The 576,716-nt window shown below is 45.8% G+C and overlaps 2 protein-coding genes across 4 annotated transcripts; one reads left to right on the top strand and one right to left on the bottom strand.

Moving 5' to 3' along the window:
* The first annotated feature begins 70,305 nt into the window (after nt 1-70,305).
* Nucleotides 70,306-197,992, top strand: LOC138267979 (F-box/LRR-repeat protein 2-like). 2 transcript variants are annotated; one of them, XM_069217284.1, is made up of 7 exons: nt 70,306-71,274; nt 122,975-123,076; nt 125,393-126,376; nt 126,704-126,919; nt 127,703-127,912; nt 187,833-188,050; nt 197,445-197,992. In XM_069217284.1, the coding sequence occupies exons 1-7, from the start codon at nt 71,248-71,250 to the stop codon at nt 197,611-197,613; spliced, it is 1,926 nt and encodes a 641-aa protein (XP_069073385.1). In that variant the 5' UTR covers nt 70,306-71,247; the 3' UTR covers nt 197,614-197,992. The 2 variants fall into 2 exon arrangements, with proteins under 2 accessions (XP_069073385.1, XP_069073386.1); XM_069217285.1 differs by lacking the exon at nt 70,306-71,274 and adding an exon at nt 119,581-119,677.
* Nucleotides 197,993-233,537: 35,545 nt separating this feature from the next.
* ELMO3 (engulfment and cell motility 3) lies at nt 233,538-518,042 on the bottom strand. Of its 2 annotated transcripts, XM_069217282.1 has the most exons (22): nt 517,653-518,042; nt 471,927-472,040; nt 464,436-464,476; nt 463,639-463,711; nt 459,174-459,224; nt 448,453-448,622; nt 430,603-430,702; nt 428,272-428,423; nt 426,141-426,219; nt 423,534-423,584; nt 376,660-376,782; nt 350,618-350,749; nt 349,232-349,336; nt 332,476-332,584; nt 331,766-331,902; nt 305,467-305,630; nt 302,091-302,203; nt 264,610-264,714; nt 264,288-264,370; nt 263,605-263,685; nt 242,677-242,913; nt 233,538-233,599 (listed from the first exon to the last, which is right to left on the bottom strand). In XM_069217282.1, exons 2-21 carry the CDS (start codon nt 472,002-472,004, stop codon nt 242,701-242,703), a joined length of 2,160 nt encoding a protein of 719 aa, XP_069073383.1. In that variant the 5' UTR covers nt 472,005-472,040; nt 517,653-518,042; the 3' UTR covers nt 233,538-233,599; nt 242,677-242,700. The 2 variants fall into 2 exon arrangements, with proteins under 2 accessions (XP_069073383.1, XP_069073382.1); XM_069217281.1 differs by lacking the exon at nt 233,538-233,599 and having other exon boundaries at nt 233,636-242,913; nt 517,653-518,041.
* Nucleotides 518,043-576,716: the final 58,674 nt, after the last annotated feature.

Raw genomic sequence — 576,716 nt, 5'->3', positions numbered from 1 at the left:
ACCAGTACATCTCACATGTGAATGCCATGTTCCGTGGCTCAGTGCATGACGCCTACATCCTGCAGAATAGCAGCATCCCTTATGTGATGGGTCAACTCCAGAGGCACCGTGTGTGGCTATTAGGTGACTCTGGTTACCCCAACCTATCATGGCTACTGACCCCAGTGAGGAATCCCAGGACAAGGGCAGAGGAACGCTACAATGAGGCCCATGGGCGAAGTAGGAGGGTGATCGAGCGGACCTTCGGCCTCCTGAAAGCCAGGTTCAGGTGTCTGCATATGACAGGTGGATCCCTATTCTACTCACCAAAGAAGGTGTGCCAGATCATCGTGGCCTGCTGTATGTTTCACAACTTGGCTTTGCGACGACAGGTGCCTTTTCTGCAGGAGGATGGTCCAGATGGCGGTGTTGTTGCAGCAGTGGAGCCTGTGGATAGTGATGAGGAGGAAGCAGAGGAATAAGACATGCAGAACAGGGACTCAGTGATCCAGCAATATTCCCAGTGAAACACAGGTGAGAATACATTCCTGCTTACTACAGGTACTTTTACACTTCTACCTCTATCCTGTATGTCGTTTTCACCCATTGTATGGTCACTGAGTTGTCACTTTCCCTTACGGTTTCACAGGTGTGGGTCCCAACGTGTCTCATCTGCTTAGATTCCTCATGATCTAGAGCTGTGTGACATAGGTATGTTGACATTACTATTTCAAGATCATTTTGTCACTGTAATTGCAAATACACTATTTCGAAAACACAGACAGACTCCAGATCTTTTGGTGCTTTAGGTGTGTTTATTTAAATACAAAATATTGGAGGGGTAAGTTAAATGGTGAGGGGTGATGGCGGAGGAGTGTCCATGGCAGAGTCCAGTCTATTAGTCTCACAGGTGCATTGCCCATATGGGCATAGGAAGTGGAGCTGGGGCAGTTTCAATATGGACAGGGTGACAAAGTGGGACAGTGGGATGGTAATCAGGGTGGTCTCATTTCTTGGCGGGGGTCTTGGCATCGTGCCTTGTCTTGTTCCTGGATCTCAGGGACCGTTTGCGGGGTGGTTCTCCGTCTGCAGGGGGTGGGGTGCTGGTGTGGTGGTCCTGTGGCAGTGCCTCCTGTCCACTAGCGCCGGCGGAGGTGGTGGGCAGTTCATCGTCCATGCTAGTGTCCGGGGCCCCTTGTAGTGCCACAGTGTCCCTCCTGGTGTTGAGTACTTCCTTCAACACCCCTACGATGGTGCCCAGGGTGGAGCTGATGGTTCTGAGTTCCTCCCTGAAGCCCAAATACTGTTCCTCCTGCATCCGCTGAGTCTCCTGAAACTTGGCCAGTACCGCTGCCATCGTCTCCTGGGAGTGGTGGTAGGCTCCCATGATGGAGGAGAGGGCCTCGTGGAGAGTGGGTTCCCTTGGCCTGTCCGCCCCCTGTCGCACAGCAGCCCTCCCAGTTCCCCTGTGTTCCTGGGCCTCCGTCCCCTGGACCGTGTGCCCACTGCCACTGCCCCCAGCTCCCTGCTGTTGTTGGGGTGGTGGGTTATCCTGGGCTCCCTGTATTGGTGGACACACAGCTGATTGACGTGTCCTGGGGACGGAGGTATGGGCCCGCTGGGTGGGTGCTGTGCTGGTGTTTCCTTAGGGGGGAAGGTCTGTGGTGGCCTGTGCCTGTGTGAGGGGAACAGACTGTCTCGAGGCCCCTGATGGTCCGGGCTGGTCATCTAGATCCAGGTGGACAGAGGTGCTGTCATCACTGTGGGCCTCTTCTGTGGGTGGAGTGGACATGTCTGGACCCTCCTGTCTGGTGACGTTGGGTAGTGGTCCTGCAGGGGTGTAAAGACATGATTATTGCATCTGTGTGTGTCATGGTGTCAATGGGTGAGTGACCGTGTACCCCAGTGCTGGCATTCCTGTGTGTGAGCTTGTGTGATGATGGTTTAGGGGGGTGTATGGGTATGTGCAGTGGGCATGCTTTTGTTTAGTTACTTGAGATAATTGGTGAATTTCAGTGGTTTTGTTTGTTTAAAACACTATTTTTCAACTGATATTTTCAGCTAAGTATAATGTCCCTTTAACTTTTGTTTGTTTCCAGTGAGTTTCTAAGCTTTTTTTATGCAAAGTAGGATGTTATTACCATATGTAATACCAATCCTATGCTATTCAAGGCCTCTGGCCATTCATCACGTGGGTTTGGCTGAGGGGTTCTGGCCACAGGCCAGACTCTGCGCCCAACCTCCTGCTGGTGCCCAAGCCTTCCGATGCACACAAGCCAAGTGCAGCAGAGGGTTGGGCACAAGGCCTGGCGCCCCTGTGCCCAAAGCTCTGCGGTCATGAATGGTTGAATATGAAGTATATCATTTTAAGTAACGCAGAGCTACTAACTTTGTTAAAAGCAAAAGGTCAGAATATCAAAATATAAAAAGTGAGCCTATTGGCTATACCAAAAATTATTGTGAAATGTATATTTCATTTATTTACACAGTGCAATGTTTAATAAAAGTGATTATCATAAAAATGTAAATGTTTTATTAAAACAAAAAGCATTAACATGCCTTTGAGTTTTTTTTAAACATTTTTCAAGCTACAAAGCACAGCCATAGAACCAACCATGAGGAGGCTCAGAACTCCAGCTAAAAAGCCTAGCGGTCCAGCTTGGAGTGCTTTAAAAAAAAAAGTCTAGAAGGTTGTAGATTAAATGACCCAGGAGACTTACTGTTTTTATTTACTGTTAATGGAGTGCTGCAACTTAACACAGCATAAAAGAAGTGCTTGGTGGTGCTCCTGCCCTCTAGGAACAACACCAGGCTCTAGCTAAAGCTCTTGCCAGCCAATATGAGGTGCTCCTTGCAAGGAGCAGCTAATAATAATAAATGAGTGGATCCTGCACCTCATTTATTATTTTTTTTACTTTATTTTTTGGATGTCCTGGGGCCCACCTAGAACACCCAGATCTTTCTTTTTTGTTGGGGGTCGTAGAGGATCCCCAGGGCCCCGTCAGCTCCCAGTAAGTGGCCACATGGGCCACACAGGAGCCAGCAACAAGGTGCTCTTAAAAAACATTAAAGTAATCTGGGGTGTCCCAATGCCACTGACCAACACTATTTTTGCTGGGTGCTGAGTGTGAGCCCCAGGATCCCAGAGCCCTGCCGACTCCCTACAGGAGGAGCCAGCATCATTTAAAAAAATGTTTCAGAGGAGTACCCATGTTGGGGGCTGCTGGGAGAGGTACATAGCCCCCGCAGTCTTGACGACTCACCAGCCTGCACCCATCCAGGGTGAAGTGGGAGCATTTTCTTTTGCTCCTGCCAGGTGGGATCAATTTTGTGTTTTGCCGCAGAGACAACCTTATGTGCTGCCACCCGGCGGACCCCCCCCGATTCAAAGCACATAACAGTTCCTTGCCCGCACTCTTGCAAACAGGGACACCACAGTGTCCTGGTGGTTGAGGACCCTGGGACACTACAAAAGTCGGACCCAGAATATGAGGTCCCTGGGGCCTTAAAATGGCTCAGTGATGTGGGGGACACTACTCCCCTCTCTCCTTTACTTAATTATTGGCCCGAGGGGATGGGCCCTCAGTCCTGTTGATGACTCATGGAGGGGGAGAAGCACATACCCTCCCCCTTAGTTACTGGTCCAGGGGATGGGCTCCCTAGGGCAATAAGGAGGCTCACGAGGGGCAGTGGGACATGCGCCCACCTCGCCTATAAAAGGATTTATACTTCCACTCTGGGACCTGGTCCACCCAAGAGTGTTTCTTTTGTTAAAGCACAGATTTATGGATCCACTGGGGCCCCGGTGGGGGTCTTGCTAGGGGGCAGGGTATTTCCTACCTTGCCCCTTATATTTGTTTTGATTTGTGTTTTTTTAATGTTATGTGCTCCGGGTCGAAGCACATAACAGTTTTCTTGCCCGCACTCTTGCAGGCAGGGACACCATGGTGTCCTGGTGATTGAGAACCCCGGGCACCGTGCAAGAGTCAGCCCCAGGATAGGGGTTTCCTGGGGCCATAAATGGCTCGGGAGGTGATGGCCGCATGCCACTCTTACTTTTACTTAATTATTGACTCTGGGGAATGGATCCTCAGGCCTGTTGATGACTCATGGAGGAGGAGAAGCACGTTCCTTCCCTCCAAATTATTGGCCGAGGGGATGGGGTCCATGGGTGATTAAAGAGGCGCCACCCTCCCATATAAAAGAAACTGCACTTCCACCCCAGGACCTGGCCCATCCAAGGGTGTTTCTTTTGTTAAAGTGCAGATATATGGAACCACTGGGGCCCCAGTGGGTGTCCCGCTGGGACCCACACCACCTGTCCTCGGAGGTAGGGTATTCCCTACCTTGCCCCTTATATCTTTTTTGATGTTTTTTTCATGACTGGGGACTCAGTCACCTAGTTATAAGATGGCTGCCACATCCTTGCTGATGTGGTGGCAGCCAATCAGATCTAATCTTGAAATCTGCAGGCTCTGCGCATCTTCGAGATGTGAAAGTTTTTGAGCCTTAATTGAGGAAAGTTGGCTGCCATCAGATTAATAAAGATGTGGCAGTAGCCATTTAAGGACTCAGGGACTCAGGCCCTCATTAAGAGTTTGGTAGTCAGTGGACTGTCGCGGTGGAGATGGCAGTCGCACCGCCGCGGGCCTGGCGGTGCAGACCGCCATATTATGAGTACTGGGAAGGCACCTGCAGAACATAGTCAAGTTTCTGTCCGGACCGCCATTGTGGACAGACCGCTGTTGCCGGCGGAAGGCCTCTTCAGGCTGGCAGTCATACAGTTTCCGCCCACCGTATTATGAGGTTGCACAACGCCAGGACTTCCTGGGCGGTCTTATCACCGTGAAAACCATGGCGGAAACAAACAACATAAAAGGAAGTACCCACCTTCTGGAACACAGACACGTCCGTGGGCGCCTTGGCACGCAAATTGCAAGCCTTTCCAATACTCCTGCTGGCCATTGACATCCAGGACCAGCGACGCAGACATAGACACCAGCCGTAAGTACCCCAGCCTAGCACACATTGGAGGTAAGGACATTACTACACACAGACACGCACAAACGCACATTCACCACATATACATGTGCAAGGAAAGCCAGGACAAGCTATGTAGGATCGACACCAACGGCGCCATTGCAGATAAATATAATTAGATATATAAAAATCGTAATGAAAACAACTATTCACATAATGCCACAAGGGCCAGTGGATGAGTGTCCAAATGTCCCCGGCACACTGGGCATTTGAGGAGTGCCCAACTTCACTCCTAACTGCAATGTGCAGACCTCCACAGGGCAGGGGCATCAATAGGGCATGAAGGCACCTCAGGGATTGAGGGTGTGTGATCAGGGTTTGTATGGGGGTCCCTCTTCTAGTTTCCAGGCTTCCCCTTCTTACTTACCTGCTTTCTGGGGGACGCCTTAGCCTTGCCCCTCTTTCCTGCCTTCTTTGGTGGGACGGCGGTGGAGGCCATGACAGCAGGGGACCCAGATGGAGTGGTACCAGGCCTGGAGGTGTGAGGGGCAGGGCTGCTTGTCGTAGCAGCACTGCAGACTGCTGTCTGGGGGGCATGGCTTAGTCCAGAGGAGGACAGGGAGGTGGAAGGCAGGGGTCTGGGAAGAGCTGTAGGGCGTTTGGGGGAACAAGGGCTGGAGCAGGGGACGGGAACAGGGAAAACTCATGTAGGAATCTTTTTTCGGGGCAGTGGGTAGGTCATGGGTAAGGCGTTTGGGAGTAGAGGGAGAGGGGATGGTTGACAGGTGTGGATGTGGTTTGGGTGCTGGGTGTGTGTTAGGTGGATGAGTGAGGTGTACTGGGAGGAGTGGAGGAGACACAAGGAGATGGCAGGGGGATGTGTGAGTGAATGTTGGGGTGGTGTGTGCAGGTAGGGTGGATGTGCTGCATGTGGTAGTGTTGACTGTTGTGCGTGCGGATGTAGTGTATTGTGAGCATGTATCGGGGTCTGCTGTTGTGGTGACGGTGGCAGTGACGGCACATGTGGCTGAACCTGAGACTGATGATGTGATGTCTGCAGGTGTGAGTGGCGATGTGACTGTGAGGGGGAGGAAGTGGGGGAGTCAGTGTAGGGAGCGGATATTGTGTGTGGAATCTGAATGATCTGTGTGTGCATGGCGGTGGTGGCGTTTGTGGTGCATGTGATTGTCATTGCGCTCTGGGTCTGTTGGAGGAGATGCATGCTGGTATGAAAGTGTGCTTTGGATGGGAAATGGGAGAGGGATGTGGAAGTGGGAACAGGTAGTTGGAGGGGGGACGGAAGAAGAAGGAACACTGGCTGCCGGCAATGAGGAGGCCAGAGCCTGAAACGAGCTCTGAAGGGCAAACAGGGCACCATGAATGCCTTCCAGGAACACATTTGGCTGTTGCATCCGGGATGCCAGTCCCAGGATGGCATTCACGATGGTTGTCTGCTCAACAGAGATGGACCTCGGGAGGTCAATAACATCCTCATTGAGGGCAGCAGGGCTGGTAGGGGCAGAGGTGCGTGGGGAAGAGGAGATGCCCATCCTCCTGGATGAGCGGGCACCCGCAACTGGGTGGGGTGCAACAGAGAGGGCGGTACTGGTAAGGCGGGTGGCCGACAAGGATGGTGCAGGCATAGGGCCTGAAGGTTCTGCCACCACCAGGAGTCACCATCGGAGGAAGAATCTGATAATGGTGTAGTTGTTCCTGTCTCCCCTGTGGTGCTTCACTCACCCTCCATCCCACTGATCCCCTCGGCTCCACTGGTATCAGCCTCCTGGGTCCCACTGTATGCAGCTTCCCCACTCGCCGGTAACCCTTCTCCTTTGCCTGATGATGCTGATGCACACAAAGACAGAGGAGGAGAGGAAGGGAGGGTGGGACAGTCAGAGACATGGTGGGAGAGAGAGAGACAGGGAGCAATTGGTCAATGCCAGCACAACAGTCACACACAAGTCACTACAACATACTCTAAAGCCATGTCATTACATGCCATGCCTACACTCACACATGCCACTCCAATAACAGACCATGGGGGTCATTTCGACCTCGGCGGTCTTTTCACAAGACCGCTGAGGGACCGCCGTGCTGAAGACCGCCAGTGGTGGCGGTTTTCCGCTCGGCGTATTAAGACTGCTGGCAGCTCTCCGTCCTTTTCCGGCCAAAGAGCCGCCAGCAGCCATACTGGCGGGCGGCGGGGAAGTGGAGGTTGCTCCACCTCCACCACACCGTCAACAGAACAACGCCCACCGAATCACGTTCTGCAGCCCCCATGGATCCCGTCCCCTCCCAGAAGATCAACGGACAAGGTAAGTTGATCGTCCGTTAGGGGAGGGGGGTGGGGGGTGTTGTGTGATGTGTGGGTGCATGGGGGTGTGCGTGTGAGTATGTCGAGGGGGGTGTGAGTGCGTGTATGCATGCGGGGGTGTAGTGTGAATGGAAATGTGTGTGTGTCTGTATGTATGTCTGTATGGATGTGTGTGTGTATGTCTGAATGAGGGTGTGCGTGTATGACTGTGTGTGTGTCTGTTGGCATGTTTGTTCATGTGTGTGCGGGAATGTGTGTTGGTGGTGTCTGCATGCGTGTCGGGTGTGTGTCTGTGTTGTGATGTCGGGGTAGGGGTGGGGAGGGGGGTCCTGCCACCTTTGGGGGGTGCACAGGGGTGGGGGGTGTTGGGGATGGACTCGGGGGAGGGGGTGGGGGGTGGCGGAGACCCCTATCAGTGCCAGGGAAGGAATTTCCTGGCACTGATAGTGCTTACCGCCATGGATTTCATAGCGGTTCCAAACCCCATGAAATCCATGGCGGTAAGCCGGGTCATGATACCGTCGGCGGTCTTGTGACGGCCGCCGGGCTGGAGACCCAAGTCTCCAGCCCAGCGGTCGTCTCCGCCTTGGCGGTCTGATCGGAGAAGTGGCGAATGACCATGGCGGTAACCGCCATGGTCATAATTCCAAATGTTTTACCGCCAGCCTGTTGGCGGTAAAACCGCCACTTCTCTGTCAACCGCCAGGGTCGTAATGACCCCCCATGCGTGCCACCACAGTCATGCACATGTGTTCCACTCATGCTGACACACATTCAATCCTGTACAGGATGAAAGCCATACCCTCAACACATGGCTGAACCAGCCCATTGGGTCATGACTCTTTATGATTTCAAGACCCAAAGTAAATACTCTATAGACGTCTGGAAGCATACTTGCACAGCCACGTAACCCATGCACATATAGCTGTGTGATGTGAAACCTCAGACTTCGCAGACTACACATACACCACATGCCAGCAGACAGCAGATAGGGATATGGCCCCAGTCATACTGTTTGGATAGTTGGGACTACAATGTGTATGAACTCCAGTTGCAGGGACCCTGTCCACATAAAATACCCTGCTCATCCACTACACAGTTGCCATGTCATCAATCCTACTCAGCAGTTAAGTTAACTTCAACTCACATCCTTCACGGCATTTTAACACATGTATGTATTACATCCGGCCTCAACGTGTCCCAAGCTTAGTCCGACAGTAGCTACGTAGAACACATTGCACAGCCTTCACACACTGCACAGGCTGCACCTATCACTCACTACATAACCTATGTACGAATGTGAACTCACCCCCTTGTGGCTGCGGTGCTGTCCTCAAGCACTCATCCACCTTAGGGTATGCCACTGCCAAAATGCAGGACATAAGTGGTATCAGGGTCCAACGGGCACCTCTCCCTCATTGGGAGGACGTCCCCAGCTGGCCTCACCGGTCTTCCTGGCCCAGCGTATCAGGTCCTCCCACCGCTTCCGGCAGTGGTTACTCTGTCAGGCATGGACCCCCATGGTCCGCACTTGCTTGGCGATGGCACGCCAAATCCCCTTCTTCTGATGGGCGCTCACCTGCATGGATGACACAGAGAAAAGGAGACAGTCATGTAGCACGGCATCTTAGGGACTGCATTGAACACAACACATCTCATGAACATATACACATTTCAACATTCCAGTTGTCCTCACAGCTCTCAGCCAGGTCCTTCCACAAGTCACTCATCCTCGTCCCAAGGCCCCGTCCATGTTCGTACCACTCACAGACAGTACAATCACAGTGGACGCACCTGCTGTCCAGGTGCCCCCTACAAGAGGGCATACAGGGGTAGGACACCCTCCACAAGCTTCTCTAGTTCTTCCTGCGAGAAGGCTCGAGCCCTATACCCTGCAGCATGTGGCATCTTGGCTACCAGAGTCAGCACACAGCAGCACACACAGTGAAGGTCTTCTCAGCACGAGTGCCAGAAGTCAAGTAAACATGAGCACATGAAATGGCGGTCACTGCCGTCGTGGACATCACTGTCACCACCGGCGGTGATCACCAATGGCTCTTGTCTCCAATAGGCAACCATTTTAACCAATGAAGAGTTGCATGGCAGTTGTGACCGCCTACCACCATGACGCCTTACGCCGGTGGCTGCCATTTTACTTCTACAATATGTATAGAGGGGGTTTATGTGGTGCGTCATGGATGTTTTACAGTGACTGTGCACAACTCGACTGCGTCCGCACAGTCCTTAATGCACATAATGATTGCTACTCCAAGAGGAGTGAACAGGTGTTCAGGAACCGGAAAAACTTCTACTCAACCAATGTGCAGGGGTCCCAGGTTCAATGCATGAGGCCTACATTCTGCGGAACAGCAGCATCACACACCTGGTGCCACCACTGCAAAGGGATCGTGCCTGGCTCATCGGTATGTATTGTGTCATATGTGTGCCTCTGTATACTGTACACTCTATACCACCTGCCCGATTTACCTACATTTTTCAATATGCCTATTACCTCTGTGCACTCAGGTTACTCTGGTTATCCCAACCAGCCATGGCTACTGACACCTCTCAGGCATCCGACTACAGCAGCTGAAAACTGTTTCAATGAGGCCCATAGAAGGACTCAACAGGTCATCGAATGTACCTTCGGTGTGTTGAAAGCCAGATTCCGGTGCCTGCACCTTTCTGGAGGGGCCCTACTGTACAGACCAGCGAAAGCTTGCCAGATCATTGTGGCCTGCTGCATGTTACACAATTTGGCTCTCAGACGCCACATCCCATTACTGGATGCTGAGGAGGGTGCAGCTGTGCCAGTGGCTGATAAAGGGGGCATGGAGAGTGATGAGAAGGAGGATGACGAGGATGCAGCTGATTCCAGAGCAGAGCTGATACAACAATACTTCCACTGACATAGTGGTATGCATAAAAGCCATGTTATGCAACCAGTAGCAATGTCTGCCATGAGCACGGCTGTCACCAGGGTTGTGTGTTCAATGTGGGTTTTGGGTAAAGATGCGGTGCTGTTATCTGTATTTCAGAACTTGAATATGATTGCTGCCCATTCTGGCATTGTCACGTACATTGGCAGGATAACGGTCTGCCTGTTACACATGTCATGGCTGTCTATTTTGTAATCATGGTAGATAAAGATGTAGGCAGTAACTGTGCTCAAAGGTGTTTATTTTTTATAAGACAAGTGCAAGAGCTGATGAGTGGGGTCATGGCGCATGGGTTCATCAGAGTACTTAGCCTACCTGTGGGGAGTCAAAGTATGATGGCCATGTGAAAAGCGAGTTATGACAGTGGACAGTCAACAGGGTGTCGCTGTGACACACAAGGGGGTATGTTGTGAAGTGGCTCACTTCCTGGCGGTGGTCTTGGTCTTGGCATCAGTGGAGGCTGGATGTCTGGTTGGAGGACCTCGCTTGCGTGGGGGCTCCTCAGCTACAGGGGAAGGAGTACTGGTGCTCTGCGTGCCCTTTGGCAGGGCCTCCATTCCACTGGCTGAGGCTGACGTGGAGGGCTCAGATGTGATCTGGCTAATGGTCGGGGCCTGCTGGTGGGAGGTTGACTGATGCAGGATGGTGGTAAGCTCTGTCAGCATCCCTGCTATAGAGGCCATTGTGGGTCTGCCACTGCTGCATGGCCTCCTTATGGTTCTCCCTCTGAGGTCTCTGGGTCTCCTGCAAGGTAGCGAGGATCTGGGCCATGGGGTTCTGGGTTTGGTGGTTTGCACCCAGAACTTGGGTGAGGGGCTCCTGGCCAGTCTGATGTTGTTGCTGCCCCCTCCCTTGGACCACTGATCCCCTCCCACTGCCCCTGGCCCCCTGTGCCTATGCTCCTGACACAGTGTGCCCACTCCCAGTAGCACCAGGGCCTTAATTGTCTGGGGCGGGTGCCCTTGACTCAGGCCTCTGAACTGTGGGGCACACCTCTAATTGAATGGTCCCTGAGGCAGAGGTTTGGGGTGAAGGGGCTAGCTAAGAAGTTGTAGCCACACAGGAGAGTGAGTCCGGGGGTGTCAAGGTTGGGGCTGCTGGGGGTGGACTGGCCAGTCACCCTAGATGGCCAAGGCAATTCATCATCCTCCAGACATCCAATGGGGCCTCCATCATGGGGAGGGATGTCTGACCCTGCCATCCTCTGCTGGGTGGCAGTAGCAGGGTAAGCTGTGGATGGAAAGGGTGAGAGTTAGTACGTGGATATGTCGTTATAGTGTCATGGTGTGCTGCTTGCAGTGGGTGGATTTGTTACCCATGGATGGCTATGACATTTTCAGCAATACAGACACTGCATGGTGAATGGGCTTTGTGCCATGCTTTCCATATCATATGTAGTCGTGGATTTTCTGTTTGACATTACTGTAATTGCCATAGGTAGTGAGGCGGTGTTGGCTAGCAGTCGGGGTGGGCTGTGGGTTGAATGTCCATGTAGGTGCTCCACTGTGAGGTGTGAATGTGACTCGGATCCGGCATGCATAGTGATACATTGTGTAAGTGGTAGCTGAGGAGATTGTGAAGGTTTAGCGTGCATTGTGCAGCAGGGTGGGTGTGTGGATGGTGGGAGAGGGGTGGTGTAGCATGCAAAGTAGGAAGGTAGGTTGATAGTGTGGGGTGAAGTCTTGTGGTTTGTGATAGTATGGAGAGTGGTGGGTGCTTGGGAGGCATACAGGACTGCAGTGGTTCGTGCTCGGGGGCGTTGCTTCCTTACCAGAGTCAATCCCTCCGATGATTCCACTCAGGCCCTCACGATGCCTGATGTCCAAGACCTTCTCCTCCCAGGATGTCATGTCAAGGAGAGGAGGTGGGGGTCCACCGTCAGTCTTGTTGAAGGCTATGTTGTGCCTGGATGCCATGGAACCGACCTTCCCTTTGACGTCATTCCACCTCTTTCTAATGGCCTTGTCACAGTGTCCTTTCATTAGGATCTGCACGTTGCTGAACAAAAGGCCCACCTTCCGGCGTCATCAACTCAGAAAGCTATTATAGCACAGAGTTATGATGAAGACAGTCGGGGGAAGGGAATTAGGGTAGGGAACAGCAGGGAGAGAGGTCTGGAAAGTAAAAGGTTAGAACAAATGTGCATTTACTCATACATAGGAATATAACTCATCAATAGGCTCTTGACTAAATGTGTCTCCGAGATATCAGATGGAGACCACTTTTGAAATGAGAGCAAAGCCCCTTCTTTAAATCATGAAACAAGAATAAACTACGACTTTAGAAACAAGAGATGGCAAGAGCTTTGGACTATGATCATACTCAGAATATCACTCTTGTAACATCTATGCATTCATAACATAAACCTTTGATCATGACATAGAACAACTCAAAGAAGTAAATATGCTTTTCACATATTATGCTTTCCAAAAAACAATGAAAACTATGATTTGCTTATCTCCAAAAATACTTTCACATTCACAACTATAAAGGCCAAAAAGTTTTTACTCATCGAACTTGAAGCGCTTTAATTATAATACCAGGTAGCGCTTTTTACTTGTCTTGCCTGAAGCGCTATGCTCGTTATGCTAAGGGGGCGCTTTACTCATGTGGCCTGAATCACTTTGATTGTTGTGCCAAGAGCCTTTTACTCCTGTGGATTGAAGCACTTTGATTGCCGTGCCAAGAGCGCTTAACACCTGTGGACTGAAGCGCTTGCATTGCCATGCCAAAAGCGCTTTACATCTGTGGACTGAAGCGCTTGAATTGCCATGCCAAGAGCGCTTTACACCTGTGGACTGAAGTGCTTGAATTGCTGTGCCAAGAGCGCTTTACATCTGTGGACTTAAGCGCTTGAATTGCCGTGCCAAGAGCGCTTTACACCTGTGGACTGAAGTGCTTGAATTGTCGTGCCAAGAGCGCTTTACACCTGTGGACTGAAGCGCTTGAATTGCCGTGCCAAGAGCGCTTTACACCTGTGTTCTGAAACGCCTTTGATCCTCGTGCCAAGGCCGCTGTACTCTGGAAACTGAAAACACTTTGCTCGTTGTGCTAAGGAGCGCTTTACTTCTGAAAGTAACAACTTCCTCCAAAATTGGATTCATCAAGGCCTTACTGCTACGAGTACGACCTACTAGTTTTTTAATTCACCATGGAAACAAGGATACTTCGATTGGATGTCCCTCTGCCATGCAGGAACTCTGCTCTTCTTCAGAGAAACCCCCACGAGGTCTGACTGCATCAAAGTCTTCAAAATAGTGAGCAACGTGCTTGGGTGTGGCTGGGCTTTATAGGTCTGCCACACTCCAAGATGGCTGCTGCCTCTAAAAACATAGGAATTGTAGTCCCTTCTTGGAAGAGCACTGATAAGTGCATCTTGTCCACCAATGTCCTGAACCTGCAGCTCTATGAGCTTTGCCACAGGGCAGACGACGCTGATGGCCAGCTTTGGAACAAGAGGGGATGACAAGTGGTGCGCATAAAGTGCTGCAGAGCCACGCAGCGGAGTTTCGGGCGGGACCTGGAACGCGCATGGCCTTATTCCTGACATTCCACCCTTGTGCGTGGGTAGCTGCCGACTGTGTTCACCTTGTCGACGATCCTCTGCCATAGCTCGTTTTCCTGGCCATAGATGTTTGCTGGACTTGTGCTCCAATCAGTTGTGGCTCTACTCTGACGTTCTCGTCCACCATGACCTGCAACTCATTGTCCGTTAAGTGTAGGTGCTTGTGACGTGACATGTTGTGGGGGTGCGTGCACCGTGTAAAATAAATTCTCAATGTGCAGTGGTTCGTGGGTCATCTATCTGTGGGTCGTGGTAGTGTTCGCAAGGGTTTGAGGGGGGTGTCTTATGGTGCAGTGAACAGGTGTGTGTAGTGTGTGTATGTGTTTCAGGTGTGGGGTATTCGACCTGTCCAATCTGGTGTTGCCTGCTATTGGTGGTGATTTTCTATACCGCCACGGTACGCACTGCCAATCGTTTCCCGCCATCCATGTCCCGCTGTGCTGAAATGTAACTCATAATATGGTGACTGGAATGGTGTTGGCACGGGCCTGGCTCTTTCGCCATCAGTAGCACTGGTGGTGTTGGATTTCTGGCTGTTTTTCATCAGCTTGGTGATGGTGACTCGTAATATGGCTGCCACTGTCCCGCCAACACTGGCAGGATGGTGGTGGCATTTCCCATGGCGGTCTTGCCTGAAGACCGCCAAACTCGTAATGAGGGTCTCAATTCTCTGTCTTGAAAAAATAGGTTAAAAAAATATGGGGGTGGGCGTGGCCAAGATGGCTGCCGGAGCGGATGCTTAACTGAGGAGCTCTGCTCACAGCTCACCAACGAACTAAGATCCTGTGCCCTGCCGTATCCCAAATTGTGTCAGAGGGGAGCAGGGACCTCGCCTAACACCAGTGGATACCTTGGGGGAGCTTTGTCCCGGAGGATGCGGCACACACGGAGGAGCTTGAAACGCGGAGACGGCGCCTCCGCCATTACCTGGAGCCGTGGCCCTTGCCTGAATGTACTGTATGTCGGACAGAGGTAGGAGCGAGTGGACGCCCGGACCTCTGGGCCCCCTGCTGATGATCCTCGGCTCGCTGTGGAGGCCGCGGCTCGGGGCGCCTCCCACACTGGCGGGTGTGCTCCGCTCCGGCCGAGCCCGACCGGGCGACCCAGATAAGCGCCTGACTGTCGCGGGTGGCCACGCGTGGCGACCAAGGCCCGCCTGCTGCCCCCGCCTGATGGATCGGTGAATCCATGTAGCGGGTGCGGAGGAATCCCGGACCCAATGCCCATTGAAAATTCGTAGACGCGAGGGCGGAGGGGACGTCACGGCCCTGTTGTGGAGCCACGGGCCTGGCCTGACTGTGCCACGCGGGTTCGCTGCGGATCCCCTAGGCCTCCCGGACCTCTCACTGGAATTTCCATTGCTCGAAGCTGAGGGATCGCCGGGGAACTTGAACCACAGGTGTTCCCCCCTGGAGAGGTGTACTACGCGGTGATCCAACTGGGTCCTGCTTGCCGAGCCGAGCGATTGCTGGAACGGGGTAAGGGGCGCCTGGGAACCAGACAGGGCCTGTGCCTGCTAGAACGGAGTAACTCTGGGAGAGCTATGTGGACACCATTACCGGATCGAGACGCGACCCCCCCCAATTCGAGTGAACTTGAAGACGCACTGGGAAGAAATCGGGGGGTCTAGGGGGTGATATTCCCCACCACGGCATGGAGTCCATCAGTTACAATGGTAGACCAATTGTATAAGTGCACCATCTCACCACCAAGTTCGGAAGCGATTTAAGCCTAACAGGAATCAACAATAAAGGAAACAAGGAGGGGAAAGGGTGGACACCCCCAGCAAATACCCGGCTATCAACCCCAACAGTACGAACAGGGCGGAACACCAAGAAGAACATGGTCAAACCAAAACACCCCAAAATGAACGAAACGCTACGTGCGCATTCCCTCCAGTTTGATAACATCATGCAAGCAATAATGGACGCTAAATCATCACTGTAAGGGAAAATTGACGCCGCAGTACTGGAAGTCTCATTGGTTCGCGCTGACCATCGCAAGCTAACAGAAAGGGTACACGATACCGAAACAACACTAAAAATGGTCCAGCCTGAAGTATTAGATATGAAAACTAAAATGCAACAAATGGAACTGGACATAGCTCAACTGCAACGCAGGGCTGAAGACGCTGAAGGACGCTCCAGACGTAACAATATCAGATTCCTCGGCATCCCAGAGCGAATTGAATCCCCCAAGGCAGAGGCGTTCTTAGAGACCTGGCTGAAAAACACACTTAAAGAACAGGACCCTATTACAACTCCTGTGATAGAAAGGGCACACAGAATCCCGAGCAGACCACCTCTCCCTGGAGTGCCACCCCGACCGCTAATAGCACGTTTCCTAAATTACAGGGATAGAGACTTGGTCCTCCAATACTTTAGAACATCTAACCAGATCACGCTGGAAAACAGCAAGGTAAAGGCCTACCCAGACTATACGATGGAGGTACAGCGTAGGAGAGTCGCTTATTACGAGAAAAGGGCATCACTTACTTCCTCATGTTTCCAGCACGCCTGCGCATAGTCATGGATGAAAAAACCCTAATGTTTCCCACACTTGAAGATGCAAGGACATGGATGCATGCTAAAGGATTGGTCGACCCTGCCAAGGAAGATACACTAACCGAAGAATGGACTACCGCTAGCTCCAGAAAGAAGAAAAAATCTAAAACCTCCTCCCGCCCCACAAAGGCACAAATGGCGATGGATCAAGCACAAATCTTAAAAGACACTAACTCATTTGCACGTGCATTGCTGGATGCCAGGAGCGAAACGGACACCAATGATACCGCCCCACATGGGGGAGACTCAAGCCCATCCCCCTCCCCGTTGCTGGTGGGACCAGACCTCACACCGCAAACAGCAGACGAACTTTAGATGATGATGACTGGCGCCTGTGGCACCACCCCTGGTCGCTGTAGCTGCCGGGATGTGGCCATCCCTCTACCTCTGGGTTTTCTTTCCGAGATCTACAATAGATAGTCGCCATTAACATCGGAAGTAGTAACTGGATCTTTGAAAACTGAACCAACACACATGGGATTGCAGAGGCAATGAAACATCCTGAAGGTGGGCCACCCAAGGGCCCGCCCTCGTTTAATCCACGTCCCCCTACACTTGAACGGTATCCGAATGGAACTGACTTCCCTGGATGCCACTTTAGGCACCGGTTGTGCCACTTTGTTTAACAGACGGACACTGTCCGGAATATCCTTTTGGTTGTTATATTTTCCTTTTTCCTCCCTACTTCTAACCCACTATGGGCTTTCTCTTTCTCCCTTGATGCGCGGGCTGCTGGTGGGTGGGTGTGGGGGTGTCCGGGGTGGGCTGGTGGGGCTATGGCGGGGGGGCGGGGACTTGGTCTGGCAGAGTGGGAACTGCTCAGATAGCTCCTTAAGGTTCTACACAACACAACGAATAAGGAACCCATATATAATATAATAACTTGGAATGTGAAGGGCATGGCCGGATCTAATAAACGCCATCAAATACATGCACACTTAAAGCACCACCATATACACATAGCAATACTCCAGGAAACACACATTACTCCTGCAGACGTTGCTCGGTTGGAAAAGTGCTGGGCGGGTTCAATACATAGCGCTGGTGACTCGTCCTTTGCCAGAGGGGTGCTGGTCTGGATAGCCTCGGGTGTCCCTTACACAGTACAACACAGCATAAAAGACAAGGATGGTAGGTTTATACAACTAAAGGGTCTGTTGGATGGGGAGGAGCTCGTGATAAACGGACTATATGTCCCGAACATTAAACAAGGTGAATTTCTACAAAAAAAGGTATTGCAATTAACCAATGACCTAACTACACCCTGTATATGGGGCGGGGACATGAATTGTGTCCCGCATGTAGATAAGGATAGATCACACCCCCCTGCAAGTGGCCACCCCAACAGCGAAAAACTCTCAGATGTTAGGCACATGGATGGAAGAGCGACGCCTGACCGACATATGGAGGCACTACTATTCCCCAGTACATCTGCTACATACCTGAATTGACCTCATCCTCACCTCATAGAACCTAACACATAAAATAATGAGCGCAGAGTATTCTGCCAAAGTAATCTCAGATCACTGTCCACTTATAGCACAAATAAGATGGGGCAGGCCCCGCTCCTGTATTCCAACCTGGCGACTGCAATTCAATTATTACAAGACCCCCCCATTCAGGAAAGATATAGCCACGCACATCTCAGCACATTTCACGTCGAACGCTGGGACAACTAGCTCCAGGGCTATTGAATGGGATGCACATAAGACAGTTATAAGGGGGGTATGTATATCAACGACAGTAGGAGTACGTCAAACATTAACACGCGAACTCCGAGTGTTAGAACAAGAAATCCACTCCTCTGAACGCGAATTCGCAAAAGGCACGATATCACAAGCAAAGCTCACTAGTATACGCTCTAAATGGACCGAGACAGACAGCCGACTCAGACATTTTGACTACCGACACTACTCGGCCCGCACACACGCAGAAGGCGACAGATCCGGTAAATTATTAGCATGGCTTACAAATAATGAACGCCGGAACCCCCCCATAGGCGCCATTAGGCAGGAAACAGGGCTGATAGTTAAACACAGGCGGAGATAAATAATGCTTTTAAAGAGTACTACAGCTCGTTATACCAGGCACAGCCTCCACCTACTAACGCCCAACTAAATTACTTCTTCAGCGGCATCCCCCTGAACCGCCTAACTGCCTCACAGGTGACAGAGCTAGACAGACCGATAGACATAACTGAAATCCAACGAGCACTGCTGCAAATAACACATGGCAAAGCACCCGGCAGTGATGGTATACCTATCGAATACTACAGCACGTTTCCATCCCAGATATTAGCCCCTTACCTAGCAATGCTAAAGGAAGCTCTAGAACGGGGCCAGCTCCCTGATATATGCTGCAAGGCGCTGATAGCAGTACTGCCGAAGGGAGGCCGTGACCCATTGGTTGTTCATTCGTATAGGCCATTATCTTTGCTAAATACAGACTGCGAACTACTCGGCAAAATACTAGCCAACCGCCTGCTCCCATGTGTTTCGGAGCTGGTCCATCAAGACCAATCGGGCTTCATCCTTGGTCGCAGCACGTTTAGTAACATCAGGAATTTACTACGCCTGATGGGAAACTCTTCTGAAGACGATTGGCATCAAGTAGCAGTCTTGTTAGATATAGAAAAAGCGTTCAACACGCTGGGATGGCCGTTCCTAACAGAAACACTTAATCGTATGGGCTTTGGGCAAACCTATATTGGCTGGGTGAGAGTATTATACACCGGTTCGACGGCTAGGGTTAAGAAGGGGGACACGATCTCCGAGACATTCAACATTGGAAGAGGCACCAGACAGGGATGCCCGCTATCCCCGCTCTTATTTGCACTAGCCATCGAACCACTGGCCGCCCGTCTCCGCACAATGGCCCCTACCTGGGGCGTCCTAGATGGCCAGACACACCATATAGTCTCCTTATATGCAGACGATTCCCTGATTTTTCTTCGAGCTCACGCTGTGGCCCTCCTGGGCCTATTGGATCTCTTACAAAAATTTGGCTTGGTGGCCGGGTTAACGGTGAACTGGGCAAAATCGTGCATATTCCCTATGCACCCGGTTCCCAAAGTACTCAGAACGCTATCAAGCACGGGTGATCTGAAATGGTGCTACACCACATTTAAATATCTGGGTGTAAATATATAACATGATAGCTGTGATTTAAGAGATGGTAACCTCGGCCAAGTGATCAGATCAACTAGGGGCTCCCTGCCCTTCTGGTGCTCACTCCCACTGTCCCCGATTGGCAGAGTAGCCATAGCAAAGATGATAGTACTGCTGCGCCTCCTCTATTTCTTCATGGCACTGCCGCTGATATTGCCTGGCTCCTTTTTCAAACAATTAAACAGTTTATTAACGGAGCTAATATGGGGCAATGGCAGCAGACGTGTCGCGTTAACTAAAGTGCTCCAACCGCTTAAATTGGGGGGCTGGGGGCCCCCAAATTCGAAGCCTACTATGCAGCTGCCCAGATACAATGGATAGCTACTTGGATTAGAAACCCCACCGGCGCGGAAGCACAGAGGGTGTTACTGGATCTCGGCGGTACCGAGGTTCTACAATACCTCATGAACCGGGTCGGCCCCAAACATACATGTAATATGCTGCTGACTACTGCGCCTTGGGCTTGGGGCCGATACGCACTGCTACGCGATAAAAACCCACAATACTCCCCGAGGATCCCACTGTTGGCTCAACCGACATTGGCGAAAATAGCGACCAAAGTGGGCCTGAACACCTGGGGTAGCAAAGGCATACACACATTTGGGGACATTCACCAAGACGGGCAACTCCAAACATATGAGGCATTAGCTGACAAACATGCGCTGGGTCAAGGGGGATTCATAGCCTACGAAGCAGTCCGACAGGCAATGCGAGCATGGTGGAAGAACGGAAACTTGGAACCTGATGTCTCCCCTTTGCTCCACGAGCTGCTGGGGAGCATCAACACCCCAACAAGCATATCGAATATATACAACATCCTCACTGCCCAGACCGAACACAAACAGGAACGGGCAAAAAATAGATGGGATTGCGTGTTACCTGAACCCCTAACACTAAACGCATGGGAACAGGCTATGAAAATGACTTACGAAGTTTCACGTAACCCCCGCTTCCGGTATACGCAGTTTAATTACGTGCATCAGACTTACTTATCACTGCATCGCATAACGCGTATGTTTCCCCGATCGCCGCAGACATGCCCCAGATGCGGCACAGAAGAGGCTACTTTCTACCACATGACATGGGAATGTCTCCCAATTCGGAACACATGGATAGACATAATAACGTTACTTGCTGATTGGACAGATGCTACACTATCCCCCAGCCTTGAATTATGCCTACTGGGCATAGCACCTCGTCGTAAAAAATGCAAACGAACATATCAGTGTATCGCCCTGGCGTTAGTGTTGTACAGACGCCTCATAGCCATGCAGAGGAAAGCCCCGGGCGCTCCCAGCGTCGCCCAGTGGCGGGAGGAAGTGATACGTTGGGCTAAAGCAGAAGCACAGACTTTACAGAACTTATTGGATAAAGGTATCCTAGTTAAAGGCCTAGACACATGGAATTTATTTGTGATGGCTGCAGAAAACAAAGATGATGAACGCCCTCCCTAAATTAACAAGAAAGAGATCTCTGACGGCACCTCAGTAGTAAAACTAAAACACTATTATAGATGCTCACCATTACACTTGGGATAAGCTGTAAACCAACATAAATATTGCAAAATGCCTTGTGGGAATGCCCAGATGCAACGCCGGGGGGCTGGAATGCGCAGGCACGAACTAAGATCCTGTGCCCTACAGTATCCCAAATTGTGTCAGAGGGGAGCAGGGACCTCGCCTAACACCAGTGGATACCTTGGGGGAGCTTTGTCCCGGAGGATGCGGCACACGCGGAGGAGCTGGAAACGCGGAGACGGCGCCTCCGCCATTACCTGGAGCCGTGGCCCTTGCCTGAATGTACTGTATGTCGGACGGAGGTAGGAGCGAGTGGACGCCCGGACCTCTGGGCCCCCTGCTGACGCTCCTCGGCTCGCTGTGGAGGCCGCGGCTCGGGGGCGCCTCCCACACTGGCGGGTGTGCTCCGCTCCGGCCGAGCCCGACCGGGCGACCCAGATAAGCGCCTGACTGTCGCGGGTGGCCACGCGCGGCGACCAAGGCCCGCCTGCTGCCCCTGCCTGATGGATCGGTGAATCCATGTAGCGGGTGCGGAGGAATCCCGGACCCAATGCCCATTGAAAATTCGTAGACGCGAGGGCGGAGGGGACGTCGCGGCCCTGTTGTGGAGCCACGGGCCTGGCCTGACTGTGCCACGCGGGTTCGCTGCGGATCCCCTAGGCCTCCCGGACCTCTCACTGGAATTTCCATTGCTCGAAGCTGAGGGATCGCCGGGGAACTTGAACCACAGGTGTTCCCCCCTGGAGAGGTGTACTACGCGGTGATCCAACTGGGTCCTGCTTGCCGAGCCGAGTGATTGCTGGAACGGGGTAAGGGGCGCCTGGGAACCAGACAGGGCCTGTGCCTGCTAGAACGGAGTAACTCTGGGAGAGCTATGTGGACACCATTACCGGATCGAGACGCGACCCCCCCCCATTCGAGTGAACTTGAAGACGCACTGGGAAGAAATCGGGGGGTCTAGGGAGTGATATTCCCCACCACGGCATGGAGTCCATCAGTTACAATGGTAGACCAATTGTATAAGTGCACCATCTCACCACCAAGTTCGGAAGCGATTTAAGCCTAACAGGAATCAACAATAAAGGAAACAAGGAGGGGAAAGGGTGGACACCCCCAGCAAATACCCGGCTATCAACCCCAACAGTACGAACAGGGCGGAACACCAAGAAGAACATGGTCAAACCAAAACACCCCAAAATGAACGAAACGCTACGTGCGCATTCCCTCCAGTTTGATAACATCATGCAAGCAATAATGGACGCTAAATCATCACTGTAAGGGAAAATTGACGCCGCAGTACTGGAAGTCTCATTGGTTCGCGCTGACCATCGCAAGCTAACAGAAAGGGTACACGATACCGAAACAACACTAAAAATGGTCCAGCCTGAAGTATTAGATATGAAAACTAAAATGCAACAAATGGAACTGGACATAGCTCAACTGCAACGCAGGGCTGAAGACGCTGAAGGACGCTCCAGACGTAACAATATCAGATTCCTCGGCATCCGAGAGCGAATTGAATCCCCCAAGGCAGAGGCGTTCTTAGAGACCTGGCTGAAAAACACACTTAAAGAACAGGACCCTATTACAACTCCTGTGATAGAAAGGGCACACAGAATCCCGAGCAGACCACCTCTCCCTGGAGTGCCACCCCGACCGCTAATAGCACGTTTCCTAAATTACAGGGATAGAGACTTGGTCCTCCAATACTTTAGAACATCTAACCAGATCACGCTGGAAAACAGCAAGGTAAAGGCCTACCCAGACTATACGATGGAGGTACAGCGTAGGAGAGTCGCTTATTACGAGAAAAGGGCATCACTTACTTCCTCATGTTTCCAGCACGCCTGCGCATAGTCATGGATGAAAAAACCCTAATGTTTCCCACACTTGAAGATGCATGGACATGGATGCATGCTAAAGGATTGGTCGACCCTGCCAAGGAAGATACACTAACCGAAGAATGGACTACCGCTAGCTCCAGAAAGAAGAAAAAATCTAAAACCTCCTCCCGCCCCACAAAGGCACAAATGGCGATGGATCAAGCACAAATCTTAAAAGACACTAACTCATTTGCACGTGCATTGCTGGATGCCAGGAGCGAAACGGACACCAATGATACCGCCCCACATGGGGGAGACTCAAGCCCATCCCCCTCCCCGTTGCTGGTGGGACCAGACCTCACACCGCAAACAGCAGACGAACTTTAGATGATGATGACTGGCGCCTGTGGCACCACCCCTAGTCGCCGTAGCTGCCGGGATGTGGCCATCCCTCTACCTCTGGGTTTTCTTTCCGAGATCTACAATAGATAGTCGCCATTAACATCGGAAGTAGTAACTGGATCTTTGAAAACTGAACCAACACACATGGGATTGCAGAGGCAATGAAACATCCTGAAGGTGGGCCACCCAAGGGCCCGCCCTCGTTTAATCCACGTCCCCCTACACTTGAACCGTATCCGAATGGAACTGACTTCCCTGGATGCCACTTTAGGCACCGGTTGTGCCACTTTGTTTAACAGACGGACACTGTCCCGAATATCCTTTTGGTTGTTATATTTTCCTTTTTCCTCCCTACTTCTAACCCACTATGGGCTTTCTCTTTCTCCCTTGATGCGCGGGCTGCTGGTGGGTGGGTGTGGGGGTGTCCGGGGTGGGCCGGGTGGGGCTATGGCGGGGGGGGCGGGGACTTGGTCTGGCAGAGTGGGAACTGCTCAGATAGCTCCTTAAGGTTCTACACAACACAACGAATAAGGAACCCATATATAATATAATAACTTGGAATGTGAAGGGCATGGCCGGATCTAATAAACGCCATCAAATACATGCACACTTAAAGCGCCACCATATACACATAGCAATACTCCAGGAAACACACATTACTCCTGCAGACGTTGCTCGGTTGGAAAAGTGCTGGGCGGGTTCAATACATAGCGCTGGTGACTCGTCCTTTGCCAGAGGGGTGCTGGTCTGGATAGCCTCGGGTGTCCCTTACACAGTACAACACAGCATAAAAGACAAGGATGGTAGGTTTATACAACTAAAGGGTCTGTTGGATGGGGAGGAGCTCGTGATAAACGGACTATATGTCCCGAACATTAAACAAGGTGAATTTCTACAAAAAAAGGTATTGCAATTAACCAATGACCTAACTACACCCTGTATATGGGGCGGGGACATGAATTGTGTCCCGCATGTAGATAAGGATAGATCACACCCCCCTGCAAGTGGCCACCCCAACAGCGAAAAACTCTCAGATGTTAGGCACATGGATGGAAGAGCGACGCCTGACCGACATATGGAGGCACTACTATTCCCCAGTACATCTGCTACATACCCGAATTGACCTCATCCTCACCTCATAGAACCTAACACATAAAATAATGAGCGCAGAGTATTCTGCCAAAGTAATCTCAGATCACTGTCCACTTATAGCACAAATAAGATGGGGCAGGCCCCGCTCCTGTATTCCAACCTGGCGACTGCAATTCAATTATTACAAGACCCCCCCATTCAGGAAAGATATAGCCACGCACATCTCAGCACATTTCACGTCGAACGCTGGGACAACTAGCTCCAGGGCTACTGAATGGGATGCACATAAGACAGTTATAAGGGGGGTATGTATATCAACGACAGTAGGAGTACGTCAAACATTAACACGCGAACTCCGAGTGTTAGAACAAGAAATCCACTCCTCTGAACGCGAATTCGCAAAAGGCACGATATCACAAGCAAAGCTCACTAGTATACGCTCTAAATGGACCGAGACAGACAGCTTACTCAGACATTTTGACTACCGACACTACTCGGCCCGCACACACGCAGAAGGCGACAGATCCGGTAAATTATTAGCATGGCTTACAAATAATGAACGCCGGAACCCCCCCATAGGCGCCATTAGGCAGGAAACAGGGCTGATAGTTAAACACAGGTGGAGATAAATAATGCTTTTAAAGAGTACTACAGCTCGTTATACCAGGCACAGCCTCCACCTACTAACGCCCAACTAAATTACTTCTTCAGCGGCATCCCCCTGAACCGCCTAACTGCCTCACAGGTGACAGAGCTAGACAGACCGATAGACATAACTGAAATCCAACGAGCACTGCTGCAAATAACACATGGCAAAGCACCCGGCAGTGATGGTATACCTATCGAATACTACAGCACGTTTCCATCCCAGATATTAGCCCCTTACCTAGCAATGCTAAAGGAAGCTCTAGAACGGGGCCAGCTCCCTGATATATGCTGCAAGGCGCTGATAGCAGTACTGCCGAAGGCAGGCCATGACCCATTGGTTGTTCATTCGTATAGGCCATTATCTTTGCTAAATACAGACTGCAAACTACTCGGCAAAATACTAGCCAACCGCCTGCTCCCATGTGTTTCGGAGCTGGTCCATCAAGACCAATCGGGCTTCATCCTTGGTCGCAGCACGTTTAGTAATATCAGGAATTTACTACGCCTGATGGGAAACTCTTCCGAAGACGATTGGCATCAAGTAGCAGTCTTGTTAGATATAGAAAAAGCGTTCAACACGCTGGGATGGCCGTTCCTAACAGAATCACTTAATCGTATGGGCTTTGGGCAAACCTATATTGGCTGGGTGAGAGTATTATACACCGGTTCGACGGCTAGGGTTAAGAAGGGGGACACGATCTCCGAGACATTCAACATTGGAAGAGGCACCAGACAGGGATGCCCGCTATCCCCGCTCTTATTTGCACTAGCCATCGAACCACTGGCCGCCCGTCTCCGCACAATGGCCCCTACCTGGGGCGTCCTAGATGGCCAGACACACCATATAGTCTCCTTATATGCAGACGATTCCCTGATTTTTCTTCGAGCTCACGCTGTGGCCCTCCTGGGCCTATTGGATCTCTTACAAAAATTTGGCTTGGTGGCCAGGTTAACGGTGAACTGGGCAAAATCGTGCATATTCCCTATGCACCCGGTTCCCAAAGTACTCAGAACGCTATCAAGCACGGGTGATCTGAAATGGTGCTACACCACATTTAAATATCTGGGTGTAAATATATAACATGATAGCTGTGATTTAAGAGATGGTAACCTCGGCCAAGTGATCAGATCAACTAGGGGCTCCCTGCCCTTCTGGTGCTCACTCCCACTGTCCCCGATTGGCAGAGTAGCCATAGCAAAGATGATAGTACTGCTGCGCCTCCTCTATTTCTTCATGGCACTGCCGCTGATATTGCCTGGCTCCTTTTTCAAACAATTGAACAGTTTATTAACGGAGCTAATATGGGGCAATGGCAGCAGACGTGTCGCGTTAACTAAAGTGCTCCAACCGCTTAAATTGGGGGGCCCCCAAATTCGAAGCCTACTATGCAGCTGCCCAGATACAATGGATAGCTACTTGGATTAGAAACCCCACCGGCGCGGAAGCACAGAGGGTGTTACTGGATCTCGGCGGTACCGAGGTTCTACAATACCTCATGAACCGGGTCGGCCCCAAACATACATGTAATATGCTGCTGACTACTGCGCCTTGGGCTTGGGGCCGATACGCACTGCTACGCGATAAAAACCCACAATACTCCCCGAGGATCCCACTGTTGGCTCAACCGACATTGGCGAAAATAGCGACCAAAGTGGGCCTGAACACCTGGGGTAGCAAAGGCATACACACATTTGGGGACATTCACCAAGACGGGCAACTCCAAACATATGAGGCATTAGCTGACAAACATGCGCTGGGTCAAGGGGGATTCATAGCCTACGAAGCAGTCCGACAGGCAATGCGAGCATGGTGGAAGAACGGAAACTTGGAACCTGATGTCTCCCCTTTGCTCCACGAGCTACTGGGGAGCATCAACACCCCAACAAGCATATCAAATATATACAACATCCTCACTGCCCAGACCGAACACAAACAGGAACGGGCAAAAAATAGATGGGATTGCGTGTTACCTGAACCCCTAACACTAAACGCATGGGAACAGGCTATGAAAATGACTTACGAAGTTTCACGTAACCCCCGCTTCCGGTATACGCAGTTTAATTACGTGCATCAGACTTACTTATCACCGCATCGCATAACGCGTATGTTTCCCCGATCGCCGCAGACATGCCCCAGATGCGGCACAGAAGAGGCTACTTTCTACCACATGACATGGGAATGTCTCCCAATTCGGAACACATGGATAGACATTATAACGTTACTTGCTGATTGGACAGATGCTACACTATCCCCCAGCCCTGAATTATGCCTACTGGGCATAGCACCTAGTCTTAAAAAATGCAAACGAACATATCAGTGTATCGCCCTGGCGTTAGTGTTGTACAGACGCCTCATAGCCATGCAGAGGAAAGCCCTGGGCGCTCCCAGCGTCGCCCAGTGGCGGGAGGAAGTGATACGTTGGGCTAAAGCAGAAGCGCAGACTTTACAGAACTTATTGGATAAAGGTATTCTAGTTAAAGGCCTAGACACATGGAATTTATTTGTGATGGCTGCAGAAAACAAAGATGATGAACGCCCTCTCTAAATTAACAAGAAAGAGATCTCTGCCGGCACCTCAGTAGTAAAACTAAAACACTATTATAGATGCTCACCATTACACTTGGGATAGGCTGTAAACCAACATAAATATTGCAATATGCCTTGTGGGAATGCCCAGATGCAACGCCGGGGGGCTGGAATGCGCAGGCACGTGATGGACCCTTTGGGTACGGGGGGCCGATGATCTTCCCCCTCTGATCCGCTGTCCCTGCACCGTTGCCCTCATCTCATACGTGGGCTGGACCCCCGCTTTTTCCAGGTAATCCTGTTGAGCGTGGGAGCGGCGGCGACACTCGGTTAGGAATGCGGGCTTGCCGCAAGGCTGGTGGTGGTGGCCGTGCTCCCCCTTGGTGCCTGGCTCTCCCTGCCCCCTCTCCGCCCCCCCCCGCCTGCGCTCGCCAGAACCGCTCTATCTCTCATCTTTACTTCTTCTCCCTATATCTCTTTGTTTCTTCAATAATTTTGCACACGATGAACCAACTGCGTACCGTAAAGGTATATTCTGTAGTACCCCAACTGGGAGACAGAGTGCTTGCATAGGACTTGTAGAATGTGCAAACAAACAATTACTATGTATAATGTACGCTGAAACGTAATATAACTACCTGTACTTTACTTGAATGTTGCCAATTGGCTGATAAAGCAATAAAAACATATTTAAAAAAAAAAAAACCATGGGGGCAGGATACCCTGCTCCCCTAGGCCTGGTGAGACAAAAACCTTTTTTTTCCACTCTGGTCTGCAGATCATAAAAAAAGACAAACAGCAGGTTCATACCCTAGCAAACACAAAAATCCCAGAGTGGGCAGGGCCCAAGGGGACAGCTCGGTTATGTATTGTTTGTGGAGGGGCATGCAGCACCCTCCCCAAGCCTCTATAAGGCCCTGAGACCTCATCCTCTGAGGTTGTTTTTTATGCTTAGTGGAAGGCTCAAGCGACACCCCTCCTGGAGGCTCTATGAGGCCCTGGGAACCCAACTCCCAGGGCTGTGTTTTTTGTAATTAGGAGAGGGTGTGTCAACCCCACCTTCCCAAGATTATATTAGCCTCAGGGAACCCAACCCCTGGGGCCTGATTCAAGCAGTGTCCCAGGAGAGTGTGAGCATATCCTGCCTGCACTCCTCTGAGCAGGAATCACAACTTTGCTCCAGACCAGGTGGGAGCAGAGAAAAATGTTGCTGTGGCCCAGGCAAGAGCATCTTAATGCAGCCGTCTCCGGCCAGCACCACAGTAGGTGCTTGCAGGGTATCCAGCTGTAGCTGTGGGGCCTTGGGGCTCCACCCCATGTGGCCCCTAATGTGGTGCCAACATGTAGGTGCCACGAGTAGGTACTGTGACACACACAGTGAAGTAATCACTGGCTGCAACAGGCATGCATGATGGGTGCCAGCTGGGGAGCTGTCATGGGCTGCTGAGGCCTTTGGGCACCCCCCACCCCCCAGAGCCCCTAACATTTTGAATACTTATGGGTGTCCCAGGTGGGCACCTGGCACCCACTTTGGAGAAAAAAAAAGGCTAGCTCCTGCCACGATAGTGGCTAGGGAGCAAGCTAGGGCCCTGAGCTCTGCTCATAAGCCCCAATATTGAAAAACAGTGTGGGAACTCTGGGTGGGCACCAGAGCACCCAAAATAACATAAAAAAATGTAAAAGACAAAAAAGAATAATAAATGAGTGGCAGGAGCTGATCATTTATTTCTCACTGCTCCAGACAAGGAGCTCCCCATAATGCCCTACGAGGACTTTTGTTTCTATTTTCTCTTCTTGGTGGTGGCCCTAGAAGGGCCAAGGACACCACGAACCATTTGTTTTTATTGATGTGGGGGGCTTCAGGGAGTGCAACAGCTCCAGCACATTAAATTCATGACCGCAGGAGAGCTTATCATATTTTGGTAAGCATTCAGAGCTGGAGTTGTAAACTCTTTAGCAGGCGTGCAGGACCCCCTTGAGATGATTTTGATGGCTACACTTTGTGGCCTCAAAAATGTTACAAGAAATACTCAAAAACATGTTGATTTTGTTTTTTTAATAAGGCTTTATTTAACAAATGTAGCACAATCTCACTTTTATTTAACATTGCAATGTGTGAATCTACATAATATACTTTTGATTATAGGTATTGGTGACTGACAAAGATAATAGGTCTTCTTTATATATGTTAATATGCTGATGCCTTTGTAATGCCAATAGGCCCACTTTTTTATATTTTGGTATTCTGACCCTGTGACACACCCAGTAGGTCTGTCTTACTTAACATGACACCCTTGTAACATCACATAGTCAGCTGTGCTTACCCATAGGGGTTGGGCCCTGCACCCCACCTCACACTGCAGTTGAGTGCAGCAAAGATGTTCGGTTCTAACGGGGGCATAGGTGCCAGAAGGAGGGGTTGAGCGCCCAGCCTGCCACAGATTAAAGTTAGTTAGGTGAAAATGTCAGTTTAAACATACCATTTTAAACAAATAAATCCTCTGAAATTCACCGTTTTTAGTTACCTCAGTAATTATAACTCTTGCTCCAACCTGACTATAACTTGCATCCTCACCATACACTGCTAACTACCTCCTGTATTACAGCACTCGTGACATGTTCTATGACATCACTGAAAACATGACTGACATCTGAAATGGTTGATGACAACACTGTGAATGGTGTGGGGGTAGTTATACTTACTTGACGGCTCGAGTTATAATCACTTGAGCTAACTAACACTAATACATTTAATTTCTTTTGTTTAAACAGTATGTTTTAACTGACATTTTCACCCAACTATAATGCCTATAATGTACCTTTACCTTTGTGTTTCAGTGAATAAAGGTACTTATATATATATGTGGTTGTGTATGTATGGATATATATATATATATATATTCATATAGTGACTGAAACCAAATAAAGGTTAAAGTAACATTATAGTTAGATAGTTAGATGTTATCAAAAAATATATTTTGTTTAAAAAACAAAACCTTAGAAACTAACTGAACTAAAAAACATAGAAATCCACAAGTTATAGTTCGCAGCGCTAACTATAACTTGCAACCCCGCCATGCACTGCTCATGACCCTGTGGACCCCAACTCTGCCTTTCCACCAGCCTTTTCATGGTAGGGACCCCTGTCATGGAAAGGCTGCGGAAAGGAAAGTCATGCTCAGCATGGCGGTGCCGAACGCGCCACCACTGTGGCTAACCACAACTCTGACCACTGCCAACCTGTCGGGATCCCTGACCTCGGCAGAGGCGGCGGTATCCTGATGGTCTGACCACCAGGATCGTAATCTGACAGTCCGACCCCCAGGATTGCAGTGGTCAGACCACCAAACTCGTAATGAGGGCCTAAGTATTGTAAGCAGTCCTGAGCTATTAGACAGGATCATCTCAGTATGACAATTTCTACATAACATAGAAGACTATGTGCACCAGGTACTAACCTATGTATCTGTGCTTGTTTACTTCAGAAGATGGGCTATCTGTAAAGTCTTCAGCATAGTATGAAGGCTGCAAGTAGTATGATCTTTAACACATTCAGACCTCTGTAATTTTAGGAGAATGGGCACTACGTGGGCAAGTTTTGCATAGATTGTACACTGTGCTTAGTAGATACTTTTTAATACTCTGTGGTGTATTTCTCATGAAGGTTTCACTGTTTGCAAACAGTGTGGTACAGAGTAGAGAGCTTCCTTTATCTATGGTGGTTATATGTATGATAGAAGTAAAGACACTTCATATTCTTCTGAACTATTATGCACTTTCTTTCATTGCAATATGAACAAAAGAAGCTTGGATGATGTCATCAGTGATGATATCAATTATGTCATTTGAGATATGTCATAGAAAATGTCATGAGTGATGTCATATGTGAGGTCATAAGCAATGCACAGCGTCAGCAATAGTTATAGTTAGCACTACTAATTATAACTGGTAGATTTTTATGTTTTTTAACCTCAAAACGTTAATGCTTTCCCTGACAAATTCACCTAACTACAAACCTTTAACCTTTCTTTCAGTTAATTCCCAGTTTTTATTTTAAACAAAAACAGATTTTTTTTAACACCTAACTATAATATTACAGGTGTGCGTAGTAGGCTGTCTGGAGGGACTGGCCTTTCCACTGATACCTGCAGGGTGTGGGAAGAGACTGACTTCTTTAGTGACAGCTCTCTCTTGAATGATGGGTGTTGGACTTTTTTGCTTATGCAGGGTCATCCCCAATCTTTTTGCCTCCTGCCTCCTATTTTTTCTGATCTGTTGCTGTTGGTTTTTGAACTCTGAGCACTTTACCACTGCTAACCAGTGCTAAAGTGCATATGCTCTCTGTGTAAATTGTATTGTTGATTGGTTTATCCATGATTGGCATATTTGATTTATTAGTAAGTCCCTAGTAAAGTGCACTAGAGGTGCCAGGGCCTGTAAATCAAATGTTACTAGTGGGCCTGCAGCACTGATTGTGCCACCTACATAAGTAACCCTGTAATCATGTCTCAGACCTGCCACTGCAGTGTCTGTGTGTGTATTTTTACACTATAAATTCGACTTGGCAAGTGTACCCACTTGCCAGGCCTAAACCTTCCCTTTTCTTACATGTAAGGCACCCCTAAAGTAGGCCCTAGGTAGCCCCAAGGGCAGGGTGCAGTGTATGGATAAGGAAGGACATATAGTTATGTGGTTTATATGTCCTGACAGTGAAATACTGCCAACTTCGTTTTTCACTGTTGCAAGGCCTGTCTCTCTCATAGGATAACATGGGGGCTACCTTTAAATATGATTAAAGTGTAGATTCCCCTAGAGAGTAAATGGACATGTGGAGTTTGGGGTCCCTGAACTCACAATTTAAAAATACATCTTTTAGTAGAGTTGATTTTAAGATTTTGCGTTTGAAAATGCCACTTTTAGAAAGTGAGCATTTTCTTGTTTAAACCATTCTGCGACTCTGCCTTGTTTGTGGATTCCATGTCTGGGTCAGTTTGACAGTTGGGTTGTTTTTCACCTCGCACTAGACAGTGACACAAAGGGGGCTGGGGTGTAACCTGCATTTCCTGATGAGCCATCTCTGCTAGGAGGGAGGGGTGGAGTGGTCACTCTCACCTGAAAGGACTGTGCCTGCCTCTGACAATGCCGACTCCAACCCTCTGGTGTGTGTCTGAGGCCTTTTCCTGGGCAAGGCAGGATTTCACAAGTAGGTGTGAGTCCCCTTTGAAGAAAGGTGACTTCAAAGATTAAAATGGGTATAAGAAGGGCACCCAAATCTACAGACTTTAGAAAACACTTCTGGAACCAAGAGGAACCTCTGCCTGGAGAAGAGCTGATAGCTGAGGAAGAAGTGCTACCCTGCCTGTGACTGTGCTTTGTGGAGCTCTCCTGAAGTGCTGCTTCTGCCAGAGTAAGAGGGCAAAGACTGGACTTTGTGTGCCTTCCATCTTGTGAATAAATCTCCAAGGGCTTGATTTAGAGCTTGCCTCCTGTTGTTTGAAGTCTCAGGGACAGCAAAGACTTCTCTCTGCCAGCACCTGGAGTCTCTGGTGAGACTCCTGCTCTGACAAGTGGTGCCCTATCCAGTCCCTGGGCCCTTGAAAGGAAAGCTGGTGGAAATCCAAGGAAATCGACTTCGGATGACTCCGGACCGACGCCGCTGCTGAATCCGGTAACGCCGCCTGCACCCGACGCCGTGACCTTTGCTGGAACGCGACGCTCTTCGCAGGCCCGACACCGCAGCAGCCCCGCTGAAGTCCGCGACTCCGTGGAAGTCGCCGCACCACGTCGTGACCGACGCCGCTCGAAGTACACGGATTCAACGTTTCGCACAGATGCCGCGATCCCCGACTTTGTGCATCAGCTTGTTTTCACTCTTCACCAAAGGTACTCTACTTGGGGTATACACGACTCCGTGTCCGGCGCCGCTGGTGACGGCTTGTTGGGAACGACTCCGTCACGATGCCGTGTTAACATCTCATCGAATCATTTTCGTTTCTAAGCGCTATTTTTTAGTTTAATCTTTAAAAATTCATACCTTGACTTGTGTATGTTGGATTTTTGTCGTTTTGGTCTTGTTTTGTTTACATAAATATTTCCTATTTTTCTAAACCGGTGTTGTGTCATTTTGTAGTGTTTTCATTGAGTTACTGTGTGTGTTGGTACAAATACTTTACAACTAAGCACTCTGAAGTTAAGCCTACTGCTCTGCCTGCCAAGCTACCAAGGGAGTAAGCAGGGGTTAGCTGAGAGTGATTCTCTTTTACCCTGACTAAAGTGAGGGTCCTTGCTTGGACAGGGGGTAACCTGACTGTCAACCAAAGACCCCATTTCTAACATTGGTGATCAGCGGTTGGGATTTGGAATTGTATTTGTACTTGACATACAGTGATAAAGTGTACACTACTGTTTGAGTTCAGACCACTACGTGACCACATACTACTTTTTTGGTGATCTTTGATTTTTCCTCTTTGGGACTCTTTTTATTCTACTTCCATGATTTTGCTGATCCCTTGACAGATTCTTTTTACTTCATTGGGAACTTATTTTCTGCCTTTGGAACTTTGCACTTGTGACCATCATGTCTCAATCTGGAGATGCAACAGCTGGAGCTGTGTTTGAAATAGAGAAACTGAAGGAGTACTCAGTTGCTCAATTGAAACAGTTCCTTAAAGATCTTGACTGTCCCACTGATAGCTCCACCACGGAGGGGAACTGCAAAAGGCACAGAGGGCCTGGAAGACAGTCAAGGAGGCTGGAGGGCACACAGAGGAGGAGAATGTGGGTGGGGAAATGCAGAGGATGCACAGTGGTGTAGTGGAGGTACCTGTTATGCCTGGGGAGAGGGTCCCCAGGAGGGGAAGCAGGGTGTCATCCAAGGGTCTGACTCCTGAAGAGTTACAGGACAGAGAGGCAGAGAAGGCTCACCGGTTGAGGTTCAAGGAGTTGAGGGTGCAAAAGGAGAAGGAGTTGGAAGAAAGGAGGAGGGATTTAGAGATCAAAAAGAGGATTTGGGCCTATGAGCTCAAAATGAAGGAGCTGGAAGTCATGAGGGCTGAGTCCAGCTGGAATGGTGGCAGCAACAATTTTATATCCAGTGCTGCTGAAGAAGTGCACATGCCCAGAGATGTGGTGCCCTACTTGAAGGAGGGAGTTAACACACACCAGGAGGTTCAGGGGAATGAGATAGCTCCAGTGGCGCACAGGGTCCCTGAGCTGGATTGGGGAACTGGCACGGGGAGTCATATTCCTACTGGTGGGAGGGACACTCTACTGACTCTAGGTAAGAGTGACAGGGAGAGTGGTTCCCCCCAGGTAGAAGTCCTGGTTATGGAGTGTGAAGACATCCCAGAAGAGTGTGGATTGAGTGTCAGGGACAATCAGGTACTGTCTCACCAGTCTCAGGAGGGTGATGTGGGGTGCTTTTTCAAAGCAGAGTCACTGGATGGTTGGGTGAAGGGTACTTTGGGTAATTCATGTGAGGGGCTGAGTGATGTAATTGCTGGAGAGCATATGTCTAGTCCTTATTTTCCAGAGCTATGCCAACACCAGGTGGAGTGTGAGTTCTCTGACCCCAGGGAGCTTACAATGGAGGCAGACTTCTGGGTGAGTACCAGAGAGTCTGAAGAGGCATTTGGGGATGGTCCTGAAAGGAGTGGTCTATGTAGTTCCCAACCAGGTGAGGTAGGGAAGGATTGTAGTGTCCCAGGTAGGTCCCAGTGTAGTGGGATGGGTGAGGGACCCCATGTCCAGTCTCAGAGGAGAGGGAATCGGGATGGGTTGAGGCCCAAGGTGCCCGAGATCCGGTCCCAGGTCCTGGAGGGTTCCATGAGGGAACACCAGGAGGGGAGCCTAGCCTGTACCATAGGGCCATCTGTTGAGGGAGACCCCACCGTGTCAGGAGAACTTGGGGGGGCGGCTGTAGCCAGCGTCCCACCAGTTCAGGTGTCTGGCAGTACCACTCCTAGTGAGGGGGTGCAGAAGTCCAGACAGAGGGTTGAGAGGGGGTTGCGGACCCCAGTGGAGAACCTGGAGGGTCAGGGGTCAGCTCTGAGAGCAGAGCCCCCCAGGAATGACCTTGTTGAAACCATTTCTGGGTTGGGGGGAATCCAGACTCTGTCAGATGGGCAGAGGTCAGGAGACCTGCGCCAGCCAGACTCTTGTGTGGCCCTTGGAGATGGGGTGTCCCTTAAGGGGGGTAAGTGTACCCCCCTGGAAGTCCTGGTGTGCCAGGCAATGGTTCAACTGCAGGGTGGTGACTCTGGGTTGAATGATCAGGTTCAGAGGGTAAACTCTGACCTGGTGGGGGGTAGGTATGCCTCCCAGAAAGTCCTGAGTTGCCAGGCGGTGGTCCAGTCTGTGGGTACAGACCCTGGATTGGAAGGCCAGGTTCAGGGTGCCCCCCGACCTGGAAGAAGGGGCTACTGCTAACAGTGCCCCTACCATGTTGTCTTCTGGGGGGGCCACTCCTAGTTGGGGGGTGCAGGACCCCAGAAGAGAGGGCCGGGGGAGGGAAGCATCACCCCTGGCCCTGGTCCAACCTGAAGGTACAGACCCCAGGTTGGAGGACCAGTTGCAGGTTAACATCCCTGCACTGATGGGAGAATTTTGCAGGACTGCTTCTGCAAGCATCCTGACAATTTTGTATTCTGGGGGTGCCGCTCCTAGAGGGAGGGTACAGAGCCCCAGAGTGGAGGACCAGGGTCAGGTTGTCATCCCTGACCTGGTGGAAGGGAGAGTGGTCAAAGGGTGTCAGGCACCTGGGGCTACCGCCCCCCACGCTCCACAGTCACAGTGGTTGGAGAGGCCTGAGGTCAGGCTCTCATCCCTGGCAGTCGTCAGGGGTCACTGTGGCTTGCTGTCCTGATGGACAGAGTTGCCCCTGGGGAGGGACGAGAGTCACACCCCAGGGGTGGAGTGGGCAACACCACTGTGTTGGCCCTGGTGGTGTTATCTGCCCATTGGGATACATCTGTGAGCAAAATAAAGTTAGGTGCTGCACAGATGGTATCTGCAGATGTGGATAAGGGTTCCCCATGAGTTAGCTTAGTGGGACCTGAGAGTATGGACAGAGGGATCCAACTAGAGTCAGGAAGGCGTAGAACTGGAACATGCCCCTGCTGTTGTGGGCCTGGGTCCTTGTTCTATCGCCCCAATCAGGGAAGTATATCAAGGTATTGATTGTTCTCCCCTGGCTTTAGGCTGGTAGGGGGTCGTGTTGGACTTTTTTACTTATGCAGGGTCATCCCCAATCTTTTTGCCTCCTGCCTCCTATTTTTTCTGATCTGTTGCTGTTGGTTTTTTAACTCTGAGCACTTTACCACTGCTAACAAGTGCTAAAGTGCATATGCTCTCTGTATAAATTGTATTGTTGATTGGTTTATCCATGATTGGCATATTTGATTTATTAGTAAGTCCCTAATAAAGTGCACTAGAGGTGCCAGGGCCTGTAAATCAAATGTTACTGGTGGGCCTGCAGCACTGATTGTGCCACCCACATAAGTAACCCTGTAATCATGTCTCAGACCTGCCACTGCAGTGTCTGTGTGTGTATTTTTACACTATAAATTCGACTTGGCAAGTGTACCCACTTGCCAGGCCTAAACCTTCCCTTTTCTTACATGTAAGGCACCCCTAAGGTAGGCCCTAGGTAGCCCCAAGGGCAGGGTGCAGTGTATGGATAAGGTAGGACATATAGTTATGTGGTTTATATGTCCTGACAGTGAAACACTGCCAACTTCGTTTTTCACTGTTGCAAGGCCTGTCTCTCTTATAGGATAACATGGGGGCTACCTTTAAATATGATTAAAGTGTAGATTCCCCTAGAGAGTAGATGGACATGTGGAGTTTGGGGTTCCTGAATTCACAATTTAAAAATACATCTTTTAGTAAAGTTGATTTTAAGATTGTGCATTTGAAAATGCCACTTTTAGAAAGTGAGTGTTTTCTTGCTTAAACCATTCTGTGACTCTGCCTTGTTTGTGGATTCCCTGTCTGGGTCAGTTTGACAGTTGGGTTGTTTTTCACCGCACACTAGACAGTGTCACAAAGGGGACTGGGGTGAAACCTGAATTTCCTGATTAGCCATCTCTGCTAGGAGGAAGGGGTGGAGTGGTCACTCTCATCTGAAAGGACTGTGCCTGCCTCTGACAATGCCGGCTCCAACCCCCTGGTGTGTGTCTGAGGTCTTGCGTGGGCAAGGCAGGATTTCACAAGTAGGTGTGAGTCCCCTTTGAAGAAAGATGACTTCAAAGACTAAAATGGGTAGAAGAAGGGCACCCAAATCTACAGACTTTAGAAAACACTTCTGGAACCAAGAGGAACCTCTGCCTGGAGAAGAGCTGATAGCTGAGGAAGAAGTGCTGCCCTGCCTGTGACTGTGCTTTGTGGAGCTTTCCTGCAGTGCTGCTTCTGCCAGAGTAAGAGGGCAAAGTCTGGACTTTGTGTGCCTTCCATCTTGTGAAGAAATCTCCAAGGGCTTGATTTAGAGCTTGCCTCCTGTGGTTTGAAGTCTCAGGGACAGCAAAGACTTCTCTCTGCCAGCACCTGGAGTCTCTGGAGAGACTCCTGCTCTGACAAGTGGTGCCCTACCCAGTCCCTGGGCCCTTGAAAGGAAAGCTGGTAGAAATCCAAGGAAATCGACTTCAGACGACTCCGGACCGACGCCGCTGCTGAATCCGGTAACGCCGCTTGCACCCGACGCCGTGACATTCGCTGGAACGCGACGCTCTTCGCAGGCCCGACGGCGCAGCAGCCCCGCTGAAGTCCGCGACTCCGTGGAAGTCGCCGCACCACGTCGTGATCGGCGCTGCTCGAAGTGCACGGATTCAACGTTTCGCACAGACTCAGCGATACCCGACTTTGCGCATCAGCTTGTTTTCACTCTTCACCAAAGGTACTGTACTTGGGGGTCTACACGACTCCGTGTCCGGCGCCGCTGGTGTCGGCTTGTTGGGAACGACTCCGTCACGACGCCGTGTTAACATCTCATCGAAGCATTTTTGTTTCTAAGCGCTATTTTTTAGTTTAATCTTTAAAAATTCATACCTTGACTTGTGTATGTCGGATTTTTGTCGTTTTGGTCTTATTTTGTTTAGATAAATGTTTCCTATTTTTCTAAACCGGTGTTGTGTCATTTTGTAGTGTTTTCATTGAGTTACTGTGTGTGTTGGTACAAATACTTTACACCTAGCACTCTGAAGTTAAGCCTACTGCTCTGCCAAGTTACCAAGGGGGTAAGCAGGGGTTAGCTGAGGGTGAGTCTCTTTTACCCTGACTAGAGTGAGAGTCCTTGCTTGACCAGGGGGTAACCTGACTGTCAACCAAAGACCCCATTTCTAACAATGGGTATGTGTAGTAGTCTATGGAGAAGCACTGGCCTCTCCACAGAGACCTGTGTTTTGGATGGCCGGTGTGCATAGTAGTGTGTGTGTGTGGACTGGCATCTACACTGAGACCCCCCTCCTAGGTGAACAGTGAGCATAGTAGTGTGGAGAGAAGGACTGGACTCTCCTTTCAGTCCTCGCTCTTGCAAAACAAGTGTGCGTAGTAGAGTATATTGGGGGACTGGCTTATCTGATGAGACCTCTCTCTAGCATGACGGGTGTCCATAGCAGGGTGTGCAGAGGGACTTACCACTTGGCTAACACCCCTCTATTGGATGACGGGTCTGCACAGTAGGGTGTATGGGAGGGACATTTATTGCATAACCGCTGTATATAGTAGAGTGTGGTGAGAGTCTTAACTCTCCATTTAGAATCCTCCCCAAGCAGATAGGTGTAAATAATAGACTCTGAGAAACACCATCACCACTAACACTTCTTCTACAGTGTGCATGCCAGAGTGCATTCATAGATTACCTACTCCATTTTATTTTTTGCGATCTCTCAAGAATCTTGTGAGATCGTAACGTTTTGACAAAAATAAATAAACATTCTATTCTTTGCAGTACTTATGTTTTACACACCTTCGCTAAATGATAAGTCTCACAATATCCATTTCCAGGGGCACGTCGCCCCACTGGATTGTGGGAAAGGAAAAATAAAATAATAATAACGTTACATTATTATCATTCTATTTTTCCTGGGAGAACGGGCAGGGCTGGGCTGGGCTGGAGGGAGGGGGCCGGAGGAGTTTTATGTGCACTATAAAGTGCCCATGTCCGGCTGGCCATGTTGGGCGGGCCAAACAGACATGTGCACTTTACATGTTCTCTACCCGGCAGCATTGCACAGTGGAGAAATTGCCCAGTCTCCCACTACCTGTCTGAGCGTTGTATCAGCCCACTTAAACCAATCAAGATGCTGCTGTCATGCTGGTGACAGCAGCGTTGTGATTGGTTGGGAGCCTGTGTGCACCAAGGAAGCGGACGGAGGAGAGACAAATGCTTCTTCCCCCACAGGTAAGTGTTTTTTTATTTTTTATTCCCAACCCCCATCCTCCCCATGCCCCGCCACCCCCATTGACTGGCAGCCACCACTGTCCATTTCTCATAATAGAATGTGTTGACAGTTCACCTACTCCTTTTTACTATTCATGATCCTGCAATAGCCCCGTGAGATCATTAACTTAAAAAATATATATATATACATTTAGTTTCATCATAGTAGTTATGCTTTAGAAAACTCCTCTCTAAATCTAGGGGGACAGGTACCTTTCTCCTGCCTCTTTATATAGTTTATTTACTTCATTTCCAAAACGCCTATCATTTTTTAAACAGCAACAACAACCATTTCATCTCTAAACCTCCAACAGTCAGCCAATCAGAGAGCTCACTCTTCTGAGACTCGCAGAAGCCTTTCGCTCCTGCAAGAGTGAGAAGACTCACGGAAAAACAGGGCTCTCGACCAATCATATGGCTCCATTGTTTGATTTTCACTCTCGCGGGACTCCTTCTGGGTTCTTGTGAACCCAACTGTCCAGATATACAATTATATTTTACTCTAAATTTCTCAAAAACTACTGAACGGATTTACACGCAATCGCAAATATAAAAATCTGGGGACCAAAATCTAGCTCCCTGCCAAATTTGGTGTAATTACATTTAAGAGTTTTGCTGTAGCCTGTCTTAAAGAAGTCTATGAAAAATGCATGGATGTTTTGTGTTTTGGGACACCCCATGTTTCCTGGCCCCTGCTTGACAGATCACCCCGAATCTTTCCATGCACATGCTAAGCAAAAAAGAGCACTGTTTTGGAAGGTTTTGAGGAGATTCCTCAAACGAAGCCAAACTTATTAGCAACATGAAAAAAGTCATTTTTATTGAAAGTCTGATATAACCATAACTACCTAATGGTGATCTCCAAGAAGTAATACATATATGCCATCTGATATCCTGCCAGAGTCGGACCACATCCACCAAGCGAGGCCAATGCGAGAGAGTGGGCGCAGGACCCACTAAATATGCCAAACAGTTCCATAACAATTTTCGAGCCAAAGGAGCCTGCATTTCAAGAAGTCAATGCCGAAAAAGCTTTATTGAACGGCCACTCAATAAAGCTTTTTTAGCATTAACTTCTTGTGGTGTTGGCTCTTTGTGTTAGAAAATTGTTGCAGACTGTTTGTCATATATATATATATATATATATATATATATGTACTTATTTATTTACAAGATTTATTTATAGATAGATAGATAGATAGATAGATAGATAGATAGATAGATAGATAGATAGATAGATATATATTAAATAAATTACAAGGGTATCAGGAAATTGCCCAACGCTAAAAGTCCCAGATCTCTGGTCCCTCAACCAGAAATGTGTCCCTATGAATAATCAATTCAATGTGAACTGAGAACACCACAAATGAACAAAAGGAACCTTTCCAAACTTATTTATTTTCTGCCCAGACAGGAATGGTTATCCTTATATAAAGCAAAGCAAAAAACAACATATAACAGCCTCAGCCAAAACGTGTTTCGCATCTCCGACACTTCTTCAGGGCTGTTAGGTTAAAAAGAAAATAACATGAATATCCATAGATTCTCCAAAAACAATATATACAAGTACGTACACAAACGGTACACAAAATCATTTTTTAGTTACTTCACGTTATGGAATTGAACACAGATGATGAAAAAAGTCGGGATCTAATACATGAAACAAAAATGAAGACCGTTCACTTAAAATGATAGAAGACAAAAAATAAAACTTCAAAGGTACTTTTGAATAAACACAATGGGCAAAAGCAAGATCATACTCCATCTGTGATAATTCATTAATCACATTTACACGATTAATGTACAACAAACTTACAATATCCCTACAGAACCTGTACCCTTAACTTGACTCCGTTACACCGACACAGAGATAAAATATAAATGCATAAAAGATACATTAAAAATATGAAGAAAAAGGAGAAATGAGAGCTATAGAATGGAATCAAGGACTGGCAAAACTTCCCTTAAAAACTCGTACCTTCAAGAACTGTAATGGTATCCGTACATCGAAAGGAGTCACAATGGACACGACTAGGTGGTTGCATATGTACCTAACTGAAAAAAATATGTTTAAATATTCTATTTAGTTGCAGATATTCTGCCACGACTTATACAGGAATACTATTTAACTTCATTAAATACCCACCAATCAATTTCTACCATGATCTTGACTGATGACTAATGAGAGAATGGGGTTGTTTGAGCGACACCTAAGATTTTCCAATCAGCAGCTGTAATAAAATCAAAAGAAATCTGTACAAAGCAAATGATAGCCCCAATAATAATAAAAAGTAGAGATAAAAGTAAAAGAGGCCGCAATCAAGAATGAAAGTGCCCAAATATTCCCTAATGCCACAAACTGCGTATCGTAACAAGGTTTTTATGGAGGACCAAATCCCACGTTAATGCCATACCCACAATCTTATAGCAACCTGATACATTTGCTCACAACAGTATGTAGTGAATCCTAGTTCGTTTTAATGGGATAACAGGAGTTAGCTTAGCCTCTGGCTTGCAGACTTGTGCCCCCGTCACCTAGTGACTTTTAACCTACTTAGCTTGCTCTGTCTTAGCTCATTTAATTCTTCTAAGATGGCTGCCTTGTTTATAGTTAGGTCACTTGTTATGCTTTACATTATCAGTGTCACATCGCTAAGGCGTCAAGATCAAGCAACAAAGACAAACAAACAGTAGGTGTTCACACTTAGGGATTTTCCCTCTCTATACTTTTGAGGGATTGTTTATATTAATTGCCGTTCCAAGCATGTCTGTTATCTATTGTTTGGGAACACACCTACATCAGGGGTCTTTGAAGATCTGTAAAAATACATCGCACTTTAGACAGATAAACAGAGGGATTCCGATCAGAGGGCATCGCCACCATCGCTGATATCGATGCTGCATGTCGTCTTGACGCTGACCCAGTCTTCGTGTCCCTGGGGAGTCTGAGATAGAGACCTCATTCCAAGGTAACGAGGGTTGGGGGCTCCTCTAATGGACATGGCATTGGCAGATTAGTTTTAGGAAACCCAGCTCTCCTTTAGGCAGGAGGTTAGGCCTCTCACATTAGGGTATTAGGGCATATTACATCTCGTATGTCTTTCTTATGCATTACAAGATGGTGGGGGTCTTTGTAATAATGATTCTCATCTTCACAATTCTGTTCCTTGCATTATTCATTATCCTAATCATTGCAGCCCATGCAACTTACCGCAAATTGCAGTTATGTTAAATCAAAACTATTGAAACTTTACTGCATCTTTGTCATTGCCTGTGTTTGTGTGAGACATGATATATCTGTGAGAAAGGGGTAATTTCCGTTTAACCATGACACTCCCTGAGATATCTTATTCTAGAGTCAATGCGTAAAGGCTGCCACAAATCACCTTTTACTACTGTGTTTCTGGTGAGGTGCTGCTAGTGAGCCGGTAAGGTTGGGACAACAGTTGCAACTTGTTGTAGGATAGGCATAGTCGCCTACAAACAAAAGTACTGTCATCCTTTAACCAGCAGTCTTGCCTAAAGCAAGAGTCAAAACTATGACAAGTATGCAACAAAACTAAATGCCCCACATATATGCATATTGCCTAATCGCCACACCCAAGCTGCCCTATCGGGCTGATGGTGTACAAGAGATAAGAAAACAACCCACCATGCAAAAACCATGTTCCATAGTAGTATCCTAATTGAGCCCTTCGCTTGTGACATTGTTACAATGTGTCAACAAAGTAAAAAGTAAAAAACGCTATAGCGTGAGCAGTAAGCAAGAGTCAATCTACAAAAAGGGAAACTTTCAGACAGAGCCTCACTACAAACATCACAGGTACCAAAGTAGCTCACCTGGTAATTTATAACGATGTAGCGTACGGCCGGTAGTGCGCAATCTATCAACCCATCGTTCCTGACAATAAAACCTTTTGTACTGGCTACCACGCTGTTGAAAAAACTGACAATTGTTGGTAATTAACACTGACCAATCCTAATCACACGTTCAGACTTTTGAAACCACCTAATTAAAATAGGTGCAATCCACATAGCATACTGCTGCCCTGCAGAAAACTACCAATCATCTACAATATAGTATAATGCCAATCTAACTAAGGCCCTCATTACAAACCTGGCGGTTGGTGTTAAAGCGGCGGTAATACCGCCAACAGGCTGGCTGTAAAAAAAATGGGATTTGGACCATGGTGGTTACCGCCATCCAAATCTGCCACTTTAACACTGACCGCCAGGGTGGTAATGGCCACTGGGCTGGAGACTCTGGTCTCCAGCCCGGCGGCTGCCACAATCCCACCTTCAGGATTACGACCCAGCCTACCGACATGGATTTCGTGCCAAATATACTGCCACGAAAACCATGGCGGTAGGCACTATCAGTGCACATATACACACCCACACGTGCACCCATATACACACATGCACACATGCATACCCACCACCACCCATGCATGCACACATATATACCCACATACCACAACACACACCACCATACCTTGTCACACATGCATTCACAACACACAACACTCACAATCACTCATTCACGCATGCATTCAACGCGACTCACACCTGCATGCACGCATTCCAAAACATACACACAACACCCCCCCAACATACACACAACACCCCCCACCCCATATCCGGTCGGAGAACCCGACTTACCTGCTTGCAGGGGGTCCTCCGGCTGGAGACGGTCCGCGGTGCTGCTGTCAGCAGCCGCGTCCGCCAGCAAAACACCGCCAGGCTTTTTCATTGGTCATGATACGGTTGGCGGTGTTTTGCTGTCGCCATCTGCTGCCATGACCGTCGGCGGTGTTCCGCCAGCATTCTGGCAGAATACCACAGGCGGTGGTCATGATACCGGTAGATGGCTGGTAGCCACGGCGGCGGTATGTTGGCGGCCGTCGCCATAGACGGTCAATACCGCCAATGTTAAAATGAGGGCCTAAATATTCAAAAACTAAGGCCCTCATTACAACCCTGGCGGCCGGTGATAAAGCGGCGGTAATACCTCCAATAGGCTGGCGGTAAAAAAAATTGAAGTATGACCACGGCGGAAACTGCCCACAAGGCAGCCACTTTAACACACCGACCACCATGGCGGTGGCAACAAGCACCATGGCGGTAACCGCCAACAGCCAGGCGGAATGTACCGCCCACACCTTTACAACAGGCCTATCCGCCATCTTTTCCAGGGCGGTACCAAGGACATCAAAAGTACGGCCGAAACAGTACACAGAAGGCAAAGGCTGGAGACTCAGGGAACAACCACGACGCCATGCTGCCCGAGTTGCACATCTTTCCCATAATTGTATACCTCTTCATGCATTACGAACAGCAACGCCGGCGAAGACAACTGCGGTGACTGCTGCCGCCTAGCACACAAGGGAGGGGGGAGGAAAAAGAGAGTGACACACACACGCAACACGCAACACCCCCACCCCCAACACCATACACACAAACAGATGCAATAACATCACATATCTACCCCGTACCCTTCAGAAATAATGCAAGGACAAAAGGAATTGAATAAAGTGAGTGTAATAAGATAAAATAGTAGAAATTTGTGCTTCAAAATCAAAACAGTATATACATATATACAAATGGAGGGACACTGCCCAGTCCTCAATGTCCGTGGGCCACAGGGCCACTACACATAGGCCAAGGTCCCACTTGACTCCTGCAACAACACGGAGAGAACACTGCAGGGGCATCAGCTCTAAAATACACAGGCACCTCAGGGGGACAGGGAACGGGGGGCACCTCAGCCGGAAGATGGTACAACACCACTGGTCCTGGAGGGGACAACATGCCCTGTGCTATGTCCCGGGGAGTGCAAGGCCACAGTCTCTCAAGTGGGTGGTTTTCCCACTGGTTCTTGAGGGGGCCTTGTGCCTAGTGTGCTTCATCCTGGCAAGGAGGGAGTGGATGGATGGCTTCTTCCACTGATTCTGGAGGGGGCCTTGTGTCCAGTGAGCTTCATACTGGCAGGGATGCGGTGAGTGGATGGCTTCTTCCACTGGTTCTGGAGAGGGCCTTGTGCCCAGTGTGCTTCATCCTGGCAAGGAGGGAGTGAGTGGATGGCTTCTTCCACTGGTTCTGGAGGGGTCCTTGTGCCCAGTGTGCTTCTTCCTGGCAAGGAGGGGTTGAGTGGATGGCTTCTTCCACTGATTCTGGAGGGGGGCTTTTGCCCAGAGTGCTTCATCCTGGTAAGGATGCAGTGAGTGGATGGCTTCTTCCACTGGTTCTGGAGGGGGCCTTGTGCCCAGTGTGCTTCATCCTGGCATGGAGGGGGTGAGTGGATATCTTCTTCTACTGGTTCTGGAGGGGGCCTTGTGCCCAGTGTGCTTCGTCCTGGCAAGGATGCAGTGAATGGATATCTTCTTCCACTGGTTCTGGAGGGGGCCTTGTGCCCAGAGTGCTTCATCCTGGCAAGGAGGGGGTGAGTGGATGGCTTCTTCCACTGGTTCAGGAGGGGGCCTTGCGCCCAGTGTGCTTCATCCTGACAAGGAGGGGGTGAGTGGATGGCTTCTTCTACTGGTTCAGGATGGGGCCTTGTGCCCTGTGATGCAGCATTTGGGGAGTGCAAGGTCACAGTCTCTCACCTGTGTGTCTCACCTACAGGATTTGCAGGGTCCTGGACGCACTACAGCCCATGGAGGCAGGACTACACACTGCCCGCTGGCGGTGACAGCTGCTCAGTAGTGGCAGTGCTGGTAATGGGGATGCCAGTGGTGGCAGAGGCTCCAGCCCTTCCCCTGCAGCCTAGAGCAGCAGCCCACTGGGGCTGCTGCGACTGGTAGTGGTGCTGGTGGTGGTGCTGGTGTAGCGGATGCCAGTGGTGGGAGGATGCTCCAGCCCTTCCCCTACAGCCTGGGACGGCTGCCCACTGGGGCTGCTGCTGGCAGTGGTGCTGGTAGGTGGAGGCTCCAGCCCTTCCCCTGCAGCCTCAGACGGCTGAACCGCCATAGTTGGTGGTGGGGGCTCAGAATCAGTCGCAGCACCAGGCCTCCTGTCCTTCCTGCCTGTAGGTCCAAGCCCCTTGCCCTTCCCTTTCGCAGCTGGTGGTGCCTCCTTGCCCTTCCCCTTGGCAGCTGGTTGTGCCTCCTTGCCCTTCCCTTTGGCGGCTGGTGCAGGCACACTGTCAGTACTGATGGCTGGTTCCCTGGAGTCTCTCCCACCTGCAGTAGCTGCCGCACATTACTGTGGCCGTGGACTGGGTGGCTGAGGTGCTCGCCTGGGTTCTGACCACCCTAGCCCAACGTGAAGGTCAACGTGGAGAGGAAAAGCTTTTTAGGGACACTGGGGCGGGAAGAGATTGAAGGTTTGGGAATGGAAGAGGGATATGGTTGTAGGAGGTGTCCGTCTGCTGTGTTTGGGTGCAGGTGAATGGGCTGAATGCTGCTGTGAAGTGGATGGCTGTTGGGTGTCCGAGTGCTTGCGTTTGTGTACTTTGGGAGGAGGGGCACAGACACAGTGGGAGAGGACACAGGGGATTTGTGCATGGATGTGGGGGTGGTGACTGTCAGTGAGGGGTGTGTAGTGATAGGCGTGATGGTGATGGGGGTAGTGGATGAGGATGTAGTGCATGCAGGTGTGAGTGGAGACGCTACTGGGAGGGTGGTGGGGGACAAGGAGGAGGAGGACACAGTGGAGGCAGTGGATGTTGTTATGTCTGCATCTGGATGGTGTTTGTGTGAGTGCCTGTGGGATGATGTGTGGTGGTTGTGTTTGCCTGAGCCACTCCTGTGTGTTATCTTGGGTGCATGCTGGTCTGAATGTGTGCTTCGGATAGGTTGGGGTTGAAGGAAATGGGACTGGGTAGAGGAAGTTGGAGGGGGGAGGCTAGAGACAGGGATAATGGCTGCCATCAGGGAGGAGGCCAGAGCCTGGATTGATCTCTATTGGGCCGCCATGTCAGAGTGAATGCCCTCCAGGAATGCATTTGTTTGTTTCAAATAGCCTGCCACCCCTGGATGTCATTCACTATGGTTGACTGCCCATCAGAGATGGATCGCAGGAGGTCAATAGCCTCCTCACTCAGGGCAGCAGGGCTAACTGAGGCAGGGCCTGAGGTGCCTGGGGCGAAGGAGATGCCCACCCTCCTGGGTGAGCGGGCATGGGAAACTTGCTGAGGGGCTGCTGGGAGGGCGGTGCTGGTACGGGGGTGGCCGCTGTACCTGTAGTTGGGGTGGGCACAGAGTTGTCCACCACCAACAGGGAGCTTCCATCGGAGGAGGTATCACTGTCAGACCTGTCCCCACCTGTCTGCCGTGGTGCTACCCTCGCCCTCCATCCCACTGGTGCCTTCACCGTCAGTGGATTTGGCCTCCTGGGCCCTGTGGGATGCAGCTTCCTCTGTCGCCGGTGCCTCTGCTCCACCACCAGATGATGCTAATGCACATAAGGATAGGGTGACAAAACAAAAAGAGGGGGGAAGAGACAAAGGACACACTTGTTCAATGGCAGCAACAAAACCACAGTTGGCGTACACCACACACACACACACACACACACACAGGGAAGAGCCCTACGCACTAGGCGATGCACTAACAGTCACGATGCTAGTCACCAGCCCATGGACAGGAATACTTAACACCAATAGCAGCATACCTGAGACCCACAGATCCCTGCCCAGTAGTGGAAGCTACTAGCTTGGTTGGAGGTATTTTACATCAGAACCCTTCCCAACATGGGACCTACCCTGCAATGTCCGGCCTGGCCTATGGGCACCCAGAGGCCCCCATACGCCACCCGGTGACCACCCCACCACACGCAAGTAACATATTGGGAAACTGTACTCACCCCATTGTGGATGCTGTGATGCCCTCAAGCGCCCATCTAGCTCCAGATAGGCCACTGCCAGTATGCAGGCCATCAGGGGGGTCAGGGTTCAACTGGCACCCCTTCCTCGTTGGGAGGCCATCCCCAGCTGGGACTCCGCCGTCTTCCTTGCCCAGCATCTCAGGTCCTCCCACCGTTTGCGACAGTGGGTGCTCCGCCTGCCATAGACCCACAGGGTCCGCACATCCTTGGGGATGGCACGCCATATACCCTTTTTCTGATGGGCGCTGACCTGCAGAAAATGAAACATAGAAAAAGGTATCAGTCATATCGTCCGGCCTGTTACACTCATGGCCCACCATAGCCCTCCCATCCCCTTACGCACAGACATTGCCCACCATACCTGCATCACGCTGCCCAGAACCCTTCCACCAACCCCCCCCTACACAAGTCCCTCACACACAGCACTCCATGCATTCATGCCCAATGCATCGTGCTCACAGTGTACTCACCAGTTGGTCTGGAGGCCCATACAGCATTCGGTACTGGGGTAGGACCCCACCCACCAGTCTCTCCAACTCCGCAGCGGTGAAGGCAGGAACCCTTTCCCCAGTGACACGAGCCATGGTCAGTTCCAGACACAGGTCACAGCAGCACTTGCAGTGTAGTTCCACTTCTGTTGAAGGTCAGGTAGCAAGTGAGTGAACAAATAGAAAATGGCGGTCATGTCCGCAGCGGTGCGTACGGTCACCACCGGCGTACATCACCATTGGCCACTGTAACCCATAGAGCCAAATGACAACCAATGAGGAGTTGCACGGCGGTACTCGACCACCTACCGCAATGGCGCACAATGTCAGCCGCATTACCTCATTTCCACATGTCCATCCACACAGGACAGGCAGACGCCATTTCAGGAAGGGGCAGGCCATGGCACCTAACTGCGTCACAGTACACATAGGCACCATTTGGGCCTATCCAACGACATACTGTTACAGTCACAACATGTAGAGCAGTGTAGTGTTTGGAAATGTGGAATACTGACCAGCTGCTCACCGTTTTGCCCCCTAGATTACAACTGCTGCAGATGAATAGGAGATGGAGACATCCCCCGTGTATAGACTCCTGGTGGACTTGGCAACAATGGAGGACAGACACATTATCCTCACCAATAGACTGGACAGGGCCACAATCACAGAGCTGTGTGCCCAATTGGAGCCTCACCTGATCTCAGCTATCCGTCACCCTACTGGGATTCCCCCTCTTGTGCAAGTCCTATCTGTGCTCCATTTCTTGGCAAGTGGCTCCTTCCAAGTGACAGTGGGCTTGCAGCAGGAATGTCTCAGCCAATGTTCTTAATAGTGCTGACCAAAGTGTTGTCTGCCAGGATTAAACACATGCGCAGCTTCATTGTTTACCCCCAGGTGGAGGATTTGGCCACAGTGAAAGCTGACTTCTATGCAATGGGACATATCCCCAACATTATTGGGGCTATTGATGGTACACATATTGCATTTGCCCCCTCCCCCCACCCTCCCTGGAGGAATGGACAGGTGTTCAGAAATCAAAAGAGCTTTCACTCGATTAATGTGCAGATAGTGTGCCTGGCGGACCAGTACATCTCCCATGTCAATGCAAAGTATCCTGGGTCTATGTATGATGCCTATATCCTGAGGAATAGCAGCATCCCATATGTGATGGCTCAACTCCAGAGGCACCGGGTGTGGCTAATAGGTGAGCCCATGGTTCCCACCCAGTATATGTTGGTGTATGGGTATGGTGTTGGCCATAAGGGTTAGTGTTTGGCTAGCAGGTCTCCCTCGGTATTTGCAGGTGACTCTAGTTACCCCAACCTCTCATGGCTGCTGATCCCTGTGAGGAATTCCAGCACAAGGGCAGAAGAATGTTACTGTGAGGCACATGGGCGAATAAGAAGGTAAACCAGATCATCGTGGCATGATGCATGTTGCATAACCTTGCCTTGAGACGCCATGTGCCTTTTCTGCAGGAGGATGAGGCTGGAGATGGGGGTGTGGCAGTAGTGGACCCTGTGGACAGTGAAGATGAGGAGGCAAAGGATGAGGACAACAGAACAGCTATTATATGACAGTACTTCCAGTGACACACAGGTAAGACAATGTAACTTCACGCTGCATTGACAGTTTTGTATTTGACACTGTACATGGCAGGCAGATTCTCCCAATTCTATGGCCACTTACTGTACCCTTTGGCATCTCTATTTTCAGATATCTGTGCCCCACTCTGGCACCTGCTGTGTTGACTGCAGCCTACTACAGGTCATTCCTATGTATTCATTGCTGTACAGTTGTATTGCAGTGTTTACAGCTTGTTAAACAACAGACTCCATACTTGTATTTTTTAAATGATGATTATTTAAGTGCTAAGAAGTAGAGGGGGTAGTGGAATGGGCTGGGTTGATGGTGGAGGAAAGTCCAGGATAGAGTCCAGTCTATTTGTATCATAGGTGCATTATCCAAGGGGGTATAGGAAGTGGAGCAATGGCAGTTCAAGGTGAACAGGGTGACAGAGTGGGACACAAGCGTGACAATCAGGAGAGTCTTATTTCCTGGCGGGGGTCTTGGCAATGTTATCTGGCTTCTGAATGGATCGCAGGGACCATTTACGGGGTGGTTCGCCTTCTGTAGGGGGAGGGTTGCTAGTGGCCTGTTGGTCCTGTGGCGGGGCCTCCTGTCCACTAGCGGCAGCGAAGGTGGAGGGCTGTTCATCGGTGTGGCTAGTGTCAGGGGCCCATTGGTGTGCCACTGCCTCCCTCATGGTGTTGGTCATGTCTACCAGCACCCCTGCAATGGTGACCAGGGTGGTGTGGATGTTCTTCAGGTCCTCCCTGATCCCCAGGTACTGTCCCCCCTGCAGCCACTAGGTCTCCTGCAACTTGTCCAGTATCTGGCCCATCGTCTCCTGGGAATGGTGGTATGCTCCCAGGATGTTGGTGAGTGCCTCCTGGAGAGTTGGTTCCCTGGGCCTGTCCTCCCCCTGTCTCCCAGCAGTCCTCCCAGCTTCCCTATTGTCCTGTGCCTCTGTCCCCTGAACCGTGTGCCCACTGCCACTGACCCAAGGTCTGTGATCGTCCTGTGTTTGTGGGGTTGTCTGGGGTCCCTGTAGTTGTGAACACACTGCTGATTGACGTGTCCTGGGAACAGAGGTGTGGGCCCACTGGGTGGGTACAGTGGTGGTGTTTCCTGAGGGGGGAGGCTCTGTGGTGGTATGGGACTGTGCCTGGGTATCCGACTGTCCGGAGATCCCTGATGGGCCAGGTTGGTCAGCCAGATCCAGGCGTCCAGAGCTGCTGTCATCACTGTGGGCCTTTTTTGTGGGCGGACTGGATGTTGCTGGCACCTCCTCTCCAGTGACGTTGTGTGGGGGACCTGCGGGATGTAAATGCAGTGTTATTGTTTCTGCATTTGATATCTTGTGCGTGGGTGTGTTGCCTTGTATGGTTGTGATTGCCCTGTCACCTTTGCCTTGTGTGAGTAGTGATTTTGTGGGCTAGGTGATTCTCTCTAATGTGCATGCTTTAGTGATGGGTGTCCATGCAGGGCTGTGAGTGATGTCCGTGCATTGGTGTTGCATGCAGGGCTTGGTATTGGGATGGATGGGTTGTGATGATGGGGTGTATGTGAGGTGGTAGGGTGATTGGGGTGAGGGTAAGGGGGGTGTGATGGCATGCAGGTAGGGGGGTGATAGTAATAGAGATTTGACTTACCAGAGTCCAGTCCTCCTGTTACTCCTGCCAGGCCCTCAGGATGCAATATTGCCAAGACTTGCTCCTCCCATGTTGTTAGTTGTGGGGGAGTAGGTGGGGGTCCACCACCAGTCCTCTGTACAGCTATCTGGTGTCTTGCAACCACAGAACACACCTTCCCTCGTATGTCGTTCCACCTCTTCCTGATGACATCCCTTGTTCTTGGGTGCTGTCCCATGGCGTTGACCCTGTCCACGATTCTCCGCAATAGCTCCATCTTTCTAACAATGGATGTCTGCTGCACCTGTGATCCGAATAGCTGTGGCTTTACCCGGATGATTTCCTCCACCAGGACCCTTAGCTCCTCCTCTGAGAACCTGGGGTGTCTCTGTGGTGCCATGGGTGTAGTGTGTGTGAGGGTGTGTATGTTTATGTGTTGGGGTGTGTGTTGTAAGGTGCATGAATGGTGTATGGGTGATGGTGTTCTGTGGCTCTGGTTCTGTGGGTGCTCTTGGTGTCTTTCTCTCTCTGTTGTCAATTTATTTGAGTCGTAAAGGGTTGTGGGTAGTGTCTGTCTGTGTTTTATAGTGTTGTGGGTGTGTGGTTGTGGTGTGTGTATGTGTGTCAGGTATGTGTAGTTTGAATTGTCCAATGTGGTGTTGTTTTGTTAGTGTGTGTGTATGTTGAGCGCAGCAGTATGTACCGCCAATGGTTTACTGTGGTTGAATCTCCGCCGCAGTGATTTGTGGGTCATAATGCTGTGGGCGTAGTTCTGCTGGCGTAACGCTGTGGGTTTTGCTACCGCCAGTTTATCAACGAACTTTGGGCTGGGACTTGTGTGTGTGGCTGTATAGTGACGGATTGCTATGTGTGTGTCATAATATTGTAAACCGCAGCGGCGGCAGTATGTTGGCGGCAGTCGGCATGGCGGTAAGCGGGACATACCACCAATGTCATAATGAGGGCCTAAGTGTCAAACACACCAAAATTACTTCTCTCTAACCTTTCACTGATAGTTGTGAAACTAAGGAATACAAAAAATAAAATAAAAGTAAAAATAACTAGTATCAAATAAGAGGGATCTAATCCTCCTTCATGAACACTGTGAACCCAAGCACTTTTTAGCGCGCTGACGTGTGTTGTGAAAAACACCAGCTCAAATCCCACTACAAGTCCTATTGAAAACATCTTCACGACACATGTTAACCTGTTTTTGGGCCAAATATTTTGTATCACCAATACATATGTGAAATAGTTGTAAAGGTCATCCTAAAAATCCCAGTCATGCAACAAGGCGCCAGAGGTCAATTCAAAGTCAACTGATGACTAATAACAAAGCCACCGAACTGAACCTAAAAAAAAACATAGATTGAAAATAAAATTAAAATTTATACTTAGCTAACATGCGGAATCAAACCCTCGCACGTCAACACTCCAAACCTTCACTCTAGTTGTCACTCCACCTGATTTACAAAGGAAACTAACTTCAATTCAGATACAGTTCCTATTGGCATGCATCGTCTCCCCATATTTAAACCTATGTGGAACATAAACAACCCAATGTCTCCGTATAATGATTAAGGACAAGTTACTCTGGTAGTCTTCTCAGGCATGTTCTGAAAAAATTAAGTATCTGCTATTTATTATTGGTGGTTGCGCTGGAACCCCAAAGGGGGAAAAAGAAAAAGAAAGAGAACCCGTCAATACTTTATAGGAAGTGTCCAAACGGTCCATCCATAGCGTAAAACTGAAAATCTATTGTCTGAATAAAGACCAAGCAATTGCATTTCAGAAGTCAAGGAAGGGACAAGTCCCATAAAGAGTCGATGCAAATTAACGGTATATAGTTAACATTGGTATACAAGTAATCTGATGGAATTCAATGCAAACCAGGCCAGTTACATATCAAAATTCAGAAAAGCGACAAATCACATGAAATGTCGTAGCAAATCGCTACATGTGATACACAAGTGATAATATAAAGTTCTAAAACAAAATATTAGCTGCATACTCAGCAGGATCCCAGTCAGTTCTTAACTTATTTACCAAAGTTATACAAGCCTGTCCTAATGTTACCATAACAGAGTATAGAGTTCCATACCCAGATTTAAGCCCAAATTCACTGTGTTCAGTTAATGTATCCAACTTGTCTCTCTGATTCTGACTTTCTTATCCAGATCACCACCACATCTGTCTCCAATAATATGTTCAATACCCATAAATGTAATTGTGTTCAAGTCCGTAGTAGAATGTTCTCTGTGGAAGTGAGTAGCTAAAGGGTATTTGTGATCTTTGTTTTTGATTGCCCTAGTGTGTTCTTTCCATCTTTCCTTAAGCTTACGAGTGGGCTGATCCAACATACTGTATATAACACACACAGACAAAAATATAAATACAATTCATTATGTTACAGTTAATGAATGAGTTAATTGAAAAGGTTTTATCTCCCATGCTGTCAGAAAAACCTTAAACGTATCACAAATTTACAACAAACACATTTCATACCACGGAAACAACCAGTAGCTTTATCTGTTAACCAGCTAAGGGCTCTGCTGTTTTTGCCATCCCAGAGATACCAGTGTGTGTCCCTGGGCTCAGTATATTTCTTAGCATAGGTGCTTTTTATGTTAAGGTTGGTTTGGCAGAAAAACATTTTCAAATATCAGTATTCCATAATAAGATTTTCCAATATTTAGATAATTTTTTGTACAGTATCTTATTCCCACTCATATAATTAGTGATAAATCTGGCGTCATCAGTAAGCCTCTTCTTAGTGTGCATCTTATCTGTTGGGCCTAGCCATTTTTGCAAGGTCATCCACAAACATTTTGCCTCCTTACTCCTACTTTTTCTGACCGTGGTTTTGTTGGCTTCAGAACTCTGGGCACGTTACCACTGTTCACCAGTGCTAAAGTGCAAGTGCTTTCTGTCTAAATTGTATTGGTAATTGGTTTATCCCTGATTGGCATACTTGATTTACTAGTAAGTCCCTAGTACAGTGCATAGAGTGTGCCCAAGAACTGTAAATCATATGCTACCAGTGTGCCTGCAGCACTGATTATGCCACTCATAAGTAGCCCTGTAAACATGTCTCAGACCTGCCACTGCAGTATCTGTGTGTGCAGTTTTAACTGCCAGTTCAACTTGGTAAGTGCACCAACCTGCAGGCCCAAACCTTCCCTTTTATTACATGTAACTCACCCCTAGGGTCGGCCCAAGGCAACTCCATGGGCAGGGTGCAGTGTATTTAAAAAGTAGGACATGTACTAGTGTGTTTTACATGTTCTGATAATGAAACACTGCTAAGTTCGTTTTCACTAGTGCAAGGCCTACCTCTCCTATATGGTATCATGGGGATTGCCTTGAAATACTTTTTAAGTGTAATTTCCCATTGGAAGCAGATAGGGGATATGGAGTTAGGGGTCTCTGAACTCACAATGTAAAAATGCATCTTTGGGTGAAGTTGTTTTTCAAAATTGTAAGTTCGAAAATGCCACTTTTAGAAAGTGGGCATTTTCTTGCTTAACCGTTCTGTGTCTCTGCCTGGGTGTGGAATACACGCTGGGTCAGGATGACAGTTGGGCTGTTTGTGAATTCACTCTAGACAGTCACACAAACGGAGCCAAGGTTTGCTCTGCATTTCCTGATGGGTTTTCCTGGGCTAGAGTGTTGGGAGGAGCTGAAACTTGCACCTAAATTGGGCTGTGCCTGTTCTTACACAAAGCAGTCTCCAGCCCCTTGGGGTGTGTCTGGGGCGAGGGTAGGAAAGGCATGGTCTTGTGCACTACAAAAACTTTCCTTTGAAGTTTGCCTGCTTCAAAGGCAGAAATGAGTATAAGTATTGGACATCTGAGACCAGAACACTTCTGGAATAAGGACATTCTGCCAGGAAGAAGTGCTAGATGCCATGGAGGGACTGAGACTCTGCCTGTTGCTTTGCTGTGCTGGCCTGCTGCTTCCTGCTTCTGTCCTGAGAGTGAATGGACTGGACTTTGCTGCTTTCTACATCCTACTTTTCAAGGTTCTCCAAGGGCTTCAACTGAACTTACTTCCTGTTAGAAATCTCAGGGACATTAAAGAGTTAATCTGCCAGCACCTGGGCTCTTGGTGAGAGCCATGACTTGCCAAGTGGTGCCAAATCCAGTTTGTGGGCTCTTGGGAGTGTGTTTTGGTGTATCCAAGAAGAAACCAAGTGCATTGACTCCAGAGCGACTTCGGAAACGTCACAGCTGTCTGACTCCACGCCGCTGCCTGCACAAGGAGCCATGGTCCCCGCTGAGTGCTGTGACCATGATCAAGTCTGCAGGCCCAATGCCACGGCAGCTCCCCTGAAGTCGTGCCATAGCGTGAGTCCGAGTGCCGTGTCCCCAATGTCCAGGACACTTGACTCTGCCACCGCACCTGTGGCCACATGGTGTGATTGTGACACCGCAAAGTTGACACCTCGCCTCTTGACCTGCTGGACTCTTCGGCCCCGCCGGATCGTTAGCAACTGACGGCTCACCACAAACGCAGCATCACCTCCCCTGCAACCCTAAGGAACCAACGCCTCACCTCCCCTGCTTGGCAGTAAGGAACTGGCGCTTCACCTCCCTGGTAGCAGTAAGCAACCAACACCGCACCGTCCAGCAACACCTCACCTCCCTGACTCCGTACAACATCTTGTTTCATCGTTTACCAAAGGTACTATTCCTGGGGTTCGTGTGACTCCCTGACTGGCCCGCACTTCATTGCAAGTAGTGCCGGAATGTTGGGAACAACTCCATTAAGGATGTTGTGATAGCCCCAGTTGAAGCTATGGGGTACCTAAGCGCTTTATTGAGATTTAATCTTTAAAAACATCATATCTTTGTTGTGTTTATTGGATTTCTGTTGTTTTTGTCTTGTTTTATTCAGATAAACATTGGCTATTTTTCTAAACTGATGTGGAGTCCTTTTGTAGTGTTTTCCCTGTGTGTGTGTGTGTGTATATGTACAAATGATTTACACATTGCTTCTGAGATAAGCCTGAGTGTTAGTGCCAAGCTAACAAGGGGGTGAGCAGGAGTTATCTTAGCTGTGTGACTCCCTTACCCTGACTAGAGTGAGGGACCCTACTTGGAGAGGGTGCAAACCACTGCCAACTAGAAACCCCATTTCTAACATTGGTGATTAGAGGTGAGGATAGAACTTGTGCTTGTATCTGACCTACAGTGATTGGTGTACACTACTGCATAGTGCAGACCATTACACAACTACATACCAATTTTGATTTATTTCTGTTTTTGTTTTGACAACCCTTAGAGTTATCCATGAATCATGTCAGTTTGGTAAACCGGCAAGTAAAGTTGCAAAGGTTGTGTTTGAGACTGAGATGTTGAAGTTCTACACAGTGTCTCAACTGAAACAGTTCTGCAAGGAGCTTAACTGCCCTGTGAAAAGTTCCTCTAGGAAAGAGGAGCTGCAAAAGGTGCTGAGGGCCTGGTGGCAGCAGGAGAAGCTGGGGAGACTGAGAATGAGGATCTGGAGGTACAGAACCAACAAGGGGACTTGGGAACTCAGCATCTGCTTGTGGGCAAAGTTCCTCCGGGACTGGCAGCAGTGGTCCCTCTCCAGGTCTGTCTCCAGAGGAGATGGAAAATAGGCAGAGAGCCAGGAAGCTTGAGTTGGAGCTGGTAAAGCTTAGGCTAAAGCAGGAGAGAGTAAAAGCTTTGGAGGAAATGAGACTGGCCCTTGAGGAAGAGGAAGCTCTTTGAGCTTAGAAGCTCAGTCTGATGAAGCTGGAAGCCAGGAAAGCTGGGGTTAAATCAGATGGTGACAGAGAAAGTACTATATACAGTACTGAAGAAAGGGTCCACATACCCAGAGACATGGCTTCGACGGGGGTGGGGGTGACATACACCAGTGGGCTCAGGCACTTGAGGTAGCTCCAGAGGTGTGCAGGGTCCCTGAGGTGGTTTGGGGAACTGGCATGGGGAGTCATATTCCTGGTGGTGGGAGAGACACTCTACTGGCTCTAGAAGGGAGTGACAGGGAGAGGTGCACCCCCATGGAGGAAGCCCTGGTTAGGGAGAATTAGCAATTTGATTGCTGGAGAGCATATGTTCAGTCACAGTTTTCCAGAGCAACGGCAACACGTGGTGGAGTGTGAGTTCTCAGACCCCAGGGAACTTGCACTGGAGGGAGACCTCTGGGCGAGTGCCAGAGTGTCTGGGATGGCACTGGGGAGTAATCCCAAGGAGGATTGCTCAGGTTTTCCCCTTCAGATTGAGGGGGAGGATTGCAGTGACCCAGGCAGGTGCCCGTATAGTAGGGGGTAGAAGGGTCCCACATCCTTTCCAGGAGTAGGAGAAGAGGTGGGAGTGGGCAGAGGGCCAGGGTGTCCTATCTTCAACCCTAGTGCTTGGATTGCTCTCAGGGGGGGCACAGACAGGGGGAACTGGTCTGTACTAGGAGACCATCCACTGATGGGAGTCCCATAGTGCAAGGAGAACTTGGGGAGCAGCTGTCACAATTGTCCTACCAGTTCTGGTGTCTGGCAGCACCACCCTGGAAGGAGAGTGCAGAAGTCCAGATGAAGGGGTGAGAGGGAGAGACAGTTCCCAGTGAGAGGTCCAGAGGGTCAGGAGTTTCCCGCTCTGAGGTCAGAGCACCCCAGGAACGATCATGGTGATGCCACTTTTGGCCTGGAAGGGCTTAATGCTCTGTCAGATGGACAGAGGTGAGGAGACCTACGCCAAGCATACTCACACAGCACATGAGAAATGTGTTTCCCTTGGTATGGGGTGCATGTACTCCCCTGAAAGCCATGGCTTGCCAGGCACTTGCTCAGCTTAAGGGTACAGACCCTGTGTTGGGGACCAGTTGCAGGTTATCACTCCTGAACTGGTGGGAGAATTGTGCAGGATGGCCGCCCTGACATTTCTGGAGTCTGGGGTTATCACTCCCAAAAGGGAGGTACAGAGCCCTGGGAAGGAGGGCAGTGGTAGGAAGGACTCATACCTGACTCCTGTCCAGCCTAAGGGTACAGACCTTGGGCGGGAGTAGCAGGCTCTGGATTTCACCCCTGAACTGGTGGGAGGGAAAGTGGACAAAGGGTGCCAGTCACCTGAGGCTACTGCCCCCCCTCTGAGAAACCACAGAGGTTAGAGATCTGTGGAAGGTCAGAGGCCTGGCTCTTCACTGACAGCTGTCAGTGGCCATTGTGGGTTGCTGTCCTTGTGGAAAGAGTTGCCCTTTGGTTGGGGACAGGAGTCACACCCCATAGGTGGAATGGGCCTCAGCCCTATGATGGCCTTGGTGGTACTGTCTGCCTACTGGGATACATCTGTGAACCAAGTAAGGTTAGGTGCTGCATAGATGGGGTTTGCAGGTGAGCATAAGGATTCCCCATAGGTTAGTTTAGCGGGCCCTGAGATTATGGACAAAGGAATCTAACCGGGTTCAGAAAGGCAGAGAAATGGAACGCACCCCTGCTGTTGTGGATTAGGGTCCATATTCTATTGCCCAAAGTAAGGAAGCTAATCAAGGTATTGATTGGTCTCCCTCTGCTTTTGGTTGGTGGGTGGTTGTGTTGGACCTGGCCCTTTTTGCAGGGTCATCCCCAAACTTTTTGCCTCCTTCCGCCTATTTTGTATGACCTGTTTTTGTTGGCTTCAGGGCTCTGGGCACTTTACCACTGCTAACCAGTGCTAAAGTGCAAGTGCGCTCCGTCTAAATTGTATTGGTGATTAGTTTATCCATGAATGGCATATGTGATTTACCAGTAAGTCCCTATTACAGTGCACAGTGTGTGCCCAGGGCCTATAAATCAAATGCTACCAGTGGGCCTGCAGCATTGATGGTGCCACTCACATGGGTAGCCCTGTAAACATGTCTCAGACCTGCCACTGCAGTGTCTGTGTGTGCAGTTTTAACTGCCAGTTCGGCCTGGCAAGCGCACCCACTTGCCAGGCCCAAACCTTCCCATTTATTACATGTAACTCACCCCTAAGGTAGGCCCAAAGCAGCCCCATGGACAGAGTGCAGTGTAATAAAAAAGTAGAACATGCACTGGTGTGTTTTACATGTCATGATAGTGAAATACTGCTAAATTCGATTTTCACTATTGCAAGGCCTATCTCTCCCATAGGGTAACATGGAGATGACTTGTAATATCGTAGTGTAATTTCTCATTTGGTAGGAGCTAGAGAAGGGGAGTTTGGGGTCTCTGAACTCACAATTTAAAAATACATAATTTGGTGAAGTTGGTTTTTAAACTGTAAGTTTGAAAATGCCACTTTTAGAAAGTGGGCATTTTCTTGCTTAACAATTCTGTGTGTCTGCCTGGCTATGGAATATAAATCTGGGTCAGGATAACAGTTAGGTTGTATGTAAATTCACTCTAGACAGTCACACAAAGGGAGATGAGGTGCGCCCTACATATCCTGATGGGTCTTCCTGGGCTAGAGTGGTGGGAGGAGCTGACACATGCACCTGAATAGGGCTGTGCCTGTCCTTACACAAAGCAGTCTCTACACCCGGGGGTGTGTCTGTAGCCAGGGCAAGAAAGGCAGGGTCAGGTGCACTACAAAGAGTTTCCTTTGAAGTTTGCCTACTTCAAAGGCAAAAATTAGTATAAGTATTGGGCCTTCGAGACCACAAATTCAGAACACTTCTAGACTGAGGACATTCTGCCAGGTAAAAGAGCTAGATGCCATAGGAGAGACTGCGACTCTGCCTGTTGCTTTGGTGTGCTGACCTGCTGCTTCTGTCCTGGGAGTGAAAGGACTGGGCTTTGCTTTCTACATCCTGCTTTCCAAGGTTCTCCAAGGGCTTGAACTGAGGTTGCCTCCTGTTAGAAGGTTCAGGGATATCAAAGACTTCATCCCGCCAGCACTTGGCAGATCCAATTCCTGGACCCTTGGGAGTGAGTTTGGTGTAACCAAGAAGAAACCAAGTGCATCGACCTGCACCAGGAGCTGTGGTCCCCACTGAGTGCAACAACTGCGACTGATGCCGCAGGCCCAACACCGATGCAGCGCCTCCGAAGTCCTGCCACAGCATGAGTCCTGAGTGCTCTGTCCCTGACATCCAGGACTCTGCCTCCATACCTGTGGCCCAGTGTTGTCTTCATGACACTGCAAAGCCAACACCTCCCATCCTGACCTGCTGGATTAATTGACCCCACCAGATAGTAAGGAACTGATGCCTCGCCAACGATGCCGCATTACCTCCCCTGCAACTGTAACGAACAGACACCTCAACTCCCCTGCCTGGCAGTAAGGAACTGACGCCTCACATCCCCGGTAGCAGTAAGGAACCAACACGGCACGGGCTCCAGCGATGCCTCACCTCCCCGACTCTAACGTCTTTGTTTAATCATTTAGCAAAGCTAACGTACCTGGTCGGTGCGAATCCATGACTGGCCCACACTCGATTGCGAGTAGTGACGGACTGTTAAGAATGAATCTGTCAATTACGTTGTGATAGCCCCAGTTGGAGCTATTGTGTTTCTAAGCGCATTATTGAGATTTAACCTAAAAAAATGTATCTTTGCTTGTGTACGTTGCTTTTTTGTCATTTTGGTCTTGTTTTATTCAGATAAATATTGGCTATTTTCCTAAACTTGTGTGGAGTCCTTTTGTAGTGTTTTCACTGTGTTACTGTGTGTCTGTGCAAATGCTTTACACATTGCCTCTGAGATAAGCCTGACTGTTCGTGCCAAGCTACCAAGGGGGTTAGAAGGGATTATCTTAGCTGTGTGACCCCCGTACCCTGACTACAGTGAGGATCCCTAGTTAGACAGAGTATAAACCCCTGCCAACTCAGAACCCCATTTCTAACATTATCTATCAAAGTTCATCCCTGCTTATTTTCTTAGCTTGTTCACATGTTGTATGTACAGTTCCTGAGTTGCAACCCCAGTGTAAAAATCTGTTGACTGTTTAGAAGTTCACTTTCCCTTTAACCACTTTTTTTCCCAACTCTGGAAGAAGTTTTACTTCTGACCCTTGTCAGAAGTAAATGTCCAACCTTTCTCAGTATGAGAATGATTAGAGAAGAGCTAGTGAAAACCCTTAAAACATGCAAGTTAATAGGTTTGCACAGAATGAAAAAGGCATTCCAACCTTGAAACTATTGCTTACCGCAACCTCCCGCCCCAGTATGTAGATCTGCGGAAAGGTGGCAAAATAAAGAAATTGCTAGTTTCAAGCCCTACTATAGTATGAGCCTTGGCATAATTAGAGAGGCTATTGTCAGAGCTCTAATATGAAATTGCTGTCATACTTGTTGCCACACTACATGGCACCAAAGGGTCCAGTAGATTTATGAAGTGAAGCAACCTGCCCCATGGACAAGTAGATATTTTATTAAATTCCACACCCCTGCTTACATCTGCAAGATCCATATATCTGTCCAAATCCTGTGCTATATCCTCAGTGTTACACCCTTCCTGATTATCTAAACTCATAAGAACAGACATGCCTCACATATGCTGCACTGAATATATACTAACATCCTTGCTAATTTTCACAGGTTTGTGTTCAGTTAGCTTATTGCCCCAAAAGTTTTTTTTATTTCAATTTGCGTGTAAATTTAACTAAGTCTGTTTTCCATTCCAAATCATTATGTCAGTGGGTAGGGGCAAATCCCAAGCCCTTGATCAAAACGTTAAGCTCATCCCAGGACAAGGTCCTGTGGGATAAGTAAATGATTTGACAGTTTGTTTGAATCTCTCTCTCATCCTCTGAGATCTGGTTCTCACCCAATCTCTGTTTGGGCAATCTACATTCTGTCCTTGATCCCCCTCCTTGAGTTCCTATGCCTTTCATTCTCATTTCTGTATTTCTACCTCTCTCACTGAGAGTTGCATCTATAACATGCGTATTCATTTCATTTCCCTTACAAAAGAAAACGGTTTCCTGCCCATATTGGAACTAGAGGTAGATGGATTATCAGTTTCTGCATCGCTTCCACTAATCCCCAGACTGGAGACCCCACTCAAACTTGAAATATCGCTAGCTGCCACTATTTTTCTTGAACACTGGTCTTTTTTGACAGTGCAGTCAAATTTCCTAGCATAAATAAAAATTCTGACAAATTTATAATCACCTGGTGTAGGTTTGGTCCTATCCCAGTATACATATTTAGCAAAAAATATGTTTATTTGTGTATGAGCACCTTTGTTACACCCATTACAAACTACAGGAGGCCATTATAAGGGCATTGTTGCCATATTTATGTTGTTTAAATTTATAATCACGTTCATCTCGCAAAATTTTCATCTTCTTCCTCTCCTGTAACTCTTCCTGAAATATGTCCATTACTTCCTCTAAAAAGGCATAATTCTTCTGTGTGTTCTCAGGACAGTTAAGCTGATCTAGTTCCGTGTGAATGGCATCTTTCTGTGCCAGTGAGTTTTGTCTGAGTTTTTGCAAACGCACTAAACATCTCCATTAGTTCCCTAATTTAATTTTGCTTCCCAATTTGGCCTCATCTAGGTCGTCAATTGTTGGGAAGATATTTACTCTAAGACCTCTAGGTATACAATTCTCTTCCAAATATTTCTTGAAAGATATCACATTCCCACCATTTGGTTTACTCTTTCTTTTGTAACCTTTCCAACTTTATGAACAACTCCCTTAAACTTTAGCTTTGCATATTCTTGTTAGAATCTGAGCTACCAGAAGAAGAAATAGAAAAAATATTATTGGCCAGTGCCTATTTCTTGTCAAAATGTTTTGGCATATTTCAAACCAAACAATCAACTGAGCAACGTGTTGAAAGTATTCCAGTAATGTAAGTTAATCAAATATTTGAGCAGCCATGCTAAAAGTCCCAGATCTCTGATCCCTCAACCAGAAATGTGTCCATATGGATAATCAATTCAATACAATCTGAGAACACCACAATTGAATGAGAGGTACCTTTCCAAACTTCTTTAATTTCTTCCCAGACAGGAATGGTTATCATTATATATAGCAAAGCAAGTAACAACATATAAGAACCTCAGCCAACACGTGTCTCGCATCTCAAAAGCTTCTTCAGGGCTGTTACGTTAAAAAGAAAATAACATGAACATCCTTGGTTTCTCCAAAAACAACATACAAAAGTATGTAAATACATAGAAGACATACACAAAATCCCTTAGTATGTAGTGTATGCTATGGAACTGAACACAGATGCTAAAAAAAAGTCCTTAAGTCTATGGATATAATACATGAAACACAAATAAAGATAGTTCACTTAAAACAATAGAAGACAAAAAATAAAACTGTCAAAGGTACTTTTAAATAAACACAGTGGACAAAAGCAAGATTATATTCCATCTGCAATAATTAATTAATCACATTTACATAAATAATGTACAACACAGTTACAATATTCCTACGGAACCTGTACCCTGAATTGACTCTGTTATACCAATACAAAGAATATGCTGAACATTATTCATGACCACACCGACCTGGGTCCCAAAGTTGGTAATGCTGCCATTGATGGTCGCCCCACTTAGCAGCCCCTGCTCCTCATGCTGCACTAGAGTCTCACCATCATGTGTCACTGTTTGTTCTTGCCATGTCTGAAATTGCTGATGTACTAGCTCAAAGCCCCTCTTTGTGCTCACTGCTGCTATTCTGGTCCAGGACTTCCAGCCATGTCCCATCATCCTGCGCAACCAGGTGCCTAGTGCCACTGTGCTCCACATCCTTAGGGGCTTCACTCACTTTCTTTTGTGCCGCGGAGGTGTTTCTCCCAGCGCCCTGCCCCTGATCTCCTATGGACTCCTAGGACATTCGCCCTTTGCCCGGGGGTCTTGAGCGACGTAGCAGACCTCCTCTTGGTGACTCTGTTGGATGCTGTCTCCACCCTTCCCGCAGAGCTCCTCACAGCAGGCTTGTCCTTCTCACCTTCCTCTGCAGGGCCAGGAACTCCCTTGCCTTTGCCAAGTGCTCCTCTAGATCTGCATCCAGCTCAGGCCCAGCGTTGTTTGTGGTCAGTGTTTGCTTTCCTGGAGGTGGTGTGGACTCCATGCCCTCCCCGTAGCAGAGAAGGGTGCTTCCTTTCCCTGCCTCTGCCCCTGTACAATTATTATTGTTCCCTGAGTCCCAATGGCCTAGGGAAATAATGTTGCTGACCACTGGCCTGACCTCTCAAACTGATGTGTGAGGTCCTTTACCGCTAAGCACTGGTTGCCAAGGTCTGAATCTGTCCCACCTTAAATTCGCTTTGGAATCCGCTTCTGGTTATTTTTTTACGCTTCCCATATGATGCAATTGCACCTTTTCTGCTAAGGCCTGCGCCTCTGATTTATGTGTAAATCGACAAACATGGAGCATTTGAATGTTGGATTTGAGGTGTTTGATCCTCCCTACGCTTGTCTGCTTAAATGACCGAGCAACCAGAAGGCATCGCTAGCGGAGATCCTTCCAGCCGCACCCGCCCCGCAGATCCTCCGATGCACAAAAGACCCTGCGGGTGGGGGCACACACACAGGGCCCAACAACAAAGATGCAACGCTAGTGGCCGCCGGTGAGCTCACCTGCCCTTGCATAGTCGCGCTGACTCTGTGTGCTTCCTGCTGGACTTCCTGTGCATGCGCCAACAAGGCTGCGCAGCCGATCTCTTGCACAAAGCTTGGGTTGGGGCAGACCTCCTCTCTCTCCTGCGTCAGCCCGGTGACGGTCGCTGGCGTGCCGAGTCCGAAGCCCTCTGCTCTGCTCCACTGGTCCGGCAATGAAGGATCCAACGGCAACATGGCTCCCAAAGCTCCCGGTGCTTGCTGTAAGGTGCCTCCAGTTTTCTTCTCTGGCTGTCGGATTCCTTCTGCCAGTGGTGTGTTTTGGATACTGAGGCTGTGTCCTTATCACTCCATATACATTTTGGACTTGTTAAGTCGCTGTTTTATTTGCTTATTAATCGGTGACGCTGTCACAGTTGAATTTGGTTCACATGGTCAGGGATGTGATGGGCAGCGGATAGCGGTCAAAAGGGTTTGCTGAAATGTCAACAAGATTCTTGATCAGCGGGTGTTCTTTTTGATCCATTCCTTTGTAGAATTTCACGCTGAGTTTGTGAAGATGGTTGTCCAACATCTCAATGCCCAAATCTCTGTTCAGGTTTGCTGTTCTTGCGAAGCAAGGAGAACCTGTAGCTATCTGTAAGCCCTTGATCAGTAGGGTCTGCAGGGGCCTCTGATACTCCGGCTTGCAACTGCTCCACACTGGTGAAGCATATGTCATTGTAGGTCGAATAATTTTGACTTTGCTGTGCATCAGCATTGATTTGGTTCTCAGAAGCAGGTACAATGCAGCCAGTTTGGTTGTTGCTTTCTGGCATGTCTTCTCAATGTGGTTTCTCCAGCTATGTTTGGAGTCAAGTGTCACCCCTATGTCTGAGCTGCTGCTTTCCCACTTTATCTCCTCTCCATTAAGGTGGATCTGTGGATGCTGTTTGATCTGCTTTCTGGTGAACAATGTTGCTTTTGCTTTGCTTGTGTTGAGGTTAATCTGCCAGTTTCTGTTTCATCTAGAGATTTTGCTGAGCGAAGCTTCAAGGTTCTTTGCTGCTTCCTTTTGTCTGAAAGGTTGGGAGATGACTGCAACATCATCAGCCTAGAGAGTGAGGTCTGTTTTTTTTAAATCCTTGGAAATATCACTTGTAAATATATTAAAGAGAAACGGTCTAAGAATTGACCCCTGAGGCACTCCAGCAAGAATAGGGTGTACAGTTGAGTATTCCTTACGGATTGCCACGTGGAAGGTGCATACTTCCAGGTAGCTAGTCAGCAGATTTGCCAGGTAGCTGGGAAACTTCAGCTTAATAAGCTTGTAGAATAGTCCTCTGTGCCATACTCGAGCGAAATCTTTGGCTACGTCCATGAAGACAATTCCAGTTGATTTGTTGATGCTGAATCCATGTCTAAAAATGGCCACAACTCTGAGAAGCTGATAATTTGTAGAGTGTTCTTTCCGTAAACCAAACTGTTCTTTGGCAAGAAGGTTTTTGCTTGATGAAAAGTCACTGAAACATGCAAGAATTACCTTTTCGAAGAGCTTTGATAGGCCAGATAGCAGACTTATAGGGTGGTAGTTTGCAGGATCTCTAAGTGGCTTCACAGTCTCAGGGGATACGATGACTCTTGCTTCGTTCCAGGCTTTAGGGAAATGGTGGTGCTGGAGATATGTATTGAAGATTTCAGCAAGGCATACCACTGCTGCATTTAGGAACATCTTGATTGCATGCTTGGGTATTCCGTCTTTTCCTTGGGCCTTGCCATTTTTCAGCTTCTTTATCAGACTTCGTATTTCGTCACTTGAGCATTCCTCTATGGTTGCAGCTTCTGTTTCTGATGGATGCTCCAGGTAATGTTTGGTGATTTCTTGCTCTACTTCAATGTCACTTTGCTGGCCTGGTTGGGCTTGAAGGATGTCTCCTGAGTGTCACCAAGGACCTCTGCCTTGTCTCTGTTGCTGCATGCCAGTTGAGTCTTTCCTTGTATTGATGGGTTTGGTTCCTTTCTTCCAGTCAAGTGCTGTGTCAATCTCCAGAGAGAATTGTCTGAATCCTTCAAATGAGGTGTTGCTGCTTATCATTTTTCACCTCTGTGCTGGCTTATTTGTGTCTTCAGCCGTCTTCTCAACATGTTGTACTTCTTCAGCAGGTCAGGGGTGCAATACTTCTGGCACTGTCTTCGCGCTCTATTCTTCTCGGCTATTGACTGCTTGATGCCGCTTGGGAGGTCGTAGATGGAGCAGCGTTGAGGTTTCTGTTGAGGAATGCTGCATTTCATGGCAGTGTGGACCGCATCTGTGAAGCAGTCAAAAGCTTGGTCAAAGTCTTTGATACAGAGTATTAGATCAAGAGTCAAGGTTTTATCCAGGCTTCTCTTGTAGAGGTACCAGTCTGCCTTTTTTTAATTGTAGCTTGCCCCCTGCTGTTGGCATTCGATTTCGTCTCCAAAGGTGATCGAAACTGGATTGTGGTTGGACATCAGTGCTGTTAAAGTCTCTAGTTCCATAGACTGGGATGGGTTCTTCATGATGACAAAGTCCAGGATGTCCAGTTTCTGCTGTGTGGCACCCGAATAATGCATTGGATGAGTTGGGCTAGCAACTATAAAGTCCTTCTTTCTTGAGTGGGCAAGAAGAGTATGGCCTTTGCTGTTTGAGGTCCGAGAGTTCCAGCATTTGTGCTTGGCATAAAGTTCTCCTCCAATTAATGTTGGGATGCTGGAGTCCAGTAGAGCATCTATTCCGCTTGGGCATTGCTGGCTTGGTGGTAAGTAGGTGGCAATCAGTTGGAGGGGGCATGCAGATGTCTGAATCTGTATACCTGTTGCTTCAATGCTCCCCACTAGTGGTAGTGCAATTTCATGATACTTCACTTTTGTGCTGACGATCACAGCTGTACCTCCGCCTTGGCTTCAGTTGAGCGGTCTGTTCGGTATACTGTATAATTTGCTGGGTTGGGCTTCTGGTTTATCTGGAGATGGGTCTCAGAGATAAGCGATACACTCACGTTCTTAGATTCCATCAGATGCAGGAGTTCATCAGTTTTGTTTTGAATGCTGTTGGACTTCCACATTGAGAAGGCAGAGTTTTTCTTAGTCTTGGCTTCCATGATGGTTGATTTCTTCACCATGGAAAAGTCTGGGGATGAGGTTCATCACCGTTGTCACCAGAGAGTGGATATTCATATCTGCTACTACTTTTGCAATCTTCACAATGAGTTTCTGCCAGTTGATATCAGTGCTTAATTCTCAGGACGAAACTGGGGTGGTTGTTGCTGGTGGATTGCTTTGCTTGGGCCATGTAACATCTCCATAGGTCCTTCCATCCACATGTGTTTTGCCATGTCTGTTTCTTGGGGTGTGGGTTGGGATCTTGTGTGATGTTCCTGGTTTCTGGGTGTATGTTTTCCGCTGGTTCTCATCTGGTGACGCTGACGATGCGGTCCTCCCAGAAACAATTGGACGACTGTGCAAGAATATATATGCGAGCAGTGCGTGCAGGCAGCTGTGGACTCCGGTCCAGCGCTTGCGGACCTTAGGACGGAGGCAGGTCAGCTGTGCGTGCCTCTAGTCTCTGTTCTCCTGTTCGGCTCTGACCAATCCAATTGAGAGACCAGAATCGAATTAGAATGACTGTGAGGTGCCTGCTGCTTTCCCCCATTTTAGCCTATTTAGGTGTGCCCAGATTTCGTTCAAAGGTCGCCCACAAATCTGGTGCTCTATTTTCGCGGCCTTCAAATCCACCCCCCAACCGCCTGGGCTTCTGTCTGTTGTGCACAGGCCAAATCTGGTCCGCCCTGTGGACAGGCCCGCTCCAGGATAGCTGGGAGACTTCTGATTTTGTAAGCCAAAATGGCTTCTTTTTAGATTTCCCGGCATAAAAGTGTCTGCTTCTGTATAAGCCAATGGAGAAAATACATTCTCCCCAGTTCTTCTTTCAAAAGCTCCCATTAACGTACAAGTTTGAAATATTTGGCATGTATAACAGGATATTAAGGAGAACTTAAAGCGGCTTTTGAAGCTATATTTCAATGTGTCTAATATTTATGTTTTCAATGTTCATAGTAGTTGGCCCATCGGAATTAGTTGTGAAAAAAGAATCACAAGTGGGTGCTGTTTCGTCTTTTTTTGTGTTCATGTAAATTAACAGTATGGTATGCTTATGGTCCATAGAGTAGTTGGAAAGAAAAAGAGACGCGTCACACTTAAAAATCTAAATGCCACCCATGTATACACGGAAAATATGGAAATGTCACACATAAGAAAAATGAAAACTTGGCAGCAACGACTGTTAATAGACGATTCCTACCGTCCTGGAGTCGGGCGGGGCAAGAATAGCGCGACCGAACTGCAATACCCAGAAGGAAGTGCGGTGTTGCTGCGGTGAATGCGGAAGTAAGAGGCCGGTATTGGAAATTGACCTGTTTGCGTAAAGAGCTTTGTGATTATAATCATAAAAGGAACTCAGTTAGGAGCGCCAGAGATAGAGAGAGCATTGCGAGGCAGTGACCTAAAAGGAGAGAGCGAGGCGACTTCAACAGCGAGAGGAAGGTCTGAGAGAAGAGAGGGCAAAGGGGAGAGATAGATTGAAGGGACAGCAGAAGGGGCGTGGAGGGCTGGGCTGAGAGGGCGAAGAGAGAGTAAACTACAAGAGAGGGACAGGGGTTAAAGAAGAATTGCCGAAAAGCGTGATAATAGAAAAGTGATTGACAGTATAATACGAACACTCTGAGGACAATAACGGTAGAAACCTAACGGTGGAACGCTAGTACGTCAGCGAGGAAGAGGCAGGAACTGTCAAGGAGTCATGGAGATGCAGTGACTCGAGTTCCTTGGACTTATTAGTGACAGGAAGGGAAGCTGTGAGAGTAGCAGCAAGAGTGACACTCGAGGAGTGGCAGTGCAAGTACGTCACGGAGTGTGTGTCGACAGTTTGAGAAAGGTGCGAATAATAAGAGTACCTATGAACATTCATGGAGCTAATAGTGAAAGTGACCTTCTATCAGTGACTAGAGAGCGAGGACATTTTTGGCAGCTGTCGAGGGAGCGAAAAGGGGTGAGGGGTGCGAGTAATTGAAAGGAGTAGATCTGGAGGAGAGGGAGATCGGTATTGGAAGATCGGTATTGGAAGAGACACCAACAACAAGAGTCTAAGCGGAAGACAGAAGAATGACAACTAACCCTTAAACTTGGACAAGGAAATCGCGAGGTAATGAGGAACAGACTGGGACAGGCAATGATGGTGCTCTCGTGACTGCTGCCTCCAGGCAGGGCACCAGGAAAGACTTGACACACGAGCCACAGTGTGGTAAAATATGGAACCACCCGAACTACCGCTGGAGGTATGCTTGGTCTATGACCAGAGGGGAGACTGTGGGTAGTAAATGTAAAGTTTTTAAAATTTAATTTACAGCCTGCTCATTTCTGTCATTTTGTCGATTTCTAAGCGCTACCTGACTTAGGAAGCTAGAGTTCAGGGGAGTTAAGTTTTTTGCAGTGGATCACATTATTTGGTCAAGTCTGCAAAAAGGGACAATTTAAACACTAGATCACAGTTCACCTTATAACGAGGACAGGTCCCTCACTTTCTGTCATTAAAGGCACTGTTTGCAGTCTTGGCTTTTCACGTGACAGCCTGGTGTATTCTGAGTTTTGCAGCCCTGATTCACTTCTTTCAACTGATTTGATAAACATACCTGGTCGAAATGATTTGTTGGTTGAACTCCCAGGACTAGAGGGTGTCCGTGATGAGATGGGCTGAGGTGGGCAATCTAGCGATTGAAAATATGGGGTCAGTCCCTTCTTATCTGAGACAGTCTAATGAATGATACATGAGGTGTTAGTAAGGATCATGGGATCTGCTTACATTTTTAGGGGGACTGGCTTTAGTGTTGGTGCCACTGACAGAAAAGTCTTTGGTGGTGGTTCCCATTGACGACCCTCTCCCTGGATTACCTCACCACCATCTACCAACAGTGCCCCTCGTCTCTCCATAGCCTCTTTCACGTGTATTTTATTAGTTTTGTAGTGTGGCTGTCCGAGCACTTTACGCCACACACACATTATACAGAAACAATGAATCATACATGTGTAAATCAATGTACCGGAAATGTTATACAAGACAAAGAGAACTACAAGCTGTAGAACTTTATCACAAAAACAACATAAACCCCTGGGAACTAATTGTGACCACAGTCACCCCACCCCTCATATCCACACATACAGCATTACCATTCAATTATTCCGAAGAAAGGGGCTTGTGAGATTGAAGACGACTAAGAAGGAATGGTGGCAACTAAACGGCTATCAGATAGAAATAGAAGAGACGACATATGGAAGTCCTTTGAAAAGAAATTAATTTAAGTGAAAACCGTATGGATTGATTCTATGATAGTTAAGATTGTTGGACTAAGTGTTACTGATGAAGATGGAGCTTTAATGTAATGTGGAGTTATGAAGGTGTCCCCTCTTGATCAGTCTTGAGGAAGATCAATGTGGAGCCGGTGTTTGGCTAAAGGCCAAGAGGGGGTCAGAACGTTGACGGTGATACTCTAGCATGGATTAGCTTTATTTTTTTTAAAGGACTCAATTGGGGATATAATCCTGTTTGAGAAATCAAATTATGATGCAATGTGGCTAAAGGAATAACCAACAGACTGTTTTATATTATATATTTTTAATGTATTTTCTCAAATTGTGTAATGGGAAATCTATGATTTTCTAACTCTTTCTGAATCACGAGCACTTGATCTGATTTGCACTTGGTTCAGTCCTTTTTCTTTTCTTTTTGCTATACGATGGGAGACTGTATAAATTGTATTTATATGAAGTAAAATATATATTGTATTTGGAATAAATAATGTTCTTTGGAATAATTGATTGGTAATGCTGTATGTGTGGATATGAGGGGTGGGATGACTATGGTCACAATTAGTTCCCAGGGGTTTATGTTTTTTTTTTGATATAGTTCCACCCAGACCCCTTTGGGTTTTTCTGGGTTACCCTCTGTGGTTGGTAAAATACAAGCTGTAGAGGTCACGTCATCCATATTGGTAGGTACTATATTTTAAGAGTTCTTAGGTTTCAGAAACACCAATTCAGGATTTAAATTGTAATGCCGTGATTAGTGTTGGTTTTACTAAGAAGAATTTGTTTTTATCCAAATGAGGTCTTTGTAGCACCATTAGGATAATGAAAGACAGGGGAAGAACATAAGGTTCTAAATCTGTGCCATGCAGCTCCTTGATGACAGTACATAGCTCGCTGTGCTATGTTACGATTGTAAATTGTGAACTGCAAGTATCAAAAGATCTCTATGACAAAAGCAGTAACCCACTGAATTCTGTGATCAACAGCACTTGTGCCTTGCAGCAGGCATATTAACCATCAGCACTACTTGATACTGAGTCAAAACTTCCATGAAACAAAAATCTGATCTCTCTCTAGCAGATACATTATTCACCAGAGTTCCTTGACATTTGTATTAATGCCTGAAAATCACTAACTGCAGCAGTTTTTAAACTCCTAACATATTTCAAAACACAGCGTCCTCTGAGCTTGGTGCCAGTGCGGTGACACCATTTGCAATGACTAGGGGTGCAAAACTGTAATCGAGGCTTCGCCAACGAGTAGCCTGTGAGCTACTGGTAGCTCTCCTGTGTGCAGCCTAGTCTACTCAATGAAGAGTCTTTGCTCAATTGATTAAATATAGTTATATCAAGATTGAAGAGTGCATTCACAACAAAATGTGTTTTCAAAACTCATAAAATGAAGATCGGAGAATTAAAAAATATATTTAAAGCTGATATTTGAGTGATAAATCAGGTGACGTTGGGGAGACCTAATACTAATATTAATAACTTCGTTTCAATGTAAAGACAATCCACATTGACAAATCCATTTCTATATATTACTGTTGGCAATACTTGCCTGCTTTACTTAGGTAATTACTGCTGATAATCTTGCATATGGATCCCACTCACCTAATCCTGTCTGATGTGGTCATTATTATATTCTAACAATATTAGTACTTCAAGATGATTTTCATTGAACATAAGTGTAGCTCTCATTACATATAAGGTTGGAGATGCCTGTTGTAACCTAAGAGTAACAATTGTTTATTTAGTGCCCTCCACACACAGAATTGTATCTAGGCACTTGAAAAATCAGTGCAATTACTAGCTAAATCAATTGTATTCATTTTAGCAATCATGACAGTATGAAAGGTTGAACTTGCCTTGCCCAGCTATGACCTGGAGATAGGCTAATTTCTTCCCTGCAATCAGTGCACAAACTATTTTGCCATCACGGAGTGGTCAACAGCACGGAGTAGTCATAAAACAAATTCACCATTTAGAGCTACTAAACGCATTGCTGATGTCACTGTAGTATAAGTATGCAGTGTTATTTTACGTTGTTATCCAAAAAAGCACATATTGTAAACTTACTAATGATATTGCATACTCTAGGCCAGGGATCACCAACCCTTTCTGTAATAAGAACTACTTATGGACAGTCAAAATCATCCTGAGCTACTAATATTATAAACAAATGAATGAACTGACATTTTTAGCTCAGTAGGTAGTTTATTCCACACCTGAGCCGCTTTGACTTTAAGAGGCTTCCCACCCACCCTGACATTCCTAAATTTTGGCATATTGATCAAATTTGCTGTTGCTGTACGTAGGACCCTACTTGGTTTGTAGTAGCAAAACTTTTGTACAGGACCAGAGCCATTTCCTGCTGTGTGAGCTATACACCGAGCCTTGAATGTAATACATTCCTTCACTGGCAGCCAGTGTAAGGCTCTCTAGGCTGCTGAAGAGGAGTCCTTTCTTCTTTTATTCACTGTCAGATTTACTGCACATTTGTGTACCCTATATAATGTGTTAATTAGGTACTCCTGAGCTCCTAGAAGCAGGACATTGCAGTATTCCAATCTGCTTAATATTGTACCGTGTACATGTTTGTACAGGTCAGTGTTGTAATGATGGCAACATCACACATCATTACGTTAGCAGCCACCATCTGCTAGATTTCTAGCAGTGGTTTACCTCAGTTCATCATTCATGGTTGCATGCAGTAATGTGTACAAGACTTTGTTAATGTGGAATGCCTTTTGGTGAGTAATAGATAACAGCCATAGCTGCAATGTCCCCGGCACAAAGATAATAAGAGGGAGAATAAGTCTCCTCAGCGCCTCATGATTTTTCACAGAAATATCAGCTTTAAATACATTTAGGAAACTCTCATTTTTCTCCAACAGCCGCTAACGAGTGTCTGAAAAGACACACGTTCTCTTCTTGAATTTCGGTTTACATACATTAATTCAGCCAAGCAATACCTTCTAATTTAGTATACTGGGCTGCATGCACAGGAGAACTACTTACAGGTGGTTAGAGAGTCCATAAACTATTAGTTGGTGAAGCCTGTTCTAAGCACATCTCTGATGATAACTTCAGGTGCGAGTTGTGAGATTTTTTTTAGGTGAAAATGTTTTATATGCACAGAAGCTACACGGTGAAGGACGTGTGCAACTACAATTGAGTGGGTCTGAGATAGGACACTTCCCCAGGCCAAAGACTAGGCCCTGCAACAAACAACGTAAGAGGTTCAACTCATCTAAGCAGCGTGAAGGGCACCTTCAACACCACCAAAAAACATAAGTCTGAACCTATCTTTCAAATAAGGAAAATGTTACTTACCCAGTAAGCATGTGTTTATGGCATGTAGTGCTGTAGATTCACATGCTCTGCATACTACTGCCATCTAGTGTTGTGCTGGGAGTGGTGCAAGTTGTTTTTTATTCAAATAAGTTTTCAGAGTCACAGGATCGAGTGACTCATCCTCTTGGTGATATTGCACATGGGCATGAACTCCTTCGTTAGATTATTTTCCCACAGGCAGGTGAGAAAGGAGTGTAAAGAAGGATGGACAGATGTCTGTGCAAAAATGTAAATACATATGTACAAATATATACAAATATAATGTAACTGCAATGGCCACAGGTGTCCAGGGGGGAGGTAGGGTGCATGTGAATCTACAGCACTTCCTGCCACGTACAGATGCTTACCCGGTAAGCAACATTGTCCATTTGATGGCATGTGTGGCTGTAGATACACATGCTCTTCATAGGCTGTAAAGCAGTCCCTCTGTGAAAGCGGTGGCTAGCCTGTAGGAGTTGCCGTTGTTTGGAAAAGTGTTCATAGCACAGTCTGACCTACATTGGCTTGATGGTGTGCTAGTACATCTACACAGCAGTGTTTTGTGAATGTATGTGGTGTAGACCATGTAGCTGCCTTGTAAATTTCAGCTTTTGGGATATTTCTAAGAAAGCCCTACTAGCACCTTTTTCCCAGTAGAATGTGCTCTAGGAGTAACAGGTAAGGGTCTCTTAGCTTTAGCATAACAATTTTGTACACATTTAATTATCCATCTCAATATATCAGATTTGAATATTTGGATTGCCTTTATGAGGTAGTGAAAAAGCTCCAAAGAGCTGTTTAGTTTTCTTAAACTCTTTGGTTCTGTCAATGTAAAACACAAGTGCTCTTTTAACATCTATAGTGTGGAGAGCCCTTTCCGCCACAGAGTCAGGTTGCAGAAAGAAAACGGGTAGTTCAATACACTGTTTTTTGTGAAACTGAGAAACCACTGTAGGTAGGAAGTTAGGGTTAGTGTGAAGGATTCCTTCTTCCCTATGAATCTGGAAGGAGGGTTCTTCCAAAGTTAGTACTTCAAGCTCACTGACACACCTGAGTGATGTGATGACAACTAAGAAAGCTACCTTCCAATAAAGGTATTGGAGAGGACATGAAAAGAGTGGTTGAAAAGGAGGACCCATGAGTCTGTTAAGGACAATGTTTAAGTTCCACGATGGTGCAGGGGGGAACCCTAGGTGGAAGGATGTGTTTAAGGCCTTCCATGAAAGCCTTGGTGGCTGGGATTTTAAACAAGGAAATATGTTGTCTGTTTTGTAGATGTGCAGCGATAGCTGCAAGATGTAGATGAATGGAAGTGTAGGCTAGATTTGCTTTTTGTAAATAAATAAACAATCTCTTCAACAGTATGTTTCATAGGGTCAATATGTTTGTTTTGACTGTAGCAAACAAAACATTTTCATTTTGCAGCATAACAAGCTCTAGTTGTGGGTCTGTTTGCTTTCCTGAGAATATTCATATATTCAGCAGGCAAACCCAAGTACCCAAACTCTAGGACTTCAGGAGCCATATCGCAAGATTGAGCGACTTGGGGTCTGGATGTCTGATTTGTCCTTGATTTTAAGTGAAACGGTCTGACCTGTTGGGGAGCTTCTTGTGGGGAACTACTGAAAGATCCGGAAGTGTGGTGAACTTTGGTTGCCTCGCCCAAGTGGGAGCTACAAGGATCATGGTGAGACGTTTGCCTGATTCTCCTAACCAGAAATGGAATAAGAGGGAGAGGTGAAAAAGCGTCAGCAAATATCCCTGACCCATCCATACATAGAGCGCTGCCCTTGGATAGAGGATACAAGTACCTGATGACAAAGCTTGAGCATTTTGCCTTTTCTGCTCTGGTGAAAAGATCTATTTGAAGAGTGTAGGAGGCTGGCCTGGATTGTAGTGGGTACCTTGGGCACATCTTACACCAGGTTCAGTTATCCCTCGTTAGTGAATGTAGTAGTGTTCTAGCAGCTTAGGCTGATAGAGGTAGCTATAGCAGAGCAGCTTAAACTGAACTAGGAGACAAGCAAAGCTCATGCAATACCACTTATAGTTACACAGTACTTATACTCAAGTAAAGACAATACTTAGTGTTACCAAAAATAAAGGTATTTATTTGGATGACACAGTACCAAAAGTATCTTAGAGATAATACTCCTTCTGGAGGTAAGTATTATATACAATATATACACTAGACACAAAATTAGACAAGTAAATATTCATAGAACAATGCAAACAGTAGAAAATCCTATAGAACGCAATGGGAGAAAATAGGTCTAGGGGCAACACAAACCATATACTAAAAAAGTGGAATGTGAATCACAAATTCCCCCCTAGACAAGTGTAGTGTGCGCAGAATTGCTGGGAGAGTAAGACTACAGTAAAGGTAAGTAAATTACCCCACTCTAGAGCCCAGAAAAGCAGGCGTAAAGTACTGCAAGTTTCCTTAGGGCACACTACACCTCGTTTTGGGGATTTTGCACCAGCCAACCAAGTCTGCAAAGAACAACTGCTGGATTATTGGACCTGAAGACCTTCAAAGGAAGGGGACCAAGTCCAGAAGTCGAAAGAAGTTCCAGGAAGGACAGGAGCCCCTGCCAACCCAGAAGAGGGTGCAAAAGAAGAGTCCCCGGTTAGTTGAAGACTGCAGAAATGCACTCTAGGAAGATGCCAGCAGGTTTCTGCATGATGCAAAAGATGTCCCACGGCCTGAAGATCGTTTCAGACGAGATTTCATGTTGGAAGGTGCCAACAAGCCTTGGCTACGGCAAAAGTGCATTTTTCATCAAAATGGTGCTGGATGGACCCAGGAGGGACCTGGGGGCCTCAGCTCTGTATGAGGAGGAAGAGGGGGCTCTCAGCACTTTAGCGAGCCCTCAGGATGCCAGCTAGAACCCCCAGAAGTCGCAGGATCCGGGTTCAAAGGATCGCAGTTGAGGCAGCACAACAAAAGAAGGTCCCACGCCGCCAGAGAACAACTCAGCGAGTTGAGCGTCGCAGGATGGAGTGCTGGGGACCTGGGCCAGGCTGTGCACTAAGGAATTTTGCAAAGAGTGCACAGAGGCCTCAGGAGGCAAAGAAGACTCAATACACAGGGGTACCGTCATTCTCAGGGAAGGCAAGGTCTTACCTCCTCCAGATTGCATCAGCAGGACCTCAGGACATGTCGATGATGTCCACCCTCTGTGACCTTAGGAGCACGCTTGTCGCCGTGAGAGGAGTCCCAGGGTACCGGTCGTCGCCTTGGAAGGTGCCTGCTTGGAGCACGGGAGTGATTCTGTCACTCCACGGGAGATTTCTTCGGTTCTTCTGGTGCAGGATGAAGACAAGGAGTCCTCATAGCATGCACACCATGGAAACTGTTGCAGTTGCTGATTTGGAGCTGAGGTTGCTGAAGAAAAGTGTCTCTTGCAGTTACAGCATTTCTTTGAGCAGGCTACGGTTGATCCGAGGTCAGAGGATGCTGCAGTAGTTGCAGAGGATTCCTGAAGGAAACTTGCAAGCAGAATCTGAAGAGAACCCACAGGAGAGACCCTAAATAGCCCTGACAGGGTGATTGGCTACCTTTTCAGGTATGGAACTCCAGAGTGCCCCTACACCTTGCAAAGCAAGATGGCTGACATCTGGGACACACTGGAGGAGCTCGGGGCACCACCCCTGGGGTGGTGATGGACAGGGGAGTGGTCACTCCCCTTTCCTTTGTCCAGTTTCCAGCCAGCACAGGGGAGAAGGGGTCCCTGAACTGGTGTATACTGGTTTATGCAAGGAGGGCACCATCTGTGCCCTTCAAAGCATTTCCAGAGGCTGGGGAAGGCTACCCCTCCCCAGCCTGTAACACCTATTTCCAAAGGGAGAGGGTGTAACGCCCTGCTCTCAGAGGAAATGCTTTGTTCTGCCTTCCTGGGACTGGGCTGTCCAGACCCCAGGAGGGCAGAACCCTGTCTGTGAGGTGGCAGCAGCTGTAGCTGCAGTGCAAGCCTTGGAGAGCTAGTTTGGCAGTACTGGGGGTCTATGGTGGAACTCCCAGGATGCATGGAATTGGCTGCCAATACCATATTTGGAATGGGGGGACAATTCCATGATCTTAGGCACGTTACATGGCCATAGTCGGAGTTACCATTGTGAAGCTACATATAGGTATTGTATATGTAGTGCACTCACAAAGGTCAGGGAGATGGCCCTGAACTATGTGGGGGCACCTTTGCTAGTGCAAGGTGTTCTGCTTTCCTTCTTATCTCGTATCAGAGCTTATAGAACATATCAAGAATGCACTTCTGAGTTCAAAGAAGACCTTTATTGTTGTTAATTCTTCCCCACCCACAAGTTCGTGAGAGACGAATTAATAGATTTCAAGCACACGTCGCAGCAATGAAAACAAAATATATCACAGTACTTCTCAGTTGCAATGTACACAGCAGGTTATATATATATATATATATATATATATATATATATATATATATATATATATATATATATATATAAGATATTGAATGCAAAGCAAAACAAATACTTCACCGTGTGAGAAACTATTTACAGCTTCATCTTTCTGGGGTCTGCAAGTTGATGACTCCGGTCAACTGCGAGAAAGAGATTATCTACCCACACGGGAGACTGGCAACTGGCACCAAGTTCCAGTCCGAAGTCAGGCAGATTCGAATCTAATTCTCTGAAGCCCGAGCCATCCTTACAAAAGCGTGCCCCCTCCTCTCAGACTCGGGAAAACTACGCAAGCCTTTGGAGACTGGCCAGATCTCCTAGACTTCTCCTCTTCCCAAGCCTGAGCAGAAAGGAAAACCCCAAATGTACTCTCTCTTATCATGTCTAGTCTGCTGTGCGAAGAAAACAGCTTGGTTCATCTTGTGGAAAAACACAGCTTGGAAAAATACAGCTTGGATTCTCAACTGCAATGTCTAACTCCACGTTAAAGGCAATAGGCAGCTAACCTAAATATCAAATGCAATGTCTAATGTCATGTCAAAGCCAATAGGCAGCTAAGCTGAATACAAAATGTAATGTCTAATATCATGTCAAAGCCAATAGGCAGCTGAACTGAATACAAAATGCAATGTCTAATATCATGTCAAAGCCAATAGGCAGCTGAGCTGAATACAGCATGTCAAAGCCAATAGGCAGAGTACAGAATGTAATGGCTAATGCAATGTCAAAGCCAATAGGCGGCTAAATTGAATACAGAAAGTAATGGCTAATGCCATGTCAAAGCCAATAGGCGGCTAAACTGAACAAAACATACAATGTGCTACTGGTGAACATTGAGCAACTAATATGCGCAGTGGTGAAACACAAAGTCATTGGTCAAACAAAATTAATATCATCACACAAGGGTGCCCTCACACTTAGTAACTTTGCACCTAACCTTCAGCAAGTGAAGGTTAGACATATAGGTGACTTATAAGTTACTTAAATGCAGTGAAAATGGCTGTGAAATAGTGTGTGCACTATTTCACGCAGGCTGCAATGGCAGTTCTGTATAAGGGTTTGTCTGAGCTCCTTATGGGTGGCAATAGAAATGCTGCAGCCCATATAGAGCTCCTGGAACACCAATGCCCTGGGTACCTAGGTACCATATACTAGGGACTTTTGAGGGGGTCCAATATGCCAATTGAAATTGGTAAATGGAGTCACTGGCCTACAGTGACAAATTTAAAAGGAGAGAGAGCATAAGCACTGACATTCTGATTAGCAGAGCCTCAGTGACACAGTTAGGCACTACACAGGCATACACATTTGGCCACAAACTATGAGCACTGGGGTCCAGGCTAGCAGGATCCCAGTGAGACAGGCAAAACACACTGACATATAGGTTTTTATCTATGAGCACTGGGGTCCTGGTTAGCAGGATCTCAGTGACACAGTAAAAACACACTGACACACACTCACAAACAGGCCAAAAATGGGGGTAACCATGCTAGAAAGAGGCTACTTACTCACAAAGAATTCCAAATTTGGTGAAGTATGGTTGAAGGACTTGTGGGTGAAGATCCCACTCGTGGACTTGTTGCCGCATCCTGCTGAGCAGGTCTGCAAAGTTGTCTGAGCCTGGAAGATACTCTGCCACGGGGTGAATGTGGTGGTGGAGAGCTCACCTCCATATTGTCTGAGAGAGTTGTGACAATTGGGATGACTGAGTGTCCCGCCTCCCCCCCCCCCCCATTTCTGCAAACAGTACATGGCTGTCATATTGTCCATGCGGACTAAGACAACCTTGTGAGATAGGCGATGAAGAAAAGATTTCAGGGCCAGAAACGCTTCCTGAAGCTCGAGGTAGTTGGTCTGTATGGATTGTGACTTGGATCTCAGAAGCTCTGTACTGTGAGGTCTTGAAAGTGAGTGCCCCAGCCTGTTAGTGATATGTCTGTGTTCAGTATGACCTGAAGTACATGGTCCAGAAAAGGCCACCCCTTCAACAGGTTGGTTGTGTTATACTATTGCAGAGAACAGTGAGTGCGGGGGTCTAACAACACTAGATGTTCTAGGTGACGCTGTGACCACTGGCGAGACAGACAGTGCTGTAGGGGGCGCATGTGAAGTCTGGCATGGTGCACAATGGCAATTTAAGATGCCATCATCCGCAACAGTTGCATAATGGTCCTGACTGTGGAAGTGTGATTCTCTTGAATTTGAGGGATTAGAGTCTGAAAACAAGCCAGGTTGGGGTATGCTAACCCTAGATCAGCTTTCTGGATGGCCCCTAGATAAAGCTGAACTTGAAGGGGTTGAAGATGAGACTTGGAGAAGTTCAGAGTGAATCCCAGTTTGTGAAGGTGGTCCACTGTCAACTGAGTGTGTAGTTGGCACTGTTGTAAGGTGCTGGCTCTGACGAGCCAGTTGTCGAGGTAGGGGAACATGTGAATGTTTTTCCTTCTGAGGTGTGTGGCAACTACTGCTGACACTTTGTGGAGACTCTGAGAGTGGTAGTGACCCCGAAAGGAAGGACCTTGAACTGGTAATGTTTGCCTGCAATAATGAATCTTAGGTGCTTTTGATGTGTAAGGTGAATGGGAATATGAAAGTAGGTGTCATTTAGATCTAGAGCTATCATAAAGTCACCTTGCTGTAAAAGTGGAAAAACATCCTGGAGCGTAACCATGTGAAAATGTTCAGACAGGATGTATTTGTTTGAGGTTGAGATAGGCCTGAGAGAACAGTTCTTTTTGGGAATCTAGAAGTACAGGGAGTATACTCCTGTCTCTTGATGTTGCAGTGGAACCAGCATTTATAGCCCCTTTGAGAAGAAGGGATTGGACTTCTTGTTTGAGAAGGACTAGGTGTTCCCGATATAGCCTGTGATTGCGAGGAGAAATATTGGGAGTAGTGGTGGTGAGTTCCAGACAATAACCATGTTGGATAAAGGAGAGTATCCATTGGTCCATAGTAATATGGTCTCAGTGTGAAGAAATGTGTTGTAGTCTCTCCCCCTCTACAGGTGTTGGATGAGCGGGGGAAGATGAAGGTAGTCACTGCTTTGCAGTGGAGGAGAAGCTGCATGTGGTGGCACTCTTTCCTCATTCCTTATGAGCAGTACCTCTATGGGAGCCTCTGTAGAAGTCCCTAGAATAGGCTGCTGGGATGCCTTAGATGTGGAGGGTTTTAAAGAGCCTCTAAACCCTGGGCAACAAAAAGTCCCTCTTTGTGCAGGGGACTGATGGCACCCATAGCTTTTGCTGTACCCATCTCCTTTTTTTTTTTTTTTTTTTTTTTTTTTTTTAGCTTCTCAAGGGCAGTGTCAAATTAAGCCCAAAAAAACGGTCCTTGTTGTAGGGCGTATAAAGGACCACTTGCTGGCCCTCTGGTTTAAATCCAAAGTAGCGCTGGTGTTGATGCTGCATGCAGCTGTGTCAGCAGCGTCCAGGGTGCAGCGAAAGGTATTATTAGATATTGTCTGCCTCTCAACAACTATTTGCTGTATTCCTTCTAGGTGCTCATCTGGTAAGAACTGGAGAAGGTTCTCCATTTCGTCCCAGCGAGCCTTGTCATATTTAGCCAACAATGCCTGTGAACTTGCGATTCGCCAATGACTGTGGCCTGTGCAGCAACCCATTTGCACGCAGCATAAATGTTCTTACTTTCTTTCTCGGGGGAGGAAAGTCCCCAGTCGCCTGGCTGTTATCTCATTTTTGAGCTGTGGTAGCTGCAATTGAATTGGGTGGACCTGAGACCTAACGTATGTAGGGTCAGAGTGAGCAGATTTGTTTTTTTTTCAGCTTCAAGCGTTATAATCCTAGACCGGCTCCTTAAAGAGTTTGTCTGTGTGATGAAGCATGCCAGGGAGCATTGAGAGGATCTGAATATCCCTGTGTGTGGAGGTAAGGATATCAAAGAGGAAGTCCTGCTCGATAGAGTATGCAGTTCCAGATTGTGAAAGGAAGCTGCTGGTGCCACTACTTGTTGATACGAAGTAGTGTCCCTCGTGGTGAGGGGCGTTCGGGATAGAGGTCAGGATCATTAGAAGGGATAGGGTTGGGATCATAAGTATCCTAAACGTCTGGGTCGTGTTGTGGCCCACCTAAATCCCCCCCCCCCTCAGTAGACAACCCTGAGGAGTATAATATATCCCTGTGTAGGTGAAGCTGGAGAATGATGAGGGGCGGGAGATTGAGGGTATGAAGGAGGTGGAGGAGGAGGTTGAGAAAGAGGTGGCAGGGAAGGCCTCCAAATTGGACTAGTGGCCTTCTCCTTGGTTCTCTTCTTTTGAGGTTGAGGAACGTCCAAGGCTTTCTGGAAGAAAGCTTAATTTTGAAATGCACAGGTAGTGATGACATAGCAATAATGTGGCTTCGTGAATTTGTAAGTGGAGCTGACGAGCATCCATAGTGTCCAGGATGGGCTCTATAGGAGAAGGGGTATCAGAAGACTGGCCTGAGTGTCTGTGTTCTGACGGTAATGGCTCCGTTTTATCGCCACCAAAACTTTTAGTCAATGCGATTTGGTGGCATCAAAGTGGAGGATATAGGAGCTTGGCTGTGACCCGTAGTTCGAATCGAGGTGGAGACGATTTCTCGGTCTGATGAAAAGGAGTTCGAAGCAGAGGATGGTGATGTGGCAGATGGTTTCGGTGCCAAGCCGGAAGGACGGACAGCTGAAGAAGCCTTTCAGTTCCGACCCTGGCCTGGTGGCAGTGGCGGACCGGTGACCTCGAAAAGGGGCTTTTTAACAGTCTTGTTGTGGGCAGGAGGGGCCACGTTCCTCACATGTTGCTCCAAAGTGATCTTGTGGCTTTCAATGCCCGATTAGATGACAGAGTCTGAAGAGTCCTGAATGGAGAGAGCGTCCTCCTCCTATGCGGGCTTCTTTTGAGCGTGCTATTCCCTACATACGTCTGGGGTGTCGACCGGAGTCTTGCGCGCCATTTCCAATCAACATGCTCTTCGGTCCTGAAGGGTTTTCTTCAATCGGAAAGATCTGCAGGTGTCGCAGTTGGCCTCTTGATGATCGGTGTCTGGAAACTTTGCATGGTTCCAAGGGCAGAAGCGGAATGGAGTCTGTTCCATCAGGTTGGCATGCCCGCTGGTGCTGCATGGAAGATAGGCCTGAGTCGGGCATAGACATCCTGAAGGGCATGAGGTCAGTGCCCGAACTGACGATTCGAGGTGAGTGCTAAGGTGGAAGAAGCACAAGTAAGAACAATACCTTCAAAATAGGATAACTTAAAAAAATAATTCAAAACGGAGCGAGTTGAACACAGAGCAGAGAAGCACATTACCAAATCTGACGGCAGAGATAAAACAATCTAACAAAGGAATCTATGCCCATGCCCAATATCACCGAGAGGAGGAGGCACTCTATCCTGTGACTCAGAACACTTCTTCGAAGAAAACCAATGTGCACAACTCTGGACCCAACACTAGATGGCAGAAATATGTAGAGCATGTTTTATCTAGAGCCACACATGCCATCAAACACATGGTTACAATACATTATGATATCAAAACAGAACAAATTCCGTGATCCTGGACTGTTACGCTTAGCTGAGCCAGCTATATTCTGCAGTTCCTGCCTTGAAAACAATGGATGGCACCCCATCTACAGTGCCCGTGATCTTAAAATATCTAACCAATAAATAATAGGACGCAACCTCATTAAATAACATCATCTATCCAAATACACATTATTCTATCAATTGTGATGTAATTAATGTTAGTGATATGTAAAGTCACTTGTGATTCCTTAATTTGCATCATGGGTGAAGTCATGGGCATTGCAGTTTGGGTGAGTGTTATGGTTTGCACGGCAGGGACTTTGTTATTGAATGTTTGGCAAAAGTTGTAAAGCTCATATTTCACAGAAAAGAGGTCATACTGTGAACTATTTCCCTAATTAAATGCTGAAATCTTTTGCAGGCAATTTAGCTTAAATAAAAAAACATAAACACACATTGCATCTTTCTTTCAGTGCTGGTAAAACAAATATGCTTTCATGCTGGCAATGTTGCTCTTAGACCACTAATAGACAAACCTGACTATCTCATCCTTGATGCAAACATCTGCCAATGAATCCTCCCCACTTTGTGAAATAAAATATTGTAAACACAGAAACCCTGCCAGCAAAAAGTTGAACTGTCCCAGTGCTTAGTTTGAGTCGGTAGTTTCCGGTGCTTGGCACTTAATTCTTAACACCGACACTAATGACAGTTAACCACATGGTGGCGCTATATGTCTAATTTTGAGATGACCACAACAACGTTGCTTAATAGTTCAGTATATTATAAAAGAATAATATATGCCACCCACACCATTCTCATAGCTTTGGGTGGGTTGAATAACAGTGGCAGAGGCAAGTGATGGTGCAGGCTGCAGTGGCCTCCTGAGAAGGGTTTTAGCACTTATTTTCTTTTACAAATTAAGCCCTGAACTGTCCCACATGCCCTTTATTTTCTCTTTTTATAGATGTCTTGTTGAACCCGCTTGTAGAGTTAATGGACAATAAAAGAAAACACGTGAGGATGCATGTTTTTAATTTCCTTGCAGTGAGCTTCGCATTTAAAATCTGGTTTATGATAGTACACTTTTTTACATAAAAAAGATTTTAAATGTTAGCACGTTGTCTCCAGCAAAAACACACATTTCTGAAAACATTGATAGACATATATTTCAGGCAAATCATAAAGACCAGATGACGCTCAAATGCTCTGTATATTTCAAAAGAGTATGAAAATCAAGCATGTGTTATAAAAAAAATATATAACAAGTTACATGCAATATAGTCTTACATTGCCACCTTTGGGTTCAGATGACCTTTGTAAACCACTCGGCCTTGTGGTTTGTAGTAAATGTCACCTGAACCCTGTGATCCCAGTGTAGGTCAGTATTACAAAGTACTTTGTATATGTGTGTATGTATATATATGTATATGTGTGTGTGTGTGTGTATGTGTGTGTGTATATATATATATATATATACATATATATATATATATGTATATATAAAATTTGGCGTGGTAGAGTGAAAGTGATTAACTATGAAGGTTAAACGTAATCACACCTTGAGTTCACTCCTGGAAAGCACCGCATTCTACATGTGTTAATATAAGAGATCCCCCTCTTGCAACACACCACCCTCAGTAGATAATCAGAGGCAAGGTGTTTGCTGCCTGCAAATGTAGGACAACACCTTGCCACAAACGCCCACATGCATATCTGATAGTCAGACAATTATCCTCTGCAAAAAAAAGGCTGCAAAACTAATGGATAGTATCCACTTCGCCTCTCACTCACGTCCTTAGCATGCGTAGAGTACTCCAAAGGACAACAAGCACAGTTTGTCGGTGCAGAGGAGGAGGGTTAGCTAGAGTGAACAGCTTATTTCATGATTCAATGACCTCATTTTGCTTTTGAAAGTGATGACATATTTATAACAGAAATAAGGTTACCTGTGTGAAGGAAACCAGTGTATGTGGTTTTAGGAATAGTTTTTACTGTACAGTTAAAAGCTCAATATGCAGGGGTGGCGTAGCCTTACAGGGAGTGCAGAATTATTAGGCAAGTTGTATTTTTGAGGATTAATTTTATTATTGAACAACAACCATGTTCTCAATGAACCCAAAAAACTCATTAATATCAAAGCTGAATATTTTTGGAAGTAGTTTTTAGTTTGTTTTTAGTTTTAGCTATGTTAGGGGGATATCTGTGTGTGCAGGTGACTATTACTGTGCATAATTATTAGGCAACTTAACAAAAAACAAATATATACCTATTTCAATTATTAATTATTACCAGTGAAACCAATATAACATCTCAACATTCACAAATATACATTTCTGACATTCAAAAACAAATCAAAAACAAATCAGTGACCAATATAGCCACCTTTCTTTGCAAGGACACTCAAAAGCCTGCCATCCATGGATTCTGTCAGTGTTTTGATCTGTTCACCATCAACATTGCGTGCAGCAGCAACCACAGCCTCCCAGACACTGTTCAGAGAGGTGTACTGTTTTCCCTCCTTGTAAATCTCACATTTGATGATGGACCACAGGTTCTCAATGGGGTTCAGATCAGGTGAACAAGGAGGCCATGTCATTAGATTTCCTTCTTTTATACCCTTTCTTGCCAGCCACGCTGTGGAGTACTTGGACGCGTGTGATGGAGCATTGTCCTGCATGAAAATCATGTTTTTCTTGAAGGATGCAGACTTCTTCCTGTACCACTGCTTGAAGAAGGTGTCTTCCAGGAACTGGCAGTAGGACTGGGAGTTGAGCTTGACTCCATCCTCAACCCGAAAAGGCCCCACAAGCTCATCTTTGATGATACCAGCCCAAACCAGTACTCCACCTCCACCTTGCTGGCGTCTGAGTCGGACTGGAGCTCTCTGCCCTTTACCATTCCAGCCACGGGCCCATCCATCTGGCCCATCAAGACTCACTCTCATTTCATCAGTCCATAAAACCTTAGAAAAATCAGTCTTGAGATATTTCTTGGCCCAGTCTTGACGTTTCAGCTTGTGTGTCTTGTTCAGTGGTGGTCGTCTTTCAGCCTTTCTTACCTTGGCCATGTCTCTGAGTATTGCACACCTTGTGCTTTTGGGCACTCCAGTGATGTTGCAGCTCTGAAATATGGCCAAACTGGTGGCAAGTGGCATCGTGGCAGCTGCACGCTTGACTTTTCTCAGTTTATGGGCAGTTATTTTGCGCCTTGGTTTTTCCACACGCTTCTTGCGACCCTGTTGACTATTTTGAATGAAACGCTTGATTGTTCGATGATCACGCTTCAGAAGCTTTGCAATTTTAAGAGTGCTGCATCCCTCTGCATGATATCTCACTATTTTTTACTTTTCTGAGCCTGTCAAGTCCTTCTTTTGACCCATTTTGCCAAAGGAAAGGAAGTTGCCTAATAATTATGCACACCTGATATAGGGTGTTGATGTCATTAGACCACACCCCTTCTCATTACAGAGATGCACATCACCTAATATGCTTAATTGGTAGTAGGCTTTCGAGCCTATACAGCTTGGAGTAAGACAACATGCATAAAGAGGATGATGTGGTCAAAATACTCATTTGCCTAATAATTCTGCACTCCCTGTAAGTTGTCTGTGGGACAAGGCGCTGAAAAGACAGTTGACCATGGAATGAAAGGATGCATGGTCTAAAATACTATTAATTACATGGAAGAATTACTATCCAGTCAACAAATTGTGCTTACATTCCACCCAATGATGACTATCCATGCCAGATATACCCAGTCTGAATCTAAGCATTCTTGACCCCATTAGCACATACACTCTTATTTATTTAGTTGTTTTGTAAAACACTGGCTTGTTACAGAGTTGCCTTGTACTACTGCAATCACAGAAAGACTCATACCTCTTCCAGAATGAGTTGAAAGACATGTTAAGATGTGCCCGGAAAATCTTGGAAGTTAAGTCGGGTCTGTTATTTTTGCCATTAATAATTATGTACTTTACAAGGCACTGTACTGAATTTTATGCAGTTAGGGGATGGAGGGGTAGGATAGTCCTACTGTTTTATATGTAAGAAGGAGAGGCCTCCATGAACATTTGTTTTAAAAAAAATTCTTGAACAGTGCCTGGCTTGGGAGGGTCCTAACTTAAGATCCCATTCCAGCCAGATCCCAAGATGTATTTCAATGACCTGCATCAATGTCACTCCATGCTTCTTGTGATTTACTCCGGGTTGACTAGTCAGGTTTATCTTTCTGGATCTCAAGGTGTGGTTGAGAATGTAGTAGGGCATAGGGCCTGGAGGTATTTTGACTCTCTGCCCTTCCATGCTTAGAAAATCGTGCAGAAAACGTTATATTTATCTTCTGTTTCACCAAGAGCCAGTGTAATTCTTTAATAGCTGGTAAGATGCGACTGGAGAATCTAGCTCCTTGATTCTGCAGTCTGTTTAGTTTTGCAGCATCATTGTTTGGGGCACCCACATATACATTATTGCAGTAGTCACATTTCGGTAGCACCAATGCCCTGTTTAATTCAACTTGATGGGTTAAGAGGAGTATTCAGTAGAATCTTCTATTTTTGACCACTTCAGTCTTTTGCCGTTTGAGTGATTTTGGTCAGGCCATTTCTTAACTGTTTCAAGCAATGAAAGAATGGTTACTAGTTCTGAAGGCCAGGTAAGCGGAAAATTCTCTAAGAAGAGTGCAATCCTGAGAATTGTTTTAGAGCTGGTGAGGCAGAGGTGGCTCTCAGTCATTCACAGGTGTGTTTAAGGCAGTAAGCACTACTTTTTGTCTTAATCTCCTTAGTTGTCCAGTCGAATACTAAGCTGGTATCATCAACATACTTTTGAAGTTGAATGTTGTATTGCAAGATTATTGCAGCCAGTGTTTGCATATAAATGTAGAACCGAAGAGGTGATAAGGGTGCTCCTAAGTGGTCCCTCATGTGATATGTTTCACTGATGACCTTAATGAGCCCATTTTTATCTGCTGGTTGTAATTGGGTCAGAAAGATTTATTCTATTGGACTGTGGTTCATTTAACACTGTCCAAGTTTTAAAGTGGTTCGACAGTGTCTTGTGGTCATCAGTGTCATAGGCTCCCGACAAGTAGAGTAGATCTTTTTCAGCTTGGCTCCCATCATGAAGATAATCAGGTTTTCTCTTTTGTTGATGAATGGGATTTAAGCTTCTTTGCTGGATTGAAATCTGTAGTTTATAATGCTGTTTTCTTCCATTAAGACCTGAATTGGTGATTTAGTTCCCTGTCTAGAATTTTAATGATGAATTAGTGGTTCAATCGTGGCCTGTTATTTGCTGAGTCCTGCCGGTTGATTATAGGTATCTTTAGTGGTGTGGTACTTACAACATATTTTAATGTATACAGTACTATTCCTTGATGCATGAATATTTTTTTGTTATCTCATGAACAGGGACTCCTTTGGAACGTCCGGTTTTGTTACTTCTATGAATATTTTGAAGAGTTTTCTTTGTTTGGTTACGCACCAGGCAGGTTCTTATGGTGTAATATGCTTCCTTAGCCCTTTAAGTTGCACTTTGATTGTCCTCTAATGAGCTTTAGAGTTCCAGATCTATTGCTTCAGTGTTTCTTTTTCTCCACTGGCATTCCAAACTTCAACTTAGTTTTTACATTTCAGTTGCCCTTTATTGTACATCTTGTCATTAGCCGGCCTCTGTGATTTGGGTTTCTCGTTTTTATCCATTGTCTTGGTAATTTTGTTCTAAAACCAGCAGTTCTTAACCTTTTGACTGCTGTCTAGTGATAATACACAACAGAACACTGAAGCACCTCTACTTGTTACTGTTGTTGCAAGTGCAGTACACAGCAGTGAGGTCTCACCTTACACAACCTCACTCCCGAAACTGTGATTGGTTCACTTTATACTTTGGGGGCACCCTACGTTATCACTCAATGTGACAGGGTGATCGCTGGGTCTCTATGGGGGAATTGGCAAGGAGAGGAAAGAACCTTGGAACCTTTGACAATAAGTCGTATTGCTCTATACTAACACTGCCACAGATCAGAATGAATATGTATCTTGCCGCAAGACATTACCCCTCACTTCTGCAAAAATGCTCACTAAAAAGCATACTAGTGTACTCTGAAGTTAGGTACTTCAGATTAACGGACAGATCTTTCTCAGGATTATACAAAGTGGGGATTCATGTATTTGCTTAAACACCATCTAGTTCCACAAGGACGTTCTAGCATCGATACCATGATATAGCAAAGTCCTTGAAAGTGTACAATGATGTGGAATCAGTGATGATCACTCCCAAGCGAATCTCGGATTCTGGAGAGGTTCTGCAGGTAAATAGTTAGAACTAGGGCAGGGTGGAGGGTGGGTCCTTCTTCAGTCCAGTAAATGGCACTTCTGATGGATACACCTACCTGTGGATTCCTCACCTAAAGAATTCTCCCCTCGCGCCAGCCTCAACGGAAATTTCTTTTAGCTCTGCACGTCGACGATGACGTCACAATCGCCCAACTCCACGCGACGCCACATGACGTCATCCAGGCAATAAGAAGCCCTCGTCGACGTGCAGACGTCAGTTCCCTTTTTTCCGTGCCCGAGTAACGGTTAATTCTTCGAGGCTCACAGGGAGCTACTGTTTCCAACGACAGTTACAGAAAATCCGGCTTTAAACCTTGTAGCCAGGGCGGTGGTCGAATGTCGGTTACCGACCCCCACGAAAATTGCCTCTGGTGCCTTAGTTCCGACCATGAGGTCGAGTCATGCGGCTCTTGTCAGCACATGAATCCTAAGGCACTTAAAGAGAGGGAGGCGAAATTGTTCTTGGCTCGGTCCAAGAACAAGAAGGAGAGGCGTCATCGGAGGGAGTCTTCTTCGAGATCTCGTCACCATCATAGTGACTCTCGGCGCCGTCACGGATCTCGGCGCCAATCGAGCAAGGGACGGTCTAGGTCAACATCGGCTTCTCCGTCAGCTCGGCGCCGTCCGACGTGGGAGATTAGCCCGACCGTCACCCCTCCGCCTCCTACGACCCCGACGTCACCCGGGTCGGTCTTTGAGGTCGAGCCTCCCCAGAAGCCAGAAGGTTCTCCTGGCCAAGAGTTACCTGGACCTTCCTCGGCATATATGCCGGCGCCGGTGCAGCAGCAATACCCGGCTTTCCCGACTCCAGGAACGGATCCTGCAGCGTTTTTAAATGCAATGTTTAACCTTTTTGCTTCCATGACGCCCGGTGGAAGTCATGCAGGTCCGTCTGGCCCTCTGGCCTATGATTTGGGCGTTCCGGCGTCTTATAGATCGACGCCTTTCACCCCATTTTTATCTGCTGCACCTGAAGTGGTGCCAATGCCTATGACGTCGCCCAGGCTGACTACACCTGCTACGGCGCCGTTGAATTCGCCTCAGATCCGATCGACGACTAAGAATCCTGTGGAGCCGGAGCTTCCGGCTTCGGACGGATCCAAAGTTCGGCACCGACGAAGATCTTCAGTGTTGGTCGACGCCTTATCGACGCCAGGTTTGGAGTCAAGGCTTAAATCAAGACGTCTGGCTCTTCGACTTTTGGAGGAAGAAGAGTATGCAAGACAACACCTGGAGGAAGGTGAAGTTTTGGAGCCCTCTGGTGACTTCCAGGGACTGGATACAGCCAGTGGCTTGGACACTACCCCTGAATGGGATCTAGCTTCCCCTGGAGAGGTCACAGAGGAAGCTGCTTCATTCCACGCAGTCATTCGGAAGGCTGCAGACTTTTTAGACCTTCCCCTGCCTACTGCGGAAGTCAAAAGAAATTTATTGACAGAGGTTTTGCACCCGACTTCTGCTGAGCCTCTTTTGCTGTTCAATGAGGCACTGCTGGACCCCATTAAGGACATCTGGTTGAAACCTGTGTCCACCGCTGCGGTCAACAGAGCGGTGGCTCGTCGATATAGGGCGGCGCCTGGTGATCCGGTGTTTCTCTCCAGACAGCCAACTCCGGAGAGTCTAGTGGTGCAAGCCTCTTGTTCGTCCAGATCCTCTCCTGGCTCGTTTCCTGGGACACCTGCGGACAGGGAGTCAAAAAAGATGGACCATACTGCAAAAAAGGCCTTTTCATCTTGCGGTATGGCCTTAAAATCTTCCAATGCTACTTGCATACTGGGGCGTTACATCCATGCCCTTATGGAAGAGGCGAAGGGCCACCCTAATTTGTCCCAGGAGATGTTGCAGCTGTTGGCGGATGCTCAGGCGGCTGTGACTCAGGTGATCCAGTCGGGATTGGATACTTCGGACTCGGTGGCTAGGGCTATGGGCACGACCATAGTTTCTAGACGGCAGTCTTGGCTACGGTCATCTGGCTTCTCGTCGGACGTGCAGGCCACACTTCTTGATCTTCCTTTTGATGGAGAGAGGCTCTTCGGCACAAAGGCTGACTCTGCCCTGGAACGTTTTAAGGAAAGCAGAGCAACTGAAAGACCATTGGGTCTTCGGAGGTTTAAAGGATTTGGACGTGGATCTTCCTTTCGTGGAAGACTGCAAGGACCACAGCAATCTGCTTCTACCCTGCCATACAGATCCTTCAGGGGCAGGGGCAGAGTCCGTACGAGAGGAGCCACCTTGCAGCACTCTGCCTCTTCCTCTTCCTCGGGAGGGGTGCAGCAAGGAAAGCAGCCGTAGTCCTCCTCCACTCCCTGTCCACTTGTCTCCGGTAGGGGGGAGACTTGCCCATTTTCTTCCAATGTGGGAGGTTATAACATCCGACTCCTGGGTCATCGACATTGTGAAGAAGGGGTACGCTCTTCCCTTTCGGGAATTCCCTCCTACCTTCCCTCCCCGCCCATCCTTCTGTTCAGAAGACCATCTTCTCCTATTACAGCAGGAGGTATTATCCCTATTGGCAAAAGGTGCAATAGAGTTGGTTCCCGAGCAAGAGAGGGGTCAGGGTTGTTATTCAAGATACTTCCTGATTCCCAAAAAGGATGGTCGGTTGAGACCGATTTTGGACTTGAGGATTTTGAATTGGTTCCTCAAGCAGGAAAAATTCAAAATGCTGACCCTCTCACAGGTTCTTTTGGCGTTGAACGAAGGGGACTGGATGGTGTCGGTCGGTTTGCAGGACGCGTATTTTCATATTCCGATCCTCAAATCGCACAGGAAGTATCTCCGGTTTGTGGTGGGATCGCAGCATTATCAGTTTGCGGTCCTCCCTTTTGGTCTTACTTCAGCACCTCGAGTCTTCACAAAGGTGATGGCGGTGGTAGCAGCAGAGCTCAGAAGAAGGGGGATAGCGGTGTTTCCCTATCTGGACGATTGGTTGATCAAAGCCAAAACTCCAGAGCTCGTGCGGTGCCATCTCCAGTCGACAACTCAATTGTTGTACGACCTGGGGTTTTCAGTCAATGTACCCAAATCTCACCTAGAGCCCTCTCAACGTCTCCTGTTCATAGGGCCAGTATTGGACACAACATTGAATCGGCCTTTCCTCCACCCCAGTGGGTCCAGGACATTCAGGCGTTGATTCCAAATGTTTCAAAATGGAGCGGTAGTTCCAGTCCTCAAGGTCCTTCGTCTGCTCGGTCTGTTCGCTTCTTGCATACTGTTGGTTACTCATGCACGCTGGCACATGAGGGCTCTTCAGTGGTGCGTCCGCAGGCAGTGGTTTCAGCACAAAGGGGATCTCGAGGACTCGATAAAGATCTCCAGAGACACTGCAGTGGATCTTCAGTGGTGGTCAGCGGTCGACCATCTGTCTCAAGGAAGGCCGTTCTCGCTGCCACCTCCAGTGGCCACAGTGGTAACGGATGCTTCCTAGGGTGGGGAGCTCATCTGGGGGACCTGGAGATCAAGGGCCTTTGGTCTCCAGGGGAACAGAGGTTACACATCAATCTGATAGAGTTGCGGGCAGTACGTCTGGCACTCAAGGCCCTCCTCCCTTCCATTCGCGGTCAGTCAATCCAAGTTCTAACGGACAACACGACCGCGATGTGGTATATAAACAAACAGGGAGGAGTGGGATCGTATCTTCTCTACAGAGAAGCTCTTCGACTCTGGTCCTGGCTTCAGGTTCACAAGGTCTGCTTGATTGCACATCATTTGGCCGGAGTCCTGAATGTGCGTGCAGACCTTCTCAGTCGACGCAGCTCGGTCGACCACGAGTGGCGTCTTCATCGAGATCTAGTTCTGGATATCTTCCGGATGTGGGGATATCCACAAATAGATCTGTTGCAACTCAAGAGAATGTGCAGTGCCCGCTATTCTGCAGCCTCCAGTATCAGGTGCAAGGAGCTTTGGGGGACGCGTTTCAGATGTCCTAGAAGGGTCAGTTGCTTTACGCGTTTCCTCCCATACCCTTGGTTCCTAGAGTTCTCAGGAAGATCCACCAAGACTGAGCTCAAGTAATCCTAATAGCTCCGGATTGGCCGAGAAGGTTGTGGTATTCGGACCTACTCCAACTCTCTCAGTGCCCTCCGCTCCGTCTCCCTTGCAGGGTAGACCTCCTCTCGCAGTCGCAGGGGCAGATTCTACACCCGCACCTCCAGAGCCTGCATCTTCATGTCTGGAGATTGAACGGGGCAATCTGAGTTCCTTTTCTCTCCCTCCAGATGTGGTGGAAGTTATTTTATTGGCCAGACGACACTCCACCAAGTCAATCTATGCTAATCGTTGGGCTAAATTTACAAGCTGGTGTGGAGAGAACAGTTTAGATCCTTTAAAAGCTGGTTTATCTGACATTTTGTCATTTGCACTCCATCTGGCACAGAAAGGTTATACGATTGCCACTGTTAAAGGTTATTTGTCTGCACTTCCTGCTTTTCTGTGCCTTTCTGATCAACCTTCCTTCTTAAAATCACCAATCGTTTTAAAGTTTCTAAAGGGACTCACTAATAAATTTCCACCCACACCATTCGTTATGCCTCAGGGTGACCTTAACTTAGTCTTAACTTTTCTTATGGGGGCTCCGTTTGAGCCCATGCACTCTTGCTCTTTTCGGTTCCTAGTATTCAAAACTGTTTTCCTGGTGGCCATAACATCTGCCAGAAGGGTTAGCGAGCTTCAGGCTCTTACTGTGGAAACCCCATACCTTTCTTTCTTTAAGGACAAAGTTGTGTTGAGGACCAAGGCAGCTTTCCTACCGAAGGTTGTTACACCCTTTCCCCTGGGGCAGTCGATTATTCTCTCTTCTTTTACCTTCCACCTCACCCATCCAAGGAGGAAGAGAGGCTCCACCGGCTGGATCCACGAAGAGCACTGAGCTTCTACATCGCCAGGACGAGGGAGTTCAGACAGGATGAACAGCTCTTCGTTGGATACGTGGGGAAGAGGAAAGGTAGAGCGGTCCACAAGAGAACGTTATCCAGGTGGGTCATTCTATGTATTAAGATCAGCTATTCTTTGGCGAAGAGAGATCCACCTGTGGGGCTTCGTGCCCATTCTACCAGGGCCAAAGCAGCTTCATCGGCTTTGGCTAGAGGTGTTCCTGTGGCTGACATCTGCAGGGCAGCGACCTGGGCATCCCTCCATACTTTTGCCAAGCATTACTGTTTGGATTCTGAGGTTAGGAGGGATGGCCATTTTGCTCGCTCAGTGCTGCAAGAATTCTTGGTTCGACCATTCGGGCACCCACCGCCGGAGGTTATACTGCTTGGGGACTCTATTCTTTAGGTGAAGAATCCACAGGTAGGTGTATCCATCAGAAGAATAAGTTACTTACCTTCGGTAACGCTTTTTCTGGTGGATACAGTAACTACCTGTGGATTCCTCACGGCCCCGTTGCCTGGCTGGTCAAGCCAAGATCTCTTTGGGTGTGCATCCTTGCTCTTGTATATATTTATATAGCTGTTTCATGTATATAGTTGTGATGACTGTATATACTTTTCCTTTGCAAATTAAGATAGTTGAAGAGGACATTTTGGACTTGGTTTATATACATATATATATATATATATATATATATATATATATATATATATATATATATATATATATATATATATATTTCTCACTCGAATTGAGCATTCATTACTGTTATTTATAATGTGTTTTATAATAAACGTTCTTTTTTCATTCATTCTGGATGGATATGTACTCTTTAGGTTTAACCTGTTCGCCTCTATGGCACGTAAAAAATGGTGATAACTGACGTCTGTACGTCGACGAGGGCTTCTTATTGCCTGGATGACGTCATGTGGCGTCGCGTGGAGTCGGGCGATTGTGACGTCATCGTCGACGTGCAGAGCTAGAAGAAATTTCCGTCGAGACTGGCGCAAGGGGAGAATTCTTTAGGTGAGGAATCCACAGGTAGTTACTGTATCCACCAGAAAAAGCATTACCGAAGGTAACTTATTCTTCTTGCACAGCACAATTAGAGTTCCATTTAGAGTGCTTGGGAAGACATTTTGTATTTTAGACAATGACAGTACTCTAAATTCTGCAGATGAATTGACAAGCGTGAATGGAGGGAGGAGATTGTGATAAAGGAGAGGGCTTGGCACTCATCCACAATGAACCCCTCAGGCGCTCAGAAGTAACAAGTTTAAGTTGCAGAGCACTTAAACATAACAGGTTTAAGCTGCAGACCACTGAAACATTTGTTATGTGTTCCAATTACTGCTGATTCATCACTCTTGTATAATGCAAACCTACATATAAAACATTGTGAACATGACATAGACGACTCAAGCCTTATAAATCATTATAATGGGCGAATACAACTCTTGGCCAGCTGTACTAAATGTTATGTTATGTGTATTTGTAAAGTACATTATCGCGTATCCTGGTACTAAATAACAATCATGCTACCAAAATGGTTGAAGATCTTGAATCACTAAGCTTCTGCCAAACAATTTTACAGCCAACCCACACAGGACTACATACCCTCAACCTGGTCAACATTGCAGAAGTAAATATCATGCCTGTACGGTGGATGGACTACTTGGTAATTACATTTGACTCAAAATCCAGCTGTTACCACTGAAACCCAAATCCCCCTCAGACGGCCGTTCCAACCAAACTCATAGTCAGGAGTTTGGTATCTCTAGCAAGGTTCCAGCAAACCGTTTAAGGGATTTAGAGGTAAGGAGAACCTCCATCCCAGACGGCCTACTCCATACTATTTAGTACAGTGGTTCTTAACCTGTGGTCCAGGGGCCACTGGGGGTCAAGGAATCCTAGCCAGGAGGGCCACAGCTGCTTGCAAAAATTAAATATTAACAGATTAATAAAATGTATATAAATAAAAAAAGCAAAACGTTTAAATTGAATATTGTAAAGCGTTCAGTAAAGGTGAAGGAATCTAAAATTGGAGTCTAAACATTACATTTTTATCCATAGATTGATTTGGGGGAGTAGTGCAAGTGCATGAAGCAGAATATAGTTTGGACGATGAGTGGCTTCAGCTGAATTTAGAAAAGCTCCAACCTTCCTATTAAAATTTAGATTTTTTAAAATTTATTTATGAATTATATAAAATGTTTAATCATTTATGTACTTGTTTGCTTGATGAATGATTGTTTCTGTATTCTTGTGTATTGTTTTGCTTTTCAAATCTTTGTAAATGCTCAGACCAGGGTTCCTGTCTTCTAGTAAAGATTCAGTAGGGGGTACCCGGATTCCCATAATGATTCAGTTTAGGTCCCCAGGTTCCAGTAATGATTAAGTGGGGGTCTACAGAAGTCAAAAGTTCACCCTTTACCGGGGTGAAAAATATTTGTGATTTGCTTGCCTTCCCACTTCAATGGCTGAAACCACATCTGCTCCTGAAGAAGAGATGTTTAGCCTCCTTTGGGCTTATGTCCTTGCAGTGGAAGAGCAGAGACATTTGCAGAATCTTATTTTTTATGGTCATGCTACGTTTTCCCTGCAAAGAGAACGATTGGTGGCAATCTGTTTCGTGCTCTGTTTTTCTTACTGAACAAGAGAGTATAATGGTGGCATCTCCCTCCAGTGAGTTTATCAAGTTGCACAACTTGGATGGTAACTCCATATGAAATCCCTTCCTTGCAGTTAAAATAAGATTGTTTGTATAACAAATGGTGTATGTTGCTGTCTGGCTGATCTGTGAATTAGAATGTAACGTGTACTTATAAAGTGCAGATTTACCCCATACGCATGAAAAGTAGATGTCTTTTTGTTACTCTGGTCTGTGGGACTTATTATATCTGCCTCGAAAGGGTGAAAGACTCCTAAGATTCGAACCTCCAACCATGTGGTCAGAAACAGATTCCTGAAGTGGATGCATTAGTCCGTTGAGCCGCCTGAACCAGACTGCCCTATGTTGTGACAAGAATAAGGCATTCAGATTTTATTTGAAAGAGTGCTGCGCTGGCTCCGCTTGGCTATTCGAGAACAGCACCTATAACTCTGCCTAAGAGGTCAGATCGAATTCTCCTCAGCAAGAGAGTTCATTTAGGTAAAGAGCTCTGAAGGAAGCCTGTTGGGTAACCTAATATGCTATGTGAAGATGTAGTGGGAGCTGGTAGGTTGTGAGAGAACAATATCTAGGCTGAATGTGGTTAGTTGTTAACACAAGGGCTCAGCTAAAAAAATAACAATGCAAAACAGATGGAATCCACGTATGTCAACATTCCTGTAGAAGTACTTCAGTTTTCTACTCCAAGGATTATCCCAAACCATAGCAAACACTGGTCATACCTATTTCTTCTGGTTCCTGATGGCTTCCTGGTCCACCATGGCTTGGGTCTTCAGGAATTTATTTTTGTTTTTGTTTTTGGTTGAAAGAGAAGGACCTATTCTCGATTGGTTACAGAGCAGACAATCAGTTTGCCAAAAACACCTTGTTGCTTCAGGCATTCGAATGTTCTGCCTTTTGATCAGTCATCATTTCTCCTTGTATTAAGCCCAATATAAATATTTGGGTCACTGATACCAAAAGAAGTACTTTGAGTCCGAGGAAAACAGGAGTTTTACATGAAGGGCATGGGGATTGCCATGAACTGGCAATCTTGCAGCAGTCAATGACACAAAAAGGGACTCAGCCCACCAACTCCCCGTCGTTGCATGCAGGTTTTGGAAATTTTGGATCTATCTAGCAATCCCCATCTCACTCCATGTAGATGAAAATATAGTTTTTACCTGCCCGACGTGAGAGTCTGATGGGCTCAAATCCGACAGGCAGCATCTCCTTGCAGAGAGGCAAAACAGAGTCAAGGTTAGTCACCCTGTTGAGGTTGAAGGTTCTACCAAATGAACTACCAGTTACTGGTGCAGACTATTTAAGTGTCACCAAAGGGGTGATAGTGTATTGCACTTGGTATGCTCTGACTTTTAACCCACCTAGGCTGTTATAGGCCTGGCTCACTCACCAGAAAAGAAGAGCAGGAGAGAGGTTGCTGAGCTGCTGCTGTGTAACGGAGAACATCTGTTCCTCGAAAAATAAGAAAGTGGAAGGGTTTAGTGGCTACTTTTGTCACACAAGGAGGAGGACTACGGACCCTTATAGAGTTTTTCATCTAGTACCAAAGACCCCTGAGTTGTGGTACAGTCTCATTTTGTCTCAAGTGTCCCTCGGTGCAATAGGGAACCTCCACATAAACAAGCATTTGCAATAGGTCTCATATTTGCGAGAGTTTGAAATATTGGCATTGTAAAAGATAATTGGACTTTTTTTTGCCACATAAATTGGTCAACCCTGCCTCATAAGTTTGGCCTTTCCTGCCACATAATTCCAGTGGCACTGCATATGAGTTAAGCACTTCCATTTACCTTCTTCATGTTTCTGCAGCAAAAAATGAAAATGTTGCCGTTTATCATCCTAATTTAAATCTGCCATTGTAATTACAATAGAATACTACTGAGGTGACCACCTTAACAAACACATAATGCATGCAGTCCAAAACCCACTACAGAATATCTTCATGTTGTGGAGTGTGTGTTTGATCTTGCAGAACTCAAGTTTCCCAGACCTATTCCTGTGCATGGTGGGACTTATAGTGCAGTGTTATAATGAAAAGAAGACTAAAAGACCCAGAATTCAATGCAAAATGGGATTTGTAGTCCTGTTGTAAAAGATGCTACAAGACCTAGAAGGCAAAAGTAAAACACGGGCTGGAAAACCTACTCACACGTAATACAGGTAAAGTTGGGAGCTTTTATTTTGTTGTTACATAAGCTTTTTATTCTGGTACTTGTATCCTTGCTCCTGTCTTGGAAAAAGGAAAGCACGAGTACCAGTATTGTGAGCAAAACAACAGAAATGGGAATTGAGAGCAAAACAGGAATGGCCGTGAAATTAACATTTTGAGTTGTGTTTCACCGACATATCGCCTGCTCTGTTTAACGGTGCCAGACATCTCTGGTACCCAACACATACAACTGTACATCCACTTTCCTGCCAACAACCCTGCAATTCCCAGAGATTTTTGAAAGGTGAAGATGTGAAGCTATGCTGTTAGTAGTGTTTGGACCCAGCGAGGATCTGTGTCAAGCAAGTCTCTGAGGAAAAACAACAGCATGCCCTTCTCCCTCGGTACACTTGGAAGTCAAGTAAATTAACATCAACAGGTCCTGGGAATTTACGTGTTATAAAACTCAGTCCAGGCAGCTCAATAGCTTCATGCTTAGGGAGCAGAACAGTTTGTCTAATCGAAAGCATGCAGCAGGCATCCTTTGGGTCAATGCCCAGGAATCCCAACTAGGCGTGCCCATGCTCCCAATCTGGAAACGGGTGCCACAGCCCACAGGAATGCATGGGCTCACATCAGAAGTTATGAAGCAGCTTCAATCGAGCATATTTGCTGCAATCAGAGATACCCATAAAACATACACAACATAAGAAGGCAAACTTGCAGTCTCTGCTTACCTTGCTTCCTGACAGGCATGTTTGCAGATTCCCGCAGGTCCACTGCAACTCTTTCCATAGTCCCACACACAAAGCTAGCTCCATAAATGTGCAAACAGTTGCCTAGAGTCTTTTTTCTGCCATGGGCGACAAAAAACATAAAAAGCGAGGCCTTCCCAATGGGTGTGTTAGCTGTGTCTAAGCTAAACAAGTTTGCGCTCTATAATGCTTCAAAGCGGCATGGCCGCCACAGAGCGCAAAGGAGAGACAAAACAAACAATGTGACAAAACTGGGAGTCATGCAAAGCGCTCCAGTACAGCTGATCGAGTGCGCGCTGTATGAAACTTCAAAGCGCCATGAGCATGAACGAGAGAGACAAAAGAAAAAAGTAGTTTTCCCAAAGTAAAGCATATCAGCCATCATGCAATAATCCATTTAACGGGGTCAGTCTGCAAGGCGGAAACAAAACCGCACCAAGGCGGTACAAACGTAAAGCATTTACCAATTACTTCAAGGGATTTTTGAAAGGCAAGCCCACAAATGAGTGAAAGTGATGGGCATGGTTAAAAGCCCACAGAATGCTTACAACAGGTCGAAAAGTGCTCGACCTAATGGCTATGCAGTTTTTTGCTTGCCACTAAGGATGCATGAAGGAATGTCTGAATGAGAAGTGTATTTTTGGCAGTGGTTCAGAGAATCCCTCACGGATGAATGCTTCACGGGGATTGGTGTCCCTTTTGCCATCTTCATATACATGCCCTTCATAATTGTCTCAAGGTGGGGAGACAGTATAGTGATGTCAAATAACTGGTACAGTAAAGTACAAGCATCTACACACACACACAAGGCATTAGACTCCTCTCTGAGGCTTGCTGTATTACTACATAAACTGTCCTTTTATTACTATTTAGTTGTTGATTAAATTAAGGCAGACGAGCAGCAAGTGTTCATTTAAATGTTCTGTGCATGCAGGTATAATTATTGCCCTTTTTGTAGTTATGTATTCCTTATATCTCATTGTTTTTCTATAGATTATATATTTGTCTTTAATGATAATGCAGTCATTTAGGGATTACTGCTTTCAGCAAGTAAATATTCTCTGGGCTCTTAAAGTGGAAAGTGGTCTCAAATGCTCAAACTACCGATGGCAAAGCAAATGAAACAAGTCCAATTTTTTTAATCTCCTGACAGCACCTCTACATACTGACTTCATCAGTGCAAACATAAGATAGCAACTAGTCGAGGTAATTCACAACTGTAAACCCCATATCAGCATACTGACATCCCAGTCAGTTTTCTCAGGGTCCGCCACATGTGTCCAACATTCTACTATTTATTGGTGTGGTTCTATAGAAGTTCCTCTTTGTAGATTTGTAGTTAGATCTTCAGTGAAGGTCTAGATGTATGTGGTAAATACACTGCAAAATGATTACGTTTTGTAGGTTTACTTTTTAAATAGATAAGATGATTCTACCCATAATCAATCCAACATTACATACACAACCAGAGACTTGTGAGATAGTGCATCCCTGTTCAAACTTTCGAGACTTCTTCTCTTTTTTTTTTTTAAAGGTTTTTTTTTTAATAAACAGAGTTCTTGGTGTCTTTGTGTTTCTTTGGTGGTTGGAAGCTCAGTGCATTCTACCTTTTTGCTTGAACCTGTTGATTCATTGTGGGATGTCTGGTGTGTCCTGATTGATTCATGCCTACAATGACCAATTATTACATGGGTTTTTGTAGGATTTTTGTAATGTTATAATTGTTCAGCACACCGAAAACCAACTTGATAACAAGAATGTAGTTCTGGTGTTCATCAGTTATTTGATAAATATATCGGGTAGCATGTGCAAATTGGGAGGGGTTTTGTTTTCACTTTTGGTGTATTTGAAGGGGGTGTTCCTGGGCTTTTGAATGGTTGCCACTGATTTATATGACCTGTGTTATTCAGGACTATTTATCAGTGTTGCTGCACTCCTTTGATGCTTGAGAGAACTATATATCACTAGTTAGGCTTTTTTTATTTGTCGGCATTTGATCTTTGTTTTATTTTTAGATAGATTATATATGTCCAATATTTCTTTGAAGGTCTTTAGGCATTTGACAGTTCCTAGATTGCTAGAAGGATCACATAATAACACGAATTGTTTAGTAAGGCTATGGTATGTCTCTGCTTGTGAGTACAATAGGTCACTAAAGTTTCATTGTCAATTTCTTGAAGGCTTGGAATCACTAACATTTCTGAAAATCTCTGCCTATCTGACAATGTACTTACAACATTGGCAGAGGTGCTAACAGTGCACCCTGCACTTCAGATCCCAAATCCCTCTACTGACCTCAGGTGGAGATAGGGGGCTTTGGGATTCTAAAGTGCTCAACACACTCAGCTGTGTGGAATGTAACATCTGCAGAGATGCTGTCAGTGCATTCAGGTCGTCAGGGCTCTCAAGTGGAGGAGGAAGGGCAAGTGGGATTCTAAACTGCTCAAGAAACCCTGCTGTGCGGGATGTGCCTGGGACGCTACTGCGCTTTGCCTGGCTCATAAGTGGGCCCATCTGCAACCATCAGAGACCAGAAGAGGCTGGTGAGGGCGATTCCTTTTGAGTGTTCCATCAGAATAATGGTATCATAACCTTCCTCAACCACTCACTAATTTCTCGACTTTGTAACATCTCAGAACAAAATATTCAGTATACAGGACTCCACACATTGATTCAGCTGAGAGTTAGTGGCAGTATGATCTGAATTGGGATACCCAGGCACATTTGCCCTCTGTGATGTCAACCCCTTTGGGCCAACCTAAGGGTAATACTGAGAACATAATTAATTAATTTAGCTCACAACCAATGCCAAACTACTTTATTTTATAGGTATGTTTGCTTGTATTTTTCCTCCTCTGTTGAAAGCATACAATTGCCATCTCTTGCAAGTCCAATTCAGGTCCCATGAGTTCCCCCTTAAACTCCATGTTAAAGCAGACCGTGGGTGTAATATGCAAGGAGCTTGTACTGACAGAAAGATGTTAGTCTTTGGAATCGCCATGCGCCACACCACTTATCATGAACCCGCCTATTGATCTGGCAAACTGCTCTGTGGAGAGGGACAGTACTTCTCCAAACTTAGAAATGTAGGGGATAGACACTGCCTTGTATTCTTCACTTCTTAATCACATGGGTCCATAGCAAAAAGGAAAAAAGGTCAACTCATACTCCAGAGACTTCTTTGAGGAAGGAAAATTCTCCATCAACAATTTTTTTCACGTATTTGTGGCAAGGAGGCAATGTTTTTTGGGACATCCTTCAGATTAAATTAAAAGAAAACATTTGAGACCTGTTTGAGATAGCACATTGAGCACTGAAATAACATAGAAGGTGTTATTACTAAATTGGATGGACTTGTTCAAGCCCTAGCCCCTTCTTCCATGATAGATACTAGCATTTCTCCCCTATCACACACCTGCGAAAGCAATACGGACCCAGGAGGAAAACAACACAAGATATGTCTCTTGCGGTGAACAACCCACCTGGACCATGTCTCAAGGCAGCCCCTGCTGTTTATCCCTGCCTCCACCTTCATTTACGCCCAGAGTCCTGTCCATATGTGTCTGTTCTGGCCAATGTACCATACTGCCAAGCAAAGCAATACAGTCTACCGCCCAACCAAAGAATAAAGTTTGCTACTGGCTTAACCCACATTCTGATTTTATATGGTAAGTTTTTATCTGTGAGGAAGGTGGCTTGGGTGTGTCCTGTGCAGGAAAGTTATAAGGGGGATTGTGTAATGGATAATCTTAAAGCCGCACTTGGCCAGAAACCTCCTGTCACAGGTGACCTTCAGGGTTTCCTAGGTTGACTGCATAAGGATCTTAGTGGGATACTTTTACCACCATGGACACTCTAGCATTTGACCTAGGTTCCTGAAACTCGAAACTTCCACTTCACACAACCTACTGAAGTTCTACTGGCTTCAAATTGATTCCGACCCTTATCTGATTTGACCCAGACATCGATCAATAAGTAGCAAGGGAATAATCAGTCGTATGGATGCCCCCCTTCTATGACGGCCGATTGTATTTTAACTAGTCCTGGCGAAGCCAGTCACCCCACACAGTGCCTGTGTATGATATGATGGAACATACTGGGTTTAGCTCCCAAACTAAGCAATGATGACTGGATGAATCACATTAAAACCTTCAACATCCTCATGCTGCAAGAAACCAGGGCAAAAGATGATGTTACTTTTGAATGTTACTCAAGCCATTTTTTACCTGTCTCATTCTAGAAGAGCTAAGGGCAGCTTTGGTACATTGTTCAGGGTCTCTTTACAGTTTAGGGTAATCTATATCCCAGTGAGCCACTGCAGGATACAAATCTGTTGTACGGTTCCTACTAAGATATTATGACTGCTTATTAGAATGTGGGGGATTGAATCCGTCCACACCATCAAGAGCTGTTGGGCCAATTCCTGGCTAGCTCACAGTGCCTCTCCCAAACCCCTAACCTGACTGGGTGTAAGGTGATTATGGCAACCTGAACATGAAACTCTGACTCCCAAGGAACTTGTGGAAACAGATCTCACCCTTTTGTTATATTACTCATGCATTCCCAGGTGAAACACACCAGATACAGGATAAGTTTTCAATATATATATAGAAACACTCATTATCTTGCATAGAGAGAATGAGCTGTGATAATTAGGCAGATGAAACGCAGAAACATAACCAGCATTATGAATATGGTAAAGAGGATACATAAATCAATCATCTTAAATGATTTCTGGATTTTCCTACATGACTCTAAAACTATACTGAGAGCATAGTAGGTGTACCCTCTGCCGTTGCCCTATCCAAGGGATTTGCGTTAGCTTCATTCCTGGAAAGTGCATCAGGAGTCAGCCTGTAGTGTGGATGGCAATCCCCTCAGGAGGCTGGATGATTCGCGCCAGGAGATCTGCATTTCGAACACGTTTGTCCCAGGATGGTTGCATCTGGAGTTCCCGCCTGCCCCTTCCCGGGCAGTGCACCATTTATATAATAAAAGCGACACTTTTAGCACAGCTCTGATGCAATGCTATGACTAGATGTTAGAAGCTATCTCCTGAACAGGCAACACAGGCACTAGGATATCCTGTACTGTGTTTCTAGCCTTGAACAGAACATACTGATTATATGTTGAGAAAAGGCTAGCTAAAGCAAGCAGCTCATACAATATATTGCTAGAATAATATCATGCAAGTGACATGTGTAAATGTCACTGCTAAAAGCCATGCTAAAAAGCAATGCAGCTAAAACATGTAAAATATGAAATATAAAACAAAGCTAAAATAAAGAACCAACGTGGATTCAAGGGGGCCTCACTACAAGTCTTCTGGTTAATTTGTTCAAGATATTTCACCTTTTCTAGTTGTAGCGTGTGACTTCAATGCAAAACTTGGCTACACTGGCACAAACAGGTTCAAAGGAGGTAATCTTCTACAGTTATTTGACTGTATTTAGTTTGTGTAATATCATTGAACTAGTTACGGCAGTCAATAGCGAAATTCCTACTTTTATAGAGAAGAACTGTGTGACAGTAATTAATTATGTTTTTGTTTCCCGTTCATTTCATACATATGTCCATTCTGTGGGTAGCAGTGAAAATGGATACAGTGATCATTGTCCTGTTGTACTGGATTTAGCCATGCAGGGGTCACCAAGAGAAAAATTAGGAAGTGAGTCACTGAGTTAGTAGTTAAGGACAGAGGTCTAAGGTTTTGATATAAAACTGTAAATTATACAACACTGCTGGCTAATGTGGCAAAGGAACTTTGTGTCTTAGTTAATGTGTTTATCTTATGATCTTATCCAAGAGATGGATATAGACATTAGAAAATCATCAGAACGTTAAAACCTGAATGCCCGTGATGGTTCCCTTCAGCTTCTATGCAAGCCTACAGGAGACTGATGGGGAACTTAAAAAGGGAACCTAGAATCAGAGGACAGCACCAGATGCAGAACTGACTAAAAACTCATAATAAAAAAGCAAATAGAAACCAGGGAGAAACCTGGGACAATCTGATAACTTCCTGTAAAACACTAAACAATTTTGGAGAATACTTAACTCTTGCAAGCCTAGTAGGGCTGTCTGCAAGCATAGGCATGTACATGACAGCTTTTTAGTGGGTCTCACATTTTAAAAATATTTATCATTTTGCAAGTTCAAATGACCCACCCATAGATTTTTCTCCTACTTATCTGTTAGCCATAAGGCTTTACCATCAGGAAGCCACTACTGCGATCGTCTAAGAAAACACCAGATCCGATGGATTCCCGATGAACCTCTATGAAGTCATTGTTGACTCCTGGGCTCCAGTTATCTCCAATACATTTAATGCAACCTGTAGCAGCAAGTTACCATTTTTCTGGCACTCAGCCCTGGTTTGTTAAAAAGGAAACTGACAAGATCTGCACGGAGACAGGCTCACATCTTCTTGCTGAACTTAATAGTCAAAGTTATTGGCCACACAGTCCCGCCTTTTGGATGTCCAGTATGGGTTGAGAAAAAGGGCTTGGGACCTTGCAACAATGCTAAATCTTCACCTGGTTGTGAGTATATACTTTGTAGCGAAGGAGGCTCCTCTGTACTTAGCCTTTACGATTTAAGTAGTGCCTTTGACAGAGTACATTTATCAAAGCTTTGGAGCCCACTCACAAACATGGATCTGGATTAGACTGGCCAACTTTATACACGCACTACAGGTTTCAGTCTCGCTCTGAGAGGGTAATGATTTTTATTTCTGACTTGACAGGGTATTCCGGTAGTGGTGTGTCCTTGCACCAATTTAGTTTCTATCATTTGGCAATCATCTTAATTCCTTTTTGATTACCCATGGTCATGATATGCCAAAAGTGAAGTCAAATCTATACCTGCTCTTCTGTATGCAGACAGTGCTGTCCTAATATCTCAAACCCATAGGCGTCAATTGACCAAAATTCCAGGGGTAGGGCAAGTGACATCACATACCCTTTGACCTTATTTCCATCACAGAAGGTGATGTCACATGACCCTTGACCCATTTTTTTTTTCTTTTTTTCTGGGAAGTCATGTCACATGACCTTAACCATCATAACTTCAAAATAATTTAAACTGCTGACTGTTAGAAATGTGGTCTCTAGTTGGCAGTCGGTTTGCACCCTGTCCAAGTAGGAATCCTCACTCTAGTCAGGATAAGGGAGATACCCGCTCAGATAACCCCTGCTCACCCCCGTGGTAGCTTGGCACGAGCAGTTAGGCTTATCTCAGAAGCAGTGTGTAAAGCATTTACACATAACACACAGTAACAGAGTGAAAACTCTACAAAAGGACACCACACCAGTTTTAGAAAAATAGCCAATATTTATCTTTTTAAAACCAGACCAAATACGATAAAAATCCAACATACAGTAATAAAAATATGAATTCTGCAAGATATACTCAAAAATACAGTTCATTGAAGTCAATAGCTCCACCTGGGGTTATCATGGCGTCGTGATCAACAAAACCAACAGTTCAGGCTGCCCGCAGTGTTGTGGGCCAGGTACAGTGTCGGGAAGTAAACAGTACCTTGGATTTTTAGGGTGTTGTGATCCTCGCGGTGAGCTCTGGAGAGCGGCGTCACTGACGCCGTGGTGTCAGTTCCAGAGTCGTTGCAGGAGTCGTCGGGCCCTTGAAGTCACACGCGTTGCCGATCGAACTCAGGGCTGATGAAGTCAGGTGCACTGGCGTGGATGGTGTGAGAAAGTAGTCTCTTTCTAGCATGGTTACCCCCATTTTTGGCCTGTTTGTGAGTGTTTGTCAGTGTGTTTTTACTGTCTAACTGGGATCCTGCTAGTCAGGATCCCAGTGTTCATAGTTAAAAACTTATTTGTCAGTGTGTTTTGCCTGTCTCACTGAGATCCTGCTAGCCAGGTCCCCAGTGCCCATAGTTTGTGGCCTACGTTTGTTGTCAGTATGCTAAACTGCGTCACTGAAGTTCTGCTAACCAGAACACCAGTGCTTATGCTCTCCCTACTTACCAAATTTGTCACTACACTTTAATTACTCCATATTCCAATTCTGATTGGCACACTGGACCCCCCCTTATAATTCCCTAGTACATGGTATCTAGGTACCCAGGGCATTGAGGTTCCAGGAGACCCTTATGGGCTGCAGCATTTCTTTTGCCACCCATAAGGAGCTCATACAAACCTTTCATCAGAACTGCCAATGCTGCGTGAGTGAAGTAGTGCACAAACTATTTCACAGCCATTTTCACTGCACTAAGGTAACTTATAAGTCATCTATATGTCTAACCTTCATTTACTGAAGGCTAGGTGCAAAGTTACTCTGTGTGGGCACCCTTGCACTAGCAAAGGTGCCCCCACGTTGTCCATGGCCAATTCCCCAGACTTCTTCAGTGGGGGGGATACCATTATAAGCGTGCACCACATATATGTCAATACATATATGTAGATTCACAATGGTAACTCCAAATATGGCCATGTGAGGTGTCTCAGATCATGGAATTGTCCCCCCAATCCAAATGTGGTATTGGGGGTCAATCCCATGCCCCCGGGGGTTCCACCATGGACCCCCAGTACTGCCAAACAAGCTCTCTGAGGTTTCCACTGCAGCCCCAGCTGCTGCCGCCTCACAAACAGGTTTCTGCCCTCCTGGGGACTGAGCAGCTCAAGCAGCCCTTGACGGCAGAACAATGTATTTCCTTTGGGAGGAGGGTGTTACACTCTCTCTTTTTGGAAATATGTGTTATAGGCTTGGGAGGTGTAGCCTCCCAGAGCCTCTGGAAATGCTTTGAAGGGCAAAAAGGTGCCCCCCTTGCATCATCCAGTCTACACCAGTTCTGGGACTCCCAGTCCTTACTCTGACGCGAAACTGGACAAAGAAAAGGGGAGTGACCACTCCCCTGTCCATCACCACCCCAGAGGTGGTGTCCAGAGCTCCTCCAGAGTGTCCCTGGCGTTAGCCATCCCGGATTCCAAGGTGTGGAGACCCTCTGGAGACCTCTGAGTGGCCAGTGCCAGCAGGTGACGTCAGAGACCCCTCCTGACAGGTGCATACCTGGGTAGGTAGCCAATCCCCCTCTCAGGGCTAATGAGGGTCTCTCCTCTGGGTGTTTCCTCAGATTCGGTTTGCAAGATTCCCCCAGGACTCCTCTGCAACATCTGCTTTAGCTTCTGACTGACGGATCAACCCCAGGCTGCTCCAGGAACCGCTGTAACTGCAACAAAGTATCCAGGATGACTCCTGGGATCTGCAACTTCAGCTCCAGCCGTCATTTGCAGCAGTTTCCATGGGGTGCATGCTCTGAGGACTGCCTGTCTTCACCCTGCACCAGAATAACCAAAGGAATCTCGCGTGGAGTGACGGAGTCACCTCCCAGCTTCTACAGGCACCCTTCTGGGACGACAGCCGGTACTCTGGGACTCCTCACCTGATGATGAGCGTGCTCCCTGGAACACAGGTGGTGGACCGAAGTGACCCAGACTGTTCAAAGGTCCAGCTGTCCAATTTTGGTGGAGGTAAGAGCTTGCCTCCCCGTGCTGCGACAGTACCCCTGTGCACCGCATCTTCTCCAGCTCCTTGGACTTCTGTGCACTTCTTCCAAGAATTCTTTGTGCACAGCGTAGCCCAGGTCCCCAGCACTCCATCCTGCGACGCACAACTCCCTGAGTTGTTCTCCAGCGGCATGGGACCTTCCAGTGTAGTGCTGCAACGACTACACTTTGCATCTTCTTTGTCCCCGTGTTCTGGGACTCCCATGGGTACTGCCTGGTTTTCTGAGGGCTCTCTGAAGTGCTGAGAGCCCCTTCTGTCTCCTCAGTCCAAGTTGAGACCCCCAGGTCCCTCCTGGGTCGAAGCAGCTCCTTTATGACTCATACAGTGTACTTGTTTGACTCAAGGCTTGTTGGCAGAATCCAGCAACGCAAACAGCCTGCATCCAACAACTCGACCTGGGACATCTTCTGCACCAGCAGGACCCCGCAGCCATCTTCTTGGTGCTCTTCTGTACTTTTCTTCTGACCGGAGAATCCACTTTTGCACCTTCTTCTAGGTTGGCAGGGGCTCCTGTCCTTCCTGGACTCTTCTTCAACTTTTGGACTTGGTCTCCTTTCTCCACAGGTCTTCAGGTCCAGGAATCCATCCTTTGTTGCTTGCAGTCTTGCTTGGTTCTTGCAAAATCCTTTATCACGACTTGAAGTGTGTCCTGAGGAAACTTGCTGTACTTTACTCCTGCTTTCCTGTGCTCTGGGTTGGGGTACTTTACTTACTTTGGCGTTTTCCTACACTCCCAGTGCCCCTCTACCTACTACACTTGCCTAGGGGGGACTTCGACAGTCGCATTTGACTATTTTAGTATGTGGTTTGTGTTGCCCCAGGCCCATTGCAATCTATTGTATTTTCTGCTGTTCGCACTATTGTGTATAATACTTACCTCCAGAAGGAGTATTTCTTCTAAGATATTTTTGACTGTGTATCACTTAAATAAAGGACCTTTATTTTTCTTAACATTGAGTATTGTCTTTTATTGTGTATAAGTACTGTGTAACAATAGTGGTATTGCAGAAGCTTTGCATGTCTCCTAGTTCAGCCTAAGCTTGTCTGCTACAGCTACCTCTAGACAGCCTAAGCTGCTAGAACACTACCTACAAGGCTGCGTTGTGAAACGGGGCGGTACAACATGCGGTGTCCACAGGTCCGTACAGGCAGCGGCGGCGTCATTGCGGGAGTGATGTCGTCAGTAGGCCCAAGCAGTGTCCCCAGGATACTGTGCAGGCAGTGATGCCTGATAATGACACTGGAGTTGATGGTGCTGTCGTCAGTGGACCTGGGCTGCGGTGCGGGACGGGATGGTGCTTCATGCTACTCAGCAGGAGCGACGGCGTCGAGGAGGCCCAGGCTGCGGTGTGAGCAGGCAATGCCAGAGTGCGGGCCCACAGGTCGTGGTGCAAGCAGCAACTCGGTGAAGTCATCTGATGATGACGTCGGTGAGACCAGGGACGCAGTGTGAAGCGGGGCAGTGCATCTCCATGCGGCGTCGGCAGGTCACAGTGCAGGCCGGCGGCGTCGTTGGTGGCGTCACAGTGGTTTCTCCTCTTGAACAGCACAAAACACACAGTTCCCAGTGCTGCAGGTCGAGGAAACTGAAGTCTTTGGTGTCCCTGAGACTTCCAACAGGAGGCAAGCTCTACTCCAAGCCCTTGGAGAACTTTCTCAAGCAGGACACACCGCAAAGTTCACCCTTTGCACTCTTTTCAGGCAGAAGCAGCAACTGCAAGCCAGTCCAGCAAAGTAACAGCAAAGAGACAGTACTCCTCCTTCAGCTCTTCAGCTCTTCCCCTGGGCAGAGGTTCCTCTTGATTCCAGAAAGGTTCTAAAAGTCTGGGGTTTTGGGTCTTCTTCCTATACTCTGTTCTGAAAAGTCTCAAGTGTTTGCAAGATCCTTTCTTGTCCAGGCCAGGCCCCAGACACACACCAGGGGTCAGAGACTGCATTGTGTGAGGGCATGCACAGTCCTTTCAGGTGTGAACGACCACTCCTCCCTCCCCTCTAGCTCAGATTGCTCATCAGGATATGCAGGCTACACCCCTGCCCCCTTTTGTGTCACTGTTTAGAGAGGTGCAAAACAGCCCAACTGCCAAACTGACCCAGACAGACAATCCACAAACAGGCAGAGTCACAGAATGGTTTAAAGCAAGAAAATGCCTACTTTCTGAAAGTGCCATTTTCAAACAGACAATTTAAAAAACAACTTCACTAAAAGATGTATTTTTAAATTGTGAGTTCAGAGCCCCTAAACTCCACATTTTTATCTGCTCTCAAAGGGAATCTGCGCTTTAAGGATATTTAAAGGCAGCCCCCATGTTAACCTATGAGAGGGATAGGCCTTGCACAGTGAAAACCAAATTTGGCAGTATTTCACTGTTACAACATGTAAAACACACTAGTATATGTCCTACCTTAAACATACACTGCATCCAGCCCCTGGGACTACCGAGGGCCTACCTTAGGGGTGCCTGACATGTACTAAAACGGAAGGTTTAGGCCTGTCAAGTGGGTACACTTGCCAAGTCGAATCAGCAGTTTAAAACTGTACACACAGACACTGCAGTGGCAGGTATGAGCCATGGTTACAGGGCTACTGATGTGGGTGGCACAACCAGTGCTGCAGGCCCACTAGTAGCATTTGATTTACAGGCCCTGGGCACCTCCAGTGCTCTTTACTAGGGACTTACCAGTAAATCAAATATGCCAATCATGGATAAACCAATCAACAGTACCATTTACCTAGGGAGCACTTGCGCTTTAGCACTGATTAGCATTGGTAAAGTGCTCAGAGACCATAAACAGCAAAAACAGAGCCCAAAACGAGGAGGTTAGAAGGCAAAAAGACAGGGGAGACACGCCAATAATCTGCTAGGTCTAACACTGACGTTCCACAATAACTGCATGCATAATATCACAGCACAAACATCTATTTTAGAACCCACCTATATTGTGGTGCTGGCTTTACTTATGAAAGTTCTGGGACATAATACTTGCCCTGTATAGTAGTGAGCGAGCAAAGAGGAAAAGCCAGGCCTCTACTAGGCGGGTTTCTCCCCACTAATATTTTGAGAAAAATGTAATCTTATAGTGGATTTTAAATCACAATTTTCACATTTTCACAAAAATGTACTAAAAAGACATAGGCTCTGAAATTGCACTAATTGCATTTCATGGGGTGCCAAGCCGACAAAACTAGGAGTTGGCCCTATTTTTTTCAAAATGTTCTATGGATGCCACCATATGCCAAAACTGAATTCCATAGTGCCATGGCTAGCATTTTCTTATGGGTGCATCACATGCCATGGGTGCCCCCATTATGCCAGCACCTTAATTTTTCAATTTATACCATTCATATGTCATAGGTACCCCAGTATGTCAGGGCCAGTATTTTGCAAAAACAACAAAGTGATGAGTGGAATGCTTGAATTAATCTCAACTACTGGCATCCCTCGGGCTGCATTCCAGTCCATCATTTTTTTGCCAACCATGCCACCCCAGTATGGGCCCAGACATATGCAAATCAGTCTTGACGCTGCTCCCCTTGGGAACAGTTCAGTCCAAACTGCCAGGCCAGGTCCCCCCTAGATCAGAAACAAGCATCCTGGGCCCGATTTCAGGGTATCACCCCTGATCAGCCATGCTATCTTGAATCCAGTGGCACAGTGAGCCCGGGACCCACGTCTGGGCAGACCCGGCGCACGGGGACGGCAAATGCAAAAACAACAAGGTGATGGGTGGAATGCTTGAATTAATCTCAGCCGCTGGTATCACTTCGGTCCGCATCCCAATCCCTCATATTGTTTGCCCACCATGCCACCCCAGTATGGGCCCAGACATATGCAAATCAGTCTTGACGCTGCTCCCCTTGGGAACAGTCCAGCCCGAGCTGCAGGCCAGGTCCTTTCTTGCCAGCATTTTGTCATGGTTGCTGCCCCCTCCCCAATATGCCAGGATAGTCCTTCTTTGTGCCAAGAAATACCTCTTGTGTGCTCGTACCAGCATTTTATCTTAGATGCCTCATATGCCAAAAATTACCTCTAGTGTGCCATTAACAATATTTTACCATGGGTCCTCATGATACCAAACGATTGCCTTCATTGTGCCAGTGCCCATATGTTGGCACAGGTGTTTGTCATACTAAGAATTGATTCAAGCATGCCAGTAGGAATATTTTACCATGGGTGTCTCTATTAGAAAGTAATTACCCTCAGGATGTAATGATCAATTACATATTTGCCAGCCTAACACCACATTCTTGCTTACACTCACTTACATTGACTCACACATGCCGTTTCTCACATAGATACACTATTGCCAACAAGCATCCACACAACATCCGTTTATAGGCATTTTTCACTTAAATTAGCAGCCACCAAAGGTCCATTTCAGATAATCGTGCTCCATTTTTATTACACTAAGAGTGATTAATAGAGTATTATTCACTTTTTGTATAGGGAGAAATGGACAGAAAATAAGTAGCCCGGAGGCACCTTGTGTTATTGGCACTGATTTTACATTCTCTAAGGCCAGGGTTCGCAAAGGCAGTTCCAGAGGCGGATAATTTAGAACTGCCTAAGCTGTGATTTTTGGATATAACATTTAGTGGATTCGCTATATCATACTGGTAGCTTTAGATTTAGGCAGGCCAGGACTTTATGAGCCCACACACTTGATCACTCGTAGTAATTATACATTGGTAACAAATAACTACAGACTACACAGGAATTCCATCAGGGAGACTGCGGAGCTCCAAAAACTATTGTTACTCCGATAAGCAGCCTTGTGAACTTCCACGGGCCTGAATAGTATCTAACCATGGTTACACACCTTTGGGAAAAATCTCTGTTTAGTATCTCTGAGCTGGGAAGCATATGGAGTCTTCTTGGTTTTCTGTTGGGTCAAGGCAAATTGGCTTCAGTCCTTTTTGCCTCTAAAATGAATCCTCACCAATGCTACTGCTGCACATTGTTTTTTGTAAATGTTATCAAACCCTTGCTTGACACTTTCTAATTCCTGTTTTACCCAAATTTCAAATGTATTTTTATTGCATAGTTAAGTAAAACCTTTGCAAAAGCTAAAGCGCAATAAATTCAAAAGCATAACACTGAACAGAAATATAGTCAACTGCCATTGCAGAATTTGAAAAGACCAAATTTTGTTAAAAAACAGAAATAATTTCATGTATTGAATTGAATGATAATCAAAGTGCCAAGAAGGCAACGCTGCTTAAAAACCCTATGCAAGTCTTCTTGTGTGTCATAGTGTAATAGCACTGGAAAATCTGCCAATCAGTCTAGACCTCCCCATGGACCAGTTCATCGGCAACTACTTGAATGGAAACGGGATTGAAGGCATAAATTCATACTTAAAATGCCCATGGTGTTAAAACTATGTGCAAATTTGCTTGAAGTGCCAAGAGTCATAGTGTTTGGCACTGAGCCAGAAGCCCAGTTAGAGTGAATCTCCCCATTCTGCTGACTGACCAGTTCATTGGCAACTACTCGGGTAAAGATGGAAGTCTTTTTGCTGCAAGGTCTAGAAATGTAATCACCTGGAAAATAAACCTGATGTTGGCCCCATTTTAGCACTCTATTATGGCTTGTCTACAACCGTGCACACCCAGGGAGTTGAAATGAGAACGCAGAAAGAGTTTGTGCTCAGAAAGGAGTGCCGGGCAAACACACATAAAGCACAGTATAGATTCTTGAACTTGATGGCATGCTCTGCTTGTAAAGTCATTGCTGGCAGCCAGCCCCCTTGGCCGATGATCCATAGTTGAAAGTGCACCTAGACACTGGGACAGGAACTGAATCTTGTTCGATTTAGTGTAGCAACTGTCCAAATACGGTTGCCTAACAAAAACTGCTTGTGTTTATCATAAACCAAGTGTGGTGCCTTTTTGCAAGTGTATTTTTATCTTACTAGAAAAATAACTGGTGCGAGCTGTTGTTAATTTGTTTTTTGAACTCTGCGAAAGAGAGGCAGGTCACATAGTTGTTCTGCTTGAAAAGCTTTCAAGTTGCTGAGGAGAGACTCTATTGGTTTTAGTCTGGATTCATTATTTCTTAAGGAGATAATATGGCAGTCCATTAGGGCCCAGAGCACCTCGGATCTGCACTTTTTTATAATTATTTGTGAGTTGTATAAGGTATAGTTTTGCAATTTGAATGCTCTGTTGCAAGTTAAACTTGGAAAAAGTTGAAAATGTTTCAACTGCTTGGGCTCTCTAACATGCCCTTCACAGGGCTCCTTTCATACTTAACCACTGATGCTGTTGTTTGTGGCATTAAAGGCTCCCCTTTCCAGTGTGTTGACAATCTTCCAGAAAGCCTTGGAGTTCTTTGCCTTGCTACCATGAATCAGCTTTCCCCAATGCTAGTTGTACGCATCGCATTCTGCGGTCCAAATTTGTTTCTTGTATTTATTTCTGAAGGACCTAAGCTTTTCAATGAGCAGCCAGTTCGCTGAGTTGGCTCTCAAGGTTCTTTGGAGGTAATGTTTTTCTCTCTGTTTAAGGCACCAGGCCCTGGCTGATATAGTTCTGCACCCTTTGTGGCATGCAGTGTTCGGATAAAGATTTACAAGATTTTCAGTAAAATATTCCAAGGCGGCTTCTGAGTTGGTTGAGGCATTGAAAGTAGGTTGGAGTAGACATTCACATTGCTGTTTTATCACTAGCATCAGTTGGCCTTTCTCTACTTAATTTTTTTCAAGTTTTCAATGGTGGCGGATGCTAGCAGGGAACTTGCCTCTTGGTGAAGCTGCATACCTCAGGTCCGTAGTGCAACAAGAGGGCAGTAGATGGGATAAGGCTCTGTTTTGTAGGAAGTTATTAGTATTGAACGCCCTAAGGTGGTCAGAGTGAAGTTTATGGTCGTTTGCAGTGATGCGAATGCTTGCCTGGGGTGGTCAGACGCAAAGTAGCCATTTAGAATCCTTAGAACAATGTAGACACACACACAGTCGATATCCTGTCCCACAGTTTGTTGGAATTGGCAGTGTTTCAGGAACACCCACCATGTCAGGTCTTACAAATCAAATTGATCTATACCTGCAGAGATGGCTAAGAGGTTTGCAGTGAAATCCCTGGAAAGATTGAATTTGGCGTGTTTGTGACTGGCCTTCAAGTTGGCCAGAGGTGGCTACAACAGGTTTGCAATGTTGTGTTTCTCACTGGTAGTCTGGTTAGTATAGATACTCAATAGAATCAAGAGGTGATGAATTTTAATAGACCACTTGGCACGTTTTACACCCAGTAGCCAAGAAAAATGTAAATTTAACATGGTTGCAGAGGCGTTAATGTCAGTTGCGATGTAGATCAATAGTCCACCCTTTGGACGTTCCCTTAACTTTTCTTGCAAAGTTTTGGAAATCATGAAATTCTGTTAGAGGTACAGGCTCTAAGGTCCATGTTTCTTGAACAAGTATGACATTAAGATCCTTCCAATAGTTTACAGTTTGTGCATCATGGATCTTGCTCTTGAGGCCACTCACATTTCAAGCACAAATATGTAGGAAATCATAAGTGGGATCTGTGCTTGATATACATGTGTCTTGGACCTTGGGTTACGTTCTTAACTGACCGACAAGTGCGGGCAGGAGCAAACTCAAATCATGTATGTCGCTCTGGGTACAAGGCTGTTCAGGGATTACAACAGTGTCTCCAATGTGGCCCTTTTTCCTCTGTTATAGGTTTTCCACCTGCATTCCTCAGGATGGAGGACACCAGAGCACTAATCCGTTTTGGCATGGGGATGCAAGTTGACAGCTTGCAGTCTCTACACAAAAATGTTGGGTAAGCCTCCTCGCTTTGGCTAGTAAGAAACATGCCCCAGGAAGAAAAAAGATATTTTTTCATCAAGGTGGCAGCTAATGCCTGATTTGAGCTCCAGTTTACATCAGTTTGTTCGATTCCCCCAAGGGCCCTTTGGTGGAAGAGACCTTATGTAGTCAATGTGGGCCGACTTGATGAATTAGAGCTTGTTGGTGTTGATATTTCCCTGATTCAGGACATTGTGGGGTCCTCTGGAGCCAGAGTTAGGGATAAACAGTCTGAGATTTTGATGTGGGAGCAGGCGAGGGACTCTTTACCATTTTGCCTGTATTAGTAAAATGAGAGCCATCCCTGCTCGTCCTCAACATTTTACATGCAGGTGTTCCAAAGTAGGGCTTTGCAGCTGTCATTGGTGCTGAGGGTGGGACGATCTAATTCTTGTTGTCAGCCCAAATAATTTGAAGGAGGTCTGATTGCACTTCAAAAATTGGAAATTGTAGAAATCTGTCGGAGTTTCCGAATTTACTGTTATCACAAAAGAGAGTCTGTCCATAATTCTATTTGGTGTTTTGCTGTGCCTGTTTGGCCCTACTTTTGCCCTTACGCACTCTAGAGAGCTAACCATGGAGGACTGGCTCGTGTTTTGTACGTGCTCAGGGCTGGTGTTCCGGCCCAGTATTTTCTACAGGCCTTGCTCTATGGCTGGTAGATATATAATGTTCTTGGGCCTTAAAGTGGGACCATTTATCATAGGGGAACTGTGGGGTTTTGATAGTGATACGTTTTTAGCAGCTGACTTTTTTTTTAAGGCTAAGGTATCCTTTTTGATAATTGGATAGAATTTCGCGGATTATGGGGGCACACCTTCTTGTGATGAGGATTCATCTTCACGTAAAGTTTGTTGCTGCCCTCGCGGAGTCGTTTGAGCCATCATTTTGTAAGATGGAAGATCTTGTTTTTGCTGTCTGACGAATTTCTGTACCTTCTTTCGCCTTGAGTACTATTGTCAGAGGAAGAGTCCTTTGGGCTTGTAGGCAGTGGTTGATGTCTGATCAGCACAACCTCGGACGAGCTGTGGTTGTTGCCAGAAGGGGTTAAGGGGGTCTTAAGCAAGGGATTTTCAACTAAATCTTGTTAACTGAAGCCAACAACTGCCTGCACCTTCCCATCTTATTGATGGATATGGGCGAGCCCTAGTGGACTGTTCCTGAGTGCTCAAGTGACTCGCTATTATTTGAAGCATCTTCTACATTGGTTTCATAAGGTGGAGGTGTTTTCGAGTATATTTTTATTTAATTTATTAAGATTTGTAACCCTGTCAGAAGAGACTTCAGTTTATCAATCAGGGGGGCACATGTTCAGGAAGGAGAGTCAGGTTTGACTAGAAGCCGAACTCTATTGATTTGGAATGTTAAGTCCTCAAATTTAGCGTACATGCTGGTCAGGTAGACCGCCAGCATGTTATAAGACCCACTTGTGGTGCCAATTTTTTGGAATAGAAATTTAAGGCATCCACGGTTGCTTGAAACATTTCTGGGAGCGAGGCCCAATAGTGAATTTTCCAAGCCTTTTTGAGAGGTGGGGTTTTTGACTCCACTTGTAAGGGCACAGGATTAGAAGTGGACTGGAGATTTTATAAATGCCTGGCAGTGAGCCAGGTGTTGGAAAAGTGAGGGCTACACCCCAAGGGATGAATGCTCTGCCATGAAAATCTAGGTAGAAGTTAGTCGAAGATTGGTTGTTGGTTCTTGCTCATGCCGAATCTGATGAAGAGGGATAACTGACAATTTCCTAAACTTTGGCCTTAAATTGTAGGTTGCTCTGCACGAGACATCATGCTTTGGGCCTTGCTTGTGTTGCTGGAGATTGGACTCCATGTTGTCCGAGATTCAGTTTGCTTTGTCTTACCTGGTGATGATGATTTTCCAGATTAGTGTATTCAGTGTCCCTTGGAGGCAGGGTTGTAACAGGTGCTGACTGGTGCTTGACCTATGAGGTTGTTTCAGCAAAGCAGTTTGAAGTGTCTGTGAGCCATTTACTTAATAAGAATGTTCGGGGTAAGCCTTGTGAGGCCGAGGGACAGACCCTTAGCCAGCCTGATTGTGGAGGCTTACACCTTTTCTGCTTTCCTCACCAAATCTTCTAACTTTGATAGCAAAAGGTACCAGTCCACTTGCCTAAACCAACCCTACACCTAGTTCTTAGAATCATGGAAGACAACTGTAGTTTTACAGCTTGGTTCACTTTTTGTTTCATGCGGCCCACAATGGAAGGCCCTCTGTGTTTGTGTTTGAGCTTGCAGCTAGGTGGGTACAAGTAGGTGCTAGCAGTGGTGGAGGCAGGCCATGGGGTCTGCAGTAAAGAGTTGAGCCCTTTTTGCCAGACTGGGGGGTGGGTACCGTCAGCGCATCAAGGAGAAGCCGCACGAGCTGCCCACTTCCATGTGCCCATGGAGCCACACTGCCTACATCTATTGTGTTCTCCACACTTGAGGTTTGAGCACCTTGAGTTGTTACACCGCACTGAGCTCCAGCCAACCGGACTCCGTTACCCACAAATCCAGAGGCCTCCTTCCTCTCTCCTTACCACTGGACGCCTTCATACCCTTAGCGAAATAGGATGTCCTTGGAGTGAGGAACACCTCACCTGAGTGCTCTGTAAATGGAGTGCTCCAAGAGAGTGTTGTGGGCGAGGAGACCTCAAATGACTTCAAGGGGAGCTGTTAAGGGGCTGGTAATCGTCAGTAGGGGATGGCGAAGAACTTGAACCAGCCTTGGACCTGCCCCGGGTGGTGCACTGCAGAGCAAGGCAAAGTGGTGCGCTGCTCAAACAAAGACAATACTGTCCGACCCTCCTGGACCAGTTCACCCATACACATCCACCTGCCTGTGCACCTCTCACCGACCCCTGTTCCCTTCTGGGCTTAATCATTGGCTCTGCTGGGTCCTTGTCTCCTGCTTGTCTTGACTGCTTCTCGTGGGTGAGTGCCCTGCATCTGGTCGACACTTGGCGCTCTCCTGCTCTCATCTAATTCTTGCTCCAAATTCTGTTTTAAGGATCTAAAATTTTAACGGATGCAGAGCAGCACATTGTTTCTTTCAGATGTTAAATAAAGTAGAAGTCTGCAATTCTGTGTGATGTTTCTTAAAATGTAAAGTTGAGCAAGGCAATGCTTTTCCAACATGCTCTGTTTAATATATTCACTTACTTTTATTGTATCATGCAGTGTTTGGATTTTTATTGTTCTCGTATGATTATTCTTCTAATTGAAAAAAGACTGTCTTGACTTAACTGTGTTGTTCTGTGTTTTTTTTTTAGATTATTAGCTACATCTTAAGCTTCCTGTCTGTTACGGACCAGAAGGCAGCAGCACTTGTAAATCGGATGTGGTACTTTGCAGCTCAGGACTCCCAGCTTCAGGTAAAGTAGGACATCTAGTATTGCTCTTGTTTGACTCGAAATGTAAGAAACAAAAACACTCATGGAACTTGGCCATAGCACCTTATGCCCCATGGCTGTGTCATGAACTGTTCCAGCACCTAAGAGTTGCCCATACGTTTTTAGCTCTTCAGAACAAACCAGAAGAGTCTTCATTTCTTCACTTAACTTACTCCCAAGGATTGATCCTCCCCCTTGCTCACCCTACCCCTGAATGTATTACCCTAACTCTCTCCCCACCACCTCACATGGTAAAACACTCTCTCCCATTATGCACCATGCTTTGCAAGCATCCCGGAACACAGTCTGAAATATTCTGCTCGCTAACACTGTTCTGCTATATAATTCTTGAAAGCATGACTGGGATTTGAATCGCTATAAAAATTAATAAAAATACAGAAAGACGCTTTTATTTTGCACAATGGTGAACAAGACATGTGAAACAACTGCTGAGGAAATAAATGATAAAGGTCTGCTGAAGTTTGGTTATGAAGCTGTGATGACGTTTGTGTTTCATGGAAGGTGAGCTAGATAACTTGTGTTGAGCATATGAAATGGGCAGTTATCAAAACTGATGGTGGATGAGTAGTTTTAACAACAATGTTTGTGGGTAAAGGTGGTAGTGGAGAAAATATTGACAATGTGATGGAGAAATGTGTGTGGGCAGCACTGGTCTAAACTATTTGGTGTGGATTGATCAATCAATCAGTCAAATAATTTCTTAAGCGCACTACCCACCTGTTAGGGTCTCAAGGCGCTGTGGGGGGGGGGGGGGGGTTGCCCGTTACTGCTAAAAAAGCCAGGTTTTGAGGTGCTTTCTGAAAGGTTAGGAGGTCCTGGGGCTTGCTTAGGTTGGTGGGGAGGGAGTTCCAGGTCTTGGCGGCGAGGTGGGAGAAGGCTCTGCCGCTGGAGGTGGTGCATTGGATGCAGGGGATTGTAGCGAGGTCGGCGGAGCGGAGCTGTCAAGTTGGTATGTGGAAGTTTACTTGTTCATTGAGGTAGGCCGGTCCAGTGTCGTGGAGGGCTTTGTGAGCGTGGACGAGGACTTTGAAGAAGATCCTTTTGTTGATGGGCAGCCAGTGTACGGATCTGAGGTGGGTGGATATGTGTTCATGGCGAGGGAGGTTGAGGATGAGACGTGCGGCTGCGTTTTGAATTCGCTGGTGTTTTCTTTGAAGCTTGGCTGTGGTCCCTGTGTAGAGGGTGTTGCTGTAGTCCAGTCTGCTGCTGATGAGGGCGTGGGTGACCATTCTTCTTGTTTCTGAAGGAATCCCTTTGAAAGTCTTGCGTAGGTGTTGAAGCAGGAAGATGATATGGCGTTGATTTGCTGAGTCATGGAGAGAGATCAGTCTAGAACGATGCCAAGGTTGCATGCGTGGGCGGTGGGTGTTGGGGGTGGTCCGAGGGTGGTGGGCCACCAGGAGTCATTCCATGCCATCTTGTGTTGGGGCCGAAGATGATGATTTCTGTTTTGTTTGAGGTTAGTTTGAGGTGGCTTGCTGTCATCCATTTGGCGATGTTGAGGAGTCCGGTGTGCAGGTTTATCTTGGTGGTGGCTGTGTTTCTGGTGAGGGAGATCATGAGCTGGGTGTCGTCTGCATATGAGATGATTGTGATTCTGTGGTGGCGGAGGATGTTGGCGAGAGGGGCCATGTAGATGTTGAAGAGGGTGGGGCTGAGGGAGGATTGATGATGTTGGGACAGACTAATTGTTTGGAATTGGTATTTCATTTTTCACCTCTGAAGGAGAATTTTTGGAGTGAGTGGTGATGGTTGCTTTTGGGAATGGAGTGAGCAATAATGAATAGAAATATTGAGAGGCATTATCAAAATCAACGTGGAGGGTTGTGGGGGAGGTGTGGATTGGTGGTGTGGCAGCAGGTATACTTTTTAAGCGTAGTAAGGGAAGGAGGAGAGAATGTGCGAGAGCTGGTGGAGAGAGGGTGGTCTTTTATCACATGTAAAGGGGAAAAGATCCCAAGAGAGAGGGGGAGGAAAGCTTTACTGTGTACGCGTCTTCCTCCTAATACCTAGTCTCTCCCTCGATGACACTGATGGGGCAATATACCACATAACATTGTAGACAGGGAGGTATCAGTAACAGAGTCTTTGTCATTTAAGTGTTCCAACTATCATCAGAGAAAACTCAAGCTTTGCTTTTCTGGTTTGTGATGATACTTGGAATCTACCCATCTGAAATTCCATTTAAAGCTTTGCATGTGTTGCTTCAAATTAAAATCTGAGTTTTATCATTGCTTTTCTGAATTATTCCAATATGGCTGTCTGTTCTGTCCACAGAGAAAGCTTGTTTACTGTCTTCCAGCCACCTCATCTGCTCTCAACACCATTGAAGGCTTGTCACGAAGGTGTTCCCCATGCATCAGTTTGAATAGCCTTGATGGATCCACAATTTCACGAGACCTTATTAGACATGTGGCATTCTACCTTGGGCCCTATCTTGAGAGTGTAAACCTGCATGGAAGCAGCCTAACAGACTCCTCTTTCACAACGCTCCTTCTGAGCTGCCCCAACCTGCGCTCCTTGGATCTCAGTGGATGCAACAGCTTGTTCATGTCAGGAACCCTACTGTCAAAACCTGAGATTATTCTTAGGGTTCAGGAGGTCCTAGCCAACCTGCAGGAATTAAATCTCGCTGGCATACGCTACTTGTCTGATCTGATGTTTAACCGTTTCACTAGCTGCACTCCCCATCTGGAGAAGCTCTCATTGGCCCGCTGCCACATCGCATTTGAGTTTGATCCATACCGAGGTTCTAACGAGTATAACTCTTCAGCCATCCTTTCATTTCGGAATGTGCTAAGGTTCTTAAAAGGGCAAGTGAACTGCATGAGATCACTAGATTTAAGTGGTACTGGAATCACCAAGGAAGCAATCCGCTCCTTCGTGCAGGTGGAAGGGCTACACCTGGCAGAGCTCATCCTGCAGAATTGTCGAGACCTCTCTTCTGAGGCTGCTATCCTTTTAAGCAAACACCAGCCCGACCTGACCACCCTTGATCTGAGTGGTTGCACTGAGATGTCAGACAGTGCTGTGCTATCTGTGTCCTCTCGCCTTCAAAACATCCAAAATCTGAGCCTGGGGAAAGTTCAGTGGTTGACAGACAAGGGCCTTGCAGGTATTGCTGATCTGGAGAAGCTGCGGTCCCTGGATTTGTCAGAGTGTTCTCTGGTGAACGGGACCGAACTGGTGAAGGGTTTCTCAGCTCCACACCTCCAACCCAAGCTGGCATCCCTCAACATGGCCTGCTGCTCGATGCTCAAGGTATGTTCTCATCAGGTATAGTTTTATAGGGAGACACATCTGCAGTAACAAGTGCTATAAATGAAACACTTTGCTATTGCTATTATTATTTTTATTATTATGTTCTTTTCATGGCTTTGGACAGTCATTCTTGAAAGAGCATCCCTTTTCATAGTAGTAAACTTCCCTGTCACTGTTTAAGGTGTATTTCTCTTACTGAGACCGACACTCACAGCATGATTGCAATAAAATACAAAATTTTAGGCCAGGAAGAAACTTTGCTAAATAAGGTGGAATGCTATAGAGTTAGTATACATAAAGTATTTTCTGTGTATCTTCTCCTAACAGGATATGTATGTGGTCTCCCTGGTGCGCTCACTTAGTGGGTGTTTGCGAGTGTTGGACCTCTCCTCCTGCATGTCGCTCACTGATGTGAGCCTGCGTGCTATCTGCACGTATCTTCTCCACCTGACTGTACTGCGTCTTGCCTGGTGTAAGGAACTGACAGATTGGGGCTTGCTCGGCCTAGAGGAACCCAGACAGGATGTTAAATTACAAGAAGAGGTAAGGTGGAATCTATAGCAACAAAAGAACATGTCTCAATACAGGGCTTCCAGAGGATTGAAATAGGGTATTGATCTATTATACCTATTGCATGTTTTGCTTTTTTCGTTCCTTTAGCTAGAGGAGAGCACCATGTATCACACTAGGAACAGTTAAAGAGTAGTTTGTGACTAAATGGTGTAAGCATGAAATATAGCATCATAGGAATGTGAGATATCAATGTGCCTAAAGTCTGAGAATTCCTAGCACTTTTTGATTAGAGGTATTTGAATAATGTCTCGGATATTAAAGTTCACAAAAGCTTGAACCTGTTATGGTTGGAGACACATTAAGTTTGTATTGCAAGATTAGTGAGATTATTGTTCTTACTAGACAAGGATGTTTGTGTTGTAAGAATGAAAATGTGCAACCTAGCCTAATGTAGTAGATAGCAATAACATTTTATAGGAGGGATCTTTTAATATATTTTAAGGCTGCATTGTACATGTCTCCCTGGCCCTCTCCAAAATGCTCAGTGCTGACTCATAAAGAAGAGAGAGTTACTCATTGTCTCACAGTAGTTCATTCCTAGAATTATTTTCCTAAAAGCAGTTTTAAGAAATGGCTGACAGTTAATCCTAATTTGCAATACTTGTACGAGACTCTCCATTTACCTTTTGGAATGAGAGCTAATTAAAAAATATCGTTTTTTTTTTTGCTTGGCACTCCGAACCTCTGTGATGAGCAGGGAGAGTGTTTTTAGTTTTGGGTGTGGATTTGTAATTTCTTCCCTTTTTTGTACAGAAGGACATGGGACCAAAGTTCAGCCGGACGTTTGGAAACATGGGTTTTTTTGTACCTCCTCCTTATGTGGATGACAGGCCTCGGCTGCTGACAGAATCTGATCTTAAGACATCTCAGGAGAAACCAGGGCCTTCACTTAGGTCTTTGAAGAATCTACAAGAATTGGATCTCACTGCATGCAGCAAAGTCACAGACAGCAGCATCGTTGAGGTAAGAAGCAGGCTCTGGGTAGGGAGTGGTGCACACAGTGTTGTAGGCCAGGTTCTGTTGAAGCAAAACAAAAACACAATTTACAGAGTTATCAGTTCTCCCAGGTCTATTCAAGAGTTGCTCATCCAGTCCACTTATTTGCTTTGAACCGTGGGTAGCATCCTGTGGCACATATCCCAATATCACCCATAAAAGTAATAGCTTTTAAAACCACTGAGGCACAGTGTAAAGACAGCTTGCAGGACATAGCCCTACTGAAGAGAGTTATGGCTTCAGTTCCCAAATGCAATTCTTCGTTAAATTTCTCTCAACTATTTCAAATTACTGCAGTCAGGATCACAAACTTAAACTTTCATGAAAATATTTGCTGCACTTGACATGCAAATCTTGACCACCCATAATTTCCTTTTGCGCACAACCACTGGCTATCTGGTCAGTTTTCATGGGAAGGTTAATAACTTTTGATGGGAATTTTAAGAACAATCCTTTTTTGATCTAATAACAGCATCCTACACGAGGTTCACACACTTGCACATATACTTGTAAAGCAGATTGTTTTTTAAAGTATTGTTTACAAAGCTGGATGTGAGTATAATTGGCACAGTATTTTACGCTTTAATATGATGTAACAAAAAGTTTATGTGAGTCTCTTTTGAATACTGTGACATGCTTCTTTGGGTAATAGAACTGTTTAGGACATTCGTCTCACAATGCAGCCAGGGTTCATACGCATACTAGTCCGTCACTTCCTGTCTCTCATTGTTGGCGGCTTCTCTCCTCTTATGTGTCATTCATTCCTTTTTCCCATCTGTTTTTTATGATCAGTTGAAAGCCAGCGTTGTAGGATACTCAAACGTTGCGCTATAGAAATGGGAAAACAGCACCGTCCTTTGCAGGGCCACATACAATGAACAGTGGCTACCATGCCAAAGTCCACCTTGATTACCATGGAGCAGAAGAAATACTGGCCTGCCAATTCACAGGAAAGAAGCATTCTCTAACACTCTCCAGCCCATGGTGGAGAAATATAGAAAATGCACAGTAATTAGATCACCAGCTTCGTGATCTGATGACCAGCTGAACAGGCCATATTAGCCTGTTCACAGCATTCCCCATACACGTATTGTGTTTAATGGCACACTCACAATTTTTGCTTGTAGTTTTGTTGTTTGCGATCGATTCTACTTATGGAGATTACATGGTACATGTGCATTAGACTACCACATATTTGCTCAAATCTTCAAAATGTCTGGCAGAAAATTCAAAGACTCAAGTAAAGGCAACGAATGACGGAAAGGATGTGCCATTAGAAGCTTGAACACTCTTGTTTAGCAGTGCAGTAGTTATTTATGGCAATGTTGGATGTGGGAAAACCCATGGAAAAGTGACAAGTTTTTCAACTCCAGTACTCCAACTTTATAACTTTTGAACTGTTTGACTAATTTGTAACGCAATAGCATCTGGGGCGCAAATTCCCGAGTCTTGGAAAGCGGCTATTGTTATTCCAATCTTTAAAAAGGGCGACAGATCACTTCCTTGCAACTATAGACCTATTAGCCTAATTGACTGTGTCCAAAAAGCCTTCTGCCACTGCCTCCTAGGAAAGATCGAAGAATGGATGACGGACCGCGATATCCTTAGCCCCCTCCAAGCCGGTTTCCGGAAGAAAATTTCCACCACTGATCAAGCCCTCAGATTCCTATTATTATATTGGAAAACAGTGTTCATTGGTAAAGGCAGTCTTTATGTAGCTTTTGTGGACCTCAAATCTGCTTTTGACCTAGTACCTCGCAACAAACTATGGGACACTCTCTTTCGGATGGGAATCCCGGAGCACATTCTTGCCATTTTGATACGTCTCCACGAGGACAACTACGCACAAGTCAGGTGGGGCAACAAGGGCCAATTAACTGATAGAATCCACGTTTCCCGGGGTGTGCGGCAAGGGTGCGTACTTGCCCCAACCCTCTTTTCCCTATATATCAATGAAATCGTCCCCTCCCTCCTCAGACTGCAGGCTGACGTACCTTCACTTGGCACACAAAAAATCCCAGTCTTACTTTTTGCCGATGACACTCTTCTGATATCCAAGACCCCTAGTGGTCTAAGGAAACTCCTTGCGTGCTTCGAGCATTTCTGCTCATCACAGGGACTCGAAATCAACGCCTCGAAAACAAAACTAATGACCCTCAATCCCCACAGATCTTTTAAAGGGAAGTTTACTTTAGAGGGCTCCACACTTGAGAAGGTGGGCATTTTCAGCTACCTGGGCATAACATTCACTGACAACATGTCCTGGAAGCCACACATAGGAAAACAAGCCCTAAAACTAAAACAAACAACAGGGGTACTACTAAAAAATGTTCACCTCTCACACACAAAACCAATTCGCCCAGCATTACAGTTATAAGAAGCCCAGGCCGTTTCCTCAGCGCTTTACGGGGCTGAACTGTGGGGCTATACCAAAACCCAAGACTTAACCACCGCTGAAAACAACTTCCTAAGAAACCTTGTGTCCCTTCCGCTAAGCACCCCACTGTTCCCTCTTTTCAAGGATCTCGGTATCAAACGCATTGGACACAAAGCCCGCCTGCGACCTCTGCTGTACTGGCGGCGTCTCTGGACCACTCCAGAGCTCGACATCTTCACTGAAGCTCTACAGGTCATCCTAAAAGCCGACCATATTCACAGAATCCCCTGGCTACGATGCATCAAGGGTTCACTGTACTCACTTGGGCTCGATGATCTCTGGAACTCACCAACCACGTCAGTCTTCCCTCGAAAAGCGAACTAAAGAAACTATACTGGCAAATGGCAAATTACGAAGACACAAGAGCTGCACTCCACACTACACTATCTTGTGACTTTGCCAACCTAAAAGAGTCATGCAAGTACGAAGCTTTTTGGGACCTAATCACGGCCCCAAGGGAAAGGAAACTGTACTTCCAGCTCCGCATTGGAACACTCCCATTAAGACTTCTCACCAGTAGCTGGTCACACAATGAATCAACCGTATGCCCAGCTTGCAAAGCCCCCGTCGAGAATCTCCCTCACGTCCTTTTTGCCTGCCCCGCGTACACCGCCCCCCGTAGGAAATGGCTGGCCCCGGCATGCAGACTACTGGGAGTCCGCAGCTCTGTGCTAGCCCTGCGAATCCTCAGATCAGACACTAGGCCAACTCTAGTGATCGCCGTCGCCAAATTCCTCGGAGCCAGTTGGCTTGTTAGAGGGAAAACCCTTCTGGATAAAGACTCCAAATAAGACTGTCCCATCGTCCTGTGCAGCACCTTTTATTCCATTTTTATTCCACTTTTTTCCATTTTCTCTTATCTTTTACTCCCTTTTATCATTATATTTACCTGTAATTATCATTATGTGTATTTATTTGTATTTATTACTGCTTGCGCTTTTTTGGCTCTTGTAGCCGCAATAAAGCTCCTTTGAATTGAATTGACTAATTTGTATTTTCATATTCATGCTGAATGCCTGTATTGTGAACTCCATTACCACACAGATTTGTACAGTATGTATTGAGGTGTCAACCATAACTACAGAATTGTAACTGTGTGGGATATGTGTATGCATGCTCTCCACTTCAACCTAACACACTGCTAATTGAGGACTATGACAGTCTGTTTGTTATGGTCCCAATGATATTGAGAACAATAACGGGCTAATTTCTCAGGTTTTTATGCTTCATTTGAACTTAACCATAAGGTCTCAACATCTGTATTTTTGTGGGAATTTCATAGTTTTGAAATCATGTTGTTTTTGTATATTTCTCTGAGACATACAGATAGGTGATTAATAATAATCATGGTCACTTTAATTTTAAAAATAAACTGTGGATCTCAAGCCAACTCTGAAGGAGCGATATGCGGGGCTGACATGAGATCTGTCTTTCCTGTGCTATAGTTATCACCATGTGGCGGGTGAGGACAGTCGATAGAGAAAATTGTAATTTTGGTCTGTGGCACATCAGATATCATTTTTCTCCAGGCAGTGGGGGGCCTTTTGCACTTCAGTGGCATAACAACAGCCTCCACAGCCCTGCGATGTGGTGAGGGGAGAGGGGAGCTCCAGGGACCCCCTCTGCACAGTACCACTGGCCTGAGAACTACTGAGAGGGTCCTAGGGAGGTAGGGAGGAGGGGAGTTGCGCGTCAAGTACTTAGCAGGGGGGCGCCCCTGAAGTTTCTTACACCACTGTGTCTGATGTATGCCCTCACTTCCCCTTACCTCAGATATATCAGTGGGGTAGCTCCGTGGAGCCACACAATTTTTTTTATGCACCATGGGGATCTTTAGATCTTTTGCAAGATCCATGGATCTAATGTAGCCAAAAGAGCAAAAATTTTAAGATGTTTTCGGCAAATCAGAATAAAACACATCTGTGTATCTTTCTATGAGATTTAGGATACCACATTAAAAAAACTAACAAGGATGCCACAAAATTTGCAGATTGGAACTGCAAATGTATCTGCAAGTCTTTACAGTGCAGAGTTACATATAATAAGCCTTTAAAGAGGCGCAGCTGAGCTTATGTTACCCATAGGAGGAAGGTTGCTTAATCAAATTTATGGTTGCTTCCTCTGATCACAACAACGTCTGTTGGGAAAAATAGGAAATGTATCCCCATAAAAACTTCAGTTAAAGGAAGACTGTAGTTAAATCACAAAACCTAAAAACTACTGTTGATGTCAATGGTGATGTCATTTTTGATGGCATCAGACCCTTTTTGTGTAACATAGGTAAGGGCACGAGGAGTACATTGAGAGGGAGTTATAGTTGTGCACTTCCCCCTGATTGGCACATTTCAGTATTTTTTAGGTTTTGAATTAAAACAGTAACAACACCATAGAATGCTTTCACCCATGCACAGCCATGATGTCCCTAAATCATGGTCTGCTTGGCCTGCACCGCTGAAAAATCTTTAGTTAATGTTGAGTTTGTTGAAGTCTGAGAATATGACAGGCCACAATCATCTGTTTTAAAGAGGTAAGCCTGTGATACAAAACCTAATTTCCCTAAAATACAGCAAACCGTTCAACTTGTCTGCCCTCAGGACCTTTTACCTAAGGGCTTTCTGAGCTGAATCTTTGGGTATGCCCAGCACATTCTTTGTGCACAACAAGTTTCTGTGCTTAGAACATGTACTGTAGAAGCCCACTGAACAAACGGCCTGATTACAACTTTGGCGAAGGGGGTTAATCCGTCCCAAATGTGACAGATATCCTGCCTGCCGTATTACGAGTCCATTATATCCTATGGAACTCGTAATATGGTGGGCTGGATATCCATCACATATGGGACGGATTAACCCCCTCCGCCAAAGTTGTAATCAGGCCCAAAGTCTTTTGTCATCCAAAGTATGCTTTGTGTAGAGGTCATGGCCTTTGACTAGTCCAAGTCACCTTCCCCTATAGCCTGCCACAGATTTTCTCTGTTTTTCTCAGCATTGTGGGTTTTACGTTACGATTGTGTAGCTCCTTTAACAAACCCCTCAAGTGTTTCTGTGCTGTAGACTACATTTTGACATCTCATGCTTTCACTCTCTCTCTGGATCAGTAGTACCTCTATGGTCTTTATATATAGTCAATGAAAAGAAATTCAGTAAAAAAAAAAACAAAGGTTTAAGATAAGTTATAATTAGGAAAACGTAATTTATTATTTCTATACAAAAAAACTTAAACTACACAAACAATAGAAATGTTAAAATGATATTTATAAACTGGTAGTAGTAACTTAAAGTTATAATTCACGGCCCCTCCAAAACTAACTATAACTTGTGCACCTCCGTACAGAGTGTTGACAACTCGCTAGCCAGACTAAATTAACTATAACTCGTCCTTCTACCATGAGCATTATTCTCATAGATGATGTAATTTGAGATGCCACAAGTCTTATGAATTGCATCATTTAACATGCTACAAATTATGTAATATGAAAGGATATAAGCAGTGCATGGGGAATCGTGAGTTCGATAATTTAGTCTGACCAGCGACTTGACAACACGCAGTACGGAGGTGCGCAAATTATAGTAAGTTTTAGAGGAGGCGTAAACTATAAGTTGTAACTGTAAAGTTATAACAATAACTTTAAAATGGCTTATGTTTGTTTAGTTTAAGTTGTTTTGTATAAAAATAATACAAGATGTTTTCCTATTTTAACTTATCTCCAACCTTTGTTTTTTTCCATTGAATATAATAATTTTTTTTTTTTTTACATAATTCAAATCGTTGAGTTGAGTGTCGTCAAGGACAGTGGAGGAGAGTGCTGTGAGCTTACTGTTGTAGAGTGGAGTGCTTTACAGTGGAGTAAAGTGGATTGGCATAGAGTGAAGTGGGGTAGCATGTTGTGGCGTCGGATGTGGTAGAGTGTTGTAGATTAAAGTGGAGTGGTGTAGAGTGTAATGGCATGTTAAAGAGTAAAATGAAATGCTATGTTTTAGAGTTTCTTACATTGGAGAGGCATAGTGTGGAGTGGTGTGTCATACAAAGGAGTAGCTTGTCTTACAGTGGAGTAGAAAGGAGTAGTGAAGTAAAGTGGAGTAATGTGTCATAAAGAGATTGTAGTAAAGTAGTGTGGAATGGCATAGAGGGAGTTGCCTACAGTGTAGTAGAGTGGCATAGAGTTGGATAGAGTGTTGTAGAGTGGAGTGGCATAGAGTGGAATAGAATGAGAGTAGGGGCGTTTAGTGTTATAGAGTCAGAGTGGAGTACAGTAGAGTGGAGTAAAGTGTCAGAGTGGAGTGCTGTCATAGAGTGGCGTCATTGACTGTCAGTGGCGTGGAGTGGCATGTCGTAGAATGGAGTGCCGTGTCATAGAGTCATGTGGAGTGGCGTATTGTACAGTAGAGTGTAGTGGCGTGTCGTACAAAAGAGTGGAATGGTATGTCGTACAGCAGAGTGGAGTGGCATGTTGTACAGTAGAGTGGAGTAGCATGTTGTGTAGTAAAGTGGAGTGGTGTGGCATGTGTTAGAGTGGAGAGGCTTGGAGTGGCATGTCGTACAGTGTTGTAGAGTGGCACAGAGAGGAGAGGAGTATTGTGTAGTGGTGTGGAGTAGAGTAGAGTAGAATCCAGTGGTATGTTATAAAGTGGCATGTTGTAGAGTGGCCTAGAGCTGAGGCGCATATAGTGGAGAACAGTGTCACAGAATAGAGTTGAATGGAGTGGGTTACAGTGGAGTGGGGAGTCGATGGAGTGGCATTTCATAGATTGGCATCTCATGCACTGTCACAGAGTGGAGTAGAGAGTCTTACAATAGAGTGAAGTAAAGTAAAGTAGCGTAGCAGGAGTTGCATAGAGTGGAATAGAGTGTAGTAAAGTGCCATTGAACAGTGGTTCCCAAACTTTTGACTCCTAAGGACACCCACCGAAACACTACTGGAAACTTGGACCTCCAAGGCATTTGTACGATTTCATCTTCAAACATTAAAACAATAATTCTCAAAAATACAAGCAAGGGCACACCAAACCAAACAAATACTCGAATTTCTAAAGATATAATTATTTTATATTGAACAAATATGCAAAAATCAAACAATTGTAATGGGAGGGTTGGCATTGCATCTAGGCCAGTGTAGGGCACCGGAGCACTTTACAGGGGACCACAAGGTGTACAATTCACATGTCATCCACACTGGTAGGCATTTTCAAAGAGTGCTTGGTCTCAAGAAGCACAAACCCAGGGTTCAGAACATAACACAGTGGTTAGTGTTGAGTTTAATAATGAGAATGTAGTTCTACCGCAAGCAAACTTTTTTAGCAGCATATGGAAAATGAAAGACAGGAGGAAAAAGCATAACTTTCTGATCAGTGCCATGCAGTTTGCATGCCGCTCTTTGATGGCAGTTCATAGCTCACTGTGCTAGATTACGATGGTAAGTTATGAACTGCACAGTAACAAAATGATATCTGGGACAAAAGAAGTAACCCACTATGCTATGCACATAAAATAGTGTTGTTTGCAAGTATATTAACCATCTGAGCTACCTCAGATAAGTCAAAACTGCCACTAAACAAAACTCCCATTTCTCTCCAGCAGGTACATTAATCACCATTGTTATCTGGATGCTTTTATTTTTGCTGGAAAGACGCTGGCCGTACAAGGAACTTTGCAGGGCTTTTAAAATCCCTGCACAAAGGAAATAATAAATATAAAAACAAACATGTTTCTGTCAACGGCCCGAGCTGGAGAAGTGCCTTCTTCCCGGACAAGGCCCGCGGAACCCCAGGGAACGTATCTCGGACTCCTGAGGGGCTGCGGTCCACAAACTTGGAACCACTGCCATAGAGTGTTTTAGAGTGGCGTAGAGCGGTGTGGAGTAGAATGTCATTCAGTGGAGAAGCTTAGAGTGGAGTGTAGTAGAGTGTAGTAAAGTGGCATAGAGTGGCTTGTTGTAGAGTCTCAGAAAGTGGCGTAGAGTGGAGTGACATAGATTGAAATAGAATGCAGTGGTTTATCGCAGAGTAGAATGGAGTGGCATGTCCTAGAGTTTCTTACAGTGGAGGAGCGTGGAGTGGGGTCTCATAAATTGTAATGGCATGTCACACAGTGGAGTGGCGTATTGTGCAGTGGTTTAGAGTGGAATGGTATGTTGTAGAGTGGAGCGATGAGTCATGGAGTGGCATGTTGTAGAGTGCAGTGGTGTATCGTAGAGTGGAGTAGTGTGTCGTACAGTGTCTTTTGTCATATGTATGTTTTTTTAAATCTGTATTACTGCTAAATTCCCCGAAAATCAGTTCAGCCATTTTGTTTCTACATCTGAGTAAAGAGTCTAGGATAATGCATTGGTGGAAAAACGTGTTTGCTGCTCCCCTTTTTTCTTTGCACCACCTTAATTAATCACCACAACACTTTGTATCATCAGCCAATGTTTAAAACAGATTAGGTCTGCAAATCTTTGTGTCGATTTGTCAAACTGTGGCATTGCTATTACCAATCAAATAAAATAAGAGGAATTCCTATCTCTTGGAATCCTAACTACCACTACTCTGTAATGTATCTATATTCACTGAAAAAAACAAAGGTTACAGGGACGTTATAGTAGGTTGACGTTTTACCCATACAAAATTGTGGAAATTCAGCAGTTCTAGTTATATTTACAGTTACACTTATGTTAAGAAAGTATAACTCATGACCTAAAGTTACTTAACGGCATGAGTTGTAGTTTCTTCAGATATGTATGACTAAAAGTATCACTATAACTGCTGAATTTCTATGGTTTTGTATGAGTAAAACATCAACCTAACTATAACTTACACAGAACTTTTGTTTTTTTCAGTATTTTTTTATGTTTTGTAAAACAAAATATTATATAATTACTATACGTTAATACAACTAGTGCCGCACACAACCTTTCGCTGTCCGCCGGGTCTTGGCGGCAGGGCCTGCCCTCCTGCATGCACCCAACGCCATGCACAGCCTTCCACAAGTGAGTGTATTTTTTTTCTTCATTAGATTTTGGATCCCCAAATCCTTTGTGAAGTTACACTGGGGATGCTGAGCTCCGCAGAGGATCTATAGATTGGCCCAAAAAATTAAAAAAATTATTGACCTCATTTTGGCCCGTGAGTGGTACTTCGGGGACCCCTCCATGTGCCCTACAGGGTAAGAATACCTGCATCCTGACCCCTTATGTCAGTTTTTCTTTGCTCCCCCTCACCAGATCATAAAAAGGGCTCTTTCGTGACCAGGACCTAGCTTTATGCCAAAAGTTAGTGTAATTCTGTTCAGTGGTTCTGGCTGTAGTTGTGTTCAAAGTCTCTAAGGAAAATAGCATGGGTAAAACGTGTTTTGGGACCCCTCTTTTTCTCATCCCCAAGTTCACGGATCATCCCGAAACTTTCCAGACAGCAGCTGATGTTACCTGAACAAAACTTTAGAAAATATTGTGAAGATACCTCAAACTACACCTAAGTAATTAGCAAAACAACAAACACTTTGTCTATGGGAATTAGGTCCTAACTATACCTACTGGCGACCACCAGTAGGTGATATCTATGAATGTATATAAAAAAACAAAGGTTAAAGTAGCGTTATGGTCAGGTGAATATATCAGTGACATCAGCATTTTGAACTCAAAAAACACTGAAATTCCCCAGTTATAGTTAGCAGAGCTAACTGTAACTTGCACCCAGTCATGCACTGCTTATGGCCTCACATATTACATCCCCCATGACATGTTCTATGACATAATTTATTACATCACTGATGACATCTCAAATTACGCCCTCCCCGAACAGGCAGCCAGTCCCAGGGCCATGCACAGCAGAGATTTGGCAACGTGACAGACACACTCTGCCAACAGGCCCTGTGTCCAACTCCACGCAGGCAGCCAACCCCTATGCTGCGCATGACCTTTGGTCATGTGTGGCATGGGGCTAGCCGCAGGACCTGTCTTGCAGCCAGGCCCTGCTTCCAACTCTCGGCAGGCTGCCAACCTCACACAACCCTTAGCTTGCACAGCATAGAGTTGGCCTTTGGGCCCCAGAGACCTCATGCCCTGGGGCATGCACCCCACCTCCTCAAGCTTTAATAGGCCCCAGGGACAACATCCCGGGGCCAAGTACAATAAAAAGAGGGGGGGATATCGTGGCTCACATCCCTAGCTTTCTTGGGCCCTGGGACACCATCATCTTGGCCAAACCAGTATAAAAGGGGAGCAGGCCATGAAGCTTCCGTCGCAAAGCCTTCAATTTATAACGATTTATGCCATTCCCTTAGGGCGGGAGCAATCTGTTGTTCTGTTTACCTGCCCACATCAGTGTGGGCAGGGAAAGGGATCTCAAGTCTACTCCCAGCTGGTAAGAGACGTTTTAAAGCTCCCGCCCATTGGTATCAGACTTTGGTGGTCATTACAACCCTGGCGGTCGGTGTTAAAGCGGCGGTAAGACCGCCAACAGGCCGCGGTAAAAAATTTGCAATTACGACCGTGGCAGAAACCGCCAACAAAGACAGCCACTTTAACACTCCGACCGCCACGGCGGTACAAACAAACAGCTTGGTGGTCACCGCCAACAGACAGGCGGAGGACAAAGTAACGCACACAGTATCACAACCTACCAATCCGCCACCTTTTCCGGGGCGGATTCACTGCGGATAAAAACATGGCGGAAACAGGATTTCGAAGGGAAAACGCTCACCTCTACACACCCCACGAGGAACCAGGACACCATGGAGCCGGAACTCCAAATTCTCCCTGCGATAGTCTTCCTGCTCCTCTACCAGGAGCACGAACGCCGGCGGCGAAGACCACGGTGAGTACTGCACCTACGACACAGGGGAGGGGGGAGGGAAAAAACAGGGACACACACATGCAACACCGCCACCCCCACCCTCACCCACGACAACACACGCACTAATACATATTATTTATACATGATAGTTACATCCCCCAACCCCCCCAGAAGAATGCAAAGACAAAAGAAAATGAGTGTAACCATTGTAATATATTAAAATCAAGTAGGTAAAAATATATATATACACCATAACCAAAATATACACCAAGCATAGTAGTCCAGGTAGTGCTCCAATTAAGTCAGTGGAACACTGGGCCCACACTGTATGGGCAAGGCCCACACAAGATCCCCGACCATGATGGAGAGAACATTGCAGGGGCATCAGAGAGCAAGAAAACAGACACCTCAGGGGGAGCGAAGGGGGGGTACCTCAGCCGGTTGAGTGCACAACGCCAAATCCACGAGGGGGCCACATACCCACTGTTCAATCCTGGGGAGTGCAAAGCCACAGTCTCTCAAGTCTCTACAGTGGGTGGGTTGCCCACTGTTCCATCCTGGGGAGTGCAAAGCCACAGTCTCTCAAGTCCATACTGTGGGTGGGTTGCCCACTGTTCCATCCTAGGGAGTGCAAAGCCACAGTCTCTCAAGTCTCTACAGTGGGTGGGTTCCCTACTGTTCCATCCTGGGGAGTGCAAAGCCACAGTCTCTCAAGTCTAACAAGTGGGTGGGTTGCCCACTGTTCAATCCTGGGGAGTGCAAAGCCACAGTCTCTCAAGTCTATACAGTGGGTGGGTTGCCCACTGTTCCATCCTGGGGAGTACAAAGCCACAGTCTCTCAAGTCTCTACAGTGGGTGGCTTGTCCACTATTCACTCCTGGGGAGAGCAAAGCCACAATAGTCTCTCAAGTCTCTACAGTGGATGGGTTGCCCACTGTTCCATCCTGGGGAGTGCAAAGCCACAGTCTCTCAAGTTTCTACAGTGGGTGGGTTGCCCACTGTTCCATCCTAGGAAGTGCAAAGCCACAGTCTCTCAAGTGGATAACAGTCTCCACTGGTTCTGGAGGGGGCATTGTGCCCATAGTGCTTCATCCTGCTAAGGACAGAGGTAGTGGATGACAGTCTCCACTGGTTCTGGAGGAGGCGTTGTGCCCAGAGTGCTTCATCCTGCTAAGGACAGAGGTAGTGGATGTATCTCTCCACTGGTTCTGGAGGGGGCATTGTGCCCAGAGTGCTTCATCCTGCTAAGGACAGAGGTAGTGGATGTATCTCTCCACTGGTTCTGGAGGGGGCATTGTGCCCAGAGTACTTCATCCTGCTAAGGACAGAGGTAGTGGATGTATCTCTCCACTGGTTCTGGAGGGGGCATTGTGCCCAGAGTACTTCATCCTGCTTAGGACAGAGGTAGTGGATGTATCTCTCCATTGGCGGTCCTCTCTGGCCCAGCGGGGCTTGTGCTGGCGGTCCTCTCTGGCCCAGCGGGGCTTGTGCTGGCGGTCCTCTCTGGTCTTCTCCGCTGCTTTTCCCAGACTTTTCTGGTTTCTTGTGGCCCTTCTTCACCTTGGAAGGTGTCGCAACTGACTCCACACTCCCACCGGGACCCCTGGGAGCAGTTTTGGTGGCTGGAGTCTTCCCCCTCTCCCGCCGGGCACTGGCCAACTTTTGATGCTTGACAGGTGGGGGACTGTCCGTGCTGTGGCTCCGTGCCACACTGGCTGCCCTGGTGGCCGGTGCACTCCAGATTCCAGTGACTACAGGCACTACTGGTCCCGGAGATGTTGTGGCTGAGGTGCTAGTTCGGGACCCAGGAGACGGACTTGATTGGGGAGGTGTGGGAAAGAGGTCAAGGTTGGACAGGAAAAGTTTTTTGGAGACACTGGGACGGGTAGCTGGAGGGGGTTTGGGAGTGAAGGAAGAGGTTGTGGTTGTAGGAGGTGTTCGTTTGTTGACTTTGGGTGAAGGTGCATGCGCTGAAGGCTGTCGTGAGGTGGATGGCTGTTGGGTGGGTGTGTGCCTGCGTTTGTGTATCTTGGGAGGTGGCGTAACAGACACACTGGGAGAGGACACAGGGTATGTGTGAATGGTAGTGGGGGTGGTGACTGCACGTGAGTGGGGTGTGGTGGTGTGTGTGCTGGTGATGGCAGTAATGGTTGTAGATGTAGTGCATGCAGGTGTGAGTGTAGACGAGACTGGGAGGGAGGAGGGAGACGAGGAGAAGGGGGACACAGTGGAGGCAGTGGATGTTGGTGTGTCTGCATGTGTCTGATGCTTGCGTGAGTGCCTGTGCGATGTGTGGTGCTTATGTTTGCCTGAGCTTCCCTTGTGTGTTGACATGTGTGCATGCTGGTCTGTAGGTGTGCTTGTGATAGGCAGGGGTACAGGGGATTGGGTCTGGGTGGAGGAAGTTGGAGGGGGGAGGCTAGATACAGGGACAATGGCTGCCATCAGTGCTGAGGCCAGAGTCTGAAAAGCTCGCTGAAGGGCCGTCTGACCAGAATGAATGCCCTCCAGGGATGCATTGTTTTGTTGCAACTGCCTTTTGACACCCTGGATGGCATTCAAAATGGTAAACTGCCCAACAGTAAGGGACCTGAGGAGGTCAATGGCCTCCTCAATGAGGGTAGCAGGGGTGACTGGGGCAGGGCCTGAGGTGCCTGGGGAGAAGGTGATGCCCACCCTCCCGGTTGAGCGGGCACGGGGCAAAGGCTGAGGGGCTTCTGGGAAGGCAGTGCTGGTAGGGGCGGCTGTACCTGTAGATGGGGAGGCACAGATGTTGGCGCCACCACAAGGGAGCTCCCATCAAAGGACGAGTCCATGTCGCTGGTCTCAGCAACTGTCCCCGCCATGGAGCTCCCCTCACCCTCCGTCCCACTGGTGAACTCCGAGTCCGTAGTGTGGCCCTCCATGGCCATGTGGGATGCAGCCCCCTCGTTCTCCGGTGCCACTGCTCCTCCGCCTGATGATGCTAATGCACACAAGAACAGGGAGACCACAAAAAAGGGGACGACGACAGAAGAAAGACATGTTGAGTGCATGCATTACCGCTACCGTTGGCGGACACGACAGACACAGAAGCCCCCTGCACTACGCTGCGCTCTTGGGCTCCACTGTTCAATTCCTGGGAAATGGCCTACTAGGCTATGGACGACATCTGCACACATGGATGACACAGGGGCATGACTAGGTGTACTTGGCACTTTACAGAGGTAGAGTGGGGTGCCACATGGCCTGCCTTACGGAGGGACCTTGCCTACGGAACTCGCCCTGGCCAAGGGAAACCCACAGCCCACCTCCCCCACCCAGACTCCTCCATTGCGCGCAAAATCAGCAGGATGAGAGTGTACTCACCCCCTTGTGGCTGCAGTGATGCCCTCAAGCGCCCATCCAACTCCGGGTACGCCAACGCCAGGATCCTGAACATCAGGGGGGTCATGGTGCGACGGGCACCCCTCCCACTTTGGGAGGCCATCCCCAGCTGAGCCTCCGCCGTCTTCTTGCTTCAGCGGCGAATGTCCTCCCATCTTTTCCAGAAGTGGGTGCTCTGTCTGTGGTAGACCCCCAGGGTACGGACGTCCTTGGCGATAGCACGCCAAATATATTTTTTCTGGTGGGCGCTGACCTACAGGAATTGTACAGGGGGAAGAGAAACGTATTACCGACTGCACCATCACAATCATTGCCCCCATCCCTACCCTTGCCATGTGGCACATGTACTCGCTGTCATTTCATACACGCCGCAATCTCCCCCCCTTCTTACATCCACCCCACTCTACACAGGCATAGCCCATACAGCATGCTCCCAGTGTACTTACCTGTTTGTTTGGAGGACCATAGAGTACTGTGTACTGGGGGAGGACCCCATCCACGAGTTTCTCCAACTCCTCCGATGTGAAGGCAGGGGCACTTTCCCCAGACGCACAAGCCATTGTCTCTTCCAGACCGAGGTCATAGCAGCACTTGCAGTGTAGGTCCTCTCCTGTCAAAGATCAGGTATCGAGTGATTGAACAGATAGAAAATGGCGGTCATGTCCGCGGCGGTGCATACCGTCACCACCAGCGTACATAGTCATTGGCTCCTGGGACCCATAGGGTCTAATGTTAACCAATGCAGCATTGCGCCGCGGTCTTCGACCGCCTACCGCGACAGCGCAGTTACCTCACATCCCTTTGTCCCAATTTACAGGTCAGGCAGCCGCCATTTCAGGGGCCCACAAGGCTTCATTTTTAACTGCGTCACACATACCTAGGCCTAGACTCAACACACATACAGGCCACTTTTTGGATTATGATTCGTGTTCTGTGTAAGCTGTGGGTACGTACCTCTGAGTTGTTTGACTCTGTGCTCGCTGTTGTCCTTCATAGGCACCGTCCGCTGGGACATGTGAGGACATGGTGGCATCCTCTGGTGTACCGACCGTTGGTGGACCTGTCGACAATGGAGGAAAGACGTGTGATGATCACCTACAGGCTTGACCGTGCCACAATCTAGGAACTGTGTACCCAGCTGGAGCCAGACCTGATGTCAGCTATCTGACATCCCACAGGAATCCCCCCTCAAGTGCAGGTGCTGTCAGTGCTCCATTTCCTTGCAAGTGGGCCATTTCAAACAACAGTGGCCATAGCATTAGGGATGTCCCAGCCTATGTTTTCCAACGTATTGTCTAGAGTGTTGTCTGCCCTGCTGAAACACATGCAGAGCTACGTTGTTTTCCCTCAGGTGAAGGATTTGTCTACAGTGAAAGGTGATTTCTATGCCCTGGGACATATCCCCAACATCATAGGTGCCATTGATGGGACCCATGTGGCTTTGGTACCCCCCACAGGAGTCAACAGGTGTACAGAAACCGGAAGAGTTACCATTCCATGAATGGACAGATGGTATGTTTGGTAGACCAGTACATCTCCCATGTTAATGCCAAGTTCCCTGGCTCAGTGCATGATGCCTACATCCTGCGGAATAGCAGCATCCCTTATGTGATGGGTCAACTCCAGAGGCACTGTGTGTGGCTATTAGGTGAGCACCTGGAAGCAAGACAGTGGGAATGGTTGTCTGGGTATGGGGATATCCCTACAAATTAGTGTGTGTCTAACAGTTCTCTCTCGTCATTTGCAGGTGACTCTGGTTACCCCAACCTGTCATGGCTACTGACCCCAGTAAGGAATCCCAGGACAAGGGCAGAGGAACGCTACAATGAGGCACATGGGCGTACACAGAAGATAATTGAGTGGACCTTCGGCCTCCTGAAGGCCAGGTTCAGGTGTCTCCATATGACAGGTGGATCCCTATTCTACTCACCAAAGAAGGTGTGCCAGATCATCGTGACCTGCTGTATGTTTCACAACGACTCTTTGCGACAACAGGTGCCTTTTCTGCAGGAGGATGGTCCAGATGGCGGTGTTGTTGCAGCTGTGGAGCCTGTGGACAGTGAAGACGAGGAAGCAGAAGAAGAAGACATGGACAACAGTGATACAGCAATATTTCCAGTGAGACACAGGTAAGAATACAAACCTGCCTACTACATGTACTTTAACACTACTACCTCTCTACTGTCTGTCGTTTTCACCCAGTGTATGGTCACTGAGTTGTCACTTTCCCTTACGATTTCACAGATGTGTGTCCCACAGTGTGACTTCTGCTTTGATTCATCGTGGACTACAGCTGTGTGACATAGGTATGTTTACATTACAAATGACAGAGCTTTTTGACACTGTAATTGCTAAAACACTATTCAGAAATCACAGACTGACTCCAGATTGTTTTGTGCTTTAAGGGTGTTTATTTTAGTGCTCAATATTGAAGGGGGTAGCAAAATGGTGAGGGTTGATGGCAGGGGAATGTCCATGGCAGAGTCCAGTCTATTAGTCTCACAGGTGCATTGCCCACATGGGCATAGGAAGTGGAGCTGGTGCAGTTTAAGGATGGACAGGGTGACAAAGTGGGACAGAAGGATGACATTCAGGGTGGTCTCATTTCTTTGTGGGGGTCTTGGCATCGTTCTCTGTCTTTGTCCTGGATCTCAGGGACCGTATGCGAGGTGGTTCTCCCTCTGCAGGGGGTGGGGTGCTGGTGTGGTGGTCCTGTGGCGGTGCCTCCTGTCCTCTAGCGCCGGCGGAGGTGGTGGGCAGTTCATCGTCCAGGCTAGTGTCAGGGGCCCCTTGTAGTGCCACAGTGTCCCTCCTGGTGTTGAGTACTTCCTTCAGCACCCCTACGATGGTGCCCAGGGTGGAATTGATGGCTCTGAGTTCTTCCCTGAAGCCCAAATACTATTCCTCCTGCAGGCGCTGGGTCTCCTGAAACTTGGCCAGTACCGTTGCCATCGTCTCCTGGGAGTGGTGGTAGGCTCCCATGATGTTGGAAAGGGCCTCGTGGAGAGTGCGTTCCCTTGGCCTGTCCTCCCCCTGTCGCACAGCAGCCCTCCTAGTTCCCCTGTGTTCCTGGGCCTCCCTCCCCTGGACCGTGTGCCCACTGCCACTGCCCCCAGGTCCCTGTTGTTGTTGGGGTGGTGGGTTAGACTGGGTTCCCTGTAGTGGTGGACACACTGTTGATTGATGTGTCCTGGGGATGGAGGTATGAGCCCGCTGGGTGGGTGATGTGCTTGTGTTTCCAGAGGGGGGTAGCTCTGTAGTGGCCTGTGACTGTGTGATGGGAAGCGACTGTCCCGAGGTCCCCGATGGGCCGCGCTGGTCATCTAGATCCAGTTGGACATAGGTGATGTTATCACTGTGGGCCTCTTCTGTTGGTGGTGTGGATATGTGTGGACCCTCCTGTTCGGTGACGTTGGGTAGGGGGTCCTGCAGGGGTATAAAAGGATGTTTATTACATCTGTGTGTGCCATGGTGTGCAATGGGTGGGTGACCGTGTACCCCAGTGTTTGCATTCCTGTGTGGGACCTTGTGTGATGATGGTTTAGGGGGGTGTATGGGTATGTATAGTGGACATGCTTTAGTGATGGGTGTCCATGCTTTGTTGTTGCATGCAGGGCTTGGTGTTGGGATGGGTGGTTTGTGATGTTGGGACATTTGTGAGGAGTTGGAGTGATGGGGGTGAGGTTTGGGGTATGTGATGGCATGCAGGTAGGGTGGGGATGTAATAGTTAAGATTTGACTTACCAGAGTCCATTCCTCCACCTACTCCTGCAAGGCCCTCAGGATGCAGAATTGCCAAGACTTGCTCCTCCCATGTTTTTAGTTGTGGGGGAGGAGGTGGGGGTCCGCCGCCAGTCCGCTGAACAGCAAGGTGGTGTCTTGAGACCACGGAACGCACCTTCCCCTGTAGGTCATTCCACCTCTTCCTGATGTCATCCCGATTTCTTGGGCGCTGTCCCACTGCGTTGACTCTGGCCACTATTCTTCACCATAGCTCCGTCTTCCTTGCAATGGAGGTGTACTGCACTTGTGATCCGAATAGCTGTGGCTCTACCCGGACGATTTCCTCCACCATGACCCTGAGCTCCTCCTCCGAGAACCTGGGGTGTCTTTGCCGTGCCATGGGATGGTGTGGGTGATGTGTGGGGTGATAAGTGTGCTGACATGTAGTGGTTTGTTGTGTGAGGTGCGTGGAAGTTATGTCAGTGAAGGTGTTGTGTGCCTGTGGATGCTAGTATTGTTGATGGTGGTGTCTCTCTCTGGCCTTCTCTCGGTAATTGTGGTCGTAGGGGTTTGTGGGTGATGTGGGTGTGTGTTTTATATTGTATTGGGTGTGTGGGAGTGGTGTGTGTATGTGTATCAGGTGTGTGTATTTAGAATTGTCCAATGTGGTGGTGTTTTGGAGATGTGTGTGTATTTTGAGCGTGGCAGTGTGTACCGGCAATGGAATACCGCGGTTGAAAGATTGCTGCGTGGATTCGTGGGTCGTGATAGTGTGGGCGTATTTCTGTTGGCATGACGGTGGAGGTTTTGTTATCGCCAGTTTATCACTGACCTTTGGTGTGGCGGACTTGTGTGGTGTCTGAATATTGGTGGATTCCGTGCTGTGGGTCATAATAACTGTGGTGGAATTCCGCGGCCGAGGCGGTGTGTTGGCGGTGTTCTGCACGGCAGTAAGCAGCTTTTACCGCCAATGTTGTAATGACCCCCTTTGTATTTTCTCCTGTTTGGGGGGTGATGTGAAAATGCTCCCGTCAAATGGGAGCAAACACGTCTCCCTGCCCGTGCCAATGCAGGCAAGAAAACCACTGTATCCCAGGGTGTGCTTCCTAACATACAGTAAGTGAGCGGGCTCTGGGCAATGGGGTCCTTGGGCCATTAAAGGATCAGGTAGAGAGAGCCCCCTCCTGTTTCATTAACAGCCCAGGGTATGGGGTCCCTAGGTGCTTTTTGAGGCTCTGGAAGGTGGGCGCACAGCCCCCTCCTCTTATTAAGTGCAGTGGACTTTGGGTGGGGTGTAGTACCTGGACCAATTACGGCTCATGGAGGGGTGGCACGCACCCCCGCCCCAAAATAATTAAATAATTGATTGGACCCTGGGGGATGGGGTCTCCAGGGCTGAAACTGTCTCGAAGGCGTTGGGCCCTGTGGAATGGGGTCTGTGGAGGCAAATACAGCGCAGGAGGAGGGCTGCGTGCCCCCATCCCCTAAATAACTAAATTGTGGCTCGACAGATGGGGTCATCAGGTCTGAAGATGGCTCAGGAAGGCGGCTGCATGCCCCGTCCCCTCAATTAAAAAATGCCGCTCCAGGCCACCATTTTGTTTTTTCCTGTGATCTCGCTGGAGTCCTGTGGAAACTCCTCAAAATTTTGTAACTTTTCTTTTTCTCTTTTCAATTTCCACCTCTGGGAGGTCCCCCCACAGAGTCTCTGTGTGTGTGGAAGGGGGGGGGCACGATATCCCTACACTGCTTCCTGATATCATTCTTTTAAAATTCAGGACAGGGGATTAAGTCCCTGAGTTCTGTAAAGGCTGCCGCCCACATTTTTCTCATGTTGCTGGCAGTCAGTCAGAACACTCACACCCCCGGAAGTCTGACTCCCGAAGGATCAAATTTGTCCAAGGGAAAATAAGCTCACTGGGCCAGTCAGAAGGCTCAATTCTTTTTAAAACTGGGTCACAGCAGTCCAAATATACAATTTTTTAACTTTAAAATCACAAAAAACTACTGAATGGCTTTACACCACGTCACAAAAGGCACAATCTGAGGGCTAAGATCTAGCTTCCTGCCAAATTTGGTGTAATTCCGTTCAGCAATTTTTGCGCTAGCGTTTCCTAAAGAAGTGTATGGAAAACGAATGGTGATTTCATGTTTTGGAACCCCCCTTTTTTCTTGGCGCTTGATGGATCACCCTGAAACGGTCCATGCATAAACTAGTGGTTGAGCGCCGAACAGCAGAGTGAGAGGACTCTGGTGACACAGGAGTCTCCCGGGAAGGTAAGGTGCTCCTGTTTTATAGTCTAGCACAGGATACAGTATCCTGGTACGTGAAGAGGACAAGGGTGATTTAAAACTGGAGAAACTGAATAAAATATATGCGCGCCCCCTCGTATTGTAGTTTTGGAGTTTAAACAAGTACAAGGACGAGAAAATGGAGGCATTAGTAAATGTCTGAGGATTTGACAATGCAGCGAAATAAGATACTGGCAGAATTCTGGGCATTGAATATGTTATTGAGTGTGCACGAATAATTAGACTGAAAGAAGCGATTTGAAGAGAAATGGTATTTGAAATAAAAGTGCTCTCAGTGACCCGAGTTTAATGACAGGAGAAATAATACTGAAAATAAGCGTGTGCCCATTTGAACTGGATGTTGTGAAGCTTAGGCAAGTATGGGAGTAAACAAGGAGTCAACATTAAATATTTGAAGAAGCAATATTGCATCTAACGGATGCATTGGAAGAAATATGAGCATTTTATTATGGTTGCACAGGAAATAGAACTGGAATCAGTGATTAGAGGAGTATTTGAATTTTAAATAAATGCGTGCTCAGCAGTACCAACTCAATAACAGACACTATAAAGAGGAATTTTAACAACATAAAGCATTGAGGTGAAATTGAACTTTAAAAAGTGAGTTTTCAGTGTTACATGTTTAATAAGAGACATTATAAAGAGGTAAAATTATCAAAGGGAAATATCTATAGAATTGTAAGCGTTGGATATAATAGTTTTCGTATTACATACAAGAGGGCGAATTGAGAAAAGGTCAACTGAACTATAATTAACAGGTGTTTTTAACTGCAGGTGTATGTCTCGATTTCAAACAAGTACAAACACAAATCTGAAGCAAGGGCTGCAAAAAGAGCTCAGAAAGCAGAAACCTTGTTCAGCAGTAAAATTACTAATAGAACAACAGAAGTGACTAAATTGGGAGACAGTGAATTGAATCTAAAACAATTGCACAATCAGCTGGAGAGGCATCTAAAGAAAGAAATAACAAAAAGTTGGGAGATAATTACCCTTGAAAAGTACATTGAAGTAGGGAGAGTTCCAAGATGCTTGAGAATTTTTGCTATGCCAAATCACCAAGATACTAAACCAAAAATGTTGGAAGAATGGGGCCAAAACAGTATGTAATGTTAAAAAAATATGATGTTAATAATTATCAAACATGCAAAGTTAGATATAGAGAATATCCACAAAATGATTGCTGAAATAGAACTGAAGATCAGTGCTGAGAAGCAGGAAGAAAAAAGTCACAAATTGAGAATGATGATGGAAAGGAATCTGGATAAACATGAATCAAAGGTAGAAGGAAGAAAACAAAGGAAGTTTATAAGAGACGAACTGGAATTCTTAAATCTGCAAACAGATTTGATGATTTAGAGAAACAGTATTATGCAGGCCAAAAAAAGCAGGTAGAATCTCCAAATGGTGCCATGAGTGAATCTGATGCAGAGATAAGTGAAAGAGAAGGCACATCACAAGAAACCATTAGAACAACTCTTTAGAGGAGATGCATTTAGAGTGCATAGACCAGAGCATGCCAAAGGGAAAAGGAGGAGGTCAAAGCAGAAGTCAAACAATAAACAAATCCCAAGATGGTGGAAAACTAGAAAAGGTAGGATAAAGAAGGTATTAACTAAGGAGCCGGATATAGTCAATAGAACAACAGAAAGTAGCCATGGAGGGTAACCTAATAGTAAACCTCTCAGACTATCAATTGAATCAAGAACAAGTAAACCTATTAAATAAGAGTCTGAGTTTTTGTCCAGAAGCACACATTGACTTGGTATAGGTGAAACTTGATATCTACAAGTTTATGCGGAAGGTAAAATTGTCCAAACACTTTGCGAAAATAGAGCCATGACAGGAAGTACAACGGAACAAAGCCATAAGGTGGATCTCATAATTGCTATAAAAAATTAAAAAAAGAAATCAAAACAGTATATGACTTTATTTATGACCTAGATGAAGAAGACCTCACAGAAACACAGGTTTCTCACACTATAAAAATGGTCAGGACCGCAGGGAGTTCAGGCATCCAGCAACCACAACATTGTAATCCCAGAGTGGAACCAGCGATGCCGAAGGAAGCAGGTGGTAGAAGCTAGAGCTGCTAAAGTTTCCAGGCAGAGTTCAGGGCCTGGGCCAGCAGCAAACCACAGAGAGCAGCAGCAGCAACTCTAGCAGGCGGAGCTTCATAGCTTGTAAAACAAATGCCCTGCAAAGCTTTATGGAGCGGGTTTGCTGAGCTCCACATCTTGGAAAAGAAATGCCCTGTAAAGCATTAGGCAGCGAGCTTCCTGAGTGCAGTGAATATTGTAGTATCCCACTTTGAGGGTTTCTTTGTTTTTAACGTAAAGCATTTACCACTTAAAAGAGATTTTTGAAAGCCATGGAATGCGAAGGTGAGATCCAAAAGCAAAATTAAAATGACTCCATGTTGGTAACAGTGTGAACAATATGACGAGCCCTCCAATACTGCCGATTGAGTTAGCGTTGTGAGTGCCATGGAGTGGGAAGGGGAGAGACAAAAGAAAAAAGTAGTTTGCCCACGCTGAAGCATATCCGCAATCGTGCAATAATTAATGTAACAGGGTCAGTCTGCACAGCGTAACAAAACAGCTTGAAGGCAGGACCAATGTAAAGCATTTACAAATTACATCAAAGTATTTTTAAAAGGCAGGCCCAGGAATGAATGAAACTGATAGGCGTGAGGTGAGCATGGTTAAAACCCACAGGAAACTTACAACATGTCAAAAAGCGGTTGTGCGCTTGACCTACAAATGGCATGTTGGAAACAACTCTGTATCGTAAACCTACAGCAACAAATAGTATCCTACATGGAACCAGTTTCCCTCCAAAACACCCTATCAGAAACATACCCTATGGGGAATTCTTTAGGATAAGAAGAATTGTTTAGATGATGAGGATATGAATGCACAATTTAAAATAACAAAACCAAGGTTCCTAAAGAGAGGATATAAACAGAAAGACATTAACCAAGTTATAAAGAGAGCACAATCTGCAAACAGAAATCAAATGTTGACAGAAAAAGCCAGGAATAAATCAGAAAGCGATATAATAAGAGTTATCCTGACATACAGCACATAAAATCATTTAATTTACAAGATCCTGGAAAAATACTGAAATATGAGTAGTAAAGATCCAGATATTGGAACAAAGATAGGAAGTATTCCAAGAGTAGCACACAAGAAATTTCCCTTGCTGAAGGACAAACTGGTAAGAAGTCATTTCCCCTTGCCTGCACAAACCTCATGGCTGAACAAAACAAGAGGAGGATTCTTCAAGTGTAATAAACGCAAGGAGGGCCAAATAGGCAGGAACATGCCAAAGTTTATTGACTATACAAGACAAGAGATTATGATCAATGAAAGACTTACGTGCCAAACACAATGGCCATCATTTGGACTTTGGCAGTCAATTTGCCTGACCGCCAAAGCCAAACTCGCCACTAGACCGCCAGTGCTGGGGTGGGTGCATGTGTTTGGGGGGGGGGGGGGAGTGTTGAATATGTGAATGTATGTGCACGTCTATGGGTGTGTGTGGATGAATGCGATTGAGTGGGGAGTCTGTGGATGAATGCGAGTGAGTGGGGGTATCGGAGTGCATGTTTGCAAGTGAGTGGGGGTTTCTGAGTGCATGTATGCTGAATGGGTGTGTATGTGAATGCTTGCATGCATGAGGGGGTGGGGAGTGTTTGTGAGTGTGTGGGCGGGTGGGGGGATGTGTGCATGTGTGTGCTGGTGACAGGAATGTAGATTCCTGTTGCTGGGTGCGTGACTGCCACGGTTTTCGTGGCAGGGTGACCGCCACAGAAAGCCTGGCGGTTTGCAGACTCGTAATCCGGCCGGCAGGTTGAGGCCTGCCGCCGGGTTGGAGATGCTCACCGCCAGCCGCTGCGGGCTGACCACACCGGCCGGCCAGGCATGGTTGTGGAGGCTTGGCGTCTGGCAAGCCCCACAACTCTTAATGTGGTGGTCCTTACCGCCAGCTCCACGGTGGAAGGACCGCCACGGCGAGGCTGGCGGTCTCATGACTGCCAGCCTCATAATGAGGGCTAATATGTGATCTATATGATTGAATGTATGTGCGGAAAGAGATATGTGGCAAGTACGTTATGCAATCTGAAAAAAATGCATATTAGAACACATATGACCTGTACAAAGCAGAGATATGAGCTATGTAGTGGCGAAATATTATAGTCCGCACCCAACCAGTGACTGGAGAAATATGAGATATTTTGGTATAGCTTTTATTGAAACAGATTAAAGAGGGGACAGAGGGCTAAAATTACGGAGACTAGAATCACGTTTCATTATCAAGCTCCGTACAAAGATTGTGCACGGATTAAACAACGATGAATAGCTACATGTACATTTATAATCCCATGCATATCAACATCAAAGCCTAAAAAAACTAGTTTAGAAAACATTGTTAAAGGAAAAATTGGCATATTGGGGGATATCACGATAAATTGAAAAAAAATGTAAAGCATACTTGACGTTGATAACAAAATGCTTGATAACTCAGAAATGCCTTACTGTAAATATACGTGAAAATGCAAGTGTCATCCAACGGTATTTAGCTATGATTGGAGGGTTTGTGTTTTTTGTAAAGAATAAGCACTTAAACCACTCATATGTGATACAAATTCAAAATGGTACTTAGCCTTAAAAAGGCATTGGATCTTGCAGACAGATTCTTTGACATTCCATATGGAATAGATAGATTCTAAAGGATTGGGTGCATGCAAGAGGAATTTGGGCACATCCAATGGAAAATTACATTTAAACAAGTGACCAAATAGCCACTGAGTGCTGAAATTGTGATGAAATAATGAAAGTAATTCTGGTATAATTGAAATGGTGAAACATCTGAAAAATGTGCATTATTGTATGAATCTGTGTAATTATTGCTTTTATGAATACTTTTGTAGTTTAAATTTTATTTTCTTTCACTGGACTACATATCGCATAATTCCTCATAATGGGCCGAAGTATAAATATGAAAATAGACGTAGGGCTCACATACCGTGATCAGGACTTGAAGTCAAAGTGCGTTGGTGTGGAGTGGCGACCAAATTTTCTAATGAAATATCGAGAAATCTATCACCCTGGAGTGTGGCGGTCTTTTTAGAGTGAGTTTAAAGACAGAGTCAGGTCAAGTTCCGACACCAGCACTGGTGGACCGTGCTGCCCAAATCTGACTGCATTGATTTTTATATATATATATATATATATATATATATATATATATATGTCCTTCTGGTGGTCACCAGTAGATGGTTATAGTTAGGACCATGTTTCCATAGAAAAAGCATTTTTTGACTTGCCTATATCTAGGGCATCGCTTGACAAATCTTCACGAAATGCTCCCAAAAAAAGTGTTGCGTTGATTCTTGTTGCTCATGGAAAGCTTCAGGGTGATCCGTCAAGCGGCAGTCGAGAAAAAGGGGGCTCAAAAAACGGTTGTGTTTCCCATGTTAATTTTTTGTTCAGACACAACTGTAGGACGACCCACTAGACGGCATTAACCTATTTTGGCAGTAAGCTAGCTGTCAGTACTCCGATTACGCTTTAGTTGGAGTAAATCCGTTCAGTAATTTTTGAAACATTTAGGGAAATTCAAATTTGTAAATCTCTGGCCAAGATGAACTTGTGCAGGGAAATGCACAGCTCTAATTGGCCCAGGAAGTGTTGGCAGCCATCTTGGGACTCTGCTTGAGCTGAGTCCCAGAAAAACAGTAAAAATAAAATAGGAGGGGCCAGGGTAGAAACACTGATTGAGCCACAGATGGCCCTGGGGACTGCCACCCCCCAGGGCCGGCTCCTGCTTTGAACCTAAGTTAACTATAACTCGAGCCTTCGCCATGCACAGCTAATTACTCCACACATTATATCATTGATGACATATTCTATACCATCTTTCTTATTCTCACTGCAACATTTGCAATAAAATTATTGATGAGACAACTGTGCATGGCGAGGGCGCTAGTTATAGTTACCTTATGGTGCGAGTTTTCGTTTCTTGAAAGAACTCTAACTATAACTGCTGAATTTCTATGGTTTTGTACAAGTACATTCTGAACCTAACTATAACGACCCTGCAACCTTTGATTTTTTTCAGTGGATATTTATTTATATATATAAATAAATCTTTGCGTCCAAAACAATGACTTTTTTTTTTTTGCTTCGAAGTTTAGTGCTGTTTGACAAAACTTCACAAAACTTTCCAGGAAAAAAATGTCATCCCGTTCAGCTCCTCCCTGTAAAGCTCTGATATGTCAAGAGGGGGGCAAAAATAAGGGTGGTCCCAAAACATTGTTTGTCTTTGTTAATTGCTGTAGGAAATTTTAGGTTAGCAGAAAAACATATTGACACCAAATTGGCAGAAAGTTAGAACTTTACTTGGAAAGCCTGCTTCACATAGGGGGTCATTCTGACCCCGGCGGGCGGCAGGAGCCGCCCGCCTGGAGGGAACCGCCGAAAAACCGCACCGCGGTCAAAAGACCACGGCGGCCATTCTGGCTTTCCCCCTGGGCCGGCGGGCGACCGCCAGAAGGCCGCCCGCCGGCCAGCGGGAAACCCCCTTCAACAATGAAGTTGGCTCCGAATGGAGCCGGCGGAGTTGTAGGAGTGCGACGGGTGCAGTGGCACCCGTCGCGATTTTCAGTGTCTGCAAAGCAGACACTGAAAATCTTTATGGGGCCCTGTTAGGGGGCCCCTGCACTGCCCATGCCAGTGGCATGGGCAGTGCAGGGGCCTCCAGGGGCCCCACGACACCCGTTCCCGCCATCCTGTTCCTGGCGGTAAAAACCGCCAGGAACAGGATGGCGGGAAGGGGGTCGGAATCCCCATGGCGGCGCTGCAAGCAGCGCCGCCATGGAGGATTCCCTGGGCCAGGGGTAAACCGGCGGGAAACCGCCGGTTGCCCTTTTCTGACCGCGGCTTTACCGCCGCGGTCAGAATGGCCCACGAAGCACCGCCAGCCTGTTGGCGGTGCTTCCGCGGTCCCCGGCCCTGGCGGTCATGGACCGCCAGGGTCGGAATGACCCCCATAATTTGGTGTAAACCCATTCAGCCATTTTCAAGAAATGTGTGTTTAAACAAGTGCTCAGGTGGGTTTGAAAAGTTAAAAAAGTTTAAAAAAAAAAAAACCAAATCTATATCTGGATTGTTGGTCCCGTGGGACTCTAGTGGTACGAAAGTACAAAAAATAGAACTATCTGATTGGCAGAGGAAGCTTTTTCTCCATTTGGCCATTTCGGTGGTCACATTAGACCAAGCAATTTAATTGGCTGCTCAGAACTTCAACAGAAATTTTGCGGCCACCATTAAAAGACATAGAGACCTAGGGCCTCATTTCGACTTTGGTGGTTCCACCATGGGGGTGGCATCCCCCTCCTGCCCTATTACAGTGTTCCCGCTGGTGTGACCAGAGGAAACATTGCAAAAGAGCATTTCCGCCAGTCAGACCGGCAGGAACAGTGGTACAGTATAGCACTCGGTTTCCTTAAAGGAGCAAAGCAGACAGTGCACATTCCGATGGTCCTGGGCCGGGTGGCCCCTGCACTGCACATGCCATGGGCGTAGGCAGTGCAGGGATCCCCCCAGTGGCCCTCAGCACGCCCTTACCGCCAGCCTTTCCATGTCGGTGAAACCACGATTGAAAGGCTGGCGTGGGTGGGGAGGAGCGGGGGGATGGGGTTGTATTTGGCCAGGCGGCACTGAGTTCAGTGCTGCCTGGCTGAGTGCAACTCTGACCGCCACCATGCTGTTGGTAACCATTTTCCTGGTGGGATTGGAGGTACCCTGGTAAGTCCACCCACCAGGGTTGTCATTGGGCAGTCGGACCTCCCGGAGTTCAGCAGTTCGACCGTCAACACAAGTGTGGCGGTCTTTGGACTGCCACACTGGTAATGAGGCCTTTAGTCCCTGTATCCTGAAGTTTAGAAAATAAACCTGGGAGCACAGTAGGAACACCCAACACTCATGGGGGGAGAACCAGGGGGACTGCCACGGGGTCCAAAAATGAAAAATATATTTTTGTGCTACAGGTACTGTGGTGCTCTTGTTGGACACGGCGCAGCCCTCCTGTGAGGTGCTGTAGAACTGTGCAAGCTTCACTATGGTGGATCATACGGGTCTTTGAGATGTGATGGGGGTTGAACACAGGGCCTGGCTGCAGGACAGGCCCCTGGACCAACCTCTTGTTTTGCACGAATGATTCCATGTGTGGCGGGGTTTGCCTCCCCATGGGGGTGTGGAGGAGGCTGGTGCTGGGCCTCCAGCAACCTCCCTACTGTGACACAGTGACTCTGCTTAGCAGTTGAGCTGGGTGAGTATGATCATAAATACCTGGCAATCCACTGAAAACAACAGAGGTTAAAATGAAAGTCTAATTAGGTGTGTTAATAAGATCTTACCTTATGGAGAAAAAAAAACAGAAATTTACTGTAAACAAATACAAATGTTAAAGTGATCTTATAGTTTGTGAACGTGATAAGATTTCACTTTATTTTAAGAAAAAACATAAAAATGTACATTGCCCTCCCCTAATACTCAGATAATGCACAACCCTGCCTTCACACCCACGCTTACTCATTCATTTCCCAGCTGGGAGGATGGGGACTGTCGGACATTGCAAGACCTCTTTGTGGGCACGGCCATCAAATCCTTCAAACAATGTAAGACTGACTTTCAGATCCATGAAACGGGAAGGCTGCAGAACTGCAACTGCATCACAGAGCATTAACATCTCCTATTATCTTGAAGCCATCAGATCATACACCCCCTTAGAAAAACTAGCGGGAGCATTTGATGGATCTAAGGGTCTCATTTACAGTACATACCGTACCCTTCAGCACTCCACCCAAACAACCTCCCCCCTGTCACCCTTATTAACATTCCTGGCAAGGTGCCTCAACTGAGGTCATATCACTGAAGTAATGGGAAACCTTATGGCATGGCATTCCCAAAACGTACTGCTGCCTTTCCCATAGGGAAACAGCTTATAAACTTATGCTCCAATGATATTACACACCGGCTCATCTAGCAACCATATATCCCACAACTTCCTCCCTCTGCTGGCACTGTCATCTCACAAAGGGATATTTTTGCCATATCTGGTGGTTCTGAAGCCTCATTGCCACATGTTGGGAATTGATCTTGGATCATATTAAAGTTACTGTATGCTATCCCCTCCCTGCCTCCTTTTGTATAGTTATTTTGGGTATTTAGCCTCTTATCTTGAAAGCAATGACTCAGGCAGATTGCAACTAATCAACGACATGCTCAACGGAGCACGACAGATCATAGCTTTGTTGTGAAAAAAGTCAACCGCTCCCCCCCTGGCTCAGTGGTTCACTTGTCTATGGCATGTGCTGGACATGGAACAAAATATCCCACACACTATCTGGGATAGGCGCCAAGTTTCAGTCCGTCTGGAGCCCACTGCTTCAATACATGACCCGAATGAAATTCACATGCTTTAACCGACCGAGGCTCTACGCACAGCAACTCTTTGACTGACTTCTTCACTGTAATGGTTCACATGGCTAAGCTTTTCTTCCGCCTCTTACTCAATTGCAACATCTTACGTGCACCAACAATTTAACAGTACTCTGTGCATTGTGATATGAATATCTCTGACCTGAAATGTTGTATTTACTGTCTATTTGTTCTCTCCTTCTTTGACAGCAACATAATGCAATATAGGAGACTCCTCTTTTAGCGACTACCATTAATGTTTATACTGCCTGTGGCTACGAATTGTTCTTAGCTTCTAAATGCTCGTGCCCTTTTTCTGTTGTCTTGTGTTCTGTATTTTTATGATGGCTACTGGCCGCTCTGTTGCATTTTGTTGCAACATTTTACAATCCCTTAACCCCTTCCATGTCGAAGACAGCAGGAAGCTGTCTTCCGACATGGTGATCGTGTGCTGAGGACTGCTCCTGGCCATCCTCGCACATGACTCAGGAAATCAATCTAGGGCGGGCACCAAGGGTATTCCCAGCTTCAAAAAACAGCCTCCGGAGGTAGGGAATAGTTTCCACACCTCCCAAGGCTGTTTTGGGTTTTCATTGAAATGACAAGCAGCGCGCATGGCGAGCTGACGTCATTTCAATGAAAACAAAATTGAAATAAGCCGAGGGGCTCATTTCACTTTCCCTGCCTCAGTGCTCAGGGGGCTGTTTCAGCCACTCCCTACTTGTCCCTTCCCCCCCACACCTTTCCCCCGAGCACCGAGAGTCGGGTGGGAAAGGTATCGATGGAAAGGAGAGAATCGCCCCCTTTCCAGCTGTACTCCTACCTAGTGTATCCCTGCTTGGGGATCGCCTCAGGAGGGCGATCCTCAAGCAGGGATCCACCACTAGACACCAGGAAGGGGGAGCGGCCCCTTGGGCAAGGGCTTTTCTTCCCCCGTTATTTTTAGGCACTATTTCAGTCTTTCTGCGCCTGGGGGGTATGTAAGGGCAAAAGCCCCTGATCTGCCCCCCACCCGGATGGGACAGAATGCCCACTATGTGTCACAGACATTTTATTCTAATGTATAGGGGTGAGGGCTGCCCAAAATGGGTAAAGCAATGCCCTCCACCCAATGCAAGTATGTAAACAGTCTTTCTGTTCCCCCTCCACCCCAGGGGAAAGATGGGGCAAAAGCCCCCCATCTGCTCCCCGAGGGGCAGAAAGCCCACTAGGAACCAGGGATTAGTTTGTTTTTTTTCTTTTCAAAATTTGCAGTGGGGGGCTGTCCAAAATGGGCTTGCCAATGCCACTCACCCATCGCAAATATGGGATGGTCTTTTTGCCCCCCTCCCCGGTGGGCAGGTGGGGTAATTACCCCCGATCTGCCCCCAGTGGGGGCTGCTCACCACCCTGGGCATGGTTATGCCCCCCCCCACCCCTACTGAAGGGGGTAACAATCTTTATATACCCCCCCCAATGTGGGCTAAAGCATCTCATCCCAATGGCAAGCAAGAGGACATTTGACTCTTTTAGGTTTTGATTTTTCATATGTTCCAACAGAGCTTTGCTAACTCCCAGATATCTTCCCACTTGCAATGGTGAGTGGCTACACTTTTTTGGACTTAGGTCCGCTGCCAACTGGAAAAACCTACCAGACCCAAACACATCTGAAAAGTAAACTTCTGGGGGAGTCCAGGATGGTGTGCTTCATATGTACAGCACACCATTTTTTTAACCCACAATGCTGTGCAAATCTTCAACTTTGCTTGACAAAGTTCCACAAATTTTCCCTAACTTTCTGTGATGGAAACGTCCGGAATCCGTAGGAACCCACAAAATTCTTACCACCCAGTATTGCCCCATCTGTACTGATAGAAAATTCTGCCCCACTTGTGTGGGTGCCCAAAACAGTCAGCCGAAAAATGTATGTTAAAAAACTGCCCTTTTGGACCCGCTTTAGTTCCCTCTCAACTTCTACATGTTTTTGGCCCTTCCCTGTTGCAGGCACTTGGCCCACCTTCACAAGTGAGATATCCTTTATATCGGGAGACTGAGGGGAACGCTGGGTGGTAGGAAATTTGCCGGTGCTGTGATCCCACACAGAAAAGTGACGAAAATGTGATTTTGTTTTTTTAACCTACATTTGAAGTTTGCAGGGGATTTTGGGTAGGAACACGCTTGGGAATCCACGCAAGCCACACCTCCCTGGACTCCCTCACATGTCTAATTTTTAAAAATGCCTGGGGTTGGTAGGCGTCCCTAGATGACTCCCGAGCCTGGGACCGAACACACCGGTGCCCCTCCCCAGGCAAAATCAGGTCCTTTTGTGACAAATATTTTTCATGTCTCCACAATACGTTTTGGGCCCTTCCCTGTCGCAGGCACTAGGCCTATCCACACAAGTGATGTACCATTTATATCAGGAGACTTGGGGGGGATGCTGGGTGGAAGAAAGGTTTTGGGTTCCCACAGATTCCATAACTTTCTAGCACGGAAACATGGGGAAAATGTGTTTTTAGACAACTTTTGAGATTTGCAAAGGGTTCTGGGTGGCAGAACCTGGTGAGAGCCCCACAAGTCACCCCATCCTGGATTCCCCTAGATGTCTAGTTTTCTAAATGAAGACGTTTGCTAGGTTTCCTTAGGTATGGGCTGAGCTAGACATAAAATCCACAGTTAGGCACTTTGCAAAAAATGTGTCCATTTTCAATAGAAAAATGTGATGTGTCCACGTTGCTTTTTGCGGCCTTTCCTGTTGTGGGCATTAAGCCTACCCATACAAGTGAGGTAACATTTTTATCAGGGGACTTGGGGGAATGCTCAGTGGAAGGAAGTGTGTGGCTCCCCTCAGATTACAGAACTTTGCATCACTGAAATGTGAGGAAAATGTTTTTTCTTTTTTTTTCTTTAAGAAAAATGTTTAGGTTTGCAGAGCTTTCTGAGTGCTAGAACCTGGTGAGGGTCCCACAAGTCACCCCATCCTGGGTTCCATCTAAGTGTCTAAAAAATATATAGGTTTGCTAGGTTTCCCTAAGTGCCGGCTGACCTAGAGCCCAAAATCCACAGCTAGGCACTTTGCAAAAAACACATCCGTTTTCAGTGGAAAAATGTGATGTGTCCACGTTGTATTTTGGAGCATTTCCTGTCACCAGCACTAGGCTTACCCACACAAGTAAAGTAAAAATTTTATCGGGAGACTTGGGGGAACGCCGAATAGCAGAACAAGTGTTAGTAATAATTGTCTCTCTCTGCATTTGCGCCTTCCAAATGGAAGACAGTGTGTAAGAAAGAAGTCATTTTGAGAAATGCCCTGTAATTCATATGCTAATGTGGGTATCCCCAAATTCAGAGATGGATAAAAAATAACCAGTGCTTCTAAACTCAATATCTTGTGCCAGTTTCGGAAATACATAGGTTTTCTTGCTACCCATTTTTCATTCTTTATATTTTACCAAATGAATTGCTGTATACCCAGTACATGAGGAAAATCATTATTGCAAGGTGCTGTTAATTTATTGGATCTGGGTAACTTGGGTTCTTGTTGATCCACCAAGCCTTACATATCCCCGCAACCAGAAGGGTCCAAAAGACGTAACGGTATATTGGTTTTGTAAATCTGCTGTAGCTAGAAAAAGGTACAGATGAAAATGTAGACAGAAATGGTTGGTTTTTTTAAAACTCAATTTCAATTTTTTTTTTTATTTCAACTATTACTTTCTATAGGAAAATCTTGAAGAATCTGCACAAAAGATCCCTTGATGTATAGATGATTCTCTCTACTTTACAGACATCATTAGCTTCCTGGGATCCACCATTGGTTTCACACCCATTTCTGTCACTAACTGGAAGGAGGGTGAAAGCACAAAAAATAGGAAAAATTTAGTATGTCCTAGTAAAATGCCAAAACTGTGTTGGAAATTTTGTTTTTCTGATTCTAGGCTTTCTGTTCCTGAAAGCTGTTTTTTTCCAACAAACACACATTTTACCTGTATTTTGGCTATTTTCTCGGTCTCCACCAGGGGAATTCACGAACCCTGAGTACCTTTAGAATTCCCAGGATGTTGGGAGAAAAAGGATGCAAATTTGGTGTGGATAGCTTATGTGGACCAAAAGTTATGGGGGTCTAAGCCGAACTACCCCAAATAGCCCCAAAAAAAGTCTTAGCAGCAGAGAGGAGAAAGGCTTGGCAGCAAAGGGGTTAAATAAAAGAACATGCGTTTAAAAAAAAAAAACAAATAGAAATCCACTTAGAGAACTAAGGATTAAAGTGGTGCCACATTTTTGTGTTAGAATAAGGTAGAAACTAATGTTTATTAAACACTGAAATTCACGAGTTATAAAAGCTAACTATAACTTGTGCCCCCAACATGCATTGCTTATGACCTCACATATCACCTCACTCGTGACATTTTGAATGGCATTATTGATGAAATCTCAAATACACAATTGATGACATCACTGATTATTATACAGTCACTGTGACACCTTTCTATAGGGTTTATGGACTCAAAGTAATTTAAGAAGCTATACCCCTGGTCAAATTTGTGTTCACCTTATTGGAATTACCTTTTCGAAGACTTCACATGATCTGCAATTTCAATTTTGTTTTGCAACTGTAAAGACACCGTCTGTCAGGGCCTGTGGAAAACGCTATGCAGTTTAGTAAAGTACGCTTCACACATTCCTGACATGGGCATAGTAGCATACAACATTAGCAGTGGTTTATTTTACAATGGTGCTGTAAACAAGACTAAGTGGGACATCACTACCTTCTAAGTTATTCAGTAATCTGCAGTGCCTCAAAATCTTTAGTGAAGTTCTAGAAAATAAACGTCTAGCTTATAGAATTTGTCTGACCACTGCATTACGACTATTTAACATAGGCATATGCCTAGATATACACTGGTAGTTATAGTATTGTCAACAGCAGCTTTGGCCTTTCTTGCACATTGTTTAGAGCAAACTTTGGGTTTACGCCACAACTTACTGTTAAAAAAATAAATTCAAAGAAATTGTTTTATAGTTTGCAAGGGACATTTTATCTCCGAAACAACAGAATTTAAGCCCTGTAAGGAATGTTGCAAACAAATGTCTGTGACAGATCACACTATATTTCCCTGTTGTCCCTGGGGTTAGACCACAAGTTTAAGGCCTACAGTGACTTTGCATTGATGAACTGGAAGACAGTCCATGACCTTGAGGAGAAACCAAGGGCTGAAAGACTCCGCAAAGAGACTGGTCTAAGTATAAAGTTGTGATTCAGTCGTTAGCCATCCATAAGTTGCCAGAGTTGTTCTAGGGGTTGGTCTTTCTGTTGATCCAAATCTTTGGATACATCAAAGGAAAAAAGAAAAAACAGGAAATCTAAGCAGAATCGTTCACTTCGCACCACTCGCACTCTCCTTAGCAGTCTTGGGGCAGAATCTCAATTTTGTTCCAGATGTCATTCGACTTCGGAGCTGATCCTGCAATTGTTCCAGCTCAACCCAGGTTTCCGGAGCTGCCTGCCACTCCTGAGCAGATTGAAGAGTTCAGCAAAGCCATGTTTCGGCTCTTCGGATCCTTGCCTATTCCCTCTGACGTGTGTGCGGGCCCCTCGGAGCCGAGGTGTTCTCCACCTGGATTACCGCTGGCATCAGCTGGACCTTTCAAGCAAATGCTGGGGCTGCCTCTGGCGCCATGGTCCATGGCAGATCCTGGAGCATCCACACAGATGCTTTGGAAGACCAGGCCCCAGTTGTGTTCTCCAACTTTAGGTTGGCACCAGTTTGACCTCGATCGAAGGCATACCTGGTCGCCATTGAGGATCCACTCCCTCTGCTTGATATGCCTCCACAGTGACAATTGCAAATTCAACAAGGTTATGGATGGAATGTTTGAATTAATCTCAGCTACTGGCAATCGCTCGGGTCGCATACCAATCTTTCATTTTCCGTCCCCAGTACCATCTCGGTTTGGACCCAGCCATCTGCAAATCATCTTTGACCCTGCTCCTCATGGGAACAGTCCAGCCCAAGCAGCCAGACCAGGTCCTCCCTGAACCGGACACAAGGAACTCAGGACTCTCCATTTAAGAATCCCATTATCAACACCTTGTTGGGGGCATGGGCCAAACCTTGCTCTCAGCCTCCAGTCAGCCATCAAATTGCACAACATCACCGCCCTGCCCCGGGTGACATGGCATTTGTATCTCCTCACCCCTAACCTGAAAGCTTGGTGGTGAAGGTGTCTGCAAGCAACACCATTCCCAACACCTTTCTGACTACTCCCCCTGATAAAGAGTCAAAGCAGGTGTAGACATTCAGGAAGAGAGTCTTGTAATCCACTAGTTTGACTCTCAGGTCTGTGAACGCCAGCTGCTTGCTGGGGTGCTGTTCTCGTAGCCTTTGGGAATTGGTGGCTCAAGTCCTTGCAGGTGTCCCTGATAATCTCCGACCGGTCCTTATCCAGGCCATACAGGATGGTGATGATGCAGCCAAATTCACAATTGATGGTGGCTTGCACACCACTGATTCCATCAGGTGGGTCCTTGGAACCAGTGTCGCCATTCGTTGCCAACTTGCCTATGGTTACCTGTTTTTCAGGCGATTTCCAGTCATCCCACATGGACATGCCATTCGACGGGACTCACCTGTTTTGGAACAAGGTAAAACTCTGCTCTTGATTGTTTCAAGGAGAGCAGGGCTAGGACACACTCCCTGTGCCTATCCACCCGCCTCCTCGGCTTCACAAGCCCTGCCATTCCTTTTGTGACTTCAGCAGAGGTACTCCATAATATTAGCCAATCAAGCCCCAACATGGGACCCAGCAGTTTCGTGGTTGCAGCCGTGGTCCCTCCGGTCAAGGTCAACGGCTCACCCATCCCACTGCCTCGCACTGTGGCCCCACCTTCCAAACCCTTTCAGTGTGCCCTTAGTGAAGCACAGCCCACCAGTGGAAAAATTCAAAATGTTCTTCCCTGGCCCAGGTCTTGTTTGCCCTCGGACCTGGAGACTGGATGGTGGTGTTGGACATGCAGGACTCCTATTTCCATATTCTTGTCCTGCAGACCCACCAGCACTACCTGCAGTTCGTGGTCAGACAGGGTCATTTCACTTTGCTGTGCTTTCCTTTGGTCTCACCAGTGCCTTTAAGATGTGTACACCAAAGTGATGGCTGTGGTGGCTGCACATCTTCAGAAGTCAAGGGTGCCAGTCTTTCCCTACCTAGATGAATGGCTGTTGAAGGTGGGCTTGTCCCAGGCAGTCACTAACCACCTCCAGACTACAGCAAACCTTCTGTCATCTTTGGAGTTCAATATCTACGTGCTGCAGTCACACCTGACTCCTCCTAAGATGTTCCTCTTTATCAGAGCCATTCTAGGTAAAGTTTGCTTTCGTGCCTTTCCCCTGGGAAAGAGAGTCCAGGACATTCAGGCTCTGACCTCGATCTTTCAGCTTGGGTCCTGGACTTCATTGAGGTCGACTTTAGGGCTGCTGGGACAGATGGCCTGCTGCATCCAGCTGGCAGGGAATGCCAGGTGGCATATACGGGCTGTGGTGTGCAATCTGAAGTCCCAGAGGGCCCAACATCAAGGGGACCTCTCTGACTAGGTTCAGATTTCAGGAGAGACTGCATAAGATCTGCTATGTTGGTTACTGGAATGTGATGGGGTCGCCGTCAGACCCCTCTCTCTTCCCCACCAAACCTAACAATGGTGACCAATGCACCGGTTCTGGTCATGGTGTCAATCAGGGAGAGATGGAAATCAGAGGACTTTGGCCTCTGGCGGAGTCTCTGCTCCATATCAGCCTTCTGGAACTGAGAGCAATCCACTTGACATTGAAACAGCTCGTTCAGATGCTCATGGACAACACAACCATCATGTGGTCCTGCTACAAATGGGACAGGTGGGGTCACAGAGCCTGTGCCAGGGGGGCCTTGCAGCTCTGGAAATGACTGGTCCACCAAGGGATCTTACTGGTGGTGAACCACCAGACAGGAAAATTGACTGCCCGGGCAGATGAGCTCAGTCGTCAGCGCCTATAGACTCACAAATGGCAGTTACACTCAGAGGTGGCAGAAGGTCTTGGCCATAAATGAGAAGAACCTTGGCTTGATTTGTTTGCCCCAGCGAAAATGCACAATGTCAGCACCTCTACATGTTAGAAGCATATCTTGCTCAGAGACATGTTCTGCCTTGAGTGAAACAGGACTCCTGCAAACCTTTACGCTGCTACCACACCTGCTCTGAGTTCTCAAGATCAGAACTGCCCAGGCTCAAGTTATCCTAGTGGACGCAGACTAGGGGCGGAAAGTAGGGTATTCAGAACTCCTGGGCTTGAGCATGAGTCCCCTGATCAAGCTGCTCCACTGGGAGCATGTGCTATTGCAGCAGCAGGGCAGGTTTCTGTGCCCAGTCCTTCACAAGCTCCACCTTCATGCTTAGAGATTGAGATGACAGCTGAACATCTTCGACCTTCCTCCCGAGGTGATTGATGCCATCTTGTCAGCCAGGCATCCCTCAGCGAAAACTGTATACACCTGTTGTTCGCACAGATTTATGGCTTGGTGCAGTAGTAAGCAGCTGAACCCCTCTAGGCAATGTTATTTTGAGTTTTTCTGATTTTTTGGGGTCTCTAGCCTGGTAGGTTTTTGCTCAGGGCACAGTTAAAGGGTACCTTTTGGCCTTTTTGAGGTTGCCAGATCAGCACTCTTTGTATCCAGTTAAGAGGCATTTTTTTGAATGGGTTATAATATTTGTTTTTCTTCCCTCTCTCTTTGTCATGCCACAGTGGGACCCTAACTTGGTCCTCACATTTGAGCCACTTCATAGCTGTTCCTTGTGGGTCCTCACCCCCAAGACAGTGTTCCTCGTCTCCATAACTTTGGCACCACGTGTGAGTGAGCTTCATGCTCTTTGTGTCAATCCGCTGTACACTATCTTCTTCCCAGATAAACCTGTTTTTTGCGGACACTGACAAATTTTTTCCTAAAGTTTAGATGCCGTTCCATGTTAGTCAAAGCATCATCTTGCTGGCGTTCGATGCTCGGTCTCACCCCAATAAGGAGGAGGAGAGACCCCAAAAAGGGCATTGAGCTTCTGCATGGGCTGCACCAAAGGACACCGAGTGGACAATCCGCTTTTTATGGGGTTCTCTGGAGCGAAAACAGGCAAGGCTATGCAGAAGAGAACCATCTCCTACTGGATTGTGGTCTGCATTAGGATCTGCTATGCTTTGGCCATTCTACCTGGGCCAAAGCTGCCATCACTGCTTGGGCATACAGAGTCTCTGGACATCTACCAGGTTGCTACATGGGCATCTCTCTATGCGTTCAAATGAAGCATTATATCAGGAAGTTAGGTTCCCCATTAGGAGAATCTTGGCTGCTCTGCCCTGCAGAACTTTCTAGTTTGAGTTCATCCACAGACCCACCTCCAAATAGGTTCTCCTTTGGTATCTATTCAAAAGGTGAGGACTCTGCGGCTAGGAGTCTCTATCAGAAGAGCAAATTACTTACCTTTTGTAATGTTCTTTCTGTTAGAGACTCTGTCTAGTTGCAGATTCCTCACTGACCCTCTTATCCTTCCAGTTCTGTTGTTGGCATCTACCCATTAATAAGATTCCATGTCTAGGACTCCACACACAGGTCTTTCCAGTTTGCTTTTGGAGCTCTGTTTTTGGGGGCATGGACAGTCTTGAAAGCAGTTGATGTTCACGTTCAAGAATATCGGTTATATTGGCTCCACCTGTCATTTCTGGAGTGGACAGTGTAAGTCTGGAGCCGCAAAGCGCCACTTACTAGTGAGAAGATATACTGCTGAAACGTTTTCAGATCCAGTCTGACACCTGAGGAATATTCAAAGGTAATTAAAACTTGTTCTTTTCAATTCATATCAGGTGTGCTCAGCCTTTACCTGTTTAACTTTTGAGTATTTCTTCTTCCCCAAACATTAGTGCTTTGTAAATGGTGCACCATATAACTAGTTGTGGCGGTCAGGGTGTGGGGATAAATATTAAAATAATATAATTTGTTTTTTAAAAAGTACTTTCCTGCATGCCGCCGCTCTGCTCCCCGGTCTCCTCTGCTGCAGGCATGCACAGGCTCTCAGCCTGCCCAGCGGCCAATCCTGATGCTGCTTAGAGCAGCGTTAGGATTGGCTGGGAGCACCCAGCTAGGGCGCTCACAGGCAGACGGGGAGCCGGGCTGGAGAAATCTCACTGCGCATGTGTGTTTGGCCGGCCAAACAAACATGAGCAATGAGAGGGAGTGCTATGCCCTCCCCCTCACTGCTCGTCACCCCAATGGCCACACCCCTTTTCAAGAAAACATTAATAAACAGAGTTTAGAATTGTTTTCTTGTAAAGGTTTTGCAGCTGCCACTGCTGGCGGGTTGGGGGGGGAGGGGAGATGGAGGAGGGCAACGCTCTTCAGCCCTAACAGAGGAGCCGCCCCAGCATTTATCTTTCAAAATTCACAGTTACACTTGCCTCCAAGAGTAACACAATTTCCATACTGTTGACCTACACATCTACACTCAGCACCTCTAAGCTGTCTATGACTGTGGCGATATTTTACTGTTAGGCTATGAGACACCTATGGACTGTGTCAGGCTTCTAAGATAAAGGGCTTCCTCTGCCAACTCCTCCTACTGTCACAGATCCCTCTTTTTCCCATCCAGCTGTAGTCATTGTGACAGGCCCAGACCTTGCTAGAGAAGACAGAAAACAATAAACATCAGATAAGTTGTGCATTGTGACCTTTATTGTGATTTAATCAGGATTTCTGTTTTTTTGTAGCCACAAAAACTTGTTTGTCTGTCCCACAATTCAGATTATTCATTTGGTAAAATTGTGTAATCCCCCAATGTTGGTGTGTTTAATCCTTCATTTCACCATGTTCATCTGGTTTATGTTATTTCATAATTAGAATGTAGCTTACTTTCTGCTGTTGTTACCCAAACCATCACTGTGACACTAGTTTTGGAGGAAACTAATATGATCCCCTAATTATATTGGTGGTTGTTGGCTTTTTTCTCTCTGAATTAGTTTTAGCTATGTGGTCCAGTCACCAATTTTAATGCATTATTTCAACAAGGTGGCAAATTGCCATTCCCAATTTGTGCTGGGAGAATCAAATATCATGCAAAATTAATTAAAGTGTTGAAAATTGGAGAATGTCAGTATTTGTTTAAAAACTAAACCTAATCTTGATCACTTTTCTCAATGTTTTTAGGATTAAATGTTATTGTTCGTTTTCTAGGTTCTACATGTGCTTGCCTACATCCCCAGCCTTGAGAGAAAATAGCATCTTTCCAATAGTGTCACCTGACAGCTCCCTTCCATCGTCACTGTGTGGACATACGTTATGTCTGGTCTTCTGTGGTGCAAGAGAGTATGTTCAGTACCATGAGGTATCAAGCACATATACATACCATAAACTCTGAAGCCATATGTTAATCAATCAATCAATCAATCAGTCGCATTTATAAAGCGCGCTACTCACCCGTAAGGGTCTCAAGGCGCTGTGGTGGGGGGGGTCAATGCTCGAAGAGCCAGGTCTTGAGCTGCTGTCTGAAGTGAAGGTGATCTTGTATGGCGCGAAGGTGGCTGGGAAGGGAGTTCCAGGTCTTCGCTGCTAGGTAAGAGAAGGACCTGCCTCCGGCAGTGGCTTTGCGATTGCGTGGTACGGCTGCCAGGGCTTGTCCGGTCGAGCGTAGGGTGCGAGGAGGAGTGTAGAAGGAGATGCGGTGGTTGATGAGTTCTGGTCCGCGGTTGTGCAGGGCTTTGTGTGCGTGGGTGAGGAGTCTGAAGGTTATCCTCTTGTTGACTGGGAGCCAGTGGAGTTTCCTCAGGTGTCCGGAGATGTGGTTGTGGCGGGGTATGTTCAGGATAAGTCGTGCAGCAGCGTTCTGGATTCGTTGAAGTTTCCTCTGCAGCTTGATGGTGATGCCGGCGTACAGAGCGTTCCCATAGTCCAAGCGACTGGTGACGAGGGCGTGGGTGACGGTCTTCCTGGTGTCGGTGGGGATCCAGCGGAAGATCTTGCGGAGCATGCGGAGGGTGTTGAAGCATGCTGAGGTCACCGAGTTGACCTGTCTGGTCATGGAGAGGGAAGAGTACAGGATGAAACCGAGGTTGCGTGCGTGGTCGGTGGGTTGGGGAGTGCTGCCTAGGGCGGGAGACCACCAGGAGTCGTCCCAGGCGGTAGGTGTAGGGCCGAGGATGAGTACCTCCGTTTTCTCTGTATTCAGTTTAAGCCGGCTGTCTGTCATCCAGTTCGCTACTTCCTTCATGCCTTCGTGTAGTCTGGTTCTTGCTGAGGTGGGGTCGTTGGTGAGGGATAGGATGAGCTGGGTGTCGTCTGCGTAGGATATGAGGTTGAGTCAGTGTTTGCGTGCGATGTTCGCCAGGGGGGTCATGTAGATGTTGAAGAGGGTGGGGCTGAGGGAGGATCCCTGGGGGACGCCGCAGATGATCTCCGTAGCCGTGGATCTGAAGGGGGGGAGGCGGACTCTCTGAGTTCTTCCGGAGAGGAAGGAGGTGATCCATTCCAGGGCCTTGCCTCTGATGCCGGCGTTGCTTAGGCGACGTATCAGGGTGCGGTGGCAGACCGTGTCGAATGCTGCAGAGAGGTCCAGGAGTATGAGGGCCACGGTTTCTCCTTTGTCGGTCAGGGATCTGATGTCGTCCGTGGCTGCGATGAGGGCGGTCTCGGTGCTGTGGTTAGCTTTGAAGCCGAACTGTGAGGGGTCGAGTGAGTCGTTGGTTTCCAGGGCGGTGGTGAGTTGAGCGTTGACGATTTTCTCGATCACTTTGGCGGGGAACGGTAGGAGCGAGATGGGCCGGATGTTTTTGAGTTCGGTGGGGTCTGCTGTTGGTTTCTTTAGGAGGGCGTTCAGTTCAGCGTGCTTCCAGTTCTCCGGGAAGGTGGCGGTGGAAAAAGATGTGTTGATGACGTCTCGGAGGTGGGGTGCGATGATGTTGTCGGCTTTGTTGAAGATGTGGTGCGGACAGGGGTCGGATGGTGATCCTGAGTGGATGGAGTTCATGACGCGGGTGGTTTCCTCAGTGGAGGTTGGGTTCCAGGTGTGGATGGTGGTGTTGTCGGTGGCGGGTTCCGGTGGAGGGTTCGAGTTGGTTGTGGTGAAGCTGTTGTAGATGTCGGTGATCTTGTGGTGGAAGAAAGCTGCGAGGGAGTCGCAGAGGTCCTGTGAGGGAGGGATGGAGTTGTTTTCGGCGTCGGGGTTGGAGAGCTCTTTGACGATGCCAAATAGTTCCTTGCTGTTGTGGGCGTTGCTGTCTAGTCTGTTCTGGAAGGCTGATTTTCGTGCTGCGCGGAGGAGTTGGTGGTGTTTGCGGGTGGCGTTTTTGAGAGCAGACATGTTTTCGTCGGTCTGGTTGAGGCGCCAAGTCTTCTCGAGGGTGCGGCATTCTTTTTTGGAGTCCTTGAGGTCGGGGGTAAACCAGGAATTTTTCTTGTGGCTGTTTCTGTTTGCTTGGGTCTTCAGGGGGGCCAGGAGGTTGGCGCAGTCTGAGATCCAGCTCGTGAGGTTGTTGGCGGCTTCGTTGGGGTCTGTAGTGCTGGTGGGTGGGTTCTGAGAGAGGGTCGATGTGAGTTGTTCCGAGGAGATTCGGTTCCACTGTCTTCTTGGTGGTTGTTGGGCGTGGTGGTGTACGTTGGTTTTCTTGAAGCAGTGCCCATAATTAATTAAAGTCATTGCCTCTCTGCTCCAGTGCTAAGGAGACCTTTTCCATCCTAGCATGCCTACAAGTCTATGTTGCCTTTCCTTGAGATCTTGTGGTGTGTTTTAACCCCGATATGGCAGTCATGACCCATCTAGCCACACATAGTGCCATTGCAAACTTCTTACCCCTTCTAGAAAACAAAGGAAATGTTTGTCTGTTGGGTAAATTAGAACATTGCAAGTTGGTAATCTGAGGCAGGAGGAACCGAACACAGAGTCTATAGCGTCCAGGTTGCCTGTCCAGTTTGTGTTTAGTTTTGAACATTGCCAGTGCAGATCGAGTAGCGTGCACGTGGGTGTCACCTCAGATCCAACAAATATCTGTTGTACTTTGATTGCAGGCATGCAGCTTTGCAGGTGTGTGATACCAGGACGTCACTGTTCTTATTGTTGCCTCCTAGTGTCACACACCTCAAAGCTGTATGCATTCTATAGTGCATTTTCTCTAATCACTTGTTCAATAGTTCCCTCCCTACCTCTGCCTCCTAACGCTTCCGCTCCAGGGTTCCCACTCATTGAGGTAAATGTATAAGGTGTGTGTTTTTGGCGGAGACAAGTTGCTTGTCATTCTCTTTCAGTATGAATCACTTTTCTAATGAGGTCAGTGCTCGACCAAGGGCCTAATGTTGGCATGCATTACCCATTGTCTGACTTGTTAATAGTGGTATTGTTCTGTGTCCTGGAGCCCTAACTCCTTTATCAGCATTCAAAGGATCTTATGTCAGCTTCATCAAATAGGCCTTTCGCTCTTTGACCGGAGTACTCCTATCTCTTAAGACAGTGAATGCTTCCATCTCTTGACCTAGCAGGAAATCGGGATCAACTGTTATCGGTGTGACAGGAGAGAGAAGCATAGCCAGCTTATGTCCTAGCCCCCACCACATCCTCAACTGTGGGAGCAGGTTGATAGGCAACAAGCTCAAGAAAGTTCTGAACACCTCTGTCACCTTTCCTGAGGACTGGAAGCCCCTTCTGAAGACCCGTGAGGCCCATTCTGAAGAATCCATTCAGCTGAGCCAAAGAATTACCAGACTATCTCTACTCCTCTTTCCTAAAAAGGTCTTCGTAAAGGCTATCAACCAGAAATTAACGAGCATCTGGAACACTACATCCTCCTGGACCCCTCTCAGTCAGGATTCCTAGTAAATCACAGCACTGAAATAGCCCAGATCACAGCTACCTGTGACATCAGAGCACTCCTTGACCATGGGAAAACATCTGCTCTTATCCTCGTGAAACTATCAGCTGCTTTCGACACCATCTCCCACCACATCCTGATCAACAGACTCTATCAAATTGGAATTCAGAGGAATGCCCTCAAATGAATCGCCTCATACCTCACAGGAAGAACCCAGAGATTCCCGGCTCCCACCGTCCACCTCTGAAACCAAGATGATCATCTGTGGCGTCACCCCAGGATCGTCTTTCAGCCCCATCCTGTTCAACATATACATTCCCCCCTGCCAACACAATCAGATCACACAGACAGAACATCTTCTCCTACACCACCCAGCTCATCCTCTCATTGTCAGAAGACCTCTGAAATACCAGAGGCAACTTCCACAGATATATAGTAAACGTCACCAACTGCAACTGGATGAAAAACAGCTATCTCAAACTCAACACAGACAAGACGTAAGTCCTCATTTTTGGGAGCAACACCTCCCTGTGGAATGAAACATAATGGCCCACTGAACTCGGCCCCTCCACAGCCCCCTACAGACCATGCCGACAACCTTGCTGTCATCCTGGACAGCAGGCTATCTATAAAGATACAAGTAAAAGTATTCTCCTCCACCTGCTTCCACACCCTGTGCATGCTTCGCAATATCTTCTGATGGCTCCCAATTCACACCAGAATATCCTTCACACAGGCTGTCCTACAGGAACACATTCTACATAGGAATCACAACACACCTCAAGAGTCTACAAACAATACAAAACTCTGCAGCCAGACTCATCTTGGACCTTTCCAGACAAACCTACATCAAACCCCACCTCAAGAAGCTACACTAGCTCCTGATTCGGAAGAGATGCCAATTCAAAATGCACAACAAAGGACCAGGGTACATCAAGAAATGCATGACATTCCACCAACCAGCCAGACACCTATGATGCTCCTTACTCTTCGTCGCAAACACACACCCCGGGACCCGTCAAAGCAAGTGCAGAAGAAGCTCCGTCTCTTACCTGGCAGCCAGAGCCTGGAACGACCTAACCCTAAACCTCAGGACCAGACCACCTCATCACTCCAGCAATTCAGGAAATGACTCAAGACCTGGCTGTTCGAATGAACAGTCCACCACTAAGCAACTGGTAACTAACTGCAGTGCCTTGAGAGCCTCACGGATGATTTGCAGTGCTTTATAAATCCTTGATTGACAAGCAGGGTCTTCTGTTCCTGCCGGATAGAGTTGTTTAAGGCTCAGGATTTAGTCAGAGGATCCCCGCACACTCTTTCCCAGTTCCCCTTCTCAAATTCTTCTAATTCCCTTTATCAGAGCTGGAATGGATTACACAGATTTGTGGACTGACACCAGGATATCATCTGCTTGCATCAAAAGAGTATGTGTCCTCCCCATTTTAATTTCCTGTATACTGTTATTAACTGTCACTAACCACCAGTAGCTCTATTATCTGTGTGAAAAAAGTGGCAAGAGGAATCCCTGCCTTGTCCCTCTGTATCTTCAACTGTGGAAACAGCGCCATGGTGAACCTGACTTGAGCCATCACATCATTAGAGCTGCAATGGATTCACTCCTTAAATTTGAGCCCTACAGCAAATTCTTTGAGCATTTTCTTATTCTTCAAAGTAGTTTATTGAGTATTCCAAAGGAGAGAAAGACAAATGAGGCAAAAGAAAGGGTATCATAATACATCAGGCTTACACACGTTAGTAAATGCAGGTAAAGTTACTCGTTCTTGAACAAAGATGCCTTAACCCGGTAAAGGAAAGTATTGAAAAACATAGCAAGGCTCAATCAGATCTGACATGTGCAATAAAAACAAATGGAGAATACAGCAACAAGTATAGCAGTCCTATAGATGAAAGTGTTCCTTGAGTCTTTTCAAAAGGAATTGGCAATGTTTGAAGGCACTTTCCATGTCTAGGACGACATCAGAGCTGCCTTCTGCTTCTTCTTGATAGTAACGATTAAGTGAATCACCATTTTGGTCTTGTACGCACTGCCTCACCTGGTTCCAAAGATAGTCTGGGTCCACCAATCTCAGCAGCACTTTTCCCCAGCCGGGTAGTCAGTATACCTGTGGAGATCTTGGCATCTATGTTTAGCAACAATATTGATCAATTGATCAAACTAAACCTCAACAGAAAGCACTTAGAAATATAAACGTAGCAGGTGCCGCAGTTGAAGCTCAGCTTTCTGGAATAGGACAAGCCACCCTAACTCTTGGGCTTGGCAAAGATAAAGCAAGGCTGTGCGCTCAGAGATCCCATAGCAGAAAAAGATCTAGAATCCTACCTGGAGGTGAACTGATGATGTACTGGAGCGTAATCTGTATCTGACTGTGACGCGCGGGTTCTATCTTCCTCTGCTGGAGACACAGAGTAGAAGGTTCTCCCTTTATAAAGCACCTGTAAGCTCCGCCCGCTGAACCACGCCCCGTCCACCCTCGAAGTAGGTAAATGAATTCCCGCCTTTTACCAGGATGATGGACAGCTTTCCAAAACGACCCCAATGCGTTTTACCGCCGATTCCGGTGGTGCGTTGTTGATGCTCAGAAACACGAGGACATCTCCACAAAGACGCACTAGTAACAAACATATTGCCAAAGGAACACAAGGTTGCTGGAGACGTTTACCCCGTGGCCCATCACGTACCCTTAGTGTACAATATAAACGGGGCGTATAAAAACATGCTAGGTTACGCTTACTGACATACTCGTAGAAAATACTCCGGTTGGGTAAGCCACGATGCTCATTTTACAGAAACTAAACCTCAAAGGAAGCACTTACAAATATAATCGTAGCAGGTGCCGCAGTTGAAGCTCAGCTTCTGGAACGGACAAGCCACCCTAACTCTTGGGCTTGGCAAAGATAAAGCAAGGCTGTGCGCTCAGAGATCCCATAGCAGAAAAGATCTAGAATCCATCCTGGAGGTGAACTGATGATGTACTGGAGCGTAATCTGTATCTGACTGTGACGCGCGGGTTCTATCTTCCTCTGCTGGAGACACAGAGTAGAAGGTTCTCCCTTTATAAAGCACCTGTAAGCTCCGCCCGCTGAGCCACGCCCCGTCCACCCTCGAAGTAGGTAAAGGAATTCCTGCCTTTTACCACGATGATGGACAGCTTTCCAAAACGACCCCACTGCGTTTACCGCCGATTTCTGGTGGTGCGTTGTTGATGCTCAGAAGCACGAGGACATCTCCACAAAGACGCACTAGTAACAATCACATTGCCAAAGGCACACAAGGTTGCTGGAGACGTTTACCCCGTGGCCCATCAAGTACCCTTAGTGTACAATATAAACGGGGCGTATAAAAACATGCTAGGTTACGCTTACTTACATACTCGTAGAAAATACTCCGGTTGGGTAGGCCACGATGCTCATTTTACAGAAACTAAACCTCAAAGGAAACACTTACAAATATAAGCGTAGCAGGTGCCGCAGTTGAAGCTCAGCTTCTGGAAAGGACAAGCCACCCTAACTCTTGGGCTTGGCAAAGATAAAGCAAGGCTGTGCGCTCAGAGATCCCATAGCAGAAAAGATCTAGAATCCATCCTGGAGGTGAACTGATGATGTACTGGAGCGTAATCTGTATCTGACTGTGACGCGCGGGTTTTATCTTCCTCTGCTGGAGACACAGAGTAGAAGGTTCTCCCTTTATAAAGCACCTGTAAGCTCCGCCTGCTGAGCCACGCCCCGTCCACCCTCGAAGTAGGTAAAGGAATTCCCGCCTTTTACCACGATGATGGACAGCTTTCCAAAACGACCCCACTGCGTTTACCGCCGATTTCCGGTGGTGCGTTGTTGATGCTCAGAAGCACAAGGACATCTCCACAAAGACGCACTAGTAACAATAACATAGCCAAAGGCACACAAGGTTGCTGAAGACGTTTACCCCGTGGCCCATCACGTACCCTTAGTGTACAATATAAACGGGGCGTATAAAACATGCTAGGTAACGCTTACTGACATACTCGTAGAAAATACTCCGGTTGGGTAGGCCACGATGCTCATTTTACAGAAACTAAACTTCAAAGGAAGCACTTAGAAATATAAACGTAGCAGATGCCGCAGTTGAAGCTCAGCTTCTGGAAAGGACAAGCCACCCTAACTCTTGGGCTTGGCAAAGATAAAGCAAGGCTGTGCGCTCAGAGATCCCATAGCAGAAAAAGATCTAGAATCCTTCCTGGAGGTGAACTAATGATGTACTGGAGCGTAATCTGTATCTGACTGTGACGCGCGGTTTCTATCTTCCTCTCCTGGTGACACAGAGTAGAAGGTTCTCCCTTTATAAAGCACCTGTAAGCTCCGCCCGCTGAGCCACGCCCCGTCCACCCTCGAAGTAGGTAAAGGAATTCCCGCCTTTTACCAGGATGATGGACAGCTTTCCAAAACGACCCCAATGCATTTACCGCCGACTCCGGTGGTGCGTTGTTGGTGCTCAGAAGCACGAGGACATCTCCACAAAGACGCACTAGTAACAATAACATTGCCAAAGGCACACAAGGTTGCTGGAGACGTTTACCCCGTGGCCCATCACGTACCCCTAGTGTACAATATAAACAGGGCCTATAAAACATGATAGGTAACGATTACTGACATACTCGTAGAAAATACTCCGGTTGGGTAGACCACGATGCTCATTTTACAGAAACTAAACCTCAACAGGAAGCACTTAGAAATATAAACGTAGCAGGTGCCGCAGTTGAAGCTCAGCCTCTGGAAAGGACAAGCCACCCTAACCCTTGGGCTTGGCAAAGATAAAGCAAGGCTGTACGCTCAGAGATCCCATAGCAGAAAAGATCTAGAATCCTTCCTGGAGGTGAACTGATGATGTACTGGAGCGTAATCTGTATCTGACTGTGACGCTCGGGTTCTATCTTCCTCTGCTGGAGACACAGAGTAGAAGGTTTTCCCTTTATAAAGCACCTGTAAGCTCCGCCCGCTGAGCCACGCCCCGTCCACCCTCGAAGTAGGTAAAGGAATTCCCGCCTTTTACCAGGATGATGGACAGCTTTCCAAAACGACCCCAATGCGTTTACCGCCGATTCCGGTGGTGCGTTGTTGATGCTCAGAAGCACAAGGACATCTCCACAAAGACGCCCTAGTAACAATCACATTGCCAAAGGCACACAAGGTTGCTGGAGACGCTTACCCCGTGGTCCATCACGTACCCTTAGTGTACAATCTAAACGGGGCATATAGAACATGCTAGGTAACGCTTACTGACATACTCGTAGAAAATACTCCGGTTGGGTAGGCCACGATGCTCATTTTACAGAAATTAAACCAATAACAATAAAATACACACACTCTCTTTTAAACCTGTCTGACTAAGTATTTTTTACCCATGATTCTAATTATGTATTGTATGTGCATATGTGTGTGTATTCATGTGTGTGTGTGTATAAATATATATATATATATATGTGTATGTATGTGTATATGTTGTTTCTGTGCCTGGCATGTTTGTGGATCATTGCATGGGTTGTTATACTAGATATCTATGAATTTCTGCTCTCTTTTTATCACACTTATCTACTCATCACTCTTATGTCATGTCTCTATCAAACTATCCTCCATTCTCACTCGGACTCATCCCAAATCCCTTCGACCACTTTCATCTCCTAAATATCTCTGCCTAAGCTCTTCCCTCCACCTCCACATCTAACTCACCAAACCTCACTCTAACTCTGTGACCTCCCACACAACCCTACTAAATTCTCCTGCATTCATCTCACCCTGCTACTATGCTCTCCCTAACCCTTCCACATCCTCTTTCTCCTCTGCTCCCCTTTTATTCATCTCAAGCCTTTGGATTGAGTAAATGAAGGATAAACTCCCAACTAACACTTCTGGATTTCTTTCCTCCTCCACCCCTCCATTACTCCAGTCAATCTAACTAACAAACTCTCATATCCGCAACTCAAATTAACTCATAATAATACTAAAACTGTACTCCTTATTTAAATTATACTAATCCATCACTAATTCTTGTTGGGTACCGGAGTAGCGTGCTACTCATCGAAAAGCGCTTCGACGCCTCGTCAGGGGTAGTAAGCGCTATATAAATACGATTACAATTACAATTACAATATCATGCTATATGATCCGCATGATTTATGGTCCTTGTCTGTGTTAATGATGCCTGTTATCAAAGCTTCTAGCATGGAAGGGGACGTAGTTCTAGTCACACTGAAAAAACTGTATAGGTGTGTCAGTAGTGGGGCGAGACTTTGTATGTTTTATGGAATAGGAGTGTGAACCTGTCTGGGTGAGGCAATGTGCTTGTTTCAAGTCTGGTGATGCCGGTTACAACTTCCTCTGTTTTTATAGGTCATTCTAGGTCGTTAGCCTGTTTGCTGGTGAGGTGGGTGGGCTGGATCTCTTGGAGATGTGTCTGCTCGAGTAAGAGACCCTTCTTGTTTCATAGACTCACATAGTATCCCAGAAATGCCTGAGTTATTATTCAGTCCTCTGTCCCCTAGAGCTCGTATAGGTCCCTGACTTCCTTTAACCTCTCTCTGGCCACTCGCTTGCAGTTTGAAAGCCAAATAATTTCCAGCTCGTACCCCATTCTTGACATCTCTGCTAGGTTCTAAGCAATGCGTATTCCACCTTTTCGGTGTCTAGCAGTTTACCGTTGTTAGAAATGGGGTCTCTAGTTGGCAGTCGGTTTGTACCCTGTCCAAGTAGGGACCCTCACTCTAGTCAGGATAAGGGAGATACCTGCTGAGATAACCCCTGCTCACCCCCTTGGTAGCTTGGCACGAGCAGACAGGCTTATCTCAGAAGCAATTTGAAAAGCATTTGCACATAGCACACAGTAATAAATGAAAACACTACAAAAGGACACCGAACCAGATTTAGAAAAATAGCCAATATTTATCTATATAAAACAAGACCAAATACGATACAAATCCAACATTCAGAAAGAAAAATATGAATTCTGCAAGATTTACTCAAAACTACAGTTTCTTGAAGTCGATAGCTCCATCTAAGGCTATCACAGTGTCGTGAGCAACAAAACCAACAGTTCAGGCTGGCCGGGACGTTGCAGGCCAGCTACGGTGTCGGGAAGACCCGCAAACAGTACCTTGGATTTGCAGGGTGTCGTGATCCTCGCAGTGAGCTCCGGAGAGCGGCGTCACTGGCGTTGCGGTGTCGGTTCCGGAGTCGATGCAGGAGTCGTCGGGCCCTTGAGGTCACACACGTTGCAGATCGAACTCCAGGCTGATGAAGTCAGGTGCGCCGGCGTGGATGGCGGCGGGACTGCGGTGCGAAGCGGGACGATGCGACGTGTGGTGTCCACAGGTCACAATGCAGGCAGCGGTGGCGGTGAGACCAGGGCTGTGGTGTGAAGCAGGGCGGTGCGATGTGCGGTGTCCACAGCTCATGGTGCAGGCAGCATCGTCGTCATTGCTGAAGCGCTGTCATCGGTAGGCCAAGCCAGCGGTGCGGGACGGTGCTTTGTGACCCTCACGAGCGGTGTCCACAGGCCACGGTGCAGGCAGGATGCCTGGTGACGACACAGGAGTCGATGGTGCTGGCGTCGGTGGACTGGGGCTGCGGTGCGGGACGGGACGGTGCTTCATGTACCTCACGAGCGGTGTCCACAGGCCACAGTGCAGGCAGCGGCGGCGGTGTCAGCAGGAGCGGCGTTGTCTGGGATGCCCAGGCTGCGGTGTGAGAAGGCAATACCAGAGTGTGGGGCCCACAGGTCGCGGTGCGAGCAGTGGCTTGGTGAAGTCATCCGATGATGGCGTCGGTGAGACCAGGGTTGAGGTGCGAAGCGGGGCAATGCGACTCCGTGTGGAGTCGGCAGGTCACGGTGCAGGCCTCCGGCATCGTTGGCGGCGGCGCTGTGGTTTCTCCTCTTGAACAGCACAAAACACACAGTTCCCAGTGCTGCAGGTCGAGGTAACTGAAGTCTTTGGTGTCCCTGAGACTTCCAACCGGAGGCAAACTCTACTTCAAGCCCTTGGAGAATTTTCTCAAGCAGGACACACAGCAAAGTTCACCCTTTGCACTCTTTTCAGGCAGGAGCAGCAACTGCAGGCCAGTCCAGCAAAGCAACACAGCAAAGGGACAGTACTCCTCCTTCAGCACTTCAGCTCTTTTCCTGGGCAGAGGTTCCTCTTGATTCCTAAAAGATTCTAAAAGTCTGGGGTTTTGGGTCTTCTTCTTATGCCCAGTTCTGCCCTTGAAGTTGACGAACTTCAAAGCAAAGTCTCAAGTGTTTGCAAGATCCTTCCTTGTCCAGGCCAGGCCCCAGAAACTTACCAGGGGGTCGGAGACTGCATTGTGTGAGGAAAGGCACAGTCCTTTCAGGGGTGAGTGACCACTCCTACCCTCCACCACAGATGGCTAATCAAGATATGCAGGCTACACCCCAGCCCCCTTTGTGTCACTGTCTGGAGGAGAGGTGTGAACAGCCCATCTGCCATCCTCACCTAGATGGGGAATCCACAAACAGGCAGAGTCACAGAATGGATTAAGCAAGAAAATGCCTACTTTCTAAAAGTGGCATTTTTAAACTAACAATCTAAAAACCAACTTCACTAAAATATGTATTTTTAAATTGTGAGCTCAGAGACCCTAAACTCCATATTTTCATCTGCTCTCAAAGAGAAGCTTTAAGGATATTTAAAGGCAGCCCCCATGTTAACCTATGAGAGAGATAGGCCTTGCACAGTGAAAACCGAATTTGGTAGTATTTCACTGTTAGGACATATAAAACACACTAGTATATGTCCTACCTTAAACATACACTGCACCCTGCCCATAGGGCTACCTAGGGCCTAACTTAGGGGTGCCTTAAATATAGTAAAAAGGAAGGTTGAGGCCTGGCAAGTGGGTACACTTGCCAAGTCGAATTGGCAGTTTAAAACTGCACACACAGACACTGCAATAGCAGGTCCGAGTCATGTTTACAGAGCTACTAATGTGGGTGGCACAACCAGTGCTGCAGGCCCACTTATAGCATTTGATTTACAGGCCCTGGGCACCTCTAGTGCACTATACTAGTAAATCAAATATGCCAATCATGGATAAACCAATCAACAGTACAATTTCTATAGGGAGGACTTGCACTTTAGCACTGATTAGGAGTGGTATAGTGCGCAGAGTCAATAAACCAGCAAAAACAGACCTAAAAAAATAGGAGGAAGAAGGCAAAAAGTTTGGGGATAACCCTGCAAAAAGGGCCATTTCCAACAACCCTGCATTCTTTCAACTGAGTTCTCGTAGATTTCTACGGAGTACGCTGTTTTGCAGATTGCATCCAGTACTTTCATCTGTAACTCTATTCCAGCACGCTATTCTCTCCTGTCCCTTTTGAGCTTGGGTGAGATTGAAATGATCACCCCGACCTCAGACTTTAGTGTATCTCAAAGCTTATTGTCAGACACTTTCCCGTTATCATTTATTTTCTAGCTGTCTACTTATCTAGGTATCTACTCCTGAGTCTTCCCCACTAATGCCTTTGACTCTTAGCATCCTGTCTATCAGTTTCCAAATCCTATCAGACTGGAACCCTGTTGCTACATCTATTCTGATTGTGACTGGCACATTGTCTAACAGAGCAGTGTGTCCCACTTTAGACAGCGTTCCTCTGGGGAGTTCTGAGGCCGATACCAGGAAATGGTCCTGTCTGGCAGGAGTATGGTGTGCGACTGAGTCGTGTGCAATCAGGTGTATCAAGATGTTGTGGTCGCCAAATAACCTTGGACCCTGTTGTCTTTCCCTATAATTTTTAGGCAGTGAGCCATGCTGCCCATGTTTACAAGTGAACCTTTCTTTTATCTTGACCATTACTAGATTTCGGTCGCCCCCTATATATACACACCACATGATCTGCACTCAGCAGGATGTAAATAATAGCCCCTGGAGGAATTACTCTTGGCGTCTATTTGAGACGTAGAGTTTGACAACAGTGTCAGAGTTGGTTGTCCAGGATCAGTAGCCTGCCCATGTAGTCCATTTCCACTTTGTTGACTTATCCCGATATGAGTATGACTACTCCACTATTTTAACTGGACCCAATGAGAAGCATTGTCCCGGGAAACATCTAGAACTGAGTCGGGGCCAGTCATTTTTAAGTAAACGCATTTCTTGTATCAGGCAGGTGCCTCCACCTAGGTTCCACAGCATATGTAGGATTGCTCATCTTAATGCGGGGCTGTTCAGTCCCTGGGCACTGTAAGTTGCTAGCGGATGTTTTGTGGGCATGTGACGTGCTTATTTTGTCTGTCTCCCAAAAATGGCCACAGAACCCATAATTGCCAGTGCTGCTCTCTTGTGACCCTGCAGTGCCTGCAGTCTGCCTCACTTCTACTGATGTGCACCCCTGCGTGACCCAACTGAACCCTTAAACTGTAAAACTAAAAACACAAAACTCCAAATTCAAAGAGTAAGTATTCCTGAAGGCTTTGCGGAGTGTTTTACTTCTCCTCAAAGTCTATCTACTCAGGGGTAACTCCAACCTTGCACATTGCTCTAGCCAGGTCTTCCCCCTCCCACAACGAATTCTACTGACTCAGTGCTGCGGCTGGTATATAATAATTGATGTTAATGTTCCCTGCCATCCCTCTCCACAAATTGTTTCTCCCTTTGGGATTAACGGTACAGTCAATGTTAATAAAAATCTATTAAAGCTTAAATCTTGCTTAAGTTCATTGCTGCTGGGAATGGCAAGAGGTGAACAAGAAGAGTGACATCATAGTCAGAGGCACAGGTTCATCCCAGGAACCTAGTGAATGGAATGCTGCCTCACGACAGGTGATGAAGCAGGAGATCTAAATCACTATAAGTTTTAAGACATTTGGCCAGATTTCTTATTATTCGATGCAACGCAGCAAGACAACTTTCTGTGTTGTCAAATGGAGAGAGCAGGAATGAGCCACATTTACTAACAAATGCCACTTGCTTGCTCTTTCCCTGCGCTAGCACACTATGTGCTGGCTAGCACCAACTCGAGCACCCCTGCGTCATAGTGCAAGGGTGTCCGCTTTGCAGGCAGGATTGTGTTTGTGCAGGAAGGGACCCCTTTCTGCACAAAAACAATCCTTAGAGGCATTTTACTCTTTTTTAGTGTGCTGTAGAATGCAGCACACTTAGAAAGAGGAAAAAACAAAGACAAATATAGAAATTTCTCCTCGTGGTGCTTCTATCGGAAAGAAGTAGCATTGTGGTGCATTCCTAGGTTTACCCGTCTTGGTAAATCTGGGAATGCATAAAAATCCATGGGTGTACTTGTGGGAACATCCACTTTCTATCTATGTAATGTCTTCTGGGTGCAGAGTAACAGAAGGCAGCACCTTGCACAGCCTTGCGTTACTCCAGACTGACGAAGCAGCGCAGGGCCATTCAAGGTGGCGTGGTGTGGCTTAGTAGGTCTCACTTAAGGATTGTGTTGCCCTTGTGTCACCCTGCGTGACACGGGCAAAGCAATTCTATGATCAATCTGGGCCATTATTTTTACCTCATGAAAGATTTTTCAGGCGTAGAGGAACAAAACTACCTTGAGGATGGTCGTCTTCGGCACTGACCAACATTCCAAAAGCCGTTTTAAGTCTTCTGACCAAGTAGTGTCTATATGGAATAAAATTCCTGCATGAAACATAGCATGGTGCTCATGCTCCATAAGGAACCTGAGGTGTTCTTCACGTAGCACAACAAGCATTTGGAGCTGATTCTTAACTGATCTGCGTTTGCAGATTCTGCTTTAGGAGGTGGCAGCACAGGACCTCTCACCCAACTTACGTTTTTGTGTTGTCCACATACATGCCTGGTCGCTGTGAGCTTTCTCAAGAAACCCAATCCCATACTGACGTGTGCAGGGCCAGGAGTAGGAGCATCAAATGCATGGAACTGCCTTGCAGCAGAGCTGGTCGGGCAAATCAGCTACACAGTTTTCAAATACCTGGAATTGGCACAAGAGCGTATGTAGTAACTAATTAGACTATGCAGTGCCGTTTCAAGAAAGTAAAATATAAAGGTGATCAGTGGAATGCTTTCATAAAGTCTCACCCACTGGCAAAGTCTCAGTGGTGCTTTCCAGTCCTTTGTTTTTCACTGACTGTGCCGCTTCAGATAGAGATCCGCCATACACAGACGAGCCTTGGTCCTGCACCAGTAGGATCAGTCCAGCCCATCCCAGAACTGCCAGACCTTGTTCTTTCCGAATAGGATCAAAAGCAACTCTTGACTGGTGTATTAGGATAGGAAATGATTAACCTAGATTTTCCTGGCATTCCTGATCTGCCATATGTGGTTAAATGTCTGTACCTGTGGCATCTGGCCGGACATATCGCTAGATCTACCCTCAGCAGAAGGAGAGCTTTTTGGCAGTTGTTTGTGGTTAGCAGCACGCTGCCTGTGTGGTTTCGGCCTCACTTAGCTGCGTGATCATTCCCCACCCCATCTCAAGGGCATCATCTCTTGCTCGTACTAGAAAATCTGTATGATGTACTGTAAATAGAAAACCGGACTGAAGCCAGTTCCAAACCACGTGAGGGCGTGACACTATTGAAATAAAGAGTGTTTTGTTGTCCGTCTCTTGCTGGCACTGCAGTTTAGAAGTAAGCTATGTAACTATGACTTTGCGAAAGAGAATTTGAACCGAAGTTTCTCACGTGCCCTGGTGATTGATCCACGTCTTTCCTTCAGTAGAACATGTATATGTAACCTGTTCCTGTCATAGGCTCCTATAACAGGCTTTATGAGGAAGTCAGTGTGCCATAAGGGCAGAAGTGGTTCACATCCTTCCTGATAGGAAGATAAGACTGAGTGGATCACGGACCAGTCATTGAACAACCTGTTGATCAGTGCGTGTATATCAGCTACTGCATGCGTGTACTGCTCAGCAACTGTATGTAGACACTATCTGGAGATCATGAAACATAAGTACCCTTTACAGGGCTTAAATGTACTCAACATTGGGAGGAAAATCAAAAGATGCTCTCATACAACCCAGAGACCGTTACCTTTGTATGTGAATGTGTGGATTAATATATCGGGTCTTCATACTGGCCCAAGACTGCATGGTCATTTCTTATTGAGTTCTTAGTAGAATCTGCAGTCGCTCCGGATCCTTCTCACTTTACAGCCCAGAGAGCTCAGAATCCAGAAGTGGCCCACTCCTGCATATCTGGATAGTAAACTATATAGGAGTTTTCCTAAGTAGTTTACCGTTGGGCTGCAGCCTTTACCGAATGCGGCAGAGTATCACAGGATCAAGGGGACATAATGACCTTCATCCAGAAAACCCATGCTTTGTCACCCAGTTGTCCTCAGAATTAAATTTGAGACCAACATAGTCCAGCAGCGGCGCATACAGACAGTAAAATAACTACTATCAGATCTTGCAGCACATGCTTTCTCACAGGCCGAAAGTTCCAGAGAAAAAATGCGACATCTGCCATGTTCTTTGTGATCAACCTCAGACTTTGGGACACAATACCGTGGATTTAAAACTGAGCCAAAATCTCTTGGATTCCAAAACAGCTGTTACAAAATCTTGCCTATGAACTCTTTTATATCCCTCTACTCCTTATGTAACTGCATTTCCGCTGGTTCTCCATTCTCAGCCTCATTGACCATTCTTTCGAAATATGGGGGCACTACGAAGATGGTGTTTTACAAAAGCGTAGATAAATATTGTGGAGCATGTGAATTATTGCAGGTTTCTTCTTGTTCCTAGCTTAACTATTTGCACATATCCATCTTGTGATCACTGTGAGCCCCAAACAGACCCCCCCCCCCCCCTCCCAAATCATGTGGCCTTCCTGTTGTCATTGTAACCCGTACCCACATCCCTACTGCGATCAGTGGGATTTCTTAGAATGGTAACTCCTCACACAGGACCTTACTACGAGTGTGTGTAGTGGTACCTCTAGAGGAGATACCTTTCCCCACGTTTACAAGTTGACTGAGGCTAGGCTTGTGACCATTAGCTCCATTTCTTTTTCCGCTTACAAATTCCACTGGTGAAGACACTTTGTTCTTGGACACAGAAAGAGATACGGAATTTTGGAATGGTATATGGGAAAGGAAACAGTAATTTTGAGACACACATATGCTCCATTCCAGGCCTGAAAACTCGTTATTGCACAATATGCCGGTGGGAATACTGAATGGGAACTAATTTTAGGCCCTCTATTTCCGTGCCTTGCACCATGCAAATCGTAATCAAGACCACAGTGATTTGATGTGGTGTGTGTGACTGTCTAACAAGGTGTTCTCCTGTGGACAGGCTGATCCTTCCCTACACAGAAGATAATTGTACCGTCTCCAATAGGGCCTGGTGCACAATCATGTCAAATTTTGCAGCACAATTATTGCATTCACTAGAGCAAAATCTAACCATTGTGGATTTGCTGTATCAGAAATTCTGGAATTTTGTGCTCTTAAATGGTGTTTTCTCACACCGAAGCTCTACAGGTATGGTAGAATTTAGTTTCAAACATATTTGCTTAAAGAGATGATATTTTGGTGTTCCTGGGTGGGCCCATTGTCAAATGCTGGTGAGCACCCACAAAATCTGCGGGTATTCGCCAAGCCTCTTAAAATGCCCACAGTGCTTCAGATTACACAATGGACTCCATAGCCAGTGCAGGACAGTAAGTAACTCGAGATGCTACTATTGCTCATTAGATTTTTAAACAGGCTCAGAATGGGAAATATATGGTATTAAAGGTAAAACCCAGCTATACCTGTGACCATGGCCAAGAGTTGGCTATAGGTAAATCAGGGTAGGATCTTGTGAAAACCTTTAATGAAAAGGTTATTAAAACAGGTAAAATGGTAAAACCTAGATTCGATGCCATTTGAAACTCGGAGAGTCTTGTCAGTGTACTCTTCCTGTCACAGTGACTGTTTCTTACGTCTCTGCAGGTGATCCAGTTCACAGACCTCAGGCGGTTGTCTCTGAGCCTGGTGGTGGAGATAACTGACCGCAGCCTGGTGTCCTTTGCTGCTGCTTGCTGCTCTCTAGAGCAGCTGTCGCTGAGCCACTGCCTCCGGCTCAGCGACGAAGGGTTTCAGGCAGCTTCCCGCTACCTCAGGAGACTTCATCATCTCAACCTATCCGGCTGCAACCAGCTGACTGACCTGTGAGTACTGATCTGCGCAGGCTGCTCCCGGGTTGTAACCTTGGCTGGAGGCTGTTTGCGTCATCTCTGCCGCCGAGCATGTCTTCTGTGCGGTGCACGTTTGAATTTGGGAGTGTGTTTTAGAGCTCAAACAGCCACTTATTCTTTCTCCTCTGCTAGAACCATTATTTGTTTAAAAATGTATAAACTCAACGTCATGTTGACACTTTTTTTTTTTTTTTAACAGTTTCAGAGTTTTATTCGATGCCACTTTAGGTGAGGAGTTTCTGCTGAGGGTTAGTCTCTTTCCGGTATATGGGCAGGGTGAAGCATGATATATCCCGTTAAAATGCAAGCGTTTTACCTTTTTTGGCAGTGACAGGCTGTGAGTATTCCAGTGGGCGAATGCTTAGACACAGGTTAGTTCTCTGTCTGCTCATGGTGTTTACATTTCTGGGGACAGTCTGTGTGTTATATCTTTTTATGTCCAGAATAACTTTTCTTTTCTGGGGTCCAGAACCTACATTTTGGGACTGTGGTTTGATGTTGGCACCTGCAAAGTTGTAGGAACCCATGCAGAGTATATTTCAAACAGTGGGCTATTTCCTCTTTTGGGGCACATACTGTATTGTACTTTGGGGATCTATTTGTCTCTGTGCAAGCTCTTTCACATTTATTATCCGGAAGTGGGACATATAAAAGCTTTTGAAGAGGGTTTAATGTGGAGTAAATCTTCAAAATTGCAAGGCCTGACTCTTGCTTCTCATTTGGCAATGCAACGTATGATTGCTTCTCTGTTTTAGGGTGCTAGTTTGCGGTCTGTGCTGCAAGGGTTGGCTCCGTACCTTCGATCTATGGTCCAGTCTTTATGCCTGCATTTGTTTTCAGGTTCTTTGTCGATGGGCACGTTCTGTTTGCCAATTGAAGTGTTGTGTCTTATGTGTGTGTAATGCAGTGGTTTGTGGTCAAAGAACTGTTTTGTGTGCAAATCAAGCCAGCTGAAATAATTCAAGCTACATTTCCAGCAGCTATGGTAACTAGGCGTTTCTAGGCAGCCCATCTTCCTGGCCAGATTTGACTCCATACAACCTATTCAGGCAACTAACATTCCCTCTTCAGCTTCCAAGGCCCAGATAAGGTTGGAAATCGGCCTGTTAAAACAACAGTGGGTCTCATTAATAAGCTACTGGTATAGAAATAGAATCAGCTGAGGAATTGTATAAGCCATCTTTTAAGAAGAGCTAAACAGTGCTTGTGACAGATGCTGCAGACAGTCACTGGCCTTAACTAACGCTCTAAAGGAGCATGGAATGTAGTAATCTCGGATCGTTGGTCTATCCTTTAACCATTTAATAACAAAGGCAAGATATAGCTCATTTATGCAGGATCATTGCACCCTTAGTCGTGATAAAGTGTTTTGCCCGGAAGGGGGCGTTCTTATTCTGATCCGGATATCCTGTCACATTATGTGAATGAAATCAGATAAGTCAATTAAAATTAAAATTGAGTTTCTGCAAACTGTATTTGGATTGTTTTGTTTTATATAGCACTTACTTTCCCCGTGTGAGGCGCTGAAGCGCTTGCATACCTGGCTAGTATGCAACAACATGTAGGGTGTGTGGTTGTAAGTGGGCTGTCTTTGTTTTGATCCTATGTGGTTAATGTGTCCATATCATACATGATGACCTCCAAGGTGTGGTTATGATGTAATGAGACGCAAAGCTTACTAGTGTAATGGATGAAGTGTGAGACATAGGTGGTCAGTGTATGGTTTACAGTCGGCTGGCTGCTTTTAACTGCTCTCCAAGTCGCTTTATAGTATTTCTTGTGATCATAGTCCACTTAGCTGGTTACTGCACTAGGAAGCCCATTCATAAATATTTGTTTAAAGTTTTTGTTCCTGAAGAGGCATAGGTTGAGGGAAGACATGGTAGGGATATCTGCTGGGATAGAGTTTGGTAATGTCATCTTATATCCGATTGTCATTGTGAGAAGTCAAGAAGCTGTCACAGTATGTAGCTTATCGGGCCCTGCAGAGGTGGACTAAATTAAAATCCTCCGTTGGCCAGCAGCATGTGGCACATCTTTTCAGTTGTTTCATGCCTGTTCAGCTGGTGATGTGGGGTTTATTGCTTTAGACTAGTACATTACTGGGCAATGGACAGGACCTGTAGCAGTTTTATCTTATGCGAGTGTGAGAGTGCCAGGCAGTGTAAGGAAATTATTATTCAGTCTGTATAAACTACAATTGACTGCACAACAGCTGAGCGGTATGTTATTAGGATTAGTGTGGCCAAGGAGAGTTATATATTGTATGGTATTGTAATTGCATTTATGTAGTGCTTACTGCCCCAGATGAGGTGTTTAAACACTTTATGCCAGTAAGTATCTGGCTCTGTAATCCATGGTTAGTGGTTTTTCATGGGTTATTAAAATTAATCTTGCAGTTTAAAAAATACCGTTCAATGCAAGTACTCCAGTTGCTAAGTGGTAGATTCAATTAATTGGAGTTTGGTGTGATTTGAAGGGAGCTGTAAGTACATTTATACGGTTGATTGATGGTCTTAGTAGGTGTGTTACAGGAGGAATATTGTTAGGCTGCAGAGGTATGGTTTTTAAATGAGAGGTTGTGATCTTTGAGACTAGTTGTGGCCATTTCTCATAAATACAGCATTAGAGGTTACGGCAAACATGAATGTGACCTACTGTAGTCTATGCTGACAGAGAGGAGGAATGCAGATCCTCAAATGTACGGGGAGGTTCATTTGAGAGAGAAAGGAGAAGCAACAGTTGAAAGATATAGATCAAGGCCAATTTTCTTGGGAATTCTTGAGGCTTTTTTGACATTGAAGGCAATCTTTGGGGTGCAGATCTGCAGGAAAAGACATTTTTGTGTGAGATAGTGCTAGATAAGGTACTTTTGAGGAGCACTAGACTCAGGCGCACAGTCTATCCACTGAAAGGCTAGAGCTTAGACCGCCGCATTGGCAAGAACTGCTGATAAGCTCAAGGACTGAAAGCATAGAGTAATGCTGGACACATATATAGGGTACTATCAAGAGGCCTAATCTGTGCTCAAAAGCAGTAGAATCCTTATGATCATAGCAATGTGTGAGATTTTACTGGGTAAATAATGAAAACATCAAAAAGGAGATTCTGCAGTGCTGATTCAGATGTCTTCTAATGTTCACTAAGTTTGGCTCACTGTATTATTTACAAAAGTGAGGTGGGTGCCCCTGGATGTGGATTGGCATAAAATATGCTGGGGAAAGCTTCCCCAGACAGTGGAAGTGTATTGGCTGCATTCCTGAAGCTGGAGACCAGTACTTCAAAGTCAGTAGTTTATAGGAAGGGCTATGTTTAGCAATTTTATCAACCTTGTTGGCATGCGGATGCTGATTGTTTTTTTCCTCAGCTCTGCTATTTATGTAAATATTGGGGAGGAAGGGTGAAACTGTTGTGTCTGTTGTCAAGGTAAGAAGTTTCTAAGCCATGCAAGGAGGCTATTGAAACTGTACTAATTGTAAAGATGACCAGCTATTAGCAGCTTTTGTGAAATTTATAAAAGTTGCAAAACATAGATATGAGTCAGTTTTGGAGCAGCAATCTGAGTGTTTAATTAGATTTTTTTTCTAGAAAACTAAGTGGTATTTTATTTGGCAGCATTAGGAGCAGTAGCTTTGTAGTAATTTGACTAGTTTGGCGTAATTACATTTTTGTAGCAGAACACTACGGAATACTTTGTTCATTATATCTTGAGTTGACAGTTTACAGTATTCTGGCTTTTCTTGGCCAGTTGTTGATATGAAAAGTGCCCATTAGATCAGCTAATATTTACCAACAGCGTAAAAGATCAATTTAGGTATAAACTTTGCTGCTCACTCACAGTTGTGACTAACTTCTGTTTTAGCTTCTGTTCCTAAGGCCTGCTGTGTGCCTACACTTTGGAATTAATTGATGCAGTGAAAGCTTTTTTTGCAGTGTTTTCTTCTAATTGCCGATCAGGGTTGTTTAACAATTCAAATACTAAATATACAATGAAGAAGTGTCGTTGTTAATTTGTACTTTATTTAAAAACTCTTTGTTAGGTGTACTCTGTGTCTATCTTTGATGGATTTTTATCAACTAATGAACAAGTTACTTACCTTCAGTAACGCCGTATCTGGTAGAGAAAATATGTATTTGCAGATTCCTTACCTCTGAATTTCCCCCAGGTGTCAGACTGATCCAGAGAATTTTGTGAGAAGTATCCCTATGTGGCATCAGGTGACGTTGATCGGCTCCGCATCAGTCGTCTGCGCCGGAAATGACATTGCGGTTCCTATATAGGCACCACCCCTGCGCGCTGTCAGTTTCTTTTCACAGCTTTCCAGGCCAGAAGTGCAGAGTCATAAAGAAACTGACTAATAATGCCTCCAAACTAAGGCCCTCAAAGGGGAGTCCTTGCCCCTAGAAATCAGTTTGCAGAGTGTGGAATATCGGTGGGTAAGTGAGTAATCTGCAACTAGATATTGTCTTTATGAGATAAAGCATTACCAAAGGTAAGTAACTTGTTCATCTGATAGAGACTTCTAGTTGCAATTTTCTTATCTTTGAATAGATACCAAACTAATACCATCCCTGGAGGTGGGTCTGCGAACCAAGATCAAAGTACTCGTCCCTGCGGACCTGACTGTCCAGGGATTAGTGCTTGGTAAACGTGTTCAGGGATGCCCGCGTTGCTACCTGACAGTTATCAGGAGCTGGAACTCTGCATGCTAACACAGTGGTTGCAGCTGTAGCACAAGTAAAACGAGCATTCAAACCCTCATGGGGTTGCTTTTTGGACAGTGCATAGCAGATCTTAATACAGAGTATGACCCATCTGGAGTTGGACCTTTCTGCACTGCCCAACCTTTCTTCGTACCCACATAACCTACAAAGAGTTGATCATCCACCTGGAACTTTTTTGTAAAGATCAAAGTAGAACGTCACGCTCTTTTTGGGTCCAGGCGGTGGAGTCTCTCCTCTTCCTTAGAAGGATATGGGGGGGGGGGGGGAGTAAAAAGTAGGCAAGGTGATGGATTGGCATACATTAAATGTGTAACCACTTTTGGCAAAAAAGCCCTAGTGCAAAGCACAACTTTGTCAGGATAGATGGATAGGTAGGGTGGCTTAGATGACAATGCCTGTAGCTCTCTCACCCTGTGGACATATGTAATGGCCATAAGGAAGGATGTTTTCAAAGTGAGAAGCCCGAGAGGATAATTGTGGAAAGGAGCACACATCAGAAATGTCAAAACCAAATTCAAATCCCAATGAATGGGGATAGAGGAAATAAATGTATAAGGCCTTTGAGGAACCTATGAACAATAGGGGACTTAAAGGAGGCTGATCAGGCAACCTGAAAAAAGCAGAAATAGCAGGCAAATAGCCTTCAAGTTCCCGCAGCAGAGGCTTGCTGGACCAGGAGAAGGATAAACAACAGGACCTCAGAGAGAGGGGGTCAACATACTTGCCTGTGCACTAGGCCACAAATTTCATCCAATGACAGGCGTATACCTTTTTGTTGAAGGGACGCCTGGCTGTCAAGATTATATTACAGACTTCGGGAAGAAGGTCAAAAGCTGTCAGCTGTCGCTGCTTAATCTCCACACAAGAAGATGGAGAGTAGACAGGTTTGGGTGGGTGCAGAACCCTCCCCTGCTGCTGCACAGAAGATTTTCCCGAAGGGGACGTCTGATCTGAGGATCGTTGGACATGCTCAGCAGCTTGGGATACCAGACTGTCTGTGCCCGTTACGGAGCCACAAGGATTACTTGGGCCTGATTGTTCTTGATCTTCTTGAGAACTCTGGGCAGAAGTGGTATGGGCGGAAAGGTGTACATGAGGCCTGAGTTCCACTCGAGACAAAAAACGCCTCAGAGCGATTGCTGCATTGGAAACTCTAACATGCAAAACTGCTGACATTACGTGTTTTCTGTGGAGGCGAACGGATCTAACCAAGACTCATCCCACTGCTGAAAGAGACCCTGTGCTACCTCTGGATGGAGAGCCATTTGTGATACGCTAGGCATTTTCGGGTGTCCTGGCGTTCAGAGAGCCTGCCAGATGTAAAACTACCAGGAATATGCCCTGCTTTTCCAGTCACATCCAGAGTCACAGAGCCTCTTGACAAAGGGTCCACGACCCCACCTGCCCTGCTTGTTTTAGTACCACATGGTGTGGTGTGGTCCATGAACACCTGCCCCATCTTTCCCTTGATAGAGGGAAGAAATGCCTTAAATGCCAGCTGGATCACACAGAGATCCTACAGGTTGATGTTGAGTTCAGATTCCACCGGAGACCACATGCCTCTGATTTCCACCTCTTCCTGATGGCTGCCCCATCCCAGGAGTAATGCATCTGGCACTACTGTTAGATCTGGTTGGGGAACAGTGAGGGATCTGCCTCTGACCCAGTTGCAGTTCATTAACCACCAGGGCAGTTCCCTCCGAGATCTTGACCTTGTTGCAGAGATTCCCCTGATGCTGCGCCCATTGGTACTTCAGATCCCACTGCAGAGCCTGCATATGCCATTTGGCATATGTCACCAGCAGGAGGCCATGAGGCCCAGCAGCCTCAGGCTCATTCCCACCGAAATTCAGGATAGAGTCTGACACATCGGTATCATAGCCTGAACTTTCCACTTGGGAGGATAAGCCTAAAACTTGGGAGGATAAGCCTAAAACTGCACTGTGTCCAGAACAGCTCTCATCAAATGGAGCATTTGAGAGGGTGTCAGGTGTGAGTTTGGCACACTTATAGTGAACCCCAGTGAATGCAGAAAGTCCGCCAAGTGGGAGATGACAGTCTGGGGGGAGCCTGCATTCAACAGGCAGTCGTCCAGATAGGGGGAAGATTGACACCCCTGATCTGGGCAGATGAACTGCGACCACCGCCGGCAACTTGGTGAACACCCGAAGGGCACTGATAAGGCCAAAGGGGGGGGGGGGGCACAGTAAACTGAAAGTGCTCATGGCCTACTGTGAACTGTAAGTAACATATGTGAGCAGCCAGGACGTGGATGTGAAAATAAGTGTCCTGCAAGTCCAACACTAACATCCAGTCTTCTGGGTCCATGGCAGATCGAACCTGAGCTACAGTGAGCATCTTGAACTTCTCCTTTTTGAGGAGGAGAATGAGGAACGGCAGGTCTAGCATAGAGTGGAGACCCTTGTCCTTTTTGGGTACCAGAAAGTAGTGTGAATAGCAAACACAACCTATTTCTGGCATGGCAACCCTCTCTATGGCTCCTTTGGCCTAGGGAGCCATAACTTCCTCGTGGAGAAGGGCTAACTGTCTTATGTGATGGATTGCCAACGGAGCAGGTGATGGCATATCCTGCCTGGCCCTAGGTGGAGAAGAGTCAGACTAGGAAGGCTTAGAGGCTGCTGATGGGGGCATCATACTGGCCAGATCTCTGGCCACCCGATCCGCAAGGATGGTGGATCCTGCGCCCTCTACCTCGCAGAGGATGGGAAGCATGCACGGCATAGTGGCCGGCCAGGAATGGATGTGGTTGGAGACTCCTTCTTTAGCCACAAAAGGGGTGAAAGGTAGACTGAGGGGGATGAGGGGCCACCACGAGACGCAAGGACCTTGACGTAGCTCGAGAATACTTAAAGCACTCGAGCGCCGAGTGCGTCTAGTCTCCGAAGAGGCAGGTGCCATCAAAGGGCATGTCCATCAAGGTAGCTTGGACATCACCTGAAAAGACAGACGCCCTCAGCCAGGCATGGTGCCTCAAGGCCATTGTCGAGGAAACCGCTCTGCCCAACGAGTTGGTCGTGTCCAGCCCACAACGGATTGTGAACTTCGCTGCATCCCTCCCATCTGCAGCAGCCTGAGAGAGTGCATCCCAGGCCTCCTCCAGGACCTGTGGCAGCACTTGCGCAACCATATCCCATAGGGTGTGGGAATAACGGCCCAAAAAGCATGAGGTGTTCATGGACCACAATGCAAGGCTGGTGGAAGAAACCATCTTCTTCCTATGTGTGTCCAACGTTTTGGATTCTGTATCCGGGGTTACAGAAAGAAACATGCCGTGGGAGGTAGAGTCTTGGATAACCAAGCTGTCAGGGATAGGGTGTTGCATCAGAAAACTTGGTCCCCTAGACTGGGGAGATGGGAGCGAGCAGTTGTCCTGTTCACAGGAGCCCCTCTGCTGGGTTTGGATTAGGTACCTAGAAGGACATCTGTAACGGCCTCATTAAATGGGAGCATGGGTTCTGAGGTGGAAGGTTCTAGTTGTAGAATCTCTGTCAGAAGATTAGTCCTCATGGCCACCGAAGGCAACTCAAGGTACAGGACCTCAGCTGCCCTCCTCACCACCATAAAATAGGAAGCTCCCTCCTTCGTAGCAACGGTAAGAGGAGAAAGCATGCCAGTATCTGGAGATGTATCCAGTTTGCTGGCTTCACTCAAGTCTGTACGTCAGTCCATAGGTTGTTCCTAGAGCTGGTATTCCAAAGGGTTCAGGGACCCCTCCCATTCCCCACCGTAACCTATCCCATCTGGCTACATGTCAGAGTCTGGGATTACAATGGGAATGGCGCCACCTATGGGCGCGGACTGCGCCAGGAGCATTGGCTTCGAGACTGGCATTGGGGAAGGTCGGAGTGGTATGACTGACGTCTATCTGGATCCGTGACTGAATACTTGGGTGCCTTTCAAAGCTGAGCCGTAATGGAACGCGAAAGGGCCTCTTCTGACTCCTTGGGGTCCATAGGTGCTCCAGAGGTGTCAGACTGCCAAAAATGAGGCGCATGGCCTCTTAAAACTCTCTAAGTTGGGCATGGGTCACTCCGGCTCCCAGAAATTCGGGGAGCGGGAAATCAACCCAGGTGCAGGCTCTGTAGAGCGAGGGTTAAAAGGCAAATACTCTCTCATCTCATCAGCCGACAGAGGAGAAGAATGCTTCAACTACTTAGGTTTCTTCTTCTGCCTTGACTTACCCTATGATCAGAACCGCAGGGCTTGCATCCAGTCTTCTTTAGTGACATCCTTGACACGCCAGGAGTTGAAAACTCGAAAAAAAATCTTTGACAAAATGTTGGAAATAGTAAAAAAATGACTGAGAAGTAGTTCTTTTCAGAGCAGCGATGCTGGCACAGAAAAAAAAGAACTGATGTCACCACACTGGGGTGGCGCCTATATAGTAACTGCAAAGTCACATCCGGCGCAGACAATACCAACAACGGACGCGGAGCCAATTGCCACCAGACAACGCACAGGGATACTGTTCACAGAATTCTCCAGATCCTGTCTGACGCCTAGTGAAAATTCAAAGGTAAGGAATCTGCAACTAGAAGTCTCTATCAGATAAATACAGTTTTTAATCTTATTGATACTGTGGCGTGCAGCAGGTTGTGATTTAGTGCAATCTATGTTTCAGGACTCTGAAGGCTCTTGGAAAGGAGTGTAAGGAGCTGCGTTCGTTGGACGTATCCATGTGTAATGGGTTCACCATGCTTGGCGTCGCCTTCCTTCAGTCACAGCTGCCTCTCCTCACCAAACTGCAGACCCGTTTTGTGGGGGGTGCAGATCTCTCCCTCACCCTTTGAAAAGGCCGCTTTGCACGGAAGCCGTGGTCTCCAGTTCCAAACACTTTTCATAAGACCTCCAGAAGCCAGGCAGCACAACTTGGCACCCCAACTGAAAGACCTGTTGACCCCACAGAAGGGTCTATTACCGCTCTGTCGAAGCCAGGGAACCAACCAGGATGGAGAAAGAAAGCTGCCATGTTACCTTTGTCTCTACAGGCACAGAAGAGACTGCACCTGTTTCCTACACAAACCAAAGATACTATGCTCCGTGCCTGCGAGAGGCACTTAATGTCTGTGGAAACGTACGGTTGATTACTTTACATTTCGGTATCTTAAAACTGACCATAATTTTAACATGATAAATTAAATCTTTCTGTTAATGATTACAGATTACAAATATTTCTCTGGAACTTTTTAGCAACTTTCGTCGACCTATTTTTTTGGGATGGTAGGTGGTAAAGAGTTGGGTGGCGTAATTGACCCAGGTTTTCAGGCAGAGGGTTACCCGAGTTTTGACTTCTATACACACCAACTGGCTCATTTTCAGTATCTAGAACTTCCCAGGACAAATTCCATTTGTCAAGTGTTCTTTTTTACTGTGTCTTTGTGCCCTGTTTCAACAATGGTTGTAACACATGGCCGGGAGCATGCACAAATATTTTCCCCATTTTACACTCTTAAATACCTTTTCCACGTTTTGCACAATCTCTTAGCACCAGTGGTGGATGTGTAGTTTAAAATGTAAGTGATAAAAGGAGGGTTTTCATAATGTGCGTTTGAACCAACAAAAGTGCACTGATTTGTTGTAAATTACAGTTGCCCCTCAAATGTGTCCAGCCAGACTTTCGCTCAGAGGGGCTACTTGAATTGTGTGGCTTTCAGAGTCACTTCATGGAGGATCCAACGGTATGTTGGGTTAAATAAGAGGACTCTCACCTGCATCACGTTGTAGGACACATGAGTAATCCTGACAACCTTATATGCGTCCGTGGCATGATGCGTGTGGTGTACTAACCGTGGGGTTGTGGCATGATGTGGAACTAATTCATCCATGCCATACAAGGAATGTCTTCATTGTTCTCAGTGATAGGCATTCAGATACAGAGGCTGTGCCTATTTCCTGGCGTGTATCATTTCAGGGGGGAATTCCTCCCTTTTATATCTGCGGCTATAACGTTGCATGAGGAGAAGTCTGCTGCTTTACATCGCCGCTGAGCAGAATTCTGAATTAAGAAAATGTGTATTTTGACATCTGAATGGGAGAAATACCACAAGTATGGTTAGAGGGCTCTTTTCATTAACAGATGAACACAATTCTTCTGTGGGCAGCATCCTTCTACTTCCAAGGTTCAGTGGTTCTAACAGGACTAATCTGGACGTGGAACACATACTTAGTTCTAGAAGATGCACATTTTACCTAAACCGACCCTCACACACAGACTATCAACCTGATACAGAGTTTGGTAGATGTGGAACATCCACCAAAAAAGAGCAGATCTCACACTATCTACTCAGCGTGCATATACACTCGTACACTTTCATACAGGATGGACCTGGACATTTGGTGCTTTTTAGTGCATGCCACATCAGCCAAACTCTAAAGAACGCCGTACACGAAACTAGCAGCCTCTTGTCAGTCCACCCATTAAGGAGCTCTGCGGCTGTTCCTTCATACTTACCAGCTAAAAGGGTGAATTACAGAATATGTATATAAAAACATATAGACACTATACCATGTACTCATTTATTAATGTCTTGATCCTAACTGACTTCTATGGCATAATGCTTACAGTGCCTTATGATTCTGTCGGACATTCAGCATATCATAGGAAGCAGAATGTCCACATCGCACCAGAGCCTCCCGCCTTGTCTATGCCCCTCCAAGTGATTCACATTAGAGACATCCTTGACACCAACATGCATACCTCGAAGCCATACAGGTAGCGGAGCCACTGTCACCTCTGAAGCACAGCCATACAGAGTTCAATTCATACCTTGTCCTACAGCAACAATATGCATTAAGAACAACCCTACCAGCACCATACACACAATACTGGTCCACCATAAATATGTGGCCGCTTCAGCAGCACATTCATACCCTCTTGCTAGCCCACATAATTACCACCCAGAAGGTGGTCATCTAAATATATCACAGGGCATTACATCAAAATAACATAATCTGCAAAGGGTCATCCCGCCAAACTGAACCAGTGTACCAAGCAGAGCAATGGACACCTGGGAACCCCACCATGAAGGAACAAATGGCGAAGACATACTCGTCCTTGAACATAACACTCAATACAGTTGCCTAACCGGACAAGCTGGCCTCTATCCAATATAAAACATCACTGCACAGTAAGTTAGCTTAGTGAAACATTGACATCTGGTATGTAATATGGCTCGACTCTAAACAATACAAAACACAACCCAATAAAGTGTTGACAGAAAACTCAGACTCCTGTCAACAAAAAGTCTACAATTGGAAACAGTGATGAGATTTTGACTAAGGCACCATACACTTGTATCCTAGATAGGTTATGCCACCTGCATATCATAACATTTGTTCATTCAACAATAAAAGTAAGCACAATCTCCACTTTTGCCCGTAAACCGGTGAATGGAGTGATGTGTGTCTAGCCGGTCAGCCCTAAAAGAGAACCAGTAGTATGATGTGATGTTAAGTATCGGCTCTAGAGGTGTGTCAACTGCACAATGTATTGGTAATTGTAGAAATCCCAAAAGTAAGTCAGCACCACAATTGTGACTAATGGAGCAGTCTTAAAAGTGGGACAATGACATAATATGTGGTTAATCAGATTGGTCCTAATGGTCAGCCTCCAGCATGATTTGTGACAGCCTAGTGCAGTTCTTGAATTTGAGCCAAAGAGTATTTCTGGTCTCAACTAGACCTGCATCCATAAAAAAACGCAGTCTACTCGTGTGCAAAAAGCACATCATTCAGAGACAAGGTGGAATGAGATGCACTTATGTGACCTCTGGTGTATCTGTGGGCTTATTTACATTTTGGGTGTCTAATGTATTCATACACAAATCGCCAGTATTTAAAAATATGCGGATGGAGAAATGGGTTGAACTGCAAACATAATTTATATATTAAAAATAGGGAATGTTAAAATCGAGGAGTGGCGACAAACATGCAGTGCCATAAGGGCAGCCAATGGCACAGTATGTCGTTAATCAGGCCAGCCCTTAAAAGAAACAGAAATGTGTGGCTAATTCGGTAACCTCCAGTGGCATCTATTGTGGCAAATTTCAGACTTGAAGATGAACCAGTGGCGCATGATGTGTGGCTTATTGTGGGCAAACCTGAAGGTTGAATTGATGACACCATTTTGACTAATTTGTGTGGTCCTACAGGGTAGCCATTGGCACGATGTGTGGTTACTTGAGCACTAAAGTGTGATTAATGGATGATTTAAGGTTTATCATATGGCCCTTGATGACTGGCGTATAGGGCACTCAGGCTGTGCCTGATGGGCTGGTCTGACAGGTCAGTTTGTGGATGTTTGTGGGCCTGTTTTATTGTCTTCTGGGCCAGTTTTTCTGGTTGAGCGCAAAGCGCACTGTCCCTGGTGTAATCTCTCTGTGGGCTTTTAATCACGCCCATGTCACGCCCATCAGTTTGGTTGGTTCGTAAGCTTGCCTTTTAAAATTCGCTTGAGTTTATTAGTGAAAGGCATGCATACGCCATGCATTTTCTGGTGTTTAGCCCGCCTCAAGTGTACGGGGCAACTACTGAAAACATAAGAGGCTCCATGTTTTTGGAAAGGCTCCTGGACTACTTTTTCTCTTTAATTAATGGCAGTGTGATCTCGCTGGGCAGTAGTCAAGGGCTTTGCATGACATCGACCGTGTTGCGTGGATATTTGCACTTTTGCCGGTTACATGGATAATTGCACTTTTGCCAATATGTTTCACTCGAAGCAAACTTCTGTTTCCTTTTTTGTGTCTGCTTTATGTTCATGGTGGCTGTTGGCTCACTTATGTGAAACTGTTTTACTTTTCATTTTCAGTTTATGTGGCCAGAAAAGTCCGGTTAGGAGTTTACAACGCTAATATTTTTAACTCGAGCTAACACGAGACCCATTGCATTGCAAATGCTTGTTACTTTTGATTTCCTTGATTTTCAAAGAGATTGCCTGCAGAAAGCTCAAATCCATACAGTCTTCCACACCTTGCAAAACGCTTGCACGTCGTGGCTTTACAAGTTCAGACCTGCCCCCATTTGCAAACATGGCCATTTATTTAGCATTCTCATTCACTAATGGAGGCTAATTTTATTTTGGCACCAGGGGCTTTTTTCTGTCCCAGTCCGACCCTGCCTTGAAGGTGAAGCAATGATACTCTAATTGTGCCAGTATGGCCCCAGACACAAATAACTCATTTATATTGCAAACACAGCTTCTTACCTGTGGGAATGCCCTCTCGCTCTCCCTTGGATCTATGAATCTTAACATGTGCCTAATCATGTTATGCACTAAAGGTGAGCCAGTAGCACAAATTCAATATGTCATTAATCTTGTCTTGCACTAAAATGATCCACTGGCTTGGGGAGTGTGTCTCTAGGACTGAATCCTTTAAAATGAATATTTGTAATTACATTAACAGTTTTAGCTGGGGCACAGGGAAATCGTTTTTCAAGCACGTCCAGCTCAGTGGATGGTATGGAATGTTTTCTGCATCTAGGACGACCACTCATTATCTTTAAATTCCACCACTCTTTTCATGGCAGTCTTTCACACTGCTAGGTCCGTCGGATATGTGACGGATCATCCATTCCGGATCGGGTGACTCAGCCACCCATTTGAATACCTCATATAGAGGATGGACCTGATGGTGCAGTCTGATGACGTTTTACAAGTGGAATATCCCTTTTCACCTACTGCTAAATATGCTGGGTATGCTGCTGGATGAACAGACGCCATGGATGTATTTTTTTGTAAAACTTTTTTTTTTTCTTTTTTTTTTGGGCGACAGGCTAAATGTTTTTTTTTTTTTTTTTAACTTTGCATGGAATATCTGGCTATTTAATACAAATCTTGCTAATGGTTAGTACTTTCAATTAATCAACTGAATATATATTTTTTGTAAAATGATATTTGTAGTTTTTGTAGAATGTTTTGATTTTAGGATTCAGTTTTGTATTGTTTTAATTTATTTTGTGTATAAGTCCCAGATTTCTGGCTAATTCAGAATTTGAGGATTGTCTGTGAAGAGAGTTAAGTGTAAAGTTCTCCTCTAGTCCTGAATTAGATACGTTATATATCACAGCATCTGTGTGACTGATATTGCTTTTGTGCCAGCGATCAGGCAGGTGGCCTCTGGTTGAGAAATCCAACCTTGTCTTTTCCGCTAGATAGTTCATCGCAGGTGCAGGGAATTGGGGCCATTCAATGGGTAAATATGTTTAAGCACTGACTAGTGTCCAAGGGTGGCAGCAGTGCAGGGAACTCTGACAGATATGGCAATGTCGCCTCAGGGCTCATGGAAAGGGAGAGGTCGGTATTGTCTTACATTGGACTGGTCAGTTGATTATCAGTAACCAAGGTCAGTGAGCACAGATACGTATTTCATGACGTTGCATTCAGGGCCGCTCCCAGGAGAGATTGAACTGAAAAATAGAGATACTGCCCGATGAAGCTCCGTACGTGCTCCACTACAAAAAGAGTTTAATTACAATTATGAAAAGGCTGTAAAATGTGTTTTTATTTCTGTAGCTGTCAGCAATGAGTATGTCTGGTATCAGATATTGCATATCCCGTTCAATCGCCACTGCAATCACATCTTTTGAATTATTGTTATATTTTTTTGACTGTGTGGGGTCTGTGGTAAGCAACTGCACATCAAGTAATCTGTCATTGTTTTGCTTCTCTAGCCCAACTGATTAGGAGTTGCTAGCACCACAGTCAAGGTCTCGGTCAGGCCTACAGTGTAATCATTTCCCATATAGCAAGAACCTATGGGCTATATGTACAAAGCATTTTTGCTGTCGCAAACGGCCCAATTTCCAAAATCGGGCCGTTCGCATTGGCAAAAATGCTTTGCCTGATGCACCAACACCCAAACTGCAATTCTCCAGGATTGCAGTTTGGGTGTAGAAATCACTATTTGTAAGGGGCGTGTTCAGGACGTCAATTCAAAATAACGATTTCCAGTGTCATGTATCAAGGTTTTGTGACTGAAATGCGGTTGCAAAACCTTGATATTTTATCACCAACTCAAAGTTGGTGGTAATGCACTTGCAAATTGGAAATAGTCCCCCAGGGAACCCCTTCCCCATTGTGAATGTTGAAAAAACATTTTTAAGAGCATGCAGTGGTCCCACAGACCACTGCCTACTCTTAAAAAAATTAAATTTCAATGTTTCATTGTTTTCTTTTTAACTGCATTCCGTTTTTCTTTAAGGAAAACGGGCTGAGTTTAAAAACAATGCTTTATTTAAAAGCAATCACAGGCATGTTGGTCTGCTGAGCCCAGCAGGCCACCATCCCTGTGATGACTGCGATTCCTAATGGGTTGCAAATTGCAACCTATCTCATTAATATTCATGAGGTAGGGCGATTTGCGGGCCACTAGGAATCGGAAGCATGAAACAAAGGGCCGGATGTATGAACGATTTGGAAGTTGCAGATTGGTTGCAAACTAGCGAATACAAAATGGGCCTTATGCTATGTACAAAACCCATTCGCTACCTAAAATTGCGATGCAACCAAATTGCGACTCGCAAACTTTTGCGAACGGAAATAGAGAGTCGGTATTAAGGAATCGCTAAGACTGACTTGCAAACTGGATGTATAAGTCAGTCGCAAATAACGATGAGTCCCTATTTGGCCCGTTTGCACATGCAATTTACCAACAATTCAAACCAGGTGGTAAATGGGTGCAAACTATAAATACAGGCCTAGGATGCACCACGGCTGTCCAGTGTCTACCATGTGCCTGATAGCAAAGAAGACGCACATACTGGCTGCCCAGCAGATGAGGAGCCAGAGACAAGAAAGGATTCTTTGTGCCAGGCTGACACTTTTCCCAAAAAACTGAGGAGAAAATATATGACCATTATATTTTGTAAGTAGCACAGTCATCCTGGATACCATAGAGCTTTTAAGGCCACAGTTAGAAAGCATACTCTGCACAGCAATTCCATCCCGCCCATGTTGTGCTTATTACACTTCTTAACCAGTGGAAGTCACCAGAGTGTGATAGCTGTTGCAGAATGGATGTCTCAAAGTGCGCTTTTGTGTAGGAATTTCCTAGATGCCTTGCTTATGTTCATCCACTGCTACATATATCTGCCCAGGAATGGGAAGGAAATACAAAGTACTAAAATGCAACTTTACAAGATTGCCAATTTCCCCCATATCATAAGGAGTATAGATAAGACACGTGCCCATATATCCATCAGCCCATATTAAATGTCTATTTAGGAACCACAAAAATACCCATTCTCTGAAGTTTCAGGTTGTTTTCAATGCCCACAACATAATCACTGATATAGTGTCACAGGGGCAAATTTATACTCTGTTTGCGCCGAATGTGCGTCAAAATTTTTGACGCACCATCGGCGCAAACCCTGCCCCATATTTATACTTTGACGTCCGACCCCACGGGTGTCAAAGTTCCACCATGAGCGTCATTTTTTGGAAGGGGGAACTAGCCTTGCGTTAATTATATGCAAAGTAGGTGTTCCCTTCCAAAAAATGACTTTAAGGCCTGTGCCCCATATTTATACTCTGACGTCATTTTGACGCACAGGAGGGGGCAGGCCTTAAAAAACGGCGCAAAGCCTGATGGGCGCCGTTTTTTAACGCCTGGGTCAGGGCAGGCGTTAAGGGACCTGTGGGCTCAGAAGGAGCCCAGAGGTGCCCTCCCATGCTCCCAGGGACACCCCCTGCCACCCTTGCCCACCCCAGGAGGACACCCAAGGATGGAAGGACCCATCCCCGGGAAGTTGAGGTAAGTTGGGGTAAGTATTTTTTTTCGGTTTATTTTTGTGGCATAGGGGGGCCTGATTTGGGCCCCCCTCCATGCCACTATGCCCAATGACCATGCCCAGGGGACATAAGTCCCCTGGGCATGGCCATTGGGCAAGGGGGCATGACTCCTGTCTTTGCTAAGACAGGAGTCATGTCAATGGAGGTTGGGCGTAAAAAAAAAATGGCGCAAATCGGGTTGAGGCCTGAATTTTGCCTCAGACCTGACTTGCCCCATTTTTTGGCGCACAACCCCCATTTTCCCACACGCCAGCGCTGCCTGGTGTGAGTCATTTTTTTTGACGCACACCAGTCCGCAGCGCCGGCTAACATCATTCAATAAATAAGGCGCCCGCATGGTGCGTTGGAATGGCGTTAGCCGGCGTTAACATTTTTGACGCACGACTGCGTTGGCGCAGTTGTGCGTCAAAAAGTATAAATATGTGCCACAATTTCCTGGAAGCAGCCATGACTCCTACATGTTTAGGCATAGAGGAATTTATAGAAGACTGGAAAGTGGGGAGTTTGATGATGGATATTTATTAGGTACCAAAAATACATGTCTAAACAAATATGTAACTGCCAATACACACAAAACGTATGTTTCCTCACATCAATGTATGTTTTTCAGGTGACAATGCGTACGGCCTACAGCCATGGATTCTCACACCCTAGCTCTTTCCCACCAAACAGGGTGAGAGGAGATATAACACAGCACATCATTACACCAGAACTGTAATAGAGTGCACATTTGGGCTCCTGAAATCCCGGTTACTCTGACTGCACAAAAGTGGGGTGGCCTTCAATTTGTGTGAGACATTGCCTTCAAGATGGTAGCAAACTGTGCCATACCACACAACATTGCCTGCAGCAGAGGCTTACATATTGCGGTGTCAGAATCCGAATCTCAGGATGAACAACCCGGACCCCCAGTTCAGCATCCGGCAGAGAGCAGGGCAGTAGAGGTTAGGAGGTGCAGGGACCACATCGCTACACATTGCTTTGCAACGTAAGTCATGTTTAGATCAATGTTATGCTATACCAACCTTTATTGTCAGTTGTTTCACCAGTGTTATAACCAGTTTTGCGCATAAATGTATGCAACAGTACCTCAACATCTAGGTTGGTCACAGCACTAACCTAACATTAAACAATAAATACAGGCACTCCAGGATCCATACCCCTCAATTTTTCCTGTGACTACGTCCAGTATGTGAGGTACCATCATGTGGAGGTGCAGGAGTATGGCAGTTGTATGATGGAACAACGCATGCGGGAACCACGTATGCCTTAACAACGTAGTCAGAACAACTACTGCATAGTTTCCACGCATGCCTTTACCTAGTACAGGCATGTGTGGGAACAGCATGCGTAGTTCTATCACCCACCTGCCTTAAGGCCCAAAAGTACCCCACCCCTAATACCTAAACTACCCGACCCCTAAAAAACAAACTACCCTGATCCCCCCCACCCCCAGAAGGAAAACTAGCCAGCCCCCCACCGACCCTAAAAACAAAACTACCCCGATTTTCCCAACCCTGCCCCTAAAAACTGAACTACCTTGACACCCCCACACACCCTGAGCCCAAAAACCTTCCCAGACCCTCTTCCCACCCTAAATGCAACCAACCCCCACCCGCCCTGAAAACAAAACTAACCCAACCCCCCACCTGCCCTAAAAACAAAATTGCCCTAAAAACAAAATTACCCTGACACCCCAGCGCCACCCCTGAAAAAAAATAGCCCAACTGCCCACCCCAAGCCCTAAATCCACCCCACCCCTAAATACTATCCCTAAGCCTGCCCCACTTACCTGACCACGCCCTCTCGCGATCCACCCTAAAAAATAAAAAACAACCCTCCACCCCACACCTAAAAAAGAAAGCTCAATAAAGCCCTTTATTCACCCCCCCATAAAAAACTTCCCCAACCCTGCGCGAAACCCCACCTACCCTTAAAAAAATAAATTCCAAACACCCCCCACCCGCCCCTAAAAACAAATAGCCCAACCCACTCACCACAAGCGCCTTTATGCACCCCACTCCTAAAAACTAGCCCCAACCCCACTTACCTAACCGCATCCTTTCCCGATCCCCTCTGCCTTAACCACACATATGTGTAGTTCAGCACATGCGTGGTTAAGGCAGAGAAAAAGGGAGTTGTCGTTCCGGCAAGCGTGGTTCCCAACGCGTTTTTCAGGACATTTCCTGAGTATGGCTATTACTGCATTGCAGCACTCGTGCATCTTTGACAGAAATGCTACTGCCAAATCCTCACTATCAGGTTTTCGTTCATCCTCCCCACTTGCAATTTGCGCTCTCTGTATGGCTCCAGTGCAGTGCAGTGTTAATCTGACCAAGACCCCTTGCAACATCCACACTGAAGTGCCCCATTTCGACCTGTAGTGTCAGTGTACTGTGAAAAGGTTGAGGTGACATGTGCAGGACATCCAGTGGACTTGGTTAAGGCACCCATATACACAGCACTGCTCCTTTATCTGCGCCTCTAGTTGCTACTGTCATCTGCCACCTATGTGCATAGTTTATCAATGACATCAGTTAAGTTGTCCATTTTAGTGGCAGCTGTATTAAAACCCACTGATATTGCATGCTGAATGATATTCAATTTACAGTTGACTAATTTTATTTCTTTGTGCTCAGGCATTGAATTTGCAGCATGGATGCCTCAAGACCACAAAACATCACTTCCTGTTCTGCAGTTGGCTGGGAAACAGTCGGCGCCGCTACATGAGTTTTATCAGGGCACCTACAAGAGCGCATTGCAGCATGCTGGTGTTGGGGCTTGTCAAATTGTGGCTGGATTGGAGTGGGTGGCTCGATGGTATCCTCTTCCTCATCTGATGGTGACTGTGGGGATAAAGACGCACTGCTGGAGAGAATTTGGTGTGGTGCGAGAAGACTATCTCCCAGTACTGCGCCTTCCTCCACCATTTGGACCTATACGTCTCCCTCACAAGTTGGACGTTAAATTGTTTCCTCAGCTGCATCTACTTGAAGAGTGGAGATTCTATTAATTTGATTGCTCAGGGAACCCATTTTAGTTGTACAAATATGTTGCAATACATCCCATGATACACCATAAGGGGTAATTTTGCTATGTCGTGGTCCCATGCTGATCTGCCTGTGTGAGTTCTATTATTACATGCATGTACTATACAGTGGAATAGGGATACACTTACTTTGCGATGGTGCATCTGCAGAAGTGTCAAAGCTGCCAAATTCAACTACTGCCTCTTGCTCCAGGGTAGTCTTCAGAACTGCCCCCAGTGTTCTGGTTTGGGGTACAGTAAGAGACCAGGCTCCTGTTTCCCGGGACTCACTGAGGCGTGTGGCCACCTGTTCTTTGGTGCGAGACTAGCGGTAATACCACTTCTTACTTATTTCTTCCACTGTGCCACACCAACAGCATTTTCTTGTTATCTGTATGTTGTAGTGAGCTGGGTTCTGGTTGCAGTAACACCCCCCACCCCTCCCAAACACTTTTTGCCTGGTTTTTAGATGAAACTTCAACTGAAGTGCACTGGGTTCCTGCTAACTAGGTCTCCAGTGCCAGTGTCCCTTCACTAAAACAAGACACCTGGTCACTTGATCCCCAAGTGGCCAGGTCCTTAAGCCCCCCTATAAGTCCCTAGTACATGGTACCCAGGTCATGGTACTGAAGAGGGAACCTCAGAGCTGCAGCACAACTTGTGCCACTCTGAGGGACCGAGCACCAACCTTAAGCTGACTGCCATTACAGGCCGCATGACAAGGTGCTTCCAAAATTGAAAACACAACATGGCACACAGCTTGTGTGCCTTGTCCCCTAAACATTGCATGCAATATATGCAAGTCACCCTCTAGCAGTGCCTACAGAAATACGAAAGTCCTGCAGGACTGAACAGGCAAAGTGCCCATCCCTATGGACCTGACTTTCCAGGCAGGAGTGCTTTGTGAACATGTGCAAAGAGGCCCATGTTGCTACCTGGCACATATCCAGGACAGTAACTCTGCATGCTAAAGCAGTGGTTACAGCTTTAGCTCTGATAGAATGAGCATTCAAACTTTCAGGAGATTGCTTTTTGGCCAGTACGTAGCGGATTGTGATGCAGAGTATGACCCACCTGGAGATGGTCTACTTCTGCACAGCACGAGCTTTCTTTGCTCCAGCATACCTCATGAGGAGTTTCTTCGTCTACCCGGAAATCTTTAGTTTGATCAAGGTAGAAAGACATTGCTTTTTTTGTGTCCATACGGTGGAGTCACTCCTCTTCTTTAGAGAGATGTGGAGGAGTGAAGAAAGTAGGCAGGATGATGGATTGGCCTACGTGAGACCACTTCCAGAAGAATGGAGGCTTTTGTGCGAAGTACCAGTTTGTTAGGATCGATGGTAAGGTAAGGAGGCTTGGATGTCTAGGCCTGAAATTCACTCTTCGGGTAGATGTAATTGCTACAAGGAAGGCTGTTTCAATTGTAAGGAAACAGATATGGAGAGGCTCGAAGGGAACACATATCAAGAATGTTAATACAAGATTAAGGTCCCACTGAAGCACGATAAATGGCGAAGGAAGAAAGAGATGTAGAAGACAATTGAGAAACATGCTCCAAATGTTTTCCATCTGCAGGTGTACACTGTATTGGTGGAGGCCCGCCAAAATGACATCACAGACTTCGGAAGGAAGGTCAAAATCTGTCAACTGCTGCCGCTTAATTTCCACACAAGAAGGAGGAGACTGGACAGGTTTGGGTGTAGAATCCTCCCATACGTGATCAATCAATCATGTTATATTTGTACAGCGCGACTATTCACCCGAAGAGGGTATCCAGGAGCTTGCTTCTGGTCTCATACGAAGAGCCAAGTCTTTAACCCCTTTCTGAAGTCTGTCAGCGTAGGCGAGGTGCAGAGGTGGAGGGAGAGAGCATTCCAGGCTTTGGCGGTGAGATGGGAAAAGGTGCGTGCTCCGGTGCGGCTAAGGCGAGCACGGGGATCTGTGCGAGAGCGTGGTGTGCGGAGTAGAGGTTCCTGGAGGGGTTGTGGAAATGTAGCCGGAGGCTCAGGTAGGGAGTTCCTTGGTCGTGGAGGGCTTTGTAGGCATAGGTCAGGAGCTTGAATAGGCATCTCTTCTAGACTGGGAGCCAGTGTAGGTATTTCAGGTGCTGGATGATGTGTGTTGTTGGCTCCTTTGGGTTGGTTGAGTTTCATTCTGGCGGCCGAGTTCTGGATCAACCGTAGTCTTTGCATGAGTTCGGTGGAGGTGCCTGCATAGAGTGTGTTGCCGTAGTCCAGTCGGCTGGTGATGAGGGCATGCGTCACTGTCTTCCTGGTATTGATAGGGAGCCACTTGAAGATTTTGCGGAGCAGGCGGAGTGTGTGGAAGCAGGCTAAGGCTATGGCGTTGACCTGTCATTTCATGGAGAGCTTGCGGTCTAGGATAATGCTGAGGCTTCGGGCGTGGTCTTCCGGTGTAGTTGTGGGTCCGAGTTCTGAGAGTTATAGGATTAATTGGGTGTTGTCACATAGGAGATGATGTTGCTGTCGTGAGTTCTGATGATGTCTGCGAGTGGAGTCATGTAGATCGGCTAGGCATCTTTGGCTGAGTTTGCCTGCCTTAACATTCGGCAATCATGCTTGGTTTTGAACCACCAGGGAAATGCCCAGATGTTCCAGCCATGTCCAGAGATGCAGAGCCTCTTGACAACGGGTCCACAACCCCACCGTGCCCTATTTGCTACAGTACCACATGGCGGTGGTGGTGTCCATGAACACCTGCACTAGTCTCCCCTTGATGGAGGGTAAAAAGACTTTCAATGGCAGCCAGGTCGCTCGAAGCTCCAACAAGTTGATGTGGAGTCCGGATTCTGCCAGAGACCAGAGTCCTCAGATGTTCACCTCTACTAGATGGCTGCCCCATCCCAGGAGTGATGAGTCTGTCACTACTGTGAGATTTGGGTGGGTAAGGGAGAGGGGCCTGCCTCTGACCGAATCACGGTTCGTTAGCCACCAATGTAGATCCTTTGCATTTCCCTTGGGGCTCTGGACCATGTCGGAGAGATTACCCTGATGCTGCACCCAATAGAACATTAGGTCTCACTGCAGAGCCCACATATGCCATGGAGCATGTTTTGCTAGCATTATGCAGGACGCCACGAGTCCCAGCAGCCTCAGAGTCTGTCTTAACGAAATTCAGGATAGAGGCTGAAACATTAGAATCATATCCTGAATATCTAGGACACGCCACTTGGAAAGATAAGCACGAAGTTGCACTGTATCCTGAGCAACCCCGATGAAAGAAAGCATCTGAGAAGGAGTCATGTGTGACTTTGTGGCACATTTATAGTGAACCCCAGCAAATGCAGGAGGTCCGCAATAGTCTGGAGGTGGGAGACAACAGCCAGGGGTGAGCCAGTCTTCAATAGCCAGTTGTCAGGATAGGGCGAAGACTGACATCCCTGATCTCCGCAGATGAGCTGCAATCACCGCCATCACCTTGGTGAACACCAGAGGGGCACCGGTAAGGCCAAAAAGGAGCACAGCAAACTGAAAATGGTTGTGGCCCACTGTGAACCGCAGGTAACGTCTGGGAGAAGGCAAGACAGGGATGTGAAAATAAGTGTCCTGCAAGTTCAATACCTTTCAGTCTCAAGGATCCAGGGCAGACAGGACCTGAGCAAACATGAGCATTTTGAACTTCTCCTACTTGAGAGAGCATTTAAGGGACTACAGGTCTAGGCTAGGACAAAGACTTCATCAGAAAGTAGCGGGAATAGCAACCACGGCCCACTTCTGGTGTTGGCACCTCTCTATGGCTCCCTTATCCAAGAGAGCTGTAATTTCCTGATGGAGAAGAGAAAGATGATCCTCTGTTAGCCTTTCGTAAGATAGTGGCATGGGGGGGGGGTGGGGAGTAGCCTCTTCTGATGATCTCCAAAACCCACCTGTCTGATGTTATAGACTGCCAGTGGGGCAGGGGATGGCAAATCCTGCTGCCAACTGGATGTCCACGATGGTATGTGGGCAGGTTTGGGGGCAGTGGATGCTGAGGAGGTTGGCTTGACCGCTGGCTGCCTGACTCGTGAGGTCCGTGGGTACAGCGCCCTCGGCTCCCCAGGGGCTGTGGTACCTGCATGGGACAGTGGCTTTGAGGGCAGTGGCACAACTGGAAGCCTCTTCTGTGGTGGCCAAGAAAGGAGTGAAAGGCAGACTGGGGTTGACGGGGGCACAGAAAGGTCTAAGGACCTGATGGTAGCCCAACTTTCGCCAAATGGCTCTAGCGCCAAATCCACCTTGTCTCAAAAGAGGCAGGAGACATCAAAGGGTATGTCAATCAAGGATGACCGGACATCACCGAAAAATCAGTTGTCCTCAACCAAGTATAGTTTCTCAAGGCCACAGTCTACGAAACCGCTCTGCCCACTGAGTAGGTCTTGTTAAGTCCACAACAGATGGTGAACTTCGCTGCATCTCTCCCATCAGTAACAGGCTGAAGAGCACAGCCAGGGCCTCCATCAGAGCCGTCGGCAGCACCTACGCAACCGTCCCCCAAAGAGCATGATATTAGCAGCCCAAAAGGCATGCAGTGTTTGGTGGAAGAGAACATCTTCTCCCTAAAGTGTCCAGCCTCTTGGATACCCTATCCGGGGGTGCAGTAGGGAATGTGCAGGGATTTACATGGGACATAGAGGCCTGGACCAGCTGTCTCTCTGGGGTAGGATGTTAGTTGAGGAAAGTTGTGTCTCCCAGTACAGGGCGGTGGCAACTGGCAGTTGTCCTAATCAGAGGAGCCCCTGTGCTGGGTTTGGACCAAGTCTCCAGAAGGACTTTAGTGAGGGTTTCATTGAATGGGAGTAGCTGTTCTGAAGGGGAAACTCCCAGTTGCAGCACCTCTGTCAAGACATCAGTATTGACTGCCACCGAAAGCAGTTGAAAGTCAAGGACCTCAACCGCCCTTCATTCCACTATCGCAAAATAAGCTCCCTCCTCTGTAACCACGGTAGGGGGAGAAACCATACCAGTATCTGGAGAAGAATTCAGTCCACTGGCTTCACCCAGTTCTCACATTAGTTCATGTTGGGATCTTCAAAGGATTGGTTTTCTTCAGGGCCCCGTGACCTCTCCTATTTTAACCCAAATCTATGCCCATAGGAATAGGGCTCAGGCTCCGATCTGGAAGGCATGGCTCCAGTCGGTGCCGAAAATTGTGTTGATTGACGCCCCTTCAGCTCCATGTTGGATTCAGGGATCAGGACGGTGTTGCACCGCTGATGGGCGTCGATGCCGCTGGGAGCATCGGCATTGGGACCAGCATTGGGGAAGTTCAAAGTGGCACAACCTGCGCTGGTCCGTATCCATAAAAGGATCCCTGGGGCCCAACTGGAGCCATAGCCGCCAGCGCAGAAGCAGAAGGAGCCCCTGCTGACTACTCAGGGCCCAAAGGTGTGTCAGAGGAGTCCGCCCACATAAATATGAGGTGCGTTGCCTCATAAAACTCTTTAACGGGGGTCGCTATGGCTCCTGGGAAGTTGGGGAGGCACAGAGCCGGCCCAGGCACAGGCTCAACCATCTAGCAAGGCAGAGAATGTGGATGATCCTGCTTCTCGTTTGCCTACAGATGCGGAGAAGTTGAAGAGCAGTTTGACTTCTTCTTTTTCTTGTGCTGAGACTTACCCAAGTGCCCTGATGACTTGGACTGGGATGATGACCTCAGACTTCTCAACCGATACTGGACCTTCCTCTCGACTGGGACCTCGAGCGTTGTGGCGTCACACCGCCATCAGCTTGATGGATCATTCCCTCAAAGCCTTGGGGGTTCATAGCACAGCAGTTGGAGCATCACCTCGGGTTGTAGTGGCAGCGCAGGCATACAATGTGCAGGTCCATTACAGACAATGGCTGATGACAGGCTCCAGGGCTTGAAGCCAGCCTGTTTGGATGACATCCCTGCCAGATCAGGGGGTAAACCTTAAAAAAAAAAAGAATCAACATAAAGTTGAAAATGCTCAGTCAAAAAGTGGCTGACAGGGTAGCTCTCGGGATCTGTGCTACTAGTGCAGAAAGAGCGGATTCCAGTGCGCTTGGGTGGGGCATATATAGGTTGCACGGACGTCATTTCTGGTGCAGGTGACACACACAGAGATCACTACCTACTGGCGCGCAGGGCTACTGCTCTTGAAAAATCTTCTGGATCCAGTCTGATGCCTGGGATAAATCTGAGGTAAATAATCTGCAGCTAGAAGTCTCTATCAGATAAGGTGTAATTGATGGATTAAATATTTCTTTGCAGCACTGTTGTGTGACTTGTGCAAAGTGATTTAGAAGGGATATGCAAGTTGCAGTCCGTTTTGTCCACATATGGCCTGCTGCAAAAGTCTTGCTGATGTGCTATGTTTCTTTAATGTCACTTTACACATGCTGTAAATGTGCTACAGTTTGGTTTGTCCTGCCATTTTGTACGAATGCAAAGTTTCTGCAAAATGGCTGCTGGTCTCATACCATGCTTGAAGGGCCATACGTGATTTGCAGCAACTAAGCTTCATCCAGGATGCCTGTCTTCTCTGGGAATAACCATTTATTGCGCTCCTAGACCTACCATGCTACTATCAAAGTGAGGTCTCTCCAAACCTGACTGCCATATATGCAATTCAAAGACACCTTCCTGGTCCACAGAGATATACAGCTTCATCTTCAAGAATAGTTTTGAGGTGGCAGGGCTCTAAAACAGAGAGCTTTACAAAACACCTTTTCTGTAAGGAGTGACTTGAGGGACTCAAACCAAGGGCCCCGATGCTCATGTTTAGCAAATTTCAATAACGTCTTCAAAGGTGGACATCCAGTCTTCTCCTGGCATTCACTGCTTGTTCTGGCCAGATACAGTCGACAAGGTTCATGATAGGATGCATTCTGCCTGCAAACAGTAGGCCTTTTAGGGTCTCAACTTCCGTAGCTCCTCCGGGGTTTAATACTCTTGGGCCAAGTATATTTTTCTGTCTGGGTGCAAAGATTTCAGCCTTTTTCCCTTGGAATCAAACATGCTTCATCTGTGTACAGTCAGACTAGAACTCTGCCGAAACAGGTCAAAGTATCTTCTAATATCCAGGCTTAGTTCAGGGACTCAAACCCTCATCCTCTCTAGTTGCCTTGGGATTCCACTGTTCAGTGAAGCCAGCTTTTATAGGAGCCAATCTGTTAACTGCTAGCCAGGGAACTCCCATCCTCGTCCTGACTCCTCCTTTCAAACGGATGAATCCCAATTATGTGCTGAGCAGGTTGTAGTTGACCTGTAGGAGGCCACAAGGAAGTTGGCTTCTGAAGGCTGCTCTGTCGAGAGCAGAAAAGGGCAACTTCTTTCAGGTTTCCAACCTTAAGCCACACTTAGAAGATGTGAAAGATCATTGACATGAATCAATAAATGAATTTTAATAATTTCTTCTTGTACTGTAATTGTTTTCTAATTTATTTAGGTAGAGGGTCCTTCTGCAACCTCAGTTTGTCTCCCTTTTAAATCTTTTCATCCTATGTTAAAAATACATCCCCCCAGCCATTTAATCAGAAAGTTCAGGCAGTTGATCCCAGATAATTAGAAGCAAGAGGTACCAACTGTGTTGCAAAAGTAATGGTGGAGCCTGTTTCATCAAGTCAGAAGGGCAAATGTATTTATTTTATGTTATATTATAGTGTGAAGAAATAAACAAGCTAGGATTTGATAATAAAAAGGTTAAGAAAGGAACATTCAGCTCTACCCATATTTCATTCGACTACTTCAAACAGACTTGTTAAACTCAATAGACCTTACAAAAAGCATATGTTCCAATTCTGATGTCTTCTTGTGTCAGGATAAACCCATTGTGGTGGGAGTATGTCAATCCAGAAAAAAGTTTTATCTGCCTTTATGCAGATAACTGCTCATAAAAGTGAGGCTTCCCCAGACAGCCCAGCAGGATTTCCAAACAACACCACCACTGTTTCTAGATGGCCTTAACATGTCCCTCGTGATTCCTGGAAAATAAATTAAAGTGCTTGGGAGCTGCAATAGAGTCTTAAAATACAAGAATGCTTGTTCTCAAAGAAACATCTCTTCTTTCCATCAAAATTCCTGCTGACTAACGATCAGAAATTGTCAAAAGGGCTCAATGACATCCTACATATTCATTATCTCCCAGGCTCCTCTGAAAAAAGAGGCTACTAGACACAAATGCCTGGAAGACCAACCACTGGAGCCAATGCAGGGGAATTGGGATGCAAGTATTACTGTAGTGCTGTAGAGCCAAGAAAATGTTGCACTAGCTTCCATTTCACCAATAATTGTGATTCAGATGGATACAACTACCTCTGGATTCCTTACCATATGAATTCTCCCAAAGTGCGTGGTGACGTCAGTTCCTTTTTTTCCACACCTTCAACGCTAAAGGTTTCTAGCTCTCTGTAGCGTTCTTCAATGATCAAGGGACATTTTTTATTACTGTGTCTGGTTTTATACCTTGTAGCTAGTGCGGAGGTCACACGTCAGTGACGGATCTACACAAAAACTGTTTGTGGTGTAAGTTCCGATCATGATATCACCTCACCGGTTGCTCATCGTGTCAGAGCATGAATCCGAAGGCTCTGAAGGATAGGGAGGCAAAACTCTTTCTTTCTAAAGCTAAGAGGGGACGCCGTAGGTCAAAAACTCAGGACTCGTCTCATAGATCTTCAAAGTCCCACAAGAAGCATCGTCGTCATGGATCACGATGCCTAGATCGCCTTCACAGACTTTGAGGTCACCACGCCGTACGACTTGGGAACTCAGTCCAACAGTATCTCCCCTGTCGAAGTCACCTGAGGCATCTCTGGCTCCGTCGCTGGTGGAGATTTCGGCGTCACCGACGAGCCCAGTGAGTTTTTTCCAACATCCTCACATCAGGAGTTTGAGGTAAAGGAGTCGGAGCAGACCCAGCCTTCACAAGAGGAACCGGGCTATCCTGCCTTTCTAGCTCCAGGAGCGGATCCGTCCTTATTCCTTGATGATATGCTTAACATATTCAATAAGGCAATGATCCCCTCTGGTGTGCCTGCTGCCCTATGGGTCCGTTTACCTTCACGTCGGGATTGCCAATGCTGTACAGGCAGGCTCCTTTCCTGCTTTTCCTTCCGGCATCTGGTTTGATGCTGATGATGACACCACCACCATTACAACCGCAGATGCCGGCACCAGCGGGCCATTTCCAATGTCAGACAGACCTCGAGCGGAGTCGGCTCAGTCTACTCCAGCTCAGAGTGTGCATCTTGCTATTCTTCCGACTTTGCGGGCACCGTCGACATCAGTGAACTCCTTGTCGACGCCACGTTTGGAGTCACTACGTAGATCAAGGGGGGAAGCCTTACGGCTACTAGAAGAGCAGCAGTATCTAGAGGAGCTACACCTAGAAGAAGGTGAGATTCCTGTACCTTTTTTTGAAGGCTAGTGGACTGGACACTTCCCCTGAGTAGGAACTTTTGTCACCCGGAGGTGCAATTTTGACAGAAATTTCAACCTACCATGGGGTTATCAAGAAAGCGGTGAAGCTTTTAGATCTACCTTTGCCTACTTCAGAACTGAAGACTAATATTCTAATGGAAGTGCAACCCACAACCTCATCTTAGGAACCTCTGCTTCCATTTAGTGATGCTTTGACTTAGCCCATTTGGCTATTTGGGAGAAGCCAGTGACTACTCCGGCAGTTTCCAGGTCTATAGCCAGGAGATATAAGGCTTCTCCAAGGGACCCAATTTTTTTAACATAGCACATAACGCCAGAAAGCTTGGTGGTACGGGTTTCTTGTTCTTAGGCGGCTCCAGGTTCGTTCCCTACAACTTCACTAGATAGTCGAAGCGGATGGAGCAAACTGCCAAAAAGACCTTCTCTTCTGGGAGTATGGCTTTGAAGTCTTTGAATGCAACCAGTGTGCTGGGTAGATACATCTATGCCTTGATGGATATGGCCAAGGAGATGGTCCCTAAGTTGCTGCAAGATGTTCAAGGACATTTTAAGAACTTCTGCAGGATAGTCAAGCGGCATTAAACAATTCATCCAGACAGGCCTGGACACTGCAGAGTTTGTTGCAAGAGTCATGGGGACATCAATTGCCACCAGGAGCCATGCGTGGCTTAGAGGTTCTGGCTTTTCATCGGATGTACAATTATCATTAATGGGCCTCCCTTTTGATGGTGCCAGGCTGTCTGGGGTAAAGGCAGACTTGGCCGTGGAGAGACTTAAGGATAGCAGAGCCACTGCAAAATCTTTGGACCTTCAGTCATCTTCATCATCTTATAGGCCATTCCGGAGATTTAGAGGGTCTGGTCGTGGCTCTTCCTTTTGTGGAAGACAGCAGTTTAAAGCCCAGCAACCACCCAATCCCCTCTGCAGGTCCTATAGAGGTCATGGACATAGATCGAGAAGTGCCGCCCGGCGGCCTTCCTCCTCCTCATCCTCTTCGTGCTCTGCAGGGATCCAGTCAGGGAAGCAACCCTAGTTCTCTCCCCTTCCTCCAGTGTGTGTTACCTGTAGGGGGAAAGTTGTTACATTTTCTCAAGGAATAGGAGTCAATACCATCGGACTCATGCTTGTTAAGTATTGTGAGAAAAGGTCATGCCTTTCCCTTTCGGGAGTATCCTCCTCCCTTCCCTCCCCGTCATTCATTTTGTTTAGAACAGCATCTTATGTTGCTTCAACAGGAGGTGCCGAGTCTTCTGTGATTCCAGAGCAGGAAAGGGATTTGGGATGTTATTCAAGGTATTTCCTGATTCCCAAGAAGGATGGTCGTTTGGGGCCTATCCTAGACTTTAGGATTTTGAATTTGTTCCTCAAACAGGAAAAAATTTAAATGCTGGCCCTAGCACAGGTGCTTCTTGCATTGGACAATGAAGACTGGATGGTGTCTATCGACTTGCAGAATGTGTATTTCCACATCCCCTTTCTGAATTCGCACAGAAAGTATCTCCGGTTCGTGGTAAGGTCCCAACACTACCAGTTTGTGTCCTTCTCTTTGGTCTTACTTCCGCCCCGCGAGCTTTCATGAAGGTGATGGCAGTGGTGGGAGTGCATCTCAGAAGGAAGGGAATATCAGTATTCCCTTACCTGGACGATTGGCTGATCAAAGCAAGTCACTAGAGTTAGTGGTGCACCATTTGCAGGTGACAACCTAGTTGTTGTTCAACCTGGGCTTTTCTTTGAATGTGCCCAAATCTCACCTGGAGCCCTCTCAGTGCCTCCTGTTCATAGGGGCAGTACTGGACACAACATTGAATCAGTCCTATTCTCCTCCCCAAAGGATTCAGGACATACAGACAATGATTCCAATGTTTCAAAAGGGAGCAGCTATTCCAGTCCTAAAGGTCCTACGCCTGCTCGGTCTGTTCGCTTCCTGCATTCTGTTGGTCACTCACGCACGTTGGCACATGAGGACTCTCCAGTGGTGCCTCCGCAAGCAGTGGTTTCAACACTAAGGGGATCTTGAGGAGTCATTAACAATTTCCAGAAACGCTGCAGTGGATCTGCGAAGGTGGAGTTTACAGGGCAACATGTCTCAAGGAAGGCCGTTCCACCTCCAGTGACCAGTCATAACGGATGCTTCCACTCTAGGGTGGGGAGCCCAACTGGGGCAGCTGGAGATCAAGGGCTTTTGGTCTTCAGTAGAACAGATGTTTCACATCAATCTATTGGAATTGGGGGTGATATGTCGGGCTCTCAAGGCCTTCTTCCCGTCCATTCGCAGTCACTCGATACAAGTCTTGACAGACAACACTACTGTGATGTGGTATATCAACAAGCAGGAAGGAGTAAGGTTGTATCTTCTCAGCAGAGAGGCTCTGCGGCTCTGGTCCTGGGCTCAGAACCATCAGATTTGTGTAGTGGCAAACCATTTGGCCAGAGTTCTGAACGTACCTGCGGACAGTCTCAGTCTGCACTTTTCGGCCGATCACAAGTGGCGTCTTCATCCGGAGGAAGTTCTTCACATCTTCCAGTTGTGGGGATTGCTTTGGATAGACCTGTTTGCCACTCGAGAGAACGTGCACTCGCCATCTTTCTGCGGCCTTCAGTATCGGATGCAGTGGACATTGGGGGATGCATTTCAATTGAGCTGGAGCAAACAGCTTCTTTACGCGTTTCACCCCCATACCTTTGATTCCTCTAGTTCTGAGGAAGATTCTCCAAGACCGGGCCCAAGTCAAATTGATAGCCCCGGATTGGCTAAGAAAGGTGTGGTACACAGACCTCCTTCACCTCTCATTGTGCTCTCCGCTAAGTCTTCCTCTCAGGGCAGACCTCCTCTTGCAGTTGCAGGGACCAGTTCTACACCCCCACCTCCAGAGTATGCACCTTCATGCCTGGAGACTGAACCGAGTTCTTTTTCTCTCCCCCTGAAGTGGTGGATGTTATTTTATTGGCCAGGCGACATTCCACCAAGACTGTCTTTGCTGGCAGATCGCCAAACTTTGTTAGTTGATGTGAGGGGAGACACATCGTCCCTTTAAAGGCCCATTTATCTGATGTTTTTGGGTTTTCTCTATCCTTAGTGCAACAAGGGTGCGCTGTGGTGAGAGAAAAAGGCTATCTAGCCGCACGGTCGGCTTTCATTTGTCTTCCTGATCAACCCTCTTTGTTTTAAGTCCCCTATAGTTCTTAGATTCCTACTTTTAAAACAATTTTCTTGACAGCCATCACATCAGCTAGATGTGTGAATGGGCTGCAAGCTCTTAGTGTAAAACCCCCTTACACTACGTTCCATGCAGGTAAGGTGGTTTTGAGAACCAGGGTGGGTTTTCTGCCTAAGGTAGTTACACCCTTCCATCTGGGGTGGACTTTAACACTTCCATCTTTTTATCCTCCTCCCCACTCATCCAAGGAAGAGGAAATGCTGCATCGACTGGATTCAAAGAGGGCTCCTTGCTTCTATATTGAAAGGACAAAGGAGTTCAGAACTGCTGAGCAGCTCTTCGTTGGCTACATGGGAAAAATGAAAGGAAAAGCTGTCCACAAAAGTTGGCTGGCAAGGAAGGATCCTCCTGAGGGCATTAGGGCTCATTCAACCAGGGCCAAGTCGGCCATTTCAGCTTTAACCAGGGGTGTGCCTGTTGTAGACATTTGCAAGGCAGCCACTCGGGCTTCCCTCCACACTTTTGCGAAACATTACTGTTTAGACTCAGAGGTGAGGAGGGGTGGCCATTTTGCCCATTCTGTTCTCCAGGACTTCTTTTTTTTTACCAGTCAGGCACCCACCTCTGATTGCTTTGGGATTCTATTCATAAGGTGAGGAATCCACAGGTAGTTGTATCCATCAGAAGGAATAGTTTCTTACCTGTAACTCCAGTTCTCTCGTAGGGGTATTTCTATGATAGCGCTGAATAGTACCACCCGCCTGCGGGGACCCCGGAGTACTTTTCTGAAAATGTATTTTTAAGTGTTGATGTTCACCTTCCTTCAGGAAGACCTACAAAGTCACTTAAGAATGTCATTATGCAGCCTAAAGGAGAGGCTACAAAGGCCAAAATTCTTCATCCTATTTGGTTGAAAAAGGGTCCTGTAAGGTAGATATGCATTCAAATGCATGAATTTTCACAGAAAAAATCTTTCACAAACCTTTTTGCAATGTTACATAAGGATGGAGTGCAGGGCAGTGTAGCCCGTAGGCTGCCATTATACAGAATAAAAAATAAAGCTGTGCCTTTAAGAGCAGTTGGTCCTCCCCTATCCCATCATGCTTAGCAAGAGGCAGTTACCTCAGTTCTTTTTGTAGGCTTTAGCTGAGATGAAAATGTCTTTTAATTATTATTATGTCTATTTCACCGGGGAGGAGGGAGGGTTGCTTATGACTATCATGGAAATACCCATACGAGAGAACTGGAGTTACAGGTTAGAAACTATTCCTTCTCTCGTAAAGGATTTCCATGTATAGTCATTAGTGCTGAATAAAGTAGCAAGCCCATCCCTCTGAGAGCGGTGAAGTAGACAGAACAATAGAGTGATATTTATCTATGCAAAGAGATTTCTAAGAGAAGCATGTCCTACTTCAGCATCTGTCCTGGCATCAGAATCAAGACAGTAGTGCTTAGTAAAGGTGTGGACAGACCTCCATGTAGCAGCTTTGCAAGTATCTGCTAAGGGAATGTTTCTCATTAAAGCAGTCGCGGCTGCTTTGCCCCTGGTAGAATGTGCTTTTAGGTCTGCCATCAAGGGACTTATTGCCTATCTGGTAACAGAGCAAAATGCACGAAATAATCCAGATTGCTTGGAGGTGGCAAGGCCTGTTTGAACTGGACCATAGTTAATGGACAGTTGCTGTGACTTGCAAAAAGATTTAGGGCCTTATTACGACCTTGACGGAGGGGTTTCCTCCATCACAAATGTGATGGATATCCCGTCCGCTGTATTATGATCCCATTATATTCAATGAGGGTCGTAATACGACGGACGGCATAGCTGTCACATTTGTGATAAAGGAAACTCCTCCATCAAGGTCGTAATAAGGCCCTTAGTTTTGTAGATGGGTTTTGAAAGAAAGTTGGTAAATAAATAGTCTGGTTTACATGAAAGTCAGAGATAACTTTGGGTAGGAATTATGGATGTGTTTTCGTTACAACCTTGGAGGAATGAAAAACCTTGTATGGTTCCTGAGCACAAAGGGCCCGTACCTCACTAACCCTGCGAGCTAATGTAATTGCTACAAGGAAGGCAGTTTTCCTAGTGAGGTGCTGGTAAAATGCCTTGTGCATGGACTCCAAAGGATGCTGCATTAGACGTGAAAGAAATACATTAAGCTCCCATGGTGGAGATTGATACATAGTAGGAGTAAAAACCTTATTTGACCCTTCCTGGAAGTTTTTAATGACTGGAATTTTAAATAAAGAGGTTTGTAAAGGACTTTGCCTGTATGCAGTGAGAGCTGCTAGGTGTATTTTGATGGACGAGAATTGCAAGTCCAATTTTGCTAGCTGCGATAGGTATGGAAGAATAACATCTTCTCCGCATGCTGTGAGATCTATGTTTTTGTCCAAACACCAATTGCAGAATCTTTCCCATTTTAAGGCATATGCTGATCTGGTAGATGGTCGCTTTGCCTCTCTTAGAACATCCATGCAGTCTTGCGGTAGGTTAAGGTGACCATACTGAACTAGCTGAGGATTCATGCTGGCAAATTCAATGACAAGAGGTTGGGATGTCTCATCTGACCTCTGAATTTTGTCAGGAGGTCTGGCCTGACTGGCAGCCTGAGATGTGGACGGATTGACCGGTGAAGAAGGTCTGGAAACCACCACTGATTCCACAGCGATGAGGATCATCCTCGTTTTGGAGCTGGGCAGTTTGATCAGGATTGCTGGGATCAAAGGAAGTAGCGGAGAGAAATTTGTCTCACCAGCCTATCCACAGGGAATTCCCCAATGTCCCTGGATGGTAATACCTGGAGGCGAAGTTCAGGCATTTTTTGTTGTCTGCTGTTGCGAACAGATCTATAGAAGGGGTGTCCCACATGGAGAGGATGTATTGTATGATGTTGTCGTGTAACACCCAATCGTGGTTTTCGGCCAGCGCTCTGCTGAGAGCGTCTGCCTGAACATTCTCCATGCCAGGGAGGTGAGTCACTATTATTGCTAGGTTCCTGGCCAGAAGCCAGTTCCAAATTGTCTGTGCCTCCAGAGATAGAGTTGTGGATCTGGTGCCCCCTGCTTGTTCAGGTAGTACATGGTGGCTGTATTGTGTGTCTAAACAATTAGAGTATTTTTGGTGAATGCCAGGAAAAAGGCTTTCAGTGCCAGACGAACTGCACGTAGCTCTAGGAGATTGATGTGATACGATCTCTTCCTTCTGAGACCAAGAGCCTTGAATCTGTAGATGATCCATATGGGCACCCCATCCGAGCAACAATGCGTCCGTGACTATCATCTGCGTGGGGACTTGCTGGTAGAAGGGCATCCCTTTCAGAAGATTGTTCGGGGAACACCACCACTTGAGGGATCGTGTTGCATGAGGGGAGAGAGTAATCCTGACCTCTCAACTGTTTATCAGCTGAATACATTGATTTTCAAGACACTCCTACAAAGGCCTCATGTGGAGGCAAGCATTGGGAGTGAGGTAGATGCAAGAAGCAATCTATCCTAGGAGAGATGAGACTATTCTTGCCGTTGAATGAGGCACTTTCTCGAGATCTTAACATTTCAGAAGTATCGATAAACGTCGCTCCTCCGAAGGGAACACCTTTGCTTTAATGGTGTTGATGGTGGTGTCTAAGTAGTGCAACCTCTGCTCAGGTGATGACATTGACTTGATGAGATTGACCTGGAGGCCCATTAGGTAAGTCCAATTGAAATATAGTTGGGCCTCTTGAGATGTGGATGCCTTTATGAGCCAATCATCTAGCTGGAGATAGACGAAGATTTAGTGCTTTCTTAGATGGGCTGCCATCACAGCCATGTATTTAGAGAACGTTTGGGCCGCAGACTTGAGGCCGAATGGTAGCACTGCAAATTGGTAATGGTCTTGTCCCACAAGAAACCTTAGGAACTTCCGATGCTTCCTGGCAATGGGAATGTGGAAGTATGCATCGTGAAGATCGATGGAACAGAGCCACTCTCCCTGATGAAGTTGGGGATATATCTGATGTCAAGCCAGCATTCTGAACTTCTCTTTTCTAATCCATTTGTTGGCTATTCTTAGCTCGAGTATAGGTCTGAATCTGTGCTTGTCCTTCTTTGGTACTAGGAAATACCTTGAGTAAATCACTTTTCCACGTTGATCGGTGGGAACTGCTTCTATCGCCTTCTTTTGGAATAGGGTGTTGACCTCTGCCCTGAGAGAATCAAGATGGGACATGGAGGGCTTTGGTGGAATAGAAGGAAGAGGGTTGGTAACCCTGAGACAACCATTTTGCACAATATTCAGAACCCAGGCGTCTGATGTGATGCGTTGCCACTCTGTCAGGTAATGCGAGATACTTCCCTCTACTGGAGTGGGTAACAGAAAAGGGGGATGGAAGGCCCCAGGGCTTTGACACGGATGGTTGACCTCCTACTTGAGTGGTTTGTTGAGTGAAACGACCTCGCATTTGCTTGCGCCGAGTTTGGTATGATCTCTGGTGTTGTTGCGGAGATCTAGGTGGCACCCATGGCGGAGTTTGAACTCTCTGTGAGAAAAACCTGCAGTGGTAAGGACGAAACGACTTATGCTGTTCTCTAGGTTTTTCAATGCCTACAGCTCTAAGAGTGTCTACTTCTGATTTCATTATAGTCATCTCATCATCAGCTGGAGGACCAAACAGAGTAGGACCTGTAAATGGAAGGTTCTGTATTCTTTGCTGTGCTTCTGGCTTCAGAGAAGTAAGGCGGAGCCATTAGTGCCTTCTCAGGGATATTCCATGGCAATATCCATGCGCCCCTAATACAGACTAATCCGCTGCTGCGCTTATAATCTGGTTAAAAACCATAGCACCTTCGTTAATGATTTCAAGGAAATCTTCTTTTCTATCTTTGGGAAGATGATCAGCAAATTGGAGGATGGAGTCCCAAAAAGCACAGTCATATCTGCCCAAGAGGGCAGTAGCACTGTCTGTCTTCATCTAAATGGCAGATGCTGAGCAGACTTTGCGACCTGCTGTGTCTAGCTATTTGCTCCTCCTTGTCTGGAGGATGAAGGAGAAGTAGAATGCAATTTCCGAGCGGCTACAATAACCACAGAATCTGGAGCTGGGTCTGCCCTTAGCAATAAAGGATCCTGCTCTAGAGGATGATATTTCTTTTGAAGTTCAGAAGGCACAGGCTTAGCTGTGGCTGGTGTCATGAATAAGCCCATCGACGGTTCTAGGAGTCCTGGGACTAGCGGAAGCAAGGGCCTTGCGGAAGAACGTTGGTGTAAGGTCTCGAAGATTACTGATTTTGGCGTAGGTACCACCATAGGAATATTACGTTCTGCAGCACCTCGGACAAGGACTTCCTGAAAGGTGTTTACGTCACGAATCGGAGAGACTCCAGGTGTTGTAGAGTCAGACAGAGTTGGAGAATAGTTTCTAATAGACGATGAGGAATGACATTGATGGGATTGAGATCTTGATCTATTGTTAGATTCATGACAGCGGTAATGTCTAGATCTAGAAGAGCGGCTAGATGATTGATGGCATGAATATCTTGAGGAGCCTACAGGAGTCGTAGGAGCCGGTTCAGAAGGTGGTACTGGAGGAGGCGCTACAGGAGCCAGAGGAGCTGGTGAACACAGAGAAAGCTGTAAAGGCACTGTTGTATGAGGAGGAGGAGATGGTTGAGGAGAAGTTGATGGTAATATCATGAGAGAAGGAGAAGATTCAGATGTAGAGTAAATCCTCCTCCTCTTCCTTGGTGACCTCCTCGAAGTCGGCAAGCTCCTGGACGTCGATGTACGACGTCAACGTGTTCCTCTCAACGTCGATCCTTCATGACATCGGGTGTCCCTCGACGTCGATCTTCCATGCCGTGCCGTGCCAATCCTTCATGATGTCGATCTTCCATACCGTGCCGACAGCTAACTCGACAGAGTGGTACTTCTCGACATCAGATGTCCATGTCGCTTCGATGGTGTGTAAACTCTTGATGTTGACGAGTGTTGAGACACCAAGTGGTGTCGCTTCCTCGCCGTCGAACTTGTTCTCGACGGTGAACATGTTGACACTGTTGCTTGCCTCGATGTCCATGTCCTCGACGTCCACCAGGACCCCTGTCGTTTCTGGCCAGAACTGCACTTCTGGGACATTCCACGTCCACTGGCTGATTAAGTGAGAACCCTGGTGGAAGTTTGACCTTCCCCTCGCTCTAAGGTCCTACCGGTAGGCTGCTCTCTTCTTCTGCTATCCTCTCTGGCCTGGAGACTAATTTTCTCTCTGTCATGCAGATTGCTCCTGGAGAAGTTTTTACATATGTCACAGGCATCAGGTACATGTGAAGATGGAAGGCAAGTAATACAGACCTTGTGTGGGTCTGTTTTGGCTTTCTTCCTGCCACATCAAGGTCACTTGTCAAAAAGAGAAGGCATTTGGATGGAAAAATACCTTAAATTTCTGTCTGAATTTCACAAAAAATGGCAGAAAATAGTCAGGCAAGATGAAAAACGTCCAGTGAAAGTGTAATCAAAAGTATTTGACTAGAAATTTTTGTGAAAAAAAGAAATCTAAATAGGTGAGGCTCAATGTTTCAGGGTCCTGTCAGCAGGAGCCAGAAAAACGTAGGTAACTGCCTCTTGCTAAGCATGATGGCAGGACCACCTGCTCTTAAAGGCACAGCTTTATTTTTTTATTCTGTATAACGGCAGCCTATGAGCTACACTGCCCTGCACTCCTTCATCCTTATGTAACATTACAAAAAGGTTTGTGAAAGATTTTTTCTGTGAAATCTTCAGCATCTTCATGGATTTGAATGCATATCTACCTTACAGGACCCTTTTTCAACCAAACAGGTTGAAGAATTTGGCCTTTGTAGCCTCTCCTTTAGGCTGCATAATGACAATCTTAAGTGACTTTGCAGGCCTTCCTGAAGAAAGGCGAACATCAACACTCAAGAAGACATTTTCAGAAAAGTGCTCCGGGGTCCCTGCAGGCGGGTGGTACTATTCAGCGCTATCATAGAAATACCCCTACGAGAGAACTGGAGTTACAGGTAAGAAACTATTCCTTCTGATGGATACAACTCCCTGCAGGTGGGCGAAACTATTCAGCACTTATGACTATACATGGAAATCCCCTACGAGAGAAGAACAAGTTACTTACCTTCAGTGGTTACAGTAGCTACCTGTGGATTCACCACAGTCCCATCACCTCCCTGTTGCCTGTACGGTCATACCAAAACTAGTTTAGGTTGTATTATTCTTGTATTATACAAAATGCTTGTACATATTATTTTTATAGAGAATGTTTATTAGATTATTTGTGTGTGTGTGTGTGTGTGTGTGTGTGTATATACATATATTCCTCCACTAATGGCCCCCTCCAGGCACGCTCTATAGCCAGTGCTAGCGTCAGGGAAGGACCTATTACCTGTGAACCATACTCCAACAATTGACTTTCAGTCATACGCGGCACACGTAGGATATTCCGAAATTCTATTTTTATTGCTAGATGACTCGAATTCCACCCACACCAACGTGTTTCAACCCTCCAGGGTCTTGATTATATATATATATATATATATATATATATATATATTTATCAAAAAAACGGTGCAGCCTAATAAGGCACCAACAGGCTGCACAATATCCAAACTCTTGTGCCAGATGGAAAATAAGCACAATTTCAAAAATCAATTAAGTAGAAGATCATCGGCTCCATTTATTTGAGAAAATTCATACAATAATAAATGAACGGCACTTTAAAAAACATACAAAATGATTAAACAATTAAGTGCCCAAAAGAACAACTCACACACGCTGTCCCGGCCAAATGTCCACGCGTTTCGGCAAAAGCCTTCAACTGGATATATATATGTGTGGGTGACTTGTGTATATATATATATATATATATATATATATATATATATATATACATACATACATACATACATACATACATACTGAGTTGCACATATAATGTTTGTGATGTCGGTATTCACCTGCTCGCCTCGAAGGCATGGTAAAGAAATAAAAAAAAGTGGGTGGAACTGACGTCACCACGCCAGCGAAGCCTTCTTATTGCTGCGATGACGTCAGATGAGTCGCATGCGGAGCTGTGCTATTATGACGCCCTCGCCGATGTGGAGAGCTGGAAAGAAAAATGTCTGACGAATGCTGGCGCATTGCGAGAATTCATAAGGTGAGGAATCCACAGGCAGCTATTGTATCCACCAGAAAAAGCATTACCAAAGGTAAGTAACCTGTTCTTCAAGACAATAGTTGAAGGGTGCTGACAATAGTTAAAGGGGGTCTGCCCTTGTGAGATTGGTTGCTTACATGTATTAACTTTAGATGTATAGAAATTGGTTCCTGCAAGAATCCACTTACCACATCAAGCTTCTGATAGTGAGGATGGTCCATCTAGCATTAATTGCCTTCAGTAGCTTCAAAGGTGGCTATCAGCCAAGCAAATAAAACTGAAACATTGCATGTCAACAGAGAAGGAGGCTCCCAAGCTCTGCCTAGGATCTGTCAGAAAGAGACAATTTTGACATATCTTCTCTATTTGGCCAAGTCTGTCTGGCTGCTACAGCCCTGATAAGAAATGTCCCAGTTAGAAAGCACCTAGAGATTAGTTCAGATGTTTACCAAACACTATCATCTGGATTCTATTATCTGGAGAGACACACATATAAGAGGTTATGGCCCACTGCATAATCTGGTGAGCTAAAATGTCTCTTTATTTTTATTGAACCTACTTTTTCAGAACCTTTCCACTGGTTATTTTTTTGGGATGCGTTTGTAATTCCATTCAATGTTTAGGACTATCAGTCGGGATCCCATCAGAGAAGAGGAATAGGTACTTTTAATCTTAATTCTTCATCATCATACACATCTTTATTTAAATATTTATCCATTCTATTCTCCTTCCCTGTGGATATCCTGGCTTGGTATGTCATCAAAAGAAAAGGATCTTACTGAGTGATCAAAATTAAATAAGTTCCAATGGTTATTGCTGTGTATCATATGAGGGTGGAACTCTTAGCTACCATAAATGATCACAAAGCATATTCAGCCCATTCTCCTGTTTTTCTTCTCTTTTGTCATTCAGGAGAGTAATTGGAGAGAGTTGATTCAGGTTTAGATTACTAAGTATTTCCTTTTCTAATTACTTTTGTTCTCTGTGAGAAAATTAGGTGTATTATCTAGTGTGGTTGTCTGACCGCCCTGTGTAATATACTACCACACCCATTAGGACAACTCGGGTTTAATCTGTTAAACCTTAGCTCAACCGTGGGTACATGTGGCTCTGATCAGTCAGGTTTACACAAACCATTTAAACATCATCAAAACAATGGAAGAAGAAAGAAACTCAACAGTCAAGAAATCTGACCACTTTATAAAAATAGATTATATATTTATGGACACCAAAGCAAAAGGATCCACCAGAGGGCCTCCACAGTTATAGATTTTTCAAGCAACAATAAATTGTGACTTTTCACTTAACCATGAATAAGCATTGGAAAATTCACAAATGTAATTAGAAACTTTTCCAAGAAAAAACATTTTTAAGATGGAATGTGATAACTTAGTTACTTTGGCTGACCAACTCTGGCAGGGAGCCAGTCAAACGGACCAACCAGGTCCAAAGAAATAGTTACCTAGTAGTCTTAAGTCCAGTTCCAGCATCAGTGGCTCCTTGCCATTGGCTTCTAGGGAGTGGTCCTGATGCAAGGGATACAAGATGCTAACGATTCCACATATGCTGTGTAGTTAAAGGGGTCTTTCTGGGGCTATTCCTCGGTCCACGGTCCTGGTGAGCTGATTTTGGCCACAGGGTCCGATGTCCCTCGAAGTCCTCTTGGGGACAGCAGTCACCAATGGGCTACCAGTCAACTGGCATGGTGAAGTCAACGGTTTACTTCTTTCAGAGATAACTCTCTTTCTGGGTGACCACACTGTACTCTGACGACAATCCTGGATGCAGCAGACATGCCCCTCTCTGTTGTGTTCACTATTTGCCCTTCAAATGAAATTTCCCCTTTGAATGCAGCTTTTATGCCAATACCACATGTGGCTTCCTGCCAAGAGGGAGTAACACCTCCAGTGGCAAGCCTCTATTGTTACCTATCCTGGGAGGCATTGACACATCTACCCAGGTGGGAAGAAGGCTGTCTCCTAGCCATCCTCAGAAAATGTCCACTGGAAAACTGGGCAGTGGAGTGGTAACATTCTAAAAGTTGCATGTGGAAATAAGTTACATTATTTCAACTAGGACATCAACTCAGGCTTAATGTAATGAGTTGCTGGATACCTTGAAGTCCCAACTTTGGTAATCCAATTCAGAAGTTAGCACAACTGATGTGTCAGTGTGTAACTCTGTACTCACCAATGGGGGTACTAGTCTCTCTCTCAGTAAAAATTACAATTTCAGGTTCTTACTGGCAGAACATGTTTAGACACATGTTCTACATTTCTAAAAAGCTGCATCATGTGCCTAGGATTCGGTAGGCCTGCTGTGGGGATGACTTACACACATGAAAAAGGGAGGCTGGTATTTGCTATTGATTAAAATGCCAAACTCAAGTTAGCAATCTTAAACTGCCCTTCCAATCTGCAGTCACAGACTTGGAGTCACATTTTAACATATCCCACAATGGGTGGCACAATAAATGCTGCAGTCTCTGAGAGGACACTCTTACTTACAGTCCGTGGATACCTCTGGTAACATATACTATGGACTTAGAAGTAAATTAGCTTGTGCTAATTGGGTATACTCTATCAAACATACACGTTCAAGGGTCAGAGTACTGGCATTTGGGTATAGTTAGCAGGCCCCAGTGCACTCGGAGTCAAAAAACCAGCGTCATCAGTCCAACATTTTGGGCGTTAGCATACTAAAGAGGAATTTCCCTACAATCTCATTAAAATAATTAAAACTAGCTAATAATTACCTTGAGGTATACATTTGTAATTTGTTTTTACTAGAACATTTATTTATTAAAAGGCTCTGGGATGCCATACATGGAGATATGTTTTAGAACCAGCGCTATATATTCTACTTATCTTCGGGCTGAAGGAAGCCCTGCAAGTATTCACCACAAATTGGTGCGTCTGGAATCAGTTTTCAGGTAAAGAACTAGTACTACCCCGTCAACACATGCGATCACTGCAGCATCATGGTACTTAAAGCACAAGCTTCTACACTACGAAAACGAGTGGAGATTTGCACTATGTTCCCCTGCTATATTCTTAAGTAATTATTATATGTTTTCATCTTGTTTTTAGACATACAAATACGATTTATTTTGGTTCCAGGTCACTGGAAAAAGCTATAACCTGTGTCTGTTTTGACTCTGACCAAATATCAGCATAGTTCTCTATATTGATGACATCGGTTAGTGGCACAGGGGTAAATATGTGCATCACCTGCACAGGATGGTTGTGCGCAGTGCCAATGATCAAGTGCTTATACAGAATGTTCTAACACTCAGCAGGCAATATCAATCAGAGGTCCACCACACAGCTTTGTATAGTCACGATTGCTGCACCCACTAACCCAGGCAGAAGGACTTGATGGTCAGTCATGTCAAAGCAAGATGACCTTCACACAAGTATCAGCATGGCTCTATCGCCAACATCCGCTCCAAACGAGCCTTCAGGCCATGACATGGAGGGAAAGGTATTCCAGGACATAGTTGGCATCATTCCTAACTGTCATTCGTTTACAAAAAAGGGTGTTTGCCAGAATGTTCATGGAGTCAGTACACGTCCACAGCCTGCGGTATTTGAGCTAAACTGCAAGCTATCAGTGGGGCAGAATACTCAATAGTACAATTTTAAGGACTCTAATTCTGCTTTTTTGAGTGTAAAGGTTTGTGTTGGATGGCGTTAACAATAGTTTTAATGTATAAGATTGTTTCTTTAAAGAGCATTAGGGTTAGGAAGAAGGCATCTCTATGATGAATGGCACACCGTGTTCGAGCATGTGCAAATGTGGTGGCTCATACAAGAGAAAAAACACAATTTGTGATACCGGAGATGAGTGCAAGTTCCCCGATGGGTGGGACATTAAAGTGTATTCATCAAATGTCTAGCCATGCCCCAATTTAAACAAACTGATCTTCTGTCAGATCCCTTAGGGGTGAACACCAGGCCATAAGGTTCTAGGTTTTGTACAGCAACGTAAGATCAGGCACTTGGGTAGGCAATGAGAGAGACTGTCCCTGGAGAAAGGTAATACAACGGGGGGATATTGTTGCAAGGGTGGCTATCGAGGAGGCATTGTACAAAGGCGAGAGGCATTGCCTTAGGAGAAAGGAAGTGCAGGCTTAGCATCGGAGTGGTGAATTTCCATGAAGAAAAGGAACTAGTAAGGTGAAGTAGGCTGATTCATAGCAGAGCCTAGGAAGGCAGGATCGCTGACAAGGCCTGTGGGCTAAAAGGAAGAAAAATGGTAACATGGCACACTGCATAGCTACTTAAAATAGTTTATTTATTTCAAACAGTCATATCAGATCGAAGCATCAATTAATACATGCACAATCCATGATCATCACATCCATGAATGAGTTTCTATACAGTAGTTCTATGCATCACCTCTCCAGCCCTGTGTTAGACACGTCAACACAGTAGTACCTTCAGTTTATATACCATCAATGTCTGTCATTCTGTAGCTGCGTTAAAATGCTGTAAGTGAGGAATCTGATTGTGAGGTTAAATGTCATATGCATGCAGTGCTGAAGAAAATGTGAGGCAGTGTTATATCAAGTTACCAGAGAGAGACAGAACAAGTGAACATGTCCTATGTGGGGCAGCAGGGATGAAAATATTTGTGAAAAATAACAAGTAAGTTGCTTTCAACAACAATCTTTCTGGTAGAAGATCTAACTGCAGAATGATCACCTTTTTGAATTTCTCGAGGTGCCACACTGGATCTAAAACTTTTTTTGGCATCATCAAACTCCGCAGCAGCTACATCCCATTTCTGCAAGTGACAAAACAGAGCGATATATTGGCACCACCCCAGCGCACTGACATCAGTTTGCCTTTGAAACTCTTCCAGACCCTCAGGCACTGATCGAACATGGCAGATTATAAGTGTGTCAATGTGCAAAATCTAATTTGGGACTTTTTTAGAACCCTGAAAGCCCAGTCCACAGAGTGGTGAGGAGGGACGTCGATCAGGAATCTGTGATTTGAGTTATCTACCAGAAAGAGCATTACCGAAGGTAAGTAAATTGTTATTCTGATGAATACATCTGCCCACAGATGCCTCATCTTTTCTATACGTACCAAAGCAGTAACTCCCAGAGGGGGTAATGACAACACTTGTTGCTGACACAGAAGTAATTGTACCGAAAGGAGGCAGGAGGGAACCTATAATCTTTTTAAAAAGTGCATTACAACAGGGTACTTGAATAACAAATGTTGGTCATACAAAATTAGAAAGGCTGCAAGGACGACACACAATCTTTAACAGTACTCACAGCAAAGCCTTGCCAGACCTGTAACAAAACAAAGATAAGAACATCCAACAGCTTGGACTGAAGAGCGTAAACCTGACTTCTCACCAGGCCTTAAACTTCACCCATGGAACACAATAAATGGATTTGGTAGACAGGTGTGCAGCCGAAGAATAACATCCACTACCTCAGCAGGCAGATAAATCACACTCACTTGGCTCCACTCAATCTCCAATCTCCACAAATGTAGTTGTAGATTTTGGAGATTCAAACCCCACACATGCAGGTATAGGGTATGGAGTTTATTGTGCAAAACCGTGGAGCCCTGCCCTATTGCTGGCCCAGATGATCCTCCCGAAGAGGTAGGATTAATGCTCAGGCTCAGCAGGTCGGAGTATTACAACCTCTTGGCCCAATTCAAGCCACCAGGATGAGTTTGGCTCAGAGTCACCTGACCTTCTTTAGAACTCTGCCCCTTTTGAAGGTCCTCTCCTGTAACCAAGGGATGCAGCCAGTGATTGGTAATGGCACTGAGATCGAAATCACACCCCAGCTGACGATGTGGCCATTTTCATGCCCAACCTACTTGCAACTATTGACTTAGTATCAAATAAGGCCTTTAGGCTTAGAACCTTCTCCGGGTATAAATTGACTAACTAAAACACATGTATTGCATAGTTTTCAGCTAATGAATCCGATCCTGGGACAGTACCAATGGCTACTTATTTAAGAGTCGGGCTGGGCAGTTGATTTGATGTTATTTTTAAACTTAACTATGAACCTCTCCTGCAATCTGTCATTGTTAAGCTGTGCTTGTGGAATCGACTACTAATCAGTATATTAGGCCATTGTAACATCATAAAAATGAATGTTTTACCTAAATTTCTATATCTGTTTTGAGCAATACCACTGTGGGTCCCAGACTCATTTTTAAGAGCATGGAGGGTGCTATTGGTAGCTTTATATGGGGCTGAAGAACGGCAAGGCACGCTATTCGTTGTTTGAACCCCCCCCCTCCAAACAAAGGTGGGGGGGGGGGGGCAGCCAGCTTCCTGATTTAAGCTTTACTTTTGGACAGCTTTTGCAGGCCCCATTCGAATTTTGCTTATGGAGCGTAACCCAAATATGTCTATTTCAGCATGCTCTGGGTCAGAGGCTCAGTTCGTTTTCAATAGACTTTCTGATCCCAATTATTACAAACAGGTTAGATGTAAAATCATAAGTGACATTATTTGTATTTGGAGGCTCATTTGCTCCAATGAATCCTTACCTACTTTGGGGGAACCCAACGTTTCTTTCTGTTTTTCATGGGTCAGTGGGCAATGTTATTGGGGAAAACTGCTGGGCAGTTGTATGGATAGTAATGGGTTCTGTTCATTTGCTTATCTTCAGTCATCCTTTGATCTTCCCCATCAATCTTGTTTCAAATACTTAACAGCTGTGGGAATTTATTTTCTGTGTGGTTGTAAGGATCGGATCTTGTATTACCCATACAGGGCACCAGAAAAGGTGTTGATTAGTGCATTATATCAGATACTAAACTTATTGCTGGCCTCTGAATGGAGCAGGGTGCTCAACTCGGATATTTTCCCAGATGAGATTGAGAGCATTTTAGAGATTATTGACCGCTCTGTCCATTCTGTTAGTTTAAAGATACAGCAGTTTGGGACTATTTGCATGCTTCTTTATACACCTGAAAAGATTTCTAAATGGACAACGAACCATGGCTCCAAAAACACTTGTTGCCCAACGTGTGGATCTCCCGCAGCTGATATCGTACATATATTTGTCAGTTGTCCTGTGCTTCAGGAATTCTGGTCAGGGCGTGGTTCAGTTATCAATAACCTGTTTGGGATTTGATATTCAGTTTTCTATTGGGGGAGATTATGCTGGGGTACAAGATGAAGGGCAACCCCAGTCACACTTCACTGATGTTGATTATACTTACTACTGCTTGGTTATGAATTGCTGGATTGTGGATACGTTCCTTTCCTTCAAAGGTATCACAGTGGTGGGCACTTATTTGTCAAAATATATTAATTTGAACTGGCTCTTGCAAGAGCTAGATGCCCCAATACTGTCAAATGTTTTCAAAGAATCTGGGCTAGCCACAATCTGGATGGAATCTTCTTACTTAATAACTATTCTGTTTCCATCCTCATTGTCTGTTGATTTTCTCTTTTTCAGTCCTTTTTTTAAAATGTTTATATGTTGTCTTTGCAGTGTCTTTGCAATAATGCTGTATTGCTATTTCTGTGATCATGACTGACTATTAAAAATAAAAATAAAGAATCCTGAGCAGATAAAATAGGTATATAAGAGACCAGAGTTACACTGCAGGCAGAAGTGGGGCCTGGTTTAAAGTGCAGTTACTCCGCCCTCCACACTTTGAGATGATCGCGTCCCCAGCGGACATCTCTTGCATTGGCAGGAACCAACGTCATGGCAGTTCCTGGCTATGCACTGAAAGTGCGCCATATAGCTCTGTTGACATGACGGAGATATACAACACACTTTCTATTTATTATTATATTTTCAAAAAGAATATCCCACAGTGGGATTTTCTTTTTGAGTATAAAAAAAGCAGTGACTCTCTCGCCATAAGTGTTTTCTCTCACGGCGTGGGGGTCATTGAAATGTTTCTACTTTCACTTTCTGCCACATTTCAGATGGCGGTAGGTCAAAGTAAAAAAAAAATTAATATGTTCACCCACGCAGAAAAAAAGTAGTCTTTGATCCTGACATACTGAAGGTCCGCCTGACTTTAAATGAAGTGGACGGATCTTCAGTATGGTGACAAGGGTACTCTGTCATCTATGCAACAGAGTACCCTTTCCACTACACACTAAATCAGGCTCAGTCTTACAGAGAACCTAGAGGCAGAAAGCCCAGCACTTAGTAATCACAACACTGAACATTCTCTATGGTGGTGAAAAGATCTGCCCAAAGCACACAATGGTGCCTTGAACCATCTTTTGAGGCATTAGGTATTCATAGTCCAAGAGATGACGTCTGCTGGGCAAGTCTGCCTTAACATTTGGCGAGCCTGCCAATGATTGGCCATTAGCGAGAACCCTTGCACGCTGCAACTCAGCCATGGTTGCTGCGCTTTCTTCCACAGGACCTGCAACCCCACTTCGCCCTGCTTGTTGCAGTACCACATAGCAAGTGTGTTGCCCTCAAAACCTGTACCGAATTCTCCTTGATGGAAGCAGGAATGCCTTCAGAGCCAACCGAATAGCATGAAGCTCCAGAAGATTAATGTGGTGTCTGTGTTCCACAAGGGACCACAAGCCACTGTTTGCCACCTGCCCCAGACGACTGTCCCAGCCCAGAGATAATGCATCTGTCACTACTGTGAGCACAGGTCAGGTTGGTGTTCGACAACCCCACAAAGGTCTTGGGCTGCCTCTTCCAAGATACAGATGTTGTCCAAAAGGCAACTCCAGTGCTGTCCTCAATGCAGGCAGAGATTCCACTGCAGAAACCATGTGTGCCAAATGACACTAGGAAGCGGAAGGATGCATGCATGAAACATTAAAATGACTTGTTGTGGGGGTTGAAAAGACCTTGAACACCACCATGTCCAGGATAGCCCCTATAAACGATTACTTCATGTAGGCTGCAGGTGTGATTTGAGCTTGTTGATGGAAAATCCATGTCCCTAGGTGGTTGACGAGTGACTGCAGCAAGCCTGCCTTTAACAGCCAGTTGCTGAGGCACTGCCTTGAGAAGATCTTTTTATTTTATTTTTTTTATGAGCGTCTAAGCACTTCATTTCCCTATCTGGTGATGCGTTACGGTTAACTTTGCTAGTGGAATCCCGAACTACCAAGCTCTCAGGGTTTGGCTGCTGGGTCAGAAAAGCCAGGTCTCGAGACGCAGGTCTATGATGCTTAGCAGCAGGCTGACCTACTGTATAAGCCAAGCATGGCTTAGACCAGGTTGTCATCACTGTCTTTCTCTCTCTCTCTCTCTCTCAAAGCTGTGTTAAAAGTCAGCAAGACCTCTGAAGAAGCAGACTGCAAGATTTCTACCATTCGATTGGTCTTGGTATCTGTTAAAGGTAGAGGAAAATATATCACTTCTGCTGCTCCACTAAATACTTCTGCAAAAAAGGCACTCTCTTCGGTGGAGGGCAGAGGGCAGGGGGCACTTGGGAGTCCACCTCTGTCTTAGAGGAAGTATCCAGACCACTGGAATTCTGTAAATCTAAATGTAGGCCGGCATCATTGCAGTGAGGGAGGAGTAAATAACCTTCCTCCTTTTTCCCAACCTCGTCATATAGGACATTTTCAAAGCCCTGAACAAAGACCGAACCTGATATCAACAAGGCTTCCAGCTAATGGCAATACTGGTGTCGAAGAAGAGGCTGAGGATCATCCAGCCAATGACAGGGCTGCACCCTGGGTATCTCGTTGCGGGACACAGGCCTCCTACGGGTTGATGTCTTCTCTTGTTTGGATACAATTCAACTTTGAAGCTGGATCCAGAGTAGGCATCACTTGAGTCGACGCTGGCACTGGAATGGGAGGGACTGATGAGGACTTTGGCACATGGGCGAAGGCACGGGCTGGCACTGGTGTGGTGTGTGGTGGGGGAGGCTCGGGGGCAGAGGCCCAAATTCAGCAAGCCTGCATTAGGGCTGACTCATCTAATAGAAGTCTGGAGGCCCCTGCAGTTCCATGGGGCCTGACGGGGCTCCAGGGGGAGCCAGCATCATCCATAAAGGTAGCAGCATGGCCTACCTGAAGGCCTGGGGCAATAGGGTGCTCCTGGGCCAGCCTAGGAGTAGGCACTGGGCTGGATGCAGAAGGCAGAGTAGAGGCCTTCAACTGCCAACTGTGCAACATCTCCACAGTGCAGAGGTAACAGGACAGAGACAAGTCCTTTTTATGTCTTGTATTTATGGCAAAAGTAGTCTCTCAACTTCATCTTCGACTTACTCAAGGATAGTGAACCAGTGAAAGACAGGGATCTAGAGGCCCGTGACTTGGAGCAGTAACAAGTCAATTGTTTGGAGCATGATCTGCTGTGCTTCATGTGCTCAGTAACATGCAGTTTTTCCTCCCAGTGCATGATAGCCTTCGGGTACACGAGGGAGAATTTATCGCAGTACTTAGTCATGCTTAGAGCCTGGACACCACAGGGAGCCGGTGTGCCTGCAGACACAGCATGATGTGAAGCCTGTGGACTTCAGAGCATATATTGCCTTAGCACACGGTCTGGAAACACGATTTTGGATTTGGTGAAACAGACAAAAGCTTGGGAGTAGGGCTTTGGGTCCACATTAAAGAGTGAGGAAAGAAAGGAACTGGTTACATTGTGCAGAGGTGATGCCTACATACGGATCGGTGCCATCACGTTCAGAGGTGACATGAGGCCATCTTGAAGTCTGATGTCGCAGCTGATCAGTGCTTAGGAGCAATTACTGGAAAAACTTTCTGGATCCAGTACGACACCTGGGGAAATTCAAAAGATTAGAAATCTGAAGTAAGTATCCCTGAGAAACTAAACACAAACAATAAACACTGCATAGGTAATGTTAAGGTAAATGTTTTGTAGGTGAGTGGAACAACGTTTCTCTTATTGCTACGTTTTAGAGACAGCAGCGGTTGCTGCTTCACCTTATTATAGCCTTGCCTGGTCGGAAATCAAAATATTATCAAAGTCTGTTTGAGAATAAAATAAGGGCTCTGTCATCCAGTATAAGGAACTCATCGTTCAATGTGTTGGCTCACAAGGCGGCTCTTCATTCAATGCCTAGCTGAAATTGAAGCTCTGAAGTTTCGGTGCTCAGACTGGACTACCATCATCTCTTATCGGGGCTGACATGGGGAATCATTCATTTGGCATCTGGATTAAGAGAAAGGATTATTTATCCACTGTAAAGGACTGTAATTTATTACTGAACAGTCTTTGTTCGTGTCATCCTAATATTCTCATAACTCGCCTGAGGTGGGTTCAGAATGCAGTGGTCTGTTCCCTCCCAGGTTTACACAGATGGAATCACGCTACCACCCTGCTGACCTTCCCTCAGCCACCAACACCAAAGCATGTCCACAAGGTGTACCTTTCATAAGGACACGACTCATGAAACAGCCAATGACCATCCCTGCACCCTAGGTTAAGTAAAAAAATACACAAAGCCTGGAAACTCCTCAGTTTATGAAGTGGGTGAGGCAAATGGTTTACTGGTATTGAGCACAGTTACTGTCATCTCTCCACTTTTACAGGGTTTAGAATATCGTAAATCCAGAAAATGAATTATAGCCTGGCTTTCTTCTCAAACACTTTCTTCCAGCTTTAGATTTCGTCCAACTCGGTCTAAAGTTGCTAAACTTTAGCAGCTTGCTCTCAGCACCTGGAGTAGAAGTGTGAAATGACACAGGCTCCACTTGATGACTGGGTGACAAAGCAACTCCATCATCCTCTGCTTGAGTTGGAATTCTATTGCTTGCTTGTGGGAGATTTGCCACCACACTAGAGTTTTTCAGTTCTACTGGTTGTGCTTAATTCAAGCAATCACTGCTTTGGCTCCCCTGCTGAAATGCCACAGTCAGTGATGGGAGTGTGGAATGCTACTGTAGTGGGGGGAATGGAAATAACACCAGCAAGACAAGAGTGAGAAAAAATTATGGTATCAAGGTTGTGATGTCAGAACATAACTGTGGGAATATAGTAGCTGTTCAGCCTTACCGGATTTGAGGGTTCAATTTTCTATACTAGATTTTCTGGGCGCTAGTTCCTGAAATGGAATGTCCAGGCTACAGTACCTGAACCTCTAAAAGTCTACTGATTCTGGAGTAGGCCTTCATCAGAAAGTGGGCTAAGATGATGGCCTGTCACATGGTCTAAAAAATGTCAGCATGCTGGGTCTAAAATTAAAGAGATGATACATTGCCCCAATTGTTAAGCTAGAACAGCACTGCCTTAATTTAGGGGCGCTTACAATAAAATAGCTTGGATAGAGTTCCAACACAATGTGCGTTAATAGAAATTGTGGAATTAATTACCCAACATCTGGATGGAAATGAGTACTACGTCGACCCATCTAAGCAAGAATGGGTCGAGTGTTAGTGATCTACAAAGGGTTAGAGGGTTACTGCCATTGTCAAGGCCGGTATGTGAGACTGCTTTTATGGAACAAGAGGTGCCCCTTACCACGAAGGAATGTGCAAGCTATACCACCTTTTCAGTCATGTGGGAGTGGAACCTTTGCCCAGGTGAGGGGGAGTTCCATCAATCACTGAAAAGTGGGAACCCTACAACCTTCAATGGCATGTCCTAAATCAGAGCACGAAGGCTTCAATACTCTTAAAGTGGAGTGGAGATTGGAGTGTGAGGTCTCTAAAGCACACACAGTGATGTGAATTCATAGTACCTGAAGAATGGGAGCTCCACTGTCCTGTGCAAGAGTAACAGAGGTCCATTAGCAAAGTGCTGATACAGAGGGAAAAAAGCTCTGGCACCCAGAGCTAGTGCAAGGAGTGAGGTTCTAAAGCATAGGGATCCTCCGCACATCCTTAATAATGAGGAATTACTGCATGAAGGTTACAAAGAACTCAGCCTAATGCTGAGACCTTATTTTAAGCAGCAGCGGAGGATACCCTCACTTGAGGTATGTTACATGTAGCTAACTTTTCAATTTTAAGCATCCGCATCAATGGAGATAAACATGGCTGAGAACTATTACTACTTCTACCATTTCTAATGAGGAATGCTCTATAACTATTATTATAAGTGAATAGTTTTTCCAGTGTAAGGATACAATCTTGGGAGGATAGCCATGATGTATACCTGCTGTAGTAACCTTTCCATCATATGTATCTAGGGAATATAAATAATGATGGTGATCGATTGTGGGAGGTCATTATAGTTTTTATACATAGTATATGTGAACTTATAGATACTGTTCTGATCAATGTGATTTTCAATATTGATGGGGGGTAATCACTAGTAGTCTAAATACACTCTGTCCTTAGGCCCGACAAACAACTGTTTCCAAAAGAAACCAAAGTCCAACATCTTTTTAGGGCTGAATCCCCACCTGGTGACCTTTCATGTCAGGGTGCTATTGCTCGATTTGGCTGAAGTCGTAGCAGAAGTTGCAGTTACTTGGGGGCTTGGGAATGAGTGGTGGTGCATCTGGGATTGGAATGTTCTCCAGGTCCAGCAGCCGCAACTTGATCTCTGTCGAAAGCAAGATGTCAAGATCACTTTTCATGCGCTCGCTAGACATCTCTCGCCCCAAGAGAATGTTCAACCCATCGGTCCAGATGCAGAACTGCATAGAATAAAAAGAGGAAAGAGTTAATATAACGCAGTCTAGCTGTGCATGAGAAGCATGAGGGTTAATAAAAGATAAATTCATGCTGAGACCTTCTGTCTTGCTAAAGCAATGGTCAAGGGATTCCAGGGGACAAAAACTGCGACAAGGAGGAGGAGAAGAGTTGACATTTTATATGTTACTTGTAAGGTCAAATTAACCATTTGAGGTCTCATTTAGACTGGCAAAGTAAACGGTAATGCTTCATAAATTGGAGGATTGTTTGTTTGTTTTATTCTCTGTTTCTTCGCCTAATTTGGGAGGGAATAACTCAATTTATGTTGGCAGAGGCTACTTTTTCCAGACTGTTCTTCACCATGCAAAGCATGGAAAACCAGGAAGGAACAAAAAAAATGCCCTTACGCAAATGGAGAAGACTCCCTGCACAACGTGGGCATTGTTTGACAACTGTTTTCACAACGTACTTGGCATCTGAGCAGAATAAGAACAGGATCTTGTGTTTGACAGTGTATAGGAGTGCACTGACATCAGTCGGGACACAAGGCCAAAACAGAAAATTAATAATACAGACAGCCTAACAAGGAAACTAAACATTAGAATCAGAAGAAGGGAGGAGGTGGAAGGATAGGACTGTATAGCTGAAAGGAGAAGAGTACAAACGTGTAGAGGAAGACCAAAGTTAAAGTGAACAATCTACCAGGTACAAATAAAAAAACAATGATACATGTTCAGAGTTTAACTGGAGTAGTACAAAAAGGAAGGGGCTACAATAAGCTCATTCATTATAAAAAGTTTGCGTTTAAAATAAAGGTGGATAAGAGAACATGGCTGCGGGAATGAAAGTTACTCCAGGAAAGTCAACTGCAACATACTGCCTCACATTTGCATGAACTGGTCTGCTTCGCTTTTTTTTATTTCCAGTGCCTCAAATTATGAGACCGGTGACAGGTCACTCCACAATAAATTTGTTTCCTTTTCAGCAGACTACTAATCTGTCCAGGACTGGGTGTGCACTCCAGATATGCAATCACCAATACTCACTAAATATGTACCACTGTATGACCTTCATAAAGTATATTAAGACTTTTTGGGCTAAGTATGGCTTCTAGCTCTACTTCCTTCTGTTGCTGTTCAGCTCCTGGATGACCCTTAGCAGACATCACATTGAGATTCTAATAATCCCTCAGATGCCAGACTGGATATAGAGATTTTTTGGGGGGGCAGTGCTTCTTCACACCACTAGGCGGGGCAGTGCTTCTTCACACCACTAGGCGGAGCAGTGCGTCCCCATGCCAATGTAATACTGTTCCAGAAGTCACAGGGCCATGCCACATATAAGCGCCACTCCTGCGGACTAATGTCAGATTTTTTCCCCTTCTCCTCCCTCAAACACAGAGCATGACCAATTATTGGTAACAATGTGCTGATCAATAACTTGGGACCTTTTTAGATGTTAAAAAGAGGCCACTCCACAGAACAGGAGGGCAGTGAAAAATCTGTGGATATGGACCAGAAAAAGCATCACCAAAGGTAAGCAACACATTCTTCTAATCGATACATCACGATTAGCACACCCTAGACTAAACACCATGGCAGTACCTTTCCAAGGTGGAGGGTGTGTGGAATGGACTCAAGCCGAAAAGTCTTGCACAACTGAGCTGGCAAACAGCCCTACCTTCCTGTCAAGTCACTAGTGCATTGTGACTATATGCATCACCCGATGCACCAACACACTAGTAGCAGCCTTTGCTCTGGTGGAATGGGTTCTCAGGCTTTTCTAGGGGTGCTTCTTAGCCAATGTGTAACAGATCTTAATGCAGAGGACTATCGACCTCCACAAAGTACTCTTCACAACTTTCCCTGTCCTTCAACCAGAGAACCACACAAAAAGTTGATTGTTCACTAGATGATGTATGTTAGATCAAAGTAAAGCTTTAAAGCCCTTTAGCGTCCAATCAGTGAAACCTCGCCTCCTCTTTCGTGGAGTGAAGGGGAGCAAAGAACACTGGTAGAGTGATGGACTGCCCAATATGGAAAAAGGATCACAACAGTTGCCCTGCATCATTCACAGGAATCTACACAGAGGGTAAGTGGAATACCTGGCAAAGAAGCTAACTATCTCAGGAAGCTCCTGCTCATTCTGAAGTAAAATCTCTATGGCAGAGCTGGTACGTGCCACCTGGCGTGATTGATGAGGAGGCTGCACAAAGCTAAGGGACCAAGAAGTCTCAGAGCCATCATAACCTGGACCCAGGAGCAAATCTGAAACACCTAGATCATAGCCCAATTGTCCATAATTGTTGCTGTGAGAGAAAGTTCCTGAACTCTACTGTGTTCAGGGTGGCCTCAATGAATAGAGGTCTCTGTGGTGGGACTTCAGTTTGTTGATGGTGAAACTCAACAATGTTAAAAGTTCTTCTGATGTCTGGACATGGTCCATGACTGACTGTATTGAGTCTGCCTTCAGAAGCCATTCGTTGAGGTACAGTAATACAGGGTCTCCCGACCTCCGAAAATGGACAGTGGCCACTGCCATCATGTCTTTGAAAACCTGAGGCCAGAGGAGCAGAGCAAAGGAAAAGGAAAATCCTCCTGGCCCACTCTGTACCGTAAGGAACACCTGTGGGACTGCAGAATGGGTATAGAAAATATGCATCCTGCTAATCCAAGGACACCATCTAGTATCCTGGGTTCAACACGGATAGGATCTGAAACAATGTGAGAGTTTTGAATTTATCCTTCCCTTAGAAAGCATTCAGGGGTTGAAAGCAAAGATAGGCCTGAGGCTCATGACTGTTTTCAGAACTGGGAAGTAATGAGAATAACAACCACCACCTTCCTCAGAGTATGGTACCCTCTCTATAGTACCCTTAATGAGAAGCAGAGATACTTAATGTAGCAGGATCAATAGATGTTCTACTGAGATTCGATACAGTGTGGGGAAAAAAGAAAAGGTAGGGAGCAGCCTGCTTGTCCCATTTGTAAGACCCATCTGTCAGATGTGATGGATGACCAACTCGGGAGGAAGTACCATATCTGCCTCCCTCTGGATGGCCATTCACCACTAAGGCCAAACCAAAGTGGCCTGGTGGCAGATGTAGTGGGGGAAGAATAGTCAGAGGACTGATGCACCTGCTGGCCTGCATGTTTCTCCCAGTTCCACTGCTGTGGCCATAAAAGGACTGAGATCTCTGTTGCATTGCTGCCTGGGGAGGCTGTTTCTACCTATATGCGGGCCCCTTCGAATAGCCCTAAATTTAGAGAACTAGTGTGGAAATTGTTTAGTAAGGGTCAACAAGCCAAAGAACGTGCTGTAGTTTTACTGTGTTTAAAGTGTTACAAAACAGAGTCCGTCTTCTCTCCAGAGAGATAAGACCCATAAAATGGCATGTCTATTAGCAATGACTGTACATAGCCGCAAACCTAGTCGACCTCATCCAGGCATGTCTGCGAAGGGCAACACTGGTACTGACTGCTCTGGCAAGGCAATCCATGGATTCAGCCTGGCATGGATAAACTCCTTGCTGCATCATGCCCATCTTGTACTGTCTGACCTAGAGACATTGTATAGACCTCCCGGACTGCCAGCAAGTCGTCACTGGCCAAGTCCCAAAGGGCATAAGTTTACCAACTGAGCAGACAGTCCATGTTTACTATTCATAGTGCAAAACCAACAGAAGAAAACATGTTTGTCAAAGGTATCAGCCCTTTTGGATTCTCGGTGCAGATGTTTCTTTGGAAATGAGTTAGGATTCTCCTTACCGGTTGAGGCCTTTACAATAAGGCTTTCCACATTGATGTTCATTGTGAAAAATATGATTTTGACTATGTAGACACTAGAGTATCTGTCTCAGATGTTGATGGGCCCTGGCTGTAGTATTTCTATCCAAACACTTGTCTTCGTCTCAATGAAGGGCAACTTCAATTTCAGTTCTTCAGCTGCCTTCCGAATCATTACTGCAAGCAAGGCACATTCTTCTGTTGGTGGCCCATGTGGCGAGTCAAGACCTTTTTCAAGGGGAGTATCAAGCCGACTGGCGATCTGTAAATCAACGTATAAGGCATCATCAGTGTAATGAGGAGGGGTGCAAGCCATCTCCCTCTGCATTATAATAACACCATCCTGGGTGGCAGAGGCATAGGGTTAGAGTCAGTGTGGAGGAAAACGCTTATATAATCTCATACCAGGACATCTGTCAAGCTCAAATCAACATCTGTTCAGGATCTGACGGATGTCTGCATTGGGTAATCTATCAGCGCCAATGGCATTGGTACCAGTTTAATGGCAGCAGAAACCAGAGTGGCTCTGGTGGCCAGAGTGGAGGTCTGTACCCAAGTTGACTTAGGCCTGCTAATAGTTCAGAACTAAAAGATGGCGAAGGGGAGGACACCGCAGGCTAACTCGGACTGGAGGCCCCTGCGGTTCCAAGGAGGCTGAAGTCACACCAGAGGGAGTCAAAAGTACACAGAAAATTTGCAGCAAGACCTCTTTGAAGGCCTTGATCAGCTACGTAGTCAATAATAGCCTAGGAAACTCAGGACACATGGGGATCAACTGAGGGATAGACTCCATGGCCAGTGACCTTGATGAGTCGTCTCCCAAGCTCAATCATCAAAAACACATCTCAAATGGGTTAGTGACCACCAGTTGCTTTCTGTAGTCACTGCACAGCTTGAATCCTGCAATTTACCGTGGGCTGATTGTTCCCTAACATTAGCTTACAGTGAGAAAAAAAGGTTTTGGAATCATCAGAAAAACAACAAAGTTGGGAGCACAGCTCTGGATCCACGTCAGAGGCACATAAAGAAAGGAAAGGACATCCATGCACAGTGGTGGTGCTTATCTGCAGCTCTTCTTCGTCACCTCCAGGGTCTTATGGAGCCAGTGCAGAGTAGCACTGTGCAATTTAGCAGTGCGTGTGAGCAGTGCTGCACAAAAAAATCTCTTGATTCAGTCTGGGACCTGTGTGATATTACAAGGTGAAAATTCTACAGTTAGAAGTGTCCATCATCATTGTGGTTCCTTGTCAGTATGGCTCCCATGTGACTGAACAGCCCCTAGGACTCCGGCTCAGAAATTCAGCCGTAGTAGCATCATTGCCTATAGATGCAAGCTGGGTGACAGATAAGAAGGCTTCTATGGAGCCACAGTCTTTCCTGCGTTCATGATCATCCCCCTCCTTCTAGCTGCCAATTTGCCCCAGTTACATAACCATGAGTCTAACAATTTACTATCATTTTTGTTCTGGAGCAGTCTTCCTGAGATCAGTCAAGCTAGTTGCACAGCCATATAGGGCCTGATTTCTGGAAAAGCTGACTGGTGGTACCTTGGTCTATGCATGCCTCAAGTCCAGCTCTTGTTCTTCTTCACCCCATTTTATGCCTAGCTCCTTAGCTTCAGCCTGTCTCAATGTTAGTGATGGGTAAAGGCTCTCATTGATTTGTGCCATATGTCTCCTGTGATCAGGAGAATATTGTTCTAACATGACCTGGCTTCAAAGCTAGTGCATTTCTCGGGTCATGCCTCAACACAATGACTCATGTTTGTTCTGCTTTAGGTTGTGGGTTTCACAGTTTTGCGTGCACAAGTCATTCATTGTGACACTCTTGGCTTTGGAAATGACCAATTTAGGTTCTACACAAGAGGTTCTGATGACAGAGCAGTGGACTGCGGTGCCCGGGAGTGATGGGGCAGGAGCAATTGGACAGTTGAATTTTGGTGCAACGGAGTTAGGCAGGATCCCTGGCACTGCACTCAAATGACATCTCCATGCTCTGGGAGCTGGCTTGCTTTATAGCCCTCTCTGTCCACTGCTCTTCCTGCCAAAGCTTTGCTCTGAGTTGCTTTGTGCTGTCTGTGGTTTCTTGGTAGGACGTAAGAACAACCTTTTGTGCCGGTGCTCTGTACAGCAGTTCTTGCATTTGTACTTGTTTTCATCAGAAGTTGACCTGATATCTCCTCTTCTCATAAGGCTCACTGCCTTCTGGACTACTTATTGTCATGGTGGTGATTTTCATTAAGGGCTTAAGGGTTTGCTCATTCTGCTCCCCATGACCCAGTGGCCACTGACCCTCACTATATAGGTTTATTGCTGTCTTTCCCATGCAATTCTTTGGGCCCACCTTTTCTCTGATGGACTTCCGAACTTCAAATCTGAGGTGTTTTTCACAGTGTAATTTGTGGCAGATTTACAGAAACTGGGCTATATCGGCCCTGGAAGCTAGGGGATGTACACTGTCAAGAGGTGTGTCGGGGTGGGGAAGGGGATTAGTGAAGTCTTACAAACCTCAAAATTTCCCCTCCTGCTCACCACCTCTTGAACCCTCCTCTCTGAGCCCTCCTACCCACAATCATCATCGGCAGAAGTTAGTGCTGGGAGGCACATTTTATGTAATTGTTTTTGAAGTGTATTTGCCAGAATCAGTAGGTTTTCATGAATGGTTCTCATGGTAGGCTGAGATGTCTGGATTGTTCTGGTGCTTCTGGCTATGGCATGAAGCCCAGGAGCATTGGTTTGCAGCAAATGTGCTTCATTTGGGTGTTTGTCAGGTGGAATGCGCTCAGTAGAAATAGAGGTACTGACTGGATGCTCTGAGCTGTTTACTGGACTGAAAAAAAACCTGCTTTAGTGATGAGGCTGTGCCTTTTATGCTAGTGACCCCATACTATGTGCGCAGTGTCCAGATGGCTTGGGTAAGGAAAAAAATGCATGGAAGAAATGTTCTGTCCACAGCAAAGTTTGGTCCACACTACTCTGCTGGGAGTGTGGGTAATTAAATGTACTGGCATGTTTTAAGATTTTTTTAGGCTCCCAGGCCTGCACCAGGACATTTATGCTTCACACTGATTGGCGCCTGATGTGGGGGTGGTGCTTCCTGGCCAAACATAGGCGTTTCCAGATTCACTGGGCCCGTGCAGCGTACTCTGGACTCTCACCACACAAATGAAAGCAGAAGTCTTACATTGTTTTCTTTATCAGCTGTTCTCCAATACAAGAACCCAACACCCATAAGAAGACACAACGCATTAGAGAGAACATTTAAGATACATGAAATGCTGCAAATATATGGCAAATCAAAAGATAGCAACACCAGTTCATCTTTACATCAATCAATTCCCACACAGAGACAATAGCTGTTTGTGATAGCCCGGGGAATATTTTTTGTAGTTTAAAAAAAAATATCTTAGTCCCTTTGCGTCTCTTACAACATAAGAAAAGTGATCTAGTCAGGCCAACAGCAATCCATATGGTGATTGATTTTGGCTTGGCAGTATGTGGGATGAAGGGCGAATACAGCACTTGTGTAACAATTTAACCAAAGAACTTCTGTTATGATTTCAATATTACATAGTTGACTTTGGGTATTCAAAACATTTTTTCTTTATTCATTAACTCTGCTGTAGGTGCATCAAGGGTATAATATGACTGTATAGTCTAGTATATAATCTTCAGGCTTCTTTCCATTATTACATCACAAAGGTGTTGTCCTTTCTTTGTAGGGTAGTCACTTGCCGTGATGTGCCAAATGATATGTAGGAAAAAATATGTGTTTTTGGTTGTTAGGGTGCGGAATATCTGGCAGATTAGGAAGACTGGTTTCTTGTCAAGTTCCTGTGTGGGATGCCACCTCAAACTACTCGTTCTTGGGGTGATGACCTCTAGCCAAACCAACCTTGGACTGACCTACTTGCGGCAGGTCACCAGGCCTGTTGGATGCTGTGCAGTATCACACCTACCAACACACAGGAGGAGGAATGCTTTCCTATATATTTACTTTAGATCTGGAATTTTAATGTTTCTTTACTGCTTTGGCAAATCAATTTCTGGTATTTATTTCTCAAGATAAGATGGTGAGATTGTGGTTTATGGTTATATGACAGCATATGGTAATATATCAGTTGACCTCATGTAGAGGTAGTTGTGAAGTTGCAATAATGTTTTCTTCCATGTTTTGCTGGCTCCAGTCAGGAAAACTGTGAGTGTTCTCACTTGTATAAAACTAATGATCTTTCTTATTATTGGATCTTGACTGTTACGCAACCTCTGGGTGCACAGTTTTCTGTGACGGTGTATACACAAGTAATTGTTACAGTGGAGTAATGGAAACCCTTACATTTCTGGGTAACCTGTTTTGAGCCTGTATTTTCTCTTCTAACCCCACTGGTTTAAAGAACAAGTGCAAACATGTATACAGTTCTTCACATTCAAACACAACAGATGTACATTTGGCTTTGTAAAGTTGCTCAATGCACTATTTTGTTATTGATCAGGGAGCCAGAATCTAGCAGAGACTGTGTGATTGCACATGTCTTTCATAGTTAGGTGCTGTATTGTAGTTGCAATTATGTAGCACTTCTTGGTCCTAGAGAGATGCTGCAGCACATTAGCACAATGGCAGAATGCTACACAGTACTTGATTGGTAGAATGGTGAATTGCAGCATGACCTTTGTAGGAAGTTTTGATTCTATGTGTGATGGCCAGAGAGGTACTCTTATCCTGTCCTTGGCAGATTTACCAGTCATCCTGCTGGAGTAGGCGATAACACCTTCCTCCGGAGAAGACATTGTTTCTGGTCCCTGAGAGCATGGACTCTCACCTCCAGGGGATCAGAAACATGTCTGTGTTGGCAGGCTGGTCGAAACCAGAAAGCCATCACACTAGTAGATTTCATGGGGCACCTCCAAGGTGCCCTCTGGGTGCACAGTATAATAAATCCAAGGCTGGCCTCAGCCTTGCTTTATTAAGATGAGGTGTTTTATACCAAACACCTTAAGTTATAGTGAAGCCATTATGTAGCTGGGGAACTCGTAACAACAAATGTCCAGTACATACCTTAAGATGGCTTCCATGTTCGCTTGCAATGTCCAGCAATCAAACACATCGGGGAATCACAGGACCATGTCTGCTAATGGAGATGTATCCTCACATCAAATATAATGCATCCTGCCTTAGGGCTCCAAGGCCTGCTGTTGGGGAACTTACATATATTTAGATGTAGTGAGAGGGGCATGGCACACAATGGGTGTGCCATGTCATTTTTTCTCCTGGCTTGCACCAGCAAAAGCAGTCTGCAATGACAGCTGTGTGCAACTTTTTTGGTTCCCAAGTCTCACCTACATCCTCTGCAGGTTCAGCCATATCTAGGGGCTATTCTAAACACACCAATAGGATTAGCCTATCCAATTCTGCAAGAGTACTTAATTTTCAGACACTATTACCTCAATTTCAGGCCAATCAACAACTTACAGTGAGACAAGTCATGCATCTCTTAAGGATGATTGCCTCCTGTATTGCCACAGTACCACATGCCCGATTATGCATGCACCCGTTACAGGAATGTTTAGTCCAACAGTGGTCTCAGTCACAGGGTCAGTTAGAGGATCTAGTGTTGAGAGACTGCCAAACTCATCACTCTCTGCAGTGGTGGAATACCAACAATCTGTTGAAAGGGCGGTCTTTTCTCAACCCTGTTCCCCCTCTCACTGTCACGACGGACGCCATCACTTGAAGGATGAAGTGCGCCTCTAAAGGATCTCAAAATGCAGGGTATGTAGAACAACAAATACCTGCATCTCCATATCACCTACCTAGCGCTTCAAGCTGTTCAGTTAGCCTTGAAAGCATTCCTTACACACCTCAATCACAAGGTTGTCTTAGTCCGGATGGACAATATGACAGCCATGTACTACCTGACACAGAACAAGAATACACTGTTCCTAATAGAGGAAGATGTTTATTTGTGTAGGTTTGGGAGAACATACAGTGGACCTTTAACCTCCCTGTCCCTCATTTTTTGCTTAGCCATGTACTACCTACAAAACCAGGGGAGACACAGTCTCCACAATTATCCTGTCTATCACAGACCATCTGGAGATGGGCAGTACATCGCAACATTCACCTGTTGGCAAAATATCTCCAAGGCATGGATGACTTTGCAGACCTCCTCAGCAGGATGCAGCAACAAGTCCACAAATGGGAACTCTACCCACAAGTCCTCCTTACATACTTCCACAGATGGTGGATTCCTCAGATAGACCTTTTCGCAACCGCAGAAAACAGAAAATGCCAAAATTTCGCCCCCAGGTTCCCACACCCACTCACCAAGGGCAACGCACTAGGGATAAGATGGTCAGGGATATTTGCCTACACTTTTCCTCCTCTCCCTTCCTTTCCATTTCTGGTTCGAAAGCTCAGACCAACATCTCTCCCAATGATTCTAGTGGCTCCCACCTGGGCTCGTCAACCCTGGTTTACAATGCTACTAGAACTCTTTGTAGTTCCCCATGAGAATCTCTCCAACAGGCTGGACCTTCTCACTTAGGGCCAGATGTAGGAAATCCATGAATTGCGACTCGCAAATTGCGAGTCAGAGAGACTCGCAATTTGCAAGTCACAATTCAGGATGCAGAACGGTGTCTCAGACACCTTCTGCGACTCGCTATGGGGTCGCAAAGACCCACCTCATCAATATTCATGAGGTGGGTCGCATTTTGCGACCCCATAGCGAGTCCCTGCACTCACAGGGATGGTGGCCTGCTGTAGTCAGCAGACCTCCATGTCTGTGACTGCTTTATAAATAAAGCATTTTTATTTTTGTATTGTGCAGCCCGTTTTCATTAAAGGAAAACGAGTTGCAAAATGAAAAATAAACCGAAACCATTTGGTTTCGTTTTTTTCAGAGTAGGCAGTGCAAATAATTTTGTCGACATTCACAAAGGGGACCCCTTCCCTTTTGCGAATGAGTTACCACCAGTGTGACACTGGTGGTAACTGCGAGTTGGTTTGCGACCGCATTCCCGGTCACAAAGCAACTCTGAATTGCGATGGGAGTCGCAAATAGGAAGGGAACACCCATTCTTATTTGCGAGTCGCATTCCCAAATTGCGAGTCGGTACGGACTCGCAATTTGGGAATGTGCATCGCATGAGGCCGTTTGCATGGCGCAAACTGCGTTTTTCGCAGTTTGCGCCATGCAAACGGCGTGCTACATCTGGCCCTTAGAACCATGTAAAAAATAGGCACCCAGATCTCAAAGCTCTCAGCTTAGCGATTTGGCTTCTGAGATGACAGAATTTGGTTACCTTAACTTGCCACCTACATGTATGACCGTTATTAACCCCTCGGGTGCCCTGGACGAGCTGGTCTCGCCCTCGGCCACAGTTGCCGTGTGGTGAGGACGAGACCAGCTCCTCCTGCACCTGGCCCACGGGGAGTGCTGGCGCACCCCCATGGGCCTCCCACCCCCCTCCCATGGGCAGGGATGGAAGGGAAATTCCACTCTCCCCATGACGTCAGCCCGCAACCACGTGCTGTCCTCATCAAAGGCCACCCCCATCGCACTGGAAGCTCAGCTTCCAGCACGATCGGAAGAGAAATGCAAAGCATTATTTTTTAATGTCAGTTACATACAAGGGAAGTGACCACTTAGGCGAGGGTCGCTCCCCTGGGGGGCAAATTTAATTTAGTTCATTTCTGCCCCCCGTGGGGGCAGATCAGCCTATTTTAATTAGGCTGATCTGACCCCAATGGGGGCAGAAACTACTAGGCACCAGGGTTTTTATTTCATTTTTATTTATTTTTTACAGATGGGCAGCGACCCCTTATGCAAGGGTCGGTTCTTGGTGGGGTGGGGGGGCTAGGGGAGAGGGAATTTATTTTAGACCATTTCTGCCCCCCTTGGGGCAGATCAACCTATTTCTATGAAGCTGACCTGCCCCCGGGGGCAGAAATCACTTAGGCATCAGGGATTGGTGTGTGTGTGTTTTTTGTTTGGGGGGCAGCCCCTTTGGCAAGGGTCGCTCCCCATGGGGGGGCACATTACTGTTGGCCATTTCTGCCTCCCTTGGGGGGCAGATCGGCCTATTTTTGTAAGGCCCATCTGCATCCAAGGGGGGGGGCAGAAAGCACAGCAGAGACCAGGGAAGATTTTTTTCAAAAAAAGAGGGTGGGGGTATGGCCATACCCTCACCCCCAAATAAATGGGGACAAAGTTGTCCTGCCCACCGGTGGGCAGATGGGGTAATTAACCCTGATCCACTCCCCGGGGGGGGCAGAAAGCCCACTAAATGCCAGGGAATTAAACAAAAATAGTGGGGTGGTGGCTACCAACCAGTATGGGCATGGTTATGCCCCCACCCCACCTAAAGGGGTTAACAGTCTTTTAGCTCTCCCCCACACACTAAAAGATCTTATCCCAACGACAAGCAAGACATCATTTGATTATTTTGGGTTTTGGTTTTACAGTTGGACCATGAGAACTTGCTAACTCTCAAAATCATCCCACTTGGAACGGTGAGGGCTGCACTTTTTGGACTTGGGGATACTGCCATGTAGAAAAATCTACGAGACCTAGACACATCTGAAAACTAAACATCTGGGTGAGTCCAGGGTGGTGTGCTTCACATGCACCCCGCACCAATTGCCTACCCACAAGGCCCTGCAATCCTCCAACTTAGCTTGAAATCACACATTTTCCCCACATTTTTGTGATGGAACCTTACGGAATCTGCAGGAATCCACAAAATTCCTACCACCCAGCATTGTCGCATTTATACCGATAGAAAATTCTGCCCCACTTGTCAGCCTAAAAACGTATTTTTTTTTTCAAACTACCCTTCTGGACCCGCTTTGGTTCCCCCTCAATTTTGACTTTTTTTTGGGCTGTTCCCTGTCACAGGCACTTGGCCCACCTACACAAGTGCGGTATCATTTTTACCGTGATACTGAAGGGAACATTGGGTGGTAGGAAATTTGTGACGGTGCAGTGATCCAACACAGAAATGTGGGAAAAATTTGATTTTGTAGCTAAATTTGAGGTTTGCTGAGCATTCTGAGTAAGAAAACACTGGGGAATCCACGCAAGTCACAACTCCCTGGACTTGATAATTTTGATGTGTCCCCATAGTGTTTTGGGGCATTTCCTGTCGCAGCTACTAGCCCTACCCACACAAGTGAGGTGCCAATTTTATTGGTAGATGTGGGGGAATGTTGGGTATAAGGAAGTTTGTGGTCCCTCTTAGATTCCAGAACTTTCTATCACCGAACTGTAAGGAAAAAAGTGTTTTTTTGGCTAAATTGTGAGGTTTGCTAAGGATTCTGGGTTACAGAACCTGGTGAGAGCCCCACAAGTCACCCTATCCTGGATTCCCCTAGGTGTGAAAAATGCACAGGTTTACTAGGTTTCCGGCTGAGCGAAGATGCCAAAATCCACAGTTAGGCACTTTCCAAAAAACCCATGTGAATTCAATGTAAAAATGTGATGGGTCCATGTTGCGTTTCCTGTCGCCGGCATTAGGCCTACCCACACAAGTGAGGTACCATTTTTATCGGGAGATTTAGGGGAAAACAGAATAGAAAACAAGTGTTATTGCCCCTTGTTTCCCTCTACATTTTTTCCTTCCAAATGTAAGACAGTGTGTAAAAAAGACATCTATTTGAGAAATGCCCTGGAATTCACGTGCTAGTATGGGGACCCCGGGATTAAGAGATGTGCAAATGACCACTGCTTCTCAACACCTTATCTTGTGTCCATTTTGGAAATACAAAGGATTCCTTGATACCTATTTTTCACTCTTTATATTTCAGCAAATGAACTGCTGTATATCCCGGTATACAATGAAAACCTATTGCAAGGTGTAGCTCCTTTACTGGCTCTGGGTACCTAGGGTTCTTGATGAACCTACAATCCCTATATTTCCCCGCAACCAGAAGGGTCCAGGAGACGTAACGGTATATTGTTTTCAAAATTCTGCCACTGCTGGAAAAAGTTATAGAAGAAAACGTGGACAGAAATGGCTTTTTTTCACCTCAATGTCAATATTTTTGTTTATTTTACCCGTTACTTTCTGTAGGAAAACCTTGAAGGATCTACACAAATTACCCATTGCTGAATTCAGAATTTTGTATATGTTTCAGAAATGTTTAGCTGTCTGGGATCCAGCATTGGTTTCACACCCATTTCTGTCACTAACTGAAAGGAGGCTGAAAGCACAAACAATAGTAAAAATGGGATATGTCCCAGTAAAATGCCAAGTGTGTTGAAAAAAGTGGTTTTCTGATTCAAGTCTGCCTGCACCTGAAAGCTGGGAAGATAGTGATTGTAGCACCACAAACCATTTGTTGATGCCATGTTCAGGGAAAAAAATACAAACTTTCTTCTGCAGCCCTTTTGTTCCTATTTGTTTTTTTTTTAAACGAAATTTTCGCTGTATTTTGGCAAATTTCTTGGTCTCTTTCAGGGGAACCCACAAACTCTGGGTACCTCTAGAATCTCTAGAATGTTGGTAAAAAAGGAGGCAAATTTGGCATGGGTAGCTTATATGGACAAAATGTTATGAGGGCCTAAGGGCGAACTGCTCCAAATAGCCAAAAAGGCCTTGTACCTGAGGGGGGAAAAGGCCTGGCAGCAAAGGGGTTAGAGAAGCCCAAAGAGCTACCACTAGAACTTGCTATGTGGCAAAATAGAAAAGATTTGTCTGCTACTGTCACTCAAAACACACAGACCATTTCAAAGCCAGTGTTCAAGACATTGTCTGCTACTTGGTTCATCTACAAAAAGCTGGTTTAGCATTCACATCTATAAGATTACATCTTGCTGCAATGGCTGCCTATCTACAGAAAGGGCAACAGCCTTCTTTATTCAAAATACCAGTCATTAAAGTCTTAATGGAAGGGCTCCACCACAGATTCCACCTGCAACCTCATGGAGTCTTAATGTTGTTCCTACACACCTGTGGGTACTCCATTTGAACTAATGAACACATGCCCCCTTCAGTTCCTTTTTTTGGAAAATGCCATTTTTAGTCGCTATCACCTCACTCAGACGTGTTAGTGAGCTCCAGGCTTTAACCTTGAAAGAACCTTTCTTCCATCAACACACAGACAGGGCGGTTCTATGCACAAACCCTAAATGTCTCCCTAAAGTTGTCTCCCATTTTCACCTCAATCAATCGAGTTACCAGTTATTTCCCACAACCTGATCCAGTTGCTGAGAGGGCTCTCCATACATTAGATGTTAAAAGGGCCCTTATGTTCTACATTAATAGAACTAAAACTTTCAGAAAAACTAAGCAGCTTTTCATTGGTTTTTCACCTCTCCATAAACAGAACCTTATATCCAAATTAGGCATAGCCAGATGGATAGTTAAGTGTATTCAAATATGTTATGCTAAAGCCAGTAGAACTTTACCTACACCTCCTAGAGCACACCCTACTAGGACGAAAGGAACATCCATGACTTTCCTAGGAAATATTCCAATAGCTGACATATTTAAGGCACCTATATGGTCCACACACGTTCATGAAACATTATTGTGTGGATGTTTTAGCATTCCAACAAGCCAATGTAGGTCAGGCTGTGCTATATACACTTTTTCAAACAACTGCAACACCTACAGGTTAGCCACCGCCTCAGAGGGGGGCTGCTTTACAGTCTATGCACAGCATGTGTATCTACCGTCACACATGCCTCGAACAAAATAAGTTACCTACCCTGTAAGCATATGTTTGTGGCATATAGTGCTGTAGATTCACATGCTTAGCATAATCCCACCATCTAGTGTTGGGCTCAGATGGTGTGCAAATTGTTTTTCTTTGAAGATAGTCTTTTGAGTCATGAGGTAGAGTGACTCCTTCTCTTGCTGATAATGCGCATGGTCATCATCTCCATTGGTATATTGTTTTCTTTTGCAGTTGGGTTCAGACGTGTCCCCCTCTGCCCTGTTTCAACACTGCTGTTGCTTAATCCATTTGAGACTTTACTATTGAAATTGTTTTCGATCGTGGTTTTCCTTAGTCTCCCTCAGTCTCCCTCATCTGTTCATTGATGTCGACTTTGTCGGGCGATTCAAGTCAGCTGCAGCTCACGTGGGCCTTCGCCCTTTTGGGCAAAACTTCATTTATTCGACGTTCCTTCTGCACCATGTCCACTCGGTGATGGAATGGACGTCCTTCAGATCTGTCCTCACTGCCACGTTAAGTACCCACACACCGATCTCCACCACGTGTGTAACCAGTGCCTCTCCATTGAACATGAGTAGTCTACCTGTGAGGGCTGCAAGTCCTTTTGGTTAAAGAAGACTATGCATGACCGTCAAGCTCAATGCCTCAAGATGTCTCGCCTCAGGTTCAAGGATACTTCGGACCTTAGGACACTCAAGAGGAGACACAAGCTCAGGCGACTGCTGCTGATGAAGGCATCTTGTCCCCCGCGGACAGCTCCAGCTCCAAACTGGAGATGCATGATCTCACACCAGCTCAAGCTGAGAGTACTGAGCCCCCTCCATCTCCACCGTGGCCCCAGCCGACCAACACGAACAGTCGCCTACCTATCCAGACCCCCCAAAGACTATTGTTGGGCCACCACTGCCTTCGGGCCATGGTCTGCACCGACCGGCTGCATCAGACACACACAGCCTCACCTCGATGGCGAGATTATGCTAAGCATGTGCATCTACACACATGCCTCAAATATATAGTTCCAAGACTAATAAGAGGTAAGATAGAACTTCCTGTGTCAAAAAAACTGAAAAATCTCACTTTGCACAGTTTAAAAAATTGCATATTGTCGTTGGTTGTGATCTAACTCTTGGTTGTATCATATTCAAGAGTACATTTGAGATCGGGTCTGTCTGCTGCGACTGAAAAGACTTCACATACAACTGCAATGTCCTCAATGGCAAATTTTGAAGCAAATATAGGTGTGTCATCATCCTCATCAGTTGTTGGAAACAAGGAAAGAATTTACTTCCACCATTCACAGGTAAACATTCCATTACAGTGCTGTTGGTTATGGTACAGTGGGTTGTAATTTCTTCTACTTGTCAGTCGACCGAGTATTTGACTTTGTCATTTGTGCCAAAGCCAGTTCTAGACTCGTTGGCTGTTGAAAATGATACCCAGTTGGCTGCAAGCACATCTACTGGGACTGTTGTAATTGCATTGGATGTCTCATTAATTCCTTTACTATTACCAATTAAATCAACCCTGATCTCTTCTCTGAATATTACTTCTCACCCCAGCAGGAGCAAGTGCTCACTGAGGATGATCAAAAAGACGACAAGATGATGTTAGCTATGAAGATATGAGGAGTGAGTAGAGGTATCTTTCAGTCCAGATGAGGATAAAGGGGACCATGAAGTGACAGATTCTCAGATGATAAAAATTAAGTATGTTGAGAATAAAGAGAAAGCTGAAGGTCTACATCACTCCCCAACACTACCATTGATGCAGACCGCATGATTTTCTACAATCATGTCCAATCCTAAAACAGATGTACGACAGACATTACATCTCTCTCCCAGATATGCTTATGATCCAAATACTTGTTAATTTCATTACAAGGGATGATAAGCGCCTTGTGAGACCACTATCAACTAGTACTTCTGCAACCACAGCTGGCACCTCTGCAATGCCCAGTGGCTCACACTTGCATTCCTGTATTTAATGTAATGCAACCTTTAATCTTTACAGCAGGTGATCCTCCAGCTCATCATAAAGAGATGATGATGACAGGATGATAAAGAACAAGATGGCCAGGATGATGGAGATGTAGGTCTCAGTAACAATTAATCAAATGAAGACGAACCACAAGACAATCAAAGCTCTGCACATGCTCTAGAACGGGATGCATGTATCATCAGGTGATTGGTCTCCTGAGCTGTGCCGAAGGACTCTTTTCAAGATGACGGCATGTATGATTTTTTTTTTCTTTATTTTTGTGGCATATGCTTATAACATAATAATCTCACCAGCTTGCCTAGGCCACCCTGTTGGCTGTGCCAATGTTTGTTTCATATTCCAGTCTTGGCAGCAGAGAGGTTGGTACATTCACTAGATGTTAAAAGATGCCAAAAGGTCTATTTCGATAAGACAAAGAACTCCGGACAATCAGATCAACTGTTTGTGGTTTTTAGTCAAAGAAATAAAGGCAAAGCACTTTCTCATTAGATTTTTCTCCTACATCACTAGGGCGTATATCTAGATGAGACATCAACATTCTGCCAATTTAAGAACTCACTAAGCCAGAAACATGGAGGCTACAGAAGCTTCCTTGCCCGAACTTCTCTAACAGAAATTTGCAAAGAAGTGACATGAAGAGCTACACACTACTTTGCTATGCATTACCGCTTAGACATCCAATCCAGAGCTGGAAAATCTATGGGACAGGCTGTGCTTTGTAAAATGTTTACTTCAGATGAGCCTGTTGTTCACCTACTACTTACTTCATTATGCATAATGTTCCATGCACATCCAGCAGATCTCCAGATTTTTAGGAAAAAAGACAGAATCTGTTGACATACCCACCTAGTTACACAAGGCACTAGAAAGAGGTTCCAAGATCAAACTCATCCTACATAACCCACTTCTACACTAATAATTGAATATACTGTACTATTACCACATAACCACAGATCAAAAAATACAACACCCATCACTGATTGAAGACACTCCCAATTCCACACAGAAGTTTGCCCAGAAAGGGATCATGCTACAATTCCATAATAATAGTAGCAAGTACTATACAATGGCAATAACATACAAAATGACCATCAGTTGGATAATTGGGGAACTCTTTGCAGTTTGACTTTACTGAGATGTCAGACATAAAAGTAAACAATTGAACGTGCTTTACATGAGGACTCTTGTCATTTGACTGTTTTGGTTGGAATGTAAATTTGCAGAAATGTGCAGAAAAAGGATACCAGGCCTTAAAGGTACATACCTGAAAACAGGTGTCTCCCCTCAGTCAAAAATAAAAACCGAGTCTCACTGTACACATACACGTTATTGGCTATCAGTGTTACTACCCTGACTCAAATTGATAGTTCTCTGCGTAAAAGCCACACTCGAGTCATGTGTGACACCATCACCAGCTTCTTGCTTTTTTAAGTAATATAATTTTTCATTCTTGGATTTGTAGCTTTATTGATCCTTTCACACATTTGGGCTTAAAAGTCAGAACTGCCTGCTGGTGTCATGCATGCCTCAGTGGCCTTACTGGTCCTGGGTTTATTCCTTACAACTAGATATGCTACGCAGGATTGACAGGGCAATTTGAGATAGTTGTTTACTCTATCACAGAACTTAATGTAAACTGCAACACCTAAAAACAATGAAAAGCGATCTGCTTTACAAAGTTATAAACACAGATCGTGGTAGTACTTACCCAAAGTAGCAAACAACTTACCACGTGTGTGCCTTTGGGAATGTTGCCTTCATTAAGTCTCATAGCAAGGAGGAAAGTGTAATCCTTGCATCTTGCATTTCCCTTTTCAGACTCAAGGTAGCAATAAAATACTGCTCAATTTTCAATTAGGTAATCTCGTTTTACCTAAGCATTTAATACAGTTCAATTTTCGCTATAATAATTTCACTTTTATTAAGATCTTGACAGGAGCGTAACCTTGTTAGGTGATGAAGACTTGGAATGTTGTAGAACAATTTACATGCTTAAATGCATAGGTACCTGTTTCAGTAAGGAAGCCACATCTATGTAAAACGTTTTGTGGTACTTTGTCTTATTCTTTCTGTTTATAAATTTCACAAAGATATTTGTCTGCTGCTATATTAAGATATCGGAGTACACAACACTGGATGCAAAACATCCTTGCTGCACCGTCTCCTTAATTCAAATATTGGCAAAGCCAATAAGTCTGGCGTTGGCCATCAGCCTTTAGACTTTCAATGTTTGTTTTGTTATAGATTTTGTAAAACTTTATTGTTGGAAAAGCAGCCTGATCCTCATCAATTAAAAAAAGAAAGGAATTCAAGCAAAATTAATTTTTGATCTCAAAAAGCAGACATTGCTATAATAGTACCTGGCTTTGAAGGGGACGCCTTTGTGTGCATTTGTGCTTCTTGTAAAAAGACAGAATTCTCACTCACAGAGAAGTTAGCCAATGGCTGAAGTGAACTGACCACGAGCTCTGTACTGCATGCCATAGTGGTGGGAAAGAAAATGTGAATGACAACACCAGACCGGTAGATGAACAGACTCGCTGGAAGCCCCTATTTATAAGTATTTTATTCTTAAAAACAAACAGTATTGGCCAGTGCTAGACTAAACAACACAAACCAGCACTATTCAGACAGCTGTGCCTGCCCTCACAGTCGAAAGATACTGAGTAAGGCGCAAAAAATTTTTTTTGTATCCTCGGGAAAAAAAACAGCCCCACAAACACATCCAAATGACTTGTCATCAACAGACCCTCCATGATCAGTTATTGAGTATGCTTCTTTGGCTGCCACTGAGCCAGGAACAGGCAGGCTGTCACACATCCAAGCCAGAAAAGAACATGAAATAAAGTCAGAGCTTTGCAAGTGATGTCACAGTGACTGGACCTCATATTGTGACCGTCATATTGCTTCTAAAAGTCGATGTAAGTGCAAATCACCCGATTCTGGGGATCCGTGTTTAGGCAGCTTTGGTGTGTTCGGTAGTAATGATCAATCAATGCAAATAATGGAGTAGAACATTTTAATTATGACCACCAACCCTGAAAAGTAGGCTTGCCATTATTACTAATTCTTTCAACTTGAATGCCCTTCATCCACTAGTGTTTTATTAGTGTTGCTAACTATACATGAAACCATGAAGATGACATTATATATAACTTCCCTTAAACCTCTCCATCACAATCTCTACCACCACAGATACTTCAGTCCCAATATTTGCATCTTACTTGCCTCATATCTTGTGGGGGCGATGAAGTTTAAATAATAGTCTTCCACGTCATAGCAGATTGAGAATGCCATTTCCAAAACTTCCTGCAAAGATTGATGACTTCATATTAGCAGATGAACCGAATGCATGCTAATGTTACAAACACAGTGAACTTGCCCCTTCTCCCCTTCTTGGAGCAATTAACCCAATCCCCCCCCCCCCCCCCCCCCCCCCCCACCACCACTCCCTGCACCGGTTTAAGAGTAATAAGATACAACCGTTTAGCAGCGTCACCCTGTGCATGCACATGGTGTGACCTATCATGACATCTAGTGGCTGGCTCTAGAAAATGAATTGGCTCTTGAACAGATCAAAATTGATTGAATCTACCAAGCTTATGCATTTAAAAGAGCTCTTGCGAGTGCACCCCTAAACCCCCAAAACGCCTCAAACCTCAGTACTCTGGTGAAATGAGCCAAGTCATCCACGAAACCACAGAATACCTTTCAAACAAAAGGATAAAAAGAAGTACTAGCAGTTGTTACCTTTATCATTCTCCTATTCTGTCTCACCTTCTAAAGCAGATTTATCACCATGTGCGTGTTAAAAAAACAATGCGGAGATACTGGAGCAAACCCAGGTACCTATAGTAGAGAAAACATAACACATAGGAAAACACAAACAAAAGCATCAAGAATACACGCACCTTGTTCTGTTTCCCAGAAGCCTTCTCTCTAATGTGTGGACAGTCTTTCCCGATGAGTAGAGATTTGATATCGGCCACTGCAACTGAGAAAGGGAGTGTGTCATGGGACTGACAGCTAAAGACAATACAACAGCAACACTGATGTACCAGCCCATAGCAAACTGACTCGAAAACAGAGAACGGAGGCAATGGGTGAGGGAGAAACCAAGGGAGACAATATGGTGATTCACAGGATGAGAGAGAGGATGTGGGCAAAAAAAGAGCGAAAAAGGGCAAGGGGACAGACTGAGGGGAGCTCAGAAGAGGGATATTCATCACATACTTTTTTCCTGGAGACTCTCGATTGGTGGATTCTCTGTTCCATCCTCTACATCTCCATAATGTAGAACCTTGTGATTGGGTGATAGACGGCAGTACCAGAGCTTATCTGAAAACAGGGAGCCATTTGAGACAGAATTAGAATCCCAGTTTTGGATGAGAGCATAGTAGATAAGGAGGGCATGAATCAAGAGTCCATGGGAAATGTGTAGCCCAACCTTTCAAGAAGAACATATGAGATCCTTGTACACTCAGAAACAGTTTTGCTCTGTTCCTAGGGCGGCAAACATGTTTAGAGATCGATAAGTACACCTGCTGAGCATTTAACACGCCCACGAACAGAAATGACTACCAGGAACCACACCATATATCATTACGTTCCCAGAGGGACAAACAAGAATGAACAAGCACCATGCCATGGGATACTCACAGGTAAGAATCAGTTCTCTCCCAGAGGGACTAACATGCTGAAGTATAAACTGAGCACTATCCGAGGATCTGACACTAACAGACAGATGAGTCTACCAAAGGATGACGAAGCACACTCGAGGATCGATCCACATGCTTGCAGAAGGACAAACATATTTAAGAATACATCAGCAAACTCCCTCTAAAGGGTGCACGACATACAACTAGTTATTAGATGGAAATTACACTTTGAGTAGGCTTTCATCTACAAAAGGGAGCAAAAGATAGTGTGTCTATCCTATGAGGTTACGCGAGAATGTCGACAACCAAAAATAGGCGAATAAGGGGACAAATCGAAGGAACAGATGCAGTGCCGTTTGTGGATTATGTTGGATCACTTTTATTTTTTGTGGTATTATACAGCACAAATCTGGCCTGGCATCATTAGAGTGCTTTATATGAACACCACAATACGTTACTCATTTTTTGGGGATGAGGAAGATGTTGGGCCAAGGCTGGGATTCGAGTCTGGTTCCAAAGTCGTCAACTCTCACTACAAGGCCACAACTCCACCCCACCAGCACTACTATAAGCATGACAGAGATGGCTCCTTTCCAGTCTTATTTAACAAATATATACCAGAAAATGTACTGTGTACCTCGATGTTGGGACAGAGAAGGCCGGTTTCTTAGTAGCATGTCAAAACCGAATTGTGTATAAGGGGATAATATATCTGATAAGAACTGCCAGGTGTGTCCCATACCAATAAAAGTAGGCAGGACCTACCAAGTGAGCCAGTGTGATCTGTGCTTAAGGTCATCTGCCCAGGTAAGAGAACGCTTGGAAGTCCAGTCCTAAAAAGGTGCTGCTACAAAAATCTGATACTACTACAGTGCTATAACACTGACAAAGCACTGCTGAGAGAACCTATACTGTGTGATAAATCTAGTGCTCAAACAGAGCTGTTGGAGAAAACGCAGACAATGGAGTTATATAGAACTAACAAACCATTGCTGTACAAACCTCACACTGATGGAAGTTTAACAGTTCTGGCAGGGCAATACTGGGTTTGGCACCAGCATCAAGGCACTTGCTTTCATCGAATGGTGGGGCAGTGCCACCTGTGGAATGCGCGGAGGCATGCTTCATGATGTATGCACCACTAAGGTGTTTGCGGGGGCCTGGCCACAGACTTAGAGTTGGTCATGGGGAGAAGCTTTTACCTTTTTCTCAACTCCTGGTGCAACAGGCTCTTTAAAGCTATCATTGGCTGATTTTAATGTGCCTATGAGCATGGATAGGGACTGATACGTCTGTTCTATTTTAAAGAGGGTCTTCACCAGGAATTTATCCTCCTCCTTGCGGACATGGGCATCCACCTTGTGGTGATGAGTTGCCCTCAGAATCATGGCATGATATGCAGCCGTATCTTGTGGTTGAAATGGCTTTGCTGGGTATGGCTCCAGATCAGGTTAGACATTAAAATCCTTGCAGTGGTCATCCCCAACTCCTGTCCGTAGGTGCTGCTCATAAGCGCCTACATCGCCATAAGGGTTGCCTGGACCTGAGAATGAGTGCACTAACCTCTCTGGTGACTTTGGTGGTGGTGTGCATGGGCCTGGTGGTGGTAGGGCCAGAGGAAGGGTGGTGGTGCCGGTAATTTCCAAGGTGGTTGGGGTAGTGGGCCTATGCCATTGTCCTTAAGTTGCTTAGGCACCAGATGTCTAGATAGAAGAAACTGAGCTCTTCTTCAAAAGTCAGTCACTGGTTCGTGGAATCAGGGGAAATGTAGCTTAGCACTGATTTTGCCAGTGGCTGGGTGAATGAAGATCTATTGCTGCCTGGCACTGAGCTCCTCTACCAGCTTCAGTAAGAATTGAGACTCTGATTCATCCAATCTAAGTGTCGAGGTGATCCTTGACGTAACCTTGGCGCTCAGTTTCAGAGTGCTCTGGCTGTATGTGTTTGGTACCCTTTGGTTGAGGGAAAGGCGACAACAGTTGTGAATCAACACTCTTTGTTGAATGCCTTATTAGCTCCTGATGCCAACTGAAAACAGATGGCAGTGATGGACCAGTAGGCAGTTGCTTCTTTCTCCCCTGCTCAGAGCTTGACTCCTGTGGGAGAAGTTATATCTTTCGGTGTGGGAGTGTTTAATGACATGGGGTTTTACTCCCTGCCCTTGCTGCTCTGGAGTAATACTCACGCCCCTAAGACTTTTCTTTGTTCCAGACCCTGCTGGTTTTGATGCAGTGGATGCCCAATTTTGGCGGGTGGCCTGGATCCCAGAAGAGCACGCCTCCTCCTCTTCGATGTTGAGAGGGTTGTGTTCCCAAAAATATCAGGAGTCTCTGAGTAAGATTGCTGCTGCATCTTTCCATAAACCCAGCATTTGTTCCATTGATACTGCAGGGTCTTCTTGCAACGCAAAGTAAAGGCAAAACTGATAGAACATGTTATTGTGTTGCGGGAATGGCAAAATTTGCAAATGCCGTACTGGTCTGACCAAGGATATTTTGCACTGCACCTTCAACAACATTGGCAGGGTGTGCATTCCATCAGCCCTTTCCAGTATTCATTCTCTTAAGAATGACTGGAAGTAACCAAAAAAAGTCTCAACTGATTCGGGGAAGTCACCAAGACGTGTAACCTGGACGGCTACAGTTGGTGGAGAAGGTTGTCAGCTAAGGGAACAGCCTGATAGGCACTGGGGGCGAGCTAATTATTAACGTAGTCTTATATGAGCCCCATATGGAGAAAAAACGATGGGGGATGGCGTGAAATCAGTCTCCATGTGTACTGTGGACTAAGAGAACATCATAGCACATCCTGCAATTGAAAACTTCTTCAAAGAGAAACAATATGTAATTTGTAATGTCCAAGCCCAACATTAGATTGCAGGAGTTTGCAGAACGTGTTTCTACAGGCACACATGCTAAGAACATATCGATTTACAAAAGAAAATCCCAATTCATTATATCAAGTGTCCCAAATTCCATTGAAGTTGAACAGCTTGCATGGGAATGGCACGATGTTTTTTAATAAAAATCAAGCGTAACAGAAGACAGGAGATGATACTTGTATATTAATGTTACTGCTTGCTTTCCTGCTTTGACAAACAACGATCAAAGGCAAGTCGCTTTATTTCACTATGTATCATTTTCCTTAGCCAACCAATGTGATAGCACATGGAACTCATTCAGTTCAGTATTTGCACCGTACAAAAACCTCACTTACATGTGGCTAATATGAAATAATATTACTTCACATTCAATAAAAATATAGGCCATATATACAGAGAACATGACAAACTGACATATCTTGGGAACGTCATAAGAGCATTGGAGTATTCTTGAATGCTTTATGTTTCAATAAATGTCACTCAATGTAGTGGATATAATTGTAGGTATTTAATTTAAACACTCAGAAATGTTAAAAAATATATTTTTATTCATTTATAGAGTTTTTATTAAATTTTTTCATGACATTTGTTGCCTGATTTACACACTGAATCTTTTGATGGCTTCAGCAGTGCTAAGACTTTTAGGCCATTAATAATCAATACACTTCCACATACACCACATAACAGGTAAAACCCGTTGAGACACTGGAGCCGAATCTGAGTCCTGGCTTGGCTCAGCTCTCGCTTTGAATTGGTTGCCTTGCCCATACTTAATACAAAAGCCTCTAATATATCATGACATTTTATGTGAGCTTGGAGATTGAGTGGTGGGTCAAGAATGACTACCAAATTCTTTATTCAGAAGCAAAGGAAGCTCACATCATTGGAACCATTAAATACCGGCAAGGTACTGCTGAAAGAAGCTTAGACCCCAGGAATCCTTGTCCAGACACTGCAAAAAGATCCTCACATAACGAAATTCATTGCTCAAATTTCCACCAGGCTCTAGTCAGGGTTCATGCACATCATGAAAGGGACAGCCATGGTCATATCCAGGAAACTCCTGTGGGACAGACATAACACTCACAGGTGAAAGATGAGGATAGGAGCACCTCTCTCTTTGCTGAATAACATTTAAAAACCATGGCTATGGAGGGCGCCAGAGAGCCAACAAGCAAAATGGCCGCACCTGCATGAGGTTACTGAAGCCAAGGGACACAATCCGCCAAAGTTTGCTTAACTATGCTGTCATCGACCTCAACTACAGATCGAGCCACAACCTGGGTAAGGCGCCCAACCAGCCCTGCGCAAGAAACCACCCACAAGGCAAACAACTACAGCAGACATGCTCATGAGCAAAGCCACAACCTGGCTGACACTTCGCAAGAGTGCGGACCTGGTTGTGGTCTTGGGATACAGTGGAAAGCTGCTGAGGAAGAAACTGAGCTGCACAATCCAAAAAGGGAGCACCCTGTCTTACATTTCAGCTCAAATAGCCCAAAAACACCATGGTAAATGCAATCATTAGAATGAATTAGAATAATATTTCAAAAGTCTTTCACCGTAAATGGGTGCAGCCAGTGATGTAACATTGTAACAAATTGTTCACCATATGTTGGTGCGGCAAAAAGCCGTATCTCCGGACATGTGTTTCTGGCTTTCGGTAGTCATCAACAGAGAGCAGAGTATGGCAGACGGGGTTGCTTGAAATGCCGCCTAAACGTATTCTCAGGTTTTTGTACCACTCAAAAGACACACAGGTGCTTCACAAGAGCTCGTCAGCTCAAAGGCTCACAGGAGACAATAAATACACAATCCAAAAAGGGAGCACCCTGTCTTACATATCAGCTCGAATAGCCCCAAAGCATCATGGTAAATGAAACTAAGCTGCCACAAGCAGAGAGAGAGAGACAGTGAGAGTGGGTGAAGCTGCTGGAGCATATGGCTGCCATTGGGCAGTTCAGCCAGGAGGTACGGGGACAGCACATTGCTAGGCCCTTTGTCACATTGGTAAATCGTGAGTTGTGCTGGGCCATAGGACTTGCTTGTGGTGTGGCGGGGGAAAGGAGGCGGCCCTTGTGCAGACCCACAACTTAGAGGAGCTGAATCAGACTGTGTGGGCCCTCGAATTCGGTGCACAGTGCCCCCCCCCCTTTTGAAACCCTACCTAGGCTCATGCCCCCCTCAGTCGAAAACTCACCAGGTAAGGGTGAAGATGGGATCTTTGGGGCATGCTTAGGGCTACTTTAACATTTGGAGGCCCCCACTGAATACAACAGGAGCCCTTTGATGAACAGCATCCTTGTTACACCGGATGCCGTAATGACACTTGTTGCCTAGTACCCTTGGTGCGTAGCCTGCTTGATGACTGAGGAAGCCACAATCTGGGCCCTTATCTGGCCAGTGAATAGTGCCCACCAAACTGTCTCTCAAACATACATGCCATACTAGACCCGCCTTAACCAATCTCTTGTATCAGGGGCACAGGTCAGCATACAATGGAAGCTGTCTGACCCCTTGTTGCGCTGGGGGTTCTGGTGCCCGAGTGCGTGAGTAATGGAAATCGTGGCACTGGTGTGCGGCGGATGTTGGGAGAGAGTTCGGTCCCAGCAGTCCGAATTAGTGGTGGAGCCACCAATCTAGGATGGGCAAGTCAGATAACAGGCAATCGCAGCTGCCACTGGAGCCACAACGTTGGTCTAGGATGGTGTCTTGGGGCCACTGACCATGGACAAGGCAGAACCAGCCTCCACCACAGAGCCAACAGGAGATGACATGAAATCACTCTTAAAAGCCATACAGGAGAGTCTTACCTCCATTGACTCCAAGATAGATGCTCTGACATCTCGCAACCACTCTATAACAGGCAAGCTAGATATACACGAAGACTGCCTCAGAGAGGCAGAACATCGCATTTCCACAGCAGAAGACGTGCTTACATCGAAGGGAAAAACTCTACAAAGTACATACAAAGTCCTCCGAGTAATTGACGCCAAGAATGAAGACCAGAATAATATCTGCATACTGGGTGTCCCAGAATCCACCAATGCTAGACGAATGAAAGACTATGTGGAGAGGTTCCTCATGGGACTGTTTTTGCGCAACTCCTGGTAGTGGAGAGAGGACATAGATCACTGTCTGCGAGGTCTCCGCCTGGTGCCATAGCATGGCCCATTATAGCGCACCTGTTGAACTTCCACAATAGGAACCCAGCGCTCTGTCTCGCAAAGGGAGAAGGGGAAGGAATATGTTACTTACCCCCTGTGAGCAACTGTTCGTGGCATGCAGTGTTGTAGATTCACATTCTCTGCATACTCCTGCCATCTAGTGTGGTGCAGAGTTGTGCAAGTTGTTTGTCTTTGAAGAAGTCTTTCGAGTCAAACCGCCTCTTGGTGATAATGTGCATGGGCATCAACTCCACTGTTAAATAGTTTTCCCGCAGGCGGGTGAGAAAGAAGTGTATGGTATGTGTAAGCAAAGAGATGACCAAGCTAAATATATATAGTGAAAAAAACTGAAACAGCCACAGGTTTCAGGGAAGGAGGGTGGGCACAAGTTAATCTACACCACTACATGCCACGAACCTGTACTTACCGAGTAAGTAACATATTCAGTTTGAAGCACGTGTGGCTGTGGATACACATGTTCTCCATAGACTGTAAAGCAGTCCCCTTCAGAAGCGGTGGCTAACCTGTGGGTGTTGCAGTTGTTAGGAAAAGTATACGCAGCACTGCCTGACCTACACTGGCTTGTTGGCGTGCTAAAACACCAAATGTTTGGTAAAGGAGTGTGGTATGGACCATGTAGCAGCTTTACATGGGGGTGAGTGTTTCAATTGTTCAGCACTCCGTCCATCATACTTTTGTGTTGCTAAAGTTGCCTTAAGTGGGAAGGGTATGCCCAGACGTGGGTCCCTTTGCTCACTGTGCCACTGGATTCAAGCTAGCCTGGCTGATGAAGGGTGAAACCCTGAAACCGGTCCCAGGATGCTTGTTTCCGGTCCAGGGAGGACCTGGCTTGGCAGTTCGGGCTGGACTGTTCCCATGAGGGAACAGGGTCAAGACTGATTTGCATATGGCTGCGTCCAAACTGGGGTGGCATGGTGAGCAAAAGAACGATGGATTAAACCCAGATCTTTGACTGGGGGTGAGTGTTTGCATTGTTCAGCACTCCGTCCATCATCCTTTTGTGTTGCTAAAGTTGCCCTAAGTGGGAAAGTTATGCCCAGACGTGGGTCCCTTGCTCACTGTGCCACTGGAATCAAGCTAGCCTGACTGATGATGGGTTAAACCCTGAAACCGGTCCCAGGATGCTGGTTTCCGGTCCAGGGAGGACCTGGCTTGGCAGTTCGGGCTGGACTGTTCCCATGAGGGAACAGGGTCAAGACTGATTTGCATATGGCTGGGTCCAAACTGGGGTGGCATGGTGAGCAAAAGAACGATGGATTAAACCCAGATCTTTGACTGGGGGTGAGTGTTTGCATTGTTCAGCACTCCGTCCATCATCCTTTTGTGTTGCTAAAGTTGCCCTAACTGGGAATGGTATGCCCAGATGTGGGTCCTTTGCTCACTGTGCCACTGGATTCAAGCTAGCCTGGCTGATGAAGGGTGAAACCCTGAAACCGGTCCCAGGATGCTTGTTTCCGGTCCAGGGAGGACCTGGCTTGGCAGTTCGGGCTGGACTGTTCCCATGAGGGAACAGGGTCAAGACTGATTTGCATATGGCTGGTGTAGGAAAGTACCATCTTGCCTGGCATGTTACCCCCATATTTCACTGTATATATGTTGTTTTAGTTGTATGTGTCACTGGGACCCTGCCAGCCGGCGCCCCAGTGCTCATAAGTGTGCCCTGTATGTGTTACCTGTGTTACGACTAACTGTCTCACTGAGGCTCTGCTAATCAGAACCTCAGTGGTTATGGTCTCTCATTTCTTTCCAAATTGTCACTAACAGGCTAGTGACCAATTTTACCAATTTACATTGGCATACTGGAACACCCTTATAATTCCCTAGTATATGGTACTGAGGTACCCAGGGTATTGGGGTTCCAGGAGATCCCTATGAGCTGCAGCATTTCTTTTGCCACCCATAGGGAGCTCTGACAATTCTTACACAGGCCTGCCACTGCAGCCTGGGTGAAATAACGTCCACATTATTTCACAGCCATTTTACACTGCACTTAAGTAACTTATAAGTCACCTGTATGTCTAACCTTTACCTGGTAAAGGTTGGGTGCTAAGTTACTTAGTGTGTGGGCACCCTGGCACTAGCCAAGGTGCCCCCACATTGTTCAGGGCCAATTCCCCGGACTTTGTGAGTGCGGGACACCATTACACGCGTGCACTATACATAGGTCACTACCTATGTATAGCTTCACAATGGTAACTCCGAATATGGCCATGTAACATGTCTAAGATCATGGAATTGCCCCACCAATGCCATCCTGGTATTGGGGAGACAATCCCATGATTCCCCGGGTCTCTAGCACAGACCCGGTAACTGCCAAACTGCCTTTCCCGGGGTTTCACTGCAGCTGCTGCCAACCCCATCAGACAGGTTTCTGCCCTCCTGGGGTCCAGCCAGGCTTGGCCCAGGAAGGCAGAACAAAGGACTTCCTCAGAGAGAGGGTGTTACACCCTCTCCCTTTGGAATAAGGTGTCAGGGCTGGGGAGGAGTAGCCTCCCCCAGCCTCCTCTGGAAATGCTTTGATGGGCACAGATGGTGCCCATCTCTGCATAAGCCAGTCTACACCGGTTCAGGGATCCCTCAGCTCTGCTCTGGCGCAAAACTGGACAAAGGAAAGGGGAGTGACCACTCCCCTGACCTGCACCTCCCCTGGGAGGTGCCCAGAGCTCCTCCAGTGTGCTCCAGACCTCTGCCATCTTGGAAACAGAGGTGCTGCTGGCACACTGGACTGCTCTGAGTGGCCAGGGCCAGCAGGTGACGTCAGAGACTCCTTCTGATAGGCTCCTTCAGGTGTTGCTAGCCTATCCTCTCTCCTAAGTAGCCAAACCTCCTTTTCTGGCTATTTAGGGTCTCTGCTTTGGGGAATTCCTTAGATAACGAATGCAAGAGCTCGTCAGAGTTCCTCTGCATCTCTCTCTTCACCTTCTGCCAAGGAATCGACTGCTGACCACGCTGGAAGCCTGCAAAACTGCAACAAAGGAGCAAAGACGACTACTGCGACACTGTAACGCTGATCCTGCCACCTTCTCGACTGTTTTCCTGGTGGTGCATGCTGTGGGGGTAGTCTGCCTCCTCTCTGCACTAGAAGCTCCGAAGAAATCTCCTGTGGGTCGACGGAATCTTCCCCCTGCAACCGCAGGCACCAAAGAACTGTATCACCGGTCCTCTGGGTCTCCTCTCAGCACGACGAGCGAGGTCCCTTGAACTCAGCAACTCTGTCCAAGTGACTCCCACAGTCCAGTGACTCTTCAGTCCAAGTTTGGTGGAGGTAAGTCCTTGCCTCCCCACGCTAGACTGCATTGCTGGGGCGTGTTTTGCAGCTACTCCGGCTCCTGTGCACTCACCGAGGATTTCCTTCGTGCACAGCCAAGCCTGGGTCCCCGGCACTCTAACCTGCATTGCACGACCTCCTGAGTTGTCCTCCGGCGGCGTGGGACTCTCTTGTGCAACTTCGGGTGAGCACGATTAACTCCACTTCGTAGTGCCTGTTCCGGCACTTCTGCGGGTGCTGCTTGCTTCTGAGTGGGCTCTTTGTCTTGCTGGACGCCCCCTCTGTCCCCTCACGCAATTGGTGACATCCTGGTCCCTCCTGGGCCACAGCAGCATCCAAAAACCCTAACCGCGACCCTTGCAGCTAGCAAGGCTTGTTTGCGGTCTTTCTGCTGGAAAACACTTCTGCACGACTCTTCACAACGTGGGACATCCATCCTCCAAAGGGGAAGTTTCTAGCCCTTGTCGTTCGTGCAGAATCCTCAGCTTCTACCATCCGGTGGCAGCTTCTTTGCACCCACAGCTGGCATTTCCTGGGCATCTGCCCACTCCCGACTTGATCGTGACTTTTGGACTTGGTCCCCTTGTTCCACAGGTACTCTCGTCTGGAAATCCATCGTTGTTGCATTGCTGGTGTTGGTCTTTCCTGCAGAATTCCCCTATCACGACTTCTGTGCTCTTTGGGGAACTTAGGTACACTTTGCACCCACTTTTCAGGGTCTTGGGGTGGGCTATTTTTCTAACCCTCACTGTTTTCTTACAGTCCCAGCGACCCTCTACGAGGTCACATAGGTTTGGGGTCCATTCGTGGTTCGCATTCCACTTCTAGAGTATATGGTTTGTGTTGCCCCTATCCCTATGTGCCCCCATTGCATTCTATTGTGACTATACATTGTTTGCACTGTTTTCTATTGCTATTACTGCATATTTTGGTATTCTGTATATATATCTTGTGTATATTTGCTATCCTCATACTGAGGGTACTCACTGAGAAACTTTTGGCATATTGTCATAAAAATAAAGTACCTTTATTTTTAGTATATCTGTGTATTGTGTTTTCTTATGATATTGTGCATATGACACTAGTGGTACTGTAGGAGCTTCACTCGTCTCCTAGTTCAGCCTAAGCTGCTCTGCTAAACTACCTTTTCTATCAGCCTAAGCTGCTAGACACCCCTCTACACTAATAAGGGATACCTGGGCCTGGTGCAAGGTGTAAGTACCCCTTGGTACTCACTACAAGCCAGTCCAGCCTCCTACATTGGTTGTGCAGCGGTGGGATAAGTACTTTGCAACTACTTACCACTTTTGTCATTGTACTTTTCATAAGAGAAAAATATACAAAACAAGTTCAGTGTATGTACACCTAACCAAAAAGTTTTGCTTTTCTTCTCTCACTTCTTTACTAAGTGCTGAAAAGTACCTCTAAACTTTCAAAAAGTTCTTAAAAAGTTTTAAAAGTTTTTTTCTGTCCTTTAAAAAGTTCTGAAAACGTTTTCTTTCTTTTTCTGTCCCTTAAACCTTTTCTATTATGTCTGGTACAGGTCAAACTCTGGATCTGTCCAAGACTGCTTATGACCACCTTAGCTGGAAGGCAGCAAGGAGTCTCTGTGTAGAAAGAGGTTTAGGGGTAGGGAAGAATCCCTCTAGAGAACTATTAGTTAACATGCTAGTTGAACAAGATAAGACTTTTGTTGGCACTTCTGGTGAGAAATTAGCTGACGGTTCCCACTCTGATTCTGGGGCACCCCTAGCAAAAGATTTGGGAGGGAATCTTTCCAACCTGCCCCTTAGCAGGCCACCTAGCATAGCTGGTACTGATGTGAATTCACATCACAGTAAAAGTGTTGCTTCACATCACAGTAATAGTGTTGCTTCTCATCACAGTAGAAGTGTCACTTCTGTAGGCCAGAATGTTAGTGTGCCATCTGTTAAAGCCAGGTCTCCCTCTGTTCATTCTCACCATTCTTCTGTTTCAAGACATGCCCAACCCACCCACCCTGATGACAGAATGTTAGAAAGGGAGCTCAATAGATTGAGAGTGGAACAATCCAGGCTGAAGCTCAAGAAGCAACAGCTGGATTTAGATAGGCAGTCCTTGGAAATAGAAAGAGAAAGACAGAAATTGGGTTTTGAAACCTATGGTGGCAGCAGCAGTATTCCAAATAGTCATCCTGCAAAAGAGCATAATTCTAGGAATCTGCACAAGATAGTTCCCCCTTACAAGGAGGGGGATGACATTAACAAGTGGTTTGCTGCACTTGAGAGGGCCTGTGTTGTTCATGAGGTCCCTCAGAGGCAGTGGGCTGCTATCCTATGGCTACCTTTCAGTGGAAAGGGTAGGGATAGGCTCCTTAATGTAAAGGAAAGTGATGCCAATAATTTTACAGTTCTTAAGAATGCACTCCTAGATGGTTATGGCTTAACCACTGAACAGTACAGGATGAAGTTCAGAGAAACCAAAAAGGAGTCTTCACAAGACTGGGTAGACTTTGTTGACCATTCAGTGAAGGCCTTGGAGGGGTGGTTACATGGCAGTAAAGTTGCTGACTATGAAAGCCTGTATAACTTAATCCTGAGAGAGCATATTCTTAATAATTGTGTGTCTGATTTGTTACACCAGTACCTGGTAGACTCTGATCTGTCCTCTCCCCAAGAATTGGGAAAGAAGGCAGACAAATGGGTCAGAACAAGGGTGAACAGAAAAGTTCATACAGGGGGTGACAAAGATGGCAAGAAGAAGGATCGTAAGTCTTCTGACAAGGGTGGAGACAAATCTAAAAATGAGTCTTCATCAGGCCCACAAAAACACTCTGGTGGGGGGGGTGGGCCCAAATCCTCTTCAAATCAAAACAAAGAAAAGAAACCATGGTGATATTTATGTAAAATAAAAGGCCATTGGACAACAGATCCCAGTTGTCCAAAGAAAAGCACCAAGCTTCCTACCACTACAACCCCTGCTGCTACACCTAGTGCCCCTAGTAATAGCAGTGGTGGTGGGAGCAAACCTACTAATAGCCAATCCAAGGGAGTAGCTGGGCTCACTTTTGGTAATTTAGTTGGGGTTGGTCTTGTTAGGGAGAACACAGAGGCTGTGTTAGTCTCTGAGGGGGCTATTGATTTAGCCACCTTGGTTGCTTGTCCCCTTAACATGGATAAGTACAAGCAACTACCCCTAATAAATGGTGTTGAGGTTCAGGCCTACAGGGACACAGGTGCCAGTGTTACCATGGTAATAGAGAAACTGGTCCACCCTGAACAACACCTACTTGGTCACCAGTACCAAGTAACCAATGCTCATAACAACACACTTAGCCACCCCATGGCTGTTGTAAATCTCAACTGGGGGGGGGTTACTGGTCCAAAGAAAGTTGTGGTTGCCTCAGATTTACCTGTAGACTGTCTACTAGGAAATGATTTAGAGACATCAGCTTGGTCAGATGTCGAGTTGGAGGCTCATGCAGCGATGCTGGGCATTCCAGGGCATATTTTTGCTTTGACCAGGGCTCAGGCCAAAAAGCAAAAAGGACAGGGTGACTTGGATCCTGGAAGAATGGACCAAGTGCTCCCTAAAGCTAGGGTTAGTAAAGGTAAATCACTACCTACTATCCCTCCCTCTACAGTGGATTCAACTTCTGAGGAAGAAGAATTTCCACCCTGTGCAGAACCTACACCAGAGGAGCTGGAAGCAGACACTGCTGAGCTTTTGGGTGAAGGGGGGCCTGCCAGGGAGGAGCTGAGTGTGGCACAGCATACCTGTCCCACACTAGAGGGTCTAAGGCAGCAAGCTGTCAAACAAGCAAATGGGGATGTCAGTGACTCTCACAGAGTTTACTGGGAGGACAACCTCTTGTACACTGAAGCAAGGGATCCAAAACCTGGAGCTGCCAGGAGATTGGTGATTCCTCAGGAGTACAGAAAGTTCCTCCTAACTCTAGCCCATGACATTCCCTTAGCTGGACATTTGGGACAAATGAAAACTTGGGACAGGCTTGTCCCCTTGTTTCATTGGCCTAGAATGTCAGAGGACACAAAGGAATTTTGTAAGTCCTGTGAAACCTGTCAAGCCAGTGGCAAGACAGGTAGCACCCCAAAGGCACCCCTTATCCCACTGCCTGTGGTTGGGGTTCCCTTTGAAAGGGTAGGGGTTGACATAGTTGGCCCCCTTGACCCTCCTACTGCTTCAGGCAATAGGTTTATCTTGGTGGTAGTGGACCATGCCACCAGATATCCTGAAGCTATTCCTCTAAGGACCACTACAGCTCCTGCAGTGGCAAAGGCCCTCCTGGGAATCTTTTCCAGGGTGGGCTTCCCAAAAGAGGTGGTATCAGACAGGGGAAGCAATTTCATGTCTGCTTACTTAAAGGCCATGTGGAAGGAATGTGGTGTGACATACAAGTTCACCACACCCTATCATCCACAAACAAATGGACTGGTGGAGAGATTTAACAAAACTCTCAAAGGTATGATAATGGGACTCCCTGAAAAACTCCGCAGGAGATGGGATATCCTGTTACCTTGCCTCCTTTTTGCTTACAGGGAGGTACCCCAAAAAGGAGTGGGCTTCAGCCCCTTTGAACTCCTATTTGGACACCCTGTAAGAGGTCCTCTAACACTTGTTAAGGAGGGTTGGGAACAACCTTTAAAAGCTCCAAAGCAAGACATAGTGGACTATGGGGGTCATTCTGACCCTGGCGGTAAAAGGCAGTTACCGCCGGTCAGAAGACCGCCATAACACCGCCGCGGCCGCGGTAACCCGCCAGGGTCATTCTGACCCACAACTTCCAAACCGCCAAAAATCCGACCTCCACTGAAGGCCGCCACATCAGCGGTCAGCGATAAACTGGAGATGACCAAACCTCCAGCGTCACGCCAACAGAAATACGCCCATGCCATTACGACCCACCAATCCACGCGGCGGTCTTTCAACCGCGGTATCCCATTGGCGGTACACACCGCCGCGGTCAAAATACACACACCTTTACAAAACACAGCCACATTGGATAATTCAAAATACACACACCTGATACACATACAAACACCACTCCCACACAATCAATACGATATAAAACACACACCCACATCACCCACAAACCCCCACAAATCGAAATTCAGAGACAAGGCGCAATACACAGAGAGAGAGCACAGGGAACGCAAACCACAACACACACAGGAACCCAACATCATCCCCCACACTACATCTACGCACAAAACACCACACACCACTACACTCGTCACCACAAACACCACCCCACACCTCATCCACACCACCCCATGGCACCCCAAAGACACCCCAGGTTCTCGGACCAAGAACTCAGGGTCATGGTGGAGGAAATAATTAGGGTAGAGCCCCAGCTCTTCGGCACACAGGTGCAGCACACCACAATAGCCAGGAAGGCGGAGCTATGGCAAAGGATCGTCGACAGGGTCAGCATCCCAGAAATCGGGAAAACATCCGAAAGCGCTGGAACGACCTACGGGGGAAGGTGCGGGCGATGGTGTCAAGACACAACATCGCTGTGCAGAAGACTGGCGGCGGACCCCCACCCACTCCACCCGAATTCACAGCATGGGAGCAAGAGGTCTTGAACATCCTGCATCCTGAGGGCCTCGCTGGAGTAGGCGGAGGAATGGACTCTGGTAAGTCTAATCTCAACTACTTCACCCCCCCAACCACCAGCATGCCAACCCACACCCCCACCCTCACCCCCAACCCCCCAGCACATATCCTCCCTGCTAATGTCTCACCAGCACAACCCACCCAAAGCAACACCAACCCCTGAATGCCAACACAAACCATGGACAACCATCATCTAAGCATGACCACTGCACATACCCATCCCCCCCCCCCCCCCCCAAAGCACCCTCACAACTCCTCCCACAAGGGAATGCCAGCACTGGGGGACAAGGGCACCCACAATTCGCACGCCATGGCACACACAGAAGAAATAACCATACTCTTTTACCCCTGCAGGGCCCGAACGCCAAGACACCGGCCCGGAGGGTCCAGAAATGTCCATCCCACCCCCAGAACAGGCCCCCAGTGATGACAGCAGCTCTGTCGACCTAGAACCTGATGACCAGCCCGGACCATCGGGGACCTCTAGACAGTCGGTTCCCCTCAGGCAGCCACAGGCCCCAGCAGACCTACCCCCCTCTGGAAACCCCAGCACAGCACCCACCCAGCGGGCCCATGCCTCTGTCTCCAGGACAGGTCAAGCAGCGGTGTGTCTACCACTACAGGGCACCCAGGGCAACCCACCACCCCAACAACAACAGGGACCTGGGGGCAGTGGTAGTGGGCACACCGTCCAGGGGACAGAGGCTCAGGAACAAAGGGGAACTGGGAGGGCTGCTGTGCGACAGAGGGAGGACAGGCCTAGGGAACCCACTGTCCAACAGGCCCTCACCACCATCATGGGAGCGTACCACCACTCCCAAGAGACGATGGCGAGACGTGAGTCTGGACTCTGCCATGGACATGCCTCCACCATCACCCATCACCCTTTTTGAATTATACCCCAATTTTTGCACTTCAATAAACACAATTATTGCACAAAAACCATCTGGAGTCTGCTATTTATTTTTTTAAACCAAATGTATTCGATATAACCAACCAAAAATGTCCAAATACATTGTGATGACAACATACCAGTGTCACACAGCGGTAGTCCATGGGGAAATAAACCAGAGGGCACTCCGTGGGGACCACATCACTGAAATAGGAAGGCAAATTCACAACTAAGTTACCATACATTGGGGTGAAAGGTCAGACAGTAGAGAGCCAGTACTGTTACAGATATAATAAAATGCAGGAGTAGATTCTTACCTGTGTGTTACTGGAAATACTGCAGTATCACTCTGTCCCTGTTGTCTGTGTCGTCCTCTTCGTCTTCCTCCTCTTCACTCTCCGCAGGCTCCACAGCGGCCACAAAACCACCATCTGGACCATCCTCCTGCAGGAAAGGCACCTGGCGTCGCAAAGACAGGTTGTGAAGCATGCAGCAGGCCACGATGATATGACACACCTTCTTTGGTGAGTACATTAGGGATCCACCTGTCATATGCAGGCACCTAAACCTGGCCTTCAGGAGGCCGAAGGTTCTTTCTATAATCCTCCTAGTACGCCCATGGGCCTCATTGTACCGTTCCTCTGCCCTTGTCCTGGGATTCCTCACTGGGGTCAATAGCCAAGGCAGGTTGGGGTAACCAGAGTCACCAATTAGCCACACACGCTGTCTCTGTAGCTGTTCCATCACATAATGGATGCTGCTATTTTGCATGACGTACGCGTCATGCACTGACCCTGGGAACTTGGCATTTACATGGGAGATGTACTGGTCAGCCAAACAGACCACCTGGACATTCATGGAATGATAACTTTTCCGGTTCCTGTACACCTGTTCATTGTCTTTTGGGGGGACCAAAGCCACATGGGTACCATCAATGGCACCAATGATATTGGGAATGTGTCCAAGGGCATAGAAATCACCCCTCACTGTAGGCAAGTCACCCACCTCAGGGAAAATGATGTAGCTCCGCATGTATTTCATCAGGGCAGACAACACTCTGGACAACACCCTTGAAAACATAGGCTGAGACATCCCAGATGAAATGGCCACTGTAGTTTGAAATGATCCACTAGCCAAAAAATGGAGTACTGACAGCACCTGCACTGTGGGTTGGCAGATGGGTGACATCAGGTCTGGCTCCAGCTGGGCACACAGTTCCTGTATAGTGGCAGTGTTGAGTCTGTAGGTGAGTATGACATGTCGTTCTTCCATTGTCGACAGGTCCACCAGCGGTCTGTAAACACGGGAACATTCCTCCGTCTCCTCGCAAGTCCCAGCGGACGGTGCCTAGGAAGGACAACATGGAGCACAGAGTCAATCAACCCACAGGTAAGTTCCCACAGTCTGCACAGTACACAAATCTCTCTGGATTGAATAGCTTGTATGAGTGTCGATGCAAGGCCTAGCCATGTGTGACGCAGTAGGAATTAAGCCATCTGGGCCCTTGAAATGGCGGCTGCCTGACCTGTGAAGTGTGACAATGTGAAGTGAGGTCATTGCGCTGGCGTGGCACGCCGTGGCGGTAGGCGGTTGAAGACCGCGGCGCAAAGCAGCATTGGTTAACATTGAACCCTATGGGTTTCAGGAGCCAATGACGATGTGCGCCGGCGGTCGCGGTACGCACTGCCGCGGGCGTGACCGCCATTTTCTCTCTGCTTAATCACACGAGACCTGACCATCCACAGGAGAGGACCTATACTGCAAGTGCTGCTGTGACCTCGGTCTGGAAGTGACAATGGCTGCTGCGACTGGGGAAAGGGCCCCCGCCTTCAGTTCCGAAGAGTTGGAGAAGCTCGTGGACGGGGTCCTCCCCCAGTATGCGCTACTCTACGGTCCTCCAGACCAACAGGTGAGTACACGGGGGCCAATGCATAGTGGGCAATGCCTGTGATGAGTGGGGTGGATGTACGATGGAGGGGAGGGGAGCGAATTACGAATGCATGGCACGACAGATGAGAGCATGTGCCACCTGGCAAGTTTGGGGAGGGGGGGCCACTCACATCGAGCATGCAGAAAAGTGATGATGTTTCTTTTCCCCCCCTGTACATGTCACATAGGTCAGCGCCCATCAAAAGATCGATATTTGGCGTGCCATCGCCAAGGACGTCCGGGCCCTGGGGGTCCACAACAGACGGGGCCACCCACTGCCGCAAGAGGTGGGAGGACATCCGCCGCGGGAGCAGGAAGGCCGCCGAGGCTCTGCTGGGGATGGCCTCCCAACCTAGGAGGGGTGCCAGTCGTACTTTGACCCCCCTGATGTCCCGGATCCTGGCGGTGGCCTACCCCGATTTAGATGGGCGCTTGAGGACATCACAGCAGACACAAGGGGGTGAGTACCAGCACATTCAGCTAAATTTGCGCACAGTGGAGGTGCCTGGGTGGGGGAGGAGGGCTGTGGGTATCCCTAGGCCAGGGCGATTTCTGTAGGCTAGGCCCCTCCGTGAGGTATGGTCCTGTGCCCCCGCCCCCCACCTCTGTAGGGTGCCTAGTAACGCTATTCATGGACCTGTGTATTCTGTGTGGGCAGTTGTCGCCCATAGGCTTGTAGGGCATATCCCAGGGAATGAGTAGTGTACCCCAAGTGCGCAGCGTAGTGCAGGGGGCTTCTGTGTCTGTCCTTTCCGCCAACGGTGTCCCCAATGCATGCACTCAACTTGTCTTTATTTCTCCATCCCCCCCCCCCCCCCCCCCATTTTCTTTGTTTTTCGGTGAATGTGTGCATTAGCATCATCAGGCGGTGGAGAAGTGGCATCGGCGCAAGAGGGAGCTGCATCTCACATGGCCCCGGAGGGCCATGCAACGGACTCCGACATGACCAGTGAGACGGAGGGCGAGGGGGGCTCCACCACAGGGACCCGTGCAGACGTCAGTGACACCGACAGGTCCTCGGATGGGAGCTCCCTTGCGGTGGTGGCAACATCCGTGCCCACCGATACTACAGGTACAGCCGCCACCCAGCGCACCAGCTCCGCCCTCCAAGCAGCCCCTCGGCCTTCGGCCTGTGCCCGCACGGCCAGGAAGGCGGCCATCTCCTTCGCCCCAGGCACCTCAGGCCCTGCCCCAGTCACCCCTGCTGCCCTCAGTGAGGAGGTCATTGACCTCCTGAGGACCATCATTGTTGGGCAGTCTACCCTTTTGAATGCCATCAAGGGTGTGGAGAGGGAGGTGCATCAAAGCAATGCATACCTGGAGGGCCTTCATTCGGGTCAGGCTGCCCATCAGCGATCGTTCAACGCTCTGGCCTCAGCACTGGCGGCAGCGATTGTCCCTGTCTCCAGCCTCCCTCTTCTAACTCCCTCCACCCAGTCCCACTCCCCTGTTCCTCTGCCTATCCCATCCACACCTACAGACCAGCTTGCACACACCTCAACACCCAAGGGAAGCTCATCCAGACATAAGCACCACAGAACACACAAGCATCCACACAAGCAACATACAGATGCAGACATGCCAACAGCCACTACCTCCTCTGTGTCCCCCACCTCCTCGTCTCCCTCCTCCCTCCCTGTGACGTCTCCACTCACACCTGCATGCACACCACCATCAGCCAGTACACCCATCACCAGCACACCCTCCACACCAGTCCGCACACGTGCAGTCACCACCCCCACTGCCATGTACACGTCCCCTGTGTCCTCTCCCAGTGTGTCTGTCACCCCCGCTTCCAAACCACACAAACGCGGCAGGCACCCAACCACATCCTCTTCCTCTACTCCCATACCCACTCCAGCTACCCTTCCCATGGCTCCTAAAAAACTAATCCTCTATAAACTGGACCTCTTTTCCTCACCTGACCCACCCCCTTCATCTCGTAAGAGTTCCAAGAACACCTCAGCCACCACCAGCCCAGCAACTCCCAAGAACGTCGTGGCTGGTTTTTGGAGTCCGCCCTTTCCTTGTGCAGGGACATCGGCCAGCAGCAAAGGCACAGCCAGCCCCCCCCCCCCCCCCTGGGAAGAGGAGCAAAAAACTGAAGGGCAGGCGCGACAGGCCTGATACGCCTGCCCCCAAGGAGGGTAGCCTTGCACCGTCACCTGCCACATCGGGTAAGGGAGCCAAGGGCCACGGAGAGTCTGCCAAGGAGGGCAAGGGCAGCAAAGCGCAGAAGGCAGGGAGCAGCCGACCTGGCCATGAGGGCCCCACCAGCCCCATTCCGGGGGTATTGGAGGAGACCCAGGCCCCCAGGGCTCCATCACAGGAGGGCCCCGCAACGGAAAGGTACGATGCTGACTGAGCAGGAAGTATTGGCCAGGTGTGGTTCACTCGAAACACAAGACAGGTACCGCTAAACAGGGCCCGCCAAGACAGGCACTGCTGAACAGGGCCCCGCCGTGAGAAGCACCGCTGAACAGGACCCCGCCGTGAGGAGCACCGCTGAACAGGGCCCCGCCGTGAGGAGCACCGCTGAACAGGGCCCCGCCAAGACAGGCACCGCTGAACAGGGCCCTCCTGTCAAGCACCGCTCCGCTGGGCCCTCCTGTCAAGCACCGCTCCGCTGGGCCCTTCCTGTCAAGCACCGCTCCGCTGGGCCCTCCTGTCAAGCACCGCTCCGCTGGGCCCTCCTGTCAAGCACCGCTCCGCTGGGCCCTTCCTGTCAAGCACCGCTCCGCTGGGCCATCCTGTCAAGCACCGCTCCGCTGGGCCCTCCTGTCAAGCACCGCTCCCCTGGGCCCTTCCTGTCAAGCACCGCTCCGCTGGGCCCTCCTGTCAAGCACCGCTCCGCTGGGCCCTCATCTCAAGCACCGCTCCGCTGGGCCCTCCTGTCAAGCACCGCTGGCCCATTGGCAGGCCCGGTTCTGTGTCGGGCAGGGCTTCACGAGGCACTCTGCCCACCATGCCTCCTCCATGACCAGTGGACTCTGTAATCCACCTGATGGACTGTGGCTTTGCACCCCCCAGGATGGCACAGTGGGCAATCCACCCACTGTAGAGACTTGAGAGACTGTGGCTTTGCACTCCCCAGGATGGCACAGTGGGCATGGAGGCCCTTCGTGGATCTGGCGTCGTGGACTCATGTGGCTGAGGTGCCCCCCCTTCCCTTCCCCCTGAGGTGCCAGTATTTTATTTTTGTGATGCCCCAGCAGTGTTCTCTCCAATGGACTCGATCTCGTGTGTGGGCTTTGCCCATGTGTTGCTGCACATTGGCCCACGGACATTTGGACTTTGCAAAACTGTGCCGGACTTTTGCTACTTGTATATATATAGTTCTAGATGTGTATTAATTCTTTATATATTGGTAAGTTCGCTATACTTAATTATTGATATAATATAGTTCTATTTTTACAATCATTGCCTTTTGTCTTTGCATTTTTGTTTTGGGGGTTTGGGGGTGTCACTCTGACTTTTCAATCTGCATTGGTGTGTATGTATTTCGGTGGGGGTGAGGGTGGGGGTGGGTGTGTGGCGTATGTGTGTGCCCGTAACCTTTCCTCCTCCCCCCTCCCCTGTGTCGTAGGTGCAGTACTCACCGTTGTCGTCTGCAGCGACGTTCGTGATCCTGGAAGAAGAGCAGGAAGGCAATGGCTGGGAGGATGTGGAGTTCCGGTTCCATGCTGTCCCGATTCCGCGTGGAGTGTGTCGAGGTGAGCGTTTTCCATTGGAAATGTCTGTTTCCGCCGTGTTTTTATCGGCGGGGCTCCCGGCCCGGAAAAGGTGGCGGATTGGTGAGTTGTGATAGGGTGGGCGGTACATTGTCTGCCGCCTGGCTGTTGGCGGTGACCGCCGCGCTGTTTGTTTGTGCCGCCGTGGCGGTCGGAGTGTTAAAGCGGCGGCCTGTGTTGGCGGTTCCCGCCAGGGTCAGAATACCTCTTTTTGGACCGGCAGCCTGTTGGCGGGTTGGCCGCCGCTTTAACACTGACCGCCAGGGTCAGAATGACCCCTATGTACTTGGCCTAAGATCTAGGATGGCTGAGTACATGAAAAAGGCCAGTAAAAACCTTCAGGCCAGCCAAGAGCTCCAAAAGCAATGGCATGGCCAGAAGGCTGTTTTGGTTCAGTACCAACCAGGGCAGAAAGTGTGGGTCCTGGAGCCTGTGGCCCCAAGAGCACTCCAAGACAAATGGAGTGGACCCCACATAATTGTTGAAAAGAAGGGAGAAGTCACCTACTTAGTTGACTTAGGCACTGCCAGGAGTCCCCTTAGGGTGCTCCATGTCAACCGCCTGAAACCCTACTATGACAGGGCTGATCTCACCCTGCTCATGGCAACAGATGAGGGACAGGAAGAAGAGAGTGACCCTCTCCCTGATCTCTTCTCTTCCACAGAACAAGATGCTCTAGTGGAAGGTGTAGTTTTGGCAGATTGTCTTACTGCTGAGCAGAAAGACCACTGCATAAATCTCCTCGGTCAGTTTTCTGAACTCTTCTCTACTGTGCCAGGCACCACTTCTTGGTGTGAGCACACTATAGATACTGGAGGCAGCTTGCCTGTCAAAAGTAAGATCTATAGGGAGCCTGACCATGTCAGAGACTGCATAAAGCAAGAAGTGCAGAAAATGCTTGAACTGGGAGTGGTTGAGCACTCTGAAAGTCCATGGGCCTCTCCTGTGGTACTTGTACCAAAACCTCATTCCAAGGATGGAAAAAAGGAAATGCGGTTTTGTGTAGACTATAGAGGTCTCAACCAGGTAACCAAAACTGATGCTCACCCTATACCCATGGTAGATGAGCTAATAGATACACTGGCATCTGCCAAGTATCTAAGCACCTTTGATTTGACTGCAGGGTATTGGCAGATCAAGTTATCAGAGGATGCAAAAGCAAAAACTGCATTTTCAACCATTGGAGGCCATTACCAATTCACAGTAATGCCTTTTGGATTGAAAAATGCACCTGCCACTTTTCAAAGGTTGGTGAACACAGTCCTGCAAGGGCTGGAAGCTTTTAGTGCAGCATATCTAGATGATATAGCTGTCTTTAGCTCCAGCTGGGATGATCACCTGGTCCACCTATGGAAAGTTTTGGAGGCCCTGCAGAAAGCAGGCCTCACTATCAAGGCTTCAAAGTGCCAGATAGGGCAGGGGAAAGTGGTTTATCTGGGACACCTGGTAGGTGGAGAACAGATTGCACCACTTCAGGGGAAAATCCAAACTATTATAGATTGGGTTCCCCCTACAACTCAGACCCAGGTGAGAGCCTTCTTAGGCCTCACTGGGTATTACAGGAGGTTCATAAAGAACTATGGCTCCATTGCAGCCCCTCTTAATGTCCTCACATCTAAGAAAATGACTAAAAAGGTATTGTGGACAGCTAGCTGTCAGAAAGTTTTGAGGAGCTGAAGCAGGCCATGTGCTCTGCACCTGTCCTGAAAAGCCCCTGTTACTCCAAAAAATTCATTGTCCAAACTGATGCATCTGAATTAGGGGTAGGGGCAGTCTTATCACAACTTAATTCTGAGGGCCAGGATCAACCTGTTGCTTTTATCAGCAGGAGGTTGACCCCTAGAGAAAAGCGTTGGTCTGCCATAGAGAGGGAGGCCTTTGCTGTGGTCTGGGCACTGAAGAAGTTGAGGCCATACCTGTTTGGCACTCACTTCATTGTTCAGACAGACCACAAACCTCTACTTTGGCTAAAACAAATGAAAGGTGAAAACCCTAAATTATTGAGGTGGTCCATATCCCTACAAGGAATGGATTATACAGTGGAACATAGACCTGGGAGTACCCACTCCAATGCAGATGGACTCTCCAGATATTTCCACTTAGACAATGAAGACTCATCAGGTCATGGCTAGTCTTATTGTCCTTCGTTTGGGGGGGGGGGGGGGGGTGTTGTGTAGGAAAGTACCATCTTGCCTGGCATGTTACCCTCATATTTCACTGTATATATGTTGTTTTAGTTGTATGTGTCACTGGGACCCTGCCAGCCAGGGCCCCAGTGCTCATAAGTGTGCCCTGTATGTGTTACCTGTGTTATGACTAACTGTCTCACTGAGGCTCTGCTAATCAGAACCTCAGTGGTTATGCTCTCTCATTTCTTTCCAAATTGTCACTAACAGGCTATGACCAATTTTACCAATTTACCTTGGCATACTGGAACACCCTTATAATTCCCTAGTATATGGTACTGAGGTACCCAGGGTATTGGGGTTCCAGGAGATCCCTATGGGCTGCAGCATTTCTTTTGCCACCCATAGGGAGCTCTGACAATTCTTACACAGGGCTGCCACTGCAGCCTGAGTGAAATAACGTCCACAATATTTCACAGCCATTTTACACTGCACTTAAGTAACTTATAAGTCACCTATATGTCTAACCTTTACCTGGTAAAGGTTGGGTGCTAAGTTACTTAGTGTGTGGGCACCCTGGCACTAGCCAAGGTGCCCCCACATTGTTCAGGGCCAATTCCCCGGACTTTGTGAGTGCGGGGACACCATTACACGCGTGCACTATACATAGGTCACTACCTATGTATAGCTTCACAATGGTAACTCCGAATATGGCCATGTAACATGTCTAAGATCATGGAATTGCCCCACCAATGCCATCCTGGTATTGGGGAGACAATCCCATGATTCCCCGGGTCTCTAGCACAGACCCGGGTACTGCCAAACTGCCTTTCCCGGGGTTTCACTGCAGCTGCTGCTGCTGCAAACCCCTCAGACAGTTTTCTGCCCTCCTGGGGTCCAGCCAGGCTTGGCCCAGGAAGGCAGAACAAAGGACTTCCTCAGAGAGAGGGTGTTACACCCTCTCCCTTTGGAATAAGGTGTCAGGGCTGGGGAGGAGTAGCCTCCCCCAGCCTCTGGAAATGCGTTGATGGGCACAGATGGTGCCCATCTCTGCATAAGCCAGTCTACACCGGTTCAAGGATCCCTCAGCCCTGCTCTGGCGCGAAACTGGACGAAGGAAAGGGGAGTGACCACTCCCCTGACCTGCACCTCCCCTGGGAGGTGCCCAGAGCTCCTCCAGTGTGCTACAGACCTCTGCCATCTTGGAAACAGAGGTGCTGCTGGCACACTAGACTGCTCTGAGTGGCCAGGGCCAGCAGGTGACGTCAGAGACTCCTTCTGATAGGCTCCTTCAGGTGTTGCTAGCCTATCCTCTCTCCTAAGTAGCCAAACCTCCTTTTCTGGCTATTTAGGGTCTCTGCTTTGGGGAATTCCTTAGATAACGAATGCAAGAGCTCATCAGAGTTCCTCTGCATCTCTCTCTTCACCTTCTGCCAAGGAATCGACTGCTGACCGCGCTGGAAGCCTGCAAAACTGCAACAAAGTAGCAAAGATGACTACTGCGACACTGTAACGCTGATCCTGCCGCCTTCTCGACTGTTTTCCTGGTGGTGCATGCTGTGGGGGTAGTCTGCCTCCTCTCTGCACTAGAAGCTCCGAAGAAATCTCCCGTGGGTCGACGGAATCTTCCCCCTGCAACCGCAGGCACCAAAGAACTGCATCACCGGTTCTCTGGGTCTCCTCTCAGCACGACGAGCGAGGTCCCTTGAACTCAGCAACTCTGTCCAAGTGACTCCCACAGTCCAATGACTCTTCAGTCCAAGTTTGGTGGAGGTAAGTCCTTGCCTCCCCACGCTAGACTGCATTGCTGGGAACCGCATGTTTTGCAGCTACTCCGGCTCCTGTGCACTAACCGAGGATTTCCTTCGTGCACAGCCAAGCCTGGGTCCACGGCACTCTAACCTGCATTGCACGACCTCCTGAGTTGTCCTCCGGCGGCGTGGGACTCTCTTGTGCAACTTCGGGTGAGCACCGATTCACTCCACTTCGTAGTGCCTGTTCCGGCACTTCTGCGGGTGCTGCTTGCTTCTGAGTGGGCTCTTTGTCTTGCTGGACGCCCCCTCTGTCCCCTCACGCAATTGGTGACATCCTGGTCCCTCCTGGGCCACAGCAGCATCCAAAAACCCTAACCGCGACCCTTGCAGCTAGCAAGGCTTGTTTGCGGTCTTTCTGCGGGAAAACACTTCTACACGACTCTTCACGACGTGGGATATCCATCCTCCAAAGGGGAAGTTTCTAGCCCTTGTCGTTCATGCAGAATCCTCAGCTTCTACCATCCGGTGGCAGCTTCTTTGCACCCACAGCTGGCATTTCCTGGGCATCTGCCCACTCCCGACTTGATCGTGACTTGGACTTGGTCCCCTTGTTCCACAGGTACTCTCGTCTGGAAATCCATCGTTGTTGCATTGCTGGTGTTGGTCTTTCCTGCAGAATTCCCCTATCACAACTTCTGTGCTCTTTGGGGAACTTAGGTGCACTTTGCACCCACTTTTCAGGGTCTTGGGGTGGGCTATTTTTCTAACCCTCACTGTTTTCTTACAGTCCCAGCGACCCTCTACGAGGTCACATAGGTTTGGGGTCCATTCGTGGTTCGCATTCCACTTCTAGAGTATATGGTTTGTGTTGCCCCTATCCCTATGTGCCCCCATTGCATTCTATTGTGACTATACATTGTTTGCACTGTTTTCTATTGCTATTACTGCATATTTTGGTATTGTGTACATATATCTTGTGTATATTTGCTATCCTCATACTGAGGGTACTCACTGAGAAACTTTTGGCATATTGTCATAAAAATAAAGTACCTTTATTTTTAGTATATCTGTGTATTGTGTTTTCTTATGATATTGTGCATATGACACTAGTGGTACTGTAGGAGCTTCACTCGTCTCCTAGTTCAGCCTAAGCTGCTCTGCTAAGCTACCTTTTCTATCAGCCTAAGCTGCTAGACACCCCTCTACACTAATAAGGGATACCTGGGCCTGGTGCAAGGTGTAAGTACCCCTTGGTAATCACTACAAGCCAGTCCAGCCTCCTACAGCTGGGTCCAAACTGGGGTGGCATGGTGAGCAAAAGAACAGAACAATGGATTAAACCCAGATCTGTGACTGGGGGTGAGTGTATGAATTGTTCAGCACTCCATCCATCATCCTTTTGTGCAGCTTTACATATGTCAGGTATTGGAATGGTTCCTAAAAAGCCATGAAAGCTCTCTTTTTTCGAGTAGTGTGCACTGGGAGTAACAGGTAAAGGTCTTTTAGCCTCAGCATAGTAATTCTGAATGCATTTTACTATCCATCTGGCTGTGCCCGATTTGGATATGGGTTGCCTTTGTGTGGTGATAAAAAAGCAACAAAAATTGCTTAGACTTTCTAAAAGTTTTAGTTCTATCAATATAGAACATAAGTGCTCTTTGAACATATAATGTACGAAGAGCCCTTTCTGCAAATGAATCTGGTTGAAGGAAAAAGACTGCTAATCAATGGACTGATTGAGGTGAAATTGAGGCACTACCATAGGCAAGAAGTTAGGGTTGGTTCGAAGAACCACCATGTCTCAGTGTATTTGGAAGATGGGTATTTCCTAGTTTAAAGCCTGGAGCTCAGTAACACATCTAAGTAAAGTGATGGAGACTCAAAACACTACCTTTTAAGAAAGAAACTGAAGGTGGCAAGAGTGCAGAGGTTCAAATGGGGGACCCACGAGTCTTTAAAGGACCATATTAAGGTTCCAGGAATGTGAAGGGGGAACCCATGGTGGAATAGCTGATTTTATTCCTTCCATGAAGGCTTTAATAACTAGAATCTTAGACAGAGAAAGGTGCTGTATATTTTGGAGATAGGCAGCCATTGCAGCTAGATGTAACCGTATAGATGTTAACGCTAATCCAGTCTTTTGTAAGTGAAGTAGGTAGCAGACAATGTCAATTTGTTTTGAGCGGCAGTAGCAAACAAAATGTTGTTGGTTTGTTTGAAGCTAGGGCAGTATTGCCTGAAATTTTTGGATTCTTGCAGGCAGGATTGGGTTAGGCTAATTCTAGTTGTGTGTTTAGGATTGCCTCTGAATATGGCTGAATCTGCAATGGATGCAGGTGAGACTTGGGGATGTTGATTGTAAACCCTAAGCTGTGGAGAAGATCTATTGTGATCTGAGTGTGTTGCTGGCATTGATGACAAGTGTTGGCTTTGATAAGCCAGTCGACCAGATAAAGGAATTTGTGGACATTTTGTCTGCATAGATGAGCTGCTACCACTGCCAGGCATTTGATGAACACTCAATGTGTGGTGGTGACCCCGAACGCGAGAACTTTGAATTGGTAATGTTTGCCTGCTATGACAAATCTTAAGTATTTGTAATAAGGTCGGTGTATTGGTATGACGAAGAAGGCGTCCTTTAGGTCTAGTGTTGCCATAAAGTTTTCCTGTTGAAGAAGTGGAAAACGTCCTGGAAGGTGACCATGTGGAAGTGCTCCGATAGATGTATTTGTTTAAGGGTATAAGATCTAAGATTGGCCTTAAGGATCCGTCCTTTTTGGGGATTAGGAAGTAAAGCGAGTATACCCCTGAGCCCCGATGTTGAAGAGGGACAGTTCTATAGCTCCTTTGAGGAGAAGAGCTTGAACTTCCTGCTTGAGTAATGTTTGATGTTCCCTGTAATAGCCTATGAACGCGAGGTGAACTACTGAGTGGTGTGGTAATGAGCTTCAGACAATAGCCATGTTGGATATTGGCTAATACCAATTTGTCTGTTGTGATGGAATGCCAGGTTGGAAGAAAATGTTGTATTCTGCGCCCGACAGGTGTTATGTGATTGGGAGTAGGAGAGGGTGGTCCCTGCCTGGTGGAGAGAGTAGCTCCATGGTGGGGGGCACCCTTACCTCTGGTGTTATTACCTCTAAAGGTGCCACGGTAGTAGCCCTTTCAGAAGGGGCCTTGACTTTGATTTTGTTGACCAGTGGATGCATCAGAAGATGGGGATTTTAAGGCCCCAAGGTAAGCAGGTATTAGAAGTGCTCTCGTGGCTTTCGCTGTCTGTGTCCTATTTATATTTTTTCTAATGTAGAGTCTATCTGAGGACCGAAAAGGTGTTCCATGTCAAAAGGCATGTTTAATAAAGCCTGCTGGACCTCAGGTTTAAACCCAGAGATTCTGAGCCAACCATGATACATAAGTAAAATAATAGTGTTCACTCCCCTTGCTGCGGTGTCTGCAGCATCTAATGCACACTGTATGGGGGTCTCTGTGATGATTTTCCCTCCAAAACTAACAGTTGACCACATTTTTTATATTCCTCTGGGATGTACTGTAGTAGTTCTTCCATTTCTTCCCTGTGGGTGCGGTCATAGCATTCTTGGAGAGCTTGGGAGTTGGCAATACACCAGGGGTTGGCAGCTTGTGCTACAACTCTTTTTCCTGCAGTGTCTATTCTTTTACTCTCCTTGTCTGGAGGCGGAGTGTCTCCAGTGGCTTGGGAGCTGGCTCTCTTGCATGCCGTGGTGGCAACTAGTGAGTCTGTTGGCAGCTGTCCTTTAATGAAAATCGGGTCAGATGGGGCAGGTTTATATTTTTGTAATCTACTATAGGTGTCAAAACCCTACCCCTAATAGGGTCTTTAAATATGTCATTGGTATGCCGAAGCACACCTTTTAACATGGGTAGGTACTGGGTAGCCCTTGTGGACAGTGTGTTGAAGAGGAAGTCATCCTCTAGGGGTTCTTTATGTAGCTCTACATTGTAAAAAGCATCAGCCCTAGCATAAAATCTTGCTAAGAGGTAACATTGTCCGGATCTGTGTCACCATGGGAATCAGTGTCATTCATACGTGTACCAGGGATTATTACTTTGTGCCCCCCATTCCCACCAGTATCTGATTGTGGTGACCCTTGTGGTGCAGTATCCATTGGGTCTCCTGGAGGGGGCGGTGGTGAAGGAGAGTCTGGTATTGGTCGAGGTGGGAGTGAAGGTGGTGAGGTACGTGGAAGGGGGTGCGGAGCTGGTAGCTTTGTACATAGCCTTCTTTTTTGGAGAGACTGGCATGTCCAACGCTTCTTCAATGGTAAGCTTTCTTCTCAGTGGTGGAGGAGAGGGAGCTCTAGAAAGGATTTGTTCAGCCCCAATTTGGATATGAATCTTTTTCCTGGAAAGTGTCTCATTTTTCCTGCAGCTTGTTCAGGATTGGTTCCACCCGTGGACCAAGAGCGGGCTTGGAGCTCGATCCACCATGTTTTGGCTTGGAGGTGGAAGGTGCAGTCAGCGCAGAGATGGTCAGAGTCAACTGCTGGCTCAGCAACAAAGGTCGAGAAGGTGCTGATTGCTGGTCTTGGTCCGAGGAGTTTGATGCCAAAGGTTTCGGCTTCAAATGTGCTTTTGGCACCGGGCCTGAGGGCTGGGCATCTGTAGCAATTTTCCAGTGCCAACTATGGCTAGACAGCATTGATGGACTGGGTACCTAAGGTTCTGCACCCAGTAGTGACAAAGGCTTTTTAGTCGGCTTTGTGTGGAGGGCAGGAGCTGGGGGTGCTGTACTCACAGGTTGAGCTGGTGTAATGTCCTCCATTTTGAGATCAACCTTGAGCACGGAGCCAGAACTTTCATCGACACAGAAGGCCTCCTCTTCGTCCACAGATGGCTGCTTCTGAGCGTGCTCCTCTTTGATTATGTCAGGAGTGTCGTCAGTGGCTCTCTAAGACATCTCGAGACGACATGTCCTACGATCCCGAAGGTTTTTTTGGATCAGTAAGACTTGCACGTGTCAGAGTCAGCTTCTTTGTAGGAGGTTGGCCTGTTGTGTGGTGGGTACCTATTGTACTTACACCGTATACCAGGTACCCCTTATTAGTGTAGTGTAGTCAGTGTCTAGAAGCCAGGCTCTTTAGAGGTAGCTGTGGATGAGCAGCCAAGGCTTATCTAGCAGAAATGCAAAGCTCATGAAATACCGCTGTAGTCACACTTTATACTTACACACATGAAAGAAAACACTCAGTGTTACAAAAATAAAGGTACTTTATTTTGGGGACACAAATACCAAAATTACCATAGAGACTATACTCCCTTGGGAAGTAAGTAATACACAAATTATATACACTAGTATGCAGAAATATGCTTAATAACAGTTTGAAAACAGTGCAAATAGTGAAAATCACAATTGTTAGAAATACGCCTAGGGGGAGCACAAACCATATACTAAGAAAGTGGAATGCGAAAGTCGGTCCCCCACCTAGGTAAATGTAGTGTGTAGAGGGGAGCTGGGAGTACTAGGAAAGCCCAACCCACCCCAATGACCAGAAAAGCAGGAGTAAATCAGTGTAAATTCCCAAGATCACAGACAGAGAAGAGATAAAGAATTATGCAAAGCCCAGAAGAGACTGCAAGACACCAACAGTGGATTCCTGGACAAGAAGACCAGTGGAAGAAGGGGACCAAGTACAAGAAGCACTGCAGAGCCCAGGGAGGTCAGGAGCCCCTACCCACCAGGATGAAGGTGCAAGAAGTGAACCACCGGTGAAGAAGAGTTAGTACTGCACCCAAGAAGACAAAGTTGGGTTCCTGGAGGATGCAGGTGATGTCCCACGCCGGAAGGAGGATTGCAGTTGGGTTAGTGTCTTCGGGTTCCGCCAACAAGCCTTGGCACATGCAAAACTTGCGATTAGCAGAAAATGGAGCGGCCGGGGACCAGGAAGGACCAGGAGGACTCTACCCAGGAGGAGAGTCAGAGGGGGCCGTCAGTGACAGAGAGCCCACAGAAGCCCAGGCAGCGCCCTCAGGAGTCCTACAGGACAGGGACAGGAAAATTGTGGAAAAGGCACACGCAGCACTACAAGAAAGGCTCACACCCTGCTGGAGAACCACTCAGGGATCTGTGTGTCACAGGAAGGAGTGCTGGGGCTGGAGCTGGAGCTTCAAGATGCCTGAAGATCTGGTGGCAAGGATGCCAACAAGCCTTGACAGCTGAAAAGGACGTGGTGCATGGGGGTACGGTGCTGCGTGGGAAGGAAGGGGTTACCTCCACCCAAGTTGGACAATTGGAAGAGAGGACCGTCATGACCACTTCAGTCCACCACCCGTGATGCAGGATCCACGCAGCTCAGTACTAGAGGGTATCCACGCAGCCAGTCGTTATTGCAGTAGGTGCCTGTAGAAGCAGGGGACTGAATCCTTCACCCCAAAGGAGATTCCTTCTTCCTTCTGATGCAGGCTGAAGACGGGCTGTCCTCAGAGGATGCGCGGCCGGGGAAATGTTGCAGTTGCTGGAAGGAGCAGGAGATACAATGTTGCAGAAGGCGTCTTGCTTCTTTGTTGCAGCTTGTAGAGTCCTGAAGAGTCCAGATGCAGTTTCTTCGGTCAGAAGTCAAAGTGGAGGTTGCAGAGGATTCCCGCTGGAGTCTTGCAATACGATTCTGAGGAATCACCCAAGAGAGACACCCTAAATAGCCATGAAAGGGGGATTGGTCACCCTGCTGGCACTGGCCACTCAGAGGCTCCCAGAGCTCCCTGCAAACCTTGAATCCAAGATGTCAAAACCCGGGGACCCTCGAAGAGCTCTGAGCATCACCCCTAGGGTGGTGATGGATAGGGGAGTAGTCACTCCCCTTTCCTTTGTCCAGTATCGCGCCAGAACAGGGACAGGGGGTCCCTGAACCAGTGCAGACTTGTTTATTCAAGGAGGGCACCAAATGTGCCCTTCAAAGCATTTCCAATGGCTTGGGGAGGCTACCCCTCCGTTGCCTGTAACACCTATTTCCAAAGGGAGAGGGTGTAACACCCCTCTCCCAAAGGAAATCCTTTTTTCTACCTTCCTGGGATTGAGCTTCTCAAGCAACAGGAGGGCAGAAACCTTTCTGGGAAGTGGCAGCAGCTTGGGCTGCCTGGAAACCCTCAGAAGGCTGGAATGGCAATACCAGGGGTCCTCTAAGGAGCCCCCAGAGTACCTGGGATCATGCAAACAATGCTTGCAAAAGCCTTGGGGTATGAGTCCAACATGTTTGATACCAAACATGCCTATGTTCGGAGTTACCATTATGTAGCTGGACCTAGGTGTTGACCTATGTCCACTACACGTGTAAAATAGCATCCCACACTCACGAAGTCCGGGAAAGTGGGCCTGGAGTTCGTGGGGGCACCTCTGCTAGTGCAGGGGTGCCCTCACACACACAGGTACTTTGCGTCCTGCTCTGTGGGCTGGAAGAGCCGCCATAGGGGTGACTGATAAGTGACCTGGTGCAGTGGAAAATGGCAGTGAAAGGGTGCTTGCACCTTTTCATGCAGGCTGCAATGGCAGTCCTGCTAACCCTGTGCTTGGTCTCCCTATGGGTGGCAAAATATATGCTGCAACCCAAGTGGATCCCTTGGAACCCCAATGCCCTGTGTACCTAAGTACCATATACTAGGGACTTATAATGGTGCACCAGTGTGCCAATTGTGGATAAAATACAGTGAAAACAGTTACCACAACTAAATTTAGGGGAGAAAGCATAACTACTGAAATCCTGGATAGCAGGATCCCAGTAGACACAGTCAAACACAGTGACCAACAGGCCAAAAGTGGGGGTAACCAAGCTAGAAAGAGGCTACTTTCCTACATGCTCTGGTAACAAGCACAAGTTGCACACCGAGCGTTGGTACATGCGCGCAGACTTTGCGTGGCAACACAGGCAGAACCGAAAAGGCGTGCGTTCCATTACCAACTGGACATTGCTGTAACCTGAGATAGAGTTGAAAGCGAGCCCCGAAGGACTTCAGTCAAATGAAGTTTAACCAGCAAGGTTGTTTGCCATGCGCAAATGGGAAAAGACGAACATAAACAATTCCAACAGAAGGGTTTGAAAGTGGAACCGAAGATCGAACTGTAACTGAGTCGAAGATGGAGCGATCACACATGGCTGAACCCAACGGCAGAGAGAAAGCCATGTAACAAGTTGATGCGCATGCACATTACCACTAAGAGGAGGAGTTACTCTACCTTGTGACTCAAAAGACTTCTTCGAAGAAAAATAACTTGCACAACTCCCGACCCAATACTAGATGGCAGGAGTATGCTGAGCATGTGTATCGACTGCCACACATGCCTCGAACATTATACTCTGATGTCAATGACATCTCCATATAGCAGACTTCACCCCTGCAGGGCCAGAGGTCCAAAGGAATTTCCTACCCATCAAACAACAACTACTCAGGGTCAACATACTGTAGGCAATGGACTACCCGCCCAGCTGATGGTAAAACATGAAGGCCTTAGGCACATATTTCAAACATTCAAATAAGCTGCATACTTTCTAAAAACCCTTAAACCGCCGGTCATGGAGAGACAGATCCAGTCAAGACCTAGACGATTCACCGCTGCAACGCTCAAACTAATATGACTAGGTCGCAAGTCTGCTAAGTGGCACTAAATGTATATCGGAGTCTCTTCCCCACCCTACTTACACCTAAATGCATAAGCCTCATCCAAGAGTTGCATCAGTGCCAGTACGAAGGTATCTATTGTCCCCCAACGTTGATCACCTGTCATACACCAGGTATTGGCATATAAGACACCTAGCCCCTGGCACCCATATATATAGTATACTGAGGATCTCCATGGACTGCTCTATTATCCCAAAAGGGTATTACCCAGCCAAATCAGTTCGAAGTATTGGTTTTCTTTTTGTTTTTTGGTAGCTACCACAGTTGTATATGTATACGTTTGATGACATGGATCAGGGCATAGGAACTGTCCTGATGTAATTGGGCCATCAGTGTGGGAGGGTTTGGGTGGGTGTTGGTTATCCTAAATTCTCTTGGAATACATATGGTATAATACTCTGCTGGCTCTAAAACACTCGCTAACATTTCACCAGTTTTAATTCACTATCACATTTGGGTACACATCCAACACCTTTCCCCCATGTCATGAGCACTGCTGAACATGCGCATAACCAGGTGGTGTTGTGCATGACCTGGAACAGGTGGGAGTTGGGGAATCCTCAAAAAAGTGGCAGGTGCTGGGCTTTTGAGACTGGCATAACGTTTCAATAGCACTACTGCAGGAGACCCATTTCGACCTGCAGGTCAAGCCAGCATTCGCATCAAATAGGCATCACATATATATCTGTCCTCCTATTCCCCCATGTGTGGGGCGTAGCCATTCTGATTAAGAAAGGAACAATTTTCAGGGTGGAAGACTCGCCTTCGGACAACCAAGTCCAAAATGACATGGTGTGGGATAGATGGAGGATGACTCCACTTACGCTTGTTAACTGATGTGGACCCAACGTAGAAGACCATCATGCTTCCATTTCATATGGGAGGATTTGAAGCCCTGGACTCGTACTACCTCTGTGCCCAAGCACACTTTGACTACTGGCTGCATCCATCCTGAAACGTTTCTCCCAACCGTCACAGTTGAAACAGATGCCGTTGAACCACTTCCATTGTCAACCTTGCTTGGGCCCCTTCCCTACACTACTCTTTCAGTATGCCCACTGTGAGGTGTGCCTCCAGAGGCTGGTGCATGCTCAGCAGTTGCATGGGCTTCATGCCAATCTATGCTCCCTCTCTTCCTCTTTGACACCACCCACAGATTTAATCCAACCATGAACCAAAGGCACTCATGTAACCAGTGCTTAGAGGCCTCTCCAAATGGGGTAACTCTACAGTCAAAAAAAGATTCAAACTATGGGAAGAGTCCCTGGGCACTCCCAAGCATACCCAACCTTGATACTTTTCTGTTTTACCAAAAAACAGGAGTCCCTGTAACGCACACCTGTTTCCCTTGAGAACATGTGACATACCGGGCCCTGGAGTCCCTCCTAGTGGCCATCTCCACGAAGCAGCTCATTTTTATGCTTTACCATGCTTCCTTAGAGGATGCCTAGGCCCGAACATATATCACATGCACACACTGGGGGCAGGAAGTATGATTGGTTTTATTGGAAAAGGCAGAAAAGGTATGGTCCTTCTACTGCGCCCCCAGACAGGACTTGTGTCCTCTAGCAGCAGGCTCTGTATTATACACTATGGGGGTGATTCTAAGTCGGCGGGCGGCGGAGGCCGCCCGCCAGACTTCCCCCAACAAAATACCGCTCCGCAGTCGAAAGACCGCTGAGGGTATTTTGGGATTTGCCCTGGGCTGGCGGGCGACCGCCAAAAGGCCGCCCGCCAGCCCAGGGCAAATCAACCTTCCCACGAGGACGCCGGCTCAGAATTGAGCCGGCGTAGTGGGAAGGTGCGACGGGTGCAGTGGCACCCGTCGCGTATTTCAGTGTCTGCAAAGCAGACACTGAAATACAAAGTGGGGCCCTCTTACGGGGGCCCCTGCAGTGCCCATGCCATTGGCATGGGCACTGCAGGGGCCCCCAGGGGCCCCGCGGCACCCCTACCGCCATCCTGTTCCTGGCGGGAGACCCGCCAGGAACAGGATGGCGGTAGGGGGTGTCAGAATCCCCATGGCGGCGGAGCGCGCTCCGCCGCCATGGAGGATTCTGTAGGGCAGCGGAAAACCGGCGGGAGAACGCCGTTTTTCCTAGTCTGACCGCGGCCGAACCGCCGTGGTCAGAATGCCCTGCGGGGCACCGCCGGTCTGTCGGCGGTGCTCCCGCCGACCCTGGCCCCGGCGGTCTGAGACCGCCGGGGTCAGAATGATGTTCCGTCAGCTGACATACTACACTCCTTCACAATTACACAGACGGGGTCTGTGAGAAACCTCTAATTGTGCCCGCTGTAGCTCCCCTGATGCTTTGTTCTTATAACTGGCATGGACCTGTAGTGCGGTTCAGTTGTACTAGAACGATGTGCTTTCCCCAATAACTATAATGATCTGTCATGAGGTTGCCAGGGACCAGAGGACTGAGGTACAGGGGAGGGGGATAGGGGATATCCCCATGGCCCACAGGAGATGCACAGCTCCGGCATTTCTGTTGGCAAAGAGGCAAATTACATGCTGCCTGGGTGTGGGAAATCACCCAACAACATGGGGTGGGTGGTCTCCCTGATATATTGTAATGAACAGTTGGACATATACACCACACTACTGCCTCTGCCCTCTGGACTCACAGATATGTGGGTCCCCTCAAGACCTTCCTTTTGGCTGCACCCACTCAGAACCAGAGTGTCAGACACAACTCTGGGAAAAGACAGCCTTGACCACACTAACGCTTGCTATATTGCTGATAAACGGTGGTCTACCTCATACAGTGTCATAGCAGATCCTCGCCACATCGCAGAGACAGAGGAGTAGTGAATCTGACTGCCAAACCAACCTAATGTTATGTGAGAGCTCTGTCTAATCGATATATAATGTCTATGGTTTACCGTAATATTGCCATGATGTCATTTTTTTTAATTTGCATGTCAGCCTTTGTTACTGCAGTAACTTCAATGAAAAAAAGGCCACACTCCCTTGGAAATAAATGCCCATTTACTGTAGTCATGCTGTGTGCTCACATACCTTGGCGACGCCGGCTGCTGATCTTGCGGAAGAGCGTACCTTCACATATTCGGTTTAGCCGCTGCTGCTTGATCAACTCCAGAAGTTCCGGCTTGAGTTTTTCCTTCAGCTCTCTAAATAAGATATCAGACAGACAGTTTCATTAGCTGAGACTACTGAATTCATCCTTCACTATCGTCCATCGCACAAAAGTCCTCATGGCTCATGTATATCTCTGCAAACTACTGCTCCAGCCTACATACACTCTTTTCAGAAAGCCAAAAGAAAAAACTTAAAATTGTGATCTCCGCCAACTTAAATTGCCAGAATCCAGGTTTCTCTTTTGCTTCAAATCCTCATAGTCACCTCAACACTTAAAGGATTTATGACTCCCTTAGTTCCCCGGGTCCCTCTGTTCTCTGAAACATGTCAGGTCTACTCTAGCAGTTTGGTTCTTCAGGCCTCTTACAGTCTCAAGTCCTTCTATAATGGGGGGCGTCCTTAGTGTAATTTTAATATTTAAGAGAACCCAATTCTCACTGTTGCATCCATATCATAAGGGAGTCTCTGTCTCCTATCCTTTAAGCATCTCTACAGTATCTCCTTTTTATGAAATACTACCAGAAGCCACCCATTCTACAAGTCACATCAAATTCTCTAGCTTTTGAAGGGACCCAGTCTTTATCAGTCCATAATCTCTTCAATTGGTCTTCTTGATCGTTTTAGGGTCCACAGGATCCATCAAAAACATACCCCATCTTTTCAAGGTCAGCAAGGATGCATTTATACTCTGTTGTAAGATTCCTTTAACTTCCACCACCTTAAGCCTAGCTTTTCCTTGATTCCCTATAGTCTAGATTGTCCTTCCACAAGCCCCAAGCATTCCTCCATTGTCTCATATCCCCTTGTCCAGCAATATTTTCAGAAAACCCTTGTTATATCATTTCACATTGCCTGAGACCATGTGTCCTGTCACAAACCCACCTGTGCAGTTAATATTCGTGGGAGCACTCTGCCATTCACTTTATACTCATCCACATCCACGTATGCTTCAGTGCTTTGATATACTTACCATTTCTATGCTAGGCCACCCTTCTTAGCCTACTATGGTAACACATTTGTCTTCTCTTTTATCCCAGACTCACTGTATCTTGTCACATAATAATCTCGCCTCACTGCTGACAAAAAAATGTGCCATTCAATTCTCCCCTATATGCTTACAAACGCTATTGCCCAACAATCATCACGCATTTCAAAGACATGCCGGCCCTTTAAATCCCAGGCTCCATGTATCCTGTAACAGAACCAAGCCAAGTTGTATTTTCACCAATCCCATGCCTCTACAGACTCTCGTAGACCAGGCACTGTATTTCACAGAGCCATACCAGACCCATCTACCCTACTGCAAACCCTGGCTCCTGTATCCCACCCAAAACACTGGCCTCTCACAGCCCTTGAAACCCATCTCCTCAAACAACCCAGGTCATTTTACCCTCTCAAAAGCTATGTCCCTTCTCTCCTTTCAAAGTCCCTTTCTCCTCTCACATGCTGTGGCCTCTCTTATCACAGCATTGGTCTACTTTATAATCTCACACTCACAACCCTCTCTCACCACTCACAGATTCCTGTGCCCCTTCTCTTAATGTCATTGGCCCCCTCTATCTATTCCACAACACTACACATCCTTCAGTCCTGTTTCAGCCCTTGGCACTGCTATCTCTTCTAACTGCCCTTGTCCACTCTAATTCCTCATGGGATCTGACCCCTTTGTCTGTCCATGGGCTCTGGTCCCTCTCTCATCTCCTGGCCTCAGCCATCGTCACATAGACCCCTCCAGCCTATCCCATCACAATCCTAGTGACCACCCTTTATATTCTCAGAGCCACTATCCTGTCAGGCCTGTCACCGCTCTGGCTCTTAGTCCTCTTACAGCCTACCCCACTCTATCTTCTCACAGCTCAAGCCTCCAGTATCATCTCATAACCCCATAGTTCTTTCTTCACATATCACTAGGCTCCTCTATCCCCTCAAAGCCCCAGGACCATCTATTGTCTCAGGGACCCACTGCCTTTGTCCTCTCAATCTCTTGCCTCTCCAACCTCTCCCAACTCTTACTCCCTTTCTCTTCTCTGAGCACTAGGCACTGCTCTCATGTCATAAACTCAGGCCAACTTATTCTTTCACAGGTACTGCCCCACATATACTCACAGCCCCTGGGTCCTATAATGCGTGACAAAATATTGCATCCGCTACATTGACTACCACTGCATCGTCAAGTTAAGTAGATGTGGAGTTAACAATTCTAAATATATACCTACTTGTAGTGTAGTGGATGCAATATTTTTTTAGGTCCATATTCTTGACCTCGATGTAGTGACTAACAACTGTTTCAGGGTACCTGGCCTAGCTCCTCTCGAATCAATCTTTTATTTCAGATGTGTTTGTCCCGCTCATCCTCACAGCTCATGTCCCCTGTTCCTCTCTCCTCCCTCAACCAAATGCCACTCTATTTTCTTGTCTCCTCTGGCTCCTCCATGTTCTCAACCATGCTCATTATATCTTCCTAGACTTGACTCCTGTCACACAGCCTGAACTTCCAAAATTCTCTCACAACTAGAGGGTCATCAGTCCTGTCAAAGTTCCTTGCCTCTCCCAACTCTCATATCGTCAGGTCCCTCTTCTGTCTGAAAACCTCTTAATCGATCTCATTTCATGGGCCTACTCTCCCCTCAGCTCATTGCCACTCATTCTTCTCAAACTCACTTGCTTCACTCTTCTCACACAGGCCCTGGCCCCTATCTTCTCTAAATGCCCCAGGCCCCTCACTTCTCTCACTGCCTTAAGTCCCTTAAGCCTCTCACAAAGCATGACCTGCTCGCCCGTACTAGACCCTGTCCCCCGAGTCTTCTCATAGTTCCAGGTCCTTTTCTCTTCTCACAGCCAGCGCTGCGCTGCGCTCTCACAGCCCCTATGCCTCCTCTCACTGCCACAGGTCCCTCTATAATCGCACAGTTCCAGGCCTCTCTCTTTTAACAGTCCTCAGCACTTCTGCAAAGCTGCAGCCCTTCTTGCATCCAAAGCGGGTGACCATTCCCTTATTAGCCCTCACTACATCCTCACGGCGCCTGACTCCTTTGCCTATCACAATGTCAGTGCTGCTCTCTCCCTTGACCCTCTCTCATTGCACACGTCATGACTCATCTCATATCCGCTGGCCCCTTTCTCCTCTCACTTGCCCTTTCTCATTCTTTTCTCACAGCCCGGGCCCTCCATCTTCGCAACCTTGTCCAACTCTCCTCTTACAGAAGTATGACCATATCTGCCTTTCCAACCTGGTGCCTCTCGCATCCAATGGCCCCACAATTGGACTGGTTTCCAACATTTCCCCTACACTCACACGATAGGCTTTGCCAGGGTCTCTTCTTGGTGCATTCTCTCTGTCTGCCTCAGTTTTAGAATTTCACTGTATTTCAGCGCAGAGACTTTAGTCCGGAAGAGCTCCATGGAGGTTGGCTTGGAGGACAGAGTCCTGGTGATTTGTTCTCGTACCACTTGCATTACCTGGTAATAAAAGAAGGTAGAGAATTGAAATGTGTCTGATTACCTCAGTCTACTGTCGTATTTTCTGCTTTTACTTTAAGACTCACTGTATGCCTGGGTGGAGGGGGACTCTCAAGGGTTGTAGGATTAGGTCTTAGATGCAGAGTTCAACATTAATTTAATAAAAACAATGATATTTTCTGTTTCTCAAGGATTTATCAGAATATACTGAAATACAATTACATTGACCTTGCAGAGCAGTGTTGGTGAATTGGGGATTAACTCTTAAGAAATGGTAGTTAAACACTGTGGGCCGTATCGCCCTTCAATCAGATATGGACAATTAAAAGCAAGGATTTAATAGAGCAATCCACGGAGGGCATAACGTGCCTGAACAGTGAACTGCCCTCACAAAAAGGCAAAAAGTATAAATACCCATCATAAATATTTTAACAGTGTAGTTTGCCCCAACTGGGCTAAGCATGCTGATAGATAGATGTCGTTTGTGGGATAGTTGCAGCCAGGTAACCACTGGTATTTGAAGATATACTGTGCTGGACATTTAGGCCCTCATTATGTCCTTAGCGGTATAAACCGCCTACCGCCGTGGCGACTGCTGCCAAAACACCGTCGCCTCGTCTACCTCCCATCCTCCATATTATGACTGTAGCCGGAATTCCACCAGAAGGCTGTCAGAATTCCGGCTACGGTCTTGCGGCGGATGGCAGAAAGGTGGCACTGCTGGCAGCTGCAGCGCAACACCAGTACACTGCTGCAGACCGTATCATGATCCGTCATACTGGCCTGGTGGTGTTCTGCTGGTGGAGGCTGCTGCTAGCAGCAGCACCACATCCCGTCTTCTGCCGGAGGACCCCCTGCAAGGAGGTAAGTCAGGTGCTCCGACAGGGTGAGGGGTGTTGTGTGTGTGTGGGGGGGGGGATGAGTGTATGTGTCTGTGTGCGTGCATGCAGGTGTGTGCATGCATGTGTGCTTGTATGTATGTCAGTGTGTGTGGATGTGTGTGTGAATGTATGTATGCATGTGTGGGTGAATGTGGGTATGAGTGTGTGTATGCGTGTGTATGTCGTGGGAGGGGGAGGGTGGGGGAAGACTCTGGGGAGAGGGAGGGGGGCGGGGAGACCCCTATCAGTGTCAGGGAAGGAATTCGCTGGCACTGATAGTGCCTACTGCCATGGTTTTCGTGTCAGTAAGAAAGCCACAAAAACCATGGCGGCAGGTGGGGTCATAATCCCGTGGGTGGAACAGTGACGTCCCCCTGGCTGGAGACTGAAGTCTCCAGCCTGGCGGCTGTTACCGCCCTGGCACACGGAGTGGTACATTGGCGGTTTGGCTTGAACCAAACCGCCAATGTCATATTTTGGGGAAAGGTACCGCCAGCCTGTTGGCAGTACCTTTCTCCAAAATACAGCCGTCCGCCAGGGTCATAATGAGGGCCTTAGTCTTTGGTTTGGTTTGCAACTGGAATTGGTACTTGAAATTTCTTGTGGAAGCTTGGTGCAAAATGGTGAACGGAAAGCTAGCATATAGAAACTAAGGGACTTGATGCAGAGATTCTGAGATTTGCTAGGGCTTAGCTCCAAGATCCCAACATAGGTTACTGCCTTGCCCCAAGAGCCCGTTGCGGTTATGGGGTCTTGAATTATTGTAGAAATCGTAAAACACACTGAGGATGAGAAGCTCACTGTGAATAAGTCTCATGAACTATGGATCAGGCTATCTAAGCTGATGCTCATGAAAAACAATCACACAGCTTGCTACCTCAGTGAAGTTTTAATCTTGAGCATCATACTAAAACCCTTAAGGAGAGCACAGACGGATTAAATAGAAGACAGATGCAATCCTGTCTTACATGAACTCCTATTCTATAGTACTGGTATGCTGGTTGGAATGTTGCCATGATGGCCATAAGGACATGAGAACTAAATGAGATAATTACCGTGGTAATCTTTTAATGCCGAGAATGCAAGCTCCAAATAACAGTAATCCCTGGAATAGTATCAGCAAGAGCACCTTCGTCTGAGAATTTAATCATGAATGTGGGACAGAAACCACAGAGAACGTCTCTGAACCTTGATGCTAAGATGGTCAAGGTGAATGTTCGTGAAAGAGTGCGAGGTTAGGGAAGCTTGTTGCTGTCATTTGCGGCAATCTGTAGGTGAATGGTATGCAGGATCAGACACAGGGCTGGCTATTCTAGGCAAATACTTACGAGCCACCAAGAAAAGGGTGCCAGATTGCCCTTAGAGAATAAAATGCGGGACCATTAATAGGAGAAGAAGCGGCAACAAGATTACTATGGACTGAAATGAGCCAGAGTTAGTAGCCAGTAGCAATTGTGCCCTTCGAGGAAATCTAATATTAGGGTACTAATGATTTTAAAAAGCTTTAAGACACTTAGGGCCAGATGTATGAAATTGTTTTGCACTCGCAAATAGTGCGAATCGCAGAATTCGGCCATTTGCGACTGCAAAAAAGTGGTCTGCGATGCATGAAAGGCATTAGCAGACCACAAATAAGAAATCGCAAACATTGCGATTTCTTTGCGTTGCGACCTGGTTTTGCGAGTCGCAATTTGTGAATCGCAAAATCCAAATCGCAAGGAGATACTGAAAAAAATCGCAAATTGCGATTTTTCGCAGAATGGCATTTTGCACATGCAAAATACCATTAAAAGAAACCAGGTGGTAACCTGGTGCAAAAATAAAAAATGCATTTAAAATGCATTTTTAAATTGTACATGTAAAGCACACATGCCCTTTTGGCATGTGTGCACCTTACATGTCCCCAAAAATGTTTTCGGGGTGCAGCAGAGGGGGCTTTAGGTGTTTTGCATTTCCAAAATTGCGATTTCTGGTTCAGAAATCGCAATCTTGGAAATGCAAAAAATTTGAGGATATGGGCCAACAGGCCCATAGCTGCGAATGGCGCCGGTATCGCAATTTGCGATTCGGTAATAGCATTTGCGATTTTTAAGAAATCGCTATTACCGATTCGCAAATGTGATACATGGCACTTTGCGAGTCGGAAATAGCGGTTTCTTAAAAATCGCTATTTCCGAATCGCAAAGGGCCGTGATGATACATCTGGCCCAAAGATGCTAAGCAGTATACATGTTGGCTCAACCTGTTGTTTAGCAATTTATGTAATCCATCAAAACTGCAAATATCAGAAAATCAATATGAATTCCAAGACTGTAAATCATGTAATAAAAGTCTGAATTTTCTCCACCTCAAGTATTACAAGGCCATGTTTTATATTTTTGAAAATGTACACCATTTAACTAATGGGTTCATTCCTTTTCTGGTACGAGTGAAGTTGTATTCTGTAAAAGATTTTGATTGTAGAGTATTCACAAGTCCCCTCATTCAACAGGACTCCCACGGGGTGAGAATAAATGAAATAATTAAGGACAGTCAGCATTTTACGTTTAGGTGGGTCAGAGTGACGTAGGTATGGATAAGGTTTCACATGTGAAATGTTCCTATTTATTCTGTGTTATAATCCATTACAAACAGCTATTTTTGATGGTCTAGCTTGACAGCGCAGCAGTTGAAAGGTACTTATGTGAGCATCACGAGAGGGGGGCTTTGACTCAGCCTACATGTTGGAAGCCAGGAGTATGTTTCGATTGGGGATAAGTTGTGTGCTTAAATAAAAAATGCTAGACTTCCACACAGCTGTGATCATTTTGTTTATTTATCCATCTGCCTGAAGTAGAACTGTCAGGGGCATACACATGGCATTCTAAATATTGTAGTGCCATTAAAATGTCTTAGATAATTTATGGTGTTTATCTCTGGCAGCAGTACAGATGGGAAGGGGACAGTAATAAACCTATATGGGTTTTAAGTCTGGTTTCACAGAACATTCATAAGACAGATCTATGGGCATTGACAATGCTTGTTTTTCAATCGAATCAAACTCACAACAGGTAACCTTTGAATAACTGAATAACATCTACCCATGGAATTATAACATCTTCTCATCTCAATTTTAAATTGAACGGTAGAAACACCTAAGTAAATATGTATAGTTTTACTCCTTCTCGAATCAGTCAGGACAAACAATATATTTTTTCTTCACTTACATTCCACCCCTTATCATCAGTTTAATAATTTGATTTAGCATCATATTTCTCATTATTTGCGCCCTTCTGTAAACTATAGTTTCTTAAGCTTTAGTTCAGTAGTTTTAGTTTTCTTTATTTATGCATATTTGTATTTCAAATCCACATACAGTTTTTATTATACTGTGTTTCCTAAGCTTCATACTTTTCAATGGCATTTGTACTGTGCTCAGATGCTTTGGCAAAAGCGTCCTGGTGGCTCCAAAGCAGAGACTTGAGAACGCAGCCCAATTAACACGTCTAATTTTGGTCAAAAGTCAAGATTTTAATTCTTTCCTGAAGCTTTGCTCAGACTTGGACATGTGAAGTCTGATTGGCAAGGAATTTTAAATCCTTGCTGTCAGAACAGTACTACCTCCACGATAAGCTTAAGCAAATCTGGGGATACGCTTAAGTCCGAGGTGACTGGATCTCAAGCATCTCTCTTGCTGGTACCTGCCCAGCCTGTTTCTGAGGTAACGGGGACCCTTGCCCTTCAACGTTATATGAGCCAAAGTAACAGCCTTAAATTAAATCTTTTTTGCCATACTATTACATCTTACTTTTAATGTCTTTCATACAGACACAAGCAATTTGAATCTCATAATTAACTCTTTATATGCCAGCTCCTTTCCTATCTTTCGTGTCTTTCTTTCCCCTATTGTTAGTCGATCTTGTCTTCTCGAACCCCAGACACGCTTTACATTTGAACGATTGAGTAAATGTTACTAATGTATGTGCTCAACATCTTCCTTGCAGTGGAAACTCAAGATCTGTACTTGTAAAAACATTAGGGGCTGTATAGGGCCAATGTATAACAATGGTCCAGTTTATATCACATCCTCCTATATCCCCAGAGACTAACTTGGAGGTCAACTGGAATAGCTGTTGCCAAATAATGTTATCACCAGGGCATTCTCCTCTTGGGTAGGGGGCAAGTGGACCAATCATGTACCCAAATTTCACAAAACAAAAGGCCCTCTGTGCTCTGCTTTCCAAATCCTATCAGCAGTAGCATCACCCTGAGGTGGTTTCATGGCTGTATTTGCACTTTACAAATAAATATGCAACTTAAAATAACATATCAATTCACTTGCTTTCTTGGTTAAGCCTCTCGCCTGTTAGGAGGTTTCCTGCATATACAAAATGCTCAATAATATATGCCCAACGTTCTGAAGAAGTTGAGGAAAAAGTGGGAGAATGAAGTGGGGGAACTTAACTATACGGATTGGAAGGCTGCCTTGATGCACCCCAGAGTGGTGGCTATTAAATCTAGACTGAGTCTTGTAAAGCTCAAAATTCTCCACTGTGTCTACTATGACCGCACTCGCCTACATAAAATGGGGAGAGCAGAGTACCTTGACTGTCTGTGGTGTGGAGGGGACAGGGGGACCTTCCTTCACACTCTGGGTTTGGCCTTACCATACAACCATATTGGCAAGCAATACCGAGCAAATTAGGCAGCGTTTTGAGGCAAATTTCCCAGAGGAGCCCAAGTACATACTTCCTGGAACACCAACAGATATGGATGTCCTGCAAGCCAAACTCCTTTTCTGCACAGGGCCTAGTGGTGGCGAAGAGAGATGTGGGCAAGCGCTGGGATGCCCCTGAGATTCTGACTCTCCAGGAATGCAAGGCAGGGATGGTCTTGTACATCGAAGCTGAAGAGGTAACTTGCAGGAGGAGAGGGTGCTTGTGTAAGTAATCTAAGATGTGCGGTTGCTGGAAAAATATTATAACCTTGACTCAATGGATGATGGAAATGTGACTTCACCTGCCCAGCCCTAATGTCCATGCTGTGTTGCTATCTGTATGTGTATGATTTCTTGTCACCAACCTGGCCTGTGCTCTATTGCTATATGCTAAATTTGTACTTGCTGATGCTGTGCTGCTGCTTTCCTGCTGTGGTTCCTTTATTGTTGTGGGTGTGTGTTTGCACTCCTCTTTGTTGTTTGCACGCAAAACAAAATACAAATATTTTTAAAAAGCCTCTAGCCTGTGTGACCAGATAGTACTTGTAGATCCTGCCATTCTCTCATATAGACTGGAATATACATTCATTAGAAAAGATCATTACTCAGCCAATGATTATAAACCACCAATCGTTGCCTTGAAGGCAAAAGGGTAAGACCCTTGAAGTAGAAGGTGCAAATTCCTGGAAGGCACTGGAATCCACCTTTGAGACCAGTACCTAATAACATCCTCTATACCATTAGTCAAATGAAAATGTTTTACCCTCCCAAGAAGATGGGCCATCTTATGTTATCAAGACTACCTTAAGATATACAGGGGCTCAGACTCAATCACTGCTCCTTGTATACCAGAAACTGAAACCACGTGAGAGCCTGGCCACACATGCAATAAAGAAGAAGATCAACACTGTTTTAAATCCTGCTGAGGAATGCAAGATGACCAACACCAAACACTTTACTTCTGACAGCCTTGCCAAAGTAGAATCTTAGACAGCCGTCAACAGAGCTGTTTTAATCTCTGTAAAGCTGGGAAAGTGAGGAAATTTCTTTTGCACAAAGCTTTAAAACTATCTGTTTTTATTAAACCAAAAGAGGAATCAATAACTTCAAAGGTGACCTGTCAACACCTCCTAAAAACAACCAAAAATGGCATCACTTACAACATCATCAGTGCCTAATTAAAACAGGTTTTCAGGCCCCATCACGCTCCCAGGACTGAACCCACATAACTCAATCAAGCCTTATTCAGTCAGCCTCTCACGCACTCAGTCACACACCTATTTACTATGTCATCCGCTTGATCAAATACACTTTATTGGGTCAAAGGCAATAAAAGACAGGTAAAATACAGACAGAATAAAAACAGTTTTGAATTACATCATAAAAGGACATTTATATAGTATTTAAAACAATATTTCGATTTAAACAGACTATAAGAGTGCCATAAAGTGTCAAATGCATAGACAGGGTAAAGTGTCAACATGTTTTGATTGTTAAAAAGCAGAGAAAGAACAGTTCAAGTCAGAGTCAAAAATAAAACATAAAGACGGTACTTTGTGTCAGCATAAAACACGATTGTTGCTTAGCAGACCAAATGTCCTATGCTTGAGGACATGATGAATATTACTCACAATGGTCAGGCAGACACTTGAAGATGAAAGGTAATGTAAATAATACAAGGCTGTCTTATAATCTCTAATACTGATATCCTTTAAAAGTGGAAATAAAATAGTTTTCCTAGAAGTACAATAACATTTGCAGAACAGCATTAGGTGCAACACTGATTGTGCAGACAAGTTATCATACAGACACAGAGCAAGAGTAATGGGGTGTCTAATAGTATCAGGAAACGCCACCGTGTAGTGAAAGGAACTTAGGGCCTGATTACGAGTTTGGCAGTCGGAAAACCTGACTGCTACTGACAGTGAGGAGACTGCCGCGAGCTGGCGGTCTCCCCACCAGACCCATTTCAAGTTTTTCACTTGGCTGACTGGCATTTTCGCCGGTCATCTCAGTAGAAACTGTGCGGCAGACTTAGACTCGGCTCCGTGTCCAATGCCATCGCACGAGGGGTCGTCCAGCACCCTCAGAATGCTTACTGTCTGCCAAGCACACAGTGCACATTCTAAGGGTGATTGGCAGGGGGTCCCCTGCACTGCCTATGCCATGGGCATGGGCAGTTCAGGTGCCCCCTGTGGCCCCCAGCACTGGCTTTCTGACAGCCTTTTTATGGCAGAGTCCCCACCATGAAAAGGCTGGTGAAAAGTGGGTTGTAATCATCCAGGCAGCGCTGAGCTCTGAGTCGCCATGGCTGGCTACAAGCCTGACCGCCGCCACCCTGACAGGATCCATGATCCTGACAGTGGTCCACTGGCGGTCTGACTGCCAGGGTTGTAATCTGGGGGTTGAACCACCAGGAGTGCGGCAGTCCGACTGCCATCGCAGATGTGGTGGTCCTCAGACCGCCAAACTTGTAATAGGGCCATAAGTATCAGCCTGGTTAACAGAACACTCTGGTAATTATTACCTAACCATGTAACATATGGTTACATAATGGGTCCAGAATTCAGAGGGCTATACTGACACACCAATCTTTCAACCAGTTCAGTGTGATCTCTTTTACACCTAGTCCAACTCCAAAAATGATCTTTAATAGTCTAGTAAAAAGCCGAAGATGGGACCCCTGGACTTCTGTAAAAGTCAGGAAAACCCAAACTTTTACTCATGTTTTTGATATACATTAACCAAGGGATACAGGTAGCTTCATCTGATTACTATGACTAAAACTGGCTTCAGGCTTAGTCCACATTGCTAGCAGTGAAACAGTCAAGGCTAAGTTCGGCATAACATATAGGTAGCTGTACTGCGTGAAATCCCCAACAGCCTTGTCAGGCAAATGTTCTTGACTATCTGGATGGCCATAGAATCTTTTGTCCCCCATACTCCAGAGTAGCAACTGACAAGCATTTAGCTTTGTACACTGTCAGGAACTCCTAGGGAGTTTATTATCTAAATGTTTAGTACATTTAAACAGGCTTTCCACAGTACGAGTAAACTTGGCTGCAGTGACTGTACCTAATTGATTCCAAGTGCTTTGATCATCAAAAAGTATGCCCAAGTAAGGAAATGATTAAACCGGTGTGATTTTGTTAGTATTGAAGAACAAACTATCACACTTATTAATTTTCGGCCCATAGTTCATGATATGGGTTTTAAAATGATTCACAGTCGACTCTAATTCATTCATAAAATTTACATAGCTATCCAGGAGTTTTGGGAAACCAAGATTAGATCCGGCAGTTCAAACTGCGTAATCCGCAAAGTACTACAGGGGCCGTGCGCGTACCTATGTGCGGCACGTCAGCAGTTAAATTAACCAGGTGGTGTTCAAGGCCATTAGTGTAAAGTGTAAATAAAAAAGGTGCCAGTACACATCCCTGCTGGACTTCCGGCGAGACAGTAAAAAACCTTACAGCAGGGGTGTGAAATTCCTATAGCCTGACGCCCAGGACATACTGTTTGGGGTCAAAGGCAACAAGTTTTCATATTTATTTTGTTCTTGGGAAAAGTAAGCTCAACCCCCTGCAGAACAAACCCTTTGGCTGCCAGTTTACTGTACCATATTATGGATCAGGGAAGGACATTATCTACAGTAAAGGTAACATTTGTGTCCACATGTGAATGCTGCTGGAACTTGCATTTACGGTTCATTAATGCAAAGCCTTTATTATTAGGGTAAGCGCGCACTAAGGAAATGCAGACAGCTCAGACAGCACTACTGATAGTAGTTCCAGTATAAAAATGTGTACACACATTTGCAAAGTTGCACAATATAAGGCTACTTATAGTGCTCCAATAATGCTCTCTGAATAGATGCAAATAATTGCAGAAGCTTGAAAGAAGTATTGAATATTCTTTGAATTCAAAATCAAAACGTTCATTAAAAAAATGCAGTGAGAAAAAAAACATTTTGAAATTTTAGGTACCATTTCTTTGACGCATAACTTGGTAAAATGTGTTGATGCATGCTAGTATTTCTAAAAAATATATCCATAATGGAAAAATCAGTGTAACCAGTTTCAACAAGATAATGGAAAACATGAAAATAAACAAGTATTGTCAAAGTCAGTAGCTTTGGCATTGGTCGCCAGCCTTTTGGTTTTGTCAGTGCGTGTCTTGTTTTGACATGGTTTTTGTAAAACTTTGTTGTGGGAGCTGCCGGGCCCTCACTATTATAACAAACAATGGCAAAAGCAAAATTATTTTTGGTCTAAAAAAAGCACACATTGCCACAGTCATTCCTCTTAATGAGCAAAACTACTTTGTTTGCCGATAGGCTCTTTGTAAAAGAGCACAATGCTGTCACTCATACTGAATCCAGCCAATAAAGAGAGAGAGAGAGAGAGAATTGTAATAAAAACCAAAGGTCTTTGTTAATACCAGAACTAATTAGGGGCCCAAATCTTACAGGAAGTCACAAAAAGTGCACCTATGGTAAATTTCTTTGCATTAGTGCTCATGAATGACCAAGAATTTACAGAAGTAGGCTATGAAATGGTATTTTCTGAAAATATTTGTGAACTACACTTTAGCTCAAGCAAATATGTACGCCTAAAATTGCTCAAGTGAAAATCCGTTGAGCGTTTACAAGTTCACTTTCCCTCTAATCACTTTTTTCCCCAACTGTCAGGAATAAATGTCCAAGCTTTCTCAGTATGGAAAACAATTGAAAAAAGCTGGTTAAAAACCCTCAAAACATGCAAGTTTGTAGGTTTGCACAGACTCATATGAGCATTCCAAACCTGGAACTATGGCTTACTGCTACCTACAGCCTCAGTATGTACACATGTGGAAAGGTGACAAAATAAGGAACTTGCTTGAATTCAAACCCTACTATAGTATGAGCCCTGGAATAATCAGAGAGGCTATCATCAGAGCCCTTATATAATGAGATTGCTGCTATGGGTTGTCACCGCACTACAAGGCACCAAAGGGACAAGTGGATTTTGTTACAGGACAAGTAGATTTATGAAGCAACCTGTCCCATGGACAAATAGATATTTTAATAAATTCCACAACCCTGTAACTGTCAGATGCAGAAACGTCTAAGAAAGTTAACAATGGTGTCCTCAACTCCCAGTTCCAACATAATGCTCTAAAGTTTAGTGCGATGCACATGATCTAAAGCAGATTTTGGATCCATAAAGGCTAACTAGACATGCCCTGGTTTTGCAAGGTATATTTACTAAATATTAACAGTAAGTTTAGGCACTGTTTCACAGTGCCTAATCTTGCCCTAATCCAATCTGTAGATCAGAATCAATGTTATTGCTCTGAGCCCAAACCTGTAACTGTTCTGAGATGATTTTCCCCATAATCCTGGCTGTTGATTTGATTAGGGGAATGTGCTGGTAGCTCAATTCCCTAATCTACCTACCTTGGTCCCCTTTCTTGAATATCAATCAGTACTACGACCGAATATGACCAGGCTTTTGGCGACTCAATCTCAGATATACCACTCAAAACAATGGTTAAGATGGGAGACCAAAAGTCAATATTGTGTATAAAAAGATCGATGGGAACCCCATTGGGGCCAGGAGCCTTACCTACAGGGCATCTATTTAGAGCAGTTATGACTTCATCCAGCTTGATAGATAAATCTAGATCAGAAGCTGCTGATTCACCCATCAAAGTTGCCCCCAAGTTGAGAAGGTGAATGAGAGGAGACATAAACTACTTTAAAATGCTCAACTGAACTATTGGAGCTAATCACCAAAAGCAGCCTCTACTTCAGGGGCATTGTTAAAAAAAGGAGTTATTAACCACTTCCCAAAATAGATGAGATTCCTTACTATTTCAGGCAGGTAACAGGGTCTGTCTCATAGGCCTCAAATCTAATCTCATTCTTTCTTGTTTTTAATACTAGTTTATAGGACTTTACATATGACCGTACAAAATCAACATCGGGGGGGTAATTTTATTGCTTTTATTAAGAAAGTGTGTGCTTTGGAACAATTAAGAGCTAAAACATATAACTGGTTTCTTAAGGCAATTCCTGACCTGGATAGTGAGCAGCTCCTTAACCGAGGTACAAAGTGCCTTAAAGCATGTTACAATGTCAGAACGGGCCCCATTAATATCTAAGCATAAAGGCAATGTATCCTTGTTGTTCTTCACAAGTTTGGCAAATAGCTGAACCATATCAGTTTTGGCTTATTTTTGCAGGTCATCTTTATTCTTGGTGAAAAGTGTAGGAATGGCTTCCTTGTGATCATTCGAAGGGTAGGTGTAGCCCAAAAGATACACGGCTAGAGGATTATGATCACTGAACACATTGTCCTTGACATCATACCCTGTAAAAAACTTCCAACAAGTCATCTCTAACCAACATAAAATCAATCAAACTATGGCAGTCTCTGCCACTGTAGGTTGCTTCAAGAACAGGGCTCACAGCAGTTGAATCAAAAGCAAAATACAGTTGATTTTTAACAATATGCTTGGAAAGTACCTCCTGCAGGGATTATGTGAAAAATGCATTAGTGGTTCGCCGTAAGTATCAGTTAAAACACAAGTCATTGTGTTATCTTGATTACAACAATGAATGTTGAAGTTGCCCCTCCCTATGATGGAAGAGCAAATCCCAGATCCTAATAAAAAACTCTCCAGCTCTCTTCACAATGTGTTAATAATTGCACAACTATTTGTATCAAATCAATGGTTGTAATACTTAATAATCAAGAGCTTCTTTGTCTGGTATTTCAGCCATAAAAACTAAAACTTATTACCAATCAATACCTCCAGGAAAGGTTGGTGATAAAAGGGATAACAAACCACCCATAGCCCTTCCAGCCACGTTCCATGTGCCAATCTTCCCTCTAGGTTTTAATTCAATGGCCACAGTACTAGCCAAGGCCTGAGCACAGTCAGCAAAGAAATTAAGTTCATGGGCATGGATGTTATTATTTGAGTTTCCATGCATAGTGTTGCAAGGCCCCAAATTAGATGTAACAGTGGGAGTGATTGCTTGTCAATCCAAAGAATCGCACATAGCAAGGGGAGCAAATCTATTATAAAGTGAAAGATGGTGTGTTGGACTGAGATCTCGGCGTTGACTGCAGTCCTAGAAATGGCAGATTGACCTGAAAGTACTTTGGCCTGTAGAAAAACCCAGAAGGGACAGCTTCACTACCATTTGCAGGATTGGTACTTTTGGATATTCTGGAGAAAATGCTACTAAGGATTCAGACCTAAAGTTAGCAATGACACAGTCGCCATTACCCAATTTAGGGCTCTTTCTAAATCATGTGACTCTTTGCACCATAATAATGTTGTGGTGTGAAGTAAAAGTACCATTCAGCCGTGAATTAAGATAGTGAATCACTTTATTAAGTAATTGATCATGACGGTCTGTCTTTCCTGGAGCCAACAAGCAACACCTTTTAGGACAATAGTATAAGGTGTGACAGCTGATGGGAGAGCCAATACCCCTAGTTTCTCTATTACCGGCAGGTGTCTCACGTGAATACTGCTACTATGTATATTGTCAGAGTTTGAGGTAGAACCCTGTATAACCAGCAAAACCATGTCCATAGACTTCAGCCTCACTGGGTGGGGAGGCTTGATGAGGCAAACTGCTATCCTCAATTGTAGGAAAAGTCAATCAATCAGTTTTTGTATAGCGTGGCTACTCACATGCGAGGGTCTCAAGGCGCTGGGGGGGAGGGGTCTCATCCGAAGAACCATGTCTTGAGGTTCTTCCTGAAGATGGTGAGCAAAAGTCTTCGTCTGAGGTGCAGAGGGAGGTTATTCCAGCTCTTTGCTGCAGTGTAGGTGAAGGATCGTCCTCCGGCGGTGGTTTGGCAGATGTGAGGGACAGTGGCCAGGGCCATCTGGGCAGAGCAGGGGGATCGGGCGGGGGTGTGGAAGGAGACGCAGTGGTTCAGGTAGGCTGGTCCTGCGTTGTGAATGGCCTTGTACGTGTGGGTGAGAATCTTGAAGGTGATTCGCTTCTTGACCGGTAGCCAGTGGAGGGTCCTCAGGTGTTGGGAGATGTGGTCTCGGCAAGGGAGATCCAGAATGAGCCTGGCTCCGGCGTTCTGAATGATTTGTAGTTTTTTTATGTTTCTCTTTGAGGTGCCAGTGTACAGGGTGTTGCCATAGTCGAGCTTGCTGGTGACTAAGGTGTGGGTGACTGTCCTGCAACAGTCTTCTGGGATGCATCTGAAGATCTTCTGAAGTTTGCAGAGTGTGTGCCAGCAGAATGAGGCAACAGAGCTTACCTGGCGGGTCATGGATAGGGAGGAGTTGAGGATGATTCCTAAGTTGCAGGCGTGCTCAGTCGGTGCAGAAGGCGCGCTGAGGGATATGGGCCACCAGGAGTAGTCCCAAGATGAGTTTGCGTTTCCGAAGATGATGAGCTCAGTCTTGTCAGAGTTGAGCTAGAGGCACCTTTCTCTCATCCAGGTGGCGACGGCTTCCATTCCTGAGTGGAAGTTCCTTTTGGCCATGTCCGGGTCTTTGATGAGGGAAATGATGAATTGTGTGTCATTGGCATATGACACAATGTTTATACTGTGGCTTCTGATGAAGGCAGAGAGAGGGGCCTTGTATAAGTTGAACAGTGTGGGACTCAGTGAGGACCCTTGGGGAACTCCGCAGTTGACTCCTGTGGGTCTGGAAGTGTAGGGCGGGAGTCTGACCCTCTGCATCCTCCCGGAGAGGAATGAGTGGATCCAAAAAGTGCCCTTTTTCAACTAGGCTGATCCCATAGATAAATGGAATCTAAGCGGAGAATTCTCAATTTCCTCAAGATGATTAGACACTTCTGCCATTGAGCCAGACAGGCATTTCTCCAGTTTTTCAAACTCAAAGTGAAGAGAATTAGAAACCCTGTTAGTCACGGCAGCTTTAGATGTTTTTTTTGCCTGTAAAAACACTGTGTAAAACAGGTGAACTTAGCCCTTTAGTTTCCCTACCCCTTAGGGAGGAGCCTGCTCCTTTGGATTTCTTGGCTGGGGGAGAAGTACATAATCACAGATCACTGTAGTACCCTGAGGATCAGCCTCACCAATTGTAGCAGGAAAAATTATGACACACGGATTACCTCTGCAGGTCCATGGGGCAGATCTGCCCAATAGTATGTCTAAGGCCAATGGTGCACAAGATGAATTAGAAGACAAATCACTATCACTGCATTGGGAAATAGCCCTAGATACACCTATGTTGGCCCCTGTTACATTGTTTATCTGCATAGTAACCAAGTCCAATTCTTGCTCAATGGCCCCCATTGCATTAGATAGTAATTTAGTGACTGAGTTCGAAGATAAGCCCTCTCATTTGGCAGGTTGCAATGCTTTCCTCTTTCCCAACATTCGCTTAAAGATGGCACTGATGTCAAACAATTCTTAGCAAGTCGGGTAGTTACACTGTGATGCAGCTGATGGGGCCAAGAGGGGTGGCCGAGCCCAGCCTCCTCCGGGTTCTGATGGGTGCAAACAGGCCTGCTCTTGGCCCAGGCACAGCGAGGGCACATCCTTTGTGCATCAGGACTGACACACTTTTAAGCGATGTGCAGCATATGAGCAGGGCCTAACAACAATGGTGCATCTCCTGGTGCAGGAGTTGATGTTCACTGTAGTCCCCACGGTGCGGCCCCCAAGTGCAGCAGGTAAGTTTGCTTTCTAGTACCGACACACTTTTAAGCGCTGTGGGCAGAAAGGTGGGGAAGGACAACGATGGTACCTCTCCTGGCTCAGGAGTTGATGGACACTAAGTCCCCATACTGCGATCCCCAAGTGTAACAGGTCTATTTGCTTTCTCAAACCCTTTATTCATCCTCTTGGGCACTCAGACACACACCCATTTACTATGTCATCCATTTATTTTCATACCCAACCACTCTCTCACCCAGTACCTCACTCTCACCTACCCAACATATCTCAGGGACACATTCAAAAATAAATGTGATTTTTCACTAAATCCCCAACTCACTCATCCAGTCAGAGGCTACCTCCTATCTCACCCATGCAGTCACCCACCAGCCTGCTCAGTCCCGAGCAAATGATTCACTCCTCGGGTTGTGGATTCATTCTCTGTTGAAATTTCTCTCACTTCCAACAGAAAGTAGAACTTAGAAAATAGGCCCTCATTACGACCCTGCCGATCGGTGATAAAGTGGCTGTAATACCACCAACAGGCTGGCGGTAACTACCGCCAAATTATGATCGTGGCAGTGATATCTCCGAAGGACAGCCAATGTACCACACCGACCACCAGGGCGGAAACAACAGGCACTACGGCGGTAGCCGCCTACAGCCAGGCGGAAGACAAAGTTCCGCCCAACATATTATGACATGGCAATCCGTCACCTTTTACACGGTGGTACCAACGCCATCTGCGGAAACAGAGCTCAGAAGTCAAAGGACTCACCATTGGAGACACAGGGAAGAACCACGCCGCCATGGAACCAGAACTGCAAGTCTTTCTGATGATCTTCTACGTTATGCTCCACCACGAACACCACCGCCGGCGAAGATGACAACGTGAGTACAGACGCCTAGCACACAAGGGAGGGTGGGAGGAAAACGAGAGTGACACACACACGCACAACACACACACCACTGCCCAGTCCATGGTTCACAGGGACCACATGGCCGCAGGGCAAAGTCCAAGGCCCCACTCGATCCCTGAACCAAAACAGAGAGCACTGCAGGGGCATCAGTTGGCAAATAGGCAGGCACCTCGGGGGGGGCACCACAGCCGGATGCGGAAACAAGACCACTGGTTCTGGAGGGGACAACAAGCCCTTTGTGTGGTCCTGGGAAGTGCAAGGCTGCAGTCTCTCGGGTGGGTGACTTGCCCACTGGTTCTGGAGGGGGCAACATGTTCTGTGCTTGGCCCTGGTGAGTGCAAGGCCACAGTCTCTCCAGTGGGTGACTTGCCCATTGGTTCTGGTAGTGGCAGGCCACACAGCAGCCAATGGAGGCTGGATCATATGGCGTCCACCAGAGTTGACGGCTGCACTGTGGTGGTGGTAGTGGGAGGCTCCTGCTCAGCCCCTGCACCCTCCGGTGGCTGCACTGTGGTGGTGGTCGAGGGAGGCTCCTGCTCAACCCCTGCACCCTCTGATGGCTGCACTGTGGTGGTGGTAGTGGGAGGCTCCTGCTCAGCCCCTGCACCCTCCGATGGCTGCACTGTGGTGGTGGTCTTGGGAGGCTCCTGCTCAGCCCGTTCACCCTCCGATGGCTGCACTGTGGTGGTGGTCATGGGAGGTTCCTGCTCAGCCCCTGCACCCTCCAATGGCTGCACTGTGGTGGTGGTCATGGGAGGCTCCTGCTCAGCCCCTGTACACTCCGATGGTTGCACTGTGGTGATGGTAGTGGGAGGCTCCTGCTCAGCCCTGCACCCTCCGATGGCTGCACTGTGGTGGTGGTGGTCGTGGGAGGCTCCTGCTCAGCCCCTGCACCCTCCCATGGCTGGGCTGGTGGTGGTCATGGGAGGCTCCTGCTCAGCCCCTGCACTCACTGATGGCTGCACAACCACGGCTGGCGGTGGGGGCTCTGTGACAGCTGCTATTGTAGGCTCCTTCACCTTCTTGATGGCTGGTGCAGGCTCCTTTCCCTTCTTGCTGGCTGGTCCATGCTCCTTCCCCTTCTTGCTGGCTGGTGCAGGCTCCTTCCCCTTCTTGCTGGCTGGTGAAGGCTCCTTCCCCTTCTTGCTGGCTGGTGCAGGCTCCTTCCCCTTCAGAATTTGTGGCCTGGAATCCTTTCCTCCACGAGTAGGTACTGATGACACTTTGCCCGTGGACTGTTTGGCTGAGGTGCTTGGCTGGGTCCTTGATACCCTGGTCATACATGCAAGACGGGGGGTAGGGAAGAGGGCAATCTGGGAAAGGAAAAGCCTTTTAGGGACATTGGGGCGGGAAGAGGGAGACGTAATGGGAGTGGAGGATAAGGGAGTGGTTGTTGGAGGTGTTTGCTGGATTTGGGTGCAGGTGCATGGGTTGTATGCTGTTGTGAGGTGGATGGCTGTTGGGTGTCTTAGGTCTTGCGTTTGTGTACTTTAGGAGGAAGGGACAGACACGGTGGGAGAGGACACAGAGGACGTGTGCATGGATGTTGTGGAGGTGTCTACCAGTGAGGTGTGTGTTCTGCTTGGTGTGGTGATGATGCAGGTAGTGGATGGTGATGTAGTGCATGCAGGTGTGAGTGTGGACGTAACTGGGGGGGAGGTGGAGGAGGAGAGGGAGACAGTGGAAATACTGGATGTTGTAGTGTCTGCAAATGAATGGTGTTTGTGTGAGGGCCTGTGGGATGAAGTGTGGTGTTTGTGTTTGCCTGTGACACTCTATGATGTTGTCCTGTGTGCATGCTCGTCTGGCTGTGTGCTTGGAAAGGGTTGGGGTTGAGGAGAATTGACTGGGAAGGGGTAGTTGGAGGGGGGACGGTTGAAAAAGGGACAATGGCTGCCACCAGAGAGGAGGCCAGAGCCTGGATCGATCTCTGTTGGGTCGCCTATCCAGTGTGAATGCCCTCCAGGAATGCATTTGATTGCTGCATCTAGGCTGCCAGCCCCTGGATGGCATTCACAATGGTGGATTGCCCTACAGAGATGGATCTCAGGAGGTCAATAGCCTCCTCACTCAGGGCAGCAGGGCTCACAGGGGCAGGGCCTGAGGTGCCTGGGGCGAAGGAGATGCCCACCCTCCTGGGTGTGCGGGCATGGGCAACTCGCTGAGGGGCTGCTGGGAGGGCGGTGCTGGTACGGGGGTGGCGGCTGTACCCGTAGCCGGGGTGGTCACAGAGGTGTCGGCCATCACCAGGGAGCTCCCACTGGAGGAGGTATCAGAGTCTGTATTGTCCCCACCAGTCTCCGCTGTGGTGCTCCCCTCACCCTCCGTCCCACTGGTGTCCTCAGCGTCGGTGGACTCTGCCTCCTGGGTCCTGTGGGATGCAGCTCTCTCCGCTTCTACTCCTCCGCCAGATGATGCTAATGCACATAAGGACATGATGACAAAACAAGAAAGGAGGGGAGAGAGACAAAGGATACACTGGGTCAATGACTGCACCAACACCACCGTTGGCGTACACAGCACCCTCACACACAGGTACAGGCTTACGCACTATGCATTGCACTACCAGTGATATTGCTATCCACCAAGGCATGAGAAGCAGCACACACCGCCAACTGCAGCACACCTGGGACCCACGCAGCCCTGACCAGTAGTGGATGCTAACAAGCTAGGTAGGCAATATTTCCCCTTCAGACCCTTAGCCACCAGAGGACCTACGCTGCTATGTCTGGCCTGGCCTAGGGGCACCCACTGACACACCCACCACCCGGATACCACCCTTCCAGCCATTTCCTTTAATGATGGCCACTGTGCTCACCCCCTTGTGGCTGCTGTGATGCCCTCAAGCGCCGATCTAGCTCTGGATGGTCCACCGCCAGTATGCAGGCCATCATGGGGGGCAGGGTTCAACGGGCACCCCTTCCTTGTTGAGAGGCAATCCCCAGCTGGGCCTCCGCGGTCTTCCGTGCACAGCGTCTCAGGTCCTCCCACCGTTTGCGACAATGGGTGCTCCTTCTGTATAGACCTCAGGGTCTGCACCTCCTTGGCAAAGTGACGCCATATACCCTTCTTTTCATGGGCACTGACCTGCAGAGGCAATACAGACAGGAGAACACCACTAGACAAACAGTACAGCCTGTAACACGAATCACCCACCATACCCGTTACCATAACCATTGGCACACACATAACCCAGCACTCATCGTGTATCCAGCCAAGAGGACATCCCTCCCCCTTACATAATGCCTTCACACACACCTCCATGCATTCATGCCACATGCATTGTGCCCACAGTGTATTCACCTGTTGGTCTGGAGGCCCATACCGCAGTCCATACTGGGGTAGGACCCCATCCACCAGTCTCTCCAATTCCTCTGAAGTGAAGGCTGGGACCCTTTCCCCCAGTCACACGAGCCATGGTAGGTTCCAGACACAGGTCACAGCAGCACATGCAGTGTAGGTCCTCTCCAATGGAAGGTCAGGAAACAAGTGAGGAATCAGATAGAAAATGGCGGTCGTGTCTGTGGCGGTGCATACCGTCACCGCTGGCGTAGATCACCATTGGCCACTGTTCCCCTTAGGGCCCAATATTAGCCAATGAAGAATTGCACAGCGGTTCCCGACTGCCTCCCGCCACAGTGCACAATGTCAGCAGCATTACCTCACTTCCACCTGTCCCTCCACACAGAACATGCAGACACCATTTCGAGGGGGGGGGGAGGCAAGGGGGGGGGTCAGGCCTATGGAATAATGGTGCGTCACAGGATACATTGGCACATACTTGACAAATCATACTGTCCCATAACATTTTTACAGATTGAAGACTACTGTTGTGGCTCCATTGTTCAGTTTGTGACAGCCTCCCCACTCTTTTGTCCCTTAGATACCTCCCGCTGCAGATGAATAGGAGATGGAGACATACCCCTGTGTGCAGATCCCTGATGGACTTGGCTACACTGGAGGACAGGCACATAATACTCACATATAGACTGGACAGGGCCACAATCACAGAGCTGTGTGCCCAACTGAAGCCTAACCTGATATCTGCTATCCGTCATCCGACTGGGATCCCCCTCCTGTGCAAGTGCTATCAGTTCTCCATTTCCTGGCAACTGGTTCCTTCAAAGTGACAGTGGGCTTGGCAGCAGGAATGTCACAGCCAATGTTCTCAATAGTGCTGACAAGAGTTTTGTCTGCCATGATAAAACACATGTGCGGCTACATTGCATTCCTCCAGGTTGAGAATTTGCCCACTGTGAAGACCGGGTTTTATGCAATGGGACATATCCCCAATATAAATAGGGGCGATTGACGGAACACATATTGCATTTGTCCTCCCCCCCCCCCCCCCTCCACCCCCCTGCCAGAATGAACAGGTGTTCAGGAATTGTAAGAGTTTCCACTCTATGAATGTGCAGATGGTGTGCTTGGCGGACCAGTATATCTCCCACGTCAATGCTAAGTACCCTGGGTCGATGCATGATGCCTTTGTCCTAGGGAATAGCAGCATCACAAACGTGATGGCCCAACTACAGATGCACACGCTGTAGCTAATAGGTGAACCCTGGTTCCCACCCATTATATGTTGTTGTATGCATATGGTATTGGCCATATGGGATAGTGTGTGGCTCAATGTTGTCCCTCAATATTTGCAGGTGACTCTGGTTATCCAAACCTATCATGGTTGCTGACCCCTGTGAGGAATGCCAGGACAAGGGCAGAAGAACTTTATTATGAGGCACATGGGTGAACCAGAAGGATAATTGAAAGGACCTTTGGCCTCCTGAAGGCCACCTTCCGGTGCCTCCATCTAACAGGTGGATCCCTGTGCTACTCACCCAAGAAGGGCTGCCAGATAGTGGTGGCATTCTGCATGTTGCACAACCTGGCCATCAGACGGCATGTCCCTTTTCTGCAGGAGGAGGAGACTGGAGATACCCCTGTGGCAGCAGTGGACCCTGTGGACAGTAAGGATAAGGAGGCAGGGGATGAGGATGTGGACAACAGAACATCTGTAATTCGTCAGTACTTCCAATGACACACAGGCGAGACAGTGCAACTTTACATTTGAATGACTTTGGTTGTATTCTGCATGGCATTGGCATGCTGGTATTTATCACTTCTATGCCCACTTACTGTTCTCTCTGGCTATTCATTTTGCAGATGTTGGTGATTTGACAAATACTCCTGGTGTGATCACAACAGCCAGCTACAGGTCATTAATTCTATGCGCACTCTATGTACAGTTCATTTGCAATGGTTGTAGCTGTTTCCATCAATAAATATTTGAAATACATGACATACTCGAAATTGATTTATATCAAAGGGTGTTTAATATAGTGCTAATATACAGAGGGGAAATTGCAATGGGATGGGGGGATGATGGAGGAAAGTCCAGGGTATTGTTCCAGTCTGTTTGTAGCACAGGTGCATTGTCCATGGGGACATAGGAAGGGGACCAATGGCAGTTCAAGGTGGACAGGGTGACTGAGTGGGACACAACGGGGGCAATCAGGAGAGTCTCATTTCCTGGCGTGGGTCTTGGCAAGTGTCTCTGGCTTCTGTGTGGATCGCAGAGAACATTTGCGGGGCGGTTCACCTTCTGCAGGGGGAGGGGTACTGGTGGCCTGTGAGTCTTGTGGCGGGGCCTCCTGGCCACTAGCAGCAGCGGAAGTGGAAGGCTGTTCAGATGACTGGCTAGTGGCAGGGGCCTGCTGGTGTGACACTGCCTCCCTCATAATGTTGGCCATGTCTGCCAGCACCCCTGCTATGGAGATCAGGGTATTGTTGATGGCCTGCAAGTCCTCCCTGATCCCCTGATACTGTCCCTCCTGCAGCCGCCTGTTCTCCTGCACGTTGTGTAGGATCTGGCCCATCGTGTCTTGGGAATGTTGATAGGCTCCCAGGATCTCAGAGAACGTCTCCTAGAAAGTCGGTTCCCTGGACCTGTCCTCCCCCTGGTGCACAGCAGTCCTCCCAGTGTCCCTGTTGGCCTGTGCGTCTGTACCGTGAACGGTGTGCCCACTGCCACTGACCCCAGGTCCCTGATTGTCTTGGGTGTGAGTTGTGGCCTGGGGTCACTGTAGAGGTGGGCACACTGCTGATTGACATGTCCTGGGGACAGAGGTTTGGGGACGCTGGTTGGGGGCTGTGATGTTGGTTGCTGATGGGGGAGGCTCTGTGGTGGTCTGTGACTGGGCTTGGGTAACCGGCTGTCCAGTGGTCCCTGATGGGCCAGGTAGATCGTCCAGATCCTGAAGACCAGAGTTACTGTCAATACTGTGGGCCTCTTCAGTTAGGGGGTTGGATAGTGCTGGCACCTCCTCTCTGATGACATTGGCTGGGGAATCTGTGGGGATGTAAATTATGTGTTATGGTTAATGTGTATGACATATTGTACATCCCTGGCTTCCCCTCTATGGTTGGTGTTGCCCTGCCAGCTTTTACTTGTGTATGTTGGTGTATGGTGGGATTGTTAGTTCTCTATGCTGTGCATGCCTTAGTGATGAGTGTCCATGCAGGGCTGTGAGGGGTGTCCATGCATTGGTACAGCATGCAGGGCTTGGCATTGGGACTGAAGAGATGTGATGGTGGAGTGTGTGGGATTGTAGTGGAGTAATGGGAGTGAGGGTGCGGGTATGTGATGGTATGCAGGTATGGGAGTGATAATAGTACAGATTTGACTTACCAGAGTCCAGTCCGCCCGCTACTCCTGCCAGGTCCTCAGGATGCAGTATTGCCAAGACTTGCTCCTCTCATGCTGTGAGTTGTGGGGGAGGAGGTGGGGGGGGGGGGGGGTCCACCGCCAATCCTCTGTATAGCAAGGTGGTGTCATGCTGCTATGGAACGTACCTTCCATCAAATGTCGTTCCACCTCTTCCTAATGTCGTCCCTTGTTCTGGGGTGCTGTCCCACGGCGTTGACCCTGTCCACGATTCTCCGCCATAGCGCCATCATCCTGGCTATTGATATCTGCTGCACCTGTGCTCCAAATAGCTGTGGCTCTACCCTGACAATTTCCTCCACCATGATCCTTAACTCCTCCTCAGTGAAGCAGGGGTGCCTTTGTGGTGCCATGGGTGTTATGTGATGTGTGTTGGTGAGGTGTGTTGGGTAATGTGCTGGGGTGTGTGAAGTGGGGTGCGTGAGGGATGTATGGGTGTATGTGGTGTGTGTATGTAGTTGTGTCAGTGGTCTTGGTGTCAGTCTCATGCCAATGATTTGTAATTGTAAAGGGTTGTGGGTAATGTGGGTGTGTGTTTTATAGTGGTGTGGGTGTGGTGTGTGTATGGGTGTCAGGTGTGTGTTGTTTGAATTGTCCAATGTGGTGGTGTTTTGTATCTGGGTGTCCATTCTGAGTGCAGCGGTATGTACCACCAATGGTTTACCGCTGTTGAATGTCCACCATGGTGATTCGTGGGTCATAATGTGGTGGGTGTTGTTCTTTTGCCGTAACGGTGTGGGTTTTGGTACCGTCCCTTTATCACTGACATTTGGTCTGGCGGATTTGTGCCTGTGGCTGAATTCTGTCGAATTCGTGTGTGTGTGTCATAATATGTGAACAGATATCCGCTGCGGTAAGTTAATGGCCGTCAGCGTAGCGGTAAGCGGAATTTAACGCCAGAGTCATAATGAGGGCCATAGTCTCTTTTCCTGTCCTATCAAAAAACAAATAAACTGTGGTGTTATGGGCATTCAGCATGTAATATTTGGTGAGCTGGGAGCCTGGCATATTGTACTGTCTAATAATCCCATTTAAAATTAATGAGGCACAACTACTATCTGCGGTTACTTGAAAGGCATATACGGATATAGCTGCTGTTAGCAGTGAAGAATATAAAATGGTTTAACACTACAAGTGAATGCAGAGATTTGCATCTTAGATGAATGTAAGGTTTTTAAATATTGCTCCAACTGGAGATCAGTACTAAAATACGGTGAACAACACAGCAGCTCATGAGGTCACTGGTTCTAAGAGCATTCAATTTGGGTCTAACTCCCTTTCTCCACCCCGCCCCCCCCCCCCACCACCAAAAGTAGGGTGTGAGACACAGTGCAGAAATTAACTAGTGGTAAACGTGCATGACGTTGGCTTAAGAATAGAAATAGGTCTCTATGATCTTGTTGCAGGTAAATAGATGGTCTAAGACAAGTGTTAAATAGAATGCTGGGGTTTAGTATATGTTGCATTGCACAAATGACAAAGACGCACAAGGGCTCAAACTGAAGCACTACTTCCTCTATACCAGAGATAACAGGAAACACTTGCAGGCCTGAACTGTGCATTCCAATAGAAGAGGAAGACCCAGAGTGTTAAATTTTGCCCTGGGACTCATCATGACTAGCATCAAAATAGTCCTTAGTTGTCCACATAAGCTTCTAGAGAGTCAACAAAGCTATTTCTGTCTTATGGGAGTTGGGATTTGGAAAAAACATCCTTCTTCTTGGACCCTTCAGGCTACTTAGTTACTGCATTCCTTGCTGAAATAAAAGAGTTGCCAGATGCACTTGTACAGAGTATAATGCACCACAGTATCTTCAAGACAACCCCTCAACAGCTCCTATATAACTCAGGTACCTCTCCAACAATCAGCAGACCAATATGCAAAGAAAAACACATACATTCACTTACAAATTTGGTACAGTTATTATTCACACCCAACGTTAAGTTCTATAAACATCCATCTGCCACATCCCCACTTCACTCCTGACTTCTACTATCACCTTAGGTTCTAAAAATACAGGCTCCTTTTCTTCAGACCCCAGAATTCCGTACCACTACTTAATCACCACACCCTAACTCCTTATGGCACACCCCATTTCACCAATCATGGTATGTATGCTCTCTCTACCTCCTTCAGATAACTGTACAATCCACCCATAGTTAGTCTGTGTCCAATCACCATCCTGATGACACCCTTATCCATGATGATCCACCTTGAGGGCACACCAAAAGCAACATGATGTGGTGAAATAAGCCACATCAGCTCTATCAAAATGCTATTCCAGGACAACCCATTCTTAAGGACCAGGTTTATGTTCCACATTACCTTAAATGTCTTGCTCAGCTAGCATGCTCAACTGTGGTGTATACAATATTGCTCAAAAGCAAGCTCTCTAACAAAATCTTGCATAGTATTAAAAACTAACCAAATGCAATTATCTGTCATGATGACATTTGGTAACCTTTCATTCATGTACACAATTCTGAGAAACCAGGTTAAAAAGGGCCATGCAGTAAATGATGTCACAGTAGATCTCAAAACTCAACCACACATCATCAAACAAACGAATATTCTGGAATATCCACTGTCAGTGATTGGTAGCACTACAAATTTTAAATACAGTCTTATGCAGTATAATCAGGGCACAAGAAATTAAAGAGGCTTCTATTTAAACTGAAGTGAGGGACTGGCTCTTTCAGACCGTCATGTTTTCTTTTGGGTAGTACAGCTAAACACTTGAGATAAGATGAATAAACAAAACTGATTAAAATACTGGTTACCACTGAATTAATGTTCTAACAGAAGAGACAATCAAATGACAAATGCAAGGAATTCTATTTTTGGCTGCCATAAAGAGGACAAGGAATGATATTTCAAGGCCACCATCTATTCCATCAACCATAATATATTCTCAGATTTCCAACTAACGTTACAGCTGCTTGTATATTTGTCATTCTGCTTGTCTCATCTCGTCCATACATTTCACTATAACTACATATTCTGCTTGCCTTGCATCATTATCTGGGATTAAAAAATTAAAACTCAAACTCTAATCCCAAACTAAACAGATTAACTTTCAATTCGATGGCTGCTTGTGGTAAAAATCAGAATTGAAATGATAATTTTACCAGTTCAAACCTAATTCCAAATGATGGTTTCATTTTAGATTATCACTTCATCACTGTCAGAGTTACTAACCAGCTAATTATCTTTGAATAATTATTAACAGATATAGGTTGTGATTTAACTGCTTGTTTGAGTACCTTGTCAAAGTCTTCTTGGGTGGCTCGCATCTCCTTCCATGTTTTGTTTAGAGTCTGGATACCAATACAGAAAAGTTCTTCAAAAAAGTGGTCCTGTGCAAAGAACAGCGGGTGGAATCCCTGACCCGTTTCAGAGGCTGCGCAATGGAGAAGAAAAACATTTGCTGTGCTAGAAGGCCTCAGTATTCACTGAACATGCATAGATTTTATGCCACATTGGTAAATACCCCTAAAGTTTGGGTGCACACTCCATGTCACTACGTTTTCCAAAGCCTCAGTTGCTCACATTCTGTGCCTCAGTGGTACCCAGTCCATGCCTACTGGCACCCACGGCCTAGTACAATGGCCAATATCCTTGTGTTGCATACTCAACAACCCTGTACCCCAGGGTTACAAGATCCTTTCCCAGTTACATACTACCCACACCACTGCAACAACTCACTGCTGCGCAGCAAATTCCCTTGTTGATGGCCACCCAATGCCCTGGGCATGCACACTTCTTACCTTAGTAGCCATCTCCCTCTGCACCTGTATCAAATATCCTGCACTCCAAAGTTACACACAAACATAAAAACCGAAAGTTTAAAGCTCAATGCCACCTTCTAATCCAGCTGTGTCTAAGTCAGCAGCAGTTTAGACAGTAAGTATTAAAACTGTGCTTGGAAATGCAAGTTGCTGTAAACAGCTGCAGTTATCACTTGAGAACTCACCAGTTTCACCTATGCGCAGGATCTCACACAGAATCAGAGTAAGCTGGATGCTGCTGCGGGCAAAAGGGCATTCATGCTTATCCTCTCGGCTACTGTTCTCCAGGACAAACTAAAAGATATATGAAATTCAGAGTTGTAGGCCAGGTTCTTGATTGCCTCTTTCTCAACCACCCATCCATCACATAACATTGTCCACCAAATATCCTTACACCTCCTCCAATCACAATGTGTGGTGTAGTAAGTAGGCTTTGTAGGGACAGGCAATTGGGTGCAGTGCACCTGACACTATGAAGTGTATTTGGTGCTGCCCGACTTAAAGGATGTACTTGCAGCTTTTTGTACATTTGACCCTCTGTTGAATAGTTAACAGTTAGGCACAGCGGACTTTCTGCAGCAAAACGTACAGCTGTATTTGGGCAGGAACGTTATCTTTTTAGAATGGCAGGCTGGTGGTGCCATTTTCTGTGAAGTTGGTTCACTATGGCCTGGCTGGTTGCCGATGCTATCTCTGCTACCTTGGAACCATGGTGTGGTTTCTCTGTGTATAGACAGTTGGTTATTCATGGCCATGTTTGGTTTTTGAAGAAGATATTGTTGTGTATTGACCGTATTCAAGAGAGAAGGTTAACTAGCAGGTAAGAGGTTACTGCATGGAACAGTTGACTGTTTATGTGTTTGGCTGTCTATGAAATGTTTGTCTTTAACTGCTATGATAGGCATTGCATAGTTTGTTATGATTGGCTATCTTACATGATTAGCTCTCTCTGCTACACTCGGTTTGGCTTTTTGCCGTTATTTTAGGTTGCATTAAATGGCTGGCATTGTGGTGCTTCTGGCTCTTGTCTAACTAGGTGGGTCTGTAAAGACATAGATGACTTTGTGCATGCTCTGTGTGGCATAGATGGCTACATGCAGTAGATTACACTGTTGCATTCGTCTTTCTTTACAATATTGCTTAGCCACTATCAATACAAGCAGGGGAAACATCACTTACAACGCGGTGAATGAAACAAAATGAATTTACCACGATGCATTTACAATGCATATGTGTTTACCACGCATGCCTTTACCACGCATGCCTTTACCACAAATTCCTTTGTAAAGGCATGAATGATAAAGGTGTATGCGTGGTAAAGGTTTTAAAGGTAAGTATTAAGTGGGTTGAGTCCAAATTGCTAGATTCAGTGATGCTGGATTTGGATGTCTGATCTGTTGTTTGTGTTGAGTTAAAAGATCTGGTCTGTCTGGAAGTTTGACATGAGGCACTACTGAGAGATCTAGTAGTGTTGTGAACCAAGGTTGTCTTGCCCAGGTTGGTGCTATTAGAATGAGTTTGAGTTTGTTTTGACTCAATTTGTTTACTAGATACGGAAGGAGTGGGAGAGGGGGAAAAGCGTATGCAAATATCCCTGACCAACTCATCCATAACGCATTGCCCTGAGACTGATCTTGTGGGTACCTGGATGCGAAGTTTTGGCATTTTGCGTTTTCTTTTGTTGCAAATAGGTCTATTTGTGGTGTTCCCCATTTTTCGAAGTAAGTGTTTAGTATTTGTGGGTGAATCTCCCATTCGTGGATCTGTTGGTGACCTCGAGAGAGATTGTCTGCCAACTGATTCTGAATCCCTGGAATAAACTGTGCTATTAGGTGAATGTGGTTGTGAATCGCCCAATGCCATATTCTCTGTGCAAGGAGACACAACTGTGTTGAGTGTGTTCCTCCTTGTTTGTTCAGATAATACATCGTTGTCATGTTGTCTGTTTTGACAAGAATGTGTTTGTGTCTTATTATGGGTTGAAATGCTTTCAACGCTAGAAATACTGCCAGTAGTTCTAAGTGATTTATGTGAAGCTGTCTCTGCTGAGTGTCCCATTGTCCTTGGATGCTGTGTTGGTTGAGGTGTGCTCCCCACCCTATCATGGAGGCATCTGTCGTTATTACGTATTGAGGCACTGGGTCTTGGAAAGGCCGCCCTTGGTTTAAATTTATATTGTTCCACCATTGAAGCGAGGTGTATGTTTGGCGGTCTATCAACACTAGATCTAGAAGTTGACCCTGTGCCTGTGACCATTGTGATGCTAGGCACTGTTGTAAGGGCCGCATGTGCAGTCTTGCATTTGGGACAATGGCTATGCATGAGGACATCATGCCTAGTAGTTTCATCACCATCTTGACCTGTATCTTTTGTTTTGGATACATGGCCTGTATTACATTGTGAAATGCCTGTACCCTTTGTGGACTTGGAGTGGCAACCCCTTTTGTAGTGTTGATTGTCGCCCCTAAGTATTGCTGTGTTTGACATGGCTGAAGGAGTGACTGTGTAGTTGAGTGAGAAACCTAGTTTGTGGAGGGTTTCTATGACATACTTTGTGTGTTTTGAACACCGTTCTTGCGTGTTGGTTTTGATTAACCAATCGTCTAGGTACGGGAACACGTGTATTTGCTGCCTTCTGATATGAGCAGCTACTACTGCCAGGCATTTTGTAAAAACTCTTGGCGCAGTTGTTATCCCGAATGGCAAAACTTTTAATTGGTAATGTACCCCTTGGAATACAAACCTTAAGTACTTTCTGTGTGAAGGATGTATCGGTATATGGAAGTATGCATCCTTTAGGTCTAGTGTTGTCATGTAGTCTTGTTGTTTGAGCAATGGGATTACGTCCTGTAATGTCACCATGTGAAAGTGATCTGATTTGATGTAGAGATTTTATGTTCTGAGATCTAATATAGGTCTTAGAGTTTTGTCCTTTTTGGGTATGAGAAAGTACAGCAAGTAAACTCCTGTTCCTTTCTGATGAATTGGTACCAGTTCTATTGCATCTTTTTGTAACAACGCTTGGACCTCCAGCTGTAGAAGATCCATGTGTTGTTTTGACATATTGTGTGTTTTCGGTGGGACATTTGGAGGGAATTTGAGAAATCCTATGTAATAACCATGCTGGATAATTGCTAGGACCCAAGTGTCTGTTGTTATTTCCTCCCATTGTTTGTAGAACTTGGTTAGTCTCCCCCCCACAGGTGTTATGTGTTGGGGATTTGTGACGTCGAAGTCACTGCTTGTTTTGTGGAGTTTTGGGACTTTGGAACTTCCCTCTACTTTTTTGGAATTGTCCCCCTCTATATTGTCCCCGAAAACTTCCCCGCTGATATTGGCTTTGATAAGTGGGCCTTGTTTATGAGGTTGTGGGTTCCGTGCTTTGTCCTCGAAAACCCCCCTCGAAACTGTGTTTTACGAAATGTGCCTCTGCTCTGTGGGGAGTAGAGTGCTTTGGCCGTATCAGTGTCCTTTTTAAGTTTTTCGATAGCAGTGTCCACCTCTGGCCCAAACAACTGCTGTCCGTTAAATGGCATATTCAGCACGACTTGTTGTATTTCCGGCTTGAATCCTGATGTACGCAGCCATGCATGTCTCCGTATTGTCACTGCTGTGTTTACAGTCCTAGCAGCTGTGTCTGCCGCATCCATTGCCGAACGTATCTGATTGTTCTAGATACTCTGTCCTTCTTCCACCACTTGCTGTGCTCTGTTTTGGAACTCCTTGGGCAAATGTTCTATAAAGTGTTGCATTTCGTCCCAATGAGCCCTATCATATCTGCCCAACAAAGCCTGTGAGTTGGCAATACGCCACTGGTTTGCTGCCTGTGCCGCCACTCTTTTCCCTGCCGCATCGAACTTATGGCTTTCTTTGTCTGGAGGTGGTGCATCTCCTGAAGTGTGTGAGTTCGCCCTCTTGCGAGCTGCCCCTACTACCACTGAGTCTGGTGTTAACTGTTGTGTGATGTACACGGGGTCTGTTGGTGGCGGTTTATATTTTTTCTCCACCCTTGGAGTAATGGCCCTTCCTTTCACAGGCTCCTGAAACACTTGTTTGGAGTGTTTTAGCATTCCAGATAGCATGGGAAGGCTCTGGTACTGGCTGTGTGTGGACGACAGTGTATTAAATAAAAAGTCGTCTTCAATTGGTTCAGCATGCAGGCTGACATTATGAAACGCCGCTGCCCTTGACATCACCTGTGCGTAGGCTGTACTATCCTCTGGTGGTGACGGTCTAGCTGGATAACAGTCAGGGCTGATAAAGATCCCACGCGTCTGGATCATCCTGACTCATCCCTGTATGAGTTGGGGATTGCATCATTGGTGGAGTGGCTACCGGTGATGGTTGTGGAGAGCTTTGTGGAGATGATGGCGGGGTTACTTGTTTAGCCACCTTCGCCTGTGGCTGCTTGTCTTTCTCTTGGAAGGCAAGTTTTTGTTTCATTCGAATCGGAGGGAGAGTACTGATCTTCCCAGTTTCTTTTTGAATGTGGAGCCTTCTTTAGGTGTAGTCTGGCTCCATTGCCTCTAGTTCCTGTCCAAATCTATGTGTTTGCATTTGTGAGGACAGGCCTTGTTCCTCTGTGTAGGAACTTGATTTCGGCTCCGAGGCCGGATGTTTCGGTATCAAAACCTTTTCGGCTGCCTTTTTCGGTTCCGACAAACTTTTTTGCTCTTTGGCGTACTGATCTCTCGGTGCCGACTTGGTTCGGTGGCGCTCTCTCGGTGCCGAGATTGCTCTGACCCGGTGTCTCGGGGTCGAGTCTGCTCTGACCCGGTGTCTCGGGGTCGAGTCTGCTCTGTGCCGGTATCTCGACCGGAGTCGGATGACTTTGACACATGCATGCCCTTTTTCGGTGCTGATGCCCGGTCACCTATTTTTCGGGTTAAGCCATGGCCTGTTGGCGGTGGCGTCCCCTGGGCTTTGCTGGTCTTTACGTGAGTCTTGTGTATCGACGTCTTACTCACGGTTTTCGGCATCTGTTCTGGATCGACCTCTTCCGAGTCCGAATCCTCAATGGAGAAGGCTTCCTCTTCTTCCTCCATGTGTTTTTGTCCTGTCGGCACCAACGCCATCTGTAGTCTTCTTGCTCTTCGGTCCCTTAAGGACTCTCTGGACCGAAATGCTCGACATGCCTCACAGGTATCCTCTTTGTGTTCTGGCGACAAACACAAATTACAGACCAAATGTTGATCTGTATAAGGATACTTGTTGTGACATTCAGGGCAGAAGCGGAATGGGGTCCGTTCCATTAGCCTTGAAGACGCATGCGGTCGGGCCGACCAGGCCCCGCCGGGGAATCGAAAACCCCAAAGGGCCACCGGAGCTCTTCAAAATTCGGTGTCGATCTGTTGTAACTAACCCGATACCGAACGCAAACAATAACGTCGAATTTTCCGAGTTTTTCACTAACTTTCCGAACCGAAACGCAGAGCGAAAAGGAACACGTCCGAACCCGATGGCGGAAAGAAAACAATTTAAGATGGAGTCGACGCCCATGCACAATGGAGCCGAAAGGGGAGGAGTCCCTCGATCTCGTGACTCGAAAAGTCTTCTTCGAAGAAAAACAACTTGTAACACTCCGAGCCCGACACTAGATGGCGGGATGTGCAAAGCATGTGTATCTGCAGCTAAACATGCCATCGAACATATATATATATATATGGAAAATGTCACTTCCACAGTGTACATCTGTTCGTGGCATTAGTCGCTGCAGATTCACATGCTGTGCACATCCCGCCATCTAGTGTTGGGCTCGGAGTTGTTTTTCTTCGAAGAAGTCTTTTCGAGTCACGAGATCGAGGGACTCCTCCCATTTCGGCTCCATTGCGCATGGGCGTCGACTCCATCTTAGATTGTTTTCCCCGCAGAGGGTGAGGTAGGAGTTGTGTATGCTAGTAATAGGGCCCATGCAATGGAGTGAATACTTATGTACATAATGTAGTTTAAAGTAATATATTTACAAATTTACAAATGTTCAAGATCAACTTCTAAACGGCTAAAGGCTCCCAGGGAGGTGGGTGGGCGCATGTGAATCTGCAGCGACTAATGCCACGAACAGATGTACACTGGGTAAGTGACATTTTCCGTTCGATGGCATGTGTAGCTGCAGATACACATGCTGTGCATAGACTAGTAAGCAGTTATCTTCCCAAAAGCGGTGGTTCAGCCTGTAGGAGTTGAAGTTGTTTGAAACAATGTTCGTAGTACTGCTTGACCTACTGTGGCTTGTTGTGCCGTTAACACCTACACAGTAGTGTTTGGTAAATGTATGAGGCGTAGACCATGTAGCTGCCTTACATATTTCGGTCATTGGAATATTTCCTAGAAAGGCCATGGTAGCACCTTTCTTTCTAGTTGAGTGTGCCTTTGGTGTAATAGGCAGTTCTCTTTTTGCTTTAAAATAACAGGTTTGAATGCACTTAACTATCCATCTAGCAATGCCTTGTTTAGAAATTGGATTTCCTGTATGAGGTTTTTGGAAAGCAATAAATAATTGTTTTGTTTTTCAAATTAGTTTTGTTCTGTCAATGTGTTACATTAACGCTCTTTTGATGTCTAATGTATGTAGTGCTCTTTCAGCTACAGAATCTGGCTGTGGGAAGAACACTGGTAATTCTACTGTTTGATTCAAGTGGAACGGTGATATGACTTTTGGTAACAATTTAGGATTTGTCCGTAGAACTACTTTATGCTTGTGTATTTGAACAAATGGTTCTTGTATGGTAAATGCTTGAATCTCACTTACTCTTCTTAGAGATGTGATGGCAATTAAAAATGCAACTTTCCATGTTAAGTATTGCATTTCACAAGAGTGCATGGGCTCAAAAGGTGGACCCATGAGTCGTGTTAAGACACTGTTGAGGTTCCATGAAGGAACTGGTGGTGTTCTTGGTGGTATAATTCTCTTTAGGCCTTCCATAAACGCTTTTATGACTGGTATCCTAAATAGTGAAGTTGAGTGCGTAATTTGCAGGTAAGCTGAAATTGCGGTAAGATGTATCTTAATGGAAAAAAAAGCTAGCTTTGACTTTTGCAAATGTAGTAAGTATCTTACGATGTCTTTGGCAGATGCGTGTAAGGGTTGAATTTGATTATTATGGCAGTAATAAACAAATCTTTTCCACTTATTTGCATAGCAATCTCTAGTGGTAGGTTTCCTAGCTTGTTTTATGACCTCCACACATTCCTGTGTAAGGTCTAAGTGTCCGAACTCTAGGACTTCAGGAGCCAAATTGCTAGATTCAGCAATGCTGGATTTGGGTGTCTGATCTGTTGTGTTGCGTTAACAGATCTGGTCTGTTTGGTAGTTTGACATGAGGCACTACTGAGCGGTCTAGTAGTGTTGTGTACCAAGGTTGTCTTGCCCATGTTGGCGCTATTAGTATGAGTCTGAGTTTGTTTTGACTCAACTTGTTTACCAGATATGGAAGGAGTGGGAGAGGGGGAAAAGCGTAAGCAAATATCCCTGACCAACTCATCCATAACGCATTGCCCTGAGACTGATCTTGTGGGTACCTGGATGCGAAGTTTCGGCATTTTGCGTTTTCCTTTGTTGCAAATAGATCTATTTGTGGTGTTCCCCAACTCTGGAAGTAAGTGTTCAGTATTTGGGGGTGAATCTCCCATTCGTGGATCTGTTGGTGATCCCGAGAGAGATTGTCTGCTAACTGATTCTGAATTCCTGGAATAAATTGTGCTATTAGGCGAATGTGGTGTGAATCGCCCAATGCCATATTCTCTGTGCCAGGAGACACAACTGTGTTGAGTGTGTCCCTCCCTGTTTGTTTAGGTAATACATCGTTGTCATGTTGTCTGTTTTGACAAGAATGTGTTTGTGGCTTATTATGGGTTGAAATGCTTTCAGCGCTAGAAATACTGCCAATAGTTCTACGTGATTTAAGTGAAACTGTTTTTGCTGAGTGTCCCATTGTCCTTGGATGCTGTGTTGATTGAGGTGTGCTCCCCACCCTATCATGGAGGCATCTGTCGTTATTACATATTGTGGCACTGGGTCTTGGAAAGGTCGCCCTTGGTTTAAATTTATACTGTTCCACCATTGAAGCGAGGTGTATGTTTGGCGGTCTACCAACACTAGATCTAGAAGTTGACCCTGTGCCTGTGACCATTGTGATGCTAGGCACTGTTGTAAGGGCCGCATGTGCAACCTTGCGTTTGGGACAATGGCTATGCATGAGGACATCATGCCTAGGAGTTTCATCACCATTTTGACTTGTATTTTTTGTTTTGGATACATGGCATGTATTACATTGTGAAATGCCTGAACCCTTTGTGGGCTTGGAGTGGCAATCCCTTTTGCTGTGTTGATTGTCGCCCCTAAGTATTGCTGTGTTTGACATGGCAGAAGGTGTGACTTTGTGTAGTTGATTGAGAAACCTAGTTTGTGGAGGGTTTCTATGACATACTTTGTGTGTTGTGAACACCGTTCTAGCGTGTTGGTTTTGATTAACCAATCGTCTAGGTACGGGAACACATGTATTTGCTGCCTTCTGATATGTGCAGCTACGACTGCCAGGTATTTTGTAAAAACTCTTGGCGCAGTTGTTATTCCGAATGGCAACACCTTGAATTGGTAATGTACCCCTTGGAATACAAACCTTAAGTACTTTCTGTGTGAAGGATGTATCGGTATATGGAAATATGCATCCTTTAGGTCTAGTGTTGTCATGTAGTCTTGTTGTTTGAGCAGTGGGATTACGTCCTGTAATGTCACCATGTGAAAGTGATCTGATTTGATGTAGGTATTTAATGTTCTGAGATCTAATATAGGTCTCAGACTCTTGTCTTTTTTGGGTATGAGAAAGTACAGAGAGTAAACTCCTGGTCCTTTCTGTTGGTTTGGTACTAATTCTATTGCTTCTTTCTGTAGCAATGCCTGAACTTCTAGTCCTAGAAGATCTATATGTTGTTTTGACATATTGTGTGTTTTCGGTGGGACGTTTGGAGGGAATTTGAGAAATTCTATGCAATAATCATGCTGGATAATTGCCAGTACCCAAGTGTCTGTTGTTATCTCCTCTCAATGTTTGTAAAATTTGCTTAGTCTCCCCCCCACAGGTGTTATGTGTTGGGGATGTGTGACTTGGAAGTCACTGCTTGTTTTGAGGAGTTTTGGGGCTTTGGAACTTCCCTCTATTCTTTTGGAATTGTCCCCCTCTATATTGCCCCCGAAAACTTCCCCGCAGATATTGGCTTTGATAAGTGGGCCTTGCTTGTGAGGTTGTGGCTTTGGGAGGTTGACCTCGAAACCCTCCCCTAAATTGTGTTTTGCGAAATGTGCCTCTGCTCTGTGGGGAGTAGAGTGCGCCCACGGCTTTTGCCGTATCAGTATCTTTTTTGAGTTTCTCAATAGCAGTGTCGACTTCCGGCCCAAACAACTGCTGTTCATTAAAGGGCATATTCAGCACGGCTTGTTGTATTTCCGGCTTGAATCCTGACGTACGCAACCATGCGTGTCTCCTTATCGTTATTGCAGTATTTACTGTCCTTGCAGCTGTATCTGCTGCATCCATTGCTGACCGTATCTGATTATTGGAGATACTTTGTCCTTCTTCCACCACTTGTTGTGCCCTTTTCTGGAACTCTTTGGGTAAGTGTTCTATGAAATGCTGCATTTCGTCCCAATGAGCTCTATCGTATCTTGCCAAAAGTGCTTGTGAGTTGGCAATGCGCCATTGGTTTGCTGCTTGTGCTGCAACCCTTTTACCTGCAGCATCAAATTTGCGACTCTCCTTGTCTGGAGGTGGTGCGTCTCCCGAGGTATGAGAGTTTGCTCTCTTGCGAGCTGCCCCGACAACCACAGAGTCTGGTGTTAATTGCTGCATAATATAAACAGGGTCTGTTGGCAGTGGCTTGTACTTCTTCTCCACCCTTGGAGTTATGGCTCTGCCTTTTACAGGATCCTGAAATATTTGTTTGGAATGTTTTAGCATTCCCGGGAGCATAGGTAAGCTTTGGTATAGGCTATGAGTGGAGGATAGTGTATTAAACAAAAAGTCATCCTCAATTGGTTCTGCATGCAAGGTGACGTTATGAAAAGCAGCTGCCCTTGAGACCACCTGCGTGTAGGATATACTGTCTTCAGGTGGCGACGGCCTCGCAGGGTAACAGTCTGGGCTGTTATCTGATACCGGAGCATCATAAAGGTCCCATGCGTCGATATCATCTTGACTCATTGCAGTATGAGTCGGGGATTGCATCAGTGGTGGAGTGGCTACCGTTGATGTGTGCATTGATGGTGGTGGAGATGGTGGTGGAGTTGTTTGTCTTGCCACCTTTGCCTGTGGCTGCTTGTCCTTTTCTTGAAAGGCAAGTCTTCTTTTCATCTTAATTGGGGGAAGAGTGCTTATCTTCCCTGTTTCTTTTTGAATGTGGAGCCTTCTTTGAATGTAGTCTGGCTCTACTGATTCAAGTTCTTCTCCGAACTTATGTCCTTGCATCTGGGAGGACAATCCCTGTTCCTCTGTGTAGGAACCTGTTTTCGGTTCCGAGGCTGGATGTTTCGGAATCGAAACCTTTTCGGTCGCCTTTTTGGGCTCCGAGGAAACCTTCTTTATTTTCAGCGTCGTGGTGTCTCGGTGCCGACCCATTTCGATGCCACTATCTCGATGCCGAATCTGCTCGGAGCCGCTGTCTCGGGCCCGAGATTGCTGTGTGGCGGTATCTCGACCGGAGTCGGATGACTTCGCCACAAGCGTGCCCCTTTTCGGTGCCGATGATCGGTCACCTAGTTTTCGGGTTAAGCCATGGCCTGTTGGCAGTGGCGTCCCCTGGGCTTTTATTGTCTTCTCGTGAGTTTTATGTTTCGACGTCTTACTCACGGGTTTCGGCGTTTCTTCTGGATCGAGCTCGTCTGAGTCCGATTCCTGGATGGAAAAGGTTTCTTCTTCCTCCTCGAAACGCCCTTGTCCTGTCGGCGCCGACGCCATCTGCAGTCTTCTCGCTCTCCGGTGTCTTAATGTCTTCCTCGACCGAAACGCTTGGCAGGCTTCACAGGTATCCTCCTTGTGCTCTGGAGACAGACACAAGTTACAGACCAGATGTTGATCTGTATACGGATACTTGTTATGACATTTTGGGTAGAAGCGGAATGGGGTCCGTTCCATCAGCCTTGAAGAGACACGTGGCCGGGCCGACCAGGCCCCGACGGGGGATCGAAAAAACCCCGAAGGGCCACCGGAGCTCTTCAAAAGTCGGTGTCGATCTGTTGTAACTAACCAGATACCGAACGCAAACAATACTGACGATTTTTCCGAGATTCTAACTAACTTTCCGACCCGAAACACGGAGCGAAAAGGGACACGTCCGAACCCGATGGCGGAAAAAAACAATCTAAGATGGAGTCGACGCCCATGCACAATGGAGCCGAAATGGGAGGAGTCCCTCGATCTCGTGACTCGAAAAGACTTCTTCAAAGAAAAACTACTTGTAACACTCCGAGCCCAACACTAGGTGGCGGGATGTGCACAGCATGTGTATCTGCAGCTACACATGCCATCGAACATATATATATATAGTGTTTAGGGTGGCTAACAGTTATTGGTGGTAATTGCATTTTTAGGTTTTAGGGTGGGCGTGGGTTTTGGGGTGGTAACGGCATTTTTAGATTTTAGGATGGGCATGGGTTTTGAGGTGGTAAGGGCATTTTCTGATGGATACAACTACCTGTGGATTCCTCACCTAATTAATTCTCCCCATGCGTAGCATTCAACTGAAACTTTTCTCCAGCTCTGCACGTCGGCGAGGACGTCACAATTGCCCGACTCCACGCGGCTCCGTCTGATGTCATCGAGGCAATAAGAGGCCCTTTTTTCTGTGCCTTCGATAACGGTTACTTTTCCAGCTACCTGTATCGTTTGCTGTTCGAAAGGAATACTTTGTGTTTTGTCGACATGTCAGCCCGAAGAAGTCAGGCTTCAAGCCCTGCTGGGAATGCGGAGGTCAGATGTCAGTGACTGACCCCCATAACGACTGTCTTTGGTGCCTGATTTCGGACCACAACGTCCAGGAATGTGGTTTATGCCAAAAAATGAACCCTAAAGCCTTGAAGGAACATGAGGCTAAGTTGTTCTTAGCAAAAGCTAAGAAGGAGAGAAAGCGGCACCATAGATCATCGTTGGGGAAGTCAAGTCACAAGAAGCGGCGTCATCGTGACTCGAGGCGTCGATCTAGAGGAAACCGGTCGGAGTTGAAGTCTCCGTCACCCCGAAGCCGTAAGTCCTGGGAGGTCAGCCCGACGCTGTCTCCTCAACCGATGACTCTGCAATCATCTCCGGCGCCGTCGGTCTTTGAGGTGGTGGAGCCTCAGAGTCAGCATGCCTCTCCGGCGCATCCAGGCGCTCAGGATTCGAGTCCGGTGCCGGCTCCGGCTCCTCAGGACTATCCTGCATTCCCGGCTCCAGATACAGATCGGGCGGCATTTCTTAATGCCATGTTTACTATTTTCCAGAACATGGCTCCGGGAGGTGGTGCGCCGGCTGGCCCCACTGGTCCCCTGGCATTAAAATTAGGAGTGGGATCTGGCCTCCCCAGGGGAGTATACTGAGGAAGCAGCCACGTTCCATTCCGTCATCAGGAAGGCTGCTGATTTCCTAGAACTTCCCCTGCCTACGGCGCAAGTTAAAACTAATATCCTGACCGAGGTACTTCATCCCACCACGGCCATTGCGGATCCTCTGTTGCCATTCAATGAAGCTCTCATGGAGCCAATAGGAGAGGTATGGAAGAAACCTGTTTCTTTGTCTGTTGTGAGCAGGTCTGTGGCCAGACGGTATAGGTCTGCACCTGGAGACCCCGAGTTTCTTTCTAAGCATCCGTCTCCAGAGAGTCTGGTTGTACAGGCATCCTGTTCTGCACGATCTGCTCCCGGCTCCTTTCCTGGAGTACCATCTGACTGGGAGTCCAGGCGTATGGAACAGTCGGCCAAGAGGGTTTTCTCCTCGTGTAGCATGGCATTAAAATCTGCTAATGCTACGTGTATCCTTGGCAGATAAATTCACGCAATAATGGATGCGGCAAAGACAGCGTTACCGGACATGCCCCAAGACTTGCATGGTCTCCTCTCGGATGCTCAGGCAGCGGCTACGCAAGTCATACAGTCAGGGCTGGATACCACGGACTCTGTTGCTGGAGCCATGGGGACCTCTATTGCTACCAGGCGCCATGCTTGGTTGCGCACATCTGGATTCTCATCAGATGTTCAGGCCACGCTCTTGGACTTGCCTTTTGATGGGGCTGAATTGTTTGGCTCTAAAGCTGACTCTGCGTTAGAGCGCTTTAAGGAGTGTAGAGCCACTGCGAAATCGTTGGGCCTGCAAGCTGTTTTGACCCCATTTAGGTCCTTTAGATGGCTGCGAGTTTTTGGACGAGGGGCTTCCTTTCGTGGGAGATCGCAGTAGGCAGGACAGCAGTCTTCGAGCCTCCCTTATAGATCATTTAGGGGGCGGGTAGGGTCCGCACTAGAGGGGCCACCCAGCAGCAGCACCCTTCCTCTCCCTCAGGGGGTATGCAACAGGGGAAGCAGCCCTAGTCCTCTCTCCATCACATACCTCTCCAGTAGGGGGAAAGTTGTCTCTTTTTCTTCCCATGTGGGAGTCCATAACATCCGATCCCTGGGTCATCAGCCTGGTAAGGAAAAGCTATGCCCTTCCCTTTCGGGAGATTCCTCCTCCCTTCCCTCCCCATCCTTCCTTTTGTTCAGACGATCATCTCCTGTTGCTAGAACCGGAGTTTCTGTCCTTATTGTCAAAAGGTGCAGTGGAGTTGGTTCCCGAGCAGGAGAGGGGTCAGGGATGTTTTTCAAGGTACTTTCTGATCCCTAAAAAGGATGGTCGTTTGAGACCTATCTTGGACCTGAGGATTTTGAATTGGTTCCTCAAGCAGGAGAAATTAAAAATGCTGACACTAGCACAGGTACTTATGGCGTTGAACAAGGAGGATTGGATGGTGTCTGTCGACTTGCAGGATGGTTCAAGTCCTTACGGACAACACGACCGCGATGTGGTACATCAACAAGCAGGGAGGAGTAGGGTCGTACCCTCTCTGCACAGAGGCTCTGTGGCTCTGGTCCTGGGTGCAGGACCATCAGCTTTGCGTGATAGCAAACCATCTGGCCGGGGTTCAAAATGAGCGTGCAGACAGTCTCAGACGGCTGTTCTCAGATGACCACGAGAGGCGTCTTCATCCGGATCTGGTTCTGTACATCTTTCGGATGTGGGGTTTTCCCCGGATAGACCTGTTTGCCACTCGGGAGAACGCGCACTGCCCGTTTTTCTGCAGCCTTCAGTATCCGATGTAGGGAGCGTTGGGGGGCGCGTATCAGATGTCCTGGTGCGGCCAGTTGCTTTATGCGTTTCCCCCCATACCCTTGATTCCTCGGGTTCTGAGGAAGATTCGCCAAGACCGGGCCCGAGTCATTCTGATAGCTCCGGATTGGCCATGAAGGGTGTGGTACGCAGACCTACTCCAACTCTCACTGTGCCCTTCTCTCCGTCTCCCTCACAGGGCAGACCTCCTCTTGCAGTCGCGGGGCAGGTTCTACACCCCCACCTCCAGAGCCTGCACCTTCATGCCTGGAGATTGAACAGGGCAACCTGAGTGCTTTTTCTCTCCCATCGGATGTGGTGGAAGTTATTTTATCGGCCCGGTGACACTCCACCAAGTCTGTCTCTGCGGGCAGATGGGCTGAATTCGTTCATTGGTGTGGAGAGCGACAAATTAATCCCTTAAGTGCCCATCTGTCGGATATATTGATGTTTGCTTTGTCGTTGGCGCGGTGAGGTTGCGCTGTGGCCACTGTTAAAGGCTATCTCTCGGCTCTTTCGGCCTTCTTATGTCTTCCAGATCAACCCTCTTTGTTCAAATGCCCCGTAGTGTTAAGGTTTTTGAAGGGGCTTACCAATAGTTTTCCTCCCACTCCGTTTATCATGCCCCAGTGGGATCTAAATCTGGTGTTAACCTTTTTGATCGGCTCTCCTTTTGAGCCGCTTCATTCTTGTCCTTTGAGGTTTTTAGTTCTCAAAACTGTGTTTCTGACGGCCATCACGTCTGCTAGGCGTGTGAGTGAGCTACAGGCGCTTTCTGTTCACCCACCTTTTACAACCTTTCATAAGGACAAAGTGGTTCTGAGGACCAGGGTGGCTTTCCTCCCCAAGGTAGTGACTCCGTTTCATTTGGGAGAATCCATCACTCTCTCGACATTCTACCCTCCTCCGCATCCATCTAAGGAGGAGGAGAGACTCCATCGTCTGGACCCCAGGAGGGCTCTCAGCTTTTACATAGACAGGACGAGAGAGTTCCTCTTGGATGACCAACTCTTTATTGGATACGTGGGGAAGGGGAAGGCCGTCCACAAACGAACGCTATCCAGGTGGGTCGTTCTTTGTATTAAGATATGTTATTCATTGGCAAAGAAGGATCCTCCTGAGGGGATCAGGGCCCATTCCACCAGGGCCAAGTCGGCCACATCGGCCCTGGCTAGAGGTGTTCCAGTGGCAGACATTTGTAAGGCCGCGACTTGGTCTTCCCTCCACACCTTTGTAAAGCATTATTGCTTGGATTTAGAGGTGAGGAGGGATGGCCATTTTGCGCGGTCTGTGCTGCAGGAGTTCTTGGTATGACCGGACAGACACCCTCCTCCGAGGTGGTACTGCTTTGGGACTCTATTCATTAGGTGAGGAGTCCACAGGTAGTTGTATCCATCAGAAGAGCAAGTTACTTACCTTCGGTAATGCTTTTTCTGGTGGATACACTAGCTACCTGTGGATTAGACAAATATCAAGGTTTTTATAAGTGTGCCAAGTGCAAAGCATGTAAATATAGTTCAAATCGGAAGCAATATGAGCTACCTACGGGCAGTCGAGTGAATATCAAAAAGTATATCAATTGCAATTCAGATTTTGCTGTTTATGTAATAGAGTGCCCATGTGGATTACAATATGTCGGCAGTACAATCTTTCCTCTGAAAAAACGTATTCTTGAGCACTGGAGAGCAATATCGAATAAGGATGCTACGTATCCAGTAGCGCGACACTGTAATCTTGAGCATGAGGGAAAAGTTGAGAAAATGCGATTTTTTGGTATAGATAGGGTCCTTGCCACTCCGAGAGGAGGGGACAGAGAAAAACAACTAAGGAGATTGGAGTCTGAATACATCATTCAGTTAAACAGTCGTCATCCCTGGGGATTGAACAAGGATGAAGAACTTTTTGTACATATTGGTTAATATGAAGATACCAGGGCAGGGTCTGACCATATTAGTTTAGGTTATCCATTATTTTTCGTTGAGAGGCTTATTCAAATATTAATTTGATGATTTATTGTGTTATGAACAGTGGCTCACCCAATTAGCGGAATTATCTTTGATGACCCTGGTTATTGGAAATGGGAAGAATACATAAACTGGACACTTATAAAGAAAATGCAAAAGAATACATTTTTATGTATATATACAGACACATATAAAAAAAAAAAAAAATGGAATGTATATCTTCTATGTCTATGGATGAGGGTATATATAGATAGCAAATGGGCGGGGCCACATTCCTTTTGTTAGATATGTATTGCAAGGAGGGCCAAGGAAGAAGACCGTGAAGGTTGAAACGCGTTGCCCTATGTTTCTGCTTTATGGAATTTTGGAATAAATGAAGGCCATGATATTTTTGTAAGGAGTGCCAGACTTTGATTTATATTTATTATGTTTTTTGGAGTGGATATATATATATATATATATATATATATATATATATATATATATATATATATATATATATATATATATATATATGCATTGTAAAAACATTTTTTGGTAAGTGCATGCATGGTAATGACCATGCATTGTACTTACCGCGTTGTAAAGGTATGCGTTGTAAGTGCATGCGTTGTTCCATCATACATCCTACAAGCAGAACATCAAAGTCTCACCGTTCTGTAGGCGCTTGGCCAATGGCTAGCAAAGTACAGCATATTGTCCAGGGCAAGGAGTCCAGGCGGTGTGCGGTAGAGATCCTGGGATGGGTTCCCATTATTCTGTGGGAAAGAAAAGGACATGTTACAGAGTCAGCTGCACCTATTATTCAGGAGCAGGAAAGAACAAGTCATTGAGGTGTTTAAAAGAGAAAATCACAGATAAATATTCAAGGCCAGAAAACAAAGGTGAGGGTGGTTCGGAGGGATGAGGAAAGTAGTCTGGAGGAAAACCTTGTACCAGAGCCCACAATTAAGAAACTAAACCAGTGGATAGAATTTAGGATGTAGTCGGGCACATTGGTCCCAAGAAACACCACAGCGTGAGACACTCCCATATCATATCATGAATTGATGTACCAGTAAGAAGGTGTTATTTTTTTCCTCAAAGAGGAATTGTGCTTTTCTTGATCGAGTCCAATGTAAAGGTTGTAATAGTGCTGGGACCACTGGCAGAAACATGAATCTTCAGCAGATTTATTTCCTAGGCAACATTGTTTTGTTCCACTGAAAAGTGTTCTTGTTTGGAACTTTCCTAGAAGAGGTAATGGCCTACATATTGGGGGGTGGGGGGTCTATTAAAAACAATTGACATTGGGACGGCCATTCGAGAGGTCTGACATCCCGTAACTGCAACAAGGAAGTATTCTGTAGCTTTTCTGTGAGGCAAAAGAATAATCTAAAAGGGCTACACCTTATGCATTGTGTACTTTAAGGGGATGTCCATCAGTGCCCTTTTTCCAATTTCCTTTGTTCCACTTCATTGTGAGGGTTTGCTGTAGATATTATAGTAGGCTTGTTTTAAAAGGGAATGTATTTAAAGTTTATTGTATGTAGAGCACTGCTGTGGATAGGTTTAAGTCTCAGATGGGAAACTAAGACCAGTCTTGTATGAAAATGGAACTGTTTCTCAAATGTCATCTTTAATAGCACACTCATTTTTGGAAACAAAAGTATTGAAAACCAGTCAGCTGGAATCATGTTACCAAAAGTCATGCAGAATACCAGAAGTTAAGAATCCATCTTCAAGGATCCCATCATACCACAGTGAGGGCCTATCACTCCATACAGAAAGCGGCCACAAATAGAGCATTCATTGGCACACCCCACACAATGGTTCTGGAGAGGGCTCAAGTGGTTTGTGTTACCTACATCCACCAAAAATCACACAATTAAATAATGAGGTCAGGACATGAGGCCAGACATAAAGACAAAATAAAAGTCACAAATAGAAGAAAGCAGTGAGGGAAGCAGGACTGATGGAGAATCCCAGAAGAAAGATAGTGGTCAGAAATTAGGGTTTACTACAATGAGATGAGAGGACCAACGTGCTAGAAAACTCACTGAGAATCCAAGTTTCTTGAACTCTTTAGCACACAGAGACCGCCGCCGCTCTGTGTTGAGGGAACTGGCTGTCGGATCATTGTCAGACTCGAAGGCAGCTTGACGTAGTGTCTGCAGAAGCTCACGCTGTTCCTGAATTGTTAGAATAATAAACAGTTAATTTCAAAACCTAAAAGGAAGTCACCAAAGGAGCCCCCAAATATCAAGTGTGTCAGGCCAATTTCATTAAATATTGTCTGCCTCATAATAAATTAGAAGGCCTCCTCAAATCTAGACCGTTTTACATAAGAAAATAACACTCAAGAGAAATGTAGACTCTGACATTCTGGCAGAACGCCTTTTAGTTAATAGAGGCAAATCGCCTGGAGCTGGCTGCTTCTCCTCTCGCTGAAGATTTGGTGCCACAAAATCTCCCTTCATCATATGACCAGTCAGAGCACTGTCTCTCCTTCAATTCCACAATAATAAATAAGGCACCACTCGCCTAACATACACCATTCCCCGCTTTCAATCAATAATTCACTAACATCAACTATGTATCCAATCACCACTGTTCCTTACTGTTCAATTGCCACTCCAAACAGTCATATACCATTCATTTTAGCCTAATCAAAATACATAACCCTTTCAATGTTCTCTTCCAGTAAATGCACATACCACAAACTTCCCACCAACAGCAACCTACTAAAAGGAGGTTCCAACCTGCTTCACTGATCACAGCCCAGCTTGCCTAATGGTTCCGTATTCTACTGCTGATGAAAGCAGCACCCCTCAATCCTCAAATTTGGCACCTTGCCTTAAACCTGCTTTGAGAATTTTCTGTCTACTTTTCATTCCTGACCATTGCCGCATTTTCTCCCATTCTGCATTTAGAGCATTTATTCAAGGATATTATCATTTGCTCTTTCCTCCTAAATCATTTCCCCTGATAATTTGTTAAAGAAGGCCACATGTGACTAGTCTGTCACTTCAAGGCCGAGGACCTCTTGCACTTTAGTTTACATTCTGCAGATATTGAGGGATGGATTTGTTTAGGAAGTTCATTGCTAAGAGAAGCCATGACCCAACCCAGCATTCCATGTGCTGAATACAGGTGATGAGGGCTGAATGAGGAATTTGGAGGACAAGTGATGAAAGGGGATGATTAACAGAATGAGGACAAATAAGAAGGGTGAAGGAGGATAAGTGATGCATTTTAAAGGCGACATATGAAAGAGAATGAGGAGGGGGAAGAATAAGATGAATAAGGAAGAGACGTAGGAGAGGTTAAGGAGGACATAAAGTGAGCAACTAAGACTGGGGCGACAAACTGATGCTTGAGAGGGAAGAGCAAGGTATGATGAGAGAAAAGGAAGAATGAGGAGTAAGGAGAAGAAGTGAGGATAGAAGAAGTCAAGAGAGCACAACCAGAGGCAAGTGAAGACAGGAAGATTTAGGTGTGTGCAACAAATAAAAATGTGTGAAATAGAGGGGCAAAGAGGGCGAGAACTACAAGTCACTGTTGAGTGAATTCTGAGTCCACAATTTGCTCTGCAGGAAGGTTCCCAGAAAGGGTGAATTTGGCATTCACAGACTGATATACAAAACAGCAATTCACAAAATGACAGGATTTGTGACTGCAAAATGGCCTATAACAAGTCGCTAATTGGCTGGGGCGTGATCCGGGCATCCCTTCCAAATGGCAATTATGAAGGTGTTAACGCGTCCCTTGATGAAAAATTATTACACATTGGGACTCGTTTTAGGCCAATGAATCTTTTGACCCTGTTGAGAGACACCTTAGGACGAGATAGCTAATCAACATGTCAATCAATACGTCAATATTGTCATCAATATTTATCACAACAATGCATTTCACTGTATTCAAAGACATTAATCAAACTCAAGACACCACCATGACCTTGCAGTCATGAATAACCACACCAGTTTAGTATGAATTTAGTGATATTTATTCCCTATTGGTTACAATACTACTAGCAAGTTTATTAATCTCAAAACCAAAAAACACAATAGCATAGTCACAATATCGCAACTCTGATAAGATTTCATCAAAGAAAGAATCACAAACATTAGAATATAACTCGGCGCAAACATAGGTTAATCCCAAGCAGAGTATATTAACGCATTGTTCAACAAAAAATAGATTCGGTCATTTGTCTATTTGCGTCAGTTCAGTGAACCCCTCACCTAACCTCAAATTAGCATTGGCATGTTGGACTTCATGCAAAACAATTTAGTAACACCAATTTGGAAAACATCTAACTAAGGTCTCTGTCAAAAGAAAAGCAGTTGGTGTCTAGAAAGGAAAAGCAAACAGACAATCACAATTTCATTGTCATATAGTTACCCTCCAAGTTTGGTCAGCACTCAGGTTCTGTCTTCGTCTTCAGGATATCAGTTGATTCGCCATCAAGAGATTCCCTTGTGCCTAGCTTTAATCTACACTGTTGCATTTAGCTAAAAATTTTACTATAGGCAGAGTGAATTTCATGAGAACAGATCTACTACAGTTACATTCAGCTTCTAACTTTTGAAAAAAACAAGAGTTCATGTCCTTTAGCAAGTCAGCACACTGCACGTTAGAAAAATACATTTAATATGAGAGTCAGGCAGCTAGGCCTCGGCTCATGCTAACTAAGGCCTAATGATTTCTTAGCAAAACCTTTATGCATACCTATTATTATTAGTGTAAAACTATATCATAACATATCAATTTCAACATTATTAGTCAGTTTCATTAGTCCCCGTATACATTGGCGGCCACTCCCCATGGGCAAATTTCAAGTGCATGTTTTAGCGAAACATGTTAATACAGTTTCTATGCAGCATTATTATACATTAGTTCATAAACATTTCATGTTAACATAGATTATATAAGCTATGCTCTCTCAAAGGTATTTATGAATGTTTTGAGACTGACATTCGCAAAACATTGACATTTTACTGACAGCTCAAAGAAAGTGTTAACCCATTCACAAATGGGAAGGTGATGCCTCGGGACACCTTTCCCTTTATGAGAGTAAAAAAAAAAAAATTGTTGTGGAGTAGGTGGTGGGTGGGACCACTGGCAACTCTCAAACAAACAATGCAACCCGTTTCCTTTAATGAAAACAGGCTGCTTAAACCAAAAAAAAAGTTGACTTTATTTAAAATGTGATCACATATGGTTGGCCGCTGAGCCCAACAGGCCATTGTCCCAATGATGCAGTCGTACAGTCGTAATTCGCAAATCAATCAATCAAGCAAGGATTTATAGAGCGCAGTAATCACCTGTTAGGGTCTCAAGGCGCTGGGGGGGGGGGGGGGGGGGGAGCGACTGGTCGTAGAGCCATGTCTTGAGGCGTTTCCTGAATGTCAAGAGGTCTTGGGTCTGGAAAAGGTGGAGCGGTAGGGAGTTCCAGGTCTTGGCGGCTAGGTGAGAGAAGGATCTTCCTCCAACGGTGGTGCGGCGGATGTGGGAGATGGAGGCGAGGGCGAGGCTGGCAGAGTGAAGATTGTGGGTGGGGGTGTGGAAGGGGAGTCTGTCGTTGAGGTAGGCTGGGCCTGTGTCGTGGAGGGCCTTGTGTGCGTGGATGGGGAGTTTGAAGGTGATCCTCTTTCATACTGGTAGCCAGTGAAGGTCTCTGAGGTGGGACGGAAATGTGGTCGTGGCGTGGGATGTCCAGAATGAGGCGGGCGGATGCGTTCTGGATTCTTTGCAGCTTTGTTAGGAGTTTGGTTGTTGTTCCTGCATATAGGGCGTTTCCGTAGTCCAATCTGCTGCTGACCAGGGCGTGGGTGACAGTTTTCCTGGTTTCGATGGGAATCCACTTGAAGATTTTGCGGAGCATGCAGAGAGTGTTGTAGCAGGAAGAGGAGATGGCATTGACCTGCTGAGTCATGCTGAGTGTGGAGTACAAGATGAAGCCTAGGTTTCGTGCGTGGGTGGTGGGTGAGGGCGCGGTTCATAGGGTAGTGGGCCACCAGGAGTCATTCCAAGTTGAGGGGTTGGTGCCAAAGATGAGGATTTCTGTCTTGTCTGTATTTAACTTGAGGTGGCTTAATTCCATCCAGCTGGCGATGGCGTGAAGTCCGTTGTGGAGGTTGTTCTTTGCAGTTGTAGGGTCGTTCGTGAGAGAGAGGATAAGCTGAGTGTCATCTGCGTAGGAAACTATGTTGATGTGGTGGGTTCATGCGATGTTGGAGAGGGGGGCCATATAAACGTTGAAGAACGTGGCGCTGATTGAAGATCCTTAGGGAACGCCACAGACGATTCTGGAGGCTTCTGACAGGAACAGTGGGAGGCGGACTCTCTGGGTTCTGCGTGAGAGAAATGATGAGATCCATTCGAGTGCCTTGTCGCGGATTTCAGCGTTGTGGAGGCGTGTGCGGAGAATGTGATGACATACAGTGTCGAAAGCTGCGGAAAGGTCCAGGAGGATAAGTGCTGCTGTTTCTCCTTCGTCGAGCATGGTCCTAATGTCGTCTGTGGCAGCAATGAGTGCAGTCTCGTGCTGTGGTTTCTGCGGAATCCGGATTGGGAGGTGTCGAGTACCTTGCTGTCTTCCAGGAACCGGGATAGTTGGCTGTTTATGATTTTTTTCGATGACCTTGGCCGGGAAGGGGAGGAGGGAGATCGGCCGGTAGTTCTTGGGGTAGTCTGGGTCTACCTTTGGTTTCTTCAGCAGGGCGTTGATTTCTGCGTGCTTCCATCTTTCTGGGAAGGTGGCTGGCTCGGAGGAGCTGTTGATGGTTTTGCAGAGGTGGGGGGCGATGATGATGTTTGCCTTATTGAAGATATGGTGTGGGCAGGGGTCCGATGGTGATCCGGAGTGGATGGAGGCCATGGTGGTGGCGGTGTCCTCTATGTTGACGGGGGTCCAGGTGTGGAGGAGGTGGGTGTTGCTTGGAGTGTTGGGTTCTTGGGTGTTTGTAGTCAGCTGGTGGGTCTGGGGTTTGAAGCTATTGTGGATTTCTTCTATCTTTCGACGGAAGTGGGTTGCCAGTGAGTTGCAGAACTCCTGTAATGGCGGGGGTTCGTTGGAGCAGGTCCTGGGGGTGGAGAGCTCATTGACGATGCCAAAGAGCTCTTTAGTGTTGGGAGCGTTGGCGTCGATGCGGTTTTTGAAGTGGTTCCTTTTGGTGGTGCGGATCAGTTGGTGATGTTTGCGTAGGGCATCCTTGAAAGCGATGTGGTTGGAGTTGGTATGGTCAAGGTGCCAGGTTTTTTCAATCAACATAGCCGTTTGGATTCCTGTAGTTCTGGCCTTGATTCTGTGGGAGGTGTTTGTTTGTTTTTTTGAGCGGTGCGAGGGTGTTGCTGCAATCTTCTATCCAGCGATGCAGGTTGGTGGTGACGTTGTTGGGGTCTGGGGTCCCAGGGGGTGGGGCCCGGGCGAGAGTGGAGATCAGTTGATCCGTTGATATTTTGCTCCAGTTGTGTCGGGGGGGTTGTGTGCGGTGGTGGTGAGTGACTGGTTTTTGGTAGGAGAAGTGGATGCAGCAGTGGTCTGTCCAGCTGAGATCAGTGGTGTGGCTGAAAGAGACGTGGTTGCTGGCTGAGAAGATGGGGTCGAGTATGTGGCCTGCGGAGTGGGTGGGTGTAGCGCAAGTTGCTTTAAGCCGAAGTTGGCGAGGTTGTCGATTAGGTTGGTGGTGTTGATATCGTTGTTATTTTCTAGGTGGAAGTTTAGGTCACCAAGGAGGATGTAGTCTGTTGAGGCGAGGGCTTGGGAGCTGATGTCGTTGCAGAACTGCGGTCTGGGTCCAGGGGGTCTGTAGACCAGTGTTCCTCTGAGTGTGTTGTTGGCGTTGATGTGGATTTTGAAGTGGAGGTGCTCGACGGAGTTGATGGTGTTGTGGGAGTTGGTGGAGACTCTTATGGTGTTTTTGTGGACTATAGCGATTCCTCCTCCTGGTATGTTGATTCGGTCTTTTCTGGTGATCTTGTAGTTTTCTGGTATGGCTATGGCTACGTCTGGTTCTGAGGCCGAATTCATCCAGGTTTCGGTGAGGAATGCAACGTCAGGCGAGTATGTGGTCAGGAGGTCCCAGAGTTCAATTGCATGTTTGTGGACGGAACGGGTGTTAAGTAGGATGCATCTTAGGCGGTTGTCTGTTTTGATTTTGAGTTTGGAGGTTAGGTTGCAGGCTTTGCATGAGAAGGGTCCTTTGGTGCGCGTCGGTGTGGACTGGAAGCAGTTGGAGGAGCGTCCTGGATTAAGGGCGTGGAGTTCGTTGGCAGTGTAAAGGTGTTCGGTGGCGCGGGAGGCGTGTTGGCTAGGGGGTCTGCCGCTGGGCGGTCTTGGTGCAGACAGGCTTGCCTTTTACGCGCCAGCGGCAACTCCGCGCTGCGGACGGCATAAGAGGGGAGGTGGGAGGAAGTGGCAGCTGGGAGGAGTGAGGGAAACTTCCAATGGGAGTGCAGGGGGGCAGAGGCAGCAGGAGTCAAGAGCGGGAAGAGCTCAGAGGAGGAGGGAGGGGGCGGGGTCCCCCGGGAGAGAAGCCAAGAAGCCCAAACAAGCCCAAACAAGCCCAAACAAGCCCAAAACAATGGCAGCACTTACCAGAGCAGTGGTGAGGAGGAAGCGACCTGCCTGCAAGGATGCAGGGTCAGAGGTCGCTTCTAACCTCGCGCTGCGGCCGGCATAAGAGGGGAGGTGGGAGGGAGTGGCAGCTGGGAGGAGGGAGAGGAACCTCCAATGGGAGAGCGGGTGGGCAGGGGCAGCAGGAGTCAGGAGTGGGAGGAGCTCCGAGGAGGAGGGAGGGGGGTGGAGCTTTCCGGGAGAGGAGAAGCCAAGAAGCCCAAACAAGCCCAGACAAGCCCAAAACAATGGCAGCACTTACCGGAGCAGTGGTGAGGAGGAAGCGACCTGCCTGCAAGGATTCAGGGTCAGAGGTCTCTTCTAACCTCGCGCTGCGGCCGGCATAAGAGGGGAGGTGGGAGGGAGTGGCAGCTGGGAGGAGGGAGAGGAACCTCCAATGGGAGAGCGGGTGGGCAGGGGCAGCAGGAGTCAGGAACGGGAAGAGTGCCGAGAAGGAGGGAGGGGGGCGGGGCCTTCCGGGAGAGGAGAAGCCAAGAAGCCCAAACAAGCCCAGACAAGCCCAAAACAATGGCACCACTTACCGGAGCAGTGGTGAGGAGGAAGCAACCTGCCTAATGAATATTGATCAGGAAGATTGGATTGCAACACACTATTATTCAGAATTTTGTATTGGTATGAATGTTGGTTTACAAATTGTTTTCCATTTCACAAACGGTTTGTGAAAAATTTGCAACCACTTTTTGAGAATGGAAATTTTGTATGTCACGATCCAAGATTCTTGCACCACAATTCATGATACAGGAAATGCAATGCTAACTTACCTCCCTGGAGGCTGCTGCTAAAGGTTTTTGAACCCTTTACATGTGAGTCTTCAGAAAATATTATTGACAGCTGTTGGGAAGATGACTTACTAGTCTCTAAACTGAGTCACCTGTTAATCAAAGCGCTGTGGGAAGAGGGCGTTTTAAAACTCTTTAACAGCAGTTCCATGAGAGGTTCCTTTCAGGTGCATTACCAAGTTTTCCAGTTCCATGCGTGATGTGCTGCTCCAGTCCCGTTTTTTTCTTTGAAATCTGGGACTTGTAGTTTTGTTTATTCTATTAAAAAACAGGACCACAAGTCCCACAATTCACTGGGAGAAAACCCTGGCCTGGAGCAACACATTACACATGGATCTGGGAAACTTGACAGGTATGATTGTAGAGGCCTTAAAACTGTTACTGGTAAATGGAGCATAGAATGACCACTTATGACAACTAATAACAAATAGTCTTTTACCTATAGGTGTAGTGTTGCAGCTTGAAAAAAAATCTGGATTCACATGCTGTGCATTATTCGGAATTCTCCACTTTTTGTAGTCCTTGTTTTATTTTTTGTTTTTTTTGGTCTTGTTGGGTGTTGATTGGTCCCTCATTTGATACTTCTTGTGATGCGGTGTACCCTCTCACGGAAGGTCCCATCTTTGGTCGGCATCTTCTGAGTCTTTTTTTTGCTGTTTTGTCTGTTCGCTCCTTTCATCTTCTTGGTGGAGGAGGTGGGTGGGTCGCTTGTGAATCCAGAAATGTTTTCAAGCTGCAAAACTATACCTACAGGAGAGAAATTTTGCACCAGTTTTGTAGCAGTTTTGTTAGATTTGCGGTTGTTGGGTTGAAGATGAACTTAAATTTGTAAACAGATGTTTTAACACCTTTTGGCCTACTTGAGCTTCCTTGTTCATTTGATTATCTATGAAGTAGTGTTTTGTGAATGTGGAGAGAGATCACCACGTTGCTGCCATACATATATCTTGTAAAGGTATATTTCCTAGAAAGGCAATGACTGCTCCTTTTTTGTTGTTGAGTGTGCCTCTGCGGTTGAGTTTAGTTTCTCCCATGCACTTGTTGAATAGTTTGTGTGATCCATCTGGCAACTAGTTTTCTCATATTTTTGTCTGCAAAAGAGACAAATAGTTGCTTTGTCTTCCTGCTTGTCTTTGTCTTTTCCATGTAGTACATTATAGCGCATCTTGCATTCAGCGTGTGTAACACCCTTCTGCTGGATTGTTTGTGTTTTGGAAAAATCGTGGTGTTTGTATAGTTGATTTAGTGGAAGCGTGAAACTATCTTGGGTAACAACTGTGGATATGTCCTCATGACAATTCTGTCTTTGTGAGCCTCTAAATATGGTTCTTGAATTGTGAGTGCTTATATTCCACCCTGCAAAGAGTTGTTATGGACACCAGAAATGCTGTCTTTCATGACCATCTTTAATGTGGCTTTGTGTAAAGGCTCAAAGAGTGTTTTCATTGAGGTAATACAACATTTAAACTCCATGTGGGTGCAGATACTTTCCTTGGTGGTGCAATTATTTTTACCCCTTCCAAGAACCGTTTTGTTACCGCAGCGGTGAAGAAGCTTCTTCCTGTGTGACCTCTTGTGCAGGCCACTATTGCAGCTACATGTACTTTAAAAGTTGCATATGTTAACTTGCAGTCTAATAGGTGTGTTAGGTATTTTAACACTGTTTCATCCTTAGTGTTTTTCTTTAATAATCCCCTTATAAGACACTATAAGAACTATCTCTTCCATTAACAAAGTAGCACTTGCTTGATGTTGGCTTTCATCCTTTTCTGAGAACAGCCATTATGTTCTATGGTAATATCAGATTACCAAATTCTAAGCCTTTAGAGCCAGGCTGCTAGACTCAAAGACTCTGGTTCTGGGTGCAGCACCCTTCCTTCTTCCATTGACAATAGGTCTTGTTGCGCTGGCAGTTTTAGAATGTTCCCTTGAACTATTTTCTATCAGCCCTGAAAAACATGTCTGCCTCGCCCACTGAGGGGAAATTTGTATTAGAGTAATTTTGCTTCTGCATTTGTTTATCACGCTGTGTAGCAGTGGTATTGCGGGAAAAGCGAATGCAAATATCCCTCACCAGTCTGTCAACAGAGCATTCCCTGGCGATTGGTAATATGGTTGTCTGGATACAAAGTTTTGGCATTTTGCGTTCCTTGGGTTTGCAAATAGATCTATTTTTGGTGTTCCCAGTGCCTGAAGATCTTTCTGAGTACTCTTTGACTGAGTTCCCATTCCTGCGAGCATGATGCTTGTATGCTCAGTCTGTCCACTTTTACACTGTCCTAGCCTGGAAGAGGAACTGCTGTTATCTCTATTTTCCTCTGTATTGCCCACTTCCAGATTTCTTGGACTAGCTTTGAAAGGGCAAAGGTGTGAGTCCCCCCTTGCTTGTTGATGTAAAACACTGTAGTTGTATTACCTGATTGGTCCAATATTGTCTTTCCCAATAGCTATTTTTGAAAGGCTTTTAAGGCTAGGAACACTGTCTTTAGTTCCAGTGTATTGATGTGCTGCATGGCATCCTGTTCCTTCCAGGGTCTTCTTACTCAGACTGTTCATGTGCGCTCCCCAGCCTATACGAGAGACATCTGTTGTACCGGTTACGGTTAGAGTTGGTTGCGCAAATGCCCTTCCTTGTGTTACATGTGATTTGTTCCTGCTGTTGTTTCTGCGTGACAACTATGGATCCACCCAACTCCCTCAATCATGCCACCATTGGTTTTGTAGCCACTCCTGAATTGGTCCCATATGTAATATTACATATGGAATCAAAGTGATGCATGAAGCCACCTTCCCTAACAATTTCCCAACAGTCCTCACTGTCAGAGCTTGCCCCTTCTGGTAAAGGGGAGATTCCAGCAACAGTGACTGTATTTTCCTTTAGCTGGGATATACTTTTCGTTAGATTGAGTTTATCCTGGTGTTGGTGATGACTTCTCTATGTTTACAGAGAAAACCAATGCGAGTAGTGCCTTCATTACCTGCTGTATATGGTCTTTGCCCTTGTTGTGGGAGTTTGCCCTTCTAACCAGTCGTGCAGGTAAGAATATACATGTATGCCTTGTCTTCTTAGATGAGCTGCTATTGCTGCTGGACACTTTGTGAAGACCCTTGGTGCTAATTTTTATCCTGAATGCAAGCACTGTGAATTGGTAGTGAGTCTTGTACACCACAAACCTCAGGTTTTTTGTGTTTAGCATTCACTGGGATCTGCAAGCAGGCATCTTTTAGATCTATATTTGTCATGTAATACCCATTTTGCAATTGTGGGATGACTTCCTGTAAGGTTGCCATTTTGAATCTTATGAATGTGAGGTCTAGAACTGGTTGCAGAGACCAGTCTACCTTTGGTGTTACAAAATTTGTTCGTTGTGTAATTTGCTTTCTTTATCTCTGTTCTGGACACACCTTCTATTGCTCTTTTTTCCAGCAATTTCTCTACCTCCTTGTGTAGACGTGATGTTTCTTATCTTGAATGGACAATCTTTTTTGGTCCTTTTGCTGGAGGTATCATTTCCCATTCTATGTAATATCCAAACTCTATGACTGTTAAGATCCATTTGTGTGATGTTATCTTCCTCCACTCCTGAAGGAAGTTTTTCATTCTGCATACCATAGGTGTTGTGTGCGAAAGACTGTGTTTTTGGGAAGTCATTTGTTTGCAGCAGTTGTGAAATGAAAACAAACGCCCACGCCAGTTATGAAAAACATCAATAAACAAAAAGAAAGCCTAGATGTAGAAATACCCATTAGAAATGTGAAGATCTGTAGCAGACACCTCTGTCCCTTGGTACAGCGCATCTCTAAAAATGTTAAAACAAGCATATAAGAAACTTGAGAGAAAGTGGCGTAAATCCTACAAAGAGGAGGACAAAAAGTTTCTAAAGATTCTCTAAATGAATACAAAAGGGAGATCGGCAGGGCAAAAGCAGATTACTATGCCCATGCCATTCTTGCTGCTCCGAACAATGTCAAAAAAGTATTTGATATTATACGAGAATGATCAAACACGGAGTGCATGAAACAGGATATTACACCGTCACAGGCACTCTGTGACAATCTTGCTGAGTATTTTGGAGAAAAAAATCAGAAAATTTTTGGAGGACATTAGGGACCTCTTCAGTTGAGGGATCCATGTTTAGTTGCTGCATGCCCTGAAGGAAATGCATTTGTAAAGATGGCTACTATGACCAAGACTGAAACATCTATACTGGCAAACTCGCCCAACAGTCACAGGAACAAGTTTGAATACTTTGAACGGAGGACTGCTTTCAAACTATTGCCATGTCCACGTCATCAGCCTCGCCACTTAACCCCTTGTGTCATAGGGTTTGGAAACACTTTGCAGACAAATTATTCTTGCTGGTATTGCAGATATGCAATCAGTTGCTGGAATCTGGCATTGTACCACAGGTTTGGATAAAGGCCATGGGTATCCTATCCTGAAAAAATTCTCTTTGGACCCGTTGGTCCGTAGGAACTGTAGGCCAATTTCTCTCTTGCCCTTTCCAGTAAAAATACTGTAATGTTTTGTTAGTAAAAAAAACTGTCTCAGTATGTTGAAGGCCACATCCTTTTAGAGAAGGAGCAGTTCGGATTTAGACTTGAACAGGGGTCTGAATATGCCTTACTTCTGGCCATGGATGAACTCAGGATGTTGGTAGATGGCGGCCAGTCAGCGGTCCTGATCTTACTTGATCTCTCGGGCGCATTTGATACAATTAACCACAAAATGCTCCTGGCTAGGCTTGCCTCGTTTGTAATTTGTGGTACAGTATTGAACTGGATGTGCTCCTATTTGTCAGCGCAATGTCAGGTGGTTGTTCTTTTCCCAACCGCTCTGACTTTAAGACTATCAAACATGGAGCTCCACAAGGTTTAGCACTTAGCCCAATCCTTTTCAACATATATGTGAGGCCATTAATTGCACTCATTAAAACCCACAGTATTAGACTAGTCAAATATGCTGGCGATACACAACTGATTTTTGTCATTCGACACCAACCAGCAGGCTGCTGTCAATGCTTTCCATAACTGTATGAATGATGTCTTCAACTGACAGAACTCAAACTCCATCAAAGTCAACAGGGAGTTGCTCAGCAAACAAAGCCCCTGTCAAACTCCTGTTTAATTTTTGGCCAGTGCCAACTAGTGAACAGCTGATACAATCTGAATCAGTCCACAACTTGGGGGTCATATTTGACAACAAGTTGTCCATGGTGCGTCACATCAACAAAGCTGAAGGCACTTGCTTTTGGCTACTCTGGGGCCTTCAGAACCTCCTTCCTTAGGTGTTACTGCCAAAATTCTAAGTGTACGCAGTGTTATTCTAAGCAGGTTGAAATACTGTTACGCTCTCTTAATAGGAGCACTGGAATTCTTGTTAAACAGACTATTCAGAGTGTAAGCTTCTGCCGCCAAACTGGCATTGAACAGACTCAGGAGATCGTCAGCATCTAATATGATGAAGGAACTTTATTGGCTACTGTTGAAACAGAGAATAGCCTTTAAGTCACTGTGTATAGTCTTTAAAGCATTTCAGGGCAGCAGCTCAGTGCCCCTGCAAAACAGGTTTAAAGGATGTTCCCCGGGGAGATATCTCTGCCCCATAATAGCAAATCGTATCCAGAAGGCAAGACAAGGTGGGCAAGCTTCTATGGTCGGAGCAGCCTAGCTTTAAAATAAGCTACACATCTTAACTAGTTGGACCTATTGCACTTTAGAAAAGCCCTGAAAACCTGGCTCTTCCCTAAATAACTCCTCCTTACATTGTAGCGTGTATTAGTTACAGAGATGTTTTTCCTTAGTCCAAGTAGAGGCTTTTAGCGCCAGGACACCAGAATGGTGACAGTGCGCTCTATAAATGTTTATATTATTATAATAAATGGCCAAGATTATTCTAAGCAGAGAACATGAGGAGGAGTTTGGGTTATTTGGATTAGTCAATAAGAAAGAAGAACCACTCAGAAATCTAATATGTTACTATAGTTGTAACTGATATGTTCTTCTCAGTGGTCTCCTTGTTGGGTGATCTGGTCCTCAGTCTAGAATTCATAGCCCAGCAGCCAACTGGACTTGGGGTTGGTGATAATACTACACAGGTTGCCATTACACCTTAGGCACAAGATGGAAAATGTCTTTCTCCTACAATTTATACTGGCACTAGTCTGAATCAGGGGTGTATTCTTGCATCCCATTATTTTTCTATGCATGGCTGATTTGCCAGATTACCTAGTGCACTCTGTTAGCCTAGCTACAAAGTTGGGTAATGCTAGGGTCAGACATCGTGCATATGTCGATGAATTGATTATTTTTTGTATGAAGCTGGTGGTCCTGCAAAGACAACCAGGGCGTTTGCAACAAATCGAATATGGTTAATACTTTCACAATAACATTATACAAAACCAAGATTATGTTCTATTAAACAAGCCTTTCAATGAATCATTCATTCTTCCTCAGTTGAATAAGTCGTCAGTTATCCCCATTTAGGAGTAATCATTGGTCAGAAAATAAACTGAAATTTTCATTTCTCCAAACAAGCATCCTGCAGCAAAGATGCTGCTGAAACAAAAAAGTGATTTTCTAAAAAAAAGGAATGGGGTTTAGAAACACTGATTTATAAGGAAGCCTTTGATGGTATTAACCCAATTTCCAAATCGCATATTGCTGTCTCTATTATCAGCTACTGTGTGTAGAAATTATTTTAAAAAATTACTATTGGTCATGACTGCTTGTAAAACATTTTTAAAAATTGCCTAAAATATCTTTTTTGTATGTGATCCTACACTGTCCTCATTGTATTGCATAAAAACTCTAATTATGTCCGGTATAGTTACTGACAGAGGTTCCAACATCTCTGGAATCAATGCTACCTCTTTCAGATGATGGGTAGACTCCTCAGAGCAGAGGATGAAGGATGTTTCCAATTAAGTGGACGAGGTACAACAGTGAACACATGCACCCTTAGCTTTTGGGACAGTAAGGGATGATACAGGCTCACCCTTCTAGATTGTGAAAGCAGCTACCTGGACACATAACTGGGAAGCTGTCTGGAACAACCATATGACCCATGACAGTGTCTCTGTCAAGATGTACCTGCGCAGGCCCTTTCTGTCAGTTGGGCGTAGGCCCTTCCTTGCAGATCTTGTCAACCCATAAGGAGCAGTCCAACTGTTCTCAGAACAGGCAGGTGTAAGAAAACAGGCCATTGGTTGTTTGGCTGGCACAAGTAATGGGTCCTCCTTTGTGGAAACAAACATACGGCTGTAGCTCCTTACTCTCTCAGGGTAGCGAAACAGAACAGTCCAAGGCCTAATCAAGGGAGGTGGTGTGGGCACAGGCATGCAATAATAATACTGAATAAATGATTGTCCAGTCTGTGCTTTTTCTTTAGAAAAAGGGAAAGTACATTTATCACACACATATTACTTAATACTACACAGTAATTTATAAATATACATAAGGTTGATGAAAATACTTCTGAGTGACACTGCATAATCACTTTTGACCCTCCAAAGGGGGGGCTCGTTCATCAAACCACATGTCAAAACTTTAACTTGTACTTAAATGCAATAACTGAATACAATCAGGGGTGAATGCACTTAATACTGGCAATAAAACATGTATACTTTGATCACGAGTGGCTGTCAGCATCATTATTTCAATAAAGCACTGGCAAATAAAATTATATGAAAGTTTGAATGATTTGTGTGCTCAAAATAACTTACAACATGAAAAACACAATTAAAACATAGCCCTTAGAGGGCATCATATTTCTGATCAGAATAGCTGCAACCATAGAATTTGCCCCTAAAGGTTTTTTTTCACGTGACAACTCATGTTAACCACCTTCAGGCCACAGGAAATTCAGCCACAGCCATGTGCCTAGAGGGCTCTGCACTGCCAGCTGCAGAGCACATGTTCCAACCTGGGGAGTGCTTAAATCGGGCAAGAAAATCATGGCAAGTCATTCTTTTGGAGTCCCATCCAACTTCCACTCCCCACGTGGGCATCATTACTTTGTGCTGCTGCGGGAGCCGGCATGATTCTTCTGCCATGCCTGCTTCCGTGGGCAAGGCGCTGTGGCGTGTGGCAGCCTCCCACTCCCCCAGTCACAGGCATGGGGAGCGGGGCGAGCAGCCAAGGCTGGGGGAAGCACAGTAGGGTATTGCCCACCATCTGCCATACAGGAGCCCAGAGATGTGGCCTGGGCCCCTTCTCTCTCGCACCTTACGGAGCAAGCGAGACAGCGCTTCCCTGCCCTTTTCTAGCAGTCAGGGACAAAAAGTTGGGGTCCTGTGCATCAGTGAGCCAGCCTGGGGTTTGGGGTCCCCAGGCCCTTCAGATGCTGGGAGGGGGGTTCCACGTACTCCCCCCCCTCCAGCAGGGTGCAAATAGGAAATCCTTCTTGCAGCGGCCCCCAAGCCCTGGCCTACATTGGGGGAAGAAAGCAGCCAAGCAGCCGAGCTCCACGTGCTATGTGACCAAGCTAGGGGTCAAAGGTCAGGATCCTTCTCAGGCTGGTATCTCAGGCCCTGTTGGCCGTTTTGCTTCCTTTTGGTCTCGTTTTGCTCCTGGTAGCACAACCTAGTCACCTGGAGCTCTTTCTTCAGGCCTCCTGGCCTCAAAGACGACAAACGTTGCAAGGAGTTGGTTCACTGGCTCCTCTCAGCCTTTCTCCTTCCTTGTTTTTCCATTGGGGCCTCTCTTCTCCTTGGCACAGAAACACAGTCTTTCCCCCCAACTATTCCTCACAGGATGTGAAGGGAACAGTTTCCCTGGTCCTGGGGAAAGCCCTACTGGTCCTGGGTCAATTAGAGTCAGAGTCCTTAGTCCAGATGACAGTCAGGGGATTTTTTCTTCCAATTGTCCATGGCGGCTGCCTCCAGTTACAGTGTCCAGCAGAAAAGCACACACAAGAGAGGGCTCTCCCCCTGGAGCAAGGCCTTTTAAGTGAGGGTGGATGTTCCAGCAAGGATGCACCTCTGGCCTATCCTGGGGTGTGACATCACCTCCCTGCCCCTGTCCTAAACTTCCTGCAGAGCCTGCTGGGATATTTCAAAATGGCATAACCCAGGAGTCACTTGCCACATCTGCTCTGAGAGTCTCAGCTCATCCCCTTTCTGACACTGCTAGGGACTTCCCCTCCTGGGTTATATCTAAAGGTCTGGGCTCACTCCTTTGTTTAGTGGGCATGGACAGGACCCTTCCTGGCACAGGATGAAAGCTAGTTGATTGATGCAGAGCATTCTTCCCCACCCCTTTCCTCCACACGAGAGGCGTTGAGCACTGTTAATTGCTCCCTTTGTGTGGGGAGGCCTTTGTTCCTGCCGCTGGAGTGAAATGTAATTAACTTGGTACAACACGGTGATAAAAGGCCTAAGCTCTGATCCTGAGGTGAGTCAGAGAAATATGACATTTCTGGATGACCCATAAACAGTACAGATATATCTTTGGACTTTGCTGAACTGATATTTTCACAGAGGTTATACTCTAAATCGGTACATCTCTGGTGTCTGTAGCCCCAAGGGAAGCCCTCCCCACAGGAAGCTCTCCTCGCAGTTGTATAAGGAAGTGTCACTGCAGGCAAGTCAGTAAACTGCACTGACTTTCCATATGAGTGTACACTTACATTATGAGGCTTTCCCCAGGTCAATACCCAGATCTTACAGACTCCCCTCTGTACCAGGCTACCTGTGCACAGTTGCCGGCCTGCACACAACAGGAATCTCCCAAGCGCAGCCTTCACACATGTGCACAAACGTGTAACCAGCCGGTTGCCTCTTTCATTTGCTGTGTTTTAGCGGCCTTAATTTAAAAGGCGGATCCTGGCGGTACAGACCAGTAATCCATTTACCACAGGTTTACTGTGGGTGAGTCTCAGGTTATGAGGCTCTCCCACAGTAAAAAGTTCACATACCAGGTGATCAAAAAGCAAACCATACAGGCAGATTTGATGGGTAGAATCCATTTCCTTACAGCAGGTAAATAATTTTCTCCACAGGTTCAGTAAAAGGAGCTGTTAGGATTCCTAGCCCTAGGCCCAGGACATGATTGGCCACTTCCTCCAGCCCACCAGGTTTATCTTATGTTCTGGGAGGGGAGGCAGGAAATGTGTTTGTGCAGGCTGACAAGTGCAAGAGGAAAACAGCATGTCTGTGCTTTAGAGACCACGATCCTGTGCATCACACACACAGGGTTACATGGAATCCAGCATTAACCAGTCCATTCACCACAGTAAAACCCTTCTCACAAGCCCTATACACTCATACACACATGCAAAATTTGTGAGAGGCAACCTTTCTATATGATGAAGGTAAGTTAACCCATTCATGGGAGGCTGAACAGAACTCTGCAGTGGGGAATCGTTAGACAGTTCCCTCACAAGGATGTCAAAAGACCCTAACCCCTAAGTATTACTTTTATTCTTGCATAGCATAAAGAAAACACAAGCCACTCAGAAAGAAGGGCGAACTTTGGGTGCCCTTGCCACATCAGAGCCCTGCTCTGATGTCTCAATTAAGTAAAGTGGGAGTTGCTCACATAAGCTTGCAGGAAAGTCAAGCTCACTAGGGGTAAAAATGGCACAAGACTCCTCAACCCAAGCAGAGGACATTTGTCCCAAAAAGTTTCCTCTAGCATCAGATAGCATAACTATTTTATCAATAAAAGTAGTGGCACACTCAGTTAGTGGATTGAAAATCCATGAAACTTTTTGTGAGTAGTTTTAGTATACATAATTGTTATGAAAGTTAAGAAAAAATCCCAATCTTGTACACATAAAAGAATCATTTATTTAGTCTTGGTTAGTGGGCACTGAAATACTGCCCAGGAGTGGGCACTGGTGTCTGAGATTCTGCCCGAGAGTGGGCACTGAGGTGCTACCCAGAAGTGATCATGAAGATATTGCCAGGGAGTGGGCAGTGAAGCCCTGTGGAAGGAGTAGAGATTGCTCGGGAGTGGGCACAGAGCCAGGAGCGAGACCACCAGGGAGGGGGCACAGAGTTCCGGGGAACAGAGGTGTGGGAAGATCTGAGCTGTGGAGAGACACCGGGAGAGGAACTGAGAAGGAGCCAGCGAGAGGCTCGCTATGAGCTGGAAAGAGGCCAGCGAGCAGCAGATAGTCTGTATGGACTTATCAGGGTCCTTTTTCATCCACTTTTGGTGTATATATTGAGACCATACATTAGTAATGGGTAACTGCACGTTTTGCCGACTGAATGGTGGCAGTCGTGGGATCAAGTCCAGAATATTCATGGATTATTGAACTAGTCAAGTATCACTACATCGGAAGATACTGAAAGGACTAGAGAATATTCATTGTTCAAGCATTTGATACTCAACAATTGGGCCTATGGCTTTGCAACTTACACCGGGTGGTTCTATGATTGTTCATTTATATACAAATTAGATCCGTGTTGAGTCTTGACAAAGTCCCTAGGGGGACAAAACACGTGACGGCTGGATTCTTCAATCGATCAAGATTGTCAATTAAATTTGAACTTTGTCTATATGGTCAAGAATTATGTTTTTTTGATGTATGTATGACTAACCTAGACTGAGTAAACGATTATTTTCTGTGTACAAGATTGGGATTTTTCTTAACTATCATAATAATGTATACTGAAACTATTCAAAAAAAGTGTAATGGATTTTCAATCTACTCTGAGTGCTCAGATACTTTTATTGATAAAATAGTTTTGGCAGGGTGTTATCTCGAATATATTCACATCTTGGCAACAGGTGTGTCGTGGTGTTTTAGCACAAGTGGAGGTGAGACTATTCAAACAAAGAGGGATGTACAACGATCGTACCACTGTTGCCTGTTTTTTATAACACATCAGATAGCATAATTACCTTTTCAGAAAACGCACTGATTCCATATGGCAATCATACTCCTTACAGATTTAAAAGTGTGCACACAAACTGAATTTGTAAAAGAAAACTTAAAATATAGAGAGGAAACTAACTTTAAGTGGTCACTAAAATGAAGTCAAGGTTTAAACACAACTTTTGAGTTTTGGTCATTCTTCCCTAAGTTGGTGTGTAGTCTGAGAAGGTACTCGCGCTTTGCATCGCGTTATGCGCCTCTATACTGCGATATTATTTTAAAAGCTACCTTTATAACTATTTGTGTTCTTTTTTAGTTGTTTATTGCCCTGATTTTATAGGACTTATTGTAACCCCCTTACCTGCACTCTAATCGGTTCTCCCACCGCTGTTTGGCGGGTCCGGTCTCTGGGGTATTGATTTTGGGCGCCATCTTGGAGTGGTGGTCACTTTGGGCGCCATCTTGGAGTGGTGGTCACTTTGGGCGCCATCTTGGAGTGGTGATCACTCTGGGTGGGGTTGCTGACGAGCGGTCTAGCGCTCCGGCTGAGTGGAGGGACGCCTATTTAAAGCTCCCCCCAACGCGCAGCGGATACGCGCAGCGGGCGTGCCTTCGCTGTTCCAGAGTCGTGCCAGAGTCGTGCCAGAGTCGTGCCAGAGTCGTGCCCGTCTGCGCCCGTCCGCGCTAAGGAAGCGCGGCTCGTGGCAGAACTCTGGACCTGGTAATCATGACTGTTCGTTTGAGAACCTATAGTAGGTCCGATTTACTGGCCCTTCGGGGTCAATGTACACGTTGCGAATGTTCGCCTGTAGGCCCGTTGTGTGGCCCATATCACTGTAGGTGCGGTGTATGGTCATTGGAACCCCCCTCCCTTATACGCTCCTTAGGGCCTGCTGTAAAGAGGATAGGACAACGGGACTTGAGTATCTGGAGCTTAAACGTCAGATCTGTGGTAAAGCACTATCAGGAGATTTACGACCTTCTTGCTGATGGTTCGCCGGATGTGCTTTTTCTGACGGAAACGTGGCTCCAGGACTCTGGCTCCTCGATAACTAACTTAGCTTTTCCCCCAGAATATGCTATTTTTACTTTAAATCGTACGACTAGAGGTGGAGGTATTGCGATGGTCACCAAACGGTGTTATCCCTGTCAGTGGAAAGCCGCTGAACTTTTGGGGTGTGAGGGTGCCCTATTTAAAATAGCGTTTAGTCATCAGTTTACCTTCTCTGGGTTATTAATTTACCGGCCTCCGGGCTGTGATTCTGTGTTTAGGGCTACTCTTCCTGAGTATATTAGCATAGAGGCACAAGGATGCGCAAATTTTAATGTTGTGGGAGATCTTAATCTCCATTTGGACTGTCCTTCCTTACCTACTATTAGGAGCTTTTTGGCGGATCTTGAGGCTTTACAGCTCTCGCAGATGATTACCTTCCCCACACATAAAGGTGGTCATATTCTTGACCCGTTCTTCACAAATTTAGAAGGTCTCAGAGTTCTTGGTTCCTCTCAGTTGGTCTGGACAGACCACATGCTGGTGAAAATGGCATGCTCTCTGTCTGACTCTCCTTTTGTATCTCAGGATAGATTTGTTCTTAAACGACACTGGAACAAATTAAGTCTGGAGGATTTTTATCATCAGCTCGAGAAGGCTCCTTTAGGTCCGCTCACTGAGGTCGATTGTGGATACGACTCCTTCTGTGAGTGGATTTCTGGTGCCCTCGATTCTCTGATTCCTATGTGTTGGTCTAAGTGTCACCGGAAGGAGCCGAGCCCTTGGTATGACACTTCCTTGGCATCTCTTAAGAGGGTCTGTAGACAGGCCGAAAGATTATGGAGGAAGTCATATGACTCTGATCTGAAAATATGTTATCTTGCTAAAATCAAGATTTATCACAGGGCAGTGTGTCAAACTCGTGCCTCCTTTTATGCTCAACAGTTTCAGAATTCTACCAATCCATCGAAACTTATTTTTAAAGTATTAAAGGACCTGATGGCGAAGAGAGTAATTGCAGGGGAAATATGCTCGGATTCACATTGTGAGGGTTTGGCCTCTTTCTTTCATGAAAAAGTGCAAGCCATCTATCGCACTTTCCCAACGGGTTCCCTGATGCTAGAGCAGGTTGGTCGCACCTTAGGTGAGGGGGAATGTCTTTCCATCTTACCCCCCTTATCTCTGGAGATGTTTGACTATCTCAGCGCCAAAATTAAGTCTGGCTCTCCGGCTGACCCGTTGAAACCCGCCCAACTTAAGACTCTGGCACCGGTTTGCCGCTCCCCGGTACTGTCCTTGATCAACCTGTCTCTTTCTTCTGGAGTGGTTCCCGTTAGATGGAAGCAGGCAGTAGTTACGCCAATTCTGAAGAAGGCGACCCTTGACCCCCTTAAACCTGAAAGCTACCGCCCTATCTCCCTTCTTCCTTGGGCCACGAAAATAGCAGAGGCCCATGTGAATGCCACTCTTACAGACCACCTTGGTAGGTTTAACATTCTTGATCCTACCCAGAACGGGTTCCGTGCGGGTCATAGTACGGAGACGGCCCTCCTCTCGATGGTCGAGCATCTGCGCTCCGTGATGGATTCCGGTCGGACGGCGGCACTGTTGTTATTAGATCTTAGTGCCGCCTTCGACACGGTCTCGCACGGAATTCTGATTCGGCGTCTTGAGGAGGTGGGCGTTTCTGGCTCCGCCTTGCACTGGTTTCGTTCCTTCCTTATGGATAGGTCATTCCAGGTGGCGATCCCGCCCGGTAAGTCGTCACTCTACCCGTTAGACCAGGGAGTCCCACAGGGGTCTTCACTGAGTCCCACCCTTTTCAATCTGTATGTGAGACCGTTGGCTGCGGTCGTCAAGCGGTGGGGCCTAACCATGGTATCCTACGCAGATGATACGCAGCTGGCGGTCACACTGAGTGGGGACTCAGACCTGGAGGCTCCCAGGTTTTGTGATGGTCTGCGGGAAGTGGCTAACTGGATGAAATCCAACTGTCTCCAGTTAAACACCAAAAAGACGGAGATTATGGTGGTTGGTAAACAGGTGGTTTTGTGGGATGATAAATGGTGGCCTTCGGAGTTGGGTGTGACTCCCCTCCCAGCGGCAGAGATAAAAAACTTGGGGGTATGGTTTGATTCTTCTCGGAGTTTCATCTGTCATACCAAGAAGGTGGCGGCTTCTTGCTATGGCATCATCAGAGGACTTCGACCTATCCTCAAATTCTTTGATGCACCTACAAGACAGCTGGTGGTTCAAGCATCAGTGCTGTCTAGGTTGGACTATGCCAACTCCCTACTGGCGGGGATAAACCAGTCAGAATTTCGGCGGCTCCAGCGGGTTCAAAACGCTGCGGCCCGACTGGTGACTGTTCTCCCCAGGCGATGTTCGGTGTCCAATACTCTGCGCTCTCTCCACTGGCTCCCTGTGCAGCAGAGGATTAGATTTAAGGTTCTCTGTTTTGCATTTAAAATCTTAAAGGGTACTTCCCCGCAAATCATGGAGAAATTGCTGATTCCTTATGTTCCCTCTCGCACTCTTAGATCGTTAGGCCAGAACTTAGCAGTGGTTCCGCGCTTTAAGCTGAGCAGAATTGGGGGCCGCTCTTTTCGAGTCCTGGCAGCGAGTTGGTGGAGTTCTCTTCCTCCACAAATCCGGGCCATTGATGAGCTCCTTCAGTTTAGGCGGGCTATTAAGACCTTTTTATTTGTCTAAGCTTATCTGTTGTGTTTTGTCTTCTTTTGCCCGCTTTTAGTGCTGTGTTGTGTTTACCTTCTCAAAGCGCTGGGACGCCCCTTTGCTGGGGCAGCTGTGCGCGGTACAAATAAAAATAACATAACATAACATAGTCACAGAGAGAGGAATGTTGATTTAATGGTCGCCAACTGAAACCAGTACACTGCTGCACATCATACCATAATGCATTTGGCATTAAAATAGTACACTGATACATATCGATTCGTACCAGAACAATTTTAACTACTCCTCTAGCATAGATCATCCTTCAAAAGAAAGACTGATTTCATATGCCAATCATTCTTCCTAAGCTTGCAAAAGAGCACAAGCAAAATTAATTTATAAATATTGACGTTACAAAATATACACATGAAACCATTTTCTAGTTTCTCCTCAAATTAATGTCAAAGTGTAAACATAAATTCACCCTTTTTCCTGTGTGTTGTATTGTTAGCGAGAGAAAATGTAGTGATCTAATTTGGTTTTCTTGATTTTTCCCAATCTGTCTGATTTTCACTTGTAAATGATTTTGCTTGCATGTTTTCATTCCTTCCGGACAACTCTGATTTGTATATAATGTTCACAGATGTATGAGTAGTGTATCCATGCAAGTTAGGCAAAAAAGACATTTGGTATTAACAGTGCTGACAAATACATAGCTTACCATTAAAAGATCATCCTCAACATGTACCGCTGACAAACTCTAAATAAAAAACCACAAGGATACCTACCAATACACGCTGATGTATTCTCCAAATATGGGATTGCAGTAGTAAACACCTAAGTTTACAAACAAACATTGGCAAAATAAACATCTTGCCACTCTCCTTATAGAGGCAAAACGTACTGGCTTTGATAATACTGGTTTCTTTCTTGCTCTGAGTCAGAGTCTGATGATAGGAAGCAAGTCCTGTCCTGGTGCCCACCACCTACACACCACCAGCTCAAATTAAACAGTATTCTTCTTTAATCCCCTCGGCAACGTCCACTAATCTAATTATTCTCACAGCCTGTCTCCTTCTCTCTAACCTCTATCGTGCACTTCCTCTCCCTTACTCATGTTAAGCTCACTGTGTTTTACTGATCATTTCATTATACTTTATCTACCTCTTCTTTCATCTCACTTCTGCTCTCTTCTTCCCTCTCTTTGCCTTTTACTTCCTTCGCCTCTCCTATCTCCTTCTCCTGCTATTATTTCTTTCTCACCCATCTACAAGTCCCTTTTCGGAACCCTCCCTGCTTGCTCCAGCCTTTCACCCGCTGCACGGCTACCTGTGCAGGAGCCTGATTGTGTGGCTATCAGGCAGCGGTGCAATCAGGTTGATGATGTGGTAAGTTGGCATTACCGGGCCCTTGCAGAGAACCTTGTACCTGCAGTCCATGTGTCTAAGCAGGCGTAGTTCTCTTTGGAGGAATCCATTCAGTAACTTGGCTTGGACAGATAATTGCTCCCCGCTGAGAAAAAGCAGTGACCAGCAGCTCACAAATTCGATTCGGTAAACTGAGTAACATTACATGAAACAGAAATAACAGCTGTTGTGCAGAACACCAGAAACAGCAGAAGTGCGGCCAAAAGCACTATATTAAAAAAAAAAATTGAGTTGAAACAGCATGTGATTATCTGGTCGCACTCATAACTGACAGGTTGACTGCTAATACTCCTAGTGGTCCTTATGCTATCTGTAAAAACCAAAGCACTGCTAGTGCAACATAAATAATATTTTGCGTTACAAAAATCAAATGCATTTTGCCTTTCGCAATGTCTGTTTATATCTGTAAGTGTAGTGAAGTTCTCAGCTGTCTTTCTGGTGACATCTTACTTGAGTAGGTGACAGCTCTTCATTGGACTGGCGCATCCTAAGAAGGTGCAATGAGTCCCAAAGCTGTGCCTGTGGACGGGACCTGCCTTCATACCCTGTCTAGGGTCCCACTATTTCTTCTCATGAGATTTGCTACAGCAGATATTTTTTCTTAGTTCGTTGTCACTGAGCTCAGGAACATGGCAGCTTTCAGGAGTAACAGGCCTGTTTCAACAATGCGCAGGGGGTGAATTGTCTCACAGCCATAGACCTCCTCTCACCGCCACAAGTAAGGACTCCCTCAAGATGTGTATACAATATCAGATGCATTTATTTTAACTCATCACAGCAAAAAGACATTCTCGGCAGTACAGAGGCAAGTTAAAATTAATTTAGAGAAAGAAAATGGGAGGTGGGGTTGTGTTCAAGGGCAGGCCATTTAGGACAACGTCATGACTTGTTTATCGGGCACAGACAGAATTACATTATACTTGGCTTCGGAATATTGCACGCTTACACAAGCTTAAGTATATGTTAATTTCTGATGACACTGCTTGTGCATCTGCATTGCAAGAAAACTGTTTTAAAGCCTTTAAATATCAGTAGCGCATGGTGCGTGAGTGACTCAGCTGGAGAAACAAATGTTTAGTCTTTAATATGAAAACATCCCTTGCATGTGATCTGATTTCTAGCATATGATAACCTAATCCCTAGCATGGGGTGAGCTTATCCTGGTACACACTGTGAGCTTAGTTTATGTGATACTCCTTTGTGACAAATGTAACAGGGATCCATGGTGAAAGGAAAGTTAAAGTGTGTAAAGACCGGCCTCCTCCCGTTTACCCAGGGAAACTTTGATTTGCTTACACACTGATTCTGGTCTCTATAAAGCAATGCAGCACAAGCAGCTTTACTTTAGCATTCTTGCAGCACATTTCTTCTTTCAGGACAGTGACCAACAACATGGGACATTCACTCGGCCCTTGAATGGATTTTGTTTAGGCAGATTTAATTATAACTGCAAGAATAAAAACATATCAGAAGGTGCAATGTTGTGCACAGCATGCTAGAAGGTGTGGCCAATAAAACAGATATGTCCCGAAATAAATTCATATTTACTAGACTATGATTCCCCAAGCTATAAGCAGATGCGTACCTATGTAGCAGATCTATATGGAATTTATGCTACAGTAGGATGAGAATTTAATTCCCTAAGATCTGTAAATGCTCAAACACCAACAAGATTTGGTTATGAGGCATGGCTCTACCTATACACTACCTTTACGTATGCAATTCTTCCCGACTAGAGTCACACCTGGCAAGACACACCTGGCTGTATGGGTCCATTGAAGTCTTCATCCGGGTCTCCATGACGTTCAAACTCAGTGACTGAAGAACATACAGGTGATGGGCCATCTCATCTCCGAGGGATGCAGAGCTGTGGATAATGTTCTGAAAAAGAATTAGATCACTGTCAGAATGTTTTTATCCTTGTACTGCTGCATCTTCAAAACAGGTCACAAGAACCTTGTAAAATGGGTATTGTAAGAGGGGGTCTGACACGTCCATCATTTTCAGGTTAATCACCAACTAGATCTGGCCCTCGTGGACCGTCAAGGAACATTTCTGAGAATAAAGTCTCAGGACTGTGCAGTCAGCAGTAACATTCTGCCTCTTTTGGTGTATTTCTGAGTCGCTCCTTGATCTTTCCATACTGGACATAATGTTTATGTGTGACAATATTCTGGGACCTCACATTAAGGAATGAGTTTCTTGCCTATAACCCTATCCCAACACACAGTCTGTTCCCCTAAATCTGTTTAAACCTTCTATCGAACCTTCAATCCTTTCAAATATGTATTGCTGCTGATGGATCTCCTTTTATGTTGTTGCTTCCAGTAGAACAACAGACTCTTCTAGGGAAGGTTGAAACATAAAGCATACCCAGGTCTGGGTCTTGGGCAGTCACCAATTACTGAATAGCAACATGCATGGGTACTGTTGATTAGCATCCGTATCCTACAGTTTTAATATGTTTGCAATCCAAATGCATAAGCAAGTTCCTCTATTTCCCAAAGATATTTAAGTCAAGCATTCAAGAGACATATTATAAATTGAAATAAAGCATGACACAGTAAATAAGTCAAACGTCGAATCAGCACAATAACATTAAAGAAGAATAGGACTTATTTTACTGGTAAAAATCAAAAGGGCCCCATATACTATAGGTGTTGAAAACCAGAAGGTGATAGCGCCTTCTAGGTCCAGGATACAGCCCAAACATTTGTACAGATTTTGAGCACAAGGTACTTGATTTACTATAACATTGCTCTTATTTCTGATGTTTTCCTACAGGGCTACGCAAGGTCAGTGGTGGGCATTGGACTTTAGTTTCTCTATAATGCTTCAGTTACAAAGTGTTAATCAAAGGAACAAAGGTGTCACACAAAAATGATGTCATAGTAATCTTGCTATAATGCAACTGCCATTCTGTTTAAATGATCTCTGGCTTCAAGTCTGGACAACAGGACCGGCACTGATTTCCAAGGTTTAAAAAATTGCAAGAATGCTAGTTGCAGATGTGGCAACTGTGCCCAGAAATGTCTGAGATTTTGGCCCCAAAAAGAAAGAGGTACACCTAGAGGATGCTATATTGGGTGATTATTCACTCAAATGGCCACTTCATTCCAGGGGGGATGGTAAGATCAGTTACTGGTCCAACAATAATTCTGATATGTTTACACTCACCAAGAGTTTTCAACTGCTAAAAGCAGCTGAAAACGCCAGGCGAAAGTCAAGGTCAAAATGAAGAATTACCAGGAGAACAGGAGCCAGGAATACTGAATGCCCACAAATTCCTCACTTCTTAGTGGACTCTCAAGGTCCAGCTTGTAATGGGTCCCATTATTGTTACGGGTCCTTATACAGCATGATTAAATCCCTGCACAAATACTTTCTGTGTGTGCACAGAATGCAGACTGCCTACACAAGGCTCTAGCCCTTTGGACATAACACTCTTCAGGCAGCAGCTGCCTTTGCTCTCTGTTAGAAATTGCCTTGAGGTTTCCTACATTGCTACATGGGATGTGGAATACAATTCTTATCAGGTCTGTCCACTGCCATCTGTCTGTACCTCATTGCTGGAGAAGAAAGACTTAAAAGGAACCCAACATACTAAACCACTCCTCTGGTTTGCTGATCATTAGAAAGTTAATGACACATCCATCATGACAGGCCAATGATATCCTGCCAGTTCTCCATAACCTGTACTACAAATTTAGTAGTTTATAAAACTTCAGTCCTCTTTATGAGATGCTCTAGGCTAGCAGAGTTAGTGTGTGCCAGGAACAGAACCCAGTTGATGTGCCCACAGACCAAGTTTGAAGACTCTGCTGAAAGCAATGACATGCAAGGCCCATCAGCGTGCCTGGAGCACTGCGCAGGCATGAGCTTCCCCTGCACAGTGAAATCAGTACCCAGCTGATTTCTGTACAACCAGGAAAGCATGGGAATCAACCTGAATCAGGTATCGTATCAGAGAAGTGGCTGCTTTAAGTCATCTAGCCTGCAGTAACCTAGATTGCACTTGAGACATTGCTCTTTCAGGTGTGGCACCGTGACCTTGGTGTGGCAAACGTGTGACCTGAGAGAAAATCTATCTCAGTTCTCCACCAAGACTACGGTAAGAAAAGACTAAGGGCCTGATTCAGAGTTTGGCAGACGGGTCAAATTAAATGGCACCATAGATATTTTGTACCTGTTGTTTAATTAGAGTATGCAAGGGAATATACAGCATCCCTGAAAGGCATATTCAAACGTTTAGAGACCCACCAAAAGCTGAGCACTTCAGAAAGATTGAGATAGGACATTCCCTGATATCAAGTTCTAGGGGCCTTGATGATTTCCCCCCATCACCTGTCAGTAGTTGGATATGGTTGCAACCTGAAATACAATCATCTTTCAAAACTCTTATCATTCTTTAGGACGTACTTGGCCCTTCACGTTATCCCAATGAAGATTTGCAAGCTCCACGAGGCATGCAATCCTTTCTCACGCCATCTGTTCTTCTAAAACTCACCTGAGAGCCCTCATCCCTCATCTTTCGACAGCCATTCATGTTTCTTGTTGCCAAACATCATCAATTATTGGCTCAGATTATCGAGTTGGGAAGTATTAGGATAATGTGCTGAATTACCATTCTCATATTTACCACAGACCCTACTTGTAGTCTCTTTAATATGCCAGTAGTTTCATCCCTACAGGCAGAATATCTTCAAATGTCTCTACATTATTTTAAAACTCTAGGTCCTTTAATACTATTTCTTTGTTATTTCGTGTTCTAATTGCCTCTGGATACAATCTCTGTCAGTGCAAGATTTTCTGAATCTCAATGCATACGTCTTGCCAGAGTCACTGGTCCTGCTCCTGGGACAATCTTAGAAAGGTTTATTCTGAGGTCACCCTGACAATTGTTAGTGCTATGTAAACATCTGCTAAATTTCCTAACCAGCAGGTTCCAACCAGCCCTCAGCTACATCTTTTCATCCTGCACCAGTTTTGACGAAGCCCCAGACCAGATCGTGGGATTCCTTTTCAAAAGGCACCTTGAGCCATACAACATAGTGCACTTGAACACTGCACATAATTCTTTTCCCCTTTAAGGTCACAACTTTCAATTAGATTCCTGTTATTCCATTTAAATGGATAAATAAAAATAGAGATTGAACACACAAGCCATTTTAATATCTCAATTTATCTCTGTTTAAAAAAAAAAATCACTTTGCACTCATCAGTATTGTTTCATTCAATGCTGATAAGACTAGTTTGTGGGCACCATAACTGACTTTTGAAAGCATATTTGTCGGTACAATAACAGAGTGACAGTGCACGATTACTGGAACAGTGTCTCATCCAGGTGTGCACCAGACTGTTCCCTGCTCATTACGGCACACACTGGCTGTCTTGGTCATACCACAGGGGTTCTGTCTGAACACACATTAGCACACTCTTTGCATGACAACTTACAGATGTGACTCGGGCACTAAAATTTCCTTAATGGCTCTGCAAACCACACATCACGGCCCCTGGCTTTAGCAATTTCAAAGACCCCAACCAGTAATGACGATCAAGGACCCCACTAAGTAATGTAGAACAACTTCCCAAATTAATGATGTGGGTCGACATAACAATCAGTCACCCCCCTCACACATGGTTAAACACTGCTACTAAACATCTGAATGAAAATTGTTCTTCCTTCTTGATTTCATATTTAGACTTAGGTTTATATATGTAGATTTCAAAGGGATGTCTTCCCAGTTGACCTGTCATGCCAAGCTTTCTAGTTAGTGATCTCTCTAAGGATGACAGTCATCAGAGGTAAGAGCAAAATCGACAGCACTTATGCATGTATAATGTGGAAGGATGACTTTAGGATCATGTACCAGGCAGGATCTAAAACATTATAGTGTCTACTGGGAGTGGCACTTCTTGTAACCAGGAGGATAAATACTACATAGCTTTCAAGCTAGTACGTCAGATGTAGGACCAAAACGAGGTACATTGTGTAAAGAGTCCAAGCTAACCCCAGAGGAATTACAGAGGTGCAAATGACACCCCAAATGCTCTATTTTGTCGTAGTGTGGGTGAGCAGTTAGACATACGAGAAGGTAGTGCTAAGCATGTTTTGCGCACACAAAGGCAGTAAGAGAGACACACACTCAAAAAAGAAATCCAACATCAATGAATAAAAATAACACATTTATATAAAGTTTGATACCAAGATCATCGGAATAAGGTGAATACTTTTCAAATTATGAATTTTGACAGTTTTCAAAAGTTGACAGCACAATTTTTAGTGCTCTAATAATATCCTATGGGGAGAAAACACATACTGCATATGGGTACTTAGCAGTGACTTACAGGACCTATCTTCTGGAAGTAAGATAAGTATGGGGCAAGACCCAAGGCAGTACCAACATGTTACTTCTGGGGGCACTGGGGCGTCTGGGTGTGGAGGTGCTTTTTTGTGTCGGGTGCTCCAATGTTATGCTATGGGAAAAGAAACATGTACCGCATCTGGGCACTTAGCAACGACATACAGGACTGTTCTTCTGGAGCTAAGGTAAGTATGGGGCAAAGTCCAGAGCAGCACCAACAGATCACTTCAAGAGGATCAGAGGCATCCAGGTGCAGAGGTGGTTTTCAGCCTTGGGTGCCCTAATGTTATCCTATGTGAAATAAACAGACACTGCATATTGGTACTTAGCAATGACTTACAGGACTGTTCTTCTGGACTTGAGGTGAGTATGGGGCACGGTCCTAGGCCAGACCAACAGTTCACCTCAGGGGGGCCCTGGGGATATGGATTCAGAGGTGTGTTACGTCGTTGGGAGTCCCATTCACTTCAAAGGAGATCGGTCCGGTCACAAAGAGGCTGCAAGTACGGACTGGGTGGCCAGTCCGGGGTAGCCCATAGGGGAGCTCGACCCTTGAGATCCTTGGGCATGTAGGGACACTGTTGGCCCACATCTCCTCTGGCTGTGGGGCTCACGTGTGGTGGTGTCTTGGCATGGGGTTCCAGTGCAGGAGATAATTGCTGTTGGAGGGGGCCTGCAGAAAGATGCTGCAGGCGGCGCCGGGGAGTCCACGTTTGGCAAACCCAAGGTGGGTTGTGGGGAGCCTAGGGACCATGCTGACACCGTTGGCCCACTTTAACTTGGGCTAGGGGGCACAAGTGCAGTGGTGCTGTCCTATGTTGGGTTTTGGCAGTCCAGAGTCCTTGTGAGTCTTCTTTGGTGCCTGCAAGGTGCAGAGAAGCAGCTCTGCTACTCCACAGGAGATCCTGGTTACTTCTCAAAGTGCTGGCATCAAGGGGGATCAAGTGGCAAGGTGTCTGATTTAGGGGAAGGAACACTGGCATTGGGGCCTGGGTTGGCAGGAACCCAGTGCACATTAGTCAGGTTTGTATCAAAAACCAGGCAAAAAGTGGGGGGCTTCTGCAACCAGAACCCAGTTTCCTACACCAGTGTCCTTAGTGAATGAAGTTAGAGAGTAGCCTCATGGGGTTTCACTCTTACATCCACAGTAAGGGTGGTGCATGGCATCCACCTATTCCAGGCCATGGCTGATCAACCCACCAGCAGTTGAGTGGAGAAGAGCACTGCAGTGGTAAGTTAAAGATGTGTATTAAGTGTGTGATTCTTGGACTCTGGGTTAAATTTCAGATCTCTTTGGAAGCAACTCCAGCCCCATTGCTGAAGGTGCATCCCCCGTACCCTGAACAGACAGTAGTCCATCCTCTACACAAGAGGTCAGAAGGCCTTTGGCAATCATGTAAGTAGATGCTGGATGGAGATGAGTGTCATCAAGCACGAGCCAAAGGGTCAGGACAAAGCTCCAGGTTCAGTAGGGACTCCTGATCCAGTCTCACTAAGCATCAGCAAACCTGCCTGAAAATTATAGCTATAACCCTCTCCTACCAGATGCACTATGCGATGATCACTAGCCTGTAGAATGTTTTACGGCTACCTGACTAAGCAGGAGCGTAGCCACTGGCCTACCAGAACCATTTGAGATAAAGACCTGATTTGTCAATGACCTAACTTGTTAAGTGAATCATTAAATCCTACAAAGTTCCATCTTATATTGATAAAGGCAGACATCATACAACACTTATCATGCCTGTATGTTAAATTATTTACATCTATGCATTTTCTATCTATATATAATCGAATAATATACACTATCCTAGTGGTTCCCAACCTGTGGTCCGAGGACCCCTGGGGGTCCGCGAAGCCTTCTCAGGGGGTCTGCAACTGCTTAGAACATTAAAAAAATATTAGCAAATATTGACAAATTAGGTCCCCAGCTTCCAGTTATGACCCAGGCGGGGGTCCCCAGATTCCAATGATGATTTAGTGGGGGTCCCTGGGTTCCATTAATGTTAAAGTGGGGGTCCACAGAAATCAAAAGTTTGGGAACCATTGCACTATCCAATTCAAATGCAATAAGGTTACAGTTTGGATCAGCTCAGAGAAATTCCATGACTTACTTTTCAAATTCCAAATTTCTTAAACTCATGTTTCTTCATTATTGATTGCCTTTTCTGAAATCCTGCATGTCTTTTCCAAAATGAGTGTCATCCTTTGGTTGTTTCTTTTTCTTCTTCCTTGTATTCCCATCATTAGTTAACTAATTCACCTTCACCAACTTATTTGGCACTTAACCACTTTGGTGCGGGCGTCAGCCACTGGCCGACGCCCGCACTACCTCCCTGGTGCAGGTCATGACCAGTGGCCGACACCAGGGAGAGGGTTAAAAATCCTCCTGTGCACCGGAGGATGTTTTATTTATTTTTTCCCCCGTGGGAGGTGCGAAACAACTTCTCCGTCTCCCCCTCGCCCCCCTCCTGCCCCTCTGTGACGTCAGCGCCCCGCAAGGCGCGCTGACATCACATTTTCCCCACCAGAGCAGCGAGAGAAGCAGGTAAGCGCTCTCTCCCTACTCCAGTGGGGAAAAAAAGGCCAAAACGGCCTCCCCAGATGCCAGGGAGGCATCCATGGAAAGGGGAGAGTCTCCCCTTTCCATCGATGCCTTCCTGGCACAGTTTCCTGGCCATGGATTGCAGCTGCGATCCATGGCCAGGAAACGCCCCTAGGCACCAGGGATCTTCTTTGGGGGGGTCGGCCCCTGTGTAAATGGCCCCCCCGCGGGGGCATGAATTGATCAAACAATATGTTGGGGATGTTTTGGGGGGGCGATCGCGCCCCCCAGATTTAAAAAAAAAAAATTTTTTTTAAGAAAAATTAAAAAAAAAAAAAAAAAAAAAATGGGGTCGGCCCTCCGACCACGGGCCGACCCCTGGGGCAATAATTAGTTGTCGTTTTCCCTGGGGGTGTGATCGGGCTCCCCCAGGGAATATTTAAAAACAAAAAATGGAAAATGTTGGGGGTCAGTCCTTAGGCTGACCCCCTATGGGGCCTTTTGTTTTTTATACAAGTGTGCTTTGCCAAGGGAAAGCACACATGTATGAAAAAAAAAAAAGTGATGTAGAGAGTCAGTCTCTTTCTCTCTCTCTCGCTATATATATCTATATATATATATATGACAAATCTATATAGATGTGTGTATGTATGTATATATATATATAAGTCCACACTTCCTCCAAATATTTAGAGAATACTCGGACACCAGTGCGTGATCCAAATGCCTTTACTAAGCGAATGCCTAACACAACGCGCTTCGCGTTGTGTGAAGGCATTCGCTTAGTAAAGACATTTGGATCACGCATTGGTGTCTGCGTATTCTCCAAATATTTGAAGGAAGTGTGGACCTATAAATGTGGTTGCTGGCACCACACTCGGACCGCCCCGCAATTGAGCCTTGGGATTCCGGCAGTCTTGGGTGGTGTTATATATATATATGTTTTTTTTTTTCATGTGTTGTTTTCTGGGAGCCACAATTGGCCCCGCAGGGAAACCACACATATATAAAAGATATATATATATATTTATCTGTCTTTTGTCTAGTGGCAGATTTGATGGCATAAAGTAGCGCAGATGGTTTATTGTCCTGCTGCAAAGGATATAAATTTATATGTATTTAGCTGACTGTTGCACTGGGTGCCACCAGCGCTAAAGGCTGTGATGATGGGTATGTGGTAAGGTGAAGTAATACTATCTTTTTTGTTTTTTCCAGTGTCTTCAGAGAATCTGCCGAATTGGAGAAGAAGCGAAGGTAAGGTGACAACATTTCCTATTGGACACATACCCAGGAGCAATTTTGTGACTATCTGCCTTCTACGTAGGCTAGTACTCTAGAGGGACAGTTTAGCCAGTAGCAGAGATGGCGTCTCGTTGGATGACTGCTGTTCAAGCCCTAACTCGGGTTATAGAGGACAGCTCTGATGCAAGATCAGAGACTGAGACAGCAGATACTGAGATAGCATCTGAGGGAGAGGACAATGGGGTAGAATCTGGGAGTGATTTTTCAGTCGGCAGAGTCCCATCTGACTACACCTTTTCCAGTGATTCTGAAGGAGAGGATGACGACAGCCGTGCCGTCCCTTCGCAAGCACAGTCTGTGCAGCGGGACAACATCGGGTTAGTCGAACCCAGAGAGCAGGTGCATGTGGCCACAAGCTCAGAGAGAGTGCTCTCTTGGCAGCCCCCCTGTTTAGTTCAGCCCCAAATTCCACCTTTTACTGGTGACGCTGGATGTAAAGTCGATACAGCTAACTTTTTACCAGTCGACTACGTCCATCTATTTTTGGATGTTGACTTCTTTCAGGAAATTGTGCAGCAAACAAATTTGCATTCAGACCAATTTCTGAGGGAGCGTGGAGGCACCCTAGGGCCCCGTTCTAGGGCACGCCAGTGGACTCCCACTTCGCTGGCGGAGTTGAAGATATTTTTGGGCCTTATGCTCAAAACGGGGTTAGTGCAGAAACCCACTTTACAGTCCTACAGGACGACTCGCATGGTTTGGGTAGCCCCCATCTTCGCACCATATATGAGCAGAGATCGCTTTTTGCTACTGCAGCACATGCTGCATTTCAATGACAATTCTGCTGCATTGCCCCGGGACCATCCAGACCATGACAGGTTGTTCAAAATTCGGCCTGTCGTGGAACATTTGTCTGCCAGGTTTCCAGAGATCTATACTCCTGGAAAGAATATAGCAGTCGATGAGTCCTTGAACCTGTACAAAGGACGGCTGGTTTTCAGACAGTACATTGCGAGCAAAAGAGCTCACTATGGCATAAAGCTGTACATGCTGTGTGAGAGCTCTTCTGGCTATGTGTACAGCTTGAGAGTGTATACAGGGAAGGACTCTACCCTAAACCCTGTAGGTTGCCCTCCCGCATTAGGGGTCACAGGTAAGATTGTATGGGAACTTGTCCAGCCACTTCTTCACGAAGGGTATAACCTTTATGTGGCAATTTCTATACAGGAGTAGAGCTGTTCAGTGAGCTCTACAAAGCTGGCACTGTGGCCTGTGGTACAGTTCGTTGTAACCGCAAAGGATTCCCACAGGAGCTTGTTTGCAAGAAGCTCCAGAAATCCCAGAGTACTGCATTGCGTTCTAACGAACTGCTCGCAGTCAAGTTCTTAGATAGGCGTGATGTATACGTGCTCACTACAATTCATGATGAGAACACTTCTCCCATCACGGTTTGGGGTCAGATGGCCTAAGTCCACAAGCCCATCTGTATACTTGATTACAATAAGTACATGGGCGGAGTGGACAAGAACGACCAGGTTCTTCAACCATACAATGCGTGTCGTAAAACTCGCACTTGGTACAAGAAACTGCTTACCCACCTGATTCACATGGCAACATATAATGCGTATGTTGTTTCCCGTCAGACAACCACAGGAAGACTCATGACTTTCCTTGACTTCCAGATGTCTGTAATTGAAAGCCTCACTGCTGTTACAGAAGCAGCAGCAGCCTCCACCTCATATGTTCTGGAGGATGTGGCAAGGCTGCAGGAGCGACACTTTGCTGATCGCATTCCTAAAACACCCAAAAAGGATCGTCCATGTCGTCGCTGTAAAGTGTGCTCGAAGCATGGAAAGCGGCAGGAGAGTCAGTATTACTGTCCCCAGTGTCCATCACAACCAGGCCTCTGTATCCCTACTTGCTTTACGTTGTATCATACTAAAGCAAAGTTCTGGGAAATTGACTGAGGTTGAGCTGCCGTTGGGTAATCCTTTCAGTGGCAGTGCATGGATACCGAAGGTCCATGGGCCACTGCTTCGTTAGGTAAGGAGCCACAGAATTTTACTTCATCATGGACTTCCTTTTGGACTGCTTGAGAGCTAAATCCACCGTCAGAACGTGGTCGGTGTTCTGTTCAAATAACATGCATTATATTCCCCCTACTGCATATACTAGTGGACAGAACATATGCCACATTGTCACGGAGTACCCTTTCTTCACCAGCATGTCTACCTTACTTTCAACTGTAGATATGCTCTCTCAGTTTGAGGAATCACTTTGTATGGCATACTTGGAAACCCCCAACTTGCATCCACAAACTAGTATAGGTTCACTTGGCAATTATACAGGATTAGCCAGGACTCTGATGAGAACAGAGACATGAATGGGTAAGGAAAGCTTATGGTAGGTGTGCCTTCACAGGGTTATTGCACAGGTAGAAGGCAGATAGTAAAGGTAGTACAGATGTACATCATCTACACCTATGGATTCAAACCCATTGGTGCCATCCCAGCACTGAAGGAGAATGACTTGTATAGGTCAGTGTTTGACCTGCTTTTCATGTTCATCCTCCATCAGAACATAGTAGATGTTCAGTTTGCTGTATAAGTGCATTACAGTCACATCACTGCACATAATGTTGGCTGGGACATATGCTACGTTCTCATGGACTCCCCTATGTACCAAACACTACCCTTTTTTATAGCCTATGACCTTCTCTTTAGGGAACATCATGAGAAATCCCCAGCATGTCTCCCTTAGTTTCAAAGGTAGATATGCTCACTCAGTTCGAGGAATCGCTTTGTATGGCATACTAGGACACCCCCAACTTGCATCCACAAACTGGAAGGAGTTGGATTTAGCACAGAGAGTGCGTTAAAGGCGCATAAAAAACATTTCTTCCTGAACCTCAGGTGGCTGTCACAGGAGTCCTTAGTAAAGGTTCGTTACGCATGCATTTGGTAATGTTAAGGAAGAAGGAGGCAGTTGGCCTATGACCTTCTCTTTAGGTAACATCATGAGAAATCCCCAGCATGTCTCCCTTAGTTTCAAAGGTAGATATTCTCACTCAGTTCGAGGAATCGCTTTGTACAGCATACTCGGACACCCCCAACTTGCATCCACAAACTGGAAGGAGTTGGATTTAGCACAGGGAGTGTGTTAAAGGCGCATGAAAAACATGTCTTCCTGAGCCTCAGGTGGCTGTCATAGGAGTCATTAGTAAAGGTTTGTTACGCATGCATTTGGTAATGTTAAGGAAGAAGGAGGCAGTTACTTGACAGGTGGTAAACTGTAGTCAAACTTATTCCGTTCTGTGGCATGTGAATGTGATGGGCCCTTGTCTGGCAGCAGTAAGTTAATGTGAGTGCAGTGATTGGTTGGATTGGGTCCGTGGCTGGCGATATGAAAGGGTTGTTTGTTGTGCGTGAATGGCGTGTGAATGGACCATAAAGAGGTTGGTGCCTGGACGCGGCTTTATGGCCCACCTTCAGAAGGCTTGGTTTCAATATTCAGATACTTTGATAAGTATTCATGCTTTGAAACCATAATTTCTGGAGGTGCTAAAACCAACCAGTGTGAGTGGTGGTTTAACTTTAACAAACTAGTACCAGGGGTATCCATGGGTGCAGGACTTGCGTGGCTCTCACCAGTTTTCCTTCACCCAGAATCCCCTTGAAATCACAAAATGTGCTTAAAAAACACATTCGCCTTGCGTTCCAATGAGCAGAAGTCCAGGGATCTGCAGGGAGCCCCAAGTTCCACTAAGTCTCCAGTGAAAAACTGCCTCACTTTAGTGAGTGGGCAAGTGACCACAACAGGGAAGTACCCAAAACGGATTGTGTAGACATTAAAATGACCTACCACAAAACAGCCTCGTTTTTTAAGACAGTCACCTAAGTATTTGGTCCTGGGCTCTGCAGCCATATAGGGAAACCTAACAAACGGAGACATTTCTGAAAACTAGACACCCAAGGCAGCCCACGTAAATGTGGCGTGTTTGGATTTAACAAAGTTTTCTTACCCAGAATACCCTGCAAAAGTGAAACGTTGATTAAAACCACTATTTTTCCTTTCTTTTTTTATCACAGAAACTACAGGAATGTGCAGGGATCCTCAAAATTCCTACCACCCAGTGTTTCCCCACTTGTCCTGATAAAAACACAACCCCGCTTATGTGCCTGCGCCTAGTGCCTGCTTCAGGAATGGATCACTCCAGGGTTAACAGTAGCCCTCATGCAAGGACTACCATTGACACTTGTGTGATCCATTCCTGTAGCGGGCACTAGGCCTACCCACACAAGTGAGGTACCATTTTTATCGGGACTCTTAGGGGAATGCTTGCTGGAAGGAAATTTGTGTCTCCTCTCAGATTCCAGAACTTTCTGTCACCAAAATGTGAGGAAAACATGTTTTTTTAGCAAAATTTTGAGGTTTGCAAAGGATTCTGGGTAACAGAACCTGGTTAGAGCCCCACAAGTCACCCCATCTTGGATTCCCCTAGGTCTCTAGTTTTCAAAAATGCACAGGTTTGGTAGGTTTCCCTAGGTGCCGGCTGAGCTAGAGGCCAAAATCTACAGGTAGGCACTTTGCTAAAAACACCTGTTTTCTGTCATAAAATGGGACGTGTCCACGTTGTGTTTTGGGGCATTTCCTGTTGCGGGCACTAGGCCTACCCACACAAGTGAGGTATAATTTTTATCGGGAGACTTGGGGGAACACTGGGTGGAAGGACATTTGTGGCTCCTCTCAGATTCCAGAACTTTCTGTCACCGAAATGTGAGGAAAACATGTTTTTTTTAGCCAAATTTTGAGGTTTGCAAAGGATTCTGGGTAACAGAACCTGGTCAGAGCCCCACAAGTCGCCCCACAAGTCACCCAATCTTGGATTCCCCTAGGTCTCTAGTTTTCAAAAATGCACAGGTTTGGTAGGTTTCCCTAGGTGCCGGCTGAGCTAGAGGCCAAAATCTACAGGTAGGCACTTTGCAACAAACACCTCTGTTTTCTGTCAAAAAATGGGATGTGTCCACGTTGTGTTTTAGGGCATTTCCTGTCGCCGGCGCAAGGCCTACCCACACAAGTGAGGTATCATTTTTATTGTGAGACTTGGGGGAACATAGAATAGCAAAACAAGTGTTATTGCCCCTTGTCTTTCTCTACATTTTTTCCTTCCAAATATAAGTGTGTGTAAAAAAGACGTCTATTTGAGAAATGCCGTGCAATTCACATGCTAGTATGGGCACCCCGGAATTCAGAGATGTGCAAATAACCACTGCTCCTCAACACCTTATCTTGAGCCCATTTTGGAAATACAAAGGTTTTCTTGATACCTATTTTTCACTCTTCATATTTCAGCAAATCAATTGCTGTATACCCAGTATAGAATGAAAACCAACTGCAGTTTGCAGCTCATTTATTGGCTCTGGGTACCTAGGGTTCTTGATGAGCCCTATATATCCCCGCAACCAGAAGAGTCCAGCAGACATAACGGTATATTGCTTTCAAAAATATGACATCGCAGGAAAAAGTTACAGAGTAAAACATAAAGAAAAATGGCTGTTGTTTTCAGCTCAATATCAATATTTTTTTTATTTCAGTTGTTATTTTCTGTAGGAAAACCTTGTAGGATCTACACAAATTAACCTTTGCTGAATTCTGAATTTTGTTTATTTTTCAAAAATAGTTAGCTTTCCGGGATCCAGCATTGGTTTCACACCCATTTCTGTCACTAACTGGAAGGAGGCTGAAAGCACAAAAAATAGTAAAAATGGGGTACGTCTCAGAAAAATGGAAAAATTAAGTTGAAAAATGTGGTTTTCTGATTCATGTCTGCCTTTTACTGAAAGCAGGGAAGCTGGTGATTTTAGCTCCACAAACCCTTTGTTGATGCCATTTTCAGGGGAAAAACCACAAGCCTTCTTCGGCAGCCCTTTTTCTCCAAGTTTAAAAAAAATAAATAACATTTTTGCTCTATTTTGGCTAATTTCTTTGTCTCCTCCAGTGGAAACCACAAACTCTGGAAAAAAAGGACGCAAATTTGGCATGGATAGCTTACGTGGGCAAAAAGTTATGAAGGCCTAAGCGCGAACTACCCCAAATAGCCAAAAAACGGCCCTGCAGCTAAGAGGTTAAGTACCTTTAGTTGTTACTGTGTACCTACCCATTGTGAATCCTTTTACGAGTGTGGAAAATGCAGATATACCTTTCTTAACTCTTTTCAAATTTTTACTCCACAGCACTTCACCACCCTTCTTTCACGTTCATTTTTCAAATACGTTTGTCCTCATGTTCCTTCTTTTCCACACCTTCTTTAAATCAGTCCTATTATACTCCATATCCATATTTATAGGCAACTTTGTTTTAAGCCTCTTACCCATTATTTATAATAAAAGATTATATTTGATCACTGAATGTTCAGTTGTTCTGCAGGCACATTTAATTTATTCTATCGCTCACCAAACATTAGCTAGTTGTGGACTACCTTTGATTACTATAATAGATCTGTCCATCAGGCCACTGGCCCTAGGTTTATATTATTGCTGTCTGTTTTCTGAGCTCAATATTGTGTCGTATTGCCTGAAAAGTTGCTGTAAATGTCCTTAGAAGCTGAAGCCATGTTGATACATTTTACTGTTATATACAGCCTCTTCTGACACACTCAGCCTGTCAAGTCTCACTTCCATGCTTGGCACTATTAAGCAAGGATTTACAAACAACTAGCTCAGTGTCTGGAAGTTTTAATATTTTGTATCTCTTCAAGGTCCTTTCTTATTCATTCTCACAAGAATGAGATGAACCGTCAACATGAGTTACATTTTCTGTCAAATGTACTCTCATATCTTCATTTCAAGCAATGTATGTAGAAAGAGGTAAAGTTCATGCAGACAGGGGAGGGGTTAGCATCTGATGCTAGCTGTAAATAGATGGCGGCTTTCTGCTGTCTTGCACAGCAATACTGTACATTTCCTATTTTGCTGAATAAACCTGAGCAGATGCCACACAGACGTATGAGTGCTTCGTCCCTTATCTTACAATTCCTTACTATTAAGTGTTTCTCAATTCCCTCAGAGACTAGGTTTTTCTTGATTTTGAGCTCATGCTCCAGTAACACGTCCTAGTCTCAACTCTTTTGGTGAGACTACTTTGTTATCAGAGCATGTCAGTAGTTTATCTTGGATGATAGCATACCTACTAAGAGTGCCACTTTACTTGGGCCTTCAATCTCAACCAAATTCTCAAGAGTCATGTTTCTGTGTCTTCTCTGACAGCATCTTTCCATTTTTATCTGACTTTGGCTTCTACTCTTATGTCCTACTGTTGCTATCCATCCTTACTCTTCCTGCGTTTCATTATCTACCCTTGCTCCCTCAAGCCAGCCACTGTTATTCTTGAAAAGGCAACCTGCTTTACAGTTGTTTTTCTACACTATAAATTTTTTGGTAAATTGTAGCCAGTGATACTACCAGCAATCTTGAGTTTGAGTGAATATCTTTTCATGTTTTATTTTTGGGAGTGTGCAATGGTGCAAGCGGACTGATAATAGTCTAAAAGCAGTTCACAGGGATCTGCCTCTTAAATGTCAAAGGACATGTAAGTGAATTAATGAATTTCTGTTTGGAATCCAGAACCACTACCGGCTGTCTTTTGGTTGCTGGTACAAACTGTCTACTTGAGTTATTTAAGGAAGAGTATGAGCTGGATGTGAGTGATGCAGGTTTCAGTGACTCCCTGAATGATGTATTGAAAGGAGTTGCCTGGGGAAGTGTAATATGTGATTAAGTTCAGTCCTTGTCAATTGCCGTTGTGTAGGTTTCGTATATTAGACACATTAGTCAGTCTAAATGCAACGAAAGAGAGGTGCGCTAAGTTCAAGTTAACTCCCAAGAAGGGAAATCAACTTGCAGTGATTTTTCGATTTCAGTTTTTGTGGAGTCCAGCTTGTTTGCCCTACCTTTGCTTAGGTATACACTTGGGGCCAGATGTAGCAAGCAGTTTTACAGATTCTGTGTCTATGGGAAAATGTGTTCGTACATATGGCCCTTGGTGGCTTCTCCACTTAGCTGCTTGATGCTTATAAAATACAACTGTATCTCCCCCACTTATACCATTTACAGGAGGGGAAAACAGATTTGAAAGTGCCCTCTCTGATACAGAAGGTTCAGTCAGTGCCCTCTTCTTCCCTGACAGTGAAAAAAATTAAACAGCCTCTCTCTCTCCGACTGCCTAGTTAGAAGCAGCCGCGAGCTGACTGTATCAACATAAAGAGGAGAGGACGTGAGTCTTTTACTCCCCATTTCCTTTCCTTCCTGGTAACCGAGGTTGAACGAGAAGTAAGTAAATTTCCCTTTTCCCTTTTATAAAATGCATGAAAATGGGTGAGTGCAACAGCCTATTTTAATATAAGGTTGCCTTTGTTTGTCTAAACCGCACCTGAACAATATGGCTCCGACTGGGCAGGTGTTATTGGCGACTTGAACAAATATTGGTTTCGACAGAGCACAAGATAGGTTGCTAAAGGACAGGTGTTTTCTGTGATCTGAAAATATAATCCCTAATCTAGCCTAGCTTGACTTCTTTCTTCCCAGGCAGGTGCCAGCTGTACTTTGATCGCAAGGACTAAAGTGGATCTGATCAGAATGATGAGGAAAATGAATGCACGCGCCCTCCCACCCTCCCTTAACAGCATGGGTGGAGGAGGCAGTATCAAAGGCCTGTCCATTTCAATCAGAAGCTAAAACCACTCACTGTGTAAACACGATCACTGCAGTGACCTGAAGTACGGAGACCAACAGTCCTTTATTTACACGGACAGCCCAATATATGGGATATATATCCGTTGTCCATAAACAATTCTTTAATGAACATAATTTGTCCCTAATTTCTTCTTCCACCCCCGCCAGTCTCCTCAGCGTGATAATGCACAAAGGTCCCAGTCAGCCATAACCTGTAATAACGGTTTCTCTCTTCTCCCTTTTCATTAAAACAAAACATAGGAACTGCGCTCCTGAGTGCGGTGAGGACGATTCAATGGGGTTGGGAGTCAGAGACACAGATAAAAATAGATTCTGTGACAACTGTTTGGGGCTTTTCACCATTAGGTGTGACAGCCTATAAAATAAAACAGAGTAAAAGAAACATAAATGCAAGCTAAACTAGTTGATGAGAAAAGCCCTCTTCTGTATTGAAAACTAAGCTGCTTAATGCAAACATTGCAGATGTCTGCTTGTAACTGAAGGGTGGCAGAATTGCCTGGTTCGAACAGTAGGGAATTGTAAAGTGCTACAAGGTCCCAGCATGCAATAGAAAGCAATGAAAATATACAAGTCGCTATTTTAAAATGTCATAACACACAGTATAAAATAGGCTGCCACAAAATTTGTAAAAAGATGAAAAAAGAAATGTCCTTACCATAGTGCCAGGTTTGTTTCACAATGGTGACACAAACCCGGTGCAACGTTTTTGTGTTGTGAATTACCTTCTAATGCATATCATGATTTGTGTTGTAAAGTTGCCTTAGGTAATGCAAAGTAGCCCTAAGTGATGCAGTTCACAACTTTGCATGAAGGGCTGTCCTATCGGTGGCACACGAGCATTCCCTTACAACCACTCATTGGTTTTGATGGAAATCCCTATGAACTAACATTTTTAGGCAGCGATTTCTGCACAAAATGTCAGCTCCTTGAGACATGTGTAACAGTGGAGCAAGTTTTAAAAATTCCCACATTTCTCAGACTTTTTATGTGTGCTGCACTGTACAGCACACATACTAAGTGGGGAAAGTATTAAAGTATCCCAAGAATAGTTTTGGTACTTGATTGGTATCTTTCCAGTAAAACAGCTATGCTTCACACAACAGGCACACTCTTACATTATAGTGCAAGGGTGTGTGTATTGGTATAAGGCAGCCTAAAGCACACCAGTGCTGGAGGAGAAATAAACGGCACCATATCTTAGTAGACAAGGCGCTATTCTTTTCTCTCTCTTTAATGTAACACAATGTAGCAACTTTTAGTGTTGTGCTATGTTGTGCCAAAAGTTGGTAAATTTGTCCGACAATTTAAGATTAAAGGATAATGTTACTTACCCGATAAGCATCTGTTCATGTTTGTAGGGCTGCAGATTCGCATGCTGTGCATACTCCTGCCATCTAGTGTTGGGCCTGGATGTGTGCAAGCTGTTTTGCTTCTAAGAATTCTTCTTGAGTCACGAGGTACTGTGACTCTGCCTCTTGCTTGCAATGCGCATGGACATCAGCTCCATTGTTAGATTGTTTTCCACACAGCAGGTGAGGATAGAGCTGAAGCAAAGCAATACAGGAGAGAAAGAGATAGAAAGAAGTCCATGCAAGAGCAGTAAGAAGGAATGATAACTGCAACAGCCAGCAGCATCCAGTAAGGCGGGTTGGCACATGTAAATCTACAGAACTGCATGCCACAAACTGATGCTTACGGGGTGAGTAACATTTTCCGTTTGATGGCATGTATAGCTGTAGATACACATGCTTTGCATAGACTGTAAACAGTCCCCCTCTGAAGCTGTGGCTAACCTGTGGGTGTTGCAGTTGTTTGAAAGAGTGTATGTAGCACTGCCTGACCTACATTGGCGTGTTGGCATGCTAAAACATCCACACAATAATGTTTCATGAAGGTGTTTGGTGTGTACCATATTTGTGCCTTACATATGTTAGCTATTGGAATATTTCCCAAGAAAGCCATGGATGCTCCTTTATTCCTAGTAGAGTGTGCTCAAGGAGTTGTGGGTAAAGTAACATATTTGAATGCACTTAACTATCTATCTGGCTATGCCTGATTTGGCTACAAGGTTCCCTTTATAGAGAGGTGAAAAAGCAAAGAAAGGTTTCTTAGTTTTCTGAAGGTTTTAGTTCTATCAATGTGGAACATAAGGGCCACACATCCACAAAGTAGTGTTTAGTAAAAGTGTGTGATGTGGACCAGGTAGCTGCGCTTTACATCTGTCAGCTGTAGTTTTATTGCCCAGGAAAGCCATTGAAGCCCCTATTTTACGAGTAGAATGTGCTCTAGGAGCTGAAGGCAGTTATGTTAGCGTTAATTTAACATGTTTGCATACATTTAACTATCCACCTAGCAATGTCTGATTTAGAAATGGGCTTCACTTTGTGAGGGGGAGAAAAAGCAAAAAGAAAATTGTTTGTTTTACGAAATTCTTTAGATCTGTCAATGTAGTAGATAAGAGCTCTTTTAACATCTAATGTATAAGCAGCCCTTTCCGCTACTGATTTTGGGTGAGGGAAGAACACAGGCAATTCCACTGACTGAGTAAGTTGGAAGGAAGTGGGAGCCCATCTCTGGATGGAACTTCGGGTTTGTGCAAAGTACTACCCTATCTTTATGCAGCTGGAAGAAAGGCTCTTTCAAGGTTAGAGCTCACTGACATGTCTGAGTAAAGTGATAGCAACAAGAAAAGCAAACTTCCAAGACAGAAATTGGAGGGAGCAATTGTGTGGTGGTTCGAATGGGTACTCATAAGTCTTGTGAGAACAATGTTAAGATTCCTTGCAGGTTCTGGTGAAACTTGCAGTGGAATTGCTCTTTTAAGACCTTCCATGAAGTCTTTAATGATTGATATTTTAAACAAAGACAGATATTTTCTGTTTTGAAGGTTGGCAGCAACTGCTGCTAAATGTAAGCTTATGGATGTGAATGCAAGGCCAGAGTGTTGTAGCTGTAGCAGGTAACATTGTTTTGCATTGGTGCATTAAACGTACTGATACTGTTATGACAGTAACAGACAATTCTGATGGATACACCTACCTGTAGATTCCTCACCTAAAGAATTCTCCCCCTCGCGCCAGCCTCAACGGAAATTTCTTCTAGCTCTGCACGTCGACGATGACGTCACAATCGCCCGACTCCACGCGACGTGCATGACATCATCTAGGCAATAAGAAGCCCTCGTCGACGTGCAGACGTCAGTTCCCTTTTTTCCGTGCCTCCGAGTAATGTTTTTTCTTCGAGGCTCACAGGGAGCTACAGTTTCGAACAACGGTTACAATGTCGCAGCCAAGGAAATCCGGCTTTAAACCATGTAACCAGTGCGGGGGTCGGATGTCGGTTACCGATCCCCATGAGAATTGCCTCTGGTGCCTTAACTCCGACCATGAGGTCGAGTCATGCGGCTCCTGCTAGCGCATGAACCCAAAGGCACTCAAGGAAAGGGAGGCAAAATAGTTCTTGGCCCGTTCCAAGAAAAAGAAGGAGAGGCGTCATCGGAGGGAGTCCTCTTCAAGATCCCATCATCGCCATGGTGACTCTCGGCTCAAGATCGGCATCTCCATCAGCTCGACGCCGTCCGACGTGGGAGATTAGCCCGACCGTCACCCCTCCACCTCCTACGACCCCGACTTCACCCAGGTCGGTTTTCGAGGTCGAGCCTCCCCAGAGGCCAGAGGGCTCTCATAGCCAGGAGTTACCTGGCCCCTCTTTGGCGTCTATGCCGGCGCCGGAGCAGCAACAATACCCAGCTTTCCCGACTCCGGGAACGGATCCTGCGGCGTTTATGAACGCCATGTTTAAAAAAATTTCTTCCATGGCGCCGGGTGGAGGTCAAGCAGGTCCGTCTGGCCCTTTGGCCTTTAATTTGGGCGTTCCGGCGTCTTACAAATTGACGCCTTTCACTCCATTTTTGCCTGCTGCACCTGAAGCGTCGCCAATGCCCTTGACGTCGCCGAGGAGACCTGCTACACCCGCTACGGTGCCGTTGGATTTGCCTCGGATCCAATCCACAGTCAAGGTTCCTGTGGAGCCGGAGGGTCCGGCGTCGAATGGATCCGAGGTTCGGCACCGACGGAGATCTTTGGCGTCGGCCGACGCCTTATCGACGCCGGGTCTCGAGTCAAGGCTTCGATCTAGACGTCTGGCTTTGCGCCTGTTGGAAGAGGAAGAAGATAGCAGGCAGCACCTGGAAGAGGGTGAGGTTTTGGAGCCTTCTGGTGACTTTCAAGGTCTTGATACGGCTAGTGGCATAGATACCTCCCCGGAGTGGGATCTAGCTTCCCCTGGAGAGTTCACTGAGGAAGCTGCATCTTTCCACGCTGTAATTTGGAAGGCTGCAGACTTTTTAGACCTCCCCCTTCCAGCTGCGGAGGTTAAGAGAAACCTGTTGACGGAGGTTTTGCATCCAACATCTGTAACGGCAGAGCCTCTCTTGCATTTTAATGAGGCACTTCTGGATCCTATTAAAGACATCTGGAGGAAACCTGTGTCTACGGCTGCTGTCAACAGGGTGGTGGCTCGATGCTATCGGGCGGCACAGGTGATCCTGTGTTTCTCTCCAAACACCGACACCGGAGAGTTTAGTGGTTCAGGCCTCCTGTTCATCCAGGTCCTCTCCTGGCTTGTTTCCCGGAACACCTGCGGACAGGGAATCGAAGAAAATGGACCATACTGCTAAAAAGGCCTTTTCTTCTTGTAGTATGGCCTTAAAGTCATCCAACGCGACCTGCATATTGGGACGTTATATCCATGCCCTTATGGAGAAAGCGAAAGGCCATCCGAACTTGTCCCAGGAAATGTTGCAGTTACTGGCGGACGCTCAGGCGGCAGCGACCCAGGTGATCCAGTCGGGATTGGACACTTCAGACTCGGTGGCTAGGGCTATGGGCACGACCATAGTTTCTAGGCGACAATCTTGGCTGCGTTCGTCTGGCTTCTCATCAGACGTACAGGCGACTCTCCTTGATCTGCCCTTTGATGGCAAGAAGCTCTTTGGAACAAAGGCGGATTCTGCTCTGGAACGATTTAAGGAGAGCAGAGCCACAGCGAGGTCACTAGGGCTTCAGTCATCTGCCTCATCCTCCTTTAGAGCTTATAGGAGGTTTAGGGGATTTGGACGTGGCTCCACCTTTTGTGGCAGATTTCAAGGACCACAACAAACTGCAAGCACCCTGCCATACAGATCTTTCAAGGGCAGGGGCAGAGTCCGGACAAGAGGAGCCACCCAGCAGCACTCTGCCTCTTCCTCAGGAGGGGTGCAGCAAGGAAAGCACCCGTAGTCCTCCTCCACTCCCTGTCCACTTGTCTCCGGTAGGGGGGAGACTTGCCCATTTTCTTCTGATGTGGGAGGTTATAACATCGGACTCCTGGGTCATCGACATTGTGAAGAAGGGGTACGCTCTTCCCTTTCGGGAATTCCCTCCTCCCTTCCCTCCCCGCCCATCCTTCTGTTCGGAAGACCATCTTCTCCTATTACAACAGGAAGTGTTGTTCCTATTGGCAAAAGGCGCGATAGAGTTGGTTCCCGAGCAGGAGAGGGGTCAGGGCTGTTATTCAAGATACTTCCTGATCCCCAAAAAGGATTGTCGGTTGAGACCGATTTTGGACTTGAGGGCTTTGAATTGGTTCCTCAGGCAGGAAAAGTTCAAAATGCTGACCCTTTCACAGTTTCTTTTGGCGTTGAACGAAGGAGATTGGATGGTGTCTATCGACTTGCAGGATGCATATTTTCATATTCCGATCCTCAAATCGCACAGGAAGTATCTCCGGTTTGTGGTGGGATCGCAGCATTATCAGTTTGCGGTCCTCCCGTTTGGTCTTACTTCAGCACCTCGAGTCTTCACAAAGGTGATGGCGGTGGTAGCAGCAGAGCTCAGAAGAAGGGGGATAGTGGTATTTCCCATTCTGGACGATTGGTTGATCAAAGCCAAGACTCTGGAGCTCGTGCAGCGTAATCTCCAGTCGACAACTCAGTTGTTGTACGACCTGGGTTTTTCAATCAATGTACCCAAATCTCACCTGGAGCCCTCTCAACGCCTCCTGTTCATAGGGGCAGTATTGGACACAACATTGAATCGGGCCTTTCCTCCGCCCCAGCGGGTTCAGGACATCCAGGCGTTGATTCCAATGTTTCAAAATGGAGCGGTAGTTCCAGTCCTCCAGGTCCTTTGTCTGCTCGGTCTGTTCTCTTCTTGCATACTGTTGGTCACTCATGCACGCTGGCACATGAGGGCTCTTCAGTGGTGCATCCGCAGGCAGTGGTTTCAGCACAAAGGGGATCTCAAGGAGTCGATAAAGATCTTCAGAGACACTGCAGTGGATCTTCAGTGGTGGGCAGCGGTCGACAACCTGTCACAAGGAAGGCCGTTCTCGCTGCCGTCACCAGTGGCCACAGTGGTAACGGATGCTTCCACTCTAGGGTGGGGAGCTCATCTGGGGGACCTGGAGGTCAAAGGCCTTTGGTCTCCGGTAGAACAGAGATTTCACATCAATCTGTTGGAATTGCGGGCAGTACGTCTGGCTCTCAAGGCCTTCCTCCCTTCTATTCGCGGTCAGTCAATCCAGATTCTGACGGACAACACTACCGCGATGTGGTATATAAACAAGCAGGGAGGAGTGGGGTCGTATCTTCTCTGCAGAGAAGCTCTTCGACTCTGGCCTGGCTTCAGGACCACAAGATTTGCTTGGTAGCACATCATTTGGCCGGAGCTCTGAACGTGCGTGCGGATGTTCTCAGTCGACGCAGCTCGGTCGACCACAAGTGGCGTCTTCATCCAGCTCTGGTTCTTTACATCTTCCAGATGTGGGGATATCCACAAATAGATCTATTTGCAACTTAAGAGAATGCGCAGTGCCCGCTATTCTGCAGCCTCCAGTACCTGGTGCAAGCAGCTTTGGGGGACGCGTTTCAGATATCCTGGAAGAGTCAGTTGCTTTACGCGTTTCCCTCCATACCCTTGATTCCTCGAGTCCTGAGGAAGATTCACCAAGACCAAGCCCAGGTCATCTTAATAGCTCCGGATTGGCCAAGAAGGGTGTGGTATTCAGACCTTCTCCAACTCTCTCAGTGCCTACCGCTCCGTCTCCCTTAAAGGGGGGACCTCCTCTCGCAGTCGCAGGGGCAGATTCTACACCCCCACCTCCAGAGCCTGCACCTTCATGCCTGGAGATTGAACGGGCAATCTGAGTGCTTTTTCTCTCCCACCAGAAGCGGTGGATGTTATTTTATCGGCCAGGCGACACTCCACCAAATCAATCTATGCAAGTCGTTCGGCTAAATTTGCATGCTGGTGTGGAGAGAACAGAATTGATCCCTTAAAGGCTCGTTTATCTGACATATTGTCATTTGCTCTTTGTCTGGCACAGAAGGGTAGTTACTGTATCCACCAGAAAAAGCGTTAACGAAGGTAAGTAACTTATTCATCTCTTTCATTTAACTATATAACATGGTCTAGAAGTAGGTTTTCATGCTTCTTTAAGAATGGTCATACATTCAGGTGAGAAATTGAGAAAACTAAACTCTATGACCTCAGAAGCCAAATTGCTAGATTGAGCTCCTTGGGATTTGGCTGCCTGATTTCTCCATGGTTCTGAATGAGAAGGTCCAGATTGAGGGGAAGCTTTTAGTGAAGAACTACTGACAATTTGAGAGTTGTTCTGCACTGAGACTTTTGGGTCCATGTGAAAGCCACTAGTATTAGTGTGAGGGATGTCTGTCTGAGATTCCGAAATAGAAACGGAGGAAGAGGGAGAAGCGGAAAAGAATAACAAATACACCTGTACAGTTCATCCACACAGCATTGCCTTTGGTTCAGGGGTGTGGGAACCTGGAGGAGAAGTTTGGGCATTTTGCATTGCCCACTGTTGCAAACAGATCTATTTCTGGAAAACCCCACCTTTGGAAGTGGGGGAATAAGATTTGTGGGTGGAGTTCCCACTCATGGAGTTGTTACCGCATCCTGCTGAGGAGGTTGGCAAAATTGCTGCGTGTTCCCAGAAGATGTTCTGCTAACAAATGGATGTTATGATGGACAGCCCAAAATTGTCTGGGATAGGCATAACAACTGTAGAGAACATGTCCCTCCCCCCTGTTTTTGTAAATAGTTGTCATGTTGTCTATTTGGATCAAGACAACCTTGCCAGTCAGGTGAGGAGTGAATGCTTTCAATGCTAGGTGAACAGCTTGAAGCTATAGGTAGTTGATGTGAAGACTCAGTAGTTTTGTATCCCAGAGACCTTGAACTGTGAGATTCTGTAGATAAGCACCGGAACCAGTCTGTGATGTATCTGCTGTTAGTATGGTATGGGGGAACAGGATCGAGGAAAGGCTGCCCATTTAACAAGTTGTTTGTGTTCCACCACTGCAATGAGCAATGAGTGCGGCTGCCTATCAAGACTAGATCCTTTAACTGACCCTGGGACTGAGACCATTTGTGTGCCAGACATTCCTGCAATGGACGCATGTGTAGCCGTGCGTTCGCCACTACGGTGATGCACAAGACCATCATACCCAGAAGGCGCAAGACAGTTCGGACTATGACTTGTTGATTGGCTTGGAAGTACGGTATTAACATCTGAAAGTTCGGTCCCCATGCTGCACTGGTATATGCTAATCCCCTCTGTGTATCTAGAATAGTCCCCAGATACGGTTGGGTCTGTGGAGGCGGACGGTGAGAATTTTGGAAATTGATGGTGAAGCCTACTTGATGTAGTATGTCTATGGTACTTTGAGTGTGTTGTAGACAGAGGGAAAGTGGTGGCTTTGATAAGCCAGTCGTCAAGGTATGGGAAAACATGCATGTGTTGTCTGTGTAAGTTTGCTGCCACTACTGCAAGACATTTTGTAAATACTCTGGGTGCAGTGGTCACTCCAAATGGAAGGACTTTGGTAGTGCTTGCCTGCTATCACAAATCTGTGGTATTTGTGATTTGCTGGTATATTGGAATATGAGAATAGGCATCCTTTGAGTCTAGTGCTGAAAAGAACTCACCCTGTTGGAGAAATGGGATAACGTCTTGAAGAGTAACCATATGAAAATGCTCAGACAGGATGTAGTGATTTAAAGGCAATAGATCTAAGATTGGCCTTAGAGATCCATCCTTTTTGGGTATTAGGAAGTATAAAGAGTATAGTCCTGGCCCTTGATGTTGAAAGGGAATGGGTTGTATAACTCCTTTGAGCAGAAAAGCTTGAACCTCCTGTTTGAGCAGGTCCTGATGTTCTAGAGAGAGTCTGCGAGTGTGAGGAGGAATGTTTGGCGGTGTGGTAATGCGCTCCAGACAATAACCATGTTGGATAATGTCCAACACCCACTGATCTGAAGTCATGGTTCGCCAAGTGAGGAGAAACTGTTGTAATTGTCCACTGACATGTGTGGAATGATTGGGGGAGAGGAAGAGAGTCATTGCTTTTGTGGCAGGTGCAGCCCCACGTAGGGAAGCACCTTTGCCTCTACTCTTTGTGTTGTTGCCCCTGTATGTGCCCCTGTAGTAGCCTCAGGGAGAAGACTGATGGCTCTGGCCTCAGTGGGATGAAGACGAGGCACCTGAGAAGGTGTTTTTGAACCTGCCTTATAGGAGGAGTGGCTAATGGAGCCACAGGGACTTGGTGTTTGTAGTGCACCCATGGACTTTGCAACCTCAGTATCTTTCTTCATTTTCTCAAGAGCCTGGTCAACCTTTGGGCCAAAAAGGTGGTCCTTATCAAAGTGGGCATTTAAGAGGGCTCTGTTGGACTTCTGGCTTAAAACAAGATATGCATAACCAGGCATGGCTTTGCAACAAAACGCTAGTATAAATGCAGCAGTGTCTGCAGAGTCCAGGACCTATCTTATTCAATTGTTCATGTGTTAGAAATGAGCCGTCCTTAAGCTACAATAACCTGCCCTCTCTTTCTATGCTCCTCTGGGTGGTGTTGGAGGAGTTCCTCCATTTCATCCAAGTGGGCACAATCATATCTGGTTAATAAACCTGCTGTATTAGCAATACGCCACTGATTGACGGACTGCGCTGCAACTCTTTTGCAAGAAGCATCAATAAGCTTACTCTCCTTATTTGGAGGTGGAGCGTCAGTAGAAGCCTGTGAATTAGCCCGTTTACAGGCACTGGAAACAACCAGAGAGTCAGGTGGAGTTTGTACCCAGATATAAATAGGGTCAGATGGTGAGGCCTTATACACATATATATATTTTTTTATCAACCCTGGGAGGGATAACGAGGCTCACGCAGGGTCTTTAAAAATATTGGTAGCATGTCTTAGCATACCCTTGGCCTTAAAGTGCGCATGCAGCTCTGGGACGTTCCTCCACAGGATCAAGAACAAGAGCAATCAAAGATTATTGTGGAAACCTACTATACTATTGGTCGAGACAGTCTGGGGGCCAGACCCATGAAAACACAGTTTCAGGGTAAATCTAATAAAGATTCTACTAAACAAGCAGCTGAGGGTTCTAAAAAACACTGGGATAAAAAAAAAAAAAAACACCTAAAAAAGAAAGGGGAAAATCTCCGCACTCAGAGACCCCTCAGAATAGATATAGTCCCAGAAATAGAGATAATATAAAAACGCCTGACAGGTATCAATATACTGATACACGCCAATCTTGTTCCTTTCAGGACTCACCAGAAAAACGCAGTGAGAGAGGTGGGCGGTCAGAGCAAAGAACTGAGTATGTGCAACCAAGACAGGAATCACAACACTCTACAGAAACTTCCCCAACACAAACCCCAATTTAAAAAGAAAAAAGTGGCAGCAGTTGCAGTTCGTCATGCCACTCAAGAAGAGGGCTCTATTGAAGAACAAGACGTGAGCACTAGCTCTGCTAGACAGCGCAGCAGAGGTCACAATAGTTTGCCGCAATCTTCAAGGGCATCTGGAGGTGAAAGCAACTGATGACTACTTACAAGTTGAAACTGCGGACATGCGTGTCTCCACGCCTGCCGGGGTGTACAACATAACAATACAGTTAGAAGGAGACATACAATTGACTCAATCTTTTGGAACAGCATTGTTAACATTTATGATATTTTAGTGGCCGAAAGGGATTGGCCACCTGAATTTGTCCGTACTTGCCCATTTGGGGAAGAGGTTATCAAACCTTGTTTCTCGCCCCTTGTTCCCGAGGAGCTCGCAGAATCCTACGCCATTGGTTGGGCATTGACACAGGCACCCGCGTTATATCGCAACCACTTAGGGTGGGATAAAGATTCCCCCTATCATGTAATTTGGATTAAAAATAAACCCCAACCTCAACCCCAAAACCCAATAAAACATGATACTAAAGCACCCGTGAGGGAAATCCTCACACAACTAGAGTACCAAGGCATAATCGAACCCTATGTCTCACCAATGAATAATGCTCTATTTCCTGTAGCTAAACCAGACTATTCATACAGAATAGTCTTATACTACCCACACTTTAACAGTCATACACGCACATATGCTATACAAAACTCATAGCACAGCACTTATGAACAGCATAGTGCGCAAAAAATACAAAACAACACTGGATATTTCCAATGGCTTCTTCTGCCAAAATATAGCACCTGAGAGTACAGCACACTAGGCTCCCAGAAAAATCCTGTTGTTTACCACAGGGATACAAGAACAGTCCAGGACTGTTCGCTGCTCGTGTGACTTCAATATTGCACAACACTGACCTTGAAGCATTGTCCTATGTAGATGACATCTACCTTACAGATGATGAATTACTGCAACATCTAAGACGGGTAGCCCGTATTGTTGTAGGATTTACCAAATACGACTATAAATTAAACATCAAGAAAACAAAAATAGCCTTCCTTAGCGTCCTGTTTCTGGGATACGAATTATCAAGTGAAGGAAACAGCCTAGCGCCACGATTCTTAGAAAAATGCGCACAGTTACAACCTCCAAATACCATTAAAAAACTCCAATCCCTATTGGGGTTTCTAAATTTTGGCAGAACATACATTCCAGATTACGCCTCATGCATAAAACCCTTATATGAATTAATAAGTCCTGACTTTTCTAGTAAATTCTGGACAGTTGAACACATGTATTCTGAGAGTATCACAACAAGACATGCTTGCAGCACAACACTTACACACAAGGGACAATAAAAAACACCTGGTCATCAGAGTAATTGCTGGTGCCATTGGTTTCACCTATGTAACATTCAATGAGGGTGAGACAGTCCCGATTGCATACAAATCACATTTGTATTCAACAGCAGAACACTGTTTTGCTCCTATTGAGAAAATTCTCACTACTGTTAGGATGGCGGTCATTAAAAAAAGACCACTAGCCCAGGGGAACCACATTATTGTCGTATCTCCAATCCCAGCCCTCGAGGCTGTTACAAAAGCCAGCTTTCCAAACGCTAAAGCATTACATCTACGTTGGATCCAATGGCATTAATTCTCTCTAGATTTGACTATGGAAATAGTTTATTTGTTGGTTCGCCCTTATTTGGCAAAAATAAACTACAGAGGGTTCAAAATGCGGCAGCCCGTCTGTTGTTAGACATCCCTAGAAGGACCTCTGTTAAAGCAGGGCTAGTGTCCCTACATTGGTTACCTGTGGGACAGCACATTAAATTTAAGGCTTTGTGTTGTATCCACAGGGCACTCTACAACAGGGGTCCCCCTATATTGAAGACCCTGGCCTCCTTTTATAAGCCAAATAGAGATCTCAGGTCGGCCTCAGTAGCCTTGGCTACCCTACCCAGAATAAAAAAATCTAGATGGGGGGTGCCACGCTGGCCTTTCAGGGGGCCAAACTGTGGAACGCCCTACCCATTAGCCTTTGGCAGACCGGCAATTAATATAAGTTTCGGAAGTCCCTAAAAACTTGTTTTTTCTTGTGCTGATGGCCCCCCTCTGACTATTTCTGGTCCTGGTAATTTAGCACTGGGAAGCCTTATGGTAGCCATGCGCTCTATAAATTATATAACATAACATAATTTTTGACCCAAAGTTACAAACTCAAGAATTTTTGCAATATGAACTAAAATATCCAGTTCAGGCAAATACATCGCCTATTGATCAATATCAAAGAGTCATGTACACCGATGACATAACCCGCAATAGGCACGAAGCATCAATACTCCACTGCTTGCGCAGTCGTAAGTGGCTATATGGAGGGTAGTAAATTCTATCCACAACATACCTTTACGCAAACCCTAGGGGATTGCACCGTACAACTGGTAGAGCTAAAAGCTCTGGTGATGGCACTGTAACATACGGATCCTGGCAAGCTAATCTTGATTGTCTGTGATTCGTACTGTGTCCAGTCCTTCAATGAATATCTGCATTACTAGCGCCAGAATGGGTTCAGAGATTCCCAAGGTAACACCATCAAACACTCACTTCTGTGGGGGAAAGTAGCGGATCTGAAGGAAACACTACCAAAGGTCCATGTTGTACATACACTTGGACACCAGCGTCTTGGAATACAATTTGCTGAGAATACACTGGCTGATGAAGCAGCCAAATCAGCAGTAGCTACTGCTTCTGTTGCTGCAGGAACTCGTTTTAGAACAAAACCGGACGATGAAATATTGGCTGCCGGACAAGCCTCGGCTGACGGCACACCTTCAACTAAAGGATATCCCATTAAATATTCCTACCAGATGGGAGGCTTCCTTGACACAGAAGTAAAAATACCAGGCGTGGGGGTTTGAGTAATTCCCAATAAAGACCTAAGACCACAGTTAATCAGAGCAGCACATGAGGGGTTGCCTCTGCCCATGCTGGTTTGGCAGCTACGATATCATTATTGCAGGCTCGTTATTGGTGTCCAGGTCTTAACAAACAGACCAAGCAGAATAGCCTTTGTTGTGATATCTGCCAACAAATTAAGGGGTCCACCGTCAAACGCCCACCTCAGACACCCCTCCTAATTTCTAACAAACCACTACAATGTGTGTTCTTGGACCATTGTGGTCCCCTGACTCCTGACAGTGTATACCAATACATCTTAGTTGCTGTTGACTCCTGCTCCAGATTTCTATGGGCGTGGCCACAACGCTCGACTGTTATTAAAGATTTGCAAGTCTCTATCGGCACATATGCAGTTGCGGCTTTCCACTCGGACCAGAGCCCTTCTTTCGCCTCAAGGGCATTCAGAGACGCCATGGCTTTGTTGGGCGTCCAACTCCATTACTCGTCTCCATTTCATCCCGAGGAAAATAGTGTCGTGGAGTGATGAAACTGAGATTTAAAGCAATCCTTATCAGCCAGAGTATTAGGTACCAGTTCCAGTTGGCTTAATCACCTGTATGGAGTCCGGAAAGCACTTAATAATCTGCCTAGAAGGTCCCGGGGGGGTTGTGCTTCATACAAGTGCCTGTTTGGAACTCAAATGTATGTTCCAGATCTTGATGGTCCTGGTGTGGAGGCGGCAGAAACACTTTTTAACACAAATGAACATGTTACTGTCTTGCAGGAATTACAACAGTTCTGTGACGACAACGCTTCTGCCAGTCCTGCCTCCGTAGGAATTAAGGAGGTACCAATAACATCTACTGGATCGATTCCAAAGGTTGGGGATCTAGTACGTGAAAAGATTGATGTGAAAAAGGAGTTCAGTCCTACCTATCATGCACCAGTTCCAGTCCTGGGGATACACAGTACCAGAACTGATATTCTACCACTGCTGCCTGGCTCTAAAGCAAACCGCTTTGTCTCCATCGACAATGTCAAGTTACACCATGTGGCAGATCCTGCACAGCAGACCAAGAGGAACAACCAGTAGTACCAGAATCCCTCTCACTACTGGTCAAGATGTCCCTCTACAAGTTTTGATCAGCAACGCTGACACCTCTCTGAGCTTGATGAGGGTAGAAAATAATCTTGCATTAGTTCCACTAACATCTATTGCAACAAGCAACATGGAAATTGCTGATCGATTTGATTCGACTTCTACACAAACGGATGGCGTCATTTACAGTGAACCACCACGGGAGACTCCGAACAGTTCTCCTCCTCCAAATATGGCTCCAGTTCTTGCACAAACTGCTTCTGGATACTCTGCGGACATAAATGACACCTTTTCAGACTCATCTGCGTCTTCTGCATCTGAACTGCCAAAACACATAAGCTGATAAATTGGCTTAAAACAAATTACTTTATTTTTCCATGGAACTATCTGTGGCGTTCCTTGACTGTATTAGCTTTCCTTCTTTGGACTGGCTTTTTTCATTACTTTCTTTCTATTGATACATGGTCATTACCTTCCTGAACGATCAACAGCTGAACTGGTGGATGAGGTTCTAAAGCCCCATTTTTCTTCTCACAAAGTCAGCAGAGACTTGTCTTACGTGAACATTTCCGCTATACCAATTCCTGATGGAATTGTGTGGGATAAAGTCACATTTGATATATAAGGCCAGACGGAAGTCATTCAAATACCAAATGTGTTTAAACTTTCTATGAATGATCTTATAACACCCGGAGTTGTTTCTGATGACTGGGATGTGAAAACAGTTGATTCTATGATTACTCAGTTGCAGTATTTCACTGTATTTGAAAGTGAAGATGTTTATTAATCCAAAGAAAATGATGTTGACATGTTTTGCTATAATTAGTATAGACACAATTTCATTCACAGAGCAAGTACCCCGAAAACTATCTTTAATTAGACACAATGGGAACATTGTCCAACTCCTCCACAAGGAAGTTCTAAAACATATCCTGAAAAATGTGCATATTTTTCTGGGCACAATGTTAAAAATGCTGAGTCATATTATTTCAAATTGCCATTTATGGAAAATGTACATATATTATTGACAGATACAAAACTCATTTATTCGGATTCCTTTTTCTCCCAGATGGCTATAGAATGCTATGAATATTGGTTGAAGTCGATTGACTTAAAAAGTATGTGGGGAACAAAACATTGGCAAATAGGGGGAAAGGAAGCATGCCTGATACCTGTTCAAATTATATTTTTAAATGAAACTGTACAACAGAAAAGTTGTTTAGGCTTAGCAAAAATTAAGGATTTGAATGTGCCTAGTATTCCTGCCCCTGCAAAATGTTACAAATGGCAAAAGTATATTTGTGCAACTGAAGATCAGCTCGATGAATGGGTCCAAAATGGCACGTTTAATGCTTCACTTTCACATCCTGGTGGGTGGTTATTGTGGCCAATAGATACCAATGGGTGTCATAAACGTTTTGTAAACTCCATGGGGGTTTTAGAACATGTAGACCTGACCCTCGCTATGTGTAATCTGAACACGCGGGTACAGTAACAACATTCAGTGTAGGGAAACTATGCCAGCAATGGTTAAGAACTTCCTCACTAGATGCGGTTAGAGAACACCGCAGTCTCATGTCTAATAACACTGACTTACAGGATTTCCTATTAGGCCCCAGAAAACAACACCAATAACACTTCTTATATGCCGTCTATAATGAAATTTGGAAGCTTTCTAAACAAGAAGCTGCTGCCCAGTTAAGGCAAATAGATCAGGAAAATTTACAGAAGGCATCAGCTGTTGTAGATAATGGGATTAATACCCTGTCCGACCAAATATACACCATAAACAATATCCTTTCATCCGCAATAGACATAGTACAAAGTGACATGTACTCTTTACACCATGGACAGAGCCAACTAAGATCCATTATGCAGTTAGTTTGGACACTACAAACACTGAAGGCAGGTCGCGTTCACGTTAGCGTGAGGGACATATTTTCTACATTTAATTTAACGCAACAACAACTAATGCCAAAAAAAGAAGCGACTTATGTCATGTTAAATATTGAGACATTAGAGAAGTTGCCTTTTACTGTGGCTGACTTACCATATGCTAAGTGGTTAATACATGGGGCCATCAATCTGCCTATTTCAACACTTCAATTCACATTCTGCTTAAAACACATTCCAGTGGGCAGATATGAAAAGCTAGGAGATAGTTACATCCATGAGGTGAGGGAGCTACCCTTCTCATATAAATATCTCAGTAGCATGAAAGAGGTCTTTATTAGTGGTAGTGAATGCAAGACTTCTGTCAGCCATTCACTTCTGTCAGCTATTCAATGGTTTGTAAATGGCTGACCTTGCACAGGGCATGCAACGCTTTGGCACCGAACTTGGATTGTTATCTGAAGGGAGTCCCAGTCCCCTTGATTAGACCTGCGTACCAGGTGCTCTTGAATGGCAGCTATGTTCTCTCGTAGGAAATTTCCATGTATAGTCATAAGCACTGAATAGTTTCGCGCGCCTGCGGGGACCCCGGAGCACTGATGTGAAGTATATTCTTAAGTGCAAATACCAGCCCTTTTAAAAAGGTCTGTCAACAAACCACTTAAGAATAACACTGTGCAGCCTATGTGAACAGCTACACAGGCCAAATTGTTGGTGTAAATTCACGTTCAAATACTTATTTATTCTAGAAATGTAATAACAAATACATTCTCATACTTTATTTACACCTCTCATGAGAATAAAACAATGCAGGGCAGTGTAGCCCATAGGCTGCCATTATACAGAATGTAAATAGAGCTGTGCCTTTAAGAAAGTAAAGTCTTCCTGTATCCCATCATGCACAGCAAAAGGCAGTTGCCTCAGTTCTTTCTTCCGGCTCCTTTCTGACAGGACCCTGAAGCATTGAGCTCTACCTCACAAAGCCTTTTTTTGACAGAAATTCAATTAAAACCTTTTGAATTTCAATTTCACTCGACGTTTTTAATATTGAGTGAACATTTGCTAACCTTTTCTGTCAAATTCTGACAGAAATTTAAGGCTTTTCTACTTTAGAAATGCTTTCACTTTTTGATAAATGTCCTTCTTGTGGCAGAAAAGAGGCTAAAACAGATCCACACCGGGTGTGTATAATTTGCCTTCCATCCAGCCACAAACCTGACTCCTGTGACATCTGTAGAACTTTCTCCAGAAGGACTGTTCGTGATAGGGAGAAAATTTGACTTCAGGCAAGAGAGGACAGAAGAAGAAGTGGTCAATCTGCCACAGAGCGAAGAGAAGGTCAGTCTTCTACCAGGGCTCACCCTGTTTCCTCTGCAACTCCTACCAGACCTGCTCAGAAACGGCATAGGTCTCCGACGACGTCGAGGGCATCGACGTCGAGACCAGGAACGGCGCCAACATGCTCGCCGTCGAGGACCGGTTCACCGTCGAGAAAGAAACATCGTTCGACGTCGGCAGCCGGTTCGCCGCCGAGACGGCGTGGACGCTCGCCGTCGAGAAGGTCTGGGTCGCCGTCGACACGACGAGGACGGTCGGCGTCAAGAAGATCTGGGTCCGGTTCGCCGTCAACGCGGCAAGGGCAATCGACGTCAAGAGAGAATGCTCGCCGTTGGAGACGGTCGCCGTCATCACATCGACGTCGAGGGAGGTCGTCGTCGAGAGGATCTCTGCGACGAGGGGAATCGACGTCAAGAGGCACCCGCCGTCACCATACTTCGACGTCGAGGAGTGTGTCGACGTCGAGGCGACAGTCAAGGAGACCTAGAAGGGTTTATACCACTTCAGAATCCTTGGCCGCACTCATCCTACTTCCAGCTTCGCCACAGCTCTCTCCTCAACAGCCGCCGTTGCCGCAGACACCAGTAACACCTACGGCTCCTCTTCCGGCTCCTCCTTCAGAGTCTGTTCCGAGGACTCCAGCGGAATCCATAAGGCATTCCAGACATTCCTCTAGACCAGAGGTCTCCAAACTTTTGAATGCCGCGCCCCCCCAGTTGAAAAATAAGAATCATTGGCCCCCCCTCAGAATTTCTCACAATTATTTTATAAACATGGCAATGTTTAAATATGTCTAAACCTATTTAAACATTGCAGTTAAGTACTGTTACCTTTTTAAAACCGCAATAACATGCTTCTGCTTAAAACAAAGGCCTGTTATCTGCATAATATTTATTTTGGCCAGAGTCTGGGGCCCCCCTTGGGATCACTTGAGGCCCCCCCAGGGGGGCCCGCCACCCAGTTTGAAGACCTCTGCTCTAGACGTTCATCTTCCTCTCGGCACCATTGTCATGAGTCACTTCAGAGATCTCCACATTCGCGTCATAGACATTCTTCTTCGTCTACACGGGACTACTCTCCAACCCTATCGGACTCACCGTCCCCGAGAGTGTCCCCCATAGATGACGTGAATACATTCCAGGAGGTCCTAGTGCGCGGGGCGACCAAACTAAATATCCCGCTGGCGGTACCCGCCCCATCGACCTCAGTGATTTTCGAGACTTTACACCAGAGGACATCTTCAAGACCTTTGCTTCCACTGGTCCCGGGTCTTATTGAACCGGCAATGGATATTTTTCTGACACCGGCCACAACGAAATCTGCTCCTTCCAGACTTATTAAAAAGTATCGACCACCGGAGCAAGATCCTCTATTTCTAAGGTCGGACCCGGTGCCGGACTCAGTGGTTATAGTAGCGGCAAAGAAATTACACTCTACATCACCGTCTTCCTCCTCGCCTCCGGATAAGGAGAGCAGAAAGATCGATGCTGCAGGCCGAAAAGTATGCTCTACCGCAGCCATCACAATGAAAGCAGCTAGTGCCACTGCTTTATTAGGAAGATATGATCGGGCCCTTCGGGACTCTATGCTGCAGTTTGCAGAGCATCTACCCAAGGACAAAAGGGAAGATTTCTTGGAGGTCGTGGGTGAGGGAGCCATGGTTTCCAACCAGGTAATAAGCGCTGCTGCTGATTCTTCGGTGCTGTCGGCACATAACTACGCTCATGGAGTAGCGCTAAGACGACACGCATGGTTGCGATTGACATCTCTCAAACCAGAGGCACAGCAGAGAATTCAAAATTTACCATTCTCAGGCTCCACTTTGTTCGGCTCTCATGCCGATGACGAGATGTCAAGAATGAAGTTTGAGCTAGCGGTAGGCATCGAACGCCCAAAAGAACAACGAAAAGTATTCCGTCCCTATCAGTGGAGGCTTTTCACCCACAGGTATCAGACACCACACTGGATGTCCTCACGTCCCCAGCAGCAACAGCAGCATCAAAAGGCCTTCTCGACACAGCGAAAGTCAGGCTCCCGCGTCTAAGCCCTGAATCTTCGCTTCCCCCTCCTCCGTTATCCACTCCGGTAGGGGGAAGTATCTCAAATCATCTGGACGAGTGGCTACGCATTACGTCAGATGCCTGGGTATTGAATATTCTGCGTAATGGTTACGCTCTCAGATTCACCAGTCCTCCTCCATCTGTTCCACCCAAACCAGTCAGCCGCCACCTCGAAGCTCTTCAGTTAGAAGTCTCTATTCTATTACAAAAAAGAGCTATAGAACCCGTCCTGATCAGCCAACGCGGGAAAGGGATTTATTAGAGGTATTTTCTAGTGCCAAAGAAGGACAAACAAGAGTTTCGTCCCATTCTAGACCTAAGGACAGCAAACAAGTGGATTCGCAAAGAGAAATTCAGGATGCTATCCTTGCACCAAATTTACCCGCATCTTCGTCAGGGTGACTGGCTCTGCGCGATAGACCTTTGCGATAGACCTTTGCGACGCTTATTTTCACATTCCGGTGAGCAAGAAACATCGAAAATTCCTAAGGTTCACCGTCGGCAAAAGTCATTACCAATTTGCGGTTCTACCCTTCGGCCTCAAATCAGCGTCGAGAACTTTTTCCAAATGCATGGCGGTGGTAGCCGCCCATTTGAGTAAACATCAAATATTTGTCTACCCCTATCTAGACGATTGGCTCATAAAGGCCTCCAACTATCTAGCGGCCCAATCAACATTTCAAATGGGCTCAACAGCTGCTACAGAATCTCGGTCTTCAAGTCAACCTTCTGAAGTCCACAGCAATGCCTGTTCAGAGGCTGCATTACTTAGGGGCCATTGTAGATACCAATCTAGGAAAGGTGATTCTCCAAAAGTGCAAACAACTAGAGAGAACTCCACAGACCACAGCAAGAGTAATAGCCTCTCTACTGGGCTCAATGGCGTCTTGTATCCACCTCGTTCCCAATGCTCGCCTCCATATGAGACCCTTACAAGAATGTCTGGAGGATCAATGGTGTCAACTGATGGACGATTGGGAGAGCAGAGTCCTTCTTTCTCCCCACACCCTACAGTCCCTCAAGTGGTGGTGTTCAACCAACAATCTCTTGGTGGGGATTCCTTTCCAGCAACAGCTTCCAGCTCAAACCATCGTAACAGACGCATCACTGCTCGGATGGGGAGCGCACATGGATCATCTTCGAGTCCAAGGCAAGTGGTCACAGAGAGAGAGTCTCTATCTTATCAACCTGCTGGAACTTCGCGCAGTCCATCTTGCGCTCAAGGCCTTCCTACCCTCTCTGAAAACGGGAACTCTCCTCCTCCAGACGGACAACGTGGCCACCATGTATTACGTAAACAAACAAGGAGGCACCAGGTCCAGGATATTATCCAGAGAGGCTCAGACAATCTGGCATTGGCGTCTAGCCAGGAACCTGTCGCTAGTGGCAACTCACCTGCCGGGCAGCCAGAATGTTCAAGCGGATGCTCTCAGCCACGTAATGGACGAGAACCACGAATGGGTATTACACGACGACGTCGTTCGTTCCATTTTCGCACTATGGGGTACCTCCTCTATAGACCTATTCGCAACGCCAGAAAACAAAAAATGCCAAAACTTCGCCTCCAGATATTACCATCCAGGGACACTGGAGAATGCCCTGTGGATAAGCTGGTCAGGAGCATTTCTTTACGCCTTTCTACCGCTTCCCCTGATACCGGCAGTCCTCCAGAAGCTATCCAATGCCCAGTCCAAAATGATTCTAATTGCTCCAGAATGGCCACGCCAATGGTGGTTTCCAGACCTTCTTCACCGGTCACTCAAGCCGCACATCAGACTGCCTCATCGTCCGGACCTGCTCACGAAGTTCAGAGGGCAGATATCTCATCCCAACCTCTCATCGTTGAGTTTGGCAGCATGACTCCTGAGCTAGTGCAATATGGACACTTGAACCTACCTCAGGACTGTATGGAAATCCTAAGAGAAGCAAAGCGCCCTTCCACACGATCGGCTTATGCATGCAAGTGGAAAAGATTCTGTGTGTGGTGTTTGGACAACAACGTTGACCCGGTATCCTGTGGAGAGGAAACTATCCTGCCATACTTGCTAAGTTTGGCAAAATCGGGTTTACAATTGACATCAATAAAAGTGCACTTGGCGGCTCTAACGGCATATAGAAAGAGCCCCTCTCAAACCTCCTTTTTTAGGATCCCAATTATCAAGGACTTCCTGGAGGGCTTAAAAAAGGTCTTTCCTCCCATTAGGAGGCCATCTCCTCCATGGGAACTGAATGTTGTCCTATCGCGTCTGATGCTACCTCCGTTCGAGCCAATACATAAAGCATCACTTCAACATCTCACGTGGAAAACTGCCTTTCTGGTTGCAATCACTTCAGCGCGTAGGGTCAGCGAAATCCAGGCCCTTTGCGCTCAAGAACCCTACACGGTCTTTCATTCTGCGAAAGTAGTGATGAGGACTCATCCAAAATTTTTACCAAAAGTCGTTTCCTGACTTTCATGTGAACCAAACCATTTCATTACCAACTTTCTTTCAAAATCCAACTACCCCTGCCGAGAGAACTCTGCACTCTCTGGATGTAAAGAGGGTTTTGAAATTTTACTTGGACAGGACAAAATGCTTACGTAAATCACAGCAGCTCTTTGTTAACTATGGCCCAGTTAGAACAGGGTTGGGCACGTCTAAGCAATCATTATCCAGGTGGATTGTTTCATGTATACTGTTATGTTATCAGTTAGCGAACAAATCTCTTAGTGGTAGGCCAAAAGCCCATTGTACTAGAGGGAAGGCAGCTACTGCGGCCTTAATGAGAAATATCCCTTTGGCAGAGATATGCAAGGCAGCCACTTGGAAATCGGCCCATACCTTTACACAGCATTACTGCCTTGATACAGACGCTAGGGCAGATGCGCAGGTTGGACAGACCTTGCTTAAGAATTTATTTGCATAATTCATGTTTTTTCAGTATTATTCTGTCTACTCCACCGCGGTTATGGGGATGGGCTTGCTAGTTTATTCAGTGCTTATGACTATACATGGAAATCCCCTACGAGAGAAGGAATGGTTTCTTACCTGTAACTCCAGTTCTCTCGTAGGGGTATTTCCATGATAGTCATAAGCAACCCTCCCTCCTCCCCGGTGGAGTTGACATAGAAAAAGTTGCCATAATAGTATCGATGTTGGTACTCCAACAAATGTTTTGTTCCTTCATGTCAGGTTACAAGCCTTCAAAAAGAACTGAGGCAGCTGCCTATTGCTGTGCATGATGGGATACAGGAAGACTTTACTTTCTTAAAGGCACAGCTCTATTTACATTCTGTATAATGGCAGCCTATGGGCTACACTGCCCTGCATTGTTTTATTCTCATGAGAGGTGTAAATAAAGTATGAGAATGTATTTGTTATTACATTTCTAGAATAAATAAGTATTTGAACGTGAATTTACACTACAGCTGTTTTCCTTTTCAACAATTTGGCCTGTGTAGCTGTTCACATAGGCTGCACAGTGTTATTCTTAAGTGGTTTGTTGACAGACCTTTTTCAAAGGGCTGGTATTTGCACTTAAGAATATACTTCACATCAGTGCTCCGGGGTCCCCGCAGGCGCGCGGAACTATTCAGTGCTTATGACTATCATTGAAATACCCCTACGAGAGAACTGGAGTTACAGGTAAGAAACCATTCCTTCTCCTTAATAGCGAGAGCTGTTGTGGGATGCGAGCCGGAATAGTTTATGTTGTTTCAGCCACCAAAATTGTTACATGCTGTGGGAATTTACTTTTTCCTCCTACACGACAGAGGGAAGTAGCAGAGATTTGGCCCCATATCGCTACTTCAAATGTGAATTTTGACAAGTTGAGCAGAATCAAGGCTTTATTGTTTCAAACACATGTGGTGCTTACATGTGCATGCTAGACCTATGCGCTTCAGATGGCATAGTCACTCGTAGAGATAAAGTGCTTTTTAAGTACTAACTTTCTGAGACACTTTGGTGAAATTGTGCGACGAATATTTAATGTGTCCAATACTGCTGGAATCGCTAATTTCTTTGAGGTTGTTGGTTCTGGTTTCCTTCACATCTTCCCCTCTATATTTGGCTTAATACCTTCAGCTATCCACTCAATATTCTCCAGTATTTTGGGGGGATTTCCGATATCTTTGGCTATAATAGGTGGCATTTTGGTATTGCTAGTTATCCTGTGCAATGGCTGTCCCACCCAACAAGGGGGACTGAAAGCGCTTCCACCAGCGCAGCCGTGTCGTAAACACATGATGCAGTACTTTGAAGCACCACTCCTGGAATGCTTGGAGTGTGACTGGTTTCTGTCATTCAGACCGGTTCTGCATTGTGTGCAGCCCGTGTTTTGGTTCCTCTGGTGAAAATTTGTCTTTCTACGCAGCGCTTGCTTGCATTGGACGCTGATCTATTGATGTTCTCGCTCAGGGCTCAGTCCCAGACATGCGTGTTGAGTGTGTGTTTGCTACAGGCAGCTGCTAATGAGTTGCCCTTTGTGGATCATGCAGCTCTAAACTCACTGTTGGGCACACGACAGAATGCTGCTGCCTCGGCTGGAGCTCAGGCTATGGAAAACATAATGCTCCTTGGTTTTCCTTGGTGATGAACTTCCTACTTTACCATTTGCCGAAGTGGAAGATTTCCTGTCTTCAATTATTCTGGATTCAATTGGCAACTTTAAAAATGACTCTGACTTTTGAAATTCTGCTTTTCTTGACGCCACAATTGGCCTCTTAAATTGTCCTTATAATATCAAGTGTCTTTTAGCTTGTCATCATTGGCATTTCCATATATTATGCCTTAGGATGATTTTTAGTAGCTTTTACATATGTAATTAGGCTCTGAACCACCTTTGAACCGGAACGAGGACTGTGTTGTGTAGCCATTTTAGCTATAGCTTTACATACGTTATTTTAGCATACTAGGCCTGCCGTTGTGCACTTTAACCCAGATATGTTTTATTTTAATTGCATTATATTATTTTAACAGTAGCCACATTTGCGGTCTTGTTTTATTTTCTCTATCTAGCTGTTCTTCGTCTAGGTCAACAATGCATTCTTAAAACAAGACATTTCTTTCACTCTGTGCTTTTCTCAAGACTGCAGTAAGATAGGTTGCCGGCAAAAGTGGTACGCTTTATCTCCAATGTTCATAGAAACATACACACTCTTATGTGGGGATCCTTTCTTGGAACATCAGCTGTTTTATTATAAAATCACTACTTTGACCCATGTACATTAGAGGGAGATTCCAGCCAGTGACCACGACTGCTGATTGTTTCGCTGCAGCTGCTTATGTAGACTACAGGCCTCTTGCTCAGGTATGAGGGATGATGACTTCCCAGGGGAACCCTAAAGGGCAGAATTAGAGCTCAACATGCTGTGCTCTAACATAGCTTAGGTAGGAACTATCCTTAAAAACCTTAGTGACAAAATGGTAGCGTTATTTTTGTGTTTTACTCTCCTTGTCACAGATGTAATCCTATTGCACTTCATCGTCCTAGTTATTGCAATACATGCCTTATTATCTAAGATGCAGTTACTTCAATAAAACCTTCTTGAACTATACTCTGCCTGTGATTGTCCTTGCATATGTGAGACTAATGTAACTGAGAGAAAGGGATGAGATCTGAGTGACAACAATTCCCATGAGGAGTCATTTATGTTATGCGCCCGGTTGCCCAATCATCCCTGGTCTTGGGTGGAGGTGAGGCACTGCTAGTTAGCAGGAACAAAACCCGGATTAGGCAGACAGGTGTCACATGGTGCGGGATCAGACTCAGTCCCCCGCTATACAGGTGATTCTGCCGCCCGAATCCAGTAGTCTCATTAGGATAATGAGAACCTACGCGACAGTACCTGATGGTATGTTATGGCGCTACTAATAAGCTCCTGAGGAGGAAAAAGCCTAGCAGGGTACAAGTCAGCATCATTGCCCCGTTGAGGGACAATGTTGTAGCCTGACCAAGGATCACGTGGCTGTGATGTATCAAAGGTATTATCACTTGCCCCATGCCCATCTGTAAAAAGAATGTTGGGACCCCTGAGGAGTGATGTCTAAAGGAGCGCCCTGAGAATGAGGAGGAGAGGGTGAGGGTGGCAGGGGAGGTGATGTTGGAGGTGAAGGAGAAGATAGTGTAGAAGGATGCAAGGGACTAGTGGCCTTGTTAGTCTTTCTCTTCTTAACCAGCAGGCCAATGGTCTCTCCGTTGGCACTTGGATGGAGATGGTTCGGGAACCACAGCCTTAGCCAGAACGCACCCACTGTGAGGATGTATATGAATCTGCCTCTGACGGGCATCAAGCTTCTCTTGCATCTTGTGGAGAACTCATCCTACTGGAACACTTGAATCAGATCTCAGTACCGATTTCAAATACTTCGTAGCCGAGAAGGTTTTCTGTTGCGGAGCCCAGGTGGTTGGTACCGAAGATGAAGCTGGTCGACTAGGCACCAAAGTGGTCAGTTCTGCTGTTGAGCCCAAGGGCAGGGAATCCAAACCAGATTGATGGTGCCAAACATGGCATGTTGGCAGTGGTAGCCCGGGAACCTTATGTTAGGTAGGAACTAAATGTTTTTAGGTGGCAGGACTGGGATGTCAGCAATCACAGTACGCTGACCCGGCAGAAGATCCTTTATCTCAAGGTTGATTTCTAATTCAGAGTCAGAGTCCTCAATAGAAAAGGCCTCTTCCTCAGCTACAGAGGCCTAGTGTAGTTGCTCCTCCTCTTCTTCGACATCATGATGTCCAAAGATGTCAGGTATGTCATTGACCTTTCTCCGCTGCATCTCCCTGTGACATGCCCTTAGGTCTCATAGAGTCTTTTTGGACCAAAACAACTGGCAGGCCTTGCAATTCTCTTCTCTGTGGTCTGGAGACAGAGGCTGCAGATCTGATGAAGGATGGTCCACAGGTATTTAGCGTGGCACCTCGAGCAGAAGCGTAAAGGTGTCCATTCCATCAGCAGGGCGTTCCATCCAGAAAGCGATAGAATGATAGGCCCAAAAGTGTGTGGCCGAAAGTGCCTTTGTTTGAGCATGTTGATTCAATGGGCAATAGTTTTCTAATCTTGAAATGCAAAGGTGGGAATGCATTCGTTAACAATACGGACAAGCGTAGGAGTGGATCATGAACAGAAAGGGGTCCAAAACTGTCTCAACCCGGAGCTTAATGATACACAACTAAACCTGAGAGCAGAAAGAAAACAATCTAACAGTGGAGTCAATGCACATGTGCATTATCACCAAGAGGAGGAGTAACTCTACCCTGTGACTCGAAATACTTTTTCAAAGAAAAACAAATTGCACACTACCAGACCCAACACTAAATGGAATGAGTATGCAAAGCATGTGTATCCACAGCCAAACATGACATCAAACATATACTTTTAGTAAAAGTCAACCACACTGCATCCAGTGCAAACCTTGCTTACACATTTCCATTAGAATGAAGCATTTCAGACTCAGGATGTTAACACCTTTAACATTACCTCACAAAAAGAATCCATCTTTGCCATTTTGTCAAACTTCAAATTACATCATCAAACGTTTATAGGCTCCCAAGCAGCCTTTAAATGTAAATGTTTTAACCAACAGCACCTACTTAAATTTTTCAGGTCGCAGGCAACTTGGTAAGAGGTTTGTTTCTTCTTTACAAGTCTGTTCCTCCACTCACTTTAATACAAGTGCCCGCTCCTTCCCTTTCAGCAACTCAGGGCCAGAGTTGCCATTCAGGAACTGTTGGCTTTTAAATTATAATATGACTACATAATGATTTCTCCAGTTGTACATGAACACTCCTATCATGTACTATGCCTACTTAAGAATAGCAATGGCAGTTTATTATACAGGATACTAGGGTGAAGATTTGTTTGAGCCCACTTTCAAGGTACTTAATATTATTCTTGGTGTGCTGCTGTTTTTCTCGATAAAGTGTTCAGCCTTTAAGAGCAGTAAATCCCAATCAGTCAACCAGTGACACCCGGCTTTGGCTAAAATGGATAGGTAGAGGTTATAGGAATTCCTCATAGAAGACAGAAATAATAACGTAATGATATATGGGAATAAATATATACAGGAAATAAGTCCTTGTGAAACACATCCAGAAAAACTTTTAAAAGAATTGTAAAAGGTTATATTGTATTGCAATTACATGTACGTTGCACTTAGTACACCGAATGAGGCGTTGAAGCGATTTATGGCAAGTATCATGCTACTCCAGAACCCAAAGTTAGTGGTTAATACAAAATAATTTGTTGACTATTGAGATTAATCTTGCCCTCACAAGGAATCATTCCATGCGTTTACTCAAGTATCTTTGTTGTAGATTACATTAAAAAGAGGTATGTGTGATCATTAGTCGGTGCAGTGAGTTCTTGTACATGACTGGTGGGGTTGAATGAATAGATTACTGAAGATTATGTATTGTAAGGGAGCAGGGACATGGTTTCAAGGAATGAGAGGTCATTTACTAAATTAGGAGTGGCCAATTTGTAGAAATATAATATTAGAGATTAAGGCACATATGCATGTGACATAGTCACAGCGCGGAGGATGAAATGTAAGGAGAAGATCAGTTGAAGAAAGAAAAGTGCGTTGATTTACTCATCAACCCCAGTCTATGATTTCATGCTGGTATCCACTCTCTCGGACTATTTGATCCCACATCATGTGTCCTATGCTGACATCCGCTCTTGTGCCCCATTATGGCTGTCCTCTCTAGTGATGCCCTTTTCCTCTGCTCCCAAGCTTGTACCACTCGTCTAGTAATTCCCTGCATGCATATCTCCATGGGCGAACCTTTTATTGTTTAACGCTGTCAAGCAGCACAATGAAAATGAGGGAAAATAGTGCACTCATGTCACAGTATCTTTTGGAAGATTGCAATGCAATTCCACCTTATTGCAGGATCCTCTGCAACAATGATCCCAAAATATGTTACACATACTGTGTCCTTCCTAGTGATGTGTAGTGTACTGGCTCAAAAAAAGCGATCAGCCAGACTGATGTACCTGATATATATCTTCAGGGGTGTTACTGTAGCTTTCAAGACTTTATTTTGCAGCCTATACATCGCTGTTGCCTGTAACCCACATTGGAAATGCCACAGAGCCTGGTAAGGTTGACCTCACTTCTCCCTCTACTAGGACATGGACTCTTAGGTAATGTGCATGAAGCTGTCTCTATGTCAACTGTTAAATTCTGCTATGTTTCCTAGTTTTTTAAATCTTTAAATAAACCCAATTACATGTAAATGTTTGCTTACTAGTGCTATGTGCTGTACAAACCACAAAACCACAAACCTATCTTGGCATTTAATTGTGTTGGCAGGCTAGTTACCTACTTTTATATTATTGCATAACTTCCCCAGTTGTGCCTGTAAAATTGACCCTTTGTCCTGAATTTATGTCAGGAATTTTGACTCTCTGTTCTTAATTTTTATAGTCCCTGTCCAAAATGTGCCCCAATGCCCGGTGGTGATCCTAACCTGAAGGTCAGGAGTTTAAAACCTGACAAGGCAGATGCAGCCTTCCATCTTTCAAGGTCGCTGAACTGGGTACCATTCAACTGAGTGCTAGTCACAGCTGTTGTATACAGACCACAGAGATGGTAGAAATGTGGCATGAAACTCTAACATATGTTATGTGAAGCAAATATGCAAATGGCTGTGTTGGCCCAGTTCACTAACTGCATAGACAGAAAGGTGTGAAAGAGTTGCCACCCGCCTTACCTTATGAATAAACTGACGAATGCTCTTCTTCCACAGATATTCCAGCATTTCCTGCAGTAAAGAAATGAAAGCATTATTCCAAAATGAGAGGATTCTCCTTCACCTTCTCAGTGGGCATAACCATTTCTCAAACCAATCTACATTAGCAAAACAATGTTTTTTGTTTGTAAGGAAACTAGCAGATAATTATTAGAGACATAACTTCTACATATCTGAGAGCGTCCTTCTGATTTACCGTTTGTTAGGGAGATTATCAAATCGTGGCTGTGCTGAAGCTCAGGAATCGTTTTCAGATTAACAAAAAAATCTGCCAGATTACACAGGCTTTCGCCTCTACCAATTATAGCTTGGTGCATGTATCTCCCAGTCTCAATAAAAAGATATATAACAAATAAGGACTGAGATAGTTGGTTATGGTATGCGGATAAATGTCAATATGTCTGCCACTCTGCTAAATCACAATTTGAAAAAAATAGTAATATTACATTTTGGAAGAGAAAACAGTGCACAGCGAAAGCATGAAGATATTTTGCGCAAGGATTTATGAAACCGAAATGTGGCTTTCATTTAGTGCCTAAAAAGAGTTATTGGTGTCTGTTCACCAAGGTTACTGAGGTGCTAACAGCTTCCACTTTATATAGCAAGCCACTTGCTTCTAAGGATTGCTGGGTAGTGAGCAGCAAGGAAATGTCGCATGTGTTGATTCCAAAACAGGCAGGATAAATTATTTAAAAGAATATTTTTCCATATGGAAAAAAAGTTGAAGATTTTAAAAAAGAGGGACACTCAAAAATAATTAAATTCACTTACTCAATAGAGGAAAAGTACAAAGCTAGACTAAAAGGACGAAGGAGATGAGGAAAAATAAGGGTTAATACGCTAAGGCTCTGTATTAGGACTCAGGGTCTGGTTCAGGAACCTAATAAATGTAACAGTTTTATGTACAAAGTACTGTAATTAATGATGTCATATAAAATAAAGGGTCTTGAAATATGGATATTGTTCTGTTAAAAAAAAAACTATAGTGCCAAAAAAATATCAATGCTTGAATATTGGGAACTGCACCCAGGATCATATTCTTCTTCAGGAGTGAATTCACGTGTATACCGATGAGAAAAAAGCGTCCAACTAGAAACAATGTATCTACGTCAAGAGTCACAAAACGGTCCAGTTGGTGCCCTGCTAGATGTGTGGATCCTAGAATGTGTGGGCTAAAATGCAAATACTCATCTTGTCAACCGCGCTTCAAAACATTGCGTCTTCAGGACAAATTCCCCAAATATTGACGTTATTCATCACTATCCTCTGTATCGCACTGGCAAAAGACATACCAGGAAACCTGTGCTATTTTTCATAGAAAACTACTGAGGAACGAGAGGGGTCTATAAATGCAATAGACCGCTCCAGTAGAACAAACAACTGCCAGGCATCTCAACGAGCACCAGTAACTGATTGGAATAGGCGCTGGGCTAATCTTTCCTGAGATGACTAATGAATTATTAAAGAAGACTTAAAGTGAGGAACTTAGCTGAATTATTGAGTTAAGCTGACATTGTAACAAAGAACTCCTGTATTGTAGGTTGCGTCTATATAAAAAAAAGTCTGAGGCAATTATTTCTGAATAATACAGACAATGGATTAAAGTTTAGAGTTTTTAATTGTGGCGAGTCTCTTAAACCAGCTACTAGTTATGATGAGATACCATGTAAGGTTCAGAAGCTAATTCAGCCTGCAGCTCACTGTACCTTCTCACCAAGGCAACAGCAAAGCAAAATCTGTTCTGAAAGCAAGAGGCCTCAAATTATATTATGAAAGGACAGCCTACGTGCCTGGGAACCTACAATTCAAATGTGTTTTTCACAAACCACAGTAATTTGTTACTTAACACAATCATTTCAATGAAAGTCTAAAATTGGAAACATGGTCCCTTAATGACATGGAGTATTTTGTGCATGCTAACCTGATGGCCTGTATCAGCAAAGAAAAACGAAAAACAATATATTGCCAACAGTGCAAACAACAGGGTAAATATCAGTTTGAAATACCCCAAAAACAACTGAGCAGGTCCTGGTGTCCTATGTTTTTCAAGATGCCGAAATTTCTTGATTTTTTCTCTTGGATAGGTTTACATTTATGAAAGATAATCCATCAAAAAGCATGCAGTTCGGTTAAATTATTTGCCACGTATCTGCAGATGCACTTCTAAAGAGCGAATAAATGTTATATTCCTGCTCGTAAAATGAAGTAATTTCAAATAAATCAAAAATATGAAAAAGGCAGGTTGTAAGAGAAATGTAACATCCAACTCAAGTGCGGGGGTCTGTATAACCTGGTGTGAGGGACTGTTTTTCATAATACCAAGCACTTTTCTAGTACAGCAGCCAATGCAGAAGTCCCGAAATCTGTATGCAGGAAGCTTGTTCTTCTGTGGCCCTTCCCTAAGGTCCGAGGGAAAACTGTGCTGCTGTGGTTCAAGCGCCACGTGTGAAGGAAGGTTGTGGAGTCTGTGGTCTCTGAGGTGTGTGAGTGATCCCTGACTGCATTTCTGCTAACCCTCCTCTCCTCATCACTTGCAAGGCAATGAGCCATGACAGCACTCCCTCTTACCCTCCGCTCTCCTTCACTTGCACTCAGCAGCAAGGCAATCAGTAAGGCCATGGCTTTCAGCTGGATTAATGGGTTCATCCTAGAGGAAAGAAAGAGACTTTGAGCAATCAGACGACTTTATAAAAAGTCAAACAGCTGAGGTGGGGAAAGAAGGGGACAAAGACCAAAGAAAGAGGCATTTAGAAGGGTGGGAATGGAAGGGAAGAAACAAAAGGCATGGGTGAGTAAAGAGGATGTGAGGACAGTGAGGACAGTAAAGAAGCAAGCATGGAAAGTAAGAGAGGGGCGGATGGAAAATCGAAAGAGGACAACAAGGAGAGAGAAACTCCTGTGAAACTCAAGAAAGAGAGGTCATAGAAATCAGAGGCAGATGTTAGAGGGCATGTGAGAAGAGCCCAGGAAAGAATGAGTAACAAAGGCAAGCGAATGAGAGGAGAAATGAGGGAAAGACCGGGAGCAGATACAATCATACGGGCACAGAGGACTAGAGGAGCAGCGGAAGAGAGGGGCATGGAAGGCAATGAGAGAAGTAGGTACAATCACTGTCAATGAGGAGTGCAGGAGGACTGGAGAAAAACCCTTAACAACCTTTCCCACTGACTGGAAAGACGTTTATTGAGGTGTAAGAGCCAGTACGTTTGCTCATCAATCCAGGCTGTTCTCGAAACACTGTGCAAGCAGACACACTTCAGTCCAAGTGGGAGAAAAGCAGGGCAAGCAGCTGTAAATACTGAGACACCCCAACCCTCCAATAATACATATGGGCATGGGCATACAGAGAGGAGTTTGATTTGGTGTTTGGATGTAGACCTCATCCGATAACCAGTTGTGATTAAGTGCCCGAGAACACTTTTTTCCATCTTAAAGCCATATCTTGAAGGATTGGAGTCGATGTACTTGTTCTTAATTGAGGGTGGATCTATAGATTAAGGCCCTGATTATGAGTTTACATGCTTTTTAGTGCACCTGATAAATAACAATACTATGGGGTATGATATTTATCGGGTGTAATAAATAACACCTATTACAAGTTGGTGGGAAATAACATGCAGATTTTGGTGTTTAATACACTAAAATGTGCATAGTACGGTAAGTACTGTATCATTTCCCCCCTTTAAATTTCGGCAGGTTTGATCTGCCAAAATTTAACAAAAGTTTATGTATTTAATGCATTTGATAATTGTTAGATGCTTTAAATACCTACTAACTCATAATTCTGTCCCGTGCAAAAACAGGGGTTTGCATATGGGTTAGACTATGATACTATTCAGGCTGCCACTTGTCGGGTTTGTTCATAGTTAGTATTGTACCCTACCTGTTAGACAAACCTGCTTTCCACTTGCATAAGCTTCCACTTTGCTCTGGAGAGACTGCGTGCACGTTAGCCAGCAGAGTAGCTGGTATAGGTTATTTTACTATTGGAATATTCCAAGTTAACTATGTGCAGAGAGATACAAATGGTTCCTCATCAATCATCCTTTACAGCTTGGGACCTTCATATCTATCCATAAGTGATCTTCCTTGGGGTTCTCCTGGTTTGATGGAAATGGCGTTCTCCATTGTTCCATGTGTGGACACTGGTTTCACTGGGTAGATGTGCACACTAAGTTTTATCCTGTATGAAGACGGTGGTTAAGGACTGCAACGCATCAGAAGAGTAACACTAGACCTAGGCAGCGAAAGAACCACTAGATGGTAAGCGCTATGGAAAATGACACACACACTCCAAAGTAAAGAAAGAGAGGGGTTAACAGGACTTGCAGACAACAATATTTGTGTGCGTGAAATTACCTGGGTAGTCAGACTTCCCCCCCCATCATGTAGGTAATAAGGATCTCTGATGTTCCTGACAACACAAATCACTTCTACAGAGTGAGGATGATCAGGACAGTGGCTTAATGTACCTGTAAGAATGTGGTGCCTACAAAGTAGGAAGCACGGGAGTTTAGACATCACAAAAAAAGAGATAATGGAAGATGAAAGGCCACAGAGGAAGGAAGGGAGGGTATTTAAACATCCCAACACATGGATGACAGAGAAGTTGGGGGTCACAAAGGATTCGTACAAAGGTGGGTGGGTGACCAAGAATACACAGCCAAGTGCCTGTAGTGAAGACAGCAGTTAAACTCACACAGTCAGATGTGTAACAAGTCTGTCCAGGGTCACCTCCCGTTTCACCAACTGAAAAAGTGTAGGGCTACTCAGTACCATATTCTCCAGGATGGCCAGAGACAGCTGCTGAACAGCGATATCCATTAGGTTTTTGTTCACGAAACTCACAATCTGAAAAATAGAATATGATGTCATCTTAAAGGCACAATCTTACTATAATATCATTTAAAGGGGCCAGAGTCTACAGAACTAGGAGCAATGGGTTCAAGATGGGAATGTCTATGGGGACATCTACTGTAGAGTTCTAGATAGCCTCACTGCAAAACGTATAATGCTAACTTTTCCACTGTTAGGATCAATTGATCGAAAAAGCTATCTAAAGAAAGCAATACATTATAATAATGTAACTTTGGGAGTTTAGTGACACAATGAACTTCACGTCTGCCACATGGAACTGTGCATGTTCTCGTTGATCTATTCTTTACCCATTAGACTGCCGCATATCAATGAAGAAATCTGTAATATATGGAAATCAACCTCCAGGTTCTCAAAGAAAAGCGCTCTCGGCTATGGAATGCAGCTCCTAAAATACAGATCCTTATCAAAACCTACTTTGCTAGTATACTTAGGGATTTCGTAGTTGGTACTGTCATATTTAACATCTGTATGACTATGAGTTATACTGTAATACATCCTAAACACGCTTATAAGGTTCCGATAAATTTACCAAGTGGCATTCTTAGCAGAAATGTTTACTGCTCTTTCTAACGTTCTTGAAAGAGAAACCCACAGGAAGCCACTAGGGAACAAGACATACTATTATACTAACGTTACTTATCGACTTTCACATTTGCATTATCAATTTGAGATATTGGTTGTCCACAGTGTGTTTAAATGAAAGCATCTCACACAGAAGGCATGCATTTACCAAATGCCTCAAGTACCAGAGCCACTAGCCACACCTGTTTATTTCATGGCATCACCTATAATTAGAGGGCACACTGAGGAACACTAGGCTACAGGGACCTTGCTTATAATATGAGTATTTTGTATGCATGTTTGCTTAGACAATTTGTAGAATGAACAAAGATCCCTCAAGCAGAAAATATTGCGGTACAATACATCATAGAGACACAGTGGAGTCTAAGGTTGAATTTCCAAATGGCTAATATTCAAGACAACACGCAATAATGAAGTCAGCATTGTTAGTTACCCATGCTCATAACAACTCAAATGACCAAAAAAAAAAAAAATGAGTCAGGGTACTCCTTTGTCTTAGACAAAGCATAAATTGACCAAAATGTCAGTGCAAGTAATGAACAAGGCACAGAGCCATGAGGAAGATTGAGCGGAAGACATGTCTATCCTTGCAAAGAAAGTGCTGAAAGATACAACAGAATACCCCAGTCCCTATGTCCCTTGCTGAAGACCACACTCCGACACAATAGGCTATGGAACTACGGTGTTGCACTGGTCATAGGAGGACAGCAATGTACAGCTTTCCAGTCATATAACCAAAATTATTTCTTCCATATGTAGCAAGTGTGGGGTGGTTACCTTGAGCTTAACACATGCAGAATTACAGGATCATTGTTATTCTGACATCCAGGTTGGGACATATTATTCAACTTTAGGGCAAACATATGGCTTGGAAATGACTAGTTTATAAAGAAACACTGTAACGAGTGTTGTGGAATTAAAAGTGCTTAAGAGAAAGAACCGGGATGAGATTTGAAGTTCACCTTTGAATTATTCTGTTATTTCGAGACCTTTCGCCAAAGCTCTTTTCATAAATCCGGAGGGGAGGTGGTTGGGGGGGGGGGAGCCAATGTAGGGTCTCTGCAACTCCTCTGGTCTTCTTTGCTACCTTTTCAACAATGTTGGTTTGAGGTGAAGGTGACTGACAGAAAGTCATTCACACCTGCATGGCTCAAAAAACTGTGATTCCTATAATCGGCGGAGACTCTGTGATTTTAAGAATCAGAGTTGCCAAAGCAATTCCGTAAATAAAATGATAAAGCAATACTGTGCACTACTTCAAAACGCTTCTCAGGGCCAAAACACTGAGCAGGGAAAAAAGAGGTAAATCAATTAATTTGATCCTAATTACATCACAATATCTACTGACTTGAACACTCATAATCAATTACATGCATAATGTTTTAAGCGGAGCCCTAACTTACCTCTAAAACAGCCTCAAAATGGCACTGACAGTTCTTTTTTATATTCAAAGCATCTTAGTCTGCCTTTGCTATTTTAACAGGCTTTGTAGTCACATGTCCCATCCCGTGCTCTGTATCCTAGCCAGTATTCACCTCACAACAAACTTCACTGCAAGGGATTTGTTTACCTTTTTAATGAAGACTGGACTCAAAGACTCCCAGGAAACAAAGCCGTGCTCCATCAGCTCCATGAAGGCCTTCAGAGTATGAGCCATGATCTCCCCAGAACTAAAATCAGAAAATAGCACTGAGGTTAAGTCAGCAGCCTAACAATGATAGCCATTGACTCGACATTGCTGACATATGTTGATATACAATTACTATGCATGCCCTCGATTTACATTGGTAACCAGCAATTACACACTCTTCTAAGTAAAACTGATAGCAAACACTTAACATATTCCACTCATTTCTATTTCTAGATTAATGCATATATTTGTTCTCACATCAGACCGAATCTACTGGTACCGTAGAGTCATCCCAATAAGCTATGCTAGCCAGACTATGCTCTGGTGGTTTCTCTTAATATATCAACATATAAAATCTGTATACTTCCATATTTAACCATTATGGAATCAGGGTACTTCTCAATACATGTTTAGCTATTTTTAGAAGGGCAAAACATTTTAATAAGTAAGTAAATCTAACTTAACAAGGTACTCATACATCAAGAACAAAGGGCCTGGTTTAGAACTCTAGGAGTGTGAAATTTAATAAAATATCTACTTGTCCATGGGACAAGATGCTTCATAAATCTACTTGTCCTGTAAAAAAAAGTCCACTTGTCACATTGGTGCCAAGTAGTGCTGAGACAAATCATGGTAGTAATCTCATTATATAAAAGATATTAGCCTCTCTAATTATGCCAGGGCTCATACTTTAGTATTGTTTGATTTCTGACAATTCCCTTTTTTGCCAACTTTCCACAAATCTACATGCTGGGGCTGAAGGTAGCGTTAAGCAATAGTCCTAGGGTTGCAATGCCCTTTTGAATCCGTGCAAACCTACTAATGTGCATGTTCCACGGGTTTTCGCAAGCTCTGCTCTAATCCGTTCCCATACTGAGAATGGTTGGAAATGTAGTCCTGACAAAGGCAGGTAATAAAACGTGTTTGGAGAGAAAGTGAACTAGTAAACGCTCAACAGATTTTCGCATGAACAAATCTACACATGCATTTTTGCTCATGCTAAAAAGCAGTTCACAACTATTTTCCAGGAGTATACTTTCCTGGTCTACTTCTGTAAATGTTTGTGAATTCATGAAAGCTGTTTTCTGCACTAATTCAAGGACATCTACCATGGGTGTACTTTTGTGAATTTCTTTAGAAATTGGGCCCCTTATTAGGCCTGGAGTTAACCAAGGCCTTTCGTTTTTATTAAAATTCTGTCTCTCTATCTATCGACTAGCTTCTGATCTTTCACAAGGAGCATATCGACACACAGAGTAGTTTTGTTCAGTGGCAGTGACTACCGTAGTAATGTGTGCTTTTTGAGACCAAAAACTATTATTGCTTTGTTGCCACTGTTTGTTATAATGGTGAGGACCTTTCAGCTCCCACAACAGTAAAGTCTTACAAAAACAATGTCAAAACAAGACAAACATTGACAAAACAATAAGGCAGACCACCAATATCAGACCTATTGAATTTGCCAGTGCTTGTTTATTTTCATGTTTCCCATTATCATGTTAAAACTGGTTGTGCTGATTTTCCATTATGAATATTTTTGGGAAATACTAGCATGCATCAACACATTTTAATTAATGATGCTTCAAAGAAATGGTACCTAAAATTTCACAGTAGTATAGCAAAAGTTTTTTCCTAGTTGAAATTCTTTGAGCATTTTATTTTGAAAGTAAAGGATCATCAATCTTGCTTTCAAGCCTCTGCACATATTCTTCAGAGAGCATTCTGGGAGCATTATTTGTAGCCTCATATTGTTAAACTTTGCACACCTGTGTACACATTTTTACACTGGAACCACTGTCCGTGGTTTCAGTCCGAGCTTACAACATTTCCTCAGAGCACTCACCATAATAAGAAAGGCTTTGCATTAATGAACCATAAATACATGTTCGAACAGCTTTAACATATGGACACAAATATTATCTTACAATGCCCTTCTTTGATCTATAAAGTGGTACTCTAAACTGGCAGCCAAAGGGTTTGTGCTGAAGGAGGTTTCAGCCTACTTGTCCCAAGGACAAAATAAACATGAAATCTTACCATCCGCCAAAATCTAAATCCCACTGAGGATAATGGGATTTAGATTTTGGCAGATGAGTTCTACATCAGGTCCAAAATGTTTTGGAAATTAGAAACAACAAATAATTAAAATGTTGAGGACAAACATTCCAAACAAAACTGAGTGAAAAACCTGCGTATGTTTATTAACATTATCAATTTTATATTTGGGGAATATTGTCTTGTCAAACACATTTTTGTCACAGACATAGTAAGTACCATGCTCGCTCTCACATGCAATGCTCTCTATGGGTAGTATGAGAGGGAGCCCACCAGAAAAGTTTCTGAACACACTGTAATTAAAATAATAATAATAATAATAATAATAATAATGTTTTGTACGATAACCTCATCATGATACAAAGATAATGTCATGCTGATTATAACACCTCTTCCACAATGGAATATACCACTCAGAGTATCTCTTTTTTGACACTTTTTATACTGAACATGATGTCTTTAGATAGCAAGCCAGTGGCTGTAAACTCTACTTTACATGCCAGGAATGTTCTTTCTCCATTTAAATATTTCAATATCCTAAAAGGCTAATTTATACCTGTTAGTAGCAATAGCTCTACAGTCCAGACTAATGAAGGCAAGACCAGATTCTTGTCACATGACTACAGTAAAAGAATGCTTTCACAGACTTACTTTGATATGAAGATGACAACTGAAGTAAGGCTACATTTGTCATTCACTATGAACCTTGCACTCTTTAAAATGTTTATATGTATCATGAAGAGATGGAACATTACTAAATTGTCTTCCACTCTTAAATCCATCTCCTAAAGCATCCCTTAGTGATTTTTACAAGAGCACAGAATGTGAGATAGGTTGCCTGCCCAGTGAGTACAACATACACGTCAACAGAAGGCCAGTTTACCCAAATGAACAGGCTTCCTTTACACCCTAGAGCAGTGGTCTCCAAAAACTTTTCTACAGCGCCCCCCAGTTGAAAAATAAAAATCATTGCCCCCCCCCCTCAGAATTTTTCACAATTACTTTATAAAGATGGCAATGTTTAAATATGTCTAGACGTATTTAAACATAGCAGTTAAGTACTGTTACCTTTTTAAAAGTGCAATAACATGTTTCTGCTTAAAACAAAACACTGTTATCTGTGTAATGCTTCTTTTGGCCAGAGCCTGGCACCACCCCCCCGGATCACTTCAGGCCCCCCCTAGGGGGGCCCACCCGGCAGTTTGAAGACCCCTGCCCTGGAGGCTTCTGCATATAAATTGCATTCTAGCCCCTTTTGTAATGTCCCCAAACTGTTTTATGTGTCTCGTCTCACACTTGCAGAGGGGGACTATAACAGTATATACAAGATGGCCCTCACTCAGAACATTGTTTTATGTCCATCCCATCCATTTACTTCACAAACAATTTCGTGGATTGGGTTTTAGTTATGGCAGGATGTATTTTATTAAGTGTTTCAGCAGTACCACATGCCATTTTCCAATAAAACCAACTCTTATATCAATGCTCCATATATAAATTATTTTCTTATCACTATATGTGCCAATAGTTACTAATACATCATTTGATGGGAATGAGTTTACCAATATATAGTCAATCCAGGTAAGTGAGTTGATGAGAATCTTTTTTTGTATATGGAGCATTTATATGAGTAACCAAAGAGGAAAATTGCAAAAAGAAATACGGGTCTTGTGTTTTCTACCATACTCTTTGCAAGACTCATTAGTCATAATTTATTTTGGATCAAACCAAACTTATTAATAATCTATCGGGAATAGCTCTATCCGACTAATAAATGTGTAATATTGTAGTGAACTAAGGAATTTGCTTATTACATGGAAAATCAATTATGTGAAAAGTATTTGATGTAATTGTGTGGTGTTGTGCATTCAACTGAATTTACCATTACTGTTATGTGTGCTTATCAACTCAAACCCATCTATGAATGGAAATATGCACCAGTAGGATTTTTAAGTAGGTAATGCAGTGAAAACAGTGGGACACCCAGAGACGGGGCACCTCGATCTTTAATATTGTTTTACAGCGTTGGTAACCTTTATGTAAATAATACAAATTCCTATGCTAGCTGTTGCAGGAGATTGTCCACCCTGAGATCTTAGGAATCTGGAGGAGGTAACTGGTTTAGATAAAAAGTGAGGAGGAATTGAAGATCTGCTCCAATAGACTGTATTACAGTCCTTCTACATATTTTTGCCATAACGAGACATCACTGAAGAGATTTGCCAAGATGCACTGCATCATCATCATCCTTTTTGTCATTATAGAAGGTCTCAGTGTATGTTACTATGTACAACCTAGCCGCATTGACTAGGTTAGAGTCCTCTGGTGACCAGTAACTTGTAGCAGATATCTTTCGTCTTGGCAGGCCCGTCTGTTAGTACTGAATGATTAGTTACCCAGCCTGGAGTAACTTATACCTGTACCTTCTAGTTGCCAACAAGGCTCCCAGGGTCCTTTCATATATGACTGTCCTGTTGATGATGAAAATGCAAGTAGTAGACTAATATATATGATATGGTATGGTGACATGGAGTATATCAGAATGAGACAGAGACGTCCGTCATAACTACTAGATTAACCGTCTACATCTTTTGATTAGAGGTAGGACAGACATAATCAATTAGGTCTTTAACGCTTGGGGGGGTGTTATGGCTACAGCCCTCTATGAAATTAGGCAGGTTGCAGGTCCTAGGGTACTGACTGACAGTGGTTACTTCTGACATTTGTTGGAAAGGAATATCTTAATGTTGGGATGGAGTAGTTATTATATTTCATCTGTATCTTGAGGTCATTGTAAAGTTATGTAAGGGGGAAGTTCCTCACTTTGGGTTGGGGCCTGTGTCTGTCTTCTTGGCAGTGTGTACAGGTCGGAGGGATCCTAAGCTCTGGACCATGCCTACATTAGTAGGAGGGGTTTTATCCCGTGGTCTACAGTTGACATTATTATCTCAGAAAAAGCTATGTTTTCACTTCTATTCTGAACATTAAATTATCCTTGATGCTTTGAATCTTGGCTAGCCGCAAGTTCCATGGCCTGGAAGCTTGTACCAAGAAAGTGGATCCTCCTGTGGATTTCCTATTGTAAGATAGTAAGACGGTCCATGATGCTACATGGAGTTTAATGTCTTATTTTGTTTGTATTGCCTAAATTTAATTTGCAGGTATAGTGGTCCATTTCCTTGGGAGCTTCTGTAGAAGATGCAAAGCGCTTCAAACATTAAACTTGTAACAAGTAAGGTGGAACAATGTGATCGGATTGGGTAAGGGGACTTAGGTAGATGTTGAATACGAGGGATGACTGGCGCCTTAAGGGACGTCACAATGTTGGGTGGGAGGGGCAGATTTAAAAAGTGGCAGGAAGGAATATCAAGATCTGATTTTCTTTGAGTTATGAGCCAATCCATGTTTGTGTACTAATTCTCTTGTGCACTCCGAAATGATTAAACCACAATGGATTCAGATCAAACTGTAAAACTTGAAGGCTTGGACGGCCTTCCATAATCGGATTACAGCGAGTAAAACTTGCTTCAACTGCAAACGATCATAGTCCCAAATGGCAAAGTTGAAATGAAGAAAACTTAAAAAAATTCAAGTATTTCATCCAAATCTCATTACTGTGCTTGAATTAGATTTATTTCATTATACAAAAAACTTTTTCCATAGTTCCCAGTGAATTTCGGACCTTCTATCCTTCATCAGGGGAATATCCTTATAACATCTAAAAAATAAAATAAAATGTATACCTATGTGGAAACCAGTCATCTAGAGAGACTGCCACCAACATGCATTGTGAAAAATATAGCAGCTCTTAAGTGTTGCCCACAACTAACTGTTAATGGGCGACACCAAAAACCAAATCAAACATATGCCACAACCACATAAAAAATTAAATGAAAAGTGCTATATATGTTAGAAAGACATAAACAGTGTTGTAATCTCATTCCAAACTAATAGACAGTTAGCTGTAATGAAAACATAAAATGTGGTACAAAAAAGAAAACCATTAAACCCACTGGTATAAGAGTGAAAGACATATTTATGTCAATTGCTAATCAAACATGATAGGTCCTCCAAAAATAAATCAGTGATAAAAATTAGTGAAAGTCTTAACAGTCACAAATTACCAAAACATATAAGTGGTCACCGATATGTGCTGTGTTTATAAAAACCTCAAAATAAAATGGTAACAGTGTATTGCCGAAACAAAATTCCCACCAGGGCGACGCCAACCTGGTGAGAATTTTGTGAACAGGTAAGCAAGTGAGCAATGGGTGAGTGAACAGGTTAGCATTTTCCCAGCAGGCACCGCCGAAGTTGAAAGATGTGTGTGAGCTAGATTGGCCTTTTAACAACAGTAATTGAGCGGCCATGTTAAAATGATCAAATAAGAAGAATAAATATGAAAACCACTGTAATATCAGTTATCTAGTGTGTATTAGATATTTCATGGTTAAACCTTTAAAAATAACTAAATCAGAAATCAAGTAATAATATGATGCTACTGCTACCTCTACAATTGTCAAAGAACCATTAAAATAACGGCAGCCATATCCATTTTAGGACATTTCTGACTTATCTCAAGTATAATCTGGTGGTGAACAGTGTCAAATGCTGCCAACAAGTCCAAAAGCAGTAAGGCATCCACTCCGTTCTTGTCCGCTGTGTGCTTTAGGTCGCTCCAAGTGGATCAGACTAACTCTTTCTACTAGCCGGTCAGAACCCAGATTGTTATAATCCGACATTATGTTATTTTCCTCAATACAATTTAAGAGTTGAATAAAAACTGTTTGTTTGAATAGTTTACCTAGGAATGACCTGTTAGATGTTGGCCTGTAATATGCTGTATTAAATGGGTTGATAAACTTCTTCTTGAGGTGTGTTCTAATATAAGATGTTTTCAGCTCTGGTAGGGAAGATTATAGTTTCAAGGATTTGTTTAGGATGCTTTTAGCTACTTTGCCTGTACAGTTTGTGTTAAGGATATCTTTGAAGATTTTGGGAAGTGCTGAGTCTGAAGATGATCATGTGGCTTGTCTGTGTTGATAATGTCATAGAGTTTATTTACAGGGCACTGAAGGTGGTGAGAGATGAGTAATTGGTGGTGTCCATCTCTGTGGTAGTTCTGTCAAATGTAGTGTAGGAAAAGAGTTGGCTATTTTGTCCTTGGGTAGTTTTAAATGCTTCCAATTTTGAGATTAGTTTCATGGATATTTTGTTACAGAAGACTGGGGATTGTGGGTTCTCTGCGTGTTGGCACTCTGAATTGCCAATACTACTGAAATGTTTTGGAGTTCCTTAAATGGGTAGTCAGCAACGTCTATGCATGTGGAGTAATGTTGTCTTTTTGTGTTTCTGAAGAACACTTTGAAGCCTCTGTTATAGTTGTGCAGTATGATTTTGTAATTTTAATTCCTTAATTTTCTTTATTTTGTCTATAGGAAGCCGAGCTGAGCTTTCATTTTTCTGATCTTATCGTTAGATCATGTAGTCTTCTTGAAGTTAACCCTGGCTGTGATCTGTAGCAGTATGCACTGCAGTGGAGATCCAGCTATGAACCTGGTCAGCACTGTTAATGACGTCACTACCCAAATAATGGCATCTGATTCAAAGTATGCCATTTGATATGACATTGTGTGTAAAGTATAATTCAAATTCAGCCTTCCACAACTCAAAATAATCACAGTCCACAATATTATCTCTGAGTACGCTGCATGGTTACATAGTTCATATTCTGATATTCACTTTCTGACTCTGTTCTTATTTAGAGTTTGTGTTAGCGAGCCTTCATTTACTATTTCCTCCGACATAGATTGTAACAGCATGGTAAATCAATTCCAATTCCAACAATATTGCCATGAATGGAATGTTGATAGCACGAAGAAGCTATTTTCTAAAGAGTCTGTGAAAGATGATGGCTAATTTTCCTCATCGATCTTCCTTCATGTCTTCCTGTCCCGTTATGACATTCAAATGTGGGTGACATGTCATGGTGAGGGAAGATGTAAGTTGAGGTGAGGAAAGATCGACAGTTCACTAAAGCACAATGAGAATCGGTTTGCAACTCCTCTGGTACGACAGGTGTTGTTATAAATCAGAAAGTAAAAACCTAGATGTTTGTAAATAAATATTTTCTTTAGAGAAATTGCCAGTTTCTAGTGGTAGGACAGCCCAGATTTAATAATTCAATAAATTTGCGAAGAGAGCATCCACTTAGAAGAAAAGAAAAGACAACCCATAATGGGTTTTCACAAGGGCTGAGTGGAAACCAGTCACTACTGTCAGTTCAGAAGGTGCAAATTAAGTTTGTATGGTGTAAGATATGATGAAGGCAGTGCCAATCATATATGCAAAGACACAATTTAGCTTTACTATTTTGCCAAATACTCTGCACAAATCAATGAACCGGCATATCATTGTAGGTTGAATATACACAAACACATTAATGAAGAATGTTATAGCTTCCAGTCATGTGAAACCAACTGAGCAGGATTCAATGGAACTTGTAATCCAAATTCAAATCGATGCCCATTTGTGGACTGGGGCAAGAAGGGCAGTGTTCTACTGGGTTCCACCCCGACACTTCTGGTTGTGTGATGGGGCGACTTGCCACCAAATGTCAGTGTCAGTTGTGCCATTAGGTTTGACAAGCCAATATCATGATATTTCCACTATGGTGTACTTACTGATGCTCTGTATATAAGGCATTGTTTCTAAACCATGACCATGTACTTAATTGGCAATTTACCTACAAACTCTATGCACAAGATGCTAACCCTAGGGGACTTCTACCTATGGCACAATTGTGAGAATAGTAACAAAATACAATAGCTGATGTGAAACTTGGACACACTTTGCACTTCCTCAAGCATACAACTAGCCTCACACATTGACAAATTCACTAGACCTGGTATTTGCATCTAAAATAGAGAGGGAAGTTCTACAATGTATTCCATAGTTCTAAGCTCAACACTATTTAAACACAACAATCTCAGAACTTCCAATCCAAACTTCATTCTGTCTACTGCACATAATTGGATACACATTCTTGCAGGATTTCAACAACTCTTTCCTGGACAAAGTGATTACCATATCCAGTACTGAAGACTTTCACCAAAGACAGACAGACATTAATACCAGTGTTAAAGACCAGTCCAGCACATTTAATGAACAGTGGTTAAAAAATGAACTACCGATACTGAAAAGGAAACAGAAAACGTTCGAAAACCAATGGGGGAAACCACGGACCTCAAAGACAAATTGTGTCTTATTGACATATCGTGCTACAAGAAAGCAGTTACACAGTGCAATATATTTACAGCCTGCAAAATGAAGTATAAAAGGCAACTTAATTAAGCCAAACAATATAGGACCCCAAAGAACAGAAAACTAACATTTTACATTCTAGTTAACAACACTGCCAGGGTAATTCGGACCAAAATTGACAAACTAACTTGCTAGTATATTGGCTCTTAGTCACTGCCTCCTATGATAACCATGCATACTTGGGGCCTCATTATGATCATTGTGGTCACCAGACTGCCAGAGTCATGGTCGGACATTCCGACATGGCAAAAGCGCCACGGTCGGACCGCTAGCACCACCACTTTTCGCCCCCCAGTTGGGCTGGCGATGCCGGCGGTCCCAATCAGTCAGCTTTTACATGGCGTTTGCAATGCCATGTAAATGCCAGCGGAGACAGGGTGCCGGGGGACCCAGGGGGCAACTGATTGGCCAAGGAAGCAATCACAAGCTGACACAAAATAATTCACAATATCATACTCTTGTAGTCACCTAATGCAGAAACAAAAGACTAGTTGACTAAAAATCTTTGTCTGACATGCACTACAATTGCAAAATGTCAAAAAGGCTATCACTTGAAAAATCCAGCTGCACCTTTAAAAAGTTACAATTCTCAACAATTGTCATGAAGCTTCAGGTTTGGGAGACAAACTACTCTGGTGGGTCTTAAGGAACACCTGTTGCCAGACCCAAGATGTAGGCTTGCATGTCATCTAAAGACTCCTGGATTAGTCAGCCGTGTATGACCCAAAGACATTGCATTCTGCTAAGTGCACTAGAAAATCACCTCAGGACTGAGCATACACCATGAAGATAGGCAGCGTCATTATCTGCCCCAAAAAGAGATAAGAGACAACTGGGTAAACACATTTAACAAAAGGTAGCAGTCACACGTGGCAAGCACCACGGATTTCCAATCTCACCTATGCTGGTAAATGACTATGGGGGTTATTCTAACTTTGGAGGAGTGTTAATCCGTCCCAAAAGTGACGGTAAAGTGACGGATATACCACCAGCCGTATTACGAGTTCCATAGGATATAATGGACTCGTAATACGGCTGGTGGTAAATCCGTCACTTTTCCGTCACTTTTGGGACGGATTAACACCTCCTCCAAAGTTAGAATAACCCCCCATGTGTGCTCCCTCACCGACAGTGTGTAGTCTCACATTGTTTTCAAATTCTTGTGGACAATTCAAATATGAATTTTAAAATTAACAGGCATTCCCTCAAAGAGCAAACCTTACAAATCTGATCAAATTGTTAAGGCCTGCAGCTTATTGCTACTGTTGAATTCCCAAACTATAGTTCTACACACAAAGTAAATTGTAACTAAGTGGCCAGCACCTCATTTCTTCAACTTTGAATTAAACCACCCTGAGGTATAACTGTCCTTCATGCAAGTTTGGTCAGAGTCCCCAGTTAATTAAAAATAATATAGAAATATATAAAATCACACAGTATCCTCGAATTGCAGATATGCTCAGGCACCGCTGTAGTTTATGCAAAAATGTGTTTAATGCTGGTTTCTCCACTTTTTTGCATAACCTACAGCGGTGTCTGGGCATATCTGCAATTCAAGGATACGGTGTGCTACTATATATGGGTTGCCGGAACCTTACAGAAACGCCACACTCACCTCAGAATATCGGCTCTTTGGTGTTTCGAGATATATATATATATATATATATATATATGGGAAATGTCACTTGCCTAGTGTACATCTGTTCTTGGCATGTAGTGCTGCAGATTCACATGCTATGCATTGCTTCCGCCATCTAGTGTTGGGCTCGAAGTCTTACAAGTTGTTTTTCTTCAAAGAAGTCTTTTCGGAATCACGGGACTGAGTGACTCCTCCTCTCGTTCATACTGTGCATGGGCATGGACTCCTTTGTTAGATTGTTTTCCAGCAAAATGTTGTAGGAAGGAGTGATAAGAGTGAAAGAATGTAAGTGTGCTATAAAAGTAATAAGTAAAATAGATGTCCATGCAAATGTATATGTATATACATATGTACAAATAAGAAACTGCAATGACTACAGGCTTCCGGGGAGGAGGAAGAGTGCATGTGAATCTGCAGCACTACATGCCACGAACAGACGGACACTAGGTACGTGACATTTTCCGTTTTATGGCATGTGTAGCTGCAGATACACATACTATGCATAGACTAAAAAACTGTTGATCTCCCCAAAATAATGCAGTGGCTAGCCTGTAGGAGTCGGAGTTGTTTGAAATAATGTTTTTAGGACAGCTTGACCAACATTGGCCTGTTGCTTTGAAAGTACATCCACACAGTAATGCTTTGTAAATGTATGTGGCGTAGACCATGTGGCAGCTTGGCATATGTCTGCCATTGGTATTTTTACTAAGAATGCCATAGAAGCACCTTCTTCCTAGTGGAATGAGCTTTAGGTGTTATTAAAAGTTGTTGTTTTGCCTTAATGTAACATGTTTGAATACATTTAACAATCCAACTAGCTACCTTGTTTAGAGATAGGATTACCTTTATGTGGTTGTTGAAAGGCAACGTAAAGCTGTTTAGTTTTTCTAAACTCTTTTGTTCTATCCACATAATACAGTAGAGCTCTTTTAAGGTCAAGAGTGTGAAGGACTCTTTCTGCAGTTAAATCTGGCTGTGGGAAGAAGACTGGCAATTCCAGCAAAAAATGTGGATTAGTTCTAAGTACAACTTTATGCTTGTGTACTTGGAAAAATGGTTCCTTGAGAGTGAATGTCTAGTAGTAATCGCTACTAAGAAAGCAACTTTCCAAGTTAGAAATTGAATCTCACACAAACGCATGGGTTCAAAAGGTGGGCCCATTAGTCTTGTGAGTACAATATGCAGATTCCAAGCAGGAACTGGTGGTGTTCCCGGTGGAATAATACATTTTAGTCCTTCCATGAAGGCTTTAATAGCTGGAACTCTAAAGAGAGGTATGTTGTATAGTTTGCAAATATGCCGATATGGCATTAAGGTGAATTTTAATAGTTGAGAAAGATAAATGTAACTGTTGTAAATGAAGTAGGTAGCATACAATATCTTGTATTGATGGCGTAAGTGGGTCAGTATTTTTAGACTGACAGTAATAAACAAATCGTTTCCACTTGTTAGCATAGCATTGTCTAGTTGTAGGCTTGCATGCTTGTTTGAGAACTTCCATACATTCTAATGGAAGTTGCAGTATCCAAATTCTATGACTTCAGGAGCCAAATCGCTAAGTTGAGAGCACTGGGATTGGGATGCCTGATTTGTCCTTTGTTTTGTGTTAACAAATCCGGTCTGTTTGGAAGTTTGCAGTGAGGTACTACTGACAGGTCTAGGAGTGTTGTGTACCAATGTCATTGTGCCCACGTGGGGGCTATTAGTATCATGGTGAGAGAGGTTTGACACAGTTTGTTGACCAGAAATGGATGTAGTGGGAGAGGGGGAAAAGTGTAAGCAAATATCCCTGACCAATTGATCCACAGTGCATTGCCCTTGGACAGAGGGTGTGGGTTTCTGTATGCAAAGTTTTGGCATTTTGCATTTTTGCTTGTTGCAAATAGGTCTATTTCTGGGGTCCCCCACTTTTGAAAGTACTTTTGAAGTACCTGAGAGAGAATCTCCCATTCGTGTATCCGTTGGTGTGTTCTGCTTAGGAAATCCACTAGCTGATTGTGTATTCCTGGAATGTATTCTGCTAGTAAGTGAATGTGAATTGCCCATTTCCATATTGTTTGGGCTAGAAGGGACAGTTGAGATGAATGCGTACTGCCTTGTTTCTTTAGATAATACATGGTTGTCATATTGTCTGTTTTTATCAAGACAGTCTTGTGTTTGAGAAGTGGTTGAAATGCTTTTAAGGCAAGGAACACAGCTAATAAATCTAAATGGTTTGTGTGATAATGTAACTGTTTTGAATCCCATTCCCCTTGTATTGTAAGGTTGTTGAGATGGGCTCCTCAACCTATCACTGATGCATCTGTTGTTATTGTGGTCTGAGGCACAGGGTCCTGAAATGACCGCCCCTTCATTAAATTGCTGAGATTCCACCACTGAAGGGACTTGTGCGTTTTGCGGTCTAACAACACTAGATCTTGCAATTGACCCTGTGCTTGAGACCTTTGTTGTGAAAGGCACTGTTGTAGTGTTGTCATATTTAGTCTTGCATGCAGTACTATTGCTATGCAGGATGCCATCATTCCCAATAGTTTCATGATAAATCTTACCATATATTATTGATTTGGCTGCATTTGTGGTATGAGATTTTGGACAGCTTGTATCCTTTGTGTATTTGGATAGGCTAAGGCTTTTTGTGTATTGAGAATAGCACCTAGGTAAGGCTGAACCTGTGCTGGCTGAAGATGTGATTTTTGGTCATTGAGAGTGAAACCTAATGTATGTAGGGTTTCTATTATGTATTGAGTGTGTGGTTGATATTTCATAATATTGTTTGATTTTATTAGCCAATCGTCTAGATAAGGAAAGACATGTATCTGTTGTTTTCTTAGGTAAGCTGCTACTACCACTAGACATTTTGTGAATACTCTTCGAGCTGTTGTTATGCCAAATGGCAGAACTTTGAATTGGTAGTGTTTTTCCGCTATCACAAACCTTAGGTATTTTCTGTAAGCTGGATGGATGGGAATATGAAAATACGCATCTTTGAGATCTAATGCAGTCATGTAATCTTGTTTTTATAGTAGTGGAATGACGTCCTGCAGAGTTACCATGTGAAAGTGTTCTGACAGGATATATAGATTTAGTGGTCTGAGATCTAGAATGGGTCTGAGAGTGCCATCCTTTACGGGAATGAGGAAGTATAGTGAGTATACACCTGTTCTGTGTTGAGATTTTGGAACTAATTCTATTGCCTCTTTTAGTAGTAGCAATTGTACTTCTTCTTGTAAAAGAACGTTGTGTTCTGGGGACAGCCTGTGATAACGAGGAGGAATACTTGGAGGGGTAGAAATCAATTCTAGACAATAACCATTGGGGATAATTGAAAGTATCCATTGGTCTGTGGTGATAATTTGCCAATTAGGAGTGAAATTGCTTCAGTCTGCCCCCCACAGGAGATGTGTGGGGTTGTGGCATGCTTATGAAGTCACTGTTTTGATTGGGTAGTGCCATTTTTTGATGCCTGGATTTTGCCTCTGGCTCTGAAGTGCTGGCCTCTATAAGAGCCTCTAAATCCCACTCTCTGTTGTTGTTGCCCTTGTTTAAGTTGGGAGGTAAAAGTCTCTGTAAGTTGAGGCTTGAATCCTCCTCTGGATTGCTGCTTACAAAAGGAGCCTCTGTAAGATGTTGTGAATAGGGCTCCCATTGCTTTAGCAGTGTCTGAAACTTTCCTGAGTTTCTCTATTGTGGTATCAACCTCAGGACCAAACAGGTGTTTCTTGTCGAAAAGCATATTCAGTACTGCCTGCTGTATTTCTGGTTTGAATCCAGAAGAACGTAACCATGCATGTCTGCGCATGGTTACAGCAGTATTTACACTTCTAGCTGCTGTATCTGCAGCATCAAGAGCAGACCTTATTTGGTTATTACTTATTGCCTGACCTTCTTCAACAATTTGTTGAGCCCTCTTCTGATGTTCTTTTGGCAGGTGTTGTAATAGTTCCTGCATCTCGTCCCAGTGTGCTCTATAATACCTTGCTAACAAGGCTTGAGAATTGGCAATAGCTACCCTCTTGCCAGCAGCATCAAACTTCCTGCTTTCCTTGTCGGGGGCATCCGCTGATGATTGACTACTGGTCCTTTTTCTGGCAGCACTGACAACCACTGATTCTCGTGGTACCTGATGTGTAATGGAAGCAGGATCTGTAGGTGCAGGCTTATATTTCTTATCTATGCGTGGTGTTAAAACCCTAGCATTAACAGATTTCTTAAATATTTTGTCTGCATACTTAATCATGCCAGGTAGCATTAGTAGGCACTGGTAACATGAGTGCATGGAGGATAGCGTATTAAAAAGGAAATCCTCTTCTAAAGGCTCACTATGCATGAGTACTCCATGGTACGCAGCTGCCCTAGAGATGACCAGTGTATATGTAGTTGTATCCTCTGGTGGGGAAGGTTTTGAAGGATATAGGTCTGGGTCATTAGTTGGTATGGGATCTGAATCATACAGATCCCAAGGATCAATTGCATCACCATGAGAATAAATGTGAGTGAGTTGGTTAAGGCAATGGTGGTGGGCTAATGGGAGGTGGTGAAAAATAAAGTTGTGGTGAATGTGGGGGAGACGTATGCAAGGGTAATTGCTTCTCCTTCCTTTTAAAAATCTTTGCTGGTAGTGGAACAGTATCGAGATGTTCCTGTAAAGCCAACTTTCTGTTTGTTTGTGGAGGAGGTGCAGCAATGATTCTCCCAGTCTCATTATGGATATGGATCCTTGACTGTCATTCATCCATTATTTCCAGAATAGGTTGAATATCAGTGTCCTCAGAAATGTATTGTGATGGTTTTGGTGATTTAGAGGACTGTTGAACATATGGTTTAGAGCTCTGCTTTAATCAGCTCGAAAGTCCTTGTTCTTCAGTGTAAGAATACTTTTTTGGCTCCGAAGTTCGCAATTTTTTCGGGCCCGAAAATACAGCCTGTTCTTTCGGCTCCGAGGCAGGACATCGAGGTTTCAACTCTGAAGAGTGTGGATGCCGGCTCGGATGTTGAGCTTTTGGTGGATTTGCTCGACCCTGGTATCATAGTTGTTGTGGCCTTTTTCGGTGCCGAACCCCAAGGTCGGTCGCCGAGTATTTTCTTTCGGGTCGAGCCATGGCTCTCTGGCAGTGGTGCACCCAAGGCCTTCAATGATTTTTTAGGAGTGGGCGTATGGGCAGTCATACTCACATGCTGACCCGCATTGATGAGTTGGCTATCTTCCTCCAAGTCTTCTTCGGAGTCTGTGTCCTGAATGGAAACTGCCGTCTGTGCCTGTTCTTCCTCAACGGTGTCGATATATTATGTACTCTTCAAAGCCATTTCCAGTCTCCCGGCTCTCCGGTCATGCAGTGTCTTCTTGGATCAGAACGATCGAAAGGCCTCACAATCTTCTTCTTAGTGATCGGGAGAGAGACACAGATTACATACCAGGTGTTGGTCTGTGTATGGAAATTTCGCGTGGCAGTGAGGACAGAATCAGAATGGAGTCCGATCCATCAGGCTTCGGCGTGGTAGGCCCAAACAGGCCCGAGTTGGGGGCTCGCGCCCAAAAAGGTGAAATCTGGTCCTCGACTGTACTGTCAGCTCAACTATAGATGGAAACGCAATCGAAACAATACCGACGGTCAAAGAAAGTTATGTATAGTGTCCGAATCGAAATCTCGGAGCGAGAGGAAACACGTCCGAACCCGAAAGCGGAAAGAAAACAATCTAACAAAGGAGTCGATGCCCATTCGCCGTATTACCGAGAGGAGGAGTCGCTCGATCCTGTGACTCCGAAAAGACTTCTTCGAAGAAAAACTCGCAATGCACAGCATGTGTATCTGCAGCTACACATGCCATTGAACATACATACATACATATATATATATATATATATATATATATATATATATATATATGATACTTTCCTTTCTTAAATATAAAACTGACTACAGAATGTAGCCAAAACAGTTCAGCCAAGTGGATAATAGGCAATACACGCACTGGCTTCATTTTAAGAGATGTAATCAGATTCTAAAGACTGTACACATTAGGCCTTTTTTGAGCTAATCTCCAAAGAAATCACTGAGACATTTTGCACCATGACATTCATTAATGAGCGCAAAATCACTACTGGTCCCCTTAAAACAAACTCATGTCAGTGGTCGACCCAAAAAAGAGATAACCAACTTAAGGCAATTAAATAACAGAAGAACACAAAGGCTTATTGGCTTTCCATCTGCTATGCTGAACATCAGACTGTGAAGCATGTTAAAGTAAAAGGGCTGAGATGAGACCAATGTAGAGTATAGGACTGGCCATTTGATAAATTCATAGTGTCCTTCATCTGGGGACAAAAGGGCGTGGAGTATCTTCATATGAACTTTATGCTGGAACAACCAGTAGCCAATGGATGCTATCAAGTGTAAATAAAGGGAATAGATTGTGGCTACAGTATTTCCAGGTTCCATAGACAGAATTTACTAGGATACAAGAATTTAAGCCATCAGACATGGTAAGCATGGATACTATTGTGTACATTGTGAGAGACAACAGTTATTGCCAAACAACAGACTATGAGAGCCACTAAGTCAAACCAAGAGAATTCACAGGAAGAAGCCAGCGGGCAGAAAGGAACTGCTGCCAGTTATGCGTGGATCTGGGGGAGGTCAGACATACACTGCCAAATGCCCAGAAATGCTTTTGAGATTTTATGGGGTCAGTGCTTGCAAGTGCAACTGGAGATCAAAAAAGGAAAAGGAGGGTTTAAGGGGTGATGATAAAATACTAAAGGACAAAAGACATACTCATTTCCTTCTTCCACATTCTGGAATAGAATTTGGAGTCCATCCCTGCTGATGAACTCCTGAGCGAATGTGATGTCAGAGGATAGGGTGGCGAGCTTCTTTAGAGAGTCAGACTTCACATCTTGGTTATTGCTCTGAGCCCCGCTTAAGAGTCTCAGAGCTTCTTGATCCTGCCAGGAAAAAAGGAAGATTAGATCAGGTGAAGAAATGGTTACTGTGAACTGAAATTAGCATGATTATAAAGAAGCTAGAGGGAATTATGACAGAAAATCACATATTTACAGCAAAGGTGCATTAGATGGAACCACATACCTAAAGCAAAAGCAGGTCAAACACCTAGTGCAAGGAAGGCCAGAGTGATCACACATCTAAAGAGAGGAGAAATTAGACTACATAAATGACATACCCAGAGCAACAGAAAATCAAACCAAAACAGCTGAATGCCCAAGGAGGGGAACATTAGTCAATAATAAGATGCAAGACTTGAAATAATCAGTCCAGAATCTGCAGACACCCAGAAAAAAATGAGCCAGGCTGGAATTATTAAAGGAGGGCAGAGTGATGCCATATGTTCGATTAGTTGCACAGAGGAAAGACAATTCGAATTATGACTATTAGTCAACAAATAAAATATAGGAAAAAGGAAATAAAGTGAGCAGGTGAGGGGAGTGAGTAAGCAAGTCATGGAGGTTGAAGTAATCAAGAGAGTAGGAGTGTGAAGTTTAGTTTGTGCAGGATAAAGATGCAACCACCTAAACAGAGTAAGATCAGCTAGACAAAGAGCTACAGACAGGAAACAGGAAATTACATGGCTGTAGAGGAAGGTAGAGGAAGGTAAAGAACAAGAGAGAATGGGAAAAAACTAATGTGAGAGGAAGGAAGAGAGAGAATGATAGAGGAAATACAGGATGCTAGTATGGAAGAGGAGGAGGAAAAGCTAGCATTAAACACCAAAACGCAATAGTATGCAAAAAAAACAAAAAAAAAGAGTAAGCACATGAATGAAAAAAGAATTCCAAGAACATGAAATAAGTGGATATTACAGAGAGGTAAAAAGCAAGGACAACAGCGAATGAAGTGGGACAGTGACTAGAAAAGAAACTGGGGAGGGAGGCCGCTAGAGGGCGCCTAGCAAAGATGACAATGTAAACGACCTGTTCCTGAGATTGGAGCTTAAAATCCTTCAAAATCCAGCATGAACATCCCCATCTTACTTACATATGCAGCCCCGAGTAACAGGCATCCTTCTTAGGCCAGCCTTGGAGCAGCTGACTTTATCATTATTAGTATTATTATACATGATTTGTAAAGCGCATGTTTTCCAAGCGCTGACTGAAATAAGGATTGAGTCACTCGAGACTACTCGTTAGGAAGGGGCGTGTTCAGGGCATCCCTTCCTAATACCGAATCCGAAAGGTACGTACAAATGTTTTGAGACCAAAATAAGGTTGCAAAACATTTGCAGATTACCACCAATTTTAAATTGGTGGTAAGCCATTCGCAAATGGGAGGGGGGACCCACAGTACCCCTTCCCACTCGTGAATGCTTGCTGAAAGATTTTTTTCAGAGCAGGCAGTGGTCCCACTGTAGATGGATCAGTCTAAAGAACGGCCCAAAATGAGAGCAGCGCAAATGGAAACAGCTCTAAAATGTCAGGTGAAGGCAAAGCCAGTGAACATAGTGGCTACCCTGGGCACTGAGAAAAAGAAACCATGTCCTAAATCAAATCTGGCTTCCAAGACGTGTTACAGGTGTGGCTGAACTATCTATCGAGGACCCTGCATTGCTCAGGGAAAAAGGTGTTCGTCCTGCAACAAGCCCAATTTTTTTTGCCACACTGTGCCGATCATCGACACCCCAGAAAGTGCAGAAACTCAAGGCAGCCGACGTCATGCAGACTCCCACAATGCCGGATGAAGAAGAAGACATGTGCGAAGATGTTCACATCATCCATGCCCTGCAACCCAGTGGACATCCGCGAAGGCACATTCCCAAATGCAGTATCCTCCTACCAGGCCCTCAGGTGGCAACACTAATCGATACGGGCGTTGGTTAATATTATAGCACAGGACATCCTTAAGACAATCCCCGTAAATACTTCTATGGTCAACCATGAACAGTTCATATGGACCACAAACCACTGGTTCCTCTTTTCATTGGTTCATCCTCTAATCCACCCCCAAGGATTGAGAAATGGATCCTCCAACTGCAGGCATACAGTTTCTCTGTAGTGTATCGATCTAGTGCACAAAATCCTGCTGACTTTTTGTTAAGACATGCCAGGCCGGCCACCGTGGAGGAGGAGTCAGATGTCAAAGAAGTGGAGGAATACGTCTGGCTGGTAATAGAGCGGACTCAACCGCTGCCCATTTCACTAACGGTGCTTGTTCAGTCCACTACCAGGGACGAATGCCTCCAGGTCGCCATCTCTGCAGTTGTATCCAGAAACGGAAACACCTTCACTCAGAAAGTTTCCCATCAGACGGAGGAAGTGAAGTTGACACCAGCTTCATTACATAATGTTTAACTAGAGCTAGCTGTATCTCCTGAGGGTATTTGAGGAGAGGGCCTCACTTAGTGATTCCGAGAACTCTGCAACAACAGGTGGTTGACCTCACTCAAGCTGTTCATCAAGGGATTGTTAAGACCACATCTCGACTTAGGTGCAAGGTGTGGTTCCCTAATCTGTATGGCATAGTGGAATGAACAGTGAGACCCATAGTGTCAAGCTGCTGGTTCGGCTAAGTTGCCAGCACCCATCATTACAGAGGACATTCCCTCTGTTCCATGGTACTGGGCCAGTGCTGATTTAGGAAGCCTGTCTGATGGCAGACACATGCTGATCATCATAGATGATTTTTCAAAGTATCTGGAAGTCCAGATCATCGAATCAACTACAGCCAGCCAGACAATATTCAGCCAGACAAATGCACGACTGAAAAAGGTAATGGTCAACCATTTTTTTTTTTAAAGAACTTCGCACCGAAAATGGTCCCCCTTTCTCCAGCCAGGAATTTCCTGAGTATCTGCAGTCCCGTGGCATTCATCACCGTAAGATCACACCCTGTTGGCCCCAAGCCAATGGCGAGGCCGAAAGGTTCATATGAACATTAAACAAGGTACTCAACATTGCCTTAGCCAATGTGCAGAACATGGATGTGTCCTCCATACGTTTCTAAGCATGAACCAGACACTGAGTGGCACCATTCCTCATGTAGAAGGACCATCACAATTAAGAAACCAGTTGGCCGAAGCCCTATGCCAGTGTCAGGCACAAAGCGACTGGATGTCCTGAACCAGACATGCCAGAAGAAGGATTCTCAGGGTCGGGGATCTAGTGCAAGTCTGGAATAGGTAACCATGGAGTCAATTCCAGCTGCCTTTTGAGGTTCACCCTTGGTACATGACCTCTGTAAAAGGAAACATGATAACTGCCCAGAAATACAACAATACTGTCATGAGACATATATCATTGTTCAAGTCATACAGGCAACCAGTGAACACATCTGAGAGTCCCTCATTGATACCCACAGGAGATGATGTTGAAAACAGTGAGCACTGTTTGCTATCCAGGGTCCCGAGAAGTCCGTCGTCAGTACCAGTGATGGCATGCTTTCAGGAGGCTGGTGGATGTCAGGTGCCTGTGAGCTCTTCTGTGTCCAGTGAAAACACAACAGAGGACAGAGTGAACCCATCATCAGTTCCTGGTGGGGGTCTGCAGAAGGAAGAGTCAAGATTCACGGGTGGAACTCCCAGGCAGCAAGGAACCAAAAGACACCACCTCAGGCCATGCCCCGTGAAGTCTTCCAATTGGAATGATTTTGTATTAAATTGATTTGTTTGTGAAACTGGATGCCAGTGCATGTTTGTTTATGGTAACATGTCAATATTGTCTCTCTCTCTCTCTACCCAAGTTTATCAAGTTTCTACATTATGATACCATGCATGGCATTTTCTTTATGCAACCAGTTTTCATTTGTTATTTTTGTTTCTTTGTGTTTTAACATCTGGGTAAAGGAGGAATGTTATGTTGGGGATGGACCATCCCGACTGTGGATATTTCCCAGGGGAGTTGTTTAATTCGACCCTGTTCTTATCACCAGCAATGGTCGCTGAGATGAGGTCACACAGAAGTAAATAAATGGGCCCGGGGAGCGTACCTCATGTTCATTGGTGTTAACATTACAACCAGTGTCTGTGTGTTTCATTACCACTGCTCAGCCCGTAGTTGTTGAAGCCTAGCATGCAGGAACACAACAATACCCCTGCAGCTGCCTCCCACAGTTGTCGTGACCAGATATCCTGGTCCCATGCCAACCTCGTGGGAGCAGGGAGACCTGGTGGCTCCCCAACATACACATTGCTTGCTTAATCTCCCAAAGTTCCAGGTGAGCTCTGCCCAGTGCCAGTGGGTCAGCCATGCCCATGTAGCCTGCATGGGCACACATGCCGAGATTGCCCCTGGCAGAGGATCCGACACTCGTACTACCTAGACCTGTGCCTCCTCCATACATCGTGTGCCTATCACCCATCTGAACTTTTCCCAGAGCTGACGTGCCGCCTTGGACCGTGGGGACCGCACTGGCCTCTGGAGGACTGTGCTGCAGAGGGTGCTGGGACATTTTGCAATTGCAATTCACCCTGAGCGCAAAGGAACATGCATACGGCATAACTGGGCCTGCTTTCCCTTCCTGCCCCCACCCTCCATTTGCCCGGTGTTGGGGTACCAACCTGGAGTGGGGAAACTGCATCACCATTGGTAAGCTCATACTGCTTAGGTGCCGGGGTGTCTGCCATTAACAATTCACCCAGACTGCCACTCCTCCTCTGGCATATTTCCCTGTACTGGTGCAGCGACTCTGCTCTGAGACTCAAGGTAGCAAGATCACACATCACTCCTGATAATGGGCAAGTCCGATGTCAGGCAACCTAAACTAACTTTTGAAAGTGCTCAAAAGGGCACACACTGACTAGAGAAAAATCATGACATGGAGGACTCTGCCGGCATTGCCCCGGATGCTGCTTTGGAGGATCCTACTGATCTCAGAATGCTTTTGCTTGAAATGAAACAATGTTTAGCCACCTTTACCGTGAAAAGAGACTCACCTTCACAGAGGCTCGATGATGTGAAAGGGAGGCTAGACCGAAACCTCTAGAATAACCAGGCAGAGCGCAGCATCTCTGATGTGGAAGACAACAAGCTAGCAGCTGAGATGCGCAAAGATCTCCAACAAGAGATCCACAAGCTCAAAGCCAAAACAGACAATTTGGAACCGCACACATGCCAATAGCAGAAACACAAGTCAGAGCACTGATAACTGCAAAGCTCAGCCGTGAAAAATGTCTCAGATGTTTATGGTCAAGAGAGCTCATTGTTCTCTTGCTCCCACAGTAGTGCTAGGGCCTCTGCTACACCCAATCATTGCAAAAATGCTTAAATATAGAGACAGAGATAAAATATTGCCGGTGCACTGATAAAAACGTAACATAAGCTATAACAATGTTGCAATCTCCTTCTACCCAAACTTCACTTAACCTGTCCAAGAAGCTCATAGGAAATTTCACCCCGCTAAATAAAGACAGTGAGAGATGGAGATACCATACGCCATGTTCTATCCGGCTACACTTCGCATCACTTTTGATGGAAAAACTCAAATCTTGGACAACAACAAACTTGCCAAGCAACTATCCAGACAGGAGAATATACCCACATCACAGAACGCTACCTCACCTTCCAGCATCTTTGATGATATAGAATCAACAATGTCCGAGACTTGGAGAGGATGATGGCGAAACCATGATCGATAGGGTCCCTATATGAGACATTTAGGGATGCTATCCAACCAGCTGCACTCCGCACACTCATCAACGAGGGGTTGGCTATTGCTGTGTATTGCATGCTTGGGACCAGATAATCATCAAGGTCATCTGTTCGATCTCAGAGTACTGAGCGCTAATCGTAACTATGCTGAACTGAAAGCATATGGTTTTATTTTATGACAACCAGTTTTGTTTAGTGGGAGGAATCCTTCAGTTGACAAGTTCGGGATTGATGTGGGAGGGGGGAGGAGGGATCGGTCTTCAGGCACAATAAACACATGCTTGGCAACAGAGAACACACATGCATAGTGCCTATCAACACAGTATGGGTGCCATCCCCTTACTACCACTACAATACCAGGTACTCCTGTGCCTCATGCCACAGACCCAACAACTCTGATCAAATGTATGTCATGGGATGTCAGAGGGATTAATAACTCACGCCTCATACTGACATACCTCACGTAACATAAGGTTGACATTGTATTTCTCCAACAAACATACCGAACTAGGCCATAAGAGAGTAGCTTCACTAGCAAACTGAGTATATGTAGATACTTTTCCTCCTACTCAATCTATTTTAGAGGGGTTGCTATTCTGATAAACAGGGGAACGTCATTCAGACCTCTCACTCACAAGATGGATCACCAGGGCAGATATATTCAGGTGCAAGGACTGATCAACTGTATACATTTCAGACTACTGAACATTTATGGGTCAAACATAGATGATCCCAAATTCTTTCCAGTTGTTGAATGAAATCTCACTACAATCTCACTATGCACCATAATCTGGGGTGAATACTTCAATCTTACGCTGCAACCACATCTAGATTACAAAGGTTGCATGTCACAAAGAACCAATACTACTCGGGCCAGACCTAAAAAAGTCCTTTCCCACTTCCTACTCATACATCTCTACCAGGAGCACAAGCATCATATATTTCTCCTATTATGCGGTCCGCGGGTCCCACTCCAGGATAGGCTATTGGCTGGGCTCTAAGGACATGGCAGGTTGGTTTCTCTCCGTAGCATATCTGCCCAGATCATTGTTTGATCACTCCCCACCCATATTGTCACTGAATAGCCCTGTCTCTTCCCATCCCTGTGGCATGTGGAGGCTCTGACCACAGGCACTGTTAGAAGCAGGATTTGTTTGTAAAATTTGCACCACTATACTCTTGTATTTCGAACTTAACAAGAATACAGTTGCAATTGTGGCTTTCCTATCTGAAGCTCTTAAGGCGGTGATCCATGAGGACTATAGCTCCAAAGCGCACAACTCACATAAATCAATAGACACCAGTCTTGACCACCTAAAATCTGAAATTTGACAGCTCAAATTGAGGGTGATGGTAGACCAAGGCCTCCTAAACTAGCCAAACTTCACTTAAAAAAAGTGGAGTTCCACACAGGGGCCTAGACAGAGGTGAAATTTCTTAACAATGACCTCACAGCCTGCTAATATGATGAGGGTGATCAGCCAGGGAAAACACTAGCTGGTATTATACGCCCCACATGCGCAAACTCAAACCCGGTAAATCTCCACATCACTGTGATTTATATCAGCCCCTTTCCCTTACAAATGCAGATAACTAAATATTGGCCAAAATTATTGCTAACTGCCTTCTCCCACTACTGCCTAGCATGATGCGACCGGACCAATCAGGTTTATTCCCCCGGTAGACCTACTGCTGACAATCTCCACACCCTGTTCTCGATAAGTTACCAAATAGATGACAATTTACTGGTAGGTGAAGCCTTCCTTGACACTGCCAAAGCCTTTGACTTGATTGAATGGAATTACATGTTGACCGTGACTGTGCTTATGGGAGTTTTTGTTTTAAATGGCTAACATGACACTACTCCAGATCCACGGCCAAGGTTAGGATCAATTCCCACCTCTCGGGCTGTTTCCTATTAGCTGAGGGGCCAGACAGCGATGACCCCTTTCCCACATTATTTTTGTCTTAGTGATGAAGCCCTTACCCCGTATTCTCTGTAAGGATCACCACCACTGTGGCATAACACTTGGAACACCACGACTATTACTGTCATGTTTGCAAATTATATCCTATTATAATCAGTCAACCATTGCAACACTTTAGACCCATATTAGATGAAATTACATGATTCTGCGTTTGCTCTGGCCTACAAAATAAACTAGATGAAATCCATTTTGATGCCTCATACACCACATACTCAACAGCTCACACTACATTAACTGCTCACCTGGCAGACTGACTCGGCTCCATACCTTGTATATACTACCAAACCGACATCACAGTCCTCACACGGGATAAATTATGTGAGACGTATAGCCATCATAACCGATATGATGAACAGTTGGATCAAACTGCCATTATCGGTGGCAGATAGGGTGACCTTCATGAAAATGATGATCCTCCCTAAGCTTCTGCACCTCTTTCAAAACATAACAATTCCACTTACCAGAGCATTTTTTAACCAACTTAAAACGATTATTTTAAGACTTGCATGGGCCGACAAACAAGATGTGTGGTTTCACTGCTCCCAACCCTTAAATCTATTGTTTTGTAGCGCAGGCACAGCATGCACTCCACTGGATTCATGACAAGAGACGCCCTCCCTACCTGAACGTGGAGACGGGGCTAGCCCACTCCACACCACTACCACTAGCAATACTATTAAAGCTCCAGTGACCGTGGGACAAAATACACACGGTCGGATGTATGCACTGGGTATGGACCAGACTGGCAGATCATGCACATGTTGCAGCAGGGTTTTCCCTGCACATTCCACTATAAATAATCCCTTACTGCCCCTTCAGGTGGAACGGGGAGTGCAAAAGCTGCTGCTTGAGCTAGCATTGAATACACTCTAAGATCTGCTCATAAATAAAGGCTTACTCATACACCAATTACTTGCGCTGCAATACTTGTAATCCGCTGCAAATACTGACATACCATCAGCTATGCAGGGCTATGTAGCACCTATACCAATCTTCCTTGGATGAACAGACGGAGCGTCGACTGCTAACCACTCTCTTCTTAAATTCTACGCACACCAATAAATCATAACCAGGCTTATGTCACCTTTACAGCCATGCTTCCACAAATGTCCGTGCACATCAAATCCAGCTGGGAGTAGGAGCTTGGGCACGACCTCACAGAAACACAATGGGCATACTGTTGCAAACAGACCCAAACCATATCCTTCACTGGCCATTTCAGATTTTTACACCTCAAATTCCTGCATAGGGCATATTATACCCCGCTGCCAAGTTAAGACACAGTCTGCCCCCTAATTTGAACTGCTGGCGATGTGGGACTCCCAATGTCACATTTCTCCATACGACCTGCCCTGACATATCATCTTATTGGCAAAAACTCACTACCAGATTAAAGGCAATGACTGTTGCAGGTAAACACATAACACCCCTTGATGCACTCCTTGGCTATGTCAAAGATGTTCCAAAACCCTACTGCAAACTAATAGCCCTTGCACTACTTTGGGGAAACACAGAATTGGCATGGTCTGGAAGCTCCAGACCCCATCTAGATATGCTTAATGGCTCCAGGAACTCACCACCTATTCTGAACATGCAGAAAACTATAGCATTCTCCTCCCACTCTCCTCGAGACCCAGAGACATATGGGTCCCACTCCATTCCTATTTAGCAGGCCTTCACCAAAATGTCGAAGTTACCCTGGGTAGATAGTTGTGCAACATGTATTGGCACCATTGCCAAGATGATGTTGGACTATAAGGCTGTACAACATGTGATGACGACTGACTGTCATGTGTGTGTTCTATCCAGCTGTATTTACAGTGTTGACACTTTGTATATGCCTGCGTTGTTTAAAATGAAAAGAAAACTTCAAAAAAGAAAGGAAAATAGGAGCAAAATTGGAGTGTCTGAAATAATATCTAGGGTGAGAGAGAGAGGAAAGCAAGCATTAGAAAAAGTAATGAAAATAAAAAATAAGAGACTGAGTAAAAGTAACAAGCGCTAGAGAAAGGGAATAAAAACTGTCGAGAGAAATCACACCATTAAAGAAAAAAAAAAACAAGACTAAAAAGAAAAAACCATGTCGAGAAATGGGAAAATAGAGTGGGGGGAAGAAGAACTGGATGGAGAAAACAACATATAAAAGGAGGACACAAGAGCTGAAGGAAGAAACAAAGAACTTGAGAGAGGAAACACAAGCTAGATTAAGGGAACAAAGATTTAGAAGGGGTAATAAGAATTAACAGAGAAAATACGCCCTATGGAAAAGGACAAAAGGCTAGTAAGAGGAAACGAGATATAGAAACAAAACCAGAGCTAGATCTTGAGGACATAGAGGGAGAAAGAAATGCCAGAGGGAGAGAACATGATGTAGAGGTTAGAGTGAGGAAACGAGCACAAGGGGTAGAAGAAGCATGCATAAGCTAAAAGAGGGAAACAAGAGCTAGAGAGAGAAAAGAGCAATAGGGAATAAACATGAGCTACAGAAAAGAATCAAGGGTTAGAGAAAGGGTACGCAAGTTAGGAACATGAGGCAGTGCAGGGAAGAAGCAACAGTTCGAGAGTGGAAACATGGGGTTCAGTTGGAAACATGAGCGAGAGTGAGGAAACAGAGCTAAAAAGAGGAAGACTTAGAGCTCGAGAGAAAAAGCAGGAGCCAGAGAAAGAAAAGAAGAATAGGCACTAGAGGTAGAAAACAAACTAAACAGAGGGAATAGGAGCCACACAGAAAATGTAAAGTTTGACAGAGGAAACAATGGCTTTAGAGCTCAAACATACTAGAGACATAGTGAAATGTATAGTGCTAATAATATTAAGAGAATGACCTAATGAAAAAGATAAAAACAAAAGAATTAAAGGAGGACAGGCTGGAAACAATTAACTTAGTAAGGATGTGGAATATTTTTCACACCGGAGCAGTGCTGAGTCGAAGAATACTTCCGTTCTTGATGTCCATGCGATTCTAGGAAAAGAAAAACATTCATAGTAAGCTTGCAAGGGCAAAAACTGGTCCCATCCCACCTCAGGGTAACCCAGGACATTGATATAATTCCACATCCTAAAGCAGAGTAGAGAAGAATAGGGTTTCTTATCTGTAACTGCAGTTCTTCAACATTTGCCATCTTTCATAGATTCACATGCTTACATTATTCCCCAGCATCAAGCTAGCAACCCTCTGTCATCAATGTTAACAAACCGGGGAACACATATACTCAAACAATGTAAGAAAGAAACCGCAGACTACAGGTAGTCTATGCACCTCATTTTATGGCCTGAACTTTGGTCCAGTAACTGGAGAGAGAAAGACACTTCTCTCCCAGGATGCTCCACTGCTATGATTTTCTAAGCAAGTAATAGTAATTAAAGCCTTAGAAGGCAGGGGGTGGAATGTATGCAAATATATCAAAGATATCAATTTTGGATAACAGTATAAATAGGTAAGTAACTTTTTTTCTTCTCTATCATTGGATCTTTTAAAGATTTGCGTGCTTCAGTTACAATTAGTATAGCAGCTTACAATAATCAATACATTAGTGTGAGGTGGTTCAGTTTAGTGACAAAGATCGTGTTGCTCTGCCTGCCCAACTGCTGTCTCCCATCTGGACGGAATATTGAAGTACGATGTGCTTCGTAAATGTGTTCATAGGTGTCCAAGTTGCATCTTTACATATGTCTGAAGTAGTACATCCGCAAACAGAGCTTCAGTTTCTGCCATGCCCCTTATTGGGACAGCTCTCACTATGTGTTGTAGTAGCAGTGCAGCCTTGGAACCATATAATGTAATGGAGGAAGAAATGCAACAGCAGATACCTTGATTTGGAATAGTAGCACTTTTACTTCTGTCGCTAAGGGACAGAAAGAAAAGGCTGGACCAATTTTTGATCTCTTAAAATTATAAACATTGTTTATCAACCAGAGTATGCAATACCCACTGGAGTGGAGGGCAAAACAAAAAAAATTAGAAGATAGACCTTTTCATTCAGGTGGAATGACGAAGAATAATTTTGTCCACCAATAGGTCCCACAGGTATATTTACTATAACTGCCTGACTCACGCCACAGCAACCACAATGAGATGAAAGAGATCCCATTTAATTTTCCACAGGATTCTGGGTAGTAATGGAATCTGTGGAAAGTTGCAGAAAAATATCCCAGACAATGGCATCAAAAGTGGTTCTATTTGGGTTCCTGGACACAATCACCTGCTTGCAAAGAGCGGGGCATTTGTGTACTCCAGCTTTGCAAATAGATTTACATTTGAAGGTCACCACCTTTGAAACACTAGTGTAGTTGTCTGGAGTGTGTCTCTCACTTGCAACAGTTTATATCTATTTGCCCACAAATTATGCAATCCTTGTTCATGTTCTCTACTTAATGTGACCCCCAGAAAACAATAACCAATACCACAGATGTTTCTCTATCTTGAGGCTGAATTTGGGATTTAGTTCCCTCTTGCTTGATGATGTATTTTAAAGTTGTCATACTGTCTGTCTTTATGAATACTTACTGATTCTAGACAAGTGTGAGGAATACTTTTAACACCAGTCTTAACACTCTTAGTTCTAACACATTTATGTGTAGAGACTGCCCATGTTGAGTCCAAAGTGCAATTGGTGCCATTTCCCGCAGATGAGTGCCCCAACTTGTTATTGAGGCATCTATTGCTAAATGAAGCTGTGGGCTTTGGACGTACTGATATTGCTCTGCCCAGATATGGTTCTCCAACTTTCACCTCAACAGTGCTTTCTTTGAGGCTGGGGCTACTGTAACAGCCTCCATATTACGACCATGGCGAACGTGCCATGGTCGGACCGCCAGCTATGCCACGTTTCTGCCGGCCAACGGCCTGGTGATGCTGGTGGTGTCAATCTGCCAGGGCAGCGCTGCAAGCAGCCCTTGATTTAATAGGAATTTCAGGACACTCTCCACAATCCACAAATCTGGTCAGGTGCACCCAGGCATGGAATTATTGGGTCTGGAGTTTACAGACACAATCATTCCATGCACAGAGACATTCTGAATTGCAGGTGATATAATTCCATATGGAGTTATTGCTGATATAATGTGCTGTATGCCATCTACGGCTACCTTGGAGCACATGAAAGAAGTGTAACAACTTTAGAGGCCTGTTATGAGTGCTACAATATTTAAGGGAGGTAATACTCCAGCCAGCAAATAGTAAACAGCAATACTACAGGCTGCAGTATAACTGCATGCTATTCTTGCAGTTTTTCCTGTTTACAATTTACAAGATTTTTCCTGCTAAAATGTAAACATAAAAAGTACTGGATGGGCTGTTTTCCGCTGCACAAACTATAACCCACATTCGGCCACAAAATCCCAAATCGGGATTACAATGGAGCTCGGAATGAGGCCCTTAGTTTTCTACAGTAGAAGGTACTGCATGATAACATGCTCTTCTCTATGTCGACCTGCTTGCACTCCTTCTCCTTAAAACGACTGTATTTATATAGAATTCATTTATGAAGTCAGCTAACACCGATTTTTGTATGAAATGTTTTACTGAATTTGCCTAACATATGCATGCTCACCATACAAGACGTCATTCACTGAGTCTCACGTTCATACCCCTGGTGAGAGCAAAAATACTCTGTTCATTTCTTCCCCAGGCTTATGTTTTATTTTCCTCCTTTAGACTAACAAAAATATAACACAAACCTACTACATACCCCGTTTCCAAATAGGCACCTACCAATGTACAACCCTCACTGCACTCAAGACCTTACATCAGGCACTATCTTAAATGGTTAAATACTTAAATAAGTTGATAGCAATCAGTCTCGGGGGCATGTTAACATCCTGCCAGATCCATCAATGTGCGCCAACAAAAGCTTCTCTATATGGATACATTTACAAATCGTTTCATTCAAAACATTTCCATAGCTAGAGAATTCTGCATTATATTGAGCCACTCTGTTATTCATGGACTCTACTTGGTTCAACATCCCTCCTCTTGCAAACTTTGCTGAGCCGGGCAACCGCTGACATTCCCTTTGCTTTCCAGTCCCCAAGATCTAAAACAGTCACTTCAGGGTCTTCCTGAAAAGTGCACCATAACTAAATAGCACCTGGCTAAACACTGTTTTCCAGGACACAACGCGATCCTCTGCAAAATCTTTGTGTATAATGTACTGTTGTTAGCAACTGTTGCTAACAATAAAAATAATTATTTAAAAAAAAACATTAAAAAACAAAACAAAATACTGTTTTGCAGAAAAGTAAGCTTCCTGCATCTCTACAATATGTGCACTTGTATGCCCTTCTCCTCATCACATGACCATCATCTTCCAGACGTATTCAGAAACATGTGTTGCAATTTCTGAGGTATGCTCCATGAGCTGAACATAAGTGTATAAGGTGTTTGGAGGGCTATAACAATTTTTGGGAATGCCTTCCCACAATGACTCCCCTTCTTTCTGCTATGTTTCTCTCCCTAAAGGTTTCTCCCACATTGTTTGATGTTATCACAACGTATCATCTTGCTTCATAGAGTAGTCTATAACGGGGTTGAGATCAATCATTTAGCTTGTGAATGACTGGATACATTTTTCAAAGGCTGCTAGTTGCCCAGTTACTGCAGTTATTATGGATGAAGTAGACCCCACTGACAAATTTGGGCTTAGGATGTCTCACTTTTCCCCTGAATTTAATTTTCCTTTACACTGCTCATTTGTTTTAACTTTCCTATCAAAAATGTCTGTCATTACCCAATAGTCTCCTTTTCTCCACTTTTTCAATGCAGCCCACACCAACCAAAAGTATAATTGTTGTATGCATTGGAATCAAAGGTGATCGGTATGAGGTCAGTTTCTTTGCCCATGCCAAAACATCCCAAGTATTGAGTTATGTGCATGTCACTTCACACACACAGTTAATAACATATTTCCTGGTGTCATCTGATGCTGTTGGCTAATGGTTCAACTGAGAAAGCAAAAAGCAGAGAATATGAAGCGACCCTCTGTCTACGTCCCCTCCCCAATGCTCCACTTTTTAAACTAAATCTATAACCTAGGTGATTACATCAAAATGTCTGTTAAACATTTGGTCTCAGAAAGGTTACATACTTTCATCTCCTCCCAAATACTTTTGGGAAACAAATGATTTCACTAGAGCCTCCGACCTGCACCCTACAAGTACCATGAAACAGGGCAATCTCCTGCTTCCTCTTCACCTAAGATTGTGATGAACCTGGTTATTGCAGAGAAGTTTATGATTAGGACCATCATAGTGATAATACTGTACCTTCATATAAAAAAATATCAAAGATCACAGCAACCTCCTTCCCTTACAATCCAGATCCTACAACATGTCCTCTTTGTGATACAGCCAAAAAATATCACAGGGTGAGTGCTCACCGTTTCAGTAATGTAGGCCTGGGATCCGTCCACATACTGAAGTGCATATTGTTCTGAGTTGTTGAGGCTCCACCTGGCAGGCAAAACAAATACATTACCAAAGATGTTAGCAGGTTTCTCCTAAAGAGTCAAACTGAAATGCCAAGCAATCCTCCCTCTACGCCCACCTCGTTCTAGAGTCCAACAAACCACTATTTACTTGCTGCAGAAAGGCCAACTCTTATCCTAATATCACTGATTTATGGATCTGAAAGGAGAGACACAGACTACAAGACGAAGGATCAAGCGATCAAAGTCTTCTAATAAATAGATTTCAGGGAGGGCCTCCAGGCACAGAGTTATCAAGGTGTACCCACAAATATTATTCATGGACAGAGATATGATGTTGTCAGGGAAAAAATATATCAGGTTATTTTTAGACATATCAGGGTAACCACGGAGAGAATAAATGACAGCATAGCTTAAAAAAAAAGCCTAGTGCAGATCAAAGGAATCATCAGAAACATAAGTAAAAGAGGCATGACAGTCTTTGGGGAAACCATATCTGGCTTTCTCAGAAAAAGACTCTCGGTTTATGGCAAAGAACCCTCTAAATTTGCAAACAAAGTGATAATTTTGCAAATTAAGGCAAAAGAGGCACTGGTGGTTCAAAGCAAACAGGCAGAGTTCTCAGTTCTCAAAGGAAGAAAGTCACTAGGAGGTGGAGAGAAGCCATCCAGGTTCCGTCAAACATATAATGTGATCTAGATGGAAAAAGGCACTAGAAACTTTACAGGAAACAGAGGAAAACTACTTACACATCACAGATTTCTTTCAAGACAGACACAAGCGGTTTGGTCTAAAAGAAGAAAGCATATAATCAGTGCTGCATCTTATATTATTCCAAAGAAAATACTCAACTGCATCACAGGTTGATTATATTTTATATGTATGACACAAAACATGATAGTGATACCAGAATACTAGACTCTCTAAGTGCCTTATTATCTAGTGTAATTTCCCTGCACAGTCTGCTACAGGAATATGCAGTCCTCCAGGATTCTTCTTCCTGCAACAAGGAGATGAATTCCTGAGGTGTTGTCACCTTTAATTGTATAGTCTTCACATATCTGATGAGGAGGAGAAAGTCCAGGATCGCTAATGATGAGAAAGTTAGGGTCAATCATAATGTACCTTTCTTTTTGCAGATTAGAAAGAATACATATTCCTCTTTTCCACTTTGCACCAATGGTACATCCTTAATTGAACTCTTTGGTGCCAATATAGCACTAGAAAGGAGAATAGAGGGATTTTTTAATACACTACCCTGCAAATCATCAATACTGCAAATACCCCAGAATGAATCACTACATTTCTTACAAAGTTAACAAGCATGTTCCTTATTATCCGAGTCAACCAGATAGGGAAGTATAACAATATCCCCATTTATTATTTTTTCATTTATCAATAACCAAAACAACGTAGAAATGATGACAAACACAGCAAAATGAGACCGTCTACGTGTACAGCAGAACACAGATGACAATATACGTATACCATATACACCGCATTAAAAAGTCATTGTTGGGCTTATTGGCACACTCATTATGGGGCCAAATGTACTTTAGATCATATCATAATTATAGTCCATCTGGTGGCAGAAAGAGTCAATGTTTTAATCCCCTTAGTGAATCAACAGGACCATCATCAGGACTTGCGTGTTAACGTGGAGACAATTCTTGTCCTAGTGTGTAATTTGCTAATGTTCAATTGATCATCATTTCAGTTATGAAATTTTAATTCCAAACAAAAACCACAGCCATGTTTATATGGCAACACAAATCATTGCGCCCTAGGTGGTTTCCTGTCAATAGTCTAACATCATTCACCTTTGATTTTGTATCCAAGGCAACCACCCATCTTGCACAACAATGTGCCCCTGATTACACAGTAAAGCAAAAGTTCTAGCATAGAAATGTATTGGTTAATTGACACCAACTTTAATTCCCCCCCCCCCCCAAAGTCATTTTTGTCATCGCATATTCCAAGAGCATGCCCCGCTCTTTTGTACCTGCACTTGAAAAAGTGCTATGCATGGAGTAGCGATTTTAAAAATGCTGCTGGAATATGCGATAGTGAAACTATTGACAGGTAACAACAATGGGGTTTGTGTTGCCATATCGAAATAGCTGAGCCTCAGGTTGGAATTGGTATTCGGAGGATTAAATGATGATTAATTTGACATAAGCAAAGAACTGCTCACTAACATGTAAGTCCTGATGATGGTCATGTTGATTTAATAAGGGGACTGTAGAGGACGTGGGATATCAAGCCAGGTTGGAGACGTTAATACCTTTAGCGGAGCCACTGTATAATTCAGAAATTGTCTTTTATTAATACTTTGAGTTATTTCTGTCTTTATTGTTCACAGAGGTTACTGCTGTTTTCTAATAGAGTTTCTCCACTCCTGCTTCTCTTGGTGTCTCTACGTCTCTCTCTTCTCGTCTTCTCTTTTGTTCTTCCACCTCTTGTCTTTTCTTTTATTCTTTCTTCTCTTGTCTAATACACCTCTTTTCCCTTTTCTCTATTAGGGTTGTCTCTCCAGAGGATAAGTCCCCGTCGTTGAATCAGGACGGAAGGATGGGACCAGTCAACCAAAAGAAAATAAAGAAACCAAAGGATACGGTAAGTAATCTTGTTCTTCTTTTCTTATAATAGGGTTAGGGAGTGCGTGTGCGAGCGTGGTGGGGAAACAAAAAAAACTCAGCGAGTGCTCCCAGTATTTTAACCTCTGTGATGTTGTGCTCTTATTTTATACAAAACAAAAGTATTGGCTCTCTATATTTTAAGACCCTGTTGTCTTCACAGGACCCGTTTCAACCAGTGAAAATGTAGTGTAGGTTAGTGACAAACAAAGAAAAATATTTAGAAACTAAAATAAAAATAAAGGAGATGTCGATACCGACTGTCTCCTTGTCCTGTCTCCCGCTGTTTGTCCACCACCAACCGCGCTTCCTCCCTTCTACCAATAATACCCAGCAGGGTTTGACAATCAGGCACATACCTGCAAAAGCCACGTCCCTCCGGAGTTGTAGCCCAAAGTCCTATCCGTCGGCGGAGCGTCCTCCCTTCGAGGTGTCTCCGACTCCCCATCTTCTCCGGTGCTCGTCTCTGGCGTCTCGGTCGGCTGCCTGCCCTGCGTCTCTTCTTTCACATCTCCTTCCATGGTCGTCGCCGGTCCTGCTCTTCTCGGATAAGCGGCATTCTGCTTTGTCCGTCTTCCTTTTCCAATTCAACACGGACGTCCGAGTTAGAGTTGGGTGTTCCTGTTTCCCGGCTTTCGGCAATGCCCCCGGGATATCGGGTTGTTGGTCTCCGGCAACGTCATGGAACAGGGTCAGCGCGACCCTGTTACAGGGACCTAAACCTTGACTTTTTCTGACACTGACTGGACTATAACTATAATAATATGATCTAATGCACAATTTCCCACAAGAAATGAGACAACAAGCTGAACAATGACTTTTAATGTTATGTGTTCATAATGTACATGTATATTGCCTGTGTTCTGCTGTACATCTAGCTTATCTCATTTTGCAGGTTTTGACTTCATTTATACCTTGGTAAATACAAAAATAATAAATTGAGATATTTTTATGATATTTGATTCCCCATGATAGTGATAAATTTAGATGATAAGTAACACACTTGCTAAATGTGTAAGACATGTAGTGATTCCCTTGGAGGTATTCACAGTGCTGCTGATATGTATATGACCCCACCTCTGGAGGTTTACTTCAGAAAGTACTGATATGTGAAGTGATTTTTCTTGATCTGTGTGGAAACCACTCAAGTCTTCCCCCATTAAGTGTCATGTGAAAGGAGGGAAAGTGGACCAAGTGACTGTTAGGAAGCAGATACACCTATCAGTGGGGGATCTCTGGCTCTGTATCTGGTATTGATTCCAAAACCTAGTATATAGCTGAGGCAGTCTGAATTGTTGTTGCTCAGACAGTTGGTATGTCTCTTGTGTATTAACGGTTTGTCCCTAGCCGGAATTTCAGTCATTTATTTTATTGCAAGTGTTGCTGCCGAAAAGGTACCATGGATTTTGTAGTTTTAATATCCCTTTTTATGATTTCCAGCAATTTACCCACGTTTGCTGTCAACAAATGTTACCTGTCAAAAGGTTTCCATAGAAGGTGCAGCTGCACCTCTGGCCTAAAAGCGGAAATCACCGACCTTATATGCCCAAGGAGCAACAGGCCCATATTTATTGGTCTGCATCTAATGTGAAGAGTATGCCAGTATATGAAACGGTTTTCCCCTCTTGTTTTATTTCCTGTAGCTGTTTCTTCATTGTGGAGCAACAGTATGTTGGAAAATACCCCCCATTTCCTTCCATGGATACTCTGAGCTCATGGATTTGCAATATACCAGTTGATAGCATCTCTCACTGTATTTTTCCCAGTTGCATCAATCCTTTTATTATCTTTACCAGCCGGAGGTCAGTCGCTGTTCCTTGCATAAACGCGGTCCTACAAGCCATGTCTACCACATGTGAATCTCACGGAACATGACAATTAAAGTATATTGGGTCCTGACAAGTCTTGTCTGTACTTGAAAAAACGTCTATTAAAAAATGTAGGCTTCTTACGCTACCTGCATGGTCACACTATAATAGAAAGCTGCTCTTTGTATGCCCGAATGATAGGGGTCTTGTCTGGTGGTGGTCTTAATAGGATAAGGATCTAATTAATCTTGCTTCATTTGATTCATCTGGTACTTATGCAATGTTTCTTCTGGTATTAACATTTCGCCTACTGCTCTTCCTCTACCCATTCTGAATATATTCAAGCTGAGCAGCTGGTGACTGACTATATTACCACTGGTGTTTGTAATAGAACAAAGCTGGCCATATACTGCTCTGTCTTTCTTGTATTTTTATGTCTCAACTATATTTTTAAGTTTCTCTGATATGGCTTACTTAAAAATTAATGTTCTCTTCCTTTTCTCTTGTGTAAGGGTAGTGGTGTACTTTGTAACCTTTTGGAGCATTAGATAACACGTTCTGTTTTTTTAGGGTTGCTGGGAAATATAAATTTTGTCTGCTGGAAGGGTTCGATATTTCAGCATCGGAAAACGTACTCACAGTTTTCAGACTTTTTTACATTAAAAAATGTTCAGACCCTCTTATGGTGTTTCGAGGATGCACACTCTCTCAAAGTCAATCATCATTTTGATTTTGAACTGCTGTATGGCTCTGGTTCTCAATCCAACACCTGCCCACGCTTTTGAATTGAACTTTTGACAGCCAATCACCCGAGATTGATACTTAGTGTTTACTACCCGCGTGTTTACTTTCGATCCAGTGCTGTGGATACACACATTTTGCTTTTGCGCCTTAGGTGTGTTGTTCTGGGTGGACCACGTTATCTTTTGGACTGCTTGAAAAATGAATTATATAAGAATCGAATCCTCTTCTTGGAACAAGCAATGATTCAGATCCTCTTTGTCCACACCAATGGCAATGACAGTTCCATAACCTTGTAACTAGTATGAGAGCCCTCACCATATTTTCCTCAAACATTTTTTAGGGTGACTTGATAAAGTTCTTATGTGTTTTGTGTTTTCAATGTACACGGTAACAACTTACTTGTTGTACAACCGAAACCGAAACAAAGACTTTGGAAAAAAAACACGTTGCAATGTTCCAAACACTAAATGGCAGGAGAGAACATAGCCAGAAAATTGCCTCAATGCATGCCGTAGATATTTTAATATAATAAATATAAACGGAAATAATTCATGGTCAGTGGTTGTTCTACAAATATGGTATGGATCCAACCTCTGTATTTTGGAAATTGGGTACTGCTAAGCTGACCACATTACTTTCAGCATTTATAGAAATCTCCATTGAACTGTCACCTCACTTAGTTACTGGTAATATTTAAGGAAAATATAAAATGTAAGTATTGTACTGGCCATATTCTATGTAAATTCCTGTTAGTAAACACTGAATTGCCCTACATTGGTTGAAGCTGGAAGAGCCCAAACATGAACACCGTCCCAATAACTTTCTATGTAGCAAGCACATTTGAGATAAGACGGCAGTCATCACTGGAAGGAGCAAGAACTAATACATACAAAGAACCCAGCAATTTGTTGATACTGCTAAAGACGATCCAGTGATTAATTGTAAAAAGGAGGGATAAACTGGCTGTGAAGCAATGCTACATGACTACATCCCCAAAAACAAATGTGTAGGGATAGCCATATGGTGTTGCTCTGAAGATTATGATAGGTGTGCTCAGTCATTTGCAAGACAAGTAAATAATAAATAGTTAACTGTTTGAAAAAGTTCAATTAAAAGTCACAGAAGAACTTAAAAGGTTGTTCAACCTTTTGTATATGAAGCATACAAAGCACCCATTTATGCATGCATGAGGGTGGCTAAGAGATGGCCTACTGAAAGATGATGATAAGCTTTAATGCTTTTTCTAATTGACCATGTGGCAACTTTATTTTAATTATTATCCATAATCAACCATTTTAGTTACATGCTCTATGTGGATATCTGCCTGTGTTCACTTACCTTTGCATAAAAGGACAGTAGGAATGCATGCAAAAGAGCAGTTTTAGATTTTTAGGTCTCGCCTACCGGACAGCACAAGCAGTCTGTTTGCAAAAGACCTGTCATCAGCTTACAGCGGGTTTGGACCACGCCTACTACTTACCCATCTCATTTGGTTGCTTTTAAATCCTTCCTCTTATTGTGTTTGTCCCTCTTCTGCCTACTCCACGTTGCAGTCGCCCTCCTGTGCTTACCCAGTGCTACTTTCTCATTTGTGTGCTTCTCCTTCCAGTGCTATTTCTACTGCCGTTGCTGCCCTCTCTTATTAATTTACTGCTCACACCCATAGTCTTCGTCTTCAAGTTTATTTTTTTGGTGGAGGATCAAACAGCAAATTGCTGGACCATCTGCCTTAAAAATGCCTCATAGAGCACGCACAAGCCTACAAGAAGGTGCAGCTACGCCATGGTGCTTTTTAAAATCTTTTTTTACACTGCTGCACAGCATCTTGTCAATGCTCCACAGCATTGTTAAAAAGCATTGGCAAATACAGTAGGTTCCAAAGTAAAGACCTAATGGCTTTGCCAAAGTTAGTTTCTAAATATGCTCCTTTTTGGAAGGTAATGTAACTGAGGCAAAGGGAGATGATAATTTTCCCAGGATCAAATAATTTGGCAAGTAGAGAAGCCAGCATGCTTCCTATTTGTTAAAACACAGAACTCAGGCCTCTTGCAGTTTTTATGCAGTTGCAAACTAACCAGTAGAACACATCTCCTTCTCCATACCACAAATTCCCCTAGAGCATCTCTCTTCCACCGATCCAATCTCTTTCAAAGATCACATCTCTTCAGAAGATAACTCTTTCATGAACCATATTTTCCCCATGAACTACATCTCTGTTGACCATGTTTGCTCTATCGCTATTTCCTACCTAGACCACATCTTCTAGGTCAACTACATCTCCACACATCACAACTCTGTAGACCAAATGCTCTCCATAAACCTAATTTCTAGTGCAGACCATGACTCTTTCCTAACCATATCTGAGCCCACTGGTGCAAGAGTTAGAGAACATACTTCTGATCTTGCATTCCTCCCTTGGCAACCTGTCAAGAAGCATATCACATTCAAATCGTTATGCCTGGTGCCTAAAGCTGTCTATTCCACAGATGGCTCTATATTGTCAAGCCTGTTTAAGTGGTTTCATCCTTCTTGCTCTTTGACATTCCGTGACCAGGTTTTATTAGTGGTTCCATCTCTCATTGCTTGGTGGCTGAGTGTTTTCTATTGCTGAAGCTCATAGATGGAATAAATTACCAGCACACCTTAGGAAAGAATAAAATCTTCTGAGGTTTAGAAAATCACTTAAGGTATGTTTTTTTTAACAAAAATTCGAATATCTCATTAAAGCTGTGGGGGGTATTTGCCTAATTCTTTAGGACAGGGATTACGTTACTGTTTTTGTCTTTTGCTGGTTAGTGCCAGGATATCCCTTTGGGGATGACAGTTTGGCTCTACAAATGCTATAAACATAAACAAAATGTAAGTCTCCTACCTAAACCACCCCCTCCATGGCAGAGACTGCCCACTCAGCCAGATCTTTTCTCTAGTCCACACATCCTCTACCGACCATATCAGTATACAGGTCACATCTCTTTCCTAAAGCACATTCCATTTATAGAATGGTATATCCTAGTCTCTATAGTGGCAAATATTAGTATGTTGTGCCTCTTACCTGGTCAAGTTCAATGAGCTGGGGATAAGCCCCTATCATTTGTATCGCTACTTTCACAATGTCCTTGGTGGGTGCCATCTCTACTCGGGGCAGTGGTGAAGGCAACAGCTTTTCCTGGTCAGGAGAAGAAAACAATCACAGTAAGAATTACCGAAGTGTATGTGTTCATAAAAGTTATGATTTGAAGTAGAAGAGCAATGGGTCAGATGGACCAAAAAGCTGAGAGAAAAGCTATTTAGAGATACAAAAAAGTTATGCTGTGCTTTAGGAGTTTTAGGGTTTTTGATCCTAAAGATTACAATGAGAGCGCATGAACTAAACACTGAATTTCTTCTTCTGTCACTAAACAATCTCTATACAAATTTAAATTAGATAAATGTGATTCAGACTGTTGTCTTTCAACCTCAACTAGCTGAATAGACCAAATCCTTAGCATTTATATTAGACACAAACTTAACCTTAGAGCCCGCATTAAAAATCTGGCCAAAGGGTCATTCAGCCATCTTAAATTACTTTCTAACTGCAAACCTTTTCAGCAACATATTGACCTAGAAACTGCACTGTAGAGTCTTTTGTTCTCTCCTTCCTGGGCCATGCCAATGTCATTCTCCAAAGGCTTCAGAATTAGAGGCTACCACCTTTAAAAGCTGTCCTATATGCTGCAGGTAGGCTAGTCTTAATTTCCTTTAACCATGACCAGATCACACTGTTCCATTCCTTATTACAATGGCTCCTGATTGAAGGAAAATGCATTTATAACACTGCTAGGTAAATACAAAATGCTCTACACATAAAAACATACTTCTGACAAAGGATGACCATATTCAGGGGTGCCTCACATATTTTGAAGAAATGGACACTATTGCCAATGAATCCAACAATTCAAGTAAAAACCCACCATTTATTTTGCTTTCTCAGACCATGCACTTAACTTAAGGAAGTCCTCACTTTAAATCCCATCATCAATTAGATTCCTTAACTCTTTCAACCAAAGTATGTGCTGCGTTTTATTGTACCTGCTCAAGAAATACATTTTTCACCAATTCCATGGCTCATACTGCTGAAACGCTCATGTTCAAGTCATTCTGCTTCTGAAAAAAACATCTACTCATCCTGCTTTGCCAAGCCATTATTGTATAATATCACTGCTTTCTTTGTTTCATTATGACTAATCATTTGTTAGATCCGGCTCAGGCAGGTTTCAGAGACTTAAGTACATAATTTAAGGATTACTTTTGATTAGGATTTCACATATATTTCATAAATGTCTAGCGTATCAGATTGTTACTTCCATTTATTGAATGGTTTAAAGAGACGCAAACTATTCTTGCAACTAAAAAGACATTGTCCTATAATTTAATAGGCTTCAGTCTTGATTACAGAAATACCCTTCATGTAGGGGTTCCTTACTACGTGACATACATGTCATCCTCAACTTTTACAATATGCAACTGTCTCTATGCTACTACAGACTCATTGTGTGTCAATTATTTACCCTTGTCTCTGGGTATCTCCACAAACCTTGCTTTATGAAACAACAAAAAAACTTCGCTCTTTAAGCTTTAAATGTATGTCAGCATTTTTTCAGCAATAATTCCAGATCTAGGACGCCTTAACCTTAATAAATTTTACATGATATTCTAACACTCTATTTTGTAATGTCCATATAACCATACATGATACGTTTGAAAGTATGCACCTTCAAGATGACTTAAATGCATATTTAGAAAATTGCAAACTCTAATATCATTGGAAATCTTGCTGTTTGAAATAACTTTTGCAAATGTCGATCAATGAAAGCTCTTCTCTTTTTTAACTGTGCAGAAATTACAATAGTACCTTCAAATCACTCTTGTAAATTGTTCAATGTAAAAGATAACAGCAGATAAATGCAGGTAACTGGGAGCACAGGGCTCGAGACTCAGCTTAGCCTCGAGATCTAAACCCAGTTACAGCGCTTTTACAAACTCCTGGAAACTGAAATATTTCGAATATGCTTTCGAAACAGAGGGCCCGATTTATATACTGGGGTATGTATATACTCCATCGCAAGAGTAGAGTCTATTCTGTGTCCACCTTGGCCAAACTTTGACAGCCCTGAGTAGTAAGAGCCGTAGGAGAAATGGCTACATGTCCGCCTGCCCCATTTAGATGTGAGTACATGTAGCAATTTTTAGGTTTCGCATGCACAGTGGTTGCGCTGTGTTCGCAAAATCTCTTGTATTTAAAAAAATATCTTAAAAGGTGCTGAAAGCCTGCCCATTATTTACCTTAACTTATCACTGGCTGGCTCCAAGCCATGTCACTTTACTTAATATTGGCTGGCTCCCACATCACTCTTGTTTCCTTTCTTACCATTGGTCAACACCTCCTCCTCACCTCGTCTCCCTCCTGGGCTTCACCTCTCCATCCTGCCATTGAGCTTGGACCAAGTACTGCTTCTGCTGGACAGTGTCCTTGAACAGTCAGGCTCCTGCAATGCAGGTACTCATTTTTAACTTTGCTAGGTACTCTAAGTAGTTTTCCTCTAAAGGGAACTAGGTCATACCAAAACAGGACAGCTGAGACTACAGATGGCGAATGATGAACAATCAGTCTCTTAATGTGAGCAAGATTTGTCAGCAATCTTAGAATGTGCATTTTTTTTTACCTTCTGAGAACTGCAGGTAAATGACTACTAACTTTGGATATCTTTATACATAGGTGGTCATTACGAGTTTGGTGGTCTTTTCTGAAGACCGCTGTACCAGCGGCCACCAAAATCCCGCCAAATAGGCGGTAAACCGACCATCGTATTACGAGTCACAAAAACAAATCCACCAGAAAATGCCCACAAATCTGACACTGCCAGGCTGTAGGACGGCGAGAGCGAGGCAGCCCTACCAACCCCACCGCCACAACAACAGCCTGCCCGCCATATTACACAAATCAGCACAGCAGTCTGTCAACAGCAGTAATGTATTGGGGGTGCGGACCACCGCGGCCCAATTGGCACACCCACTACAACACAACACTACATTGGGCAATTCGAATACCCCACACCTGATACACATACAGGCCACACCCCCCACAGACACCACTATAAAACACACACCCACAGAACCCACAATCTTGCAATGACAAACAATTAGCACACATCTCACGGCCACTCTGGGGAACGCTCTGAAAGAGATGGAACGACCTCAGGGGGAAGGTGCGTTCTATGGCATCAAGGCACCAAATGGCAGTGGTGAAGACTGGCGGTGCGACCCCTCCTCCTCGCCCGGAGTTTACATCATGGGAGGAGAAGGTATTGGCAATGCTGCCCCCGGAGAGCCTCAGTGGAATCACCAGAGGACTGGAGACTAGTAAGTCACCTATACTCCTCTGGTACTAAGTACACCCGTATCGCATGAGTCGCCATCCCCCTATCACTCCCCAAATCATCCCACCCTAATCTCCACCCCCCTTATCACCTATACCCATTCCCCTGTATGCCCACACCATCAGCACTCACAAATAGACGTTAAGCATGTTTAGCAAGAAGCACTATGAATCCCACAAAGCATCACTCTTTACTAACCTAATAATGCACACTCCCCTTCACATAGGTAGCCCTGCATTCTGTAGCAAGCCAAATAGCACTGATGAACCAGGTGTCAACTGAAATCCATGAGATGGCAATGTCAGTAATGCTAAACAACTGATATGTCATCACATATCAGTAGATAATTGACAAACTCACCTCATATGGCTTTGAAAATAATGTATAAACACCACTGCCAGTGCCATTCCTGGGAAGCGGCTATCCTGCAGCATAGCCAATGTCAAACAGGTTAGGGAGATGTGAATAACAATCTTCGCTATCCAAAGGTACCACTGCTAATGTCAGCCGGCAGAAGGTGCCACAAAGACCCAGGCCTGCACCAGAAGAAGGCCCCAGTGATGACAACAACTCGGGATGTCTGGAACTGGAAGACCTCCCTGGGCCATATGGGACCTCTGGTCAGTCTCCCTCCGCAAGCCTCACTCTGACTAGGAGAGCCCCCCACAACTGTTGCCACCACAACACCAGTCACCCAACACCCCAAACCAGTGTCTCCAGGTCATGTCAAACTACAGTGTACCCACCACTACAAGGACCGGAGTCAACACACACCACTCAAGACAATAAAGGTCCTGGTGTAAGTGGGAGTGGGCACACTGTGCTGGGGATACAGGCACAGGGGGCTAGTGCCAGTGGGAGGGCAACTGTGGGCCAAAGGGTGGGGCAACCCAGGGAGGCGATTGGCCAGGAGACAATATCATAAGTCCTGGGAGCATACCACCAATCCCAGGATAGGATGGGCCAGATTCTGTCCACGTTACTGGAGAAACAGAGGCAGCAAAGGGAACACCATCAGGAGGCCATGCAGCAGTGACAGGCCCACAATGGCCTCCATGAAAGGGGTGCTACAGGAGCTGACCTCCATCCTGTGTGAGTCCCTCACCCACCAGCAGGCCCCTTCCACTAGCCACATTCCCGACCAGCCCTCTACATCTGCAGCAGCTAGTGGAGTGGAGGCCCTGCCATTAGACTTAAAGGCTACTAGAACACTTTCCCCTGTAGCTGAGGAACCCCCACGCAAACGTGCCCACCAAGTCAGACATCCTGCAGGGACTGAAGCCAAGACCAACCCCACTGCCAGGAAATGAGCCTTTCCTTGTGTGCCACTGAGACTTCTTGTTGACTCTCTACTGCCATAGCACCATTTTCCTATGGCCCCTGGATACTGGACCTCTGCTACCAACTGCTTGGGCCACCACATTGACGATTGCTACCACAATGACCCCACTCTTCTGCACCAACCATTCCATTTTTATTTCACAATTAACACACTTGAACACAGCTACTGTATATTTGAATTTATTCTCAGTCAATGCAATATTTGTAATACAATGAGACTCTGAAGATGATAGTAAACATCAGATTTCAGCCATTGTACTGTCAGGTTGAGGTCCACATCCTCTGTGTAACTGCTTGTCACCATTCTCCATCCACACATCCTTGTGCAATCAGGTAGCAGAAAGACATGGTAACACAGCACCCACCACTACAATACCTGTGAAAAGTGTAAAACAAACATGAAATATACAACCTAAAAACTGCCTTCTCAGGCCAAACTGTGCAGCATGCAGCAGGCCATAACTATCTGACAATTTGAGGAGAGTAGAACACGGAACCACCAGAGATGTGCAGATACTGAAATCTTGCTTGCAGAAGCCCAAATGTCCTCGCTATGATCCTTCTAGTCTGAACATTGGCTGAGATATACCTGCTGCCAAGCCCATTGTCCCCTGAAATTAGCCAGTGGCCAAAAAGTGGAGCACTGAAAGCACCTCTACAGTTGGAGGAATAGCATGAGAATAGCATATGGCAGGCAGGAGATCTGGCTCCAACTGGGTACACAGTTCCCTGATTGTCAAGTGGTTCAGACGATAGGCGAGTATAATATGTTGTTCTTCCCTGGTTCCAAGGTCAACTAAGGGCCGGTACACCAGTGCATTCCTCAGCCTCAACATTGGCCGGTATCTAGACATACCAAACACCACAAGTGTGACAATACACGTTGTAACCCCCCTATTGTGACATCAATGCTATTTCCACTTCACATGCGAGCTATTTGGCTTCTCAGCCATGAAATACTTGTTAATACAATTCAGACATCTAAGACAACCCCCTTTACTGATTATGATTGATCACATCATAGCTTTACAACACATGAAGACAAGTATTTTGTATGTACTGACACCATATTGATTTATACACTTGCAAAGCTGTGACAGTTTGGACTACAGTATTGGTTATCATACAAATGGTACTGCTCACAACAATTTCTAATAACAAAAGTCACAACATCTTGTGCCAGGCATGTACTTTGCCAGAGCGAGCAATGACGCACATTAAATATTGTACTATGCTCAATAGATGTGTAAAATGGCAGCTGCCTGTCCTGCATGCGGAGGACTGATGGAAGTGACGTCATTCTGCCGACGTAAGTCGTTATGGCCGTAGGCGGTCGGAACCACTGTGCAACTCCTCATTGGATAACATTGTTGTCTATGGTGAACAGGGGCCAATGATGATCACCGCCGGTGGTGATGGTGCAGACCACTGCGGCCGTGACTGTCATTTTCTACGGCCTATCTCACTTGACTCGTGACTCTCCAGTCATCAAGACCTCAATTGCATATGCTGCAGTGTCCTTTATCTGGAAGCCACAATGGCACGTTCTACAGGGGATAGGGCCCCAGCCTTCACACCAGAGGAACTAGTGAAGCTCATGGATGGGGTCTTACCCCTGTATGGACAGTATGGACAGTTGTATGGGGCTCCAGATAAGCAGGTGAGTAGCATTTGTGTATATTTACTGCAACATGGTAGTATGTAGGTGAATGTTTGTGCACTGCCTAAGCCGGGTAGGGATCCCTCTGAGCTGGGCTCCTACAGGCCGCTGGCGATGCTCAATACTGACTACAAAATCTTGGCTAAGATCCTAGCAGTTCGTTTGGCACCCTTGGTCCCGCAACTGGTGCACTCAGACCAAAATGGCTTTGTACCAGCACGGGACACCTCACACAATATCCAACGCCTATTTAGAGTCATGCACTACTCAACAAGAGATTGGCCTCGAGGGGGATGTATGGTGCTTGACCTGGAGAAGGCCTTTGACTCTCTGGAATGGTCTTACCTATTTGTGTCGCTGCGCTGATTTGGGATCGGCCCACATTTCCTGCACATGATCCAGCTGTTGTATACCCGGCCCGATCTAGGGTTAAGGTTGGCACACTTATATCTGATCCGATAGAGGTGGGCAGAGGTACCAGACAGAGCTGCCCCCTCTCTCCCTTGCTGTTTTCATTAGCGATGGAGCATCTGGCTGTGGAATTTTGTAGGGCCGGGCAGGCCTGGGGCATCCCATTGGGAGATGGCCTACACATCATATCTTTATGTGCAGACGATCTTCTTTTGTACCTCCATGATGTGGATATTGCAGTAATCCTACACCGTGTCGCCGCACTCTCCGGTCTACGTGTCAACTGGGCGAAGTCCTGCCTTTTCCCCTTTGATCCTGGACTGCCAGACCCGGGGCTGCGAATTTCTGGAACAGCTGTCCCTGGCAGCCCAGGACATTCCGTTATCTGGGCATACAGATATTCCACGCAGAGAGGGACCTCCACGATGGTAATCTCGCAGAGCAGTGTCCTCTATATGATCACAGATGACTTCCTGGCAAACTGGCCGGCAGGATCACCCTCTTAAAAATGGTGGTACTCCCTCGCCTCCTATACTACTTCTCCAATTTGCCCTACTATATCCCGCTGGCTTCTTCCACGAATTGGAATCTAGAATGCGGGAATTCATCTGGAATAAAGGCCGTTGTAGGGTGGCATTGAGAACACTTTATCTACCCGTGACCCAGGATGGCCTCTCTGTTCCAAATATGGAACATTATTACCTGGCTTCCCAGCTTCAGTGGGTGGCACGTTGGCTGGCAGGCTTTCAATTAAACGATACTGCAACCAATTCCCCACCCTGGACACTAACTCGGATATCGCATCTCTTTCACCCACTTACTTGTCACGGCTACCTGCGGAGCTGCTTCTAAACATGGCTCACCGCTGTCACCGTAGGTCTCTGTGCCTCACAAGTGACAACGCTATTCCTTATGCACCAGCATTGGCCTTACTCGGTGTGCAGCGTGGCACAACCCTCACAACTACTGCTGAACTGGGCCCTTGGCACGCAGATGACCTGCACACATTGGATGATTTCTATAACGAGGGTGTCTTGTTGCAGTTTGATGAGCTCTCGACGGAGATGCGGCTACCCCCAGGGCAGTTTCTTTTGTATAATTCCTTGTTGAAGCGCTATCGCATAGATGGGGGATATGACCTCCGAACCTCCCATGCATCTGCTAGTGCAATACTTACAAGTTATGGGACAAGGCAGGCACCTGATATGGCGGTTTACTGATGCGCTTCGGACACTTACATTGAATGTCCATACCACTTTGCAAGCCGCTTGGGAGGGTGACCTAGCGAGGCCTTTCACTGTCGCCACTTGGTCGGGGGCACTCTCCAGCCATACTAATGTCCCCGCAACGCCAGATTCCGCCTTATTCAATTTTACATAGTCCACAGTGCTTATCTCACGCCAGCCCGCATTAACAAATATTTTAATCGCACAGACACCGCTTGCCCTCGTTGCAATTTAATCAGAGCAAATTTCCTTCATATGCTTTGGTCTTGTCCTTCCTTAAGCACTTACTGGCATGGAGTCGCCTCATCCCTATCCACATATACGTCACGTCTGCCGCTGCTAGATTGTGGCTCCTGTCTCTTGGGCCTCTTTCCTAGAACCAAAAAGCAAAAAGCAACCACAAGGTTCCTAGACTTAGGACTTCTGACAGCCAAGCGTCTCATTACTAAATGATGGAAATCCACCGAACCCCCAATGGTGCTGGCCTGGAGGTGCTCCTTTGTGATATGGGTGGAGGCTGAGGGAGCTGCACTGCGACGTGAGGACGCCCTGGGCATACGCAAGTACCCCCTGTCCAATGGTTGGGATGAAATGTTGGCACAACTGCGCAGGACAGAACACAGCATAGATACCGATGTTCAAGTGCCGCCCGACGCCGAACTGGTGCCAGCTTGACCCCGGTTTATGCTGCGTCTATCACCTGGTTGCATATTGGTGTGCCTTCTCTCATAGGTTCCTGATGCTCCCACTTGATTGTCCCTGGTCCGATGTTCTACAGTGCCCCAGATACGAGTGGTACCGCAGGGACAATGTCGAATTGAAAGGACACCGGGCTTCGGGACTGGGAGGGGATGGGAACGGGCTCCAAGTTTTGTTGTCAGGTTCACTTGTTTTATGTAATTCTAGCTCTTATCATGTTGAACTCACATATTGGCTGCCTGTACAAGTGGCCCCGTTTACACCAGAGTTGCACGGATACGGACTTATCTAGTAGTAGTCCACGGACTTTATGTAGCCACAACCGCCAAGAAACTACTTTCCGGTGCACTCTTGGATTTTTGTTACTCTAATGCAGCTGTGCAAATGGTTCTTACTGCAATCATCTCATTGTGCCGTTCGGCTAGCATTGTTTCCTCCTCTAGGACTTCGATTGTATATACAGTGAAAGTACCACCTGTATCTAAACTGTATTAATGTCAATGCATTCTGTATGGTATAAACTGGAGCTATGTTCATTGTACAAAAACTAATTAAAAAAAATATATAATGTAGGTGAATGTATGTGCATGCAGTGTGCCCATTGGAGAGTATTGCGTCTGACAAGCATGCTGTGCAAATAGGTACGTGTCATGTCTAGCATGAATGCGAGATGAATACTGTATGTAGTAAATTACAGTTGCTGCGTGATAAGTCTATATAAATGTGCCTTCTCTCTGTGTCTCCCATCCAGGTCAGCGCCCATCAGAAGAAGGGAGTATGACGTGCCATCGCCAAGGAAGACCCCGGGGGTCCATAGACAGTGGAGCACCAACTGCAGAAAGCGGTGGGAGGACCTGAGATGCTGAGCCTGGAAGATTGCGAAGGCCCAGCTGGGGACATCCTCCCAACAAGGGAGGGGTGCCTATCAGACCCTGACCCCCCAATGGCCTGCATACTGGTGGTGGCCGACCCAGAGTTGGATGGGCACTTGAGGGCAGCACAGCACCAACAAGGGGGTGAGTACTCAGAGTGTGCTTCTTGTTGTATTTAATTCTGTAGGGAATGGATAGGTTTGGCAATGTATGGAGGATGTCTGAGGAATCCATGCTAAGGCATGTAGCTGACATCACTGTATCAAGGTATATTGGTGTGTCAGATAGGTAGGTGTGATTTCCAATGCATGCCTGCATATATAGAGGGGTACATCCTAGGATTAAACTATACCATACTGAAACTCATATAAAGCTGTTTCCCATATCCACGTGGTATGTAAAGGCAACTCTAGGTTGGTCAGGCACTGAAATGGAGTATGTGAAGGTGTCCCTTATTACACTCCCAAACATGGTTTATTAAGCATTGACTGTCTGCAGCAGAACCAGTGCAGTGTTGTCGATGGACGATGGTCGTGCCTTCATATTTCAGGGTCTCATATTGTGAGTGGGCAATTGTGTGGTGAGGTAGTAGGCCCAGCATTCTGTAATGACCTTTGTAAATGTGCATGAGTGATGGTCATATGTGGTAGATGTGTTGGTATTGACCCTATGCTCCCTTTCTTTCTCCCCCACCCTCCCTCCTTGTCCTCTTCTGTCCTTGTGTGCATTAGCATCAGCAGGCGAAGGAGTAGGGGCACCAGGGAGTGGGGAGGCTGCAGCCCACAGGACCCTGGAGGCAGAGTCCACAGACGTTGAGGGGACCAGTGGGTTGGACGCTGAGAAGAGCACCACGGGGGAGACAGGAACTGCAAGTTCAGAATCTGTTTTCCCCTCAGATGGAAGCTTCCTGGCAGTGGAGGACCGTTCAGGGACCAGCCCAGCAAAATCATCGTCTGCCACCCACCTTACCAGCACCGCCCTCTCAGTAGCTCCCCCCCCAGTTGCCCATGGCCATTCACCCAGGAGGGTGGGCATCTCCTTCACCGCAGGCAGCTCTGACCCTGCCCCAGTCAGCCCTGCTGCCCTCAATGAGAAGGCTATTGACTTCCAGAGATACATCTCTGTGGGGTAGTCAATCATCATGAATGCCATACATGGCCTGGCAACCCAGATGCAGCAAACCAATGCCTACCTGGAAGGCATTAACGGTGCTTTGGCTGGCCTACAGAGATCGTTTCAGGCTCTGGCCTCCTCTCTGATGGCAGCCAGTGTCCCTACTTTTTCCATCCACCCTCCAGCTTCCTGTGCCCAATCCCAGAGCCCCCTCCCCTCACCCATCCAAAGCACACATTCAGACCAGCATTCACCCAGTGCAACAGACAAGGTACGTAAAGAAAATCCCTGGCACCACAAGTCACACCACAAGCATGCACACACTCAACACACACAACAGCCACTGCCTCTACTGTCATTCCACCACCTACTGCCCCACAGTCACATCACCACTCACACCTGTCAGCACTGCATCCTCACTCCCAGAACCTACCACCAGTTCCATCTTGCCCACAGTCACCACAATAGCAGACACACAGATGCACCCCATACACCACATCTGCACTCACCACAACCACCATCACGACCACCTGCAGCACACCCACCTTATTTGCAGACACCACCCCAACATACATTCGCACAACCTGTCTTCTCCCAGCCTCTCTTCCCCCCCTCCTCCCAAGACACAAACGTCCCCACTCAGATACTCAACATTCATCCATCTCACACAAGCACACTTTGCATACACCTGTATCCATGTCCAGCACACCTACACGTCCCACAAGCACTCCCTCTACCTCCACTCCCAGACCTGTTCCCAAGACCATCACCCCTGTTCCTTAGAAACTTTTCCTTGCCCCCCTTGACCTTTTCCTTGATAAAGGTACATCCTGTGTTGTACCTGGCTGTCATGTTGCCCTCCCCAAACCCAGTCCCTCCAGCTCCCAGTCCTCCCACGACCTTCCTTCTGTTGCCCTTGCCCCTTCCCTAGTCAAAAAGCCTCCCTCATTAAAAATAAAAATGGACTCCTAAACCAAGATCCAAACCCACTCCATCAAAACCTAAGCCCAGACCACCACCCCCTCCCAAACCTAAGCCCAAGGACCCCCTTACAAACCTAAACCTGACACCACACCCACCCCCTGACTTCTGGGGTGCCTGCATGCCCAATTGATGTCCCTGCCCTGTGGAGGCCATGAGGCTGTCTGGAGTCAAGTTGAACCAATTGCCTGGCCCTGTGTGCCTGTGGCATATGTGTTTTTTTGGACAGGCCAATGGCCCACTGTTGTAAATAATTCTTAATTTATTGCCATATCTCTAATACATCTGCCTAACAAACAATGTTGGTGACAATTACACATATTTGTCCAGCCTTTCAATCTACATGCTTATGTTACTCATTTATTTCGATGCAGTTTTTTATGCATGTATGTGCTATATAACTGTATGGCTCCATTGGCTGGGTCCATTACTTGGACAGTGTATTTATTGTTATGTGTTTGGATTGGTGTGTGTGTGTGTGTATGCTTGGTTGTGTATTTTGTATGGGTGTGTATCTTGATGCATGTGTGGAGAGATTAGTGTGCTGTGTGTACATGACGTTAGTAGTGTGCCTTTCCATGGATGTCTGAGCCCTCCGAATTGGTTGTTTTGTAGGTGTCCTTTGCCATGCAGATTGTGTTGACAAGTGTATGTGCTTTGTGGGCCTTTCTGCAGAAGCATTTGGATATTTATGGTACTTTTGCAGACTAATGAATGTGGGTTGCTATGGGTGGGTGTATGAGTGGCGCCATTGATTTGTTTTGCATCAGGGTGTGTGTGTGTGTGAGACATGTGTGTTAGGCGTGGTGTGTGTGTTTTGGTTGTGCGTGTGTGTTTTTTGTGTGTGTGTGTATGGGTACAGGTGTTTTGTGTGTGTGACCATTGCAGTCCATGCTGGGTGTGTGTGTGTTGCGTGCGGACGTGTGACTCTCCCTCCCCCTCCTTTGTGTGCTAGGCGGGTGTACTTACGGGTGTCGTCTTCGTCGCCGTTGCTGGTCCTGTAGGTGAATGGTGAGGAATAGCATTGGGAAGACTTCCAGTTCAAGGTCCTTGGCGGCCGCAGACTCATCTGTGTCCCTGGAGGTGAGTGTCTCCTTATATACATTTTGTTTAGGCCAGGCTTTTTGTGCCGGTCGGTCCGCCCCGGAAATAGTGGCGGTCTGCTAAATCGTAATATGCCGGGCAGTGAAATGCTTGCCGCCGGCATGGAAATGGCAATTGCCGTCGGTCAGACTGCACTGGCAAGGAACTGGCTGTGTTACAGTCGGATCACCGGCGGTGGTGGTCGAACTGCCGCCAGGCCGGCGGTGCAGACCACCAAATTTCGACCCTGGCGGCGGTTCGACCGCCACCGCCGGCATGGCGATACGGTGACCGTCAAACTTGTAATGACGGTCTTAATGTTGATTATCATTCTTTCATCCGTATAATTGTTTAAATATCAGTTTCAAACGATTGACAATAAAAAATGACCACCCATCTATTTAAACTAAAAGGTAATATTCTCTTCAAAGGACCCAGCTTACATCAAGTGTTCAGTGCTGACAGATGCCATCATTACTGAAACAGCATGTAAAGGAGTTAACATCCCTTCAACACCAGGGCCACCTCCAGATAAGGAGAGTAATAGAATGGACCTCATGGGATGCAAATCAGTGGGGCATTGCAAACTCTAATGCCTTACTGACACGTCTATCAGCACTGGGAGGAAATGGCTGGGTTCATAATATATTTCCCAGACCAGTATAAGAAAAGGGCTGCACATATGGCAGAAGAAGGAAAGAACATTGTGAATACCTGTGTGAAATCAGCCCTAGATGTGGCGAACACCTCAAGCTGTTAGCTGATGATGAGGGTAACCTTACACAGGCAGTCATGGCTGTGAATATCGGGGTTCAAACCGGAAGTACAAGCCAACATTCTAAATGCCCCATTTAATGGAGAAAAACTGTTTGGGAGCAAAGTTGATGATACATCAAATTACTCTAAAAAGAAAATGAAACAGCAAAGTTGATTGGGGCTGTGCAGTTCAGAGGAGGTGTGAGAAGAGGGCCATACCATCATGAAGGCCTACAGGAAGAGGCAGATTCAGACTGGGGACATCACACCAAATGTTTCAGGGAACCAGTTTAACAACAGCACCCCAACAACAGTGGCAATTACAACAGTAAGGAAGCCAGTCCTTTTTGGGAAGGAGAAGGGGAAGAGGACAGCCTCAAAGAGAAGGCACACCTCTATAATAAATCCAATACTGCCAGCAGTATGGATTTATTAAGACGAGGTGTTTAATACCAAACACCGTTAGTTTCAGGGCAGCTATCAAGTAGCTGGGTCACTGGTAATGACCAATGTCCAGTACTTTCCTCAAGATGACTGCATGGTCACTTGCAATACCTAGCAATGGAACTAGACATTACAGGGCTGTATCTGCTCATGCAGAGGGGCCTTCACATATAATATAATAATAATACAGGCTCCAAGGCCTCCAAGGCCTGCTGTAGGGGTGACTTACATATAGTATATGCAATGTACCAAAGCATGGCACACAGCAAATTTTCCATGTCATATTTTCAAAATGGTTTGCACAATTTCACACATTCTCCGATGGCAGCATGCATGTGTTTGAATGTGGGCTCCTTAGGGTGGCATAATACATGCTGCAGTTCTTTTTTAACACAAACTTTATTGGTTTTAAGTGAATAGCTGATACGGTAGTACATTGTTATACAACAGTAGTTTGATGCTTTACAAGTACAATGCCGGTTCCTGCTGTAGGAACCGTGTGCATGTGCTGCTGTATTCACATTTCACAGAGAGTAAGAAAAAAACATTCAGCATCCACAAACTATGCCCCCCCTCCCCCCAACATTGCAACAAACAATTGGCGTCACCTCTTGAAGGATGTGAGCAATGCGATTTATGCTTGTGATGCCCTAATGAGAGCCCATTCTTCTGCCACAGCGGCAGTACTAAAAGCAAGGAGGGGAAGTAAGCAAAGGTCTACCACCTACGGTGTGTGGGAAATCTGTGTTGTAGATTATGTCTACGTGGGGTGTAGGGGTCAAGGAGTGTCAAGCAATCTCTAGATACATTGTGAGTGACGTTACTGGGGGCAGTGCCGACTTTAGCGCTGGTGGCGCCCAGTGCAACATGTTTGTTGGCACCCCCCAATGACCACCTCTGCCATGGATTACCTCACTACCACACTTTAACAGAGCCACTCAAGTCAATAACCATTCTCTCTCAGATGCATTTAATTTGTTTTATAGCGTCACTCATACCAGTATACGGTGTCAGAGCACTTTACATCACACACACACCTTCAGAAACAATGAATCATGTGTGTAAATCAGTGTACAGGAAATGTTAGATAGGACAGAGGACAACGAGGTGCAGGAGTCACATGTCATCCATATTGGTAGGCTGTATAGATTAGAAGTGTTTGGTGTTTTGGTCTGGAGAAGCACAAACGCAGAGTTTAAAACATAACAGCATGGTTGGGGGTGTGTGATTGTTTTTGTATGCATGCAGGTGAGAGGCGTGTCAAATGCATGTGCGCATGAATGGGTGTGAGTGTACTTGTATGTTGTGTCGTGTGAATGTGTGTGTGCTTTTATGTATATTAGTGTGTGTTGCGGTGTGTGTGTGTATGAATGTATGCATGCGTGGGTGGATGTGGGTATGTGTGTGTGTATGTTTGTGCGTGTAGGTGTGTGTATGTTGGGGGGGTCGGGAGGGGAAGGGGTAGGGTGGGAGAGGACTCTGGGGATGGGGAGGGGGGCGGGGGATACCCCTATCAGTGCCAGGGAATTCCTTCACAGGCACTGATAGTGTCTACCGGCATGGTTTTCGTGGTGGTAAGATTGCCACGAAAACCATGGCGGTAGGTGGGGTCATAATCCCGAGGGTGGGATTGTGGTGGCCGCCTGGCTGGAGACCGAAGTCTCCAGTCCGGCGGCTGTTACCGCCCTGGCGGACGGAGTGGTACATTGGGGGTTTGGCTTGAGCCAACCCGCCAATGTCATATTTTGGGAAAAGGTACCACCAACCTGTTGGCAGTACCTTTCTCCAAAATAACGCCGTCCGCCATGGTCATAATGAGGGCCTAATTCTTCTAGTAGAACTGGCTACATGCACCAGGAAGGGTTGGGTGTTAGAATATGGCCCCAAGACAATGTTATTTCCAGTGGCATATAGTCCAAGACTGTTTTAGGTAAGTATGTGGTATGTGTGACATAGAACTGTAGATGGGAGGAGCACAAAAATCTATCTGGAGTGGAGCATATTGGGGTAAGAACAGAAGGAGTATTCTCTAAGTCCCACATTCTGAGTGTGCCAGAGGTCTGTAAGGGTCCATCCCATCATCCATTGTTGTAGGGCTTTAGCCTGCCCCGTACCGCGACCATGCCAGGCAAGGGAGGGGGTGAGAGCGGTCCAACGTGGTGTCTAATACCGTTTTGAAGACCTCCTCTCCACTAACCACAGAAAACAAGCCCAATCTAACAGCACCATTGATAAGTGGGACCAGTACTTGTCCTGGCCTGTGTTAGGTGCATATATACAGGCCAGGACCATGGGTACACAGTCCATGGCACCCTTCACTAATACATAACGTCACTGTGTATCAATTCAAATATCTTGTGCTGCAAATGGAACTCCCCCTTGAAGCCATATCGCAGCTCCCCGGAAAAAGGCTGAGTGGGAAGCATGAAACAACTGACCCCTCCACTTCTGGCATAATTTCTGAGCTTCTAATGCTGTGAGATGTGTTTCCTGGATTAATACAATCTGTGCTCTTCTCCTTTGTAGTTGAGCTAGCACCCTGTGTCGTTTGTGAGTTGTGCCCAACCCTGCACATTCCAAGTAAGAATGTTATATGAATTTAATATGGTAGACATTGTTTCTATGGCAATTTCTACAGTTATAACCTTCAGGGCACACAGCACTATGCATATGAGAAAAGAGTATAAGTAACTGTCTAAACAAACAACTGGACTTTGTACCCCAAAACTTGGTCCAGCGATGTTTCATTGTTTGACCAAACTGTGTAATGAACCATAAAAATGAACAACTTTTGCCTACGCATGTGGGGTGATCGTGAGCAACCCTTGTAAGAACTGTTTCATAATATTGCTTAAACAAAGTGATATTGAAGGGACCCCTTCAGAGCCCGGTACCCCCCTTAATCTACAATATACAGAAAGCAGCAGCAACAGCAAGTGTCAGTAATAAAGTTTCTGTAAGTCCATATGCGCTCTGATTAATATAATAGTTTCTCATGTATGACTCAGAACTGTACATATGGGATCAGGAGGTGTCCTGCTCTAACTTCCTCCTAACACTTTACCTGACGAGAGAGAACAATTGTGCCAGTGATGTGTTTGAAGATGCCTTCCCTACAAGTCATTAGCTGTTTGCAGAGTGACAGATGGGAACAACGCCATGCTGCTCATAGAGTCAGAATTGCTGTCCTGGGACAAACTGGAACTGGCAGGCTGCAGTATGGAGCAGAAGGATTGCTTCCAGTGGTCCCGCCAGCACCTGTTGTGGGGAGGGTGTCCCATTTTGAGATCCTTTGGTGGTGTCACCCCATTACCGGCGATGCAGTTTCCGTTGTGGCTTTGGCAAAGAGAGTCTTTGTGATCCAGTTTTACTGGCCTCTGGGAACTGCTGCTCCAGCCATTCTCGCACTGTATCTGAAGATTAAAAAAAGATAGTTTGTTGATAATGCACCAATTTGAGTTTGCTTGGGAATAGAAGGGCATAGGTAAGGCCGGCCACCCGCAGGTATTTCTTCACTTCTTGGTACGAGGACCGGTGGTGCTGGACCACTACCGTATAGTCAGGGAAGATTGACACCCTTGTGCTGTCCACAAGTGTTTTTGCTTTCTTGTGGGCCGCCCTTAACAGGGTATTGCAGTCTCTGAAATTTAGGATTTTAGCCACGACAGTGCAGAACCATTCCTTGATGTATTGCATTGCCTGCGTACCCTCTGGTATCCCCACAATACGGACACTGTTTCTGCAGGTCCTTCCCTCCGCATCCTCTGCTCTTTCCTGGAGAAGCTCTACTTGTCGCTGTAGTTTGGTGAGCTGGTCAGTGTGTGTAGCAATGATGGGTATCATGGTGGCTAGAGATATCTCTTTCGTTTTTACTTTTTCTGCTAATTTGCGGTGGTCATCTTTGAGCAGGCTTATGTCAGTGGCGATGGCTCTGAGATGCTGTCATATGGCAAGACATGAATCACTTATCTCTTGGAGGATTATATTGAGCTTATCCATTGAGGGTGCCTGTTCACTGGCGGGGTACAAACGACTCTGGCATGCAGGTACAAGAGCTCCCAGATGGAGAGGAGCATAAATGGGTAAGTGTCATTAGTTTGTCACTTTTGGTATTGGTTCGCCCCATTTTGTGAGCCTTCCAGTGGTGCAAGGGCATTAAATTGTGCACTATCTCCACTATGTGCTGGCTGGAGGGAGGTTCTACTAGGTGCTTCCTGCACACCACTGTATTATGTTGGTTATTTAAGGAGATAGTAGAAGGACAGCATTCACAGTTGCATGTACAGTGGGCTAGCATCTAAGCAAAGGCTCTCCTTGTGATAACAGTCACTTTAAATTACTTAAGGCATAGTTTATTGTTAAAGGAGCATCTTAGTTTTGGCTGGTTGACCCTAGTAGTGGTGTAAAAGTCGTCTATGCATGATGCCATATTTACAGTGGTATGCCAGCGAGTCCTCCTGAGTTTCTGGGCCAAGAGAGTAAGTCACACTGCTATTGGAAAGCCCGGGCCCACGCATACACAGAATAATTGAGGACTGTTTTAGGCTCAGGCGAGTCCCATCTCCAGGCCTCTTTGTCCTTCGTTCTAATTACTGCTGTTGTGCAGGTCACAGGCCGCGCTTCACAGCCGCAGCCCGCTGGAGTGTAGCACTCTCCACACCAATAAGTGGGTCTCTAGGCCCAGGTGTGGTCAATGGCTCACCTCTTGTCGCCCCATAGCGACCCCCCAGGCCATGCGGCGATGAGTTTGGCGTGCCTCCCATCCAACTCCTCTTACCTTGGTCGACAGGCTGAATGTTGTCGGGGTCAGGTTCTTCTGTCCTACAACTCAAACATGCAGCCCCGGGGAACATCTTTGTCCCTGCTCATTTTCTCTGCATTTTCCAGCTTCAATGCTTGCAGGAGGGGTCAGCAGACATCACAGGGGGGAGAAGTGCAGCCCAGATGTAGCTTGATGTCGCTGCGTATCGCGGATGAAGCAGGAATATGGGGTCCGGGCCCGGAAGCCGCTCAGTTAAGCGATCGCCATCTTGATCTCTTGGCCACGCGCCCATACATGTTGCAGCCCTTAGGGACCCTCTTTAGTGCTCATGCCTCGGGTACTGGGGTACCATTTACAAAATACTTACAGCAGTGCTTAAGTTCTTGCCAATTGGGTTACAATTGTAATATATCTTGTTTTTATGGAAACATCACTGGCACTGGGGACCTGGTCAGCTGGGACCCAGTGCACTTCCTGTCAAAAAGCATCAGTACTAGGTGAAAAAATTGTGGGTGACCATGTCAAAAAGGGCACTTTCCTACAACAGTGAATTGGTGTGGTGTGTCATCTAGTACAGTGAAGTATCGTAGTGTGGAGTGGTAGGTTGTACAGTGGAGTGGCGTCGTACACTTGAGTGTCATACAGTGGAGTGTTGTCAACTGTAATGTCACGGAGTTGAGTCTCATGGAGATGATTCGTTGACTATAGTGCTGTCCGGTGGAGTGGTGAAGAGTCTTGTACAATTTAGTGGCATACAGAGGAATATAGTATAGTTAACTGTGGTACAGTTCAGTGGATGGAATGGAGTGTCGTCCAGTAGAGTGGCAGAAAGTATCATACAGTGTAGTGTCGTACGCTTGGAGTGTCGTAGATGGGTGTGTTGTACACTGGACTGTGGTACAGTGTTGTACAGTGTAGGAGAGTGTTGTGGAGTGGAGTGCAGTGTCATATAGGTGCGTTGAGTGTTCTAGATAAGTGTGAAGTGGCATCTGCTAGAGTGCTATGTAGTGCAGTACAATAGCGTAGAGTGGAAGGTTATAGAGTGTAGAAAAGTGTCATATAGTGTCAAGGAGTGTAATACAGTCTTGTAGAATGAAGTTGCATAAAGTACAATAGGGTGTCATACAGTGCACCAGCACAGAGCGGAGTGTCGAAGAGTGGACTAAACTATCGTACAGTGGAGTGAAGTTCAGTGGAGTCGCGTAGAATACAGCATAGTAAACTGTGATATAGTGGTGTGTTATGTTGTAAGGTAGAGAGGTGTATAGTGAAGTAAAGTGTCAAAGTGGAGTGCTGTGTGGTACAGTGGAGTGGTGTGTCATAGTTTTGGAAAGTGTTGTACTGAAGAGTACAGTTGAGTGCCATAGAGTGGAGTAGAGTGTTGTAGTGTATAGTGGCGTGCAGTACAGTGTCGTTGAGTGTGGTAGACTGTGGTGGTATAGTGTTGCAGAGTTGAGTATCATAGAGTCGCTAAGCTGAGTACTGGAGTACAGTGGAGTAGTGTGTCAGAGTACAGTGGAGTAAACTTTGGTGAAGTGGTGTAGAGATAGCTGCGTAGGTTGTCTAAGAGTAGAGTAGAGAATCTTACAGCTATAAGAGTGGAGTACAGTGTTGTAAAGTAAAGCTTAGGGTTACACAGTGCAGTACAGTGTCATACAGTGGTACAGAATGCAACAGAGTGTTGTGGAGTGCGCTTTTGTACAGTGTTGTAGAATGGAGGGGCATACACTGGAATGTCATACATTGGCATACAGTGGGGTAAACTGTTGTACAGTGGAGTCGAGTGGAGTAGGGCAGAGTGGAATAAAGTGTCAAATACTGGAGTGGCGTCTCTTATAGAACAGTGTCATGGAGTGATGTACTGTGTAGTGGCATAGCATATAGTGAAGTAAAGTGTTACAGAGTGGAGTGTGCACCACATAGTGGAGTGGTATACCGTGCTGCAGAATGTGGGAAACTGTATTGGAGTGGAGTAGAGTGGAGCAAAGTAAAGTAGTAAAGTGTGGTACAGTGAGGGGGTATACACTTTTGTAGAGTAAAGTGCCATAAAGTGCTGCTGGGTGGAGTGGCGTACTGTAGAGTAGAGTTAAGTAGTGTGTTATAGAGTAAAGTGGAGTAAACTCTGGTGAATGACATAGAGGGAGTTGTACAGAGTGTCGTAAAGTGAAGTCCAGTCTGGTAGAGTAGCATACAGTGGAATACAGTGTTTTATAGAGCCACAGACTGGAGTACAGTGTTGTAGAGGGGAGCATTATAGAGTGGAGTAGAGTTTGATAGAGTCGGGCGTTGAGTGTCATACAGTGGAGAAGAGGTTTGCAGAGGTTACTCAGGTGGCATAGACTGGAGTGGCGTACAGTGCAGTGTTGTACAGAGTTGTGTTGTATCATATAGTATTGTGGTATGCAGTGTTATAAAGAGTGTTGTGGCACAGAAAGTTGTGGCATACAGTACAGTGGTGTACAGTGGAGTGGTGCACACGTCAATAGATTACAGTTGATTGGCGTACAGTGTAGTGGCATACAATGGAATGGCATGGCATACAGTGGGTGCTGCAATTAGCGGTGCAGTGCAGAGGGGAGTGGCAAAGAGTGGCATAGCAGAGTGGAGTAGCACAGAGTGGAGTGGCGTACAATGAAATGTGATACAGTGGAATAGCATACAGTGTAGTGGGGTAAAGTGGACTACTGCACAGTGGAGTGCCATACAGTGGAACAGTGTACAGTGGAGTGGCACAAAGTGGAGGGGCATACAGTGGAATAGTATAGATTTGAGTGGCATACAGTGTGTACAGTGGAGCAGCGTACAGTGGAGTGGGTTAGAGTAAAATGGCATAAAGTTGAGCGGAGTAAAATGGAGTTGCATACAGTAAAATAGCAGAGCAGATTGGTGTTAAGTGGAGTAGTGTACAGTGGAGTGGCATATCGTGAAGTTACATACAGTGTAGTGGTGTACGGTGGAATAGCTTACAGTGGGGTGTTGTAGAGTAGAAATGCATAGAGTGGAGTAGCATAGAGTGGAGTAAGGAACAGTGGAGTGGGGTAGCCTAGAGTGGGGTATAATGCAATAGCATATTGTGTGGTGTCATAGAGTGTAGTAGCGTACAATGAAACAGCATACAGTGGAGTTGGGTAGAGTGGAAAAGCGTACAGTGGAGTGGCATACAGTGCAGTGGTTGGTGTTCAGTAGAGTGCATAGACTGGAGTACTACACAGGACAGTGACACATAATGGAAAAGTGTAGAAAGGAGTTAAGTACAGTGCAGTGCAGTGGAATATAGTGGAAATGCGTAGAGTGGGGTGACATTCAGTGGAATGGCATAGAGTTGAATAGCATGGGCTAGAGTAGTATACAGTGAAGTGGAAGAGCAGTAACGTATACTGAGTGGCCTACACTGGATAAGCATACAGTGGAATGTCGTAAAGTCAAGTTGCTTATAGTGGAATGGCATACCGTGGATTAGCGTAGAGTGGAGAAGCATAGAGTGGAGTGGACTACAGTGGAATAGCGCATAGTGGAATGGCATACAGTAGAATAGCATGGAGTAGAATAGCATACTTTGGAGAGGCTCCTTCTTATATATTGTGTTACGTTATACTGCATAGAGTTTGCGGTATATTGCGGATCAGGCCGATGACAAGGCAGTATATAATTGTCTAATGGCTTCCTTAACAAAATTTAAATGCAGGGATATTTGTTTAGGCATTTTAACTTAGTGATATCCGTGGTTGAGGTATTAGGGCCATTAATATAGGTAAGTAGTAGGTTGTATTATTATTCCCTTCTTATTAGCACTTTATTAAAGTGTTAATAGGTACGGAAATAAATTAATTTTTCTTCTTCTATATAATTTTTTTTAACATATTTACAGGCTATGCTATATTTTTTTTTTTAAACATGTTTTGTAATTATTTATAAGTAGCACTATAATTTATTGGTATTTCTGTGGTACTTCATGCACTTTCTTTTTTACAAAAAGAGTTAAATATGTAAAAACTAAAAGATGCACCATACTATACTATATTTGTGAAATATAGTGTATTGCAGTGTTTCTTTTTGCATTTTTTACATATAAAATGTTATTTTCCTTTTTTTTCTTTAAGTACTGCACTGCCGCTTGGAAGTGCTATGGTACACTGTGACATTTTCTTAAAATATATAGAAACCATGTACAATTTTCCCCTTACTAATAACACTTTTATTAAGTGGTACTAGGTAGAGGAAAATTATCAAACCGTATACTTATCTATATCTAAGCCCCCAACCCAGAAAATAAGTAAAGTGGGCTTAAAACGACATGGCTGTCTTTAAGTTTTGTAAAGACAAATCATTAGCCAATCACATAATGACTTGTTATTGCTAGGTACCGCAGTACTTTTGTAAAATTCTGCAAAAAATGATAGTGACAACAGAGATCACTAAGTTGAAAAAATACTCATCCTACTTACCTGAAGTAGCCAAAAGGATAATCTACACACCATAATCTATATTTCTGTCACATTTCACTCAAATCCATCCAGTTATTTTTATACCATGCATGTGTACCAAGTCTGCTGAAAATGCACTAGAGCCAAAACGCATTTTGTTTTTTTCGTTGTACCCCCTTAAAGAATCTCCGTGAAAATTTGTGGAGATTTGTCAAACATCCACAAAGTTATTAATAGTGAAAAACATGAGGAATTCCTATCTCTAGTAACCCTAATAACTATAACTGCAGAGCGGCTACTGCCACTCGGTAAAAGATATATATATAAGTACATACTGAACAAAACAAAGCTTACAGGGACGTTATAGTTAGGTTCTGAATTTACTAATACAAAACCACAGAAATTCAGCAGTTATAGTTAGAGTTATTTCAAGTAACTGTAATTCGTGCCTTAAGGTAACTATAACTTGCGCTCTTGCCATGCACAGTTTTCTTATCAATAATGTTATTGCAAACGTTGCAGTGATATCAAAGATGCCAAACGATCTCATCAATAACAAACTATGTGGAGTACTTAGATGTGCATGGCAAAGACGCAAGTTATAGTTACCTTAAGGTGTGAGTTATAGTTACCTTAAGGCATGAGTTATAGTTACTTGAAAGAACTAACTACAACTGCTGAATTTCTATGGTTTTGTACAAGTAAATCCAGAACCTAACTATAACGTCCCTGTAACCTTTGCTTTTTCCAGTGAATTTTTATGTTTTTTTAACAGAAAACAGAAAGTAAGTTTAACAACTCTGCGTTATTCCAACCCCCGCAACCCTGTGCCATGCATGGCTTTTGGTGGTGCGGAGTGCAGGTTGGCCACAGGGCTTGTCTCTGTCAGTGGGTGTGTGAGTGAGTATGCCTGAGTGTCTGAGTGGGTCAGTGATTAATTTGTAAATAAAAACATTCTGGTGCCCAAAGCTCCCCTCTAAAGCACGCGACTGCTGCACTTAAATGTGCGAACACGAATACTGAGGCAGCATAGTGCTGAAGACATCTTGGGCCTCTTCAATCCAGTTAAAGCCACTCCCTGCCCCTTCATCTCACTCTTGCAGCTTCCCTTTATGACGCTTTTTTGTTTTTCTCTTCCTCCATCTTTTCCATATGTGTCTTTTGCTCACACTAAATGCTTGAGGCAGAAAAATAAGGGCCGGCCCTCAAAAATAAGTGCTGGTGCTCTGCACCTGAAACAACAAGCACAAATTAAGCACTGGAGTGGATCTGAAAGTGGATCTGTGAGTCTATGAGTGGGTCTGAGTGGGACCAGAACCTCTGAGTGCATGTATGAGTGAATAAATTAGTATATGAAAGAATCTGTGGTTTTTCTATCAAATTTTTCCTTAATCATGAATATTTTGCAAGTAATTCTTGGACATTTGCGAAAATTCACAACTTTTCACAAATACCGCACGCCGTGACAGAAAATTATAACAAACCTATAATTTGCCCCTACAACACACCTATATCACACACTCCTGGGGTCAGAGTACCTTCACTATGACCCCTTATGATACTTTCAATTTGGATTTGCACCCGCGGGGACCGTGTCCATGAAATAAAATGTCAGTCGCAACTTTCTAGTCAGGTTGTGGTCAGCCAATTGTAACACTTCATTTTGCATGCGTATTCGCGAAAATTCACAAATTTTCATGAATTATTTGTGAAATAATTCCAAAATAACTACGGCCAGAGATATACAAATTGATTTGCCCTTAGATATCTACTGAACTACTGAGTGGATTTACACCAAATAACAAAAAACATGATCTGAGGACCGGCAGATAGATTTCTGACAGACTTGGTGTAATTCCATCCAGTGGTTCACGCTGTAGATATGTTGACAGTTCTTATGGGAATTAACATTGGAACAACTACAGCCCAAACCGCTAGACGGAATTACACCAAATTTGGCAGAAAGGTAGCTTTCAGTATGCAGATTACACTTTTTGATATTTGGTGTAAATCCATTCAGTAGTTTACGAGAAAGTAAGAAAAATCCAAATTTGTAGATCTCTGGTCGCTAACAAATCACAAATATTTGTGAATATTCGCCAATGCTCATGCGAATAGAAGTGCTGTAATTGGGTGGCCAAAACCTGACCGGAAAGTTGCAGCCGTCATTGTATGTTATGGGAGTGGGTCCCAGGGGCTGAAAATTGAACTCAATAGGGGTATAAAGGGTGTGATATAGGAGTGTTTTAGGGGCAATTTATAGGTTTAATATGATTTTCCATCAGCGCGTATGGTATTTGCAAAAAGTTTAAGGTCAAATTAGGGTTTAAAATTATTTATCAACACCAATGCATGATTTTCACGAATATTCAAGAATATCCTTGAATATTCAAGGATATTCAAGAATATTCAAAAACGTTTTTAAAAAAAATTCACAGACTCATTCATACACTAATTCAGTCACTCATACATGCACTCTGAGACTCATGTCCCCACTCACACACCCAGACATACATGCACCCACTCAGAACCACTCATACTCACACACCCACTTTCAAACCCACTCAGACACTCACGCACCTACTCACAGATCCACTGACAGAGACTGGACCTGTGGCCAATCCCAGCTGCGCACAGCCAAAGGCCGTGCGTGGCGCGGGGTTAAGTGGTAATAAGGGCTTGGCTGCAGACCAGGCGCTGGCCGTGCGTGGCGGTGGTTGATGAAATGTATAGAGATTAAAATTACTTTATGTTAAAAAACTATAGAAATTCATTGAAAAAACACAAAGGTCACAGGGACATTATAGTTAGGTTCTGACTTTACTCATACAAAACCATAGAAATTCAGCAGTTATAGTTAGAGTTATTTAAGGTAACTGTAACTCAGGCCTTCGTCATGCACAGCTAATTACTCCACATATTATATCATTGATGACATCTTCTATTTCATACTTGATATTATCACTGCAACACTTGCACTAAAATTATTGATAAAGAAAACTGTGCATAGCCCCCCACAGCCCTGGGGACTGCCACCTTCCCAGGGCTTAAATGAAAATGAATGCAGGGGGGCCGCAACCCCCCCATACAGCCTTGGGGACCACCACCTCCCCAGGGCTACTGAAATTTTCAATGCGGGGCGGCGAGGCCCCCCTGCAGGCCCATGGACCGCCACCTTCCTGGGGCTGAATTTAAATAATGAAGGGGGTCCGTCATAGACATAGCTGTTTACTCTGACTTGGCGGGAGCTGACAGCTCCCGTCAAGTCAGAGCAAACACTATGCTCACAGCAAGTCAGACCTGTCAAACTGCTCACAACTGCAGGGAGCGGAGGTTTCCTCTGTTTCTCTGCCTGCAGACAGGCAGGCAGGGAAACAGAGGAAACTACTGCTCTCACAGAGAGGGAAGAAACTATTGCTGTCACAGAGAGGGAGCTGCATCTTAAGCAGCGCCCTCTCTGTGACAGCAATGCTGGATCCCGCAGGAAGCAGCGAGCTGGTTGGGACCGCGGGGGCCCTTAGGCTCCCCCTACAGTCCCCAGCCATTATGGCTGGGTGCCCTGGGAGGGACCCAGATGACATGGCTAGGCCATAGATGATGGGGTCCCCGGGGCAAAGACTGGCCTGAGGAGAAGGGCCACGCCACCACACCAAAAACGGCCAGCCCTGAAGAATGGGGTCCCCAGGGCTGAAATCAGTTGGGGTAAAGGGACTGCATGGCCCAGTTCCCCCCAAAAGAATTTAGAAGTCTGAGCCCTGGGGGATGGGGTCCCCAGGGCTGAGATCGGCCCCGGAAGGTAGGCCACGCGACCCCACTCCCCAAAATAAATGTATATATTAACGCCGGGCACCAGGAGATGGGGTCCCCGGGGTCACAATAGGCCAGGGGATAATGGCTGCGCAGCCCTCCTCCTAAGAAAAAAAGTATTTTAGAAGGGCGGGTCCAAGGGGATGGAGTCCCCAGGGCCAAATCGGCTAGGGAAGGGCGTGACGCATGGCCACCCGCCTCCATTTATTGAAGGCCAGGACCTGGGGGATGGGGTCCTTGGGGCCAAATTTGCCAGGGAATGGGGGGCCAGGAGGACCTGCGGCCAACTCCTGCTGAGCAGGGCTCCAGGCTGTGCACAGCCAGGGGTTGAGTGATTAGACAGGTTGGCTGCAGGGTCTGGCCGCAAGCCATGCCTTGTAGCCACTGCGCAGAGCCAAAGGCCATGCGCAGTACAAGGTTGGGTGAAAAACGTAGAAATTCACTGAAAAAAACAAAGGTTACAGGAACATTATAGCTAGGCTCACATTTTAAACGTAGAAAACCATAGAGATTCAACTGTTAGAGTAACAATAACCCGTGCCCTAAGGTAACTATAACTTGCGCCCTAGCCATGCACTACGAATTATCCCACAAATTACAGCACTCATGACATCTTTAATAACATCATTGATAATATCAATGTACTATTTTCAGAAAAATGTTTGACGAACAAACTATGCCTTAGGGCACGAGTTATAGTTACTTGAGATAACTTTAACTGGTGAATTCCTATGGTTTTCTATGTTTAAAATGTGAGCCTAAGTAGAATGTCCCTGTAACCTTTGTTTTTTTAAGTGAATATACACACACACACGTATATATGTGGCAAGATACAGAAAGAAAGAGATAGATATATATCAGGTATAATATGTTAGAGCTATAAATATGGTATACATAAATACATAATATTATAACTTCAGAGTCCACTGCTAGATGCACTTCGAAGAAAAGAGCTTCTTCAAATTAGGTACTCAAAATCAACACATAACATAAAAATACATAGCAGGTAATACTTAAAATAGTTCTAGATTGACAACGCGTGGAGTTGGTTTTTGACCCTTGTGGTAATAATAGCATGTTATTTATCTTTTATGCACATGTATAATGGAGCCCAAACGACCCTGGGCACCAGGTTACAGTACATTTAAAGGTGATAAAGCCTCAATCATTCTGTTATTATATAAATGAAACCGATCAGCCCAGCCCATCGCGTCCCAACACACGGTTACGACGCATATAAAACTGACTCAGCCCCCCAGTCACAAGGTTACAATATAAATCATTCTAACAGAGAGACACAAAGTTACAGTATACACCAATTAAAATTCTTCTACGATCACCATAAGCAAGAAGGTAAAATTTAAGTAAATCTGTTACAGCTTCAGTCACCTACAACTGTATGTAAAACCAGCAACGCTGTAACTTCTTAAGATCCGTTTCTGATCAGTCCAAACGCGATGTTATTCCTATAGTTACTTTTAGTAAAGACGCAGTTCCAAACTGTACTGTAAATTAAACTGATGCATTTAAATCTCCGGTGTTAATGCAATAAGAAGGCCCTGCTTTGGAAAGAATTCTTGCTGTTTTGTGAAAGATGTGCAGCTCCCAGTCATTCGGACCTCAGCCGGGTGAGCAGTAGCCCAAAAGTCTGGATCTTTCAACGATTCAGTGAGAAATGCAGTTTCTATTCTTTCTAACTAATGCCAGCTTTTCCCCAGGCACTATACTGACTAGGCACATTATGCAGTGGCCCATGAGGCACTACCTCCTATTACTGTGGAATGTGTCAGACAGTACTGATGACTTTCAGTGAAGCTATGGCACCCAGGGACCAGGAAAGACGTTATCTTGGCTCTATGGTGATATACAAAGAAAAAACATCGCTGGTGAAAATTCCAGTTGGCCATTTATGGATGCTTTCTACTGGACGTAGTGGTCGGCATTTAGTATTTTGAGCATCTAATGAACGGGTGTGGTACCAGAATATCGTCAGACAGAAACATGAAGTCATAACTATTGTTTAGAAAAATGTCAGCCCACTAGCTGGTTAGTGACAGATATTCTACACCCAAAGGGACGCAAATTTCGTAAGCAATATTTTAGGCTTAATATTTATTTCAGACAATATTTCTGAGAATTATAACCTGGTCTACAAAAAGAACATCTAGCGAGAAAATTCCAACATATTGCAATTCATATTGGGGGGCTCTAGTGGCATCTATTGGTTTGAGTTTGCATTTTTATCAACCAGCAATACTATACTTGCTTTTCCACTTAATATTGTGAAACGTCCAAATGGTTCCAGTCCAAGCCAGCTGAACTTTCTCAATGTAACCTTTCTCAGGGTAAACAGAGGTCAGGGTGTTGGGTCCTGCGTATTACTCTGCTGAGAATAGTGCATCATTTGAAGCTCTCTCGCTGGGCTTCCCAAGTCTTTCTTGGTGCTTGTTGCCTTTCTGGCGCCTATTTGGCAGCGTTTGATCTGCCTCGATTTATTTCACGCAGTCTAGATCACACCATGTGACAGATATAAGAATTTGTAAAGTGCTTTAATAACTACCGTCTGTATAGCCCCATAACACTTCCGAATTTTGGGTGCCCTATATGAACTTTGGGTCACTCTATCTCTGTTGCCATGTTTCTCGGGTTGTACACATCCAGAGCAGACAGGTGGGCGATGGTGTTGTATCTCTTCTGTTTCCTTGGCAAAATATACTAGCCTGTATCATCAGATCGCTCAATGGACATCTTGAGATCATAAAAGTCTCATAAACCAGGCCATTAACAACTAATCTTTCTTGGATGCACCAGATCAGCTGGCCAGCGCCAAGAAACCTTCAAGGGCAGCTCTATACATATGCCATTTTCTGGATCTCAGGAGAAGGCTAGTCTACGCTGCTTGTATTCAACACTGTAGCCTTTCGATTACACAGGATCGTAGTGTTGGGGATTCAGCCAGCCGTATTATTTTGCATCATCCTGAAAAGCTCGACTTGTTTTCAATTGTTACGAGAGCTGAAGCACCTGTAAATGGGACTGCTCCACGGAGAGGGTGTAGGAAGCTGGCTTGGTGTGTGGTGAGCACCAATGGTGTTTTCACCTTATATCAGGTCCAGGTATACCCTATTAGTGAAGTGTAGGCAGTGTCTGGGAAGCCAGGCTCTCTAGAAGTAGCTGTGGATGAGCAGCCAAGACTTATCTAGGAGACATGCAAGGCTTATGCATTATCACTATAGTCACACAGCACTTGAAGGAACCACACAGTGTTACAAAAATAAAGGTACTTTATTATGGTAACACAAATACTAAAATACTGTATAGGCAAAACCTCAATTGGATAGGTAGGTAAACACACTATTATATACACATTAGCAATAAGGAAATAACATGGAAAGGAACAGGCATTGGTAAAAGCAATAGCAAATAGTGAGGGCCCTAAGGGAGGGCCAAACCATTTACTAAAAAAGTGGAATGTGAAAGGCAGTCCCCCATCCAAGGAAGTGGAATAAGTAGAGGGGAGCTGGTGGAACTACGAACCCCAAGAGGTGAGTACCAGTTTGACCCCCGGCGACCAGGAGAGCAGAGGTAAGTACCTGGTTTTCCCCAAAACCAACAGGAGGACTTTGGAAAAGGACTGTGCAAGACCCCGACAAGACTGGGAGAAACCAAAAGGTGGATCCTGACAGAAGAGGACCTACAAAAGAAGGGGACCAAGTCCAGTTCAAGTTAGAGTGTGCGGCTGTGGCAGAAGCCACTACCCACCCTTCTGAAGATGCAGGACCAGGTTGATGGTGGATGAAGAAAATTCAGCAGTGCAGCACAGGAGCAGAAGAGAAGGTCCAGAAGTGATGCAAGTGATGTCCCACGTCGGCGGTCGTGGTGCTGGAAGACCACGAACAAGCCTTGGCAAATGCAAGAGTCAGAGAAGAAGGTTTTGCAAGGCTGAAGAGGACCAGCAAGTTCCAGAGGACTCGACCCAAGGAGAGGAGTCCAAGGTGACCCTCAGCAGCTGAGAGAGTCGCAAGAAGAGGAGGCAGCCCCCACAGGCGAGCCACTGGCAGCAGGCACAGGAGCTGCTGTGAGGCAATCTCAGCACATCTGAACAGGAGGCCTATGTCACTGGAGCAGCAAGCAGGAGACTGTGCATTGCAGAAAGGAGTACTGGGGGCAGGGCTTACACAGAAGATCCCATGGGGAGGAACAAACAATCCTTGGTAACTGCAAGAGTCAAGGTGCACAGGGGTACTGTCCTGCAAGAACAGGCAAGGAATTACCGTCTCCCAAGTTGGACAGCTGGTAGAGAGGAAAAAAGGGACCACTCCAGACCACCATCTGTGTTGCAGGATCCACGCAGCTCCGGAGGAAAGAAGATTCTTGTGGCAAGTCCTCGTTGCAGTTGGTGCCTGCGGATGCAAGGGAGTGACTCCTTCACTCCAAGGGAGAATCCCTCTTACTTCTCGCGCAGGCTGAAGATTCTTTGCCCTCAGAGGATGCACAGCTGGGGAAATGTTGCAGTTGCTGGAAGGAGAAGGAGAAACAATGTTGCAGAGTAGAGTCGTCGCTGAAGTTGCAGATTGTTGGTTCCTAGAGGGTCCAGTTGCAGTCCTAGTGGCCAGAGGATGAAGTAAACGATGCAAGGGAGTCCTGCTGGAATCTTGCACGTCGAATCTGAGGACCCTCCCAAGAGGGAGAACCTAAATAGCCCAGGAAGGGTGACTGGTCACCTAGCAGGATGACCACCTATCAGGGGAGGGCTGTGACGTCACCTGCCTGACCTGGCCACTCAGATGCTCACAGGGGCCTCTGCCCATCCTGGATTCAAGATGGCAGAATCAAGTGCCCACCTGGAGGAGCTCTGGGCACCACCCTTGGGGTGGTGACGGACAGGGAAGTGGTCATTCCCCTTTCCATTGTACCTGAACTGGTGCAAACTAGTTTATGCAAGCAGGGCACCAAATGTGCCCTTCAAAGTATACCAGTGGCTTCAGGAGGTTACACTTCCAAAGCCATGTAACACCTATTTCCAAGGGAGAGGGTGTTACCCCCCTCTTCCACAGGAAATCCCTTGTTCTACCTTCCCCTCCCTGAGCTGGTCAAGCAGCAGGAGGGCTGAAATCTGTCTGAGGGGTGGCAGCAACAAGGGCTGCCCAGAAAACCCCAGAAGACTAGTAAGAGCAATGCTGGGGGTCCTCTAAGTAGCCCCCAGAGTGCATGGAATCATACAACTAATACTGGCAACAATATTGGGGTATGATTCCGACATGTTTGATACCAAACATGCCCAGGTCCCGAATAACCATTATGTAGCTGGACACAGATAGTGAGTGACCTGTTTCGAGTAGACGGGTAAATTGGTTTCCCCGCACTTAAGTCCAGTGTAATGGAGCTGGAGTTTATAGTGGCACCTCTGCTCATGCAGGGGTGCCCTCACACACAGGTACCTGCCCTTAGGGCTAAAAGGACCTGCCTTAGGGGTGACTTACAGTGACCGGGTGCAATGACCTGTAGTGAAAGGGCGCATGCACCTTTTCACGTAGTCTGCAATGGCAGGCCTGCAGACACATTTTGCATGAGCTCCCCTGGGTGGCACAATACATGCTCCCGTCCATGGGGAACCTTTGGTGCCCCAATGCCCTGGGTATCTAAGTACCATATACTACGGATTTATATGGGGGCACCAGTATGCCAATTGTAGGGTGTGCTAAGTCCTAAGCAACCAAATTTAGAGGGAGAGAGCACAGTCACTGGGGTGCTGGTTAGCGGGATCCCAGTGAGTACAGTCAAAACACACTGACAGAAGGCAAAAAGTGGGGGTAACCATGCCAAAAAGAGGGTACTTTACTACAGAGGGCAAGTGTTGGATGTGACATAACGGCCAGAGCTGCCATTTTTGGCACTGGGGAACCAGGTTCGAGTCTCAGCTCCAAAATCCTGTGATTCTGGGCAAATCACTCAATCTTCCCATGCCTACCCAAATAAATGTGTCCTTGTGTAAAGGAACTGGTGCTAATGTAAAGCGCTACAATACCTGTGGGTCGAGTTCGCGTTATTTAAAAATGGCAACAACAAAAAAAAGCATGGGCTAAAATCTCCACATTACCTGGACTTCTGAACAACCTGCGCTGGCAGGCGACGTGTGCAGAGGCCCCCAGGGGACTTTCCACACTCACTCCAGGAAGAGATTCATCGGGGGAGCGCAGCAACAGGTTAAATAATGGGGTGTGGGGGGATGGGGGCGTTGGCACTGCGCAACAAACAATCTCCACAGAGGAGAATAAAAGGCACGTGTTTATATCTGTTGTTTTCTCATTTACAGGAGCAGGAGGGAGGTGGCAAAGCTCTAGGAATGCAAGGAATGTAGAACGGTTGAAGAGAGGAGAGAAGTACAGGCGCCTTCCCTCTTCCACTGCACCCTCCCTCAGCAACATCCAGGCTGACCTCATCCTTGCAGGTTACCACAAAATCCATGAATGCAGACTCAGCATGGCCCAGAGTACACTTCCTTCATAAAATGTTAATCGGAGTGCAATCTTTGTCGCCGGCATAGAAAGGGGCGCCACTTAGTCGTGTAGTAAAAGGAGTGCACTGGCCTCACACTATGGGACGCTGGTGACACTGCACCTGCTGCACTATTTATAAGTAGATTCGGGCTGACGGGGGGTGCAGCTTTGGATCTTCTACTGATTCACCTTCGAGTACTGTGCAGGAAGAGGAGCTTGTTGTGACTTGTTGCGAGGAGCGTGTAACTCGCCACGCCTTTACCTGCCCTGTCAGCAGACGCCCCGGCCCCCACCCCCACCCTTCCGTCTGAGGGATGCCAGGGCGCCTCATGTGCACGAATCCGTCGCCGCGAGGGCTGCATCACCGATTCTAGGACGCTGCCAGTGCATGCGGAAAACGATTACAATATTCCTCAACAATACACCGGGCCTTATGTCGAAAATAAACGTTGTCAGTTGTCATTTGTCACGGTACACAAGGATCCAAAACGTTTTGAACTCAGATTTGTCTTCTTGTCATAACTGAGCGAGTGACCTCAGTGACATATACAGCAGTCAAAATGAGTTTCAGAAGTAAGTCTGCCACTCGCGTTTTATACAATAAAACCTACATTCTCCGACCGCCTTATTCTAAAAACAAAATACATGAGCATTAAATAAATGAGCATTCTGCTATGTTTCAAGCAATGGGTGTTAGGGTGCTACATTTCGCATTGGTTTTGTATATTTGTAACTGATCATCATCTAATATTTTGTGCTGTGCATCACTCACTATTCGTGTAAAGCAAGCAATCAAACAGGGAATTATGTGAGGCTACTCAAGAAAAGTAAACAAAACACCCCCCTGTATTCGCCGGATCTTTGCCTATTTCTTTCAGTATTTTATTCCATCTCAAGCCAAGTAACCTTTTATTAAATATCCCACTCGCACATTAAAACATGGGCATACATTAAACATAACACTTTACCACTGAAAAATAATTAAAAAAAACAAAATAAAAGATAAAAATATATGTACAGTTTTGGATAGTTTAGGAAAGTTAAGGCCTCTTTTCCCAAATACGCATGCTTGCTTCAAAATATAGGCCTCCTATTTCTGCAGTGTTTGACTTTGTTTCTCACGTACAGACAAAATATGAGTTAAATTCTGAAGTCCTTGCTTACACAAAGGGCAAAAGTGCTCCTTTGACGGAACCGATGTATGGGCAAAAAATAACCAAAAGCAGAATTTTTGTTTTAAATTTTAAAAATATACACAATAGGCAGAAGGATCGCAATTAAATTTGCTGTAAAAGATGACCCCCTTATGCGTACGAAGTGGAGCATGCACGAGTAGCCATCTTTCAAAGGTTTCTCACAAACCATAACAAGCATTTGCAATGCAATAGGTCTCGCATTTGCTCGAGCTATAGCTATTTGAGTTGTAAATTCCTAACTGGACTTTTCTTTCCACAAAAATTGAAAATGAAAAGTAAAACAGTTGACATAAGTAAGCCGGTTCAAAGTGCCACAGCCGCCATGAGGGTGAGAGTGAAGGAGAGACACAAAAGGAAAAATAAGTTCGCTCGCAGTCAAACGTATCAGCAATCGTGCAATTACCCATGTAACAGGGTCGATGACCAAGGCTGCAACAAAACTGCCCCAAGCAGGGACAAACGTAAGGCATTTACCAATTATAACAAAGGATTTTTGAAAGGAAAGTCAGTGAACAAGTGATAGTGATGGGCATATGGTGGGCAGGGTTAAAAGCCCACAGATAGATTACAACACGCTAGAGCGCTTAACGCTCGACCTAAAAACACAATTACAAGTTAGCAACCCATACGTCTGCACAAATGCTCACACACAGGCGGCCATATGTACGTGTTTTTGTTGCACTATATATAAATAAATAAAAGACAACCTTTGCAAAGCCAATAGTTCAGCAGCCAAAGCCAGACCTACTGACTTTGTCCATGCTTGTTTACATATTGTGTCACCAAGTGTTAGGAATGGGGTGTCTGGTTGGCTAGGGTATACACCTAAGCCACACATAACCCACCACTCTAGTCAGGGTAAGCTAGATACACATCTAGGATAAACTGTGCTCACTCTCTGGTAGCTTAGCGCAGAGCAGGCAGACTTATTATGAGAGGCAATGTGTAAAGTATTCGTGCAACACACACACATACAGTAACACAATGAATACACCATAAAAAGACTCCACACCGATTTAGAAAAATAAGGAATATTTGTCAGTGTCAAATGATACACAAACAACAAAAATCCAATCAGTAGATTAAGAGATATAAATTTTACAAGAATAAATGTAAAAGCAGTGCTAAAATCAACTGTGCACCCCTTGAGAGCCTTTACAGTAATTCTTCTTGGCAAGAACGGCATTACAAGCAGGGTTTGCATCAGGGCTCCAAGCATCCTTATGTGGTCTCAAGGGGATGAGAATCTGGCTAAGTAACTTTCCCCCTCAGACACCCGCGATGTGGCGTGGTCAGTGGCAAAGACGGCATGGCCCCTGTTATGTACAGTACCTTTCGATGGTGAATGCAGCCGTCATTCGGAGAGTCGTGCTGTGGGCCAGCTCAAGGGCAGAGGTGAGGCACACAGTTGCCTGGTCAGCCCTGCTTTGGGAGAGTGCCCACCCCACGCGTCTCAGTTGTCAGGGCAACAGGGTGTCAGGGGCGGGGCACACACACACCAGTCAGAGCTCACAGCGGTGCTCATAGCGAGTAGCACTGATCCTCAAGCACTTGTGAACAGGGCACGCTACTCGTTTAAAACAACTGACTGGAAACAGTTGGAAACAATGGAAACTCCTCTCCCTGGGCACCCACGCATGAGGGAAGCACAGATCCATTCAGGGATCAGGTAAAGAGGAACCCTACTCTTTGGGCACTTATCACAAGGGGAAGTGCTGATCTTGAATCGAGGAGTACTCCCATGTGTAGAAAGTGAGAGGTACTGGGATTAAGTACTGCGATCACTTCTCAGCAGTGCCAGCGAGTAAACAGGCACCCCCTACACAGCGGAGTGCTTGTTCTGGAGGAATGGTGCAATGATTTGAAATCAAGCAGATCACAATGTCTATGATGTCCCTGAGACCTCTGGGAGAAGAGGGGGCAAGCCAGCAAACCTTTGGAGTTACTCTGGGGCTTAGTCCTTGGTCCTCTAGCAGGGCAGAGGTCAGTAGGAAGCAGCGCAGCACAACAAAGCAGGGAAGCAGTTCCTTAGAACAGTCAGGCACAACAGAGTTGCAATCCTTTAGCACAGCAGTCATTACTTCAGCAGAGTTTCTTTCAGGTCCAGTAGTGTACTAATGTGAGGAGGTCAGAGACTCTGTACTTCTACCCCAAAATAATGCCTTTTCTGTGGGGGACATCTTCAAAGGATCAAAGGAACTCTCTGAAGTGCACAAGAGTATTCCTTTTAACCAAGCCCTGTCTGCCAGCCTTTCTGTGGGGCGGCAATCAGTCCTCTGTGTGTGGCCAGGACACCACCTTTTGAAGTGTAGGTGTGAACCCCTCCCATCCTCCCTGCCCAGGAAGACCCATCAGTATGCAGATGAATGCAGATGCAGTTGAGTGTCCTGTGTTGTGGCTTTCTGGAGGGAATGCACAAATGTAGCTGTCACCCAGCCCTGTCCAGACGTGTATTGGAGACAGGCTGTCAGACACAGAGCAGTAAGAGCAGAGAAATGCCCACTTTCTAAAAGTGGCATTTCTACAATAGTAATGTTAATTCTGACTTTACCAGCAAACAGGATTTATCATTACCATTCCAAGGATATGAAACATGATGTGTCTACTCCTCTCTGATCAGGAATTATATCTTAAAAGGATAATAATGAATTCCTAAGGTTAGTCTATGAGAGAAGCAGGCCTCACTGTAGTGAAAAAAACGAAATAGGCTGTTTGCCACTACCAGGCATGTAAAACATAAAACATAAAAGGTACATGTCCTGTCTTTTACTTTCATAGCACCCTGCCCTTAGAGTTAACATATATGTAATAAAAGGGGAGTTTAGTACTTTGCACGGAGCTTTAAAAGTCAAAGTGACAGTGGAACTTCACACACAAGATCCGCAATGGTAGGCCTGAGACAGATTTTAGGGCTAGTGAAGTTGGTGGCACACACAGTGCTGCAGGCCCACTAGTAGCATTTCATTGACAGGCCCTAGGTAGGTATATAGTATACCACTGTACAAGGGACTTACAAGTACATTAAATATCCCAAACAGGTTTAAACCAATGTTACAGTGTTTCAGAGAAGAGAGCACATGCACCATAGCAATGGTTAGAAGTGGTAAAGAGTTCCATTTCCTAAAGCCAACAAAAAGGTCAGAACAAGAGGAGGAGGAAAGGAAGAAGTCTGGAGGTGACCCAGTAGAAAGGGCCATTACCAACAACAATTTCCGCTTCCATGAACTAGGTACTGTGTACGTTTTTAAGCAATAGGAAAATAACAGGTACAGGAATCCTGTCCCTACTTCTGGAGCTTGCTTTAAGAGAACAACTCGCACTCTGTCTGGCCCTGGCACTCACATCTGTGCTTCTTTAATCAGACTACACATTTCCTCCACATACATTCTCTTAGTTCTTGGATTAATACATCAAATTTAACAGTTATAATTAGCAAATATATTTTTATCAACCAAATGAGCTAATTGGGATTACGCTTACTTTCACTAATGTCTCTATTGCCTGTTTAATTATTTTGCAGTGCTCCACGGAGCATGGCCTGCATCCTTGCTTCTTGCTGTTGTTTCAATGCAACCCTTGTCATCAGTTTTCTCCTTACCTGCTGCAGTAAACATAAACACCCCCCTTAAACGTATGTGTCTCAATTTTAGGAATGTTCTAAGCTTGATATTATTGATTATTTCATTTATTTACTCCCCATCTGTCAGCTGGCAGATCCTTAACTGTGGCCCTCCTTTACCTGAATAATCTTTGTTATAAATGTTATTTGTGTTGTTAAATCCTGAAAGTTTATTTAAATTTGCTGCTTCTGCAGATCAGAGTGGAAGTTTTTCTTTAACTTAATTTGTTTTCAAGCACGTATCCCCAGGGAGTTTAATTTCTTGTTGGAACTACATTTTTTAATTCAGAGCTTAAGTCAGAAGTAACAGGCAGTGGTCACTGTCATAGGACTTCCCAGATCCTGTAAAGATATTACAAACTAGACAAAGGATTAACACAAAGTCTTAGGCTACACCCTACCTTTTTTCTTGGGGGACAGCCAGGAATGTCATCAGGTAAACAACAACACATTGTTAAATGTAACACGGGTATTCAGTTCAGTTGTGAGAGCCCTCTTTTGTACATTTGTTGGTTATAAGTTTGGGGTACCAGGCTATTATGTAAAAACTCTACACTGATTAACTCCGAGTCTGTCTAACCCTATTTGACATTTTAGCCATGAAGACTGCAATTAAAAAATATAACACCAGCAGACTTTCAAATATAATCAACACAATCTTTTGGAATGTGAGTTTGAGCATTTGATGCTGACAAATAGAAGACAAAAATAAAAAAACTTTCTGTGCAAAGTCAATGTAAAAGTTAATGGAAGCTTCACAGTTTGTAATTTTAAAAAGCTGGTATACATGTATTCACCAATCATGGTGCCTAAAAATTGTTGCTGTATTTCCTTGTGGAGCCTCTATTTTTCAAGGGCAATGCATCAGAGGTAAATATTTGATAGTATGGATCAGACCTATGGTTTGTTGTTCATGTCTCTCGGAAGTAAAAGTCATTAGAAGAGTGAAGCAATTTGCTCCTTTGTTATAAAGCTCCAAGTCGGGGGCATTTCCCTCGCAGAACACTGGAAAAAAAAAGATGTTGATTACTTATCCCACACCGGGAGAAGACCCAATGGATACAGTTCCAATTAGCTTATATATAAAAAGCTACAGGTTCAGTTTGGAGCATATTTTTCTTTCAACTAGTTCTACTATACCCTCACAGCACGCTCTGTATTTTCCGGGTATTTTGACGGATCTGATCTGAGAGAGAACGTGCCTCTGGAAGCCAATTTCATCCCTTGCAGTTTTTAGCTCAGTTTCACAAGTTATGTTTGTCGGTAACGATTAAGTGAATCGGGCAAAGGTTTTAACCAGCAGCGCAACTGATCTGCCTGACTACTCTGAATTTATGTACAAAAAAGGGTGGACCCAGTCAAAAAACCCAAAGCTCTTCATCTGAAAAATTTCTCAGCTTAAGAATGCATTTCTGTGCTGTCTGGCTTTCCTGTTAGACGCTAGGAATCACAATTAGGCATCTCTGATCTTATCTCAACAGCAACGGAGGTATGTGGCTAGATGTGTGACTGTGATCAGTCACTGTACAAGCTATTGTGAATGGTTGGTCTTAAGGGCACAGTAGTTACCCTTTCAAACCCGTGCTTGGTCGACACCACCAAGCAGAGTCACTGACAATTGCCTAGCACCCAGGATTCCTTGCCTATGTAGGCCAAAGTAGGACAAAACTCCTCAGTTGGCAGTAAAGTTACAGCAGTACACGGCCAACGGCAACTCCATCTCATAAACAACAGAACACCTATGTCAACATTTGTAAGGGGTCAAAACTATAAGTTTGAAGTTGCCTGGGTCTGCTGACATACAATTACCAGTCTCCATTAATTGATATTAAAAAGAGAGAACCTCCCTAAAACTTTACCACCCTTCAATGCCTTCAAAACCATGGATATGCAAATACAATCAAAAGTGAAAGCTAAAAACAGAGGATCCCTTTTAAAAAATGGTATCTCAAATGAACAAATTTCACAGTATATAGTCTATTACACTGACTTTGAGAAAATACTTGAATCAGTTTACTATGGAAAAAGATGATAACTTAGGAAGAAAACAACTGGATCTAGGTTACACCACTACGATAGCTTTAAAGTCCTATATGGAATCCAAAACAGACTAAATAAGTAGACTATGAAATATCTAAATATGCACACACAAGCGCACTCCTTGAGAAACTCCTCTGGTCCCATACTGAGGCAGAAAATTCATTTTAAAAGTGACCATAGGCCAAAACTGGCACATCCACCAAAATACCCCCAAAATAAAAACAGCATATGTGCTCTTACAGCCAGCACCTAATTGCAGAACCATAATGCAAGACATGATCCAAATGAGGCCACATTTTGGCAACAAGAGACTCTCTAAACTACAGTGTTACTACACTAGCCTTCAGTTCAGGGGGGGTCAATTATGCCCTTTGAAGGCTGCTAAAGCATCTGTACCAATAGGTGGGTGCGTCTTCCGATCCATTGTGTTACTGGTGGTCAGAATGTCAACAGCTGCCCACAGACCATACCTCTAGCAGCACAACAGAAGGCATATTTTCCACATCTGATCTGCCTAGACAGCTCTCCTCTAGAGCTTTTTCTCTATGGCATTAAACCATTGCCTTAAAGAACTGATGTCTGTGTAATGAGTCCTGCCTGACAGCACTTTCCTGCTACCAAGTAACTAATACGTTTCCCTTCTCTACCTCACCTCAATGCTTAAATGAGCTTAATTCGTGGTATATGAAGCCTGTATGGAAGTACTGAAAAGGGTGGAGAGGAGCATGACTAAGAAGGAGAGTGACATGGCTGAGGAGGGGAGAGGCTTGGCTCATAGAGAGAAGTCCCTAACAAGAGGATACCAGACTTGGGAAGCGAACTGAATGAGAGTAGAAAGTGACTGTTGGGAGCACAAAGTGTAACTGGGGGTGCAGAGAACAGGAATGGTGGAGTACAAAGAGTGATTAGGAGTATACAGGGTATTGGCAAAGTAGTGCAGAATTTGGTAAAGCGTGTGAGTGACAGTGTCCAGGGAGAAAATGACTGAGTAAATGCATGGCCTGGGGCACAAAATGGTGGTTCACTATTAGCACCATTGCAGGCCTCGACAAATCTACTTGCCCCCTTGATATGGCAAGTCAGATTTAATCAGGGCAAGCTATTTTTAGGGCCTTATGTTCTGATCTGGTGAGAGAGCTAGTGCTGGTAAAGAACAGGTAACATTTTCATTGAGAAAAGTAAAGAGGGATAAAGATGCCTTTAAATCTTTTTATCTTGTCACATTTGCTTTACTCAAAAGACAGAGGTCAAATGTCACCTTATGTCTTCTAACAAAATGCTGCTTATTTTGTCATACAGATTGGTGATTACATTCCTTTCTCTGAATTCAAAGTTAGAGGATTTTGTAAAGTGAACGGAGTGACAATCGCGCTGGACAAACAAGATTTATATATTTCAATGGTTAGGAAAGCACTCTTTTGTAATTCTAAAGTGAGATTGAAAGATTTGAATAGGTTCACAACAAATCAGAATACTTTACTTGGTGATGTGCAAATGTTAAGTATTTGTTCACTCTCAATTTCAACACGTTTGTATGTTGTATTATTGTATCAGAAAAACAGAATGTGAGTGGGAAATTTTGTGTCCATTTCAAATGTAAATGTCTTTCTTCAGCTGAGTGTGCAATAGACAATCATGCTTTATTAATGTTTATCAAAAGTGAGTTTTTAAATACGAACCAAGAAACATTCCTGACCCACCCTGAAACCAATGCTGAAATTTTTTATCCCCAAGCACTCCACTAGAAAAAAGGTCCCAGTCTTGTGTGAAAGATCTTCTTGTGTACCTTATTTGTAAACCACATTCATCAAAACCTTGATGTAAGACTTTATCATAAGCCAGCCAACATGTTTTTCAATGATGGATAGTTATATTCTAAATTACTTCCTCAGGGCTAGATAAAGTAACAATCCATCAGTAAACTTGTAGACCATTTCTTGTCATCCTTAACAGTATCCAGGAGCTGGAAGGGTCCAGCTGATTAGCCGAATCGCCAGATCTTCATGCACTTTCATAACTCTGGAAGAGATGAGGAGGTCAGGAGATGAAAGGGTGGCTTGTTCCATGTCTTCGCTGCCAGGTAGGGCATTACAATTCAACCACTATTCTAAGTTTATAAGGAGAACCTCCACCAGTTACCAAAAGCCAACAAAAGGAAGTATATGTATTAAAAGAGGAAATGAAATCCTGCATATTCATTATCACTCGTTAAGTGAATCCATGCTTAAATTAAAAACAGTATAGCATATATTAATAGAAGATTAAATAGAATCCCATATGTGTTTGGAATACTAATTATATTTCCCAGTGTGATGCACCAGAGCTGTTGACACATACAAACCAAATTAATGAAATAGTAACTTAACTTAAGTGGTGAAATTAAAAAGTATTTGGACAAAAAGAAGTAGGAAGATAATGGTATGTGCCCAAGTGGGAGCTAACCTGTCATCAATATTACCAAATAGCAACGCATTCCTAGTATGCTGAAAAATATAAATAATTACATGCAATAGGCAATTCCTCTGTTTTCTACTTTATTAAATATACTTACTTCTTTTTGATCACTTGTTTTTGACTTCTGATAAATGGTAAAGATTCTCCTTACAAACTTGGAATATTGGTTTGATTATAATGCCCTTGTTTTTGTCACTTTACCAAGCCCTGAGGAAATCAGTTGGAATATAACTATCCATCAACGAAACACATGTTGGCTAGCATATGATGACGTTTTACATCAAGGAGTTGATGAATCTGGTTTAGAAATAAAGTACACAAAAAGATCTTTCACAAAATACAGGGACCATTTTTGTGGTGGAGTGCTTGTGCATCAACTTTTTCTGCAAGGACTTTGTCCTCTTTGAAGAAAATTTGGAGACTCTTCTTTACCCTGTAGCACCAGATTCTTGTTCTAATCAATATAATTGATTGTGCCGTTTTTTGTTATAGTTATCAAACTAAGTTTGTGTGTGCAGTACTATACCGAGCCACCATCTTCCATTTAAACTGATGACCATGCAATTAGTGAACTAAGAGGCAAGTCAGAGGTTATGTGTACCCTATACGTGGGCAAAGTTTTTATTATACAAAGAGCAAAATTTTAGTCTATTAAATCAAACATATGAGTTTTTTGTACTGCAGACACGCTGAACTCAAATATTTGAATATGTTCTTGAATGTGACAATGAAGGAAAAGGCAACTCTGTGAAATAAAATATTTTCCAAGGCTCACAGAATCTGAGACAAGTTTATAGGTCAAGAGCATTACAATTAGGGTGAGTAGATTATTCAAGTCACTAGACCGGTTTCTGATTTTTCTAGGCCTAAAAACTGTTATCTGAATATTGTGTTTTAAATGCTGACAAAAAATCTGTTAATAAAGGGTTCCCTTTCCATTTTATGCCAAACAGTGCACTCATAGCACTCACAATTTAGGCCTAAATGTTCTGAGTCTTGGAAGGAGGACAGAACACACTGTGTGCTGCAAATGTCAACAAATTTACAGATTTCCAAAAATCAAGGGCACCAACTGTCACAGCTACATAAATGAGTGAGTGGTTATAATAGTTAGTTTGCCCTGTGTTTTGGCTTTGGGAAAAATCACTTTTATAACTTGCGAAACAATTTTCTAAAATCTCTGGCTTCATTCACCTGTTCAAGTAAAAACACAAACTGCTGGAGCTACCTGTTTTTGAACTTTAAAGATAAGACAGAACATAGTCATTTGTACTGGGCATGTTTTGGGAAAGATGTTCCAAAAATTGGGTCCCAGCGTAATGCCCCTTGTCCTTTATATTGATTTTTGGATACATTATTGTTACCAGGTTGATCCTCTGTTGAAGTGGAATGTTCCATGCATATGCCTTAAAATTTGTATTAATCTCAGAAAGTATGAAGTCTATGCAAATCATAGAATGGAATCTACTGTAAGCTGATTTTTGACTTTCAAAAAGCTTATGTGTGACTCATGCCTCATCAGGAAAAATAAGAATGTTCACTCTGTCAAAGATACGAGTGACCTGAAGTTTTTCGAAGGTGCTCAAACAATATATGCAGTGGAAATTAAATACTCATGTCGGCTTGGTAAAGCTACAGAAGCGCATAAAAGTGCACTAATGTACTCATAAAATGAATATACAATACATAGATAAAATGTTGAATACAGTATGTACATATAAAAACAGTTTAAACGACAACACGAACAACCCACTCATCGTGGCAAGTCTGTCAGCAATTCTCTAATATTTCCCTTAATCTAAGAGCTCTCTTTTTAAATCATTACGAACCCTGTAATAAGGGAAAAAAATGATACAATCGTGGAATTCAGGCAAGCCACCACTGGATCAGACAATTACTTTACAAGCATAGGAGTAGCTAAAAAAAGAGCTCGACCTATTAAAAGGACACACTGTGAAGACATGTAAGCAGATGTGAAAGTCAAGGAGGCAAGTGCAAGACTATTCAAGTGAGCACACGTGTGGATTAGCCTCGAAGTACAAGATTTTAATGAAGTGACGCCAAATGAAGGGTGTGGAGTCCGTGCATTAAAACCAGATGTCGTGCTGCCTCCCCACATCGCTCTCCTCAGAAGTTAGGTTATTGCCTGAGTTGTAATGGTAGTTAACAAAGAAGAAGTACCTGTAAGAGTGAGACACAGAGACAGAAGTTGTAGGGACTGGACTAAAGAAGCACGCGGTAGAACCAAGACTGGGCAGCCTTGAGCTTGTGCAAAAACGGCATCTGGCAGTGGCGGCTCCTAGGAAAATGTTTAACCCACTGCGCTTACTTTTTTTTTATAATTAAAGCACTGGTGGGCACTTAGCATGAACCTAACGAAAAGATCAACGCAGTTGTAAAAAACATAGAGTCAATCTGATCTCCCGATGACTTTGAGAAAATCTGAAGAGCTCTTATTTTGAAGAGGTCTGGTTGTAGAAGCATCTTGTACGAATCGCGCCAAGAGAACCCGACTGTTGTGTGCACGCTACAGGTGTAAGCAATGCGTAGGGAAGGTAAAGGGAAAGGCTTCTTCTCCCCTTTCCTGGTAAATACTAATTAGTCTTCGCTGCTCGGGTCTATTCTCAATTACCTATGGTTCTATATTTCATGTTAAACGGTTTTCTTTTAACGCGTTCTTCCTGTAGCTCTACCCCTCGTCTTCCTCCCATTTAATGCGTTTCTCTGTTACTCGTCTGTCATACTGCAGTTTACACTTTTTTCAGTCCTCACCTACAATTCGAGTATTATAGGACCTCTAAATTACGCATGCGCAATCGGGATCCAGAGCAAAAAAAAAAAAAAAAAAAAGATCAGTTGCAGCCTGTCAAGCGTTGCTTTAAGTTGCGCAGGCGAAGCCTGGGGCCACAGCACACTTGTTTAGCGCCTGAACATTTTTACACATTAGTTAGAGCTCAGCTGGCAGTATACCTACCGCTGCCCGGGCACCTGGACTCCGCGCCTTCAGCACCGAGCCCTCGCTTCGATTCCGTCTCTGCTATGCGGGCCCTCGATCTTCCAAGACTCCGCTCACAAGTTTCAATTCCCCTACTGTTAGCACTTCCGGGAGTCTAAAGGAGAGTGGGTGGAGAGTCCCAGGGGAGGGAGGAGAGTGGGAGTCCCAGGAAGAGGGGTAACAATCTTTAGGGAAGCTGAAGAAAGGAGCGGGCCGGGCAGAGGAACGAGCAGATTATTGTATTGTAATCGCATTTATATAGCGCTTACTACCCCTGACGAGGGTTTTGGGACCAGACATTCCGAGGGGAAAGAGAGAAGGGGAGGATTCAAAAGGGAAGACGAATGGATTTATAGGAGGAATGAAAAAGAGTCCCGGGCCGGGGTAATGTGAGAAGGCAGAGGGATGCCTGGGGTTCATACTATATATAGTAAAAGAGTGGAGACTCGGCGGGGAAGTTGGGAGTGGATTGTCCGACAACCGGGGACGGTCTCTAGTGAGCGTTTTACGAGTTTCAGAAGACAATTCGAGGAGCGGAATGTAATAGCGGTATAGAGGTATTCGTACTGCTCCAAAGTGGTCTAATGTGGTCTGTCACACCTTCTGTTAGCTGTAAAAAGTGGACGAGCCACTGAAAGCTCGATATTGGCTCAGCCCGAGGTCCCCAGGGAACCTCGAGCCCTTATCGAGCCAAACTTTCTTGTGGGTTCTGCCTGCTACCCTCGCTGTACCCTCATGCACAAAGAGGTAAAAATAAAACATTAACATTTAATGTAAAAAGTAGAGACAACTAGATACCCATTTAGTGGCTTATGTGTGCAAAGTGAAACCAGAAACCCTTAAATGTGACTTCCCTGATTAACCAAATTGTGTTATTTTACGCAAATATTTTAACATCTCTTTCTTTTTCTTCATTATTGCATATAAAAAGCATTTTCAAATACATGAGTTCAGAATTCCAGCTACACAAAGACCTATTGTGTTTAATAGCCTTTAACAGTGGTTCCCAACCTTTTGACTTCTGTGGCCCCCTCTTTATCACTACTGGAACCTGGGGACCCCCACTGAAGATTATTGGAATCTGGGGACCCCCCACTGAGTCATCACTGAAAACTGGGGACCTAATCTGTTAATATTATTTAATTTTCTAAGCAGTCACGGACCCCCTGAGGAGGTTTCACGCACCCCCAGGGGTCCTCGGACCACAGGTTGGGAACCACTGGCCTATAATGTTGCTCTGTCTAAAAGAACTGCAGCCACATAACAGGGTTCACATGACACCTGTCTTGCTTCTTAGTTCACTAATGCCACTGATGTCAGGGTGGAGGCAGCAATGTTTATATGTTCATGCTTAAAAACTTTTAATAATTAGTTGTCAGAGCAGTGCCATAAAGTGACATAATGTCAAAGCTTCTAAACTTTAAAGAAATACACTTTGTTGAATTTTGAAGAGACTTTATCTTATTTTATGTGCAAGGGTGGAGGTCGATAAGTGACACAGATCTTTTAGCAATTTTGCCAGAGTCACCTTTCCAGCAAAGCAACAAAAGGGAGAATAAAACTGCGCTGTTGAGAAATGGACAGCCTGCACCTATAGAAGTGAACGTGGAAGTGGCTGGGAACAAGATAGGGGGAACAAAGGGACAAGTGATAAAATCAGAGGGAAAGGATAATACTGAAATAACTGAAAGGAAAATTGAGGGTGACAACAAAGAAATGGAAAAACATGAGCATCTCCAAAGCAACATACAGGCAAAGATTCGACAAGAGATGCAGGTCACACATGTTAGACAAGAAAATTTAATAGACCAACAAAGTAAGACAGTAGACATGTGGGAAGTGGTTTTTAAAAATCACAACTAACACTTGAGGCACTGACATACCAATCAAATAAAATGGATGTCCATATAGAAGTATTAAATATAATAGCAACCTCAATATCAGGTATTTATCAGAAATTGGTGGATCTAAATAATCTGATTATTCGAGCACAAACCCTGGCAGATAAAACAAATATAGAATGTGCGTGTGCCCCAATAGTGGAAAAACTGAAACAAATCCTTGAAGTGTTAAGTACTATTATAGAGGATATAAAAAAGAATAATCTTACAGGGCATAAAAAAACAGAGAACTACAGGGACACGTGTTATTATCCAAGGAGGAAAGATAATGAAATAATAATGGAAGTTAATGAAGCAACAAGAGTTGATAAAGATGACTCCCCTGGAAATCTCAATATAGGAACTAAGCAGAACAATATAGGAATCGAGGAGATCAATAAACATAATGACGAAGCAGGAAATCAGGGAAAACCCACAGTACTCAAGCAGCAAGAAAAAAAACATGCACCAGCAGGGGGAACAACAAAAAAACAGAGAATGAAATTGCATAAAGCAAGAAAAAAGCAACAAATAAGCTCAGCAAAATTAGAACTCCTAATTGCGAGGCAAAAGACAGAAAATACCTGTGAGACAACATCAGAAATGGCTACACAGGAGAGAGAACGAATAAAATCCTTTCCAATTTTTCAAAGGCACGAGAAGAAAAATGAGGATAATACAGGAAAGATAGTAAATGTAAAAACAACTAGGGGAACCAGTCTTGCAAAGAACACAATGAAACCAGAGCAGTCGCTCATTACAATTCCCCAAGCAACGGGGATGACAATCTCTGAACTGACCCCTCAAAAACAGCAGCTAATCAAAGCTCCTAAAAATATGGGAATCACAGGAAATAAAGGAATCGACTACCAACCTCAGCAGACAAACAGCAAGGAGAATAATAAGGAAAGGAATATGCAACCTTCGGGCACAAATGATTATGCATTAAAAGTACAAAGTATAATCGGAAAAGACATGATGTGCCGACTACCGGATTATGAAGAGGAAGGAAGCAGGAAACTGGAAAAAGGAGTTCGGAAAGACGGTCCAGGGAGAAGTTCAAGGGAAAGGGAAGACCAGAACACTGACATAGAAAGCCCAAATGTTTCAGATAAATTAATTTTTATACCCACATATAAGTCTAGAGGTGCACATGACATTTTGAACAGAGGTAACATATTAAATTTACTGCAGGCAATTCCATCACTGACAAATTCAACATCGTATGATATAGTGTCAATTAAATTTCTGAATCTCACAGAGGGGAGTGTACAGGAAACCACTATGGCTTCATTTCAAAATAGCTCTCTGGCCCAAGCAGTGATGAGAGAAAAAGCAATTTTTGCAGCCTGGGGAATACAATTATCATTACACCCAAAAGACATGTATCCAGAACTGTTAATGATAGTAAGAACCAAGAATTGGGGAGGTCAATTATATTCGGTTCTTAGGGACGCGATAGGAAGGATGGAAAAGCTTGAGGTGAGTCAAGAATCATATAGCATTGAGGAAAAGGAAAGACCAATAATAGTAAACGCAGGTTGGATAACTGAGGCTCTACATGGAATGTGTAGGACATTAACTAATGGGTATAATGAGGCAAATAGATGGCATGACGTTTTAGACATTATCTCATGGAACATTAACAGAGCCCAAACTAAGGCCCTCATTATGAACACGGCGGTCGAAACATTGTTTCTGCCTGCCGGCCCAGAGGAATGCCTGGCCGGGACATTGACCGCCAATGCCTCTGTGCGGCGGGTGCAGCTGCACCCGTCGCACAGATCTCTGCCCGAAAATCGGGCAGTGACCTGCACGATGGGGCACCACACAGGGGCCCCTGCACTGCCCATGCCAAGGTTCATGGGCAGTGCAGGGGCACCACCTCCGCCAGCCTTTCCCTGCCAGGTTTCCCTGCCAGGGAAAGGCTGTAGGATTACAAATCATTATGATTCCGATAATGATTCCGACCACCGCCAGGCTGCCTGACGGAGGCAGCCTGGCGGTGAGTGAGGTTGTTGTCATGGTGTTGTTTATGTGGCAGTGTGGCCCGCCATGCCGGCTGGCAGTTTTTCCCAAGTTCAGGCTATCTGAAAAGAACATACAATAAAATGGTGAACTCCTTAATAAAGGACTTGGAATCCCTAGGTACGAGAACCCTAAATGGGAGATTTCAATCAGACACCCCACGGGAGTGGACCTATTTCTCACCCTCTGCTTGCTCCATAATAGATTACACAATAGTAACGCTAAATCTTTGGGGAAGGATAAAATCCTTTAGTATAAAAAAAACATCAAGTAGCAATCACGCACAACAGAGAATGGTGCTCTCAACACAAATACCATATCACCAACAGATATCCACGGGGGCGGGGGAAGACACCACAATAAACTACCGAAGGCTAATATGGTCTAGTGAAGTGGACGCCCAAGTAAAAGAGCCGAAACTTTAGTAAAAAAAAAAAAACCCTAGCAAATGGATATGGAAATAAAGTTAAACAGTGGGGGTTTTTCCTAAACAGTAAAATAGAAAAGGGAGTTGCAAAGAAGCCCCATAAGGGCCTGTGAAGAAAAGTTGAGGAGACCCAGGGAAGAATAAAACTATCCATATCTGCTCAGAAGTTACGAAAAGAAAGAAACAAACTGCAAAGGAAAATTAGGAAAGACCCACAAAATAAAGATTTACAGCATATCTTCCGTAAAGTAAATAAGAGTTAGCAAAGATTGGGCTGGGAAGAAAAAAGGGAAAGAAAGAATGAGTTCTGGACAAAAATGCTATTTTTGGCTAAACAAAAAAATGCAAGGCAGTTCTGGAAAACTGTAAATGGAATAAATCAGCCACAAAGACCAGTAGTAAATTTCAATATAGCAGAACAGACATGGGTCCAATTTCTAAATGGAATATTCAAACCTACAGCAATAGGGCCTAGAGAGGAAAAGGTTAAAAGTGAAGACATCAGGAAGCGGGGTATAGAAACCAAAGATAGCATTATAGACAGTTTCCAGGAGAATCAAATAAGGAAAATAGTATTAAAATCCAGGAAGGATGGTGCTCCAGGACCAAATGGATTTCCCCAAGCTTTGTATTTGTCAAACACAGATTTATGAATACCAGTACTAACCACAGTTTATAACTGTGTGCTACAACAGCAGATAGTACCAGATTCATGGCGGGGGTCTATAATAAACCCTGTTTATAAGAAAGGTAACAGAGTTGAACCAGAAAATTACCGATTAATTATGTTAAAAGATATAGAAGCAAAGTATTTTGTTAGCCTACTTCTAAGTGAACTAATAGAATGGGCAATGGAGAGAAAGATTGTCCCACTAAATCAAACCGGATTCACACAAGGAGTAGGAACAGAAACTTATATATTAGCATTATCCTTGTTAATGGATAAACAAACTCAAAAGAAGTTACCAATGTTCCTTTGCTCTGTTGATTTTAAATCAGCCTTTGACTGTGTAAATCGAAATTTACCATGGAGGAAGCTCACAGCATTGGGCATTCCATCCAGCCTTCTTAAAGCTATACAGCACAAGTATACTGATACTAAGGTGAGGATTTAGATAGTGGACGGGTCTGTCTTGTCAAGAAAAATAGATACCTTTCAAGGACTAAAGCAAGGCTGTGTCCTGGCACCCTATCTTTTTAATTTGTTTTTAGCAGACCTATCACAAGAACTAAAAGCAGTAAACTCACATGCACCGAGATTAGGCCAGATAATTATATCTAATCTGCTATATGCAGATTATGTTGTTCTGATAAGCCAAACAAAGGTCAGGCTTCAAAGACTACTGGGAGGGCTAGCAAACTACTCAAAGCATAAATGGTCTGATAGTAAATTTAGAAAAGACCAAGGTAATGGAATGTAGCTGTAGGATAAATAAAAAATATAGATGGTTCATGAACAGAGAACAGGTGGAATTAGTTTATTCCTATTGCTACCTGGGAGTATGGTTTGATGAACGGGGGTGCTTTACCCAACATAGGGAGGAGTTAAAAAGGAAAGGTCTAACACTGTTCATAGTGCTCCCAACCCTAAAAAGAACCCTGAACAACCCTAGCATCTTACCATTATTAAAGGTGATATCAGCCAAACTGGCACCTAGCTTAACGTATGACAGTGTTGCACTGCGAGGGGGCGATGCACAATGTCTAAATACAAGTATAATAAAAACATATAGACAGCTATATCGCCTACCTCCAAAGGCATCGCAAGCACAGATACAATTGGAGTTCAGGCTAATAAACCAGACGATAGATAGAAAAGGGGCCTACATGAAAACTTGGCATGGAATAAAAACTAATAAGAGGAATGACCTGTGTCAGATTCTGTGGCAAAAACTCCAAAGAAATAGTGAGCATCCGGCTGCCCTCTATCTGAACAAGGCAATAAATGATTTAGAGCTGCACGAAAGTTGGGAAAGTAACCTATCTGTAGCATGTTTCAAAAGAGTAGTAAAGAACAAAACCAAGATGCTACCTCTATTGAAGGACAAAGACATAGGGGGTCATTACGACCGCCAGGGGTAATGTAGCGTCCGTACCGCCAACAGGCCGGTGGTTTCCCGCCCTTTTAGCCCCGGCGGTGATAATCCGCCAGGGCAGCGCTGCCCTGGGGATTATGACACCCCTACCGCCAGCCTGTTTCTGGCGGTTTGCACTGCCAGGAAGAGGCTGGCAGTAAGGGGTGTCCTGGGTCCCCTGGGGGCCCCTGCACTGCCCATGCCACTGGCATCCTATGTTGCGGCTCATCCCCGCTGGCCCAGCGGGAATGTCATAATGGGGGCCGCGGGAGTGCGGCCGCACGGCGGTTACCGCTTGGCGGGCGGCAGTAGCCGCCCGCCAATGTCGTAATGACCCCCATATTATCCAAAAGATCGCATGCCTGGGGGTTACTAAAGGAGTATAAATGCCTACGACAGCAGCTTCATTTTTGAAGAAGACTGGTCCCCTGTTCTTCTAAGAATGGAATTTCTGTATATTCGACTAGGAAAGTTACCTGGTGATAATAAAGACTATTCAGGGGGGAAGGAGAGCCCAAATGAAATTTGTAGGTTATATAATAAGGGGAAGAAGAATCTGATTCACCTTTTATGTCTGTGCCCTGCCTTAGAGCAAGAGAGAAAATGCTTGCTAAAATCGCTATTCCATCAACGTGGTATAGGGACAGGCAGACAAGCAGTAACAGCATGCCTAAAACCAGGTGACCCAATCCTGAACTCACATATGGTGAAAACTTTAAAGAAGGCTGAGAAGAAATTTTTAGGGAAATGAATAGAACATGAGTCAGGAGGGGGACAAACAAAGACCAAGGTTATGGACAATGTTTTCCTTTTATATGTATTTATTTAATAAGTGTAATAGTTATGCAACGTTTTATGTGGATTTTTATTTTTTTTATTTTACGTTGGTAAGATACGGCATACCGTTGTAATGGTTATAATGAACTGTAAAATAAAGATTATTCATTCATTATTTTACATGATGCTCGTTATATTATTTACATGGCAAACATTTTCAGGGCTTGGCTCGAGTATGGGCTCTAAGAGCAAAGCCAGACCCTTGGCTAGCTCTCTCTGTTAATTTGTTGGCTCACCAACCTTTAGTTAGCTGTGGCTTTTATCCAACAAGCTCTGGCATGCTTGTATTTGTAAGCCAGCTGTTCTGACAGTAAGAAGCAAACTACAAGTCCCAGAGAGTATGGACGGTTGGCTAGAAATCAAGATTGTATAGTAAGATATTTGTGAGGGAAACAAATTAACAGCGAGATCCAAGCCAGAGCCGAACCAAGGGTCTGGCTGGGCTTTAAAGGCGTGTGCACAAGCTGAGCCCTGAAAGTAGTTGGCATCTAAATCATGCACCAAATATGACAGTCTATTTAAAATTTAAAAAAGGTATTTCTTTAACATGGAGAAGTGGGTCACCTTAGTACATCAGATTATTTTTTGTACAGCGAACACCTTGAATTCATGTATTGTAAATTACTCTTATATGTGACAACAAAATAAAAGGAGGATCTGTAAAATATTTGCCTACGATCAAGCAATTTGGTCATGCTAGAAGGCAGGATTGATCCCAGGTTTTGTTGTTTCACATTATGCAATTCACTCACTATGTGGCTACCCATTTCTCTCATTTTCAACATCAGAGGTTTATGGTTTGTTTTTAATCACTGGTGCATTATAGTAGCGTTTGTGTGGCAGGCAGAAGCCACAATAAATATCTTGAGGTTCCAAGAGGACCTCGAGCAAAGCCAGGCCTCTGGCTTGAGGTTTAAGTAGCTCACCCTCCTCTACGTAAGCAATGTATTACAGCATTTATGTAGCCCTTACTACCCCGATGTGTGGCACTAAAAGAAATAAACCTACATCCGTTGTAAACTACTGCATGTAGGGTGTATGGGTGTTGTCTTTGTGAATTGTCTCACAACCGACTTGGGTCCACTTGAGAGGTATGTTTTTTTCACTGGAGTACTGTATGGAGTCGAGCCTCATAATTAGATGAAAGCTTTCCCCGGTTCGCCCATGCAGGAACTGGTAAGTAAGGACTTAACTTACAAGGAGAGGCTTGTATGTTGGCAAGCAGGGTCTGGAATCCACAGGACGCACAACTCACCATTAACTGCTTTGGAAGGTTCAAATGTAGAGGGTAGAAAGTTGGTAGGTGGCACAATATCAACATGAGTACTCCGTGGTGGGTATTTGCAGGATTGGGACCAAATGTTGGTTTGAGCACCCAAAAATAAGTGGGCCAAAGTCACAGATCACAACCGTTGTGAAACTTTACTTGGTTAGTCCAAGGGCTAATTTTTAGATACATTTATGAACATTCAAGCATTTTCAAGCTTTGTGAGCTTTTTACTGCTAGGTAGTGTTCAGAAGAACAATAATGGAAAAATGAAATCGACAGAGAGGGATGCCTATTGGAAAGCACAGCGTAGTGAGCCTGTTTGGATACTCCTCCTTCCGTGGGCCTTCATTCTTAGCATAGGCCTGCACCATCCTGCACCATCTGTAGAGCAGGTGTGTGCTACCTGCAAACCCCTGCAACCAATTAGACCAGATTTTTCTGTATCTTATATACTTAGCACAAATGTGCTTCTTGCATTGCCCCCGTTTTCAAGGCTTTATTTCTTGCACCCTCCAGAATGAGGGAACTGTTCTTCTAGAATACTACCTAAAGCTGATTTACGTTTCCTGGACTCTCCTCAATTGCACACTTTTGCACAACACACCACTCTCAGTTGCACACCCGCACTTCTTGTACTTGCCGTATAAGTCTAATCCATCTTGACATTGATGCAAATGTATGGTGGATCCCAAGACAAAAAGTCATGACTCTTGCAGTAGAGCAGTGGTTCTTAACCTTTTGACTTCTGTGGACAGCCCACTTAACAATTACTGGAACCCAGGGACACCCGTTGAGTCACTGTTGGAATCTAGGGATCCCCTTTTGAGTTATTACTGGAAGCCAGGGATTCAGGCCTAAGCGTTTTCAATTATTTGAACCGCAAAACATTACACAAGAAATACTGAAGCAAACATTCATCAAGCAAGTACACAAATGATGAAATATTTTATTTAATTCACAAACTTACAATACATTTGATTAATCTGTTAATTTTACCTCATTTTCTAAGTAGTTCTGGGCTCCCCTGAGTAAGTTTCACAGAGTCCCAGTTGTCTCCAGGCCATCGGTTCAGAACCACTGTTATAGCGTATTTATACATTGCAGTTGTTGCTACATAGTATAAGCTTTGTGCACACTCAACACATGTTAAGTAAAACGAATGTATCTCGAAAACCGAAGTGTTTTGGTTGATTTTTCAGTCGTTGATTGTGTTTTTTACTTTTATACCTTTTTGGCAGTGGTTCAAATATGCGTCTTTCCCAAGAGACAAAGGCCCTCATTACACGGAAGCACCGCCAACAGGCTGGCAGTGCTTCCTGGGGTATTACGACCGCGGCGGAATCGCCGCGGTCGCACCGCCGGGGCCGGCGGTTTTCCGCCACAATGGCCCTGGCAGTTGTAATCCTCCAGGGCAGCGCTGCTTGCAGCGTTGCCCAGGGGATTACGAGTCCCCCTCCCGCCAGCCTTTTCCTGGCGGTTTGAACCGTCAGGAAAAGGCTGGCAGAAAGGGGAGTCGCGGGCCCCCTGACAGGGCCCCATGGAGCTTTTCATTGTCTGCATAGCAGACAGTGAAAAGCCGCAACACCGCCGGCTCCATTTGGAGCCGGCTCCTGTGTTGCGGCCGAGATCCCCGCTGGGCCAGCGGGCGGAAACCAGGTTTCCGCCCGCCGGCCCAGCGGGGATCTCCAAATGGCCGTGGCGGGAGTGTGGCTGCACTGGCGGCCGCCCGGCGGTCCCCGCCAAGGTCGTAACGAGGGCCAAAGTATGGGTCACTGTAAAGCTCCTTGATATCTCCCTATGCAGGTGTGCTGTCTCTGTGCTGTTCCCAACCACACCTTCCCTCCATCCCACATTCCAAAGGCCTCTATTCTCTGGTTCCACTGAGTCTTGTTTATGTGCTGTGACCTTCGAATAATCAGTGAACCTAATTCTTGTTCTGCCTATGAGGCTAGCCCTGAACCAGCAGTAGCTTACCTTGCTATTCCAGAGCAGATATCCACCTACAGCTGCCCCAAGGCAGTCCATATTGATTGAATGAGGTACCCTAACCTGTGACAGCCCTGCTATTTTAATAACAGTATCAAAATATACTTCTGCCCAGGCACTTCAGTTTCACCCATCGCCTCTTGTTTTTAGTAATTGAAGCAACACATTATTCAAGCACCTCAGTCCTAGCATGTATCATTTTTCATATTTCAGTATCGAGAACCTCACAGAGTTCTACCCATGAACATCATTGCTGCTATACAATATCTACGGCTGTCCTGCATTGTGTCACACACAGCTGAAATAATACCTTCAATAAGAGTCCACAGCTCACTTAGCTATCCCACTGGGATAATCCCAGTACTCTGTCCAACACCTGTGTCTCCTCATGCATGTCAGATCTGGGGAACAACATCACTACCTTTCTATGTTGCCTAATGGACTGATTTCATGTGTGATACTTTAAACTCCTCTTGTCTTTTTTTGTCAGCTGCACTTTTGCATTCTAGGACTTGGAGTTTTGTTTATACTATTATAGACATGGACTTAAAATTCCAGGCATTCATAATGCTTTTTGATATAAAGCAAAGATTGGCTGATGGTGTAGCACATGATACAAGGCAATGTGGAAGCCATGCACTTCCCTTTCAGTAGTTTGAAAAACATAGAGCTATGCTAATGATACTTCAGTCCTTAATTGCAATACCCCTGCAATTTCAGAACTGACCAGAAAAAGCTTGGTAGTGTCCTACAAATGCACTTCAGCCCTGTAACATGATACTATGCCTTACACCCCCCCCCCCCACACTGTCATAACATCTGTGTTAGTCATGATTGACTACATTGTCAGGCAGCTCCTGAACAAATCGAAATGTTGCTTGCAGGCAGCAAGAGAGAAGCATCTGAAGGCGAGGCAGATAACAAGAGCAGTAAAGGGGTAGCCATTTCTCAAACAGCCATGGTATATAATCAGAGGGATCTCCCCAGTGGTGGCAGTAGTACAGCCCAATGATTCAATAGACACTGCACAAAAATCTCTGGGAGGCTCCTCAAGAGCGGTGATAACATGATGCATTGATATGAGTGAATTTAAAGGATCAAGCCAAATTGTGTCAATCAGTGATTCTGTGGAAGGAATACATTTAGATTACAGTACACAAGAGGGTTGGACAGGGGCATGGTTAAAGGAAAAGTGAATGGGGTGAATAGGGTTGGGGTTTCTGGCCCTAAGGCCCTGACGGACCCAAGAAAGGAAAATGCCTCAAAAATGCACCCTTAGCTCCTCCGTGTTTTACCTGGATGGATGAGGTGAAAGATTAAATAGGGAGAGGGAGGAAGCCTGTTCTGGAGATAGGGGATTATATTTCATTTAGGGATGACATAGAATGGAGGTGAATTTCTTTAGATGCCGGTGGATGTATACACTAATGTGGTATCTATATGTATCGAGAGAGTAACACTGTGATATCTTTGGACAATTGTTTCTTGTTATGGCAGATTATAATCCAGCATAGCCGGCATTGAAGGATGTCCTTGTCCAATTGTGTTTTAAAGGGATAGATCCATTCCTAGTTGACATTGTGGTTGTTTGGTGATTTAACATTCAACACAAATTCATTTTCAGAATGTCATTCAAAATACCATATATTCACGGATTTACTCCAGGAAAGTTACAGTAATACAAATCTGAGGGCTCCTCATGTTACACCGGGCAGGGGGAGGGAGAGATCCAACAAACAGAAGAATTTGGGCAAGGTAATGATGAGAAGGTTACTAAAAGCTTCATGAGATGTCAAAGCTTAGACAGGGGCAGTCAGAGATTACCTCAATCAAGGACTGAAAGAAATGAGAAAATAGGTTGATGGGCTAGGAAATAGAGTGAACATGTTGGAGATCATACAGGGTGAGAGAGCCCTTGACCATGAAGAATATAGAGTCCACTTAAGAACTAAGTGAGCACCTAATAATTCTTCAAGAAAAATCACTCTCAAGTCAGTGCAGTCTGCTCAAAGGAGGTGCTTTCAAAGGAAAAGAAGGGAAAGACTTCAATAGATATGTACAGGACCATCTAGAGGCTGGAGAGAAGTAAAGTTCACGCCATCCGGATAAAGAGAGCCTACGGGACAGTTCAGGTGTCCCCGGAGCAAAAGGCCCACCAGACATTCTGGCATGTCTGCCCCACGCTGAGGATAAGGGCAGAGTGGTGATGGGAGTGGAAAAATGAGGGCAAACATCCTATAATAGAGTGGACTTGCAAATGTTTGAGGCGCTATCCACCAGCACTTTGCAGAAAAGAAGGGCCTGATCATCACACATCAATAGATTCATAGGCATACAGCTTACATTGTTGGGTTTGGCCACAGTAGGGATCAACACAAAGAAAAATTTAGTACTTGATTCAAACTAACTATCCCCAATACTATTCCTTGCTCCCACAATACTCTAAGAGGGGAACAACCGATAATTCATGTAGTTTGTCTGATATTTTGACTCTCCCCCTCCATCAACCCAGCTCCATTGGATTGCTATTTCAGGTCTGGCATCCCCAGCCCACGAGGAAAGCGTATGTTACTACATTCAGTCAAAAATACCTAGGGCTCTCCATTATGATTTAAACAATGTTCGAAAGGACAAGGCACATTACTTTGTATACTGGCTTCCATTTGGTGCCTCAAACTATAAATTTGAGCCATTCACATTACTGGTTAACCACTCTAGAGCTGGCGTGGACTGAATTGTATGGTTCTATTCCCCATCTCTCCCACGGTTAGTTTGAAATGTGTTTGCTTGAGATCTGTTTCCATTCCCTATTAAGTCCCCATTGCTGTGGTTTCTTAGGTTCTGACAGTACAAGCAGAAATTAGAAATGCTGCCACTTGTGCCTATTAATTTAGGAAAGAGTGTCTCAACAGGCGTCTTTTCTTTAGTACCTTCTTTTCAAATGGAGGGATGGGTGAGCCAGTGTCTTATTTGTGAATATCATAGACGCTTAACTTAATAGAAACAAATGCCCCTCTAGAGCTTCGGGTAAATTCACAATTTAAGTGGACAGAGTTATAAACTGAGGGATATGCTGTAACCACAAATCTGTCCCAGACTCTCCAGGACGTACTAACTGGTGTACTTAAGCAAGCATTAGACTGCCTTTATTTCTTCTAAACCCATATTAAGATCCAGAGGGGTCTATGTACTATTGCTTAGTCCATATGAATCCAATTCTGGTCAGATTCCACAATGGGCTGCTCTACAGCCACTCTCAATTGGGCTGCTGCATAATAATTGTGAACGCTAGGGGGGCAAGTCTGCCATTGTCTTCTGCTTGAATAAGAAGCTCTGATTTCTGTGATCTTGTTTCATGGTCCTGGTGGTTACCCAAGGCTGCCTAGGATTGCTCTTGGCTGCGGCTTGTGACTTTGCCAAGTCTGGAGCACTGAGCAGCCAGTGTCTGGCTATCAGCGGAGCACAACATTGCCCAGTATGATAACAGAGGCATTCTACTGCCCATGGCGCCCTTCTGTGCTCCCTGCTCCTGCCTGGCACTATAACTTGTATCAGGTAACCCCCTGAAGCAGGGGGTGGTTGGAGCCTGGGAGTGCAGTGGGCACGTTGTGGGGCAGTAAGCTCTGCGGGAGCATAGTAGGAATTTTTCCATGCTGAAGGAGTCCCTAGCAGTAGTGTAACATAACTGGATCCCACCTCCCCCCTGCACAGAGCATGCAGGGGGGGTCCTCCGGACTCACTCTGGCCAGGAGCTGTGCTGAGGGGGACCCCTAGAGCTCACCCCCACGTCCCACACTGCGATGGCTGTGTGGGGGCCTTTGCTACATCCCTGGTCCCTAGTGATTGGAAATAACAAGACAACAACAAAGAGCAGTGCAGCGATAGCGTAAACGAATGAACGGGAAGCAGGGGAAAGAGCGCAAAGAGATTTTAGTACAGATTGGACTGTGGCACTTTCTCTTCAAATTTTTCTGCAAGTATTTGTAGGCAGCGAAGGAAGAGAAAGCGGGCTCCCAGAGAAACTATTGTGCCCGAAAGCTCCTGATAGTGTAAGGTTCCTCAAGTCCTGGGAGTGGAGTGTATATATAAGTACATTAAGTCGCTAGACCTGCAAGGCAAGGTGAGGTCCATCTTGCCTCTCAATTTGCTACCGAAGTGGCTGGATGGTCCAGGTCTCTGAGATGGACATGAAGCCAGTCAACAACTGCGCAATGAAACCCAATCAGCAAGTTCATACATATGAACTTGCTCAAGATGGAAGAGATGTCTAGAAAGAAGAGGGAACAATAGAAACTAGGATAGTACATCTTGGCAAGAAGGCATAGAAGGCCATAAGGGCTCTCCCCAACACACAGTATATCAAGTGTATATGTACTCAAAGCACTATTCTGAAAGATGATTCACTGTGCTCCCAGTGATGACAAGAGTCGGAGCACTCTTCTTGTCAATCCAGAATAGCGACAGCAGCAAAATGGTTTGTCAAGAAAATAACCCAATCATTCTCCGCAATGTTGGCACAGCCAGATCTCTGCCGGATCCCTGTCAGGTCATCTACAAGGCTCCAAAACTTCAGTGGGTTCGAATTTTTGCTTGCACTGAAGAGTTTTTCCCAGAACACATTCGAGCGCCTGTTTTTCTAAAACAACTGCCTTTTTGTGCACTTTCTGAGACTCTCTAAGTTTAGCAGTCAATACCTCAGAATTGGGGTGCTTCCAGAGGGCCCTGGCAGCCCTGTTCCGGCTTTCTTTAGATTAAGCGTCCCCGCAAGGGTCACAGTGGAGGAACGGGAAACAGGGTTGCGCATAGGTCGCTGATATTTATTTATAAAATAAAAGTAGAATTAACTTGTCCCACTGCTCAATGAAGGATCGATGGTCAGCATCAATCGGGCCAAAGAAATTGACACAATCCCCCTTTATGATTGCTCCTAAGGAGGAGCTCCATCGGGTGCACTTCAGGACATCATAACACACACCGCCTCCCACCAACCATCTCTTAGCGTGTCGGTCAAAGCATGATGTCATAGCTACTGTAAGAACAGATCCTAAAGCTTTCTATAGAGGAAATACATTTCATATTAAGGAAAGTGTAATCTAGATATGAATAGGAACGCCCATCTGACCGCGTCCAGCCCGGTGGTACACCTTGCTGGAAGCGGCTATTCAGGGCTTTGAACCCCATGATGTTCAAAAGTGTAATAATATTTTCTCCCAGGGCACTGTATGGACAGTCCCTATGTCTTATCTGATCCAAGAGACAATAATTATCCCCAAAATGGGGCCCTTCTGGGGCTTCCGACAGGTCCTGAAATGTTTGTGTTAAAGTCCCCTGTGACCAAAAAATCATCATGTGGATAATCGCCTACTAAGTCACCCAGCAACTGGGTCAGTTTCCCTCTTTTCTCCCTTGTCCCAGGTGCTATATAAACATTGATCATGATAAGTGTTTGCTGTGAATTTCCCTTATTTATCTTGATCCCCTAAATCAAATTCTCCTCCCATCCCAGTTGCGTGATGTACCCTGTAAGCTTGACAGCAACATAAATTGTTAGACACTACCCCCTTGGCTCAGCCACTTTTCTTTTCTCGTTGAGCAGATTTCCGGAACTCCTGGAAGCTCAACAGCGGGTTCTCATTCTCCGCCCAAGTTTCCTGCAAGGCAGTAATGTCATGATTATGGAAGAAAGATATTAGGTCTGTGTATTCAAGTTTACGTACCAACCCGTTGATGTTCCAGGAGCACAGGGACATCCCCTCACACCATCCCCCTGTGGGACCCCCTCGTGATGTTCATGCAACTGGCCTTTGTGACAGAACTGATGGCAACAAGTCCAAGTTGGCCCTCAGTCGGTTACCCGTACCAGACATCCCTACAATATTGGGGGAGCTGTAGCTGCTCTGGGCTCCCTTTAAAATTGAAAACGGCTTCCGCACTATTATTGATTTGGGGCTAGAAGCAGCCGACAGAAGCACAGGATAGCCAGGAGAACTATATGGAGAGATCGTAATGCCCCAGGAATCAAAGATGTCCTGTTTATCACAAATTGCCTGTGCCAAGTCAGCTGTGGCCAATGTCATCAGGGTAGTTTCCCCCGACCGCATTCCCATCTGTGGTAAAAATTAAATTGATGTAATATCCCCAGAACCAATATCATTCAGTTCTGGAATGGCCTTAAAATGTTTTAAGATATTTCCTCTATGTAAAATATTGTGAGAACCCTTTGATTGGTATTCTGGTATGAGGAGCAATTTTGTAAAGGTGCGATTGGGTATAGCTCTTGGAGAATAAGTGGGGAGTTTTTGGTAAGAGTGGGCACCCAGACCAGACGAAATCATTATTGACTCTTGCCTCATCCCTCAACTATTTGATTTTGACTATGTGTTGACTTGGCTTACGGACGACGACCCGGGCTGTGTAGGAAAGGCCCTGATGGTGCAGTCACTGACAAACCAACAAAATCAGCATCCTCCGGGCACAGAACATTATTAAAGGCCAAGGGTGCTGCCAAACCTTCCTTGTCAGACCCCTTTGGATCTTGAGGGGATGATCCATTCTTCTCACCGTAAACAGTTGCCTGTTCTGTTTGAGCTGGCTGGCTCGCCTCAATGCAGCCGACTGACATAGTCCCAGTGACCCTAAGCGGGGAGGTCATAGTACTCATAGCAGGTGACTCACACAGGTCTTGTTGCGATGATTGATGCCCTTTAACTGCAAGTACAACGGACTGAGCACTCCTCCTTTTGTTTTGTTGCTTGCAAAGCTTTTTTGTCCCCATTTGCTCAAAGCAGGGTAAACCCCTGGACCCATATCAAGACATGATACTTTCCCCGTCTCGCTCATGGGCATAGATCTGAGATCGAACAGGGGAATTTGGCCAGCACCTGCCAGACCAGTCATTTATTGAACCAAGGCCTCCTGATTGATTCATTCAGGAGTCTTAGAGTCGGCTGGCAGGCTCGATATAATATTCAATAAAATTGTTGCCACACCAAAGTAGTCATCAAGAGATTTACATTTGGTTTTATAACCAGTTGCCTCTACAATAGGCCTTAAACTCAAAGGGTCAGCAGTGGGTACCGTCCTCTCCAAGACCCTTTTAATTTCCGTCTGTACTGTAGCCAGAAATGTAGGAAGGGATGACAAACTGTCAATAATCGGGGAACAAGAACAAACTGCCTGAACTACTTTGGAACTTCATTGTGCTCCAACAATTAACTGAATTAGGGAATCAAGTTTATGGTTGATCCCCGCTGAGTGGGTGGCTAATGTGGTCAACAAGTCAACTTGAACATCCAGCTTGTAGGAGTGGTAGTTCAGGACCAAAACTGTGGACTGCAAGGTTTGGAGGAGCTGTGACCAAGCAGGGCCACATGTGGCAACTGGGCGAAGAGAGGACCGGATTAGGTTGAATTTCCACATCTTCTGGAACATCTAAATGAAGACAGGAGAGATCCAGGAGCGATTGATCTTTGAGCTCTTGTCTTTACGGTCCACGCCAGGACTGTCACTACCAACCCTACTCAGGGGTTTCAAGGAAAGCATAGGAAGAATATTGCCAGTTTGGTTTCGGCTCCATTGGGCGGCGGGAGGGCTGGTCGTCTGTGCGGCACCTTGATCCAATGAATGAACAGGACTAGGTAAGCCCTGCCCGATGTTCCGGTCAAGCCAGCTGGCAGAGCGTCCCAGTCCATGGCATCTGAAAAAAGGTGACAAGGGATTGCAGTTAGTAGTGTTTCGCCATTTTGTTGATCGGTAGTTGGCTGTTTACACAGGACTGCCCCAACTCCTGATCCCACCTCTGTAGGGCTTACGGGACTTGGGGGGCTGTCAGAGGTTTACAGCCCCTGGGGCTGTGGACTATGGCACGTACTTCAAGCAAGCGGGGCACCGAAGATGCCTGCTCCTCTGAGTTCTACACAGTGTCCAGGGTCGGAGCGAAATGGCTATCCGCCGCACAACCCTGCGATGAGTGGTTTCTTTTTAAAGTAATCCAGCAGCGAGAGTTTACGTCGTTTCGGTATACTGCATTGTGGCAATGTGGCAGTCGTATCCTGGTGGGGTGATGCCTCCGAGTGCTGTACAAACCGGGGGCGGGGTGTTGCCTTCATGGGGTGATGAATATGTGACCCTCCCACGAATGTTGTAGCACTAGGTGCTGGGCCACTACCCTGGCCTCTCCTGCTGCTGTTCTTAAGCCTCCAGGCTGCAACAGGTTCCGTCCTTATTCTTCCTGACCTCATTGCGAATTCAGGGTACTTTCTAGAAGCTGGGGGTAGTTTAATTGTCTTCCCCTTTTTTTTTTCCTTTTGTGCACCACTTTCACCACTTTTACAAGTTACAAATCACACTCCGAGCTCTGAACTCTGAACAAGGGGCGCCTCTCAGCACTGGCACGCAGGAGCACAAGAGATCACAGGGCTCGCAATTATCCGTGGCCTCGAAAAACAGGTGGCAGGGGGCAGGGGGCTTCGGCAGATCATGAAAGTATGTTAAAGCAGTGTTAAAGCAACTGCTTGAGGCAATGAGGGCAATGATGACAAAGATGATATTGGTGGCGGACGGCAGTTCAGGCCAATATGCCCCCAGAGTACCCAGAGCCCTGCACACCCAACGCACCCGGCTCTCCGTCTGGCCAACCTGGGGGGGTGAGCAGCAGTCCCTGAGATCGGTGGGATGAACACTCCTGCTGACACGGGTACTGGGGACCAAGACGGGCTCTCCTGTCAAATTCGCCGCCTTGCCTTCCCGCTTTCTTCTTCTTCGGCCTTCTTTGGCCCTGCCCCCAGAAAACAAGCAGGTCTCTGTGGATCTCCAGTGGGTCCGGCGGCCCGTGCAGGTCCCGGCAGATCTCCGGCCGAAGCGGCGACAGCCCGCAGCGGTGGGCCACAGCTCGCGCCTCATAGCCCGCAGCTTGCCATGGTCCTGCGAGACTGAATTCAGGCAGTGTCCAAAACCCTGAGAAATAACTACTATGCTAACAAGCATTTACAATGCAACGGGTCTCGCGTTTGCTCATGTTAGAGCTGATCGCGTTGTAAACTCCTAACCCGACTTTTCACCTATCGGGCAAAAGTGCATTTATGTACATGACCCGAAAAAGTGAAATTAACTATGTAAAGCGCTCGACTTCTGCCAAGCGAGATCGCGCTCGTAAATTAGAGAAAAAGAAGTCCACTAGCCCGATGGAAAACAGCGAGCCTCGCATGTTTTCAGTACTTGGTCGCTGCGCTCGAGGAGGGCTAGCCACTGGAAAAGGAATGAGTTATGCCTGCCTTCGACTAATGAAAGCAAGCAGATTTTATTAGGCAAGCCCACGAACCAATAAAAAACCCTGACGTGAAGTTGACAGGGCTCCGAGCCCTTTTCTAAATACAAAAGAGTCTCGCTGCGATACGCATGCGCGAGCGCATGCAACGCAGGCTCGACCCTAATGATGATCCTGGTACACAGCGGAGTGACGCCATTTAATCAAGCTCATCAACCAGGAGAAACCACCTATTGAGTGGGGCAACCCCGAACATTGAATCAGCCCTTCAGACACAGAAGCAATATTAGGAGCGGAAACAACTCCAAGTGCAGATAATAAGCATTGTTCCCATTGGCCAACGGGGTATCATTGTGAATTAGCATTTAACTCTTGCATCAAATATGCTGGACCAAAATCATCTTAACAGTTCACCTTGGCTAATAACACTAATAATGTCATTACAGCTGTCATAATACTCAAGGGGCAAGAGTCTGATGATCAAATCCTGATTGCTGCCCTAAAGATCAGTAGCACTCACCATTCACGTGATGAGGAAAATGCCCTGCTCTCTTCATGTACAAGCTGTCTTCTCCAAACTCCAGTTGTAGCCTAAAAAAGAAGGATGAATAAGACTCATTCTAATACTACAAAGGTGTACGTGCCGAGTGGACACATCACTCACCTCTAGCGTTTTCCTGACCCAAATGCTTGCATAAATAGTAGTTTGAAGAACACCCTCTGTAAAGATCCCTCATTGTCAAATCTGGATGCAGGTAAACGAAATCAAGATGTACCAGAAACTCCTCCAGCACAACCGATTCTCGCCATTATGAGAACAATGTGCCAAACCCTACACATAGTAGCTGGAGCCTTAGTCTCCCAAATATCGAAAATAGATGGCCAAGTTATGGTCATGCACGATACATCTGCCAACATCCCCCTAAACTATAGGAGAATGTGAGCAATGGAGGAAACAGTAACAAGCTCACTAAAGAACATAATTATATCAAGAGAGCTTTGTAGCTGTTCAGCAATTCTGGAAAAAATAGGGGAAGTTCCTAAAATAATTAATTCAATCTTAGTTGATTTTTGTTTTAAAAAGCTTACAAATGAAGGGTTCATTAAACTTTAAACATGAAGCAAAAAAAACAGCATCTATTGAAAGGGGCCAGCATGTAATGAAGGATCCGAGCCCTGTCACCTCCATAGACAAGCAGCCCTTTGTTTCTAAACCGGGTATTTTTAATGCTATCAGTACCATTGATGACAATAAGCCAGATGCACCTGCATTGTCTTCGGATCAAGGTTTTTAAAGGAAGAAAGCAATCAAGCAACACGTATAAGATGTAAATAAAATACAAAGGAAGAAATTAAAAAAGGCTGCTAATATCAAGAACAGCAAGCCATGGAGGGAGACCTCTTTTAATCTCTGAGAAGGAAAGGCTGAATCAATTCAATTAAATTCAGATATCCAAATGAGTCTACTTACTTCCTGACCATGCTAACCAAACTGTTGTAAATCTAAACCAGGCTTTGAAGTGTGATTAGTTATGCCCGGAGCATACCTTTATTCTAAGAATTCCAACAGGCCTAAGAGTGTTAATAACGTCTTCTCTTTCATTATATGAACCACCACCTTTTTTAATGAACACCTCATCTCCAGGTGATCATGCTTAAGAGCACCCGCAGTCAAACCAATCAAATCAACCAGGGCAGCCAAACCAAAGTTATCCTATGCAAGCTCCAGTGTAGTCATACACAACGAATTTGGTGCATCAACAGATCCTCAAGCTGTGGCACACTGTAAACCTGCTGCAGTGTCAGATCAAGATAGAACCCATCATAAAATGATTTCCCGCAATCAAATTGGTCATTTAAGGGAAGCTTCGAATACACTGACATGGAAGCAGGCATCACAAGACCAGGAAAATTTTGATCCACAAAAGGAAATTTTGATGTCAATTTGAATCCTAGAATTGCACAGCAGCAACAAGAAATCTGACTACATTTAGCCACATGAGTGAACACCGTGTACCCAGTAGCATTATTGCGAACCTGCCAGAAGATCTGCCAAAACTTCAAATTTTAATTTCAATGAGACGCCTGTGCAACACAATATTCTAGTTAGCATTGGCCATTCCCGAAGGCAGAGCAGGAAGTCAACCAATAACAAACTCATTCTTTTCACCCCAACATACCACTATAGAGGCTGCAAGATGTCCTTAACAGAGCAAATCTATTAAACTTAATACAACCTTTACCTGGATTACAGAGTCCTACTCTGACCTACTGTTCATTAATGATCTTGATTAAAAGCCTTCTGGCCTTTACTTTGGATGTTCCAACGTTTGGAGGAGATAAAATACTAATATTCATCTCTTGGTGGTCTAATACTAACATTGCTGAAGCAATGGTGGCCTAGGAAGGTTTGGTGGGCTGCTGAGGAATACTCAGATCAGAAGGAAGGCCCAAACCGTACCCAGGATTCTTGAATCACCTCTTGATTGAAAAATGCCCCATGAATGGGGACTGTACCACTTTGCTGAAATGTTTAGATCAGCGTGTGGCCCTACTACTACTGCAACTAATCTGCCAACCCTAAGAATAAAAATCCAACCAATTGAGGCCAGGGCCCAGTATCACCCATGGAATGGCATTTCACACAGAAGCTTGGGCAATAGCCGTTCTCACTTAGTAAACTCTATAAATACTACAAGCAACTGACTGTGGTTACCGGCAACTTTACAGGGCCACTCTAAATGCTGGTAAATTATCTTCCAGAGGATCCAAATCCCACTCACACAGACAGTGTGCAGGAATGTATAATAAGATGGAACATTGCTGGCTTGAAATTAAAAACTGAGGATAAAGAATGGGTCTCTTTTATCAGAACATACAATATCTGCTGCTTCGAAGAGACCTGGGCCCTTGATGAAATGAAGTTGAACCTCGTACACTATTCAGGCAATAAAACAAGGTAAAGATAGGCTAAAAGGGGGCCTTTCTATTCGGGTCTCAACCAATCTCATTTGCTTTGCACAGGAAACTATTAAAGTCAACAATAATATTGAACATCTAAGGATCACCTACGACTTGTGGGTACTAGATATATTCAATGTTTACCCGCTACCTGGAAACTTTAATGAATTTCTCAACCTTCTAAACGTCTTAGACAATTGCATTAATACAGTTCGAAACGGGCCCCTCGGCAGTTTGCCGGCCCCCAAGCAATAAGGCAGGCCCACGCATTATACTTGTGTGTGATTGTGGAGACTGTAATAACAAACCTGATGTGTTGATGTCAGACAGACTTTGAGGTGCATAAGGTTGAGGCTATGTGAAGTCTCTTTCATCACCACAATGGCAGCCTAGGGACAACCAAGCGGGTTGATAACAAATTGTTTTTATAACGGCAAATAATTTCGTACTCTTAATGGTCGTATATCATTGGACTGTACAGCACAATCCACTTTTAGATCTGGCCACCAAAAGAGTTTAATTGACTATATATTTATTAACCTGGAGTCATAACAGTTGGTAGCCAACATGAAAATCATAAGAAGCAGAGAAAGCGATCACAACCCTTAAAAGCATATTTTAGATTCCCTTCCAATTTTATCAATGCCCAAACGGCTGCTTTTCTCCTTGATAGTGTCAATCTGTCAATAAAACCAAATAGGAAAAAACGTTTCCTGAGCAATAATCCCCCCAAAAGTTCTATATACAAGCAGCTTGTACCAAATTGTCTCAAGCATATATAGATCTAATAAAATTAAAGGAGACATCAAAAGTAAAAGCAATTTGGAAGCTGGAGTCCCTGCTAAAATTAACATGCACCTTAGCTAAACATCTAAGTATGCCCAATTCTGGCCTGTCGTTTGGCTCCAGGAAATTAGACATTGAGCAGTTTGACAGCCAGTGTGCAAAACTGAAGCAAGCGTTAGCAAACGCTTCAAAAAAGAGGCACCATTTATGAGAAGGGGAAGTATCTCTAAGATCATTGGGACAAGAATACAAGCGTCTTATCAAATTTGGGTGGGGGCACCTTAATAAAAAAGCCTGGACGATTCTCAAGCAGACAGTAAAAGACCGAATACCTGGAGCTTCTGGGAACTGGTTGATTGGGGCTGTGAAGGCCCAGCAAGAATCCTGGAATCAGGCATTACTTCCTCAGCATTTCTCCACGTTGTATAAAAGGATGAGTCTTGGTGAACTTATTGCCCTGGGGTATGTCTCATTTAAAGTCCAGTGAGGGAGAAGCAGAACTCTCTAGGCCAGCTACAGCACTTCTGACTGTTGGAAAAGATAGAGAGCTTCATTTTGAGTTTACTGAAGGGAAAACCCATGCGGCCAATCTTAGTTAAAAGCAGAAAAAAGCACCAGGCCCAAACAGAATATCAAGTAACGTCTATCAAAATAACTTGTCAACCTGGGTTTGGGATTATGAGGTTTTACCAGCATCATGGAAAGCAGCAGGCTTTGTCCTGGTCCACAAGAAAGTACCCTGAAATGATCCAACTCACTTTCGTGCAATTTCTTTACTTGATGTACTGGGAAGGACAAAAGGATCTTGTAACCACTACAAGCCCGTTTCAGAAAAGCCTAAGGCACAATTGATCAGGACCTAAGGCTGCACAACATAAATTTGAAATACTTAAGTATGAAGAACCTGATGTTGTACTTGACCTTGATCAATCTAAAAACCTTTGACTCGTTAGACAGACCAATTTCTGGCAGAGTCAACTTGATCTGGTCTCACACACAAGCTTGTGTCTGCTTTAAAGCAACTACACTAAGGAAACACATCCCCATTAGATACAGACCTAAAGGAGAAACTAAAATATCTGAAATAAATACTGGTGTAAGGCAAGGTTGTGTATTTGTACACATTGTATTTAATCTCTTTTTTATAGATGCTGATTAAAAGCCTTTGGCCTTTAATTTGGATGTTCCAATGATTGGAGGAGATAAAATACTGATATTCTTCTCTTTGCAGACAATGCTGTACTTTTGTCCTATACAAAATCACCAATGTATAAGTTACTTAGAGGATTTGAAGGCTATTGAATAAGGAACAATCTCACTATCAATACTCCAAAAATGAAATTTATGACACTAAATTCACAGAATAATTTGAGGAATACTGCAAAATCTGTGGCACGGCCCTATGCAGAGTTGATCACTCTGACTACATGGGAAACAGATTTGATAAGAAGCTGTCTTGGGCCAAAGAAATAGGAAAAATCAAAGCCACCATGCAGCAACAAATTAGTAGCACCTGCCATCCAAACCTATCAAATGAAAGCATTGGCTTCAAGCTCGTATGAAGCAGAACTCGAAGGGGGGAGCAAAAAAGGCCACAGAATATGGAAAGCTGAAAAACGATTCCTAAGTTTATTACATCTAGGAACTTGGACTCCCGAGGCTGCATTAAGGCAGGAACTGGGCATGGGGACTGTCGAGACCAGATTAGCTCTTAAGCCAGTTCTGTAGTGAATTTGGAGTTCGACCAAACCTGAGTTGGCCATCTACCTAAAAGCTCTGTGTTTAATCTGGCAGAGTAACAACCTGAGTAAATTGCCCAGGTTTAGTCACATTGCAAGTACTCTAGCCGCTGTAGATTGCAATAAATTCTGGCTCAACCCTGAGGTAATGACCACCTCAAGTGCGCTGTTAATCAAGGGAAAATACTGGTCTTGTATGAATAGAAAGCAGGGAGCATACTTAAATGTCACAAATCTTGGTTTTTAAGCTTTTTATTCAGTTTTAACACTATATGGACTAGTTATACCAGCAAATCGTCTAATCAAATCCCTTGGTCAACTGTCTCCAATTGTTAGCAAGGAGGGGATGAAACCATGTTGCACTTAGTGCTACATTGTACTAGTTTGTTGCAGGTATGCAGGCTTTACTTATGGCCCCTCTTTATTAGACATAATATAAAACACTGCAAGGACACATTGTTCTTATAAATCCAAACTGATTTTGAAGCTTGCATTTTATTCCTCGTGGCTTCATACATCTGTGCCACCTGGATAGCTACTACAGCTAGTCCTTCAGAAGCCCACTGCCCTCACTGAAACCAGGGGCTTTGTCCATGGTAAATGTGAAGACCTATTAAGGATGATACAGGAACATTACATCTTATCGATCAGGCAGCGTCTTACTTCAAGTGTTGGGGATGTGAGCGAGATGTTCTAGCACCCAAGATCATGTTGCCCATAGTCTGGCACGGGTGATTACCCTTAATACTTTCTACTATAAAACACAAGTCATTTATATCAGTTCATTTGCACAGCAAAGGGCCAACCACTCATAATACGTTCTGATGCATAACATGGGCACTTTATATCAGCTTACTTGCACAGCAGTGCAGGGATTTCTTGCTCACAGCACTCCTGAATGTACATTGCGACTGCTGTATTAGACCAGTAAGTGGCGATGGAGGTGCTTTGAAATTACATTGCATTTTCATGAAGTTTAAAATCTAGGAAAATATATAGAGATGTAGCAATTATGCAATGATGAGTTATTTTGTAAGGAGCAGAGACAAGAGCTCCAGGCTTCTAAATTATTTTTACTCTACTCCTGCTAGGCGCACATGGCATTTTTCTTATAAAGCGTTGGTATGTTGACCCAAGGCCTGATGATGCACAGTACATCCCACTGGCTGTCCTCTTCCAGCAAAAGACAGCTTGCGAAATTCATCATTTACCCGGAGTTAGCTTTGTATACTGCCTAATTTAAAACAAAAAGAAAATACTGTATTGTAATGGAAGCTTGGATTTTACTTGTTGCTCTATGGACTGCTTATTTATACAAGGAAGAGATGTAACTAGCTTAAGGTGTCCACTTTGCATACTATATGTTGGTTTAGTCCTTTGCTTAACGTTGCCGGTTGGTTGGCATAAAGAGGACGAGGTAAGTTGATAGAAGGAATTTGTATTATTTTTTTATTTCGTTGCATGTATTAGCATGTAGCATGAGATGAAGTGCAATCTGATGGGGTTTATTGAATTTTAATGTTTATGTCAATTTCAGTTTTATGTCATAGTGTTAGGCTTACTTTTGTATTGCTGAAACAATTAATAATGAATGAATAAGATGATTCTGGGGGAGTCTAGGGTTTTATCCCACCACATAAACCATGAGAGAAGTTTTTTGGAAACGATATAGGTATGGTCTTTCAACCAATACCGGGAGGGTCTGAAATAAATATAAGAGTCTCGGAGGATGTTCCTCTTAATGGTATAGATCCTTCTTTGAGGTCTGGTTTTGTGGCAGATATTAGAGAGTGGTAATTAGTTTCAAAAATATCTTTTGGGCACTGCGTGATTTTGACCCATAAGTATTTAATATTTTTCTTGGCCCATTGTAATGGAAAAGTCTTTGCTATGTCTTTTTATATGCCCTCTGGAAGGGTTAGATTTTAAAGCTTGTGACTTCTCATAATTAATCCTGTAATCTGAGACTGGTTCAAAGGATTTTAGAAGATCAGTTACTGTCTGGATGGATGAGCGGGGGGTTCCTAATGAGAGAAACATATTTTATCAGCATACTAGGTGATTATGTGTTCTCTGTAGCCAAATTTGATGCTCCTTACAACTTCAGACTTCCGGATGTGCCATGCAAGTGTTATATGAGAACAGCAAGCAACAAGCTGCAATAAGGGCCATCCTCGTTTGGTGCCCCTCAGCAGCATAAATGCTTCAGGCCATCACCCATTGAAACTCTTGTTGTGGAGCTGGAGTAACTGTAGAAGAATATATTCAAAACATGTGTAGGTCCTTAAAGGAAGCGTTTTTAACCAGATGGATCGCTGCTGTCCCATCCACCCTCCCTGACACCAAGGGCTAATATTGTAGAGACTTGAGAGTAATCCAGTACAGCTATTACACCAATATTCGGCAGTAAAACGTTATCTAGAAGGGCAATACTAACCATATTATAGTCAATGCGGAAGTGTGTGCAATCTGTATTTATTTTATTTAGATTGTGCCATGCATCCCTTAACTCTAGTTCACTAAGTGCCTTTTTCAATTTCTTTGAGAATGCTCAAGTATGTCCTAACCTCCCTACATCTCTGTCCCTTTCCAAGTTCCAGACTTCAATAAGGTCTCCTGGGAGGACTGGACCAGCCTTCGCCACCCCGACCAATACTTCTAAGAACTACAATAAGAAATGCATCCTGGTCACTGTTTGGTGCATACATTGTGGCAAAGGTAATCTGGTGTCCATGGAGGAAGCCCACTATAAAAATTAAATAACAACCATCCTTATGTGCTCTGATTGCCAAAACTTTCAGTGGAAAACTCCGTTTGAGAAAAATGGCTACTCTTCTTTGCTTGCTAGCCACAGAGGAATAAAATGGGACCGACTATAATTTGTGTCTCATGTTGACTTGATCCTTCTTCATTAAGTGGGTTTCCTTTGTGCAGGACATCAGGCTGTCTATTTTTGAGGTTTTCCAAATTGCTTCTATCTTAATTGGGCGGTTTAGGCCTTGAACATTCAGCGTAGCAGTAGTAATCATCAATCAACTATACAGGGGCAGCTCCTCCACTAGGTCACCCCCCGCCAGAAGCAGGAGCTGCAAAACTTTTATAGAAACAACATAATAAACTCAGTTTATTATGTTGTTTCTGTAAAAGTGGGCGGGGCCTCTGGCGTGACGTGGACGGAGGGGGGGAGTGCACAGCGCTCTCTCCAGCCCAGCAACATGGTTTCTGGGCTGGAGAGAGCCTGTACAGGCTCACAGTCTGCCTGGGAAGCTGTTTCGAGCAGCGTCAGGATTGGCCGCAGGGCAGGCTGTAAGCCTGTGCCTGCAGCCTAAGGAGACGGAGCAGAGCAGACGGTGCGGGAAAAAAGGTAAGTTTAATTTTTTTTTTGTGCCAACCCCACCCTCCCTGCCACCCGCTGTGCCGCCCCTTTTCCCTCACGATAGCCGTGACTGAAACTATATAGGAGAGATATATTTGCAAGTGCGTGTTCGTGTGGGTGATGTGATACCTCATGTAAATCCCTAGGTGTGCACAAGTTGCCCACTCTTGCTAACTCCCCTAAAAAACTCATGAACTAAGAGCATAAACCTAAAGGAGAAAAATACCATTCTGTCAGTTTCTGAAGTGACATAGAGTCCAAGTTATGACCTGTAGTTTCATAGGATCTGGGGCAAGGGACGCCCCCACCCCATCCCCAGCCACCCACACCAGCACAGCCCCAGACCAAAGATTACTCCAACATGTGTTACTGGCCCCTGAAAACAGTCAGTCCTCAACTCTTCATAATTATCTTCCCAGCCTTTGTCCAGAAACAGGACCAAGGAAGGGAGGAAGAAGAAACAAAAGTCTCCCTCCAATAGTTTCAACAAGTCCCTCTGCTTGTCAGGTTTCACTGCTGTCCTTGATCCCCTGAGGAAGACCTAGAAGTAGCGGGGCCTTTCAGGCAGTGCCAATCATTCAGGGCTGTCTTCTGGGAGGACAGCCTTAGGTCCTACCTTTGCCCTGTGCTATTGGAGACATCCTCTTAGAGAGCGAGAAAAATAAAAAGGCAAATAAGTCATGTAGTTTGTTCGTCTTGTGAAACCATTTTCCCTTTCTCTCAAGAGTAAGTCCGAAAGAATGAGTCCATCTGTATCTGATATTGTTGCCGCACAGTTTAAAGGTGATAGGGCTAAAATCAAGTCCGTGCTGAAAAGTAGCTTGAGAGATGTTCTTATAGATGATGCAAGTGCGTTTCTGGAAAGAGACTGCTTCTGTTTCTATTTAATAATGACATTTTGCCTGTATTTCTCTTGGTTTCTTTGGGGTTGACAATCTTCTGAGACCCACCAGTCAACCCCCTCAAGCCACACCTCTTGTTGTCCATCTTCCAGCAGGGATGAGAACAGGCTCACTAAGAAGGCTTCCAGCTTAGCGTCCTCAACGTCTTCCCTCAGCCCCTGAGTTCTCAAGTGTTCTTGGTGGGAATGGTTCTAAAGGTCCTCAATTTTTGGAGATTGCATTGTGCTGTACCATGGCCCTTCCTCTAAGGGGGGTCACTCTCTTGCGTCTATTCTAGCAGTTATATCGGAGCCTCCACGTTCCGCAGCCTGCGGCCCACCAAGTCAACACCAGATCTGAATTCTTTAATTTTTGCGCCAAAGTCAGTTCGAGCTGAGCTAAGCTCTCTCTGTGCCACTGTTCTGTTCTTCTCTGACCTCTGATCTAAAGGCACGGAGGCTCTCCACAAGGTCAAAGGCATGGTGGAGGGCTGCTTCTCTGTGACCTGTGTAGCATTCCTGTGCTCTACGGCTTTCACCAATTCTGACCGTGGCCTTGATTTATCCAAATAGACCAGAAGTCTTCTTCTGGATGTTTTCCCTTTTTTGACATATGGGGGTCCACTTAGCCTTGTCATCTCTCAGTCCGCTCTCATGGCTTAGAGTGTGACCCGCCACTCTTACTCATTCATGATGGCCAAGGTAGCCCATGCAGCACCAAGGTATCCCATCAAGCCCACCCAGACTCTCTTCAGTGCAGTCATGGGGACTCCACCCACTTCTGTCTCAGCGAAGAGCCCACCACTTCAGGCCCCCTCACCAGAGCGGCTAGGGAGAGTCTGCGTCGCAGCAACAGGTATGTCCTGAGGTGGATGGCCTCATATGAATCCCCCATCCCTTACAAGTCCAAGCAGGGACATGCCTTCTTCTACAGCCTGTCCCGGTTCTTTCAAGGCCATAGGAGGTCCACTGGCATCGGCCCTCTCTTCATAGCTTCATACATGGCCCCCAGGCTCCAGGGCAAATCCTAGCATACTTAGATCCCCCCGTGATTCCGGGGCAAATAAGATTTCCAGAGGTTGCGCCACTCTCTCTGTCCACAGCAGAGCTAACTACGACCTCAGGACCTCCTCACTGCCACCCCAGGGTTCTGGGACATCTCTCTGTGGCCCAGCAGTCATATGGGGCTGATTTATAAAGAGGAAGCTCTGCCCGCTAGCATGCTACTACTGTGGCGACTGCCATAGCCAGAGGCCACGGAATGCCTTTTTCTCCGACTGCAACCAGGCCCACCACAACCTAAGCTGTTTCTCACCTCCACCTCAGGCTTCCAGGGCTTTTCCCTGCAGTTCACAGTGATGCAGGGCCAATCTGTACAGCAGAGGAACTGCCTATCAGCAGTTCCAAGGAAGATATTCTGAGTTGAGCCAAGAGCTGTAGTAGAGCACGTCCAGCTTTCTCCACCATCTTGACCTCGCCCCGGTGACAACTTGCTTGAGAAACGAAGGTATGAAATAAACGTAGGGACACTCATTCCACATCAGTTTTGGGTGGCAAGGAAGGCCATGGACGATGAAATCACTTAGCTGGGAGATACCCAACAAGCAGTCCTGCCCCATAGCAAAGAGTCCATAATGTCAGATTGTTTCTCAGAATTGTTATCATTAAACCCAGAAGAAAGAGGACATTTTGGCAGGGCGCAGAGCAATTTTGGAACACCACCAAAATTTCAGTATGGAGGTGGACCGGGAGACAGTAGAGACAACTGACGCAAAAATCATTACTCTCAGAAAATTGTGAACACAAGAGTAATATAGTTGGTGGGACGGTCAGCAAGCTGATACCAGGAAGAGTTATGCACACTTCTTAACATGTTGGAAACAACACAAGCTGAAATGCAGTTGATACAAGTCGATTGCCATCATGGATCTTTTAGCTGGAAGCATTCAGTGAACAGAGTTACAAACACTGGTTTGGGAAAGGTCCTGGAGGGGAGAGTTGAGAAGACCATCACGCAGTCCATGGTAAGTAACAAAACAATATGATGGATTGAATATGCGACATTGCGTTTCATAGCACCACTTACCAGAGTAGGAATATGTGATGACCAGCGTATTCAGTCCCCTTCCCCGTGATGTTTAGAGACTGACTCACACCACAGAGTGAAAGGAGATAGTACACAGGCCTACACTGCTACTAAAAAGACTGATATTCAAGAAACTCACCTACTAAAACCTGATCTGAAATGCCTCAGGTTTAAAGATGTCCCAGATCAGTATTTATCCTCACAGCAAATAAAACAGCGGGAGTTCGAGTGTTAATAAATTGCAAATGTGACTTTAGAGGCAATAAATAACTAAAGGACAATGCAAACAGGTGGGTAGCATTTAAACGGACCTTTGACAATTAAATCAATATGGAGCCCAAACCGGAAGCAATAGCAGTTTTTAGTCAGGTAATACAAACACTTACTTCACGGGCATAAGGTCCTCTCATTACAGGGACAGACCTGAATGTGGTCATGAATAGGGAAACAAGTAGGACACAAAATACATTTGGCACTACAATAGTGGAAGAACTAGGTTTGATGGATGGATAGAGGTTCAGGTACTAGTTGGGACTACCAGAATTGTAGAGGGTGGTCCAAGGGCCCATAAGACTATCGGATCATACCCAAACCCCAACAAAAGACAGGAGGAGGGCTGTGGCACCCTAATGGAATGCTGTGAAAAGATCCTGTAGTCCTATAAAAAATACACAGAGCATTACAGAGTACATAGCCCATAACCATAATGTAGAAGTCATCTACAAAAAGGGAGACAAGCTATTTTGAGAAGAAAGTTTATAGTAGAAGTAGCACTCTTGAGGAAGATGAGCGATGCTTTACTGGTTTAACTGAGAAGAGAGTTGAGGGAATCAGAAGAAGCCCATAAACAAAATCAGTCTCCAAAAATATGGAGAAAATTAATGGTTGCAAATAAGAACTCTAGAGACAAATAAGACTAGTTACCTTCTGGCCAAACTAGATCAGCTCTTTTATGAACTGGGAAATAAATTCTAAACTAGCTGCTAGACTGGAGGGCAGGCCACTGCTGGAGGCCATGGAGAGATCCCTTAAAGGAGGGACTAAATGCAGCTGCGCATCAGTACCCAAGATGGTGGATAGGCTGATCGGCATGCTGACAACGTTCCTCGATGGGGCCTCAATGGAAAATATAACCCCAGAGATTCAGTCCTGACTTGTGCACAGCGGGGGCTTCGGATCGACCAACAGCCCTAAAAAGTGATGTGCCATGTCCCCTGAGGGATGTGGGGCATGCTCAACATGGCAACAAAGGTATCCTGCGGCCTGCTGGGTGCGAAGACATGAAGCACTGTTATACTGAGACACTGGACTGCGGAGTGCGGAACAGCAGTCAGTGAAAGCCGGTACTTGTTGTGTGGTCGGCCACTCTGTGGCTTTTAATGGACCGAGAGCAGTGTGACTCACAATTGAGGCAGCAGGGTTCCCTGATTTCTGCTGCCTCCTGGAGGTGGCATGCCTGCCTCTGGAGTGATGGCAGGTAGGATGAACATCGGCAATAGACTCTTCGGCCTGGATGTGACAGGGGGATGTGAAGATGAGGGGTACCGCCACGCACTGGCCTGCAGAATGCGGTACTCACCTATGTGTGATCACTCAGCTGCCACCGTGGCCTCTGACAGAAGTGGAACGGTGACACTCCCAGCTGATGGCAGAATGGCTCCTTGATTGTTGCTGCCCCTTGGAGACGGCATGCCTGCCCCAGGGGAAAGCGCAGGTGAAAGGCTCGCTGATTACTTGCACCCCTGGCCAGTAAGCAGTGCGAGCAGCTAAAGGGGACACCCTCTTTCCATGACTGCTGGCTAGTGCAGCAGAGGAGGAGGGCTTGTAGCCCACACTCTCCTGGGTGATTGATAAATGGCAGACCTCCACCTACAACACATCAGAAGTAGAAACCTAAGAGCGTCTTGCATGTAGACGAGCTGGGGGGCCTGCATGTAAACATAGTAGATAAGAGGCGGGGTGCCAGCATAAGTAGGGGGGCCTATTATTATTGATATGGTGGCTAAGCATCTGGGGTTTTGCTTTTTTTGCATCCCTAGAGCCTTGCTCAGATGAGCAGCACAAGCTACCCCTCTGGCAGTAATAAAGGACACCTACTACTGATGCATGACAGATATGACACCTGTGAATGTCTAGTTAAGTAATCCCAAAATGCCGATTGAACACCAAGGGGTCTAAAACTGGTATTCTCCCCACCACCCACAGTTCTTAGGTCACAACTCATTTTTTCATGTTGCCACTATCATTCAGAAGAACATCTGCCAACATGCTCAAAGACAAGGCCACCAGCCCCAGACAATAATGGATGGGCATGCCAAGGATGCTGCTGCCGCGGCTGTAGGTCTTCCCACAAAAAGTACAAATGAGCCATCATTCTTGAGGGAAAATAATCCTGCAGGACATAAAAGATTCGGAGACGTTGTTGGAATGCAAAGTTGATAAATTCTGACTAGACGTTTTGCTAAGACAGTTGAAAGAGTCACAGAGGCAGAAAACTGAATATCTGCAGAGGAGAATCAGACATAGAGCGTTCGCACGTCACTCTCATATCTGCTAGGAACATCAAAGTGCAAGGGGAGAGGGCTGAGGTGGGGCAAGTCCGCAGAAACAACAACCCTGGAGTTGGCATCCCATAGGTGGAAGAAAGCTCTTTGATAGAACAATTTCTGAGCACCTGGTTGCAATTTCTGATCTATGCCAACAAATTATCCAGCTGTTTAATTATTGAGAGGGCACGCAGAGTGTTGTACTCCAATGCCCACACCCATGGGGCATCTCTAGGGCATATCATTGCCCACCCCCTGAACTACCTAGTCAGAGATGCTATTCTGAGGGAAGCACATATTAGAAATCTGAGTTTCAATAATATTCCAGGAATACACTTGACGGGTAAAACAGCAAAAGCGCTCCTTCCTGACAGTGAAGCAAAAATTCAGAGCTTTACAGTTGAACTGTGTCCTAATTATTCCTGCCAAGCTCTGGGTCAACTTTCAAGGCAAGACGTTCTTTTTGTAATTAACCGAGGCCCCTGGGTCTGGGTGGAGGATAAGAAGTCCCACAGGAGGCCCTCAGACTATCCAGAGGTCCCCTCCCCCCACCCCCAGGCCCCTGAGGAATAGAACACTGCAAATATTCCGTTCAGACAGAGCACCAAGGAGGAGATCCTGCTGACTATGTCCCTGGGGGGATGTGGCTCCAGTGCTCAATTATGTTTCTCCCTCGCATCCCCAGAACCTGGGGAACAAACCAGCTGCACAACAGAAATATCGATGGTATAATGATACCCTCTGTGGCTTTCCATTTGTCAAGACTGCTACACTTAAGTAAGAACGAAGCATGCCCGGGCGAGGATGATGAGGGGGAGGACGCAAATGGGAGGATCCTAACAACGTTGAAGCTGAGTAGGACATTTGTAGGTTGTCTATAGCATACGTCGAACTCAAGTCAGTCCTAATTAGCATGGGTGCTCCCAAACATACACAGGGAGAACCCTAGGCAACAAAGCATAATCTCCTGGAATGTAAACGGACTAAATAATAAAATGAAGCGAGGGGTGGTTATGCAGTACATAAAGAGATACGCTCCTGATATCCTTCTCATCCAGGAGACCCACGGGTACCCAAGAATGTTCATTTAAGACTCCAGTGGGATGGCCATCTTGCTTAAGAAAGCGTTACCATTCACCATTACAGTAGTACTAACAGATGAGCTGGACATGTTTCTGAGGAGGAGGGGGTCACTGGAAAGTCAGGTGTGGACCATGGTCATCGTGCATGTGCTCCCAGGCCTGGCAGAGGACACACTTGACATCACTGAGGTGCTGGTAGACCCTCCTCCCACAAGGCCTAAGGATTGTGGAGGTAGACTTCAACTTAGTTATGAAACTGGCACTTTAAGTGCTCTTGACGGCTTCCACTAGCAGTCCAAAAATCCTTTCCTATTGGGTGACCGCAATGGCCTCGTTAATACATGGGGTAGGTGGAACCAGGAGACAAGACAATATACTTTCTAGTCCATGTAGCATCATTCTACCTCACGCATTGATTACATTTTTGCCACAGCAGTTAACTCCAGGGGATAAACCAGGTCCATTTCCTAGCCCGTGACATGCTGACTATTCCCCGTGAATTAGTGCTCCACAGCACAGAAAGTGGCATAGCGGCCTCTGGTGCTTGAACGCTTGGCGGCTTAAAGATAAACAGTTTGTGGATTTGATCAAGGAATATTTTGACCTTAACACACCATCAGTCCCTGCATCAACATTGTAGGAGGCGGTCAATACTGTCCTTGGGGAAAAGTTATGTCGTACCAAAAGGGCAAAGCTAAAGATATGAGATGAGAAATTGATTCCTTAGAACATGAGATAGAACAATCAGAGTCACAGGCATTTTTCCAGAGGTAAGTCTAAGACAATTAGATCGAACCAGGTTCGCCTTAAAGCAGACCTTACTGAATTCCTCCTGAGCAGCGTGGATCGTGTCCAATCACAGGCATTAGTAAAGAGGACATGGCAGGGAATCTACTGTACTGGCTAACAAGTAAGGAGGCAGGGGCCCCGATCGTTCAGGCTATACTAGACGAGTCTGAGCAGCTGATTACAGACAGTGTAAGGATTACAGAGACATTTGCTAGGTACAACAAAAGCAACAGCACTTCCCTGCAGAGAGAGCTAGGTAACACAATACTAAATAATCCCCCCTTCCCACTCTTTCTGACTCAGAGAAATTGGAGCAGGATCTCTCATCTCACCAGACGGGTTCTATCAGGCAATAACCTCAGGAAAGCCCATGGGCCCAAATTGGTTCCCGCCAGAAATTCTTAATAATTGTACATCGCTTTTGATACCATACCTCCTCTTATGATTCAGAGAGGCCCGTCTTGCTCGTTCCTTACACCGCGATCTGCATGGAGCAACCATCTCCGTCATCATAAATGTGGGCAAGCCCTCTCACGAGTTTAGCTCATTTTGAGCAGTATCACTTATAAATGTTGATGCCAAGGTACTACAAATGGTCCTAGCTATCAGAGACTATGGTGATACGTACTCTTATCCATGGTGACCAGAACGGCATTGTGCCTGGTTGCCGCACCTGCCACTGTCTTTGACGCTTGCACAGCTTGCACATTGTGCTGGCTCAGGCCCATTCACTACAGGGATATGCTGCCTTGGTGTCATTTGTCTGTGAAAAAGCCTTTTTGCACGGTGCACAAGCATTTCTGCACCTAGTGTTGCATAAGCTAACATTTGGCTTATACTTTAGGAGGTAAGTGGAGGAGCTGTAAATCGTCTCTTTGGGCTCAGGTCTGAGCAAATGAGGTATTATCCCCACCCTTTACAATAGAACAGGGTACACAACAAGGGTGTCTGCTTTGTCCCTCCTCGGTTTGCAATAGTAATAGAACCTCTGTTGTGATAGAGCCATTGTGACGTGCAGTTAAGGCACTTCTTCTGGAGTGATGAGCAGAACGGCTGGAATCTTCTGTTATACAAGCAACATCCCACTACCTCCTTTCCCAGAACAACCCAGATGCTAAGGATTTAGAGAGACGCATCTGGGCTACAGGTACACTGAGACAAGATGGTGTTTTTCCCATACAGAGGGTCTGCCAGATTCCTGGAATCATTTACTGATCAATGTACTGGACGGCCATTTTAAATACCTGTGTATATAGGTCACAAGAAATGCGGCTAGGGATAGGAATTTGAACATCACCCCTTTGCTCAACAACACAGGGCAAGAGCTGGAGGGATGGACTTCCCTGCCGCTCACAATTATGGGATGTAGTGTACTCTTTAAGGTAGCTTCACAGTTACTTTATACATTGCAAAACGTCCCAGTCCTCCTGCCATCCCAATCCTTTCAAAGTCTACAATCTCTATGAATTGTTTCAGTATAGAATGGGCCCATGAGAACTGTAGACTTTCTATTTGGCCTATTCAGATTGGTACATATTTAGCATTTCCAAAATTTGGGTAAAGCCGCCAAGCCCATCAAAAATCAATATTGTTTGTGAGGTTTTGGAAATGCTTACGTTAATGTATATACATTCCTAAAAAGCGATTAGACTATAAGAATGATTGTAAGACATACCAATACAATCAATAGTGGAGATCTCGACCATCATAGACCGCAGAGACAAGTGCCCTGACTTCAAACACAGCTTGCTGTAGCACTCACCCTGGAGACACAGGCACCCCTGACCAATATTCAAGCATTTACAGTTTGAAATTTCGTATGTACATACCAGAACCTACTATCCAGACCTACAGAATACATAGAATAGCTACTCAACAATTTCATCTGCATCGACTGCCTTGAAAAGTCCAAGCCTGCCTGCCGCGAGGAGGTGAAAACGTGCTGGCTGTAGCTCATAAGAAAAGGGAATAAAGAAGCTCGATTTTCTCTCCCCTACTCTACTTGTGTTTTCTCTTACAATCATGCTTACAGTCTAATTAACTTTTTTTGGGAATGTATATGTAATAACATGGGCATTGCTAAATAGTACAATGTCTAGTAAGCAAATTCTTGTGAAATGGAGGTCTGCTGTGTGTCTCCGTTACACAATACACGTAGTTGCATTTTAATGGTGGCCAGAGAACTCCAGCCATTCAGGTATACTACCGGCCTCCCACCAAATCCACTCAGTGACTAGTATTTTGGCAACAGTGAACACCTGGGATTAGATTGGATCTGGAGCTATTAGATCCACATGGTATACATGCTCTATTATAGGGTCACGTTCCCCTATTCGCTCCGCTACTTTGCACAAAGCTGCCCTTGCAGTTTTGGCATGACACTGTGTGGAGTATGGGGTGGCAAGGAGTGAAACTCCCTTTGGTGTGGCTTCCGGCTACCGCAGTTTGAGTTTCAGGTGTTGGATCTCAAAGCTGGGTGCTGTTTGAGTGTGGAGCCATCTCAGGTTTCTCAAACAGGTATTGAACAAATTTGCACTTTGCAACTCCCAGTTGTTTCCCTATCTGCAAATTCATTGTGGATATGAAGTTAAGCTGTCACAGACACCTGAATTCAACTCCCTAGAGGCCACAAATAATGATAGAGCATCTGTGAAGGAAAGGAATCTCTGGACTATACTCATCACTAATATGATCAACACACCTGGGCCCTCATTACAACCCTGGCAGTCGGTGGTAAAGCGGCAGTAAAACCGCCAAAAGGCCAGTGGAAAAAAAATGGAATTATGACCATGGCGGAAACCGGCAACATAGACAGCCACTTTAACACTCCGACCGCCATGGCAGCACAAACAAACAGCATGACGGTCACTGCCAACAGAAAGGCGGAAGACAATGTACCGCCCACACTATTATGACACACCAATCTGCCACCTTTTCCGGGGCGGATTCAACACCAACAAAAACATGGCAGAAACAGTACTTGGAAGGGAAAACACCCACCTCTACACAGCCCACGAGGAACCAGGACGCCATGGAGCCTGAACTCCAAATACTCCCTGCGATAGTCTTCCTGCTCCTCTACCAGGAGCATGACCGATGGTGGCGACGACCACAGTGAGTACTGCACCTACAACACAGGGGAGGGGGGAGGGAAAAGAGAGTGACACACATACGCAACACCCAACACCCCCAATCCCCACCCTCACCCACAACAACACACACACCAAAACATGCTGAAAAATTACATTTACACCCCCCAACCCCCCCTGGAAGAACGCAAGGACAAAAGGAAATTATTGTAACCATTGTAATCAATAAACATCCATTAGTCACAAATTTATATACACTATAAACAAATATGTACACCAAGAATTGAAGTCCAGGTACTGCACCTATATAGTCCGTGTACCACTGGGCCCAAAATGCATGGGCGAGGCCCACACTCGATACCCGATCGAAACGGAGAGAACACTGCAGGGGCATCAGATCGTGGTTTTCGCACTGCTTTATCCTGAGGAGTGCAAAGCCACAGTCTCTCAAGTCTCTCCAGTGGGTGGTTTGCCCACTGCTTTATCCTGGGGAGTGCAAAGCCACAGTATCACAAGTGGATGCCTTTCTCCACTGGTGCTGGAGGGGGCTTTGTGCCCAGAGTGCTTCATCCTGCCAAGGACTGAGATAGTGGATGCCTTTCCCCACTGGTTCTGGAGGGGGCTTTGTGCCCAGAGTGCTTCATCCTGCCAAGGACAGAGGTAGTGGATGCCTTTCTCCACTGGTTCTGGAGGGGGCTTTGTGCCCATAGTGCTTCATCCTGCCAAGGACTGAGGTAGTGGATGCCTTTCTCCACTGGTTCTGGAGGGGGCTTTGTGCCCAGAGTGCTTCATCCTGCCAAGGACAGAGGAAGTGGATGCCTTTCTCCACTGGTTCTGGAGGGGGCTTTGTGCCCAGAGTGCTTCATCCTGCCAAGGACTGAGGTAGTGGATGTGACACTCCACTGACGGTGGGGCAACATCAAAGCTGCTCAGGCCCCTGGAACTGACCACCAGCCTCGTACAAATTACCACTGGGGATGGCAGCCATGTCTGCGGTGGTGCCACTGGCTCAGGATGTCGCGTGGCTGCTGGCGGTGCTTGCGGCGGGGTCAGTAGCGGCAGTGCTTGCGGCGGTCATTGGGGCGGCGGTGCTTGCGGCGGTCATTGGGCCGACGGTGCTGGTGGTGGCCTCACTGACTGCGGGGCAGGTGGCTGGCTCACTGACTGCCGTGCTGGTGCCTGGCTCACTGACTGCCGAGTTACCGGCGGTGTCAGTAGCGGCAGTGCTGGTGGCAGCCTCACAGACTGCGGTGCTGGCGGCAGTGTGAGTAGCGGCGGTGCTGGTGGCAGCCTCACTGACCGCAGTGCTGGCGGCGGTGTCAGTGGCGGTGGTGCTAGTGGCGGGCTCACTGACTGCGGTGCTGCTGAAAGACACAGTGTCTGCGGTGCTGGTGACGGGCTCAGTATCTGGGGTGCTGGCGGCGGTGTCCATGGCGGCGGTGCATGTGGCGGTCTTGTCCGCCGTGCAGGTTGGCGGCGACGTTGACTTGCCTTTCTTTTTCAGGCCCTTCCCCACCTTAGATGGTGGCGCAGCTGTCTTGCCACTCCCAACTATTGTCTTGGCTGAGCCCTTGGTCGCAGGTGTTTTGGCCTTCTCCCTCCAGGATGTGAGCAACTTCTTCTGTTTTGGAGGTGTGGGAGTGTCCTTGGACTCGCTCCTTGGGACACTGGCAGCCCTGTTGCTTGGCACACTCCAGAATCCGGATATTGCTGGCACCACTGTACCCGGTGATGTGGTGGCTGAGGTGCTGGGTTGGGACCTGGAAAGGCGGGCCCTAGGGGACGGACGGGTGGGGGAGGTGTAGGGAAGAGGTCAACATTTGAGAGGAAAAGCTTTTTTGACACACTGGGACAGGTAGATAGAGGGGGTTTGGGAGTGGAGGAAGAGGTAGTGGTTGTAGGAGATGTTCGTATGCTGACTTTGGGTGAAGGTGCATGGGCTGGAGGCTGTCGTGAGGTAGATGGCTGTTGGGTGGGTGTGTGACTGCGTTTGTGTAGTTTGGGAGGAGGGCTCACAGACACACTGGGAGAGGACACAGGGGATGTGTGAGTGGTAGTGGGGGTGGGTGAGTGCACGTGAGTGGTGTGTGGTGATGGGTGTGCTGGTGATGGCTGAAGATCTAGTGCATGCAGGTGTGAGTGGAGACGAGACTGGGAGGGAGGAGGGAGACGTGGAGGAGGGGGACACAGTGGAGGCAGTGGATGTTGGTATGTGTGCATGGGTATGATGCTTGTTTGAGTGCTTGTGGGATGTGTGGTGCTTATGTTTGCCAGAGCCACTCTTGTGTGTTGAGGTGTGTGCATGCTGGTCTAATGGCGTGCTTGGGATAGGCTGAGGTACTGGGGATTGGGTCTGGGTGGAGGAGGTTGGAGGGGGGGAGGCTGGACAATGGCTGCCATCAGTGCAGAGGCCAGAGCCTGAAATGCTCACTTTTAGGCTGCCTGGCCAGAATGAATGCCCTCTAGGTATGCATTTGTCTGTTGCAACTGCCTCTCTACACCCCGAATGGCATTCAGAATGGTAGACTGTCCAACAGTGAGGGATCTCAGGAGGTCAATAGCCTCCTCACTGAGGGCAGCAGGGCTGACTGGGGCGGGGCCCGAGGTGTCTGGGGCAAAGGAGATGCCCACCCTCCTGGGTGAGCGGCCACGGAACACACGCTCAGGGGCTGCTGGGAGGGCGGTAATGGTGGGGGGGGGGTGGTGGCTGTACCTGTAGATGCGTTTGGCACAGAGGGGCCCACCACCGCAAGGGAGCTCCCATTAGAGGAAGAGTCGGTGTCAGTGGTCTCAGCTCCTGTCCCCGCCGTGGAGCTCCCCTTGCCCTCCGTCCCACTGGTGACTTCAGACTCCGTTGTCTCACCCTCCAGGGCCATGTGGGATGCAGCTCCCTCCTGCTCCGGTGGCACAGCTCCTCCACTTGATGATGCTAATGCATCCAAGAACAGGGAGACCACAAAAAGGGAGGGGGGGAGAAAGGAGAAAGACATGTACAGTGCATACAATACCGCTACCGTCGGCGGACACTACAGACACAGCAGCCCTCTGCACTACGCCATGCACTTAGAGTTCCCTAATTAATCACAGGGACATGGGGTACATGGCCTATGCTTGATTGCTGCACACATGGAAGTCACAGGAGCCTGACTAGGTGCAGTTGGCTCTTACCACTGGTGGGGATGGGGTGCCACTTAGACTGCCTCACAAAGGTTCCTTGCCTACAAAGCTCGCCCTAGCCTAGGGGAACCCACTGCCCAGCTCCCCCACCCAGACACCTCCAATGCACACAGGGGGTCATTCCGACCCTGGCGGTCATAGACCGTCCCAGTCATGGACCGTCACAGTCATTGTCCCGCGTTCCCACCCTTGCCCTGACGCACATACACTCACTGTTCGATCATGCAGGCCTCATCTCCCCCCGTATCTTCCATCCACACAACTCCAAACAGACATTGCCCATACAGCATGCTCACAGTGTACTCACCTGTTTGTCTGGAGGACCGTAGAGTAGCGTGTACTGGGGGAGGACCCCATCCACTAGTTTATCCAACTGCTCTGATGTGAAGGCAGGGGCCCTTTCCCAGACACATGAGCCATCGTCTCTTCCAGACTGAGGTCACAGCAGCACTTGCAGTGTAGGTCCTCTCCTGTCGAAGATCAGGTATCAAGTGAGAGAACAGACAGAAAATGGTGGTCACTTCCGCGGAGGTGCATACTGTCACCCCTCGCGTACATCGTCATTGGCTCCTGGAACCCATAGGGCCCAATGTTAACCAATGCAGGATTGCGCCGCGGTCTTCAACCGCCTACCGCAATGGTGTAGAACGCCAGCGCAGTTATCTCATATCCCCTTGTCCCACATTACAGGTCAGGCAGCCGCCATTTCAGGGGGCCACATGGCTTTCATTTTTTATGCGTCACACATATATAGGCTTTGCATATACACAGAGACAGACACATAGGGGGTCATTCTGACCCCGGCGGTAATTACCGCCATGGCGGAGGTTGGCGGTAGCACCGCCAACAGGCCGGCGGTGCTCCGCCGGGCATTCTGACCGCGGCGGTACAGCCGCGGCCAGAAGCGGAAAGCCGGCGCTGCCCGCGCTCCGCCGCCATGGGGATTCTGACACCCCCTACCGCCATCCTGTTCCTGGCGGTTCTCCCGCCGGGAACAGGATGGCGGTAGGGGGTGCCGCGGGGCCCCTGGGGGCCCCTGCCGTGCCCATGCCTCCGGCATGGGCACGGCAGGGGCCCCCGTAAGAGGGCCCCACAACGTATTTCAGTGTCTGCTTAGCAGACACTGAAATACGCGACGGGTGCACCTTCCCACTCCGCCAGCTCAATTCTGAGCCGGCATCCTAGTGGGAAGGTTGATTTGCCCTGGGCTGGCGGGCGGTCTTTTGGCGGCCGCCCGCCAGCCCAGGGCAAATCTCAGAATCACCGCCGCGGTCTTTTGACCGCGGTGCGGTGTTCTGACGGCGGTACCTTGGCGGACGGCCTCCGCCGTCCGCCGAGGTCAGAATGACCGCCATAGCGTATTGACAAATGTGTGCAATAAAATTGTTTTTTTACTACCTCAGTGTTGGCTGACTCTGTGCTCGCTGTTCTCATCCATAGGGCACGTCCGCTGGGGCAGGTGAGGATATGGCGGCATCCTCCGGTGTACAGACCGCTGGTGGACCTGTCGACAATGGAAGAGAGACATGTAATAGTCACCTACAGACTTGATGGTGCCACAATCCAGGAACTGTGTGCCCAGTTGGAGCCAGACCTGATGTCAGCTATCCGCCCGCCCACAGGAATCCCCCCTCTAGTGCAGGTCCTGTCAGTACTCCACTTCCTAGCAAGTGGGTCTTTTCAAACAACAGTGGCCATAGCATCAGGGATGTCCCAGCCTATGTTCCCCAACATGTTGTCCAGAGTGTTGTCTGCCCTGCTGAAACATGCTCAGCTACATCGTGTTCCCTCAGGTGGAGGATTTGCCTACAGTGAAAGGTGACTTCTATGCCCTGGGACATATCCCCAACATCATAGGTGCCATTGATGGGACACATGTGGCCTTGGTCCCCCCCGCAGGAGTGAACAGGTGTACAGAAACCGGAAGAGCTACCATTCAATGAATGTGTAGATGGTGTGTTTGGCCGAACAGTACATCTCCAATGTGAACGCCAAGTTTCCTGGCTCAGTGCATGACGCTTACATTCTGAGGAATAGCAGCATCCCTTATGTGATGGGGCAAGTCCAGAGGAACCGTGTGTGGCTAATAGGTGAGGACAAGGACCCTATACCCTGTGAATAGTTGTCTGGGGTTGTACCTTAGGGTTAGTGTGTGTCTAACAGATTTCCCTCAACATTTGCAGGTGACTCTGGTTACCCCAACCTGTCATGGCTACTGACCCCAGTGAAAAATCCCAGGATAAGGGCAGATGTACGCTACAATGATGCACATGGGGAAACTAGGAGAGTGATAGAAAGGACCTTCGGCCTCCTGAAGGCCAGGTTCCGGCGCCTCATATGACAGGTGGTTCCCTATACTACTCACCAAAGAAGGTATGCCAGATCATCGTGGCCTGCTGTACGCTGCACAACTTGGCTTTGCACTACAGGTGCCTTTTCTGCTGGAGGTTGGTCCAGAAGGAGGTCTTGTGGCAGCTGTGGAGTCGGTGGACAGTGAAGAAGAGGAGGCAGAAGAAGAGGACATAGACAACAGAAACAACGTGATCCAGCAATACTTCCACTGAGACACAGGTAAGAAGACATCACTGCCTCCTACATCTGATAACATCGTTAGACCTACCACCTGTCTGTCACTTTCACCCAGTGTATGGACCCTGAATTGTCACTTTGCCTTTCCATTTCACAGATGTGGCTCCCACTGTGTGACCTCTGCTATGTTACCTCATGGACTAGAGCTGTGTGATATAGGTATGTTGACAATAGAATAGACATTGCTATTTTCCTCAGTTATTGCAAATACACATTTGTGAAAGCACAGACTGACTCCAGATTGTTTTGTGATTCAAGGGTGTTTATTTAAGTGCTATATAGTGGAGGGGGTTGTAAAATGGTCAGGGGTGATGGTGGAGGAATGTCCATGGCAGAGTCCAGTTATTTGTCTCACAGGTGCATTGTCCAAAGGGGTATAGGAAGTGGAGCTAGGGCAGTTTATGGATGGACAGGGTGACAAAGTGGGACAGAAGGATGACATTCAGGGTGGTCTCATTTCTTGGCGGAGGTCTTGGCATTGTTCTCTGTCTTTGTCCTGGATCTCAGGGACCGCTTACGGGGTGGTTCTCCATCTGCAGGGGGTGGGGAGCTGGTGTCGTGATCCTGTGGCGGTGCCTCCTGTCCACTAGCGCCGGCAGAGGTGGTGGGCAGTTCATCGTCCATGCTAGTGTCCGGGGCCCCTTGTTGTGCCACAGTCTCCCTCCTGGTGTTCACAAGGTCCTTCAGCACCCCTACAATGGTGCCCAGGGTGGTGTTGATGGACTTGAATTCCTCCCTGAACCCCCAATACTGTTCCTCCTGCAGCCGCTGGGTCTCCTGAAACTTGGCCAGTACCATTGCCATCGTCTCCTGGGAATGATGGTACGCTCCAATGATGTTGGAGAGGGCCTTTTGGAGAGTGGGTGCCCTGGGCCTGTCCTCCTCCTGTCGCACGGCAGACCTCCCAGTTCCCTGGTTTTCCTGGGCCTCTGTCCCCTGAACCGTGTGCCCACTGCCACTGCCCCCAAGGTCCCGAGGTCCCAGATGGGCTGGGCTGGGCTGGTCATCTAGATCCATTTGGACAGAGCTGCTGTCATCACTGTGGGCCTCTTCTGTGTGGGGGGTGGACATGTCTGGAACCTCCTGTCCGGTGACGTTGTGTAGGGGTCCGGCAGGGGTGTAAAGGCATGATTATTGCATCTGTGTGTGCCATGGCGTGCAATGGGTGGGTGACCCTGTACCCCAGTGCTTACATTCTTGTGTAGGACCTTGTGTGATAATTGTTTTGGGGTCTGTGTGGGTATCTGTAGTGGACATGCTTTGGTGATGGGTGTCCATGCTTTGTTGTTGCATGCAGGGCTTGGTGTTGGGATGTGTAGTTTGTGATAATGGGACATATGTGAGGAGTTGGAGTGATGGGGGTGAGGGCGAGGGTGGGGGTATGTGATAGCATGCAGGTCGGGTGGGGGATATGGTAGTTAAAGATTTGACTCACCAGAGTCCATTCCTCCTGCTACTCCTGCAAGGCCCTCAGGATGTAGTATGGCCAAGACCTGCTCCTCCCATGTTGTTAGTTGTGGAGGAGGAGGTGGGGGTCTGCCGCCAGTCCTCTGAACTGCAATGTGGTGTCTTGGATGACCAACCTGGCCCATCAGGGATTTCCGGAAAGTCGGTTACCCAGGAACAGTCCCATACCACCACAGAGCCGCCCCCTCAGAAAACACCACCACAGCACCCACCCAGTAGGCCCATATCTCTGTCCATAGGACACGTCAATCAGTGGTGTGTCATCCACTACAGGGACCCCAGGCAACCCCACAAACACAGGACGATCAGAGACCTGGGGTCAGTGGCAGTGGGCACACGGTTCAGGGGACAGAGGCACAGGACAACAGAGAAGCTGGGAGGACTGTTGTGCGACAGGGGGAGGACAGGCCCAGGGAATTGACTTTCCAGGAGGCACTCACCAACATCCTGGGAGCATACCACCATTCCCAGATTCCCAGGAGACGATGGGCCAGATACTGGACAAGTTGCAGGAGACCCAGCGGCTGCAGGAGGGACGGTACCTGGGGATCAGGGAGGACCTCAGGGACATCCATACCACCCTGGTCACCATTGCAGGGGTGCTGGCAGACATGGGCAACACCATAAGGGAGGCAGTGGCACCTCAACGGGCCCCTGACGCTAGCCACACCGATGAACAGTCCTCCACCTCCGCTGCCGCTAGTGGACAGGAGGCCCCCCCACAGGACCAACAGGCCACCAGCACCCCTCCCCCTGCAGAAGGAGAACCACCCCGCAAACAGTCCCTGCGATCCAGGCAGAAGCCAGAGAACATTGCCAAGACACCCGCCAGGAAATAAGACTCTCCTGAATGTCACCCATGTGTCCCACTATGTCACCCTTTCCACCTTGAACTGCCATTGCTCTACTTCCTATGCCCCCTTGGACAATGCACCTGTGATACAAATAGACTGGACCCTACCCTGAACTTTCCTCCACCATCACCCCAGCCCATTTCAATACCCCCTCCACTTATTAGCACTTAAATAAACATCCTTGGAAAAAATACAAGTATGGAGTCTGTCAAATGATTGAACTATGTATTCGTTTAACAAGCTGCAAATATTGCAATTAAACTGTACAGTAATGTATACATAGGTATGACCTTCAGTTTGCTGCAGTCAACACACCAGGAGCCAGAGTGGGGCACAGATATCTGAACATAGAGATGCCAAAGGGTACAGTAAGTGGCCATAGAAGTGGAAAAATCAGCCTGCCATGTACAATGTCCAACACAAAACTGTCAATGGAAGGTGAAGTTACAGTGTCTTACCTGTGTGTCACTGGAAGTACTGTTGTATGATTGCTGTTCTGTTGTCCTCATCCTCTGCCTCCTCTTCTTCACTGTCCACAGGGTCCACTGCTGCCACACGCCAATCTCCAGCTTCATCCTCCTGCAGAAAAGGCACCTGGCGTCTCAAGGCAAGGTTATGCAACATGCAGCATGCTACGGTGATATGGCACACCTTCTTGGGTGAGTAGTACAGGGATCTACCTGTTAGATGGAGGCAACAAAACCTGGCCTTCAGGAGGCTGAATGTCCTCTCTATTATTCTTATTGTTCGCCCATGTGCCTCATTGTAACGTTTCTCTGCCCTTGTCCTGGGATTCCTCACAGGGGTCAGTAGCCATGAGAGGTTGGGGTAACCAGAGTCACCTGCAAATATCAAGGGATACCTGTTAGCCAAACACTAACCCTTATGGCCAACACCATACCCATACACCAACATATACTGGGTGGGAACCATGGGCTCACCTATTAGCCACACCCGGTGCCTCTGGAGTTGAGCCATCACATATGGGATGCTGCTATTCCTCAGGATATAGGCATCATGCACAGACCCAGGATACTTTGCATTGACATGAGATGTACTTGTCCGCCAGGCACACTATCTGCACATTCATCGAGTGAAAGCTCTTTATATTTCTGAAGACCTGTTCATTTCCCCGGGGTGGACAAATGCAATATGTGTACCATCAATAGCCCCAATAATGTTGGGGATATGTCCCATTGCATAGAAGTCAGCTTTCACTGTGGCCAAATACTCCACCTGGGGGAAAACAATGTAGTTGCCTATGTGTTTAATCAGGGCAGACAACATTCTGGTCAGCACTATTGAGAACATTGGCTGAGACATTCCTTCTGCCAAGCCCACTGTCACTAGGAAGGCGCCAGTTGCCAAGAAATGGAACACAGATAGGACTTGCACAAGATGGGGGGATCCCGGAGGGATGACGAAAAACAGATATCAGGTCTGGCTCCAATTGGGCACACAGCTCTGTGATTGTGGCCCTGTCAAGTCTATAGGTGAGGATAATGTGCCTGTCCTCAATTGTTGCTAAGTCCACCAAGGGTCTGTACACGGTGGGATGCCTCCATCTCCTAATTATCCGCAGCGGTTGTAATTTAGGGGTCAAAACGGTGAGCAGCTGGTCAGTATTCCACATTGCCAAACACTACACTGCATTGCATGTTGTGACTGTAACAGTATGTTGTTGGATAGGCCCAAATGGTGCCTGTGTGTACTGTGATGCAGTTAGGTGCCATGGCCTGCCCCCCCCTGAAATGGCGTCCGCCTGTCATGTGTGGATGGACATGTGGAAATGAGGTAATGCCGCTGACGTTGTGCACCGTTGCAGGAGGAAGTCGAGTACCGCAGTGCAACTCCTCATTGGTTGTCATTGGGCCCTATGGGTTACATTGGCCAATGGTGATGTACGCCGGTGGTGACGGTACGCACCGCCTTGGGCATGACTGCCATTTTCTATCTGTTCACTCACTTGCTACCTGACCTTCAACAGGCGAGGACCTACACAGCAAGTGCTGCTGTGACCTGTGTCTGGAACCCACCATGGCTCGTGTCACTGGGAAAGGGCTCCTGCCTTCACCACTGCGGAGTTGGAGAGACTGGTAGATGGGGTCCTATCCCAGTACCCAATGCTGTTTGGCCCTCTATACCAAAAGGTGAGTACACTGTGAGCATGATGCAAGGAGCATGAATGCATGGAGTGCTGTGCGTGAGGGCCTCGTGTGGGGGGGTTGGTGGAAGGGTTCTGGGCAGCGTGCTGCATGTATGGTGGGCAATGTATGTGCGTAAGGGTATGTGAGGGCTATGGTGGGCCATGAGTGTAACAGGCCGGATGGTATGACTGATACCTTTTTCTATGTTTATTTTTCTGCAGGTCAGAGCCCATCAGAAAAAGGGTATATGGCGTGACATCCCCAAGGACGTGTGGACCCTGGGGGTCTACGACAGGCGGAACACTCACTGTCGCAAACGGTGGGAGGACCTGAGACGCTGGGCAAGGAAGACGGCGGAGGCCCAGCTGGGGATGTCCTCTCAACAAGGAAGGGTTGCCTGTCGAAACCTGACCCCCGATGGCCCGTATACTGGGGGTGGCCTATCCGGAGCTAGATGGACGCTTGAGGGCATCACAGTAGCCACAAGGGGGTGAGTACAGTTGCCCAACATACTACTTGCCCATGGTGGGGTGGTCTCCGGGTTGGGGTTGGGGGCCTGTGGGTGCCTCTCAGCCAGGCCGGACATTGTATGTTAGGTCCCATGTTGGGCAGGGGCTGATGAACACCACCTCCTACCAAGCTAGTAGTCATCCACTACTGGGCAGGGGTCTGTGGGGGTCAGGTATACTGCTATTGGCGTTATGTATTCCTGTCCATGGGCTGGTGACTAGCATTGTGACTGGTAGTGCTTTACCTAGTGCGTAGGGCTGTTCCCTGTGTGTTTGTGTGTGTTGTGTACGCCAACTGTGGTGTTGTTGCTGCCATTGACCAAGTGTATCCTTTGTCTCTTGCCCCCCCTTTTTGTTTTGTCACCCTGTCCTTATGTGCATTAGCATCATCTGGCTGAGGAGCAGAGGGACCGGCGACGGAGGGAAGTGCATCCCACAGGGCCCCGGAGGCAGAATCCACCAACGGTGAGGGCACCAGTGGGACGGAGGGTGAGGGGAGCATCACGGCGGAGACAGGAGGGGACAGTTCGGACAGTGATACTTCCTCTGATGGAAGCTCCCTGGTGGTGGCGGACACCTCTGTGACCACCCCAACTACAGGTACAGCCGACACCCCCGTACCAGCACCGCCCTCCCAGCAGCTCCTCAGTGAGTTGCCCGTGCCCACTCACCCAGGAGGGTGGGCATCTCCTCTGCCCCAAGCACCTCAGGCCCGCCCCAGTTAGCCCTGCTGCCCTGAGTTAGGAGGCTATTGACCTCCTGGGATCCATCTCTGTTGGGCAGTCAACCATTGTGAATGCCATCCAGGGGCTGGCAGCCCATTTGCAACAAACAAATGCATTCCTGGAGGGCATTCACTCTGGCATGGCGACCCAACAGAGATCAAGCCAGGCTCTGGCCTCCTCTCTGATGGCAGCCATTGTCCCAGTCCCTAGCCTCCCCTCCTCCAACATCCTCCACCCAGTCCCATTCCCCTCAACCCCAACCTATCCCAAGCACACATTCAGACCAGCATGCACCCAAGACAATACACAGGATTGGCTCAGGCAAACACAAGCAACACAGATCATCCCACAGGCACTCACACAAACACCATCCAGATGCAGACATACCAACATCCACTGCCTCCACTGTGTCCCCCTCCTCCTCCTCGTCCACCACCCTCCCAGTAGCGTCTCTACTCACACCTGCATGCACTATATCCTCATCCACTACCCCATCAGCATCACGCCTTTCACTACACACCCCTCAATGGCAGTCACCACCCGCACATCCATGCACACGTCCCCTGTGTCCTCTCCCACTGTGTCTGTGCCCCCTCCTCCCAAAGTACACAAACGCAAGCACTCAGACACCCAACAGCCATCCACTTCACAACAGCATCCAGCCCATTCACCTGCACCCAACCACAGCAGACAGACACCTCCTACAACCACTCCCTCTTCCTCCACTCCCAAACCTTCACCCTCTTCCCTCCCCAGTGTCACTAAGAAGCTTTTCCTCTCTGCCGTTGACCTCTTCTCTACCCCTCCCCCCCATCCTTCACGTCGGGCTAGGGTGGTCAGAACCCAGGCGAGCACCTCAGCCACCCAGTCCACAGCCACAGGAGTGTCGGCAGCTACTGCAGGTGGGAGAGGCTCAAGGGAACCAGCCATCAGCACTGAAAGTGTGCCTGCACCAGCTGCCAAAGGAAAGGGCAAGGAGGCACTACCAGCTGCCAAGGGGAAGGACAAGGAGGCACCACCAGCTGCCAAGGGGAAGGGCAAGGAGGCACCACCAGCTGCCAAGGGGAAGGACAAGGAGGCACAACCAGCTGCGAAAGGGAAGGGCAAGGGGCTTGCACCTGCAGGCAGGAAGGACAGGAGGCCTGGTGCTGGGACTGATTCTGAGCCCCCACAACCAACCATGGCGGTTCAGCCGTCTGAGACTCCAGGGGAAGGGCTGGAGCCTCCCCCCACCACTGCCTGCACCGCCACCAGCAGCAGCCCCAGTGGGCAGCCGTCCGAGGCTGCAGGGGAAGGGCTGGAGCCTCCCCCCACCACTGCCTGCACTGCCACCAGCACCACTGCCAGCAGCAGCAGCCCCAGTGGGCAGCCGTCCGAGGCTGCAGGGGAAGGGCTGGAGCATCCCCCCACCACTACCTGCACCGCCACCAGCAGCCCCAGTGGGCAGCCATCTGAGGCTGCAGGGGACGTGCTGGAGCCTCCCCCCACCACTGCCTGCCCCGCCACCAGCACCACTGCCAGCAGCAGCAGCCCCAGTAGGCAGCCGTCCGAGGCTGCAGGGGAAGGGCTGGCATCCCGACACCAGCACTGCCACTACTGAGCAGCCGTCACCGCCGGCAGGTAGTGTGTAGTCCTGCCTCCATGGGCTGTAGTGCTTCCTGGACCCTGCAAATACTGTAGGTGTGACACCCAGTTGAGAGACTGTGACCTTGCACTACCCACGTGCTGCATCACAGAGCACAAGGCCCCCTCCAGAACGAGTGGAAGAAGCGATCCACTCAACCCCTCCTTGCCAGGATGAAGCACACTGGGCACAAGGCCCTCTCCAGAACCAGTGGAAAAAGCCATCCACTCACCCCCTCCTTGCCAGGATAAAGCACACTTGGCACAAGGCCCCCTTCAGAACCAGAGGAAGAAGCCATGCACTCACCACCTCCTTTCCAGGATGAAGAACACTGAGCACAAGGCCCCCTCCAGAACCAGTGGGCAAACCATCCACTAGAGAGAATGTGGCTTTGCACGCCCCAGGACCAATCAGTGGGCAAACCACCCACTAGAGAGACTGTGGCTTTGCACTCCCCAGGACCAAGCAGTGGGCAGACCACCCACTAGAGAGACTGTGGCTTTGCACTCCCCAGGACCAAGCAGTGGGCAAACCACCCACTAGAGAGACTGTGGCTTTGCACTCCCCAGGACCAAGCAGTGGGCCAACCACCCACTTGGGAGACTGTGGCCTTGCACTCTCCAGGACAGAGTGATGGGCATGTTTCCCCCTTCAGGACCAGTGGTGTTGTACCATCTTCCGGCTGAGGTGCCCCTCATTCCCCGTTCCCCTGAGGTGCCTGTGTATTTTCGACCTGATGCTCCTGCAGTGTTCTCTCCTTGTTGTTGCAGGAGTCAAGTGGGGGCTTGGCCTATGTGATGTGGCCCTGTGGCCCATGGACATTGAGGACTGGGCAGTGTCCCTCCATTTCTATATATGTATATACTGTTTTGATTTTGAAGCACACATTTCTACTATTTTATCTTATTACACACTATTCCTGAGGGATACGGAGTAGATATGTGATGGTATTGCATCTGTTTGTGTGTATGGTGTTGGGGGTGTTGGGTGTGTGTCACTCTCTTTTTCCTCCCTCCTCCCTTGTGTGCTAGGCGGCAGTACCCACCATGGTCGTCTTCGCCGGCATTGCTGTTCGTAATGCATGAAGAAGTATACAAGCATGGGGAAGATGTGCAACTCAGGCTCCATGGCGTCGTGGTTCTTCCTTGAGTCTCCAGAGGTGAGTCCTTTGCCTTCTGTGTACTGTTTCCACCGTGCTTCTGATGTCGTTGGTACCGCTACGGAAAAGGTGGCAGATAGGCCTGTTGTAATACTGTGGGCGGTACATTGTCTTCTGCCTGGCTGTTGGCGGTTACCGCCGTGATGCTTGTTGCTACCGCTGTGGCGGTCAGTGTGTTAAAGTGGCTGTCTGTGTGGACGGTTTCCGTAGTGGTCATAATTCCATTTTTTGCACCGCCGGCCTGTTAGCGGTATTTATCACTTTATTACCGACCACCATGGTTGGAATGAGGGCCTAAGTTTTCTCATTTATGTATTAATGCAACTAACTCCCGCCGGATCTGCTGGGATGGATTTTAATATTGATTGGCCATTGTTGTACATATGGCACTTTATGACCATCAGTACAATGTTGGTTACCAATTAATTTTATTTTACAAATGTTCCATTAGTTTTTATTGGTAAAATGATTAATAAAAAGATTTATTAAAAAAAAAGAAATTAGAAGGGACACTGTACAAAGGAGAGAGGACAAATTAAGATGCTTGCAGGAATTTTATGGGGTGCACTGACAATGTCAAAACCAACAGCGGACCCCCATTTAACAGTCAAGAATTTCCCTGATAAGCAACATACCTGAATTTCAAATGCCACCAGATCTCACCCTTGTGCTACAAGCAAATTGAATGGTTGAGCACTTCATGTCAACATTCAAAAAGTCATTTCAACAGGCTGAGTTGAACCACAAGCCTGTTCAACAGGCTCTCAAACACATCCTAAGAGCATACCAAAACACCCCACCCAGGTCCACTGTTCAATGCCTGGTGACACCATTGCTATTGTGGGAAATTCACGTAACTGACGACACCACGGATTACTCAGCAAGCAGTTGCGGATGTAGAAGTTGATGCCCTTATGCTCATTAGCTAATAGACGTTAGGGTCAAATTGCAATATTCAAGAGAGGAGCTAGTTGCCTTCAACATACTGTCCACCTGTTCTAATACGCTTCTCCCTCACAAGGCAGATATTGCCCCCACCTGCATACTATGTGGCCTGGAGTTAAAGGCATACCCTTCTAGTGTAGCCTGAGGCAGCCTTTTCTCCGGCCAAAACCTAGACATCGTTAAAGCCTTTCTTGTTAACATTCAGTATGGGTACATGACCTGCTATGTGATGAGAGACCCGATGTTCTTTTCATCACTGAAATCTGGCTGTCACCCTCCTCCAAGCCTATTTTGGAAATGGCTATTCCCGTTGGCTACAATATTCAGAACCTAGACCACGCCAGGTTGCTGCAATGGAGCCCACCACACACCTCCTGCTGCTAATAATCGATGGAACTCAAAATTCATGTCGCCGGATACGCAACCGACCATAAGTACACACACCTACCTGTGTCATTACGCACAACAACAGATCGTTGTGCCATCATCCACATGATATGGGGCTCATGATACGGGCACCAAGAACACTTGTCATTGTGTACAAGTCGGAGTCATTCACAAAGAAGGACACATTCACAGTCACAAAACGCTCTCTTTGAGCAGGTCACTTACACTGCACCGCAACACTACACAAAAACACTTGTCTGCACATCTTAAGCACATGGATAGTGAAGTGTACACAACATTTTGTCACACAACACCAGAAACACAGCAACGTCACATCTAGCAATAAAACTGACATGCATTCGTCACATGCCAAAAACTGTCGTCAGATCCAACACGCATATGTATGGATGTGTCATGGCACACAAACACAACTCCCATTCCATTAAACAGCCCTGCAGTGGACCGACACATCACCCACATTTGCATCACAATAGAAGGGCAATAGGGATGCGCAATAGTCTTAGAGAGAAATATACAAAGCTCACTATGGAAACAATACATGCACAATAGGGATGAAAGCATCAGGAGCACTCAGGGAAGGACTCTGCACTGGGACACATATTACTTTGCACACGCTCCTAAAACAACATTTGCACAGGAACTTGTCCTTCGGGTATCTGAGGGACAAAAAATACTAGAGCAAAGGGGCATGCCTATCTGCAGAATCTGGAAGTGCAAGTCAAGAAAGCACATACAACTTCAACAGCATGGGCCATATAGCTAGATGAACTGGCTGCAAAGTACACTCAGCAAAATGGACACATGCTCAGTCAAATGCAAAGGAAGCTAGCACAATTAAACACCCTCCATGTCTGGACAAACAAAACTCGAGCTCCCACACATGAGACAAATATACAATCCATATCAGGGGGACAACTCTAACACCATAAACGCGGATATTGAACCACACCAGATGAAATACTTCCCATACCAAACAGAACACAATGCAATGACAGCACAATTGCATTAACACCCACATTTCCATACCAAAAACATTTTCCTTTGTCTTGGGTGACACCAGCACTGCCCACAAATTCAGATATTGAAAAGAACAGCAAGTGGATCAGCAAGCAGACTGAAACGCACAGACCTGTAGGCATACAGCACAAGTTACTCAGGAACAACATAAAGGTAGGAAAGGAACTTCAGAACTCATGTGTACCCATAAATGAAAATAGTTTGGGTTTATTTTAAACAAAATGCAAAATATCAAAGGCCATTGACGAGTCCACACTTGACATCTGTCACTGCCAGGGAACTTCCACGGGAAGGGGCATCAAGTGGGCAGGCAGGCATCTCAGGGATCATCCTTGGGGGGAGGGGAGGACGAATTTGGGATGGGTGGGTTTGGGTTTGGGAGGGGTGGACTCATTCTTAAGAGGGGTGGGCTTCTTCTTGAGGGAGGGGTATGGGTGCTTGGAGGGTGGCAGTTGTTACAGGGGAGGATTTTGATGTGGAAGGGATGGGTTAGGATGTGGGTCTGATCCTCTTTAGTTTGGGATGGGGAGTCTAGGGAACAGGGGAAAGAGCAAGGTCGAAAGGGAAACTTTCCTTTGGAACATGGGGACTGTCATCAGAAGGGGTTGGGCATTTGGAGGTTGAAGGAGTGGTTATCTGGTGTGTCGGTGTTGATGTTTTGGGTGGGTGCGTGTGTGAGTTATTCATATGTTTGGGTGGTGTCTATTGCGTGTGTGAGTGTGGGCATTTGTGTGTCTTGGGGGCTGGGAGGTGAAGGTGCTGGGTGATGTGGGAGTGGTGGTTGTGTGTGTCTGTTGGGGTGGTGTCTGCAGGTATGATGGATGTGGTGAATGTCTGTGTGTCTGTTGAGGTGGTGTCTGCAGGTATGGTGGTTGTGGTGGGAGGGTCAATGCCTGTTGTGGTGGTGCCTGTGGGTATTCTTGATGAGGTGTGTGGGTCGGAGGGAGTGTCTGAAGAAGTGGTGGCTGATGTGGTGTGTGTGGGTGTGTTGAGTGCTTGCATGCTGGTGTGTCTTGTGGTGTTTGTGTTTATGTGTGCTCCTTGTGTCTGTTAGGTGGGTGTGTGGGAATGTGTCTCTGTGCTTGGGATAGTTAGGGGAATGGGTGATTTGGACTGGTAGGAGGGAGGAGGATGGGGGACAGAATATGCGGGTGACTGTCTGCCATCATTGAGGAGACCTGAGCCTGAAAAGATCTCTGTAGGCCAGACATGACATTATGAATGCCTTTCAGAAAAGCATTGGTCTTCTGAAGTTGGCCGGCTACCCCCGGATGGCATTCTCGATGACAGTCTGACCCACAAATATGCTCTTCAGGAGGTCAATAGCTTCCTCACTCAGGGCAGCAGGGGTAACAGGGGCAGGGGGAGATGCCTGCGGCAAAGGAGACACCCACCCTCTTGGGGAGGGTGGCGATAGAACTGGGTATTGTGGACAAAGATGGAATAGGAGTACATCCCGATGGGTCCGCCACCGCTCGATAGTGGCCACTGGAGGTAGAAACAGATGGTGATGTAGATCCGGTCTCCTCTATGGCACTCCCTTCACCCTCCAGGCCACTAGGTCCCTCTGTGTCGGAGGTGTCTTGATCTGAGGTACCGTGGCCAGATGCTTCCCCACTTGGCTATGCCCGTTCTCCTTCATTTGCCTGTGCTGATGCTGCAAATAAAAAGAGAAATAGGGTCACCACATGTTCCTGATCACACTTGAACAACAGCTCTGATTAGTAAACATTACCATGCTGTCAAGTTGTCCCCAGCATTAAACTCCACCTAAGTGGCCACTACATGTACCATACCATATGCATGCATGTCATCTGAACTGTCAGCAGTTGCCCACAGAAAAATCAAGATCTCAGACAACTCCAATTGCAGGCTGAAGCTGTGCAATCACAATAGCCATTGAACAAGTAGTAGACCACATCACCTTCAGTGCTTGCCTTACGAAGCATACATCAGTTATCTGTTGTCATACAATAGTAGGGCAATGCCAACTGCATTCCCACAAAACCCACACAAGGTCATGCAGACATTTATTTGTCACATACACAATAACGCAATAATATGAAATGATGCTCCCAGAACATGCCATGTTGGTTACAACTGTACAGTAGTCTGGAGAAGGTGACATGGAAATACTCCTGTCACATTGGAAACATATCCACAATGCACACTTCACCAAGTGAAATTTGTCCCAATGGAGTCATGGAGGTATACCAATGCTGCTCTTATAGGCCACACATTTGCATGGTAATGTACACTGTATACATCATGGGCAAATTGTCAGGGAGCTATGTCTTTAAAATCCATAACACAATGAATTAGCACATCGAAGGGAAATCCCCACTGATGTCGAGTACCCCTTACAAATACATACTCTGATTGCATCAGTAGAAGCCATTAGTCCTTTGAATGTTGGAGATACACATAGATTAGCAAGTACCTCACATTTTGGTCCTGCAAACCCAGATGTCTGAGGTTGTACCCAACCTCATGTCATCTCAACAAAACTGCAAGTCACTACGTGATGCATGCTACCAGTCAGGTAAAAAACATTCCCCATTACACATGTGCAGTGCACTTTGCTCCATGATGCCACATCAGTGAGCTGGAAATGCATATTGTGGCTAAAAAACTCTAGTCATACACCTCTTGTCCCTCATTGCTACTGCAGTTGTACATGCCAAATGACATGCAATGATGGCTGAGGGTATTTGAGCCAAGAATCAATGGTGACACACTCCAGTCTGTGGTACCACATGAAATGTACTCCCATTGCAAATGTCCTATTCTACACACAGGTTGGCAAGCACATATATGTGAGGTAATACAGGAATCATCCCATGAACACAGGTAGACCATGCATGAAACAGCAGCGTAAGCATTTTGTCAATGAGAAAGGGACACATGCCAACAAGTAGGCACCAGGAATGTTGGCAACACTGATGGCACACAAATTATGTCCACAGTCATTCCCCACTTACCAAGAGAAAGTATTGATCTGTAGCTGCACCCAAAAAAACAATGTATGCTTGGTCACATGTATGATGGCCATCTTCACATTACAGACAGTAGTGAGGCACCAGCACCCATCACACACTGAAGACAAGTAGCCTCTGATGGGCAAATGCCAATATACTCATTTAACCAGACACATGGCTGAGGACAGTGATCCATCACTTGCTTACAACAAATAAACCGAACTTGATTGATCAATGCACACAGCCGTAAGTTGTTCCTGTAGAGAAAATTGTTTGTGGATTGTACACAGTTGTGCGCTAGGTTCCTGGGCCAATATGCAAGGTACATCAGTATGCACCACA

Source organism: Pleurodeles waltl, chromosome 12 (genome assembly GCF_031143425.1).
Source record: "Pleurodeles waltl isolate 20211129_DDA chromosome 12, aPleWal1.hap1.20221129, whole genome shotgun sequence".
Taxonomy (NCBI): Eukaryota; Metazoa; Chordata; class Amphibia; order Caudata; family Salamandridae; genus Pleurodeles; species Pleurodeles waltl.
Note: the sequence above shows the minus strand (reverse complement) of the source record. Positions and strands in the feature narration are given on the sequence as shown.

Coding starts and splice junctions, on each gene's coding strand:
- LOC138267979 (XM_069217284.1), top strand. CDS start 71,248: ATGGAACCACCCGAACTACCGCTGGAG. Junction 127,913..187,832: donor CAGACAGCAGCATCGTTGAG/GTAAGAAGCAGG, acceptor ACGTCTCTGCAG/GTGATCCAGTTCACAGACCT. Junction 188,051..197,444: donor TGCAACCAGCTGACTGACCT/GTGAGTACTGAT, acceptor TCTATGTTTCAG/GACTCTGAAGGCTCTTGGAA.
- ELMO3 (XM_069217282.1), bottom strand. CDS start 472,004: ATGGCACCCACCAAGGACATTGTGAAAGTAGCGATACAAATGATAGGG. Junction 464,477..471,926: donor AGCTCATTGAACTTGACCAG/GTAAGAGGCACA, acceptor TTCTTCTTTTAG/ACCAAACCGCTTGTGTCTGT. Junction 305,631..331,765: donor CCCAAGAAGACTTTGACAAG/GTACTCAAACAA, acceptor TTTTATTACCAG/GTAATGCAAGTGGTACGAGA.